Genomic DNA, 576,716 nt, shown 5'->3' on the forward strand with positions numbered 1-576,716 from the left:
TTATTATTAATGTGTTAATAGCAGGAGTGTCGGATGATTTTGAAGTTTCTAAACCATGATTCAAGACTTCAGTACTCACCCACAGGGTGGGGAGATTGGCACTTTTCATCTTAGAAAAGAGGAGACTACGGGGGAATAGGATAGAGGTCTATAAATGGAATAGAGGGCAGAGTTCAGATAAGCATAGATGATGTATACAATTTATTACATGGTAGTGTATATTAGAGATGTACTATAAAGATGTGATACACAATAGAATCATATAATTTATTCTCCCCCCTTCATTTTTCCCACCCCAAAGGCACTTTTCTGTCACCCTAAATTACTCTAATCTGAGACCCAAAATAGGACTCACTTACTAGATTCAGTATTGAACCCAATCTAATGTTTCATAAGTCATTTGGGCTAGAAAATGAAGAATACCCACTCTCTTGTGGGACACAAACCATGTGTTTATAGCACCAGAAAGCTCCAAGATATGAGTCCTTAAAGCTATAATATTAAAAAGAAAATATTATAGGAGAAACTTTACAAATTCTACTTTTCTCTCTCTCATGTACAGTTACAGTCATGGTAATGATGGCATGAGGCTTTGTGGGCAGAAGAATATGCCCAATAAAAATGTTTCATACTCTCACCCATTTCTAAAATATGCATGTTGCTGGTGTGCTGCACAAAAGTTGTATTAGTTTTGGTTTAACTGAGCAGTTTCATTACTCACAAATAATGGAGTCATCCCAAACTCACGTCCATAAAATCTTCATGAGACAATGTGCTGTGTCACTGTTTCACAGCAGAAGGACTCACAGCACCGTCCATTCACCGGAAGAGAGGAATTTGAGCTCTGGCTATGCCAGAGCTCAGGGCCTTACAGAAGAACCAGTCTCCAGGAATCATAGGAAGTGCAGCTGGTATGTAGTGGCTACACCATCTGTCTTGTGCGAAGAGTTAGCAGGCAAGCTCTTAAATCCAGCAGTAGTTTAGTGGGTGCTCGAAGCATTTACCCAGATCTGTGACAGCTCCTGCCTGCCTCCTGAGTTACTCCAGGTGACTCAGCTCTGACCCTTGTCTTCAATTCCTGACTTCGGCTCTGACCCTTGGCTCTGGCATCTGTCCTCCGCTAAGTACAACTGCCTACACCCTTGTCAAGGCTGTTCCTTGGCACAACAAATGCAGAAGTGGGGGCCTGCACAAGCCCCCAAAACCTTGTATCTACAGGTTTTGGTACAAAAACTTCCCCCCAAAATCCTAATACCCAGATTTTGGGAAATCCGCTGCCACTACCCAAGTAATTCCAAGAAAAGATTCAGGGAAGAGATCACTTGGAAAACCTCCTCCCTGGTAAAAATCTCCCCTGCCCCAACCTCCATTTTGTTTGGAGTTGGGAAAACAGAGGGGACCCACAGACAGACCTTCCAGGTCACAAAAATTAACCAGCACCAGTTAATTAGAAAAAAATAAAACAAATTTTTATAATAAAATCAAAACTACAGTTGCAAGCATAGTAAAGTAGCTAGATGGGAAGAGCCACTTGATAAAGATTCTTAGGGTTAAAACTTAGTTACAAAGAAAGACAAAATACTTAACCAGTTCAGACATTAGTTCCAAATTCCCAAACCAGGAAAACAACAAAACCTGACGAACTGGCTAAACTTTTCCCTACTTACACATTGTAAGAAGTCAGTTCTTGGAGAGAGAAGTGTCTTTCATCTTCCTTAATACCTGGAAGAAACTGCTCTGCTTTTCAGACAAAGGAGGGAAAGATAAAGACTCCTTTGTCCCAGTTTGAAATTCTTACCTGCATTGTTATTGGCTGACCTGATACCTGGCTAGGGACAGAGTTTACCCCTTAGTCACCAGGTGCTGGTCAGCACTCTTGATTATGACAACCCCGCTCTCCAACAGCCTAATAGTTCTTGACTGAGTATAGAGCTTCCCCATTTGTGAACAGTACAAAGTCATTGAAGCACTTGTTATAGTAATTGTCAATCCCTGTACAAGAATATGTTGTAGTACACCAAGTGCTGTCATTTATCAAGATAGAGAAACAGTACTGCGTATTTGCGGAATCTGGATTTCTGTCAGGACTAAGTGCAGTAAAGGAATTATTTTTCCACACCCATGAGCATTCTTACCTAGCAAATCCTCTAACCATCTCACTTATACTTCTTCTCCCCTTCATTTCTATAGACAAGTCTGCAGTCTTTACACAAGAAAAACTCCCTTTATTTTAAAAAGTTTTGCCTATTTGTGGCCAGCAATATTAGGCCAACAATGGTAACATTCCTTCTAATTAATTTTGGGTTTTATTGTAGTATTTACAAGATGTTTTGTGATAAATCACAAGACAAATATAGACCATAGCCAATGCTTCAGACATACCTGCAGTGTTCTTCTTTATTCTCCATTACATGGATATAGCTGAGAGCAGAACTGGTCTCTATTTCAGAGATTTGCAGTGGACATTCTAGGTGATACTTAATTATACTCTGACATATTATGTGTCAATTCACAAGTTAACATGTGCCTTGCTCTATTTCTCTTATCCCACAATGTCATGTTCTACAGACTAGGAAGCAAAGCGGACAAGAGTCTTGTATTGTGTAATGTTATCTATGACATTTTACTGAAATAATATAAACACTTTGATATGGCAAATCATAAGTGGAATAACAGGGAAAAAGATGCACAAAAGAACTATGATAAGGGATGATTTGTATTACAAAAATCATCAGTGCAGATGCTCAGACTGGAGCCTGAACTGTGGGACCAGATTTTTAACCCTGTAGCAGAGCCATAAGAGCCATGGCCATCTCGTGGATCTTCTCTCTCTCAGTAAACATGCCCTGTGTCATATCACTCTCTTTTGCTCCCATTGCGCCTAGTAAACAATTAACCTTTATTAGATACAATGATGCTGCCCAGAGGTCTTTGAAATGCACAACACCCCTAAATCTTAGGGGAGGAATGCTGAGAGATGCGTAATATGCCCAGAGCTCATAGTAAGCCTGGGACATGCTATGATCCTTCTCCTGGCTAAATAACTTTCCCTATTCCCTTTATGGTGTCCCTCATGCTGTTGGCAGTAACGGCCACTCACACCCAGCCCTTACACACCCCATGCCAGCAGCTTAATAATAGATGAACCCTGTATCCTCTCTCCCTTTAATGTATTAATACTGAAGATGTCATAATTTAGCCATTGACATTTTTTATTAAAAGTTCTAAAGATTATAAACCAGGAGAGGTCAGTTGAGACAAATGTAAAGGACTAATATATATGACACAGCATTTTCATTTCCAGCAATTCTTTGTCATACAACTCCTCTCCCTCCTAAACATCTATTCATTACCAAGTTTCTCATATCATATACGACAGGCTACAGATGTACAGAAAAGGATACCTCAAAGTCATACAGTGTGTTGTTTGGTTATGTCTGCCAACATTTCAAGTGTTTCAGTGACATTATGAATCAATACATGATGCCATAACCTGTTTATTTTAAACTGTGCCCCAAGACAGAATAGATGTTTGTTTGGACTAAGCTATTGAATTTATGGGCACTTGCAGTATTAATAGTATAGTCCCCAGTTTTATTGGAAAATCAAGATGAGTTAGAACTTCAATTTTGCTAAGAAACTGCATATAAGGAAAACATCATCTACTAACATGGACAACTATTTTAACTATTTGAGTTATGTTGTATTGACATTTTCAAATACAAACACAACTACCTGCAATGGAAAGCAGCTTAGATTTTAAGATTCATATGGTGTTTTTCCCCACCTAAAAGGACAGTGTAAAATAACTCACAAACAATAAATTCACTTAATAAGCTGAAAAGTGATGGACTGACAGCTCTAGAGGTTAGAGTACCACTACCAAGTTTGTGTGTTTAAAAGAAAACAGAAGAGAAGGACAATAATTTATATTATCCTACAGGGATCAATTCTTGGTCTCTTGAATATCTGCATCAATGATTTAGATAAAACTTGCAGATGATACAACAGGAAGGGCTGCAAATGATTTGGAGGATCAGAACATAACATAAGAATGGCCATACTGGATCAGACCCAAAGGTCCACCTAGCCTAGTATTCTGTCCTCTGACCGTTGCCAATACCACGTGTCCCAGAGTGAGTAGGATTAAAATTCAGTGATCTAGACCAACTGAAGAAATGAACTGAAATAGCATGAATAAAGTACAAAATAAAACAAAGGATAAAGTTCAAATAAAGCTTAGGAAGGGACAATCAGTTACACACATAAAACATGGGAAATTACTGCTTAGGAAGAAGCAAGGGATCTGGGAATCATAGGAGATCACAAGTTAAATATAAGTAACACTGGCAAAAAGAGCACACATCATTCTGCGATGTATTAGCAGGAGTGTTGTAAGCAAGATGCAAAAAGTAATTCTTCAGCTCCACTCCATGCTGATTAGGCCTCAGCTGGAGTACTGTGCTGAGTTCTGGGTGCCAGGAAAACTATAGAGAAACTGGAGAAAATCCAGAGAAGAGCTACAAATATGATTAAAAATCTAGAAAAACTGACCTATGAGGGAAAATGGGGAAAAAAACTAGCGTGTTAAATCTGGAGAAGAGAGGACTGAGAAGGGACATGATAGCAGTTTGCAAGTATGTAAAATGTTGTTACAAGGAGAGAGAAAAATTATTCTCAACTTCTGATGATAGGATAAGACACAATGGGCTTAAATTGCAGCAAGGGAGGGTTAGGATGGATATTAGGAAAAATGTCCTCACTTCAGGGAGGTCAAGCATTGGAATAAATTACCTAAGGATGTTGTGGGATATCTATCATTGGAGATTTTTAAGAGCAGGTTAGAGAAACAGCTGTCAGGAATGGTCTAGATAACACTCAGTCCTGTCTTGAATACAGGGGACTGAACTAGATGTCTCTCTCCCCCCCCCCCCACCCTTTCATGATTCTGTCATAATAATTGACTGGTTTAAATTCAAATAAGCTTGCAGATCACCAGAAAACAATGGATCTGCAGCAGAGCCCTGGTCCCTCCCAGCAGCTGAAAGGAACCCACCCAAGACAGCAAAAGAAGAATTGGGGGGGGGGGGAGGGAGGGAATATTTCAGGCCACACTGCTGGACAGGATAGAAGCAGGCGCAATTTCACTGATGCAAACAGCCATATTGGGCCAGAACAATAGTCCATCTAACCCAGTATCCTGTCCTCTGATGGTGCCCAATGCTCCATGCCCCAGAGAGAATGAACAGAACAAGCAACCATCAAGTGATCATGAAGTCCAAGTTTTTCAAACTGAGTGCCTAATCTAAAGCTTTTAAGTCCATATTTAGGCACCTATATTAATGTTCTGGTTTTCAGAAGGCCTGAACATCCAGAAGTTCCCTTTGACTTCTGAAAAACAGACCACTCATTCAGTTGACTAAATATGGACCCAGAACCTTACTTTGCCACCCAGATTTGAAACCTCTGTTTACATTCTTGATACCTGTGCCTGAAACAAAGAGTAAGTAGTACAAACATGTATTAAACATATCTTACCATAATGTAGTTACCTCCGTCTTTTCTTGTTCATTACCCTTTTGTATTCCTCTAAATCTTTTCCATATATCAATTTTATTCTTTTCTTGTCTGTGTTCAAATTCCTTTTCTCTCCATCAATTTGCTTATTCTGTCTCTTTGCCCCTCCTCCTCTAATTTATTTCTCCAGGATTCATATAGTTTAGAAAAGCCTATCCTCAGTTTCTAACTGCCAGACCTACAATCTATCCTGGGGATCTGAAGCTTATGTGGGTTCTTTCCTTCATGAACACTATCACTGATCAGCATTCTAAAATCTAAATTAGATCCTCAGTGACACCTGGTACAAAACTGTGCTCATATTATGTCCCCAGAATCATCTGAGTACTTTTGTTCTCTTCAGAGAGCTCTCATGATTTTAACTACATGGAATTTAGTAAATTATTGAGCAGATAATGCACAAGCTGAAAAAGAACCCAGCTTATACTCATAGCAGATTTCACTGTGACTACTAATGCAGTTATTGCCAATCAATGTGAGCAAGACAGTCTGACTCTGTCCATGACCAACTCAAGCTTAATCTCTAATCTTACTGTAAGTGTCAAAAGAAGTGTGCTCACGGATTTGAAGTAAATTATCACAAAATTACTGCATATCATTTGGAATTGGAGAAGCTGGGATATTGCAAGCCAGGGCTAAGATATGGCAGAGCCATATTGGGAAGTTTGCACAGTTTTCTGAGCAGTTGAATCACGCCTTTACAATTTGTTTTCCTTTTTTTTTTAGTAAACAGTGTTTCATTTCTCTTGTGATCATCCAAGTAAATCATGAATATTCCTGTCTTTGTAGCCATTTTCTGCTAGCTCCATTGAGTTTGGTCTTGGCAGAATATGTCTATATTTTTGGAACATTTTGTTTGTCTTGCTACCTCAGTTAACAGAGTTGATTGGACAGAATATTAACATAGTATTAATGTGAGCCCTCTGAGTCACATGGATTTCAGGCACAGATTAACAAGTCTAGTTCAATTACTTTAGACTAACATAATTATGTAAATTATTCCTTATATCATAATTTTACTGGGCAATTAACAATTATATGTGTAACACAAGATTAAGAACTTTACATGGAAAGACAGAAATATCTCAAAATAATGAATGTCTTAAACCTTTTGAACATGGTAAGCAGTGAAATTCCACAGTGAAATTTTAACAGTGCCAGAATCAGAAAGAGCATCCTGAAATACTTCACAGTAAATAATGAAAAGTTCAGAATCAAATATTAAAACAAAATAGTCTGATATGCTCTGCTACTTTTAAATGTTATATAAAATGTTAATGGAACTTCAGAATGCTAATAAAATGACAAACTAGAATAACTTAAGTATGATTCTAAAGCTATTTTCTGTTGTTTTACCTCTTCCTATTTATAACAAATTTACACTGGGTAAATTAAACCATATTACTTTTATTGATTCTTTATTGGTATAACACGTTATATTTTAATTTAGTGAGTAACTTTTAGTGCTTATGGAAATAAGGAGTTTATATACCATGTATAGTGGGAATGTGATGGGGCATCTGCCCTACACTGGCCCTTTTAGGATAAAACCCAGCCCTGGGAGAGGGCTGAAGCAGTGGAGCCATCAGCTGTGGCAGGCATGAGCTAATTAGGGCCCAGCTGAGGGCAGTATAAATAAAGGCTTCTGTAGGGGAAGAGAGACAGACTGACTCTTGATCTAGCTGGGGAGCAGAAGGGACCTAGGTGCTAGGAAAGCAAGAGGCTTCCTGACTTAGAGCAGGGCTTGGGAAAGGCAGGTAGAGCTTCCAGGCTGTAGGGCCTGAAGCAAGGCCTGAGGCTACTAAGGCTGCAGAGAGGCAGCCAGGGTAGGCAAAGGCAGCAGGTCCACACCCCCTTGCTAATGATGAATGGCCATGTCAGACTGCAGTATGCCCCTGAGGTAAAGGGTTAGATGAAGATTGGCAGTGGGTCACTGAGGCAAGGTGAGCATAGAGGGTTGGGGGTTCCCAGAAGGGGAGGACTCCAGAGTGTGGGGGCATTGTGGCAGGGAAATACCCAGAGGGGAGGATGCCACAGTCTGGGAGGGACGAGGGACCTAGTACAAAGTGGTACAGAACAACAGGTAACATGGGCAAGACCCTGAAGATATTTAAGAGCAGGTTAGATAGACATCTATCAGGAGTGGTCTAGACAGGACTGGGTCCTGTGAGGAGAGCAGGGGACTGGACTCAACCTCTCGAGGTTCCTTCCAGTTATAGTGTTCTATGATTCTAAGACACTGACCAGAAGAGGGTGCTCCAGCACGGCATAGCTAATTCCTATAGTGTCCAGCAGCAGGTGCCTGTGGCAGTGAGGCCTGCTGAGTTACAGGGAGTAACTCCTGTGAACATATTCCTATGACATTCTGCCAATGCTCATCTATCAAAGCATGCCCAGCAGCCCTTCTGCTACTCTAGTAGGCTGTGTCTACGTTGGCGCGATCTTGCACAAAAGCAGCCACTTTTGCGCAAAAACTTGCTGCCTGTCTACACTGGCCACGAATTCTTGCGCAAGTAAACTGACGTTCTAATGTATGAAATCAGGGCTTCTTGTGCAAGAACTCTGATGATCTCGCTCAAGAATAAGCCCTCTTGTGCAACTGTTCTTGCACAAGAGGCCAGTGTAGACAGGCAACATGAATTTCTTGCGCAAGAAAGTCTTATGGTTAAAATGGCCATCAGAGCTTTCTTGCGCAAGAGAGCATCTACACTGGCATGGACGCACAGTGATATCACTTGTGCAAGATCATGCCAGTGTAGACGTAGCCCCCGTGTAAAAGTTAAGTACATGCATAGTCTTTGAGAATCAGGGCCATAGACTCTGAGTCTTCCTAGGTAACATTGTTCTAAAGGGGCTCAGTTGTGCCTGGTACTGCAGTGAGGAGTAAAGAAAAAAGGGTTAAAAAAGCATATCTTTCTCCCCTTTGGCTGTGTCTAGACTGGCAAGTTTTTCCGCAAAAGCAGCTGCTTTTTCGGAAAAACTTGCTAGCTGTCTTCACTGGCCGCTTGAATTTCCGCAAGAACACAGACGATCTCATGTAAGAAATCAGTGCTTCTTGTGGAAATACTATGCTGCTCCTGTTCAGGCAAAAGTTCTTTTGCGCAAAGCTTTTGCGCAAAAGGGCCAGTGTAGACAGCTCAGATTTGTTTTGTGCAAAAAAGCCCCGATCACAAAAATGGCGATCGGGGCTTTTTTGTGGAAAAGAGTGTCTAGATTGGCCACGGATGCTTTTGCGCAAAAGTGCTTTTGCGGAAAAGCATCCATGCCAATCTAGACGCGCTTTTCCACAAATGCTTTTAACAGAAAACTTTTCCGTTAAAAGCATTTGCGGAAAATCATGCCAGTCTAGACATAGCCAATGTGTCTGTGCAAGCCTAAATATCACCTCAGTCCTACCTACTGAGTAGCTATAGTTAATTTAGATAAATCTGTGTAGAGAACATCCAGTCATACTTTCCTGCAGCTAATTGTGCATGTGTAGTTCAACTCTCATTAAATACGTGGCTATGCCTCAGTTTCTTTGAGGAAATCTGTCTGTTCCAGATTTGCAGGGTGACTTGTTCCTTGGGCCAGATCAAATCTCCTCCCTTCTGAGGTACATAAAGCCATAAAACAACGTAACAGTCCATCATTCTATGTTGCAGGGACTCCACCAACAGAAAAGGTGTTACCTTTCTTGTTGTTCTTTGGATGTGTTGCTCATGTCCACTCTATTATAGGTGTGCGTGCTCACCACATGCACCAATTCCAGAAGTTTTTCCTTCACTGGTATCAGTCGGAGAACTGGTTCTGGCACTCTTCAGAGTGGCACACGTACGCACCAGTAAAGGGGTGCCATCAGCACCCTCCTCCCTCTGTTCCTTCTTGCCAGAACTCCAAGGGTGGGGAAGGAAGGCAGGACATGGAATAGACATGAGCAATCCTTCTCGAAGAAGAACAGTTACAAATGGCAGCTGTCTTTTCTCTTCAAGTGCTTGTTCATGTCCATTCTATTGCAGGTGACTCCCAAGCTATGCCACCAGAAGCAAGAGTTCATGGATGTGTCAACTGCAACACAGCTCTGCTGAAGCAGCCATCTCTGAACTACTCAGTGATGGCATAAAGTGTCATGGACATGCATACTGAAGACCACAGAGTGGCCCTGTGGATGATCTGGAGGGAGACATGTATCAGCAAGGCAGCTGAAGAAGCCTGCACCCCAGTCAAGCCTAGTGGAAGGGGGAAGCAGTAGATGTAGTATATTGTCCTTTAGTAAGGTATTTGATACAGTCTTGCATGACCTCCTGGCACCAGGTCTATGAGGACTGGTGCCGGACCTCTGCAGGTCTGTGCCAGGCTGCTGGTGATCAATGCCTAGAACCCAAGAAATGGTGCCTAGAGAGTTTGGGGACCAATGCTGGTATCTTAACCCACATCACGAGCTGGTTATGCATCTCTGGCAAGTGCTGGCAGGGCCCTCCCACCCAGTGGAGAGTGGTGCTGCACTGATAGAGATGACTGGAAGGGTCCCGAGCAGGTTTACCCCCTTGAGCAGGGCACCTCATGGCTGGCATCGGCAGAACCAGAAGGGACAGTATGTCCTTCACAGCCTGAAAGGCCCCCAGTATGGACAGCACCTCCATGTGCAAAAGGCAAGAGAATTCCTGTTTGCAGTGTTGTCGTTACCCTGTTGGTCCTAGGATATGACACACACAAGGCGGGAGAGGTAATATCTTTTATTGAACCAACTTAAGGTGGTGAAAGACACAAGCTTTCGAGCTACATTGAAGAAGAGCTCTGTTTAGATGGAAAGCTTGTATCTTATCAGCAGAAGTTGATCCAATAATGTCTCTAAAAAATGTCTGGAATGTATACATCTAAATCTATACAAGGTAACTTATATGACATGCGTAAGAAGAATTGGGGCTGAAGAATTTGTCTTCAGGCTTCTCTATTGTTATAGCTGTTAACATTTTGTGCAATTCCATGATTAACAAATGCATGAAAATACACACATGTACACGGCTATAAAAAAATCTGTAGGAATACTATGATGTAACGGGTCTTACTGGAGTATGTAATAAATTAGAATAGGTGTGTAATTTTGTGGGATATATTAATCAATTACACACCATTCATCTTAAATATAGCAGACAAATTGAGCTAATTTGGAAACAAAGTAGCAAATTTCAGAGGAATGGAGGGGGGAGCAACTTGTTAAATTTATATTTTGGATTGTTTTGATAATCTGACATGGCTGATCGGTCTCCTTAAGAAGTAAGCTTTTAAAATATTTGCCAAAGTTTGTTCATTCTCTGTCCCTGCTCCCTTTAGCATTCTGGGGTGGAACTTTGACTCCTTTGATAATTAAACATGTTACTTACTCACCTTTGCACTTCCTAACTTATCTTCCCCCGGAATTCTAATTTTTTAAATAAGCAATTATCTCTGCTCTTCCTTTCAAGGAAGGATGTAATATCTTTATTTTCATTGTCTTGTGTCTAATTCCCTGCTATATTTTACAGGACAACTTTTCCCTTAAATTGTGCTTTTGGGTATTAGAAAGCTTTGCTTTGTCCATTGCTTTTAAAATCTCAGTTTCAGGTCTCCTGTTTCCTAGATGCAGTATGGATTAGTCGTTTATCCTTAATATAGTTCTATATTTCTATTCTTTCAGAAAAGCCAGTGGCTTATTAAAACAGTGTGTCAAGGCTGGCATCATTGGCAGAGAGGAGGGAAAGCCTGAGACTTCAATTATATATGTGTATTTAGTGTTTTTGTAGACATATTGGTCCCAGGATACGTGAGCCAAGATTAGTGACTTGTTGGTCCAACTTCCGTTGGAGAAACAGATAAGATTTCAAGCTTCACCAAGTTCTTCTTAAGGTCTAGAGAGGGAAACTAGCTATAAGTTAAATCTAAGCCCATTACCCCGTGATATTATGACATTGCCTATAACTACAGAAATGCCCATTTGTGCTGAAAATGTTGAAGGTGTAAGGACTGGCAGGACTTGAACTCAAGCCAGGGCTATCAGGCAACCAACATTCCCAGCTGGCGGCAGCTGCCATATAGGCACTGCCTGTTACCCACAGACCATGGGAAGTCTTACCGCAACTGATCTAATTGACAGTTACAGAAGTGATCCTGATTGGCTCCTTGATCATATACAAGCCCAGAGTGTCCAGGCAACAACACAACTCCCTAGCTGCCACAATCCCTCTGCTTCTGAACTCCTGGTACAACTGCAGCTCTGCCTTGCATTTGGACTCCAGAATGTGACCCTGAGACTTAGTGCTAATTCTTGACCAGATGCCTGACTTCATGTCTGGAACTGACCCCCAGCTTGACTCCTGACTCTGACACCAGCTCTGGTTCCTGGCTCCCAGACTCCTGCCACTAATCCTTCCTCCCTTTGCCCAGGATCCTGACAGGTTTTGCCTGGCCTCCCCTAACCCATTGAGAAAGATACATAGGTGGGACATAGAGGTAGCAGCTCATTCTACCAAGCATGTCTCATATGGTACTAGACATACCTGAACAGGTTGAAGCCCCAAAGAGGAACTTCCTACAGTGCAAAGACTTGTGGTGCAGGTCTCATCTTAGAACCAAGCCCTGCGGATGCAAATCCCTGTTGCGAGATAAAAATGCCATGCAATAGGCTAAACTAGTGCAGAATGCCACCTAGGAACCAGACACGGTGACAGCAGGAAACCTGGTTGTGGGACAATAACACTGAGACCCAGATATGTATCTTGAGCACATACTGGAACAAACGGTTCCCCTTCTGGAACATTATTCCCAGAAACTCTTGCCAAGAAAGCAAAATTATAATTGATTTAGCAGTCAAAGCTGCCTTCAAGGAATAGTGCCGACATTTGATTCAGTCATATCCAGCTCATAAAAACTTGCAGTATCTCCATAAAGCAAAGGTACCGAGTCTAAGACAGGCATCACTTAAATATTACCATTACCTATTACCCAGGAGGCCAGAACAAGGCAGTTAATGCACTACTCTGAAATGGAAATGCCTCCCTGACCATGACCATTCACCCACATAGCTGCCACACATCCTCAAGGCCCATAATTTCCTGGATGCTATTTTCCAAGACCTCCTTTCCCTATTTTTTCTGCTACTAAGGAAGTCCTTCTCAGGCATCTTGAAACAGCAATCAAAAGACAACACCAACTTGTCAATGGAGAAAAGAAATGGGGAATCCAAAAGAAATGTTTTAAAGAGACACTCAAGAGATGTGGCACTGATACCACATACCAGGAGGCAACAGCCCAGGATAAGGGTAACTGGTAAAGACATGGCCCAGAGGTAATGTCCTCTTTTGAGGCAAACCACGTTGCCCTGGTCATAGAAAAATGTCAGAAAAGAAAGGAAAGACAACTGTCATGCAGAAATGGTAGCCCAACTCTGTCTTCCCACACCACCTGCAATGTGTGCGAATGAGCACAGTTGTATCTTACTCCTCCTTGCTTGCAGAATGCAAGCAACTTCTGTTGGAGGCACTCCATCAGTACAGAGGAGCTGGCTCTCAAGCTGAACCAAAATAAACAACAGAGTCAGTATTGGGAGTGCAATCACAGTTTTGAAGCAGAAAAGTTACATACATCTCTTTCTCAGCTTTCACTTGGCAAGCACACAGCATGGCCAAACCACTGAACATAGTGAGCTTGGCTGGAGAGAAGGGAGATGCCAAATGGGACAAAGGATCTGGGTGGCTTCAGAAGATCACCTACAAGGACCTAAGAACATTATCCTGCATACTGGCACTATTTTCACAGGCACAGGTCATCAAAGCTGATATTTCACTACTGAGGGTAACTGAGGGTGCAATGGTGCATCTCCTGCATGCATGCAGCTTCAAACCAGGTCTGTGTGCTGCTTTGGTTCCTGCAGAAGTAATTTGGGATTGGCATGACAAAGTTTCCTACAATGGGGGAAGAAACAACAGTTCTGCCAAGGAATGTTTGGCAGAGGATTGCAGGATATCTTCTGGAAAATTTCCCAGAAATCTCTATGGAGAATTTCTGGAAGATTGAAGCGTGCATTAACACAGGGCTCCTACTGTGTAGCTACACAAGGGAATGAGAAACAGATTCTAACAGTACCTACAGTGTTGTTAATTTCAATCCCTTCTCCCCCATATAACAAAATGAAAGACGCTTCTACCTCATATCACTGTGCATCACGAAAGCAATATATGTATTAACCAGTGGTCCCCTCTCCTACTTCCAATTTGCCAGAGCCAGAGTACCAGGACTGGCTAGACCCCTCCAGAGTCAAAAAGAGATCCTGGTTTGCCATGCTACCAGATGACCCTGTCATCTGCACCATGTCCTCCCCCAACTCAACCCCCTTGCTCACCATGTCATCCTTGGGATTCTCTCCACTGACCACTTTCTCCAGTCCCCCCAAATGGGGCTCCTGGGGTAGCATCACTACCAAGGATCGTGCACAACCCCCATGTAAGTGGCACGTCTTCAGTGTTCCACCAGAGCAATGGTTAACCTTTCTTGCCTTCTGGTACATCTTTCTCAGCTCCTTAATCTTAGTGCAGCATTGCTTTGTGTTCCTTTGTACTCCTCCTTCTCCATGTCACAAGCAATCTGCACATAGGTATCAAAGTTCCTATGGCTGGACTAGAGCTGTGCCTGCACAACCACCTTTGCCCACAGAGCTAGTAGATTCAACAATTCCAGTGTGCTCCAGGTGAGAGACTGTTCACTGCGGTCAGCTGGGAGGATGTTATGCGAACTCTCCAAGCTGAGCTAAGAGGAAATGGAATTTTAAAAATACTCAGAGCTTTAAATGGAGCGAGGCACATGCCTGTGTACTAGCTGCAGGGCAGTGGAGTTGAAACTACTTACAAGAATGGTCACAATAGGCACTGTGGGACACTTTCTGGAGGCAACTTAGAGTCTATGCTGACACTGTGTTATTCTAACTTTGCCTCATAAAGCTCTTTGATGCTCATCAAGGTGATTTTATTACATTGGTGTAGCACGAGAGCTGAATTAGTGGGAGGAACATGACAGCGCGTGTACCTCCACTGTTTTGTTAAAGAAGCAGACTTTGTGGACAAAATTGTGTAGTGTAGACAAGGCCTCTATCTTGATAGTTTAAGTTTTAGTGTTTTTATATATATATTTCTACTGTTAGCCCTTTTACTTACTTAGTCCACATTCTTTTATTAATAAACTTATTTTGCTTTCATTTTTATAAATCATCAGTGCTGTGTAAGTTCAGTAAAGTGTGATCATCTAGAAAGCTAAAAAACAGGAGGGCTGTATTGTCTCTGTGAGGTAGTGATCCTAACACTTTCTTTGTGAGGGTCCAGTGAGAGGGACTGGTCCCTTGCAGTAAGATGATTTGGGGGCAAATTTGAGGCTTAAAATATATTGCCTACCAGGAGTAAACCAGTTGGACAAGTCCAGGGTGAATTTTGTGAGGAGAAGGCTATTGAGGTCAGAGTTCTGGATCAAAGACATCCACAAGACACCCAGGGTTACAAACTATATGGTGACTGAATCCCTTACCGGCCTGGGCAAAGCCTGAAGCATCACACAGCACATAGCCATCTCACAGTGGGAAACCACTAAAATGGCCCACTTCACACTCATGGCACATGTATCCTTCAAAGGGAAACAGACCCTCGCTTGGTGATTCTCATTATCCATATCCATGAACTCCCTCAACAGATTATGTCTAACCAAGGACCACACTTCATATCATGGTTTTGGTGCAAATCTATAGTTGCTTAAGGTCTATGCTCATATGGCCCCCACAGATTAACGGCTTCTCTCATCAGGTTTTGGAGCAATATCTGTGATGCTTTATGAGTTACCAGAATGACTGGTCAGCACTTCTAGCAAAGAGCGGCCAATAATTTTCACTGGGGGGGGGGGGAACTCCACAAGTGTCAGTAAGTCATCACAGGCCACACATTTCTACTATATTAATAGAGGAAGTATAGGAGGGGGTTCTGTCCTGGGGAAGAGGGCTGGACTAGGTAAAGGGTGAAAAGTGACTCCTCCTGGGCCGTGGTGCAGTGCGGTGCTCAGGCAAGCTTCCTGCCTGCCATGGTTCCATGTTGCTCCTAAAAGCAACCTGCTGCTGCTAGCATCTCTCTGCACACCCGTTGGTGTGAGGGGGCAGCATGTCTCTGCCCACATCCGTAAGTACCGCCCCAACAGCTTTTGTTGGCCTGAAAGTCCTATCACAAACTGGGTTACTTGTACCTTGTCCCATACTTGATTAGCCAGGTGATCAACTCTGTGACTGTTCTTTTGGCTCTGACTACCCAGATCCTTTACTCAATGATTCATGCATCTTTACTGAAGTCATTTATCAACAATCTGTTTGCATACTGAATACAACCACCTCCCCTGCCACGTTCAGGTCCAGTATCATGACAAATGTGTCCAACAAAATACAGACTCCCTCTGGTATTCCACTGTTTCACTGGGAAGAGTGTGTGAGCCAGCACCCCAGATTCAGGCATTCAACCTAATGGTAGCCTTCTATTTAGTGCACCCAGGCAGACCTAATCATAGAATCATAGATTAGGTTCTGAAGAGAACTAGAAGGTCTTTCAATCCAACTTGCTGCTCAAAATAGGACCAACCCCAAATAAGCCATCCCAGCCAGGTAACCCATTCCAGTGCTTCACCATCCTTCTAGTGAAATGGTTTTTCCTAATATCCAGCCTAGACCTCTCCTACTGCAACTTAAGACCTTTGCTTCTTGTTCTTTCATCTACCATCACAGAGAATATTTTAGCTCCATCCTCTTTGGACTCCCTCCCCTTTAGGTAGTTGAAGGCTGCTATCAAATCCCCCCCTTCACTCTTCTCTTCTGCAGACTACATAACCCCAAGTCCCTCAGCCTCTCCTCATAAGTCATGTGGCTCAGTCCATTTACCATTTTCATTTTCCTCCATTGGATTCTCTCCAATTTGTTCACCTCTTTTCTGTAGTGAGGAGCCCAAAACTAGACATAAACAGAGGAAAAATCACTTCTCAGTCTGCTGGCAATGCTCCTATTAATGCAACCTAATATGCTATTAGGCTTTCGGCCTACAAGGCACACTGTAGTCTCATCTTCAGCTTCTTGAACACTGTAATCCCTGGGTCTTTTTCTGCAGAACAGAAAAGTTGGGAATTACAATGGATGGGGGGGGGGGGATGTATCTCTGGGGGAGAGGAATGATGTAAGGATCAGCCTTGGGTCAGGCTACCTGGCAACCAATATCCCAGTTGTAACCCAGCCAATGCCCAGGACCCACAATTCACAAAAGTAGTATACCATAGGAAATCCTACCTTAAGTGATCCATCAGATATCTGTCTTGTCAATCTCTGATTGGATTCTTGATCCTCTGTAAACCCCTGGGGCATATTAGGAAGTGTCCCAGCAACAGAGCAGATCCTTAACTAGCTTCCACGACCACCCTGGTTCTGAACCCTTGGCTCAATTTGGATTCTAATTCCCCAAATCTAAACACCTGGTATTGATCCTCACCCCTATTCCTGTCTCCAACTCCAGCTCTGACTGTTGGCTTGTGTGATGGGGTGTTTCCCTAAACATATTCAGTAGGGTAAAGGTTGCTGGGTTGCTCAATTAACTCCACAGGATGCACATTATCTAAAATGATTTGCCAAAATGTGTGTAACTAAATCTTGGCCTTGAGATTGTTCACAAATAGGTCATTGTGAGCAGCTGATGTTAGGGACATATTCATTAGTTTTGAACTGGCACACAGGCTACATGGTATAACTTTTCTTGACCGAATGAAACTGAGATTAGCAGTTTTATGGCACAAGCACTGGAAAACTGATTCTAAGTATCTTATTTTAACATAAAAATTATATTAAAAGTTGCTTTGGAGATACTGATTTTTTCCCTTTATTCTTTCCTCCCTTCTTTTGTACTTGGTGTAACTTTTCCATTGTATGACAAAAAACTCATATTTCATAGTTTTTTACAGATGTTTGAAAGGAAATTCTTGTGCTAAATTTTTCTTAAACACAAATTATATACTAACTACACAGAGGAATTTTGGATAGTGAATGGGAATTTTGAGATGATAATATGTATTATTGTCCTTTAATTACTCCAAATAGCTTCAACAGATTTTTAATAAGAGTTGATTGTAGTCATTTTTCTTTTTCAAGTTCATTTTGCATTCCCTAAGAGTCAGCAAAGTCCAGTATGTATATGCAACTATTGTATTTTATGGAACGTTTCTTCTGAAGCAGCTAAATCTGATTATATGATGATTACTCATCATTATTAATTATAGCTAGGAAGTACAATGGAAGTTGTGAACTTTGAAGAATTAGTAATTAATCATTTACTTTGTGAAGCAGCAGCATTCAACCAAGACAAGTAAATGAGTCTGGAAAACCCTCTAAATGTGCACCTTAATTAAAAATATGCTTTCCTGGCTAGCTCTAGACATAGCAAATTCAGCTATTCAAATCTCCTTACAATTTGTAAATTAAGCATTGTGAAGAATTTGGAAATAGATAATGGAAACATTTTTATTAAACTATACCTAATACTATTGAGGAAAGATCTGATAGTGAATTTGAGATTATTTTGTGATCTATAAATGGAATTTTATAATTGTTGAACTGTCTGGGTATGTCTATACTTGCACCCTCTTTCGAGACAAGTTAGCAATATGGATCATGATTCAACACCTAGCTCCATAACCTTTGTATTCTCTGAGGGTATGTCTACACTTGCAACCTCTTTTGAGAGAGGAATGCAAATGAAGACATTCGAAACTGCAAATGAAGCTGGGATTTAAATATCCCACACTTCATTTGCATAGACGTGTTATAGCGCTATTTTGAAATAACTGATGCTGTTAAGACGCAGTTATTTCAAGAGAAAACCCTTCTCTCGCAATAACTCTTATTCCTCAAAGAATGAGGTTTACCAGTTATTTCAAGAGAAGGGTTTTCTCTCAAAATAACTGTGTCTTAACAGCATCTGTTATTTCGAAATAGAGCTATTTCGAAATAAAGCTGCCCCCTTTGCCCTCTCTTTCCCTGATACCCACCCCCTCAGCACTCTCTGCCCCATCCCCTCCTGCCCCTCTGTGCCCTCACACGACTTGCTCCATCCCCACTTCTCTCATGCCCACCCCTTTTTTCAAGCCTTCTCCCAGCACCTCCCCCTCCAGCCCCCAATGCCCTTCCCCTCTCCTCTCCTCTCCCAGCATCACCCTGTCCCCCCTCCCACTGACACTTCCCCTCCTGCCCTTTCCCTCATTGTCTGCACTTGGCCCCCTAGCATTTGTCTCTCTCTCCTGCACCCGGTCCCTTGGTGCCTTCCCCTCCCAAGCCCCTTCTCCTTCCACTCCTCCCCCTCCACGCAAGCCCGTTCCTTACCTTCTGCCTTCCACATTCTGGGGCCGGAGGCTGCCGGAGCCAGCGTGGTCCCTCCACGTGCCTCCGAAGACTTTTAAAATCCCGGGCCGTGACGTCCCGGGCCGTGTCCTCCCCGCCCACGTGCAACGCCGCACATGGGCAACAGCAGGCGGTGAGGAGGAGCCGCGCACGGCGGGGACGCTCTGGGGGCAGGGTGGGAGTCGCGCCAGGCAGAGCCGGGGGAAGAGACCCAGCTCCACATATCGGTGGAGCAGAGCCCCTGGCTCTGTAACTCGCTGGCACTTCTGGGTTATGGGGTGCGGGGCCTGAATCGGCCTAAGTCCGGCCATGCTGGCAGCCACCAGGCATGCCGAGGCCCGGTATTTTTTTCCTGTGGCCCGGTATCGGGCTGCGGCCCATAGTTTGGGAAATGCTGATTTAAAAGACCAAGGAGCAGAGGTTTGAGGAAGGGGCCTGTGATTGTGGGGCCTATTTCCATTCCTGTATCTATTCATGCTTCTGGGCAGAGTTCCACTGTGCAGTGTCTTCTGGCTCTCTTGATGCCTTTGAGGGGCAGTGGGCACTGTCCGGGGCTCTCTGCTTGGTGTCCCTATCTGGTTCCCTCATTTTAGCCCTTTGACCTCCACACTCACCCATTTTCTTTGATTTATCCCACATAAATATCTGGAGTCCAGGACTCTGTGGATCCTCCCTGTACGGGGGGTGGATTCACAGAATCCTAGGGTTGGAAGAGACTTCAGGTGGTCATCGAGTCCAACCCTCTGCCAAAAGCAGGACCAATCCCAATTAAATCATCCCAGCCAGGGCTTTGTCAAGTCAGGACTGAAAAACCTCTATGGATGGAAATTCCACCACCTCCCTAGGTAACCTATTCCAGTGCTTCACCACCCTCCTAGTGAAATAGTTTTTCTTAATATCCAACGTAGAGCTTCCCCACTGACACTTGAGATCATTGCTCCTTGTTCTGTCATCCATCACTACTGAGAACAGCCTCTCTCCATCCTACTTGGAACCTCCCTTAAGGTGGTTAAAAGCTTCTATCAAATCCCCCTCCTCACTCTTCTGTAGACTAAACAAGCCCAAATCCCTCAGCCTCGGCGGTCATGTGCTCTAGCCTCCTAATCATTTTTGTAGCCCTATGCTGGACTTCCTTTAATGTGTTCACATTCATATTGTGATTGGGGGGCCCAGAAGTGGATGCAATACTACTGATGTGACCTCTCCAATGCTGAATAAAGAGGAGTAATCTCTTCTCTAGATCTGCTGGCAATGCTCCTCCTAATGCACTTAATATGCTGTTAGCTTTCTTGGCTACAAGGGCACATAGTTGACTCATATCCAGCTTCTCATCCTCTATAATTTGCAGGTCTTTTTCTGCTGAACTGCTGCTTAGCCAGTAGATCCCCAGCCTGTAACAATGCTTGGGATTCTTCCGTCCCAAGTGCAGGACTCTGCACTTATCCTTGCTGAACCTTATCAGATTTCTTTTGGCCCAATCTTCCAATTTGTCCATGTCACTCTGGACCCTATCCCTGCCCTCCAGCGTAACTACTTCTCCTCCTAGCTTAGTCATCTACAAACTTGCTGAGGGTTCAATCCATCCCTCATCCTGGTCATTAATAGAGATGTTGAACAAAACCTGCCCTCGAACCAGTCCTTGGGGCATTCGGCTTGAAACCAACCAGACATCGAGCCACTGATCACTACCGTTGAGGCCTACAATCTAGCCAGCTTTCTATCCACCTTACAGTCCATTTATCCAATCCATACTTCCTTAACTTGCTGGCAAGAATAATGTCGAAGATGGTATCAAAAGTTTTGCTAACATCAAAGTATATCACATCCCCCGCCTTCCTCCTGTCCTCAGAGCCAGTTACTTTGTCACAGAAGGCAATCAGGTTGGTCAGGCATGACTTGCCCTTGATGATCCATGTTGACAATTCCTAATCACTTTCCTCTCTTCCAAGTGCTTCAAAATGGATTCCTTGAGGATCCCCTCCATGATTTTTCCAGGGACTGAGGTGAGGCTGACTAGTTTGTAGTTCCCTGGATTGTCCTCCTTCCCTTTTTTAAAGATGGGCACAACATTAGCCTTTTTCAACTGTCTGGGACCTCCCGCAATCACTACTAGTTTTCAGATATATTGGCCAATGGCTCTGCAATCACATCAGCCAACTCCCTCAGCACCCTGGATGCATTGGATCCGGCCCCATGGATTTGTGTATGTCCAACTTTTCTAAATAGTTCTTAATCTGTTCTTTCTCCACCATGGTCTGCCCACCTCCTCTCTATACTGTGCTTTCTGATAGAGGCAGCAAATGTGTGTGGGGGGGGGGGGGGAGGGAGGAGAAAGCGACCAGTCGAGTCGCTTATGCTGATCAGATAGTTGACTAGTTGCTTACATTCCGAGTCTCTCTTACAGGCTGAGGGGCAGCTAGAGGGCTCTTCATTCCCCTCTGCTTCTGTCAGACTGGGGGCTAAAGGGAGGGAGCAAGAAGGAGGAGGAGTCAGGTGTTGGGTCACAGAAGGAGAGAGGATAGTAGGTTGCAGACATGCCCTGATCTTTACGGCTCTTTAGTCCCCTCCCCCATTCTCTCTTACACTAGGAGCTTCCTTTTGCGTGCACATGCAAAAGTGAGAGAGAGTGCACACGAGCACTGCCAGCACCTAGTCTGATTGGTTATTTTTGCCTCAGGGCAAGTGAGCCGACAGCAAATCAGAGGACTGAAATTTGCTAGAGGGTTAGAACTTCTGGAATCATTCCAAGACTGGCTGCTTCCTCACTAAAATTGTATCTGGGTGGTAGGCGGAGGATTGCAAGAGGTGACAAAGTGCTGTTGCTGCTTACAAGACATCCCTACTGTTGTTGAAGGAGTCAGGGGAGCTTGTTGGAGTGTTGATGAAAAAGAGGGCTAGAGTCTTAGTGCTTTCTCTGATGATTCCCCTGTTGAGGACAAGGAACTTAAACAAATGTGATACTGCACAAAGATGAATAAAAATTAAAAATACAAAACAAAGTAGTTGGGAGAAACTGAACTGCCAACTTGTTCCACTGCTAAAGGCAGAATTTCTGGTGGGACTAAATTAAAGGGCACAGTTTAGTCCTGAAAGCTTCAGCAAGAATATTAAACCATCTTCAGATTTCACAAGTGGAGAGACTGTGATGTTACCCATTTGTTATGAACTGGAAGAAAAGTTGTACAGCAGAAATATTCTCCCCCTTAAAATAAATACATATAAATAAATCTCTAACACTTTGTCCTCTGCCTGTCTCTTGTATGGTATCTTCCTGGACAGATTCCCATCTGGTGCTGCAGTAGTTTTTAGACAGCATGTCATATTACCATCCGTCATCTCCTCAAAAATTACCCTTTAGATGTTTCTCCACATGAAAGCTCACTTGGTTCACCTACTTTATCCAAACTCTTCCAATAGGTGCTCCCCCTCCCCATGAAAATGAACATGCATTAGCCCACTCTGCTTTGAATCATTCTCGAGAAGATCCTGTCATCGGCATGGAAGCACGTCCTCTGGAATGGTGGCCAAAGCATGAAAGGACATACAAATACTTGGCAATATTGGCTCTAAAAGTGCTATGTGAATGCTCTTCTCAGTTTCAGGTTACATTGTAAATAAGAAGCGGGCAGTATTATTTCCCCTAAACATAAACAAATTTGTTTGTGTTACTGATTGGCTAAATAAGAAGTAAGACTGAGTGGACTTGTAGGCACAAAAGTTTTACATTATTTTTCAAAGCAGTTATTTCTTGCTCGTAATTCTACATTTGTTCAACTTTTATTACAAGGAAACTGCATTACAATATTTGCATTAGATGAATTGAAAATACCATTTTTGCTTTTTATCATGCAAATATTTGTAAAATGAGCACTGTATATGTATTCTGTGTTGCAATAGAAATTAATACATTTGAAAATGTATAAAAAATTTGAAAATATTTAAGATATTTAAGTTAAGTTGGTATACTATTAAGTAACAATGTAATTAATCTTGATTCATTTAGTAATCGTGATTAATTTTTTAGTTAATAGTGATTAATCAACAAACCTACCAAATACCTTTGAAAACCCTTGGGGTTAAACTCACTGAAGTAAATGACAACGTTCCGATGAGTTTTAATTGTTAGGGCTGAAATATGAAATTTCTGAAAGTGAAGAACAATACTTTTTTATTATTTAGAGTCACTGATTAAGAGTGACAGTGTTGTGAAAGCCTGACTACAGATTGGACCTCCCTAGTCCAGAACCCTTGGGATCTGACTAGTCCCAAATGAGGGATTTTGCTGGACCTGAGGTCATTTCTAGGCCTCCCCATCACCGCGCTCCCTCCCCCCTCCAAGCCAAGGCCTTGCTGGCAGCCTCCCAGCCAGCTTCCCCCCTCCCCCCTGGCACCAGCCTCTCTGCACACAGAGCTCTTGGCCCCACCATGGCAAACCCACTGCCGACTCCATCACAGCAGGCAGCGCCCCCGATGGGGTCCAGTTGCGCTGTTGGGCAACAAGCCCTGCTTGGCCTTCAGCCTCGCTGGACAGCCCTGCTGCCTCCTGTCCTGACCAGGCATCTCCCCGGAGTGGCAGCGGGACTGCCAGGTTTTTTGCTGCACCACTGGGTATCCCCACTCCCAGGTTCCTGGTCCTGCCACCAGGCAACCCGCGATCAGGCTTCTGGCCCTGTGGGGCAGCCGTGCTGCCTCCCATTCCTGTGGGGATGCTGCGCTGCTTGGTGGAAGCAGGGCTGCCGGGCTCCTGATTGTGCTGCTGGGTGGCCCTGCTGCCTCTGGTCTCGCAGGCCAGTTTCGCTGCTTGACTCCAGCCCCACTGCCTCCTGTCTCCCTCCTTCCCCCCACAGTGTCGGCACTGGGCGGCAGTCCTACTACTGGGCTGCTGGTTTCACTGCCACAGGTCAGCCCTGACAGACATAGAATCATAGAATAATAGGACTGAAGGGACCTCAAGAGGTCATCGAGTCCAGCCCCCCGCCCTCAAGGCAGGACCAAGCTCCACCTACACCATCCCTGACAGATGTCTATCTAACCTGTTCTTAAATATCTCCAGAGAGGGAGATTCCACCACCTCCCTTGGCAATTTATTCCAATATTTGACCACCCTGACAGTTAGGAATTTTTTTCTAATGTCCAATCTAAACCTCCCCTGCTGCACTTTAAGCCAATTACTCCTTGCCCTGTCCTCAGAAACCAAGAGGAACAAATTTTCTCCGTCCTCCTTGTGACACCCTTTTAGATATTTGAAAACCGCTATCATGTCCCCCCTTAATCTTCTTTTTTCCAAACTAAACAAGCCCAGTTCATGAAGCCTGGCTTCATAGGTCATGTTCTCTAGACCTTTAATCATTCTTGTCGCTTTTCTCTGTACCCTTTCCAATTTCTCCACATCTTTCTTGAAATGTGGCGCCCAGAACTGGACACAGTACTCCAGCTGAGGCCTAACTAGTGCAGAATAGAGCGGCAGAATGACTTCACGAGTTTTGCTTACAACACACCTGTTGATACAACCTAGAATCATATTTGCTTTTTTTGCAACAGCATCACACTGTTGACTCATATTCAACTTGTGGTCCACTATGACCCCTAGATCCCTTTCCGCCATGCTCCTTCCTAGACAGTTGCTTCCCATCTTGTATGTATGGAACTGATTGTTCCTTCCTAAGTGGAGCACTTTGCATTTCTCTTTATTAAACCTCATCCTGTTTACCTCTGACCATTTCTCTAACTTGCTAAGGTCATTTTGAATTATGTCCCTATCCTCCAAAGAAGTCGCAACCCCACCCAGTTTGGTAACATGGGGTGTTGCTAGACCAGAGAGTCCCAGTTAAGAGTGTTTCAACCCGTATTAGCATTTATAATTGTAACAGTCACTTAGCATTAAGAATTAGTCTGTTAAATAAGCAATAATAAACAGAAAAGTTCCTGTAATGCCTGCATTTGTCTAGGTAATTAATACATAATAATAAATACTATTTCAAATGTCTTTGTGTCCTAAGGTTTACAGGTAATTATAGGAATTGTTTTTATCTCAGCTGGACTTTTCAATGGAAATTATGAGGACGATAAAAACTAGTTACCTTTTGAAGGAATGGGCAAGATCCTGATGCTGTCCTCTGATTAATAACCAATCACCTGAGGCACTAGATTATAGCATTTTATGATATCAGATATAGAAGACTGTTGATCTGAATTAATTACTCAACATAGAGGAAAGGAGATACTATAGATTTAATCAAGGGAAACACAAATAAAACTAAGCACAGGAACATTTTCCTGATTATACTAAGAATTTTGCAAATAAAGTTAGGATATTTGATCACTTAACAAATCAATCTCAGCTCTGCAAACAGTTAAGGAAATACCAAATTCTGTATAAGAAAGTGTCTTTTTTATTTATTTCCAGATCAGTGTATTTCAGGGTTATCATAGCTCTTTTAAGAAAATGAGTTACTCCTACAAGGAGGAGTTTTTTGACGCAAGTATCAGCATATTCACACTGGTGGGATCGAGGGATACATGCCATTCCAGAATCTTCTGGAATGCTGTGTCTGTTGGAACCATTTGTGCTCCTCCCATCATGGAAGGCTGAAAGAATGCAAAAAGGGAATGGCTCTAATCATCCTTGAGTTCCTGTTCCTTTCTAACCCAGAGATACTTTCTAGCATTTGACTATCACACATTTCTTTTGAGGGGGGTCAAAGAGGCAACTGGTGCTGAATGATAGGGGATGGGTATGTTCCATATGCAGAAACAAGAGATAATGGACATACAGTAATAAACTACCAGAATTAATCACATATTGCTAGCATCTATTACAGAAGAGTACATACTCCCTCAAGACTTCTGTTATACACCTTGAGAACTATTAATGAATAACACATTGTTTGATATGAAAAAATACTTAATTTCAAAAGTTATTCTCATGGAGAGTGGACACCAGGTAAGAAATCAATGAATTATTATTTTGACATTAAAGACATAACATATTTTGCAAAATAAATTGTTAATTTTGTGACTGCATGTTACCAAAACATTATTCTTAGAGCTTAGGAAGTCTGCGGCACTTCGAACTAAAAGCTATATTTTTATCTAGAGATTTAAATAAACAAAACTCTTCATACATAAATGAAGCATTTCCTAAAGTAATAGTTAAAATAACTATTTTAGTAAACCTACTATATCAATAACTAAAAATGAAAACCCATCAGGAGGTAGAAAGATGTCCATTCCATTAGAATTTTTATCTTCAAAAGTATTTATGCCTTAGTATTTATCATCACATTAACTGACATAGGCATTCTGCAGAATATGTCAGTAAAGCTTACTAAATATGTTCTATTTAAATGTATATATTTTAGAATGTGTAATGAAAATATATTAATAGTATGGGGATAAATCATGCTAAGTAACTTTGAGCCTTAATAATAAAGCACAGAAGCTAAACCTATAGTGAAGAATTCAGATTGCCATTTACAATTTACACCACTGTTGTATCTTATAGGTACAATAAGAGTTTTGAAGGAGGCATCAATCTCTAAACTACTGAGAATATTTTGTATATTTAAAAATAAAAGCATACAGATTAAGACAGTCAGAGGTGAGGTATCTTTGGAAAGTTTAATTGAAACTTTACTGCTTTTGTCTTTTTGGAAGCATCAAAATTTCTTTAGTACATTTTCAGTTCTATAATATTACAAAGGGGCAGTAGGTTCTCCAGTTACATACTGTACCCAGCTTTCTATAGAAAATTCATATTGTACATTTTACTTCTATATTTTTAACAGTTTCCTTAAAAAAAAATTCAACCCACAACTAAAAAGGGTTTTGGCAATAGAGGGCAGATAGGAAATGCAAAACACTCCCACTCCTCCCCTCCCAAAAAACCAAAATAAAAAAAAAACACACTTTTTCCCCCTTTCCTGAGAATGAGAGATGGAAAGAAGGATGTATAGAAACATTCTTGTGTGATCGACAGAGCCCTCCATTTTTCCTAATTTACCATTTTCATCAACATTCCTACTATCTGATCCAAAGTTAAAGCTCACTGAAATCAAAGGACTATAGATCAGGTCCTTAATCTTGAGAAGAGGGCACTATTCAGCAACAGTTATACCTTCCACCCCAACTTCTTGCAAGGTTGGCAATATATATCTACAAAACACTCAGGTCCCACCCTAATTTGAGAGAAAGAGACTAGAATCAGAAAGTCTTAGGTCTCTGATATAGCACAGAAGTGCATTACTATGAAGTCTTTGGGTTCTTACCCATCATATTTAAGTAGAAAACACATCTGCAGAAAATAAAATGGGACATTTTCCTTTTTCTAACAATTTTACCCATACATGGATCAGTATAATGGAAATAAAACATCTGGCTGATTAATTTGTTGTCTTTTAAAAAGATGCAAGTAATATATAACATTAAAATCAGATTGAAGAATGTTCTATAGTCTTCTGCTTTGATACAGGTAGGACCTTCCTGGTCTAGCAACTGGGAGGTCAAGGCTCCCGTCCCGGCTGTTGGCCCTGCTCCCCCCAATCTTGTGTTCCCCACTGTGCTGGGAGTGCTAGGCCCCACTGTCTCCATCTCAGTCTCAGCCGCTGCACTGTGCTGGCCCTGGCCGGGGCAGCACTCCCATGCACCACTAGCCGCACTGCCTCCAGCCTGGGTGAGGCTGTGCTCCCTGCTGTGCTCACTCATCCAGGGCCATGTACCTAGGCACTGGCCCTGCTGCCTGCAGCCCCAGGGCCTTCACCAGCCCCAGTCAGGGGTGTTGGCTCTCCACCTCGCTGGCATGCTGGGTTGCACTCCTCACCGCCAGCCCAGCCCCTGAACCTGGCCAGCTGGTGCTCTCTGATTTAGCAGGACCATGACTGTTGCCGGACCAGAGAGTCCTGGATTTTAGAGGTTTAACCTATAGTTTCATTTGTTTAAATGGTGTGCAGAATTGGTTCTTTTTAATTAATAAACAATTAAAACGTGTAAGGCAAATTGAGCTATTATTGTCACACAAAAATATCTCCAGCATTAGCCCTCAATTTACCTCAAAATGTTAAATGCACATGATTATAAGAATTTAAACATTTTTTTTCTAACAGCAAATTAAGAAGTTGTTTTCACTGTACATATTAAACTCATGCAACTCTCCTCCATTCCTCATATATATAAAATTATACTCTCTTGTGAAACAGGTTTGTAAACTCTAGTTAGGAGCAAATTATTCTGCCAATCCTACATAAAGAAAAAAACAGTTTCATGGTCTTTGCTTCTTTATTGTTGTACACAAGTAACTGTTAGCTTTTAAGCAGGCTTTTGCATATAAGATGGAAGGATAGGTGTTCTTTTCATATTTTTGAGCTAGAAAGTCAGACATACAAAATCTTATTTCCAGCTCTTTAAAAGCCTTGCAAGAACTCTTGGAGTTGCGTGACTATTTCTGTATCCACTGTTTCCATAAGTGCCTGAAAGGCTTGTTCACCCAGTAATTCTTGCTGTGCCTTTAGCTTCTCATAGACAAATTGCTGCAGCGACACAGTGTGTACAGGGTCCTTCAGTGCAAGCTGTGGAGAAGAGATAAGAGCAAAAATATAGTAATGCAGGCAAGAGGCAGTCCCAACACACCAGTGATTCATACATCTATTTTATAACCTGAGCTGAAGTAATAAAAACCTTTTGCTTTCTTCTGTGCCGATCCTGAGAAATGGCCTCATTGAAACAAATTCTTCCAGGGAAAAGTCAGTTACCTCCATAATGAAAATTAAACTGTAGTTTCCAACTAGTTAAATAACAGTTCTCAAATCATGCACTCAAACTGTTAAAATATTTTGCATTTCTATAACTTCTCTCAGATGATTTCTCAATACTTTATAACTACCATTAAGGAAATTCCTCATCATCCCTGTGAGATATGGAAGATATTGCAGTAATGGACATATTAGAGATGCCAATCACCCAGATTTTACAGATGGAAAATCAGAGACATACATAAGTATGTAACTTGGTCAATATTCACACAGCAAATGAGTGATATCGCTGAGAATAAAACCCGTTTTGTAGACTTCCACGCCTAATCTCTAACCACTAGACAGCAATCTGCATTCATTCTGACTTTTGAGGCTTACACCAAAACATCAAACTAATATGTATATAAACTGCCTATATGAACTCCATTCCCCTAATCTTAAGAACTGAGAGTAGGAAGATTATATTATCTCTGGATTTAGTACCAGTATGACCTCCACTAGAATACTGTGTCCAGCTCTAATATCACAATTCATGAAGGATGTTGATAAACTCAAAAGGGCTCAGAGAAGAGCCAGAGAATTAGTGAAGGATTAGAAATCATGACTTATAGTTATAGAGTAAAGGAGCATAATCTGTTTTGCTTATTTAGTTAACAGTGACTTGATAGCAATCATGTATAGTACTTACATTGAGAACAAATATTGATAATGGGTTGTTTTATCTAGTAGATAAAGATGTAACAAGATCCAATGGCTGGATGTTGAAGCAAGACAAATTCAGATTGGAAAAACGTAGATTTTTGAGAAAGAGAGTCATTAGTCATTGCAACAGTTTGTTGCGATGGATTCTCCATCATTGGATGTTTTTCCAAAAGAAATACTCTTTCAAACAGGAATTCATTCAGCCAAGTTCTATAACCTGTGTTATGTAGGAAGTCAGAACAGGTTATCACAGTGGCTCCTTCTGTTCTCAGAATCTAAAAAAGTCCATCTATCGCTCTGTGTAATCTTCTTCTATGGTCCTCAGAGCAGGGACCATACTTAGAGAATGTTTGAAAGCATTATTCTACTAGACCATGCCTCCTTTTTCATCAGTAACAGAATGGTGCATAAAAGATGTGTTTCAATAGGCTTCTTTTAATCTTGTAGGTCATCCATGAAAATACCTGCATCCTGACAAATTGTACTGGTATGAAGTTCATTTCACTTGTTGGTCAACAGCACAGAGCTGCTGATCTATGGTCTGAATAGCATGGAGTTGTCCAACTGCTGCTGACATTTCCTTACATATCAGCATTTTATCATGGATGGTGCGTATGTCAGCTATTCGGACATCTACAAGGGCATATGCAACTGAGGTGTAGGTGCTGTTCTTTGTTGAAAACTTGAGGATTAAATAGATCCAAAATGTTATCATCCAACTATGATCAAATGTCATCATTTGATCTTGGTAGGACATCATGAGGCAGTAATCTTAAAAGACATCAAGAGCAAGCTCAGATAGTGTTCATTTGCAGGTGTCAAATATTTTCTCAACTACTTTTTCATGGTGAGTTGGGGCGGGACATGTTCTTGATTTTTCAAGAGCTGCACACTGTATAGAAGACTTTGATTGCCCAGGAAGAGTAGGTGACTTTCTCCCCATCTTCCATGATACTTTTTGTGGAGCTGGTGTATCTGTAGACTGTTCTTGAATTACTATTCTATACACTGAATGGAAGGTGTTCCTTCCATCACTGTTCTCTGTATTGATGTCTATATTATCACCTTCTTTATGGATGACATTTCCATCAGCACAAAGTGGTGTAATTCTATTTGGAATTAACAATTCTTGCTGGTGTATTTCTAATTCAGTTTTTGCAGAGCTAGTGATGAGCCACCTCAATTCATCAGCACCGATAAAAAAAAATCCATAAAGGTAAAGCATGTCAATTAAATTGCAAGACCCAAACTCATGGTGTAGCTATGTAGAAAGGCTTATGTACAGTGGTATCATAATCTTGGGACAGTTTAATACTGTACTCCACAATTTGAATGTATTCTGAATGATGATATTCATGACTAGATAAATTTTATGCCTATTTCTTTATCACCAAAAGACAAACTCCTGCTCCAAGTGGGACACAAAAGTAGCTGACCTATGTAATCTCCAATCACCTGGCTTTGAATAATATTGAGTCTTTCCTTTGGGCTATTTCAGATTGAAGGACTGAAGTGGAATTATATAACTCACTTGTTCATTTGAAAGCTCCTCATCAGGCTCACTTGCCTGAAGAATGTTCACAAAACATTTGGATGAATTTAAGTTTCTGTATCAGACTGCTAGCAACTTGGATAGCATCAGTTAATGTGCAAAACAAAGGTACATTTATGTTGTCCATGCTGTGCATGGAATGAAACGTCAGACATACGTTGTAGAACATAACGTCTTTCTAATTTTTCCTGTAATTTGCTACTGGAATACTTTGCAAATTCTAGAGCTAAGGGAAGTAGGGCTTTAAACCTTTGTAGTGGATTGAACAGGAGAACAGCTTTATTGTACATAAGACAATTGTCTAGCTCTTCAATCAGCTGATAAAATGCAATGTCATCAAGTGAATGTATTGTTGCAGTGTAACTAGATGGTTTTGCTTTAAGATTCATTTTACTCAAGTAGGAAGAAAAGTAATTGAGTGATAAACAGTATTCTTAGCAATCAAATCTTCCTCAGATATTCTGCGCTTATGTCATAATATCTTTTTTGAAGTGTTCCCTTCCTTTGATTGGTTACTCTCTCAAATGTTTCTATTGTATGAAGTTTCTTGTGTGTTTTTCTGAAGCAAACAGCATATGACGACCAACTGCTAGAGTATGCACTTATTCTGTTGGCTATACAAACTGGTGAACCTGATACTGTCTGATGAGATTCAGAGACTGTTTTCTTTCCTGGGTTCAATACAACTCTATCATGTACCAAATTCAATGTGCTTGTGAATTTCTGAAATTAAGCTCCATGACACCCATAATGTAAAGTAGGAAAGTCATCCAGCAGCTGCCAATACATGTCTGTTGGCTTCTACTTCAGAATCACAGAATTCTGTCCAGTGCTGGTTGCTTTAGACAGTTTTGTATTCTTTTGATTTTCTTAATAATACCCAAAGATTGTAGAGAGTCATTTTCTCTGAGGTATGTTTTAAGGGGCTTGTATCCTCCAAGTCCTCATAAATTATACTCCTCTGTAAAGGTAAAATTCCTGAAACAAGTTAGCTTTACACCACCATTTTTCATTTAGTACCAGTATATAGGCTTGTGCTAAATTAGCACAATTAGATCTATATGTTAATTACCAAAACCACCATTTTTGTTTAGTGAGCGCTGATTGAAACTCAATATGAAGCTATGCACTGTAGTCTCTAATACTAATACTGACTTATGCATAAGTGTCACTGAATTAAAAAGTTAGTTTCTAAAATATTTCAAAGACTACTACTACATGTAGAGGCAATTACAAATTATAATCTTTTACCAAGCAAACTGTACTGCTATTGCTTCATAACACTGAATGTGAGGCTGATCTGCTCAGTAAATTTTATTTGAAAATATGGATTTTATTTGAAAACCACCTATGAGACAATTTGACATTTAAGAATATGTGATGTGAAAACATTTCATGTTGGTATATAGCAAAATGTTGATACTTGCCTTTTTGCCATATGTTATACACGTCTTCATTTCTAGAAAGAAATCCCAAACCTTGTCCATGCAAAACCAATACAAATCTTTAATGCACTGTCATTAAGTTGCTTTGTGCAACAAACACTGCTAAAGTGTTAAAATTACTTTAAACAGTAAAAATTGTAGCCAGTGTTATAGTGTTTGAGAAAGTATCATTTTTGCTAACATCCAGATTTTGCCTATTTTACAGCACTACTTGACAGTTCTCCATCATACCTGATCTAAACATATATAAATTAAGTGTAAAAATTACATATGTTATGGGTGTGTGTAGGGCAGGTAAGCATTAAACTTCAAAAATATGGAGAATTGCTGCATGCCTAAAATGGTTACTGGCAGAAAGTTTAAGTTTGGTACTGTAACAAGGGGCACTCATCTCTTGAGTGCCTCCTAGTAGGTGGATATGGTAACCTGATCTTACCTGACAGGTGCTTCTGGCTGGGATACACACTGAAAAAGGACCTAATCCAGAGTAGCAAAGTTGTCCCACAAAGACTGTGGGTCTACGCTCAGCAGGATCTTCAGCTCAGCTCTAAGCCCTTTAAATTCAATCCTTTGTTCAGGCTTCCCAACAGACCTTGTTGCCTTCTCAATGTTTACATCTCTTTGCTGGCTGGAGACCCTCTACTCCAGGTCTCAAACAAGAACCCTAATTGAATTTGTTGCTGCTTCTTCCTTGGGCCTCTTCCCACCTGTCATCATTTTCACCTCTTACCTTAGGGTTAAAATTATCTGGTTCTCTCTCCCCCAGTTTAACCCAATTCAGCCAGAACCAAACTCCTTTTATCCCTCGTGTGTTTTTTGCACACCCACCATTCCCTCCCTGGTACTAGTCAGGAGCTGAACTGCTAAGGTTCTGCATCTCCTTTTATGTAACCCTGCTGGACTCTGATTAGCTGCTTCTGTGAGGCCCTTCTATGTAGGATAGGAGGATCTAACTTCACTACTGTCCTGTGGCAGGGTGCTATAGGACCACAGGGCCTCTTGTAGGGAGCTGTAAAGGCCAGGTACACCTTGTCATAGGTGTAGTATGGAAACAGTTCTTGCTAAAAAGTATTTGACTGTATCAATGAAAACCTGTTTTGACTGAACTGAATTGGGAGCCTTTGTAAATTTTGAGCTGTGCAGGAAGAAGAATGTTGTCTTCTCACTTATCTTAAAAAGGACATGAGTATGAAAATGTGTGGCTCACAACCATTCACATCAAACAATTGCATATGGACAAATATTGCAAACTTGTCTACTGCATGGATCAACATAAATGCCTATCTTCTAAGACGTGTAACACATCCCTCTACACCACAGGAAGTGGACAAAAGAGTTCTTCTTTGGAAGAACTGAATGCTTGCAGGATGCAAAATGGTCTTAGATATGACATAAAATATTTCCCCCTCCCCACTCCCATCCTGCAGCTCTTCAATGTGTGTGAAGGGGAAGCACTGAAGCAACAACTGGAGAGGGAAAACTCTTTATGTCTCTCCTGGGCTGAAGCAGGGCAAATATCTAGAGATCTTTGAGAGAGGCCTTGAAAAAACTCCTCAGATTTTTTTTTAAACATGCTTTTAGTATTCACAAAAGAGTCCAGATTGGCAACACTGGAGCTTGAATTCTTCTGTTTATCTCCAGAACAGTTATGTGGAGGTCAGTGCAAGCTTTCTCCCATCAAATAACCAATATTCATAGTCAGTACACAAAGATCATCTTCAAAGGGCAAAGAGAGCACTTTTCAGTTCTATGTAAAAATATTTTTTGCTTATTTTATGGCCTAATGCTTTCCAAATGCCATTAGTTTTGTAACACTTGTACAATCAGAGAAAGGCACCTAAAATACCAGACTTCTTAAAAGGTAAGTGGCTTTAAGGCATAGCTGAGTGGGAAAGTTCCAATTTAGTCCATTAAAAGTACTATATTAAATTAGCATATTCTATGTGACTCACAAGATTCTATACTGAATATCCTTACAAAATCAGGACCCTTTTTCCCAGCAGAATTAAATTACCAGCAACCATGGTATAACCTTTGCTCACCTACATGCCAGCTTTATGCACATGAATTGTGCACATCTGAAAGTCTGATATACTAGTGAAGCTTAATTTTAAGATTCAACCTTCCCTAGGACATAAGCCAGCCATGTAGGCCAATCTATAGAAGACCCACCAATAACTCAAGACTGCAAGCAGGTGAAAACTGTCAAATTAGAAAAATGCTAAGGATGGCTAAACTAATCCTCTGATAGAATAACTGATTATTGCCTGGAGAGCTGAGATACTATTAAGTTAACAGTTAACATACATGAAGTGTGAATGCTTTATTCCTTACAGGTCTCTATCCAGACAATACTGTGAAAGGTAGTAAATATTATTTTCATACGGCATTTTAATATTTTGTATAGCAAACTGACAGATTTGAAAATTCTTATACTGCTACATTTTCTAAGATATTTGTGATTTTGTATCAAGATAAAATTTTTAAAAGTCTGTATTGAAATTGACCTTTAATTGGGGATCTCTGTTTCAATTCTGTGTTGTGATTTTACTGAATTTATTCCATTATGTCAGTGTGCCCTTGGCACACTTTGAGAAAGCTGCTAACAAGCCACTCTAATTTGTTGACTTACTGGCTTCACAGCCATGGAGCCTTGCAACTCCCATTGGCTGTGGTTTATTTTTGGCAGCCAACGGGAGCCGCGTGAAGTGGCATGGCCCAGAACACTGCTTCCCGTGGCTGCAAATGGTGAATGTGAACCAATGGGAGCCATGAGGCTCCGTGGCTGCGGAGCCATTAGGTACACAACTGGAGTGGCCCATTAGCTGCTTTCTCAAAGTGGGCCCGCAACCCACTTTGAGAAACACTGCATTATATGAATGAATACTTTTTAACATGGTCCTAATCAGGGGCAGATGACAGTTTTGCGGGGCCCTGTGCAGCGTAATTCCGCGGGGCCCCCTCTTTGCCATGGCGCATGCGCAGTGACGCCATGCGCATGCGCAGCGGTGCCATTGCGCATGCACGGGGCTTTTTGAAGTGCGGGGCCCGGGGCGGCTGCCCCGTTCGCCCTGCCCTATATCCGCCCCTGGTCCTTATATAGCCAGCTTGCTAATGCATAGACACTTGACAAGATTCTTTCTCTCACTCTGTACATAAATCAGGAAAACTACATATGGGGAAATTTTTGACACGTAAGGAATATCTGGTTTCCATTTCCAGTTCTTCCATAGATCTCCTATGTAACGCTGGACACCTAATTTCCATGCCTATAAAACAGGGATAATATTACTTAATTCTACCTAACATGTGCTGTGTTTGGAGATCTTAATAACACAAGTCCCACAGAAATAGATGTTAATTATAATAAAATAATAATAATAGTAATAATAAATAATAATAATAATAATAACATCTGAAATGCTTAGCCTTCTAATTCAGAAATGGCAAATTAAAGATTAAAAAAGAAATGTATGGATTATCAGTTTAGTACTAGCCTTTTTATTTAGTTTGGGGTTAACCTTCACTATTAAACTTTTCAGAGAGACTTAGCACAGAACTTTCAGCTCACAGAGAGAGAAGTTAATAAGGCTAAACTTGAAAAGAGATTAAATGTGTGTGTGTAGCTTAAGCAACAAAGGTCCAGTGCCAGTAGAACCTTGGATGTGATGGAGAGAAATGATCCACAATTGTGTTGATTAACACCAAGTGTTCTCATGCTATCAAGAACACTGTTGCACTCCATGGGAAACAGAATTTCACTATACATTCTGTACTGCAAACAAATAATAAAGAAAAATCATAAAGTGATTTATCATTAGTCTTGTACAAAACTTTGTTCTTGATTTCTGTAAACTTACAATAAATCTATATTTATGTACGATGCACTAAAATATGTACAAAAATCCCAATTAAAGTAATTTTTCAGCGAGATGGAGGTTATTTATTGAGAGAAAGGTTTTTTACGTTACAAACTTTCAGCCAACATGCCTATATAAACTGGATTCTGATTTCCTTTAAGGCTATTTAGCTGTCTACAGTCTCATTAGAAAAATGGCACTGCATGACTTCCCCAGGGACAATCTTATCTCACAGGAAAGGATTAGACAAATACTTGATTTCAAGAGCAGGCAAGGATGAGTAATACACAGCCTAATCCTTAGAGTTAGATTTACAATATAATAAGAGAGACAAATCAATAGCCTCTTTATAATCACAGTGGTTAACTTTTTTTCAATTATAAGCAATGAACAAGAAGCAGTCTTTCTTCCTAATTGAAAGAAATATGTTAGCTTACCATACCTCCCTATATAATACAGTGGGTTCCTTGTAAACAATAGAAAAGCCTAGTTGTGTCTGCACTGTCTCAAATGAGCCATAGAAAGGACTGGTCTACACTGGAAGTTTAGGTTGAACTTAGACTCATTAGGTCAAATTTCTAAACGAGTCCACTCTAGCAAGCCCATTCTATCGAATTTAAGGGCTGTCAAAGTTAATTTCTGTACTCTTGCTTTTCATGAGGAGTAACACTAAATTCAACTTTGCAAGGTCAACTTTACCGTAGCGCAGTGAAAGTCTACGTTTTTGACCTCCAGGATGCGTCCCACAGTGCCTTGTGATAATCGCTCCGGTCAGGACTTTCAATTCTACTGTTCTCCAGGTGAACCCTGGGAATTAGGGGAAACGGAGGGAAAGCATAGAGGATGCCCGCCGGCCACGGCACGGTCATGGCATCCCCCCTGGAGTGTTCCCCCAGCCCCAACAGGGAGCAGTAACTCTGGCAATTGGTGTCGCGTGCTGAGGCAAACAGGTCTACTACGGGACAACCACACCTGTGGAAGACCTGACAAAGGGCTGAATCCTTGAGAGACCATTCGTGGGCTCCGAAGGACCTGCTCGGAGCATCGGCAGGTACTCTGCCTGCAGGTACTCTGTTTTTGCACCCCGGCAGGTACTCTGCCTGCAAAACTATGTCGTGCGCTACGCACAGGTCCCAGAGCCACAAAGCCTCACGGCAGAGGGGAGGCGACTGGGCTCCCCCCTGCCTGTTGAGGTAAAACACAGCTGCTGTGTTGTCCAGGCGGACCAGGACAGAGCGGCGAGACAGCTTCGACAGGAAGGTCTCGCAGGCTCTCCTGACTGCCCTGAGCTCCCGAACATTTATGTGCAAAGCCTGCTGTGCAGGAGACCACAAACCCTGGGTTCTGTGACACCCCAGGTGTGCTTCTCAACCCAGGTCCGAAGCATCTGTGACCAGTGTAAGCGAGGGAGGAGGTACAGTGAACAGAACCCCACTTCACACCACTGCCTCCTGAGTCCACCATTGTAAGGAGGCTATCACCTCCAGAGGCACTGTAAGAACCGTGTCCCAGAGACCCCTGGACTGGTTGAAAGCCCTTGCCAACCGGGCCTGCAGAGGTCTAAGCCTCATTCGAGCATGGCGTACCACATATGTACATGCTGCCATGTGTCCCAGCAGCCTCGAGCAGACCTGGGCGGTCGTGATGGGGAACCGGGTTAACTCAGAGACCAGCTCCACTATGGACAGAAACCTGGTTCTGGGGAGGAGTGCTGGTGTCCAGGAGGGCACCTACGAATTCGAGGTGCTGAGAGGGAGTCAACGATGACTTCTCATTTAGCATGAGTCCCAGCCTTACGAAGAGGGCCCTTGTGAGGGAAACATGGGCCTCCACTTGGTCGTAGGAATGACCATGAATCAGCCAGTCATCTAGGTACGGAAAGACGTGTACCCCTTTTTTGTGGAGGAACGCCGCTACGACCACCATGCATTTTGTAAAGACCCTGGGTGCTGTTGAAAGGCCAAATGGGAGCACTGTAAATTGGAACTGGAGAAACCTCCTGTGGCTGGGTCTTATTGCCACATGGAAGTAAGCGTCCTTGAGATCGAGAGTTGCGTACCGGTCTCCTAACTGTAAAACCGGGATCACAGAGGCCAGGGTTACCATTCTGAACTTGGATTTCACCACCGTCTTGTTGAGGTCCCTGAGATCTAAGATTTTTAGAACCCAGGCGTCGGTGGTGATTTCTGCCCAGGAAAACCGGGATAACCTGGGCAAATTGGGATAATCTGGCCCCAAATGGGGGGCAGGGTGGGAGGCTGGTGCGCAACTCTCTAGCAGCCCATCAAAACTGGCGCTTGGGCTGCTGAGAGGGGCCTTGACCAATCCCACGGGGGTTGTCCCCTCTCGGGCGGCGTCAACGACCCCTTGCGGACGACAGGCCCGTAGCCGCCCCTGCACCTCCACTGGGGGCACGAGGACGGCGTCACCAGTAATCCCTACGGGGGACCTGGGACTGCGTTCTCCCCTACTGTCTATAGGGAAGCTCACAAAGCTGAGGGGCCGGCATGTGGATCCCCAAGGACCGGAGAGTAGATCTCGTGTCCTTAAGCGTATGGAGCCTGGAGTCAGTGTGCTCTGAAAACAATGCTTTGTCGTCAAAAGGCAGGCCCTGAATCGTGGTTTGGACGTCCGGAGGTATTCCAGACACCTGCAGCCAGGCACCATGGCGCATAACTACGCCCGACGCCATGGTACGGGCTGCAGAGTCAACAGCATTCAGGGAAACCTGAAGGGCCGTGCGGGAGATAGTTCTGCCCTCCACGGTCATGGCCGCAAACTCCTGACGGGCCTTGTCAGGGAGCCTTGTCAGGGACCAAGGACCCCAGAACAGGTTGGGAGTACAGGTGTTTGTGCCCCGACTGCGGGACATAATAGCGCCTCTCAACTTCCTTTAAGGTAGGGGTCACGGAAGCCAGGGTCTGGCCACAGGGAGTTAGTAACCTTGGCCACGGTTTTATTAAGTGGCAAAGCCAAGCGGGCGGGTGCATTGTCGGAGAAGATGTCAATCATGGGGTCCGTGTCCTCCACTACTGGCTCCACAGGGACACCCAGATTGGAGGCCAGAAGCCTAAGCAGATCTGATGCACTCGAGCATCCATAGTAGGCAATGCCAGTGCGGGATCCACCAAGGCTTCGTCAGGAGACGAAGATGATGACGACTCCTGGATCGGTACCAGATCCAGCGTAGGGCCCGGTTGAGGAGCTGGCTGGACAGGCGGCACCGTTTGGGGGAGCAGCTCTGGCACCAAGGCTTGTGGCTCTGTAGCAGCATCTGTAGTAACAGACCTCTGGGGCGAAGGAGAGGGTTGTGACAGCGATGCCGACAGTTGCGCTCGGTGCCTTGAGACACCGGACACCACAGAGGAGGGCACAGGCCCCTGCCACTGGTGGTATGCCCACGGTGTCCAGAAGGTCCATTGCGGTTGAGGCGGCCAAGTCTGTTGCACACGCGAACGATCACGCCAGTGCCGGGAATAGGATCTATGACGAGAGGAAGCTCCCGAGGACTCCGACCTGAACGACGCCACATCAGAATCCGATGAGTAATCAGACTCAGGCCACGGAGGTGCAGATGACGAATGCCCTGCCACAAACGGGGGGGAAAACCTGGCCATAGACTCGGGTTTGCCCGTGTGCGTGCGATGAGGGCGTGCTGGCTCCGGGAAGACAGGTCCCGGTGCTGGTTGCGGTGCCGAGAGGACAGGTCCCGGTGCCGGGAGTGGAGCCGGTGCTGGGAAGACAGGACCCGGTGCTGGTTGTGGTGTCGACACGGTGCATGGCTGTGCTGTCAAAGTCGGTACCGGTTGCGGGCACAGAACCCCCAAAGCCGGCTGTCGTTCTGGCAGCAGCCCCATCGCTGTTCCCGCAGACTCTACCGCAGGCTGGGACAAAGGCACTAGAGTTGTTGAGACGAACCTTGAGAGATCGATGGTATTGGCGATCACAGTACCAGCATGGCCCACGGGGCCGATGCTGGTGCCTCTAACGGTGCCAAAACCTGTATTGGTGCCGAAGAGCCCGGAGCTGGAATTTGCATCGGTGTCGAAGAGCTTGATGTCGAAGGGCCCGGTGCTGAAGACTGGGGCAGCACCCCGGGAAAGCTGCTAAGCGCTGGTGCCGATGATGTTGCCATAGATGGTGCCGCAAGGCTTGGGTGATATGGCACCGGCGCAGCCAAGACGGGGTCTGGAAGAGGTCCCAGCACCGAGGAGGGTCGAGCCCAGTTAAGCGCTGGGTGAGGCCTTGCGGCCCGCATCGACACCAGCACGGAGGTAGAGGCAAGCGGTACTGGTCCCACAGGGGACAGTCCAGCTGCATAAGCGACCGGTGCCGGCCGATCATACCGGTGCAGAGGCGAAGCCGGTGCCAGCACGGCCTCCGGCGTAGGTGACCTCGACCTCTCCACCTCAACCGACGACGGAGGGGAGGTAGCGAGACTAATGAGATCTTGCGCCGCCTCAAAAGTGTCCAGCGTGGAGGGACGGTACGAGGGTAGCTGCCCTGGGTTGGATGGTCGTCCCGCTCACTTACGCCGCAGTGGTAGTCGAGGACGTGTGCTCCAGAGACTCTGCGCTGCGGTGTAGGCCCGACTTGGACTTGCGGCTCGGAGACGTACCACGGGACATTCTTGATCTCTTCGGTGCTGGGAAGTGAGAATGGTGCTGAGCCCTCGATACCGAGGCCCGCTCCCGAAATGGAGCGTTGCACGTGGATGCCGGTGCACTGCGCACCGCAAAGTGTCCAGTTGATGCCAGTTGTACAGCCGCCTCCATGAGGAGAAGTTTTAAATGGGAGTCCCTCTCCCTCTTAGTGCACGGCTTAAACGACCTGCAGATCTTACAGGCGTCTGTTAGGTGGCCCTCAACCAGACACTTCAGACAACTATCGTGAGGGTCTCCTTTGGGCATAAACTTTGCACACACAGCGCACGCTTTAAAGCCTTGCGGCCCTGGCATTCCTCACCACCGAAGGGGAAGAAGAAAAAACAAAGAGCTACTAACTATCTAACTAATTTGAACTATTTACAACACTAAGGCTGTGTCCAGACTCAAGGTTTTTTTCGAAAAAAGTAGCCTTTTTTCGAAAAAACTTCACCTGCGTCTAGACTACAGCCGCGTTATTTTGAAATTAAATCGAAAGAACGCGGCTTTTCTTTCGACGGTGGTAAACCTCATTGCACGAGGAGGAACACCTTTTTCGACGGAGATCCGTCGAAAATAAGTGAGTGTGGACACGGAGAGGCCATTTTTTCGAAAATAATGGCCTCCAGGAAGAAGCCCTGGTGGACAATCTGGGGCATGCCTTGCATGTCTCTGGTTCCTGTCTGCAGCCATTTGTTAAAGGGACAGGCACCCTCACAGCCACTTGTGGCAGCAAAGCAGCCAGAGCACACGGCTGGTGAAGTGCAGCATGTCCCAGCCCCAAGACCCTCCTGGCCCTTCTAGAGAGCCTTCTGGGGACCCAACCAGGGGCTCTAAAGGCTGGGCACCATCATGGTCAGGGCCAGAGCTCAAGACCCTTCTCAAGCTCTGGGGAGAGGAGGCGGCCTTACAAGCCCTAAAAAGCAGGCGGCGAAATGCGGACATTTATGGCCGCATGGCAGAGGCCCTGGCCCAGAAAGGACACTACCCCCGCACCCAGGACCAGGTGTGCTCCAAAGTTAAGGAGCTGCGCCAAGGATATGTGAAGGCCAGGGAGGATAGCTCCCGTTCTGGGGCAGCTCCCCCTCCTGCCCCTATTATACTGAGCTGGACCAGATCGTGGGTGGTGGTGAAGCACGGAAACCACGGCATCTCATGCAGTCAGGCTTGGCGGACCCTGTGGTGGACGTGCCAGAGCAGGACCCAGAGAAGTCTGGAGACGGGGACATGGTGCCAGAGGAGGACAGTGAGGAGACGGCGACCCTCACCCTGGAGCCAGTCACACAGACCCCAGAGGCCTCCCAGGTGTCATCTGACACCGGAGATGAAGCAGCAGGTGAGTGCAGTGAGGTTGTGTAACACCTGTCCAGGGGAAGGAGGGGGGGAGGTGGGTGCACAGTGGGTGATGTAGAAGGGAAACCTGTAATGCTCAGGCAGATACCCAGGTCACACATGGTGTTACCTTCAGAATGTCTGATTTCTCTGTCTCAAGGAGAGGGCATGCCCTTTTGGACAGCTGTTACACACATGACTGATTGTGATAGAAATGTAGGCGTGTTACTCTGATCTGAGGAAGTGGGTCTGGCCCACGAAAGCTCATCCCCTAATAAACCATCCTGTTAGTATTTTAAGTGCTACAGAGTCCAGTTTTTTATGACTGATTGTGTCTTCCTCTTTTCCTCCACAGCCGGACCAGCCGTGCAAGAGGGCCGCAAGCACCCCAGCCCCACCTCCATCTCGGGGACATGGGAGCCGCAGACACAGGCGTGTGTATGCGGACATCCTGAGGCAGCATGTGGAGGCCGTGCAGGAGCTCAACACCATCCTGTGAGAGAGGGCGGAGGCAGAGGATCGGTGGCATGACCGGCTGATGGAGGAGCTGGTCCAGCAGCGCACGTCCCTGAGTGCCACTCTCAGGGAGGTCTGTGGCTTACCTGTTCCTGTGCCTGGTCCTGCTTCTCCAGCACCTCATGACCCTGCCCCACCAAACCCCCCTTCCACAGCAGCATCCCTTTCCCCCCTTGGACCTCCCTCTCCCCCAGCCCCTCCAGTTCCCCAGCCCCTCTCTCCCCCTGGCCCTCCTCTCCCCCAGGCCTCCCAGTCCCAAGAGCACCTACCCGCTGTTATCCAGCCAACCGACAGGCGCACAACCCGATCCCGTGGCCATGGTGGACCCCGAACACGAGGCCCAAGCAGGAGACTGAGATCAGGCAAGCACCGTGCAACCTGATCCCCTTCCCCCCCTCCAGGTTTCAAGCACCCCCATCACCCCAGTTAAATGACAAGGAATGTGTTAAACAAACTGTTTATTGTACATAGTTTGGCATGAAAGTATATTTTCTACATTAAAAATGAACAAAAGCTTTTTTATGTTTGCAACAGTTATACTATTTTCCAGTGAGTGATATTTAAAAAAATAAAACAGAACTTATTATTTTGAGACAAACCCTTGTGTTTATTATTCCTCCCAACAGGGTCAGGAGATGGGTTGAGGAGGGAAGCTTCTATTGGGCCAGGGCCCAGTCCCCAGGCAGAAGCCCCTCAGTAGAGTCAGTGGCCTCCAATTGAGAATTGCTCCCGTAGGGCCTCCCGTATGCAAACAGCAGACCGGTGAGCCTGGCGGATGGCAGCTGTCCAGGGCTGGGCAAAGTGCCTCTCCTGACCATCAGCACCTGTACCCCACCCTGGTAGGAAGGCCTCCCCTTTCCTCTCCACCAGGTTATGGAGAATGCAACATGCAGCCACCACCTCAGGGATGTTGCGCTCTCCCATGTCTAGGCGTGTGAGCAAGCACCGGAATCTGCCTTTTAAACGTACGAACGCACTTTCCACCTGGTTGTGAGCCTGGTTAAGGTGAGCATTAAACTGCTCCTTGCTCGCATGCAGGTGGCCAGTATAGGGCTTCATCAGCCACGGCATCAGGGGATAGGCGGCATCAGCCACTATGCACAACGGCATGTGCACATCCCCAACCGCAAAGTCGTGATGCGGGAAAAATGTTCCTGCCTGAAGCCTCCGGTAGAGGTACGAGTTCCTGAAGATGCGGGCATCATGCGCCCGCCCTGACCACCCAACACAAATGTCAGAAAACTGGCCACGATGGTCGACCAGGGCCTGGAGGACCATAGAAAAATAGCCCTTTCTGTTAATGAATTGGGCTGCTCGATGGGGTGGTGCACGGATTGGAATGTGTCCCCCATCGAGCGCTCCTCCACAATTCGGGAACCCAAGAGCAGCAAAGCCGGCCATGATGCTGTCCAGATCTGCTAGACAGACGAGCCTGTTCAGCAGCTCAGAATTGATGGCCCTCACCACCTGCAGAAAGAGACAGACAACAAAATGTTAGAAGGGGTGCCTTATCTCTTAGGAGGAGAACCCACCACCCACCTTCCCTCTCAAACACACCGGGAATCCCCTCCTCAGAACTCCCCCCCAACAATTCAGGGGGAGTGGAGAAGCTCCCTCCCACTCACACTCCACTTTGCCCTCCCTGACAGTCTCCCTTCCCCCCACCCCAAACTGTGACTGTCCCCAGACAGTGACTTACCTCCATCAGGATGTATCCAACAGTAGACCTGCCCACTCCAAATTGGTGTCCCACGGAGCGGTAGCTGTCGGGGGTTGCCAGCTTCCAGAGGGCAATGGCGACCCTCTTTTCCACGGGGATAGCGGGCCGCAGGTGGGTGTCTTGCCGTTGCAGAGCAGGGGCGAGCCAGGTACACAGCTCCTGGAAAGTGGTCTTTCGCATCCGAAGTTGTGTAGCCACTCTTGGTCATCCCAGCTGCATAACGAGCCGGTCCCACCAGTCAGAGCTGGTGTCAAGCCTCCAAAAATGCCTCTCCACGAAGAAGTTTGGAGGCAAGGGCAGTGGGGCTGCATGATGGACGATCCCTTCGTACCTCTGGTCTGAGTCCAGATGGGGAAGTAGCCTCATGACTGTGTCATGCAGATGCAGTAACACTTGCAATATGATGGCGTGGGGCCATCGCCTGCCCTGGAGCAGCTCTGGCTCAATGCCGAAGAAACGGGTCTAAACCAGAAAAACCTCCAAACAAAAAACCTGCTGGGGTGTCCCAGGAAGCTGAGCACTCCAAACCAGCACTGAAATGCCTTGCTTACCTCCTAGAGGGACAACAAAGGCAGCTGCAGAAGCAGAGCAACGGGTGTTCAGGGGCGTCCCTTTAACCACGCGTCTCTGCAAAGGGCAGGCAGCAGCACCCGAAAGGAAATGCTGCCCCCATGTCCTGGCAGAAGCGGCTCGGGGTGGCTTTTAATTTCAAAAGAGCGTCCAGCAGTCAGGACGCTCTTTTTCGAAAAAGCGGATCGATTTTCCGATCCGCGTATTGTAGTCTAGACGCGCTTTTTCGAAAGAGGCTTGCAGTGTAGACATAGCCTAAGAGAAATGGGAACCATTAATTGCTCTAACAGAGAGACACGCTCCAACGACCGTCACGGGCAGTAAGAAGGAACTGAGGTGGGGGAGCGCCGGTAGGGGTACTTATGCCCCGCCATGGCGGCGCCACTCCAGAGGGCTCCCTGCTGGCACTACGGGTACTGCTAGGGAAAACGATCCGGAAGACGCGGTGCACACGGTGCACAGACCTAATTCGAATGGACATGAGCAACCACTTGAAGAAGAACAAAAATTAAAATTTGGAATAAAAGAGGAAGACTAATAGGAAGGAAAAATGTAGATTATTTTATGTATCAGCAAATGTATCCTGAACTACCATGGTTAGGTCTGGGTATCTGCTACCAAAAAGGCAACACTTGACATAGAATTTTGTCGCAAACAGGTCTTGAAACAATTTACAAGCATTACATTCTTACTGAATTTGGCTCTATTAAAGTGAACAGATTGTTATAATCACAAATGATACAATAAATATGCTATGTATCAGTATAGAATACTCTGTGGATTGTGAAATTTTTTTTAAAATGAGTATGTTCTAATTCATTTTAAAAAACTACAGAAGTTTATAATTAAAAATACAAATTAAAAACAACGGAATGGGATTATTGTAATTAGGGATACTGCATTCTTAATGAAAAGTGGATTTAGCTAGATTAATATGCAAAAAGTTGACCTAAAGCACTAATTAGCTCTACTTAAACTTAGCATACAATTTAAGGAAATTAAGAACCACCGGAGGAAACTGAAAACTGTATACCAAAAACAGGAAAGCCAATCGTTTATAAAAAATGTTGGCTTGCTAACAAAAAAAGAACAAAATATGAATTAAACAAATCATTACAAATATAAATGGTCACTTCTGTTCTACAGGATAGAAAATGTTTCAAGTTCTAATTTTTTTCTGCAAGAAAGACTAAATATTTGGAAAACCTTAATAATGTTCCTGTTTGAGACAAAAGCAAAAACCGGAAGAAATGTTGGAGTTTCCCCCCAACCCCCTCTCGCTTTCTCCCCACCCCCATCACTTTTGGCAGCATTTTCCTAGAGTGTGAAAAAAAGCAAAAGTATAATTGTCTGTGCTATGCAGTTTGTCTTAAAGGTCTTTGATCTTTTAGGTTGGGAGCAGAGTTTTCCAAGCATATAAGAAGTGACAGCAATGGATGAACCAAATCCAGTGGCAAAGATTTAAGGCTGACTAGTGTATTTAATTAAAACTTTAAACATTTCACCAAATATATCAAGAACTTACCATCTTCTTCCTTTTGTCCTGTTCTGTGGGAGGCTCCTCATCTTCTGTAACTTTGTGCTCCTCAAAATGAGACATCAACATACAGCTGAGAACAGGAATATAGATTTGTAAATTCACACTATTTGATAGAGGCAGCGGGGGGGGGGGGGGGGGGGAGCGACTAGTCGACTATCCTGTTGACTATCCGATAAGCATTTGCTTATCGTATAGTTGACTAGTCCTTCACAACCCTAAGTAGTACAGCGAATAAACTTGCTTTGTCACATGAACAAACTTAGACCTTAATTTAGGAAAATGAATCTCTGAGAAGCAGAGTGGAATGCAGAATATTTCATGAAATGTAAAAGTAATACCGTATATACTCCAGTATAAGCTGAGTTTTTCAGCACATTTTTTGTGCTGAAAAATGCCCCCCTCGGCTTATACTCGAGTCAGCCTCCTGCTCGCGGGCGGGCTCAGCGAGTCTCTGCCGCCGGCCGGGTCTAGCGGCGTGAGCCCGGAGCTCCGGCCCCGGTAACCGAGGCGCTCGGGGCGGGGGGCGCTGCCGGGAGCGGGCTGGGCTCCGTGTGTCGGGGGCCATCGCTACGCGGGGTGCTCGGAGCCTCTGCCGGCCGCTTGGGTTGCGGGTGCACCCACAGGTGCTGCTCGGAGCCAGCGGCCTCGCCCCGGGGCCGCTGGCAGGGAGGCTCGGGGAGCAGCCGAGAGGGGCTCTGGCCTGGGAAAGGTCCGGGCGGGGGCTGAGCTGGTTGGGCCGAGTGTCCGAGCGTCTGTTCCCGTGTGTGACTGGTGCTGGCGCTGGGCGCTTTCTTGCAGGCGGCCCTTCAGGGGCTCATTGGATTGGCGGGAGGACTTTGAGCGGGAGTTACGGTATTTTTGATACCATATTATTTTTGTTGACCCCCTTTTCCACTTACAGAGCTAGGTTATTGTTTTTCTTTGAAATAAATATTCATGTAATTTTATTGGTATCTATCTTCATTTTTTACATTTACCAGTAGCTGCCTCATTTCCTACCCTAGGCTTATACTCGAGTCAATATTTTTCCCCAGTTTTTTGTGGTAAAATTAGGTGCCTCGGCTTATATTCGGGTCGGCTTAACCTCGAGTATATACGGTATATTAAAATCTGAGGAAAATACTGTTTTACACAGCACATACTTAACCTGTACAATTCATTGTAACAAGGTATTCTGGAGACCAAGACCAAAGTAAGATTAAAAAAAGGATTTCACACTTAAATGAAAAATGGGAACATTCACATTAAATAGGGTAAAAACTAGTTATTTTATACTGGATAGAAAGACCTCCTGCTTTAGCACATAAACTGATTAAAAACATACAAACAAAGAAGTTAGCAAGAAATTTCCCTTACTGTGTAGTTTATCCCTATTTATTTACTATGGAATTTATAGAAACCTTCCTTTGAAGTATTGGTCATTGTCAGAGACAAGATATCTGGCTACACAGATTACTGGTCTGATGTTGTACAGGTTGGACCTCCCTGGTCTGGCACCCTCAGGATTTAAGCTGTCCCAGACCCTGGAGTTTGCTGGACCAGGGGAGGTCAGTGCCCCCTTGCTGGCTGCCCTACTCCCAGGCTCCTCTCCCTTGGGCTCACAGCCCTGCCACTAAGGATGTTAAATATCAGATAACTGACTAATTGATGAGTGGATGCATTTTGTATCAACTATTCAAGTAGTTGGTAGGGCGCCTCTGCCTTTGAAGTATACACTTCAAAGGTAAAAAGCACCACATGGAGCCCGGGGTTAGCGGGGGTGGGGAGGAGAGGGATCAGCTGTTCCCAGGCTCCCCATGGCACTGCCACTTTGAAATGCTGCATGCAGCCCAACAGTGGGCTCCACACAGCATTTCAAAGCAGCACTGTCACACCGACTTGAGGTCAGCTGGAGAGTCCTCAGCTGATCCTGGACTCCATTTGGCGCTGCTGCTTTGAAATGCCGTGGGGAGCCTGATGCAGGGCTCCCCGCAGTGTTTCAAAGCAGCAGTGCTTCACAGAGTCCAGGTTCAGCTGGGGTCAAAGCTAGTTAAAGTTTTCTTGTTAACAGAGTGCTGGATAACAAAGCTTTCACTGTACTTGAAAACTATTAGGTAACAACTCAGTCTTCTCTTCTTTAGACTAAAGTCTGTATCAGAGGCAGCAAGGTGGGAGGAGTGGGAGTGAGAGCTGGTGCTGGTGGGAGCCAAAAGCCAATGGCAGTGTGTGTGGGGGCTGGAAGGAGGGAGGTGGCGAGGGGAACTGTTTTTCAAACTAGCTCCCCTTGCAGGCTGGCTCCCACCTGGCCCCCCCACGCTGCTGCTTCTGATACAGAGGCAGCAGCATGGGGCCACACGGGGCTCGCTGAGAGTGGGGCAGAAGCGCATTGGTTACCATCCCCGCCCTTGAGGACTATAGAATAGCGGAGTTACCAATAGGAATTCATGCGCTTACTCAACTATTCAATTAACCTATTTCTAACATACCTACGTGACATCACACTCTACTTTCATTGTGATATCTGTGTTGTCGTCAGATTGACATTGAATTTTGGAGCTGATGAGATGGAGAAATGTTATCTTGGGGTTTTACCTTATGTTTTTTCTTGCACTGATGTGTTTGATACAGTTCAAAGGAAACCGTTTTTTTTTTTTAACCAAGAGGTTAAAATATACAGATAAATTAAACTTATTCCTACTTAATATCATTGTTGCTGCCAAATCAAAGAGAAGAACAGTGTATATTATGCATTAGCCTGACCAACACTGATTTTTTTTGCACAAAAATTTTTTAAACCGAATTCTAATTATTTTTCTGCTAAGAAATACTCTAATTTGACAGAAGATAAATATGGTTGAGAAAATCTCAACATAGACGCTCTTGCTTTCTAGAATAAATTGTATTTTGATATCCTTAATCCCCCATAGTACAGAAGAATAGATTTTTTTCCCCCTTCATACATGGGTCATCCATAGCAAGATATTTATATGTAAAATCCTGCTTTCTCCTTCTTGTTAGCTAACTTACATGGCCTTATCTTGGGGAATAAAATATGATGGCTCCTTATATCGATGTGTTATTGCTATTCTTTTTTCCCCTTTAACAAAAAGCTTTACTCATCACTATTGTTCACATTATTTTCTTTATTTTTATAATTCACTATAAATGTATAAGGCATAAGAATAGAGAATTAAGACATAAGGGAATTGGAGGTGTGAAAGCAGCTCCTAAATTGTGGGTTGTTGTTTTTTTTTTAAACACTCAGAATTACATCTATAATTTACATTGATTTAATGCATTTAGGCAATAGCACATTCAGAAATACAAAGGCTCTACTTGACCAAAAATATATTTTGACTTTAGAAATCCTTCTAAGATTGTTAAGGAATCCTTTGTAAGTTTGAGAACAGCTGAGTCACAGAGATTATGACCTCCATAAAAGGAAAATTTCTTACCAGTTACTAGAGTACTCAGAATATAGTGTCTCTGTCGAGACATATTGTAGGAGACACACTGCAAGATCCAAGAACCAAGCCTTGCCATATTCATTTCTTCATTTTGTCAAAAGTAGCAGCAGTAAGGAGTAAGGGAGGTGGATGGATCAATGTGGATCTGGAGCAACAATATATTTTGATTTCTCTAGTTACTGGTAAGTAATGTTCTTTTCTCTCTCAAGAAATTGCTTCATCGGATATGCCCTGTAGAGCATTAGCACACAGTAATTCCCATGAAGAGAGATGAGGACCATCTAAACGTGGATACTATTATGTAGACCAGGGGTCTCCAAACTACGGCCCGCGGGCCGGATGCGGCCCGCAAGGCCCTCTCATCCGGCCCGTGGAGACCTTTTTGTCTGGCCCCGCCTTCTTCCGCGTGCCGGCGAGATTATCCCTGAGGCGCTTGAGTCCGAGCATTGGTGTCAGCGGGAGAAACGGATTCGCAGGCAGCTGCGCGAGGCCCCAGCGCGCGCACGGGACAGCAGGTAGCCCAGGTCAGGGACGGCTCCGCGTGCCGCTTGGCCGGGCGGGCGAAAAAGGGGGGTCGCGAAGGCGGGCTCCGGATCAGACCCGGCGGCAGAGGATTGTGGGAGGCTGGACAGAGGAGAGGAAACCCGACGGTGGTTTCTCAGGGGCTAGGAGCGAGGGGCTACTTCTCCGGGGGCGGGGCTGAGGAGCTGGTGCCCATTGCAGGAGGCGGTCTGGTTGCTGTGGCACAGTGATAACGTGTCTGCTTTCAAACCAGCTTTTCCCATTAAAATGCATGCCCCTTGTTCCATGAGGCTATGTTACAAATTGTCACCTCATTCCCTGCATGATAGGAGAGCGATCACATCTCTTCAAGTGTGAGTGTCTTAGGCTGAACATATTGAACCACCCCCAAGTTCAAACAGTGATTTCTAAAGCCAGAAATGTCTGCTATTTTGGCATCCAGGAAACAATTTCACCATTCACACTAATACAGGTGTTCATGTGTAGTGTATCAATGTGTTATTAAATAACTGAATAAAATAATATTAAATAAATAATTAAAAACAACATCCATTTTTTGATTGGTTTTTATTTGGACCTCAAGTGTGTAGTCGGCCCCCGAACTGCTGTTTGATAGTTAATGCGGCCCTCGGGCAGAAAAGTTTGGAGACCCCTGATGTAGACCATGGTTGCTGAAATAATTGCTGGACCTCAAGGCAAGATAGTAGGGGGCTAATTCCAGGGCAGAGCTTTGGGCAATAGGGGTGGAGCTGGTGGATAAACTCTTACAACCAGGCCTTCTGCACTGTCTGGCTTGTGCCACTTGGGGCTCCAGCAGCAATTTGCACGATTCATTTTAAGCAGTACCTCAAGGCCACTTTATGTCCAGTTTATACTATTCAGTCTCAATAGACAAAATTTGTTGCTTTGGGAAGGAGGTGGAAAAACTTATGGCTGCATTGACACCACTTTAGAAGAAACTCTGAATGAAATACATATAATTTATAAAGCAAATGCTCTTTATTATGTAGATAGGGATGTAAGTGCACACACATATGATAAGCCATGCTGTAAAAGATCAAATTAGACATTGCCTCATACATTTATTTACCTACCAAATGGTCTTACAAATCAGCACAAATAGATTTGTGTATATACTCTCTCTCTCTCTCACACACACACACACAATTTGTAAAACCACATGGTAAGTGAATTTATTAGCCAATGTCTAATTCCAGTTGAAGTTTGTTACCAAATTACAATGCTTTTCTCATGTTTCAATAGTCCCATGAAACCCCATAAAATACCTACTATTATGAAAACAAACTTCTTCAGAACATACAAATGTCTCAAGTCCCCAAATCAGTTTTTCTAGTGGAGGGGCAGGGGAGCATGCATGCATTAATCTTAAACTGGTAGAACTAATGAGCACCTACAGCTTAATTAGATTTTCCACTTACTCTTTGTATGTCCTTGTTTCAGCATCTTCAGTCATAACATCATGCAGACCTTCCAAAGAAACGTTAATGATGCCGCAAAATTTATCTTGGATAACGCTGAAAAAGAACAGCAAACTGATTTAGCTAATCAGGAAATTTGCTTGGTAACCATAGGGCACACCTGTATTACTGTGTTTTCATTATTAAATGTTCACCTGTACATTTCATTAAGTATCTTTTAAAAACTCTCAAAATAAATTACACAAACCGCTAAGAAGCAACTGGTAAAACAAGTGACTAAAAGTATTTAAGAGGCTAATTAACTATAGTTTTTTTTTTCCTTTAGAAGAATGAAACTGCACTATATGTTTACAAATAACTTATACATTGCAACATTATATCAATTGTAAAACTGGACAAAAACTGAAAAATCTTAAATGAGAGGAAATCATTTGTCATTACTATATGAGTGCAATTCATCTTTAAATTTGGAGGTTGGGATTAAAACTCAAAATGATCTAGACAAACTGGAGAAATGGTCTGAAGTAAACAGGATGAAATTCAATATAAACAAAGGCAATTCCTTCCTCTGAGGAAGGAATAATCAGTTGCACGCTTACAAAATGGGAAATGACAGCCTAGGAAAGAGTACTGCAGAAAAGACTCTGGGGATTATAGTGGATCATAAGTTAAATATGAATCAATAGTATAACATGATTGCAAAAAAAAAGCAAACACCATTGGGGATGTATTAGCAGGAATGTTGTAAGCATGATACAAGAAGCAAATTCTTCTGCTCTACTGCACTCTGATTAGGTCTCAACTGGAGCAGTGTCCAGTTCTGGCTGCCATATTTCAGAAAAAATGCGGACGAATTGGAGAAAATCAAGAGAAGAGCAACAAAAATGATTAAAGTTATAGAAAACATGACTATAAGGGAAAAAAATTGGGCTTGTTTAGTTTGAAGACAAGAAAACTAAGTTGGGACATGATAACAGTTTTCAAATACAGTGAAAGCTTTGTTATCTGGCACATTAATTAATAGGCAACCTCCATCTCCCATAAGTGTCAGATAAAAAAGCTTTTACTATACATAAAAGTTTGTTATATGGAGAAGAGAGAATGTATTTCACTCTTTTAAAATAAGACTTTATGCCAACTTAAAACATATTACAAATAAAGGAGAGTAATATTGTGACTGCTTCTAACAAGCAGAGTTTTTAATAGCAGTCATATATTGCAGTGGTTCCCAACATTTTTTATGTTGCAGACTAGCAAATGCATTCACAAACATTTGGTGGACCGGCAACATTTTATTTGCATATTCATTATGAAAATAATGAATATGCAAATATGCAAATAAAATGTTGCCAGTCCACCTAGTCCAGCGGTTCCCAGCCTTTCCAGATGGGGACCCATTTTGATAATTCAGGAAGACTTGGTGACCCAAGGCAATTGAAAAATGGAGGGAGGAAGGAGGGAAGAGCCACCTGGTAAGACACTTGGAGAACCTTTTGAAATATAATGAAGACCCATATTTGGATCCCGACCCATAGGTTGGAAAACCCTGACCTAGTCCAAACCCAGCCCCTTGCTCCCCAGTGCCTAATGCCCTTTGACCCCTTAACCTCTGACTCCTACAGCCCATGCCAATACCCTCTTGCCCTGTGATCCTACCATGTCCTCACCCGTCATCCCCACCTCACCCCCGCACTTGGCAGAGCGAGGCTGCCCCTTCTAGGGAGTGTGGCCATTACCGCTCATGTGGGCAGGGAGAGTGGCCCTCCTCCATTGCGCCCCTTCTCATCCCAAGCATGTCTTGCACCCCCATGGGGGGAAGCGCAGAACCCCGACCAGCTGCCATTATAGGGTGGGGGAGGAGGGAGGGAGGTGCTGGCACAGGCAGGGGGAGTGGCTGTTGGCGGCGTGCGCGCCTCCCTCCTTCTTTGTGCCCCTTCCCTTCCCAAGTGCGGAGTTGGGAGGAGGAGGAAGGCGCCTCCTGCTCCACCTCCTGCTGCCACTGCCTGAGCCACCATGGCTGCTGGAGATGAGTTACCAGGAACAGCTGGCTTGAGCTTCAAAAGCTACTGCAACCCAGCAGCAGGCTACAGTCTGGCAGCTGGAAACCACTGATATATTGTATAGAATTCTAGGACTGGAAGGGACCTCAAGAGGTCTTCTAGTGCAGTTCACTGATCTCAAGGAAGGACCAAGTGTTATATAGATCTTCCCTGATAGGTGTTTATCTAACCTGCTCTTAAGTCTACAACAGCAGAGATTTTAGAACCTCCACGGATAATTTATTCCAGTGCTTAACCTTTTAGTGAGTTAGGAAATTTTCCTAATACCTAACCTAAAATCCCCTTGCTATTTCTTGTCCTATCCTCAGAAATCAAGGAGAAAAATACTAATTAAAAAACTTCCAACATTTGTTATTAAAGCAGAGGCATAACTACACTTGTGTACTAAAATATTGTATATAAACTTTAGTTAATAAATTGTGGCTATCCCCAAAATGCTTTCCTTTTTGAGTAATACAGTTACTTAATTTTTTAAATCAAACTGTCATGTAAGAAATGAAATTCAAGAAAAATCTTTAATTTTAATGAAGACCCTACTAGCAATAGGCTATTTTTACTTTAAGGCCAGAAAGGACCAATATGATATAGTTTTGACCTCCTGTGTAACACAAGCCACAGAATTTCACCCAGAACATCTTTTAGCACATCAACCAATTCTGACTGAAAAACTTCAAGTTCAAATGGTTAATTATCATCACTGTTAAAAACTGTCTTAAATCTAGCCTCCAGTCAATTGGCTCGTTATGTTTCGTTTGCTAGACATAAGACCTCACTGCTAAAAGTTTAATTTTTCAACGTTTTACTTTGAATGGAGCAGCTAAGGGAAACAAAACCTGGTTCCTAGCTTTGAATACAGCTAGAAGAACATCTTGTAGAGTTCACTGTAATGGGCTAGTAGTCGTGAATCCAGGAGCACATAATATTTTGGGAAAAATTTTTGTCTGATCCAGACACCACAGTGCTCCTTTAGTCTCATGAGGATACTAGAATGCTCATATGGACTCTGCTGGAGCATCCAACTTCTCAACAACCAATTTAGCAACACATAACCTACACATATGCTCTTCTGTTCTACAGATTCTTATACTTCACCTTTCATCATAATATGAGTACTCTCCAGTAGTGCACTAAAATTGCATTAAATAATTATCTCTTATCCATGTAAGTAATGGCTGTAAATGCCTCAGGAATGTTAAGCAATCAAAAATGAGAGGACAGTCTGATTTTGAGGGGTTGCAATATTAAAATGTAATCTACACTCTGAGGGTATGTCTACACTACCCTCCTAGTTCGAGCTAGGAGGGTAATGTAGGTATACTGCACTTGCAAATGAAGCCCGGGATTTGAATTTCCCGGGCTTCATTTGCATAAGCGGGGAGCCGCCATTTTTAAAACCCCGCTGGTTCGAACCCCATGCAGCGCGGCTACACGGAGCTCGAACTAGGTAGTTCGGACTAGGCTTCCTATTCCGAACTACCTAGTTCGAGCCCCGTGTAGCCGCACTGCACGGGGTTCGAACCAGCGGGGTTTTAAAAATGGCGGCTCCCCGCTTATGCAAATGAAGCCCGGGAAATTCAAATCCCGGGCTTCATTTGCAAGTGCGGTATGCCTACATTACCCCGCTAGTTCGAACTAGCGGGGTAGTGTAGACATACCCTGACAGTGAAAACCCCTGATCCAAGGAACAAATATATAAAACTATGGTCCGTATGTTCCCTTCTGTTAAAAGAGAAGACACTTACAGTGGAAACTGGCTGGGGATATAAAAGGGGGGACCACTGATTCTGCCAAAATACATCTAATTATCAACCAATCCCCTTAATATAGTCCCATAATCAAGTCTGTGCTATGGGTCTCAAAGATGGAAACCAGAGGATTTCCCTGGAGAAGTACCCTGACTGTCTGCAATACCCTCTACTCTGTTGCTCTCCGTGCAGTGAAATACATCCTTGATATAGTTTCTGGAATAGGTGCTCATATGGAGGCCACAACTTCAAGAGCAAACTGCACCACCATCTGTGAAAAATGCTGTATTGTATTATGGGAGCTCTGAGTCTTCAGGATGGCCTGAAATCCATAGGACTTTTCCATGAGGATTAGGTCACCAAAGGGCTTAGTGGATCTCAACCTCCGGTCCATTGGGGCAGGATCTTGCCATACACAGATGGAGAAGGAATTTCTAATTAGTAGAAAATTAAGCTCGCTCCTACACGGATTTATTTAACTAGGAGATATTGGTCCCTTACTACTAAGGACAGACATATAAAGTGAAAGTGTTTAGAAAGACAGCATTTTAAAAAGTATCTAATTGCTTCATGTTCTGTAATTGTTATTAACCCCACAAGGAAACCTACCACCACTAGATTAGTGGATTCTGTATAAGAATCAGAATGTGACAATTCGCTCAATGGGGCAAGAAGAAAGCTGAGATGCTGGACAGCTTTGTTTCAGCTTCAATGACCATGCTACCTAAAGCGCATTTTAAATCTGAATCCAAGGCAATAAATCTTTTCTATGCATTCTTCCTTTCTAAATAAATGTGCATATTATACTTAACATCTCGAGAGCATACATAATTGTAAAAGTATTATATCACTGTAATGCTAAACAATCCCATTGGTTGAAAGAAGGCCATGTAACCCATAGTAGCTGTTGCTTTAGTAGGCTGTCAATGGTGATTTTTAAACTTCAAATAGATGACCTAAAACAGAAGTCTCATTAAAGTACAACTGATGCTGCACCACATTTAACACAAAGAGATCATGGGTTTGACACTCATTTATTGCAAGGAGTATATAGTGGAGTGTAGATTGAGAGCACAGGTCTGAATGTGGTAGAAAACCTGTTTTTGCATTCCTCTCCAATACTGGGAATGTTGTGAACAGGAGCAGTCTTCAATAGCAACTTAGAGTTACCTGAGAAACTGACACTGCAGCTGGGAATCAAAAAGGCCTCTCAGACAAGTCCCCTGTGCTGCCAGCAGGAAAGCAGGATGACACAGGAGCCCTTTGATGGTTCTATGCCTAGAGGATACCAACTGCATTATGGCAAACTGACCAGGATCTACTTGGCAGCATGATGAAAAGGGGATGTGCAACACCAAAGAATCTGGCTCTATAGTTGAACCATATACATTTATTTCACAATTGGGGCCACATTTTCAAACATCGGTGTCCACTTTTACTGGTGCAAAACGGTAAGCACAAATGTGCTTGTAGATTTGATTGCTTAGATACATAAATGATTTCTGGTGTATATACAAAATTACACCTACAAAAATGGAGACCCAGGTTAGGGTTGCCTGAAAATTTGACCCTACATTAGTAGTTGGGACAAACTTCTATATCTTTTTAAGAGCTATCATTCATATTGTTTGGGGAGCAAAACATCAAGTAAATATAGGCCTAAAATAAAAGAAAATGAAAACAGATTAACACACACCCCAGAATACCAGCAGGCACAATCAAACAATATCAAGAGTAAAAATAAATAGCTAAAATAGATACAAGAGACAAACTAAAATCTAATTTACATTTATTCAAGATGAATGCTGATAATTAACAGCTAGATCTCTGGTACTGGCTGATACAAAGTCATTTTACCTTATGATTCAAAACAGAGCCCCTCAGAAAAGGCTATCTATAATAAAACACAACTAAAAAAAAAACTTAAATGGGATGCTGAATGATAACATAAACCAGCATATTTATAAGTTTACAAGAAAAAAAATTAATCTATAGACGAGTAAATACGTCCTATTGAGCAATACCTGTCTATTCTTTGATGCTGGATATTATGACGTCCTTTTTTCAACCCACAGAAAAATTTCTCTAAAAACCCCATTTTCCAGTTAGTGTGATGTGCAGAAAGGAAAGATATGCATACAAAACAAACAATATACTGTTCACTTCTGTTTATCCAAATGGCCTGAGAGTCTAGGAGGGTAGTGAAAATATTATTGGAGGATGGGACTGACATGGGGCATAGCCACACAATACCACTAAAATGTGGCCTAGCCACTGCTCAGTTATGGCAGTAGGGAAGTGGCTCTGCCATTACGCCATCTAGGTCTGGTTACTGCCTCCCCATTGGTAGAGGCATGCCTCAAACCCATCCATGGCTGTGGGTGGGTAGCGGAAAGGTTACTTCATTTCCTATTGATGGAGGTATGTCCTGCCCTCATCCATTGCTGGGTGAGGGTTCTGGCCAAAACCTGATTGGCTTCAATTGCCAAACAATCAGAGCCTGTATTACCTGGGAAGCAGAGATGAGTAGAATGGTATGAAGCACTAGCAGCTGTAATAAAAGACTGTGCCCCTTGGCCACCTGGTTCAATCTTGAAAAAAAAAATCTAGTTCTGAGACCCTTTCACAACCCGTCATGTACATGGGGAATTAGTCTGTGGCTAGTGCTCAGATTTGCATGAGTCTGGGTAATAAGACTTACACAGCCTACTCATGGCTATATCACTGAGGTCAGATATAGATTTAGGGAGGCTGAACCTTCTCTAGCCTTAGCCAAGTGCTGCCTATGCCTGTGGGATAGGCAAAACTTTTGAGTAACAGGGCATTTGGATAAATGCTATTAACTAATAGGGGAGGGGACACTGTGGCTTAGGATGACTATGATTTTTGTATAGAGAATATGGATAATGAATTATATTGTATATATTGTTTTAATGTACATACTATACACTCTGTAACAATTAGTCTCCGAGCAACATATATTTTTTCATTTATGTACAAATAATATACAGTTTATTATAGTTGTTTTGCCTGTTTCTCAGATTTATCGTAACCCATGTTAAATGAAAAGGAATGCTCATTAATTTTGTTTTCTGCTCCATTTCTTTATGAATTACTATTCACATATTAAGAGGCTCTCTCTAAGAAGACCACTTTCTCTCACAAATATTTCAGCTTCATAATGCTAACAACAATCACCATCAGTTTTACTTACTCATTTACAAGCTGTTTTATGTTGCTGCTGTGAATTATTTAATAATAATACATATTTGAAAAGAACAAAACCATTTAAAGACACAGTTTTAGTTTCTCACATAGGGAGAACACTCATTTTTAGTTGCAGGAGTTATGACTGAAGACTTTCCTTAAACGGGGACAGAGTAGAATGAGATTCGTCCACAAAACAGGCTTAACATTCAATTACAATATAGCTGTTAAAAGTTAAGAAATGTAGTGACAAATCTTCAGTATTAATCATTATATCAATTTCAAATTATACCATTTTCCACAAAACCACCAATCTGTTGACGTAGCAGAGAAATATCAACTATTTTAAGAGAACTTAATGCATTTGATTTCTTATTTCAAACCTTAATAAATTCATCATCAAAAGTGTAGCTGAGTAAGTTACAACGCTGAATGTTCAAATAGGATGACCTGTGCCTGACTTTCAGGAATTGTTTGTTTGATAAGCCTAATTTGGTCCAATTCTGAATTCCTCATTGGATTTTGAGGTAGGGCCTGAACTGGGTCAGTTACATTGTATCTGCCAGCCTGGTAAAAACTGCAGTATGCTAGTCCCTTGTCCGCTGAGTTTCCCTGCATTTTCAGCTTTTGTCTAAACTGGATGATTTTACAGATTAGAAATAGGATCACAGCACAAGCCAAAATGAAAAAGGCTAGTAAAATGTCAAATGCCTGTTTCAGTTTCTCCACCTGCTGTGTGCAGATTAGAGATGTTTTTAAGGATACAGATGCAGAATCTGGTGGAAATATGCTTTTCTGCCCTATGGTCAAGTTAACTGGCATAATCTGGGCAGCTGTTTGCATGGCTAATACTGATAACTCTGTTGTTGCTTCTGATGGAGTCCCAGCAGCATGTTCTTCATAAAGAAATTGACTAGAAGATGGGGTCTGAGCTCTCTCCCAAAAAGTAACATGTTTAGTACTAGCATTTTCCAAATGTACAAGTGTATCATATGTAGTTTCTATATGCCATGTCATCACTAACGCGGTGGTGCTGTTTTGGATACTCACAGATGTTACATTCCAGGTTGTCTCTGGATTAATGGTAATTATAGCACAGTCTGTAAATTCAGTCCATTTAACAAAATGCAAAGGTCTACCACGCATACTTGGGGGACTTTGACAATGGATTTTGACAGAGACTGATGATAATGCTAGCCAATTACGAAGCCCAAACAATTTGCAGCTACAGTTCCAAGGGTTGTTGTTTGCCTGTAGATGAGTTAATGAAACCAAAGGCTTGAGCACTTTCGGCTGCAAACTGGTAAGATTATTAGATGCTAGATTTAGAATCTTCAAAGAAGAACCTATTTTTTCAAATGTATTATCACCAATACTAACTATTTTATTCTTGTCTAGTTGCAGGTACATTATATTATGCAACCAAGTAAAAGTGTTAGAATTTATATGTTCTAAATCATTATCACTTAAAATTAACTTTTTAAGGTTATTTAGTCCAACAAAACCATTCATGAAAATGCTTTTTAGTTTTGCACTCTTCAAAGACAGATATTCAAGCCTGTCAAGTCCTTTAAATGCAAAAGGATGTACTGACCCAAGAGGATTATGAGACAAGGAAAGTCTTTCTAGATTTTTAAGTATTCCAATGGCCTTTGATGGTACATGTGTTAAATTATTAGCATCAAGGTACAAATACACAAGGTTCCCAAGGTGATGAAATGCAGTATCTGAGATCCGTGAAATCTTATTGCTGGCTAGATTAAGTGTCTGAAGACTAATCATTCCCAAGAAAGTGCCACTTCCAAGGATACTGAGGCGATTCCTTTCAAAAGTTAAATAGCGAACTGAAATCAGACCACTAAATAATCCTCTAGGAACAAAAGATATTTGATTATTCTGAAGATATAACCAATGAAGATCTGAAAGCCCTTCAAATATTCCTGGATCCAAACGTTTTATGTTGTTATTATTTAGATGTAAGTAGCACAGTGTATTAAGTTCAACAAAAGCCTTTGGATGCACATATGAAATGCTGGAATTATCCAAATAGAGCACAGCAAGCTTCTGAAGACCTGTTAATTCATTAGGAATTACATGTGATATATTATTTCCACTGAGGTATATGAGAACTGTACTTTTTGGAAAGTTCTTTGGAATGCTTGAAAGACCTAAGTTACGACATTTAACTTGTTTCCCAGTGCAGAGCTGGCAGACGGATGGACAGCCAAGTACCTCTTTCTGGAGCAGCAACAAAAGAAAACAGTTAAGAATATGCAGGAATATTCTTGTGCAGGGTACAGAATTTTGAAGTCCATACACATCCCTGTCTTTGGTTTTCCCAGTCATCTCTGACTTAGCTATTAGAGATAAAGAAAATCAAATTTGTAAATATTGCTTGTTGAAAGTCCTAAGATTCTATTTATACAATTAAAAAAACAGATGCAGCTCTTTCCAATATTTTTAATATTCTCTGACACTATGCCATATAAATTAACAAATAGTACTTTTAAATAGTCTGTTCTATATCACTAAACAATTAAACAACAAAGACTGAGCTACTACTTTTGTAATTGCCCTATATTAGAAGGGCACTAAAAAAAACCCAGTAAACGAATGGGAAAATGATTGTACTCGCCAAGCTACTTGAAATATATTTAATCAGTGACCACTTAAAAGCAATTAACTCTGTCATAACAATGGCTTTCAGTAAATTCACATTGTAAATTCTTTCCCTTATTTTTATATATTTGAAAATGCCTAGTTTTAAAGCTTCACCTGCATTTATGAAGAAAGACTAACTGATTTTTAAATTCATTCAAACAAGTTTCTTTTCATCAGTTACCTTTCATTCCTTTTTTTGAATTTTACTTCTAAGTGAGCCCAGTTAAATTCAAAATGTTAAAAAAAAGTCTTACCCCAAACCACAAATTCATATTAACACAGTTGGCTTGTGATGCAGTTCACTGGACTTGAAAGTTTACTTTTTAGACTTGCTGTAAGACTTTTCTTAGCAATATTCTGGTTTATTAGAGTGCTTGCTTCTGCAACTGTTTACTCAGGAAACATTCTACCCATAGGCTCTTCCACAGCCAGTGGCTAAAGAGAGGTTACCATGGATACAGGAAATAGTGAGACAGGAAATCATTTTATCTGTGCTTCTAAAGTATTGTTGGAAAGGAAATCTCAGCTATTTATTTCTAGAAAATGCAGAATTAAATTCATTTGTTGGAGTGCATAGCTATTACAGTCCCTATATGCTTAACTTTTAAAAACTGGTGGTGCACAATAAGAGTTGTATGTCAGACACATTTCAAAGCCACGGAGGGGCTCCGGCGGGGGGGCAGCCCAGGCGCGCCTGGGATGCCCCCCCGCCGGCTTCCCCCGAGGCTTTCAAAGCCGCGGAGGGGCTCCGGCGGGGGGGCAGCCCAGGCGCGCCTGGGATGCCCCGCCGCCGGCTTCCCCCGAGGCTTTCAAAGCCTCGGGGGAAGCCGGCGGGGGGGCAGCCCATGCGCGCCTGGGATGCCCCGCCGCCGGCTTCCCCCGAGGCTTTCAAAGCCGCGGAGGGGCTCCGGCGGCGGGGCATCCGGCGTACAAGACGACCCCCGATTTTTGGGGGATGTTTTTTAACATCAGAGGTCGTCTTGTACGCCGGAATATACGGTAGGTAGATCTAAACATTACAGGATAAAACATATTATCACTTAGTCTCTGAAACCAAATGCTACAGTGACTTCCAACAGTTCACTGGTGTAACTTTCTTTATAAATCGTCAGCAAACATATATTTCTTGAATGGTTCATGCTGAGCTCTGAAGTTTATTATAGTTGGCATCATGGAAGGGTGATTGCTGGATGCCCATGTCATAGCCTCTTCTTCAGCAGTTAAGGTTTGACCTTGGTACTGAGTATTGAGACTATTTGCAAGAAAATGTGCTGGAGATAATGGTCGTCTCATTTGTTTTTTTTAATGCTTGTAATTTAACTCTGTCCTTGCATATTTCTCTTTTGAAGATCTCAATCATTTCCTTCCAAATTTCAACATCAGCAGCAATGAAACAGCAATTTTCCAGAAATAGGCTTGAGGGTACTCAGCATGTGTTCAAAATATCTCTTTTAAGCCCAATTGTTGACAACTGTGGCTGTGACAGTGCCATCTATTTTTTCACAATTTTGTTTATGAACTGTCATCAGATTAAGCCAGTTCTTGATATAGTGCTCAAAATAGTCCACTACTGAGATCCATCGTGTGTCCTGTGGGAGAGTTAGCTTGGTTCCTTCAATTTTTTTTTTAGTGCAGCTGCTGAAAAGTGGTTGCCAGAGAGTGCCAGACTAGAGAGGTTCAACTTATCTGTAAACCCTGCACTGAATACAAAATTACTAATTTCCTCGTTGGCTTTTCTATGACACCCAGAACCATTCACAAACATTAATGAATTTATCTTTACAATACCTCTCCAAATAAGATATTATCTCCACTTTACAAACAAGAAAGTGAAATAAATTTTTCATGCGTCCACTAATTTTGGCAGCCTAACTTGAGAGGCTGAGGGCCTGATTTTTCAAAGTATGCAATGTTTTATAAGCATTTTATTCACCTAGAACCATATTGACACAACATGGGTCATCACCAGATATAGGAATTTTAGATCCACAGCACAGACCTCTAATACATGAGCTAAAAGATATCAGTAGTAAGATATTATCTTCTTTGTGTGTCTACCATCAAAATGGAGTTTGCCAGTAAGTTTCACAGCAATTTGCTAGATAGCACCAGACTTAAGTCAATTCTAGGTTCTGGTGTGAGCATGCTCTAGCACTTATGTATAAGTCTGTTTCTCACCCCAGACTCCTCCTTCCTTTTCCATGGCTCCTACTTCCTGTCACCCATTTGTCTCCTCACCAGCTTTGCATTCTAGTCCTTGCCTTCTCTTCCTTGCTCTCATGGGACTAGGAGGGGAGAATTTATAACACAGAAGAGACAGTATCTCTGCTCTCAATTCTGGTACCTAGCACCATGACTGCTCTTGGCAGCTAACATGAGCAATTCCAGAAAAAGTCCTGCTAAGTTCCTGAATCCCCAGAATGAAGTATGCTCAGTCCCACTGTGGAGATGTCCTATGTACAGTCCAATTATCACACAGGAGTTGTGTGGCAATGGAGGATTATCAGTGCAGATGAATTTTTGAAAAATAATGTTGCCTGCCACTAACAGATCTCTACAGTGGATGTACAAATTAATTTTTCAAAGGTATGTTGTTTTTTTTAAACCTCTGGGGAGGTTTTCTTCAGGACAGCAAAGGGAATATGCTTGACAATGTGGTGAAACCTCTTGTCAAATATTAAGTTTCTTTTCCAATACCTGGTTGTAATGAAGCTTCTCAACAAACTGGTTAGAAAAAAATCAACACGGGCAAAACAGCATACTTTTTTCTAAAGTTGTTCTCAAAAGCCACTCAACTGTTTTTGTTAAAATTGTGCAAAAAAAAAAATCATCCTGAGGAACACATCTGTCAGGGAAATTTTAAACCTCCAATTTATCAAGATTGTAAGCACTAAACATAACGTAATGAAAACATCTTAACTACAGCTGTTCCTACCTGCCCCTCCTATAACAAGCAGGTATTTGGGACACAAAAATGCTGACATGGAAATAAACTTCCAGCCAGTTTAAACTCTGCTCCAAACTTTGATTTGATTAAGCATATACTATGTATACATACAGTAAATATATATGCATGTTTAAAGGCTTGATTTATCATCTTTCCTGCATGTTTGCTTCATAAAGCTATGGACATGTCTTTGTAGATGGTACATTCTGAGGTCAAATTCTTTACACTACTTTAACAGAGTATCATCCATAGAGAATTTGATCTGGGATTTTCAATAACCCGGCCCGCCTGTATGACGTTTTTGTTTCCTAAGACTTGTCACTCTATATTGCGTAATCCTTAGTAACACAGCAAATGGAATATATGAACAACTTTCCAGCTGCACACAGAATGTTACTGAGAGATCCTTAGTATGCCCAAACAGTGGGAATTTTACAGAAACTTTTTTAAAGTATGTAGTAAACACTGAATAACAACGATTTCTTATGTTTCTTGTCCCTTCAGTGAGCATACAGATTTTTTTGCAGCAATTTGTCCTAGTAATTCAATTTGCAAATTTAGAATTTTTTTTTTTGCTTTATTTCACAGTGATTGTAACTAAACAGTATAGGTTGAACCTCTCTACTTGGGTGTTCTCCGTTATGGCGACACCTGTAAACCAATATGATTTTAGTTGGCAATGCCCATGATAAGTGGGCATCTGTCTAAGTTTTCTGCAGTCTTAGGGTACGTTTACACTTGCTCCCTAGTTTGAACTAGGGATGCAAATGTAGCCGACCAAAATTGCTAATGAAGCAGGGATTTAAATATCCTTCATTAGCATAATCTCACCCATGCGCTATTCCGCTTGCCAGCTGATTTGAACCTGGAAGTGCGCTCTAGGACACGTTAGTTCAAATCAAACCTCTTGGGTTGAACTAACGTTACTCCTCAAAAAATGAGGGGTTTGATTCGAACTAACACATCCCGGAGTGCACTTCTTGGTTCAAATGAGCTGGCAAGCGGAATAGCGCGTGGGAGAGATTATGCTAATGAAGCACGGGATATTTAAATCCCCGCTTCATTAGCAATTTCGGTCGGCTACATTTGCATCCCTAGTTTGAACTAGGGAGCAAGTGTAGACGTAGCCTTATAAAGTTTACAATCACCAGTCCTGGCCCTCAGTGTTCTGTGTAGTTCTTTAGCTCTAATTTACCCCCAATTTACCCCTATTTCAAATAGCCAAAAGCCTATATTTTTAATGTTCACGCTATAAAAGCAGTAATGGCCCTCTTACAGAGTATCTCTTGGACAAATGTATGGCGGAGAACTGATTGGAAAATGAACTACACCTATCTTGTCTTTCATCCCAACTAAATGCACCATAGTTTGTTCATTACTACTAAAATAATTACTCTGATTTTGCAATTTATATTTGTTTATTTTTTTCAAGGTTTCTCATTTTAACAATTATTTATATAGTGCCATGAATATGTATAACTTTTACTGAGAAATCATTGAGTACTTGCCCTAAAAAAGTTCAGTCTAGAAAGCAAGTTCAGTCTAGTCCTGCAAACCATTTTGTAATGACAGATGCCAACACCTATTTCTAGGAAAACAAAAATTATGTCTTATCCATAAAATATGTGCTGTACTTCTTTTGTATATTAAAAACAAACACTGACTTGTTTCCCTGTTACTGTCTCAAATTGCCTTCTTACACATAGGACTAATAATAAATTTTCTATTTGGCCATTACAGGTAAAACATAGCTCCTTTTTGGGTTTTATTTTCCAAATTCCACTTAAGCACACTGGAGAAATCCTCATCAGACAGCATCAATAGTGGGGCAACTACAGATGTCCCCTCAAAACAGAATCCAAGTGTTAAAAGCCTTCACAATAGTGGGAAAGGATGATGGGTCATTGAATACAGTATTTATGGAAAATGCATTTTGAAAAGCAGTAATTACTTTAAAGTATTTAACCATATCTTCTTCCATCGCTTGTCCATATGCATTTGCCTCTTGTTGACTCACAAGTAATAACCTAATTCTTAAAACCCTAGCCTAGTAGTGATTATAAGACGGCCAAACCACATGTTGCTGTCCCACAGATTTCTAAGACTGCCAGTTTCTTTGAGAAGCTTTGCAAAGTTGACTAAACCATGATGGAAAGGGCTGTAATTCTTCATGGTAGGTCAAAGCTAGTTAAATCATAGTATATCTTAATGTATGTAGAAAATCCAATCTCTGGTCAATATAGCTTGACTTTTTATCCTTTCTGCATAAATGACAAAGTTCCCAGGAAGGGGGTACTCTCAAAGGCCTAGTCTAGGGGTGAGCAATAATTTTTAATGGTCGGGCACTTCAAGACTTTGGTAAGCGGTCAAGGGCTGCATTTTCTATGGAGGGGTGGGGAGCTGAGCTGGAGCACTGGTGCAGAAAGGAGCTCAGGGACTGGGGTTTGAGATGGAGTTTGGGTGACAGAAGGGGGTGTGATCAGGCAGAGGACTGGGAGGCAGAATCTGGGAGGGAGTATGGGTGCAAGAAAGTATTCTGGCCTGTTCTATATGTGTGAAACTGCTTGTTCCTTCCTAAGTACTTTATGTTTGTCCTTATTAAACTTCATACTGTTTACCTCAGACCGTTTTTCCAGTTTGTCCAGATCATTTTGAATTTTGAACATATCCTCCAAAGTACTTGCAGCAATCCCTCCTAGCTTGGTATCATCTGCAAATGTAGTAATCTTACTCTCTATGCCATCATCTAAATTGGTGATGAAAATATTGAACCGGTCCCAAAACAGACCGCAGAGAAACCCCACTTGTTATGCCCTTTCAGCATGACTGTGAACCATTAATAACTACTCTCTTAGAACGGCTATCCAGCTAGTTATGCACCCACCTTATAGTAGCCCCATCTAGGTTGTATTTCCCTAGTTTACACATAAGAAGGTCATGTGACACCATATCAAATGCTTTACTAAAGTCTAGGTATACCACATCCACCACTTCTCCCTTATCCACAAGGCCTGAGAGCCTATTAAAGAAAGCTATCAGATTAGATTGACATGATTTGTTCTTTACAAATCCATGCTGGCTGTTACCCATCACCTTATTTTCTTCCAGATGTTTGCAGATGAATTCCTTAATCACTTGGTCCGTTATTTTTCCCTGGCATACAAGTTAAACTGACTGGTCTGTAGCTTCCTGGGTTGTTCTTATTTCTCTTTTCATAGATGGGCACTATATTTGCTTGTTTCCACTCTTCTGGTATCTCTCCCAACTTCCATGACTTTTCAAAGATGACAGCTAAAGGCTCAGCGATACCTCCTCTATCAGCTCCTTGAGTATTCTAGGATGCATTTAATCAGGCTCTGGTGACTTGAAGACATCTAACTTGCTCTTTTTTATTTTAACTTCGAAACCTACCCCATTTCCAATAGCATTCACTGTTAGGCATCCCATCACCATCAATCTTGTTGACAAAAACTGAAACAAAGAAGTCCTTAAGCACCTATGCCATATCCAAGGTTTTTGTCATTATTTCTCCCTCTTCACTGAGCAATGGGCATACCCTGTCCTTGGTCTTCCTCTTGCTTCTAATATATTTGTAGAAAGTCTTCTTGTTACCCTTTATGTCTTTAGCTAGATTCAACTAATTTTGTGCCTTTTCATTTCTAATCTTGTTCCTGCATACTTGTGTTGTTTGCTTATATTCATCCTTTATACTTTGACCTAGTTTCCACTTTTTATACAACTCCTTTTTGATTTTTAGACCATGTAAGATTTCTTGGTTAAGCCACGGTAGTCTCTAAGCATACTTCCTATCTTTCCTATGCAATGGTATAGTTTGTTTTTGGGCCCTTAGTAATGTCCCTTTGCAAAATTGCCAACTCTCTTCAGTTGTTTCTCCTCTTAGTCTTGCTTCCCATGGGACCTTACCTACTGAAATTCTGAGTTTACTAAAATCTGCCTTTCTGAAATCCACTGTGTCTATTTTGCAGTTCTCCCTTCTACCATTCCTTAGAATTAAGTGATTTCATGGTCACTTTCATCCAGGCTGCCTTCCACTTTCCAATTTTCAACCTATTTGTTAAAATCAAATCAAGAACAGCTTCCTGCCTAGTAGCTTTCTCAAACTTCTGAAATAAAAAAATTGCCTCCGATGCAGTCCAAGAATTTATTGGATAATCTGTGCCCTGCTAATGTTAGTTTCCCAACATATGTCTGGATAATTGAAGTCCCCCATCTCCACTAAATCCTGTGCTTTGGATGACTGTTTTTTTTTTTTTTTTTTTTTTTAAGGACTTATCCATCTCTTCTGCCTCAGTAGGTGGTCTGTAGTAGACCCCTAGCATGACATCACCCTTGTTTTTTACCCCTTTTAACCTAACCCAGAAACTCTCAACAAGTTTGTCTCCTATATCCAGTGCTTGTCGAACCGCGGCGAGCCCTGCGGTGAGCCCCACTGTCCGGCGATCTGCGCATGTGCAGATCGCCCAAACCCGGCTCTTCCGGGTTGCAATCTACTCACCATAGGTGAGTAGATTGTATTATTTGTCAAACCCTGCCTATATCCATCTCTATTTCAGTCCAAGTGTATACATTTTTTTCCTCCTTCCTTTTTTCCCCTCTGCCTATTCATTCTGAGCAAGCTGTACCCTTCTATACCAATATTCCAGTTGCGTGTATTATCTCACCAAGTCTCTGTGATACCAACTATGTCACAGTTGTATTTATTTATTAGCACTTGATGTTCTTCCTGTTTATTTTCCATACTGCTTGCATTGATAAATAGGCATCTAAGATACTGATTTTATTTTGCCCCTCCTTTATCTCTGCTATTATAGCACATGCTCCCTCCTATTTCTAAGCCATCTCCCAGGTCACCACGTTTTTCACCTAGTGACTAGGTGCCAGTGTCCCCCCGAGACAGAGCCATCTCTTCCACCTGTGGTACATCAGCAGTCTTTTGTAATGGGATCGTTTCCTCAGCTGTGTCCCCATGTATGCTCTCAAAGAATTCCTCTTGAGTTCAAATGCTCCTCAGCCTACCCACCTCCTCCTATAGTTCTCCCATTTGCTTCCTGAGACGTTGCACCAGCAGGTACTTTCACATCGGATGGTCTCCCCAGCCTGGATTTCAATAAGTATAAATTGCAAGCCACAATCCCTGCAAAACCACACCAGGATCTGGGATAGAGGCATCCATGGTCAGGTGGTGTGTCTAGCTACAGGTGCAGGCAGAGGAGACAGGAACAGTGCTGGCACAGGTGTTACTGGTCTTCCTAACCATGTCAGGACTCCCTCTTTCAAATTCCCTCTCAAACTCCCCCATCTGCAGTTTCTCTCCTCTGTTCACTCTGTCTCTGGCTTTTAAAGCCTGCTCACCTAGGTCAGGCCTAACCCCTCGTTAGCCACATAGGGGGAGGCTGATTGTATGTCTGAGTGAGGCTGATCAAAAGTAATCAAGGTAACAAAAGATCAAATACTCCTACACACCAGATCCCAAATGCCACAGTAACTGAAATCACCTGCAACAGAACAGAAACAGAAACAAAATGCAAGCAAACAGTGGAGCAAACTCAGTCACTCATGCCAAAGCTAGTACACTCTCCTGGCAGCCTGTTCAGTGGCAGGATCTCTTATGCTCCCTCTCAAACTCCTCTGTCTGCAGCCCACTGTCTGCTTCACTCCCCTAGTCACTCTGCCTCTAATTTTTAAAGCCTGCTCACCTAGGTCAGGCCTACATCCTCGTTACCACACAGGGGGAGATTCCAGTATAGTACTTGGTTTCTCCTGTTTAAGAATTAGTGTAGAAGAAACAAAAATTATGCTTATTTTGCTGATTCTTAACACAAAATATTCATGGGTGTAACATTAAAGAAAGAGATCAATATTATTCCCAAAATATAAAAAGAGTTTTAAATGTACTATTCCAAAGGAAAAGTTTTAGCAACATGCAACAAAGATTACTAAATAATTAAAAAGTTACCTATATGACTTAGCCTCCCAAATACCATTTTCAAAAGCAACTTAGGGCTTGTTTACACAAACATAATTTGTAGCAAGCTAGGTGTAAAACCAACCCTGCACTAGCATGCCATACACTAACTGTCCATGTGGACCCTGTTGATATGCATTAACAGCTTCTTAGTATGTTTTGATCTATCCCACTGGGCAATGGAGTAGTACAAGACCTACACATTCAGTCAGTGTGCAGCAGGGTAGTGAGAAGTAGATTCCCATCCCAGTTTGGTGAGAACTAAATGTTCATGTTGACGAGCCCTTAGGTATTTATGAGCCTAAATCTCATTAAAATTCAAAGAAATGCCTATAAAAGCCTCTAATTTCTTCAGTCTCATTATATTTTAAAAAATTTATAAAGTACCCACAGCATTACAAAGAAAATAAAAATCTCTGAACTACAATGACCAAGTCATCACTGAATTATGGTTTTGTGGTTAAGTTGCTGAACTAAGATTCAGGAGATATGGGTTCAAATCCTGCCTTTGTCAGAGGAAGCATTCAAGACATTGTGGCCCTGAGCAAACTATTTATAACACTCTGTCTTTGTTCCTGATCTGCAAAATGGGGACAATAACCTTTTCTTTCTCTTATCCTTTGTTTTGTCTTATTTTTCACATTGGAAGAGCTTTGGGACAAAGATTATCTTTCACTTTGTACATTCAGCACTGAACACTATATGCTCATGATGTTAGCTGAGGCTACTAGGTGTGACTACAACAGTTATTTTACTGTAATAGTATTTGATAACTCACTATTTAGGAAAGAAGGTTTGGGAAAATGGGGAGTACAAAATACACACAATCAATTTGATATACAAGGTATTAAACGACTGAAATAGCTACTTCTCAAAATTGTAGGTCCCTCTCACAGAACAACCATCCGTAAATGGCTGAAAATCACACTTTGATAAATACCCCCTCTCCCACAACTTTTAAAATAAATATTCCAAATAACTTGGAGCTAAATTATTGCATTTCAATTTATTACTGATTGTGTTCTTCAGTGGTAGTGGAAATGTCAAGTCTTATATGCTATGAAGTAAAATTTATTTTGAATACTGTGATGACTTCCATCTAAATATGCTCACATTATAAATGGATAAAAATTACAAATGTCCTTTCATTTCACATGTTAAAAATTAATATCAGAAGGCATAAGCAATACATATAAATTACTAACCTACTTGTAAATATGCATACTAAGTCTGAGACAGTAATTTATCAGATTCTACATGAAAAGATTGGTCTGCAGATGCAGGCTGCGAATACACAATTGTTCCATCAACTGTAATCTTCCAAGCCATATGTATTTTATCTCTACTTGCCAACCTGTGTTAGATTAAAGCTAATATAATTCAGTATATGAATATTAACCAATTCAGAGTATCAATTTACGCATAACAGGAAAATAGCCAATAAGTTCAAAACAAGAACTAAATTGATCCGTCTCTATCTTATTCAGAAAGCAACATTAAAGATTTTTAAAGAGTAAACCCAAATTTATAATTATTAGAGATTACATTAAATTGCACACAGTAGATGAAAAACAATGTATATCACCACAATTATTCTTTTGAACCTGCAAAATCTGCATTGCTCTTTTTCCCTTTGAAAATTTAAGTATGTGAGACAGAAAAAAATCCCATGGAAGCTTGTTAACTTGCAGAGCTGTCTTTGCTTATGTCATTGTTACTTTCCTCCTACCTTTTATGAAAAATAATGTAACACTGTAAAAATAGCATACAATTGGGATTTGAGTTGTCAAGATGTAAGGGCAAATGTCAGGGTCAGTATACCATCCTCAATCTCCTGGTCCTCTTTACTGTTGAAATCATCAATCACAACTGTCCAAAATTACTGTCCTCCCTTAGCTTTTGTGACTTACACCCTCCTGCTACTGTGATGATTTGTTCTGAATATTCTTCAACATTTCCTTCCCCCCCCCCCAACTTTGCAGTGGAATGCAAGATAGACCTCACCATCTCACACAAATTCAACTACCATCCATCTATCTATAATATATTAAGGAGAATGTTTGTATGTTTGTGCACTAATAACTTGGACACTATAAGAGCTACCGCAAACAAACTTTGCATGAGATAACCTTTCATCCAGGAGAAGGTTTTAAGGTACTGTGGGATGGAAGAGATGAGAGACCGATGCCTCTCCCCGGGGCTGCACAGAGCTTGGCAGTGTGGGGAGAAGCGGCTTCCTGGGGGAAGCAGCGGGGACAGTCGCTCACTAAGGCTGGCGGAGGGATAAAACCTTCTCCTGGACGACAGGTTAAGGGACTGTGGGAGGGAAGAGATGAGAGGCTGATGCCTCTCTCCGGGGCTGCATGGAGCTTGGCAGTGCGGGGAGAAGCGGATTCCTGAGGGAAGCAGCAGGGACAATCACTCATTAAAGCTGGCAGAGGGACAAGGAAGCAGAGGGTGGGCTCGGGCGCCGCAGCAGGTGTGCGGCTCTTCTCCCTCCCTTCCCTCAGGCTCTTCACATCAGTTATATCAACTTTCCCGAGTAACGCCGGATAACTTCAGCTCGTACGCTAATAACTCATAAATCTATTTTTCTTTTGTTTTGTCTCCCTCCCTCCAGTTCCACATCTGATGGACATCATGTAATCAGCTTAAAGTTAGCAGCCTTCAAACCTGTGAGCCATCTTCAACTCCTCCCTCTCTCTTGCTCATAACTTCTGGGTTATCTCCAAATAGTCCATCTTTTCCCTCCATCTAATTTCTAGCATTTGGGTTTTTGGGGGGGGGGGGGGGAGAGGGAGGAGCAGCTGCAAGGCTCCGTGGCTACAGAGCCTTTAAGTAACAAAGCGGTATGGGCTGGCCAGTGGCTTTCCTGAAGAGGGCCCATGGAACAGTTTGAGAACCACTGGATCGGACAATTAAAAATATCTTACAGATCTTCATCTCCTGCCTCAATTGCTGCAACTTTCTCTCTGGCCCTCTCAACACACGTACGCAGATCACTCTTCTTTTATTTGTAAACAACACAGCTTTGAAAAGGTCCTGGTTTATGACTAGGGCTTGTTGGCGCTATAATAATATAAATACAAATAAGCAACAACAAAAGGATAACACTGATGAAAAAACCCTTTTCAGGCAAAATCATTCCAATAATATATGCACTCACTCAAGTACAAGAAATTCTAAACTTAACCGAAAAGCTAAAGAAACTGTAAAATTTTAACTGAACCAATTTATTTCCCAAAATACCTCAAAAATCTAGAGACAGTATACTTTAGTGAACGGAGCATGAGACTGGGAGTCAAGAGACCTGCTTCTATTCATTATTAGGCTGGTCACTTTACCTTTCTGTACCTCTGTTTCCCCACCCCAACTCTTTATTCATCCCTTTAGATTACAGACTCTTTGAACCTGGGCCTGTTGCCTACTATGTAACTGTACAGAGCATAGTATAATGGGATCCTGGATTTGGGGGCCTTTAGATAGGGTTGTAACATAAAATAAGCAGCATCTCCTGTGTGGTGGTATATGCCCACCTCGGCACAGGTCTATGGCTATCCCGCAGGGCAGTCGCCACTTGATTGGTTGCTGGACTCATGGCCCTCTTGCTAGTCCATAACTCACTTGCTCCATGCGTAACTCTCAGTCCATAAGTAGTTTCCTTCGCAGGGCCAATGGCCTACTGGCTGAAGTCAATAAACGTCCTTGACTTCAGGGTATTAGGGCCTAGTAGTCAGTCTCAGAGAGGGTCCCTGGCTTCAGGGCGGTATGGCCTGATAGCCAGAATCCATGAGTGCCCCTGGTTGCAGGGCAGTAGGGCCCAATGACCACAGTCAATGAGATGGCGGTTTGTCCCTGGCAAGGTGACCCGGGCCCACCCTGCTCCACTGGGTCCCAACCCAGGGCCCTATGAGTGTGGAGCTGGCTACCGCTCCCTCTCAGCGGGGAATCCGGCTGAAAAACACCAAGAATACTTGGGTAGGAGAGGCAGCTCCTGCATCCTCCTTGGGTCACTTCCTACTGGGTCCGCGGGGCATCGTCAAATGTCTTCTGAATACGATAGAACATGACTACAATTCTGGAAATTTTTTTATCATTATACATTACCCCCTAATTCTGTGTTATACTACAGGTTGAAAATCTGTAATCCAGACTTTGTTAGCCCAGCAGCCTCCCTGGTTCAGCATCATCAGGATGACCCTAGGGGGCCAGGTGCATTGCCAGACTAGAGGCTGAGGGAGCGGAGCCCTAGGTGGCAGCTGAACCACCATGCAGAGTCCCTCGCAGCAGAAGGGCTGTCAGGTGGAGCGCAGGGCTCTAGGCAGCAGTACAGCTGCTGGGGAGAGCCCTTGGCGAGAGCATGGAGTAGAGCATGGAGTTCTGGGCGCTAGCAGGGCTGCTGAGGAGAGCCCCTGGTGGCAGTGGGGCTGCTAGGCCAAGTGCAGAGCTCCGGGTGGCAGCGGGGTTGCTGGGGCAAGCCCCTGGCAGCAGCGGAGCCACCATGTGGAGCCCTGGGAGGCAGTGGAAGCCACTGGGGGGGGGGGGGGGGAGAGTGCAGAGTTCCCCCTCTCCTGGAGTGACAGAAGAGCTATGGGTGAAAAGAAGAGCCCCCACTTGCCCATGGGGAAAGCAGAGCCCCAGGCAGGAGGGGGCCTCCAAACAGAAAAAGCAGAGCCCCTAGTGCACTGACATCCCCCTTCTGGCAAATTCCCTGGTCGGGGACCAGTCAGGTCCCAAGGGTGCTGGACCAGGGAAGTTCAACCTGTATTGAACATCTGGCTTCCTTACTCCTGAGTTCCAATTGCATAATGACAAATGCTGGCAAGTTAAATTCAAAATGACAGATTTAAGGATTTTGAGGTTAATGTCTACTTTTAAATCATAATAATTTAATAGGTCTTCCAAGATTGATCTAAAAATAAAAACAACTGAACATGTAGTTTTCAGCAACATTGCATGGCCTGCTGGTTCAGGGGATAGCACTGATATGCAGAGCCTTCCATAGACACAAAATTTGCATCTGTGTCCAATCCACTGTCTGCAAATGCAGTCCATAGATATCCGTGAATATAAAGCAGATAGCCAGAGATTTGCAAGGCTCTCGATATAAAATTTGGATCCACAACCATCTGCAATCTGTAAACATGATCCATGGATATCTGCAGATTTGAAAGGCTTCTCTGACATGCTTTCATCACCAGTAGCTAATAACTTCCCAAGAACCAGGTAATTACACAAAACAGGAGAAGCACAAAATAATTAGGACTTCCTGAAAATTGAAGACAAGACAAACTTTCCATACCTAGTAGTATATTACACAGTGTTTCTAAAAAAATCAAAATGTTAATTATTTCGGTCTTACTAGGTATTGGACAGGTCCTGAATATTAACTCATGCAGTAAACCATCCCTTTTAAGTCAGAAAAGCTTCATTCACAGGACCAGACTAAGCACTATTTCAAGAAATGAGACAAATCAATAAGTACTGGTGAACCCTTGAGACTTTCCTGAGAATCTTGTGATATTTCGGGTTTTTTTTTTTTTTAAGTTCCAGCTGCTAGAAGAAAGAAATACCCATGACATCTCTTGAGCTCTCTCTGTTTTATTTCTAGTTATGTGATTGTGGAAATAAAGCTTGCAGACATGAAGTAAGTGCACCGTAACTGATCACAGGTGGCAAAGCAAGTAAAAAATACCCATATTGAAAATCCTCTTTTCTAACCTAATCTTAACTTATAAGCTTTACTCATGAGTTTTGAATCCTGGAGTCAGCAATATTGTAACAGTTTGCAAACATGTCAGCAATGAGTAAATTCTGAGGAGGTTTAAGTAGCACAATTCAGCTGGCAATCCCTGCCTCAAGAAAAATTAACAGAGAGAGCTCTATAAGAAAGTCCGCATAGTATCTGCCCACTATTTATATGTCCACAATTCAAGAAGGTTGTTTACATGGATTGGACAGAGTGCAGAAAAGAGCCCACTAGAATGATTAAAAATACAAATTAGACTGGACAGTGGGCATACATTTTTAATAGGATAATAAACCATTGGAACAATTTACCAAGACTAGAGGTAGATTCTCTGTGACAGGTAATTTTTAAATCCAGATTGACATTCTTCTAACAGATGTGCTCTGAAATTATTTGTGGGAAATTCTATGATCTCTCTTATATAGCAAGTAAGACTAGATGATTATTACAGGCCCTTATAGCCTCAGAATCTATGTCTCCTAGCAGTGCAATTAGAGGAAGGTATCACCATGCTAAAGAGTCATTGCTTACGACAGTCAAGATGATGCAAAAAACCACCCTGGTGACTAGACTAAAGGCTGAGGCCATGATTCTTACTGAAGTAATTCAAACTACCATTATCAGTAAGTCAACATGTATACCAGTGCACATAATTACAAGGGAAAGGATACTCATTTTGTAAAACAGACACTGAAGAGTTGTGTCCCCACCTACGCTACAATTCCCCAAATGTACCAATATCAGAAGGGAACATTTCTGCTCATGGGATGTGAGTGAGAGAGAATGTGCGTGGGAGGTGTTACATGGAGGCTGGCTGGGGCGGGTTTATTAGTATCACCCTCTCCATCAATAGAACGCAACCGATGCACCCCTCCTTTAGGTCTGTGCCCGGCCATACCTTCCGGGCGGGTGGCTTCTAACTACCCGCTTACGTCCAGCGGACACCACCCTTTTGTGGGATCCTCCCACATCCCGAGTCCCTCTTGGTCCAATTGCACCACAGTGCCTCTCTTATTCCTTCCACAGTTCAAAGTCCCCACTTGCCCCTGATTGCCGGCCTTGGCCATCAATGGCAGAGTAGTGGGACCCAGGGCCCTCCTCCTCCACTTGGTCCCGGCCCAGGGCCCTAAGGTGGGGGTCACAGCTGCTCCCCTGCCTGGTTGACGGGGAAGCCTCCCGAAGCATGCCAACTCACCGGCCAAACGCCCTGCCCTAGGCCACTTACTACTCTGTGCCCCTGACTTGGGGCTCCAACGAGTCAGCACCGGGAGACAGTCTTACCGTCTGTCTCACGGCTCGGTGTGGTATCGGTCCCGGACCCGGAGTCCTCTGTGTCTCTCCACACCACTCCCGAGAGTTGCCCCGTCTGGCCACTCCTTCCCTGGCTCCTGTGCCAGCACCCGCACCCTCCGTGGCATTCCCTCAGCTGCCCTTGCCCTCTGGCCCTTGGCTAAGGCACCCCATGTCAGCTCTGGTGTTGCGCTAAGGCTCTCCCCCCATTCCCGGCATCCGATGGGTTTTAAATCCCCTGGCTGGCATATCCGCTGGGGTTGCGGTGTGACATCACTGACGCGCACCACGGCGCATGCCACTAGCTCCCTCTTCGGGAGGGAGTCCGTCACAGCGGGTCTCAATTGCCCTGTCACAGGAGGCCTAAGAGATATATGCTAAAATTGTATATTCTCATTAGTCCTGGAGAAATTCTGCAATTCTTACAGTTGGAGCCATAGTAAAATTGCAGAATTTCCCTGGTACTGTCTCATGCTTAGCACCTTGAGGGGTATACCCAATTTTATAAAGCAGTTTTTATCCTTTTCTTAAATTGGGCATGAAAAGTCTTGTGATATTTTTCATAATTTAAACTGACATTAGCAAGTGGTAAGAAGAAGCAAAACTACATAATAATTAACTATAATTACCTAATGAAGATTTATAATTACACACTGTAAGCTCATATACTTGCAGTGTGCCAATTATGTAATTGGCAGTACTCAAATTGTAAAACTAAAACTATGGGGATGTTACTCTCAACTTTAGGAGTAGGCTGTATGAGCAAAACAACCTAGTGTCCTACTCCTTATACTGATGGTGGGAGTTAAGAGCCAAAGCAGCCTGCACCACTTCACTTTAAATAGTAAAAATTAGAATTATAAATTATACTGCAAACAAGTCTGGCCATGCAATAATAAATACATCAATTATATATTTGAGGGAGGGTGTGTGTGTGTGTGTGTGTGTGTGTGTGTGTGTGTGTGTGTGTGTGTGTGTGTGTGTGGCTATTTGTTCAAGAACTCTTCCTAAACGGTAGGAACGAGGTCAACCAAATTTGGTGTGCATCCTCTTACCATAACTTAAAACAAGGTAAGGGTTTGGTTGTTGCACAGGACAATGGGATGTGCACGGAATGTGACTGTTTCTCATAAAACAGAAAGGGACAGTTATTCTATATAATGACTACGGGGGGGAGTAAGAGGACCAGAGATGGGGACCAGGACAGCTATAACCCCATTAATGCAGCTGGGGGGAAGGGCTGGTGAAAGGGACAGCTATCTACTGTACATTGGAGAGAGTTTGTCTGCTCATTTGTCTGTGTGTCTTGTCTGCCCCCTTACTGGGGGACATATACCCTTTGTTGGTATGTTTGTTTCAGAAGCCATGGACAGGTGCTTCTCACCTGGCTCCAAGCTGGAGGGCTGGGGTTTTCTTATCTCCTGGGGCAGCCTACATACTGAATTCCTCATCCCCAAACCTACCCCAGAGCAATGATTTAAATGAAAACCAAAAATTATCTGAATTAAGGACTCGAGCAACACTGGGTCAACCTTCTTGTAACTAAATAAATTGGAGAACCTAATATGCATGCAGATTATAATCAACAAACAATAAAAATGTCAATAAATATAGCTTGAAAATCTTCTCACTGCAAAATAAAGCAGTAATTTTGTGACTTAAAAAAATTCTGTTTCACACTGAAAACGTCCCAAGTTTCACCTGAAATCTTCTCATTAGGAAAAAGCAATTGTTTCAAACACCATCTTTTTCTCTTGGTTAATAGCGTACACATGTAAATTCCTTCCCAACACAATGTAAATAATAAAAAACTAGGCAAAAACTGTTCCAAACAGAACCCCAAAGATTTTTAAATATTGAACATGTGGAAAATGACTGCACCATGATGAGAAAAAAGGTTATAAACAAACAGGATTTTCAAAATGGAGTTCTGTCATCATCTTAGAGAGGAATCTTAGATGTTTCTGAAGCCCTAGAATATTCTGATAAAATTTAGATAAGTTGGTTAAGTCACCAAGATCTGAAATTTGCTTATCTGCAAGCTGAAGTCAAAATCACTGTCTTTAGGAAAATCATCTTTCATATAAAGCTAGTAAGGCTTTTGACAGAGACCCACATAAATAAACCAGGGAAATGCAATGTATAAGAAATTACTATCAGGTGGGTGCATAACTGCTTGAAATATCATACACAAAGAGCAGTTATCTATGATTCACTGTCAAATTGGGAGGGTGTATTTAGCTGAGGGGTCAGTTTTCAGTCTGTAAATAATCAATATTTACATGATTTACCTGGATAATGGATTGGCAAATCTACTTATAAAATATGCAGATGATACTAAATTGGGAGGGACTGCAACAAGATTGGAATTCAAAAAGACAAATTGGAGAACTGGTCTGAATTCAACAGGATTAAATTCAACAAAGGCATGCGCACAGTGTTTCACTTGGGAAAGAAAAAATCAAAAGCACAACTACAAAATGGGGAATAAAAGGTTGTGTGACAGTACTAATAAAGGGAAACTAGGGGTTTCCTGAAAATCATGAATTGAATATGAGCCAATAATATGATGCAGTTGCGAACAGGTGATTGCTAACAGGGAGTTTTGAGAGGGAGTTCTCCAGGTGAAGGAGAAGCAGATACAGGACTCTTGAGGGAAGTGTGTTTTGTTATTGGGGCTTTCTTAGTGTGTGCAGAGCTTGTGTTTGGTGTGTGGTGGTTTGTGTTTTTTTTTTTTTTCCTTTCCCTCCTCCCCCCCTGTTTGAGTGAGGCTTTAGAGGGGGAGTTCTCCAGGTAGAGGAGAAGTAGATACAGGAGTCTTGGGAGAAGTGGGTGTTGTGCTTGGGGCTTTCTTGCTGTATGCTGAGCTTGTTTGTGAGTAAGGGTTGTGTGTGTTTTTTTGTTTGTTTGTTTATTTATTTATTTTCCCCTGTGTTTGAGAGTGAGGTTTTTTTTTTTCCCCCCCTCCCCTTGATAGAGTCAAGAGATGTCATTATTCCCCTTTATTCGGCTTTGGTGAGGCCACATCTGGAGTACTGTGTCCAGTTCTGGGCCCCCCACTACAAAAAGGATGCGGACGCATTGGAGAGGGTCCAGCGGAGGGCAACCAAAATGATTAGGGGTCTGGAGCATATGACCTACGAGGAGAGGCTGAGGGACTTGGGTCTGTTTAGTCTGCAGAAGCGAAGAGTGAGGGGGGACTTGATAGCAGCCTTCAACTTCCTGAAGGGAGGTTCCAAAGAGGATGGAGAGAGGCTGTTCTCAGTAGTGACAGATGGCAGAACAAGGAGCAATGGTCTCAAGTTGTGGTGGGAGAGGTCCAGATTGGATATTAGGAAAAACTATTTTACTAGGAGGGTAGTGAAGCATTGGAATGGGTTACCTAGGGAAGTAGTGGAGTCTCCATCCCTAGAGGTGTTTAAGTCTCGGCTTGACAAAGCCCTGGCCGGGTTGATTTAGATGGGATTGGTCCTGCCTAGAGCGGAGGGCTGGACTTGATGACCTTCTGAGGTCTCTTCCAGTTCTATGATTCTATGATAAGGGGATGGTTGGATGAAATAACATGATCTTGGTAACTAATTGACCATTCATTGTAGGGGACTTTCTGGGTGTCTGGCTGGTGAGTCTTACCCACATGCTCAGGGTTTAGCTGATCGCCATATTTGGGGTCAGGAAGGAATTTTCCTCCAGGGTAGATTGGCAGAGGCCCTGGAGGTTTTTCGCCTTCCTCTGTAGCATTGGGCACAGATCACAGCTGAAGGACTCTCTGCATGTTGGTGCCTTCAAAGTATTTTCATAGGTGAGAGGATTATTCTAAGAGGGGTGGGCGAGATTCTGTGGCCTGCACTGTGCAGGGGGTCAGACTAGATGATCATAATGGTCCCCTCTGACCTTAAAGTCTATGAGTCTATGAGAAAAGGCTAATGTCACTTTGGGAAAAGTGCCATATGAAAGACATGGGAGGTGACTAACACACACTACTTGATGAGCATTCAGCTGGAATAGTGTCTGATTCTAGACGTTAGGAAACTTGTGAGCAAACTGGAGAGAATCCAGAGAACAGCAACAGAAGACAGACGGTTTAGAAGCTGAATTATGACAAAAGGTTAAAAATAACATGTTTAGTCTTAGGAAAAAAATATTGGGGTGGGGGGGTTTGCAGGCCTTATAGCAGTTTAAAATAAGCTATTTTGAGCACTATTACAAAATGGACAGTGATCCATCCCCACTGAAGATAGGACAAGTAGTAATCAGCTTAATATTCAGAAAGGGAAATTTCGGTTAGATATTAGGAAGAAACTAACTACCGTATATACTCGAGTATAAGCCGGCCCGAATATAAGCCGAGGCACCTAATTTTACCCCAAAGAACTGGGAAAAAATATTGACTCGAGTATAAGCCTAGGGTAGGAAATGAGGCAGCTACTGGTAAATGTAAAAAATGAAGATAGATACCAATAAAATCTCGGTATCTATCAGAGACGCTCGGACACTCGGCCCAACCAGCTCAGCCCCCGCCGCCCCCGCCCCGCAGCCCCCACGTTCCGGCCCCCTCGCCTGCCAACGAGCCCCCTCTAAACGAGCCAGCGGGGGGGGGGGGGGGCTGTGAGAGACCAGAGCCGGGCATCGATAGGCCAATGAGCCAGCGGGGGGAGCGGGTGCCGGTGCTGGCTGGATTTTACCACGGGAGGGGAGGGGAGGGGGAGCAGGGAGCAGCGGCTGGTCCCGAGCTCAGCTGTTCCCGAGCTCAGCGCTGCACCCGAGCGTCATGGCAAACGGCCCCAAACGCCCTTCCTCCCACATGGCAAGGGCCCATGGTGCCGGGCAGGCAGGGGCTGGGGGGCCAGGAGATCCAGGAGGGCAGGGGCTGGGGGGCCGAGGGGGCAGGGACTGGGTGGGCCAGGAGGGCAGGGGCTTGGGGGGACAAGGGGACAGGGGGGCCGGGAGGGCCAGGAGGGCAGGGGCTGGGGGGGACGAGGAGACAGGGGCTGGGGGGGACAAGGGGACAGGGGGGCTGAGAGGGTCAGGAGGGCAGGGGCTGGGGGGCCGGAGCTCCGGGCTCACGCGTCTAGACCCGGCCGGCGGCAGAGACGCGCTGAGCCCGCCCGCGAGCAGGAGGCTGACTCGAGTATAAGCCGAGGGGGGCATTTTTCAGCACAAAAACTGTGCTGAAAAACTCGGCTTATACTCGAGTATATACGGTATAAGGGTAGTTTAGTTTGGAAAAATCTTCAAAGGGAGATGGTAAAATCCCATTAATAGAGATTTTCAAAAATCAGGCTAGGCAAACACTTACCATGGATAGTGTATGTTTTCTCACTCCTGCCTCAGTTTTTGGGAGGAAGAAGTGCACTTGATGAACAAGTAACCTCTTTGATCCTTTAAAATACTTAATTTTACAGGATCTGAATGAAAAAACTTAAACAACAATAATCCTGTAACACCTAAGAAATTAACCACAAAATTTATAGATAGTATTGTGAGCTTTCATGGTCACAACCCACTCTTCAGATGACAGATATGGAGCAAGAGACAGAAGTCCAAACACAAAGCAAAAAAAGATGGCGAGAGGGAGGGGAAAAGACATGTGAAAGCGTCTGTGCTAAATGAGGCTAGTAGAGTCAGCTGTAAGTGCCATTTGGGTGTTGAATAAAATGGTCCCTCCAGTTCATGTCTTTGTTCAAGCCATGAACTTGTGAAATTTGCATATGAACACCAGTTCTGCAAACTATCTCTGGTTGTTTCCTGAAATTATTTTGTAAGAAAATAGTCACCTTTAAATCCATTAATGAGTACCTGGGTAAGTTAAAATGTTCCCTAACAGGTTTCTGTGTGTTACCATTTCAAATATCTGATGTGTGTCTATTAATCCTTTGTCAAAGAGACTGTCCAGTTTATCCAATATACATGGCAGAGGGACATTGCTGGCATTTGATCGCATACATCACATTAGTGGATGTGCAGTTGTATGAGACTCTGGTGTGGTTAGGGCCTGTCATGATGTTGCTTGTGTAGATGTGTGGACAGAATTGACACTGGAGTTTATCGCAGAGGTGGGTTCCTGGGTGAGTATGTTTGAGGTTTGATGTGTGGTGGTTGGAAAGAATTTGTTTCGGGTTAGGGGGTTGTCTGTAGGCAAGGATTGGCCTGTCTTCCAAGGTCTGTGAGAGTGTGGGATCATTTTCCAGGATAGGTTGTTGGTATAAGTTGGGGGCTGGAGATGAAGACTAGTGGTGTTCTGTTATTTTGTCTATCTTGAAGAAGCTGATGCCTGGGTATGTCTGGCTCTGTCAATCTGTTTTTTCACTTCCGGGTGGGGCATTTTAGTTTTTAAGAATGTCTGATAGAGATCCTGCAGGTATTTGTCTCTGTCTGTGGGAATGGAGCAAATCTGGTTGTATCTTAGGGCAATGTGTCCTGGATTAAAGCTAGAGGCATGCACGTAAGTATAACTAGGGTTGCCAGGTGTTCAGTTTTCAACTGGACAGTCCAGTATTTGAGCTTTCTGTTCAGGAAACAAATTGAGAAATTATAAATGAGAAAATATAAATGTCCGGTATTTTCTAAATAAAATGTAATGTAGATTGTGATGTAATGTCAAGTGTGCCCAGTATTTTTGTTGAAACCATCTCACAAACCCTAAGTATAATGGTAAGTTTCCGGTATAAGGTGGTGGAAATGTAGCCATAATTTAATTGTATTCACTCCCCTCTTTTTTCGCTTTATAATTGAACCTGTGTGCCTCTTGCTCTATATTTGTTATCTGAAGACGTGGGTTGTGCCCATGAATGCTCATGATACTACTTAGGTGCCACAGGACCATTGTTTTTTAAATTTTTTTTAGTTACAGACTAACACGGCTATCCCTCTGAGACTTCTAAATATGCAAGGATCTGAGTGGTTGAAAACAACATTTAATCAGTTTTTATCAAGCCCACATTAACATTCCTTGTCTAAAGGGACTTACAAGTTGTTAATTAATTATTGTTTTTATAATATTTGAGAGCCTTAGTTAATGGGATCCCATTATGCTAGATACTGTAAAAGGGCATAACAAAAAGACAATTTTCTACCCCAGAGAGTCTAAGTATAAAAGAAGAAGTTACTCACCTTGTGCAGTAACGATGGTTCTTCGAGGTGTGTCCCCCCGTGTAACACTCCCTAGCCCCCTTCTTGAGCCCCTCATGCACTCCACCCCACACTTACAATAGAATCTGTAAGAAAAGTATCACAACACCCACAACCTCCTGCTCTGAGGGCTTCCCCCAGCAGGTGAGGGGGAATTGCAACACAACAGTACCTGTAAGAAATTTCGGTTACTTTCAGCCCAGAAGTGAACCAAGATGAGCCAGGGGAAAAAAGGATGAACCTGGAAAAGGACTGCTTCTCAATAAATCTTACAGAAGAGAGATAAACTGGAAAAGTTTAGAATATTGCTCTATTTTGGCATAGCTAAAATCAATGCTTTCGGTTTGAAAACTTCTTCTAAACGATAAGAACTAGGACCATCTAACTGCGTATAAAGATTCCTCTCATCATAACTTAAAGCAATGTAATGGGCTTGGTTGTGCCAGGAGAACAGGATGTGCCTGGAATGGAATTGCCAAACAGAAGAGAGACAGAATCACCAAATCAAGTGCAGTCCTCAAAATTTATGTAACTGAGTCAATGTTGAATGCGACTGAACCAAGATGATCCAGAAAGAACCTGGAATAGAATTGCTTCTCAATAAACCTTATAGGAAAAAGATAAAAAAGAGAAATTTGAAGTAGTGCTCTGTTTTGGCCAATGTTTAAGGTTTGAAAACCAGAATAAAATTTTATTGGAAATCGAATTAACTGTAGTCTTTGTTGTTAAAACACAGCAAATGAGAAGAGTTTAGAGGGACGAGAAAATATACAATTAATGGAATTCCCATTTTAAAAAAATTAGTAAAAAATTAAAACAAAAATTTAACACCTTTAATTTTTATTTCAGATTTTTTTTAAAAAAGAATGTAATAAAACACCACCATATTTTTGAAAAATATCATTTAAATAAAGCAAGTACATTTTGCTTTTATTAAAAATCCCTTAATTTAATTAAGGACCTGAGTATTGTCAGGTAAATCGTCTAGTAACAACATAAAAGGATTACATTGTAAGATCTTCTGTTAACTAGCTTAAAAATACATTTTAAAAAATTCCACTGTAAAAGACATATAAATACCACTGACAGTAAAAAAGTTTTTTTGAGGAGCAAATTTTGTATACAGGCAGTCCCCGGGTTACGTACAAGATAGGGACTATAGGTTTGTTCTTAAGTTGAATTTGTACGTAACTCGGAACTGGCTCCGGATTCAGCCGCTGCTGCTGAAACTGATCAGGGACTAACTACAGGAAGCCCGAGGCAGAGTTGCTCTACCCCCAGTTTCCTGGAATCAGCCACTGATCAGTTTCAACAGCGGCTGAATCTGGAGCCTGGGACAGAACAGCTGGGGCGCTGCCGGGTAGGTCCCCCCAGGACCAACCCAGCAGCACCCCAGCTGCTCTACCCCAGGCATCCACAACAAAAGCCTGGTCTGCTGGGGGGCGCACTAGCTGTGCCCCCCCCCCCAGAAGACCAGGGAGACCCGGAGCAAAGCCGCAGAGGCGGCAGGGTCCCGCGCCTCTGTGGCTTTGCTCCGGGTGTCCCTGGTCCGCTGGGGGGGCGGAGGGGGGAGTCCCCAGCAGACCAGGGAGACCCGGAGCAAAGCCTTGGAGGCGGGGACCCCACTGCCTCTGTGGCTTTGCTCCGGGTGTCCCTGGTCTGCTGGGGACCCCTCCCAGCAGACCAGGGACACCCTGAGCAGACCAGGGACACCCGGAGCAAAGCCTTGGAGGCAGCGGGGTCCCGCGCCTCTGCGGCTTTGCTCAGGGTGACCCTGGTCTGCTGGGAGACCCCCCCAGCAGACCAGGGACACCAGGAGCAGCTTTTCTCGCCCCGGAGGACGCGGTGGCGGGACCACTGCGCGTCTGGGTGGTCCTGCTGCCTGTGAGTTCCGGGGTGAGAAAAGCCCCGTTCGTAAGTGCGGATCCGACATAAGTCGGATCCGCGTAACTCGGGGACTGCCTGTATTGCAGAAGAAGCAGGCAAGTTGTAGGTGCGTAACCTCATCAACAATTTGGATTTATCTTCTGAGAAGGGATCTTTTAATTTGAGTTGAGTATGCAAAGACATTAAAGTTTTCTTAGCCACTTCACAAAAGCATATGCCTAACTTAGAACCATACTGTGCAAAGTTTCAATTTATAGAAGTACAGTAGACTTCCGATAATCCGGCACCTTTGGGACCCAGGTGGTGCCGGATTATCAGAAATGCCGGACTATCAGGAGGTACTCTGGCAGGGGTGGATCTCGGAGGGGAACAGCGCCGCAAGGAGGGGGCGGGGGTATGCCAAACCCTCCCTCCTGCTGCAGGGAGGCAAAGCCTGCAAGCAGCAGAACAAGAGAGGGAGGGAGAGGCAGGCAGCTGTTTCAAGAAGTTCTAATCAATTACACTGCCCCAGCAACAGGCTCGCAATCTACCTTTCCTCTCTACTGCCTGGAGGGGGGAGGAGGGGCAGTGGGAATGGGTAGATCCGCAGGTGACAGGCTGCTGCTGAAACTCACAAGAGATCATCTCCCCTCCCTGTCCCTGCTGCTTTTACCAGTAGACCGGATAGTCCAGGATCAAAAGATCAAGTGAGTGAGCTTGCGCAAAAAACCAGAGGCACCAGTTGAACTCTACTGCCCGGAGGAGGGAGGGGTGGGAGACGGGGGAGGGTAGGGGTCGGTGGTGGTGGTGGTGGGGGGGGGGGGGGGGTGCGGATATATACACTGCTGATATATACAGTCTGTTAATTATTCACTTAAACACTAAAAAAACGCAAACTTTAACAAACCCCTGAAACTTAAATCTGTAACTTTATTTTGCCATGCTGCACAATTACTCATCATCCGATGAAACCAGTGCTTCATCATCCCTGTTATCATCCCCCTCTTCAATATCCTCCTCTGCTTCTATTGGAGTGTCAACAACAGTAGGCTCTGGTGGTGGTGGTGAAGAAAAAGGCTGAACTATCTTCTGTGCCCTTGCAAACATATCTCTGAGATCAGCTTGCTTAGAGGACTGTGACTTCTTGGCATAAAAGTTATTCAGAATAATATGAAGGTTCATCCCATCAGCTGCATTATATTGGCTGCAAGACTCTGCAAATTCTATGAATTTGGAAATAAATTCAGTTGCCTCTCGCCAGATATATTTTGCTCTTTCCATCACTTCCTCTTCTTCTTGAGGTTTTTGTGGATTCGTAACACTTTCAATGATCGTAGCATCACTCAAAATTTCTACAACTGGTTCATCTTTGTCCATGGCAAGCCATTGTTCAATGTCATTTTCTGAGAGCTTTGCAACAGCATTCTTCTCAGAGACATTTTCAATTATTTCTTGTATGTTACTAATGTGCTTAGGCCTAACATTAAATCCACAAAATTCCTCTTCATCGGAAGAATCATCACAAAACATGATGCTAGGCCAAAGTTTCCTCCAACATTTTCGTACAGTAGCCTTCTTTACGTCTTTCCAAGTCAATGCAGCCACATACACAGCATCCTTAAGGTTGAAATCAGATTGAAATTCAGAAACACTGCAGTCTGAGTTTACCAACTTTTGGACAAAAGTCCCCCTGTAGAAGCACATAAAGTTCTGTATCACACCTTGATCCATCGGTTGGATCAAAGACGTCACATTTGGTGGCAAATATGTAGCGAAGATATTTCCACTTACAAGCTCTGAAGCGGACGGATGTGCTCGACAGTTATCGAGCAAAAGAACAGCTTTACTATCCTCCGGCAGACCCTCCTTTCTAAAATTCTCCTTAACTGCGAGCACAAAATGATTAAAAAACCAGTCCTTAAAGATTTCTGATGTCATCCAAGCATTCCCCTGTGCCTCTTAAATCACTGGCAAACTCGTAAAAGTTTTAAATGCCCTTGGTTTTTTGTACTTCCCTATGACAAGAAGCTTAAGTTTATGCATGCCAGACGCATTTGCGCATACCAGAACTGTAATGCGGTCTTTGTTCATTTTGAAGCCATGAGCAGCCTTTTCACCACCGCCAACTAGAGTAGAGTTTGGCAAACAACGCCATAAGAGCCCAGTTTCATCAGCATTGTACATTTGACAAGGTGACAACCTGTGTTCCTCTACCAGTTGCTCAAAAATAGCACTATACTCCTCAGCGGCTACATGATTGGCAGACTTTTGCTCACCACTGATATCTAATTTACGGATCCCATGCCGATCCTTAAAATTACACAACCAACCTTCTGAAAACACACATGATTCGCTAATGTTCATTTGACTGTGAAACTGTTTTGCTTTTTCTATGAGCACTGGCTCAGTAATGGGCTTACCTTCAGCACGCTTTGCACTAAACTACTTAAAGCTACATCCAACAGTGCCATCTTAGGCATTTTCAGAGTTTGCCGTAGCTCAGTACATTTAGTAGGTGCTTCACTTTCAGCAACAAATGCTCGCAATTTATCCTTCTGTTTCTTTGTCAGATTGTCGAAGATCCAATGTTAAATTTACTCATGATAACGTTCCGATTTATGCCTCTTTCTAGCATCTTTATAATTTCTAATTTCTGGTTCAGTGTCAGGGTTATATGCTTCCTTTTTAAAGTTTTCTTACCACTACTACTAGCACCTTCATTCACTTTTGACTCCATCAGTATGTACACACTGATGGGCAAAAATATTCAAAAGTCAAAACAGCACTCTCTAGTGGGTCACAATGCTAATGGCAGACTGACTCAATGCCTTCTGGGTTCAACTGCTGCCTCTGTTTTTTTGCGCAAGCTCACTCACTTGATCTTTTGATCCTGGTCTATCCGGTCTACTGGTAAAAGCAGCAGGGACAGGGGAGGGGAGATGATCTCTTGTGAGTTTCAGCAGCAGCCTGTCACCTGTGGATCTACCAGTTCCCACCGCCCTCCCCCCCCTTCTCCCTCCAGGCAGTAGAAAGGAAAGGTAGATTGCGAGCCTGTTGCCGGGGCAGTGCAATTGATTAGAACTTCCTGAATGCGGCTGCCTGCCTCTCCCTCCCTCTCTTGTTCTGCCGCTTGCAGGCTTTGCCTCCCTGCAGCTGGAGGGAGGGTTTGGCACCCCCCCCCCCCCCCCGCAGTAGAGAGGAAAGGTAGATTGAGAGCCTGTCAGCTGTGCATCCAGCCGGAGTAAGTGTAACTGATAAGAAATTCCTGAATGCGGCTGCCTGCCTCTCACCGCCTCTCCCCTTCCGCCGCTCGCAGGCTTTGCCTCCCTGCAACAGGAGGGAGGGTTCAGCATCCCCCCGCCGGCCGACCCCCTACCCCAGGCAGTAGAGAGGAAAGGTAGACTGAGAGCCTGTCGGCTGTGGAGCCAGCCCGGAGCAGTGTAATTGACTACAAATTCCTGAAGCAGCTGCCTGCCTCTTGCCCCCTCTCCACCACCCTGCAACATGACGGAGAGTTTGGTGCCCGCGCCCTTTCCCCTGCCGCCGACCTCGATCCCCTTCTCCTCCCTCTCTCCTTTCCCTCCCGCCCTCCAGAGGCAATAGATAGAGCAAAGATAAATTGCAAGCCTGTCACCTGCAGATCCAGCCGCAGTTAATCAATTACACTAACAACTTGAAGCAGCTGCTGGAGCACTTCCAGGTTGCAGTTGGTGCCAGACCATCAGGTGTACCGGACCACTGGATGCTGGACCACCGGAGTTTTACTGTAGTATGTTTCAATAGCAGTTGACAGACTATGTCTATCTAGATTCAACCGAATTTTAATTATTTTAACAAGGAATAAAGCAATTGTTCTCAAACTGTATGTGTCCTTCAACTATCCTTAAGAGCTCGCAAAAACCAAACAACATTTGTCTCCTTGAAAATGAAAATGCACATTTCTTTTTGTTGAAAACAGGCTTGCCAAATGATTAGCCTACTCATCATTAAAAGATTCCTTTGTAAGTCAAGTCCTACTGTTGGACAAAGAAAAATGACAGTGTCAAAATTTACCAATGTGAAAAACTGCAACTTAACTGCTACCTTTAGTTCAGTAAGGTGTTGTGCTACAATTACGTTATCAAAGTAATAACAAGTTACTATTATAGAAGAAAAGAAGAGTCGGAACCATATTATGTCTGTATTCAAAGTTCTACAATATTTTCTTTTTATATTACAGTGGTGTGGCAGTGCCACTCTAATTGAGCTTGCGTCATGACATTTCTTGAAAGGTCGACCTTTCTAAGCGTTCTACATTCAATATGCTTAGTCAGATGTCTTTGGAATTTGGTGTGTCTTAGAAGGGTGCAGATTAGAATTAGTAACACAAATTTACAGCTAGCGTTAGAAGTTTTGGAGATGCAAGTCTTCCCAAATTAGCTATTTTTCAAAGTTTCTAAAGTTGTGGGGGGAGGAGATGGATGGGTTACCTAGAGATAGAGAATGCATTATTCATATGCACCCCGTAAATATCTGGAGGATCCAAACTCTGAGAATGGCTTTATGAAAATGTTCATTTTTACACTGAGGAAGGACCAAGTAAACCTAAATAATTTCTGAAAAGGTATTTGCCTTCAATGATGGGATTCCACAATCTCTCTTGGAAGACAATTTAAGAGGTTAATTTTCTTTATAGTTAGAAAGCTTTTCCTAGTATCTAACATAAATCTCTCCTACTGCAAATGAAGACCATTAATTCTTGTCCTAACTTCAGTAGGGATTAATCGATCACGGTCTTCTTTTTAAAAACACTTAACATATATGAAGGGCATTATGAGGTCCCCCATCTTCGCTTTTCAAGACTAATCATGCCCAGTTTTTTTAACCTTTCCTCTTGAGTCATATTTTCAAAACCTTTTGCAATTTTGTTGCTCTCCTCTGGATTCTCTCCATTTTGTCCACATCTTTCCTAATATATCACATATAGATTTGGACACAGCAGAGGCTTCACCAGTGCCAAGTACAGTGGGACAATTATCTCTTGTGTTTTACATACAACACCTGTGTTAACACACCTAGAATGGTATTAGCCTTTTCCACAACTGCAACCCCCAGATTCTTTTAATCAGTACTACCACGAACCCTGTTATTGTCATTTTGTAATTGTGCATTTGATTCTTCCTTCCTAAATGAAGTATTTTGCAATAATTTTATTGACTATCACCTTGTTGAATTCAGACCAATTCTGCAATTTGTCAAGGTTGTTTTGAATGCTATTCCTGTGCTTTAAGAGCTTGCAGCCCTTTCCAGTGAGGTGTCATCTTTACATTTCACAAACAGATTCTTCACTGCATTATCCAAGTCCTTTTTTAAAATGTTAACTATTTCCAGATCTAGGGCTGACCGTGAGGGGATATTCACTCACAGTTTGCCAACAAACCATTGATAACTACTGTTTGAGTTCTATCTTTCAACCAGTAATTTCTTCTAGACCAAATTTCCTTAGTTTGCTTATAAGAATGTGCTGTTAAAATCCTCTCTTAACTTCTGTCTACTTCTTCTTACCAATCCACTAGCTCAGTAACCCTGTCAAAGAAGGATATTAGGTTGGTTTGGTATGATTTTTTCCTGACAAATCTGTATTAACTATTCCTTATAATTCTATCATCCTTTACTTCCTTACAAACGGTTTAATAATTTGCTTTGTTCTATTTCCAGAGATTAAAGTTAAGCCAACTGATCTATAATTACCCAGGTGCTCTTTGTTCCCCTTTTTAAATATGTGCAATATTTTTTCCCCTTCTCCAGTCATTGAGCATCTCACCTGCCCACTATGGATTCTCAGACATAATTGCTAAAGGTTCTGAAATTGCTTTAGCTAGTCCCTCAAGTACCTGAGAATGAACTTAATCAGGCTCTAACAATCTGAATAACATCATCTAACTTATCTAAATATTTTTTACCTGTTCTTTCCCTATTTTTAGCTTTCATTCTTCCCCTCTTTTTATTATGTTGAGTATTTGGTCACCATTAATCTCTTTAATGGAGACTAAAGCAAATTAGGCACTAAACCCCTCAACAGTCTTAATATCATCAGTTATTACCAGTTCTTCCTTACCAAATAGAGGACCTATACTTTCCATTGTACTTCTCTTGCTCCTCATATAGGAACAAGAATCTTTTCTTATTGCCTTTTATGTCCCTTGATAGGAGTAGCTTATCTTATGTCTGTGTCTTTCTGATTTTGCTTCTAAATGTTTGTACTGTTTTTGTACTCCTTCTGTACATGTGAATGCTTCGTGAGAAGGTAAGGGCATTAGGAGGTAAAGGCATGGAGGAAAAGCAGGAGAAGAATTTGGGGGTGTGACGAGGGGAGCATTATACAGAGGGAAACAAATGATAATAGATGGCACGAAAGGGGAGGGAACTGTGGGGCTCACATGAGGAAGGTGTAGTAACAGAAAGGTAGCTATGTTAGTCTGATTTTGATAAAACAAAAGGAAAAACTATGTAACACTTTAAAGACAAACAAGATGGTTTAATAGGTAATGAGCTTTCATGGGCCAGACGCACTTCCTCACTGACATCAGCCAGCTCTGCCACTTTAACCCAACCCATCTGCACCCCAACCTTCCTGCACCTCACAGCTCTGCCAGTGCACCCCAATCTCCTGCACTGTAGCCCTTTGCAGCCCTTGGTCTATCACTGCACTCTAATCAAACTGGAACCTAAACTTCCTTACAACTCTGCCAATTCATTCCAACTCCCCTAGCTGTGCCTGTGCACCCAACCTTTCTGTGCCCCAAAGCTCTGACAGTGCAGCCCTAGTTTCCTGCATCCCTTCCTCCACACTTTCTTGCATCACCAACTCTGCCAGTGCTACCCAACATACCTAACCCCCTAACTCCCTGCATGCCACAGCCCTGCCAGTGGACACCAACACTCCTCCACCTGAGATGTCCAGTATTTTCTGAATTTTTCCCTGGCCAGGAGGCAAAAATGCAGGGCACCAGGCAACCCTACACATGCCCGGCCTCCCACCCCACGCTGAGCCTCTCCCCGGCTCCCAACACCCCCTTACCCCCGACCCCATCCCACATGCTTACCTGGTTCCCCAAGGCTGCCGGCACAAAATGGCTGCTGGCCAAAAGACCTAGGGGAAGCAATGGGTCTTAGTTCTCAACCACTCCCCTGTTTCTATCCCTGCACTCATTTTTCTTTTTGCTCAACAACTTTGGTCTTCCCCCCGTTCTTTCCCCTTCAACAGAATTTTTTCCCTTTTTTTTTTGGGGGGGGGGGGGGGGATGTTCAGTATTTTTGTTTCAACCATCTGGCTACCCTACTCCCTGGTCCTGGTGATGCAGCCCAGACTCCAGGCCTGGTGTGGGCTCTAGTCCCCTTGGTCCCTGGCGGGGTTCGGAGTGGCCTTGGTCTGTCTCCAGGGTCGGGAAGTGGTCTACATGTTGACTACATTTACAAGATTTTTAAAGTTAATGGTATAATAAACCTAAAATATTATAGATAGTGTAGCCTGAAAAATGAATACATTATGCAATTAAGTAACTGCAGAAAGTTGAAGGAACATTGGTTGCTGGTGTACATATTGTGTGCCTCATCTCTTTAATATCATCCTCCAAGCCCATCCTTACTTGCATGAATAATCCTATTGATTTAAATGCTGTTACTCATATGAATAAGGCTTTTTCAGGTATAGCCCTATATTTTTAAAGTTAACTAGGAATAGGTCCCATTAGCATTTGGAATGAAGATTTCTAGGAGAAAACAGGACTATATGCAAACAATGAATACTTTTCATGCCATATTGTTGCTAATAGGTCTCAGATACACAATTGAAAAATAAAAATATTAACAAGCAAAATCCCAACCTCTGGAGACAGAAAAAACACTGGAAAGTATTCCTGAAAAGTAAAGAGAATCCTTCATTTGAGATTTACTTGTACATTATATTTTGTGCATATTTTTAAGTCATCGATAACAAGCGACTTACTGGTCCTCAAAAATATGCTGAACTTCATCTGTCCCATGGGAGCAGAAATACTATAGTTTGGAATCATCATCATTTAATTAGAATACAAGGGTTTTCCCCCACTTTTAGATAAGGTACGTATTCTTTTCAAACAACATTCAGTATAGAACATGTTACTATGTATATAACTCACATACTGTAAACACAATCAGTATGAAATAGTGCACAACATTTCTTTCATAAGTACATTTTGTCTGTCTTAAGGTATGTGACTATTTAACGTTACTTTATCATATAACAAAAAGCACATTTTATAGTAAATACTTCAATCTGGAACAGGCAGAATCAGCTGAAAGGGACTACACTGTGTTGATATGTACTTCTGAATGCTGAATCTGAAGAAAAGTTTGAGTCAGCATGTTAAAGCCTATGAATAATGCACCAAGTCAGAGTAAGAAGCATTACTATAATTAAAATAGAACTCTATATGTTGAAGGAGGCCTCTGGCAGAGTGTGAGCAAAACAAGGAGTGAAATGATCCCCTTTAGCCTAATAACATTGTTGGATACAAAATTGTATCCCATTAGCTAAGGATGAATGACAAGCTTTTTGACAATTCTTAAGACTTTAGATGACACATAAGGGAATCAGATTTCCAGAGTTCTGCAGAAAGACAAAATTTTAAAGCTCTATGTAAATTCAATGAATGTTAACTTTATTTTTGTTTTTTGTTTCCTGTTCCCTCTGCTTTAAAGGAGAACTATTATGAAACAAGGGAAGTGAGTCTAGTCCAAACAAATGTTAAATGAATATCCCAGACCTCATTCTAAAAATAAATTTATCTCAACCAGAGCAATAAAAGAGAATTTACAAAAAAAAGGGCTGTTAATTCCCCTGATACCAGACCAAAGCAATTCCTAACTAGGAACACTATCTTAAGTGCTGCCCAAATTAATAAAAATATGAGTCAACCGATTCAAGGAAGGTAGGCAATTCTTCATAACACTAAACTGGTCCTTCACACAGCTAATTATTTACTAGCATGGCAGCCGGCTTCTCTAATGCCATTAAGAAACTGCTAACTAACGGACTGGGACCTTAACAGACTGATCTTCAGTCCACCCTAGAATCATGTCTGTGACTGATGCTGACCTTGAAGAGTACATAAGAAACACTTTCCTGTATCATTTCATCTTTAAGGATCACCAGGAAGGTTAGATTCTTGCCACAGAAAAGCAGGAGCAGCTGGAAGCAGTACTATATTCATAGAATACCAGGACTGCAAGGGAGCTCGAGAGGTCATCGAATCCAGTCCCCTGCCCTCATGGCAGGACCAAATACTGTCTAGACCATCCCTGATAGACATTTATCTAACCTACTCTTAAATATCTCCACAGATGAGGATTCACAACCTCCCTGGGCAATTCATTCCAGTGTTTGACTACCCTGACAGTTAGGAACTTTTCCCTAATGTCCAACCTAAACCTCTCTTGCTGCAGTTTAAGCTCATTGCTTCTTGTTCTATCCCCAGAGGCCATGATGAACAAGTTTTCTCCCTCCTCCTTATGACACCCTTTTAGATATCTGAAAACTGTTATGTCCCCCCTCAATCTTCTCTTTTCTAAACTCAACAAACCCAATGCCTTTAGCCTTCCCTCATAGGTCATGTTCTCCAGAAATTTAATCATTCTTGTTGCTCTTCTCTGGACCCTCTCCAATTTCTCCACATCTTTTTTGAAATGCGGTGCCTGGAACTGAACACAATACTCCAACTGAGGCCTAACCACCGCAGAGTAGAGAGGAAGAATGACTTCACATGCTCACAACACACCTGTTAATGCATCCCAGAATCATGTTTGCTTTCTTTGCAACAGCATCACACTGCTGGCTCATATTCAGCTTGTGGTCCACTAGAACCCTTAGATCCCTTTCTGCTATATTCCTTCCTATACAGTCGCTTCCCATTCTGTATGTGTGAAACTGATTGTTTCTTCTTAAGTGGAGCACTTTGCATTTGTCTTTTTTAAACTTCATCCCATTTACCTCAGACCATTTCTCCAATTTGTCCAGGTCATTTTGAATTGTGACCCTATCCTCCAGATTAGTCGCAACCCCTCCCAGCTTGGTATCATCTGCAAACTTAATAAGTATACTTTCTATACCAATATCTAAATCATTGATGAAGATATTGAACAGAGCCGGTCCCAAAACAGACCCCTGAGGAATCCCACTTGTTATGCCTTTCCAGCAGGATTGTGAACCATTAATAACTACTCTCTGAGTACAGTTATCCAGCCAGTTATGCACCCACCTTATAGTAGCCCCATCTAAATTGTATTTACCTAGTTTATTGATAAGAATATCATGCAAGACCGTATCAAATGCCTTACTAAAGTCTAAGTATACCACATCCACCGCTTCCCTCTTATCCAGAAGACTCGTTATCCTATCAAAGAAAGCTATCAGATTGGTTTGACATGATTTGTTCTTTACAAATTCATGCTGGCTGTTCCCTATCACCTTGCCACTTTCCAAGTGTTTTACAGATAATTCCCTTAATTACTTGCTCCATTATCTTCCCTGGCACAGAAGTTAAACTAATTGGTCTGTAGTTTCCTGGGTTGTTCTTATTTCCTTTTTTATAGATGGGCACTTTATTTGCCCTTTTCCAGTCCTCTGGAATCTCTCCTGTCTCCCATGATTTTCCAAAGAGGATAGCTAGAGGCTCAGATGCCTCCTCTATCAGCTCCTTGAGTATTCTAGGATGCATTTCATCAGGCCCTGGTGACTTACAGGTATCTAACTTTTCTAGGTGATTTTTAACTTTTTTTTTATTTTACCTTCTAAAATTACCCCCTTCCCACAAGCATTCACTATGTTAGGCATTCCTTCAGACTTCTCGGTGAAGACCGAAACAAAGAAGTCATTGAGCATCTCTTCCATTTCCAAGTTTCCTGTTACTGTTTCTCCCTCCTCACTGACCAGTGGGCCTACCCTGTCCTTGGTCTTCCTCTTGCTTCTAATGTATTTATAAAAAGTCTTCTTGTTTCCCTTTATTCCTGTAGCTAATTTGAGCTCATTCTGTGCCTTTGCCTTTCTAATCTTGCCCCTGCATTCCTGTGCTCTTTGCCTATATTCATCCTTTGTAATTTGTCCTACTTTCCATTTTTTATATGACTCCTTTTTTATTTTTAGATCATGCAAGATCTCGTGGTTAAGCCAGTGTGGTCTTTTGCCATATTTTCTCTTTCCGATACATTGGAATAGCTTGCTTTTGGGCCCTTAATGTCCCTTTGAAAAACTGCCAACTCTCCTCAGTTGTTTTTCCCCTCAGTCTCGATTCCCATGGGACCTTACCTATCAGCTCTCTGAGCACCAAAATCTGCCTTCCTGAAATCCATTGTTTCTATTTTGCTGTTCTCCCTTCTACCTTTCCTTAGAATTGTGAACTCTATGATTTCATGATCACTTTCACCTAAGCTGCCTTCCACTTTCAAATTCTCAACCAGTTCCTCCCTATTTGTTAGGATCAAATCTAGAACAGCTTCCCCCCGGTAGCTTTTTCAACCTTCTGAAATAAAAAGTTGTCTCCAATGCAGTCCAAGAACTTATTGGATAGTCTGTGCCCCGCAGTGTTATTTTTCCAACATATATCTGGATAGTTGAAGTCCCCTATCACCACCAAATCTTGGGCTTTGGATGATTTTGTTAGTTGTTTAAAAGAAGCCTCATTCACTTCTACCACCTGTGTAGGTGGCCTGTAGTAGACGCCTAGCATGACATCACCTTTGTTTTTAATCCCTTTTAGCCTAACCCAGAGACTCTCAACACATCCGTCTCCTATGTCTATCCCCACCTCACTCCAAGTGTGTTCATTTTTAATGTATAAGGCAATACCTCCTCCCTTTTTCCCCTGTCTGTCCTTCCTATCATATTGTTCCTGTGGTTCCAAATGTTCTTAGTATGAGTTGACACAACCAGGCTAAAGCAATCACCCTAAATTTTGCTCCTTCTATTCATGCCCTTCAGACTCTTTGAAGGAGGAAAGAGTCTGATCCACTGCCAGAACACCTGTAAACCCCAACGATCCCCTGCCAGAACACCTAAAACTGTAACAAAAATCTCTTCAGCTAAGCCTGAATTTGGTTACAAATAAATCCACCACACAGAACTCTATTCTGTGTAGATTTGCTGAAAAAAAATTAAAAGTATTGTCCAAGGAGCAACTGGCACAGTCCATCTGCTAATTCAGACTTATAGCTAGACACCTTGCCCTGGTGAAGTGAAGATAAGCTTCTGTTCATTATAAAAGCAATGATGCCTTCTCATCTGAATTATTCACCCAAGTGCTTCCCATTTCAAGAACTATGATGAGGCATCATTATCATCTACAATAATTTCAAACATACATAACTGACTAGAATTTGGCAGCATTCAGAAAAATTATGGGGCTCATGAAAAAATTGTTAAAGTTTAATTTTATGTCAGACTGTCTTCCTAAGTCTCAAGACAGACTGATCAGTATTTCTCAGGTAACTGTGAAATGCCCCCTCATCTAAATATGTGTGAGTGATACCTATGAACTCCAATGACAATTTCAATGCCAGATATTAATTACACTGTTAATAATTTTAACGATCACTGGTGGATGCAGTGGGACAAAGACGAAGGGGCAATGATGTAGCTGGTTGCTTTCATGTTCTGCAGGAAGAGGAATTCACACACACACACACACACACACACACACACACACACACACACAAGCAGGGCTTGACAAACTGTGGCAAAAGCCACTTGCCAGCCCTGCACTGCACATGCGCAAGAGCCAAATTCTTGACTGTAATTTGGCTGAAGAACACACCCTTCTTCCAAATAGGTCTAACTTTTTACTGGAAACCCACCGACTGCTACACTTACTTTCATGCCTCCAGCTTTCATCCCAGACACAATTCTCACATTTACAGCCAAGCCCTAAGATAGAACCGGATTTGCTCCAATTCCACAGACAGAGACAAACATCTACAGGATCTTTATACAGAATTCCTAAAACTGAAATACGCACCTGGAGAAGTGAAAAAACATATTGACAGAGCCAAAAAAGTACCCAGACATGAACTACTTCAAGACAGACCCAAAAGAGAAAAAAAAAACAGATTCTACTTCTTATTAACTATAGTCCACAACTCAGACCCCTCCAACGCATTAAACATAATCTACAACCCATCTTGATAAATGATCCCTCACTCCCAGAGGCCTTGGGAGAAAAGCCTATTCTTGCTTACAGACAACCTCCCCAACTTGAAACGAATTCTTTCTGGTAACTATGCCACACAACATCATCATAAGCATCCAAGAACCCAGTCCTGCAACCAAACGTGATGCCAACCCTGCCCACATATCTATATAAGCAAATTCATCACTGGAGCCAACATAAGCTACCAAATCAAAAGTTCATTTGACTGCACATCCAGTAATTTGATCTATGCTATCAAATGCCAGCAAATCTATACCATCAAATGCCCCACTACTATGTATATTGCACAAAGTGGACAGTCTCTGCGGGAAAGAATCAATGGATACAAATCAGATATACGTAATGGGAACATTCAGAAATCTGTTGGGCAACACTTTAATCTTCCTAATCACTATTTAAAAGATCTTCAAGTAGCTGTCTTGTCACAAACCAATTCTACTAGCCAAATACACAGAGGCACATTGGAATTACAATTCATCCGCAAATTCAATTCTCCTGCTAATGGACTCAATAGTGATGAGGGTGGTTGGGACACTATCAACCTAACATTCAATGAAGGTGCAAACAGCTCTTTGTGTAGATTCCTGTGTTAGGAAGGGGACTAGCTATTGACTTTGATTCTTATCTGCTTCGTTTTAACTACCCAATCTTCAGGCGCTTACTGATTCCCAGCTCTGCCTTCCTGTTTTTCCCTTTGAGTTTCTATACCCTCCCCCGTCCCTACCTTCTCTCCTATTTATTTTAGGTCTGCACATCCTAAACTCAAAACTCCAGTCATCTGAAGAAGTAGGCTGTGCCCACGAAAGCTTATGATAATATCTACATGTTTTGTTAGTCTATAAAGTACTACCAGATCATTTGTTGTTTTTCCTGTACAGACTAACTCAGGTACCCCCTGAAGCTTCTAATTTTTTCTGTTCATTGTCACTGGATGCTGGTCTGGCCCAAGAGGCCTTTGCATGTTGATAAGCAGTGCCCACAATGAGAGTTTGGTTGGCGATGCAAAAGAAAGGAAGTCTAAATCTTTTGGTGGCATGAAGTACTTCCTGTCAGCCTTTTTACATGTTAGTTGAATTGAAGCAGGAGTTTGCCAAATTTCATTGGAGCCCTCCATGATAACATAATCAATGGGCAGCGCAATTCTTTCCTGCAGTAATGATGGATCTTCGAGATGTGTCCCTATAGGTGCTCCACTGTAAGTATCGGGCCCAGTTCCAGTGCCGCAGTCCGGAGATTTTGAATAGCCATACTCAGCCGGATCATGCATACGCAGTGCAGTCTCACGCTATTTGCGCATCTTGTCTCGTGCGTGATCCCGCTCCCGCCAGTTCCTCTCAGCCGCTCAATTTGAAAGAGAACTAAGAGAACAGATTACGAAGCAGGGAGGAGGGCGGGTAGTGGTGCACCCATGGGGACATATCTTGAAGAACCATCGTTACTGCACCAAGTTAACTTTTTTCGAGTGGCTCCCGTGGGTGCACCACTGTAGGTGACTACAGAGCAGTAGTCATCCATATTCAAGTACGCGCTCCATAATCAAGGTTCATTTGGAGCTGAAAGTACTGCTGCAGCCACTGAGGAGTTCACTGTTAGCTTGTGAAAAATTACATAATGTTTCATGAAAGTGGCATTGGTCGACCATGTGGCCACACAGCCTAAGTCTTGGAGCGGGACTCCCCTAAGGAACGCTGTGGTTGTTGCTACTGCTCTTGTGGAATGTACCTTAGGTTGCACTGGCAGAGGCTTTTTCAGCGGGAGTAACACATGTTAATACAGGGTTATCAGTTTGGCAACACGTTGGGAGGAAAGCGTTTCGCTTTTAGGGAGATCTGCTATAGAGACCAACAAATGGTTTGTTTTTCTCCAGTCTTTGGTCCTGTCTATGTAAAAGGTGAGTGCATGCTGAATGTCCAACATATGCAATCTTGCTTTCCATGATGAAGCACAGGGAGCTGGGTAGAATGAAGAGAGTATAATTGGTTCATTAAGGTGGAATGTCGAGCATACTTTAGGATTAAAGGTTGGGTGAAGCCTAAGTATCACCTGCTCTTTGGTAAAAATAGCGTAAGGTGGTGTTGACATCATTGCCGCTAACTCACCTACTCTGCTGAAGTTACAGCCAGGAGAAAAACCACTTTAACAGTCAGTAACTTAAGAGGCTTGGTGGCCAACGGCTCAAAGGGAGGCTGGGTAAGGGTATCAAGTACTAAGTCTAAGTTCCATGCTGGAGGTGGAGGTCTATGTGGTGGGTTCAAGTTCGTAAGACCTTTGATAAATCTTTTTGTCGTTGTATGTGCAGACACCGACGTACCCTCTACTGAGTGACAGAAAGCTGTAACTGCTGCTAGGTGTACCTTGAGGGATGAAATAGATGGGTGGGGTTGTGGAGGGTATGGATGTAAATGAGATGGTGAATCCGGGAGGAGACAATTTCCAAGACCCAGCGGTCGGAAGTAATGGCCTGAGACAATGGTGAAACACAGGTGCTTCTTGATCTTTCCTGGCAATCATGGAGTGTGGTTCAGGGCTCTCGACAAGGAAGTCAAACCTGTTGCTTAATTGCAAGTGTGCCAGGGGTATGGTTGTGCTGAGGTAGCCTCCTTTGTGGGTGCTGTCTAGGTTGCAATTGGTCAAATGTTCGCTGTTGGTGCTGCTGCCTATAGTGAACATCATATCGCCCCTGGAATGGTTGATAGCGCTTTCTATGGTATGGAGGAGTATACATCCCTAGAGTTTTCAGGGTGGTTCGTGTGTCTTTTCCCAAATGAAAAACGCCATCTGTCTTTTCTGCAAATAGTTTTACTTTGTCAAATGGGAGGTCCTCCAATTTAGTATGTAATTCTTTGGGGATTCCTGCAGAGCAGAGCCAGGACGACCTTCTCATAGCTATGGCAGTAGCCACCTCTCGAGCACATGTGTCGCCGTATCTAAGGCAACCTGCAGTCCTGTTCTGACTGATGCATAGCCCTCTTGCACTATTGCCTTCAGAACCGGTTTCTTTACCTCTGGAAGGCAGTCCATAAGTGTGTTCAGTTTTAAATAGTTGTCGAAATCATGATTAGACAACAATGCTGCGTAATTTGCAATTCTTAACAATAGGGTGGCTGAGGAATAGACCTTCCTACCAAAGAGGTCAAGTCTCCTATTGTCCTTACCTGACTGTTGCTCTATACTGTCTCCCTTTGCTGTACAGCATCTACTACCACTGAATTTGGCTGAGGATGATTGAAAAGGAAGTCTAAGCCCTTTTAGGGGATGGAATACTTTTTGGCCATTCTTTTGTTTGTCGGAGGTATGGATGTGGCAGACTGCCAAATCTCCTCTGCTACTTCCATGATGGCCTCATCAACTGGAAGCGCCACTTTGGATTTTTGTGCGGGCTGCAAGTTCTTCAGGAGATGATGTCTCTTCTCCCGCACCTCAACTAGCTGAACCTCCTGAGATGTTGCCACCCTTTTAAAGAGTTTCTGAAACTGCTTGACATCATCTGGGGGGGAAATGTCCTGTGGTATTACTGCTTCGTTGGGTGAGGAAGATGACCATTGTTCTGGTGAATGATCATGGTGTTGTTCTTCCATGTCTGACAACTGACTCTCCATGGGGTGTAGTGGTTGTTGCACCCGAGGAGGAGAAGTGGAGGTGGAAGAGACTCTGTTTGTTGACACGTGCCGATCACGGAAGTGATGCTTGACTAGCAGATCGGCAATAGGAAGGGGAGGCTCTCCTGGAATGACGATAATGAGCCATGTGATCCCTATGGTAGTAACAGTATCTGCCAGGAGGGGACCGTCGGTACGAGGTAGTGTAATGCCTGCCATGGTCGGGTGAACAAGAATAATACACCAAGCTCCTGCAGGAAGGGGGAGGTGACACAGACATGTGCCTGGAGTGATGTTGATACTGCGGGTATGGTAACGATCTATGAGGTGATGGCAACCTGGCTCACCTATCATATATATAGTGCTCTTGGTGCCATGGTAGTGATGGAGCTCTAGTGATCTTGGCGCTGGTGGAGAGGGAGACGGTGTCGGGGAGAACCTTGGAGATGGTGACATAAGCGTCACACTTCTACGCTTGTCTGATTTTTCTGGAGCCTTGATTGGATGAATGGGTTCGTCGATTGTTACCAGTACTGGTTCAAACTGCGGCGCCAATGGAGAGGCACAGTCATGTACTGCTTTAGTGCTGCGGCTGCGGACCGCTTTGATGCCGCGGGCTCCAGCGTGGACTGCTCCGATGCCCGTGAGGTCGGCTTCAGTGTCAGGGGCGTCAGAGCGGGAGTCAGCGAGGCACTCAGAGCAGATATAGCACTCGGTGCTGATGGTGCTGTAACCGCCGATTTTTTGTGGCTTGAAGTTGGCCTATGGAAGGCAGTACCAGAGGTGCCCAGTTTGCAGAAGGCAGTACCAGAGGTGCCCAGTTTGCTTCCTGTGCTCACTCTGTTACTGGGGCCGGTGGTAATGATCATGCCAGTGACACCCATTTTTTTCTCACAGGGGCTGTCCCCGGAGAGAACGCCCTCCGCTTCTGAGGAGATGTCGCATCTGAAGAAGGTAGTGACTCGGCTTGCACAGGGTGAAGAGCCTTATCGAATAATATTATTCGGAGGTGTATCTCCCTGTTGTGCTGTGCTCTAGCCGTGAGTTTAGTGCAATGGGAGCACTTCTGCGGCACATGATCCTCACCAAAGCACCTGTTGCATGAAGAATGGCCGTCGGAGGCCGGCATCACGTCTTGGCAGAGACTACATTTCTTGAAGCCGGGGGAGCCCGGCATGTTGAAATTACTGTTGTCTTTGGCTTTCTTTCCCCTTTGGGAAGGGGGTTTAAGCGGTAATTATACACAGTCTCAGAGAAAAACTATTTTTTTAAACAGAACAAAGAGAATGACTACGACGAACAATTAACTAACTAATACTACTATCTAGCTAACTATTTATAACTATTCTAGGTTAAGACAAGGAGAATGCGGAGCTGAAGGAAACTCTGTCTGTGACACACGGCGTTTGAGAGGAACTGGAGGGAGCTGGATCGCGCATGAAACAAGATGCGCGAACGGTGTGAGACTGCACCGCTCATGCACGATCCAGACGACTATGGCTATTCAAAATCTCCAGACTGTGGCGTCAAGATGGGACCCGACGCCTACAGTGGAACACCCACAGAGACCACTCGAAGAAGAAGGGCAGATGTTTTTCAGGAGTCAATGCTGTTTCTCCTTGACTTTGTGGAGATGGATGCCTTGGCTGGTTGCCACCTTCTTAAACAGGTCTTGGAATTGTTGATGGTTGCAGTGCCAGTTTGAGCCCCTGATTCCCCAGTGCTGGGGGTATTTATCTTGTCCCCTCCAACCACTCTAGGGGATGGAGCTGGGGGCAGCGATTTAAAGGGGGACAGCTCCTTTTTAGTCTGCTCATGCGTCAGTGGTGAAGCGGCTCTATTTCTGGGAGCCTGTCCCACCGGCTGGGAGGCTTCAGAGTCCTCAGGCTGAATTGCCTTCTCAAATAAAATCATTCGAAGCCGGAGATCCCTATCCTTCCTTGCTCTTGCTGTGACAGCGCGGCACAGTTCACATTTCTGGGGTACATGAGCTTCCCCCAAGTAGCAGATACAATCTGCACATTTGTCCGAGACTGGCATCAGCTCTTGGCATGACTGACATTTTTTAAAGTCAGAGGAACCTGCCATTGCACTGGCTGCGAGAGTTGTAGGGGTGAGAAAGATACCCTGCATCTGTTTCACTGTTGTGGCTCTCCTCCAAATGTTTTGTCTCTGCTTTTGTTTATTATTGTGGTTGTTATATGCGTTTTCTCCTCCTCTTTTTTTTTTTTTTTTTTTTTTTTTTTTGGAGGGAGGAGTGAGGGAATGCAGTGGACAAGCAAAATATTTTTTTTCCAAGGAACGAGAAGTCAGCAGCCAAAGAAGAACAAGAACTGGGGAAAAAAAGAGAAACCGGACATGTTTTTCCTCCCTGAAGAGGATTGTTGAGGAGAATGAAGAATTATGTCCATGTCCAAGGATGGCAGAAGAGGAACTGAAGGGGGAGTGGGCCACATGTGTGAGGCACAAACACTGAACGCAGTGTGAGACTCCCTTCGTGCATGTGCGGTCCACTGACAACTGCTGAAGAAAGCTCCGCTCCATGACGTTCCTACGCCTTACATGGAGCAGCCACAGGGATATAACCTGAAGAAGAACCAGTGTTGTTCAAAACATTCAAACATGATTTGGAAAAACGTGTAAACAGGTGGAAAATTTTGCAGATAATACAAGGTTACTTAAGCTCGTAAAGTCCAAAGCAGCCTGTGAAGAATTACAAAAGGATCTCATAAAACTGGGTGATCGGGCAACAAAATGGCAGAGGAAATTCAGTGTTGTGTAACCATTGAAGAAACAGATTGTAGGAGACACTGTAGCTAGTTCTCTGAAAATTCAATGTTCAATTCATTCAATGTTCAGCAGCAGAGAAATAAAGCCTAATAGAATGTTAGGAACCATTAGGAAGGCCAATAAATAGTATAATGCCACTCTGAACACTACTTACAGTTCTGGTTGCTCTATCACAAAAGTGATATATAAGAAATGAAAGAGATGCAAAGAAGGGCAACAAAAATGAATAAGGGTATAGAACAGCTTCCATATGAGAAGAGAGAAAAGACTGGGGCTTCATTTTAGAAAACATGGGAATAGGCTAGAAGTTTATAAAATCATGAATGGTGTAGAAAAAGTTATTTACCCCTTCACATAAAACAAGAACAAAGAATCACCAACTGAAATTAATAGTCAGCAGATTTAATAGAAACCTAAGGAAGTACTTCTCTACACAACATGCAGTCAACTAAAAACTCATTGCCAGAGGATGTTGTGAAGGCAAAAAATATAACTGAGTTCAAAAAAAGAATTAGGATGGTAATAACTACAAAACTTGGATGGAGGGTGCAGTTCTTCTCCATATACTGGAATACCTGTGTCAGGTTTGATCCTATATCCTCAAACTGAGTCCTACATTCAGAGTCAATGGGAGATCACACAGTGTTTGCAAGTCCCCCATATGCATAGAAAAGCTTACTTAAAATGTCTTATTTCTCCATGGTAGGTCCCAAGAGCAAAAGGTGCAAAACAAGCTGCATTTACTGGGTTCACAAACATCTTCCTATGTAGCTTTTTTTCTTACTGTCATGTTGAAAAAAATCCTATATTAGACACATCTGCTCTGATATGAAATTAGACCAAATGAACACTGTTCTAATAAAGGAACATTAGAAGCCTAACAAACAGATTGATCCAGCAACTTAAATGTAAAGGAAAGAAGCAGCAACTCCTTATTTTAACCTGGGGAACATGAAGTAGAATAATTTACTTCCCATATATTTAACATTTTTTAGCAATATTGTCCGGGAAACAAACAGAACAATTATAGTACCTATGCAAAACTAAAAAAAAAGAGAGTTGAATTACTTCATACTATTTTATATTAAGCTTTTTCATTTCTTTGGTCACTAATAACAGATAAAGAAAAATTACTAATTCTTCATATGTATGTGTATAGTCTCCTTAAAACATCTTTAAAAAAATCACAAGGTAAGATCTTTTAACTGTATTTTAACAGACTGATAGCTATTACATTTTGCTCACCTATTATCTGATGGCAGAAGTGAAAGTAATGCCAAAGCTGAAAGCTTTCTTCTTTCCGGCTGAGTAATATTATCCATACGGTCAACCCACATTTCAATCATGTTACCAAGAAGCTGGTCCATCTGCAAAAACCAACAACCCCGTGCCAAAATATTACATATAGTCTATAAATGTAGAGTTAAATTTTTGAAGTAGGCAAGTATTTCCTGTATGTGAATGTATGTAAAAGTGAAACATGTTTCACGTAATCTAAATGTGAGTATTTAGTGTATGAGAAATTCAATTATTTAAATTTAGTTCTTAATTTGGATGCTCAAATATTCTGCAGCTTTATCATTGTGCCCACTAGTACTTGTTAATTGCAAAAGATTCTCTCTTCAGTATAACGTACATATGCTTAAGGTGCCACAATGCACAATTATACCAACAAGCAGATATACAAGAGTTCTCATCAGCCATATAAAATTTAAACATTTGTTTTTAAAGCCATTAGAGTGATTTTTGAGGTGTGCTCAGGGGTACAACTTTTGTTCCTTTTTTCCAAGGATTTAATTTTTATAGATAAAAAAGTACAATAAAAGTACTAAAGTGTTATTGTTATTTTTATAATTGCTTGGTAATTAAACTATTTTGAAGTATATTATTTCATCTGAGAACGGCACTATGTGAACATGTAAGAAAGATATAAATATGTCAAATCAACAAAGAGTCTGGTAGCACTTTATAGACTGACGAAACATGTAGATGGTATCATGAGCTTTCGTGGGCACAGCCCACTTCTTCAGATGACTGGAATTATGAGTTGGGTATATGAAAACTCCAAATAAATAGGAGAGGGAAGAGAAAGAAAAAGGGAGGGAGGTGGGAGATAGAGCATCATTAAGTATTTGGAAATGGGTACTTAAACCTAAGCAGATAAAAATCAAAGTCAATAGATAGATACCTAAAACAGGAAGGATACCACTCTGGGAGCTGTTAGCATCTTCAATGGTTATTAAATAGGTAGAGTCATTTAAATAGCAGGAATTGAAAGAGCTCACAGCCCCCATGATGCCTGGGAGCTGCAGGGGAGGCGTGAGCCCTTTCAACTCCTGCTATTTAAAGGTCCTGCCCCTTTTGTCCAAGGCTCTATCCCTTCCAGGGCAGCCCATGACCACTTCAAAAAATGTTGAAGCAGCCCCCATTAAAAAATTATTGCTTACCCCTGCTTTAGTGGATAAAGGTAAAGAAGGTGATGAATAGTTGGAAGTTATTTGGCCTTGGGTTAAGACACAGGAAAAAAATAAGCAGCCCAAATCTCAGAGCACCGGAGGTGGAAGTGCAGTCTGAACTATACTAAGATAGCTGCGGAGAACTGGAAAAAAACCATTCATATGTAATTATAGCTCAGAGTCAAACTGGGTTTGGGGCTCCATTGTGCTAGGTATGGTACAAATACGACTTTCACCTGACAGATGACTTATGAAATTGTGTGGAAAAGGAACACAATCGAACATACAAAAATACTAGATATACACAAACACTGCTATTTTCCCTCCTCAATATTAGTAATCATCAAGTATCACCATATGCCCATCAATCAGTCCATCATTAATTAGCTTACTTCTTGGAGGCACAGACAGAAGAAACTTAAGAAAAGCATCTGATGCAGTGTTAAGCAGATGAAAATGTTTGTTGATAAGGCTGGTATGTTTGGAGGCTGGTATGTATGCTATGCTAAAAAAATCAAGAACAGAGAAGAGAAGAAGAGTACAGTCACCTTAAAAGTAAGAATGAGCTTGGTGCTGTTTAAAAACAGTCTTTTGATACAGAGTATGAAGAATCATGTCGTGAAAGCAGCTGAATATTGTGAATAGTATTAGTGGTATAGAGTATGTTGAGTCTTGATTTTATTTTATTTTTTTTGTTCTTGAATATACATGATAATTATATTCTAAGAAAATCAGTTCTTAATTTAGCTTCTAATAGAGGGTTTTGTTTTTTTAATTCACACTAATGGTGATGCAGGTTGAAACTCCATAATTAAATCAGCAATCTGCACAGATTACAAGCTTTATTTTCTCACACTACTTTAAGGTTGTTAAACATAATTTGAAAAATTAAACTGAGGATAAAACAATGAGAGTGATCTAACCAGGTTTTATTCTTAAAATAATTGTGAGTTTTACTTTTTCTGATATTTTACAGGTATTTTAATTTTCCACAAGACTGGTGATAGTAATGAAAAAAAATCAAAGCACAGGAAATCCCCTATGGATTAGTACATACAGTTCTTTTCTTTATGCAATAATATATTTAATGCATGGTAATACAGTATATACTCTACTAACAGTAGGTGCTACTGCACATAAATCTGCCAGTAAATTGTGGTAAGCCGATTTCACATAAATGAAGCAGGTAATTAATATTGGCAGTGTTTCTGTGCGCTTATATGCTTGACATTATGTTCACTTTACACAAAGTATTAACATCATAGCTATAATACTTTCGTAAAACACAACTGATGAGATAGAGTCAGGAAAATTCCTATTGCCTGGCAGCAAAGGACTAAGTGTAACAACTATCAAATAACAGAACTCTATACATAAGATAAGATGCTTCATGGAAAACTAAAATCCCAGTTAGGGCATTACAATGTAAAGAAGTTTGGAACTTGTGAAACTCAGTGTTGCCCTCATCTTAAAAAAGGCAATATAAAATATGGAGAGTTGTAGATTCAAACTAATTCAATTATAGTGTTCAAATGAGGATTTAGTTTATCTTGTAGAATCTCATGAACAGCATTTAATATAATTCTAGAAGTGTTTCTCAAATGCAGCCACCAGCAGATTTTTTTGCTCCCACAACATCATCTGAAGCATAAGCAGAAATTTGGAGGGGGAGAAGTATCAGCCCCTCCATACAATGCCCAGTTGTTACTCCTGAACAGCTGTTACTGAGGGCAATAAGATAAGCCACCTTGGAGTTTACACTGACATCATCAGCAGGGATCAGTGCCTTGCACCACGCAGCCTACTCAGGGGCTCCAACATGCACCTCTGAAGATATGAGGGGCCAGTCTGCACCACAGTGGAGGCAGCTCTTGTTAGTGGAAGTGGTTCCGCACTTGGTTGCTAGGGCACTCTCCTGGGCCACTGCCTGGTTCTCAACCAGCCAGGATATGGGGGAGCTTGGGACTCCACAGACATCGAGTGGAGGGCTGGAGGAACAGAAAGAAATGGTTGACAGAGCAGCCACCAGCCAGAGTCAGTGACTGTACTTTGAAGACACAAAAAATGTGTGGTAAGATCTGCTCTAGATCATGTATGTATTGGGAAAAGGAGACTAAGGATAAAAGGTGCAAGAAATGGAAGGGAAAAAGCTGCAAAAACCAGTTGGACAAATTAGCAGGTGAGAAACTGTCCAACAGAGGCAGCATACTCAAAGAAAAGGCATAAAATAAATATCCATTCTATTACTAACTCACAAATAATGACCTCTTCAGAGAATCCTAGTGTTACAGTAAGCTGTGTGGTGAGCCAGATTTTTACCAAGCCCAATGCTTGCATAGCTTCCTTAACTATCAGAACTGTAACTGCACAGGCTATGACAATATAAAATGTCACAGGAAAATATTAAATAGACTCAAATCTATCTGTGGGGGGAAAGGGAAAGGGGCAGGTGGGCAGGAGAGAAGAAAAAGACAACTGATACCACAAAGACATGGCATATCCTAATCTAGGAACCATGAAATTATACTGCTACATTTGCTATACAACTATACAGAATGTAGATTCTTTAATGCTATTTCGTATTAAGTGGTTATCCTAAAAAAATAGTTTATTTACTGAGTTTCAGTCATTGAAGTATCTTGATTCCAAAAACTGTAAGATTTCCAATCCTTAATCCACTCTGAAAAAATAGTGGAGAGTGAAAACTCCCTGATTCAGCCCAACTTAACCTGGTGAAAATTTGGGCAATATAAGGACAGAAAAAAAGTAACCTTGTACCGTGAAGGATCAGCCATACGGGATCGGTGTTCAGTCATGGTCCTTCCCATCTTTACCTCATCTACATTGGGCACCCAGTAGGCACTCAACATTCTCCTCCTTTTACCATACATAGTGGAGTGTGTGGGGAAGGGTTTGGGGGGCTGGAATAGGAAGAGCTACAGCAATCTCCTCCAGCTATATTCCAGTGGAAAATTGCCTTGCACCTGGGGAATATTCTGATGGCTATCTTTGGGTTCAGTAAGGTTGCTTTACATAGCTAATGTAGTGCAAAATAGTCACAACGAACTGGAGAATCTAGCCCAATATTCTCTACATAGAGGACTGTAAATTGTATTGGCTCTGTTGGTATATTTTTGCTTACTAGGCACTTTTAAAAACAGAGGTGGAGAATCTTTTTTTGGCTTAGGGGCCGCTGATGCACAGAAAAATCAATTGGAGGCTGCATACAAGTAAAAGCCAAGCGAGAAGGCCATGTCTGAGAAGGAGCATGAAACTCCTCACATTCCTCTCGCACGCCAGCGCCTGGGGGGCCCAGGCTAGTAGATTTTGTGTGCTCCAGCCCTGTAGGTGGGTGGCTGGAGCACCAGTACAGGCTTCCCAGTGCTGAACCTCAGGGGCTGGGTTCAGGCAAACCATGGTCTGCATCTGATCCCCGGGCCTGAGGTTCCCCACCCCTGTTTTAAAATGTTTGTTATGAATTCATTTTTATTACTAATCTTCATTATAAAGGGAAGATTTTCAAAAACTGGGGAGTTTTGCATCATGTTTTGAAGGCAATAATCTTGGACCCAATTTGATCACCCACCAAGTCATTTTGCAGCTGACAGCTTTCTCCCAAAAAGGCCTTACACATTCAATTCCCAAGAGCTGTACTCTAAATGAAGCCATTCGGGGGAGGTGGGGTGTAAATAGATAGAAAAAGCTGGAACCCTCTTCTAATGTGGGTTTTGTAGAAAATATCAGGGAATTATGTTGGTTTCAGAAGCATAGAGGGAGCAATACAAAACATGCAGAGAAATAGTGCAATGCATTCTCAGTATTTTTTCTTTATTTAGGAAGCATCCTGCTGATTGCTGCACAAACTGATGTTTGTGTTGCTCTCATTGTCACACTCCACCAACAACGAGTAGTCCTATGGCACCTTAGAGACTAACAAAAATGTGTAGTATCATGAGCTTTTGTGGGTAAAATCCACTTCACCTATTTGAAATCATGGGATGGTGGGCGGGCAAAGCCCGCCCACCTTCTAAAAGCCCCTCCCCAACCTTATGGGAGGGACACTGGACCCATGTTCAACCGATTGCTTGGGACAAATAATGACTAAAGGATCAAGAAGTGCGGGCTAGAGGTTCAAAATAAGGGAGCCGGATGGGGACACCGAGCAGAGAACCCCGGACAGCGCCCACTGCTCCTCAAAGCTGTCGATGGAGCCAGTGGACGCCGCCCAGAGGAACTCTGCCCGGATTCGTGACACGAGGGAGGAACGGAAATAGGCCCCACAGTCGCAGAGAACCCCCTCGTCTAGCATCCTCCTCCTGCTATTGTAGATGGCAGCCTTCGCTAAGGCCAGGAGGAGGTTGACGAGGAGGTCTCGCGACTTTGTGGGGCCACGGATTGGGTGTGCATAAATAAAAAGGTGAGGGGAAAAGTGCAGCCAGAACCTCAATAGGAGGTTCTGGAGGAGCCGGAATAGGGGCTGCAACCTGGCGCATTCGAGGTAGGCGTGCGCCAGGTTCTCCCTCACGCCGCAAAAGGGGCAGGTGTCTGGGATTGGGGTGAACCGCGCCAAGTACACGCCCGTGCTCACGGCTCTCCACTCCAGCTCATCTGATGAAGTGGGTTTTACCCATGAAAGGTCATGGTACTGTACATTTTTGTTAGCTCTAAGGTGTCACAGGACTACTGTTTTAAAAAGTTACAGACTAACATGGCTACCCCTGTGCAACACTCCACAAAGTGAGTTACAACAGTTTAGGCTGCAGGAACTTACTATATGGCACAACGGTTAAATCCTCACAAAAGAAAGGATGTGTGTGTACATGCATGTGCACAAGTCTCCTAGTAAATTGGAGATGCCATACAATATTCTTGAGATCTCGGATCTTAACCCTATTTTGCTGTCAGGCAATATTTTTGCATATTAACGTGTGATAAGTTATTGTACGATGAAATCCAAAGACATCTTCAATTAGAATTAAATATGATGATGTAGTCAACCTTATATTTCAGACATGGGGCAGAACAGATTGACTATGAAGAGGAATTTGGATGGGAGACTGCATTTTGCTAATGTATGAGGAAACTCAAGCTTTGCAGAATCTAAAATTGAAACTAAACCAGAACTTTAAGGTGTTACGTTTAATTTGTGGTTGGCAAAAGCTAACTTCAGCAATTGGTTGATCAACTTCCTTCTCCTGAATGCGCTAATCTAAGCTCACCATCAACAGAAATATGAAAAAAAGCCATCTGATGCTATCGTCAGATGTTGCAGTGCATCTCAGTGTCACTTCAAGAAGGGCTTGAGAAGAGATCCTTTGTCAAAATGACTTAGAAGTTGTAAAAACGGCAAAATTAAAAAGAAACAGGAAAAGGAAAGAGAAAGAAAGCCACAGGAAAATACAAAGGAGAGGGGGGAAATAGCAGATGTAAAGCCAAAAAAAAACAAAAAACCAAAGTGAAAACAAAACAAACAAAAAAACCCCAAAACAAACAAACAGAGCAAAAACAGAGGTCCCTATACCTCATTGTTTTCTATTACTTACTTTTATACTTCTGCTGCCAACACATCTATATAACACCCATTTTTACCAATGTTATATTGTTCTTTGTGATGCTCTAGCATACACAACTCTTGCTGTGTTCTCTGTTTTTCCACCCTTCCAAAGCATCATGTCTATGTAAGGGATTCCCCTTGAAAAAGACATTGATTTTTAACTGAGGCGCAAAATATTTTACAAAACAAAAGCTTCTCAAAGTTTTATTAGGAAAATCCATGAAGGTTATTTGCAGGAATGAGAGTGTCCAATGTGCGCCTAAGTTAAAGACAGCAGCCAACACTACAAGCTTCAAAATGCTAATAAACTTTGAAAAATAAGAAAAAAACCTCAACAGAACCAACAAAAACAAACATCATCAACAAAACCCAAACCCACATCAAGCACAGCCTAATTTTGGAAAAGATGATGTTTCAGAAAATAGTTAAGTGAAATTTTCTGCAACTTTCAATACACTGGATGCTACGAGGCACATAATATCATTTCATTTGCAACAATTAGGAAAAGAGATACAAAGAATATGGTCCTTGGAATACAGGTTAAAACTCAAATCTGGGACACTCTCGTCTGGCAACTGGACCACAGATGTTGCTGGACCAAAGAGCCCTAAACGCTGGAAGTGGTGCCGCCGCTGGCTGTGGAGCCCCAGGTAGGCCAGTGGTGGCTGGTTAGTTCTGGCCTTGTGAGCCCCAGTGCAAGTGGGGCTAGCGGCAACTGGAGATCCCCAGTCCTGGGGACCCTTGGTGGCAGCAGGGCCAGAAGCAGTCAGGGAGCCCCAGCCCTGGTGGGAGTGGGGCCAGTCACGGCTGGGAAACACTAGCAGGAGCAGGGCTGGTGGCAGCAGGGAAGTCCCAATGACAGTAGGTGGATGGGGAATCCTGGCAAGGCCAGCAGCAGTGGGAACAGCAGAAGAGGGAGTTTCCTAGAGTCCAGCAAGGGAGCATTGATTCCTCTGGTCCAGCAAACTCATTGGTTCGGGATTACTCAGGTCATGAGGGTGCTGAACCATGGTCCAACCTGTATTACATTTGTACAAATATTGAGTTGACTGTATAACATTTAATGAATGATTTCACATTTAAAAGCCAACTGTTTTCCTATTGTTATAGACTACTGGCTAAGTTAGATCTCTGCCACCACAGCCTGGCTGAAAAGGCCAATTACAGGCCAAACCCAGGCCTGAAGGGCTAATGGAAGCAGCTGTGGCCCTAATTAGCACGAGGGCTATATAAGGCAGCCAGAAGGGAGGTGAAAGGGAGGAGCAAGGAGCCAGAGTATGGCGGAGTGTGCTCCTACACCAGAAGGAGAGGCTGGCTGAGTTAGCTGCTAGAAAATGAAAGCTCTGTAAATAGGAAGTGGTGGGAAATTGAAACTGACAATAAAAGGCACAGGTGACTATACCAGAAAGGGTCTCTGGCTGATTTGTGGACACAGATAGTATCCTAGGCGAGGGACCTGAGCGAGGACCTTGCCACACTATATAAAGGAAAGTGTTTAAACATAATTGTCTTAACTCTCTTGGTTTAAAATAAAGAGATAAATGCTCAATTTCATACAGTGGTTACATGCAAACTACAGTTAAAATTATATCTTTTTAAAAATCTTTTTCAATCAACAAATGTACCCAGCAAATCATAATTCAGGTTGGACCTCCAAAACCAGGACTTTCTGGTCCAGCAACATCCGTGGATGTTCCTGAACCAGGGAGTCCTAGCTGGGAGCCCTATGGCAGAAGAGCTGGCAGCTGCGAGCCTGGCTGGGCTGAGAGCCCAGCAGAGCTGGCGGCAGTGGGGCTGGCAGTCTAAGAAGCGGGGCTGGGGCAGCCATGACTACCCCAGTAGTGGGGTTGAGGACGCAGCAAAGATGCAGCAGCTCCGTTAGAGGGGTCAAGGCCAGGGACACGACAGGCTGGGTTGCAGCAGCATGGTAGCCCGGGAGGTAGGGAGGCTGGGACCAGAAATGGGGAAGGGCAGTGGGCAGGGGAGCTAGTACAGGAGATCTCCTCTGGTTCGGCAAATTCCTTCATTAGGAACCTGGTTCCAAGGGTGCTGGACCAGATAGGTCCAACCTGTATAAAACGTGATTCAATACTAGGTTAATTATTTCTTGACTTATTCCTATCAATACTATCAATAATTCATTGTTACTCAGAATGATGGACAGTGCTGGGCAGGGCGAGGGGACCTCAGAGCAGAAGTATGGTGAATGATGGCCAATGGCAACCAACCATCCTTTGTCAGGAAGGCTTCCATTGGTGAATTCCCAGCATTTCAAAACATGCAATGGATATTGGTAGATCAGGTGGCAGGGTCACCCACAAAGGGCAGTAAACCTTGAGATCTCCTACTGTCTGTTCTGTTGTAAAATCTGTGAAGGGATCTGGTGACCCTTACTTCTGTGAAATGCTCATGTGGCAAAGAGTAATGGGTGAAATTCTGGCCTCTTTGAAGTCTATAAGAATTTTGCTCTTGACTTCAATAGAGACAGAATTTCATCCCAGATTGTGTTTGGGTTCCTGTAACTGTGCATTTCCATACATCACTCTGAATTTCCTTGATTTGTAATGTTTGTTTTGGGGATAAATGCAACATTCTTGTAATATTTTGAACCATAAATTACAATCTCTCAATATCAATCTTCACTCAAGTTTAATATAGTATTTATTTTTAGAAAATATTTCTGGATAGTAAATTAATGTTATTTCCATATTTATGAGCTTTTACACATCTAGTGCAAGTGGAATGGGAATTTCTTTGTAACCATTCTCTGCTCCTCTCAAAAAAACTATTTACATATTTTGGGTCATTTTATGCTCATGTGATCTAGTCCTTCTACTCCCCGCCCCCTTGTTACAAGCTATCCATTGCTAGGTGTTAAAGACAAGCAGTGTGTAAGAGAAAGATATAAGAGAAAGAGATTGCTTTCTCTGTGGCCAAACCAGCTTTATGGTTCGGTTACTTTCTTTTCTTCCCCCAACCATTCCAGAACATTTTGCTCAGGGCTCGACAAATCGCTGTTTGTACTCGCCCATGTTGAGTAGATTTCAGCTGGTTGACCCGTTCACTGGAGGCGCATGCGCATGCGCAATGCGGGTCTTGCGCATGCGCAATGTGGGACTGGTGAGTAGATTTCGCTGCCATTTGTCAAGCCCTGATCATGCTTATAGTCTCTGAGATTGTATCAGGAAAATGACCCCTATAGGTGGGCTGGTTTGTGCCACCCTCACAATAATCATATTTTGATAGATTATTCTTGGGATGGGAACTGAAAGCCCTCATCTGCCTAGTTGTTTTTGCCCAACAGATTACGGTAATAAGGGATTTCTTGTTTCATTTTAGAAGTTTTGACATGACCAGGATCAACGTTAACTGGTAGGCAGCACATGGGATACACCAGAATGTAACTGAATGGTAACAGGAATTGGTTCAGATCTTCTAACACAATTCATGATTAAGTGGATAAGGTAATATATTTTATTAGACCAATTTCTGTTGAGGAAAAGAGAGCTTTTAGAGTTTGCAGTGAGCAATTCTGTTGGTAACTCAGAGGGATAGCAATGTTAGTCCTTTGAGACTAACAAAAATGTATATAGTATTGTGAGCTGGTTTTGCCCACAAAAACTCATAAGATAGATATTTTTGTTAATTTCTGAAGTGCCACAAGACTACTCGTTGTTTCTTCTGTTGGTGTGTGAGATGGCTCAATTCAGAGGCCTCCCCAAAAAATCATGCATCATATTAATTTGGCATCATTACTAGAATGGTTAGTGCCAACACATTATGGAGGACATCTTGGGTTATTTTGTGTTGGTGGTAACTGAGTGAAATTCTCTATTAGTGAATTACTGGGAGTTTACCAGGGAAAAGTGGAAGTGGCATTATATACTGCTGTGACCAGAGCTATTTGGGAGCTATGCACATAACTGGCACTCCTAACAAGAACAGTTACTAGAGATTGGACCTCCCTAGTCCAGCACCCTTGGGACCTAAGCAGTCCTGGACCCAGGAGTTTGCCAGACCGGTGGACGTGAAAGCTCCCGTTGGCTCCACTCCTTGGGACTTCTTACCCTGGCCGCTGCCCCGCTAATGCTGTGCAGTCGGGGCTCCCCTGAGGTTCCCCTGCTGGGCTGCCCTGCCACACCTGCCCCACGAGGCTGCTGCCCACTCATTGCCAGGGATTGCACTACAGGGCCACCCAGCCATCCCGGCCCTGTTGCCACCAGGGATTTCCTGAGATTCCCTGGCCAGGGCTGCTGGGGTTTGCTGCCCAGGGTTTCTTGGGGTTCCCTAGACAAGGCTGCCTGGCTACCACCACTGGTCAGCCCTGCTTCCACTGAGGCTCCCCAGCTGCCTGGCCCCATTGAAACCAGGGGTTCCACAAATGGGGCAGGGGTCCCTGCCGGCACCTAGCACTGCTGATGCTGGGGTTCCCCGGCCAAGCTGCTTCTGGCCTAGCTGGGACTCCCCAGCCCCTGCATTCTCCCAGCTGACACTGATTCTCGGCTTCCACTCTCTTTGGTCCAGTAATATCCACAAATGTTGCCATACCAGAGTCCTGGATTTGAGAGATTCAATCTGTAGTAACAAGAAAGTCACTGAATACATTTTAGTTCCATTGGGAAGATGTTCCAACAGTTTCACCAGGCTGGGCAAGAACCTATATTAATACTTGAGCAGCCACTGACCCAAGAAGCATGCGGTCATGAAGATAAAAGGTTTTGTCCACTCTCTTCCTTGGAAAAAGCTGGCCTTGACTAGCAATTATCTATCTTATTCATAGAGCACACCTTTGCTCACTTCCAATGGGTCTCTGAAAAGACTTCTTTAGCTATTGACATACAATTTATTTAATCGCTAAGCCATGGAGAATGTGATGGGGTATATAAACCTGGCATTGTGAGAGAAGGTGTTAAGAGACTGGGCCCAGCTAACCCCATCTCTCCAACCGTGCAGAGCATACTCCAGTTGGAGACAGAGTTGAAAAGAGAGCAACCAAGCTAAGCAGGTTGTGGAGGATTATAGACCCAGCCTGCAGGCTCCTAGCAAAAGGGACCAGAGATGCCTATGCTGTAGTACTGTACGCTGAGCTTAGTCGGGATGGCAATTTTGTTTCCTTTTTACCCCCTTTCTCCTGCTTATCTGGTACCAGAAGCAGAAGGAGCAGTGGCAAGGAGCAATCCAAGGAGGGTAACTCAAAGAGTCTCTCTTCCACCCACCCACACGACCCTGCTAACTCTTCTAGGGCCCTAGATCAGAGCTCAGTGGAGCAGATGTGTCTGAGCTCCCCTTCACAGTTGAGTGGATATTAATCGCTAGGCCACTCACCCCATGGAGCAGGGTGGGGCAGGTGCCCCATTTTCAACTAGAGCATTTGGTTGAAAAGGGTCCCAAAAGTGGCTGGTCAGATCTTTCGACCAAGAACCCAAAGTGTGGTTACTGCGAGTGAAGGAGATGGAGAGTTGCTGAGTCATAATTTGTACCAGTCCTTATTCGGTCAGGAGCACCTTCTACCTGAGTTGGGTGTTTGCAGCTATCAGCGTTAGCTCCACAGGTGAGTCCTCCTGACCTGGGTAGGGGGGTAGATGAGTGGGGAGAGACTGGACTGGGGTGAGTTCTTGAGGGGACAGAGGCAGGGTGAGAACTGGGGGCAAAGACAGGGCTTAGGAAAAAAAGTGGGGTGGGGCTTTGGAAGAAAAGGTGGGGCAGTGGAGGTTCTGACACTCCTGCTGGAGTGGCTGGTTTTTAAATATTACTAAGGTTGGCAATCCAGCCCAAGAGAAATCTACCTTTTGTAAAATTGCTGAGTCTGATCAGAAAAGCAAGCTAATAGCTGTGCATTAAATAGCCTGACACGTATTATTTGAGTTATGCTGTAGTTCACAAGCAGCTAGGTTGCAGGTAAAAAGATACAAGAACAATGGGGTTTCTTATCCCACACACAGTCCTAGTTATTGCTGGTATATGTCAGTATATTTGAAGCTAATGGCATCTGGGCAATTCATCCTGGCAGCACAGGATGAATTTTTCTCCAAAGAGTTAAACTGATTAACTGCTGCAACAGTGTTCATCTTTCAGTGTTTAGGAGTTGGGAAAATAATCCTTTGTGATACATTGTACTTCAGAATGTCACATTCTAATCCCCGTATTCATTATTCACATATGGTTGTGATACTTCATACAAAGCATGCATGTAAAATATCATATGAAAGAAATCTGCTGAAACCAGCTATTCTAGCCAAATATGTGCATCATTAATATATATAAAATTATGAGATTGTGTGCGTGGTTGTTACTGAATATACTGTAAATTTGCTAGTGACACACAAAGGATCCCTGCCCAGGTGGGTACTGACCGTTCATTAATCAACTGTGTACTCAACCATGCAAACACCATACAATGGGAGCTTACTGTTCATGTAACTCAGCAAAATGCACCAGCACATCCTGAGGCTAGTAGCTGGCAGGCTCATGGGACAAGGGTATAAAATAAAGAACAACTGTAGCAGGCAGGGGCCTTTCTCCTCTATCACTTACAATGGAAACAACTAGGATGCCAAGATGATGAAGATCATCTGAGGAGACTAGTCCAGATTTTATGGGAAAAGTTTGTACATTAAGGTCTGTAATATCCAATAGGGTGAGACTACTGCTTGATTCAAACCCAGTTAAGCTTATATTATATTGGAAGCTTACTTTTATTTTCTTTAGTAACCATCTTTCTCCTTTTATGCCTATACTTATAAACACTTAAAATCTATTTTTCTGTAGTTAATAAACTTATTTTATATGATACCTAAAACAGTATGTTTTGCTTAAAGGCTTGGAAAACCCCAGCTCAGGAACAAAAGCTGGTGCATGTCTTCTCCACTCTGCTGGTGCAGACTGGTTTACAAACATATACTGGTCAGGCTTCTGATCAGGGCAGGACAATAAAGTTCTGGGGTCCTAAGCTGAGAGCTGCGGGAAATTGGCTGGAACCTCTCTATTGTTGGCTCATGGGAAGCATTCATGTACCTTCCTGCCTGTGGATGTCAGTGTTAGTGTGATAGCTGGAAAGTGGTACCCTAGTTCTAGACTGAGCCCCAGGAAGCCCTTCAAACCCTTCCCTGTAAATTAGACATCAACCTGACTTCTCTTAAAAGGGATGAGTTTGCCCAGACCTGATGGTTGCCTTCTTTTGGGGTCTGCACAGGTTTGTAAACTATCCTTGAATTCACAAGAGAAAAATATTTCACAGACCAATAACAATATTTTAAATCAAGCTTTCTTAGACATTGGGAGCAGACAGAAAGTGAAAACATAATGACTCATAATATCCACTTGTACATTTGGGGTATGTCAACCAATGATGTGTGAGAGTAACCTTATTCTTATGATTAATAGCACTTGGTGTTCACAGAATCAAACTTTTCATGTACAGTTCATTTGAAATGTCATAACAAATTTTCTTACCTCTTGACCGCATTCACATGCCATCTGGCTCAGAAGCATTGAAAAAAAACTAGCATTTTGTAGCAGAACTCTACCTATGACTCCCAAATAAGTAGACATCACCACAGGATACCTCTGAAACAAAGTAAAGAAAAAAAACTTTTTATTTTAAATGTAGAAAAAAAGATACATAATCTATTGCAGAAATACCAAAACAATATAGAGAACATAGAGACAATGTTTGCATACATTCCCTTTCTTGATACAGGCAGTCCCCAAGTTATGCGGATCCAACTTATGTCGGATCCACAGTTACGAACGGGGCTTTTCTCGCCCCGGAGGACGGGAGCGGCGGGACGCCCAGATGCGCTGCGGTCCGCCGCCCCCATCCTCCGGGGCGAGAAAAGCTGCTCCCCGTCTCTCTGGTCTGCAGGGAGATGGGGAGCAAAGCCTTGGAGCACGCCCGCAGCGGGACAGCCCGGGCGCGCTTGAGCTGCCCCCCTGCGGGCGTGCTCCGCGGCTTTGCTCCCCGTCTCCCGACCAGCAGACCAGGGAGATGGGGAGCAAAGCCTCGGAGCACGCACGCAGCGGGACAGCCGTGGCACGCCTGGGCTGTCCCGCTGCGGGCGTGCTCCCCGTCTCCCTGCAGACCAAGGAGCATGAGTAGCCTGATGGGCTAGCCACCCCACGTATTTGACTAGAGTCTCATGCAGGTATGAATTTAGGCTGGCTAACTTGTTCTGTTGTTGCAGCTCCATTCTGTTTTTAGCACTCTAGTTTGATGATAGGTAATGAAAGTATTTCTTTTCTAACTGACAATCACACTCTCAAACTCAAAGTGTAGATATATCCTAAGAGAAAAATGAACACACTCCGAGATACAGAATTAAGAAGGTTCTAGAATTTTCTTGCTGCAGCGCAACTTATGCAGTGGGAAAAGGATAGTAAGTTACCACATAATTAATCAATACTACTTGCACACACTGTCGCGCTCTGTGGTAGTTCGCTGAATTCTTCTAGTGCATGGGAGAAGTAGGTTGGACAGCAAGGGATTCCAAAAATCACAAAAGTTATATAACAGACTCCTTCCCCAAGTCCCATGAAATTTGACACTCTCTACTTACGCTGCAAGCCTCATTTACTCAGGCTACTGACTGAATTAAAATTTGCCCCTTCCCCCATCTTTATTATGACTTTAGAAATGACACTGCCCCCATTATAAGGAATGCAGAATAGCTTCTCAAAGCCTAAAAAGAGAGAGATGCCTTCCGAAACTTAAAATAAAACCCTAGTTAGCTGGAAAAACAAAGTGTTTAACACACTAAGGCTACGTCTAGACTGCAAGCCTCTTTAAAAAGAGGCTTTTTCGAAAGATACTTTTGAAAAAGCCTCTTTTGAAGAAGAGTATCTAGACTACAACCAGTACTTTCAAAAAAGCAAGCCACTTTTTCGAAAGAGAGCACCCAGGCAGTCTGGATGCTCTCTTTTGAAAAAGCACAGTTTGCATTACATAGAGCCTTTTTTCGAAAGAGCACCTTCGAAAAAAGGTATTATTCCTCGTAAAATGAGGTTTTCCACAGTCGAAAAAACTGCTGCATTCTTTCGATTTACTTTCAAAAGAACATGGATGCAGTCTTGACACAGGTTAAGTTTTTTCGGAAAAAAGCCATTAAAAAAAAACCCCTCCTGTAGTCCAGACACACCCTAAGAGTGTATGTAATGTTAATACAACAGCACCACTGAAAGGGAGAATGTGGAATTCTAAACGCAAAACAAAAGCAAAACAACATACTTCTCCACTATCTCAATTAGCATCTGCATTCAGCAATACTTCAAGTCACTGAGCTAAGCAGAACATCAGAAGCAGTTTGACTCAGTCTCTTTTTCTTTCCTTGTCTAGTTAATTTGTCCATAGCATCTTTTGTTAGCTTTATAAAAGTACTGTTGGTCTAGTAAGAGTAGCTCACCACAGTAATTCTCAGTGGTGACACTTCCTCACAACAATAACTAAGCAATAGCAGAGTGAAAATACACAAATTGGTGAAATAACAGACAGAGAAAGTGCTGAAATATGGCATTTTAACACTTCATGTTATCACTTAGTGGTTATTTCTAGTGTTTTTATTCAATGTGAGAAAATAATATATTATTATTTAAATATACCTGATGAATGCAAATAGTATTTATCAGATATATTTAAAATCCACACACTCAAAAAGAGAAATGAAAACCTCAGGTCAGGGAACAGAAAGGGATGAAAGTCTCAGAGGAGTAGCCATGTTAATCTGTAACTTTAAAAACTACAAGTAGTTCTAAGGCACCTTAGAAACTAACAAAAATACATATACAATATCATGAGTACACTTATTAAGAGAGTACGCTTATTAAGTTTGCAGATGATACCAAACTGGGTGGGGTTGCAACTTCTTTGGAGGATAGGGACATAATTCAAAATGACCTTAGCAAGTTCGAGAAATGGTCAGAGGTAAACAGGATGAAGTTTAATAAAGAGAAATGCAAAGGGCTCCACTTAGGAAGGAACAATCAGTTCCATACATACAAGATGGGAAGCGACTGTCTAGGAAGGAGCATGGCGGAAAGGGATCTAGGGGTCATAGTGGACCACAAGTTGAATATGAGTCAACAGTGTGATGCTGTTGCAAAAAAAGCAAATATGATTCTAGGTCGTATCAACAGGTGTGCTGTAAGCAAAACTCGTGAAGTCATTCTGCCGCTCTACTCTGCACTAGTTAGGCCTCAGCTGGAGTACTGTGTCCAGTTCTGGGCGCCACATTTCAAGAAAGATGTGGAGAAATTGGAAAGGGTACAGAGAAGAGCGACAAGAATGATTAAAGGTCTAGAGAACATGACCTATGAAGCCAGGCTTCATGAACTGGGCTTGTTTAATTTGGAAAAAAGAAGATTAAGGGGGGACATGATAGCGGTTTTCAAATATCTAAAAGGGTATCACAAGGAGGAAGGAGAAAATTTGTTCCTCTTGGTTTCTAAAGACAGGACAAGGAGCAATGGGCTTAAAGTGCAGCAGGGGAGGTTTAGATTGGACATTAGGAAAAAATTCCTAACTGTCAGGGTGGTCAAATATTGGAATAAATTGCCAAGGGAGGTGGTGGAATCTCCCTCTCTGGAGATATTTAAGAACAGTTTAGATAGACATCTGTCAGGGATGGTGTAGACGGAGCTTGGTCCTGCCTTGAGGGCAGGGAGCTGGACTCGATGACCTCTCGAGGTCCCTTCCAGTCCTATGATTCTATGATGAGCTTTTATGGTCAAAACCCACTTCTTCAGATGAGAAGTAGTGAAACAAGAAAACTCTACATTCTGCCAAAGTTTAAACAAAAGGAAGAAAAACTGACAAGATAAATTTTAGTGAACAAAGATTTAAAATAAAGACATAGGATTCATTTAATATACATTTTCTTTAAACTCATTTTCTTAATTCAAAATTCTAATATCTTTATTACTTATGCATGTAAATATATAGATATAATTTACAGTAACAAAATAGAATCAAGTATGTACAGTAAACGTAGGTTCTAAATGACTGACATTCCTTATTGATTAGGAAAGTGTCATTTACTCCTTCACATAGCACAAGAACAAGGGGCCACGCAAAGAAATTAAAATAGCAGGTTTAAAACAAATAAAAGGAAGTACTTTTTCTACATAATGAACAACCTGTGGAACTGATTGCTATGGGATGTTATGAAGGTCAACAGTCTAAATGGGTAAAAACAAGAATTAGATGAGTTCACTGAAGATAGGTCCATCAATGTTTTTTAGCCAAGATGGTCAAGGACATAACCTTGTGTGCCAGGTGTACTTAAACCTATGACTCCCAGAAGTTGGGACTGGATGACAGGGAATAGTTCACTCCAAATTGCCCCGTTGTGTTCATTCTCTCTGATGCATCTGGCACTGGTCCATATCAAAGAAAGAATGCTGGGCTAGATGGACCATTGGTCTGACCCAGTGTGGTTGATTTTATGATCTTATTAAGTTCTTATGTATATTAAAATTGAAACCTGAGAGGTACTAAAAAATATTCATTTAAAATAAAATGCTGCTGCTTGGTCAAAGAAAATATTAAAACTCTTCCCAATCAAGTGCTATTAATGATGTTATAACTTCCTGGACTCCCACATTTTATCTATGCCACTTATTTGCTTTATTTATTTACCTACGCATTTTTAAGTAATTTGAATTAAATTAGTTGCTAACAAAAATACTCAAAACACTTCTAGTTAGTTTTGATAACCTTATTGTTTACATGGTGCTTAGAAACAATTAATATAGTACTGTATAATGGTTTAATATATGCACCATGTTTTGGTGAAGTTATATGTACATAAAAGATGCCATTCTATTTATCTATTTTCAGCACTGCAAACAGGTGAGTGCTAACAGGGAGTTTAGAGAGGGAGTTCTCCAGAAGCCTCTGCTGATTGGCTGAGCCTTGGTAGGGGGAGGGGCTCTATAAGGCAGTGGGCAAGCGACCAAGGAGCTTGCAAACAGGACAGCAGTGATGGATGGTGATGGGTCTGCTGCTGTTACCTGCACAGCATGTGCCATATTTGTCTTCCTCCCGGAAGACAGAACAGATTTCATCTGCACGAAGTGCAAAGTGGTCAACATTTTGGAAGAAAAAATTAGAGGACTGGAGGCCCAAGTGTCGACCCTACGCTCGATCAGAGAGGATGAAGACTTCCTCGATAGAAGGCGCGTTTAATCCTTCAAGCACGGAAGGCAGAGGAACCAGAAAGGGCAGTACGTGACCAAGAAGAGAACTGGCAGCATGTAACTTCTAGAAGGGGAAAAAGGCCAGCATGGGAATCCCCCGATGCTATAGAGGTAAGTAATCGCTTTCAAGCTCTCTCCACAGGCTCTGCAGAGGTGAATTCTTTGGAAGGGACCTCACAAGGAAGAAACCCGAAGCGAACACCATCTACTGGAAGGCATGGGATGCGTAGTCCTAGGGATGGGGGTTCCACGGCCACCACCCCCAAAAGTAATATACCGTCTCATTATCACTGCTTCCGAGGTTGTCATCGGGGTGGTGGTGGTCAGGGACTCCCTCCTAAGAGGGACTGAACCATCCCTCTGCCGTCCGGACCTGGAATCTCGAGAGGTGTGCTGCTTACCAGGAGCTCGCATTCAGGATGTGACTGAGAGGCTTACCAAGCTGATCAAACCTTCCGATCGCTACCCCTTTCTGCTTCTCCACGTAGGAATTAATGATACAGCCAAGAATGACCTTGAGCGGGTTACTGCGGATTATGTAGCGCTGGGAAGAAGGATCCAAGAATTCGGAGCACAAGTGGTGTTCTCGTCCATCCTCCCTGTTGAAGGGAAAGGACTGGGCAGGGATCGTCGAATTGAGGACGTAAATGCGTGGTTGCGCAGGTGGTGTCGCAGAGAGGGCTTTGGTTTCTTCGACCATGGGACTCTGTTCCAGGCACAAGGATTGTTAGGAAGAGATGGGATCCACCTAACGAAGAGAAGAAGGAGCATATTCGCGGGAAGGCTTGCAAACCTAGTGAGGAGGGCTTTAAACTAGGTTCGTCGTGGGACGATGACCAAAACCCTGAGGGGAGAGGGAAAGTCGGATACCGGGAAGAAATGCAGAGAGGAAGGAGCAAGAAAGGAGGACCCCTGTCTCGAATGGAGAAGATAGGGAAATCAACTGGTTACCTGGTGTTTTTGTACACTAATGCGAGAAGCCTGGGCAACAAACAGGAAGAACTGGAGGCCCTGGCCCAGTCCAATAAATATGACTTAAATGGGATAACAGAGACTTGGTGGGATGACTCACATGACTGGAGTGCTGACATGGAAGGGTATAGACTGTTCAGGAAGAACAGGCAGGAGAGAAAAGGAGGAGGAGTTGCGCTATATGTAAGAGAGCACTACGATTGCTCTGAACTCCAGTATAAAGAGGGAGAAAAACCTGTTGTTGAGAGTCTATGGGTTAAGTTTAAAGGAGCAAACAACAGCAGTGATGTTGTGGTTGGTGTCTGCTATAGGCCACCGAATCAGGTGGATGAGGCAGATGAGGTTTTCTTTGGACAACTGAGCGAAGCTGACAGATCGCAGGCCCTGGTTCTCGTGGGGGACTTTAATCACCCTGACATCTGTTGGGAAAGCAATATGGCACTACACAGGCAATCCAAGAACATTTTTGGCGAATGCTGGGGATAACTTCTTGGTACAAGTCCTGAAGGATCCGACCAGAGGCCATGCACAGCTTGACCTTCTGCTCACAAACAGGGAGGAACTAATAGGGGAAGTAGAGGTGGGTGACAACCTCGGAAGCAGTGATAATGAGACGGTATATTTCAGGATCGTGACCAAAGGAAGAAAATAGAGTACTAAAATACACACCTTGGACTTCAGAAAAGGAGATTTTGACTCCCTCAGAGATCTGATGGGCAGAATCCCATGGGATGCTAACATGAAGGGGAAAGGAGTCCAAGACAGCTGGCAGTATTTTAAAGAAGCCTTATTGAAGGCACAGAAAGAAACCAACTTGACGCGTAGCAAGAGAGGCAAACATGGTAGGAGACCGGATTGGCTTACAGGGGAAACCCTTGGTGAACTTAAGCACAAAAAGAAAGCTTACAAAAAGTGGAAACTTGGGACAAATGACCAGGGAAGATTTTAAAGGTATAGCTCGAGAATGCCGGGGGGTTATCAGGAAGGCGAAAGTGCCAATGGAATTGCGACTGGCCAAGGATGTGAAGGATAACAAGAAAGGTTTCTACAGGCATGTTAACAAGAAGAAGGTTATCAGAGAGGGTGTGCAGCCCCTAATGGATGAAGGAGGTAACCTAGTGACAGATGATGTGGGGAAAGTTGAAGTACTCAATGCTTTCTTTGCCTCTGTATTCACGGACAAGGTCGGCTCCTGGACTTCTGCGCTAAGTGACACAAGATGGGATGAAGATAGACAGCCTGTGGTGGGTAAAGAACAGGTTAGGAACTATTTAGAAAAGCTAAACGTACATAAATCCATGGGTCTGGACTTAGTGCAACCGAGGGTACTGAGGGAGTTGGCAAACGTCATTGAGGAGCCTTTGGCTATTATCTTTGAAAAGTCGTGGAGATCGGGAGAAATCCCGGACGATTGGAAAAAGGCAAATGTAGTGCCCATCTTCAAAAAAGGGAAGAAGGATGATCCAGGGAACTATAGGCCAGTCAGTCTTACCTCGGTTCCTGGAAAAATCAAGGAAGGGATCCTGAAGGAATCCATTTTGAGGCACTTGGATGAGAGGAAAGTGATTAGGAATAGTCAGCATGGATTCACAAAGGGAAAATCATGCCTGACCAATCTGATTAGCTTCTATGATGAGGTAACTGGCTCGGTGGACATGGGGAAGTCAGTGGATGTTATATACCTTGACTTTAGCAAGGCTTTTGATACGGTCTCCCACAATATTTTTGCCAGCAAGTTAAGGGAATGTGGATTGGATAAATGGACGGTAAGATGGATAGAAAGATGGCTAGAAGGCCGGGCCCAGCGGGTAGTGATCAATGGCTTGATGTCAGGATGGCGGTCGGTTTCTAGTGGAGTGCCCCAAGGTTCAGTTCTTGGACCGGTTTTGTTCAATATCTTTATTACTGATCTGGATTAGGGGATGGATTGCACCCTCAGCAAGTTTGCGGATGACACTAAGCTGGGGGGAGAGGTAGATATGCTTAAGGGCAGAGATAGGGTCCAGAGTGACTTAGACAAATTGGAGGATTGGGCCACAAGAAATCTGATGAGGTTCAACAAGGACAAGTGTAGAGTCCTGCACTTGGGATGGAAGAATCCCAAGCATAGTTACAAGCTGGGGACCAACCAGCAAAGTAGTACAGGCAGTCCCCGGGTTACGTACAAGATAGGGACTGTAGGTTTGTTCTTAAGTTGAAACTGACCGCCAGTTCTGACTTACATACAGATTCAACTTAAGAACCCCAAGCTTCCCCAAGTCAGCTGCTGCTGAAACTGATGAGCGCTGATTCCAGGAAGCCTGGGGCAGAGCAGCTGGGGTGCTGCTGGGTTGCTCCAGTAGCACCCCTCGGCGCTACTGGACCAACCCAGCAGCACCCCAGCTGCTCTGCCCCAGGCGTCCTGATTCAGCCACTGCTGAAACTGACCAGCAGCAGCTGAATCAGGACCTGGGGCAGAGCAGCTGGGGTGCTGCCGGGTTGGTCCAGTAGTGCCCAGAGCGGGTGCTGCAGGACCAATCCGCAGCGCCCCAGCTGCTCTGCTCCAGGGTCCAAAACAAAAGCCTGGTCTGCTGGGGGGGGGGGGGGGCACACTATCCGCACCCCCTCCCAGCAGACCAGGGACATGGGGAGCAGAGCCTGTGCAGTGGTTCCCGCGCTTCTGAGGCTTTGCTGGTCTCCAGCAGACCAGGGGCACCGGAGCAGCTTACGAACAGGGCTCTCTCGCCCCGGAGCTCGCAGGTAGCAATCCGCTATCTCGACCTCCGGGGTGAGAAAGCCCCGTTCGTAAGTGCGGATCCGACATAAGTCGGATCCGTGTAAGTCGGGGACTGCCTGTACTTCTGCAGAAAAGGACCTGGGGGTTACAATGGATGAGAAGCTGGATATGAGTCAACAGTGTGCCCTTGTAGCCAAGAAGGCTAATGGCATATTAGGGTGCATTAAGAGGAGCATTGCCAGCAGATCCAGAGATGTCATTATTCCCCTTTATTCGGCATTGGTGAGGCCACATCTGGAGTATTGTGTCCAGTTCTGGACCCCCCACTACAAAAAGGATGTGGACGCATTGAAGAGGGTCCAGCAGAGGGCAACCAAAATGATTAGGGGGCTGGAGCTCATGGCTTATGAGGAGAGGCTGAGGGAGTTGGGTCTGTTTAGTCTGCAGAAGCGAAGAGTGAGGGGGGGATATGATAGCAGCCTTCAACTTCCTGAAGGGAGGTTCCAAAGAGGATGGAGAGAGGCTGTTCTCAATAGTGACAGATGGCAGAACAAGGAGGAATGGTCTCAAGTTATGGTGGGAGAGGTCTAGGTTGGATATTAGGAAAAACTATTTCACTAGGAGGGTGGTGAAGCACTGGAATGGGTTACCTAGGGAAGTAGTGGAGTCTCCATCCCTAGAGGTGTTTAAGTCCCGGCTTGACAAAGCCCTGGTCGGGTTGATTTAGATAGCATTGGTCCTGCCTAGAGCAGGGGGCTGGACTTGATGACCTTCTGATGTCTCTTCCAGTTCTATGATAATGGGATGGTTTGAGAACATGATCTTGGTAACTAATTGACCATTCATTATCAGTGGGAAATAGGTCAATGGAGTTACTATAGAGAACTTTCTGGGTGTCTGGCTGGTGAGTCTTGCCCACATGCTCAGGGTTTAGCTGATCGCCATATTTGGGGTTGGGAAGGAATTTTCCTCCAGGGTAGATTGGCAGAGACACTGGAGGTTTTTTGCCTTCCTCTGTAGCATGGGGCACAGATCACAGCTGGAGGATCCTCTGCATCTTGGGGCCTTCAAAGTATTTGAAGGCTTCAATATCTGAGACATAGGTGAGAGGATTATTCTAAGAGGGGTGGGTGAGATTCTGTGGCCTGCACGGTGCAGGGGGTCAGACTAGATAATCATAATGGTCCCTTCTGACCTTAAAGTCTATGAGTGAGCATCAACCACATATTGTGAAACAAACTACTCCGGCTGAAATTTTCCCTACTTAGTATCAGCCCAAAGTGTTTTCTTTTTTAAAGTCTTAGCAAAATCAAAGAAGTAATTTAATTTTAGTTCTGAATTAAACTATCATACAATTCCCCATGTAGTGTGATAAAAAAATTGGCTCTCACAACTTCAGCGGTTTACCCAATTACAAATTTGATTCAACTTTAAGTCCGAATACTGCAATGCATTATATGGATCCCTGAAAATATACAGAACTCCAATGACTTTCCTGATGCCCTGCACAAGCATCACAGACTGCCTGCATGTAAGACATTTCTGTCTTCTTTTATAGCTCTGAATGAGATCTCAGAGGTGAATCAAGTTTAAATTTTGTCTCACTTTTAAATTTTGAGATTTAAACATATTTATGTAGCAATATATTTTGTTTTTTTAAAATATCTGGACTGTTGGGAAAGTGCAGACTGCTGGGGGGAGGGAGGAGAGGTGGTAAAAAACATTAGCTTTGAACTAGTTTTGAAATAGAGTACCCCATGCTTAGGTCCACACTATGACTTGGCTGAACTCTCTTGAGACTTGCCAAGAGCATTATCAGTATAGAGCAGCAGAAATGATTAGTCATTATAAGAAGACTCTATTAATGATACACAAATTTCTTAAGAACTTTCCTAAAATTTTCCTGTATTTTAGAAAGAAGAGAGTAGAACTTTTAATATCAAGGGTAAAATGAATTTAGTATCTGTAATGACATTTAATATTTCTTTTCCTCATTATGCTGACTCCCAGAGACATGTATTTGATGTCTAAATGATTTTCTTCAATTTCTTTTATGATATTAATAAATACTTCATACAATATAATAAAACCTACTCCAAATAGAATATCTGAATTTGTAACACTGAATATGTAAGGGTAGAGGTGAAAATTATAGTGATGTATGTGTTCATTTGGAAAAATAAGAAATAGCCCTGTGAAATCACATGAAATATTCCAGTCACAAGATTTCATTTTCCTGTAGCTGTTTTTTAAATTAAATCCATTACTTATTTAATACTAATATCTAGTTAAAATTGTATGGGAAATAAGTTGAAAGCAAATACATTACATGAAAAACTTGAGTAGTTTCAAGAAAATAATTCTTACCTCTCCATCTATAATCCCTCTGAACACAGATGGCAAGAGGGGTTGAAACATTTGAGGACCCAATGTTGGGTTTACTTTTAGGACATTTTCCACAACCTAAAAAAACAAAACCAAAACCATAAAAACTATTTGTAAATTACATTGAAATGCACAGTCCAGATGACAGAATTTTGGCTATTTCATAAACTAGAACTCACAGACTCTGCAGAAACGTACAAATCTTAAAATGTTATGCACTGCATTCATAAGTATTCTGATAACTTGAACAGCGCAAATGAACGAATACATATGTAAGCAGCCGATCTGTCATATTTTGTCGATTCAACCGATTTGCATTTGAAAGAAAAATACCATATACAATCAATTTTAATGACAAAAGAAAAAAGTATTTGATGGGACAGACACAAAAGAATGTTTGACAGTTAAATAAAAAACTGGGTAGTGAGCAATGTGACTATTTAGTAGAACCCTCATCACGCTGTGGATGGACCCTGTCAATCAAGCAGATCCAGCTCTCCTGTGCAAGAACAGGTGCTCCCTTTTGGTGTATTAAAAGGGAAAAGCAACACCTGGAACTATACAGAATTAGGAAGACTGAGTAAGGAAGAGTCCAGATGAGAAAGGCTTTTCTTACAGCACAAACTCACCAAGGAAAAGGGCAAGTAACAGCTGCCAGGGAGTCAAAGACACGTGAAAGCTGTCAGAGATCAAAGGACTGTGGTGTGTTAGGTGGGAGCTGTAGATGGTTCCTGGGAAAAGGCTAAAAGCAAGAGCACCAAGAAGGATTTACTGGCTGACTTGCTACAGAAGGCTAAAGGTCATAGAAGAACAGTAAGGAAGTTAAAATGTGATTATCTGGCTAATCATATAGTTGATACAATTTGTATCGACTATATGATTAGTTGATAAGCACCGCTCTGCAGAGCTGCAGCAGAGGGTAGCTCCAGGAGCTGACTAGAGCCGGGACTGAGCAGTCCTGGCTTGTGCTGGCTCTGGAGCCACCCACACTACAACTCCCTCCAGCACATGCACGGCAAGACAGGCAAGAGAAATAGAACTGCTTTGTAATGCTCCAATTTGCAGATCTGGGTGACTCGTCACCAACAGTGGCACACTCACGGGGCCATCACTCAAAGAACATGCATGTTTTCAACAACAGATGTGTAATTCTCCTCAAATAGCTTTTAATGGGAATCTCTGTATCATTTATCAACAGCAATTCCTGTTCTCTAATATTTTCAAAACAGAAAATAATTATACAGGTTGGACATCCCTGGTCCAGCACCGTTGGGACCTGAGCAGCATCGAACCAGGGAGTTTGCAGGACCAGGGAGGTCAATGTCCCTGCTGGCTGCCCCATTCCCAGATTACCCAGGCTGGGGCTCCCACTCGCTGCTGCCAAGAGTTCTCCAGGTTCTCTTGCCAGGGCCACACGAATGCCACTAGCCCTGCTTGGACTACAACATCCCACTGCCTCTGGGTATTCCTTGAAGCTCCCCGGCCAAGGCTGACCTGCTGCTGCCCAGCTCTACTGTTGCTGGAGGTTCCCTGGCTGGGGACACCTGGCTACTTCAGTCCCATTGACTCCGGGGATTCCAGGGGTTTCCTGGCTGGGGCTCCCTGGCTGCCTGGCTCTGTTGACGCCAGGGAGTTTCCCAGCCAAGGCAGCCCAGCCCACTGGGGGTTTCCTAGGGTTCCCCATCTGGGACCATCGGATTGCCACTAGCCATACTGCTGGGGCCAGTCCTGCTCCTTCCGGGGCCCCACTGGGGCTTCCTGGCCACTGCCTGGCCTTGCTGCTGCAAAGGATTCCCAAGGTGGGGCACGGACTTCCCATTTGCTGCCTGGTTCCGCTGACACCAGGGGTTCCCTGGCTGGGGTGGGGGCTTCCTGTTTGTTGCCTGGTCATGCTGATGCCAGGAATTCTCCAGCTGGGCTGGGGCTCCCCAGCCAACACCTAGTCCAGCCACCGCCAGAGCCCAGCTCTGCGTTCTCCAGGCTGGCTCCCACTCTCCGCCTCCTGGACTCTGGTCCAGAAACATCCATCACCCTGCCGGACCACAGATATTGCCGAACCAGGGAGTCCCAGACTTGGGAGGTTCAACCTGTAGTAATCCTATAATATCTGCAGGCAAGTATTTTAACATACACAGAAGTTATCCCCAACTTCATATATGAGTCTCAAGAGACTGAAAATCTCATCCACAATGTTTAGTAGCAAAAGGAACAAATGGCAGTTTCGTGCCTAACTTCTATTGATTTTCAATGGTAACGAGGCACGTGCCATTTGTTCTTTTTAAGACCATAATCTTTCCCTAGCTACATGAATTATTTAGACCTTGATGTTTCAGAAATCTGCCACTGCTTTCCACAGCTACCATTGGCTGGAAATGGCAAACTGCAGCCAACCAGACCTGTGAGAGGCCATACCCACAGATGATCAGGGAAATAAAACATCTGGAAGTTCACCAGGGGCTAACCCTGGCAAACTGCATCTAGCCCATGGGCTGCTTATTGCCCACACCTACTCTTGATCAATGTTTCTCAAAGTGGACAGCGAAACCTCTGTGAGAACGTGTTAACTGGATGCTCTGGCTTGTTTACTTACTGGTGCAAATGGCAAAATGGAGCCAATGGGAGCAGCAAGGCTCCGTGGCCACAGGGCCGGTATGTAAACAAACTGGAGTGGACACTTAAGTTTCTTAAAGTGGTTTTGTGGACCACTTGGAGAGGCAGTGCTCTGGATAGTCACTTGTGAGAAATCAACAGCTGGTCTGAAAACCTGGGATCTTTAGCGTCACATAGCAGGAAACACAAGAGTAAACAGAGGCCAAGAGGGAAAAAAACCTGCCCCGACTGAAAAGAAATCAGGGGAGGATGAAGAGAGCAAACCCCACAAAACACATACTTAAGCTGAAATAAATAAAATGAAGTGAAAACTAATAATAATTAAAGGTAGAAAAACCCTAAAACTTCAAAGAAGCAATAGTCCTTCCATCCAGAACCAAAAGGCAGTTGAGAAAGAACTGAAATGGCAGTGGCTTCACCTCTCCTTACATGCTCTGGCACCGGAGCATAAGGTTGTATAATGAACAGGTACAGACCTGCAGATACTGCTAATCAAAATCTGATCAAGAGCACATGGGCCAACACATATCCAACAGTGGCACATCCATCACCCATAAGAAAATATCTTGAAGAATTCACAGTTTCTGTTGAAAAATGTCAGTGAGAAATAGCCAAGCCCTTTCATAAATTCAATAACTACACTTCTTTCTATTAGTCTAAGCATAAGTTTTAGAGCAGGAGCGCAAAATAGTATAGCTTTGAGCATTCTCTCTCCTTTAAATATCTTGAGACAGATTCTCTGCTGTGGCTATGATCAGCTCAGCATAGAACAGGGACAGAGGGATGGCCATCAAAGCCAATAACTACTTCTTAATTTTCTGATCAACCTCAATCCAGTTTAGAGCAATTCTAGGGGCTACTCTAAACTGTGATAGGAGGCAATGGGGTTCCCAAAGGTTCATCTAAGGGAGAGTGTAGCACAATCCAGGTAAGACTCCCTCACACCCTATGCATGGAGATTAAGGTCGCACAGGAGCTTAATACTCCAGGTCTATACTGGAGGCCCCCTTGCTGGGAGAATGACCAGTTGCACAAATTACATTCCCTTTCTCTCACTATAGCAGAGACTAAGAAAAGAATATAAATTGATGCCACACTTGCTAATTGTTGGAACACCAAAGTCTCTACATATCCATTAAAAGGTGAATGGATGAGGTGGTGAATAAGATGGTATCCAAGCTTTTCAGCATGAGGTGGGAGGGTCCCAGGGCATGGGTGACAGTCTGAGTCCAAACATCTAAACTGCAGTTAGTCTCTTAACCCAAGTACTTCATGCTTGAATCAGCTGGCATGGGTGAATCATGAATTTTTAGCTGCAGTGTAGGCATACCTCCAACAGTGAGAAGGTTGATTAAAATACTTCACTTTAAAAATCACAGGACATATTCAATTAATAATCAAATAGATATTTTCTTCTGAATAGAACTGCCCTGGAGAACCACAATTTAGCATCTCAAGGATCAGAAGTGACTCCCAAACCACAGGCTGGACACTCCCAACCTAGATATATTAAGTGACAAGTACTGTATGCAGAAAATGGTATTCAGCTCAGCTTTATCTTCCAGCCTCTGCATCTCAGTCTGCCTGCGCCTGCAGATAAAAAACCCTCTACTATCCGTAATATTTTTCTTATATAGACAGGGTGTTGGGTTGGTTTGTTTGTTTTTTTGCGGGGGGGGGGGGGGGGGATGTTGGGGGAAGGGAGGAGTGGAGTGAGAATAGAACCAAAGTTCCTGCAGTATTTTGGTACCAAAAGGAGCTTGTTAACTTTCAAGTTCCATTATGAATACTTCAAAACAGAAAATATTTTCTTGGCGGCAAAATACACTGCAATTTTTATCATAATTACTATATCAATGAGAAATCAATTATTTGCAGACTTCTGCTTTATAAATAATAATGTATTAATAAAACTGAACGTAAGTCACACTAAGACTGAAGATAACACAGTTAAAGCTCCTTGCAAAGACATCTTTTTTTCCAGACAGTGCCAGTAATAAACCATAATTATTCTAACATCTGAATTGCACAGTATGTATCTCTGTTTTCTTCTGAGTATACTCAAAAGGCATATTTTAGATCTCAGAAATGAATTTATCAATAACTGTTTTTCACAATATTTGGCACTCCCAAAAGCTTTATTTAAAAGTTACATGACTGAACCCAACAATGCAATTTACAAAAAGAGCTATTTATGGTACTTCTCCTACCACTTCTTCAGTGTGTTGTTCAGAGGATCCCTCCTCATCTGTCTTTGAACTTTGTCAGGATTCTTCTGGGTTGTCCTTAACTCCTCTTCTGTTCTCTATTTACACTTATATCTGGGAAATCTCAATTCAACTACCATTCCCATATTGATGGCTTACAGATTTACCTCTACTCTAGACCTATTTCCTTCTGTCCAAACCAAAAATCTCAGCTTCTCTCTCTGACATCTCCATATGAATGCCTAAGCTATCAGTTCAAGGTTAATATGACTAAAACACAGTTCCTAAACTTCCTTCTCAAGACTTTCCTGCTTCCTCCCTTCTTGATCAGGCCTACAACCATCAAGTCCAGAATCCGGGCAATATCTTCAATGTCAATATTTCTCTGGTTCTGTACGGGGAGATTTTGGCAAATCCAGTAATGTGCCTGAACCACTATTGCTTACTGCTTAAACTTTAGCAACCAAGCTAACAGGCCCAAAATAGGCCTAGACAGCATGACCAAGTCAGGGAGGGGGAAGAAGGGGGAGTTTGGGAGCCATATAGAGGGCAGCTTGACCCCACGTACTTCCTGAGGCCCAAATCTCTAGTGAAATCACTGAGCAATATATTAAGAAAAACAGGAAGTTTGTCTAAACGCCCTAAGACACATATCTATCAGGACCCTTGGGCATGGAGTCTCTGAAGAAGAAAAAAACGCATCTGGTGAAAGTGATGATCAGAAGAAAACCTCTTGCCTAACCTTTAAAAAGTGCTTGCCTAACAAGTTTTTGAGTGACATGTTATTGTAATACTAATGAATAAATAGGGAAGGAAAGTTTGAGTTGGGGGGGACAATTTTGGGAACACTTGGAGGGACACCTTGAGGACTCTTCACTTCTGGACGCATCTTCATCTCCACCAGCAGACGGAAGCCTGGCCATCGGAAGCCTGCTCGAGAACCACACTCAACTTCGGTAATTATCAAGAGTGGGGGTGTTTTACTAACCTGTTGCAGACGTGTGTAAGTGCTTGAGACGAAGTAAAGTTTAGCTTTAAGTGAAAGCACTCTTGTGCTGTCCTGTTTGTACCATCCATTGATTGGTCGGACGACCATATATCCCCTGAATTATTTCCTGACACCACCTCGCAGAGAGTAAAAGTTACCGAGAGGTTTGGGTTGAAAGAACCCGAGGTAACAGTTCCTCACATTGAGGCTATGTATAAATCTCACCAATTATTTCTCAACTTCACCTTTAAGATATGGCCTTTCGTAACTTTCCATCTAGCTAAAAATCCTGTCCAAACTTTCACCTTGTCTTTATTATTGGAAAACACTTCTCTCTGGATGTGTCTACACAGCACCCTAGCCTGCTTTTTGCAACAAGTTATTGATTTTTTTACTCACTTTAAGTGAAAGACCAAAAATGACAAAATACATTACCTTCAACACTTGAACTTGGCCTTCAGTAGTTATGTCCTTTAAGAGCTCACAAAATGATCGACACAGATCACCTGAATACACCTGAAATTAAATGAAAATCAAAATGAAATGTTGTTGTTTGCATCATATAAAGAACAAAATAAAAAGACACTAAAAACCTTGACATAATGCATTCTGTAATAAATTGTATTTATAATTGCAATTCCTAGTGAAACAAAGAATTAATTCTGCCATCAGATGCAGCAAGACTTACATTTAAATTAGGTGACATTTAAACTTTACTCAATATTTATAGGACAATGGTAGTTACTTAAAAGTTATCTATTGTACTTGCAAAAAATTCCAATTGACCACCTACTATCTTAGGGTGCTACACAAATTGCATATCTTATTTTGATGCTATTTCTAAGGGATTAGAGGCCTTAGGTGGGCAATGGAGCAGGGCAGGATTGGATACTTCCTAGGCAGGAGCGTGGATTGTGCTTTTTTTTGGTCACTGTTGCTGTTGAATTCCCATCAGTCCTCCATCCCATTTTGGCCCATGGGTCTGTATCCATTCCATTGCCGACTATTCTTTTATATAAATGGTCTCAGAATTCCTGTGTGCGCAACTAAGTCAGGGCCACCCAGAAGAACATAAGCAAACAGGGTCTATGACTAACCCAATGAGAAAAAAAGATGCCAACATGCCACCTGAGAACATCTATCCACAATGTCCAGATGGATGGGGGAGAAAAGGAAAAGGGGTGGATGCAGAACAAATTGGTGACAGATTGTGAGAAATCCAGGTCATAAGGCCAAAAAAAACCCCCTAAAAAATAAGACACAAACCCTACTCTGTTAACAATATATTTATTTATGTGTTAGCCTATGTCCAAAGTGTTTAGCAGAAGTCCTAGGTTTACACTCACCTCCATCCAGGGCAACACAGTCTCTCTACCTTTCTTCAGTGCCCCACTCACCCAATTCCACCAAGATAATGTCCTCACCACATCTGATTCATCCCAACTCTCTTGAAATCCTCTGATTTCTTGATATCCTAAGCCAGTGATTTTCAACTTGGGATCCACAAAAGATTGTTATTACCACAGAACAGTGGTTTTCAACCTGTGGTGAGGAGTCCTGTGGAACCTTATAGACTAACTGAAGTGTTGGAGCATAAACTTTCGTGGGCAAAGACCCACTTCGTCAGATGCATGTAGTGGAAATTTCCAGAGGGAGGTATAAATATGCAGGCCAGAATCAGGCTAGAGATGACAAGGTGGATACAATCAGGGAGAATGAGGCTCCACTTCTAGTAGCTGATCTGGAGGTGTGAATACCAAGAGAGAAGCTGCTTTTGTAGTTAGCTAGCCATTCACGGTCTTTGTTGAATCCTGAGTTGATTGTGTCAAACTTGAAGATGAACTGTAGCTCAGCAGTTTCTCTTTGAGGTCTGGTCTTGAAGTTTTTTTTCCTGCAGGATGGCTACCTTTAGATCTGCAATTGTGTGTCCAGGGAGATTGAAGTGTTCCTCTACAGGTTTTTGTATATTGCCATTCCTAATATCGGATTTGTGTCCATTTATTCTTTTACATAGGGACTGTCCAGTTTGGCCGATGTATATAGCAGAGGGGCCTTGTTGGTACATGATGGCATATATTACGTTAGTAGATGTGCAGGAGAACCAGTGACAGTATGGCTGATCTGGTTGGGTCCTGTGATGGGGTTGCTGGTGTATATATGTGGGCAGAGTTGGCACCAAGGTTTGTTGCATGGATTGGTTCCTGAATTAGAGTTATTATGGTGCGGTGTATAGTTGCTGGTGAGAATATGCTTCAGGTTGGCGGGCTGTCTGTGGGTGAGGACTGGCCTGCCTCCCAAGGCCTGTGAAAGTGAGGGATCATTGTCCAGGATGGGTTGTAGATCACTAATGATGTGTTGGAGAGGTTTTAGCTGAGGACTGTAGCTGATGGCCAGTGGTATTCTGTTGGTTTCTTTCTTGGGCTTGTCCTGTAGCGAGAGGCTTCTGAGTACACATCTGGCTCTGTTAATCTGTCTCCTCACTTCCTCATGTGGATATCGTAGTTTACAGAATGCTTGTTGAAGATCACCTTCAAGATCCCCTATGGGGGATTCGCAGACTGTGTCTAAGATTTCCAAAGGAGTCTGCGCCTCCAATAAACATTTCTTAGAAGGTCTGAAAATGGGGGGAGGAAAGGTTGAAAAATCACTGTCCCAAGCCATTGAGTCTCCAAGACTTGACTTCTTACACTTGGGTACCATCTACTGGCTGATTACAGTAATAATAAATAAAGGATGAAAACTGAAAATCAAGATATTTTAAGCAGGAGAATATGAAATCAATTCGGCCAATTAATTCCCCAGGATGTACTTCAAGGAGGTGCCTGGAAGCAGTCCAGATAGACAGAAACCAGCAGGCCTATATAAAGTCCTGTATCTGAGATTAGCTGGGAGCTGCAGAGAAATAATCTGCAGTCACTCCCTGGGAGACAGGAGTTTGGGCTGGCAAACCCAGACCAGAGGTAGGGGAAGAGCCAGAAAGAAGGAAAGAATTGGGGGGAAAGCAGCAAGAAAGTAAGTCTAAGGAGGGAAAGCAGCTAAAATAGTGTGGCTTTTGGCTACTGAAGAGAGCCTCTGAGAAAGAGTGTGAAGTAAAGAGTGGATCACATTCCTCTACTGCCCGTGGGGTTGTGCGTAGGCTAGGCAGTGGAGAATAGATTGGCTGGGATGGTTTGCCCAGAAATACTCTGTTACCCCAGAAGGGGAGGACTAGTGACCCAGCTGAGAACCAAGTGACAAACAAAGAACACATGTCATTGAAGAGATGGGCTGAGAGACTGTCAAAAGAGGTCACAGTACCTGGAAGGAGTTAAGCCCCAGAACTACCAGGAGGAGGTACCCTATCAGTGTGTGGACTTTGAGACAAGCAAATGGCTGACCACTGATTGTTTGGAACTTGTTGGAAGCTTGCCCTTTCTGCGGTAAGAATTAAAAAAAAAATCCCTCTGGTTTAGAGGTCCATTCATTTCCGCATGGGACAGGAGCAATGGTCCATTCCATAGTAGAGTGGGTGGACTACATGCAATTATTTTAAAAATGCTTAAGTATACAACATTCTGTCATTCTCATTTAATTTATAGTAGTAGTGTACCAAAGCTTAGAACTTGGACCAATACTTGGAAAAGGCAGATTGATGAACTTGGAATCTCCAGATAGTACAGAATGCAGATGTTCAGATATATTACTTAGTTGGAACTGAACATAAATCCAAAAAGTGCCTAACAACATGCATTTTTAAGTAAACAAAGCTGTGTCTTTTTTATTAACACTTTTCTCCATTTTTCTCCTTCCATCGCTAAGGATTTTCTTTCCATGTCTTTTCTTCTGCTTATTGTTCATTTGGTTTTAACTTCTGACTTTTTTCTTTACAGCTCTTTCTCTTCCCCTCCAAGTCAGCACCCCTTTTCCTCTGGATTCTGCAGTCCTTTTGCCTCCATATTTCCATTATTTCAGTCTCAATTTCTATTTTATCAGTCATCTATTTAAATATTCTTTCATTCTGTAGATTACCTAATTCTCAGTGCTACTATGTCTTTTTTCTTCCTTCAGCAGGGACCCAGCAGATGTCCTTACTTCTTTAACTTCCACAAGTAACATATAATTAAATTATACATATTAAAAACAGTACCAACATTTAGGGTGTTTCATTTTTGGCTACTCAACTTGAGAAATCTTGATAAATAAAAATGTTGAGAGCTCAAATTTCACTAGGTACTATGAATACTCAGCAATTTCAGATGAAAATTAAGCTTTATCAAAGCACAGGAATAATTGTAGATAAAAAGATATACATAGCTCAACTTTTCTCTACACCAGTTTCTGTATTTTACATCTTCCTTCTTGTGAAAACAGAGAGACTTAGGGCATGTTCTAACAAACAGATCTGATTTCCTTCTCTCTCAGTTAAAATTAGCCTAACAGGTGGCAGTTCAAATTGTCTCAATTACAGTGGAATGAAGGATTCTATGCTACTCAAGCAATGCAGTTACAAGTGATAGAGGATGGCTGACTAGAAAACAAATATAATGCAGTCATTTTATTAAAATGCAAACTTCCCTTTTCTTTCCAATAAATCCTAGTTGATCCTAGATAAATTAATTCTACTTCTGCACAGCTGAGCATCATACAGGCTACTCTTGACAACCCTTATATAAATTAAAAAACAAACATTTGTTTTAAATGGAGTGAAAGACATTCAATGAATGGGGAATTCAACCTTTGAGTTAAAAACAAAATGGAATAGGAAAAGAGACACAAAAGAAAAAGAAAGACTACTGAAGTTATACACTGGTTCATTTTATGGTTAAGTCACTGTGCCACAGAATTCCTGAGACACTTTGGGCAAATCATTTAAGCCCAGATTTTTAAAAGTATTTAGAAAAGTATTTCAGTGCCTTCAAAAATCTAACCCTTAATCTCTGTGTCTCATTTCCACATCTATAAAATGAGAATACAGGTTGTACCTCTCTAGTCTGGCACCTTCAGGATTTAACTGGTCCCGGATAAGGGATTTGGTAGGACCAGGGGAGGTCATTTCTGGCACCCCTGCTGCTGGCCATACCCACTCCGCAGTCTCCCCCTTTCCTGGGATTCCAAGACAATGGATGTTGCCGGACCAGAGAGTCCCAGTTTATAGAGGTACAACCAGCAATACCAATTTCCTTCTTTGATCTGTCTTGTCCAATTGAGTTGCAAGCGCGTTTGGGGAAGGAATTATCACTTATTATGTATGCGCATAGCATCTAGCGCAATGAATTTCAGAATTCATTTGGCGTCTCTGGGCATTACTACAATATAAATATTATTTTTATTACAAAATTTAAACTATTGCTCCCTAATGAGCTTGTTCCAATAAATATTTTTTAATTCTAAATATGGTTAATATGATACTGTATACTCCAAGAAACCAGAATCTTCAATTACATTATTTTACAGAAAACCCACTATGTGCAATGAATCCATTACAGCAAAATACTATTTTGAAATGAAAAATCTGTCCTGATTTCGGAAAAAGGGGGAAAAAAATCTCTTTTATCATAATAAAACACTGAGAATCAAAATGAAATAGTGAACACAAAACATTACAAAATACTAATTTCACTTCTCCACATACCTGTAGAAATTCAGAAGATGATAAAAAAATATAAGCATTGATGATCTTAAAGCAGGTTCTGAGATTTTCTGAACTCAGCTCTGCAAAAATAAGTTTATATGATTTAATATATTTGCCAGCAAACTATTTTTATAAATAATTAACTTTGCAAACAAATAGTCATATTTACTTTCATATGATAATTCTGTTTGATTTATTTTCCTCTTTTTTTTTTATTATATCACAGACTTACTTACCTGATGTATTTTCCCCAAAATAAGTCAGTAATTACAGATCCATACTACTAGATTTATTAGTGATGTAAGAGTGTAATTGTTTAAATGGTTACACACCAGCTCCAGGTCCTCCTTCCTGGGAGCCAGTTGCAGCCCCACTCTGCTGCTTCTGCTTCCTCCAACAGGAGCCAGTACACACCAGCAGCCAGATTAAAAGCTAGCTCCTAGCATGCACCAACTTCTGAAGAGCCAACTGTCACCTCTCACTGCTGACTCTGTATGAGAGTCTGCAGCACAGGGCAGCAGCCAGTTCTCCTGGAGTGGGACCGGCATCCAGGAGAGCACTAGTTGCCAGCCCCGCCCGTGGAGCCAGCATTTAACTAAAATTTTTAGTGTTTATAATGGGAAGATAAATTTCTTTAACACATGACAAATTTCTCTGTGCATCTACAAAAATGCTCTTATCTTTACACTTGTTCCCAGACCTCAAGCATCAGCTCTGTTATGCAACATTCAATTAAACCATGCATAGCTGACACTTATCTTTTGCCACTTAGCCTTCATTTTCTCCCAATCCTTTGTCTTTTATGAACTGTAGATTACATAAACAATCAAATCTAGAAGTGATACACAGTGAAGCTACTCAAGGATTATTTGATTATTTGCAGGGACATCTTGAAATCTTTTATTTGTACCAATTTAACACAGGTCATTAAAAAAAACTTTTCTGTAATCTCTGTGACTTTTTGCATACAGTAACTTGGAAAACTGATTTCTTGATTTGGCTGTTCAGGTTTCAGAAACTTGATTTTGATATTGATCTTAACTAAGCTTTGGGTTTAAAATAACTGCAGCTTTAAAATAAAGTGAACATGTTTCAGTCTGCTATTTTATTGAGTCACCAAATTATTTAATTTTTAATTAGGCTCTTTTGCCTGTGTAATGCAGACTCCTTCAGATTTTTATAAGATTCTCAAGCAAACAAAAGGTTCTCAGTCTTTTTTCTGGGTCTAGGCCAGATATTAGCATCCAACCATGCCTCTAAACATCCACTCCTGAGATAGCTACCCTCATCACTATGACTCCCACTTCATACACAAGTTTGTAAAGTATAAGTCTACATTGCAGACCACTTTTTGGCCATGTAGACCATGCAGATAAAGTAGCAGCTACAAATTAGCAAATCGTTTGAAAAAAGATTCAGCACTGAATCTCAAAGTTCTGGGTTCAGTTTGTCTTCCCCTTCATAGCTTTTCCTCCATCTCTAAGCTCGTTTGGAGATGTGAAATCATTAGAAATATCCTTGATCAAAATGTACTTTTTGACCATTTCAGATTAGGAGGGCAAAAAAGTATGAGATATTTATGCCTCTCATCAATAATATGAGGCAACTAAACAGCAATCTTACTCAAAGGGCTCTTTGGATCTTTGTTCTTGCATATTCCTGAACAGAAATTAAGTCAAGTCCAGCTATCCTGTCTAGTTTCTTTTTAAATGGTGAAAGATCAGATCTTTTACAATGTCACAGTCTTGTTCTAAAGATGCATCTGGTCTCTGATAGTTCGTCCTTTCAACAGACTTCATGAGAAGTATCCCTTTCCTCACTCCAACACAATTCAACCTGGTGCATTTAAGGGTTTGAGAAAAAGTCTTTTCTGCAGGTCAAGTAAGCTAGCAGCAATATTTGGTAGCTAGAAGGGTAATGAGCACTTCTTAGGAAAACCACAGGAGGAAACAACAAATCAATTCAGAAGTACAGGTACTTGAAAGGTTGCTGGTATATTATGAAGGGGAAAGGAGTCCAGGACAGCTGGCAGTATTTTAAAGAAGCCTTATTGAAGGCACAGAAAGAAACCATCCCGATGCATAGCAAGAGAGGCAAACATGATAGGAGACCGGATTGGCTTATGGGGGAAATCCTTGGTGAACGCAAGGACAAAAAGGATGCTTACAAAAAGTGGAAACTTGGACAAATGACCAGGGAGGGCTTTAAATGTATAGCTCGAGAATGCCGGGGGGTTATCAGGAAGGTGAAAGCGCAATTGGAATGGCAACTGGCAAAAAATGTAAAGGATAAGAAGAAAGGTTTCTACAGGCATGTTAACAAGGTGATAGGAGAGGATGTGGGGCCCCTACTAGATGAAGGAGGTAACCTAGTGACAGATGATGTGGGGAAAGCTGAAGTACTCAATGCTTTCTTTGCCTCTGTATTCATGGACAAGGTCGGCTCTCGGACTAACACGCTAAGTGACACAAGAGGGAATGAAGATGGGCAGACCTTGCTAGGTAAAGAACAGGTTAGGAACTATTTAGAAAAGCTGTATGTACACAAATCGATGGGTCCAGACTTAATACATCCAAGGGTACAGAAGGAGTTGGAAAATGTCACTGAGGAGCCTTTCGCCATTATCTTTGAAAAATCATGGAGATTGGGAGATATGATTGGAAAAAGGCAAATGTAGTGCCCATCTTCAAAAAAGGGAAGAAGGACGATCCAGGGAACTATAGGCCGGTCAGTCTTACCTCGGTTCCTGGAAAAATCATGGAAGGGATACTTAAAGAATCTATTTTGAGGCACTTGGAGGAGAGGAAAGTGATTAGGAATAGTCAGTATGGATTCACAAAGGGCAAGTCGTGCCTGACCAATCTGATTAGCTTCTATGATGAGATAACTGGCTCTGTGGACGTGGGAAAGTCAGTGGATGTGCTATCAAAAGCCTTGCTAAAGTCAAGGTATATGGTCTCCCACGATATTCTTGCCAACAAGTTAAGGGAATGTGGATTGGATAAATGGATGGTAAGATGGATAGAAAGATGGCTAGAAGGCAGGGCCCAGCAGGTAGCGATGAACGGCTCGATGTCAAGATGGCGGTCGGTTTCTAGCGGAGTGCCCCAAGGTTTGGTCTAGGACCGGTTTTGTTCAGTATCTTTATTAATGACCTGGATGAGGGGATGGATTGCACCCTCAGCAAGTTTGCAGATGACACTAAGCTAGGGGGAGATGTAGATACGCTTGAAGGCAGAGACAGGGTCCAGAATGACTTAGACAAATTGGAGGATTGGACCACAAGAAATCTGATGAGGTTCAACAAGGACAAGTGCAGAGTCCTGCACTTGGGACGGAAGAAACCCAAGCATAGTTACAGGCTGGGGACCAACCAGTTAAGTAGTAGTCCTGCAGAAAAGGACCTGGTGCTTACAGTGGATGAGAAGCTGGATATGAGTCAACAGTGTGCCCTTCTAGCCAAGAAGGCTAATGGTATATTAGGTTGCATTAGGAGGAGCATTGCCAGGAGATCCAGAGATGTCATTATTCCCCTTTATTCAGGTCTGGTGAGGCCATATCTCAAGTATTGTGTCCAGTTCTGGACCCCCCACTACAAAAAGGATGTGGACGCATTGGAGAGGGTCCAACGGAGGGCAACCAAAATGATTAGGAGGCTGTAGCATATGACCTATGAGGAGACGCTGAGGGAGTTGGGTCTGTTTAGTCTGCAGAAGCGAAGAGTGAGGGGGGATTTGATAGCAGCTTTCAACTTCCTGAAGGGAGGTTCTAAAAAGGATGGAGAAAGGCTGTTCTCAGTAGTGACAGATGGCAGAACAAGGAGTAATGGTCTCAAGTTGTGGTGGGAAAGGTCCAGGTTGGATATTAGGAAAAACTATTTCACTAGGAGAGTAGTGAAGCACTGGAATGGGTTACCTAGGGAAGTAGTGGAGTCTTCTTCCCTAGCTGTGTTTAAGTTTCGGCTTGACAAAGCCCTGGCTGGGTTGATTTAGTTGGGATTGGTCCTGCCTAGAGCAGGGGGCTGGACTTGATGACCTTCTGAGGTCTTTTCCAGCTCCATGGTTCTAGGATTCTATGATTCATTAATCCTCTAGAGGGGGGAGGAGAGGGAGATATTTGTCTCAAGATGTCTGTACAACGGAAAGTACGTCCCAGCGTCAGCGGTAATGGAGAGACTTGTGGCATGGAAGTGATGACCGCGATACCGGTGGTAAAGAGGACGGTGCTGGCGAGAAGGTTGGTGAAGAAGGAGTAGGACTACGAGGTCTATCGGAGTTTGCACATGCCTTCCTCCATGACAATGGTTCCGGTGCCGGGAAGGAAAGAGATGCCCATGCCAGTGCAGGGGTCGTTGCAGAGGCAGCTGCCGGTGCTGATGAAGCCTTTGGTTCAGGGTGCCAAGTCGGCTCCTGTAATCAGCACCGACAGTGTGGCGGAATGGATTTTCAGGTCTGAGTGAGCCTTTGGGCAAGCAGAGGCAGTGCCAAAAGTACCGGGTTTATCCATGGTGCTGACCCTACTTATGGGTACCAATGGCAAAGAGCAAGACAGAGACGTGCACTTTTTTGACAAAGACCCAGTAGCTGGGGAAGAGGCCCTGCGTTTTTGGGGCCGTGAAGGGTCAGAAGGAGCTGCAGTTGTTGAGTATGAATGTTGGAGTGTTTTGTTAAACGAGCATGCAAAGTCACATCTCTCTGTCTTGGCAAGACCTGGCAGTGAGCTTTGAACAGCGTGGGCACTTTTGTGGTATATGTGCCTCTCCCAGGCATCTTATGTAAGAGGAGTACCTGTCCGATGCCAGCATGGGTTCACGGCAAGAATTACATTTTTTAAAACCCAGTGAAGCCAGCATTGTGTGAGGAAGATGACCGTGTTCCCCTCAAGTTCAAGAATTCTTCCTTTATGTTGTGTTCTTTTTTTTTTTTTTTTTATAAACGGAGATCTAATAACTAACTATGAGAGTAACTATAACAAAAACTAACAGGAACAAACTACAATTTTTTTATTCTGACTAAACAGGCTGAGGAGAGGAGCTCACTCTGTCTGCGACCGAGGACGGCAACGAAGGAACTGGCGGGAGCCGGACTGCATGCATGAATAAAATGGTGCGAGATGCTAATTGCGCATGCGCAGTCTGACTGACTACTGCTCTTCAAATCTCCCATCTGTGGCACCGGGATGAGCCAGACCCCTACAGAAGAGCACCCATGGGGACATCACTCGAAGAAGAATCTATGATTCTATGATTTTATCTTTTTGTGTGTCAAGAGTCAATATATAAATAATGACTTTTAGACGAAGAACAGGACTGTCAGTAATATCGATAACTTTTCTTCACCTGAATTTGAAAACAAAAAAAAGCAAACAAGTTAGAGGAAAACAGCTGTTTGACATTCAAAATTGGTAGTTTCAAGAAAAACTTTTCAATAAAAAGTTTTTCCCCTACTTGTTCATTACTTCAGTCATAACTGTCAAATATACAGTAGATAGTATATGTACTGTATCAGCATGGCCTTATTCTTAGTCAAAGCTGTTTTCTTTGTTAATAAAAAGAAACACATGTAGAAGTCATTTCTTACTGATTCAATTTGACAGCCACATAAAATCCCATAATTGTTTGTCTCAGCAATTATTTAAAATGAATACTGAAAACTCTCACAATGTTATAAATACACACACAAATCTATCACAAGGAGAAGCAAATAGATATCACATTTATTTAATTCTTCCTCATCCCTTCCCTGCATGTTCTTCAAGGAAAGTAGAGAATCTCAGAAACAGGTTTTCCTATAGGTTTTTCAGTTGGGAAAAAGTAAACTTTCATTTAAAGAAAAAAAGAAAGTTATATACAAGATAGTTTTGTCATCTAAAAACTATTGCATATTTGTTTTCTTGAGTCTACAAGCCAGAAAAAAATACATCTTTCCTAAATTACAATAGTAGTGTATACTGAGGCAGCTTGGCCTCCCTCTGACCCAAAACAGGGATGGCTCCCTAAAACCGCTTGGTGGGTGGGACCAGAGTCACCAGCCCCACCCGCAGGAAGGCAGGGTTGGGAATAAATGAGAACAATTTCAGAGCTCGGTTAGCCCAGCCACAAAATACTTCAGATGCTTGGCCTAAGCTCTACAGGAGAAAGGCCCAACTGCCCATCCTAGAAGGGAGAACTGGCCTGGGCTGCCCAGGCCACTGCTAGGCCCAGAAGACTGCATTGGGCCACCTGGGGTGCTACTAGGCCCAGGTGGTCCTTGGGGAAACTAAAGCAGCAGCTGCAGGCCTTTACATGAGAAGTCTGTCTGATGGTCATAGTGGGACGCTGCTTCTGCTGCAGCCAGTATGGGCTCTTGCAACGGGACTGCACAGACACAGAATGCAACTTTGGGAAAGTCTGTGTTTGGGAATCTTGTGACCACCCATGGTCTCCCCTTAAGCTGACCACATTGGTCATGATCGGGCCCCAGCACTGGATCGCTCATCAATTCTGGGTGTGGATAGACCCTCGTCCAACAGCACGTTTTTCCCAGGAGACTTGGTGGATGGCGGAGACAAAAACACGGAGACCCCAGGACAGACAGAAGAGGTACTGGAGGGGCTGAGAAGGGCAGAGTTTTCAGTTCAGATCCAGCTGCCGCCATTGCCTCAAGGGGAACACGGATCCTCAATACTGTATCCCAGTGCTGACTTTGGCCGGGACCAATGGGCGTACTCCATGATAGTTTGCGCCTTTGAACAAGTGGCACAGGTCAACAGCGTGTAGAAGGACTCCCAGCAAGCAATACAGCCCCACTATGAATTGGTCTCGGGTTGCAGTAGTAGATGACAGTTTCAGGTCAGGGTTCATACTTGGGTCACTTATATCACCTCAGCAAAGACCCTCTGACCCAGGAGGAGCGGTCTCAGCTCGTGGTGCCACGTCAGCACCAGAGGGTGGCTCTCCAATTAGCGCAGGTCATCCTCTGACAGCAACCGTTGAATGTATACGCTGATCAGTCATCATGACCACTTGGACAATGCTATATTGCCAAAATGAGACATTCAAAGGGTATAAAAGCAGTATTAACTGGAAGTGTCCAGCAACTGAGAGATGGACATGTAAATATGAAAACTATCTACAAACCAGTGGAGTAATGGGCAGCCTGTGGGCTGCTGGAGGCTGGGAGGAAAAGGGGGCTCAGAGCCTGCAGCTGGTGGGGCTGTGAAGCTAGTAGGGCCACTGGAGTCTGTGTGGTGGCTCCCCCAGTCCACTCCTGCACCATATCTCCCAACCAGAGTCTGCCCCTTCACCCGCACCTGTTTTGTCATCATGTATGGTTAGCTGGTGCTCCACAGAAAGGTCTACATTGAGCAGGGTGGGCCTTGGCCAAAAAAGTTTGACAACCACCACTTTAAGCTCAAGTCTACTCTTAAAACTGCATAAATGCAGCTCTGCCACTGTACCAATTTAATGAAGACAATCTACATCAGTGGGCGAGAGCTCTCATGGTTAGCACAATTAATCCTCCCAGCAGGGCAGTTACCTCCCAGAGAGGCAGTAGCTATGTTGATGGGACACTTTTTCCAGCTGACATAGTGCTGCCTACATTAGGGGTTGAGTCAGTATAACGATGTCATTCAGGGGGTGAGTTTTTCAAACCTCTGAGTAACTATATATTGGGTCTGATCTACAGACCTATATGGATAAGTTTCCTAGACCAAAAGAAGTCCTCTGTGTAAATTCAAAATCCTGTCTCTCTCTCAATATAAATTAGTCCAATAAAAGATATTACCGCAGCCACATTCCCCCTCTAAAAATTACTGCAGAATTTTTAATTTCTCCAAACAGTTACACAAAAAGGAGAAAAAAAAAAAAAGGAGCCAATAATATAGGCTCCCAAATCAATGGATCATTCAACTGCACATCCAGTAATGTGATTGATGCCATCAAATGCCAGCAATGCCCCACTGCTATATATATTGGACAGACTGGACAGTCCCTACAAGAAATAATCAATGGACATAAATCAGATATACATAAAGAGAACATACACAAACCTGTTGGACAGCACTTCAATCTACCTAATCACTCTTTAAAAAAAATCTCCAGGTGGACATTTTGTCACAAACTCACTCTACCAACCAGATACACAGAAAAGTGTTGGAATTACAGTTTATCTGTAAGTTCAATTTTCATGCTAATTGACTCAATCGTGATGAGGGGAGGCTGGGCCATTACCAACCTAACAATCAATGAAGGTGCAAACAACAGTTTGTGTAGATTCCTGTGTTAGTAACCCCTCATCTATTGATTTTGATCCTTATCTGCTTCATTTTAACTGGCCCATCTTCAGTTAAAGATGACCCTTCGGCCTTCCTGTTTTTCCCTTTGATTTTTTCATAACCTCTGCTACTTGTTTCCTGCCTCTCCCTCCTTTTTTTTCTTCCCTCTTCTCCCCTATTTATTTTGGGTCTGCACATCCTAAACTAAAAACTCCAGTCATCTGAAAAAGTGGGATGTGCCCACAAAGCTCATGATACCATCTACATGTTTTTTTTAGGCTATAAAGTGCTACCAGACCAGTTTTTGTTTTTTTAAAAATATACTGTTTCTCAATAATTTAATCCCATAAAGTTTCAGCAATAAAGAAGAATGGTTAGGTACCATTTGTAACTGTTGCTTTTGGAGATGTGTTTCTCATGTCCTTTCCAATATGTATGCACACGCTGTGTGCACAGAAGGTTTTCCCTTGCCATTTCTGTCTGGTTGATTGTGGCACCTCCTGTGGTGACACCTCCCTTGTGTCATATCTCTCACTCATATTTTATTTATAGATATATCTATACAGATATAGATATCCCTGCAGACCCAACTTTGCCAAATCAACTTCTACTCGGCTCCTTCTTGCCAGGACAGTCCAACAAGGGAAAGGCAGGAGGGTCTGGAATAGACCCATCGCAAGGAAAACAGTTACAAAAGGTAAGTAACCATTCTTTATTCTTTGAGTGATTGCTCATGTGCATTCTAATATGTGACTTACCAGCAGTTTGTACACAGAAGGGATTGGACCTCAACTTGTTGCTGAGTGCAGGATAACTCTGCTGGACACAGCTTCATTCCGTGCCTGCTGGGTAATGGTGTAAAGAGCCATGAAAGTGTGTGCACAGACGACCACATTACCACCCTACAGAGATGTCCCAAATAGAGACTTGTGCCAGAAAAGCCACCAAAGAGGCTTGCACCCTGCTGGAATGCACTGGAATAGGTGGAGCTGACACCTTGGTTAGCAAAGCTTGATACATACATCCAGGACGATAGGCGCTGTGATGTAATCAGGAGGCCCTTGATACATTCCTCAAAAGAAGTGAAGAGTGGGTCAACTTGAGGAATGGTTTGGTACTCTTGATATAAAAGGGAAGGGCAGGTCTTAAATCCAGGAAGTATAGTGCCCCTGTCCCTGTCTGGCATGGGGTTTTGTAAAGAAAACAGGGAAAAAGATGTCCTGATTGACGTGAAAGGGTGAAACCTCATTTGTCAGACTGGTGGGGTTGTGGCACAGCTGCACTTTATCGAAAACAGTGTATGAGTGCTCAGAGGTAAGGGCCTGCAACTCCGACACCCTTCAGGCAGAAGTAATAGCTACCAGGAAGGCCACTTTATACGAGAGGTAGGCTGGAAAGCAGGTAGCCAGGGGCTCAAATGGGGGAGCCATGATCAAGAGAGGATCAAATTCAGGTTCCAAGGTGGCAACTTTTTTTCTCACTTGAGGGTAGAGCTGGTCCAGCCGTTTAAGGAACAATCCGCCACTGGGTCCCCACATAGGGACTGTACCTGGATGGAAGACTGAAACTGGTGCCAAATAGATCTTAATGGACAATACTGCCAGACCCTGGCGTTTCAGGTGAAGGAGATAGTCCAAAAGTAGGGGCCAATGGCATGCTCAATAGTTGTCCCTATTGAGACACCAAAGAGAGTACCTCTTCATTTAGAGAGGTAAGTGGCCCAAGTAAAGAGCTTACAGATGCCCATTAAGACCTCCCTAACCAAGTCTGAACACTGGAGCCTGAGCTGGTTTAGCCATGGAGATTCCACACTGAGATGGAGCAACTCCAGGTTTGGGTACTGCAGCTGGCCATAATCCCGTGTTATGAAGTTGGGGAAGAGAGGGAGTGTCATCATCCTGGTCTCCTATTGGGGCCATGATGGTTGTATGAGTAAAACTGCTGCTCTGTTCTGCTGTATTTTGAGGAGGACCCTGGTTATTAATCTGAATGAGGGAAACACATACCTGCTTACCCTGTCCATGACAGGTGTAAAACATCTAATATGGACATCAGGTTGTGGGCATTTTCTGTTGAGGCAGGTCACAAACAGATCCACCTGGGGATGACCGCACTCGTGAAAAATAGTGAGGGCCTTGTCTACCCTTAGGGCTCACTTGTAAGATTGAAAAGACTAGTTGATACGGTTTGCAAGGCTGTTCAATGTACAAGGGAGGTATGAGGCTTGCAGCTGAATGTTGTGATGAAAGCAAAGGTCCCACAAGAGGATAGCTTCCTGGCAAAGGGGAGATGAGCAAGCACCATCCTGTCGTCTGATCTAGAATGTGACTGCAATGTTGTCTGTCAGGACCATAACACATTTGTCCCAGAGGTAAGACTGAAACACCCACTAAGCGAGACACCTCTCTGAGCTCCCTGACATCAATGTGCAATGCCAGTGCCGTGCATGACTACAGGCCTTGTGTTCAACGATTGTTCAGGTGTGCTCCCAAACCTGTGTTCAAGGCATCCATTACCAAAGTAATCTCCAGCTGCAGGCTGGTGAAGAGGACCCCTGTGCATATCACATCCATGGTATAATTGTTGGCACTACCAGTTGAGGGAATGCAGGACTGTTAGCAGAGGAGTGACCACGTGGTCTGAAGAGTCTCGGGAAGGCTTGAACACCAATGCCAGCCATGTTTAGAGTGGTGTAAATGAGCATGATGGAGGACATGGGTGCAGAAGATCATGTGTCCAATAAGCCTCATGAAGCTGCACACAGTAGCAGTCAGGCTTTGTTAAAGTCCATTGATAATGCTGGATATGACCTGAAATCAGGCCTCAGGTAAGGAGGCTGTCACTTAAGAGACATCAAGAAGGGCCCCAATAAACATAATTCCGTGAGTGAGAATGAAAGTGGATTTTGGCACCCAAAATAGAAAACATGGCCCTGAACAGCTCCACATACCAGAGCACCTGCTCCTGGGACTTGCCCTTGATAAGCCAGTCATCCAAATATGGAAAGTTCTGCACACAGTTCCTGCACAGGAATGTGGCCACCACCACTATCCATGTCAGTGCTATGGCCGGGCCAAAAGGCAGCACAATGAACTGATAGAGATGGTGCGCCACTACAAAAAAGAGGAAGGGCCAGAATGATGGAATTATGATAGCATGCATCTTTGAAATCAAGGGCCATGTACAGTTCCCCAGATCCAGTGAGGGGATAATTGAGGCCAAAGAAACCATGAAAATCTTGAGCTTTCTTATGAACACATTCAGGTTTCTGAGATTTAGGATGGGGCACAGCCCCCTTGTGCCTTCAGAATGAGAAAGTACCAGAAGTAAGCCCCCCTGACCCTGAACACCTACAGAACCGCCTCTATTGCCTCCAGAGCAAGGAGCAACCTCACCTCCTGGATAAGGAGAGCGACACTGAAGTGGCGGGAGGAGTGTGTGTGGAAGAAAGGGTAGAGAGCTAGACAGAATATGCTCAGGACCACCAGGTCAAGACCCAGCAGTCTGGGGTAATTTGGGTTCAGGGATGGTAGAAGTGGGACAGATGTTTCACAAATGGCAGGAAAAGATCCATGGATGCTAGGGCTTCATCCTCAGGAGCACCCTCAAAATTGCAGCTTAGGACCTGGTGGCTGCTTAGAGGCATCCTGCCTCAGAACACATGAGGATCAAAGACAGCTCTGTATATTATTGTCTCTACTTCTATGAGTCCTATGGTCCTGCCTGGGAGGGCCAGAGTAAAAGCAGAAAAGCAGGTGCAGTTTAAACTGGTGCCACTGAGGGGCCGGTGTATGGATGCCCAGAGACTTCAGGATGATTCTAGAGTCCGTAAGACTATCGAGGTGAGTCCCTCTTCTCAGTGAATAGGCCCACCCCATTGAATGACAGGTCCTGAATGGTACACTCTATCTCCACTGGTAAACAAGACAACTACAGCCATGAGCTACAGCATATAGTAATAGCTGTGACCATAGTATGTGTAACTGAGTCAGCAGAGTCCAGGGTTGCCTGGTGACCGTACAGCCTTCCTGCAGAACCATCACAAACTCCTATCTGGCTTATGATGGGAGAAGTTCCTGGAATTTGGAGAGCATGTACCAGGAGTTGAATATATAACAACTGAGGTTCAAGACCCGCAACTGAAACACCCAGTCAAATAAACCTTGCACCGAAACAGGTTCCGCATTTGAGCAACCTTATTTCTCAGGGCAGGTCTGGGCTGACCTTAATGCTCATGGTGGTTCACAGCATACACCACACCAATGACCCCAGCTGGGGGTCAATATAGACACTCCCTCTACAGCACAAAGTAGTGCCTCTCAACCCCTTTGGCTATGGTCACATTCAATTCTGGGGTCTAGCAGAGCACCATGGTGGTGATCTGGATACATTTAATGAGAGGCACAGCCACCAATGCTGGATCCTCTGGAGAAAGAATATCCACGATCGGGTCAGACTCACTGACGACCTCCTCAGCAGGAGGCTGAGGTCCTGGGCCACACATCTGAGCAGATCCTGGTAAGCCTAAGAATCCACAGAAGGAGGGAAAAGGGCGGTACCTGCCACTGCTTCATCTGGCGATGACAAGGATGAGACCACCATGGGAAAAGGATTGTCTTGGCCCACCAGGTCCCTCTTAATTTCCCCTTCAGGTTGAGGGACAGAGAGAGTTGTTTGCAGTGGGACCACTAAAGGTACATTTCCCCTCTTGTCTCACAAGGTCCTCCGTGGGAGAAGATCTGTAGCCACCAAAGAGGCACAGGGTGGCACTTGGGCTTAAGGTGCCACTAAGGCAGCACTGGAAGGTCGTTGGCCTTGGAGGTAAGCCCACAGGGTCCAAAATGGCAACTGAATAAGTGCCTGCCATTGAGGAGGCCAGGACTGTTCTGGTGCCACAAAAGCCTCTGGATACTGATGTCATGAGCAGGAACAGGACCAAGAGCTCCAGGCACGAGGGATTCAGCCCTCTAATTCTGACATGTACTTCAACACTAACCAGAGAGGAGTTGAACCAGACAGTGCCAGTGATCAGTAATGAGGAGAATGTCTGTGGAGATTCGAGACAGTGGCAGTGATGAACATGTCCTTGGTGCTGGGGTTAGTGGTGGAGGCACAGGGGTGCCAGAAGCAGTGCCATGGGTGTAGGTCCAGGTACCAAATGGAACACATGTGGCAGGGCTGAGAAGCATTTGGAAAGCAGTGCCATCACATCATTGTGGTCAGTGCTGCTAGTGCCAAAAAGTCAGGGCAAGCGTTTCTCGAATTGAGCCAGTGCCCTGAGTTCAATGAGGTTTCATGTGGCCTCAAATAAGTCCGGTGTGAAGGGAAGATCTAAGTCCTCTTCCGCCACCACTAGCACGGGAGACACTACTAACACTGGACATGACAGACCTGCCCTCAGGCCCAGAGTCGATGGTGCCAGGATCAAGCGACTCAGTCTGGGCAGAGTACAGGATGACTCTGAGGCCTCACTAGACCTCCTGAAGGGGGAATGACCCTAGTCTGTCCGCTTCTTTTTCCATGGCACAGTAGAATGAGACCAATGCTGGGAAGGTGAACCTATCTCTGCTAGTGAGCCCTGTGCTCTTCTGGACACAGTGCTGAAGCCTCCTGCCCAGAGGCTGACTCCATGAGCAGTTTAAGCAGTTAGCTCCTCTCTCTTTTAACCCACGGCTTAAATCCCTAGCAAATACAGGTTGAACCTCTCTATCCTGCACTTTCCGCTCTGGCAATATCCGTGGTCCTGCTTGATTTTACTTAGCTGGATGTCCACTTATTATGGGTCCCGCGGTCCCATAAAGTTTGCTTACTATCACCAGTCCTGGCCCTCAGTGTTCTGTGCTGTTATTTAGCTCTAATTTACCCCTATATGTCTTCTAAGAGTCCAATAAGCAGTGAAAGTGTTGGTAATGCTGCTAGACAATACTGACCTCTGATGGTTCGACAAATTCTCTGGTTCAGCACCGATCATAATCCAAAGGTGCTGCATTAGAGAGGTTCAGCCTGTGTTACACTTATCTTGCAAATGGCCTTTTCCCCCAAACACTTTAGGCAGACAGTGTGCGGATTATCTGTGGGCAGATACTTGCCGCACTTTGCACACAGTTTGAATCCCTGGGGCCATTGCATGTCCCAGGAGCACGAACAGCAGGAGGGGGAACCCCCCCAAAACTAACTACTACTAATGATAACACATCATTTACGATGCCAGAAATGTTTCACCACAGGGGATGCCATAGCCGACCTCAGAGAAAATCTTCTGCGGCCGTGCATGCAACGTGTCCAATATGTGTGTGTAACCCACACATCGTGTGTGGTTCACTGTCCCATGTAGTGGCACTTAGACCACATATAGCAACAAACAAGAACAAGAGACCTCTACAGCCCGGACTAAGAGCCAGATGGCTTTTAGCTCAAGTGGTACAGACTCCTATACTAAGCTCCAGAGATCCTAAGTTCAAATCTGTTGCTCTAAGTAGTCCAAGTGCCATACATGGGACAGTGAACCACTCTAGGTATGTGGGTTACATACTTCCCCTAGAGGAGGAAGCACGTCCCCAAGCTTCAGAGGCCCAGTTGAGATCCTGGACAAGCCCTCACTTGTAACCGCCACCAGGAAAATTTTAATCTGGGACATCTGGAGATTAGTGTAGGAGCCTCTACCCTTTGAGCTAAAAGCCAGCTGGCTCTCAGCCCACGCTGTAGAGGTCTCTTGTTTTTATCCGTTGCTGTTAGCGGTCTAAGTGCCACTACATGGGACAGTGAACCACACTAAGTGTGTGGGTTACATGTACACGTGAGCAGTCACTCTGAGAAGACGTTATATTTCACTGACATGCATACAAACCTATCTCATCTAATTTCATTACTCCCTGATTAAATTACTTCAAGACACATACAGATATTTTGAAAATTTACAACCTGATCATTAATGATTTAGAATGGAACCACTAATCCTTTATGTTTTTCTGAATAGCATGTAGGATTGTCATCTGTTTAAGCAACTAGAACAGTCAGCGATTTTCTGCACACAAACAAATTTTAATTATTTGATATGGTGTTAAGCTTTGAACGGCTTTTATAAAACCAGTAACTATGCAGGCTTGATGGAACTCTGTGAAGTCAAAATCAGTTTTTTTATATAAGTGAGCAAATGACATATCTCTGGCTGAATTACATTTCCATAATTAATAGTCAAGTACAACTCAGCTGCTAAGCAACTTCAGTTAATTCTTTTTAAATAGCACTCATAGTGCATGTATAAAAATAATATATTCTCCAAACTTAAGGTCTACAGACTCTTTTGTGAAATACATGCCTTTAAGAACACACAGCCTCAACAATAAAAACTACATCCTGGAGAACAAATAGATACTTGTGCAGAAATACCTATCAAATTTAGCCTACCATCAAGCAGGTATTTGGTATTTGGACGTACTGAAGTCAGTGCCAAATCTTCAACTGATTTCAACTGGTTCAGAATACAGCTGGTCCCCGAGTTACGAATGAGTTACAGACCAAACACTTGGCCATAACTAGAAGTGTTCGTAACTCGGATCCGATTGAGTTACATGGCAACCGCACTGTTCGTAAGCGCGGGTCGCGTTCGTAACTTGGGGACCGCATTTACGACTGCTTTGGTCGTAAGTGGAGGTGGTCGTAAGTCAGAGACTGGCTGTACCACTCTCTCTCTTTAACTAGGAAATAGTCCATTAATAAAAAGCATTGCCTGCAGTTTGTTTCTTTGCCTCCTTAAGTAAGTGTTTATTTATTTAAACACAATCAGGGTGTAAGAAAATGGAAATTCTTGAAGTCAGTCAAAGCTTGTTCAAACATTTTGAATAGTAAGAATTTTGATCTCTCAACTTCTAACTGCTTTAGTTATTTTACTATTAGAACATTAATCATGTTAAAAGCAGAAGACTTTATTAAGACTCACCAAGAAGGGCAGACATATTCTGAAAGATTCGCAGCAGCTCAGGAGTAACACATGGGCTATTCTCCAATGTCACTAACCTAATAGTAGATTAAATAGTAGATTATATTTAATTCCCTGTTTTGCATAATAAACATATTAAGAGAAACTGTTTTGACAGGTATAAAAATAGTCATATCCTGGTAACACAAAATCTCTCCAAATGAAGAATACCCTAATGATCTGAAATTCTTATCTTTCAAAATAGTATTTCTCACATTGCTGGTCTGTGGAACATTTGCTGGTTCTGGTGGTTCAAAAATGAGGAAAAAAGGAAACACTGTTAGGCCTCTCTTTTTATTTTTAAATGATGGCTGTTTGAAGTTGCTCAGAGATTTGGAATGTTCTAAGTAACCACAAAGAATTAATGGGCAGGTCAGGTGGATAAAAATCACATGCTATGTGCATCAGGACAACATAGTAAGTAGCATTCTAGACTTCCAAGAATTTTCAAACAGTTACCAGTTAAAGAAATCCATGCAACAGAAATGTCTCTTTTCCCCCTCAAAATATCATTGTTCTGGGGTGTAATATCTTATATTGGTGACAATCAGGTGGTAACAAACTACATTCATCATTCCATATTCCAATTTTTAATTCCTATGGATGAAAAAGCAATGACATTTCTAATTATGTTTATAAGCAAAGCACATGATTGAAAAAAACACTACAGGCTCAGATAGTAAAACCTTCTGTATTATTTTCAACACCATTACTGCTATAAAGTATCCAGGACCCATGAACTGGTAAACTTAAAGTGCATTATGGCACTGACTTAGAAACAGCATCAAGCATCCTATGTTTCAGGATTACCAGTACTCCCCAAAAAAATGTTTAAAAAGCTTACTGTTTGTTATAAGTAAAGAGAGCTTATTTTAGAGACTTGCATATGTGGTTTGTAATTAGGATGCCAATTTTCTGCCATAGGAACCTTGCAGAGGAGGACATTAATTCAGCTTGAATCACTATTTTCTATAATTTTATCTCTCTCTAATATTATGAGCAATTTGATCCTCCCAGTAAAATCTGTCTCTGAATGGTTTTGTGTGTTTTTTTTAAACTAGTTTGTTCAACAAACAGCAGCAGTTCTTAAATATTATTTGCCTGTATTTCACCCCTTAAAACATAGCAACTCCTCCACTAGTCAAAGTAGCAAGGATCCACAATTTGCTCTGCTAGCCCCATGATCAAGTTAGTGTGCATATTACATATATGTTTCTAGGCAAATTTGTTTTAGTAGTGGTAATGAAAATGTTAATGTGCACTGTTCTCTTCTTTTGAGGAAAATAAGAGAAAATAAAAAATATCATCTTGCTGAGCAAGGTTCTTCCACTTACCATAATTCCAAACCATCTTCCAGAAGATAAACATGTGGAGGCTGGGAAACATCTGTACTTAGCTGAATAATTGGAAGTAGAAAAGGGTAGAGGTTCTTGCTGTCTGCTCCTAATCCCTAAATGAAGAATAAAAAAATTATATATTTTTTAAATCTGACTTGAGAGAGAAAATTCAAGGTATTTGTTTTTTAGGCCACAACTACCACTTTTTTTTCTACCACTAGTCATTACACCAATCAGGACAGTTCCATTTCACATTTACAATAAGAAATGGAACACCACAACTGTACATCTAGCATACTGACACTAAAAATTAAACCATAAACCTAACACAAAACAGTCACTAAGTTTCTATGCTACATAACAAAAGCTCCTATATATTGCTGGAACACGTATAAAAACCCACACTTTTAAAAATATTTTGGGTGATACAACAGCAAACTGATTTAGACTTTCATTACTTAGGGAAAACTGACTGAGGTTGACCTTATACCCATTCAGGTTTATCTTTAAATCCACTGGGAAATTAGAAGCAGCAATATTTGAGAATGGACTGTTTTCTTCTCTTAGAGGTAAACATGTGAGATGATAAAAAAATAATGAATTGGTGAGAGAAAGAGGTTGAGGTTTCACAACACCTCGAGTGTAAGTCCTAACACTCAATATCCCTCTAAAGTCATGTGAGTCAGGAACCCCACGATCACTTTTAGAGGATAGGACCTAAGATAGACCCTGATGCTTGCCAAAGCACTATTAGCAGAAAAAAAGATCTCAAACTATATGACTAATGATATACACACTATTATATACATCAGGTACATATAAATATTATATCACTCCTAACCCTCTTCAATTACCTCTTCAAATATTTTGAGAGCAGTAAAATTATAAAAAGTTTGCAAACTGATTATAAACAGTATAAACATTTTTTAAAACATTTCAATATCAATGTCAATCATGGTTACTCTAGAAAAGGTTTAGAACAGCACAGATGGAGCCTATAAATACTTAATGGAAAAAAGGGGATAAAAATGTTAAAGTGGGGAAAGCTGTCAAAATTTACTTGGATTTTATCACACCTTAAAAGTTTTGAAATGTTATTGGAACAGGAAGAATATATGTTCTTCTAACAAGAATTCATATTTATAGTGACAGTGATTTTTCTAAATAAATAATATAAAGAATGACCTCTACCTGCGGTTATGAGGCATAGAAAGCACACCACATAATCTAACACATCTTCAAAATCAATTTAATCTAATCTGGGATTAACATTCCCTAATTATAAACATGGTTGCAAAAAAAGCAAACATGATTCTGGGATGCATTAACAGGAGTGTTGTGAGCAAGACACAAGAAGTCATTGTTCCACTCTACTCTGCACTGGTTAGGCCTCAGTTGGAGTATTGTGTCCAGTTCTGGGCACCACATTTCAAGAAAGATGGGGAGAAATTGGAGAAGGTCCAGAGAAGAGCAACAAAAATGATTCAAGCCTAGAAAACATGAGGGAAGACTGAAAGACTTGGACTTGTTTAGTTAAGAAAAGAGAAGATGGGGCAGAGGCATGATAACAATTTTCAAGTATCTAAAAGTGTTACAAGGAGGAGAGAGAAAAATTGTTCTCCTTGGCCTCTGAGGATAGGACAAGAATCAATGAGCTTAAATTGCAGCAAGGGAGGTTTAGTTTGGACATTAGGAAAAACCTTCTAACTACCAGGGTGGTTAAACACTAGAATAAATTGCCTAGGGAGGTTGTGGAGATATTTAAGAACAGGTTGGATAGACATTTATCAGGGATGATGTAGACAGTGCTTGGTCTTGCCGTGAAGGCAGAGAACCTAACTGGATGACCTTTCGAGATTCCTTTCAGTTCTAGGATTCTATGAATCCATGATCTAACATGTAGCCATTGAGCTAGGAAGTATATCAAAAATAATGTATCATTGGTAGGATGTGGGAACGCAAATTTTGTTAGAACCATATTAATGTTATAAACAAAGCAGTAATATGCCCTGTCATTATAGTTTCAATATAACCAATCATACAGTGCCATAATTAAAACATGAGGACAAGGGAAAAAAAAGCTTTTCTGGGTTGTTAGAACAGTTGATCTCTCTCTGTAAGCCACGTTTTTCAATGTAGGTAGTGAGGCTATATTAACACAAAACCCAATTTCATCTTGGCCATATCAGTACAGCATAGCTTAAGTAAAGGAAGTCTAATTTACAAATGATACATTAGCACATTTAAAGTGCAATCTTTCTAGTTTGATGGAACTGGAATTATAGGTACTATAGGCATGCAAGATTGCCCCAGCTGTTCAAAAATCTCAGACTTTATAATGGGAAGGGTAGTTAATAATAGATTATCAGAACATGAATAACATTGCCAGTGCATGTTGTGAAGACCAGGACTTTAACAGGGTTCCAAAAAGAACTAGATAAATTCATGGAGAATGGGTTCACCAATGGCAACTAGTCAGGATGCGCAGGAATGGTGGTCATAGCTTTCGTCAGAGGTTGGAAATGGCGACATGAGAGAAAACACTTGATTACCTGTTTCTGTTCACTCCCTCTGGGACATCTGTCATTGGCCACTGTCAGAAGACAGGATACTGGGCTCGATAGACTTTGGGATTTTTATGGCTTAGTGATATGGTATTCAACATATGTTAGCATTTTTAAGAAATTGGGGGTCTATTAATGTTGCTGCCGCTCATTTGTTTAAGTGTGTCTGTCTGTGTGTCTTTGTTTTGTACTGCCACTTTTCTCAAAGCACTTGCCATAGTCTTACCATGATGGCATACAACTCATTAGTCAAACAAGAAAAAAAAGTAATTTGTCATCTGATGTCTGAGCCTTTAGGGTGGCATCTGCTTCACATTTTCTAGCTTTCCTCTGCAACAGTGAGAACTATAAATACATTTCTTTTAAAGGTGAAAGCAGACATGATGCAAACTTTTGTTTCCAGTGAGGCTTTAAGGAAAGTAATGCAAGTCTTATAATAAAAATCACAAAAAGTGGCAACACTGGAGTGGGGAAATGGACAACTCACCATACTGATTCAAAACTACTGTTTGCCAGGGCTGGTTGAGAATTTCTGAAGGAAAACTGAGCCTTTGACAAAACAAACCTTTTTTATGAAAAATGTTTACTTTCCTCAATACATATATATTTTTTTTACAAATAGGATTTTCCCCCACTGAAATTTTCAGCATTTTTCCCAGCTCTACTTGTTATCCAGGAACAAACTAAAGTAAAAATCTTTTGTATGTTACTCTCTGCTAATTTCCCCTTACCTCCATTTTTTAAAACTGTAGGAATGAGTTTTAGGCAGCATGGAATATGATACAGATCCTACTGATGATGAAGGAACATCCCAGAGAAAAGAAAGCACCACAATATCACAGCAAAGATGTAGGAAACAATAAATCAAAGTCCTTTATTATATTATAGAGAGATGGTGGCTGCCAGAGTTGAAGCTGAGGCTGTGGTGTGGCTGGGCCAGGGCCGCAGTGCATGGTGACTGCAAGGTGAATCTTATAATATTCACCTTGCAGTCACCATGCACTGCGGCCCTGGCCCAGCCACACCACAGCCTCAGCTTCAACTCTGGCAGCCACCATCTCTCTAGCCATTGCAAAGTATTATTAACTGTTCATTTGTGGCAGGTCAGGTTCTGCCAACCTTGAGAACAGCAGCAGTTGATCTTTGCCAAAGAAACCATTCCTGCTATTACCACCAGTGCAGCACAGGTCTGTAAGAAAAACAGCTTATTGTTCAAACTTTGCAGGTAGGTGTGTGGGGGGCGGGAGGGAGATGATGTCTTTTTACCTTATCTGTAACTGACGGCATGATACAGTATGTGGTACTTAGGGTCAGGCATAATAATAAGGATGTTGGGTGGAAATTCTGATTTAACAGATGTTTTTATTCTTTGTGTCTAGGAAAGGGCTGTTTTAGTATTCTTTCTTCGATGACATTTAAATATACTAGAAGGCTGCACCCACTACTCGCTATGCTCGCCAACCCCTCTCTTGCAGAGGGTAGGCAACCCAAGCTCTCCCCCCAGCCACCGGGCAGGGTCAGGTTACAGCCATGCCGTCCTGGGCCTCTTCTCCCTCTCTCCCACCACACCAGCTCAAGCCTTTTCCTTCCGCACCTCCCCAGTCGCACCAGCCTGGACCCGACCCTTTCTCTCTCCTTCCCTACAACCCCTCTCCCCCATAGCCACAGTCTAATCCTAGCCCCCCCTCTCTTGGGTGAGGTCACACCAGCTCTGGCTCTGCAGCTGAAAAAGGCCAGGCTGGGCATTTCAGACCAGGCTTGGCCTTGGTCCTGGTGGCCAGGGAAGGCCAGGCAGTGGCATGCCAAGCCAGGCCTGGCCCTGACCCTGGCAGCTGGGGAAGGCTGGGCCTCAGTGCACCAGGCCAAACCAGCCATGGCCCTGCTCTCAGCAGCCAGGGAAAGCCAGGCTACTGCTAGGCCCGGGTCAGCTTCCTGTAAATAGCCCTGTTTCGAAGCAATTTGCCCTGATTTGACCATCCTGGTGAAGCCCCCAGAAACCATCATATTACAGCCCAATAGTCAGGGAGGGGGATTAGAAGTACAGATAAGGAAAAAGAGGCTTAAAACCCTCATTAATATGAATAAGGAGTTAGGCAGGGTCAGATCAATAATATAAAAAGAGATTTCCAGGTTTGGTAAAAGTAGGAAGACCCCAAGGGGAGACATACATGAAGCTCCAGCAGGAAGCACCCCTATACTGATGATCACCTACTGAGAAATCCATTAGACCCTAGTAGAGGGGCTTCTCAACCTTTTTCCTTTTTGAGCCCCTCCTAAACATGCTGTAAAAACTGCACGGCCCATCTGTGCCACAACTAGTTTTCTGCATTTAAGATTCAGGGCTAATATTAGGGGGTAGTAAGCAGGCCAACTGCCTTGGGTCCTATACTACAAGGGTCCTCATGAAGCTGTATTGCTCAGGCTTTGGCTTCAGTCCCAGGGGGGACAGCCCCAGGCTTCAGTCTCAGTAGAGCTTCAGCAAGTCTACCACTGGCTCTGCTTAGCAGCCCCATAGCGTCTTGGACCTATGGTTGAGAACCACAGCCCTAATACCTTTGAGGATGCTAATGTGACTACATTCTTAATCATTGTGTAGGTTTTGTATGATTTATATATGCATGGGTAATTGTAACTTTATTTAATGCTTTAACAAAATGTGTAGTGATTAGACTTTGTACTTGTGATTGTGGTCGCTATCTTTGTGTATTCCTGGAATTACCAAATTTCAGAAAAACATCAGAGATGATTTTCACTATCTTGAGTCTAAAACTATAACAGGAACTAAACCCACTGTAGTTTAATGTAAACCCTATAAATTAAATTTAAATTTAAAAAGCTACATAAGAATGCAGTGAAGACAAAACTACAACATCATGCCAAGACACGTATTTGACCCATACTCGTTACATTTGTAAAATTACATAACATACATTCTCCTCACATGTGATGGGGCATTCCCTATGTTTTATGATAACATGCTTATGATGAATTGCATAACTGGAAAATGCTTTATGAAAAACAGTTCTTGCAAGGAATCCTTAGAAAGCTTGTAATCTACTGAATGCACATATTCTATTTGTATGCATGTATCATTCCTGTATTTAAAGTCAGAAATATGAAGTATAAACCTGTTTTACTAATCTAGACATGCTAAATGAGGGTACTTCAGAAACTTGATTGCTCATTGATAAAGATAATGTTTTATAAATGGGTTTGTTTATCCTATGAACCAGTCAGTAGGAGAGGCTCAGAGTCCCCTTCAAGGACATGTGATCATGCCACCTGATCCTGGAATCCATCTTGAATTTTGTGCTTTTCCACAGAGATGTGGAGGAATTGAACAAAGGTTTCCCATCTTAGGGAAATTCTATATAAGGCCAGAGAAGTAAACAATGATTGTCTTCAGCTGGCTTTACTGACTGCCTCCCCACCCTAGGAAGATACTTGAAAACACCTAGAAACAAAAGGATTGTATGACGGGGTGGAGGAGAACTGCTTGACCCTTTTGAAAGGACATCTGTGGCTTGAGAAGGACTTTACCTGAAGTAAGACCAAGGGTGAGAAATTATGATTTGTAACAAGTTCTCTTAGGTCTTGTCTATACTTACATGGAAGACTGAATTAAGATATACAACTCCAGCTATGTTAATTGTGTAGCTGGAGTCGGCGTACCTTAATTCCACCTTTGGAGCCATCTCCTACCGATGTGTCTTACTCCTCATGAATCAAGGTATACTGGTGTTGATGGGGGTGCCTTTAACATTTGATTTAGCAGGTTTTACTAGACCTACTAAATCAAACTATGGAAAATTGACCACCACAGCATCGGTCTTCCCAGTAGTGAAGATGTGGCATTAGTGCATTACGCTTAGCTTCCATGTTTCATTTTATTTTATTTAGTAATCTACGTTATTATGACCACTTTAATCCTACCTTTTATACTCAAATAACTTTTGTTATTAATAAACTCAGTGTAAATATTTGTTATCTGGGGTAGCTGATAATTGTGCATTTCTCTCTTCTACTAATAAAGGGGGCAAATATTTTATGAGCTTGCTCTGTATAAAACTTTATACAGAGAATGATGAATTTATCTGGAGTTCTGGTCCCATTGGGGCTGATCACCTGGCTGCTGTGGCAAGATCCTTTGACTGAGCCTTCCTAGAGCTATGCTGATCTCAGTGTTTATATTAATCTGCTGGAGGTGGAAACCTTCTACACCAATGCTGAAAGAGACAAGAGGGTCTGGCTCAGCAAGACAGAGTGGTGGGGCACCACAAAAGGTAGGTAGGCAGGCTCACTGACATTTCAGTATATCAAGTGATAGACTCAAGGGGATTTCTGTGACCCAACCCATCACATTTACATTATCTATTCTCTTTTAATTTCATGATATATGAAATATGTATAATACAACTATTAATATTCTAAACTGCAAAACCAAGTAGTTGCCTTAGAAAAGCTGAGCAAGGCAAATGTAAATTTTTTTGATTATATTTGCTTTTTAAAAGACAGTTATAAAATTGTGAAGTTATTTCCTGAAAAAGATGCTTTATAAAATGTAACAACCTCTTAAATATAATGTACCGAAGAGCTCTCATTTATATTCTTCTATATGAAAGACAAATAATTATTCACTTTATATGTTCTATCTGGTGAAAAAAATCTTAAAATGAAATCCTGGCTTAGCTGAAGTCAATATCAAAATCCCCTTTGATTTCAACTGAGGCCAAGACTGCATCACTTCTAGATTTATTTGCTAATGCAATTAGTTATAATGTCTGTTTTAACCTAGAAGTTTCTAAAACCAGATTAAGAGTAGATGGAAAAAAACCCCACAGAACAAAAAACAAAAAAAACTCCAAACCTTTATGATGTATATGACAAGTGTCTTTCATTCTCATCCTACTTACAGAATATATGACCAAAGAATTTATGTACTTTTCCATACAATATATTTGCATACCCTCCTGACATGATCTCAAGCCTACTCCTGGCCCTTTACTCCTGCATCACTGAGAATTATACTTTTAGAGCTGCTCTCCATCAGAACCACAGTATTTGAAACCTATTATTTTGTTTCACTCTGGACTTGTTGCCTGATTTTGAATTATGTTGAGATATCATTGGAATAACTCTTTTTAGACCCCAGGATCCACTTTGGTTTTGAATTATGCTGTATTTTCGCATTCAGTCCTGTATTTAGTTTTGTTCTTTGTCTGTATGTTGTTAGTTTTGTTTGTTTTTTTAGGAGTTATATATGGAAGAAAAGAAAATGTCAACTCATAACTTTCTTCCTTTATTTCTGATTTCTTTTTCAGTAGGGTTAACTGCTTTGACTTCCTGGGGATACGTGCAGAGCTTTATTTGTTAGGACATCTGGTAAGCAGTCATCTCTTGGAAAGTCTCAGTGGATTCCTCTGAGCAAACTTCTGATGAGATAGAAAACTCGTAAAGCATGTATTTTTCTAGAGCAGATGCTTTCTCCTTTGTCTTTCCACAGAATGAACACAAGGAGATGTGCCAAATCTAAAATATCTTTGAATATCAGGAAAGAACCAAAATGTGTCTTTAGATGAAAGAAGTGCTTCATGTAGTAAGCAGCATCTCAACATAAAAATAACAGATGCTTCTGCAAGAGGGAGGAAGGACTTCTCTGTTTAAAGACCCTGAACAAAGAAAACAAGTCAAAGCTGCTACACAAAAATAATATATTAAAAAATCACAGCCTTAATATTTTCTCTTTATACATCTCATAGGAACATAGGGCATTTAGTACCTTTTGTCTGCTTTAAAAAAAAAACCCTTAATGTGACAGTTGCTAGTGTCAGCCATGTATTTTTAGCAAGTTCCAATAAATGCTCATTAATTTAAAGAGTTACTCTCCTTGGCATCAAAGCACATCGGACATGCAATGACATATGAGGGGTCTCCTGCATCTCCTCACGTGGAATAGCTCTCTGAAAACATTTGCTCAATATGCAGTAGCAGTCAAAAAAAGCTAACAAAGTTAGGAACCATTAGGAATGACATATGATAGGACAGAAAATATTAAAATCCATGGTATACTAAACTAACTCCTTGACTACTGCACACAATTCTGGTCACCTCATGTAAAAAAATGTGTAGAATTGGGGAGAGAGGAATTGAAGAGAAGATCAACAAAAATGATTAGTTGGAATGGAAGAACTTCCATTTGAGGAGAAATTAAAAGTGCTGGGTCAGTTCAGCTTAGAAAAGACAACCAACAGGGGAAATGGGAGACATCTATAAAAATCATAAATCATATGGAGAAATTAAATAGGAAAATGTGATTTACCCCTTTGCATAACGTAAGAACCAGTGGTCACCCAATGAAATTAACAGGCAGCAAATATAAAACAATAAACAGAAATATTATTTCATACAAATACATAGTCAATCTTTGGAATGAATTACCAGGGACTGTTAAGACGAAAAAAGTATAACTGGGTTCAAAAAGGAATTAGGCAAGTTCATGAAGGATAGGTCCATCAATGGATATTAACCAAAGTTGGTTAGGGACATAACCCCAAATTCTGGACATCCCTAAATCTCCAACTGGTATAAGAGAGCATGGATCACCCAAAACAGCCATATTCTGTTCATTCCCTCAGAAGAATCTGGCACTGACCACTGTCAGTGGAAAGGCACTAGGCCAATGGATCATTGGCCTAACCCCATATGGCTGTTGTTAATCTCAGCAACTCTTCCCAGTAAATCATGAAAACTTTTATAGGCATCCAGATAAGAATACGCCAAACAGATTACTGTCTACTGTCTCCTCTGGAGACAAAGACAATATATCCAACTGGATGTAATGTCCCTACTTGGAGCTGTTCCTCCTCCTCAGACTTCCTCTGCAGGCTGAAGATCATGAGGGGATTCTGACATTGCACTGTTATGTGTTTCTAAGTAGAAGTCTTATTATGAGGTGCTACATGAGGAGGATACCCATTATAAAGAAACCAAGGATTCTGGTATGGCCACACAGGAACATAAAACCAGTAGAAAGCTGGGGCGCAAGGGGAAGAATCCCAGGGAATATGGCTACTCTCATAATTCCTATGAAACTTAAGTTTACAGGAAACGCTAGACTCCCTTTCAAACCTTGAGTTGTGAGTTCAATCCTTGAGGAGGCCATTTAGGGATTTGGGGAAAAAAATCTGTCAGGGATGATACTTGGTCCAGCTGTGAAGGCAGGGGACTGGTCTCCATGATCTTTCAAGGTCCCTTCCAATTCTAGGAGATAGGCAATCTCCATTCATATCATAATTCTATATTATTACATACTGCAGATGAACATAGAGTACACTTTCTACTATTATATACACAGCTTTTCCTCATTCTCATTAGTATTGTAATATGCCTTTCATTTTCTAAAAGCTGGTCAAAACGTATTTTAAAACAAATCTGTGATCCAGTTTGGGTTGGTGTAGTGTTGTGTAAATATGTAGTTGTCTGAGGTGCGATTTTCCAAAAGCTATCTTCTTACTTGCCTTTTGGCTTTTGTCAAAAATAAGAATATACCATATTAAACATCAAGGAAAAAAGAGACACTGACAGTACATTTTCATTTATTAAACAAGAAGGAAAGAATGAATGTGCTGAGTACTCCTGAAGAAATTGAATAGGTAAAGATTAACATGTGTGCACAGAACTGAATATCATAAAGTGGGGAGTTCCCAAAAGTGAAAAGTTCTATATTCAGTTTCTCCACAGTAAGAGGAGATGGACGCTGAAAATTGTGGAAATTAATGAAATTTCAAAGATATGGATTGTTAATTATAATTTGGCAAAAGAGAAGAAGATCTGTATAGAAAACTAATAATAGGATAACAAGAAAATCTGTCTTCTCAGACCCAGCACAGAATCTCTTCATTTTCCATTCCTACTTGATTAGATCTTTGTCCTTGCGTTTAGCTTGCTTAACTTCTCTCCCTCACCAGTGACTACCATCTTCCTCATGGATTAAAACACATCTAAAGGAAAATAATTTTGATCTTCGTCTTAGCTTTCAGAGTAAAAGAGCTTGGACCAGGTCTCAAGCCCCAGAACTCTCCATCTTGTGTGCTAATAATGAGGAGTAATTAAAGGGATACTGCCTCAATAGGAAAAGAATATGATGCAAAAGTGGAAGGATAAGGCCAAGCCCAAGAGCCTTGTAAAAAACACGGAACTATCTCCAGTAATTGCCAGAAGAGACATCTACCCCAAACATCTTGAATTAAGGAAAGAAGAAACAGCCAGAAAAAGTAAATGGTTAAAACCTTTCAGGTATTCTTCATTATTGCATGAATACCTGAAAGGTTTTAACCAATATTCATTAACCAATATTCATCCAATATTTTTCAAAAGGAAGAGTTAATTAAGTAAACAACAAAACTCTATAAAAGCAGCTTTTAATGACCATAACTATATAACCAAAGCTGTTGAGTGTTTGATACTTGCCATGCTTGCCCACATAGTTATAGCATTATGTTTCTAATACACTACTGTAAAGCACTTAAGGATAACTGAAAGGTAAGTAATACTCTATAAAACTATATTCTATATTAAGTTAATCAGAATAAAATATTACACAGAATATACACACATGAGAAAATATCAGAAATATTTTGATACCTTACCTGAATAAGATGAATTAGAGTAGTTAAAATGGCACATCTCAGCATGTTGTGCTCCTCACTTTGTTTCCAAAGGAGGGGTAAATACTGAACCAAACATCCTACATATGGTCGTATCTACAGTCAAGAAATTAAAAATGATAATATTTGTAACAGAGTAAGATATTTTACTTACTCATGAAACTATACAAAAGCTGTTAAATCTTGAAAATGTTCACACATTACCTTTGAGTTGCAAAATCTAGGTTCAGGTGGTTTCGTTACAATATTAAATATATTTTTTAGTTTTGAACTTGCTCTTTTTTTCCTTAACAAGAATACCCAGCATTGCAGGAGGCATAAGGGACCTGTCAAAAAAGGCTTTCTGTCTCGACAGATCCCCCTCTAGACTGCCGCTTTTTGCTGGCAAAGTGCTGAGTCGGCAAAACGCGGCAGCCATTTTTATGCAAATTAGGGGTGGGATATTTAAATCCCTGCCTCATTTGCAATGTCGACCTGCTTAATCTGCATCCCTCTGCCGACAGAGGGATGCCATCTAGACATACCCAATAAGTCTAAGAAATTTGCTTAATGATTTGGTTCTGCCCAAGTAAACACCTAGGGAGGGAGGAAGAGAGGGAGAGGACATGAGAGAGAGACAGACAGACAGAGACAGATAGAAAAGGAAAAGAAAAAGGAGAGAAGGAAAGGGGAAAAGGAAAGAGGAAAAGGAAAAGAAAGAAAACTGGAAGGTGAGTATTATGGTTAGTATCAGAGATGTAAAATCCCATGTAATTAGTTAACCGGTTAAACAATAACTTTAACCAGTTAACTAATTATACAGGGGCAGGCACAGGTTGGGAGTTGGCAGGTTCACGTGACAGGGGGAAGCCAGAAGGGGCATGGAAGAGGCAGTGGGGAGAGGGGGCCTAATGGACCATGGGCTGAGGGCTGCTCGCAGATAATGTGTAAGTAGTTACCCATTTACATCCCAAGTTAATATGAAACACAGAAAAAACCTTAGGTAAAATTTTTGGATGGAACTGGAAAGATGCCATTTTTCTTGAACATAGTCAATGGAGGGTCACCATTACAGCACCAATATCCCCAACCCTTCATGAAGAGGTGATACCCAACAAAAAGTCTGTCTTCAGAAAAATGTAGCAAAGAGCAAAGTTGCTCAAAAGGTTGTTTCATGAGATGGTTAAGAACAAGAGGTACATTTAACTACATCCCTTTTTTGATAAAGGGATGTAAATTAGACCTATTGAAATTGTAAATGAAGCTGGGATTTGAATTTGTCATGCTTCATTTACATAATGGTGGCCACAGCTTCCCCCCCCCAAAAAAAGCCGCTTTTCGAAAAAAAGCCGCGGCTGCCATTATATAAATGAAACGTGGAAAATTCAAATCCCAGCTTCATTTACAATTTCGATACGTCTAATTTCATCCCTTTATCGAAAAAGTGATGTAGTTTAGATGTACCCAAGGTGAGATCTCAAAGTAGATTAGCATCTCTAATCTGCAGAAAAAGATTTGTAAGGTCTTTCAGGAATCTCACTGTGATCAGCTGGGCAGACACTAGGAAACTTCTACTAGCAAGTGAAAAGCTATTACTGTCATTAAGTGAACCTTGATAGACTAAATTCCAATAGGATGATGGCAGTTACATCAAAGATGATATCATCTTCATTTCTGAAGATAAGTGTCTCTCAGTTTCCCTCCTGCTATTTAACACAACATGTTATACTCCCAGTGAACAGGACTCTTTCTTATCTCATCCCCAAAAAACTGAGGAGCCATATTTGGAGTTACAGAACGTTCAGAATGGAGTGAAGTGTTCAAATCACATTCTGAGAGAACAATTGATAACTGATCAAAAGCTACCATGAAGGGTGAGGGGAGTCTGATGAGATAAGAAATCCAAGATCATTTTACCATTTTGGTTGAGTTGGTGCAGTCAAAATAACCTTCATTCAGTCTGCTCAACCTTGTTGAGATCCTTTAAGAGCCCTGGAGTAAGTGGATATGCATAAATAGACCCTTTCTCCATGTAAAAAGGCACCTCCTACAGTCTAGGGATCAAATCCTCCTCTGGAATAGAAATTTCTATATTTTGTATTGGTTGCAGTCGCAAAAAGATGGACATCTTGAAAGTCCAACTCCAAATAGTCATAATTTAGGGGGAAAATATCTGTTGAGGTTGTCTGCCATGGAATTTTGTATACCCAGGAAGTAAGATGCCAAAATGACTATTGGTTGGTCATGCACTGATTCCACAGCTTTATTACTTCAGTGCAGAGAGGAAGAATGTACTCCTATCTAATGAGATTGATATAATACATACAAACTATGTTGCCTCTTATGACATTTATTGACTTTTTTCTGATTAAAGGAAAAATAGGAGATAGATATTTCTGACTGCCCTTAACTCCAGCAGATTGATATGTCAGCATTCTTCTTGTGACCATTTTCCTTGGGCAGTGTGAGCACCTAAATGTCTCCCCATTCCAAGAGGGCGGTGTCTAATGTTATGACCATAATGCTATCATGACTCGATCCACATTAATGAGTTTCCAGCACAAAATTTGGAAAGATCCTTCCACAAGGTGAGTGAGTGCAGGACACCACTGTGTACAAACCACTATTTCTTCAGACCTGTTGTTAGCTACATAAGCTGTCTGGAGCCACTTCTACATACATCAAAGTGACAATTTGGCTTATAAAAACTAAGATGTCACATTATCCTAAAATTGCAGGCATGTCCTTGCTGGAAACTGAGGAAGGAGCAGCATTTGTGGGATAAGGTTCTTCAAAGAGAACTACTTGTTGGAAGGGAGATAACCCTATCTATCATTGAACCAAGAAACACTCCTATAAAAAGCATGTATGTGGAAACCAAGACCCATTTCTCTAAATTTATTTGTAGACCTAAATTATTAACTGCCTACAGAACCTCCTGGTAAGACCAGCTCTCTGTGAGACAGTCATCAAGATAAGGAAAGACTTATTCCTAGATAATAAAGGTGGGTACCTATGACTGCCATATTTTTTAGAGCTGAAGAATGTCTTGAAGATTTTGGTGTAGTATGTGACTATGACCAAATGCGAAATTCAGAAATCTTTTTTTGAGAGGGATGCACTGCTGCATGGAAGTAGGCAGCTTTGAGAACAAGAATTACAAATCACTTCCCAGATTTGTAGCCAGACAGAACCCCCCTATAACATCCATTTTTGCTTGCCTGGAGCATGCAGGGCACACAGAGCAGTAAGCCTTGAACAGAAGGCCCGGATATGCAGGCTACTGTGACCCTGAATGGCTGTAAACAGAGATAAGCCAATTGCTGACCAGGAGGCTGCAGAGGAGTGCCCTTGACTGAAACCCATATTGATACAAACGCACAGCCGTCCGTGGGGGGGAGGAATCTCTTGCCCAGTAAAAAAAATGTCCAGTACTCACAATTTAGTTCTCTCTCTTGCTAGTGTAAATTAAGTTGAAACTTGCTTGTAAGAACTGGCGTCACAAAGACAAACCAACACAATTTGGCATCTTAGATAAGAAAGAGGATACGGGTCCCTATGCGTATAAAGATGGGTCCAGCAACACACTTACTCTGAGTGTCAATCTACTATCTATCTGCTGTTAGGGTTAGGTGTTTGATTCCCGAGGTTCCACGGGGACGCTCACCTCGTATTCGTCTTTCCTAGGAATTGAGGAACCGGCCCTGGCTTGACCCGCTGGAGTCGAGAGGCACAGAAAGGGGTAAAAATTGTACCTGGATGTGGTCCTTTGTTTTAAGTGTACACATAGACTTTGAGCTCTTTAAAGATTAAGGTGTCACTTGGTACCATTATTTCTATTTTCTATCTTTATTTTTCCTTTGTAACCATTTTTAAGATCTATATTTGCTAGCAGTTAAGAAATAGAGCAACAGCCATTGTAACCATATGATTTATAAGCATCTTTAATAAACCTGTAACTGTTTAAGCTTTACCCTGACTCCTTCAGTTGCTATAACAGAACTAAGCACAATTTAAAAGAACTTAAGCCAGTCATAAGGGACAGATATAGGAAGAGCTGGGCATTTGGATCATGTCACTTCCAGGGGACAGATCCGTAGGGGCATCTCTCAGCCTTCCCTAGACTGCCCGCTGCGAAGGGATCCTGTATCCTAGCAGTTAAAATCTGAGAAGTAATAAGCTCTTCCTATAAACTCTGGGGCGTCTGTCAGCCTGTTGGCTGCCCGCCGCGATGGGACCCCAGGAGGGAACTACTTAAAACTGTTTCACTTCGCTAAGTAGATTTTCCTGGTTGAGGGTTTTCGCCTGCCACACAATATGTGCTGAACATGATATGAACACACTCTTTCATCCTCCGTCAACCACGAAACGACCACCATTCATGACATCTGGTGGAAAGCCATTAGTTTTGGGTGCAGCAAATTGCAATGGTTCCATAATAGCAGATCCATAGAGACCGGCTTCCATGTATGTGGATATTCGTAGCACATTTTTTCAGCTAGGCATGTGGATACAGATACAAATTTTGTGTTTAGAACTATGCAAGTTTGCAGATAGCCGCTTTATAGCTGCAGGTATCCAGATCTGTGGATGTCACTGTGGATAGTCACAGCTCATTTTTGTACATACAGATGTAGATACAAATTTTATATCCACACAAGGATCTACAGATCCAGTCACCGAGGCAGCAAGAAGGGGTCAGTTGTTGACAGGTCCAACAGCATGCAAATCTAGTGCTGCCAGCTGCCAAGGATGACGTGAGCATCGTCTTGCTTGATCTTCAACAGGACCCTGTTCGGTTAATGGCACTGGTAAAAAGGCATATGTGAGTATCCCTGCTCATGGAATGAGGAAGGAATAGGAAAAGGAACCTTTATCCATACTCCAAATGTAGCCCTTCCTGTTCTGCCTGGACACCAACAGGTCCCCCTGCGGAGTTCCCCACTGATGGAAGATTTTGCTGACAACTTTCGGATGGAGGGACCAATCATAATGAGACAAGATGGTCCTACTGAGGTGATCAGAAAGGACACTCCTAAAGCCTCTCTGCTGCTGCCAGCTGTGAGGCTCTGCTCTGGTGGCAGTGGAGGGCCTGGCATATACAGGGAAGGTATGATGTGGGGCGGTCGAGCGAAGAGGCAGCGTGGCTGCAAGATGGAATCATGCGGCCACCAGGCTACACTCCTGGGTCCTACTGAAGGCCAGTAAAAACTACCATAAAAGGATAACTTCTTATAAAGTAATCATTTCACATAACTAATTTTTTCTTTACCATAGTATGCTCAACAAAGCATGAAAATTGTAAATTTTGCCTTATTTATTACATATTTTGTATGCGTTCTCTCACTATTTTGATAATGGTTGTCCTAGCTCTTACTGGTTAGGAGGAGTTCTTGGACAGACAGACATACAGAACCTCTCAAATATATAGTAGATATATTTATGAATGTGGAAATCTCTTATACCATTTTCATATAACGGAACAGTAATAAATTTTAAAAAGGCCTTCTTTGCTCTTACAAAAATGGACCTATATACTGGGCTTCACATTTTATATTACAGTCTGTTACAATTACCTGTATATTGACTCTTTCAATCACACAAGAAAGAACATGAAGAACATGCATCTTTGTGTCACATTCTGTGACTTCCTGAAGCAGCTGAAAGAGTAGCGTGAACATGAATTCCAGATACTACAATAAAAATAAATGAGTAAATTATGAATTAGTTAGATTGTCAAGAATACAAATAGAAATCTAAACCAGCAATTTTCTTATCTGCTTATAGCACTGGCCTCAAATTTCTCATGAACTTTTAGTGTGTTAAGTTCTGTAACATACTGGTATTGCATTTGGAAAAATAGCAAACACATGTTGACCATCCATAAATACTAAATTTAACTATACAAAATTTCAGTACCTAACATGTACTACACTTGAATAACAAATCAAACATGGGACCAGTTTCAATAAGCTATGATCTCAGGTTTAAATTCACTAAAATTATTTCTAGTTTAGTTTCCTATTTTTAGAATTTATCAGCACCTCTATAGGGAATAATATGCAGAGGCCACTTTATCTAGAAGCAAATGAGGCAACTGCTGAGTACAGCAGGAGCCAAACCTCAGCAGTACTCTATAGGGGAGGGAGAGCAGGGGTGGCTGCTGCGAAGCACCTGGTCATCATGGCTCGCACGCAGCCCCTCAGTCATGTCAAAAGGGACAGCTGGGCCAAACCTTAGTGAGCAATACTGCAAGGGCCCTCCTCCAATTATGCTATGCTAACCACTAAAAGATAAGAATCACAGCAATCCACCTGCCTCCTCCCAAAAAAGGTCTGTGTGTACTATCCTCTCCCCCGATACCGAGCCTCTGTTCCAGTGGGTGGTAAGGATGTTAGCGTATAGTTGAGTAAATGATAAATGGATAAGCCCAGGCTTATTGCTTAATCCTATCAACTACATGAACCCCCACCCCCGCTACCTCTGTATCAGAGGCAGCAATAGGAGGGAAGGAGCAGGAGCCGGTGCTTGCTTTAAGCAGGCTCCCCACACCTCTGCTCCAGCCTGCCCCCCTCACCTGCTGTGCTGCTGCCTCTCGATCAGAGGGGGACAGGCTGGAGCAGATATGCATGGGGAGCCAGCTTTAAAGCCAACTCCCCCACACATACTGGCTCCCATGGATAAGCAAAAGCTTATCAGATAGTCGACTAGTCCCTTGACTAGTCGCTCCCCCCCCTTCTGCTTCTATCAGAGACAGCAAGGCAGGGGGAGCAGGAGCTGGTGCTGGGGGGGGGCGGGGATGCTGGCTTAAAAGCTTACTCCCCCCAGCACCATCTCCACAGGAGGCAGGGAGGTAGTGGGGACTGGGCATGAGCCAGGAATTAGCTGATTCCCAGCTCACACCTAGTCCCAGACGCGCTTCTTCTTTTTAAATGTATTAAGAGCTAAAAGACTAAAGCACAGCAGGGGGGACACAGCACAAGCTGGGACAGCTGATGCCCAGCTCGCTTAGAGTCTCCCTCATTGTGTACCAGCCTTTCAAACAATCCAATTTAAATTTAAAAAAATCAAATTTATTCAATTATTTTTTAAAAATTATTGATTTTTTTTATCCACCTATTGTCAGGAGGTTTTTCCCTTGATTTTGTGTCAGATAAGGTACGTTTGTGGCAACCTTAATTGTTCAATAGCAAAGCCTCTGTGCAACAAAATAGTAACTTTTTTCTTGTTATCAAAATTAAATCAACACAGCAATTATTGAACAGTTTATTTTAAAACCAAACAGGAATAATTTCTTTCCCTCTTTTTCTCCACCCACACAAGTACTCACACACACATAAATGCCCTTACCGGTAAAAACTGGTCAGTTCTAAACTCAAAGTCATCTACAGGTGAACAATAGTTAAAGAAATACTGAAGATTGAACAACATTGTCACAGTATCTTTCACTCAATCTGATATTCAACTGCTAGCCAGACTACACAATTGTTGAAGTGAGAATTATTAATTATCAAAACCCATTAATTTCCAGTAGTTTGAATAAAGAGCTGATAAAAGAGAAAATTTTAGTTGATAAAAAGGATATTTAACTTCAGAGTTGTGGCTGTTTCAATGCGAACCTGAAAGACAAAAATCAGGAATTGGCATGATATTACCCTTATTAAATATTACTTTGATTATCTCACAGAAATTAGTGTAAGATTTTCAGATGTGAAATTGTTAAGTATTCATATGTACTCTACACATTTCTAGGGACAAAATTTAATTAATTTAACACTGACATACTTCTTTATTTTCTTAGGGTTTTTATCTCTCTCTCGAACAAAAGAATAATGTCATCACCACCCGCCCACTCTTACCCCCATAGAGGGGAGTTGGTGAGCAGAGCATACAGACACCTAGTATTGTTTATAAGGAAAAGTTTTTGAATAAATTAAAATTTCTCAGGATTTAAAAAACTACTACAAATTGCCAATAATCACATTACCTGCAGGACCTACTCAGCTGTTCCTACGCAGGCAAAACACTCAGTTAAATCAAATAAAGACTTCAGAAGTAGGCCATGTAGATGTGCTGTGAATTCTTCAGACAGAGGAGATCACCTGTTTGAGATAGTTCTCATGGGCTCCCACCACAAACCCCTTACAGGGCTATGAATGCCCTACTTCCAAGAATTCAGACAATTATAAGAAGTAGCAGTCAAGAAAATATTAACTGCAGTCAAAGCTTCAACCACAGACATTCAAACCTGCCCCATCTAGATGGTAAGAGAGAACACAATGGACCCCTAAAATAGTGAAAATTTAAGGATTCTATTTCCTTACCTTAAACTATGCTGTTGGTCATCAAGCACCAAAAAAATCAGTGCTCAGACTTGAACCTACTAACTAGAGTCTAACTAATGGAGACTATTTTTTGGCTAGCTTCCCAAATGCCAGTTGTCAGCTGCTGATATCCTGCTTTGGTCCTGACCATTTAACAAGGGAAGAAAATACATATGTATTTCATGGGAATCTCACTGCAGTATATGGTATTGCTGACCACCAAGCAAACCTGTACCAGACAAAGGAAGCTGCAGAGGTGAACAAAAATGCCCTGATGTAGCTCAAGAACTTCCACTCAGACTAAACTAATCCAGGTAGGTATTACTAACATCTGTTCTTCCACTTCAAAATCAGTAATTCAAAATACCCATGGTTTATTCCTTCTCCCAGTATTACTCAACCATATGATGCCATTAGGAGAGCTGGTAAGACAATATAAACTGAAGTACCTGCATTGAAATGACAAGTCATTCTACATCTTTTACATCAGATAAATTGTACAGATTGGACCTCTCTGTACAATTGCACCTTTGGGACCTGACCCGTCCTGAATGAAAGAATTTGCCAGACAGGAGGTGGTCCCCAGACATCCCCAGACCACCTTCCCTCCCCGCTGCTGGCCCTAGCTGCTGTGGCCCTGGCAGCCCAGACTGCCCCCACCCCACCATTGGGGCTACCGCATCTCCAGCCTTGGTCCTGCTATCGGGGATGCTGCATCTCTGGTCCCAGTCCTGCTATGAGGCTGCTGCAACTGCCACATTGCTGGCCCCAACCCCACTACCGTGGCTTCCCCGTCTTCCATGTCCCTGGCCCTGCTACTGGAGTTGCCGACGCCTCTGCTGCACTACCGGGGCTCCAGTGCTTGTCCCAGCCCTGCCGAGCTCTGAGCCACCAGCCTTCTTGCCACTGGGGCTCCCAGCCAGGACTCCCTAGTCCAGGAACACCTGTGGTCCTGCTGTATCACAGATGCTGCCGGATGAGGGAGTCCCAGTTTTGAGAAGTCCAACATGTACCATTTCTCAGAAACTTAAGTCAGACCCAAAAGCCTTGGGGCCATCTGGGACTCAGAGCTAATGAATGCTGAAAGAACCTCGGAAAGTAACGAAGCAAACACTCACTTCCATCTCCAAGCAGCCACAACACTGAGCTTAATCCCATTGGAAACAGATCTGGTCACATTTCTACACACAATTATGACTTTTGGGTTTGTTCACTGCAACTCATTGCCAAAACTGTTGCAAGAGGAGATCATTTTATAAATAATTGTAAGTTTGTTCAATTGTGAATCAAAGGGGCCATAAAAATAAATCTTACCTTACAAATGTTAAAGCTAAAGCTTTCTTACATATTCAAATAGGAGTGTAATTTTTTGTGTGCAGTCCACATCAGACTGCCAATAAGAAGAGCTTCCTATTGAACTGCTAATTGGTCTTTATTATATTTAAGATACTTTAAATATTTTAGTAGTTTATTCTTAGTAGCTAGATGTAATGATTAAAAAGAACATTATTTGCAGTAATTTGTTCTACAAGAATGTTGCTTCTATATAGCCATACTTCTGAGGTTACGGTATCTATATTGTAAGCCACTGGAATCTTTCAATGAGCAGATTATGTTTAGGCCAGTGTTCCCTAAAAGCTGTACACTTGTGCAGCCTTTCAGGAGAAATTTAAATGCCACCCAGTTGAATAGCAGAGTGCACATAGCTTGGTCTTGCATTTCTATTGGAGGTGCACATTTGCACACAAAAATATATTCTGCACATAGATTGAAAAAATCCACAAACGGAGAGAAAAGATTAGCAGGAACATTTCCCTTTCAATCGGCTTCCGCTCATTTAAGGCTCTGAGGGTAAAAGCAAGTAGCCCCAAATACTCTTAAATTCCTTCCACTAAGTTAGTGATTCTTAACCTGAGGCTCTGGAGAAGTGGGGAACTTGAGCAAAGAGTGTGAGTATGTTAATTCAATACTCTGAAAGAATAAAAGCTAGTATTACGTAACTTATTTTTCTTTAAGTGGACTCTACATAATGAGGCTATGCAGCTCACTATCCTGGAAGGTTAGCAAGCACCATAATGACCAATAATGTGAGGGAAGGTGTTTTAAGTAAACAAGGATAGCAGGCATGCCACAATGAGCATCACCAGCTATGAACAACAGCTCAGAATAGGGATGTTAAGGACTAGTCGACTATCCAATAAGCAAATGGGGACTCTTCAAAGCTGGCATGCCGGGTGCAGCCTGGAATCAGCAGAACTTCCCTCTGGTCCTGGGTTACACATGGAGCTAGGCATTCCTCCTTTGAAATGTACAACAGCTAGGCATTCCTCCTTTGAAATGTACAACAGCTAGGCATTCCTCCTTTGAAATGTACAATGTGGGTTCTTATACATTTCAGAGGAGGAATGCGGAAGTGCCTATCGACAAGTCGATGGAAATTCCATTGACTACTCAACTAGTAAATGAACCGTTACTTAACATCCTTAGCTCAGAGTAGGGATGTTAATGGGTAAATGGGCGGGAAGCAGCCAGAAAGGAGTGGGCCCCTCGCCTTCCCCCTTTTAACAAGTTAACCGGTTAACTAATTAAATGGGATTTTACATCCTTTAGAGCATTAGGAATGACTGTTTTCACTCTTTCAAATCAGATCTCAGATGGTCTGAGCAAAATTATCTCATCAGTAAGACCAGAGATATTCCTGGTGAGATAATTTTGCTCCTGAAGTATACACTGTTCATTTCTAAAGAGTTGGGAATTAAAAATTTTCATCTAAATGTAGGTAACAAACGAAAACATAATCCAAAATATTTAATATAATTACATTTATGTATACATACCACTAAGTCTTGGTCTTGAAGTAAGTTACGAATTGCCTCATATAACATTGGTCTTAAGTCGGATTTGAATTTTACAGAAATCCACTGTCCAATCAGCCAAATTACTCGCCGGCGTATTGGCTTATACCTTAAAAAAAAAAAAAAATATTATGCTAGTATTTTACTATCCTAGTTTTGTTGGAACAGGGAATATCAGTCCCCTTTTGGCTGTGCTGCCACCAGGCTAGGGCTCCAGCCTTCCCCAGGTGCTGTTTCAGCTACCCCGGGGGTATCACCGGCCCTGCTAATGCCAGGGCCACAGCACCATGGCCAGAGCTCCACTGCCGGGGAAGAGCTCTGTAGCTGTCCAACTCCACAGCCTGGCCCAGAGCTCCCTGGCTGCCGCTGAAACTGGAGTTTCCCAGCTGCTAGTGCCAGAACTTGGCTGGAGCTCTGCAGCTGGGAACAGGGCTGAAGCTCCCTGGATGTCACTCAGGTTGGTGCTCCCTGGCCGGAGCCAGAGGTCCACTAGGGCCAGGGAGCTACACTGGGGCTAGAACTCCCCGCCATGCTGTCCTCCCCTAGCACCAGCACAACACACACTCTGGCCTTCAGACTAAGTTGCTGGTGCCCCTTATGGTGCTCCTACCCCACCAGACCACAGTGGGCATGGATGTTGCCAGACCAGGGAGTCCCAGTTAAGGGAGATAAAAATTGTATGGACAAGTATTACCATTTTGAATATCTAATTTGTGTCCACTGTTTCTACGACAAAGGATTAATGGATACAAATCAGATATCTGAAATGGTTACACAGAGAAGCATGTTGGAGAACGTTTTTAACTTGTCCAGGCACTCATTAATGGATTAAAAGGTAGCTATTCTCTTACAAAACAATTTCAGTAATCAACTAAAGAGAGAAACTGCGGAACCAGCCTTCATATGCAATTTGGTACTCTCTTCACATGGCATGAACTGGATGGGCCATTATACTCAACACCCAAATACAGTCCACTCTATTAACCTCGTTTAGCAAAGACACTTTAATTGACACAAGACAGGACTATGCAGCACTTTAAAGACTAACAAGATGAGCTTTCGTGAGCCAGATCCACTTCCTCAGATGAAATTGTGGAAGAAAATTGGCATGACCATATATACCAAAGGGATGCAATAAAAAAAAAAGTGAACACATATAAAATTGACAAATCAGATTTTAGAACGGGGGTGGTGGGTGTTTGGGTACGATGTCCATCTTTTTACACTTGGATAGAACGATGATGCCTGTCTGGATCTGTGCAAGTTTTTTCATATGGTTGATGAATTTCCATTACAAACGGCTAAATGTAGTGGCTTGCATGGCTAAATGTAGTGCCATGTCCCCCTCTGTTCTAAAATCTGATTTGTCAATTTTATCTATTTTTTTGATTGTATCCCCTTTGGCATATATGGTCATGCCAATTTTCTTCCACAATTTCATCTGTGGAAGTGGGTCTGGCCCACGAACGCTCATCACCTAATAAACCATCTTGTTAGTCTTTAAAGTGCTGCATAGTCCTGTCTTTTGTTTCAGCAGGACCAGACTAACACGGCTATATCTCTATTACTGTAATTGACATATTTTCCCCCTTTTTTTCCTTCCCCCCCTTCTTTTTCTGCTTTATATTTCAAACTCTGGGCTCCTTGCTTCTTATTTATCATCTGAAGACATGGGTTGTGCCCATAAAAGCTCATGATACTATTTATATATTTTTTGTTAGTTTCTAAGGTGCTATAGGACCATTGTTGGGTTTTATAAATCTTTTCAAATGGTTTTATGAGCCTTTTCCTGTATCATGAGGAAACAGACATTCTTATCAATAAACTAGGGGAATGCAACCTAGATGGACTATTATAAGGTGGGTGCATAACTAGCTGGACAACCATTCCCCAAGAGTAGTTATTAGCGGTTTGCAATCATGCTGGAAGGGCATAACAAGTGGGGTTCTGCAGGAGTCTGTTTTGGGACTGGTTCTGTTCAATATCTTCATCAAGGATTCAGATGATGCCATAGAGAGTAAGATTAGTAAGTCTGCAGATGATTCTAAGCTGGGAGGGGCTATACATGATTTGGAGGATACGGTCAAAATTCAAAAAAATCTGCACAAACTAGAGAAATGATCTGAGGTAAACAGGATGAAGTTTAATAGGGACAAATGCAAAATACTCTATTTAGGAAGGAACAATCAGTTTCACACATACAGAACAGGAAGTGATTGTCTAGGAAGGAGTACTGCTGAAAGGGATTTAGGGGTCATAGTGGACCACAAGATAAACACTAGTCAACAATACGACACTTGCAAAAAAAGGAAACATGATTCTGCAATGCATTAACAGAAGTGTTGAGAGCAAGACACAAGTCATTCTTCTGCTCTACTCTACACTGATTAGGCCTCAATTGGAGTACTGTGTCCAGCTCTGGGCACCACATGTCAAGAACGATGTGGAAAAATTGGAGAAGGTCCAGAGAAGAGCAACAAAAATGATTAAAGGTCTAGAAAACATGAGCTCTGAGGGAAGACTGAAAGAACTGGGCTTTTTTTAGTTTAAAAAAGAGAAGACAGAGGGGATATGATACCAGTTTTCAAGTATCTAAAAGGGTGTCACAAGCAGGAGGGAGAAAAATTGTTCTCCTTGGCCTCTGAGAATAGGAAAAGAAGCAATGGGCTTAAATTACAGCAAGCGAGGTTTACGTTGGACATTAAGAAAAGCTTCCTAACTGTCAGGGTGGTTAAGCACTGGAATAAATTGCCTAGAGGGTTTGTGGAATCCCCATCACTGGAGCTATTTAAGAGCATGTTAGGCAGATACCTGTCAGGCATGATCTAGACCGTGCTTGGTCCTGCTGTGAGGGCAGGGGACTGGACTCGATGACCTCTCGAGGTCTCTTATGGTTCTATGATTCTATGAAATACATACATTTTAACTTGTTCTCTTCAAGTGAAAATGTACAGTAATAAGGGAAGAAACTTCTGTCTCTTAACGTTCCCACACAATCTAGACACTAAAAGAGTGACCCATTTAATTCTTCCTTTTTCTGACCTTAGCCATTAGTAGGCCAGGAAACAATACACCAAAAAAGTCTCAAAACATACTTAATATCTAAATTGATGTTGTAATTCATCTTCTAACAAGTGACACATAAACATACAAAAATGATACTACACTTTGGCTTCTCCTGTGTCAATGCATGCAATTCCTAAAAGTTGAAAGGTCTCACCTAAAGAAGCTTAATTAAAGGTTAGCCAGCATAGTTCTCTGCAGGGTGCATGTTTGCGTACCCGTGCACGAAGAAATTGTGCATCTAATTAGTGTTGCCACACAGGCATTGCTGTGGTTCCACCAACTGGATGTCTCCCGGACATGAAAAATGAGCTGGAGTGGGGGAGGGTGGAATACAAGGGTAGGTGAGGGTCAGTGAGTCAGATGTGACTGGGGACTAAGTTTGGGGCAACCCATTCCCAGCCGGGCTACCTGCAACAGCCAGCCAACAGGCAGAGGAGCGTCAAACTCCATTTCAGCTCCAGCTAAGTTGTCTGAGGGGCTGGGAGACACTGAAAGTCCCCATTCCTCCAGCTACGTAGACGAGAGTCCACTTCTGTTTCAGCCCCAGCTGGGCTGTAGGGGCTGGGAGATATTGAAAGTCTCAAGTTCGTCAGCACAGGGGAAAAGCAGAGGAGAGTCTAACTCTGTTTCAGCCCCAACTGGGCTGTAAGACACTGAAAGTCCCAGCTCCAGCTGGTACTGCAGGCAGAAAGGAGTGGGGTTCCTTTTGAGACCTAGCAGGGGTCTGGGAGGAACAAAGCACTTCTTGTCAACTCATTTATCTGCTGTCTATATGACGACTGAGGAGAAACTGTAGGAGCATGAGAAGCTGGGTAGCCATGGCAACAGGGATGACCATAATCAGAGTATTGATAGTGATGCTGAGTGGAGGTATGATGAGAATAGTATGTTGGGCTGTGCCGCCAGTAGTCTGAGCGCATGGGGGAAGCATATCTAGATGACAGTGTACTCCTGTAATGAGTGTCATAATGCACCGGGACGTGTGGAGAACATGGGGAATTTGGCAAGCCTCTTGAAGAAGGAGGTGGCAAATGAAAGGTATATCTTCTACAGGGGATGGTATCTGGACTTATGGTGCCTGGTTTGGTCCCGTAGGATATGACTCCTGTCATTCCCTCTTAAGCGGCATGAACGTGGAGAAGACAATGTAGAGGACAGTGCCAGAGAGAAAGTTAAGGGCTCCAGACTTATCCGTCTCCCCAAATCAGATTTTTTGTCTGCTTTCTTCGGTGCTGGTGGCCTGGACGTCCCATACGGTGCCGAAATAGGTTCATGAAGTGCTTTTGGCCATGGGGACATCTGAGCCAATGATGATGGTGCCAAGGTTGGCAGTGCCATTGTAACAGGCAGCAGGGTTAACAGTGCCAAGATGGACAGTGCCGTGGTTGTTGGTACTGTGGTAGTGGATGCCGTCACCGGCAGTACTGATCAGTGGGCTGGTGCAACCATTGACGGCACCGATGTAGTGTTTTGCTGGGATTTTGGCTCTGGGTCCAATTTAGGCCTGGATGTCAGTACATGACATCCTAGGTGCGTCACCCACACTTACATGGGCCGTGAGGGCTGGTGGTAGGGAACAGGTTGGTGAGGCTATTTTTCGAGCCAGAGCTGGCTGTGGAAAAACTGCTTATCTTTTCTCAGCCCTGGGTGATTGCGGAGTAGAGACGGGCTGTGCTAGCACCACAGGTTGTAATGCCTTGTCAAAAAGGAACATTTTTAGCCCCATTTGTCTATCCCTAAGTGCCCTAACAATCAGTTTGGCACAGTGGATGCATTTCTGAGGCACATGTGCCTCGCTGAAGCACTTAATGCAGTCAGCAAGACCATCTGAAGCTGGCATTGTGTCTCGGCATAACACATACTTCTTAAAGCTGGGAGAGCCTGGCATAGTGGTTAACAGTAGCTACCAAGACAAAAATAACCTCCTCCTTTTTTAAAAAAAACTATGAACATGAACTACAACTAACTATCTATAACTGTAACAACTACAACTAACTATAGGTCTGAATTAAAATAAACTTTGATTCCTCGCTAAGTTTGTTTGAGGAAAGCTTCAGGGGGTAGCCAAATTAGTCTTTACAGGATAAACTTAAAAAACAACAAATGGTCTGGTAGCACTTTATAAACTAACAAAACATGTAGATAGTATCATGAGCTTTTGTGGGCACAGCCCACTTCTTCAAATGACTAGAGTTTTGAGTTTAGAATGTGAAGACCCAAAATAAATAGAGGAAAAGGGAGAGGGGAAGGGAAAAAGAAAAGGAGGGAGGGCAGGAAACAAGGAGCAGAGGGTATGGACATATCAAAGGGAAAAACAGGAAGGCAGAAATGGGAATAGTAAGCACCCGAAGATTTGTCTGAGGAGAGAAGGCTCGTTCCATCTGTGACTGCAGGCGGTGCTAGTACGCCCCCCCAGCAGACTAGGCTTTTCTCCGGACGCCTGTGGCAGAGCAGCTGGGGCGCTGCCGGTTGGTCCCTGCTCTGCCCTGGACTTCCTGGAATCAGCTGCTGATCAGTTTCAGCAGCAGCTGACTTGGGGACGCTTGGGGTTCTTAAGTTGATTCTGTATGTAAGTCAGAACTGGCGGTCAGTTTCAGCAGCGGCTGAATCTGGACGCCAGTTCCGACTTACATACAGATTCAACTTAAGAACAAACCTACAGTCCCTATCTTGTACGTAACCCGAGGACTGCCTGTACTAGTTCTATCGTATGAACCATATGTGTTCTACAAATTCACCATGAAACCTGCGATAAACCTCAGACATACTATGCTATTTTCATTTCTCAGTAGATAACCTAAACTCCCTCTCAGATTTCCACCACTTCTGTCTCCACTCTCCATCCATCAAATTCTCTCTAGAACAGTGTTTCTCAAAGTGGGCCGCAGGCCTGTCTGGGGAAAGCTACTAACGAGCCCACATCACTTCGTTACCTAATGGGTCCATAGCCAACAGGCCCACACCACTTTGTTTACCTGAAGGGTCCATATCCATGAAACCTCATCGCTCCCATTGGCTCCAGTTCGCCATTTCCAGCCAAGGGGAGCCACAAGAAGCTAGCGGCTTTCCCAAAGTTTTTGAGGAATGCTTTAGAGTATTCCCACATCTACATCAACTTCCAAGACACCATAGTCAGTTTCAACAATGGAATCCTACAGATAACTAACTACGTATCAGAAACCCTCAGATTATCACGCTTCCCTTCTCAGATCCTGTAACCACCCCAAAACATCAAGAAATATGTTATCTACAGCCATGCACTCAAATACCATGTTGCCATTCTCAGGTAAAAAAATCTTCAAAAACAAACTGCAATAAGAAACTGCTGAGCTGGAATTTAAATGCAAATTTAACATGGTCAGAAAAGAGGTTTAAATAGAAACATGGAATGCCTCTCTCCAATAGGTAATTCCTATTGGACATGAGCCACATCCACTCTGATTTAATTAGCACTGATGTCACACTCCCATCTCTGCATCTGTGGGGTTTTTTTTTCCCTTTTCTTTTCACTGAATATATTTCTGTGAGTTTAAATGGGCTGGCAGGGTGGGAGAACGGCTGTGGTTAGCTACTACTACTATGAAGAACTTGTATGTGAATTAAACTAAACTAAGATCAAATTTAAAACAGAAGAGTACACTGATATTTTGGCTTAATGCCTGTCTCAAAGTGAGCTGAATTATTAAAGATATTATTTACTCTGCTGAGAAAAATTTAATAAAACTCACCTGTATAAAAGAATAAATGTGTACGTTGATATTTTACAACAAAACTCAAAAGTAATTATCACATTCGAAAACAGAAGATCAAAGGTGAAGGTCTTCAGGAAGTTCATCCTTTCATGTACACATCAGTCATCAGTAAACATTTTATATATCCCTGCTTATTTAGCATTTACTATTAAACAATATTCACCGGAGCTGCACTTGTTTCATACCATATTTTAAGAGACTTGAATCAACACATTACTTAAACAACCAAAATACAAAGAAAGATTAAGATACGTACCTATTATGAGAGACTTGCAGCTCTGCTAGTAGCTGGTTTTTAAACCACAGATCAAAATCCACACTGTCAAATAGCTCATAAGCTGCCAGCCCAACTGCATTATAGACTAGAAAAATACCCAGAGATGTTAGGCTTTTTTCTACTCAAACTTGACTAAAATTCTAAAATGACAAAATCTTACAAATTTCCTCAGAGTTCTTTTTAATTGCAATAAATTCAGTTCTCAGGAGAAGCTGTGTCATGTAGTGTGTTCACAGCTGTTAAAGGAGTCAGGAGCTATATGGCTGTAAAACTAACTCCACCAATGATTCCATCAGATGTCTTAGACAAGCCATCTGTCCTACCCTCAATTTTGTTTGCAAAATGGAAAGAATAATTCACTTTCAAAAGTATTAAAAAGTTCTATGTAATTACATATCCTATTTCTAAAATTATTGCCTACATATTCTGCTGTTTGAACTGCCCAAACATAGTGCTATGAGAAAATAATTTTGATACTATTTTTCAAAATGTCAAAGTTACGTATCACAGACTCTTCCCAAACACTTTATAGAAGTCAGGCACACACAATAACCATCAGTTTTGTTCTTTAAAAGGCAAAGTGAAATTTAACTTACCAGCATCTTTAATCAGTAGAGCATTAGTATCTTCTACATTTGTAGGTCCTGCATCAAGTTAAAATAAAAGCAATTATAGAAGAAAATACATTAACAAAAAAGAATATAAGACCCATAATCGACAGCAAAGAAGCAAAACATACAAACCTAGAAGTAATACCACCTATACAGGCAGCCCCCGGGTTACGTACAAGATAGGGACTGTAGGTTTGTTCTTAAGTTGAATTTGTACGTAAGTCGGAACTGGCGTCCAGATTCAGCCGCTGCTGAAACTGACCAGCGGCTGACTACAGGAAGCCCGAGGCAGAGTTTCTCTGCCCCGGGCTTCCTGGAATCAGCCGCTGATCAGTTTCAGCAGCGGCTGACTTGGGGAAGCCTGGGGCAGAGCAGCTGGGGCGCTGCTGGGTTGCTCCAGTAGCGCTGAGGAGTGGCGCTGCGGGACCAACCGGCAGCACCCCAGCTGCTCTACCACAGGCGTCCCGAGAAAAGCCTGGTCTGCTGGGGGAGGGGGTCACACTAGCTGCGCCCTCCCCCCCCCAGCAGACCAGGGAAACGCGGGCAGCGGGATCGAGACGCGCCGCGGTCCCGCCACCCGGGTCCTCCGCTGCTTTGCTCCGCGTCTCCCTGGTCTGCCCCCCCAGCAAAGCCGCGGAGGACCCGGGCGGCAGGACCCCGGTGAGTCTGGGCGGTCCTGCCGCCCGGGACCTCCGCAGCTTTGCTCCGCGTCTCCCTGGTCTGCCCCCCCAGCAAAGCCGCGGAGGACCCAGGCGGCGGGACTGCGGCGCATCTGGGCGGTCCTGCTGCCCGGGTCCTCCACGGTTTTGCTCCGCGTCTCCCTGGTCTGCTGGGGGGGTCCCCCCCCAGCAGACCAGGGAGACGCGGAGCAGCATTTCTCGCCCCGGAGGACGCGGGCGGCAGGACTGCGGCGCGTCTGGGCAGTCCCACCGCTTGCATCTTCCGGGGCGAGAAAAGCCCCGTTCGTAAGTACGGATCCGACATAAGTCGGATCCGCGTAACCCGGGGACTGCCTGTATTTAAAAGGGTACTGTACTGTTAAACTCATACTTTTGGTTTTTTTCGAATCTCTAAGAGGAGCCATTCTGGTTAAGAATATATATATTGCTTATCAAAAATATTTCTGTGTATTACTGAAATACTGAATTTGTGACTGGAAAATATCTACAGTATGTTCACTAAAGAAAGCAAAGGGTACACAAAACCTGATTGTACCATATTGTGTCACCTTTTTATTCAAAATAAAAAAACCTCTGGAAAAAATAGGCATTGGTAAAGAATATCAAGTTATGACTATTTGCAGAAAAAGTGATTACTTGGCTACTATCTACATTACAGTAAAACAGTTTGTTATATAATTAAATGTAATAAAAAGTTCTAAAAATTGATATATTTAATTTTGACTTTTTTATGCCCTAAACACAACTTTAGCAATGGAAATTCTTATGCTGACAAGACTTCAGGCCTCATAACTTCATTCATTGTAATCACACTTTACGTGGAAGCCCTACATTGGGAACCCAAAAAAGGTTTTTTGTAGAGAAGTGATGAATACTTCCGAATTTCTTGCTTTAAGGGAGCTAGGGATGTTGAACTGATTAACCATTTTAACTCTAGGCCTGCCACCCGGCCTGCCATCCAATCCCATCAAAGCCATGGGGTCCTGCAGAGGTTGTGATTGTTCTGCTCCCTGACCCACTAGCTCCACCACTGCTCGGGCTGCTCTGGTCTGACATAGCCGGCCTCTATTGGAGTTCACCAGCAAGGGCCAGTATACCAGCAAGCATATCAGTACAGTTTATATCACTAATAGTAATCTAATTCTGCAAACTCCATGCTAGAAACGTGCAATTCCTAGAATACCAAAACATCCAAACAACCTAAAATCTTAAATATCTAAGGCAGAAGCATAGAATTCCTGTCTGGAAGTAAAATCTAATCCTCAGGTAGGGATGTGATAGTGCAAATGTGTAGTTAACCAATGAATCTTCAAGGTTACATGCTGCCCCCCTCTCCGGCTTTTAAGCAGGCTCCCTGAGAGCATTGGCTGATAGAGGCAGCAGGGCAGGGAAGCAGGTGGGACCCAGTATAAATAGGGAGCTGGCGAAGCCACCTGTCCCCCCATGCTGCTGCCTCTGCCTCCTGCATGCTCCACACCTGCCCTGCTTCCTCTATATCAGAGGTAGCAGTCAGGAAGGGCAGGCAGCTCCCTTAGAGCCGATATGTGTGGGGAGCTGGCTTAAAAGCTGACTCGCCACGTACACTGGCTCCTGTGGAGCTGACTCTCTCCTTCCCCCCCTCTCTCCAATGTAAACATGTACCCACCGAAAATTTCAGCGGGTATACATTTATCAATATAAACACATTTTAAACATTTTGGCTATGTCTAGACTACATCCCTTTTTCGTAAGAGGGATGTAAATTAGACGTATCGCAATTGCTATCCCTTTCGGATAAGGGATCTTACGGAAAAGGCTTTATTTTCCGCAAGATCAGCGTCTAGACTAGTGCTTTTTTCCGACAAAGCTCCATGCGGAAAAATAGCGGAAGCCATTTTTATGCTAATGAAGCGGGGGAGATTTAAATCCCTGCTTCATTAGCAATTGTGATACGTCTAATTTACATCCCTTTTACGAAAAAGGGATGTAGTCTAGACGTAGCCCTGGGGTAAAAAATCCTTTATTTCTGTTTGTTTAGAATTCACTTATACATTGGTCAGGGGTGGACAAACTCAGACCCGAGGCCTGATCTGGACTGCCAAGCATTTTTCTATGGCCTGCCCAGCTGATTAGCAGAGGTGCATTGCTTACAGTTGGCAACTAGCAGCTTGTGTTCAGCTACCCCTCCCTCAAACTTGCTCTGTCCTGCAGCTGCTTCCAGAATTCTGCAAGCTGTGTAGGAGGGTAGAGAGGAGAGGGAATAACTGAAAGTCAGGGGCTTCCCCTATCCCTTTAACCCATCTCTGCAGAGCAGGGGTCATAGATGTAAACACACAGTAGAACTGCTCCAATCTGAAACATGTGACTCACAGGAGTGCAGAACAGGGGTAGTGGGTGACAACAGAGCAGCACAGATTTCCCTTAAAGGGACAGAGAATGGCTTCCCTCCGAACTTAGCCAGCACATACACATCCCCAGTCTGTGTCTCACACACACACAATCACTGACATACACACTCAGTCTGTGTCAGAAAGTCAGTCTCACTCACAGTCTCTCTCTTACACAAACACTTTCTCTCTGTAGCTCCAGTCCCACCCCTTCTTTGTGAGGCTCCCTCCTTCCCAGTAGTCCAAAGCTGGCCCACGACCATGTGCCAAAATTTGTGAAGTGGCCCCCCTGCAAAAATTACTGCTCACCCATAGTCTAGGTGCACATTCAAAATATCTGTAACTTAGTTTTGGACATTGGTCCAGGTTGCAAGTTGAGTCTGATGGTGAAGAAATGGAGGCAGCTCCCTCTAATACCTTAGAAAGCGGACATCAGAGCCATCAAATCATATGGTATACATTGGCACTCCTTTGTGAAAAATGTCGGTGATCCAAAAATACAGGGAAAATGCTGAATAACCTCCCCTCACTACTAACGCTCTTATTTCAGGAAAGAGTCCACTGACTTTTTGATGACTTCCCGCTCAGAAGCGCGGCGTATATTGTTATCATCTATGGCATAAAAAAAGTTCAGTCTGCAGGAAATCTCACAACAGACACTGTAGCTAAGTCTATGGACAATACTATAAGAAGAAAATCTGAATTAACCCTTTCATAGTAAAGAGTGCAGCATTTTTACAATCTTCAAAATCTCTCTCCAACATAATGAAATACAAAGACAAGGGGAAAGATAGATGTGTTAATTCCCTAACTGGGTTGTGAAAACTGATACAGGGTTTTACAGTACCTCTCTCAAAATTTGTGCTTAGCTGAAAATGAAGCAGATAGAGCTAGCAAACAACAGCAATAGGGCTCAACTTCTGCAATCACCCATTAAAATAGGGGTGAACAAATACCAGCCTCCTAGGCTGGATCCAGTCCAACAGGGGTAGCCCTTGGCAGACACCCACATTGCCATATTTACTTGTGCCTTTGCAAGTATGAGGGATCACAGCTCCCGTTGGCCCCAGATTAATATTCCAGGACAATGAGAAGTGTCATCGCCCACACCAATGGAGGTGCAGGCAAATATAGCAGCCCACTAAGGGCTAACTCTAGTGACCTGCGCCATTTTATTGCCCATCCTACATTAAAATGTCTTCATTCCCGATCATACTGTCAACTGTTAGTATGGGTCTACAGATTCTTCAACCAGGGCCTACCCGAGCCCCCCGCCACCCAGCGCGGCCCCACCCTGGGTGCGCAGCACATGTGTGGCCCCACCCCCGGGTGCCCGGCACATTTGTGACACCATCCCAGGCACGCGGAGCATGCACAGTGCCGTCTTTCCCGGCCCAGCAGTCCCGCGTGGCACCCCAGGCGGTAGCCCAGTCAGCCCATAGCTTGGGCCGGTTCTGTCTTCAACTGCAGTCTATGGAACACTGCTAGTCTATGGGGAGAGCTGGCTGACGACAAAGACTTCCTGTTCCTCCTTTCCAACTGTTAAATGACAATGAACTACAGCTAACCATATACAAACATTTTCCATTTGTCATAAGGAACGGTTATAAATATCATATAAATATTATATTGCAAAGTACAAATACAAAGTACTCCACTTAGATGGAACAATCAGTTTCACACATATAGAATGGGAAATGCTGCAGAAAGGGATTTAGGGGTCATAGTGGACCACAAGCTAAATATGAGTCAACAGTGCGATGATGTTGCAAAAAAAGAAAACATGATTCTAGGATGCATTAACAGGAGTGTTGTGAGCAAGACACAAGAAGTCATTCTTCTGCTCTACTCTGCGTTGATTAGGCCTCAATTGTGTACAGCTCTGGGCATCACATTTCAAGAAAGATGTGGAAAAATTGGAGAAGGTCCAGAGAAGAGCAACAAAAATGATTCAAGTCTAGAAAACATGAGGGAAGACTGAAAGAATTGGGCTTGTTTAGTTTAAAAAAGAGAAAACTGAAAGGGGACATGATAGTGGTTTTCAAGTATCTAAAAGGGTGTTAAAAGGAGGAGGGAGAAAAATTGTTCTCCTTGGCCTCTGATATTAGGACAAGAAGCAATTGGCTTAAATTACAGCAAGGGAACTTTACGTTGGATGTTAGGAAAAACTTCCTGTCAGGGTGGTTAAAGACTGGAATAAATTGCCTAGGGAGGCTGTGGAATCTCCATCACTTGAGATATCTAAGAGCACATTGGAGAGACATCTATCAGGGATGATAAACATTGTGTGGTACTGCTGTGAGGGCAGAGCACTAGACTGGATTCTATGATATTACTGCAAACAAGAACAGAGAGAATTTTTCAATACACTTATGCACATGATGGGGGGAAACAGAGTACAAAGGTTACCATCATGAAGAGTATGGGGAGGCCTGCTAACACTAGTAGGTCAATTGTGAAACTCAGAATCTGAAATGAAGTCCTAGTTATTTTCAACTTGGCCAAGAGGACTTTGGACTAAAATGGATTGACCTTTTCTAATGGAAGATTCTGCACCTCACCTAAAACATCTGGAATGACTGAAAAGGTCTAGCATCATCTCCTAAAAATATATTCTGTGGCTTTTGCAGTGATGTCATATACACCATATAACCTTTTAGAGTACTTAAAACAAATCAAGGATTTTATAGTAAGCCCCTTGTAAAATTAATTGCGGGACTTATGAAGGTAGTCAATAGCTTGTAGAAAATCCTGTGAGTTCTACATATTCACCAAAGTACAGATCTTACTGCAAATTTTACCCCAGCTAAATATATCTAACCATGAACAATGAATAACCTCCTATTCAGTTCTCAAATCCTATGCTGTATACATAGCTATTAAACATACCACTCAGTATAAAAAGTCCAGTATATTAAAAACATTTTAAAAATCTTACCTTGTAGATTGTGAACCATTTCTAAAAGCACAGGAGTAAGGGTCTGATTATATTCATGGAAAATATCAATGAAAAGAACTTCAGTGCATGGCTGAAAAAGTTAAAAAAAATCTGTTATCAAACCTAAAATTAGGCTAAACTTGTCTTACTGAATTTACAATTCATTTATTTATATTTAAAATACTAAATACTTCATCAGGAAAACACTCCAAAAAATACAGTTTACTGAGAGTAATTTTGTTACAATATGGCTTTATCAATTAGAGCTACGGATGTGAAAGTGTCACCATGTACACAGTGACCTCGCAGTCCTGCTTCTGTATCAGAGGAAGCAGCACGGGGAGTCGGTACATGCGAGGAGCAAGCTTAAAAGCCGACTTCCCGTGTGCACCACCTCCTGGGAAGCCAACTGCTGCCCCATGTGTAACCACTGACATTTTCAGTGATTACACAGTAACTTAATTGCATGCATTTTAACACATTTACAATGTAAGGTTTCACTGTAAGTTTGCTGATCAGTTACTAAATAAATAAAAAAAAAAGAGAGAAATACAATTAGTCAATTTTTACTCCTATCGCACTCGTGATATGAAAGTTACTCATCTTGTGCAGTAACTGGAGTTTTTTGAGATGGTGTCTCCGTGGATGCGCCACACTTGGTCTTGGTGCCGTCCCAGCACCTGGATTGGAGATTTTGCAGGAGTCCCTGACGGGCCGCACATGCGCAGCACAAACCGGCACATGCCAAACTAGTTGACAACGTGTATGCGCGACCCACACCCTCCAGCTCCTTCGCCACTCTGGAGGCCTCAGGTCCAAAGCAGAAGGGAGAAGGGAGGGTTGTGGAGTCTCCACGGGGACACCATCTCAAAGAACTCCAGTTACTGCACAAGGTGATTAACTTTTGTTTCTTCTTTGAGAGGTCCCCATGGATGCTCCACGCTTGGTGATTAACAAGCAGTTTCGCCCCTTGGTGGCGCCATAATGTCACATGTAGCTTGTGTAAATCTGGGTAGGTTTGTCCTGTCTGTCCCAGAGTGATCAGATTGTGTTGGAGAGGGAGTTTAATGGGTGTAAATCGACATCTTGAGCAGAAACAGATACTACGATTGTCTGGGCCAGGCGGAGGCTATCAGGATGACTGTGGAACCATCCGTCCTGATCTTCTGAACAACCATGGCCAGAAGTGGTATGGGGGGAAAGCATAAACAAGATCCTGATCCCATTGGATAAGAACAGCATCCCTCAACAATCCTGTCCCAATGTCCCCTCTCGAGCAGAATTGCATGCATTTGGTGTTGTGCGACGTTGCAAACAGAGCTATCAATGGTCACCCCCACCTGTGAAAAAGGGAGAGTGCTATCAAACAGTTGAGTAGCCATTCGTGATATTGGGGAAAATGCCTGATGAGAGCATCGTCTGTCATGTTGGAGACGCCTGGTATGTGGATTGCGGAGAGGTGGATATTGTGTCTGATACAGAAGTTCCACAATGATATGGCTTCAGTGCAAAGGTAAGAAGATCTGGATTCTCCCTGTCTGTTCATATAGAAGAGACAGGCAATGTTGTCTGTGAGGACACGGACATGCTTGTTGGCAACAGAAAGCAGGAAATGCCTGCAAGCATTGTGTACAGTGCACAATTCAAGGAGATTTATGTGGAATGACATCTCTGGGGTTGACCAAAGGCCTTGAGCAGTCTGATCTTGGAAGTGAGCACCCCATCCAGTAAGAGACACATTGGTTGTAATAGTGCATGAGGGGGAAAGCTGGAGGAAGGGGACGACCGTGCCAAAGTTGGCTGATTATATCCACCAAAGGAGTGATGTTTTGACCTCATGCAGCATGGTGAGCGACAGTGACATGGGGTATTTCTGAGGTTTGTAAATTCTGGAAAACCAAATCTGTAGGCAATGCGTGTGAAGTAAAGCATGCGGTACTACAAATGTTGTGGCCACCACATGGCCAAGAAGCTGCAGTGCGAGCGGCAAGGTAGATCCCTATGGCCAGAGTCTGGATGGCAAGGAATCTTTCGCAAGATATAGGCCCGAGTGGCTGTAGAAAATAGGCGTATGTATCTAGGCCATAGAATCTAGGCAAACTGTATGTTTTGGGAAGGGTGGACAGAAGACTTTTCCCAGTTTATGTGGAGTCCCAGATTTTGAAAGCACTTTATGGTCATCGCTGTGACATGTGCCGATTCTGTCTGCAACGATGCCTTGAGAAGGCAGTCATTGAGATGGGGGAAATGATTAATTCCCATAGAGTGGAGATGAGCTGTGACTACAGCGAGTATCATGGAGAGCACACGAGAGGCCATGGAGAGACCGCAAGGTAGAACTTGGTACTGGTAGTGGTCGTTTCCTACCATGAACCTCAGGAATTTTCCATTAGCAGGATGGATTAGGATGTCAAAATATGCATCCTGGAGGTTGAGGGCTGAAAACCAATAGCTTTGTTACAGTGCCAGGATGATGATGGATAGAGCAACCATGCGAAAATGTTGCATTTTGACAAATCTGTTGATCTTGCATAGATCCAAGATTAGCCTCCTGACTTCTTCTGAGTTAGAAAATAGCGGGAATAAAAGCCCCTGCCTCTGTGCTTGTGTGGAACTGGCTCTATGGCTCCCAGATCTAAAAGACGAAGCATCTCTTGAAGGGTCTCATGAGAGGGGTCCCTGAAGAGGGAAAGGATAAGAGGGTGAGTGGGAGGCTTGGAGAGGAATGGTATGGTGTAACGAATAATGTAAGAGGTGATGTAAGCCCATTGGTAGTAGAATGGGCGAAGCCAATCTTGGATGGTTCCCGTGGTCAATCATGGCATCGAAGTTTGTAGGGAGTTTTCTAGGCCCTCGACAAGCATTCACATTTGCTTGTTGGCAGGTGTAGATTGAGGGGCCGAGCCCAAAGACTGCCATAGTCTCTGAGTCCGGGTCCTATATTTCTGCTAGGGTTGTTTTCCTGGCGCTGGTTAAGATAGGAGGGGTAATGTGGCCACTGGTATGGTTGGTATCGGTACTGTCTCCGCCTGGTGCCAGTATATATCCCAACATGCGGAGTATGGTACAGTAGTCCTTCTTTGTATTAAGGACTTCATTTGTCTTGTCCGCAAACAGTCTCTCATGGTCGAATGGCAGGTCTTCAACAGTGGATTGGATTGCCCATGGGAAGCCAGGAGACTCTCTGCATGACCATGGCAGTAGCCATGGTTCTGGCGGCAGTATCGTCCGTACCTGGTACTTCCTGGAAGGCAGCTCTGGAAATGGAACATCCCTTTGAAATTACAGCAGTGAATTGAGGTCTCTTTGCCTCAGGGGTATCATTGGCAAACTCCATGGCTATGTCTACACTTGCGAGAAATATGCAAATGAGGCTAACCGTGGACTATTGCCGAACCTCATTTGCATACCTAATGAGCCACCATTTTTGCAGAAGAGGCTCTTGCGCCAGGAGGAACTGTCTACACCGCCCCTTTCTGCACAAGAAAACCCTCTTGTACAATGTCATTCCTGAAAATAATCAGCGTAGCGGCATTGCGCAAGAGGGTTTTTCTTGCGCAAGGAGCAGTGTAGACAGCTCCTTCTGGTGCAAGAGCCTCTTCTGCAAAAATGGTGGCTCATTAGGTATGCAAATGAGGTTCGGCAATAGTCCACGGTTAGCCTCACTTGCATATTTCTCGCACAAGAAGCCGCGAGTGTAGACATAGCCTATGAGTTTGGAGTAACTGCAAAAGTTGTATTTTACTAGTAAGGCCGAATAGTTGGAAATTCTGAACTGTAAAGTTGCAGAAGCATACGTCTTGCGCCCAAACAGGTCAAGCCTCTTTGTGTCCTTGTCTGGTGGAGTGGTGCAAAAGCAGTGTTGTTTCGCCCACTGGAGCACAGCTTCCACTACTAGTGAGTTCAGTGCGGGATAAGGAAAAAGGAATTGTGAGGTATCTGCTGGTATGTAATATTTTTTTCTCTGCCCGCTTGCATGTGGGTGGAATCGATGCAGGTGTTTGCCAAATTGTGTTAGCCAGTTCTAAAATGGCAGGGTTGAAAGGTAGCACACTCTTGTAGGATGGAGCAGCCTGGAGTATGTCCATGAGCTCATGCTGGGGTTGAGCCACCTCCCCTGTGGCAATTTTGAGCTCAGCTGCAAAGACTGTTAAAGTGCTCCAAGTCATCTGTGGCTGATGGCGGCGGTGGCATAATTGCTTCGTCCGGTGATGAAGACAAGTTAGTGGGTGGTGAGGAATCAGGAGATGGCTCCTCCATTGCTTGAGGCACCTCCAAGTGTTGCATAGATGTGGATGTTCTAGGTGTAAGAGAAACAGTGTGTTTGTGATGTCTCCTGTTTGAGCCCCAAACACTCCAATAAGGCCATTGTGCTGGATACGGTACCGGAGGAGGCATCCAGTGGTGACCATACCAAGGAGGAATTGTCCTTGGGTCATACTGGGGCTTGTAATACTGCATCGAAGGATTGCAATGCAGAGAGAAAGAGGCTTGTACTTCCTCTTCATCATCACTGGAAAATTATGACGGTACTGGAGACAAAGCTCATGAAGTTGTCGATACCAGCGAAGCATCGGTGTCAAACAGTGGTGATTGAGGGGTAGATGTAATTGTCAAGTCCTCACTCCACATATACAGCAACGGGGCTGCGAGGATCAGCACTGCTGTTTGTAACGTAGGTCTGTATGGTGCCAATGGAGTATTCGGCACAATGGCAAGGATCTTAGGTATTTTGGCAGCACCAAGTATATGAGCGGTGCCAATGATCTGATCAATGCCGACGAACAAATGGGCACCATCAGTGCAGTGGAAGAAATCGGTGCCATAGAGCTCGGTGCCGTTAGTGGCATCAGTGCCATAGAACTCGGTGCCGCAATCGTCAGTACCGATTAAGTTGTCAGTATCAGTGGTGCCTTAGTTGGTGGTGCGGTCTTAGGGCAACAGCTGAGCCCTTTGCCATCAGTGCCGTCAGCATATGATGGTGCCTGGACACCTGAGGTGCCCAGTGTGTCATATTTACTGACATGAGGTCTTTGCTCCGATGATTTAGCTGGAGACCATTTTCTCAAGGAGAACTATTGGTGAGGCACAGAGGAGCTCCTCTTTTTGGAAGCCATCTTGCTCTGTGGAAAGCCTGGGGGTGAATGTACCTCTCTAGGCTACTTTCCAGGATCCGAAGCCAGGTGCGTCTTCTTTTCCATGAGAATTAATTTGAGGCGAAGGTTCCTGTCTTTACAAGATCTGGCTAAGGCGCAGTCTGGCACAGTAGCGACAGTCTTTAGAAGAATGATGTTCTCCCAGACACCTGACACGTTGCGAGTGTCCGTCAGAGATAGGTAATGCGTCTCTACAGGAGACACAGTGTTTAAAGCTGGGCATGATGAAAAAAAATATATATTTTTTAACTATAACTTATCAAACTGTTAACAACAGTAACTACCTAAAGTAAGAGTTAACAGCTAACAAACAATGGTAACTGTAAATAAGGCAGAAAACCGCAGAGGTCCGTCTCAGGCTGAGGGAGGTTGAGAAGGAACTGGAGGGTGCGGGACACGCATGTGCAGTGCCGACTAGCTCGGTGCGTACTGGTTCACACTGCACATGCGTGGGCTTGCAGAGTATGCTGCAAAAGCTCCGATCCAGGCACAGGGACGGCACCAAGACCAAGAGTGGAGCAGCCATGGGGACCTCTCGAAGAAGAAAAGTAAATTACAACTTTATTCTAGATTTCCAATATTTAACAAAGCTAACATGTACTGGTTCAGCATGGCCTCCCACTTACCCAAATGGGGAACCACTCCCTAGCAGGAAGCAGAAGGATAGGACTGGGACTATAAAAGCCAGGGCTGAAAGCTCAGTTAGAACCCAGTGGGCGAGCAAGGCAGGCGCTCTCCCAGGGCTCCCCAGAAGAAAGGCATGGCTGCCCGGCCCAGGAATGCAGGACTGGGTTGGACCACATGAGCCGCTACCAGACCCTGAAGATGGGCCAATGCCACCCCAACCACAGCCAGACACAGAAGACTAGCTGAGAAGGCCAGAGCCAGTGCTGGATCCCAGAGTTTGGGTTGTGCCACAGACTGCCAAGTGACTCCTACCCAGAGCCCATGGACACCCATCCATGCCAGCAACATCATCTCCAGTGGACCCCAAGGTGCAGCAGTTGAGCTAAGTAGGCTCACAGAAGGAACTGGGGAGTGGCCCAGGGAGAGCCAACCCCGGGGTAGCTGAGAACATGGAGGTCGGTAGGCAGCTCGTTGCTGTCAGGATCCCCGCTGACCCAGTGGCCGCCCGCGCTGCCACTATTAGGGCCATCAGGTGGGATGCAGCGGAGTGGATGGGCCTGCGTTCCCCCTGCCACTCCTCACCTTGAGGACACCTTTGCCTGCACCTGCAAGGACACCTGCTGACCAGTCTGAGCGTGGGACTATTTAAACTATCTCACTGTTTGTACAGTTTGTTTGGTGCTACCCCAACCTGACCAAGGGAAAGGCCTTATAAACTGTTTGCTCAGTCTGTTTCCAGACCTGGGCTCTTAACTGTTTGCCTGCTGTTCCGCCCTGACCCAGGGCTCGGCCTTATAAACAGCATCTCAGCCTCCAAAGAGGCTTGAGTGACTGAACTGCTTAAAACGTTTGCTTGCTGCCTCCCCCTGACCAAGGGCGTGGCCTCTGTAAACTGTTGCTTTCCTGCAGTCAGGTCTGAGCCCATGATTTATGCTACTGGTTATCTGGCTGCGGCCCCACCCTAAGTAAGGGTCCGAGCCCATAGACAGCTGCTCAGCCTGCAGACAGGCCTGGGCCTTACCTGTTAAATTATTTATAGACTGCTCGTTGTTTTGTCCTGGTTAAGAGTTTAACTTCATTGACGGTGGCTCAGCCTGAGCCTCTGAATGATTTAGCACCTCACCTTGATCTAGGGCCCACACACTAAAATTGCTTTATTTAGCCAGGTAGTGTACTGAGTCGGCATGGCCTCCCACTAACTCGGATTATTACATAACCAAAATGCATTGTTTAAGGGGGGGGGTCTGCTCTATTTTCACTTAACATACATTTCAGTTCTTTCTACTGTCTTGCAAAAGATCTTTATACAAGCAGTTCTAAAACTACTAGTCTGTGGAGAAAGCCGATTGATCACAAAGAGGCTTTTGCTCTCTCTCTCTCCAATTGTTAAAATGCATTAAAAGGCTGCTAATAATATATATAAGCTTTTTTTTCCTTTTTCTATGTAGCACAAGGAACTGCTGTCAATATCACAAATGTTATATGACTGCAAATAAGAATAGAGGTGACCCACAAATATCTCTAAAACAATGTAGTGCTCATTATGGGGGAGGGACAAGATAATCCCATTTCTCGTAGTAATTTAAAACCAAGACTTTGAAATGTTAGTGTTTTCTATATATTTAAAGTAGAGGGAATCCAAATATTAATGAAACTAGATACAAGCTGTCTCATTTAGGGTATTTCAGACTGCAATAAAAAGTACAGAGTACATCCATATGTGTACAGGATTGAGTAACAAATCCTGTATTCTAGTATGAAGTGATCAATAAAATTGGAATATCTGCTCTTGAAATATGTTGCTGCTCTCATTTCTACCACCCTTCACTGAAGGGAAAAGAGAAAAGTAAATAAAACAATGAAGTCTAGAAGAACAGGGCAGAACCCTTTAGGGAGGGACTAAAAAAAGCTCTTTGCATTCTGATATCCATATAATTCAATACTCTCCCCTTTTAGGGCTTGAGAGTGAGGGGGACTAATTAATTTTGTTTAATTCAAATTTAAACACTTACCCTGAGACTGTATTTCCAAGAATCTCCTCCTGTCTCCTCTACAGCTACAGTCCACAAAGAAAACAAGAAAATGTGTTACATAAAAATACAGTAAATATTTTAGTTACAGTTTTAAACAATATCAGTGAAAACATTATGGCTAAGTAAACATGAGATACTGCACATATCAGGTTATGAAGAGAATCTAAAAAAATTAATCTCTATACAAGACTGTACGAAGAAAAATAACAGTCACTTTCTCCTGTTGATCTTTCAATGGGCATTTTTCGATGCACTGTGGAAAGGGAACTGGTACATTAAATATCTTCATAAAATTAATCTGAAAATACAGTGCAATTTCTTACTGAAGCCTTCTGGGTCCTCTTCCCACATTGTCAATTCTTCCTCTGTTAGCAGGAAATAGTGAGTGACTAATCTCCGACATATCTCAGTTAATGTTGGGTATGTGAAGAATGATGTCTTTATCTTATGTGCTTCAAGAGTTTCAGGACTGCTATCTGTAATGGCAATACACAGTTACTCTTCTATGATTTAACAATACACTAGAATCCTATTAATTGATAGAAAAGAAAATACTGGACTCTCATACTGAAAAGAACATTAAAATTTCCACAACTGACTTTAAGACACTTGCTAATAAAGGTCTAAAATTCTTTATTAAGTAAGATTATTCAATCAGATGAATAAAGTGGGTGAAAACAATGACTCACAAAGAAAGTCCTGACTGCTCACTTTCTGGTTCTAATTAAATTATTCACATTAAGAGTCTTTTCTGATGTTTTTCTTCATAACCGAAAAATTCTACCCTCAGGATAGATTGTATCATCCTATCTTGTCAGGAGACACCATCTTCCCTGAATCAGTTTGGCTTCAGTTGGATTGGAAACAAACAATAGGAGGTGATGGCCATTTTGAAAGAGAGCATTTTTGTTGGTGGGTAGCCCTATAGCTACACTGTCACTGAGAATACTACAAAATGACAGCTATTGTGAAAGAGGGCAGTTCACTGTGAAATTCTCAGAAAAAAATTATCCTTCATCTTCGATGAAAATGAAACTTTCAGTTACGAAGAATGAATATAAAAACTTATCGAATTGCATCAAGTTATGAAATTCAAGTGAGTTTCAAAGCTTTCCTCCTTTAATTCCAAAAATTAAATCATAATTATGAACTACAAGTAGTATTTCCATAAGAATTAATGCTCTGTTAATAGTTCACAATATAAAATGTTGACATTCTAATATATGCTGAAAGATATCAAACAACAATTGAAGATCTGTAGTTTATCCTGCAACATATTTTTAAGTACTAGATAACAGTAGTTCTTCGAGATGTGTCTCTGCATGGGTACTCCACTTTGGGTGCTGGTGCATCCTTGCGCCGGCGACCAGAGATATTTCTAGCAGTGTCAACCATTTATACACTGTGGCGCCGACTCATGCCGTTAGTGTTTGTTAGGTGTATGCACGGCACAGCTCTCTCCGTTCCTTCTCTACCCATGCTAGTAGAGCATGGGGCTCCAAATCAGGGAAAGGAGGGAGGGTAGTAGAGCACCTGCAGGGACGCACATCTCAAAGAACCACCATTACTGCACAAAGTGAGTAAACTCTTCTTCTTCTTCAAGTAGTGTCCCCGTGGGTGCTCCTCTCTGGGTGACTATAAAGTAGTAGACGGTTTGTGGAGGTGGGTATGGAGCCCTGTCACTGTGGGTACTACTGCTTGTCCGACAGCCATAGATGATGTGATGGAGGATGCAAGAGTATAATGCTGTACAAATGTGTGGTCTAATGACCAAGTAGCTGCGTTCCATATGTCCTGGAGAGGTACATTTTTGAGAAAGGCAGTTGTGGAGGACATAGTTCTGGTGGAATGGGCCACTATGGTACCAGGTGGTTCTTTCAGTGGATGGTGTTGCATGTGTTAATGCACGAAGAGATCGATTAGGAGATCCTCTGAAAAGAGACCGCCTGTCCTTTGAATCGTCTGCAAAAGAGAGAAAAAGTTGAGATATTCTCCAGGCTCTTGTACAATCAATGTACAATGCGAGCGCTCTGTGGACGGTGAGAGCATGACATGCTATACGTGATGGGTCAGTATGTGGTTTGGGGAAGAGTGCAGGTAAGTGTAGCGGTTCGTTGATGTGAAAGGGAGAGGGAACTTTATGGAGAAATTTGGGGTGGGACCGAAGCATCACTCTGTCCTTGCTGAAAACTGTATAAGGGGAATCTGCCATTAGGGCAGCAAGTTCCCCTACTCTCCTACTGGAGGTTATTGTAACTAGAAAGGAGACCTTCACAGATAGGTATGTCTAAGAGCAGGTTGCCAAGGGCTGGAAAGGCTACATTGTTCGGTTCTTAAGTACATGATTGAGGTCCCAGATGGGAACTGGTGGGCGAACAGATGGAAAAGTGTTTTGTAGACCAGTGAGGAACCTTTTGGTGATTGGGTTCGAGAGGAAAGAATCACCCTCGGTGATGCGATGGAAGGCTGCTATAGCAGCCGCATGAACCTTGATAGTGCTTAAAGCCAGGCCCAACTCCCTAAGGTACAATAGGTAGTCCAATAGGAGCGGGAGGGCGGTGGTTTCAGGCAGTACAATGTGAATGTACATTTAAATCACGGAGAAAACCTGTTCCGTTTATAGAGGTACAATCTCCTGGTGGATTCTCTTCTGTTGTTGATTAGTATTTGCTTTACTCTTTCTGAGCAGGTGTTTTCGGCATCCTGGAGCTATGAAGGAGCCAGGCATGGATGTGGAGTTTTTGTGCGGTCTGGGGTGGAGAACTGCGCCGTGATTTTGGGAGAGGAGATTGTGTTGAGGTGGAAAAGCTTATGGATCCGTTATCATTCTGTGGAGGTAAGGATACCATGTTTGTCACGGCCACGCTGGTGCGATGAGAATCACGCAGGCTTGTTCTGTTCTGATTTTGATGATGACCTTGTGAAGCATGGGAAGGGGTGGGAATGCATAGATTAACGGAGTCCCCCATTTGATGAAGAAAGCATCCCCAAGAGAGTGCTTCCCTAAGACTGCTCTGGAACAGTAAAGGTGGCATTTGCGATTGTCCCTGATCGGGAAAAGAACTAGGTCTGGCTGGCCCCATTGGTGAAACACTAAACTCCCCATTCGTGGTGGTCATAGAATTTGTGACTGAGGACGTCTGCTGTAACATTCAGCACTCCTTGGAGGTAAGCGGCAACTGGGGTAATCTGGTGCACCAGGCACCACTTCCATAGTTTGAAGGCTTCCATACATAGGGACAGGGATTGTGCACTACCTTGCCAATTGATATAACACATGCAAGCAGTGCTGTCTGCCATAATGTTGATAATCTTGCGAAATACATGGTGCAGGAAATGCCAACATGCACAGTGTACTGCTCTCAGTTCTAAAAGGTTGATATGGAGCGTTTGCTCTGAAAAGGACCATTTGCCTTGGACCATGAGGACTCCTAGATGGGCACCCCATCCCATGAGTAATGCGTCGGTCATGACGGTAAGTGTAGGGGTCGACTGATGGAATGGACGTTAAGATGTTGTGTGGATTCATTCACCAGTGCAAGGAGGTGAGGACCTGCAGTGGAATGGTGACTGTGGTGAGCCAAGACGGGAGGCATCTCATGTGGAGCCTTGCCAACTTGACAACATAAGTTGTGGCAGCCATGTGGCCTAGGATCTTTAGGCATTCACGAACTGTCATGATAGGGGTCACCTGTGCTACTACTATGAGGTTGCATAAGATGTTGAATCTGTGTGCAGGTAGAGTAGCTCTGGCTGTGATGGTATCAATGTGTACTCCTATAAAACTCCAATGTCTGAGTAGGATGGAATGTGGATTTCTCGTAGTTTATTTGGAAGCCGAGGTGGAGCAGGAGGCTCACTGAAGTCTCAATCATGTCCTTTGCCTCTTGGAAGGACATGCCTTTTATGAGACAGTCATCTAAGTATGGAAATATTATGACTCCCTAACAACATATGCATTCCTCTATGATGGCTAGTGTTTTGGAAAACACCCTGGGAGCCATTGAAAGGCCACAAGGGAGCACTCAGTATTGTTAATGCTGAAGGCCCACCATGAATCGTAACAATTCATCCTGCCCACAGGCTTTTGCTATGTGGAAATATGCATCCTGTAGGCCTAGAGCTGAAAGCCAATCTCCTTGATTTAGTGCTGGGATTATTGTTGCTTGGGTGACCATCTTCAAATCAGTGGTAAACTACGTATTTGCTTCCTTAAATCCAGAATGGGCCTCTACCCTCCGTTCTTTTTCTGTGCTAGAAAGTTAAGTTGAGTAGAACCCTCGTCCTTGGAATTCTGTTGGTACCAGTTCTAGGACGCCTAACCGAAGGAGAAGAAGCGCCTCTTGTTCGAGGAGGGTCTCATGAGATGGGTCCCTGAAGAGGGACGTGGTGGGAGGGTAGGTAGGAGGAGGAGAAAGGAAAGGGATGGAGTAACCATATTGGATGAGTTCTAGGACCCATTTGTCTGACATTATTTGAGTCCACTGTTAAAAAAAAATGGGTGGAGGCGATGGTTGAACTGTGGATAATTGGGGGATGGTGTGACCACAAGGAAAGTGAGTTTCTGGCTCTTGACAGAACCTTCAAATTTGCTGTTTGGATATAGAAGGTTGGGCTGCCGGTGGTTGATGTTGTTGCTGGCATTGAGGTCTACATCACTGGGACCTTTGTTTTTGTCGGAAGTCATACCTTGGTTGTTATCTGTGGCTCTCTTAAAGGAGGGGCATGTACCCAGGGTCTGAAAGGTGGTGCAGGAGTCCTTCATCGAATGAAGTACTTTGTCAGTTTTTGCAAGAAATAAGTTGGTCTTATCAAAGGGCAAGACCTCAACTTTCTGCTGCAAATCCCTCGGCACCCGTGAACCCTGGAGCCAGGATATTATGTAAATCACAATAGCCGAGGCTGTGACATATACAGCTGTGTCTGCTACATCCATTGCGGACTATGGTGCAGTACGAAAGACTGTGTGGCCCTCCTGCATGATGTTGAGGAGGATAGGCCTCTTGTGTTCAGGTAGGTATTATACAAGGTCCTGGAGTTTTGCATAGTTGGAATAATCAATCCGCTAACATGGCGGTATTATTTGCTGCTCTGAGAAGCAGAATGGCTGAGGAGTATACTTTATGACCCATAATATCAATTTTTTTTGTGGTCTTTGTCCTGTGGTGTTGATCTCATATTGGGTTGTCTAGATTTGTGTCTAATAGAATCAACTACCAGGGAGTTTGGGGGAGGGTGAGTGAAAAGGAAGTCCATTCCCTTTGATGTAATGAAATATTTTCACTCTGCCCTTTTGTTGACTGGAGTGATGGATGTCGGGATCTGCCAGATGCTGTCTGCTGGGTCCATAATGGCCTCCGTCCACTATGATTGGAGAGGGCAATCTTGGAGGAGGTAGGAGGTTGCAAGGTTCGCAAGAGGCAATATTGTTTTCCTTGAACCTCCTGTAAGTCTCGTTCTTGCACTAACGCCACCCTTTTAAAAAGTTCCTGGAACTTTTTCATATTGTCCGTTGGGGGCAGAGTGGTGGATAGAACCACCTCGTCTGGTGAGGACAAAGAATTATGGAGAGGGGACCTGTTTTCACCCTCTGACAAAGAGTCCTCCATCTCTGTCTGGACTGGAGAATTGGGTACTGTCATGGATGTCGTAGTTTGGGGGAGAGTGAGGTGGTTCCCTGGATGTTGTTCAAGGTGTAATATGGTAACTCTTCTTAAGAGGACGAGACTCCCATGATTAACATTGCCCAAGATAAGGTGACGGCAGGTATGTGTAGTGATGCGCATACCAGAGGGGTGGTGGTGGTGGTGGTGATGGATATGCATACGTAATAGGCCCCGTACTCCAGGATGGAGCTCTCTGTGCTGGGCTGGAGTGCTGGGAGAAGAAGCGGCTGCGTGGCTTGGTGCCAGCTTCACTTGGGGATTGAGGCAAATTCGATAATCTGTGTGAGTGCACCAACTGAATGAAAGAGCATGGACATACTGGTGCCAGTAAAAGACAGCTCCTACTAGGAGAATTGCATTGTGGATGTTCCTGGGACAGTACTGGGGTTTGTGTAATACTTGGTGCCATTGGTGTAGGCGGCACCAATTACCCTGGAGGCGGCGTGTTGGCACGCGATCTCTTAGGTGCCATGTCTGGTGCTGATTGAGTGGGCAACTTCAGTGCCGAGCGGTGCTTCTGCATGGTAGATGGTGCCGTTTGTTTTTGTTTGGGCTCCAAGTGCGCCCTCTTATGCGGTGCCAGAATCTCGGACGATGCCATGCTAGAGGTGTCCACGGGTCTGTCCACAGTGCTAACCCTCAGATCAGTCGGTACCGAAGGCAAATATCTAGCTGGGGACAGTCTGCTTTTTTAAACAGATTTGCCTGAAGAGGTAAAGGGATGTATTTTGTCCATACCTTTCAGCTCCTATGTTGACTTTGAGGCAGATGATATGTTCTCGGAAGATGGCTGGACCAGCCTTTCATACAGGAAACTTTTTAACCTGTTACTTCCATCGCAGCATGCTCTGGCTGTCAAGTTGGAGCAGTGAAGGCACGTTTGCGTCTGTTGAGCTTCTCCAAGGCACTTTATACAGGCAGAATGCCCATCTGAGACGGGCATAGAATACTGGCACAACTCACACCTCTTAAAGCCAGGAGATTCCAGCATTAGGTGCGACGAGAAGCGACTAACAACGGAATTTTTTTTTAAAACTGTAAGACTGGATGGGGGGGGGGGTCTTAAAACTGGGAAATCTGACAAAACTAAAGGGGAGTTAACCATTTCTTTTTTTGTCATTTCTGTAGAAACAAAGGGGAGAAAAGAAGCTCCGTCTGCTGCCAAGGACACTAGAGAAGGAACTGAGGGACCCGCGCCTAACGGACACTAATGAAACTAGGGGGTGCCACAGCACATACACAGCGGACACTGCTAGAAAAATCTCCGGTCGCAAGCATGACGATGCATCAGCACCCAATTTGGAACACCTACGGGGAACTACTCCAAGAAGAATTTTTGTTAAATTATCTATTTATTAGATTAACTTTTTTTTAGCTAGAGCCTCCATTTTGTGAAACAACCACATAGTCGGAATTGCAGAAAAAAACATTACATTCAACAGCATGTTGAAACTTTTACTTTGATTCTATACCTCCACCATACTGCTGTGAACTAGGGTATAGAGCAGAAACATTCTTTTATCGAATACTTTCCTAGCAAAAGAAAAAGACATCAATTTGATGAAAACATAAATAAACCAGGCCCTTGAACTGAACATAGACTCTTTATTTTATATGGCTAATGAAAGCCAAAGCAATAAGTAATTTCTCTATATTTTTACATGGGAAACTTGTTTTGCTGCATGTTTCTTATGGATTTAAGTAATAATTATATAACAATTTGGAGATTCTTCACTAAAGCTTGACTTTCACAGTCAAAATATTAACAAAATACAATATTTAGTAAATGATGTTAAATATGATATTAAGAATATTGAGGGCCTTTTAAAATCACTTATTAAAAGACATTTGAAATTAGTGTTGTGTCACATATCTGGCCATTTTTTGTATTTTTTTGTTTTTATCAGGGAGAGGAAAACCTGCTGAGGAAAGAGCAGCAGTACCTTCAACATGTTTAGATGGCTTGTAAGCATAATTTTTTACAATCATCTTAATGAGATTCATGCACTGGACAATGAATCGTTCAAATGCAACTCCTTCACCAGCCTCTGTGAAAACATAGCTTACAGCAAACTCCAATGATCTCTGAATCAGAGAGGTGAATGAAAAGGGATGTTGGTCCAGGAAGTCCAAAAGCTATAAAGTGAGGAAAGAAAAATATCACATGACTGAACTCATACACATTTTATGTGCACAAAGGACTTTCATAAACCATCTTGCAAAAACAGGAGTCCATTTTGTAATGTATAGATCTAACAAAATCTAGAACTATAGGGAAACATGACACAGATTGAACCTCTCTAGTCCAGCACTCTCTGGTCCAGCACCGTCCATGGTCGAGCAGATTTTAGTTAGCTGGATGTCTACTTATCATGGGTGTGGCCAAATTTCCAGCTGTCTCAAAGTCTGCTTACAGCCACCAGTCCTGGCTCTCTGAGTTCTATGCTGTTATTTAGCTCTAATTTACCTCTCAATGTTTCCTAAGAACCCAGTACAGCAGGAAAGTGATGGTAATGGTACTAGACCATATTGATCTTCCATAGTTTGGCAAATTCTCTGATTCAGCAGCAGTCAGATCCCAAGGTTAGACTAGAAAGGTTAAATCTGTAGCTGGACGCAAAAAATTAAATTAAAACAAAAATCACTTTTATGGTACTTACTGATTTATTCATTTTATCTGCTGGCAATCTAAATCTCATTTCTGAAACAATGTTTTGTTAATAAGAATGATAGTTTAAGGAACCACATACTTTTTCAACTATACAATACTATTTAATTGTTAAGTAACAATTCACACGTCAGATCTGATTTTTCCTAATACAAGAGAAAAGCTAACCCCAAAATTAACACTATTCTTATTAGTAAACCACACTTTCTACCTGTTTCCAACCATATTTAAAGTACTGAACATTTACTTTATAAGGTGCTTTATACCTGGATATTTTTTAAATACATTAGTGATTAAGTCTTGTTTATGATAAATTCCAGCTTCAGAAACAGCTTAACATTTTAACAAGCAGCACCAACCGTTAGCATTTTTTTTAAATCAGACCTACAAAAAAATTGCTAATCCTAAGCATTCCAACTGTGACAGGTGCCTCATCATACCAGAATGCAGAGGGACAAACTGAGGATTTTGGGTTGTGCCTACAAGACAAAATGTTGTCAATCCTACCTTAAATATGAGAGGTTTCTATGTACCATGATCACAACAGTATGTACTGGGCCTTGAGAAGATTTAGGATTTGATGTATTGGGATGCTCTTCCATTATAATTGGATGACTTTTTATGTAAAAGGGTGCATACATGGGATTTTCAGTTTCTTTCCTCCACTTCAGTCCCAGGATTTGTTCCTTTAAACCTTAGTAATTAGTTATACAAATAATTTTAAACTATGCATTTTCAAAGGTGTCTCTGCAAGGTTGGAAACTTTTAAAAATAAAATCTGATTCTTTTTTGCAAGGCTCAAAAGTTTAGCTGGTTAACAAAAGGCTTGCATAAGCCTCTATTAGCAGCTGCAATCATTCTCTACTCTGAAATGCTTTGTAAGCAGCAGCAATGGAAGTTGTCTACTTGAATGGAGAAAGTTAAAAGCCTTCCCCTCAATTTGTTCACTCCTATCTTTTCAGCTGCACTCTAGATGTGCTTTCAACAAACTCAATCTCAGCACAGGATTAGACTTTCATTCAGTTTATATCTGCAGCGAGCTTATTCAGAGTTAAGGATCACAGGAGACCAAGAAAGATAAGCACAATAGGTGAGAGACAAAAGAGAAAGAGACTAGTTTCCTATATCAATCAGGTTTTGTTCAAGTACAGTCTTCTCCCCATGAGGCTTTTGAATCCATATGGATTAAAATTCTGTAGTGTTCTGAGATGAGAAAATTACTCACCTGTGCAGTATCTGAGGTTCTTCGAAATGGCTGTCCCTGTAGGTGCTCACTTTAAGTGTCTGCGCACTCCTGCACTTTCAGTCAGAGATTTGTAGCAACAGTGCCCTGGTTGGCATGCATGCACAGTAGGTGCCCTGTGCTGCTCCTTTGCACACACAGCCAACCATCCTCCCAGATCCTTTTCTTCCCCAGAAGTTCAAAGTGAAACTTCAGAGCAGAGTGGAGAAGTGGGGGTTAGTGGAGCATCCACAGGGACAACCATCTTTGTTCTGTCTATATAGAATGCAAATACTCTATAAACGCCCACAGCGTAAAGAGATGCTTTCCTGTGAGCATGTGTTTTAAGGAACAATACAGGTAAGTAGATGGTCTAGTTGAGATGGAAGGATGATGCCGCTTTGAGTGTGAATTTTGGGTGTGGATGAAGAATTACCTTGTCTTGGAGAACTGTGGTGTCAGATGGGTAGATCGTTAAGGCACACACTGTGAGCAGAAACTCAGTCCCCTTTACTGCCATGTAATGCTTCTTGTCTACACATTTACAAGAAGGCGGGGCTGTGATTGGCATCTATCAGACAGTTTTGCCTATCCTGCCATTGTGGATCTGGCTAATGTGACCTTAGCAGCAGGAGCAGCATGGAGAATGTCAGTGAGCATATGCTATGTCTCTGGCAGCTCATTCAATGAGATGTCTAAGGAATCAGCTACATGTTTAAATAATTCTTGAAAAGATTTAATGTCATCCCGATGTGGGGACAAGGCATAATTGTGAAGAAATATGGGTAGGCAGGAGAGTGTTGCCCTCTGGTTACATCCTCAAGACCTTCTGCTTCTTTCCCAAGGGCTTCTGGGGAGGCTGAGGCAGAAGGTGAAGATGATTGCTGATCTTGGTGTCCCAGATCTGGATTGGCTGGAAGACTGAATATTCTGGGCTCTGTACAATGCCTATGGACCCCATCATGGCCAGTTTGGTGGGAAGGTCATGGGGCTCAACTATTGAGGGGGATACCATGCTGTGATTTACTGCCACTTTTGGAAAGGAATGGAGAGGGGTGCATATTCCTGCGCTACTTCTTTCTCGTCCTTGAAGAGAAGAGGGGAAGAACCTGCAAGCATATTCGTCAGTCTCATGCCCAGTCTGAGGTATCATCGGTGCCAAAGTGAGGCATGCCTGGAGTGGAAGCCATACAGAGGTCGGCCTGTCTGACAAACTTTTGCAACACTGAGAACATCAAAAACAGTGGAAGAGATACAGACAGGTTGGGAACCAATATCAGTGATGTTCATGCTGAGCAGCAGGTGGTGCCATTGAGCCGCTCAGTGCCAAAGGAGGACTTCGGCTCCCTTGGTGCTATGGTAGCAGATTTAGTATACTATGTGTGCCTCTCTTAAAGCTAGGCCACACCGGGTCTTTTGCTCCTGGGGTTGTCTCAATGCCAGATGCATCCAGTGCCGAGAGTACTGGGCAAAATTTAGTGGTGGGAGATTGCTTTTTACAAGACGATTCTCTCAGAGGCAAAGAAATAGATTGTATTTTCGAGAAAAATGCATTTTGAATGGACAGGCTCCTTTGTGACTGTCTTTAAGGAGGAATCTCTGTCCAAAGCAGCAGTTGGTGAGTGCTAGCAAGAAGGGGTCCTATGCTCAAGGTCAGAAGTAATATACAGGGATATCTCTATGAGCATAAGCTTTAGCTGGAGTTCTCTAGCCTTTCTTGCCCTTGCAGTCAACTTTTTGCAGTGGTGACATGTCGGAGTAATACAGGTCTCCCCAAACAGTGGTCTTCGTATGTGTGGCTGTCTGAGATGGATATTGACAGTGTACAAGTCAGACAGCATTTATAGCTTGGAGAGCTAGGCATGGCAAAGAGAGACCATTTGGAAAAAAGAGGGCATGGGAAGAGTCCCTTCCAGGCGCTCCTAGTTTATTAGTCAATGTCCACCAGAGGCAGGGAGAAGGGGAAAGGTGTTGGTTTTTTTTAAATAACGAAATGGAAAGAGAAAATATTAACCCTGACAGGAAAATAATGAAACAAAAAGGGTAAATCCAAACATCGTCAGAGAGGCTAGTCTGAGGAGAAAGATGCAAAAAAGCAATTCAACCAAGAAAAGAAATGAAAGATGGATTTTTGGACAGTCTCCATACTCTCTGGTTCTTAGTTCAAATGAGAAAAAAAATGTGAATGCTTTGTCTGCAGGAAGCACCGGAGAATTACAGGCCTAATTATCAAAGGTACTGAGTGTTTGAAGGTTGACTTTCAAATAGAACTGCAAGTGCTTAACACCTCTGATGATCAGGCTCCACGTTTAAATAAGAAGTCTAATGGGCCAAAAAATGAAATCCTGGGAATGTTAGAGGTGATGCATGTCTGAAAGATAATACCGTTAAACCTACTGACACTGTTTTCTTGCATAAGCACATAGCCCAGGTGCAAGCTGAAAATGCTAAACTGCAATTGAAAAGTCTGGGTTGTGGGGTTTTGTTGTTGGTTGGTTTTTATGTATACTAATCATCAACAGTTAGTTACCTAAAATCATCATGACCAGGGCTCGACAAATAACTGTAACTACTCGCCCATGGCAAGTAGATTTCAGCCGGTCGCCCCATTCACCGACAGCACACGCAGGCACAATGCGGGTCTTGCGCATGCACAGTGCGGGGCTGGCAAGTAGGTTTTGCTGCCGTTTGTCAAGCCCTGATCATGACTATTCTTTTTCTTTTTTTACTCACAACTCAAGTGAATCCAGACATTTAATGAAGCAGACAGGGAAAAATCTTTACACTCTCTTATATTAACTTCCTACCATGATCACTATCAAATGCTTTAAAAAAAATGTTTGTCAACAGCAGGCTCCAAAACAGTAGCTTTAAATTTTACTTTTGAAATGCATTTTAATTTTATTTTAGGTAAGAAGGTGTATGTTATATTCTGACAGTTCATAATGGCATACTGAGTGAAGCAGATACTCATCTCTTTAAGGAATATTTGTTTTGTGAGAATGATGCTATGAATGCTTCTTCGTCATGAGTTTTAAAGTGTGTACATGTATTTAACTTATTGCGGACTAGTCACTCAAGGAATTGATTATTCTATTCTAACAGAATTGTGAACTTGAAACTTACCACTTTAGTGAACAGAATTATAGTCTTTTCTAGACGGTCTCTGCATACATTTTCTGTTCCTATTCTTCTACCTAGTAAAGCACAGATATTAGAAAAACATTTCTTGATCTTTGCTATATTTCATGATTATCCTCATTTGGAAAAATGATCTTTGGAGACATACACAATTCACTCTTGCTATCATATCTTCCTAATTGGAAATATAACAAGGTAAGCAGTTTGCACTGTGGCAGATGTCATTTAGTGGTGACAAATTCAAGGAAGAAAATACTGGACCAAAAAACTAAACTTATCAGGCATACTGCTACTTCTAAATTAACTAGAAGTGCTCAAGAAAGGACATGAGCATCATTATAGACAGCTAACAGAAAAAGCTGTCAAAAAAGCAAACTGCTACTAAGATGAACAAGGAAGGGGACAGAAAACAATGACATTTGTAATTCCATTATTAAAAATCCATGGCACACCCCCAGCATGGAATATTATGTTTACTTCTGACCACCTTATGGTTGGGTTCGAATATTGGTTATAAAAAGGATTAGTGACACACAAACATTTCTAAATAAGAATCTGATGATAAGACTGGAACTCTTTAAAAGAAGACACAAAAAAGAAGAGATATACCAGAGGCATGTATAGACACAATGAATGGCGCAATAAAGGTAAATGGGTTAATAAGAACAGAGTTAACAAAAACTGCATCATCCAATGAAACTGGAAAGCAACAAATTTTAAAGACAGTAAAAGTAACCAGATTAAAAAAATACATAAGACATAATGAACCAGTGGAGCTAATGGCCACAAGCTATTATATACGAAGGCCTTAAGAGGCTACACAGATGGAGATACCTACAGGAGAACAGTCATGACTAAAATTGAAAGATATATTAAACACTCAAGTCTCAAAGCATACGTTAATTATTAACCAAAATGGCAGGAAGAAACATTCCCTAGAGGTAAGTTGTTCACACTACTAACTGTTTAATGCCTACAAGTGCATTGTGAATCACAAATTCTCTGTCCTTAGACATTTTCCAAAATTCATCCATGGCAACCTCCAAAGAGAAGACTGAAATGGCTTAGTTTCTTTTTACATTCCATTAACTTTTTTTTTCTTAATATATATTTCTTCTTTGTTCTTTGGTGTATATGAGAGAGCTTACCTTTTTACTAATATTACTATTATTTGCCTTTTGTTTTCCCTTCAGGACTTTGGTTATTTGGCACCAAAAACTGAGATCTATATTACTGAACATATTTTCTGTGTAGCAGGATTGAGAATGCATTGAAATACATACTTTTGTATTCATGAGAAAATGTCAAAACGCCTTGGACACCAAACATTTGTTTAAATATTAGAGAGTAGGGGAATCTTAATATTAATGTACTAGAAGAGGACAGCATGCTTCAAAAAAGTACTTACTACAATCCAGAAACTGTTTTAGTCGCTCAAATACTGCATGTAGAAATCCCTGAAAAATATCAAAGTCATATTTCAAAAATACCAAAGTGATGCCCATTTTGGACAGTATGAAAGGAGATATATGCATAAAGGTGTTTTATGCATACAAAATATGTGAATTGTCTTTAAAGATCTGTCAAACTGAGAAGTCAGTTCAGAAGCAAATGCAGAGTTTAAAACTATTCCATACATCATTGTTAGTAAAAATTAAATAGAAAAATGTACTTTCATTATATTTGTATTTGAATTATATAATACACAATTGTTTTGATTTTTCCTATTTTTATTCATAATCCAATCATTCAAGAAAAACCACATGGCCACTGCACCTCCAAAGCCAGTTAAAGTGTCAAACTATAAAACCAAGATTGGAGAATTCAGCAGGGGAAAGCAAGGCCAAGGATCACACTAAACGGTAAGATTTGCATCTTAATTTATTAACGAAGCTGCTAAAATGTAAGTAGGATTATCATTGACTTTAAAAAGTATCAATGCCATGCAGATCTGTAAATAAGTTAAATCTCAGCACGCCACTTCTGAAAGGTTGCCAATGCCTGCACTAGAATAAATTGTGCACCAACACCTACAATGAAACACCCACAAGGGACAAATAACCCTCTCATAAAACTGGAAGGGAACTTGAGAGGCCATCAAGTCCAGTCCCCTGCCCTCATGGCAGCACCAAGGACCATCCTTGACAGATTTGCCCCAGATCCCTAAATGGCCCCCTCAAGGACTGAACTCACAACCCTGGTTTAACAGGCCAATGCTCAAACCACTGAGCTATTCCTCCCCTCATCGCTCAAACTATTGTTTCAAGATTGGGAAATGAAGACAGAAAATGTAGCAATTTCTATTTGGCTCACAAATAAAAGTTTTGAGCCAGAAACAAAAGTGATAACCTCCTTTACACAATTTTTTTAAAAAAGATTTAGCAACTCTAATGACCAATTCTACAGCTTGTGAATCCACTCCCACAAAACTGGCATAGTTTCTAAAATGTTGTAAGCCAGTGATCCCCAACGCAGTGCTCGCAGATGTCATGACGCCCGCCAGGGCATTTATGTGCACCCGCCAAGTGACCAGGGCCGGCCTGAGCCATTCTTGCACCCCGGGCGCCCAGCACATGCGAGACCCCTGCCTCCAGGTGCCCAGCAGCCCCAAAAGGTTGGGGACCACTGTTCTAAGCTCAAGGCACCAGACACTGCAACTCCAAAGTTCAGGAATATACAGACACCCTTAAGAACATAGAAGACATAAGGTCTTGTTGATTCAAAGTTTACCACAACTAAGAGATGCTTATTTAAAAGCAGTCTCAGAATCACGTAGACAAGTTGCTTTATACATTTATTAATTTGGCTACTGCCAATCTACTCTTGAATAAAACCCTGAAGAAAATAAAAAAATGTCTCATAACAAGGGTTTTGGGGGTGTTTTTGAACTTGAGAAGTTATAACTAAGATCATTTGACTGCTTTGCAACAGCATAAAAGATAACATAGGTTAATTCGTTATACAAAAGACTCTTAAGCAAAAATTATATCAGATTACTTATGGTGAAATTTGAATTAAGTAGTACTACATAAAAACATATAGAATTTCAAATAACTGCAACATCACCACAAAAAGCTTCAAAGATATCATAAAAATATTTAGATTTCTAGTTCAAGCAAAATATCAAGCTGATAAAAGCTAAAATCGTGTTGTAATTAATTTAAAAAAGCTAAACATTTCTAAAAATACATGGATTTTGTATTCCAGTACTTCACTTCAGTGCAAGAAATCATTGTTTTGTAACATTATGTAAGGTACTGTGATGAGATACCAAAAACAAAACAAAATAATCACAGTTTTCCCAGAATATCAAGGGTTAACCACTAAATATAGCAGCTCAAAATTCAACCAAGTGCAACTTTAATCTAACACATATTGACACTTACAGGTTTCTAAAATTGATCACTAAAATAGTCTGTATGTTGAGAAGATGTGGAGTTTTCACTATGGCCAACAGCTTCCGTAAACTGGAGTTATTTCAGATTAGTTTAAATTGATTTAAACTAAACAGAAATTGTCCTAGTTTACACCAATGCAACACTATATACACAGATGTATGAACTGATATAACTAAGTTGTTTAAAAATCACACTATATATTAAATTGCAGAAACTTTCTCACTTGGAAAAGGCATGTAATTAAATTCATACAGTCTATTTTTATCCAAATCACCACATCCCTTAAATACACGGTATCACCATAATATATTAAGCTTATTGTTCTATATTTATCGGGCTTATCTTTTGATCTATCTGTATAGAATATAATTATGTCATTTTATACATTTCAAATCTCTCTTTATAATGGAGTGAAATTCTAACAATGCCCATAAAGTCATGGAAAGAATTTGACTTAGAACTAGAAACAACACATGTATCACTTACCATCACTTCTACATTCCGATGAGGTTCCACAAACCCATGAACTGTCAATTTACGAAGCACTAAAAAAAATACATTAATATGTTACTTGCACAGTCTATTTTTGTATAATGCTGTCCTGCTGTCCAGCCACCCAGACATCAAGTAATAAAATATAGGACTACAATAACCATTGCTATAAAAGTCTCTAATTATTCAATTATGGAATAAATTGCATTTATATTTCATCATTAGACTCATCACCTGCATTCTTGCCACTATAAGTCTGACAGTACTACTTTAAGGTAGAGTTGAGTAAATAATTGATTTTGTATTTAGATGGCTGTTTTGAAAAATTTAGAAAAAAATCAATCAATTGAAAATGTCTTTCAGGCTGAACAAAATATAGTGTTCAATCTAAAACATTTTGTTGCTGGGCATTTTTTAAAGGGCTACATATACAAGTGACTAGAGGGGGAGGAGAAAGAGGTGTGGGTAATGGTGACTCCCACAAACTTTAGCCCACTTGTTAGGGCTTTCATCCAGAATGTGGGAGACCAGGGTTCAACTTCCCCCGATCCTACATTTGAAGAAGAGATATGAATATGGATCTTACATTGCAAGAGTTTGCCCCACACTCTTCCATTGTGTGTCTAAATTAAACAGCCACTGAAACAGACATAGAATCATAGAATATTAGAACTGGAAGGGACCTCGAAATGTCATTAAGTCTAGTCCCCTGCCCTCATGGCAGGACCAAGCACTTTCTAGATAATTGCTGACAGATGTCTACCCAACCCGCTCTTAAATATCTGATGGAGATTCTGCAACTTCCCTAGTCAATTTACTCTCATGTTTAACCACCGGACAGGAAGTTTTCCCAACGTCCAACCTAAACTTCCCTTGCTGCAATTTAAGCCCATTGCTTCTTGTCCTGTCATCAGATGTTAAGAAAAATACTTTTTTTCCCTTCCCCCATGACACCTTTTTAGATACTTGAAAACCGCTATCATGTCCCCTCTCAGTATTCTTTTTTCTAAACTAAACAAGCCCAATTCTTTCAATCTTCCCCCATAGGTGATGCTTTTTAGACCTTTAATAATTTTTGTTGCTTTTTTCTGGACCTTCTCCAATTTCTTCCACATCTTTCTTGAAATGCGGTGCCCAGAAATAGACACAATACTCCAACTGAAGTCTAATCAACAAAGGGGTCCCATGTCTCAGATGAATACTCTAACCATTAGCATAAAGAATCAGATTCTCTCTCTGGCCACATGATTAATTATATAAAGGGGAATAGCTTCAACTCAAGGCTCTGAAAAAGACCCATCACGGACTACCAATTGATTAGAACAGTCTTCCACAACATAGGAGACTTAAGTTTCACATCCCTGCTCCAAAGACTTATTATTTAGTCAGGGTGAGAGATACCCACACCATAATATCTGATAGCTCTGATTATCAAATTCATGGTCCATTTTGGTCAACATCATAGGATTAAAAAATAATAATAATAAAAAAAAAATCAATAGATTTCATGATGTTAGCTATTTGAAATTTCAGAATGTTATAAGAGTAGGAGATTCAAGTTGGCCAGCAGCTGCACAAACTGAGGATGGCATGGTATGGTATTTCTGCACTTCCGTTTGCAGAGTTGGGTCCTTGGTCAGCGCCTGTTATCCAGTCGCCCAGCTCTAAATTCAGCAGCACTGAAAAGGTGGCATATGGTATTGCTACCATTAATTCTGTGCAGGGGTCGCCCTAGACTAGCTGCCAGCACCTGGTGCCCTAGGCAAACCATGCAATTGGCACCCCCATCTCCAAACCCCTCAATGATACTGCATCGCCATTTGGCACCCCATTTAACTTGGGGCCCTAAGCGACCTCCTAGTTCGCCTATATAGACTGACCGCTCCTGATTCTGTGCTGCTGCTGGCAGGGCTCTGACTTCAGAGCGGAGAGCCTGCTGGAAAACAGATGCTGCTCTCTGGCTGACCAGCTCTAAAGGCAGCACAGAAGTAAGGGTGGTTATATTACAGCTATCCTGAAATAACCTTATGACCCACCCACCCCACAACTCCTTTTTGGGTCAGAACCCCAATTTGAGAAACACTGGTCTGCCCTGTAAAATCTATTTAGTAGAAGGTAAAAGCATACAAAAAAAAACCACCTAATTTCACAGTCTATAATAATGTTTTTCATGGTCATGAATTTGGTAGGGAGCTATTGATATTTCCCCAGACACTGGGCTAATCTCCTGCAATCTAGGAGACCCAAATTCAAATCTCTTTTCCACAAGGCAGAAAACTGACATCACAGTCTCCCACATCACAGTTGAGTGCCCTATCTACTAAACTACAAGTTGTAAGATGGACAGTGGCACCTCCTCCACGTGCCATTTTTTGTGAATGGTGCCTCATCCATCCCCTCCCCTCCAAAAAAAGATGCAACTCAAGTAAAATTCATGTCAATACCACAAATGCTTTGTGTCCTGAAAACTTAATTTTTTGGTAAATTTACAATTTGCCAATAAATATTAACCCAGCTCTACCTCAAGATTCCATTCATGTCAGACTAATACTAACCAACAACAATGAAAAAAGGTGACTCCCAAAAGGTTCCTATTTCCTAGTCTATCAAAAGGATTAAGTGCCCCAATTTTACCATTTCTGGAGTTCTCTCAGAGGGAAGATACAGTGGCATTTCCAGAAACCGCTGAATACTACAGCCTACAAAGACTTTTGAATCTTCTGATATTTATAACAGTTGTGTTTGTAGTCCATACACAAAAAAGGGCGAGATTCACAGGCTGCATCTCTTGAAACCCAACATAACACTAAGCATAGGGGGTGGGCAATAATTTTTGATGGGGAGCACTCTAAGAATTTGGTAAGTGGCCAAGGGCTACCCTTCTCCATGATAATAATGGTGACGGTGCAAAGACTGGGATGGGGGTTGGGATATAGGAGAAGGTTGTGACCTGGGACAGGGGTCTCGGGTGCAAGAGGGGATGCAGGATCTGGGAGGGGGTTGTGACATGAGACAGGAATGCAGGAGGAGATGCAGGGGTTTGGGTTGTGACCATGGGCAGGGGATTGGGGTGCAGGATCTGGGAGGGGTGTGTGACCTGAAGGAGGAATGTAGGAGGAGGATGCGGGGTCTGGAAAGGGTATGAGTACAGGAATGGAAGTGCTGAGGGTTGGGTTATGTGGGGTATGGGTGCAGGTGGAACCACGTGTGTTGCTCTGAACGCTGTGAGACTTGTTTCCAGCTAATGGTAGCTGTTAGATTGTACTGAGGGTGGGGCCATGTGAGAAGCCTCTCTCCCTTCCCCCTAGACACTCAGCATTCACAGAAGCACATGGCCCCGCATCCAGCTTTTCTGAGTGCCATGCAGTAGTGGGGAAGACAGGGGCCTGGCTGAGTCTCCAGCTGGGCCATGAGCTGGATCTGGTGGCTTAGCGAGCCGGATCCGCCCACAGGCCACATTTTGCCTGGCCCTGAACTGGAGTCACCCATATAACCAGCACGAAGTAGAAACAGCAAATCTAAAATGTGCAACAGCTATACTATATTGCTAACTACTAAAAAAGTTGTCCAAAATACCAACGTTTTTAGCTATTTCCAATTGGTTTCTGAGAAAAGTAGATCCAGGTAGACAGAGCAAGGTTGTTCATTTCTTAAGGAGACCAACCCATTGCTACATAGTCAGGCAGACAGGAACTTTGCTAGAAAATTCCAAGATTCTCACAAGACGCCAGGAACACAATAACCCAACAACAGAAATGCACACATCTCACCTGAATAACCTTATTTCATCTTTTATAGTACGTTAAGCATACATATTTAACAAACTTTTTAATTATTACCTTTCAATGACAACAGAGTTCTTTCTAATGAATTTGTAGCAGCAGCAGCTTCATCTCCCATAAAGATCTGTTGTAGGAATGTATCTGTGTGATGATTCCATAAGGAACAGGCAAAACTATAAATTCCAGATGCTAACTGTAAATAAAAAGCAGTACATATGAACTGCAATATTTAACACCAGTATAATAAATGTATAGATTCAGATCTTTAAGGCCAGAATGAAATGTTAAATCTAGCCTGATCTCCATAACACAGACAATAATCACCCCACATAATAGCTTGTTTGATTAAAAAAAAAAAGCTTCCACAAAAATCCAGTTTTCATTTGAAAACAGATAAAGAAATAAAGAATCCCCCACTTCCCTTGATAAGCTGTTTCATTGATTAAAAATTAGGGTTGTCATTCTGTAGTGATGATGCACATTCAGTCTAGACAGCAGTAGGAGTTGTCAGACATTTTATTTAAAAAACAACTTGGCTGTAACCTGGTTAAGGGAAGTGGGGAAAAGTTCTGCCATTCCTGACCAAGAGGGGGCACACACTGAGACAGCAAAACAGTAAGTAGCCTCCTGTCCCAAACCTTCCCACTTCCAGACATTGACTGAAGTGCCAGACAGGGTGGAGAGAACTTGCCCCAGGAATGCTGAGGGACAGTGGCCTGGTGGTGGGGGGAGAAGAGGGAGAGAACACGGCTCTGGCCCCCAGCCTCCTGAATGCCCCCCCACCCGCATCCTAAAGGCCCTGACCTGAAGGACCCATGAAATGCTGGGTAAGTCTGTCATATATAAGTGTAGGCCTGAAAAAAATTTTAAGTGATAATTATTCTAAGTAGTAATATTTGTAGTCATTTTGTTAATATATACGATGTGCTGTGAATTAGCAAGAAGAAATAGTTTTTGGTTCTCGTTTTATTTTTAGAAGTAGTAAGAAGAAATTGTTTTTACTAAGGATAGGATGGCTTAGCTCTGCTTTGCCCTGTAAGAAAGCTTATTTTTGAAATTATGTATTGTTCTTTGTGTGAGTGGAGGAATGTATAGTATGCTAATAGGTAAGAGACTGGAGGCAGCCTTGACTACTTTGTGATTAATGACTCCGGTGTGACACAGCAGAGCTCACAGACATGTAGGGGAACTTTCTGCTATAAAAGAAGAGTGTATTGTCATGCATTCAACAGAGGCCCAAGCTCTCCTTCCCTCAAGTGCAGTTTTAACTGGTCACTGAAACTAATCAAGCAATACTAAGACTAGTAATTATCAGCTCCAGCTACAGAACCTTTGGGGGAGGAAGTAAGCATATTTTGATTTCAATTCATAAATTGTAGTCATAATAAACATTACGTATTGCCTTATCCCCTTGTGCGTCTTATAAGCATAACATAGGAAATAACCACTTACGACACCCTATCGACATGTACACTTCCCATGTACCCACTTCAACAGTCAATCACGAACGTTTATAAACAACTATGTAAAATAGCATTTCTACTCTTCTCCTAAGCCCAAAACACTACATGCTGCATTATTAAAACTGCTACTTACGTCATAAAAAAGTTTCCTATCTGCAGCCAGTCGTTTAGATGCCAGCGTCTTTGTAACATGATAAAAAGTAAGTAATGCTCTGTGTTGCCGGAGGTCATCTTGGACTTTCACTGATTCTAGAAGAGTAGGAATAAGCTCTGGCCACTGTCTAGGGCAATCCAACCTAGCAACTTTAGCAATCAATACAGAGATCTGAGTGGCTATCTGCAGGGGAAAAAAAAGTTACAAAGCAGACATATATAAGGCATGGGTAAATTTAATGTTCACATTCCAAAAATATAACTGTTATATTTAAGACACCTGTTAGTAAAATTTTAAGCTAGCTAGTTAGCTGAGACCTCAACCAACATTTTAATGTATTACTGGGTTTTACAGGGCCTCTAGAGACTCATTGTGCACATTTTAGCCGCCTTATTCTATGTAGTTAGGATTCAGTAATTTAGAGACCACTCTTGGCCTAGTGAAAAGTTTTTAATCTGACCTCATTTCTCTTCCTGTTTAATTGTATTTTGTTTTTTCTATACATACATACACACACACACACACACACACACACACACAGAAGATAAACATATATACAGAAATCTAGATAGTATTAACAATACTCATGGCCGTCATCAGCATAGGATAGAACGTGACTGGGCAAAATATGGTCCATGGCTGGATCCAGCCCACGGGAGCCACAGGCTGCTCCCTGCCTGCCCCGCCCCACCCCTTCTCAGCACTCAGTAAAAGTAGTTGCAGAGAGCCAAGTGTGCCTCTGTGAATGCCAAGAGCCCAGGGGGGAGATGACAGAGGCATCTCACACTGCTGCAACCCCAGTAGCTCCCATTGGCTGGTTTCCAGCCAATAGCAGTTGCCTATTTTCAGGACAGGCAGCATATGCAGTATTCCTCCCTCCTCAGCCCCTGGGCTCACAGCATTCTGTTCAGAACATCAAACATAGCCCCTGAACCCTGCACCACACAGGGGTGTGGAGGCAGAGACCGTACCTAAGTAATCTGGTGTGCTGATGACCGAGTCACGCAAGTGTCTCCCAGCCAAAGCCTGCCTCTGGCACCCCAGCCCTTCCCTCCCTTCCCCAGCCTTCTGCACCTCATCTCCATGTAACTCAAAACTTCTGCACCCCATGCCCATGTCCCCTGCTCCAGTCCCCATAAACCCTCCCAGACCCTGTACCTCCTCCTGCACTCCAGCCCCAGCCTACAGCCTCCTCCCAGACACTTCACTGCCTATGCATACACCCCTCTCCCAGACCAGAATCCTCTCCTGCCCCCATACACCCTCCCAGACTCTGCACCCCAATCCTCTGTCCCAGGTTACAACCCAAACCCCTGTACCCTTACCCAAGGTTACAATCCCCTCCCAAACCCTGCACTCCCAAGACACTTACTCCAGGTCACAGTCACCTCCTTCACCCAAACTCTCTCTCAGAACCCACACCTCAGTCCCTTACCCTAAGATCACTTCTGCACCCAACCTCCATCCCCGTCTCAGCACCTCCTCCAATAATATAATGGAACAGTCAGGTCTCAACCACTTACCAAATTCTTGGAATTGCCCCCAATCAAATATTATTGCCCAGCCCGGTATAGAAGCACCAATTCCTAGTTCTAAATAGGGCCTTTTTAATCTTCATTTGTATAGTTGATCAAGGACTTAGCTTGCTAGTCTTCTTCAAGTAGCTGTAACTTGTCCTAGTGCCCCCTCAGATTTTCCATGGACAACTTTTTTTGGGGAGGGGAGGCAGAGGGAGAGGGATTATGGGTTGGATTTGTGAGCAGAACTCATCACCCTTTTATAGGAGCAGCCAGTCTGTACAAATTTAAAACAAAAGAAGTTGGAGTATGTCTGTGTAAGTCAATAGAACTACTTGTGGTTAAACACATCTATATGTGCTTTGCTAAATCAGAACTTGAGCTTGCAGTAGGAAGAGTCAGACAAGTTCAAACACCAGTATTGCTCCTTCACTCCATCCAAACAGACTTCTTCCAGTCAGGAAGTTCCCAACCAGCCTAAGAGAACTAAAAGCAAGATATAGTTACAGAGGGAGTATTCAAGGGCAAAACCTGTTTCATTGCTTCTTTAATTTTTCCAACTAAGTTTTGGTCTCTCCAATTTCCCTTGAAATGCTCCTTTCTGGCAGGTTTTTATTATGTCTTTGGCATTAGAAGGAGGTAATTTCTGGGTCAAATTCAGATCCTGTTTTCTCTTCCTTCCCAAAAGCAGCATAAAGGGTGAAAAGGAACCGGAAGGCTGTCAGCAAATTAGGTAGATCTGTAGGGTAGCCTATAAAGAGTATTTGTAAGGGTTGGTTTTCTAAGTATCAGAATCAGCTTGCTAGTATCCACAGAAACACATTGTTTCTTTGTTCTCTCCATATGGCTGATATATTCCTGGTGTGCAGGGTTGAGACCCTCAACATATCTTGTAGTTTTCCAAAGTCAGAAGCTCTACAACTCAGATAGTAACAGTCTACCTACTTAATTTGCATGCACACACACCTTTTTGTATCATTTAAATCTGTCTGAGTTTTCATTTCACAACCTTAAGAACCACATAAGCATGACTGTGTAAAGTTCATGTTACAGCCCTGCTGTCAGAAAACAATGAACACTGTTCACCAAGAAACTAATCCACCAAAACAAGCTATACTGTTATCCACAATAAATATACCAGACAGACAGTAAGGTAGATTTCAGGCACTTTGGTATTATTAGTGAAAAATGCTTGTGAATTAAGATACAAAAGAAACTTCATCTCTTACTATGAAAGACAAAAAGGTTTTAGTCCTTTTTAAAGGCACCTTTCTCCAAGCTCTGGCTATTTCACAAATTGATCAAAAATGGAAAAAGAGTTCAAATAGTTTAGTGAATAAAGTTTACACACATAGAATACATGATGTGATATAAAGTCTTACCCCAACCCCTGAGAAAGACAGAAATCAAAGTTCTGATGAAGATAATTCATACATTTTTCAATATAGGTCTTTTCAACAAGAAGCCTGTCATAAAGACAGGCACTGTGGTTCTTTCCCAATAAATCAACCCTCCTTATTGACCAGAGGCAACCTAGACAACCAAAGGATTAGAAGCAGAATGAGAAATTCTGCCCCTCTCAATAGAAACAAAATGATGTTTTTCGGTTTTCTTAGGGACATGGGTGCAAATGGCTGGGATATGCCAAATTGTTCTTGCTGGTTCTAAAATGGTTTCATTAACCAAATTCCCCCCCTCCCCCACACATACACAGACACACACACTTTGGCTGGATCTGGAAGACTGTAGGATCTGTAGCTCCTCTGCAGCTCTAAGTAACAGTCCCTGTAACTGTCTCTAGTCATGAAGGGGAAGGGGAAGAGATGAGGGAGGATGATATTGGAGTGACTGTTTCATCCAGAGATCCTGAGAATAGATCCAACTCATAATCATCCTTTCCCTTGGAGTCAGAAGGAATCTCTTGCTGTCTTCTCATAGTGGAAGAGTGGACTCCCTAACAGATTATGTCAACTCTGCAAAGTGGTACAAGTCCCACAGTCTCCAGGACAGGCACTAATTGGGGTCAAAGAGTGGTTGGGGAGATCCCTGTGGCATGGGGGTGGGCGTTGGTTCCAGACTGGTCCATGTCCCCTATCTGAAAAGGCATGCCTCAGTGGAAGAGGCAACAGTTCGTTGGGTGACTCCATGTCTCCTAAGAAAACAAGTATTCTGGATCTATCAGCGGGTCTCTCCATTGGAGGGAAACCATGGCTCGATGATGAGGTGAAAGAGACACCTCTCACAAACTGCATCTCTTGGTAGAATCTGAACCCTCTTCTGAGATAATGGCTTGTCTGTGTTAGAGAACAGGATCAGGAAAAGCCAAAATGTTGTTACGTGTAGAGTAAAACTTAGTTCTCTTCGGAGCACAAAAGGTCATGACTTATCCAAAATGACAGAGCCAGAGCAATTACAGTTTATGCCAAGAACATATGAATGGCCACACTGGGTCAGACCAAAGGTCCATCTAGCCTAGTATCCTGTCTTCTGACAGTGGCCAATACAGGTGCCCCCAGAGGGAATGAACAGAATAGGTAATCATCAAGTGATCCCACCCCTGTTGCCCATTCCCAGCCTCTAACAAACAGAAACTAGGGACACCATTCCTACCCATCCTGCCTAATAGCCATCTATGGACCTATCCTCCATGAATTTATCTAGCTCCTTTTTTAACCCTATTTAAGTCCTGGCCTTCACAACATCACAGTAGGGTAAAACAGAGCATTGCCACAGCTGGGTAAAGCAGAGCCAGTGCTACTCTTCATTGAGGCTCCCCTGTTTGGCTACTGTCAGCGCCACTGTTCTCTGCATTGTAGGCTTAAGTTGGTACTAGAGGCACCACCTTCACTGGAACATGGTGTAGTAGTGATGGAGACTGTTGTATATTGGGTTGTAGATATAGATCTTGTTGTTATGGTAACTGAGTAGGTCACTGGGGTCAGCCCAGCTAGTCTGGGCTTGTTCTGGTGAGTTCTGTGCTATGCAATAAAATGGACACTTGCACCTACTCCAGCTCTCTGCCTTTCCACTGATTTCTTCCTATGCTCTGAAACTCCCCACGACATAAGAGACCTGAATTTGGGGGGTCCCTTGTCATGCAACCTAGTTGGGGCTACTATAAGATGGGTACGTAACTAGCTAGACAATAATGTTGCATAAAAAAGCCTCTGCCTGAGTTCACTAGATTTACATACATGGATTTTCTAAAGCTACACCATACTGTAAGGTCTAAGGTTTTAAAATGCAACTTATTGTGAACCTTATCAATCTTTGTAATCTGTGTAACTCTCAAATTTACTGTAAACTGCAACTTTGTAATCTTTGTAACATGTAGCCACCTTGCTTGTAACTTTCCCTAAGCTGCATTCTTCCCTGAGTGAATGGAGAGAGAGTGTGAGTGTGTTTGAAGAAGGCTTGGAACAATGGACCACATGACAATGAGTCATCACAGTAAGGGCATGCTCCCTGCTGGATAAAGGGAAGTCTAGGCATGCTCCCTGATGACAAGGTGAATGAGTCACAGGAGCCATTCAGACACTATATAAAGAGAAGGAGCACATGTGAGATGCTCTCTTTTTCCTTCCACTGATCCTGAGAAGCTCCCCTCCAGTGTCTTTCCTCCTGACCAGCTTCCCCAGCCATGATGAGCAGACAGACCCTCCAGGATCCACATGCCTTGGCTCCTTCTGCAACCCATATGTCTGTGTAAGTGTGTGATTGCCTGAGGGCAGGAATGAATGGGTGTGAATGAATGGAGGGATGTGTGCTTGCTTGCTTGCCTCTCTGTGTGTGTGTGTGTGTGTGTGTGTGTGTGTGTGTGTGTGTGTGTGTGTGTGTGTGTGTGTGTGTGTGAGAGAGAGAGAGAGAGAGAGAGAGACTTCTATCTTCTTTAGCTTATACCTCTTTAGTTTTACCTAGTGGAAATAAACCCATACTAGTGTAACCCTGGGTGGTCTCCAGTGAGAATATCTTTGGTGTAACAAATAACTACTCTCTGAGAACAGTTGATGGTTCACAATCATGCTGGAAGGGCATAACAAGAGGGATTCTGCAGGGGTCTGTTTTGGGACTGGCTCTGTTCAATATCTTCATTAATGATTTAGATGATGGCATAGAGAGTCCGATTATTAAGTTTGCAAATGATACAAAGTTGGGAGGAGTCTGTAGCTGCAAGTGCTTTGGAGGACAGGGCCAAAATTCAAAATGATCTGGACAAACTAGAGAAATGGTCTGAGGCAAACAGGATGAAGTTTAATAAGAACAAATGTAAAGTACTCCACTTAGGAAGGAACAATCAGTTTCACACATACAGAATGCAAAGTGATTGTCCAGTTCTGGGCACCACATTTCAAGAAAGATGTGGAATAATTGGAGAAGGTCCAGAAAAGAGCAACACAAATGATTAAAGGTCTAGAGAACAAGACCTATGAGAGAAGACTGAAAGAATCGGGCTTGTTTAGTTTAGAAAAAGAGAAGACTGAGAGGGAGACATGATATCAGTTTTCAAGTATCTAAAAGGGTGTTACAAGGAAGAGAGAGAAAAAATTTTCTCCTTGGCCTCTGAGGATAGGACAAGAAGCAATGAGCTTAAATTTCAGCAAGGGTGGTTTAGGTTGGACATTAGGAAAAACTTCCTGTCAGAGTGATTAAACACTGGAATAAATTGCCTAGAAGGATTGTGGAATATCCATCAGTGGAGAGATTTAAGAGCAAGATAGACAGACAGACACCTGTCAGGGATGATCTAGACCAGGGCTACTCAACTTTGGAAGCCCCAGGGGCCACAATGATACTCGCAGCACATGCCAAGGGCCACAACTTAAGTGTGGTTGCATATGCATGCAAATATATATGCAAATATATACAAATAGCTTCTTTCACACTGACGGACATGAATACAAAACACTTCCCACAATTCCCCAGCACTCCTGGCATTTCCTCCCTGGGGGCTAGAAACACCGACACCCTGTACCTGTCTGTTCCAGCCAACCAGCCCATCCACTTGCATCTTTCAATGCTCATCCCGCCTGGGAGACGCTGAGATGCTTCGCCATTGTGGAGCGTGTTCCTAGTGGATGCCATGTTCTAAGGATCCCAGCCACGGGCCACGTGCTGAGCCCCACGAAAACCCAAACACACTGTGGGCTACAAGCAAACGAGCCACGGGCTGCATATGGCCCACGGGCTGTGTGTTGAATAGCCCTGATCTAGACAGTACTTGGTCATTCCTTGCTCTCACGGAAGGACCTCTTGAGGTCCCTTCCAGATCTTGAATTCTGTAATCCTGAGGCTTAGGATGTTCTATGTCCTCATGGGATGAGTGGGAAGATTTGCTTGACTTATGCAGGGTTATACCCAACTTCTTTTAAGAGGTTTTGGAGGAGGATTTGCTTTTGTTTTTATGAGAATGCTTCTGCCCTCCCAACAAAATCCCAATGGGGGATCATTGGGAATAAATTCCTTGGCTCCTAACTCAGACCTCATGACAACATGTATACTCCTTGCTGAGTCAGGTTTATGCACTGGAAGTATTGGAACGGGGGAGAGGGGGTGTCCCCCAATCTGAATTTGATTGCTTTCTCCATTAAGCATTTCATAAGACCAAGTTTCCACCTCCATGGAAAAAGAGCAACATATATCGCACCTTGTCACAATTCAGGATGTTAAGTAACGGGTAACTGACTAATCGAATAGTCCATGTATTTTTGCATGGACTATTCAATTAGTCAATAAAGCACCCCTGCCTTTGAGGTGTAGCAACAGCCTGTTGCTACACTTCAAAGGCAAATACACCACATGGAGCTGAAGCTGGGCTCCCTGTGGCATTTCAAAAAGGCAATGCCGCACAGAGCCTGCAGTCAAGCTGGGGAGTCCCCAGATGATCCCAGGCTCCACACAGCTCTGCTGCTTTGAAATGCTGTGAGGAGCCTAACCCCAGGCTCCTCATGGCATTTCAAAGCGTCAGCGCTGCACCGAGTCCCAAGCTGATCACCAGGCTCCCTGGCATTTCAAAGCAGCAGCGCCGCATGGAATCCCGAGCTGATCCCCAGGTGAATGCATGGAGTCCCCAGCTGATCTTGGGCTCCAAATGGCACTGCTGCTTTGAAACCTCACATGCAACCTGGGGACACCCCACCTGACCCGGGCCGCATGTGGCGTTTTAAAGCAGCAGCACTGCATGAAGCCCAGGGTCTGGCCCCAGGCTTCAAGCGACACTGCTGCTTTGAAGTACCCCTTCTTCTTCCCCCCACCTCACTGTCTCTATCTGATAGAGGCAACAAGGGGGAGGGAGGGAGGGAAGCATCTAGTTGACTATCCTGTTGACTATCTGATAAGCATTTGCTTATCAGATAGTTATGACAAATAATGCTGCCTGTAAAATTGCTAAGTGAGAAGAAGTGTTGGTAAGAAGCCTGGAACCCTAGGCATAGTTCAACAGGTCCATCAATACAGAGGGCAAATAGGGCAAAGAGGCGAGGCCAGGCCATCAGCTCCCCTATAGCCCAGTACCTGTAATGGGGTACTGAGGGAAGGGACAAGAAAATCTAACTAAAAACTAAAAACTAAAATACAATTCTCAATTATTTACAAAATATATACATATGTATTTACAGACTAAAGAATAAAGGAAAATTAAGTTATGGAGGTACTAGCACAGGCCTTGCAGCAGTATCAAGGAACTTGTTAGTCTCCCCTGCCTTGTATCTCCATCGTTAGAGACATGAGGAGAAAGGGAAACATGTATTGTCTTCTCTGACTTTGGGCATGTGAATCACATTTGTATTCATACTGGAATACTGATGAGGACCAGCACTCCAAGAATGAGTCTTTATTGTATCTCAGACAAACGCAAAAGTGCAAAAATTAATTGTTTTAAACACAAGGAGATACAAATGTAACAATTCTGAAATAAGAGGGTGTAGGTATGGTAATCTATTCACATGAAGAAAAACTTAGTATTTAAGAAGAAAATAATACTGTGAAAAAGCTCACATCCCACATCAACGTGAAATACTATCTGAATATGAAAAAAGGAATATCGGAAGTTCTATCACATCTCATTTTTAAAACTTCACTACAAAAATTTTACATTCCAATAAGAGCACTTGTTAAGAGAGTAATTAATCATTCATTTCATTACTAACCTGATTCACTGGTTCATTGAAGTTGGTAATGAGTCCAGCACGCAATGTAGATTTCTCCTCTTCCAAAAGAGCACTGTTATTATAAGATGTTTAATTAACATACTGTATTTTTCAAAGCTCCTAACTTTTAACGTATATTTACAGAGAATTATTCGATAGCAAGTGTCAGTTAAAAAAAAAATCAAAGACCCAGATGGATAAAAAACATTTTTTTTAAATCAAAGTATTGGATTTCTTAATTTAATATATTTAAATTCTTTTATTCACATTAAATACAAATTTACTTTTCAAAAATAAACCTATTGAATATCAATGTAGCACTTTAAAGACTAACAAGATGGTTTATTAGATGATGAGCTTTCGTGGGCCAGAAGCTCATCATCTAATAAACCATCTTGTTAGTCTTTAAAGTGCTACATTGTCCTGCATTTTGCTTCAACTACCCCAGACTAACACGGCTACATTTCTATCACTATTCTATTGAATATCAAATTTGAAATCTACAACTTATCGTAAGGCATATATTTATAATCTACTAAAATCTTTTTTCAGTTAAACAAAATAGAATACTAAGCAGTAGACAGTTTGTTGCCAAGTTTAAAAAAAGTCAGATCACTGAACAGCTAGAAGTCACTGATTAAGCACCTGGAACCACATTATGATGAGGTACCAAACCAACTTGTCACAGCAACAGTCTCTGCTGCAGGTGCAGTAAGAATATTTCCTTCCTTTAAGTTTCTTCAACTAGTTCAGCTCAATGACTAGTTCATTCAAAGTTAAGAAACCACTTAGGAAAGTAAGAAAGGCTGTTTCTTCAAAACTAGGTATGAGAGCATGAGATTTACTAGTTCTAAAATATTCCAGGACATGATGACCTAAAAAAATAACACTTCCGTTCATTAAGGATAATATCTCCTTTGATTAATAAATAAATAGAAAACACAAAATGTGCTCTAATATTTTGTTCTTAGTACCTACCACATTTAAGGTAATTTTATTTAATTAATAAAAATGAAATGCTGATTTTGTGCAGGCTCAGCTGAATTTAAATTTCCTTCCAAATAGAAATTAACACAAATCACAGGTAAAAAGTTAATAATTTATTTTTTTAAAATGCATCATTTAACATAAACATGTAAAAATTCACAATTTAAATATATATAAATTAAGTTAAGCTATAGAACTCCTTAATTAAATATGTGCACATGAGAATATCCTCTTGGTTATAAATAAATAACATCAAATTTAGTGAAAAGAGATTATTTACTTGCAAAATAATGGTTAGTAAACAATGAGAAACAACTTTTTTGGTAAGAAAACTAATGGGCTGTGCCCCCTGCTCACTATGCTTGCCAGCCCTACCTCTTTCTGGGGGTAGGTATATGACCAGGAGGAGGGGGCAGGAGCAGGCTGGGGGGAGGGCGCAAGAACAGGGGAAGATGCAGGAGCAGACTGGGAGTAGATGTCTGGCCAGGGGGAAAGAGCAGGAGCATGCTGGCAGTGCAGAGTCTTGGCAGAAGGGCTGATGGGGGAGGTCAGGTTTGGATGGCAAAGGAGATGCAGGGCTGCCTGAGGGGGAGAAGGGATGGGCTCAGAGGGGACCCAGCAGAACCCAGAGTGGGGGGTCGGGCTCAGAGGAGCCACAGGGCTGTCCCGCAGGGGGGGGAGGGGTCAAGCTTGGATGTCAGAGGGGACAGTGTTGCCCAGGGGAGGGTTGGGCTTGGATAGCGGAGGAGACCAGCACAGCTCAGGGGGATGGAGGGACAAGGGTTCAGATGGTGATGGGGATCTGACACGGCCCAAGGAGAGGGGGGATTCGGGCTCAGATGGTGGAGGGAACCCAAACCCAGCAGCTCCTCCCAGCGGCGCTGCCCCCTGTCCCCCAGGGCATAAAGCAAGAGCCAGAGCAGGCCTTGCCCAGAGGGGACAGTGTAGAGGCTAGCCACAGCAGGTGGCTGAGGGGGTGGAAGTGGAGGCAGAGGTAGGCCGTGGCATGAGGACACAGATGATGTGATGACATCACTCTACCGTCCCGCAGGAAATTTTAGATTAGATATAGCAAGACATAACTTAAAAAGTACAAATGCAAAATATAATTATACTCAATTATTTAAATCAAGATTTCCTGCTTGCAAATTCAAATCAAGATTAAAATCAATTATTTAAATTACTCTGATTTAAATCACTCTATCCTGAAAAGACCATTTCCATTTCAGTTTCATATATCTGATTAGAAGAAGAATATTTTCGTGCATATAGTTTTTTTCCAACTAACAAATTTCAGTCTGGTGAAGTATAAAAAGATTATTATTCAGGTCACTAACAATGGAGAAAAAGGAAAGACAGTAACAGGACACAAAGGTGGCCAAATACATGTACTTATGAGACCTTTTGTCATCAACTTTATATTGACTTCCAGCAGTGTATATAAATCATGTTGCAAGCGGGAGAGCAGGAGGTGGGAAAAGTACATAATACTCACAAACTTAGAACAGATTTATCTTGGTTACAATCCATTATTAACAGACTTAAACCCAACACATATATTCTTCTGAAAGTTATCAATGAGCATAATACAAATATAAAAACCAGGATCAAATTGACACTATGTATGAAATATTATGCACATAACTGTAATGTGATGTATAACAAGGAGGAATAAAAGCGTAAAGGGATTTAACACAAGTAAATAATTCTTTTTACTTTGTCTGTAAAGTTTTTTTTATAAGTAATTAAGCCCGTAAACACCTATTAGGTTATTAAATACTGTATCACTTTCACATAAAGTAAAATTAAGCTGTAATAAGCTTAACTGGAACATTTAAACAATATGTTCTACAAATGGTTTTCCTTGAAGTGTTCTGAGGGAGCTCCAATTTCTGGCCCAATGTAGATGGAAAAGGCCAAGGATTTTCATCTGCAGATGGAAATGACAGAGACCTGCACTTTTTCTGATGATTGGTTGGCATGCTTTAAGAAGTGACATGGTACCAGAAGAAACAGTCTGCTGATCATGAGGCCACGGAGAAATATTGTGTGCTTAAAAAGCTGATTCAGGAGCATGATATAACCCCAGAGAACATCTACAATGCTGCTGAAACAGGGCTCTTTTAGCATTGCCTGCTGTCTTCAACCCTTGCTGGTGCAGGTGAGTTTGGTGTGTGTGGATTCAAGAACAACGACTGCATCACTCTACTTACATGTGCAAATGTTACTGGCATACACAAAACCAAGTTGCTAGTGGTTTCAAAATTCAAGAGCCAAGAGCATTCAAGGGTACTCTCCATCTGCCAGTGGAGTACAAGGCATAGCCTTAATGCATGGATAGACAAGGACATATTTTTGGATTGGTTCTACCATATCCTTATTCCATCTGTGAAAGACCACCTGAAAGAACTTGAAGTGCCAGAAGACTCACAGGTTATTCTGGTTTTAGATATCTGTCAAGTTCACCCTTCTGAAGCAGAGCTTCTGTCTGGCAATATTTTCACGGTCTGCCTGCCTGCAAATGTCACTTCACTTATTTAGCCAGTGGAATGGGGAAATATTCAAAACTTAATAGTAACCTACAGAAGGAATTTTATGAGGAAGCTCCTCAATATTAAAGGAACAATCCAAGAGTTTCAGTCATGGCAAAGCATCATAGATGCAGTCTTCAATGCAGCATGTGCCAGGTCGGCTGTCAAGACAACTTTAAAGAGAGCATGAAGAAAATTGTGGGCAGAAGTGATATTTTGAAAAGCCCTGTGATGAAGAATTTCAAGGCTTCAACACAAAACAAAAAGGAGAGCACTACAGAAGATATTTGATGTGCTTCAATACAGTGACCCAATAAACCCAATCTCTAAACTGAAGGATAATGAAGCTGAAGACTGGGTAAATGTCGATCAAAGTTTAGATCAGTGGTCTCCAACCTTTTTATACCTAAGATTACTGTTTAAATGACAGAACAAGCCAAGATCTACTGTCCCTCCCCTTTCTATTCTTCTTTTCTCCATCACTTGTTATCCCCAATCCTTATACTGCTGCTTTTTTTCCCCAATGCTTCTGTAGAAAGAGGTTTTTCCAACATTTGGCCTGTCTAGACTGAACCAAATGTCAGAAAAACCCCTTCTTTTGGAAGCCCCCTTATTCCTCGTGGAAAGAGGAATATAGGGGTGCCCAAAAGAGCATGTTTGCTCTTCTACTAAAAAAAAGCGGAAAAACAAACGCATCCCCGGATGCAGAAGTGTTTTTCTGGGATATCTCCAGAATCCTGAAAAACTCCTGCAGTCTAGCCGTACCCTCGCTGGGTTGAGACAGGATGTGTAGTCTCTGGGGTGGGAATGAGGGATTTGGGTGTGGGAAGGGGTGAGAGGTACAAGTTCTGGGAGGAAATCTGGATGCAGGGGAGGTGGAGAAGGGGACGCTGTCTCGGGGAGGGGGTTCCAGGCTGGGCAGTGTTGGGGTACTAAGCAAGCCACAAGCTTGTGGATGTGAGAGTGCAGGAATTTGGGTTGGGGTATATGAGGGGCTCAGGGCAGGGGGTTCCAGTGTATGATAAGCTCAGATCTAGGGTCTGGGGGAAGAGGGAGTGCAGGAGTGGCTGTGGCCAGATGGGAGCTTGGTCCCAATTGGGGGTTTGTTGGTGAGGCTTCATTTTTAAATAAAATACTATATCAAACACAAAAAGTTTCTGCATTGTCTTTATGAGAAGGGCAGGAAACCTGTCTTGAGTCAGGGGTCACTGACCTACTGAAAAGTCAGTTGGGAGCAGGGGACATGGTACTGGAGAAGGGTGCTAGTGGGTGCTGGGGCAGGAAACAGGTTGACAGTGGGGGCAGGGTTCTGCGGCTGGGAGCAGGGGCGAAGGAACAGGGTGACGGGAGGGCAGGGGACAGGTTTCTGCAGCAGGGGAGAGGGTGCCAGTGGGGACAGAGTTCTGTGGCTGAGGGCAGGGGAGAGGAAACAGGGTGCCAAGAGGACAGGTTTCTGCAGCAGGGGGCCAGCAGGGGACAGGTTTCTGCAGCGGGGGGCAGAGGACCGGGGGCAACAGATTTCTGCAGAGGGGCAACAGGTGTCTGCAGCGGGGGCACGGTGCCAGTGGGGATTGGTTTCTGCAGCGGGGGGACTAGTTTCTGTAGTGGGGGACTGGTTTCTGCAGCGGGGAGAAGGTACCAGGGGGGCAGATTTCTGCAGCGGGTGGGGTGAGGGGGGAAGTTCTGTGGCTGGGGGCAAGGGAGAGGGAATAGGAGGGCAAGGGGGCAGGAGGGCAGAGGACAAGGTTCTGCAGTGGGGGAAAAGGTTCTGCAGCAGGGGGCAGGAACAGGGTTCGGGGGCAGGGGGCCAGGGAGTCCCCTACACCAGCCTCAGAGGGAAGCCTCTGTTGCGCACTCCCTCCAGGCCCAACCCCCCTGCCCCTCCGTGGAGGAAGGAAGCCCCGTGGTGTGCCTCCGCCGGCCCTTCCCCCCCGCGGAGCAGGGAAGCCCGCGCATGCACTCCCTCTGGGCCTGACTCCCCCCTCCCGCAGAGAAGGGAAAGCCTCTGGGGACTTGCCCGGTAAGTTCCCGCAACACCAGGGAGCTGGGGCAAGGAAACAGCTAGTGCATTTCCGGAACCCCCAGAAGTGATGCGCAGCTGTAGGACTTCCATCCGCCCCGCGGGAAGCTGTCACTACCTCCATTGTTGCTCGAGGTAGTAGAGGGGCTTCTTGGGGGTGGGGGGAAATGAGGCACCCAGAACGCCTAGCGATTGACTGGTTGGTGACCACAGGTTTAGATGTTACAAAAACCCTGACAGACTCTGAAATTACAGAAATGGTTGTCCATTCAGACAGAAATACCTGTACTGCAGATTACATAGATTCAGAGGAGGAAGACCATACTGTGAAGGAACCAAAGTCTTGGAAATTTTGGTGAAGTTTGCCAAGCAGCAGTCTTATTCTGCTCAGGAAGTCATGCAGCTGCACATTATCCAGAACAATGTCCTCAAGATAAGGCAACTAACTTACAGGAAGGCAAACCTCCACAAGATGCTTCAAAAAGCTTCTACGGCTTGTGCCAGTGATCCAGCACTAGGGATATTAAAAATTGATTAATTGACTAATTGAATAGTCAATGCATTTTGCATCAACTATTCGATTAGTCGATAGGGTGCCTCCACCTTTGAAGTGTAGCAACAGCCTTAGAGCTGCTGCTACACTTTAAAGACAAGAGTACCACATGGAGCCCAGGGTCAGCTGGAGACACACCTCCACCCCCCACCCCCGTTGACCCCAGGCTGCACATGGCGTTTCAAAGTGGCAACACTGCGTGGAGCCTGGAAGCGGCTGGGGTCTCTTCCGCTGACCCCGGACTCCATGCAGTGCTGCTGCTTTGAAACACTGCAGGGAGCCCAGCATTAGGTTCTATGTGGTGTTTCAAAGAGGCAGCGCCGCACGGAGCCCAGGGTCATCAGGGGAGTTCCCAGCTGATCCTGGGCTCCATGCAGCGCTGCCACTTTGAAATGCCACCTGCAACCTTGGGACACCCCAGCTGGCCTCAGGCTGCACAAGGTGTTTCAAAGTGGCAGCACTGCATGGAGCCTAGGGGCTGGCCCCAGACTCCATAAGGCATTGTTGCTGTGAAGTACACCCTCCTCCCCCGCCCCCGCCCCCTAGCTGCCTCTTTCAAGGGGAGAGAAGTGACTAGTCAACTAGCCTGTCAACTATCTGGTAAGTATTTGCTTATTGGATAGTCGACTAGTCATTCACATCCCTATCCAGCACCATCAACCTTAACAGCAGAAGTTGTTGATATTGATGACCCTGAGGTATAGGAGCAGTAAATTACAGTAGTGGATACAGTAATATTGTAGTGATAAAAGTTGTAGTGTATATACTGTACTAATAAAGTTAAAAGTTGTAGTATTAAATCTGGTTATTTCATTCATTTTTGCATTTAGTTAAAAAAATTCAGTTTTGTTCAGTATACCGTAATATTGTTAACAATTATAGTGTATATAACAATACACAAGTATTAAAAAGTATGATTTTTTTTCTTAAACATTGTTGCATTCAAAAAAAGCTTGATTAACTGGCACATTTACTTAACTAACAACTCCCATTCCCCATGCAAGCCAGATAACAAAGCTTGTACTGTTGCAATGTTCCTCTCCAACTCACCACATAATTCCTACTCTCCTACTCCCCAGATTAATTTAGACAAATGAGTGAATTTTTACAAGTGCTTTAAGTCTCATTGTCAAAATGAATGTTAGCACTAAGAAACCTAAAATCAAATGACTTTCAATAAGACTTAGAAACATAAATTATCTTGTTTGGAAATGGGACTTGGGTTCTTCAAAAAACCAATAGGGTAAAATTTTGAAATCTACTATATCTTTGAGAGAGTTTGCCTGTCAATGTGTCTGTCCCGTCTGTGAATCAGTTTGTTCAAGAAGTCCTCCTAAATGGCAAGAGCTAGGACCACCACATTTGGTATCCTTTTATCATAACTTAGAGCAAGATTGGGGTTTGTGCCAGAACAATGGGATGTGAGTAGAATGGGATTGTTTCTCATCAAACGGAAAAGGAGGGGTGTGAAAGCAGGGACAGTTACACCAGTGAATGACCATGGGAGGGGAGGCGAGACAAGCACTCCAGCTCCAGAGAGCAGCTGATGACTAGCAGCATGTCCCCTGCAACTTCCCAGGAAAAGCTGCCAGCACAGACCCTGGCAAACCAGGCTGCAACTACCAGTCAGGGCATCCAGCCTCTGCCCTGAACCCCCACCTCCCACCCCCTGCTCCAACGCCAGCTCTACTCACCCCCTATCCTGAGCCCCTCCTCACACCCAACCCTAACTCCAGCACTCCCACACTCCCAGCCTCCTGCACTGAGCTACCCATATTCTCAAGCTCATGTCCTGTCTCTTGCACCACCACAGTCCAAGTCCCCTGCCCTCAAATACCTGAGCAATACCAGATAAGTCTTCTAGTAGCTCTATAAAACTGGAAAATCATTTCAAGAAACAATAATTCCAATTATTGATCTGAAGTATTCAGACTATGGATGTAAAACCCCATTTAACTGCTTAGCTGTGATCCTCTGGGCGGGGAGCCCAGCTGGGCTAGGGTGACACCCCCACACCCATGGTATGGTGCGGCAGACTCAGCCAGATTAGGCCAGGCCCACCACAGGCAAGGGATGCTCGGGCTGGGCTGTGCCCACCACACCACAGGCTGCGGGCTGCTCCTGTTGAGCCAGGCCCACCACACTGTGGGCAGGGAGCTGCTCCCCCCTCCCACGGTGCATCAGGTGGGTGGGTTGCTTCAGCCTGCCAAGCCTTCAGTTAACCAGTTACCAGTAAGCATCACCTGGTAAGGGTGATACTTACTGTTTAACCAGTTAACCATTTACGTCCCTAATCAAAACACCATTTAAAAAACCAGACACAATTATTTAAAAAAAAAAAAATGTATTCGATCAATGGTTCTCAAACTCTGGGTCAGGACCCCAAAGTGGGCTGCATCCCCATTTTAATGGGGTTGCCAGGGACAGTATTACACTTGCTGGGACCTGGAGCTGAAGTTGAAGTCTGAGCTATACCCTCTCCCAAGACGGTGGAGCTCAGATTTGGGTTCTAGTCCCCTTTCCTGTAACCCAGAGCCATGAGACTCATGCTCCATCCCCCTACTCTCCAGGATCATATAGTAATTTTGTTGTCAGAAATAGCTGGGGTGCAATGAATGAGTTTGAGAACCACTGGGTTAGACGTATCAAGTATGTCTTAAAAATATCACAATCACAAAAACTTACACTTCTGAGTAACATTTTCTGATATTTTTAGGCTACTGTGCATACAGTTAAGAAATTTAACCTCAATTTTAAAAGTACCTATTACAACAGTATACTCCTCAGAAAATCAAAGCATAAAAAAAGCAATTATCTGTATAATTTTTTCATTTACATCGTGTGTTATATAACTGGAACTTACCTAATGTGCCAAATTTCCTTTTGACTCATTTCCACTATAGTCATATCTCATAAAGATACACACCCAACTCATCCATTATATAAATAAACACACTGTGAAGTATTCAGGATTGGGGGGTTCTATTACAGGGTCAAGTAGGGGAAGATGGATGATTCGGGAGAAAAATCTTCAGACAATAATATCTTATAATAAACAAATGTGGCCAACAGCTGAAAAGCTATTGAAAAACTGATGTGTCAAGTTATATATTTGAGGTTTATCTTGAATGTATTAATCATTCTAACTGTCAAATGCTCAGCAGAGGAAGGAGAAATAAAGCAAAAAAAAAGGCTCATTAATAGTTACAGCTAATAAAATGTCTCAAAACACTTAAAGAGACTCTGAACATTTTTTTCAGAACTTATAAGCAGCTCATATGATGCAACAGTGACATCTTCTGGATGGTAATTGCCCATCCATATGATTTTGAGCCTATTGCAAAAAGCCATGGTGTCCAACCTAGAGATGTAAAAGAGTAGTCAAATAGTTGATTACCTGATAAGCACAGATTTATCAAGTAGTCAAGTCAAAAACTTGCATTCTCCCCCTCTCCTCCACCCCGCTGCCTCTATATGAAAGGCAGCAAGGGAGGAGGAAGCAGGAGCTGATGCTGGGGGAGCCGGCTTAAAAGCCGCTTCCCCCAGCACCGTCTCAGCGGTGTGCAGAAGGGGGAGAATGGGAGTCAGAGGTGCAGTGGCACTGCGGCTTTACTACTTTTAAAAAGCAAGAGCCACTGGGCTCTTACTACATTTACAAGGCAGAGGCACAGCGGGGTCAGCTCCCGGGGGCAGCACAAGCCAGAAGTGCTTAGCCTCAGTTCACACCGCCACTGTAGCTAACCCCGCTGAAGTTCTGCAGTTTAAATGTAGTAGGAGCCGGGCTACTGCATGCCCAGCACTTACTACATTTAAACTGCAGAGCAGTAGCGGTGGTAACGAGCACCCCGCCCCTCCCTTATTGACTAATAGAGTAGTTGATGGAAATTCCATCCACTACTTAATTAGCTGATTAATCACAATTTAACATCCCTAGTCCAACCAGTTTTGAAGCTGTAGTCACTATAGTCTGAGGAAAGAGGAATTGATATCAGAAAAAAAAAAAATTCGGTGACAACTGACTGTGCCCCTGAAGATGAAATTGGCCACCCACTGGTAAATTTTCATTGTATTATTCTTCAAGAAAATCTTTGTGCCAAGATTTCTAACACTGAGCTTAATAATGTAATGACTATAAGTGGCGAAGATCGTGAATTTTCTTGTTGCTCTATCTGCCTTGATGCATCAGCAGTTTTAAGTTCTGCTTGAGGACATGGAAAGTGCTTACAAGGACATTCCACTTCACAGCAACGTTCATTGGTTACGCCGTGGGAAGGTTTTGACATGCTTTGTGGACTGTCTTGATGTAATTAAGATCTTTTTGTCAGAAAAAGGTCACAACTACCCCAAATTGGATGACGACAAACAGGTCACACAACTAATATTTCTAAATGACATCACCATGCATCTAAACGAACTCAACCTCTGTCTCCAGGGTGCAGGCCAAACTGTTATGGGTCTTTTTGAAACATGGAAGGCATTCGCTACGAAACTTGCCATTTTTATTTTGGACATTGACACCTCGACTGCTATTTTCAACATCTTAAAGAACTATTGAAACATTGCACTCCCACTGTTGCTAAGATTAGAATGTCCATGCAAGAATTCGCATCAGAATTTTCTGTCAATTTGCAATGTTTTTGCCCAATGTTTTCCTTTCTAATCAAATCAGACAATTTTGATACCAGCGATATGGACTTGACGGTGTTTCAGTGTATGGGCGTTGAGGATTTTGAAATGCAGCTCATTGAATTACAACGCTCAGACTTATGGGTCTGAAAGTTTAGGGATCTGCAGCACACATTTTAGGCTACCAACACAGATCATGAGGTCTCTATCATGACTTGTTGGAATTCCCTGCCTGTGAAATCTGATTTCACTGCTCTCAGCCTTGGGATCTACAGGCCTCTGTGAACAGATACTTTCACATGCGAAGTTAGTTCTTTGTCCCTCCCAGAGCTGGTTAACAACTGAACACTCAGAGGCTTATGTGCTGCTCAAAAGATCAAATTACAAGCCCAGGATCGCAGGATTCAACAAGGAAAAGCAAGGTCAAGGATCACATTAAACGTAAGATCTGCATCTTTATTTATTAATGAGGCTGCTGTAAGTAGGACTATTATTGACTTTAAGACGTATCAATGGCAGGTAGACCCATAAATAGAAGTGAATAAGTTAAATCTCTACATGCCACTTCTGAAAGGTTGCTGACCCCTGGCATAACCTTTCATTAGTAACTCATTTCATCAGATGCGTGAAGTGAAAGACAAGGAAACAGACAGGGATGGGACTGTTACATCAGAGCTAATGTAAAGAAAGATAGATGTGAATTAGGCGAGAATACCTAAAGTAGAAAATTAGGGTATGTCTAGACTACATGCCTCTGTCGCCAGAGGCATGTAGATTAGGCTACCCGACACAGTAAAATGAAGCGGCGATTTAAATAATCGCCGCTTCATTTAAATTTACATGGCTGCCGTGCTGAGCCGACAAACAGCTGATCAGCTGATCAGCTGTTTGTCGGCTCAGCACGGCAGCCATGTAAATTTAAATGAAGCGGCGATTATTTAAATCGCCGCTTCATTTTACTGTGTCGGGTAGCCTAATCTACATGCCTCTGGCGACAGAGGCATGTAGTCTAGACATACCCTTACTCATGGTAATGAGCGAGCCATTTCCATACCCTATTCAGACCAATTCTGATGGTATCAAATTTGCATATGAATTCCAACACAGCAGTTTCACATTGTAGCATGAAACTGCTGAGCTGGAATTCATATACAAATTTGACACCATCAAAATGGGTCTGACTGGGGACTGGAAATGGCTACCTCATTACCAAAAATAATTTTCCACTTTAGAAAGTCTCCGAGGGGGTAGCTTTTAAAGTTAGTCTGTAACTTTAAAAACAATGAGTAGTCCTGTGACACCTTAGAAACTAACAAAAATATATAGTATCATGTGCTTTTGTGAGCTTTATCAGATGATGAGCTCTCCACTTTAGCTATTCTCACCTTTTTTTCCCATATCCACCCTGATTGCATTACCTCTAATGTAACACTCTCAAGTGTGTATTCCTATTATCTGTTTCCTTTGTCTTTCACTTCATACATCTGATGAAGTGAGTTGCAGCTTATTGTGATAACATTGTTAGTCTTTAAGATACCACCAGACTCCTTGTTTTTACACACGTCAGTACAAGCTCTGGACTCATTCAGGCTAAGAGTACCGATGAAATATCCAAAAGAGCTTTTAACATTTTCAAATGTCTGACATTGCTATCTGAAAGTCTTAGTAATGTTCAGTGCCTACCACAAAATCTAATAAACATAACTAGACTGTATAATACAGTCCATAAAAGCAAACACACCACAGACCAAATGTGCATGCCAAAGTATGAATAAACTATTTCATTTATGAGTTATTTGGCTTTTTCTCATCCCTTCTAGTGCTCAGTAATCAGTATGACTCATGTCTATACTTCCCTGGCACACATTTCTTTACTCCTACCAGTTAAAATTTTTAAGAGTTGTGAAACTGCAACAAAATCTACTTTAACATGTAAAAAAGGAAATATACAACTTACTGTGGTGCTACACGCCTCCAATAGCGGTCAATTCCATTTTTAAAGTACAAAACAGCTAACCACCTTACATTTACATTCAGCGTATGATTTGTAAAGATATTCTATAAAGAAAAAAAGTTAAAACATCATTTACTTTTTGGTCTGGTCTACAAGAATCCCCACGTTACAACTTCCCCTTTCTTCCAACAATAATAATAATAATAAAAATGAGTGATACATTTCCCTCATGGCATCTTTAATGTATATACACAGCAAATGTGACCTGTGTTTGTAAGATCTCATCCAGAAGAAACTTCAGTGCAGTAAATTGATTTAGCAACTCCATTTAGTAACATCATGGGAAAATAAAAATAGCTAGCTAGATTTGAATTACTGTATTCCTTAGAATCTAAAGTCAAACCTGAAGATCAGACCTTTAAGTGATGCTTCTGAGACTGCAACAACTTTCCTAGATTGTTTCATCTATCAGAAAAGAGATAGCAAGAGGGGTGGGGGAAGAGGACAGAGTGCTTCAAAGTGGCAGCGCCATGTGGAGCCTGGGGTCAGTGGAGGAGGTGGGGGGGGGGACTCCCCCGCTAACCCTGGGCTGCACATGACACTGCCTCTTTGAAATGCTGCATGGAGCCAGACGCCAGACTCCCCGTGGCGTTTCCAAGAGGCAGTGCCACATGGAGCTCAGTGTCAGCTGGGGACTCAGAGCTGCTACTTTGAAATGCCACAGGGAGCACAGGGCCAGCAGGGTACTGCTTGAGTCCTCTTCTGGCCCCATGCTCCCCAAATCACTTTTGCCTTTGAAGTGCAGAAACAGCCCTGGGGCTACTGTTACACTTTAAAGGCAGAAGCAACCTTATCAACAAATCAAATCATCAATGCAAATTGTATCGACTATTCAATTAATGAAATACGCGAAATTTTACATCCCTAATAAATACCCAATAAAAAAAGTTAACTAAATGATATAGTTGTAATCGTTTAACTGGTTAACTGTGGAGACCTGGTGGGCCCCAGTGGCAGGGGTCCTGCTGGCTAGCATGCTCCAGTTCCATCACGCCATGGGCGATAGGTTGCTCCGGCCCTGCCAGGCCCACTGCCAGCCGGGCCACCATGGGTGGGTGGGCTGCTCTTACCATCCCAGCCTTCTGGTTAACCAGTTACCAGATAAGCATGCTGGTAAGACCAATGTTTATCTTTTATATCCTTAGCCCAAATGGTAAAAATGTAGCAAAACATAATCCAATGAGAACATAATTATAATGGAAAGAGTCGGTCAACCTTAACAAGTGATACCAGCCCCACCTATAACACATGTTCCAAGTATGTACAGGTGAAAGAAAAAAGGGAACATCTAAGATTCAGCAGATGGCCCTACTCCCTTAGGCAGAAAGAATCAGGGCCTATTCTACAGTAACTGGGGTTCTTCAAGATGTCAGTGTAGACTTCCATTCTAGGTATATAGCCTCATACATGAGAGATTGGATTCTGTTAAAGAGCAAAATCCACCAAGGCTTCGCATGTGCCCTGTGCCTCTTCATACTACCAATGAGGATGTAAACGACACAGTGTCTGCAACCTTCCCTCAGTTTTCCCACAATTCAAGATCTATGGTAGCCAAGACTCAAAGCAGGCCAGAGGGAAAGCTGTAGGATCCATGTGGTCTACACATCTTGAAGAACCACACATCTTTTTTTCATATGTGTTAGTATAGATCCCACTTATATAAACAGACAAGCAGAAATAAGAAATATCAGCCATATCAATCCAACATGGATGGCAATGGGCAAGAGGCCTTTGAGGAACTTTGATACTATCAGGTAAGAGATCATCAAGCATGATTTTACTGGTAGACAGCAAGCCAATATTTCTCATAAGCGACATGTGGCTCTGTTACAGCAAAATTATGGCTCATGAGCCCCCCATTCTAAGGATGTTTAGTTGATTAATCCAAATTTATTGAATAGTCCATGTAATTTGCATCAACTCTTCAATTAGTCAATAAGGGCTCTTGCTACATTTGAAAGGCAGAAGCGCAGCAGGGAGCACAACTAGAAGGGGACTCAAGTAGTCCCCTGCTGGTCCTTCACTCCCTGCTTTTGAAATGTACAAGACTGAGAGGCTCTTGTACATTTCAAAAGCAGGGAACATGGGGAAAGCCGGGGACTGAGTCCCCAGATTGCCTCAGGCTCCCCACAGTGCTTCTGCTTTTAAATGCTGCAAGAGCTCGCTTTTGCTACATTTCAAAGATGGAAGCACCGCCAGTTCCCTGCTGTGCCTCTGCCCCTTCTCCTCACGGAGTAAGTATCCTTCCCACCTTTTCAAAATTTAGTCAGGTGAAAAGTAACAAGAAAAGATTAAACAGTAGGAAAAAAATATATAAATATAGATACGGAGACACGTAATGAATAGCACTTTTCTCTCCAGCTTACCAACAAGACTGAATAAAAGCCAGGCTGGGTCTCCCACTGCTTCAACTGTTCCTCAGCTGGTTTCAGCACAGAAGTATCTTGACTGGTAGCTTGGGTCAAGACCTGCAGAACAATGGTGCTGGCACTATTGAGATCCATGAAAATCTGATAAGGATATTTAAAAAGAAAAGCATTAATTGCACCGATGAAAGATGCTTAACACTACATTATCAATCCACCAAACACATAAGCACATGTTTGGTTTTAACCACTTTATAGGATCAAGCCTTTTTATAAAAATGTATATACTTTTCTATAATACACAACACAATAGTATTTAAGCACCTGGAATGCATACATGAACTTACCTTCACACCACCCAAGCAAAGAAGAGGATTCTCTCTCCACCCCCATTTTAAAGATGGGAAGCCAAGTCACAGTGCAATTAAATGACTTCTTAAAGGAAATCTGGGGCACCGTGATAGAACCCAAACTTCCAGAGTCATAACTTTGTGCCTTAGCTACAAGACTATTTTCTCTCTCTATTGCTAAATTTCTGTTAGTAGCCTGCAGCCCATCCTCTGCTAAATGCTAAGAAAAAACTACAATTGCTTGCATGCAAAGATACCAGAAAGTTTAGATGCTTTCAACTTTCAGCGGTGAATATAAAGCCTCTAGACGAAAGATGTAAATATTTATATTGTGATAAGCTATCTCCTTAACTTATCCCTTTTCCCTGGAATGGTACAAGTGAAGTAACAAACAGCATTAGTCTGATAACAAAGAGGGTAACTTTGGACATAATTTAGCCAAAGTTCTACCAGTTTCTTCACTTGTATAACAGACCTTCTGAGAGTATGCAGTCCTCGGAAATGTCAGAAGAAGAACAAGTCCACAATTTATGGTTGCAAATTTTCTTTACATTTGGTGCCTTACAAAGTGTCAGGCTTTCTTAGAGATGTTTTGTATTAGTTACCTTTCTGCAGAGTGCAATAGGCTCAAAGCAATACTACTGCTGACCTGGGATGATATGAACGTATAAGAGGAGCTAGAAATAGATATTTGCTCTTTTGCATATTCTAAATAAAGTGTTGCTTTGTTAAAAGTAATTGTTCTATTTCCAATAGTTAATTCCACAATTCTCATGTATTTAAGTACTTTATAACTACAAGTTGTACCTCCCTTAAGCAGGACACTCTGATCCGGCAACATCCATGGTCCAGCACAGAGCACAGATGTTCCTGGACTCTTTGGTCCAGGAACAGGGAGGTCTGGCGGCAGGACAGAAGTGCGGGGGGGGGGGGGGGGGAGAAAGACCAGTGACTCAGCCAGGAGCTCAGTGTAGGAGGGAAGTGGCGGGGGGGGGGGAGGAAAGGGGGAAGAAGAGTTCAGGCTAGGGATGTAAGTCAACTATCCGAGAAGCAAGAGTCAACTAGTTCCTTGATTAGTCACTTACCCTTACCGCCTCTACAAGAGGCAACAAGGGGTGGGGAGTAGGAGCTGGTGCTGGGAGGAGCCAGCTTAAAAGCCGGTTCCCCTCAACACCATCTCTGCAGGAGGCAGGGGAATAATAAGGACCAGGTGCAAGCCAATACATTTAAAAATCACAAGCACAGCAGGGGGGACCCAGCGCAAGCCTGGCCTGCTGATTCCTGGCTCCCACTGGGTCCTCCCTGATGAGCTTTGGCCTTTTAAATATATTAAGGGCCCAGAGGCTCTTAATACATGTAAAGGGCTAACACACAGCAGAGAGGATCCAACACAAGCTAGGAATCAGCTGACCCAGCACGCACTGGGTCCCCCGCATTGCACACAAGCCTTTTAACCATATTAAGAGCCCAGAAGCTCTTAATACATTTAAAGGGCTAAAGCACAGCAGGGGGGGGACCCAACATGAGTTGGCAATCAGCTGCCCCAGCTTGTGCTGGGTCCCTCCTGCTGCGCTTCAGCCTTTTAAATGTATTAAGAGCCAGCCAGCTCTTAATATATTTAATAGGCAGAGCCACAGCGGAGTGAGCTACCGGACCAGGAGCTTATCCCGCTGCAACTCCCCTGCTTATCAACTAATCGACAAGTTGATGGAAAATCTATTGGCTAGTTGTTTAGTTGATTAAACTATATTTAACAGCCTCAGTTCAGGCCCCAGTGGCTGGGGAGCTCCAGCCCAGCAGCAGCCATGAAAACTCTGGCAGCCAGGACAGAAGTCAGGAAGCTCCAGCCATAGCCGCAGAGCTCCAGCCTAGGCTCTGTTCCAGCTCCAGTGGCCGAGGAGCTCCAACCTCTGGCTCCGGCCCTAGAACTCCAGCCCTGGCCACAGAGCCAAATGGCTGTGGAGCTCTGGACCCAGCAGCAGTACAGTCTATAGAAACTAAAGAGCCCTGGGGCGCCTGGGCAGCAGCAAAGCTGAGATGGAGCCCTAGCCCAGTAGCAGTAGGGCAGTATGGGCCACAATTAGATGGACCTCCCTCTATCTGGCAAATCCCCTCGTTCAGGACTGGTCAGGTCCCAGACCAAAGAGACCCAACCTATACCTTAAGAGGCTAAATTACAGGGCTTCAATATTGAAGACAAAAGATACAGAATTTTGTAGGCACTTTGCTTTCATTAGGCACCCATGTTAATTGCCATAAACTAATTAATCTGAACAGGGAATGTTAATTTCTTACTTTTCCATAAAATATAAATTTAGGCTCATATTTCTCTCCTTTAAATGCAAATATATGATAACCTTGCTTTCCAATTAACAAAAAGTGATGGGACTCACTACATGGACAAAGGCTTGGGGTGCAGATGGGAGTGCAGGCTCTGAGAAAAGGCTGGGGATCAGAGGTTTGAGGTAAAAGGAGGAGGGCTCCAAGTTTGGGGAGAGTCTCAAGAATGGAGCTTGGGGTGCAGGATGAGGTACAGTCTCTAGGCTGGGAGTGTGGGCTTTGGGATGTATGAGGGTGCTCAGGGCTGACTGGGCACAAGATGGGGTAGGGGATTGGGGCTGGAGCTTATCAACACAGCAAGAGGCCTCTTTCCCCAGCCCAGACACAGCATCTCCATGCTGGAGCTGCAGGGCAGGGAAGGGCCCCCCTCCGCCGGCCACAGAAACCTCAGGGTTTGGGGAGAGAAATCTTTACTCGCTGCAGTCCTGAGCCCCTACATGGGGCTTAATGGGAAGCTATCAAGCCATGCAGCTTAGGGTGAACTTAGGTCCTCAACACCTCCCTTCAGATTATATAATTTTATTTTTGTCAGAAAGGGCCTCAGTGCAATGAAATTTGAGACATCTCCTCATGCTTTACCCCATCACTTATCAACTGAAGTGATCAAAATGTAAGGATCTAGATATATTCTTGCTGGAGGGCCCAAGACTGTGGAACTTCATCTTCCCCTTTGTCAACCAGATAACTTTGCACATCTATTTATGAAGACTCTCTCCAAGATGACAACCTTGACTAAATGGTTAGAAGATCATACAGATCTTCTGTTTTTAGTATATAGCAACAGCATTTATATTCTTGAATAGGCCATTTTACAACTGAAATAAATTAAGTTTAATAATTACATATGTTCTACACTGACAAATTACTTCCTTTTTAAAAATTATTCAATCGTATTATTATGCAAAGCAATAGTCTAAATATTAAATTGGCAAACAACTTAATGACAACTTATAAATATTTCATATCTGGTAGGTGTTACAGTAATATAACAATAAATGTAAGATTAGAGAATCTATTTCTTGCTTTCAGTTTAAAATTGCATATTTTTATGAGAGTCTTTCACACAGTAGGAGAAAAAAAACACTTTGAATTATATGAAAAATTATGATAAAGCCATAAAAACTGGAATAGGCAAATGTAGTACAGGTTGGATCTCTCTAGTCCGGCATCCTCAGGACCTGACCAGTCCCGAACGAGGGAATTTTCCAGATCAGAGGAGGTCTCCTGCTACTCACTCCTCAGACCACCTTCCCCCACCCACTGCCAACCCCAGCTCCCTCACTCTACCCTGCCAGGCTGCTGGACTGCTGCAGCCCCAGCAGCCTAGAATGCCCCAGCCCTGCTACTGGGGCTACTGCTCCTCGGCACTACTGGACCAACCCAGCAGCACCCCAGCTGCTCTGCCCCAGGCATCCTGATTCAGCCACTGCTGAAACTGATCAGCAGCTGAATCAGGACACCTGGGGCAGAGCAGCTGGGGTGCTGCCGGGTTGGTCCAGTAGCGCCAAGGAGCGGTGCTGCGGGACCAACCGGCAGTGCCCCACCTGCTCTACCACAGGCTCCCGGCTTTGCTCCACGTCTCCCTGGTCTGCTGGGGGGGGCACTAGCTGCGTCCCCCCCCAGAAGACCAGGGAGACGTGGAGCAAAGTGGCGGAGGACCCGGGCCGAACCGTGGCTCTTCCAGATCAGCGCCGCGGTCCGGCCCGGGTCCTCCGCGGCTTTGCTCAGCGTCTCCCTGGTCTGCAGACCAGGGAGACGCTGAGCAGAGCGGCGGAGCACCCGGCCGGACCCGCGGCGCTTCCAGATCAGCTGGAAGCTGCCGCGGGTCCGGCCCCCGGTGCTCCCCCGCTTTGCTCCCGTCTCCCTGGTCTGCTGGCTCCGCCAGCAGACCAGGGAGACGGGGAGCAGCTTTTCTCGCCCCGGAGAAGGCGGGCGGCGGGACCAGGCGTCCCACTGCTCCAGTTCTCCCGGGCGAGAAATCCCCGTTTGTAACTGCGGATCCGACATAAGTCGGATCCGCGTAACTCGGGGACTGTCTGTACTGGCACAGAAATTGATATAAAGAAATAAATCAAAGGATTACTTCAGCAAAAGCATGTAAACCACGCATAACCTGGATCCTAAGGAACCTAATATAACAACTCATTCAAAGCCAGAAATCTCTGTTTGTGATATAGTAATATTGTTATATTGCCACCGAGCGGTAATAATTCATTAAATCCCTTTCCAAATAATAAAGTTACCAATTTTGTAACTAGCCTAAAGCTAGTATTTAAACAGTGACGAGGAGTTTTGCAGATTCAGACTAACATTGCTATCCCTCTGATATTTAGACAACGTTGCTAAATTTATATTTAGGCTTGGGTAGATTTTTTTTTCTTCCAATTTTGACAATTATTTTTATAGCTTGAGATGTTAAGGGGTCGGGCAGGGTTAGAGAAGCATGAACACTGGGGCTTGCCCAGTACTGACTGAAGGGAGCTCTCCACGTGATGAAGGCATCTAAGACATCTTGCCACAAGGTATGAAGGAGGCTGAAGTTGTGGCCCAGCAGAACAGAGAACCCCAATCGAGGCTGAAAGGAGTTGGACAAGCACCTGAACACAGAATAAGCCATCCTGCTGCTGAACAGTTCCTGCTGGGAAAATGTAGTCATGATAGCAGAACCACAAAGGGTGCCCTGAAATGCTGTAGGGCAAGTGACACCTGAGCTCTACAGGTGCAAGGTACAAGGAGGACTACAGTCTAGATGGGGCAGAAAGGAGGTCTTTGACAGGACTGCAAGGAGGAGGATCAGTCTCCTGCCCAGGGGTGGGGAACCTTCTTTGGGTCAAGGCCACTGACCCACAGAAAAATCAGTCTGTGGCCACACACCTCACTGACGTGGTCCCCAAAGGAGAAAGACATTCCACATATTTCCCTCACACACCAGAGCCCAGAGGGGCCCAGCCTAGTAGATTTTGTGTGCTCTGCAATGGAGTACCAGTGGGGCTGGAGCACCAGCACAGACACCCCAATGCTAGGCGGGACTGTGAGACTTGGGGGCCGGATCCAGGCAGGCCAGAGGCCGTATTCAGCTCCCGGGTGGGCCTTAGGTTCCCTACTCCTGCTCCAGCCCTATGGGAGACCACCCTGCTGTGGAATAGTTCCTGCCCAAGATCAGAGCCATTCAGATGCACTGGGGCTTCCACTCTGGCTGGGATTTCAACCCCCTCCAAGTCACAACTGTGCCAGTACTGTAGCCATAGTTTTGTTAATTATTTTACAACTACCCCTTCTAAAAGATCTGTTTAAAATTATCCAGATATTAGAGTGGCATGGTAACATTCCTATTATTAAAGGGGATTCAGTTTCACACACAGTTGGAATTCAAGCTCTTTGTTTTGTTACTGCATATGTTCCTGGAGCTTTCAGCACTCAATCTGAGAGTATATAATGAATGTTTTGAGTATTTTTCAACAAAATATCTTAGTTTAGAATTAAGATTAATTAAAATGGGTCTTTTAAGAATTTTCTGTCCATTGTCTGATCTGTCTTTGTATCCCTTTTGCTATCAAATAGCTGGTTTAGTGTTCTCATTTTCCATTAATTAAGGCTTATCCCTGGCCAACTTTGAATGTACATTTGAGGAAAAGCCAAAAAAGAGTTTGATTAACAGCTAGACAAAAAAAATCAAAAAGTAATAAAAAAAATGTTTAAGTACATCAGAAGCAGGAAACCTGCTAAACAAACAGTGGGGTTCCTGGATGACAGATACCAAAGGAGCACTCAAAGATGCAGTCATTGTGGAGAAACTAACTGAATTATTTGCTTCGGTCTTCTCCGCTGAGGATGTTAGGCAGATTTCCAAATCTCAGCCATTCTTTCTGGGTGACAGATCTGAGGAACTGTCCCAGATTGAGGTACCGTTAGAGGAGGTTTTGGAATTAATTGATAAACTTAACAGTAACAAGTCACTGGGACCAGATGGCATTCACCCAAGAGTTCTAAAAGAACTCAAATATGAAATCATGGAACTATTAACTATGGTTTAAACCTATCCTTTAAATCAGCTTCTGTACCTAATGACTGGAAGATAGCTAATGTGACACCAATATTTAAAAAGGGTTCTAGAAGTGATCCTGGCAATTACAGACCAGTAAGTTTAACCTCAGTACCAGGCAAATTAGTTTAAACTAGTGAAGAATAAAATTGTTAGACACGCAGATGAACATAATTTGTTGGAGAAAAGTCAATATGGTTTCTGTAAAGAGAAATCATGCCTTACTAGAGTTCTTTGAAGGGATCAACTGACATGCATAAGAAGGATTCAGTAGATATAGTGGACTTAGATTTCCCCCCAGCACCATCTGCATGGGGAAGTAGAAGCACAGCGGGAAACAGACTGCTTCAGTCCCTGCTCGCGCCATCTCGCACTGCTTCTGTGACAATTCTACTTTTGGAATGTATAAGAGCCCCATTGGGGCTTTGTACATTTCAAAGGCTGAGGTGCCGCAGGAAGCGTGGAGCCAGCAGGGGAGTCCTCAGCCTTTGAAATGTACAAGAGCCCCAAAGGGTCTCTTGTATGTTTCAAAAGGAAGCCCCACAAGGAGCAAGGGACTCCCTGCTGGCCCCACACTACCTGAGACGCCTCAGCCTATTAAATGTACAGAAGCCCTGGAGGAGCTCTTGTACATTTCAAAAGCAGAATCGCAGCAGAAGCAGTGCAAGAGACTGCTTCAGTCCCCACTTGCACCGTTTCCCACTGTGCCTCTACCTCCCCTGGCCCCCATGGGAATAGTGCTGGGAGGAACCGGCTTTTAAGCTGGCTATCCCAGCACCGACTAGTGCTCTTCCCGCTTGCTGTCTTTCTCCAATAGAAGCAACAGTGGGAGGGGGGGAAGAGTAACTAGTCACATCACTAGTTGCTTACATCCATACTGAAAAACATCCGTTCAAGGTGCAGTAGCCATCAAAAAAAACAAACAATGTTTGGGATCATTTAAAAAGAGGTCCAGAATAAAACAGAAAACATCATATTGCCTCTACATAAAACCATGGTACATCCATATCTTGAATACTGCATACAGATGTGGTCGTCTCATCTCAAAAAGATATACTGGCACTGAAAAAGGTTCCAAAAAGGGCATAAAAATGATTAGCGGTTTGGAATGGGACACATTTAAGAGAAATTAAAGTCTGGGACTTTTCAGCTTAGACAAGAGGAGACTAAAGGGAGGGGGGTAATGATAGAAATCATGATATAAAATCATGACTAGTATGGAAAAAAAAATGAATAAGGAAAAGTTATTTTATCACATGTGAACTAGGGGTCATGAAATGAAATTAATAGGTAGCAGATTTAAAACAAACAAAATGAAGTTTTTCTTCACTCAGCGCACAGTCAACCTGTGGAACTCCTTGCTAGAGGATGTTGAGAAGACCAGGACTTTTACCGGGCTTAAAAAAGAACTAAATAGATTCATGGAGGTTAGGTTCATCAATGGCTATTAGCCAGGATGGGTAGGAATGGTGTCCCTAGCCTCTGTCAGAGGCTGGGAATAGATGACAGAAGAGGGATTGCCTGATGATTCCCTGTTCTGTTCACTCACTCTGAGGCATCTGGCATTGGCCACTGTGCGAAGACAGGATACTGGGCTTGGTGGACCTTTGGTCTTAGCCGGTATGGCCATTCTTATGTTCTTAAGAAATTTGCATGAAATTCAAGGAAGACTATGAAGATTTCAAAAGGAAGAAACAGAGAAGTGGCTAAAAAGAATAAGAGCCTGAAGAAAGTAGAAAGAGATCCATGTGAAGGAGACCCTTGAACTCCACAGGGTTTTCAACAACTTCCACCCTACCATCAACCTTAGCCTAGACCACACAAAAGATCCACTTCCTTGACACTACAATTAAATGATGGCCACACCTCCACCACCTTATACCAGAAACCTATTGACCATTATTCTTACCTACATTCCTAGAGCTTCCACCCAGGACACATCACACGATCAATTGTTTACAGCCGGGCCCTAAGATACAACTGGATTTGCTCCAATCCCACAAACAGGGAAACACTTACAGGATATCTATCAAGCCCTCTTAAAGCTTCAATACACACCTGGGAAAGTGGAAAAACAGATGGACAGAGCTACACAAGTATCCAGGCATCTGCTTCTTTAGGCACAAAGAAGCTTCTTTAGGCTTCTGCCCAACAAGGAAAATAACAGAATGCCAATAAGTCATCACCTACAGCCCCTGACTTAAATCCCTCCAGTGCATCATTAACAATCTACTACCTAACATGGAGAATAATCCCTCACTTCACAGGCCCTGAGAAACAGGCTAGTCTTTTCCCACAGGCAACCCCCTAACTTGAAGTACATTCTTTCCATCAATGACAAATCATACCTCAAACATACTCACCCAGGAACCTACCCCTGCATTAAGCCCCATTGACAATTCTGTCTACAAGCAACATCACCACAAGACCTGACCACATAAGCCAGCACATCAGAGGCTCATATAGCTGTACTTCCTCTAATGTGATATGTGCCATCAAGTGCCAGCAATGCCGCACTGCCATGTATATTGACAGTCTCTACAACAAAGGTTAAATGGACGCATGTCAGATATTGGAAGTGGTAATATACAAAAACTTTTGGGAGCAAATTTCAACCTAAGTAGTCACTCATCTACAAAGAAATTTCAGGAACCAACTATGGAGAATAACTGGGGAACTGGCCTTCATATGCAATTCTGACACTCTCTCAGGGAATGAACAAAGACATGAACTTTGTCATGTCATGTCATGTCATGACATGGAAGTTGTATTCAACATCCAAATGACATAAAAAACTAAGTATGTGACTCAGTCCACTCAAATAGCCTCCTTTAGCATCGAATAACAGGTTCTCCCCCCCCCCCTTTTTTTGCTTTAAATTGTAGGGTTTTTCCTTTTTTCTCCATTCATATGAAGTGGGTTTTGCCCCTGAAAGCTCATGAGTTTTATATTTAAACACACACACACACACACACACACAAAATAGGGGGTTATGCCCCTGTTCTCCACACTTGCCAATCCCCCTCTCTTGGGCAGCTTTCACAGCCAGAGAGTGTCAGAGCTACATTCAACAACCTCACTCTCTCTAGGGGGAGGTGAATGGCCAGGGGCAGCGGGCAGGAGCAGGCTGGGGGCAGGGTGTCTGGCCAAGGGGGGTAGAAGGGTCCATGAGCAGGCTGAGAATAGGTGTCTGGACAGGGAGGAGGGAGCAGAAGCGGGGTCTTAGTGGAGGGAGCGTGTGAGGGGGCTGGGGCTGCAAATCTCGGCAGGGTGGTGAGTGAGGGGGCTGGCAGTGTGGGGTCTTGTCTTGGGGGGGTATGAGTGAGCATGCTGGGGATGCTGGGCCTCGGCCACGCAGTGAGTGAGTGGGCGGGGGTGCAGGGTGTTGGCGGAGGGGTGTGTGTGAAGAGGTCAGGGGTGTGTGATCTCAGCAGGGCAGTGAGTGAGGGGGTGAGGGCAACACTGGGAGCCCATGCTGGCACTCCAGCCTCACCGCACCATTCGAGACCCCTTACTCTCAGCCCCCTCACTCACCGCCCTCCCGAGACCCCACACTCCCAGCAGCAGGAAAAACCTCCTTAAAGCACGTCTCTGCACTGCTGTCCCTCCTACCAGGAGAGGGGAAAGGGAAGCAGCAGTGCCTCCCCCAAACTCCCTTACAGAAAGCCAGCGCTGGCGCTTCAACCTTGCGTGAGGGGAGGAAGGATGGAGAGTCATCATTTGTCAAGCTGCACTCTCGGGTTCAGCCCTGGGAGCCCAGAGCAGATGCTCCAGAGAGCCGGGGAAGCAGACAGGGTACAGCATAACCATGTCATCCCCGAAGGGCTAGAGGTGTGGCGTGGCCAAAATCTGCCCAGCTCATGGCGGGCCTGGGAGAGCGGGCCTGAGCCAGGAGCCTGGCCCCAGGTCACTAGCACATGCTGGAGCCACTCTCTCGGGGGGAGATCTGTGGTATGGTGTTCCCCCAGAACCCCCGCTGCATTTCCAACAGGAGCCGCACCAGACGGGATAGTCCTGGGCAAGTCCTGCCTACATTCCCAGTGTGAATGGGCTTCACCCCGGGCCTTGTACCTGCCAAAGCAGCCCCCTGGGCCAGGGGACAGACCACCCGAAAGGCTGTGGCCAGAGCTGAGTGAGCAGGACCATTGGAAGATGGAATCTGCCCAGGCCAGGCTGCCAGGTGGCTTTGCCGGTCTCTGAGCAGTCTCCGGAGCAGGAACGCTGTGTGAAGGCAGAACCTGTGGATACAGATGACATCATTCTGTCATCCTGCAGGAAAAAAAATGTTATATGTAGAAAGAGGTGGGATTTTTTTGGTTAATCTCTAAGATGTTACAGGACTACTTGTTTTTTGTAGAAAGATGTGTTAGGTTATCCCAGCAGCACTCAAAGATGAAAAGGGTGAAAAGACATCAGAATGGAGCAAGATGAATGAAATGTGTACAAAAATCTACAATGATTTCTACGCCTCACATGTCAATGTCCAGCATATGCCTGCAATGCAAAGACTACAGAAGTTCCTGGTGTTATGTGGGAAGAAACTAAATATGCAATTTGTAACAAAGAGCAGAAAAAGCCCTTTGGGAGTGGACGATATTTGGCTGGAATATTTCAAAGCAAGAAAATATACTCTCTTCAAAGTGCTGGTGCAATGGTTCACCATCTACATCAATAGCAAGCATGCTCCAGAGACACAGAAGAAATTGAAAACAATACAATTGATGAAGAAAGATGATCCAGAAGAACTGAACACCTACTATCCACACTCCTCTCAATTGCATAAGGCCTTCACCTGCAACATACTCAGTCACATTAAGAAGGATCTTCAAATGAGCAAAAGTCAAGAACAAACTGGTTTCTGCTTGGGATATTTCAACAATTGATCACATCCATTCAGTTTGGCAGTTCATCAAAAAAAATGCAAGGAATACAAAGTACCATTGTGTCTTGCATTTTGTTGACTACAAAAAAGGTTTCAACTTGGTATAGATTTATGCTGTGCTCAACATGCTTAATGAAATCAGAATTGACCCAAGATATGTTGGCCTGATAGAAGAAATTAACCACAATTATGTGACAGAAAAGTTATTCAATGTCCCATGCAGTATTATTATACATAGGAGAGTAAGACAATGCAAAATAATGTCACTATATCTGTTTGCAGCAATACTGAAGTTACTGCTCAAGAAAGTGAACTGGAAAGAAGGAATTACAATTGCTGGAGACCAGTTAACACATCTCTTCACTAACAACTGTTTAATACTGGCAAAGGACAGTGAAGAACTGGAAAATAAATTACAGCAACTGCAAACACTTTCACAAGATATAAGATTGGAAGTGAACACATCAAAAAGTGGATGTGCAATGACTCGGGCTTGACAAACTATGTAATCTACTCACCCATGGTGAGTAGAATACAACCTGGAAGAGCCGGGTTCAGGCGATCTGCGCAGATCGCCGGACAGCGCAGCTAGCAAGCGGGGTTCACCGCGGCTTGGCGAGCCCTGGCAATGAGCATTGCACAGTAGTAATCATAAGTGTATACAGGAAAGTAATCAAAAAGTTCAACAAATATATTAACTTGGGTCAGTAGCTGAACAGAAACAACTCATTCAATGGGGAATGCAGTAGGATGAGAAAGGTGGGCTGAGTAAGTTTCAGCAAAACAAAGATGCTTATAATGGAGGATGAATGGCTTATGAAGAAAAAAAGAAAGCTGCAGTTTTGCAGCAATGCTATATGGAACAGAAAGCTGGTCAATGATTAAGTGAAGAAAAATTCACTTTAATGGAGAGAGTAATGGAAAGGTAAACATTTAAGATATCACCCTGATCAAATACTGAGAAGGCATACAGAGGTGATCAATGGGACGATGCAAAGCAGAAATGGGTGGGTCATATAGTCCATACTCACATTAGTGACTGAATCCCCAGAAACCACAAACAACTGCTGGGCAGACTGAAAACAAACTGTATCGATCTCATGGCGAAACTCTTTGGCCAGAAATTGAAAGAATATGCTCGCAACAAAATGGAATGGTGTGGCATCAACTTGTGTTCCTGGAGGGATGGAGGAGGACAAGCCAGATAAAGATGATGAAAGTGACTAGAATAATGGGAAGGAGAGTGTGCTTTTAAGATCTGCAAATGACATCAAGCTAGGAGAGGCTGCAATGAGTTTGGAACAAAAGATTAGAATTCAAAAAAATCTGGATAATTTACAGAACTGGTTTGAAAACAACAAGATGAAACTCAGTAAAGGCAAGGGAAAACATTTATGAAGGGAAAAATCTAATGCACAAATAAAAAATGAGAAATAACTAAATAGGAAATAGTACTGCACAAGAGGACCTGGTAATTACAGGCAGTTCCCAGGATACGTACAAGATAGGGATTGTAGGTTTGTTCTTAAGTTGAATTTGTACGTAAGTCAAAACTGGAACATATTGTACCCCAGCTGTCCCCGATTCAGCCGCTGCTGAAACTGACCAGCGGCTGACTGCAGGAAGCCCGAGGCAGAGCTGCTTTGCCCCGGGCTTCCTGGAATCAGCCGCTGATCAGTTTCAGCAGCAGCTGACTTGGGGACACCTGGGGTAGAGCGGCTGGGGTGCTGCCAGGTTGGTCCCCGCAGCGCCGAGGTGCGGCGCTGCGGGGACCAACCGGGCACCGCCCCAGCTGCTCTGTCCCAGGCTTCCAGATTCAGCCACTATTGTAACTGACCAGCAGCAGCTGAATTGGACACACCTGGGGCAGAGCAGCTGGAGTGCTGGTGGGTTGGTCTGGTAGCGCCAACCCTTGGCGCTCACAAGAGATCATCTCCCCTCCCTTGTGAGTTTCAGCAGCAGCCTGTCACCTGCGGATCTACCCGTTCCCACCGCCCTCCTCCCCCTTAGGCAGTAGAGAGGAAAGGTAGATTGCGAGCCTGTTGCAGGGGCAGTGTAATTGACTAGAACTTCTTGAAACAGCTGCCTGCCTCTCCCTCCCTCCCTGGTTCTGCCGCTTGCAGGCTTTGCCTCCCTGCAACAGGAGGGAGGGTTCAGCACACCCCCGCCGACCCCTACCCTCTCCTGCCCCCCTCCCTCCTCCAGGCAGTAAAGAGGAAAGGTAAATTGAGAGCCTGTCGGCTGTGGATCCAACCGGAGTAAGTGTAACTGACTAGAACTTCCTGAATGCGGCTGCCTGCCTCTCCCCGCCTCTCCCCTTCCGCCGCTCGCAGGCTTTGCCCCCTACTCCAGGCAGTAGAGGGGAAAGGTAGACTGAGAGCCTGTCGGCTGTGGATCCAGCTGGGGCAGTGTAATTGACTAGAAATTCCTGAAGCAGCTGACTGCCTGCCTCTTGCCCCCTCTCCACCACCCTGCAACATGACGGAGAGTTTGGCACCCCTGCCCCTGCTGCCGACCTCGGTCCCCTTCTCCTCCCTCTCTCCTTCCCCTTCCACCCCCCAGAGGCAATAGATAGAGAAAAGATAAATTGCAAGCCTGTTGCCTGCATATCCAGCCGCAGTTAGTGTAATTGATTAACAACTTGAAGCAGCTGCCGGAGCACTTCCGGGTTGCAGTTGGTGCTGGACCATCAGACGTACCGGACCATTGGATGCCAGACCACTGGAGTTTTACTAATTGGAAAAAACTTAAAAAACAACTAATAGTCTTGCAGCACCTTAGAGACTAAAGTCGTGCAGAAACAATGTGGCTGTCAGTCTCTTAATTTTCAAACCAAGAGACCATCCAATACATACCATGCACAAAGTGGGAATATTACCTGCTACATGTACTAAAGTTATTTTCTAATAAAATCAGAAAGGGAGAAGGTAATTTACCATTACAGTGACAGTCCTTTCTCCTGATTGGGTGAAAAAATGGTGTTCTGAATAGGTTTCAAATTTTGCTTTTTAAAAGACCTCAAAGAAATAGCAATTCTCTAACCAGAGGAAGGAGGAATCAGTTGGAGGAAGAGGGAAATAAACTCTTGTGAGAAAAAACACCGCCTGTCAAGAAATACAGAGCTAATGCCTTGGCCCAGCTAGTTTTCCCCAAATGGAAGCAAGGAACCCAGAAGATAATTCTGTGAGGTTGGAGAAATTGTCAATAGCCTACTTCCTCCTCCACATCTAAAGGAAGTACTTTGACAACTCTGTACAAGATTCACTAAGAATTATCCTGAACAGTATTATCTACGTCTAGAACAGCAAATGGCATACTGTATCAGAAGACTGGTGCTGCATGTTGTTTCGCACCCTGAACAGAACCAGATATTTCAAAGGAAGGTGCAAGAAACCCTAGAATGGATAATTACAAAATAACCTTCATGAAAGGGATTTTTTTTACTCTTTTCCTTCCTTCTCCCCATAAGTGTATGTTATAAGATCTGTTTGTGTTTAATTCCACAACATACAGAACCAACCTGATCCTCTCTGTTCTAAGAACTAAAATCTTCCTCCAGACCCTGATTATCCCGCATAGTGGTCACTGCAACCTTTCCTCTGCTCTGAGCAGCACTCACATTCCCCCTCCACACAAAACACAGCAACCACGTCACACGTACCCCGGTAATTCTTGCACTGGCTCCCGACTAATCACAGCAATGAAAAGCAAAGGCTGTATTCCCTTTAAGGCCCCCCCCAGTTACCACATCCACATCTCGGACGCGCTCTCACCCCTCTGCTCCGCTAAGGATTCCTGCCTAGGGGCGGGTGACCCTTTAGCCTACATGCGTCCAGCGCAAGGGAGATACGGGGAGCCCCGGTGGGTGTAATGTCAGGCAGGAGGGCTGGGTGACTCCCTCTGTCCCGAGGCCTCCTCTCCCGCCTGGCGGGCTGCTGGTGCGGCCCGGCTGCGCGGGCGACGCCGCTCGCTCACACTGGGGCAGGGCAGCTACCCCCACCCTGGGTACGAGGGCAGGTGAGTCCCGCCGGAGCGCCGCCCCCCGCCCGGGCGGACACTCACCCCGCCCGGGCTCCGCCAGCCCCCGAGGCCCGGCCAACCTCCCTTCAGCGCCCGGGGCGCACCGTTGTGTCAGAGCCGCTGCACGTGACGCGACGCGACCCCCGCCTGTTCCGAAGCTCGCGCCACGAGCCGGGACCATTCGGCTCCTGCTAGAGGTAACACGCGCCTCCTCACCTCTCCGCCGGCGCGTGTTACTGACGTCATCCGCGCGCGCGACACGGCTGGCTTCCTCCTCCCGACAGTGCGGGAGCGTGCGTGTCGCTAGGCTGCCGCCATGCCGAAAGTCAAGGCGGAGAAGCGGTGCCGGCGGGAGGGCCCGGGCCCGGGGCCAGGTGAGCGCGGGGCCTCGGCGGGAGGAAGCCGGGCTCCGGCCGCACCCCGTAGGCCAGTTCGGAGGGAGGGGGAGCTGCCGCTGCTCCTCTGCGGCCCGTGGCGGTGCCGGCAACAGTCACCGGCGGGCGCCGCTCGGGGGGAAGGTGTGGAAGGCTCCGAGTGCTGCGGGCGGGGACGATATGAGACTTTCGGAGGCGCTGCCGCTTCCTTCCCGTCTCGGCTGCGGCGGGCAGGATGGAGTTGTGCGCGGGCAGGCAAAGCCCGGCCGGAGCCGCTAGCGGCTGCAGTCTCGTCTCCTCGGTTGAAAACGGATGAAGCTACGGCTCTCTGGCCCGGCGGGCGCTGCCTTATGCCCTGGCTCCAAGCACTGAGCTTCGCTACGCGAGTCGCATGCGTTAGGACGGCGACGTTTATGTTTGGTTTTACGCTACCTTTCCTACGTCGATTGCTCCTGGCTTGTGCTTGCGAGCTTGCTGTTGTCACGCCGATTTTTATTACTAATATGGGGCCGTGTAAAAAAGACCTCTCTCTAAATGCAGTAGCGAGAAAGTGACTGTGGTTTTAGGATTCTCACATTTTCAGCTACTGTGGTGGTTACAGGGGGCTCCCCTGCTTCTAGAATGTCACTACAATTGTCAGCCTTTACAATAACAAGAGCATTGTATGCTCCAAGGAATCCATGTACTACACACAGATTGTAGTATAGATTCTTCCTACACCACAGTTTGGAAAGAAATTTGACAGTCAGTATGGGTAATTCACCTCTTTCTGCCTCTGCACAGGAGTTGAGATGTATGCCCTGCACCATGAAGTTAGGTGGGCCTAAGTTTTAGGTGTAGACCAGATGTTAAACTGGTGAAGTGGTCTAGTTACCGAAATATAACCAAAATAACTGATACTTTTAATGATGATGATATAACTGCCTTGGTTATACTTATTTTAGGTATTCTGTTCAATACTGGAATTGGCCAGCACATCTTGAAAAATCCCCTCATTGTTAACAACATTATAGAGAAGGTTGGTAATAACTGGACCTAACTAATTAAAATAATTGTCATAAGAGTTGCATTCAGATGATCTAACTCAAAATCTTTTAAGGCAAATGCTTGTGAACAATTAGCACTAGAGGTTGAACCTCCCTAGTTTGGTACCCTTGGGATTTGATCTGTGCTAAACCAGAGAATTTGCCTGACCATGAGAAGTCAATATTGTCTAGCAGCATTGCTAATGCTTCCACTGCTTACTGGGCTCTGAGAAGTCTTTGGGGGGTAAATTAGAACTAAATAACAACACATAACACTTGAGAGCAAGATGGATAGTTGTAAACAAACTTTATGGAACCACAGGAAACTTAACCACAGATTGTGGCCAAGTTTCTTGCAGTGGAAGTGTTCGTAATACTGCTAGACAATATTGATAACCTGTGATCTGGCAGAGGACTGTACTTGATGACCTCTCAAGATCCTTTCCAGTTCTAAGATTCTATGATAAGTAGACAGCTGGCTAACCAAAATCATGCCAGAGCAAGAAGGCTGCTGGATCAGATAGTGCTAAATTAAAGAGTTCATTAAAGTTGTGTACTGTATAAGTCTGAGATTCTTAATTCTTTCCTGGCCTCTTGAAAGGTATGGGAAATTCTAATTCAAGACATTAATTTGGTGAAAGATTTTCTAAGTGCTTTCTCATTTCCTTCAGAAAGGACATGATCAAGAATTTTACTCACTGTCTTCAGTGGACCCAAGGATACATGCAGGGTTTTGTGTGTGCACACAGATGTAATTACCTAATAGCTACATTTTTTAAAAGGTTTCATGCAATTCAAAGTGAAACTGTTGGGCAATTTGGATTTTGCCTTGAAAACAAGTTCTCCAAAGCTATTAATCACATACAGAGTCAGTTCCTTTCATGTTTGTACATAGAATGCCTTAGTTAAAATCATTTTGCAGTATTGATGGAGTATTTTATTGACTTTCTACAATTTCATTTGCGCTTAGGCTGCCTTACGGCCCACGGATGTTGTCCTGGAAGTAGGGCCTGGAACGGGTAACATGACAGTAAAAATGCTAGAGAAAGTAAAAAAGGTAAGAATGAGTTAAGAAAATTCATCTTGATTTTTCGTGGAACAAACTACTTCATAGATGAACAAATGAAAGTGTGCTACTGCTCTATTTAAATGAGAGAGGGAGAAAATACTTTTAGCTATTCCTTTCTGAATGTTCATATCCTTCTTCCTGTATAACTCCATTGATAGAATAACAGTGGTGTTTTGAAAATGAAGTTAAGAATATTTAACAACTGGATACTTAGTGTATTTTTAATTTTTCTATCTACTGCATTAACATTTGTGGTAGTGGTAGTTGTACTTCCTCAGACCTTCTGAGGAACAAACTCAGACAAAGGGTGGGTTAGAGCAGTATTGCTTTTAGAGTTGTTTATTGGTACAGATTCTTAAGAATAAAGTGATACCCATACACACATCACATTCATGCTGGCAATTTGGAGGCAGGAAGCAAGTGCGGTGTACATTACTTTTGATTTTTCTAGTGGCTGGAGTGCTGGCCAGGCGTCAGCTTCCCGGAGACTCGACCATGATGTTTCTTGGGAGATCCCTCTGGGCTGGTCCCAGGTTTCTGCTGTGATGTTACATTTTGTCCGAGAGTGAAACAAGCAAGAGATTGATTGTCTGGCCGCGTCTCAGTTAATTTATCTGTTTGCAGGGTCTTTGTCTGCCTTAAAAGGTCATGGATCCTATACTGCCTTTCTGGTTGGATGTTTCTCATTCACACCTCACACACATTCCACAGGTTACATATGTATTCATAAGCAATATGGTTTCTAAGCAAAGTGGGGCTATACTATAGATAGCATACCAAAAGCATGATAAGAAGCTTAAATTATAACTAAATAAATGGAGATTGCTTATCTCCTAGAACTGGAAGGGACCTTGAAAGGTCATCAAGTCCAGACCCCTGCCTTCACAGCAGGACCAAGTACCATCCCTGATATATTTTTTTTCCCCAAATCCCTAAATGGCCACCTCAAGGATTGAACTCTCAGCCCTGGGTTTAGCAGTCTCAAACCACTGAGCTATCCCTCCTCCCCAACTAAGAAAGCCAAGGTCAGGGAAGAGGGAGAAGCAGAGGAATATGTCTGATCAGCTACACACCAGTGAAGAAGAGAGAGGTTGGTCATGTCCGACTGGTTACAGTAGTTTATTATTTTTACAAGGCATCTAACCACATTCAGGTAAAGAGTTGTATTATACCTGTCTGGTTCTCTTCAATGGCCTTGTTATCCTTCTGAAATTTCAATATAGTCTAGTATTTTTGTGATCGAACATAACAGCCATACTGGGTCAGACTAGCGGTTCATCTAGCCCAGCATCCCATCTTCTGACAGCGTCTGATGCCAGAAACCTAATAGGGAATAAACAGCACAGTGTTGCTATTCCCAGCTTCTAAAACTACAGACACCCTTCCCTTCCTACCTAATAGCCATTGATGGACTTTTCCTCCATGAATTTTATCTAGTTCTTTTTAAACCCAGTTATAGTCTTGGCCTTCACAACATTTTCTAGCAAGGCGTTCCACAGGTTGACTGCATTGTTTGAAAAAATATTTTGTTTGTTTTAAACTTGCTTCATAGTAAGAAAATGTGCATATCCTAATGTAATATTTTTTTAAATGTCTGTAACAAAAGCTATTCTTACTCAGAGGTGATTAGCAAGAAATCAGTTCATAATTGTGAAAATTAAAATTACAAATATAACTGTTTTTAGGTAGTTGCTTGTGAACTTGATGCACGACTTGTGGGTGAACTTCAGAAGAGAGTCCAGGGCACGTAAGTACTAACACTGGAAATAGTTCCACTGCATTTTAGGGGCTTGACCTCTTTAGAAATGTGTGTTTCTGAGGTAATAACAGAAGTGTTGTTTTTATCCACCCCAGATGCCTAGCAAACAAACTAGAAATAAAGGTTGGAGATGTGTTGAAAGCTGATTTACCATTCTTTGATGCATGTGTAGCTAACTTGCCTTATCAGGTAGGAGCAAAGCAATTGCAGTGGAATAAAAATTTAAATAAACTTTTGATAGTATGCCCTCTCTGAGCAAGTACGAACTGTGTTACTCTTTCCCTAGATTTCTTCACCTTTTGTTTTCAAGCTGTTGCTGCATAGACCTTTTTTCAGGTATGTAGAAAAGGCTCTGGATTGCCTGATGCAAAACAAAGGCTAATTTTACAAAACATGTGACTTGGGATTATTGTTAAAAATATCAGCCCTTTAAACGTCTATCCAGGAACTCTCTTCAGCATAGTACTCCCAATGGCCAAGGGCAGTTCCACTAAATTAAGTAGGAGTTTGTTGCTGCTTACTCTGTACTGCATGATGCCAGGCCTAAGCAGGGTATCTTGAGACTTATGGAAAAGTAGAGCAGATTTGAGTTGGAGGATGGTGGGGTGCCTTCAAAGTACTGGTTCTCAAACTGCAGTCCATCCACAGCTACCTTCCAGGTGGTCCACGGATCAAGCTCAGCTCCCCCTCTTCCACTCACTCTCCATCTCCCTACAGCAGGAAGCCCACTCTGGCACTCCACTCTCCCTCCCCCCCATGAGATTGGTGCGCCAGCGCTGGCTTCCTTCTGAGGTATGAGTCCTGACCTCCCCACCAGATCTGCCTTGTGGAGAAGAAGCAGAGCAAAGTGGATCCAGAAGCAGCTCCATGCACTGCTGCTCCTCCCTTTTCCCCTGGCTGGGGGAATAGCAGCACACTGACCGGAGGCTTTCTCTGCTGCTCCACGGGGTTTTTCCATGGAGTGGAGGCAAGTCTGGCAGCTGTGCTCCACTTCCAGGGTTTCCGGAAGTGCGCTGCCTGCTCCCCTCCTCCAGGTCTGTGGCGCACCAGGAGGAGGTAGGAGTCCCGGAGGAAGGCTCATGCTGGGCCTTGGGGGGGAAGGAAGAAGAGGCGGGCACTGGGGCTCCCCTCCTCTGCTGAGGAGGAGGTCGGAGTCCCGAGGGCAAGTGCATGTGGCGGGGGGGCGGGAGTCTTGGGGAGAAACGCGTGCACCGGGGCTCCCCTCCTCTGCGGGGAAGGAAGTAGGAGTCCCGAGGGCCAGCACGTGCCGAGGAGGAGTAATAGTCCCAGGGGGAAGCGCACGCCGAGGCGGGGGGAGGAGTTCCAGAGGGAAGCGCGCACTAGGGTTTTCCTCCTGGGGGGGAGAGGGGAAGGGAGGCACACACTGGGGCTCCCCTCCTCTGCTGGGGAGGAGGTAGGAGTCCCGAGGGCAAGCGCCCACTGGAGAGGAGTCTCAGGCGGAAACGCATACCAGGGCTTTCCTCCTTTGTGGGGGAGGTGGGAGGAGTCCCAGAAGGAGGCTCTTGCCAGAGCTTCCCTCCTCTGGGCGGGGGGGGAAAGGCATGTGCCAAAGATTCCCTGCCCCAGCCAACACTCTGCCCCCTGTTCCCACTGGCACCCTGTACCCATCCCGGCACTCTGTCCCTTGCTTCCACTGGCACCCTGTCCTCTGCCCCAGGCCCTTGTTCCGGAACCCACTGGCTCCCTGTCACTTGCCCCAGCCCACTAGCACTCTGGCCCAGCACCCTGTCCCCTGCCCCAGCACACATTGGCACCCTACCCAGCACCCCGTCCCCTGTCCCGATACCCTCTGGTACTCTGCCCTAATACCATGTGTCCTGCTCCTACCAGCACAGTTGAGGCCACATTAGTGAGGCTTGTGGGGGGTTTGGAGGAGTTTTTATTTTGCATCTCACTTGTGTGGCCCCAACCGACTTTTCTATGGGTCAGTGACCCCTGACTCAAAACAGGTTGCCTGCCCTTCTCATAAATAAAGACAATGCAGAAACTTTTTGTGTTTGACATAGTATCTTATTTAAAAATGTAGCCTGGCCAACAAATCCCCATCTGCCCACAGCATTATAACACTCCTGCACTCCCCCTTCCCCCAGACCCTCGAGCTGAATCTATCATAAACTGGAACCCCCTGCTCTGAGCCCCTCACATACCCTAACCCAAATTCCTGCACCCTCATATCCACAATCCTGTGGCTTGCTTAGTACCCTAACCCTACATCTGACCCCAGCACTGGCCCGCCTGAAGCCCCCTCCCCGAGACAGCATCCCCTTCTCCACCACCTCCTGCATCCAGATTTCCTCCCAGAGCTTGCACCTCTCACCCCTTCCCACACCCAAATCCCTCATTCCCACCCCAGAGACTACACATCCTGTCTCAACCCAGCGAGGGTACGGCTAGACTGCAGGAGTTTTTCAGGATTCCGGAGATATCCCAGAAATACTCTTCTGCATCCAGGGATGCGTTTGTTCTTCCACTTTGTGTAGTGGAAGAGCAAACGTGCTCTTTTGGTCACCCCTACATTCCTCTTTCCATGAGGAATAAGGGGGCTTCCAAAAGAAAGGGTTTTTCTGACATTTGGTCCAGTCTAGACAGGCCAAATGTTAGAAAAGCCTCTTACTACAGAAGAATTGTGGGGAAAAAAAGCAGCAGTATAAGGGTTGGGGATAGCAAGTGATGGAGAAGAGGAGAATAGAGGGGAAGGGATGGGGCTTCAAGGAAGGGGCAGGGCAGTAGATCTTGGCTTGTTATTTAAAAAGTGATCTTGGTCATAAAAAGTTTGGAGACCACTGCCCTAGGCTCTGGGGTGGGGCTAGAAATGAGGAGGAGTTCAGGGTGCAGGCTCTTGTCTGGGGCAGGAGATGGGGGTATGGGAGGGCTCAAGCTGGGAGTATCAGCTCTGGGGTGGGGCCTGGAATGAGAGCTGTGGAGTTCACGAGAGGGTTACAGCAAGGGGTTAGGTGTGGGAGGGCCAATGGACTCCATGTGGAAGTGTGAACTCTTGTGTCATTTTTATTTTAATTTGGCAGTTTTGGAGATAGACTCCTTGCTACAGTACTAATCAGTCACATGAGCTAAAATCATGCCAACCTAGCAGTCAGTAAACCTGTTGTGCACAGTGCTAGTTTGGTGATATCAGTATTTTTTAACTTCATGGAATACCAAAAAATGCACTTCAATAATTACTTTAAAAATCAGTGGAGACTGTTAATTTCCTCTTAACTTTACTGAGTAAAAATGTTCATTTCAGAAGAAACCTCTGGCTTTCAGAGGTCCAAAATGAGAAGTAAAATCAGCTGGAATTATTTAACATGTAAGACTGAATCTAAATTATCTTAATTTCCTTCTAACCAGTAGATAGAAAGCACCACCTTCAGGCCAAGTGTAAGCCAATGGTTTAGTTGGTTTGCTGTAGCTGTGCCTGACTTAAATCAGGACTGAGGCTCTCTAATATGAGTATATAGCATATCTCTATGCTTGCCCTTAAACTGATAATCTACAAGCAATAGCGCTTCTAGGAACCAATTATTTGCAATATAACACCCATGTTTTTATTTCTTTAATTCTCAGGTGTGCAATACTTATGTTTCAGAGAGAATTTGCTCTGCGTTTGGTTGCAAAACCAGGGAGTAAACTATACTGCAGACTCTCAATTAACACTCAATTATTAGCCTGGGTGGATCATCTAATGAAAGTAAGTGAAAGTATATCTATAACTAATGTAGAAATGTATGCCAGAGTGAGGAGGCGCTCTCAGGATTGTGCATATTTGCTTCCTGCTGTTCGAAATAGTTACTTAATTTTTAATCAACAGGTTGGAAAGAATAATTTCAGACCTCCACCCAAAGTTGAATCCAGTGTTGTTAGAATAGAGCCAAAGAACCCTCCACCACCTATTAATTTTCAGGTGAGATTCAAATTCTTCCATGCATATTATATAGAATAACTAAATAATAATACAAAATAACTGTTTGTTTCATTCTGTGTGCTCTTTCAAATGATATAAAAACATCACTGTACAGCTCATGTACCCCACATAAGCAGTGTTAAGGATTACAAAAAACATTTTCAATGGGACTATACTCATAATATATATAGTAGCCCATATCCCAATGTCTGTGACTCTGTAACACTGAAATGCTGGCTGTTCCCTCTGGGTGGTGCTGTTGCCTGAGCCATGCTGCATGGGGCGTGCGGGGCCCAAACAGCCGGTTACACCACTTGCTCCCCCACGGCGGCCCAGCTGAGCAGCACAGAGGTCAGCCGAGCGCCACGGCGGGAGGCGAAGGACATAACTCAGGCAACAGCACCGCCTAGAGGAAACAGCCAGCATTTCAGTGTTAGTCACAGACATTGGGCTGAGTGCCAGGGCAGGCGGTGACATGAGGTGTGACAGCGGCTCCAGGCCATTTGGGCTCCGCGGTCCACCCGAGTGAGAGGCAGGGAGGGGAGGAGAAGAGAAAGAGAGAGACAGAGAGGGAGGCAGAGGAGAGCGGGGGGAGGGGGGGAAGGAGGCAGGCAGTAGGAGGAGTAGAGAGAGAGACGAAGCAAGAGACCAGAGGCTCAGGAGAGAAGACCAATGTGGAGGAGAGACCTGAAAATCCTGTCTTATGATGGGCTAATTGGCTAGTATCAATAGATTAGACCAGTAGTTTTCAGTCTTTTTATCTGTGTACTCCTAAGAAGTGTCAAATTGAGGTGTATGCCCCTTTGGAAATCTGAGCCTTCATACTCCCAGAGTCTGCACACCACAAATTGAAAACCACCGGACTAGCCATTGATCTGACTCTCATCTGAATATCTTTCCAATATTATCTGGATGCCCCATGAGCAACTCAAACACAACTTTCTTCAAAACCTGTTTCTTCCATGGAAGTAACACAGGCCAGGATCACTGTGGTTTGTCTCAGACTGAAAGGTAAAATATGGCTAGCATCTGGTGATGGTGATAGCTAGCTATTTTGTAACACTTTTCATCTATAGACTTTGAAGTGCTTAAAAGACATTTATGGCTGTTGACAGTATTTAGTTGATCAAAAGCAAAGACAAATCTTTTAGGACTCAATGACTCTGCGCTTTCTAGACATTTATTAATAGGTTTCCCTTTTTTAAATATCCTCACTCCAGCCTTGTCCACATTCAGCCAGATGTTCTTCAGCCATATGGCATCTTACCTATCTAGAGATCTGGGTGATTGTTCAGTTTGCAGTTTGATGTGTCTTCCTACTTTGCCAGAGTAGTTTCATCAATTTGTACTACAGATAGTCCCCGACTTACTGACTTATGTACCAAGCTCTTGGTCATAACTCGATCTGTTCGTAAGTCAGACCCCATTCATTTACACGTGACTGTGCTGTTTGTAGCACGGATCGCGTTCGTAACTCGGGGGCGCGCTTAATGGGAGGTTGGTCGTAAGGATGAATGGTCGTAAATCAGGGACTACCTGTCTAGTGTACAGGACTGATCTGTGTTGTGCTACTACTAAAATTTTATTTTTGTCATTGTGCTGTTACAAAATTAATAGTAAATACTCTGGCCTGGTCATTAGCAGCTGTGTATTGCTTCAGGCAAATATTGTGCATTTTATGTTTCAGGAGTGGGATGGTCTAGTAAGGATAGCCTTTGTCAGAAAAAACAAGACGCTTTCTGCAGCATTTAAGTAAGTTACTGTGTCATGGGGCAGACTCACTACCATAGCGCCTCCAGCCAGCAGTCCCGGGAATTAGCTTGCTTGGCTGGCTGGACACCTCTCTCTAGCTGGTGTCTCCCCATATTTCTGTTTGTCCATGGCATCCCCTTCAGGACACTGCCCTCCGGTAGTGCCCACTCCAGTGTTTGAGCTCCCCTTCCAGGGGTGGCTGTTGTTTACTCCACTGCACACTCCAGGGTTCATCCTTCCTCCCAGGGAACCCCCAGTTCCCCTATACCCACCTTGCCTCAGTGACTCACTGCCAGTCTTCAACTAGCCCCTGCCTTGGGGCAAACTGCAGTCTATAATGGCCACTCATCATTGGCAAAGGAGTGTGGAGCTGCTGCCCCTACTTACCATGACTGTTTCTCAGCCCTAGTAGCCTCAGGCCTTGCTTCAGGCTCTGCTTACTGGGAGCCTGCTTGGCCTGAGTTTTCCCAGCTCTACCTCCAGGAAGCCTACTGCTTCCCTGGCAGTCAGGTCCTTATTGTGCTCTATGCTGAGGAGCAGTCAGATCCTTCCCTCCTTCCAGGAGTCCTTCTTTGTATATCCCCAGCTGGGCCCTCATTAGCCAGAACTGCCTCAGCTCGGGCTTTGCTCTCAGCCCTTACTCAGGGCTGGGCTTTTTGCCCTTAAAGGGCCAGTGCAGGAGAAATGCCTTGTCACACACTACTATTAGGGTACATCTACACTGCAGGCTTCTTGCACAAGAACTGTTTTACGCAAGAGCACGTCCACACTGCCATGTGCTTTTGCGCAAGAGGGTCCATGGCAGTGAGGATGCTCTCTTGCACAAGAAAGCTCTGATGGCCATTTTAGCCATAGGAGTTTCTTGTGCAAGAAACCCCTGTTGCCCGTGCACACTACCTTCTTGCGCAAGAGGGCTTATTCCTCATGGGGAGAGGAATAACTCTTGTGCAAGAAGCCCTCTTTTCTGATGTTTTACTGTAAATTTACTTGTGCAAGAACGCGGGTGCAGTGTAGATGCTCCGCAAGTTTTTGTGCAAGAACAACTGTTCTTGCGCAAGAAGCCTGCAGTGTAGACATAGCCTTAGAGTTTAGTCATTTAATTGCTACACAAGTGTCTAGCAGTCCTCCTGTCAAGTTCTGAAGCAAACTTTGCTTCAACAACCATGTTAATCAGACCACTGATGAATCCCCATAGTACACAGTTGGACAGTTTACACTGTGGTGTAAATCTTACTTGCACATGCCAACTAGGCAGCTGCCTTAAGAGATCATCCAGTTGTTCTGTAAAGCTATTTCATCTTCATTATAAAAACCCCTAAACAACCTTTAAAATCACAGAACTTGTTTTTAGAATAACAGGTTTCACTGTAGTTAACTTGTTATATTGACTCATTTTCAGATCAAGTGCAGTACAGCAGCTGTTGGATCAGAATTATCGAATCCACTGTTCTTTACATAACATAGTAAGTAGAATTTTTTCCCCTTTTTTGTGTTGAATGTAACATAAAATGTGAGCTAAGTATGAGACATAAAAGTCAACATGGTACAAAAAACTTTCATCCAAAAGTTAAAATCTATCAGAACGAACATTGCCTAACAGCCTTTTAGAATTCTAGAGTATCTAAAATAAACAGTTCTAAGATCCTCTAAACTATAATGAAAGTTTAAATGGGAATTTAGAAATAAAGGACATTGAGATTTCACTGATGTCTCCAGCAATGTAATTTACTCTCCAATTGAAAGCTGCCCTGAGTTTGGCATAGTATTAAAAAACCATTGATACTACATCTATTGGAAATATTTCTAGTGAGTCACCTGAAGTGAATTCAACGTTGTGTACAAAAATCCACATACAAGGCATACACTGATCCAATTACAAATATTTTTAGTTCTTTTTAATAAGATCTGATCCTTAGAAGAGAATGGTTAGTCAGGTTAATTTTAGCCACAGCACTCGGTTATAGATACATAGAATTGTGCTTAACATCTGTAAGTGTGGGTTTTTTTTCAAAATGTATACAGACAGTCCCCGACTTACGTGGATCCGACTTACGTCAGATCCCTAGATAAGAACGGGGTGAGGCAACTCCCGCACATGCGCAGCAGCATTCCCGGGGCTCGCTCACCTGGGTCCTAGGATCCTCCTCCTCCTCGGCCGGCTCCGACTGGGGTCCCACAGAGCTGCCGGGCAGAGGAAAAGTGCCTCCCCACGCCCGCTGCCCCCTCCCCTGAGCAACAGGCTGCCGAACAGCAGACAAAAGCAGCCTCTCTGCCCCTCCTCCTCTCTATACATGCAGGGCTCCCAGAGCGCAGCAGCATCCCTGGGGCTCGCTCACCTGGGTCCTAGAATCCACCTCCTCTTCGGGCCGACTCCTCCGGCCCGCCGGCTCCAACTGGCCTCTGCCTGCAGCAGCAGCTGGCCGCAGGGACAGGGATCCCGCAGAGCTGCTGGGCAGAGGAAAAGTGCCTCCCCATGCCCGCCCCCTCCCCCCCCCCCCCGCCAGCAACAGGCTGCCCCCCTCCTTTCTCCAGCAACAGGCTGCCCCCTCCTCCGAGCAACAGGCTGCTGAACAGCAGACAAAAGCAGCCTCTCCGCCCCTCCTCCCCCTATACATGCTGGGCTCCCTGGGCAAACAAAGACTCCACCAAAACAAACAAAGTGCTGGCCTCATTGTGTTAGCAAAAAAAGGACCCTCCTCCTAGAACCCTGGGTGGTGTGTGGAAATAAAGCTATTAGCTCAAAGCATGGTGCAGAGCTGTTTGGTATTTGATGAGTTACTCCTTTAGTCCTGAGTTTGTCACAGGGACAGAAATAGATGTGAAATCTTCTGAACAGGGGAACAGACGGCAAAACAAACATTAGAGGGGAGTTAACCTTTCCCTATGCTATCCAAAACTAAAAAAAATGTTTGGCTAGAGTTTCCCCTACAATATGTACCAGTTCCGACTTACATACAAATTCAACTTAAGAACAAACCTACAGTCCCTATCTTGTACATAACCCGGGGACTGCCTGTAGTTAGTGTCACATGTTATTGGCTAATCTGGTTGGCCAGGTGGCTGTAATCAGCAGCAGTTTAATCTCCACACTTTTAAATGTCTTTAATTGTTAAATATTTTAGTAGATTAATATTGTCTTGAATTAAGGGGACCTTAAGCTTGACCACACTGTTTTTGTGCAGTTTGAATTCTTCAGACATCTACATTCATTTGATTTGCTTTGCCTTGTGAATTCCTCTGTTTTAGTCAGTCTCTTAACAGTGCAAGTTTCTGTATGTCAGAGAACCAGGTAAATAAGGTACACACTTAACATTAGCAGACCTCAGTTGTTTGGTAGGGGACATAAATCCCCTTGTTTTTAAGCTAACATTGATTTGCATTTTTGTACAACTAAAAGGTAAATCAAGCAGAATGTCTGAGTTTTACTGTCACTTGGTGACAATGTACTATATTGTGTTGTATAATCCTAAAGGCTGTTATGCTATTATGCTGTTATGCTATTACAAATTTAAATTATTTAGACTTGTAGTAGACAAACATACAGGAGCCAGCATCTCTTGCTATATTTATGTTTGACTTTAAAATAGGTTGAGATGAGTTTTCAGTGGGATTAAGTGGGTAACAAAACTAGAGCCAGGCTCCTGTTCGGTGGGGCACGGTCAGATCCAGGCTGTCTAATCGCTACCTGCAAGCCTAACACAGAAAAGCTATATTGGCAAATAAAGTACAGACACTGCACACCTGATTAGCACAGGTGTAAATAGCAGAGTAGTTAGTGTGGCATGGCCCTACACACTTGAACCTCCGTGATACACCCTACATGAGACTCAGCATGCCCAAGCAGTGTCTCCCACATCTACACTACTATTTTTAGTGTTGTTCGACAGCCTGCAACGTTCCCTGCCATAGTGAACAGCTCCAGTGAGTGCAGAGAGCAGGAAAAGGCTGCAGGAGTTACCTTCTGCCTCTCCGCTGGTGTAGGGTTTTTTCCTGCCACATGAAGCTACACTCTGCAATGGACAAGTGTGGATGCTACTTTCCTTTCACTGCAGCTTGTAGCTGTGTATGTACTGTTCTTACTTAGCATGCTGCCATATGCATAGACAGTAACCTAGGAGGCAAGCAAAAAAGGGACTATTGATTTATATTCTCGTGGCACCGGAAACTCTAACCTAAGTGCTGAATGAATATAGAGATAGGCATGATGATTGCTTTTCTCAAGTGGATGGCTGCCTCCCACTGTTGAGGGTAGTGAAAGTGGGTTGGGTCCTGCCTTCAGGGACTGGGGGGAAGGAAGGGTCCTGTTCCCTGTGTGGGAGAAAAGGGGAATTGCAGGGTGAGTACAAAGGTTGCTCTGTAGGGCTGGCTAGGTTTAAGTCTTTGTTCTGAGCTCTACACCCAGGACCCCAGCATAGGGGTGGGGGACCTTTTTTGGGTTGGGGGCTGCTGACCCACAGAAAAATCAGCTGGGGGCCATACACAAGTGAGAAGCCCCTGAGAAGGAGCAAGACATTCCCTACATTCCCCTTGCATACCAGAGCCTAGAAGGGCCCAGGCTACTAGATTTTGTATGGTCTAGCCCTACGAGTGGGTGGCAGGGGGGCTGGAGCGCCAGCATGGGCTCCTTAGTGCTGAGCTTCAGGCCTCATGAAGGCAAGCCGGGGACCATATCCAGCCCCCGGGCCTGAGGTTCCCCATCCCTGCCCTAGTTCATGGGTTACAACAAGGATCAGGTTTATCTCAGTTGGGACAAATCTGAGTGACTGATGTTGCAACCCTGTGTACCAGGTTGTAATGCCACTCAAATTTGTGATCTCTTCCCCCCCCCCCCCCCCCCCCCGCAACTCCTATCAGGAGCCAGGCCAAACCTGAGCAGCGGGGGCCAGGTCACAATGCCTGGAGCAGGAAGCCTTGTCCAACCACTCACGTGGAGCAGGAGCTGCGTCAATGTGATAAGTTGTGTTCCAAAGCAGGACAGTCTTGCAAAACCCAGAATTACTAGGTGGCCTGTGTATACTATACCTCTGAGAAAATAGCAACCTGATTTTTTTTAAAGCATTTTTCATTGGAAGTGGTCAGTCATCTTCATGTATAGCAAGGGTTAGGTACGGTGCTTGGATGCCTGAAGACCTGTGGAATTTACAAGATTTTTAAAATCATTAGTGTTGAGGAAATAACTTATCTGTATTGCAACTTATTTTGACAGGAAATACCAGAAAACTTCAAAATTGCAGAAAAAATACAGATGGTTTTAGAAAATACAGGTTTCTCTGACAAACGGGCTCGCTCAATGGATATAGATGACTTCATTAGGTAAACGCTGTGAATTTCCTTTTGTATTTCAAGTGCTTCCTGTGCTCTGTTCTAAAAATGAAGGTGCATCTCTAATATCAAAACAGATTTGTATCAGTTTTTAATGGAAGAAATAGTAGTGTTATCCTAAAGTGTTAACCACCCACTTTCCATATATCCAACTATTCATGTGATAGTTCTAGTGATGTACATTAATGTAAATTCAGGGAACACTAACTTAGTACAGTTGGCCATTAATCATCTTATATATTTTAGAAATGTGTCCATCCATTTGTGAAGTCTGTTCAAGAACTCGTCCTAAATGATAAGAGCTAGTGCCACCAGATTTGGTATGCAGCTTCCTCATAACTCAAAGCAAGGTCAGGGTTTAATTGTGCCAGAACAATGGGATGTACCTGGAATTGGATTTTCTCATAAAATAGAAAGGGAGTATGTTTGGAGGAAGTTATACTGCAGAATGAGCACAAGCAGCAAGGGACCAGAGATGAGAACTGGGGCAGCTGTAACCCCATTTGGCTGGCAGCGGTGAAGAAAAGGATAGGTTTTAACTATATCAGAGTTTGTGTGTCTGTGTTCCTCAGCCAGAGCACATGCATCTCTTCCCCCAGCTGTGCCCGCTGGAGCTGTAGCAGCCCTGGACAGGTGCTTCTCACCTGACCTCAAGCTGCTGTGGTAAGAGAGGGCTGGGGTTATCCTTTCTCTTGAGGCAGTCTGCATACTGAACCCCTCATCTCCAGCCCCACCCCAGAGCAATGATTTTAAATTAAGAAAAACAAAACTTATGAGTTAAAAACACAAGCAACGCCAGGTAAATCTAGTTAAGATGAAAATTATGGGTATTCTGACCAGAAGACTCAATCTGTTGCAAACCTCTAGACGGACATTATTTATATACATCCTTACACTTGTTGTAACTACACATGATGATACCACAAACAGGCTGAGGGTAACAAAGCAAAAACACACATTCTGAATCAAATTTTAAAAGGAACATGACCTGATTACATAGGTCTAGGAGAAGTAATTTATCACCACAGATGAAGAGCCTGATCCCTTGGAGGAAAAACAGTGCATATGGATCAAACTGCTGTTTACAGCATTCTGTAGCACCTAAATCTCATTCAGAAGTGGGTTATAAGAACAGGACAATTCTCATCTTGCCTGAAGTCTTAGGCATCTGTCCCTTACCCTTCCTTTGAATTTCTGGCAGCATTAGACATCCTTCAAAATTCTGAAGCTGTTATATTAATGACCATGTGCTTTCTTGTTGCTTGTCATCAAATTAAGCAGTAAAAATCCCATCTCTTAATGTGTAGCTTCAGAATATTTTAAAAACATTAAATATGTGTAATAGTATGTTAAAGAAATGGCCCGGAACACTAAGTACAAACACTCACTCACTTATCAGAGGGGTAGCCGTGTTAGTCTGAATCTGCAAAAGCGGCGAGGAGTCCTGTGGCACCTACGCTACATCGATGACATCTTCATCATCTGGATCCATGGGAAGGAGTCTCTGGAAGAATTTCACCACGATTTCAACAGCTTCCACCCCACCATCAACCTCAGCATGGACCAGTCTACATGGGAGGTCCATTTCCTGGACACCACGGTGCAAATAAGTGACGGTCACATCAACACCACCTTATACCGAAAACCTACCGACTGCTATACTTACCTGCATGCCTCCAGCTTCCATCCTGGACACACCACACGATCCATTGTTTACAGCCAAGCACTGAGGTACAACCGCATATGCTCCAACCCCTCAGACAGAGACCTACACCTACAAGATCTTCAACAAGCATTCTGTAAACTACGATACCCACACGAGGAAGTGAGGAGACAGATTGACAGAGCCAGCCGTATACCCAGTAGACTCCTGCTACGGGACAAGCCCAAGAAAGAAACCAACAGAACACCACTGGCCATCACCTACAGTCCTCAGCTAAAACCTCTCCAATGAATCATTAGTGATCTACAACCCATCCTGGACAATGATCCCTCGCTTTCACAGGCCTTGGGAGGCAGGCCAGTCCTTGCCCACAGACAACCCACCAACCTGAAGCATATTCTCACCAGCAACTACACACCACACCGTAATAACTCGAACTCAGGAACCAATCCATGCAACAAACCTCAGTGCCAACTATGCCCATGTATATACACCAGCAACACCATCACAGGACCTAATCAGATCAGCCATACTGTCACTGGTACATTCTCCTGCACATGTACCAACGTAATATATGCCATCATGTGCCAACAATGTTCCACTGCTATCTAGATCGGCCAAACTGGACAGTCCCTATGTAAAAGAATCAATGGACACAAATCAGATATTAGAAATGGCAACATACAAAAACCTGTAGGGGAACACGTCAATCTTCCTGGACACACAATTGCAGATCTAAAAGTAGCCATCCTGCAGCAAAAAAGCTTCAGGACCAGACTTCAAAGAGAAACTGCTGAGCTACAGTTCATCTTTAAGTTTGACACAATCAACTCTGGATTAAACAAAGACTGTGAATGACTTGCTAACTACAGAAGCAGCTTCTGCTCTCTTGGAATTCACACCTCCAGATCAGCTACTAGAAGTGGGCCTCATCCTCCTTGATTGGATCCACCTCATCATCTCCAGCCTGATTCTGGCCTGCATATTTATACCTGTCTGTGGAAATTTCCACTACATGCATCTGACAAAGTGGGTCTTTGCCCATGAAAGCTTATGCTCCAACACTTCAGTTAATCTATAAGGTGCCACAGGACTCCTCTCCGCACTCTCACTTGTTTTCCTTTCTATACAGTTCTCTTCAATGTTTAGGAAATATGGACAGCTAATAAGGTATTAAGCTCTTGACTTAGATGCAGAGGAGCTACACCCAAAATGGTAGCTTTCCAGAAATGTTAGTCTGTTGTAACTAAGCACACTTTCTTGACAGAAGTGACTCATCATGCCTTGCTACTGTGACTATCTAAATCAAATGCTGTGCCTTGGATAGTGCAGGTTAAGCTGAGTGGTAGACAAGTTGCACTAGAATTACATCTGTACTGATAGCCAGAGTTGAGTACTTACTACTAGTCTTTATCACTAACCTATTGATAACTGGTTGTTTTAATGATTGGAAAAGAAAGCAAGTTTTTAAGACTTCTCTTTTCCTACCCACTCCTTTCACATGGGTAATTTAAATACGTGGTGGTGTGTGAAGTACAAATTCATGTAAGCTGTTTTGATTTTTCAGATTGCTGCATGGCTTCAATTCAGAAGGCATCCATTTTTCATAAATGGCCAGTCGGAGCATTTTACATTCTCTGGAAAGAACTGAGGTGTGATACAGACAGAGGTGTTAGGAGAAGGAACTCCTGTTGAGAGCAAGCACCATCATACAAAATGACTGTTAAGCATATTTTTAAATACAATTGCTGTTGCATTTAATATTGTAACTGTCAAGACTAAAACTGTGCTCTTTCACATGTACCCTATGATATGAAATGACTAAGTCCCTAGTTTAAACCCTTCTCTCCCTGAACTTTGCACTTTCTTCTGCTATTACAACATGCCGAACAGAACTCTGAGCTTTGGCCTCAACAGAACTGTTTGTAGAGTGATGACATGATGCCCATGCATCAGTTGAGAATAAATTAACTTTAAAAAAAAATGAATTGTGCATCTAATCTTTCTTTTGTAGAGAAATTGCTGCTGGCATGAGCAGATCACCACTGTTCTAGATGTGGAAGCAGTTAGCAGGAGTGGTAGTGAATCTTGTGTTATCAGGCTGCACAGCCAAGGGTTTAGGGTGCCCCAGAAAGCAGTAAATGTTAGGACAGAACAGTTTTGCTGTGTACAGGCCTCTTCCTTGAACTCCCTTTTCATCATACTGTAAACTTAAGTGTTCCATCTGTGATAGCCCTCTGTGCTTCACAGGGTTAGCTCAGCAGTATTAGCCTGGTTTGCTGGCTGGCTGTACAGCTCATGCTAAATGTGGCAGAGCTGGGAATAGTGACCACCCCACTGTCCATGCTAAGTACTAAAACAAGTATACATCAAGGCAATAAAAATCCATATACTTATCAGACTGTAGGAAATTCTAGAGTACTCTTCAGTACTGTAAATCTGTGAACAGTAGTAGATTACTCCTCCAGCCACGGAAGAGCAGCTGTTTTTTGCATTTCTCCTTTTAAGTTACCTTTTTTTAATTTGTAACATAGAATAGTCATAGTGCTAACTGCATTATTCTGTTTAATGACATTTACAAAATATATTAATAGTTTTGGTACTGTAGATGCTAGGCATGTTTTGCTCAATTTGAATTAGAGGTTAAGTAATACAGGACGACATCATTAAGTAACAGTTAAAGACAGCAACTTCACTTGCTTAGAGGGGTGATAGGTAGTTAGATCAACCTATGAACACTGATTTTATGAACACCTCTTTCCCCAGGCCATGAGGAGTTGGTTGATGGCCATAAAGTGCATCATCTGTAAATGCAAGATCTAGAGTTCTTCGGGCTTAGAACTGGGTTGATACACAGCATCTTACAGGGAAATAGTACATCATGTCTTAAGGTTCTGGGTGTAAGCATTACTTCTGGGTCTGAGCAAAGGCGCCTCTATTCAACTTAGGGTAGCACAACCAGAGTGCAAAAAAAACTCCCCTTCAGAAGCAATCTATGGAAATCTAGAGAAGCCTAGCTTAACCAATCTAGCTGCTGTAATAGCAGTATCTCATGGGGGATGAATCAGTAAAAATTAAGGTTTTAATCACACGTTGGTATTTAGACTATTTGCAAGTGGGAAGTTCAATAATCAGCCTTAATTGCTTAAATGCTATCTTACTCTTTTAAAACCTCACATCAGCAAGAATCCTGATTTCCTAGAACATCCACTCCACAAATTTATCATTTTTTGGAAAATGTATTTACCACACTGCAATTGCTGGCTGTCAATATTATCAGAACAGAGAGAATAGCTTCTTTGAAATGGAAGCATAAAAGTGATTCCTGTCATTTGAAGCAAGTGTGGGACCAATAGTTTCAATAATGTTCATTGAGTAATTTTTAAGAATAGCGCTCGTCAGTAGCAATCAAATTGGGCATGTATGGAAACAGGCATATCTATCCTAAATTAGTTTCTCAAACATGCAGCTATCTGAATAACATCTATCATTCTTTGTTTGGTGCAGAAATCTAATCATTTAGATTGCTTTAAGATCCTCTGAAAAGTTCAGTTTATGTACCACAGGACTCGTCTGCATGTAGACAAAAGAAAGATGGCTTGCTAAAAGGATCATCATCTACATTATCTTGTTTTTATACAAATCCTCTGAGACAGCTTAAACCATGAGAAAAGTGAGCTTTAAACTTAATTCAGAAAATTTTAATGAAAATTTTCAATTTAAAGAGCAAGGAATGCTTTTAACCTGCATCAGTTACTATGAACAGAAATGCTTTTGCTTAGTTTTACTTAACATTTCCTCTTAATTTTTGATGGATTGCATTCTTGTGTGAACGCAGTGAAAGATCAGTTTGCAATCAGTTAAACACTTCAAGCTTGTAGAGGATGGTTATTAAAATACCCATTCTAGCACCATATGCCTTGTGTGACTTTTAAAATCATAACATCTTAATTTCAATAGGTGTGATCACAAAGTAAATTCCTTCCCAAAGCAATGAGTTTCATAGAAGTGCTCATCTCTAATGTATGTTTCATTGTTCAATTTATTAAACACATTGTGTAAAGTCTACATTGCTGTTTCAGCTTTGTTTACAGATAGGCTCTTTTTACCATGATGCAACATGGGTCTCCCACAGCCTTCCTATGGGAGTTACAAACATTAAATGCTGAGGATCTCTGGCTTATTTAACTCTCTTTTCATTGCCTTCCCTTTATTTCCCTTCAGTCCCAGGATAAATGGGCTTGTGGTCCAAAAACCAAGTTTGAAACCATTTAGAGTCTGCTGATATAAACTCCTGGAAACAGGGAGAGCTCAGAGAGGTCTACAATTATCTGACAAAGTTTTACATAAAACAGTATTTTTCCTTTTGAACACTGACTTGCAAAAATAGCTCTAGTGCCACCACCAAAAAAGTGCTAGATATGTATGGTGTTAATTGTGAGACTTCAGATACTTGTGGAATTTGTATAGCATTATGTAGAGTTTGTGCAGCCTATTGTGCAAATCCCAAATGATACAGGTTCACCTCACTTTTCAGCTGCTGGCACTGTACAAAGGGAAAGATATGCATTCGCTTCCTTCTTTCAAGCAACAATACTACTCCATACAAACTATCTGCAAACTACAGTTAATGCACATGTAAATCATCATGCATCAGAATCCAAATTTTTAATAGTATGTGGAAAAGTATTTGTTTATGCTATTCACTGGATCCCTGAACTTTTATTTTCCTCCTACCCATATGTAGAGATCAGATTGCACCTTTATTCTAGACAGCATTTATCACTTATACACATACTGTATATCTGTTATTCTAACATACAACTCTCCTCCATATTTAAATGTTACCTTTTATTATACATCAACTAATTTATAGTGTTGTTCTTTACAAAGATAATGTTAGCATTATAACCATTCTTCATGATACTTAAATCATGATTCCAGATTTCTACAAGGATGGAATGTCCAGCTGTTTGGCCACTAACAGCTCTCTTAGTTCCTGTTCAATGATATGGTACATCTGTGAAATGAACTAGTCACCAAAAAAAAAAAAAAAAAAGTCACACATTAAAAATGTAAACACTAAAAGTAATTTACATTGACAAATAAGGAATGTTGTTTATTAAGGCTGTGCTTCAAAAAGGACATTTAGGGTCAAGTAGCCTTCATCAAGGCACAGAATGGGAAGAGGTGAGCACAGCTGTCTCAAAGAGAAGTTATGTACAATCACTGATGAGGTGTGCATGCAGGCAAACACAATTTAAAACTGCACAGTTGATCTTTGTAACAAAACTGAACATAATTAAAAGGAAATTGTGAAATTTTCCAAGTCCACTGTTATACTTCATTATTAAAAAAGGCAGATTTCCAAAACATAAAATTCACAATTTGAATAAAGGAAACATTTTAAACAAAGTGCTTCACAGCTCTGAACCTTGCATGGTTGTGCTGTGCTGTCTGGTTTAGAAGCATTTTGGAAACATCATTGAAGTGTTTCACACAAAAATGAAAATGTCATTCAGGTGAAGAAAAACTGGACATTTCCACTGACACTTCAAAAGTTTTTACGCTTTCAAGTAGTTGAGTTCTTACAGCCACCATCTCATAACTGTGTGTTACAGCAGTTAGGAGGATCCATTAGCAGCAGAAGCCCATTTCAAAGGGCACGTGGTCTCTTCGGATTGATCTGTTTACTGGCCTGTTCCTCCTCTTGTAGAGCTGCCCGGAAAGATTTCACTTTATCTATTTAAAAAAAAAAAAAAAAGAAAGATGCCATAGTGCTTTTGTTCAGTGTGTTGTGTAGGCAAGTACTGAGGCTGCATGTATTTAATCAGCAAAGAGCACAAGGTTATCGCACACTTTCATTCAAGTAGAGGCTACAGACAAGAAGCCAGGAAGATAATGAATACACTCTTGCAATACTACCCATATAAACATTTTTTAAGCAACCCACTCCCCTTAGGCCTTACACCTGTTTCTAGAAAACTGTACAGGAGCACATTCAATGCAGAGTATACTTCCCATGCACTCCTCTCCTGCTTATTTATATGGCATCAATACACAACATTTCCAACCAAGATGTGCAGGATTAAGCCTCTAACGTGTTCCTGTGTATTAATACAACTTCCAGTATTATCTTTAAAATCTCTGAAGTCGGACTGGAGACCACTCTTTATCCTGACATGAATGATTAAACATCTGAATGCAAACAATGCCTTCCAGAATCCACTCTAACAAAGTGCTACCAACTAACAACAAAGATATAACACTGTCAAGTTGGGGCTAGTATACAGAAACTAGTTCCCAAATCTCTGCACAATAAATAAGAGCTGGAGTATTCATCACCATGACCACTACTCTGCAAGGGGAGGAATGGAAGAAATACAATTATTGGACAATAATTTCCTTTTGCCTTAAATATCTTTTTTACCACCCTACAAAGTATTCATAGGCAGCAAGTGTAAAGGTAGTGTGAATAGAAGCAATATTTTTTCCTAAATAGCCATGCAGACCTTGTTTCAAGGCAGCCTGTAAATTATTTTGAAAGTGCAGAATTGCCAAAATTGCTGCTTTACCAAGGTCCATGCCAACATCTACCAACTTCTCTCTCTTTCTCTCTGAGGAAGCAATCGTCTAGTTAACAGGCTCACAGGTGGTACAAGGAAAGTATATCTTGATTTTATTAGACCCAGTTGAGTTACACTTAATCCAACAAACAGGAGCATGCAATATATGATTTGTGGGATATGTCCAATAAATGCATTAATGTGGCCTCAGATTGCACACAATCTAAGCTCTTTCTTAAGAAACTTCCCAACATGGTTTCAAAGAAACCCAGCTGTACCTGATTAAGGAATAGCTGCTCAAGTCCATATATATATCCAAAAACAATGACAGTCAAGACCTGTTCATAGGTAGAATCAGATCTCAACTCATGGGCAGACCTAGAAGCATGGCATTGTAAAAGAAGCAGTCTCCCCAGCCTCTGTTATGCAGCTGCAAAATAAAGCAACAGTTGGGAGTTAACATGCAGACTACTTATTTCTCTCTGCCTTATTTTCCCTTTTCCTGCAATTACATGTAGGATGTTTCCTTTCCTCATTGTTTGGATGAACTAGGACTGAGAGAAAGATAGAGGAACAAGTTGAAGGACTGAACATAGGCTCCATGCTTCCAGGATATTGTGGGCAAAGTGAAACATTCTTCCTCTATCCTGGTACTGACAGACTATTTGCTTCCTTGGTCCTGTGTAATAAAACTTCTGCTCTCTGTACTGAATATAGGTTGTACGCCACAGGAAGAGAATAACAATGTTTAAATTAGAGCTCACTATCTACAGAAAAATATCTGCAAAATTTGCTATTTATGCTTTGAGCAACCAATGAAAAAAAAAATGTATGATTTCTCCACAGTGTCTCAACCTGGGGGACTGCACCCAAAAAGGAGTCACCCTTACTTCTCCACTGCTGATGATGGTGGCACTGCTTTCAGAGCTGGGTGACCAGAAGCCATATTTCACTTGTCCAGGATGCAATCTTCATAGCTGACAATTTGGTAGACCCCCTACACATAAATGGCCAAAAATATAGACTTACCTCGAAGTTCAGTCAGAATGTCAATTTTTTGTTCTAGGATTGCTTCAAGTTGTGTAGCATAAGAATCCACATCATAGTCTACTTCTTCTGTCATCTCTAAAAGAGCTTTTTCATCTTCCAACCATCGAATAGATTCCTAAAAAGACATGATACATGACAGCTGAATTCACTAGCCAAGAGACACATTTGAAGCTAAACAAATGAATTCACAAAATCCTTCATTTTTCCCAAAGCTAGGCATACCCTTTTACTGCACAAACCCTAACAAACCTTAACTTCATGAGTTGTAACAGGAATTTTCTTCAGAATCAGATAGAAGGACACCAGGCACAGAACTAGAATAATGATGCAAGTATTTGTTGACTGTCCACAGCTCCAAGGGACCATTCTTACACCCTCGGAAGGACGACACCCCCAAGCAAGCTTCAGAGAAGCGGCAAGTGCCATGAGAGAGTAACTAAACAGAATCTAACTAAACAGGATTCTGCTACATTAAGGAAGAATTCTAGGGGCTGGCTTTTCAACACTCTGGAATTGCAAAGCTGCCTTATAATAGCTGTGAACCTATGGGGGTTCACTGACTTAAACCAGTCTTCCCATTCTCCCAATGAGATCCTGCTGCAGCTAAGATAAGCAAGGACACTCCAGCTGGAAACATTTCAGTTTAAAAGAAAAAGCTGCTGACAAGGGATTCTGAAGGGTGGCTCCACAATATTGGAATTAATTCTTTTCCAGTCCTTTAGCCCAATCTTCAATAGCCCAAACCTTTCGGTCTATTTAGCACAGACTTTTAAGGAGGAAGGAACTACACAAGTGGTGCAATTTTAAAAAGTGCTACGTGATTTAGGAGACTGAAGTCCCATTTACAAAAATGGTTCATGCTCTTAGTCTGAAGTCCCAGTGGCTTTCAATGGGACTTGCACTGTATCCAGCTAGGACCATATTTCAAAATGGAACATTTCTGAAAATTTTCCTACAGTCTACTGTGTTGGACCCAAGGTGAAGTTCTCTCTATCCATTTTGTGTTGGTACAGTACATTTGTCAAAAGCCCTTACAGCACAGAACAGGTGCTTGTTTAATTTATTTGTACAAGTCAAAATAAGTGAATTTTTATATTTTTTCTAAACCTTGCTATTCAGTATCTTGACAGAATATATGTCACTGTACAACTGTTTTTAAAAAAACTATCTTTTAATGGCCATGAGGATTATTCTAACCACTCACTCTGCAATGGAATAAATAAGGAATTTCAAGTACTCGTTTCTCCCAAAAGATTACTACACTGAGCATTATTCAATTAATAGTTGGCAACATTCTTTAAACAAAAGACAAAGATCAATATTTTAGGAGGATTTTCATAGTAAGAAAAATCAGGGCTAGCGTGTTACAATGGATATTCACAAAACAAAATAGTCAACATTACAAAACCCAACAGTTAAAAAAACCCTCCAAAACCATCTATTCATCAGGAAAGTGTCTGGATCCAGGGCTTTGGAGCAGAGCCCGGAGCAGTAGAGCTGCAGGTTTTTACCCGGAGCTGGAGTGGAGCCAGAGCACAGAAAATCTTGACTGCTCCTCTGCTCCAGGTTTCTTCCCCCCCCCCCCCCCCTTCATTTTCAATCCAAAATGAATGATATTTTAGCAAGGAAGTCCTAAAGGTGCCAAAAAGTTTCAGATTGTATAACAATTGATATTAACATCTACTTTACCACTTTACGTATTATGTCACAGTTATTCTCACTTCGGCCGAAATCGAGATTTAATGTATAGATACAAAATTACAAAGATTTTTGGAGGTATGTTTTAGTAAAAAATCAGATAAATATCAGACATCCGGCAATATACTGCAGACTGCTCCCACCCTTGTGCCAAGGTTAGGTGAGTATGTACTCACGTAGATAAGTTAGATAGTTAGATTAGCATGTGTAATTTTCAACCTTGTAACGTGTAGTCTCGTTACTTCCCAACAATTAATGTTGTGGAACAGCAATAGCACGTACTAAGGCTACAGCACATACCAAATTTCATTGACATATCTATATTCAAGTGTTTTTGAGATATTATTTGAAATATTTTCCAAGTTTTTAAGTATTTTTACCACAAAATTTCATAAGAAAAACTAACTTGCAATTTATAAATAAAAATTTATATTAATTATGTATATTAAAAATACTTTTTACTTCATTAAAACTGCAAGAAACATGTTAAAATATTAAAATATACTTTAATAATAATTTTGTGTAAAAAGAAAATGCGATCATTTTTGTCCAGACAACCCAAAATAAATTCGAAGTACCTTAAAGATATCACAAGCAGGTACATTATAAAAAAATGTAATGTGATTCATAATTGTAATGAACCATTAATTGAGAGAAATTTTCAGGAAGACTGAGGTGATGGAGTCTATTGGTAGGCTAAAAGTTAAGTCTGTTTGAGGCAATTCACAGCTACCAACACCGCCTTCAGGCTGCCTGTAGAATTGCTTCGAGCATGCCAACAACTCAAAAGCTAGTGTAGAGCAACTGTTTTCAGCTTTAAAGTTAATTTTAAATGATCTGCGGCAGGCTATGAAAGACGACTTGATTGCTGCAATAATTTTTTACAGATTGAATTATGAATGATTCTAGTTTGTATAATTGTGGATGACATTTAAATTGTTTTAGAATTCTGAATAAAAATGATGTTTTTTCAAAATTACAGTATGCACTTTTTTATTTAGTTACAAATTAATTTGAGTCGGAGCATGGAGCTGAGTCGGAGCGGAGCTGGAGCAGTCACTATTGGTGCTGGAGCGGAGCAATTCAAAAATCTGATTGCTCCAAATCCCTGTCTGGATCAGCACAAACTAGGAAAGAATGTAAATGTATGCAATTTCTGCAGCTAAGCAATGCAACTTATACAGATCAACCCTGTAATAGTTAAAGATTGCCCACAAAATGCAGTACCCATCTTGTCTACTGAAATAACTGAAGGTGGGAATCCTTAGCAAAGACGACAGATGGTCAACATTTGGCTCAGCATAAACATCAGGACCAGATCTTTAGGAGCAGGTAGGTCAGGTACCTAGTTTGCCAGAACGCTTTTCTTTACCTGATCTAGAGGCCTTGAAACAAAATTTCAGCTTATTATTACAGCTCATTATTTGTATTACAGTGATGTCTTGGAGCCTTAGTCAGAAGCAGGACCACATGTACTTGATGATATTCTTCTAAATTTAGAGGTTTGTGGTGAAAGAATCAACCTACCTTGCTCCCATACAAAATAACTAGTCATGCAACTAAAGACAGGTCTCTCTGATGAAACTCACCTCTCGATGAGATGTGGATGCTAGTGACGGCATCATTGTCTATTATAAGCCTTAGTTTGTACATACAGTCTTTTAATTACTCAGTCAAATTTCAACCTCAGATTGTGTGGCTATTGCCAAATAAGCATCATTTCACAACACACAGCCACCAACACTAGACGGAATGGCCAAAAAGGAGCCAAAGCAGAAAAATTAAGTAGTAAAAGAACATTAACTGCTCTATGGTACTGTGACTTCTTTAAGACAGTTACTGACAAGAAAACAACAGACTGGGTTTCACAGACAATAAAGGGCATGTCTACACTAAGAAATTATTTTGAAGCAGAATTTTGAAAAATAGCATGTCCACACTACTGATAAGCCTCAAAATTAGTCTGAAGAAATCTCTGTTAATGTGGACACGCTACCTCTCAACCTAGAGCCCCAGGAAGCACTGGGAAGTAATTAGTTTGAATTACTCTAGAAAGAGGTTATTTTATGTCAAAACAGCAGCACTGGAGCATCCACACTACCACTATTTTGAAAAAACTTTCAAAATTAGTGTTATTCTTTGTGGAAAGCAAGTGTTATTATTTCAAAATAAACAGCCCATTATTTCAAAACAACAGGCTTGGTAGTGTGGGTGTACCCCATGTTATTTTGAAATAAGGAGAGTCATTTTGGAGATAACTCCCTATTGTAAACCAGGGCTAAAGCAGTATGCGTCTCCTTTGCCACTGTGATAAAGAGTTGGTGATTGGGAGATATGGTGAAATATATACAATTCTGGCTCCCTATCTTGCCATAATGGCCTTGCCTGTAAAAATTGTGTTTAGAAATCTGTGAAGGTTTGAATGCACTAGTTTACCACATGATATTACCAAGAGTTTGAACTTTTCTCTGGCTAACGTAATCACTTGATTGGTAAAAAAAAAAAATACAATGTAGTGCTCAATATTTTACCTGGAAGACAACCCTGTGGTCTTCTACTACTTGCTCTTCCATTTCAACCATCTGTGACACAGCTTCATGGAAAGTAAACAACTGTGGAGAAACTTCTTCCTCCTTGAAAAAATAATGAAGTTTATTATTCTGTGATGAATTTTGCTTTATAACTAACAAATTAAATAGCTGTTTTATCCTATCCCAAGATGAGAGAGAGAGAGAAATGTACACAAAACTATACTGATGAAAGAGGGACTCAGGAGTGTACAATTTGCAACTTCAGCACCTGGCTAGATAGTATCAGAAATTAGGGGAAGTGATGAGAAAAAGTAGCAAAACCAAATTAATTTTAATTTATTTTTCATCTTTTTATGGCATAATTTTCCAACAAGTTCTACCAAGTAACAAAAAAAAAAAATCAAGAAGGAAACATGGAATGAAAACCCCAAAAATTATTAAGTCCTCTCTTTTTACATATCTACTAGTGATGAGGAAGTAAATGTTAATTAGAGCCACAGATACTAGAGACATTGTCAACACTAGGAAGGACAAGGAAAGTAACATAGGGTCTCAAGAAAGCTCTAGTTAGATGACCAAGAATTTCTCTTCTCAGTGTATCCATATGCATAATTTGCATAAACAGTGTTTACTTCAATTGTGCTATTAAACAGGCAGAACCAAAACTGTCACTAAAGACTACCTTTTAATCCACTTCTACTATGCTCTCGTCTAGAGGAGGTGCCAGTATCAAGAGAGTCATGCCAGCACAATTGGAATGGCCAAGGACAAACTCAATGCTAAGGAGCAATGCAAAGAAGCAATGCAGAGATGACTTGCTGAGAGCAAAGGATGCAGTGCTGATTTATTATGTGAAGTGCAGGAGAGCTACCCTGGAAACTCTCACCTATTTGTCTCTGCCTAAGGCGAAGGAGGCCCAGCTAGGGTGTGCTACCTTTGTTATAAAGACAGACTCTTGAAAAGGAGACCAGACTACTGGCCTGCTGGGAAAAGCAATTGAACCAATGTGAAGCTAAATTAGGGCTTGTCTACATCTGAAGTTTACCAAAGGAGATACTGTGGAATAGGACCATCCACATGGTGTCTTACACTGCAAAGTAAGAAGCAACCCCTCCCTCCAAAAAAATATTTTTTTAGCAGTAATAGTAACTTTACATGACAATTTGAATTCAAAGACAATGCTATATATATGTGCTTGCACCTAAAATGATGAAAGCCACTCACATTTTGTTCACAAAGAAGTTTAAGATCATCTCTCTGAGGTGAGCTCCCTACACCCCACTGTGTCTCTAAATCATCAATTTGATTTGGAGCATGGTGTATAATTGGACGGATATCTCCTGCAGCACTAGGATCAACCGTCAGTTCCTTCACTCTATAATCAAAAAATATTTTATTTTACAATTAATGATACTTTCTGTAAAATAGCAAAAATAAATTAAAGCCTTGTGCATTCAGATGCAATTTAATTCATTTAATAAAGGTGATGTCAACTTCATAATTGTATCTGATTTTAAAGTCCCAGAAAGAACCATTGTGATCATCCAATCTGCCCTTCTGTATAAACACAGGATACAATTTCACCACTGCCAATAACTTGTGGTTGAGCTAGGACATATCTGTTAGAAAAAAAAATCCAGTTTTCATTTAAAGATGATGAATGCCAAGAATCTGTAACAAACAGGTGCAAGAGGCAGGGATGCAAATCTAACCATAAACCTTTCAGAGCTGTCTAACTCAGTGTTTCTCAACCAGTGGTACAAGTACACTTAGAGCTACTCGAGAAAAGTCTGGGGGGTACACCAACACAACTGAAATTTGGAGAAAACTGAATTTTTGTTTTAAGTTTTACAGCGCTTTATTATTTTTGTACTTTTTACAAATATTTCATCCCCCACCCAGCTACAATTAAGTTGTTTAAACAAATGTGTTGCAATGGTAGAAAAAAATTATGTGTCTGAAAACTGTAGGTTCTGGGGGTACTTATTTTTTTAAAGGGGTACTTTATAAAAAGAGACTGAGAAACACTGGTCTACCATGTCAATACTTGTAATTATTAATTTAAAACTAGATTTACAGATTTTACACCAAAATCTAGCCAGTATTTCTCTATCTTTGTGCGTATCTTTTAGTTAATAAATGATTCAGCACTTTTTGACTTTAAAGAACAAATCAGTGCCACTAAACAACCAACCTACTGTCCACAAAGAATGGACAGATCATTAATGAAAGCCAATTAGATCTTTGCGATTCTTAGAAATGTGGACCATAGCAAAATCAAAACAGTGTACAAAAGTGCAGCTAGCATTCTTTTAAGCAAGGCTGTCCATTTTTTTCAAACGTTTATGAATTAAGTTTATCCAAATTTGCAAGTTCCCCAAAAAGGTTAGACAATTATCCATTAGTAATAACTATCTTTAACAACTCGTTAATGTGAAGTAAAATGAACATCAAAAACCCACATGTCTATATGTAGCATTCACTGCACTAATAAAAAAATAAAAATAAAAGCAAATGTAATACCGTCTTATCAGGTAATAAAACTCAAAGACTTAATTACAATTTCTCAGATTTATGAGAACCCATCCACTGAATCTACAAAGGTGACATCACCATTTTTAAATGTATGAAGGGAAAAGCAAGCCTGAGTGTGAAATACTCAAATGTTTAAGAAAGAAAAATGAACAAAAAATTAGAAAGATGAGTGCATACCATGCAGTACCATCACCTGGCAAACAGGATGAAAACAAAGTACACAATGACTCAAGGCAAGGGAATAAATGAAGGTCTGGGTCTGTAAAATTATATAGCTAAACAGACAAAATAAAAATAAAGATTCCATGAATTAGACCTGGTGATCGAAGGAGAAAAGTCGTCATACTCATAGGAAGGAGAGAGATCAGAGCGACTGCCACTACTCTGTGAGAAGGGAATGTCCGAAGGACTAATTCCAAATTCCTTTACTCTGCAGCAGCAAGATATAGCAGCAAATTAAAAGAAAGTGTTCTTGTAAAGACATTAAAAATGACAACTTTTCATTTAGCATTGTCCTTTATAATTTTGAAAAGAATGAAACAAATGAAGCAGTTTGTTTTTAAGATAAAATATGATTAGAGACACTGGTGAGATATTTAGGCCTCCCTCAATTTTGAGTTTCAAGCATATTTGAGAAAACTGAACTGCCCAAATTCTGTTAATTTACTGCAGTGTAAATATGTAATAAATCCAGAGTCTTCAGTGCAGTTATTCTGGGCATACACTGGTATAATGCACAGAAATTACACCAAATTTGATATTTCATGGAATTGCGCCTTTGAAAATATCAAAGTGACTACAGTTACTTCAAACGACATACTACACTGTTTCATAATTATTGTTAAACTGCGCACACATTGCCATTTAACGTGTGTAGAGTTTATATAACATTCACAGAAGTCACTTCTTTATAAATTCATATGAAAATGACACATTGCTAAAAGAATGAGAACTAAGGCAAATGTAAGATTTAAATGTATGGACAAAGTCTACAAAAGTTAGCTATGCATTAGATTTTGGCATACAAAGACAAATATAATTAATATTTCTGCCCAGTATACCGGTCTCTCTGAAACAAACCAGGATTTCTAAGAAACTTGTTACAGACATGTTAAATATGCATACAGACTTGCAATGCATTATTTGTACATAACATAATAGCATCACAAGCACAGGAACAGTTTTACATGCTTGAAATAGGAAACAAATAAACTGCCTCCCTCAAGTATGAAAAAGTAAAGATCTTCAAAGATCTCATATGTTTACTGCTGAGCAATTATTTCACAGTGCTTGCTCCAACAGTGTACTCAAATATACAGTAACTTTAAAACATTTCTTAGATCTATAAAGAATTTCTCTGGCAACCTCTGGAAAACATTATGCAGTATAGAAGTCCCTGAACCGATTTCTCATCATAAACCCAATTCTTCCTCAAAGGAGGAATACAAAATAAGACAAATTTTACATCACAATTCTTGATAGTTAAGAATTATCTATGCATTTACAAATCAAGTTTCCAATTTTAAAAAACTTAAAGGTATAGGTGCCAAAAATTCCTGCTTCTATACCTGTGTCAAAAAATTGACATGAGGAAATTAAAACAAGCCATACTAAAACCAAAAACATGTAGAAAGCATTCTTGTTTCTTTAAGGGAAGAAAATTTAAAAAACAGAAATAATGGAGAAAAGAAAGAATCTAGAAGGACTGGTCTACACTTAAAAGTTTGAGTGGTATTGGTGATGTGTGTGATTTTTTGCTGATATAGGGCTCATTTACACCTGCAATATGTTGATACACAGGGCAATAAAAGACACACGCAGTGGAGAGTCAGTGGGGAAAGGCTCCAACAGCTGGAAGCTGCAGATCTTCAGTGGAGACTGAACCTAACCTCTTACTCCAAGAGATGACACCTCCGGAACAAGATTGATGCATATTGATCAGTGTGATGGTGTTTACACACTGTTATAGTCCTGTCTACCAATGAACACTAGCATTCAGTTTCCAGGACAGGTTGCACCTCTAAAATCTGTGATTCTCTGGTCCAGCAACATCCATGGTCCAACATGACCATAGGTGTTCCAGGCTCAGAGTCCTGGTGCTGTGGGGGGTGGCGGGTGGGGGAAGGGTTTGAGGGCCTGCTCATCTGGGCTTCAGGGTAAGCCAGGAAGCCTGTGGGAAAAGGCGGGGGGGGGGGGGGAGGAGGACAGGGGAGAGAAAAGGACAGCAGCAGGGGACCTGAAATGACCTCTCTGGTCTGAAAAAAATCCCTCATCTGGGACCAATCACTTCCTGAGGGTGCCAGACCAGAGAGGTCCTACCTTTACTTTTAACTTATCATCTTTTGCAAGCATGAAATTAACTTCAAATAAAATAAATGCTTGGATCAATCTGTATTTTAGAAAGAAATGCAAATATACTAAAAACTATTAGAAAGTTCTAAAAATAATTGTGTCAAATAATAACAGAACATCTCAGTTCAAAGATAGAAAACAATAGCTAAATTAGCTATAAATAAAATATTTCACATACCTATTTGCATATCTCAATGTATTTAAAGTGTTTTCACAGGATGCCATCCCTGGAGAGATAGTAGCAATCTGGGGAAAATAAACCACAAGTCAACAAACTTTGTGTAAAAAGAGCTAACGCTGCAAAACCCAATAAATTTACCTTGCACTTCAGATTTTATATGGATTAAAAGATTTTGAGGCCAAAAGGAACCATAATAATAATTAAATCTGACATCCTGCATAACGCAAGCCAAAGAAATGCCTCAATTTCTGCATTGAGCCCATAATTTCTGACTGAGCTAGAGCACATCTTTTAAAGCAATACTCAATCTTGATTTCAAGACTTTAAAGTGATGGAGAATCTACTACAATCCCAGTGTCAATTATTCATTTTCACTGCTAAAAATTCCCATGTTATTTTAGTCTGATTTTGTCTATTTTTAGCTTCTCACCATCAGATCCAATTATACCTTTCTCTGCTAGATGAAGGAGCTGTCTACTACCTGAGATCTCTCCCTGTACATATGTGTAGACCAATCAAGTCACTTTTTAACTTTCTTTGTATAAACCAAATTGAATGACCATCTATCATCTCTCCTTATAAGGTATATTTTCCAAACCTTAAATGGTCACACTACTAGCCAGGTTGAGGCTCTGATAGGGCCGAGAGGAGGGGAGACACCTTCAGTGGGTGTGAGGGGTATGAGATGTCAATTCAGAGCAGCTAGGGCAGTGCTCCAAGTGTTCCCTCCACTTCCCCCTTCTGCTTGCCTTTAAAATTTGTATTGGGGAATACTTCTTTTTCTTCCTTCCCTTCCTCTCACTCCTATTCTTCATGGTACAGGGCATGGGAAGAGAGTATCACATTCTGAATCCAGTGCTGACCACCCACCATTGCTGCCATATTGTAGTGAAGTGGTGGTAATAGGGCTTAGTGACCAGCTTAGTTTGCTACCCTGACAAACAGCCTTTTGGGGCCCCCTGTTTGGTTCCCTAAATTAGTACGAAGGATCTCTTTTGATCCCAGGGGCTAAACTGAACACCAGTTTGGGGATCTGGAAGAGATTTTCCCCATATGACAAACTGGCAGTCATATGGGTTTTCACCTCCTGTCTGCTCTGAAAACTACTGTTAAGGATACCAGATATGCTAATAGCAAATGTAACAACTGAAGGTACTGTATGTCACTATTTATATAAACATCCTATATAAACCACTAATATTTATTAAACCTATGGTGCTTCTCTAATGTGGCACAGAACCTTATACAATGTGTGGGGTCTAATCCAAAAGCCCACTGACATCAGTCTTTCTGCAGCCTTTAATAAATGATGAATCAGACTGTGGGAAAAGGGAAAACTACAACGAGCTTCATTTTTAGGAAACTGACAAAACAGTATTAATACACTCCATTACATTTCCACTAAGTCAATATGATTGACCTTCTTTCATTATGCCAGCACCAGAGCCATGCAATGCATAAAGCAACTTTAAAAAAAAAAATCACAAAGTAGCACGACCACAGTGTTTGAGCTGCTCCCATTAACTGTCTGATTCTCTTTTCATTGAGAATCCTTTCCTATGCTCACACTTCCAGCATTCACAAATATAACATTTGGTTTTAGGTGAGAATCTGAGAAAGAGATGGTTGTGACTTCCACTCATAACCCATATCATCCTAGCATTCTACTTTTCCTCTCACTAAAGAACTCTAGCCAACAGATACAATAAAACCTAAATGTTACATGGATAGGTTCTCTCATACACTGGCTACTCCTGGATTAATTCTGTGCCCCTGTGCATGTGCAGAATTCACATCGCCTGCAAATTTCTGTCTCCACTGAAAATACATTCTGCTGGAGAGGCACTGAAGTTAAGCATCTTGCTCACCAGGGACTGCTGTGGCACCAAAACAGAGGGCAGACGCTCACTAGCAATAGCAGTCAACAGTGAATAGGGAGGAGGAGAGGCTGTGTTCCTCACAGCATACTGTCTATAGAGCTAGTTGAGGAGGCACAGGATTAGAGACAGCAGTGGTGGGGGAGGGGAAGAGGGCAGGCAGAAGCCAGTGCGTGCAAGGAGCCGGGTTTTAAGCCAGCATATACCAGCTCCTGCGGAGCTGCATGGCCTTTCCGCACTACTGTCTCTGTATCAGAGGCAGCAGCATGGGGGAGGAGGGAGAGGCTCCCTACAAGCACAGCTCCCACCTGCCTCTCCTCCTCCACATGCTGCTGCTTCTGTATTTGATGCAACAGTGCCGGGGGAGGGAAGGAAGGAAAAAAGCCAGCTCCCCACATGTACTGGCTCCTGCGGAGCTGCTGCTCCACCCCCAGCATGTAAACATTGAAAAATTACATGTTTAGCAAAAAACATTTTAACATCCCTAGTCCACATGGTGAAGAGGATGTGAGGACACCTAGAAATGGGGGCAGATACACCTAACTAAATGGGAGAAGCTAGGGGTCAGAGAGTCTGCATGGGAGGTGGGGCTCTCCTATTCCTTAATAATCTCCCCTCCCAAGAAAAGAAAATTTATTCCATACTTCTCACACTCATACCCAACAACCCTTGAAGTTCACTCCCAGGCTCCTTTTCCAGCAATTGCATACCATTCCCTCAGCTCTTTCATTACTCCTGACTCCCCCGAGCTTCTGCATTGTTTCTGAAAAGTGCTGTAAATAGGGTTCTGTATTGTAGTTTAATGAATTATTACCCAAAGTTTTTTATTAATATGCCTACTTAAAATATATTTGTCAAAAAGCCACATTTCCTCAATCTCTTCTGTTATCTGTGTTGCTACAGTCATACTTGTTGACAGGTATTTTGAAATAAATGACCAAATTAACTAAAATTTGCATAATTATATCATGTTATTTTGGCAAATAATATTTACAATTTTGTGCACAGAATTTTTTTGAGTGAGATGGAGGGGCATAGAATTCGCCCAGAAGTAATTGACGAAGTATAAAGTGAAGAGTTACTGTCAACACTTTGATTTAAAGTAGGCCTGATCCCCATCACATAGAGGGATTTTACTTGGCTGTCTCAGACATCACAGAATTTGCTTTTAAAAGCAAAGCAACAAAAAGGAAGTAGAAAGCCCACTCTACTGAATCCTGGTGTAAATTATCAGATTTCTTTTCCCCTCTTTCAGATTTGATAAGCAGCAGCAGAAGAAACAGTTACCTACTATAACTAGTTCTTCAACATGAGATGCACACTTGGGCGTGTGCGCACCCAGGACAAAAGCAGAGAATTTAACCTAGCAGGACCTGAAGAAGGGGGCATTCATGCCTCATGACCATAGCATCTCTCCTGACTATCAGGTGTCTCCCAGGCCCCTCTCAGCTCCTCTATACCGAATGGAGGGTTGTGGAATGAACATCTGCATCACAACTGTAGTTTTTTTGAGATAAGTAACTAATTCTTCTTTGAGTATAGAGCCGTGTATTCCACTTAGGTGACTCTCAAAATGTATCCTCTGGGAATGGGGATCAGTGGCTATTTAAACAAGGACTGCAAGACAGCCTTCCCAAAGTTTGCATCTGCTCTGGATGCTGCTGTAGTGGCATAATGTTTTGTAAACAAATGCATCAATGACCACCCTGCAAAGGTTAAATACTGAGATATTTAAGAATGCTATGGGCTTGCACTTGTATGCAATCTTAACTTCCTGCATCATCCATTTAGACATGTATGTGAGGAGACTACCTGTCCCTTCACAGAGTCTGCATATAACATAAAACAAAAGAGGCAAAGCCAAGCCCAAAAGGATTTAGTCCTATGCAAATAAAAGGCCAGAGGACATCTGGCATGTGAAGGTATTGCTCCTCCAGCAATGAATATGGCTGCAGGGGTGGAGAGAGAGGCAGTTATAGAGTTTGGCTTAAATGAAACTGACAGACCACTTTATACACAAATTTCAGATGCAGTCACATCATCACTTTGTTTTTGGAGAAGTCCACATAAGGTGGGTTGGTCATCACAGCCTGCAATTCTCATACTTGCCACAAAGAAAGCAGGGGTTTTTTTTACATAAAGAGGAAAGGGGCAGGATACCAAAGGTTGAATAGAGATCCTACGAGAGCTGCTAAGGCCATATTAAGGTCCAACGAGGGAACTAATTCCTCTACTCCTAGATGGAGATGAATTCCTTTAAAATCTCTCACCACTATGGCATTTGAAAACACCAATCTTATGTGAATGGACAGGTGAAAAGCTAAGATCACCACTAAATATACTTAGATCATTGAGGGAGTAAGTCTCAACAATTGAAAATACAGCAAACAGTCCAGGACATCTTCAATAATAGACAAAGTTGGCTGAATTCTGCAGGCTGGAGACCTCACTGAAAGACACTTCCACACTATCAAACAGGTCATCCTGGTAAAGAGTTTTCTACTAAGTAGAACCTTGAAACATCATTCTTCCTGCTTATTCAATCACAGAAAAGCCAAGCTGCGAGATGCAGAGAACTGAGCACAAGATGCAAAGTGCAACTGTGATTCTGCATGAGCAGGTTGGGATGGAGAAGAAGAGATATAAGAGGCTAAATCAACCACACAAGAGAGCTGAAAAGCCAGCACTGCCTTTGCCATATTTAGACAATGATGATGAACTTGGCCCAATCAGTGTTCAGTTTGAGGATGACCTGTTGAATGACTGGGAGCACAGAAAAAAGCATACAGAAGAGCCAACTGCCTCCTGAGGTAGAAGGCTTCAGTTAGGAAGCCTGGAGAAATGGCATTTCCTGTTGTTCCTTGTTGCAAACAGGTCTGTTAGAATGCCCCAAACTGCAAACATGACTCTCAGAATGTTAGGCTTCAGAGACTATATCTGTGGCTCAGGGAAAAATTCTTACTGAGATGCTCCATGAGAAGATTCTTGATGCTTGATAAGCTATCAGAGTGATAACTGTTATAGACACAAATCTGCCACAACTTGATCACCTCTTGGCACAGCACCTCCTGGAGCCGGCTTTCCCTTATCTGTTCACATAATACATTGCAGTGATGCTGTATGTAGGTAAGTGATGTTATCTAGAAAAGTGATCTCGGGCACTACAGATGGCCCCGATTTCCAGGACATTCATATGAAGAGGAGCTTTCTGCGCTGACCAACAGCCCTGAACATTCTGCCACCGCCGTACCATCCTTACCCTATCAGAAACACTAGCAACAACAACCCTGACTGGTAGAAGCTGGTCTAAAAGAATGCCTTGGTATACATTCATTCCCCTGAACCATCCATCATTGCAAACAATCCAGGATCAATGGAAGTGGACCAACTCGCCCAGGGGATGCAGGGGTCGGCACTTAGCAGTCCTGAGCAACATCTGCAGAGGGCAAAGGCACAACCACCTGTGGACATGCAGCCTAAGAGATTCAGGCACATGTAAAGTGTCATGGAAGGTTGAGACTGCAGACTAAGATAAAGATGACAAATTGTCTGGAAACAATCAGCAGGAGTATTCTCAAACTCAAGCCTATTAGAGCGCCAGTTCATTCAATTTTCTGAGAAGGGACCAATGTTTGCTTTCCTCTGTTGAGGATAAGACTCAGATAGTTGAGTAAGTGCAGAGTTATCCATAAAATAAGAAGGGTAAGACATTGGAAGCAAGCAGACACCAAGCCAGGGGCCCCCATTCTGACAGCCAAACCTTGTGTCAGTAGCACTCCACCATGAACAGTCCCCAATGTGGGAGAAGTAATGAAGAGCAAGAGAAGAAAAATCCAGAAAATCCTCTACTGTACACATTCCATTCTTAAAAGACATCAATAATATTGCATACAGCAAAACTTTCTAATCTTAATTGCACTCATTACAATCAATCTTCAGATGTTATGTGACAAAGGATTAGATCAACTGCAATATACAAATATAACTGTGAAAGTTTCCACTAGATAGGAAGGGCAAGTGAAGACCAATTTCTGTTGAGGAAAGACAAGCTACCCACACTTACGCTCAGCTGTCTTTGTAATATCTTGGTACCACCACTACAAAAAAAGTCCCCACTAGTACTTTCTCGGTAAAAGTTAGCAGATTTCTTAAAAACATTAGCCACATTTCCTCACTCCACTAGGTTGCAGTTTGGAGCCTTTGTTTTTGAGCTACACTTCTTCACTCTCCTCTTGGGCAGAGGTGTGTTTTTTTCCTACCAATCATTTTGGAATGGCTAAATTTGGAGAATAAATACTTTCTATAGTTCCTTTAGAAAAATAAACTTGAAATAATTACCAAAAGCCACATATTTCTCAATTCACATACCACAAATGAACAATATATACAGGCACAGGAGAGACGAGACAAAGACATTCAATTACAAAGTAACATGCATAGTACATAGACCAGTGGTGTGCAACCTGCAGCCCATTGGAGTTCTACATGCAATCCGCCCTACCCCTCCCCTCGCCCTGCATCTCTTGTGTATTGGGGGCCTTGCACTTAACCTACTCCCTTACCTCCTTCCCAGAGCCTGAACGTGGCAAATCAACAGATTCGCAATGCTCAAGCTTTGGAAAGGAGGAAGACAAGCAGGGACAGGGGACAAATAAGTCGATTCAGAATGGTCCAGAAATGTTGGGAAGGAAGGGGAAAGAGAAGGGATGGTTCATGCTTGGGGGAGGAGGCAGGGAAGAGACTGGGGAGGAGGGGGAGTAAAGGAAGGGGTGGAGTGGAGGAGGGGCCTGCAGCAGATTGGGGGTGGAGGGGTTAAACATCCCCTTACAAAATGAGAAGTGACACACATTTAAAGCAAGTGCACATGTGAGGTGCGTGCTGATTGCACCCAGCATTGTGACCCACCAAGATGGAAGGCTATTCATGCAGCGCACTCACTAGCCTTAGTTGCTCATCACTGACAGACAAAACCAACAGGTTATCTGAGTAACACAATGTCAAAGAAAATGATTTGTAAATACTTATAATGTATTCAAGTCTCAAGAGGAATGATTCACTATTGTTGCATTGTTTTAGCAAACAGTAATTTGACACTAATTACCAGCTATATACGGACAACCAAATTTGCACATTGATTTGGAAGCAGGATGACATTATGGAGAAAGTCATTATGGAGATCATAATTGGGAAAGACCTTTTTGTTCCTTAAGGTTTTATGTTCCTAAATTGTTACCCTTAGCTTATATTTCTCAAACTTGGTCTTACTCAGAACAGGACTGAAAACCAAAATCTAATTTAATCTGTTCAGTCTTTTCTGGGCTATTCAAGTGTGAAAAGAATGGTTACATAACCTTATAGTAACACCACATGGTCTGGTAGCACTTTATAGACTAACAAAACATGTTCAGCCCATGAAAGCTCATGATACCATCTACATGTTTTGTTAGTCTATAAAGTGCTACCAGACCATGTGTTGTTTTTTTCCTGTAACAGACTAACTCGGCTACCCCCTGAAGCTTATAGTGGTTCATTGAGATGTTTCCCATGCGGATCCTCCTCTAGGGGCTCAGATGCCCCATGAGTGCAAAATCAGAATCTTGTGAAAACCAGTGAGTGTTGGGCCCTATCCATACTGCACTTGTCCTTGAGCCTCCCGCCCCCCTGAATATGAAACACCCTCAGCAATCCCTGAGATCCCCCACTACTCCAGAATCCCAGATTAGAAAAACTGTGTGAAAGCAGAAATGGGTGGCACATTATGGGATCCACACCAAAAAAATCTCAAGAAGCACAGCTACTATAAAAGAAGCATTTTTTTCTTTGACTATGTGTGCGGGTGGATCCCAGTCTAGGTGGGATTGAAGAGTTCTGTCACTTAACTGAACAACTGTGACACTGCTCTACCAAATTTGATATCTGATTTTGAAACCAGCATTTAATGAAATTAAGAGGATTAATTCTATATAGTAATCTTGCATATTTCAGTGACAGAAATATGCCCTGCCCCACTGCCCTAATGGTCCCCTCCCCAACCCTGACCCTGGAGCAGGCAGCCCCAATGCAGCACACCAGGCGGCCCAGCTGCAGGCAGTTTGTCTCCCAGCCCTGCTAGCAGTTCCCTACCAGTCTGCAGGGTCCCAACTGCCAGCCCTCCACCAGACTCCTTGTCCTGGAACATCCATGGTCCTACAGGACCACAGATGTTTCTGGACCAGAGTGTCCCGGTTTACAGAGGTGCAACCTGTATTCAAAGAAAATCATATAAGTGTCATACAGTCATATAACAATAGATATGAACTGCATAATCCACTTTGACATTCCCATGATCAGAAATGGCAAAAAAGAAAGGTGAGGGAACGACTGCTTAGCAGGTTTGTCCTGTCAAGGGAGGAATGGATAAATTAAGTCAAATGAAAGTCTAAGAACTTTAGAAATAAACTTGGAATGAAGTTTTTATGCCATCATATATCGGCGAATGTATGTGTAAGGAGGTTTAGCCATGAGAACTTTGAGTTCAGTGATTAAAATGACCACCTCGAGTACAAAAGTAAAAATCATTCACAAAGACGCTCAAAGGGGAGCGCCTTCAGGTTTGTAAAGATAATTCTGAGATTTCTATGCTGGATTGATTCTCTCACTGGTGAGTAAGGGCTGATCTACACTGAAAAGTTACGTTATCATAGCTACATCTCTCAGGGGTATGAAAAATCCACAACCTGAAAGTTGCTGTCAACCTAGCTATCACCTCTCAGATAGATTACCAACAGCAATTGGAGAACCTAGTAAGTGCCTTCAAAGAAGTGCTACAACTCGGAACATGCCTTTTTTTTTTCCAGATATAAGAGATAAAGCGCTAATAGATCGTTAAAATTTTAAACACAGAAGTCAGTCGATTCAAATATTTCAGCAACTAACTTTGCATCCATACACAAAAATAGCTTTTTTGGTACTTCATATATTGTTAATTTGCCTTAGTGTAATATTTTTGCAATGTGACATAATTAGAACCATACATCTTTTCATTTTACTGACTTCCGCTATGTTTAATTATCAACCATAATGTTGCTTCAAAATTTTTAAGTAGAAGATTTAAAAAAAACCCAAACTCTCTCTATTCTGGCTTTATTTAAATATAAAAGTGCAATATGAGATTTTTATATCAGATTTTTTTATGCTTTTATTAGACAGAGCCATGCGTTACCATTTGGTTTTTGACTCGCTGCCCAATACATCTTATTTCAGAAACATCATATTTAGCCCTTAACATTTGTAATTAATAAGTAACCCAGTTTTAGTGGAAATATTGTTCTGCAACCACAATGTTGTGCTAATATACACATTTATAAAGGCTATCACAGTGAAAGCATACTCCTTTCACATGTATTAACTAGTTAAACTACAGTGGTGGCTTTACTTTGAACAGAACTTAGTACATGTTAAAGGCAGTGAGCCTTATATACAATGGTCTTTTCAAACATGATCGCATGCATTAGTTAAAACATACCAAAATTGCACCTTCACATCTTAATCTAGACAAGTTCCATAGGCAAATCTTTGTTTCTTCAGAAGGCCAAAGAGTCTGGTAGAATCAGTACAACTTCTAAAGCAGTCAAAAGTCTAGGAAAAATTGCTTTACATTCCAGTGCTCTCTTATATACTACAATTAACAACAACATAATCATGTATCCTTATGTTATACATACGCATCCCGTAAAATACCATTTAGATTAGCAGCAATATAGTATTTACAAACTCAAAGAGGATGCCCTTACTAAAAGTCTGGAGCTATTCTGATGCTCCTTTGAAGCTGAAGATTTTGTTGGAGGTCTCCTACTTCCAAATACTCAAGGTACTGTAAGAAAACTAGGAACACTGTGTCAGCAAACCAGAGTTCTGCTTCTCAGAGGGTCGCAAGGTAAGATTGCAACATCTCCTTCTGAGCTCTGATAGCTCAAAACAACATCTTTAAGCAGATCTTACATCTGTGGCTTTCTTTATAGCGAAACAGGTCCCAATCATAATTGTCCACATTGAACATCTCTTTTTCAACTCTTGAAGCTTCTGGATCACAGTCTGATTTCCTACATACAGTAGAGAACATTTTAACACTAGGTCCACTATGCTTTAATACTAAAAAGTATACCATAAAACCTAATAAGCTATAAAAAGTTTATTCAGATAAAACAATCTATAAATTATTCATAAAGAGCTTTTAAGGCACAAAGACCAGGCCCCAACGGTGAATTTTGCAAGAGAAAATGTACTGGTGGGTATATAGCACTAGCACATTTCAAGAATGTGACTGTCATGAATTCACATGCATGGCAACATGTTCCTTCAGATGGAAGTTTATGGAAAATATATGTACAACCCATACTTGCAAAAAATGTTTTCAACTCTAATGACAAATAAGAACATTTGAGACAGATTTATTTCTCCTGTAAATGAATCTCCTAACAAGAAAAGATTCTCTCATTGGCCACCAACTGGATGATTTAAAAAAATGTAAAATGTTGGTACAGTATTTTACATGATCAATAAAATGAGACTATTTTCTTTATCATATTCACTTTTTGTAAAAAAAAAATAAAAAAATAATCCACATTTTAAGGCTAACACCACTTGAAAAAATAATGAGCAGTCCTGTGGCACCTTAGAGACTAATAAACATATTACATCATAAGCTTTTGTGGGAAAACCCACTTCATCAGAGGAGTTGGAGTGGAAATTACAGAATCCAGAGTACATATAACAGCAAAAGCAGTTACTGGTCAATTGCAGAACTAGTGTTAATTCCGCTAATTGAGTCAGGCTGGATGCATCCCATTCGTAGCTTTTGATGTGTACATGCAAAATCAAACGCAGGGGAAATTGCCTTTTAAGTGCATGAAGTTAATACCTTTATTCAAGCCCAAGCTGATAATGCCAAATTTGTAAATGAATTCCAACATAGGGATGTAAGCGACTAGTCAAGTGGTCAACTACCCAACTACTCGCATCCACGCCTCTTGGTGCCTCTGTATCGGGAGCTGGTGCTGGAGGGAGCCAGCTTAAAAGCCGGGTCCCCCCTGTCAGCACCTTCTCCATGGTGCCCCATCTCCTCCCCTGTGCTGCTGCCTCTATCAGAGGCTGCAGCAAACAGAGGTTGCTTTGCGGCAGCAGCCCCTGTCTGTGGGTGTCCCAGCACTGCACTGTGATCCCCACAAACAGGGGGTGCTGGACCTAATGTGAGCCAGGACTGAGCGAGCCCGGCTCAGTCCCACTCGCACTGGGTCTGAAAGCTACTCCCGTTACGGCTCTGTATTTATGTAGTAATGGCCGGGCAACAGCGTTCCCTCTAAGCTTCGAGGCACTACGGCTTTACCGGTGTGAATGGGGGGAGGGAGGTTTCTGATTAACCACCTGTGAAGCTGTGCTGCCACACAGCTTAGAGGGAACACAGACAGGCAGCTATTGCTACATTTAAAATGCAGAACTACTGCAGTCCCGAACCTGGCACAAGCTGAGACTGTATTTAAAATACAGAGCTGCAGTGGGGATAGATCTCTTATTGACTAATCATATAGTTGATACAAACTGTATTGACTATACGATTAGCCAATTACCCGCCTCTTAACATATTTAAGTTCAACCATCATCCTCTGTAACTGAGTGATAGAATTCCTTTGTACAAAAATGGCTACTTGTAAATCAATTATTGAATGTCCAGGTAGGGGAACATTTTAACCTCCAGGTTTGTGTGTGTTACCATTCCTTATGTGTGACTTGTGTCCATTAATCCTTTCAGCCAATCGAAGTTAGACCTTATTAGCGGACAACCCATATGTTGTAGCTTTAAGTGTTAAGTTTGCGCCAATACTAAGGTTTTCATCAGAGGTTTTGGTTATTATGAGAAGCATAGCTTATGTAAGATCCTGACTTCTGTGTGTATGTTAAGCAATCACAAATTTGCTCTAGTAGTTTATAGAAGTTCCTTAAAAAAGAGAGAGAGAGAGAGAGAGAGAGAGAGAGACACACACACACACACACAGGCTATGTCTAGACTGCAAGCCTCTTTCGAAAGAGAGCGTCTAGACTGCACGCGGAACTTTCGAAAGAGCAAGCCGCTTTTTCGAAAGAAAGCACCCAGTGAGTCTGGATGCTCTCTTTCGAAGAAGCCCTATTTACATTCAAGAACGCCTTCTTTTGAAAGAAGCACTTTCGAAAGAAGGCGTTCTTCCTCGTGAAATGAGGTTTACCGCCGTCGAAAGAAAAGCCGCGTTCTTTCGATTTAATTTCGAAAGAACGCGGCTGCAGTCTAGACGCAGGTGAAGTTTTTTCGGAAAAAGGCTACTTTTCCTGAAAAAACCCCTGAGTCTGGACACAGCCACAGATATGCTATTATAAAGTCAAATAGAGTCCTACCAAATTCATGGCTGTGGAAAAACAGGTCACAGACTGTGAAATCTGATTGCCTCTGTACTTTTACTCTGTACTAGCAGATCCCAAACGTTGGTCCATGATCCTTTGGCTGCCAGGCCACAGCATACTACTAGGTCATGCCCATGCCTTGATTGGCTCAGCAGGATTTTGGAGCAAGGTCCAATCTGCCCAGAAACCCCCCTTCTCCTCTCCACTGGATTGTCACTTCTCCCTGTGCCCAGTGCTGCGCTGGCTTCTCTGCATGGCTCTGCCTTGATGTGCAGGATGCTGTTTAAGACCAGGGGCAGGAGGGCCCCCAGGGGCAGGGGCTACAGGTTGGTCGCTAGGACCCAGCAACAGCAGGCAGGGCTCTGGGAGCCAGGGCAGGGCTTGGCCCCCGCAGCAGGAAGCGACTCATAGTAGCTACTCACGCTGACTCTGGGGCCAGGCTCCAGGCCAGATGCATGAGTCCTGGTGGAGGCTGCTGCTGGGCCCTCCAAGCCCAGGCTGCTGCTGGGAGGGGCAATCTCCAGCAGGACCAGTCCCATTGCACCGCAAGTGCCTCTCCAAAGACAGTGCCTCAAGCCTGGCCAGCCCCTACCCCAGGGTGCTTGGGAGGCAGGTAAGAGAGACTCTTTCCCTCACCCCCGGAAGTAGCGTTCCCGGTGCCCTGGGGCTGCAGAGGGAGGGTTTGGCCACAGGCTGCTCCCAGCGGAGCTGACTGTGATCCCTGCCCAGGGAAGCTAGTGGTAGCCACCCTGGAGAGCTCAGGAGAGGGCTGAAGAGGGGCAGGAGCAAAAAGGGGATGTAAGAGGTGCTGAAGAGAGATTGGGAAAACTGAGTGGAGACTTGTGGGGTGGATGGGAGCAGGGGTAGAGTGAAGGGAAACTCTGAGGGGGGGTCACAGGGAAGGAAAGGGGGGATGCAGGGAGGGGAGGCTGGGGGGAAACTGTGGGAGCAAGCACAGCCTGGCTGGAGAAGGGAGACACAAAGGGCAGGGGATGTACAGAAGAAGATGGGAGATACAATTGCAGCTCCCTCACCTCTGGGGTCGGGGGGAGGGCAGAGGTGACTTGTGATATTACTTGGGAACACCAGCTCCTATACCCATGACAAAATTTCAGTTGCTAAACAGGGTGCCCCCCTGTCCCTGTGGATGCCCCTTCCTGCGCCCCTCCCTCTGCAGGCACCAGTCTTCCCTATGGGAGGGGATGCCCCACCCAGCAGCCGGAGGGGAATTCTTTCTGTGAATTTTTTTAGTGTTGTATATATCTGCAAACTCTGATCCGTTACGACATGTATTGTGTGCATACAGATGTGTAAGATAACACATGACCTCTTAAAATTAATTACCAGAATGAATATGCAAATAAAATGTTCCCAATCCTCCAAAAGTTTGTGAATGGATTTGCTGGTCCATCATATTAAAAAAAAGGTTGGGAAGCACTGCCCTACGCTATTCAGACTTCATGGAGGAGAGCAATGTTTCTCCAAATGGAGACCCAAACCCAAAAAGGGGTTTTGGAGGGGGATGGAGGTCACAGTACTGCCACCCTTACTTCTGCACTGTCTCCAGAGCTGGGTGTGCTGGGTAGTCATCCTGATCTGAAAGCAGTATGACACCACCCACATTGCAGAAGGAAGGGTGGCAATACCATGCCATGCTGTCCTTCTGTACTGCTGCCTTCAGACCTAGGCACAGAGCCAAGCCAACAGCTGCCGCTTTCCAGCCATCCAGCTCTGAAGGCAGCACAAAAGCATGGGTGGTAATACCACAATCCCCCTACAATAACTTTGCAGGGGGCAAACCTTCTTTTGGAACAGAGCCCATACAGTTACAATACCTGAAATCATGAAATTCACTATTTTTAAAATCCTATCACTGTGAAATTGACCAAAATGGACCATAAATTTGGTAGGGTCTTACAAATAAATGTAGTCATTACATTGCATACTGATGTTTTTCACACACTAGCACTTTGCATTCTTTACACAGACCACATCATGCTTGAAATTGTAAATTTTGAAAAATAGCAGTATGGACAGTCTTAGCAGAAGAGTCTTCCAGTTTGTTGCATCCTTTAGAATGCCATTTCACAATATAGGGGTACAAAGAAAAATGCCACCCATTGTAGTTTCTCAAGACTGGCAGCCCTTCTATTAGACTCTCTGCATCAGTTTCAGTTATGCACTTTCAATAGCGCATAGTACAGTAAATTATCCTCAAGCATGTGAACTCTGAACCCGTGTGTGTCACCAGTGACATAATCTAACTCATAACGTATCAGTGGCTGGGGAATATGAGTGGTCAAAAGAAACAAAAGGTGGTTTCCAGGATAGGAGAGGCTGATTAGGGTTTATGGAGAATCTGAACAGCTGACTGGTCTGTCTTAACAATCTTACACTATTTTTAATATTCACAAGCGGTGAATTTGCATATATTTGGAATTTTCGTACTTCTTGGCCTTGTTAAAAATTAGTAATTTTCCAACAGCTTATAAACCTTGTTTCTATAAACACTTCCATAAATGCATCATACAAAGTTTTTAAAATAAATTTTAAAAATAATCTGAATGCAAAAACAGCATACAAAAATAATTACTGCAAATCAATTTTTCACAGTCCTAAAAAACCCCAAAGTCAAAAACATATGATCAAACTTACATTTACAAAAAAAAAATGTAACTAACAAAAATCTGACATCTTATCCCTAAGCTGAAAAGCATGATAAAATTCAGAATAAAATGTCCATTAAGTCCCTGAAATATGTGTGGTTTATAATGAAAGAGTCTTCAAATTCCTGATTATGGAAAGACTGTAGTTATGTGGGTGGAAAACATATCAAAAAAATTATGACATCAGATTTCTACACACCCTACATTCAGGGGCTCATTTTACAGTGAACATAGTTCCAAAATAAAAAATGATTGTTTCATCCATCATAATTAAATCACAAATTACTGACCAAAAAGTCACTAAGAACCACCGCAACATTCTCAGCACTATTTAAAAAAATTAAGTTCTTCTCACAGGTGTCACAAAATTGTAAAATGAAGTAAATTCAACCTGGGAGATCAGGAAAATAATACACATCTGTGTAGTACTTTAAAAAAATGTTATTATTTTGGTCAGATCTGCACTCTGATTCAACAGCTCTAATTACTGCATGTATTCAGATTCATATCTGTTTACTTTGCTGATTTAAACAAGTTTTCACCGCTGTTATCACTGCAGATCTGATACTGCTATGGCAAAGTGAGCTTGGTCTAATCAGACTTATGCAGAAGTAGTAAAACATGTTAAACAATCTAACTGTAGGGTCAGTTTCTCCTTATGGAAAACAAGCACAACGACAAACTGAAGACAAACTTTCAGAATCTTTATTACTAGTGCAGATGCACAAGCCAGAAAGAACATGGCTCAGCTTTCTGTTCTGGGTGAAATTAGTTGAGATGGCTGTTTGAGAGAGAGGAGAGCATCACATTTCCACTTGTAAATTTAACATTTGATCCAGAAGTTACTGAGAAAGATCAGTTCTGGAAGACCAAAATGTCATTTTTACTAAGTCAATATTGCAGTAGAATTTCAGTTTAAAATTAAAGAGAACCTTTGGTTCTCCTAATAAGCCCATTCTGCCATTGGGCAGTATAAATTCTGCTTTCCAAAATGTATGCTGAGTAATAATATTGAACATTGGTATAAGTATGTCTCTATTCCCTTTTTCAATTCTCCTACCGTAACTTCTCTAGTTTCTTTCACCTCCAAGCAGACTATCCTACAGCTACCAGTTCTGTCAGGTCAGGAACTCTCATGCATTTCCCCCATCTTAAACAGTCTTTTCCAAAGTTCATGATACTACTGGCAAACATATACACAATGAAGATATCTGGCTGGAGAGAAAGAAGAGAGGGAGGATTTTCCTGTTGAAAGATGATCTTTAGGTGTCATGCTATTTGCGGGATACAATCAAGCTTAATAGCCATCAGATCATTAATGGGCAGTTCCTGTTCTCTGTATAAATATATTACTTAAACAAACAAACTTACCATACAGGTACGGGAGTTTTCTCCTATGAATGAATCTCTTAGCACCTGAGTAAGTTTGCTTGCTCTGAATGGAGTATGAGGTTTATTTCGGCCTAAGGCTCTAATGCACTCCTGAAAGAACAAGTTTATATTCTTCTCAGAATCCAAGCCAAAAAAAAAAGTCAATACAAATGTAATCCACATACAGAAAATATAAACACTGGATGATATCTTGTGATACTTTAAATTAACACTAAATTAATGTTAGGAGTCCACCTTCCATGAATGCAATGATTGAAGTTCTGAATTCATACTAAGGGTATGTATACAATCAAAGCTGGAGCTGTAATTTTTATCTGGGGTAGACATATGCATACTAGCTTTGATTAAGCTAACACACCAAAAATAGCATTGCAGCACTAACAGCAGGAGCAGCATGACAGGCTAGTCAACCTGATCAAAGATAGTGCACACAAGTCAAACCTTAGCTGGAAATTACACCTCCAGGTCAAGAGCAGACAAACCTTAAATCTCCAACCTCACAATCATTAGTACTGTTGTTATTCATTTCAAAACAAGCATATAATCATATTTTGTTGAGGAAGTGAGGTCTAGCAAGAAAATGTTAGGATTGAATCTTGACTTCTAGGTTCTATTCTCGGCTCTGCCACTAACTTTCAGAACAGCTTAGGATACAACACATGAGCCTACATTTTAGGGGCCACAAATTTATCATCATCTCTATTTTATATTTATTATATATATAAATAAAAGTTTTTCCTGCTGCACGACAGAATGATGTCATCAGGCTCTCTGGCCGCAAAAGCAAGCCAGGGGTTTTCACGGCAAGAGAGCGAGGGGGTGGCAGCGGTACCTCCCTAGTCTTTAAAAAGAATGGAATAAAAAAAAATAGCCACATGGTGAGACACCCAAAATTTGTAGGTGTCTGTTAATGTAAGCCATTCTCCATACTTCAGTGTTCCTCGTATGAAAAATAAGGATAACTCTACCTCCCTCCCTCACAGAGATGCCACGAAGCCAACAGCTCATCTACACAGCCTGAAGTATGAACTGTGGAAGTGAGACCTGCAGTACTATCCTTTGTAGACTTTGATGATGTGAACTATTTTGCTAATAACATCCAGAAAAGCAGATAAGAAAATGACAATCTACTTCTACTAAGAGCCATTAGAGAAACAGTTGATTCACAGAAAAAGTTTATCTGTAGGGATTTAACATTTTTAATAAACACCTTGATTTTATCATCATTTAGTTAAGGTTCTATATACACAATACTTTGTCTTTTTCTTGTCTTGTCTTTTTCTGTGTCCACCACTTAGCAGGGAAGGAGAGCTAACAACTGCTGACACCCAGAAAGCTAAGTTGTTTATGACTAAAAGATACCTAGTTCACATCAATACAGTCCTGATTAAAACAGTACTATGCTAACATGACCTGGGTATCATTCATCCAGAAGCTGGTAATGTCCCCCCCAAAACCGCTTTTTCAAAAATAAACAAAACTTGAATAAATGCGATGGGGTGGATTTCAGAGCTTGAGCTCGAGCCCTGGCAAAAATATGTACAGGCTGAACCTCTGTGGTCCGGGACTCTCTGGTCTGGCAACTTATCTGGTCCAGGAAGACCACAAATGTTGCTAGACTAGAAAGCCCCAGCACGAAGGAGCAGAGCCAGCCCCTTGGCTGGCAGGGGCAGCAGAGTCCATGGGGCACCAAATCCCACAGCCAGCTGGGCTGGAAGCTAGTGGGGGCACCAGAGCCTGTGGCGAGGTGGAGACTACAAACTCCCAGGACCAGCAGTTCCACTAGGGCTGCTGGAGGTCGCGTGACTGCTGGAGCCACAGGGCTGTGGGTAGTAGTGCCAGGTAGCTGGGGAGAGGAGCCCAACAGAGAGGCCCTGCCTGGTACAGAAAACAACCTTGTCCAGGACCAGTCAGGTCCCAAAGGAGCCAGACCACGGAGGTTCACCTTGTTCAATATTATTTTTAGACCAGTAGCTCAATCAGCTGATCCAGGATCTGAGACTCACTACTTTGCGGTTTTGTTCATTTTGCAGTATACTGACCCTGTGGACCCAAAGGCAACATTGTTCCATATTAATGTACTCTAATATGGAACAAGATCTAAGTGCATTACAAAAATATAAATGTGCATCAGCAGGGTCCATTTGGACACAGTCAACAGCAGGGTTGCTTGCTGCGAATTCATGTATGCAAGTCCTCAATCTGGTTGCCCCAACTATCTTCTGTGCAAGGCCTGTTCCAGCAGATAGAAAGCCTACCATATTGAGCCCTAAGAGCACGAGGGCAAAACAAGCAAAAAACCCACCTATTTTGTAAATTACATCAGGGCTTAAGCATGAATTAGGGTACCAAGCAATTTGGTGGCATTAGGATTTAAGACAGTTTGCACACCTACCAATAGAAACTAAGGCACTGGATTGGACTGGCAGAAGCTTAAGTGACTAGGGAATTCAGGTGCATACAGGGTTAGGTAGCAGCTAAACAAGAGTTTTGCCAATCTCAATTGAGACCCAAATGGTAGACTTCGGCATGAAATCTCTTTGCAGATCTAGCCCCCAAATGTTACTTGTTAATATTTAGAGCCCTATCAAATTCACAAACATAAAAAACCATGTCCCTGACTATGAAATCTGATCTCACCCATGAAATCTGGTCTTACCTATGAAATCTGGTTTATGTAGGGATATGAAAGGGCTGAGTCTCTTACCATGCCCTGGCCTCCAGGTGCTAATCCCTGCAGGCTGAAATTTCCTCTTACTCTACAGGGGCCAGACCTACCTTCAAGAACCTACTCCATCTGCAGCAAGCCCAGCTCAGAAGCCAGCACTACCAGCAGCAGCATAGTGTAAGTGTGGCAATATTGCGACAGCCCCCATCCACAAAAATCTTGTGATCCCTTCCCATGGTCCCCAGTTAAATCTGAAATTTCATGATGTAAGTATCTGAAACCGTGAAGTTTACTATTTTTAAAATCTTATGATTAATAAATTGACCAAAATGGACCAAGAATTTGGTAGGAACCTAATAATGTTGCCATCCCATGCTTATGCCAATACATTTTTTTCCATATTAGAAAGTACATATGTCCTATATGATGCGTGTTAGAAAACAGAAATACTGTGCAAGTGTTCTCTAAAGCATTTAGAAGAAACACATTGATAAATTACTTTAAATTTAGTGGACAAGCCCTGTATGTACAAACACTCAACTTATTAGATACATTGCAGGGAAAGGTTGTTTGTTTTGGTTTTTGGGGTTATTGGGGGGGGCAGTGTTTTGGTTTTTGGTTCTATGAATTAATGAGAAGTTTTCCACCTGCTCAAACAGAACTGAATTAATTCTATTTACCTTGAGTGCTAAAAGGCTCTTGTTAATTTCCGCACCTTCCAGTCGTGTTTGCCTATCTGCACTGGAAGTATCTGCTCCTCTTTCATTTCCAGCCAAATCAATCAGAGAAAATTTACCATGAAGTTTCCCTTTCCTTCTGAGAATAATCTGAAAAACTGCATGGCTCCGAGATGAGTGTGCATTTGCAGATGTCTGACCAGATGTTCTTTAAAAAAAAAAAAAAAAGCAGGAAGGGGTTAGGGAATATATTGTTTAAAGCATATGAAAGACCACACACACTGAAGCATCCTGTAAGTTCGCTCTCTTGGGCAGAGAAATGTTTTCGTATAAATGTATTGATAGTGCCTACCATGTTATGAACACTACAAAATACAATTACATACATTGCTCAATCTACTCTACCAGGGTAAAGGAGAGAGAGAGAAAGAGAGAGCATGACAAAGATCAGTATACCCTCCCCACCCATAAAATGTAGAAAATCAGTCTCAGGGCATTTTAAAACTGGATCCTAGAAAGAACATTGTTATCTATTGAGAGCAATAAGAATGGCAAAAGACTATTTTAAAAATACATTTTAAGTTAAGAATCTCCATCACAAAATAAATGCACACTGTCTTTTAAAACCTAAAAATCTGGCAGTATTCCAGAGTATTAACAATGTGACATTAAGACAGTAAGCTGGTTACATAAATACACACAGTTCACAGCACACAGAAAATTCATCTCAACTCCTTTTGGCAGATGTAGATAACAAATCTTTATCCAAAAGGTAGGCAACACCACAACTCTAATCAATCAGCTCAAGAAAAGCTGTATTGTACAGTGTAAGAAGCTAACACTCCGCAAGGACAAACACACACTCTTATTACAGTAGTTTCAGGGGGTAACCAAGTTAGTCTGTACAGGATAAACGTAAACAACAAATGGTCTGGTAGCACTCTACAGACTAACAAAACATGCAGATGGTATCATGAGCTTTCGTGGGCACAGCCCACTTCTTCAGATGACCGGTCATCTGAAAGCTCATGATACCATCTGCATGTTTTGTTAAGTCTATAAAGTGCTACCAGACCATTTGTTGTTTTTTAAGTTTATCTTATTATTGTGAAATTGTTCTGATTCACTGTAGTTTACACTGAAAAACTAAAAATATAATACATACCTGCAGCTGTTGCCTATTTCAATAAGCTTGAGTACATCTTCAACACATTTAACTTCCCGTTCCTGTAGTCCCACCACTTGGACCTGCTGTTTACCATCCTCAAGCACCCTTAATTTGGTCTTCCTGTTCAACAAGTCAAAAACCTTAAAAGAAATTGATTAGAACAAGAGGTCTTTAGGATACACTTAATTCCAAATAATAACAAAACTCAGAAAATTTCAACAAAGCAAACTTAGAAGAATGCTCTAAAGCAGTGGTCCCCAACACGGTGCCCGTGGGTTCTATGGCGCCCGCGGGGGCATTCGTGTGCGCCCGCCAAGTGCTTGGGGCTGGCCTGGCCCTGAGCACGTGGCGCACGCATGGTGCCGGAGCCGGCCCCGGGCGCGCGACGCTTGGGGGGGGCCCCGCCCCCGGGCGTGCGACGCTTGGGGGGGGCCCCTGCCCCCGGGCGCGCGGCAGGCGAACAGCCACACCCCCTGGCGCCCGGCAACCTCCAAAGGTTGGGGACCACTGCTCTAAAGAGCCACTTGAAAATATAATGAGAAAACCTCATGTAGTCAGTTCACAACCTGCATGTGTTCTCCGAAGATATTTTCCCAAACCAAGAACTTGCACTTACCTTTCCACTGTAAATCTCAAAAAATGTTGCATATACTTGAAGTTCTAACTTCTTATAGTTTGGCTTCTTTAGCATTAAAAAGACATCTCGAGCTGTGAACAAACAACATACAAAAATCTAGTTATGCATTTCAATCTAATCAAGAATATTTAATGCACAACTGTCTGTCCTATTGACATGTATCTCTTGCGTATTACAACTATAATTGGAAGAACCAGTCTCACTCACGTTTTCCATTCTATAGTGAGGTGTTGCTGCCCTCAAAGATTGACAGGGAGTTGACAGCCACATGCCCCCAGTGGGCAGAACCTGGAATGCCACACCAGCTCACTGAAAGCAGAGGGGTGGGCCAGGAATAGGAAGTATGAATGGGGGCCCTACAGCTCAGCTGAGCTGGAGCTATTTGGTAAGACGATCTTCCAACTCACTGCTGGAGAAGCAGCATGCAGAAGACCATCACTGTACCAAACACTCAAAGCTACCAGACACTGAAAAGCTGCTGGGATTGCCACTGGCAGTGTGCCCAGGGAGATGGAGAACCCAAGGATTCGGGTACACTCCAAAGGGAGGGTAGGAAGTAGCCCAGGGACAGCCAACAATAGTCCGGCTGCTTTGCTGCCTGAAGCTGGGTCAGCATGTTGCAGTCAGATCCCTGCCGACCAAGTGGTGGAATAATCTGCCATGGTTAGGGGCCCGCAACTGGCCCACCCTACTCCACTGGGTCCAGGTCCCTTTACCGCTCTGAACCAACTGAAGTCCAGAAGATTTTATATGATTTGGGTGCATCATCATACTTGAAGGCTTGAGCCAAGATGACGAAACATTGCACACCCCAGAGGGCCTGAGCTCCCCTTTTACTGTTTACCATTCTAAGCGAATGACAGCTAGGAGGAATGCATGCATCTGACGAAGTGGGTCTTCGCCCAAGCAAGCTTATGCTCCAATACATCTGTTAGTCTATAAGGTGCCACAGGACTCCTTGTTGCTTTAGGAGGAATGGTCTCCCTTGGAGACTGACAGGGAGGGATGGCCATGCACTCCTAAATATTCTAAGGCCTTCTTTTCAAGAGTTGATTCTCTTTGGAGTGAAAATTTAAAAAATATTTTGGAGAGCTTTGTGGGATCTCCTGTAACTCAATTCCTCATCCATTTATACTCCTCAAACTTTCTTAATTACACTGATACATACATATTTTGGTGCCTCCTCTCTAATATAGCACAGAATATACAGGCACTAAAATTAAAATGGGCATAACACAAAGTAGAATAATCTAGTCATCTCCAGCAACTGGCAAGAAAACAACATGCATCTACATGATTACTTACCTGCAAGTGCATAAATTCCTTTAGAACAATCTTGATTCTTTCCTGAAAAATCACCGCCCATAGTCTTAAAAAAAAAAAAAAAAAGCGGGGGGGAGAAAGAGGGGAGGCAGAATATGTTTATTGTTTATTATCAGACACACAAATGGTGTGATGTAATATCTTTTTATTGTACCAACTTCTGTTGGTGAGCGGGACAAGTTTTTGAGCTACATAGAGCTATTCTCAGACTCATAGACTTTAAGGTCAGAAGGGACCATTATGATCATCTAGTCTGGCCCCCCCTGCATAGTGCAGGCCACAGAATCTCACTCACCCCTCCCAGAATAATCCTCTCACTTATATCTCAGATATTGAAGCCTTCAAATACTTTGAAGACCCCAAGATGCAGAGAATCTTCTAGCTGTGATCTGTACCCTATGCTACAGAGGAAGACGAAAAACCTCCAGGGCCTCTGCCAATCTACCCTGGAGGAAAATTCCTTCCCGACCCCAAATATGGCGATCAGCTAAACCCTGAGCATGTGGGCAAGACTCATCAGCCAGACACCCAGAAAGTTCTCTATAGTAACTCCTATCATCCCGCCATTGACCTATTCCCACTGATAATGAATGGACAATTAGTTACCAAGATCATGTTATCTCATCAAACCATCCCCTTCATAAACCCATCTAGTTTAATCTTGAAACCAGATAGATCTTTTGCCCCCACTACTTCCCTTGGAAGGCCGTTCCAGAACCTCACTCCTCTAATGGTTAGAAACCTTGGTCTAATCTCAAGTCTAAACTTCCTACTAGCCAGCTTATATCCATTTGTTCTTGTGTCCACATTAGTATTAAGCTTAAATAATTCCTCTCCCTCCCTGGTATTTATCCCTCTAATATATTTTAAAAGTGCAATCATGTCCCCCCTCAGCCTTCTTTTGGTTAAGGTAAACAAGCCAAGCTCCTTGAGTCTCCTTTCATAAGACAGGTTTTCCATTCCTCGGATCATCCTAGTGGCCCTTCTTTGTACCTGTTCCAGTTTGAATTCATCCTTCTTAAACATGGGAGACCAGAACTGCACACAGTATTCCAAAAGGGGTCTCACCAATGCCTTATATAATGGCACTAACACCTCCTTATCCCTACTGGAAATACCTCGCCTAATACATCCCAAGATCGTATTAGCTTTTTTCATGGCCATGTCACAATGGCGGCTCATAGTCATTTTATAATCAACCAGGACTCCGAGGTCCTTCTCCTCCTCCGTTACTTCCAACTGATGTGTCCCCAGCTTATAACTAAAATTCTTGTTATTAATCTCTAAATGCATAACCTTACACTTCTCACTATTAAATTTCAGCCTATTGCTATCACTCCAATTTACAAGATCATCCAGATCTTCCTGTATGATATCCCGATCCTTTTCTGAATTGGCAATAGCTCCCAACTTTGTGTCATTCTACAGGCTGGTTATTAAATTAGTGAATAACTTAAGAGAAAGTGTGACAAAGAAAATTGTATTGTTGATGCATGTCTTAGTGAGCTTACAAGAATTGCTTACATGGGTTTTTCCACTGCCTGTTTGCCCATATGCAAAACATGTAGCCATTCCCCTTTCAAATATGGTCTCCACTAATGGTCGAGCTGTGAACCTTAAATCAAAAAGCAGAGCATTAGAGGTTTTCCATTGAAGTTTAGCGAAGTGAAATGTAAATCCAACATTTTCTCCCAATTTTAAGAATTCAACATTTTTCCCTAAACATTTTCATATTTGTTCAAAATTTACTGTTGGAAAGTTAAACTAAGAAAGACTGTCAAACACACAGGATTAAAACACTATTTTAAACAGTTTAATTTAGTTACATATACTGACAGTGGATTTGCATTAATAGAGTAATTCCTGCATAAGTTACTGTATTCGTCGTCAAACGTTAACTGTCACATCATGTTTTCTGCCTACCAACCTTTACTTACGCAGGAGCACCAAAAGGGAGAAGATTTTTTGCAAGCTCCCCAAATCCCTAAATTCTTTGTAGTTAAATTCCCTAGCAGATACATAGCCAAAAGACAAGGCAAAACAAACTCTTCTATAACAACCAAATCAGAAATGACTAGATCACAGCCATTCTCCCATCATTATGTAAGGGGACTGTTAGCCCCTTACTAAAACTCTGTGGGAGTTTTTGGTTCTCCAGCTCCCAGTGTCAAAAGGGGAAGGGTCCATGAGAAATCAGGGCCCTGAGACTGACAGACCCAAGAGACAATGGAAAGCAGCCAACACGCCAGCTCGGCCTGACTGACAGGTTGGACAGGCCAGTGAGGAAAGTGAGAGGCCAGGCCCCGTCCTCCCCGTGAGCTGGGATTGTTCTGGGTCTCTCTGAGCAAAGAGAAAGCTGAGAGACAACTAAGAGGAGCAAGCTGTGTGGAGAAGCAGTCCTGCAGCAACAGAGCCAGGCACATACAGCCCAAGGAGTGCAAGCTGTGCTGAGGGGCAGTTTTGCAGCAACAGAGCCAGGCACACACAGCCCAAGGAGTGCAGACCCTGTGTTGAGCAGCAGACTGGCAGTGCTCAGAGAGCCAAAAGGGACAGAGAACCAATGCAAGGACCTGGAGACTGGCAAAGCAGCACAGCCTGCAGCTGGGTGTGGTGAGCAGCTGGGACCAGCAAAGTGCGGGGAGAGGCTCTGGGCAGGGAGATATCACCAGCCAAGAGGCCCAGCAGGCCAGACTGGGAGAGGGGTCTGGCCACTTAGAGCTTGAGGCTGTGTGGTCACTGCCAGAGCAAGCGTGTCCAGCCTGCAGCCCCCCTGAAGCACATCCAGGGCTTCTAAGGGGCCTATAAGGAAGAGACTGTGGACTGTCCTTACACTCTGCAGACTGCTGTTTTGATGTCCCCATGCTACAGTGCAGGACGGTGTGTTCTCATTTAACCATTCTCATTTTTCCTTATTCTTTTCTCTTTAATCAGTTGATGTTTAATAAATTGTATTTGCTTTGAACCTTATGAAATGATCACTGGGCCAAGAAAGCATGCAGTGTGAAGAGAGCACCTCGGAGTGGGGACACCCTAACTCCTACCCCTAGTGACTACAAGGTCAGGGATTAAGCCCCAGGAAACCTGGACCCAGCCTTGTTGGGGTTTCGAGGACTCTGCTACTCAGGAGAGTGGAGGGGGAGCCCTCAGGATCAGGGAAGCCGTGGGGTAAAGAAAGTGGGAGCGGGGACTCAGATCCTTTCGCTGGTCCATTTCACCAGGGTGGTATAGAAGCCAGGAAAGTTCCCCACCATAGCGGGACCATTCCCCCGCTTACAATTAGAAGAAATACAGGTGTCACTACAAATGAAAGTTGTGTTTAGAATGGAATTAATTTGCACTACTTTTGATGAGAGTGAAATATGTGTATATTAAGTGACTATAAGATATGCACATGCTTGTTTGTCCAGACAAATACCTAAGTACACAGGTTTCCTAAGTTTAAGGGAAGGCCATTGTAAATTTCCTGTTTGAGGCTGGTTTGTTTAAATCTTCCATGGGTAAAAGACAACAAACCAGACAGACAGACAGAAAGAGAATAAGCATTTTAAGTTTAGATTTTTGAGAATTACATAATTTGCTATATTTAGGAGACAAATTCTTTGCTAGTAATAGGATACTGAGCCCTTTTGAAAAGATGATTTTCAGAACTCCAATTATTGTCAACCTAATTTACCATAAAAAACCCTATATTAACAAAACAAGAATGAACCCTTATTTATGAAGAAATTTGGGTACAGGATAAACTCAATGGAAAAGTGCACAATAATTATGCAGTTTATTTCAATTGTGTAATTAGCACTGGAACCGTTAAAGTTTAAAGTAACTAAAACTTTTTATCTCATACCTGCATTGAGCAGTAACACTAAATTCTGGAAATAGATATGTATACAGACTCTCTCCACCCACCTTCTATTTCAGGATTTTACAAAAACACCAATAAAATACCATTCTATATTGCTAAAAAGTTGTACTACTTAAGAACACTTGCTAAATTTAGAAAAACTCTAATTTCCCCAAATACAGTAGACTTCCAATAATCTGGAACCTTTGGGACCTAGGTGGTACCGGATTATCGGATATGCTGGACTATCAGGAGGTACTATAAAATGGTTTTTATATATATATATATATATATATATCACACACACACACACAATATACTGTATATAAAGTGTTTTTAACTTTTTTTATTATAGCACAAGCACTGTCCAGCATCACACAATGCCAGTGGCAGACTGACTCGGTCCTGTCCAGTTTCCCTCGGTTCAACTAATTCCCCTGCTGCCTTGTGACTCGTTTTTTGCCGAAGCTCACTCACTAGGCTCTTGCCACTTTGATGCTGGACTATCGGGAGTGCCATACAGTTGGATGCCGGACTATTGGATTTTTACTGTAATATGACTTAGGAGGTTTTTTAGCTGATGCTTTCTGTGTTACAAGCACATGATTCATGCACCATTCACATCACTACTATTATTCATAATAATTCTGCCCAAGTGTTTTTTTAAAAGGGACATTCTGAAAAATCCAGGTCCCTCTCTACGTTCTGTACAAGGATAAAACTAGAATGCAAGTGTTCTGATGTAAGCCCAAGACTCCCAGAGCACGTGAGTAATTGCTGTCCACCATTCTATGCATCGACTATAAAAGCTTATCTTGCTTCTTTCAGAAGAATGGTTTCTAACTAGAATCTTAATAAACAAACCCCTACATTAATTCATGGAAAATTTTCTGTGACTCAGCACTTAGATTCTTCTATAAGGAAGGCAACAGGGAAATAAAAATAGACTAGATAAAAAGTGGACATAGGACAACTTTGTCCATAGTCCAACATATTCATACACTGTAAAGCCAAAATGGACCATCGTGACCATCTAGCCTCATCTCTTACATAAAAAAAGGCCATAAAACTTCGCTGAATTAATTCTTGTACCCAACAGATCAGCCTAGATCATTAAATTATATTAGCCAAAACCAAAGAAATGAGATCTCTCCATCACATTACTTAAGAAAAATTGGTAATCAGCTAGCCTAGGACAAGAGGAGCAGATGATCATATTAATGATGTAATATTGCGCAATGGGTTAGGTGCATTATAGAAGTCATAAATATTCTTCCCAAGGAGGTAGCATTGGCAAGTGCCAGAAGCAGGATGCTGGAGCACATGAACTCATTCAATGTACTAATTCCTCTACTTATACAGGCAGTCCCCTGGTTACGTACAAGATAGGGACTGTAGGTTTGTTCTTAAGTTGAATCTGTATGTAAGTCGGAACTGGTGTCCAGATTCAGCCGCTGCTGAAACTGACCAGCGGCTGATTCCAGGAAGCCCGGGGCAGAGCAATTCTGCCTCGGGCTTCCTGTAGTCAGTGCTGGTCAGTTTCAGCAGCGGCTGATTTGGGGACACCTGGGGCAGAGCAGCTGGGGTGCTGCTGGATTGCTTTAGTAGCGCCGCTCGTCTGCGCTACTGGACCAACCCACCAGCACCCCAGCTGCTCTGCCCCAGGCGTCCTGATTCAGCCGCTGCTGAAACTGATCAGCGGCTGATTCCAGGAAGCCCGGGGCAGAACAACTCTGCCTCGGGCTTCCTGTAGTCAGTGCTGGTCAGTTTCAGCAGCAGCTGACTTGGGGATGCCTGGGGCAGAGCAGCTGGGGTGCTGCCGGATTGCTTTAGTAGCGCCGCTCGTCGGCGCTAGTGGACCAACCCACCAGCACCCCAGCTGCTCTGCCCCAGGCGTCCTGATTCAGCTGCTGCTGAAACTGACCAGCAGCGGCTGAATCAGGACGCCTGGGGCAGAACAGCTGGGGTGCTGCTGGGTTGGTCCAGTAGCGCCCAGAGCAGCTCTGCGGGAGCAACCGGCAGCACCCCAGCTGCTCTACCACAGGCATCCAGAGAAAAGCCTGGTCTGCTGCGTGTCCCCCCCCTCCCCACCCCAAGCAGACCAGGGAGATGCGGGCGGCGGACCGAGATGCGCCGCGGTCCCGCCACCCGGGTCCTCCGCGGCTTTGCTCTGCGTCTCCCTGGTCTGCTGGTCTCCAGCAGACCAGGGAGACGCGGAGCAAAGCCACGGAGCACGCGGGCAGCGGGACAGCCCAGACGTGCCGCAGCTGTCTCGCTGCCGGCGTCCTCCGAGGGGGGGCAGACCAGGGAGACGGGGAGCAAAGCCTCGGAGGACGCCGGCAGCGGGACAGCGGCTTTGCTCTGCGTCTCCTTGGTCTGCTGGGGGGGACTCCCCCTCGCCCCCCAGCAGACCAGGAAGACGCGGAGCAGCTTCTCTCACCCCGGAGGATGCGGGTGGCTGGACCGCGGCGCATCTGGGCGCCCCGCCACTCCCGACCTCCGGGGTGAGAAAAACCCCGTTCGTAACTGCGGATCCGACATAAGTCGGATCCGCGTAACTCGGGGACTGCCTGTATATGCTTTTCCCAAATTAAAAATTTCCTTCACTCTTTCCTCAGAAGAAAGTACTATATCTCTAGAAGGTTTGAAGAGGTCACAAATGCCAGAAAGTGCTTTAAAAAAGCAAACTCTAAATAGGAAATCCTAATAAAAAAAGCCTGAAAGATTCCTGGAATATACTTAATTTATTAGGGGACATCAATTATGCAGAAGTGGGGTCACAAACTTTCCTTCTAGTGATAATTTTATTTGTCCTCTTCCAACTACTTGAGAGAGTTTGTTACAGTGAATATTACGTCATAAAACCCCTCAGGCACAGAAAAGCCTGAAGGAAGACACTGCAGAGTCCATTTTCTTCCAAGACTGTTTACATCTGACAGTGTACATGAAGTGTCTTTTTTCTTCTGGTATGCTGACTTCAGCCTGTTTTCTCATCTGAAGTGGGGGATATTATTATTATGGGGGAATATTGCCATAGGTTGCAAGTTATATCATCTTTTATACTTATTACAAAAAATATGGTCCGTCTATCCTGAGACTATGCACACAACTCTCTATATAGGATTTGACATTATAGTACATTTCTATTATAGTAGAAATGTATGTTGCCTAAACTGTATGTGCTTTAACTCAAGTCAGAAACACAAATATATCTAAGAAATGTTTAATAAAACAAAGAATTGACAGTTCAAAAGCTAGAATGTAACCAAGCACAAAAATGCTTTAAGTTTACTCATAGTATGCTTCTTAGGTACAATCTTAGGCTTTAAGAAAGATTAGTCCTTCCTGAAAATCCAGAAGAAAAGTCAAGATTTCCAAGTAAGATGTGATATCACTTTTCTTATATATTTAAAAAGATGACATTGGCAGACTGCCATGAAATACTGCAACAACACTAGGTCATCCAGAAAAGAAATGACAGACACGTGATCAGGCAGCACAGCTGCACATTCCTGATTGCCAAATTTAAGAACTTTCAGTATGCAAAGTTGAAAATTTAAAATCTTGAATTAAACTGGAAGAAATGATCACACTAAATCTTCTTTTCTTTATGACAAAATTCAATGGTGGGAACGCATCAACACACATATAACTTGGTTTCAAATACTTCTTTAGTGAGAGGTCTAAATTTGATGATCCTCCTAATGAGAAAAAAAATGGAAGAGAAGACGGTAGATCTTATATGAAGGAACGAGAGAAATCTATATTAACATAAAAGAGAGCCAAGATTTACTGTTTCAGTATATGTGAAAGAGATTATGTATAAAAAATATGCATGCAAGAAGCTTTTATTAAGTTTTATGAAGGGAACTGTGCACAATGATCTAAATACATAAACTTAAAAACCCCTTTCGGAGTTAAATAGTAAAAAGATAAGAGAAATAACAGCAAAGGAAAAATGAAAGTAAAGAAGTATAGCGATTGGAGAAAGGTAGGTTACTAAGTAGCAGGCAAGATGTTTGAGAGAGCATGCAAAACTGCTAACCGTTTCCTCAGGACAGAGACTAGCACTGAATGGGTGGAGGGATTAGTGGGGGGGAAAACAAAACAGAAAAAGAAACATGCAAAGACATAGATATGCTCCAGTTTGCATCAAGAAAGGGCTTTTAAAGTAAGGAAGGTGATTTTTATCTGGATCCTAACATGATCAGAAGATAGTAGGGTGGTCAGAGGAAAAGGTTAATGAGATCATACACTACATGCATGAGAAGTAAAGAAGCAACATTCTCCACGTTAGTCTAGAAAACAGAGAATCGGTGAAAAGCAGAAAAGTACAAGAGACAAAGCAAATGGAAGTGAAGGGACAGATGAATTCAGCATAAATTGAGTTAAGAAATACATGGCAGTGGCCAACTGAAGACCAATTGGAGGAGAAGGAGTAAAGTGTAGGGTCAAAGTGAAGAGAATAGGAAAATAATCACAAAAACTGAACACACATACCTGTAAACCATTTCATTAGGAGCACTGTCATCAAAGGCATAGTCAAACCGAAAAGTTTGGTTTTCTAGGTACCTTGTTAAATCCACCTTTTGTTTTGGTTCATGTACCATCACAACATCTTTACTAGGAATTGTGATTACATCAAGGTCTTTCATTACAGTTTCTATAAAATAAATGATTAATATATAAATATATATCTATAAAAGCTATTGATGCATATTAATTTTTACACCATTTTGTCAACTACATTCTTACACTATCCAAGGTAATGCAGCTGGTCCTCATAAATGGGATGCCAAGGAACCCTGCTTCTGATAGCTACATTTTTTTTAAAAACCTCAGGTATATTATGATTTGTAAGTATAATTCCATCTTGGGAGTCCTCGTGATTACACAAATTTAGTAAAGTTCTGAAAGTGCAGTTTCTGGGCTCCTTTCTAATATCACTTGAAAGAATGATAGTTTCATAATTCACAATTGTCTGTTTGTTCTATGATTAGTTTTGCAAAAAATGCTTTAGTTTTTTTTAGAAGTTTTATTTATCACCTATAAAACAGTTACCTACCTTTCATAACGGTTGTTCTTCAAGATGTATTGCTCCTATCCATTCCATTTAGGTGTATGTGCATACATGCACGATTAATGGAAGGTTTTTCTCTCAGCAATACCCATTGGACTAGCAGGGGAGCCCCCTGGAGTGGCACCTCCATATCAGGGCCCTTGCCAGCTCTCCGCCCTCAGTTCCTTCTTGACGAAACTTTCCGACAAAGGGTAGGCATGCAGGATTTGGAATGGACATGAGCAACACATCTAGAAGAACAGCTACAAAAGGAAGGTAACTATTTTTTCTTCTAGTGATTGCTCATGTCCATTCCATTTAGTTGACCCCCAAGCTAGAATATTGGAGATGATGTCTAGTGTTCACAGGTGATTAATGAGCCCCGCTCAGTCAGGCAGCTCAAGGCAGGAGCCCTGAGCCTCTGACTAAGCGGGGCTGATTACTCACCTGTGAACCTGTGCTGCCCCACAGCTTACAGGGAAGACTGGTGGGGTCAGAGACTAACTGGAAACCGACTGCAAAACAGCACTGCCAAACACTGCATCATCCCTGGCTGGCTGAGCTATTGCATAATGATTTGTGAACAGGTGTACCAAAGAACAAATGGCTGCCATGCAGATATCGAAGATGGGCACCTGCGCCAAAGGCAGCCAATGAAACCTGGGCTCAAGTGAAGTGCGCACTGAGAGCAAAAGCTGGTATTTGGACCAGGTCATAACATGCTCTAATACAGGATGTAATCCAGGAAGAAATACGCTGGGCTGAAACAAGAAAACCCCTCATCCTTTGTGTTATTGAAATGAATAGTTGGAGTAACCTACGGAATGTCTTTATTCTCTCTAAATAAAAAGCCAAAGCACGTCTCAAATTCAAGGTATGTAGACGTTATTCTTTATTGCTAGTGTGTGGTTTCGGATAGACAAACACTGGTAGAAAAATGTCCTGGTTAACATGGAATTGTGATACCACCTTAGGCAAAAAGACCAGGGCTATGTCTACACTGGCACGATCTTGCGCCTTAGCTATGCAAATGAGGCTAAACGTGGAATATCGCCAAGCCTCATTTGCATAGATAATGAGCCGCCATTTTTGCAGAAGAGGCTCCTGCGCAAGAAGCAGCGGTCTACCCTGCCCCTTCTTGCACAATGCCGCTTCACTGATTATTTTCAGGAATAACGGCATTGCACAAGAGGGTTTTTCTTGCACAAGAAGGGGTCGTGTAGACAGCTCCTTGCGCAAGAGCCTCTTCCGCAAAATGACGGCTCGTTATATATGCAAATGAGGCTCGGCGATATTCCACGCTTAGCCTCATTTGCATAGTTCTGGCACAAGATCGTGCCAGTGTAGACATAGCCCAGATGTGGGCATAGTCTGTCTTCATCCTTGAAGAAAACAGTGTAAGGGGGCTCCGAGGTTAAAACCTAGAGCTCTGATACCTATCTGGTAGATGTGATGACTCTCAGAAGTGATTTTTTCCATTAACCGTGCAATAATGAGCACATTGCCAATGGCTCAAAGGGAGGTCCCATCAGTCTTGTGAGGATCAGATTAAGGTCCCAGGGTGGCAGAGGCTGACACACATGCAGATAAAGCCTATATAATCCTTTCAAAAAACAGTATATACACCATGGGATTTGCAAATACAGGCTTGCTCTGACTACTCAGGTGGAAAGTGGAGATAGCCGCAAGGTGAACCCTAAGTGAATAAAATGGATAGGTCCTGTATCTTAAGATCTAATGGGTAGTCCAGAATAGCTGGACCAGAGCTTCCATTAGGGGTACACTCCTCTAAGAAGAGCAGATTGAGAAATGCTTCCACTTCAGATACGTGGCTTTAGTGGAGGGTTTCCCACTACCGAACAGCACTCTCTGAACAGATTCAGGGCACTGCTGTTCCAGCCCCATCAACCACAGAGCTTCCAAGCCATGAGATGGAGGGACCAAGTGACAGAGCCAGCCGTGGTCCTAACTTCTGAGTTAAGTCTGGGAGTAAGTGGAGGGTTATGGAATCCTCTACTGAGAGATCTAGGAACGCTATGAACCAATGCTGGCGGGACCACTCTAGATGCCAGGATCAGAGAGATGACTTGAATTCTTGCACCCTGAGGAGCACTCTGTGAATCAATGGGAAGAGGGAAGGCATAGGAGAGGTGGATGGCCAGGGTACCTGGAAGACATTTCCCAGGCAACCTGGGACTGTAATTCAAGGAAGAGCAGAAGACACTTCCTGCTGCTGTGAGTTACAAATAGGTTGAGGTGGGGAAATCCCCACCTGCGGAAAATGTTTAAGGCTATATCCACTCAGAGACCCCTCGTGTCAGAAAGGACCTGCTGAGGCAATTTGTGAGGGTATTTTGGGTCCCTGGGAGGTATGCAGCCCCCAATTGGATGGCATGTGTTGTACAGAATTCCCAGAGAGGTAGGGCTAAATCCTGCTGGAAAGGGATAACAAGTGGAGTTCCGCAAGGGTCTGTTTTGGGACCCGTACTGTTCAATATCTTCATCAATGATGTACATATTGGGATAGAGAGTACGCTTATTAAGTTTGCAGATGATACCAAACTGGGTGGGGTTGCAACTTCTTTGGAGGATAGGGACATAATTCAAAATGACTTGAGCAAGTTAGAGAAATGGTCAGAGGTAAACAGGATGAAGTTTAATAAAGAGAAATGCAAAGTGCTCCACTTAGGAAGGAAAAATCAGTTCCATACATACAAGATGGGAAACGACTGTCTAGGAAGGAGCATGGCAGAAAGGGATCTAGGGGTCATAGTGGACCACAAGTTGAATATGAGTCAACAGTGTGATGCTGTTGCAAAAAAAGCAAAAATATGATTCTAGGTTGTATCAACAGATGTGTTGTAAGCAAAACTCGTGAAGTCATTCTGCCGCTCTACTCTGCACTAGTTAGGCCTCAGCTGGAGTACTGTGTCCAGTTCTGGGCACCACATTTCAAGAAAGATGTGGAGAAATTTGAAAGGGTACAGAGAAGAGCGACAAGAATGATTAAAGGTCTAGAGAACATGACCTATGAAGCCAGGCTTCATGAACTGGCCTTGTTTAGTTTGGAAAAAAGAAGATTAAGGGGGGACATGATAGCGGTTTTCAAATATCTAAAAGGGTGTCACGAGGAGGAAGGAGAAAATTTGTTCCTCTTGGTTTCTGAGGACAGGACAAGGAGTAATGGGCTTAAAGTGCAGCAAGGGAGGTTTAGATTGGACATTAGGAAAAAAATTCCTAACTGTCAGGGTGGTCAAATATTGGAATAAATTGCCAAGGGAGGTGGTGGAATCTCCCTCTCTGGAGATATTTAAGAACAGGTTAGATAGACATCTGTCAGGGATGGTGTAGACGGAGCTTGGTCCTGCCTTGAGGGCGGGGGGCTGGACTCGATGACCTCTCGAGGTCCCTTCCAGTCCTATGATTCTATGACAAAAGGGGAAAGGAATGAGCTCCACCCTTTCTGGTGATCTAGAATAGAGGTCCACAACCATAAGCGGGTGGGGACAAAAATGAGGGGTTCAGTGTGCAGGACAGAGCTGCCAGTGAGTGAGATAGGAATGGGTTGCAGGAGGTGGGGTGCAGGAGGGCAGGGTCTGGAAGGGAGTTTGGTGAGAGGAGAGGGTGTGGGCTGGGGGTACAAGAGGAAGTTTGGATGTGGGAGGGAGTTTCGAGGGGAGAAATGCAGAGATCGTGGTAGCGATAGTGATGGTACGACGGTGATCGTTGCGGTGATCTATGATATCGGTCTCTAGTGGAGACATAATGAGAAGCACGATGGTTTTCAGAGCAGATTGAAGCTGGTGACCAAGGTCCCGGAAAGAACCGTGCTCTTTCAGGCATGAGTGAAGGGGTCCGCACGCGCCTTGATTTGAAGGGCACCTCATTCGGCACCGAACAATCTGCAGGAGAAGACGGTGCCGTTTGAAGTGGTGTGGTCCCGGTCGCATGGCTGCTCTGGGGTTGAATCAGTGGTGCTGCGGGAGTTAACAGCTGTGCCGGTGCCGGAGGAGGCTGCGGTGCAGAGTGTTGTACGGTGCCGCTGGCCACCTGCAGTGCCTGAGTCGGCGCCGTTGCTTGCAGCACCGCAGGGAGCAAGGTCTCATCAGCTGGCACCATGGGCATGGGTGCCGGCGGAATTGTCATTGACTGCGCATGCGCAGTATCAGCCAGTGCCGGAGCCGCCAGGTATGGAAAGACTTGGACCCTGCACTCTCTCAGGCAAGTGGGCACCACTGCCATATATTTGGAGAAAACCCTGGGGGTCGTAGAAAGGCCAATGGGAAGCACCATAATCTAGTAATAGTCCTGGATCAAAAAGTCCATCAGGATGAAAGACCAGGCAGGTTGGAAGCTGGATAGAAAATTGATGAAGGATCAGTCTGTTGTGTGAACTGCTATGCTATCCCCAGGTGCTCCTTCAAAATCCCAATTTGGAGCATTAGTCCTTGTTAGAGGGACCTGCTGTTTGATGCCTATTATTTCTCCCATTCGCATTCCTGCCTCTGCTCCTCGTAAAGTCTATCCTAGGGCCCAGCTGGAATGACTGGGGTGGAGGCCTAGGATTGAAGGTCTGGGTATAAAAGCCCAGAGACTTCAGCATAGCCCTTAAGTTCTTTAAGCTATGGAGCCTGCTATCAGTTTGGTCGGAGAAGAGGCCAGAGCCTTCAAATGGCAAATTCTAAATGGTTGTCTGGACCTCCAGGCAACGCCAGGGACCTGCAACCAGGAATTTTGCCTCATTACAACCATGGTGGCCATCGTGTGGGTGGTGGAATTGGTCTGGTCAAGTCAAGTGATTGCAGAGCTTAGAGACACACGATCTTTTCTTAGTCTGTCATCATCCCAAACTCTTGGTGGGAATCCTTTCAAGCACCCATCAGAAGTTATAGGCATACCTGCTCAGTATTACTTGCTGATTCATAGACTCATAGAACACTAGAACTGGAAGGGCCCTCAAAAGGTCATAGAGTCCAGTTCCCTGCCATCATAGCAGGACCCAGTACCCTCTAGACCATGGGTTCCCAAACTGGGGGGCGTGAAGAAATTCCGGGGGGGAGGGGGGGGGGCGGGGGGGGCGGAGGTGACCCAGCTCCCCCCCATCAATCCTCCCCCTCTAAGTTTTGCTGCTATTTTTGTTTTTCGGCCCCGGTCAATCCTTTTTTTTTTTTTTTGCTCAACAAGTTTTGCTGCTGTTGGGGAATGGGGGAGAGAGGAGAAGAGCATGAGGGTTTCTCAAAAATCAAAAAGGTGGCATAATGCCGAAAAGTTTGGGAACCACTGATCTAGACCATCCTGAGCTGGATACCATTGATGATGTAGACCTTGCAGCCCAGTAAATCCAATTTTTGGGCTCTTTGCTCTTAGGGGAAGAGCCCAGCTAACTCTGATTCTCTATGGTTAGCATCTTGGACAACTAACCAGGGTGCTCAGCAGATGGTGGGTGAAAAGGTGCTCATCACCCACTTGAGGGACATATTACCTGTGCTCCACTCCTCTGGCAATGAGAGGAATGGAAGCTGGGGTCTGCCAAAGGGCCTTGGTTATCTTGCCGACTGTCTTATTTAGATGAAGTGCCACCCTAAGTGGACCCTCAGTCCTAGTATATTATCTGGCTCAGCCGATGCATCACCCCCTAGAAGTGTTCTGGGTGACTCCTTACAAGGTCTAGAGTCCAACGTAGGGGGCTCTGGCAGTGGTGTTGCAGACTGGGGTGCTCAGGGCACTGAGTAGATGGAACCTGATCAAAAGGTGCTAGTGCCCTGGTCTGACTGAAGGTCCATGGGATCCAAAAAGGTCACTACACTGGAGGCTGCCACTGGGGTGGCCAACTAGGCTGGTTGCACAGAGGCACTTTGGGGCCCAGAGTGGTGCCAGGAGTAAGATTGGCCCCCAGAGTGAAACTGATGGATGGTCACTCTAGAAACAACCAATTCTGTCTCCACTTCTGAGGTGTGGTGGAGGTCCAGTAATCGGTGCTACGAAATATGTTTCACTATGGCTGTGGACTTCCCTTGGTGCCAGACAACAGGAGGGGGAAGCATATGGCCGGGTGCCAGTACTGCGACCGGTGCTACCACCAGTGCTGGTGCAGTAAGCAAAGACAAAGATGGTGCTAGTGCAGTCATAGTCAAGGCCAATGGCATTTTACAGTAGCGTGACTAGGGACATATTCTTGGCGCATGCCATGAGATTTTTCTCCTATCGTATCTTCTCTTCGGTTGCAGCACCAAAGACTGGGAGCAGTGCCAAGCACTGGTGCTTTGTCTCAGTGCTGGGGAGAATTGAGACATGCTTGCAGCCTCCTGTAATGCTGGTGGATTATGACTACCTGGTAGAGTCTGAGACGTAAGTGGGAAAGAGTTCACACTCCATGAGGAGGATTTTCAACTGCATATCCCTCTCTGTCTTGGTTTGTGGTTTAAAAATTTGACAGATCATGCTGCTTTCTGAGGCTATGTCTACACTGCATTCCTCTTTTGAGAGAGGAATGCAAATGCAGCCAAGTGAAATTGCAAATGAAGCGTGGATTTGAATTTCCCGTGCTTCATTTGCATAATGGCGTCTGGGTGTTTTTTCAAAATACCCAGACGAGGTTGTTTCAGAAAAAAGTCTTATTTCGAAATAATCCTTACTCCTTAAAAAATAAGGTTTAGGGGTTATTTCGAAAGGGTTTTTTCCCCCGAAATAACCCCATCTAGATGGCAGGTTGTTTTCTGAAATAGGGTATTTCAAAAAAATGCCCAGACACCATTATGCAAATGAAGCACGGAAAATTCAAATCCACTCTTCATTTGCAATTTTGCTCGGCTGCATTTGCATTACTCTCATGAAAGAGCAATGCAGTGTAAACATAGCCTGAAAGATGAGGTACACTAAGACAATTGAGATACGCATTGTGCACATCACCACAAGGTATAGGCTTTAGGCACTTTGAACAGGGCTGGAAGCCCTGAGGCCCGGTATGCTCCAGGGTGGGGGAGAAGCATGAGGTGAGAAACCCCACAACTAACCAACTAATTATAATAAGTAGAAACAACTTAAGAACGCTAAAACTATTACTAGAAACAACTGCTAACTAACTGGTGAACGAAGGAACCAATGAGGTTGTACTTGCAAAGAGCAAGAGAAGTGCATTCCAATAGCCAGGGCTCGCCGAACCAAGGCAAGCCCTGCTCGCCAGCCGTGCTGTCCAGCGATCTGCGCATGCACAGATCGTTCTGCGCATGCGCAGATCGCCCGAACCTGGCTCTTCCGGGTTACAATCTACTCGCCACAGGCGAGTAGATTGTATTATTTGTCGAGCCCTGCCAATAGCCATCACGGGCCGTAAGCAGGACCTGAGGAGGTGGAAAGATGGCATGGGTATATATGCACTGATATGGAGGCATCACTCCAAGGAGCTCCCCTGCCAACTAACAGGCACTGCTGAGGAAAAAACCTTCGATTTAGGTGTGAGTGTGTTGCGTGCACGCCTAAATAAAACTGATATGAGCAATTAGTTGAAGAATATGGCAAAGATTATTGCCTTATTTTTTGCTTTTTAAAATAAATTACTCATTACATCCCTTCTGAGCTGGACAACTACAATCCAACATTAGTTCAACTACAGGTTGGATCTCGCTGGTCTGACACCCTCGGGACCTGATTGGTCCCGAATGAGGGGTTTTGCCAGACTAGGGGAGGTCCCTCCTCTCCTGACCCAGGCTGCCACTGAGTTAGGGCCTCAACCCCCCAGGGCTCTCTAGATGCTGTTGCACCCGCTGCTGCCAGAGCTGGAACCCCACAGCCGGAGCTCTGCAGCTGGAGTAGAGATTCACAGCTGCCTGGCTCCACGGCCTCCGCTGGAGCCCAAGCCCCACGGCCGGGATAGAGCTCTGCAGCTGCCTGGCTCCACTGCCACTGAGGCGGAGGCTGGGGCAGGAGCCCCATGGCCACTGCTGGGGCTAGGACCAGAGCTCCCCGCTGTGCTGCCCGTTTCCTCCACACATACACAGCTCCTGGCTGAGTCCACGGTGCCCCCTTGAGTGCTCCTGCCCCATCACCAGACCTCCTTATCTCTGGGTTCTGTGGTCCAGAAACATCTGTGATCAGTGCCAGACCATGGATGTTGCTGGACCAGGAAGTCCCAGTTAAGAGAGGTACAACCTATATTAGTCTTAAATTCATAAGTATAATTATCTATATGGCTGGAAATGTTTACAAATTGCACCATTTATTTTCCACATATGCTCCTTAACTTTTTATAGCTATACCCTTATCATATGAAGATTTTTCAACCGTGGAACCACTCTCCCCACATTTTTATCCATTCGCAATCACTCCAGGAGAAGTTTCTTTAGTCAGCAAAACATAAAAACTGATCTTTACAATTTTGTTCAGATGAAGTGAAACTCCGTTTTAAGTGATTTTGTTAGAAGAAAAGGCTGCAAATTTTTAAAAGGATGTTGCTTATCTTCTCAAACAAACAAAAGAAATGAATTTTTAAGTTCATTAAACTATAATTACTACACATCACTAGAGTTTTTTAATTGGATGAGATGTATTAATCAGGAAAGCACCACAGAGAACCCAATCATCTACAAGATGCACAAAAATAAAGATCCTTTGTATGCACAGTCAAGACCAATGATATTCCCTGCTTCTTTCTGTATATAAAATCTTTGAAGTATACTATTTAACAATATGATGAACTTTTTCACAATGAGATGGAAAGCTTTGACTTCAGTAATTAAGTTTTGATTCTTGCATCATCTTTTGTAACTTCTTATGATCTGTGCAATTAAAAGTATAAATCCAAATTACCAAGCAAATGAAACAGTTTTCAAGTGCAGTACTGCAAATTTAGAATATGCGTTGTTCTGCAGAAAATGCAGAACTGAAACAGAAGAATATGGATCAAAGGAGAATATAATACGTTTTCTTTTAATCAAATCTGTATATTATCTCTAAGTAATCAGTGTACATATAGGATAGTCAAATATTGTTAATGGTGCCTGCTATAATCATCTGATCACAGCCTATGCTATTTGAAAGCCAATCCAAATTTATTTTACTTTATGTTAATTACTGAACTTTACAGTTTAACATTAAGGTATGAATAAGTCTTGCTGTATTGTATGACCTAGGATGATCTCATTATACTAATCTTTACTTGAATCAATATTTTTAAAAACTGAACATTTTTCAATCTCAGAATCTACCCTTTTCCTAAGAAACTATCAATAGGTCACTCAAACAACATCTTCTGATCATTTGAATCTTATTAGCAGGCCTAGTTTTTGCAAGTCCTCAATGCATGGAATTCCCACGGACTTCAGTGAGTTTGGTGTGTGTATGACTGGTAGAAACTGAGTCTTATGTCCAAATGAGGAACATTAACAGGTAAAAACTACGTTTTTTGAATAGATAGGTTATTCCTTTGTTAATATAGTATGCTCCCTCTTCACCTTCTCTCCCTTCAAGCTACCAGAAATAAGTCTTTCTTCTCTTAGAACTAGAACAGCGGTGCGCAACTCAAGCGGCTCACGGTTCCCTTCCTAGGGACTCGCAGCATTTGGATCTGGCTGGCCGCTTTTCCTGACTTCCCGGCACAGCTTCCACAATTAAAAAAAAAAAGTGTGCATATTTTTCAGAACATTATTAAATATATTAAGTGTACACCTGACTTTTTTGTTATGGTTCTTCCATAATGAATTATTTTAGTTTCTAATGCAAATGCAAAACATCAATTTTATATCCCATTTCCAATCAACTGCTCATCTTCCTAGCATCCTCCATAGAATCAGTTCCTCCACTGATGTTAATCAATACAGAGGATTGGAACAGAACCCGATGATTCTGCATGACAAGACACCTGCAAGTCATGACTTACGATCACAGGCTGCCATTTTCTGTTTCCTCTCTAATTAGCTTTGTCAAATTAGTTATCATCTATGGTATTCTCCACAAGTATATTATATTCATAGGTCGTACTTTAATGGAAATGAATTGACATGCTAAAAGGAAAACTGAACTGCTACCAAATTCATATGCTGAATGTTTAACCAACCAGGTTGTTGGAAGCAGTTTTAAATAACCTGCAACTGTTTTATCGGTATGAAAACAATCAAGAAATAATGAAAGAAGAAACCTGGCAAAGAGGCAAGAGAGAAAAGCTCTCACTGTGTATAAATAGTGTACCTTTCTCTACCTCCCCTTTTCCAAAATTCTCCTGTCACTTCCTGTCTTGCTGAAGATACTCCAAAATGTGTCATTGTGGGATAATTCCAAAAGATTCACTGCAGCCTGTTGGTATTTTGAAGGTATGAAAAAAGGCTCTGAAAACTTCAGCCAACCAAGATATCACTGAAAATGTTAACAGAAGTGAAAAACAATTGACCACCTTTTTAAACTGTTCTTCTTCAAGATGTACTGCTCACATCCGTTCCATTCAGAGTGCACATATCCACATGCATAGTTGGAGACCTCCACCTTAGCAGTATCCGTAAAATCAGATGTGGTGCTCATATTGTGGTATATCAGGGACCACTGGTCCTGCACCCTCTTGGTTCCTTCATACCAACAATTCCAACAGAGGGACAGGAGAGCATGGAATGGAATGGACATGTGCAACACATCTCAAACAACAGTTATGAAAAGATGGATAATAATTTATTTTTCGACTGCTTACTCATGTCAATTCCATTCTAGGTGACTCACAATCAGTACCCTCAGAAGCAGGCTTAAGGTTCGTGGCACTTCATCTTGCAGCATCAATCCCATTCTTATTAGGTAAGCATGTAATGAGATACAGATATGCGTACTGAGGGCCAGGTAGCAGCCTGACAGATCTATTGGATCAGCACCTGCACCACAAGGCCATCAGTGATGCCTGCAGCTTAGTTGAGTGGGCCATCACGAACATTGGCAGGGGCACCTTCACCAGTCTATTACAGTAATGGATACAGGCCATGAACCAAGACGTAATTCTCTGGTTGGACATAATACGAACCTTCATCCTGTCTGCAACAGCACCAAGGTATATGGCAGGCCCAGGCTGTGTAAGCAAGCATTATGAAGAGGGATGGTGTCACCTGAAGCTAGTATCCCTTCTTGCAGAACCCTGGCAAGGCTTTGGCAACAGGGCTGGTCCAGAAGCACTTCTGAGCAGACTATGACGTACACATACCCAATGAGTGAAAAAATGGCCTGGGCATCACTTACCCAATGCAGTCCAGCATCCATCTGCTTGGAAAAAAGACCCAATCCATCAAAAAGCAATTACTGAATTGAAGTCTGCATCCTCTCTGAAAACCATCATTTGGAGCCACAAGGTCATCTCATGATGCAAGTTCCCCTTGAGCCCCATTCAGGGGATCAGGGCTGCAGCAGAGAGAGATCTCTCCTCCAACCCAAAGCTTTAACGGTCAGCATGAAGGAGCCCCTCCCTACCAGCCCTAGCACTGTGCTGCCAGCCAGTGGAAGGGAACCCCTCCTCACCAGCCCCAGCAGGAAGATGCCAAAGAAATCCCATACCCTCAGGATCCCAGGCCCCTACACTCAGGATACTGGATATGTTGAGCAGTGGCAGGTGGAATCCAGTGCCAGTGGTTTACTATGTACCAATGCAGAGGTGTTTGCTGATTCTTGGCAGGAGGGCTCAGGCAACAGGCAAAGGCTGACTGCATTAGGAGGGCTTGGAGGCAGACATCCTTCTTCTTCTGAGTTCATGGCTGAAAGCTCTTACAAATGCAGTACTACTTCTTGACATGTGATTTGCCCAAGCATTAAAGACAGCTGCCATGGGGATCACTAATAGGCATAGGCCTCTTGCAGCCTGTGCAAGACTTGAACCCATGAGACAGAGTCATGCTCTGCCTGGGGCAAAGTCCAACTGGGACTTTATTATCTATCTCCATTTATAACTATTAACAATAATTAAAACTATCTACAAAGCTCTATGGCTGAATAGCTCTTAATGAGGTGAGACTAGCCACTTGTGAAGCAAGGGAGAGAGGTACTCCAACTAACCCCCCACAGATGGTAAGCAGGCACTAGCAAAGGTGCCCCAACCAGCAATCATGACTCTCCACTCAACTAAGGCACAAGCATAATCAGCAGTCTTCCTGGAACAGGTGCCGATCCAAGAGATCTACTGGCCGCTACCTAGTCCTCAGTCCACATCTCAATACATGCTTACCCAGCAACCCCAAGATGAGTGCCTTTGGCAGACCAGGGCTGTAAGACCATGAACTCCAAGCCTGCCTCCAAAGGCACTGCTTATGAGTCACCTAGAATGGAATCAACAGGAACAAGGACTTGAAGGGGGGGGGAATCACTTTTTCAAAAAGCACATCAACTTAACTTAGTGCCAACTGAACTCCAGTCTGTAAGTAGTGAGTAGTTAAAGAGATGCTGGCAATATATGAATATAGGACTCTGTGGTATCTTTGCCAGATAATACTCAAATATTTCTTTCTGGAGTTCCAACTGATACAAGAAATTTGTTGGCATACTGCCCCCATGTCTTCCACGGCACAAGTGGGAACCATTTTGACCACACCATAAACCATTATCTAGTCTGTTCAAACTCTGTTCACAACTGTCCTTCTTATTATCTTGACACAATACCACTTTTTCTTCTAAAAAACATATGAACATTTCCATCAGTTTTCATCTTTGTTAACATCATGTTTATTTTTTAGAAAGTATGCATTATTAAACCCACCACACACTGGAGTTAGATTGTAAATATAATTATAGTTTAAAGACTCATGATTTTAATTTTTAACTGTAGGTTATAAAGATTCATGTTTTCTATTACACAAATGTATATACTATGGAAGAAGTTTCATTAGGTGCTTATATAATAATTCAAGTTAATTGATTATTGGTAATTTAAAAGTGACCATCTGAGTGAATTAGAGCAAAAGGACTTTGTGGTCAAGGCACTGGAATGGGATTTGAGATATTACAGTACAATTCTCAGATCAAATATATCCTATGTGCAAATAACTTAGGAAATGGAGGCACAGAAATTATCTGCAAAACAGAGATACTACTACTAATTTTCTATCACCTTTTGTTCATTTTGTCTATTTAGATTGCAAGTTCTTTGGGGGAGGAACTCTCTTACTATGTGTATGCAGTGTGCCTAGTTCAATGGGGCCTCATTTTGGTTGGTCCCTGTAGGTGATTTCAAATTACAAAAACAGGTTCCACTTCTATAAACTGGGACTCTCTGGTCTGGCAACATATGTGGTCCAGCTTGAGAGCTGGGGGGAAGCCTGGCACACAGCCCAGCTGGGCAAGAGCGGGAGGGGATGGGAGTCCCCAGCACACACAGCCCAGCTGGGCTACAGGGGCAGCCATGAAGTCTGGCGCACAACCCAGCTGAACAGGGGAGCAGAGGTGGGCAGAAAGCCCGGCACACATCCAGCTGGGCTACCTGGGGAGCTGAGAAGCCCCGTGGGTGGCAGGGCAGGAGGTGGGGCCAGCAGCAGGAGTCCAGAAATGATCTCTTCTGATCCAACAAAATCTCTCATCTGGGACCAGCCAGGTCCTGAGGATACCGGACGAGGGACGTCCAACCCATACTATCAAACACCACTCACTACCAGAAGCTGCTGCTGCTTAGTGAAACTAATATCAGCTAAACATTAAATGGTCATACCTTTTTTATTGAGTGGCCGTTTTCGTACACAAACACATATCCTGTGCTCATCAATCTACCAAAAAAAAAAATTTCAGTGAATTCAGTACTTATTTTAGTGGAGAGTGTTTTAGAAATCTGATCCATTATACCAGTTGTTCTCCGTTAAGATTTTTACAAGGTAGCAAATCTGAACATTAAAAAAGTGAAAGTGCAGTATCCAAGAAGACACAGGCACAACTTAAGCCAGTATTTCTTAAACTTTTTAAGACTGAGGAACACCAAACAATTTTTTTTTATGAAGAACACCAAGGATTTTTTGTTGGGGGGAGGGAGAGGGGAAGATGTCGAGGGGGAAAAAAGGGCCAGAGGGAAGTTAGAGAAAAAAAAAGGAATCAGAAAGGGATTTAGTAGCCTAAATCACTTTTGAAAATGGGATTTAGACACTATAGTCTAGAAAAATGATATAAAGCTTTTAAAAAAAAATCTGAAGAAAATCCTGCCTTTTAAAAACTATTCCCAATGTAAACTTACAGGATCAGCTGTTGTCAATGGTCTATAATCCAAACTTCCCCTGAAATCTCTTATCATACACATAATTTCATAATTTGGGTTTGTAGCATCAACATCCTAGGAAAAAAAATAGAAGAGTTACAAAGTTTGTTAACATGACACTTGCAAATACTTTCTAGATACAATTACAGAAAAGCTATAGAAACTAAATAAGTGTATAATGCTTGCTGAAGTCTTAAGTTTCTTCAAAACAAGGCATGTTTTACATAAGCTAGACCACATTTTTTCACACATTAGTTTTGACAATGTAACTATTTTCTCAGAAAGAGGTTGGCTGGCTTTCTATTGTAAAAATAAAAATTTAAAAAAGCAAGCATTCTGTTCAATTTTAAAATAAACTTTCGATTAATAGGCAGCACAAAACATCCTCAATAAAAACTCAACATGAGAAACTTGTACGAGTGGGGAGCCTCTTATTAGGGATGTAAAAATGTGTTTAAACAAACATGTAACTACTGAAAATTTCAACGGTTAAATGCGGGAATAGCACAGGCGGCTCCCCATACATGCTTGGAGCCGGAATGTAACTGTGAAGGTTATCCAATGAGACCAGGTTCATCTGTTAACAGTGTACATAATTATACTTCCACATCCCTAACTTTTACCCTTTCCCAAAATCTCCATTAAAATACTTCTTATGGTAATAATAATGAATAAAATAGTCTACAAAAATAAGCATTACCCACTTATAAAAACTGAAAAAATCTCCTACATGACGTTGCATAAAATGTGTTAGTTTCATGCCTGCTTCTTTCTAAGACTTAAAAAGTTTACCTTGATCTCTACAAAAAGTCTTGGACTTACTACTATACTGAAAACTTAGCACTTGGGCTGCAAGAGCTGAGAAACTTTTACTACAATAGTACTTACTACTCCTGCATTTCAAAAAACAAACATTTGAAAATTAACTTAAACTTGGATTAAGACACTATTATTTGTTCTCATAGAAAGAACCAATATCTTTCAGATTCATATATAAATCGATGAAGTTAGAAAAAATTCCACATGTATCCTTGCAAATAATCTCAGGCCCATCATGAAGTCATGAAATCAAGTTGCTTGAATCATTTGCTTTCTGGTGGTACTTATGTCATTACCAGATGGCTAGAATCTCTTTAGAGACTAAAAATATCATACAGGACAGCCAACAAGGTTATGCTACTGGTCTTTCTAAATCTTTTACTTTACTGTGACAAAGTCACTAATATTAAAACCTCTCTCTTACCAGATTAGTAACTTCATATTTTAACAAATTTCTAACAGCTTGCACCATATTGCTTGTACATTACAAAACTAAAATGTTTGCAGAGGTATTAAAGGTGTTCTTCAAACCACAAGCTCTCACATGGGGCACTGATATAAGATAAGATTATCTCCAAAGATAAGAAGAAAGTAATTTGTCACAAATACGATGCACTATTTTGAGGCTAAGGCTTTTAATATTTCTGTCCATTTGTTTTATGTTGTAAAAGCAAGACTGCCAATCAGTATAAAATCATAGAGCTGCAAGAGACTCAGAAGGTCATCAAGTCCAGCCCCCTGCCCAAGGCAGGACCAATCCCAACTAAATCAACCCAGCCAGGGCTTTGTCAAGCTGAGACTTAAGAACTTCTAGGGATGGAGATTCCAACACCTCCCTAGGTAACCCATTCCAATACTTCACCATCCTCCTAGTGAAATAGTTTTTCCTAATGTCCAACCTAGACCTCCCGCACTGTAACTGAAGACTATTGCTCCTTGTTCTGCCACCCGTCACTACTGTGAACAGCCTTTCTCCATCCTCTTTGGAACCTCCCTTCAGGAAGCTGAAGGCTGCTATCAAATCCCCCCCCCCCCTTCTCTTTTGCAGACTAAACAAACCCAAATCCCTCAGTCTCTCCTCATAGGTCAAGAACTAATCATTTTGGTCGCCTTCTACGGACCCTCTCCAATGCGTCCACATCCTTTCTATAGTGGGGGGCCCAGAACTGGACACAATACTCCAGGTGTGGCCTCACCAGAGCCAAATAAAGTGGAATAATCACTTCTCTAGATCTGCTGGTAATGCTGTGCTTAATGCAACCTAATATGCCTTTAGCCTTCTTGGCTACAAGGGCACTGTTGACTCGTATCCAGCTTCTCATCCACTGTAATCCCCAGGTCCTCTTCTGCAGAACTGCTACTTAGCCATTCAGTCCCCAGCCTGTAACAATTCTTGGGATTCTTCCATCCCAAGTGCAGGACTCTACACTAGTTCTTGTTGAACCTCATCAGATTTCTTTTGGCCCAATCCTCTAAGTATGAAAGAAGCTATTTGCATATATATTTTCATATATATGCAACCACACTTAAGTTGCGACCCTCAGTATGTGCTGTGAATATCATTGTTGCCCCCAGGGATTCCAAAGCTGAGTAGCCCTGACCTAGACAGTGCTTGATCCTGCCGTGAGGGCAGGGGACTGGACTTAATGACCTCTCAAGGTCCCCTCCAGTTCTAGTGTTCTATGATTCTATAAACAGAGTTAAAAAAAAAAAAAACTAAAGGAGTTCACAGAGCAAGGGGAGGCAAATACAGACCTATGGGCTGGATCTGGTATTCCAGGTTAGTCTCTCAGGAGTCCTCACAGCTCCGTATTTACCTATGCATCTGCAAGTACCAGGGATTACAGCTCCCATTGGCCACAGATCAGTGTTCTCAGACGATGGGAGCTGCGATGGCCCATTCCTGCAGATGTACAGGTAAATAGTGGAAGCAACCCACTAGATGCTAACTCTGGTGAACTGCCACCATTTTATTGCCCACCCCCATCACAGAGGATAGGTCCATTAATGGCTATTAACCAAGATGAGCAGGAATGATGTCCCTACCCTTTGTTTGCCAGAAGCTGGAAATAGGTGACAGGGGATGGATCACTTGATGGTTATCTATTCTATTAATTCCCTCCAGAGCACATGGCATTTTGAGTCTAAGGATACTGCCCAACTTTCAGAAGACAGGATACTGAACCAGAAAGACTTTTGGTCTGACCCAGTATAGATGTTCTTATGTTGTTCTTATGCAATAATTAACACTGAAGTTGCATTTGTAAATAGTTATGGCCAGACCAGCAGATGCAAACAAAAGAATAAAATAAAATGATATGCTGCATTATCACAACACTACAACCGCACCCTCTAAATGACTATGGATCCTGTAGACTAATCATTCAGTTTTGCACAAAAGAAAAACATTTAATTTCAAGCTGGTAATATTTTACAATAACTTGACATACATCTTTGACAGGTTTTCCATGAGGCATATTATCCAGCTCTGAGCTATCAATACAAACCTGAGCTCTTTTTTCTCTAAGTTCCTGCTGTTGTAGCCTTCTTTTTTCACGTTTTTCTTGCAATTTTTCAACCTCTTTCACACAATTAGATTTTCTACGTGCTTAATGAAAAACATATAAGTATTGAATATTCTTCAGCTTGTCACATGGATTGAATATTTACACAAGTTTTCATTTACATTATTTTCTCAATAAATGACAATGTATTTAAATCTTTACACTGATTAGTTCCTCAAACAGCTCAATACTACCCACACATAACTACTGCAACTTTATTTCTGAACTTTACTAGCTTCTGAATTTAAAAAATGCCTTCATGGGAACTGGACAAGAAATATTCAAATAAATATAAAACAGACAATGGCCCTCAAAAACATACTAACTGCTTTATGTGATCTCTTAGTTTGAACTAAAAAGACTGGACAATTTTTTAATTTTTTTAAATGAACAGTCAGAGTTTAAAAAAAATGTGAAGGAAAATTTTAAAACCCAATATCCAACAGGACAATGACAGAACTCAACCTTTTGTTTCCCACAGTAATCTGAAAATGCTTCTTACCAAGACCTACAGACACACCTGTGTGTTTAAACCATTCAACAATTATGGATTACACAGATGTGCAAGAGTGTACATGTAATGCCTAGAATGAATGAATCCTTGATACGTGGTTTACATACAAGGGGGTCCAAATTCCTTTTTTGCAGCTTGAACTGGAGATATATCTGAAACACTACCATTCTGTTGTGTAGAGGAAGACTGTTCAGGAAGTTGAGTAGGCCGTGCACGTGCAGAACCAACCGCTACAAAAGAAAAACATAAAATGGTCTAAAACTAATCTCAATATTACTATGAATTCTGAAATTATTTTATGATTAAAAACAACAAAAATTCTTTTAGTGACATCTGAGTAAAGGTGTAGTTTACTAAAAAAACTGAAGGTGTGTTTTTAGTTAAAACACTCTATACAGTGAATTATTAATCTTAATGTTACTATCAATATAGATTAGTAATTAAGGCCTCAATCCCACAAACATGTAAGCAAGCATTTAGCTTAATAAAAGTAGAACTATTCACGTGTGAAGTTAACCATATATTTATGTTTTTAGTACTGGGGCCTAATAGAGAGTTATTTATTTGCACTGTGGTTCAGCTAAAGACCTGAATTATAACCAGGGTCCCATTGTCTTAGAGGCTCTAACACATAACAACATAGTTCCTGTCTTGGAGACCTTGCAACATTTGATGGCATGGGAGAAATGCAGGTCACAAAAAGGAAGGAACGAATGGGATACAATCTACAAAGAAGAGGGGCCCAAGTGCTTATAAAAAAAATCTCTCATTCTTATTTTGGCACCAAGCACACGTGACATAAAGGGTAGCTTGTGTATGCAAATAGTGGCCTGATTTTCAGAGGTGCTGAGCTATGCTATCTTCTCACTTACGTCAATGTGAGTGGCAGGTATTAAATATCTCTGAAAAAAAATCAGGCCATAAATATGTAAAGCATTAAACTGTACCTATAACAGATGCTTAAAATTATCCCTTTTAAGATGGCCAGATTCCTGTAAACATCACAAAAATAATGGGTTATGAGAAGGGATTTGAAGGAGAAGAGAATAATGGTTTAAGCAGCAATTTGAGTAAGACAGTCCATGCATGAAAGGTAACATGGAATTAGAGCACCAAGGCAACTGTGAGAGCAGCAAACATATGGATGGTCAAGGACTTTTAAGACTCAAGACCTCCTCCAGCATAGCTGAGGGGGAAACATGGCAATATAGAGTTTCAATTCATCAACAGACAGGATCTAGTTTACAGTATGGAACAACTTACTGAACAATAGTATATTGACACAAAAGCTTAATTAAATGACCAAAAAAGGACAAATTGTTAGAGTTAAAGATAGAGGGTAAGAAGTGCAGCTTCCATCAGAGTGAATTAGTTACACTGCTCTCCTGCACCAACCTTTAAGTTACTACTGTACAAAGGCACCCACACAACAATGACAATATCAACATTTGTAGACCTAGATTTATAAATTGTTTAAAAAATAAAAAAGTGAATTAATAGCATGAAAGGCAGGGCACTACTTAAATGAAATGTTTCTAATTTAGGTCAAATTAGTGTAAAACAAGAAGTTCTCACTTCTCCCCAACAATACACACACAATCCCTCCCTCCCCTCCCCTTTTATTCCAAAGAGGCAGAAGAAGAGACAGTGAGAGTGCTCCCAGTTGCTCACCAGAAGATTCTGGAGCTTGTGATGTAGGTATCTTGATCTCACAAATAGAAATATGCACAGACCAAAGATTTTTAAGTTAAATCATTTAACAAAATTGTTCTAATGCAACAGTGGTAATGCTGACAAATCAGATATAGCATTGTCAGTAAAGCTTAAATAATTTTAACTCAATGGAAGGAACACACACTTCAGCTAGACTATAATGTTGGTATTTTAGGGGATTTTATGCATCAGATATTTACCTAATAAAAAGTACTTTTAAAAACCCTTTTGTCACATTTCATTCTGCATCAACCCCTCCATGATGGACAGAGGTGCTGGTAAATGCCCTAAACTAGCGAGACTGTGCCTATTCCTCTCTAGGTTGAGCATTTGCCACCGCCGCCCCCCCCCCCCCCCCCCCAATGCTTGCATGAGTTCAGAAATACTGGCACAAAATCCAGTTACACAAGGCAAGGAAATGGACAGACTTATGGTCAGGAATAAAGCTGGGAAACTTAAGGGAATTCAACAGCAGCAAAATTCATTTCCCACTACCAGAGATGCCCAATACCTTTTGCTTCCCAGACTCATAGACTCCAGGGTCAGAAGGGACCATTATGATCATCTAGTCTGACCCCCTGCCTCTTAGTCACTGCCTCCCAAGATGCACATAAACCTAAGTATCCTAGACCCTTAACTCCATTAATCTGAAGAAGTGGGTTGTTGCCATGAAAGCTCATGATTCCATCTACAGTTTTGTTAGTCTCTACAGTGCTGCAGGACTATTTGATGTTTTTTAATTTTTTTCAGTTACAGACTAACATGGCTACCCCTCTGAAACATATGCCTAAGCGCTCATCACCAAACCCAGTCTATCACAGTCCCATTCCCCAGGTTTTCAAACCAGCTTGTAGAGCAAAACAGTCTTTCACAGAGGCTATCCATAGCACTACAACCAAGATTGCCTCTCCCTTCCCTGACTCTTTGCAGCCTTCCTGGAATCCTCTGGCTTTTTGCCCTTTAAGGCCATTGAGGCTCCAGGATGTGACTGCTCACATTTTGAGTGCCATCTGCTGCCTTACTAAATGCATTCCTTTGTGCTTTTGATTGTTGCTGAATCCAGTATTCAAGTAGTCTCTAAAATAGTGATACTCAAGCGTCAGTGGTTCAGGAGCCAAATTAGCAATCAATAATATTCAAAAGACTCAGTAGTGTGAATTCATGGTTTCATTTACAATGTTTACATATATATCTTATCAAATATTATTTGATCAGCTACAGTTTTTAATAATAGTAAAAATGTCCTGACTGATTATAAATTTAGGTTGGTTAATAATTAAATCACACAGTGTTTTATATCGTGTGCTGCAAGGAACTGCAGGAGACACAATAAAGAGCCACTTGCAGCTCCCAAGCCTCAGTCTGTGTATCACTGCTTTAAAGCCATGTCTACACAAGGACAATCAAGTACATTAAACCACTGTGTGGATGCTCCCAATTCAAAGGTAAAGCAACTTCAGTTAGCAACTAAAAAGTGAACTAAATTCACTGTACCTTAATTCACTCATAACTTTTTCCTGAATGTCCCATAGATATGCTTTTAGAAACTATTTAAATATTTAATTGAGGAATAAACAAAAGTAGTATCAAAAGCTCAAAGGAATGTCTGAAATGGCAAAATATGACAAGAGGCTATTTTAATTACTATATGTATTAGCTAAGTTATGCATAAAATGTAGACATGCACTAGATCTCTTATACTGAAATTAGGCCATATCTACACTCTAGCCAGTTTTTCTCAAAGTGTTCCACAGGCCTGCTTTGGAAACAGCCACTAGTTGAACACTGAGAAACACTGCTCTAGGGACTGTAACACCACAGTTAGAGCACCATGGCTATGCCAGCAAATCCTCACAGCACAGATGCAACCTACAGCAACTGATGTTATTCCCACTGCTGTAGGAACACCACCTCTCTAAGATGAAGTAGCTACATCAATAGAAGTTTTAATGTTATATCAGGCCTTTTATATAAAACTAATTACATATTTTTAAAAATACATTATCTTAATAGTATCAGAAAGATCTCCTCCAGCTATTAAATTTCACATGGTTATGTAATAAACCAGGGAGAACCTAGGCTACTGGAGAACTTTGAATAAGAAGTGTCAATTCATCATTTTCACACTTTCTTTCTACAATTGATCATTTACCTCTGTTGTCTCTGGCAGGAGTTTCATTCTTAATAGGAGCCACTGTCCGTCGATTCTATAAAAAGAGAAATCTCTATAATCTTCTCACTTTATTACCTTTTTGTAAGTTGTAGCCTGATCTCTGCTTACTTTCAGTGAACAGAAGCAATCACAGACATCAGCATGAGCAGTGTGAGCAGGTGATGCTGCAAGTCCCTCCCTGCAGCACATCTGACAAAGATGATGCAAGCTAAATGTATCATTTAATAACCTCCAAACCCTCTAAAACAAAGGTCCAAATATCATTTTCCTCCGATATACAAACATTTCATAATAAAGGACACCAGGTATATTTAACAAGTTTAAAGTCAGTTCCCAAACTAAGCAATTCACTCTGTCCCCTTTGTAAGATTATTAAAATTAAAATCACTGATTTTTGTTTCTTTTTCCAATTCTGCCTCTTAGAAATCTCTTAATTTTTCATGATGAATACAGATTTTAAAATATTTTTTAATTTATAATGCACAGAAATGAAAATTAAACAACGTTCTTAAATTCTGCAAGTAAAATACTAATATGAATGGCATAATAGTAATTTCAATTTAACATATTATATTAGACATCACAAACCTTCACAATTTTGTTTACTTTGGCTAAGGGAGTGGGAGGTGGTGGAGTCTCTGGGCTTGGTTCAATGTCTTCATCAGGTGCAAGATCTGGATTAAGTGAAAATATACTCTCCAGGTCAATCTGTTAACAAGAAAAAAAACAAACACACACACACTTGTCAATCTGCTTGAGTAAATTCATTTGCTCTCTTTTTTTACATTTACACACAGAAAAGTGGACACCTCTAGAGATTTTAGTCCATTATTAGTTTACTTTGCAAACTGAGATACCTTGTGTCAGTGTGTCTAATTTTTTCCATCCATGTGCAGAATAAATTATGTGCACCAAGTCACATGAAGATGTGTAGCATCAGTAAAAACACATGCTGCTAGTTGTGAGTGCTGTGGGCACTCTACTAATCAGTTGGGTGACATTTTAATCTCTCCTGTGTAGCTGACCAAACACTCAAAATGCAGAGCATACTGCTTTGTGCATCTTCAACTGAAGAAAATTTGAACAATTTTGGACCTCAAGTTGCCTGAAAAAAGGCCTTCCAGTACAAAATCATTTTTGTGATGCAGAAGTAGCATTTCTGACAGCTACAGGAACTTAATGTAAAATATCAATTACATAAAGTAGGAGAAATCTAGTTTGACTGAAAGCATATGAAATACAATTTCTCTAAGAAAGAAAGCATGGAAGAATGATTTAAAAACTATCTTCTACCTACTTTCTTATACAAGAAAGCAAGCTAAAAACCGTTAGTGAAAAAACATCTAAAATAAATAAGCAAACATCAATCATTTGGTTCTACTATATTGAAAAAGGAGATTTTTCTATTCCCAGTTCTGCCATTGGTCTGCTAGATGACCTTAGGCAAGTCAGTTATTTCTCTGTATGTCAGCTTCCCCATCTGTATAATGGAGATGAGAGTGACCACCTGTGTAAAGAACATGGAGAACTACAATAAAAAGTGCTATGTAGGAGCTTGGTATGATTATTATGGGAATGTATATGGAGGAAGTAAAATACAATGTCATTTGTTCTATGATATACATTTAACATTTGGAACCACACAATCAATTTTAAAAAGAAACTTATTTTCTAGTAGTTTTACTGTAGAACTGATTTGGGCTCAAGATAAAATATATGCAGTTTTAAAAATAACATTTTAATAGTATTTGAGTAAAAAAAATGTTCTAAAATATTTAGTGTACCTCTTTGCCTTTAGTGTCTCCATTTTCAATCCATTCAACAGTAACGCTTTCATTATCTTCATTGAGAGATGTTACCATAGCTTGATGTATTCGACCTAAAAGGAAAATAAACTCTCATTCACTATCAGTTATAGAATTTTCCCTGAAATTATTTTAGTCCCAGTCTGTACCCTAGAAGTTTTAGATCTGATCCTGCAACTTCAAAAAAAGATATGCAAGAAAAGGAAGTAGTTCTAATTTTCCCCAAACTCTTCCAAACAAAATGAATGTGAACAGTTTATTTTATTTCTATCATATAAGTGCATAGAGGCCTCACTGAATTAGGCACTATACAGATTTTTATAGGAAATAGACAATCTCTCCAAAAGCTCATAGTATAGACAGACAGGACATCAAGACCAAGACTGAGCTCACAAAACCAGCTCCTGATAAGACATTAGTATGCACAGAATTACAGGAGTCAAAAATTAAAAATGTGACTGCTAATTATGCAGGACAGAAGAGGTTACTCACTTGTGCAGTAATGGACATTATTTGAGATGAGTGTCCTCATGGGTGCTCCACATTAGGTCAGTGGCCCACCACTGAGCCAGTTATCTGGAGTCTTAAGAGTAGTGTCCCTGGGACTGCGCATGCAGGTGCCTCAAGCCGCACACTCCTACTATGCAGGCATTGCACATGCATGAGCTCCCCGCCCCCAGTTCCTTCTCTACCCTGGAAGCATATAGACCAATGTTTCCCAACCTTTTCCAGATGGGGACCCATGTTGACAATTCAGGAAGACTTGGTGACCCAAGGCAATTCAAAAATGGGGGAAGAGGGGAGGCAGAGCCACCTGGGAAGACACTTGGCAACCCTTTTGGAATGTAACGGTGACCCATATTTGGGTTGCGACCCATAGGTTGGGAAACCCTGATATAGACTGTAGAGGAGGCCAGCATTCAAAAGTAGAGGGGAGAAAGGGAGGGTAGTAGAGCATCCTCAGAGACACTTATCTCAAAGAACATCAGTTACTGCAGAGGTGAGTAATCTCCTCAGAGAGAGAGATGTCCTCAAGGGTGCTCCACATTCAGGTGACTACAAAGCTGTATCCATTTAAGGAGGTAGAGACTTTGGATCAAGCATGAATGCAGTGGATAGAACTATCTGAGAGAAGCTGAGGCTAGAGAAAGTTCCTTGGGAAAGTGCATAGTGCTTTGCAAATGTATGTTCTGATGACCAGGTAGTAGCTATGCAAATGTCTGCTATAGGGACCTTTTGCAGATAAGCCATGAAGTAGACATGGCTCTTGTTGAGCGTGTTCTTATGCTGTCAGGAGGGTTAGCGCTTGATAGAGTAACAAAGTCTTACAGTCCAAAATCCAATGAGTCACTGGGCTGAGATGGCTTGGCCCTTATTGTGATTAGCAATGAAAACACAGTCCAGGAGAGGCTCTAAATCGTTTGGTATGTTATAAATAAAAGGAAAATGCATAAATCTAGTGTGTGCATGATCGATTCAAATGCATTAGCATGAGGTTTGGGGAAGAAGGTAGGGAGGTATATAGTCTGATTCAGATGGAAAGAGGAGTGAACTTTTGGAAAAAACTTGGAATGAGTTTGTAAGGTAAACTTGTCCTTGAAAAAGGTAGCAAATGAGGGATCGCCATCAGTGCTGCCATCTCTCCCACCCATCTTGCAGAGGTAATTGCTACAAGAAAGTTTTGCTACAAATTGCTGTTTTGATCAAAAGGTGCAAAATGAAGCATATTGCCATAGGTTCAAATGGAAATCTGGTGAGTACAGGCAGTCCCCGGGTTATGTACAAGATAGGGACTGTAGGTTTGTTCTTAAGTTGAATCTGTATGTCAGTCGGAACTGGCGTCCAGATTCAGCCGCTGCTGAAACTGATCAGTTTCAACAGCGGCTGAATCTGGACGCCAGTTCTGACTTACATACAGATTCAACTTAAGAACCCCAGGCATCCCCAAGTCTGCTGAAACTGATCAGCGGCTGATTCCAGGAAGCCCGGGGCAGGGGCTTCCTGTAGTCAGCCACTGGTCAGTTTCAGCAGCAGCTGACTTGGGGACGCCTGGGGCAGAGCAGCTGGGGTGCTGCTGGGTTGGTCCAGTAGCGCCGCCGCCGCTCCTCGGCGCTACTGGACCAACCCAGCAGCACCCAAGCTGCTCTGCCCCAGGCATCCTGATTCAGCCGCTGCTGAAACTGACCAGTTTGCTGCCCCAGCTGCTGTACCACAGGTGTCCGGAGCAAAGCCGCGGAGCACGGGGGAAGCGGGACAGCCTAGACGCGCCGTGGCTGTCCTGCTGCCCTCGGGCTCCGTGGCTTTGCTCTGCTTTGCTCCCCGTCCCCCTGGTCTACAGACCAGGGGGACGGGGAGCAAAGCGGCGGAACACGCGGGCAGCGGACAGCCCAGACGCATCTGGGCTGTCAGCTGACCGCGCGCTCCGCGGCTTGGCTCTGCTTTGCCCCCCCGTCCCCCTGGTCTGCAGACCAGGGGGACGGGGGGGGGGGCAAAGCAGAGCCAAGCCGCGGAGCACGTGGGCAGCAGACAGCCCAGATGCGTCTGGGCTGTCAGCTGACCGCGCGCTCCGCGGCTTGGCTCTGCTTTGCCCCCCCCCCCCCCCGTCCCCCTGGTCTGCAGACCAGGGGGACGGGGGGGGGCAAAGCAGAGCAAAGCTGCGGAGCACGTGGGCTGCAGGACAGCCATGGCGCATCTAGGCTGTCCGTCCCCCTGGTCTGCAGACCAGGGGGACGGGGAGCAAAGCGGCGGAACACGCGGGCAGCGGACAGCCTAGATGCGCCATGGCTGTCCTGCAGCCCACGTGCTCCGCAGCTTTGCTCTGCTTTGCCACCCCCCCCCCGTCCCCCTGGTCTGCAGACCAGGGGGACGGGGGGGGGAGGGCAAAGCAGAGCCAAGCCGCGGAGCGCGCGGTCAGCTGACAGCCCAGACGCATCTGGGCTGTCTGCTGCCCACGTGCTCCGCGGCTTGGCTCTGCTTTGCCCCCCCCCCCCCCCCGTCCCTCTGGTCTGCAGACCAGGGGGACGGGGAGCAAAGCAGAGCAAAGCCACGGAGTCCGAGGGCTGCAGGACAGCCACGGCGCGTCTAGGCTTTCCCGCTGCCCCCGTGCTCCGCGGCTTTGCTCCAGACACCTGTGGTACAGCAGCTGGGGCGCTGCCAGTTGGTCCCGTAGCACCGCTCTGGGCGCTACTGGACCAACCGGGCAGCACCCCAGCTGCTCTGCCCCAGGCGTCCTGATTCAGCCACTGCTGGTCAGTTTCAGCAGCGGCTGACTTGGGGACGCCTGGGGCAGAGTAGCTTGGGTGCTGCTGGGTTGGTCCAGTAGCGCCGAGGAGCGGCGGCGCTACTGGACCAACCCAGCAGCACCCAAGCTGCTCTGCCCCAGGTGTCCCCAAGTCAGCCGCTGCTGAAACTGACCAGTGGCTGACTACAGGAAGCCCCTGCCCCGGGCTTCCTGGAATCAGCCGCTGATCAGTTTCAGCAGCAGCTGACTTGGGGATGCCTGGGGTTCTTAAGTTGAATCTGTATGTAAGTCAGAACTGGCGTCCAGATTCAGCCGCTGTTGAAACTGATCAGTTTTAGCAGCGGCTGAATCTGGACGCCAGTTCCGACTTACATACAGATTCAACTTAAGAACAAACCTACAGTCCCTATCTTGTACGTAACCCAGGGACTGCCTGTACAGGTAAAACCGGGGGGTGGGGGGTGGGGGAGGAGGGTGGACTGATCTACTGGTCTTAAAGACGGAATGAGATTGGGAACACTGTCAAGCTCCGTCTGTGACCGGAGGTGGTAGAGAAGAAACTAGGGGGGAGTCTCATGCATGTGTGATGCCTGCAGAGTAGAAGCATGTGGCTTGAAGCACACGCACACATGCACAGCCCCAGGGACACTGCACTGAAAACTCCGGAGAATGAGCTCTGCGGCAATACTGGCCTAATGTGAAGCACCCACGTGGACATCTGTCAAAGAACAGGAGATATGCAATTTGGCAAACTTCCTTGGCTGAGAGGGGTTTCATTTGCAGTTCCAGTTTTGTGATCCTTTCAGTGAAAGCACATTACCTGAGTGTACGATATATAGTCAAGCTAAACATATGTTTGAGAATCTTCTACAGAGTTCCTAAAATAGGCTCAGAACCCTCTGACCAGCTTGATACCTTCAGTTGACAGGGAATGAATAAAAGCTAGTTATCCAACTAAAATGGAGAAGATTTCCTCATTAGCACCACCACCGGATCTGAAATATCTACGTGCAAGCAACATGAATTGGAGAAGTGGAGGTTTTGTGGATATGATTTTGCAAACAGTGTATGTCTTCATGAAGTATAATGTCTTCATATAAAATGTTTCCTGTCTCAAGGATAGAAGAATTTTCATCATGAATAATTAGTGTACTACAAATGAGTCAGCCGAGCTTATAAGGCCATACACACTCAGCTTGATGGCATTTGTCTGTAATTAAATAACTTCTGAATGAAGAAGCAGATGAATTCCAAACTTTCAGGGACTGTTTAGATAGCAATTACTACAGCCCCATTGATTTTAGGGGGGAAACAGCAAGAGGAAAAATAGTAAGACACATGGGAGCCCTGCAATCTGTTTTGTGCAGCAACAATTTGAAGCACTTCTGCAAGTATCTTCAGATGAAACTGAGTAGTGGCACTCATTTTGCCATCCAGCATGATAATATACCCTCTCCACACGTTCTCTGCATTCTCCCAATAGAATTTAAAACCCTGAACAACTTATCGCCCAGAGAATCAACAATGGTGGGGATGGGAAATGTGTACACCGAATCCCTGGCAGGGGAAGGGATAGAGAATGAGGGACCCTGGTATACTGGTAGGCCTGAAGGTAGGGAGCATTTGGCAGACGTAGAAGAGAATAGGTAGCACACAGAGACCTTACCATGGGGGGGGGGGTAAAGAACATGGGAGGAAGGAATGGCAGGCACACACAACCTCTGATGAGAGATATTGAGGGATCCTGGTGTGGGAGCAGAGGAGAGAAGAGGCACACCAAGGCCCTAACATGGAGGAAACAATAGGAGGGAAGTAGGAATGGGGTTGCACAGAGCCATTAGCATGAGCAAGAGATGACAGATCCTGGTATAGGAGGAAGGAGAATAGGAACACACTGAAGTCCTAGCAGAAGGAAATGTAGGGAGTCCCTGAAATAGAGGGAGGGAAGGGGGAACAGAGTGTTTATGGGAAGAATGCACAGAGCCCCTGGTAGATGCAATGGATAGAGATCCACTTCTTCCATACACTCTCTACCTTCTGCTCCCCTATTTCTGAAAGAAATCCAAGAAAGATGCACTAAATGGTAAAGTAAACCAGGCCAAGCCTTATAACACATCCTGCAAGGGAGACTGAAGACAAAGATATCAGCACACAGGATCTTCCATGTTAGATCTTCTACATAAGAAAGTTTTTCAGAACAACATGTGTTTTTCCTGGCATAAATTCGCTTGCATACACACACAAGGTTTATTCCCCCTCCCCTATACCCTTACCCCTGATTTATCTGGCATCTTATCCTGCTTTAATTCATCTTTCTGGAAGCAACATATCTTTGTCCCTGAATAAGTTACACCAGTATAAGTTTTGCGTGAATACAGCCTTATTTCAGGATGACAACACCGCTCAATGGGTTGTCAGTAAGACAACTCCCTATTGTACTGATTTACCCATGGACCAACCTGTCTGTTTACCTGTGTGCCCTCCACTACTTGAGTCATTCTGACTATCACCTACCTATTTAAATGCTGGTACACACACTCCTACATGCACTTGCTTGCTATTTCAGTTTGTGACGAATACACATACCCACATTCCATCATAGCAGCCAGACCCTGTGCGGTCCAATATAGGGTGTAAGCGACTAGTTGAGTATCCAATAAGCAAAAGTTTATCGGATTGTTGATTAGTCCCTAGACTAGTCACTTCCCCTACCCCTTCCCCCACACGCCGTTGCTGCCTTTATCGGAGGAAGCAGGGGTGGGAAGCAGGAGCCAATGTTGGGGTGAGTTGGCTTAAAAGCCCTTGGGGACCAGCACTGTCTCCAAGGGATGTAGAGGAGGCAGGTGGGTAGCAGGGACCTGGCGCGAGCCAGGAATCAGTTGATTCCCAGCTCGTGCCCAGTCCCAGATGCTGTGCCTCTGCTTTTTAAATGCATTATGAGCATGCAAGCTCTTAATACAGTACATTTAAAAGGCTGATGCATAGCGGGGGACCCAGCGCAAGTTGGGAATCAGCTGGCCAAGCTTGCATTGGGTCGCCCTGCTGCGCTTCAACCTTTTAAATGTATTAGAGCTGGCAGGCTCTTAATACATTTAAAAGGCAAAGCTGCAGGGTGGGAACTAATCCCACTGCGGCTCCCCTACTTATCAACTAGTTGATAGAAAAATCCATCAAGTAGTCAATTAGTGGATTAAACGAAATTTAACATCCTTAGTCCAAGCCAGGGCTTCCTTACCCTCCTCAAGAACAAGAGCATGTCCAGTCCCATCTTTGGAGGAGCCATCAGAATGTGACAATATATGAGCAGCTATGCAGCAAGAACAGAAGAAGAGAAACGGCTCAGTGCAACACCCAAGCTAAGGAGCAGAATTATAAAAACACAAGTGACAAAAACAAGCACTGTAGTATCATGAGCACATGTCCTGACATATATATGCACAGTGCAAGGAGTTAGACATACTTTTGTGAGGAAGACCACCACAGAACCCTGCTGTGCTGTAGACAGTTTCAAAAACACCCACCTGATCAAGGAAATCTTATCACAGGAGTCTATGAACAGCCACAGTCTCTTCTTCACGTCTAATTTCAAGCCAAACACTTAGGCAGAGAGCACTGGAGATGACCCTTGAGAGTTAGGCAACAACTCAGCCTGACTACTGCAAAGGGGACTTCAGCCATAAATGTTATGCACTGTATTACACTAAACTGTCCAAATACTGACTCCATAGTGGGATTTAAACAACTTCGTTCCTGGTAATATGCGGAGTTGGGAGGATGAAAGCAGACACATGCCTCTTTCCACCTGCTCTCCATCCACTCACTAACCCAAATGGCATCAGTTCCAGAAGAGTTTCTTTCACTGTAACTATGGAATAAGTGTACCATCTTCTATCCCTCTTCCCATACTCTGTGATGCTCCATCTTCCTCCTGGCCAATAGCAAGTTAGTCTACCTCTAAGCCCAATACAGAGGCAGCAAGGTGGTAGGTGCATAGTCATAAGGATTAATCTATTAGACCAGGCTTTGTTCCTCCTCTGATCTAAAATGCCTAGATCAGACATATGGCACAAACAGACCAACTTACTGTAGAACATTGTTATATTTCACTCACATACAGTACCCAAACCTAGCTATGTCATGCAGTTTGCCAAGAACACAATATTTGAGACACCTCTTTCACTTCCCCAAGTACAAGAACATCTCCCCAAGACAAAAGAGCAACTACAAACCTGTACATTTTTACACATTGTGCCTCCCCTGCACCAAAGGACGTATGTATTCAGCACTTTAGGCATATCTGCCCCATTTCCAGTGGATTAAACTTCGCACTATGGTCTCTTTATAGTTTAATCAATTTAAAAAAATCATGGTTTGGAAGGGTTAATTTGTTGATGATTTTAAAAATTGTTAAATAATTTCAGTAAGGTACAATTCCCTGTAATAATATCCATTCCTAATTTTAAAAAAAGTCATACAAACCGTATCAATTTCCTTCTCTGACTGTGGCTACAAAGCTGACTGCCTGACTAGCGGGGGAAATTTGCAGAGGCAAAGTCAGAAAATCCTGGGAGTCTCTCCACCTTTTGCCTCCCAGTTCTCAGTGAGGCACTCCCCTTTGCTCTCAGAGATGTGCAAAATACAAAGAGCAGTTTACATGAGATGGATGTGTCTCAGAAGTATCCAGACTGGCTAGGAGACACCTTCACCTTCCCTTCAGTCTACCAAATGCATGTTCCGTTGTAATTCTCCATGTACTTACTATATAGTTAAACAGCTACTTTCTTCTATCCACTAAAAGGCTTCATAAGCCAAAGAATTAGAGTTTGATAAGCGAGATCTCCCAGGATGGCTGAAGGAACCACAACACTATTAATCGTCCACAGTAGTACTAAGAACAGAAGTACAATTTTTCATTGCCTTACCCTCATATGAGTTTCTAATAGGGATATAAAATACTGTTAATTAATTAATTGGTTAAATACTAAGTTTAACCAATTAACTGATTAAATAGGGCCAGGTGGAGGAGAGGGGGAATAGGCTCAGCAGGAGCCAATCCGGGAAGCCGATCCAGGAAGCCACCTTGATACAGAAGCAGCAGCTCAGGCAGACAGGCAGCTCCCCAGGAGCCAGTGCATGCTGGGAGCTGGCTTTTAAGCCGGCTGCCTGCATGAACCGAGAGCATGTGTGTAACTGTGCACATTAACCGTGAAGCTCATCAGTCAACAGTATACATGGTTATCCTTTCACATCCCTAGCACGTAGCTGGAGTTGCACACCTTACTTCAACATTGCTCAGGCAGCAGGAAATGATTCAAAGCTCCCAGACGTGGCACTACCCCCAACAGGGGCCAGAGCCACAAGCTCTTTAAATAGTCACAGAAAATCCAGGCGCTACCAGGCAACGTGGTTGTGGCAGGGCCCTTTGCTGTGTATTTAATTCAAAGCCTCCAGCCCCCAACAATTCTGGAGGGAAGGTACTCCCCAGCCCGCCCTTTCTGCCACAGGCACCGCCCCTTCCCACAGTGGAGCCAACCTGTGATCAGCTACCAAATTTCATGAAGTGGCCCCCCCCAGAGAAAATTACCCACCCCATCTTAGACTACATAGTACCTATGTATAGCTCCACTCAATCACCAAGGAGAATCTGCAAACATGCTGTGCATTATCTCCTTAAACGAAAATTGGGCCAAGATATTGTGGCTTGTATTTTTGGACAGGGATTGGCGGATTTATTATTGTACAGTGGCTACCAAAATATTTCCACAGAGCAATAAATACTCAGTATGAAAAAAAAGTCAAGAGATTTTTAGTTACTACATAGTTAACCAATTTCTTCTATAGCACAATCTTCCCCTTTGATGTCTTTCATCCAAAGCACTGGCTATCCCTGTTTAATTTAGATGTGACCTTCTCATATCTAAAAATACAACTGCAAGCTTAAAGAATTGAGGGTAGGATGGTAAGGAGGGGCTGTGGGCAGGAGACTGTGGGGGAGCAGAAAGGGTTGGGGGCTGAAGCTACTCCCACCCTGGAGATTCGTACCAGGGATGCTTGCTCTTCCCCATCCTATCCCTGTCAGGGAGTGACAGAAAACTGCAGAGCTTTTGATATGGTCACCCACAATATTGTTGCCAGCAAGTAAAGGGAATATGAATTGGATAAATGGATGGATAGAAAGCTGGCTAGACCAGTAAAAAGTCCCAAACTTTTTACTTTAGTTGGAACCTGGTTTTTTTCAGTACTGTTTTTTGCAGCCCAAAGAGATAAACGCATATAAAAAAAAGAATGAAAAATGAATAAATTTTCAGCGTTTCACCCAGCTGCATCCTCTGCCCAGCCTAGACCAGGGCTTGGGGGACCCGGTGCTGCACAGGCACGCCAGGAGGCAGGAGCAGGAACAGATTGGAGGTAGGGTATCTGGTTAGGAGGGAGGGTACAAGGAGGGGTAGGTTTGCCGGGTGTCTGATTTTGTACCAGACAGTCCAATATTTGAGGGTTCTGTCCAGGAAACAAACTGAGAAAATACCGGACATATAAAATGTCCACTATTTTCTAATTAGGTAAGTTTTATTATTATTAGGTGTATCAGTCCGTAGCTGGGAACTGCCTGGCTGGTAGATATGCTCACGCTGCATGAGTGTGTCTACTAGCCAGGGAGTTCACAACTACTTGAGGGAGGGTAAGGGGCGGGGGGAGCAAAATGGAATCCCCAGGGCCAGACTCACTCATGTGCCTGGGTCTGCATGTGCCTGGGTCAGTCCCAATTCCCACCAGCCAATTCGCTCACACTCACCCCCTGCTTCTCCTCCCAATCTCCCCTCTCCAGTCCTGCTTCCAGCAGCCAGTTCCCCCCCCCTTGCTCCCCACCGATCTCCCCCGGCCAGCCCCGCTCCCCCCTACGACCTTCCTGACCAGCCCCGCTCCCCCCACCCCCTCCCAGTCAGCCAATTCTTCCCCGCTTCTCTTCCCGATCTCCCCTGGCCAGTCCTGCTGCCCCCGTCCAGCCCTGCTTCCGGAGGCTGGTTCTCCCACCCTCACCCTCCCAACCTCCCCCAGCCAGCCCCCCTGCCCCATCCCCTTCCCCGCCCCCCCGTCCAGCCCTACTTCTGCCACCCAGCCTCCCTTCCCCCGATTTCCGCCGGACAGCCCTGCTGCCCCCAACCCTGCTTCCCAGCAGCTGGTTTCCCCCACACACACACCTCCTCCCAGCCCACTCCACTCCCCTCCCCTCCCAGCAGCCACACTGAGGCCCGGTATTTTTTCCCACGGCTCAGTACCAGGCCGTGGACCATAGTTTGGGAAACGCTGCTCTATGTTAGAGGTAGAATCTAGAGAGCCAGCCAGAGAGCCAACCTCTATCAAAGATCACAGACACAAACAGTGCCTGGTGGGTTGAAGAGGCGCCTAAGAGGGGCATATGAACCATTTATTTTAACTTTAGTTACACCAGAAGGCAACTGAACTCATAGTGACCCAGAGGGCTGAACTATGGGAATCCTTGGGCAAGACAAAATACACTGCTGAAGGGAAAGTGATGTAGGAAGTGCTTGCAATGCCACATTTGACCACAGCATGGGCCACTAGGGGAAGGCACGCCCCTATGAGGACTCAACTTTAATAAGAAACAGTATTTTGTAAGCCAAAGGAAAAACAGTTCTCAAAACTGATTCAATGGATCATCCAAGAAGACATTATTAAACTAAGGAGTTGATTCCACATTAGGTCATCCAAGAGACAGCAGAAGTTTTACCTTTGACATAGCAAATGAAGGAAGATTAAAGCAGCTTAGTCCTAGAATGGAGAACACTGAATTTTCTCAAACAGAAGCCAGCAGACCACAATAAAAGATCTCAATACTCATTCCAACTCTATGCCAAACATGATCTGTATTGTGACAATAAATATTAACAGTACCAAAACCAAAAAAGTTATATCTAGCTTCTAAATATTTTCAGCTAACCTACCAAGGATACACTATAACATTCCATTTTCTGCTCAAAATTTATCTGCCTTACAACAAAAAAGTTTGTTACTCAATTGTCAAAGTAGTCTTATATTTTTACAATCACTTCTTGCTTTCTGCAAACACTATTCCATTATATTTTTCTAGCACACAGCTGAATATAGCAGCTGTGAGACTAAGAAATGCCAGTTACCAATTAGGCTGGCATAAACCTTGTCTTGCATATAAAGTGAGATTCAATTTCAAATGCTGAAGCACAATAGCCAAATGAATCTGCAGTGTGGCTGCAAGGCATCAGTCCTTAATTTGTAGTCCATTTTCTGAAGTAAGAGTATTTAAAATATCAAATAAGGATTTTTATTAAAATGTATTTGACAGGATAAAGATAGAAAAAAAAAACAAAGAATATTTTTCTACAAGACATCTCAAAAAGAGGAAAAAAACTACAAAAATAAAGCATCTGTTCCTGATGCACTAGGAATTCAAACTCAGTGTTTCTTCAGTTTCTGTTCCCTATACAGGCAGTCCCCGAGTTACGCGGATCCGACTCACGTCAGATCCGCAGTTACGAACAGGGTTTGCTGCCCATCTCCCTGGTCTGCTGAAGACAAGCAGACCAGGGAGACGGGAAGCAAAGCCTCTGAGGACGCCGGCAGCGGGACAGCCACGGCGCGTCTGGGCTGTCCGCTGCCCGCGTGCTCCACGGCTTTGCTCCCCGTCTCCCTGGTCTGCTGGAGACCAACAGACCAGGGAGACGGAGAGCAAAGCAGAGCAAAGCCGCGGAGCACACGGGCAGCGGACAGCCCAGACGCGTCGCGGCTGTCCCGCTGCCAGCGTGCTCCACGGCTTTGCTCCGACGCCTGTGGTACAGCAGCTGGGGCACTGCCAGTTGGTCCCGTAGCACCACTCTGGGCGCTACTGGACCAACCCGGCAGCACCCCAGCTGCTCTGCCCCAGGCATCCTGATTCAGCCACTGCTGGTCAGTTTCAGCAGCAGCTGAATCAGGACGCCTGGGGCAGAGCAGCTTGGGTGCTGCTGGGTTGGTCCAGTAGCGCCGAGGAGTGGCGCTACTGGAGCAACCCAGCAGCACCCAAGCTGCTCTGCCCCAGGCATTCCCAAGTCAGCTGCTGCTGAAACTGACTAGCGCTGACTACAGGAAGCCAGAGGCAGAGTTGTTCTGCCCCGGGGTTCCTGGAATCAGCCGCTGATCAGTTTCAGCAGCAGCTGACTTGGGGACACCTGGGGTTCTTAAGTTGAATCTGTATGTAAGAATTGGCGTCCAGATTCAGCCTGTTGTTACTTATCAGCGGCTGATTCCAGGAAGCCCGGGGCAGAGCAACTCTGCCTCGGGCTTCCTGTAGTCAGCCGCTGGTCAGTTTCAGCAGCGGCTGAATCTGTATGCCAGTTCCGACTTACATACAGATTCAACTTAAGAACAAACCTACAGTCCCTATCTTGTACGTAACCCGGGGACTGCCTGTATTCACAGAATTCAGATTCACATTACAGTATGTCTGTATTAACTGTATAAACTTGTGTTGCACACCATAAAGGATACCTATATTACTTCCCATAAAATGAAGTACTCTGAATTCACTATACCTCATATAAATTCACATGCAGTGTGTAGATGACTACAATACAGTTAGTTTATTTGTGTTGGAAGAATGTGGCCAAATGTTATTGTGTGTGCTAGTGACACTGAAAGTGTAAAATGAAAAATGTGAGCCACACTCCCTTCATTTTCCAGCCATAGTATAGAAAGCCTGAAGAAAGTGAGCAGGAAATGCAAAAGCAAACATTCAGAAAAATTTCATGAAAATCGATTCCACAACTGAATCTTACTGGAGACTATAACAGTACAGGAGAAAGTTTAGGAATAAAGAGAAATTTACAAAAAACAACTTTGGCCAAATTCAACATTCCAAATAGCCCCTAAATTAGTTAGTGATTCTGAATGTGTATACTGAATTATACACAGCTTTTTTACCCACATCTGGACTGGCTGATTTTACCCAAATACTCTTTGATTCTGCCCTAATTCTGATCTTTCTAACAGATTTCAGTGTGTTATGCAAGATACCCATCAGCATTGAGCTGGCAATGATAGAGAAGGAAAAAAAATCAAGATGGCTGGTTAAGAATAATTACCCTATGGTAAGGCATTTTTCCTCACAGGAGAATTTTAAGCCAAAAGCTTAAGCCAGGGAAAAGGGGTGCAACTCTGGGTTTTTGTTGTTTTGTTTTGGGAAAAGTTATAATGGTCTCCAAGGGATACTGTGTTTGCACTTTTCCATGTGCAATTTAAAATCTTAACTTAAGAGACACTGTGCTGTGGAGAAACTTCTAAAGCCCTAGGAACAATACAGGGTGTGTCCAATTAGTCACATGACCTTAATATCAGCTAACTGTTTATAATGGTTTCAGGTTAAGGTGGCATGAAAATGAGAATTCAATTTTCATGGGGGGGGGAGGGTGCGGGAGAAGGAAACTAGAGTAATAGTCTGACCTTACCGCTGAATGAATATGGGAGATATTACACTAGATCAGACCAGTGGTTGAATTTTTCAGTATTCTGTCTTTGACAGTGGTCAACATTAGATGCTTCATAGGATGAGAAGCAGACACTTACCTATTACATTTATCTATACGTTTATCCTCATGGGCCTCATAAGTACAGTATCTGTCTGCCTCCCATACCTAAAAAGATGACAGGGTCTAATTGTGGAGTAGTTTCTCAATAGGCAAGAAGTATCCACACTTCATCAATCAAGGGGTTAACAAGATAATGTTCCTGTTAAACATATCTGGCCAAGTTATAATCCTCTGAAAATTCCCATTTGCATTTCACAGAAAGTGTAATTATACATTCAAAAACAGTCTCCTGAAAAATACTTTAGATACGTTATATAAAAATGTTAAGAAAATACAGAGGTGTAAAATCAAGCACACCAAGGTAGCAAATACCAGAATTATAGTGGGTCATGCAACCTTAATTCTGCCCCCATATGAGCATTATGATATTAGCTAATGAAAACAACATTTTCCTCAGGATCTCACCTTCCTTGAGTGCTAGGACAGATAATGCTCAGTGAGTAAATCAGCTTCATGTAGAGGATGAGGCTGTTACCAATGAAACAATCTCATTTGCTACTTAAGTTGTAAAGCATGTTGCTAATAAGGCAGGGGACTGAAGGAAGAAAAAGAACAGTCTTGTGGTTAAAACACTTAACTACACAACAAAAGAACTGGGATCTATCCTTGCCTCTGCCACAGTTATGTGGAAAATGTTGGTCTTAAATATGGCCTCTACTATATTTTGCTCGTGGAGCCAATCTTCAAGTGCTCAGCAGCCACACTTTAGTCGGAGTGAGATTTATGGATCTTCAGCAACTCTGAGAAGTCAAACCCTAAGTGTCAAGTTGGGCACCCAATCACAGAAATATTCAGCCACTTTCACAAATGTTGGCCCTAAATCTGGATTCCCCCCCGCAAATGATTTTGCTCCCTGTCTCATATGGGTATTGTGAGACTTTGTTGCTAATTGCCAATGCTGAGAAAGCTTTTGTCCTTCATGGGCACTCAAATCCTCTCCTCTCCCCATGACAAAAGCTTTGCTACAGGACAATGCAAAACACTGCGCGGGGGGGGGGGGGGGGGATGGATTTTGTTGGTAAAAGTGTCAACAATGTTTACACTGCCCTGCCAATAAAAGCTGGTAGTGTAGACATACCCTTACTTTCTTCCTTGTGAAAGACTTTGGCAACCCTTGATTCTGACATTTCCGCACAGTTTATTCCATAGGCAAGTACTGAGGTACCAAAATAGGCATCAAGCTCTGGAACAAACACATCTCAAGACTGACACTGAACTACTTTTTAAGTACAAGTGCTGCTGGACCACCAAAACAGACACTGAAGCATCAACAAAAGAGAGTCACCAGTGTCAAAATTGGGTGGAGCACCAAACATATATTGGTATACTGAGGCATCGGTAATACCAAAACACAGTTTCTAAAGTGCCAAGTTGAACACCAAAATATAAAATTGTCATAGCTGGAAATTAAACCTCAAAAGAAAAAAAAAACCAAGCTCTGCCTCATTTCTTGCACTCATGCTACCCTTTAGTTGAGATAGTGGATAAGAAGAAATCTCCACAGTTGCAGACAGACTATGTTCAAGCTTGCCATGTTGGTGCTACTCACCCATAAGGATTACCTAGAACTGTAATCCTTTTTTGCTATACATTTTTATTTGCTTTTCTACACTTTTAAATCTTCCCACAATTCAATCACAATAATAACCATACAACCAGAAAAAAGCGAATCAGAAAGATGACTTAACAAGCCTTTTTATCTCTAATTATGGAAGCTCTGCTTGCAATTCCATAGTTAAGGTTAAGCTGTCTTTTGCACTTAAAAGAAGGATTCCATTATTTAGTTATATATAGAATAAAGCAAGATATCAACCCAAAAATCACAGTTCTTATTCTTTGGCACAAAATTCATTGTCTAGGATCTGACAAATAAAGCTATTAATAGTTAAAACTTGTGTCCTTTAAGAAAATTGGCATCAAAAGTTAGAATGGGTTTTGCAAATGAACGAGCTCAGACCTTCAAATGTCTAACAAAGTTAATGCTTACTGAAATCTAATCTTATATTTAGAATCTTTTTGGTGTAGCTTTTTAGAATGGTCCTCTTTTGCTATTGTTGTTCATAATTGGAAGAGAGATTCTCCTTCAGCTAAAGCTCAACATATTCTTCTATATAGTGAATTTCATGAACTATCCTCTTCCAAAACTGTTACTATTGCACCCAAGCAAAAGGCTCAACATGAAGGGGTTTCTTTTAAATGAAATATTAACTCTGAATTTCCTGGGTTTGTAACACTTGCTTCTAGGATAGTTCCAAAAATCGTTTTTAACCTCTCATCACTGATGTACACTCCACATCTTGTCACTTACAGTTTTCATAATAAACCTGCTACAAGTAATCAACCACTTTTGGATTTGTGCCTACAGGGCCACTATCAACCTATTCAGAGATCTTAAAATTAAGACTGCACAAACTTAAAGGCCTATATTTTAACAGCTATTAGCTTGTAGCCTAGCCTATTTTGTCTTTGAGCAATTTTATACCTCTACTCATTCTTGTCACACCAACCTTAACAGGGTCTTTTTCCTCCTTGATGTTGACATCCGTCCACTATTTGTAGACATAGCTCTTATTCTTTCACTCTTAACCCCAAGCTATACCTATTTTATTACCTTAATCATTCTTCATAATTTTAATTGCTCCAAACCCCTTTTAGTTCTAGCTCTGTGTAACCTTATCTTTCTAATCCCAGCGGGTGAAATGTCAACAATAGAATATTAATCTAAAAAAACATACAAAACCATGACTACTTCAGGACTGTTATTCATCTTTAGTCATATTTTATGGTACAGAAAAAAAATAAAAACATTTTTTCAAAACGAAAGACATGGGAAGAACTAAAGGGATTTAATTTCACATTCCAGCCCCCTCTTTTTAGGTATATTTTCTCTTTCCCCACACACCTGTATCCTTTTCCCTCCTGTGTTTCTCTTATACCTCTCATCTGCTCACATGCTTTGAATAACATGTTTCTCAGCAATTGGAGAATAAGGTGCTTCAAAGGAAGACTAATGCTCCTGCAGCCACACCAACTCCATAAATATGAGAAGTGAAGATCTTATTTTTCTAAAATGAAGCTTCAGATCACGTCTTTAGCCAGTGTTTGGAGATCCAGGGAGTAGCTTTCTACCTGCTCCTTAACTAATAGTTTAATCTTGTAGGCGAATGGCCTACCACCATAACTAGCTATTATTGTGCCCAAGGCAAAATTTTAATTATGTGCCCTCTCTCTTTGGGTTAGCACATGTCGTATTCTTTACTTTTGCAGCTTATTTTTACTTATTACTGATTATGATGTGTCAGTGGCAAATGCTCCACTTGCCCCGCCCTAGTTACGGCCCTGGAATGACCAACGTAAAGAGTGGGGGGAGAGCCTTCTACTGGGCAGGGTTAGCTACAGCATGGGTTTCTCCAGCAGGAAAAGGGAGAGAGATCAGGACTGTGCAAGCCCAATGATCACACGGCAGCTTTAAATCCACCTTTAAAAGTCTCTTTACACTAAACAAGCCTGTGGTACAGAAGTACTAATGAAAACAAAATTCCTCTAAGGAAGAAGATTTCTATTTTTGACTTTCAAGAATTATTTAGAATCAAACAGTACAGAAAAGCAGCCTAAATACCATGAAAGGCTGCAAGTTCCATCTCTAATTTTAAAGGCAGCACAGTAAAACACTAATCCTTTTTAAAGTTTAAATTACATGTGATATGCCACTAACAAGTAACAACATCTCCTGTCGTGTTCCTCTGCAGGTACTGAACTCAGAATGGCTGGATCTAAGAACACAGCCTTTAACTACTCAAGCTTAAGTGTCATGTCCATTAGTTCAGATGCAGTAGCAAATGCAAAGCTCTTTATGTGGTATTCCTGGGGGAATTACGCACGCGCACACACACAGACACAGAATTGGCAAAAACTGGCATTTTAAAAAAATAATATAATATAATCACACTGGTTTCAATTATTTTGATAATTTTATTTTTAGTACAATGGATGGAGAATGGGGTTGGGAGTACTGGAGGAAATCCCCACACTCCATCTAGCACAGATTGAACATCTCTGGTCCAGCATCATTGGGACTTGACTGGTCCTGAACAAGAGAATTTGCCAGACCAGGGGAATTCTCCTGCCATCAGCCCCCAACCCAACACCCGCTCCTGGCAGGCTGCCCCAGCAGGAAACCTTGTCTTGCCATCCCCAGCAACCTGGTTAGACTGCTTGCCTAGCTACTGCTGGCTCCCTGGATGACACAAGCTCCAGCTCCTAACGCAGTGCTCTGTTCCTGTGTAGCAGGGAGCAGCCACAGGCTGGGGTTCCAGCCCCATATCCACACAGCCAGGGGAAGACGCAGGAGTCAGGTCCCATCCCCACACAGATGGGGGGAAGATGCAGGGTTCCAGACCCATTCTCACACAGCCCCAGCCTGGGCCCGCACAGCTGGAGGAAGCCACAGGTCTTCAGCCCCGGCACTGTGCTCCCAGGGGCTGCTAGAGGGCTCCAGTCCCGGTCGCATGTTGCCCCCAACCGGGCTGCTGACTCTGATGCCTTGCACGGCTGGCCCTCCTGCCCTTCGGCTCCCTGGCGCTCTGTTCCAGCAGCATTCATGGTCCAGCAGGACCACGGATGTTGCCAGACTAGAGAGTCTTGGATTTTGAAGGTACAAACTGTAGTAATATAGCTAGTATTGACCCTTTACTTCCAGTTATTAGCCAACAAATATATGCAGCTATATGCTTAGTGTTAAATCATAGGCAACTGAAAGTCAAATGAGGGCTGAGGACTCAAACTCACAATTTATATTGACTACCTGGCCATCTCCAGAAAGGTATGTACAGGCTGAATTTCTCTAAACAGGCACTTTTAGGACCTAACTAGTGTGGAACTAGAGTACATCTACATTGCGGCGCTATTTCGGGATAACTGAAGTTATTCTGAAATAGTGTTCTGTGCATCTTAACAGCACACCCAGTATTTCAAAATACATTCGAAATAACAGGCTTCTTATTCTTGCTTTCTGTAAACCTGGTTGCATGAGGATTAAGGAAGAGGCTGGAATAGTGATTTATTTATTTCAAAATTAGCACTGTGTAGACAGCGCCAAATTTCGAAATAAGCTATTTTGAAATAAGCTACGTAATTTGCATAGCTCAAACTGCATAGCTCATTTCAAGGTACGTGCTACTGTGTAGACATACCACTAGAGAATTTGCAGACGTCAATATTGTCCAGCAGCATTACTCACACTTCCACTGCTTTCTGGGCTTTTGGAAGACACTTAGAAGTAAATTAGAGCTAAACAGAAGCACAGAACATTGAGAGATAGGACTGGTGGCTGTAAACAAACTATGTGACCGCAGGAAACTTGGCCACCTCCACGATAAGTGGACATCTGGCTAACTAAAATCATGCTGGACCACAGATGTTGCCAGACCAGAGTGTGCTAGACTACAGAGGTTCAACCTCTAGCAAATAGTTCATGAATCACATTTTGATAGGAAATTTATTCAGTCTAAAAATTTAGAACAGTTCTAATCACTTTTGGATTTGTGAAACCCTGACTTTGTTTTAAGTTAGGAGGAGAAGAAGCTGCATACCAAGGTTGGTGGCCCTAACTCTTACCATTTAGAAGTTCTTGAACAAATGGACTTGCAGATACAAAGACAGATTCACTCTAAAATTATTTATTTATACATACATATATAGCTGATAACAGGAGAGCTTGATAAATTGAAGTCAGGGGGCACTTTCAAGGAGGAACAATATCAAATTCTGCAAAATCTATTATTTTATTTGAAAAAATTAAGTTTATAGCACTTACCATTAACCAAGATTACTCTCAGATTACAATTTTAAAGTTAACAGATGTAATAATGGCACTATAAGTCTAGGAACAGCCACACAAGATCAGATCAATAGTCCATCTAGTCTAGTACTCTCTCTCTAAAACGGACTAGGACCAACTGCTTCAGAGAAAAGTACAAGAAACCATACAGTACGCAGTGGCAAAATGATATGCTCATAGGGAAAGTTTCTTCCTAAATTTCATCAGTTGGAATTGATATGAACTATTGACTGCAGCACAGAGTCTTCCAAGACTTACAGGGGTTTTCTATGTTTCATTAATTTTTTCCATCCATGTCAACATTTTTTTTTAAATCCTACAAAGCTCCTGACTTCAATGATATCTTGTGGCAATCAGTTCCACAAGCTAAATGCATGTTGCTTATTCTCTTAACTACTTTAAATGAGATGTCTTTCAATATCATGGAATGTCCATTTGTTCTTACATTATGAAAAAAGGTGAACAGAAGAGTTTGCTCTACCTTCTCCCTATCATTCATAGGTCCACATATTCCAAGGCCAGAATGAACTATCATCATCTTATCTGACCTTCTGAATAACATAGGCCATAACTCTCCCCAAAATAATTCCCAGAGAGAGTATATGTTGGAAAAAAAATCTAATCTTGATTTTTCAAGTTGTCAGCAATAGAAACTTCACCATAACCCTTGGTAATTTCTTCCAATGATATATTACCCCAGCAGTAAAATAAATATATATGTGAGTGAGAGAGAGAGAGAGGCTTTATTTCCTGACTGAACTTCAACCTCAAACCATTGTATCATGTTATTCTGAACGTAACCAAGTCACCCCTTGCCCTTCTCTTTGTTAAGCTAAATAGATTCACAGAGTTCATTCTATCCCTGTAAGGCAAGTTTTCAAATCCTTTAGATATTCTCTTGACTCTTCTTTGAACGTTCTGAAGTTGATCACCTTTCTTGAACTATGAGCACCAGAACAGGAGACAGAGTATTCCAACAGTGGTAACACCAGTGCCAAATACTAAGGAAAAATAACTCCTCTACTCCCCCAGATTTCCATTTATGTATACCAGGATCACGTTTGCTTATAAGAGCACAAGAACCACCATACCAGGTCAGACCAAAGGCCCATCTAGTCTAGCATCCTGTCTTCCAACAGTGGCCACTGCCAGGTGTCCCACAGGAAATGAACAGAACAGCTAATCATCCAGCGATCCATCCCCTGGTGTTTTGGTGAAAGCTTCACACTGGGAGCGCAAGTTCAGCTGATTATCCATCATGACACCTAGATCATTTTCAGATGCACTACTTCAGAGGATAGAATTGCTATCCTGTAAGGATGGCTTATGTTCTTGGTTCCTAGATGTATACATTTAGCCTTATTCAAACAAATACTGTTAAATTATGCCCAATTTACCAAGTGATCTAGATTATTCTGAATTAGTCCTTTTTATTATTTACCACTTTCCAATTTGAAGGTCATCTGCAAACTTTGTAATTGATGATTTTATGTTTTCATCATGAATCAAAATGTTAAATAGCATAGGATCAAGAACCAATCCATGCATGATCATGCTGGAAACACCCACTTAATGACAGTTCCCTATCTACCATTATATTTTGAGACATATATGTTAGCCAGATTTTAATCTACCTATGTGTACTATATTAATTTTGTACTATTCAAGCTTTTATAATCAAAATGTTGTATGATACCAACATCTTACACAAGTCTATCATGTCAACACTATTACCTTTTTCAAACTTGTAATCTCGTTTAAAAAAATAAAATTAGCTTGATGAGATCTATTTGATATAAATTCATTTTAGTTTATATTGATTACATTACCCTCCTTTCATATTTATTCATCTAGTCTTGTACCAGCCACTTCATTAGCTTGCTTGCCTGAGATAAATGTCAGGTTGACAAACCTACAATTACTGGGTCACCCTGTTTACAAACTGGCATAATATTAGTCTTCTTGAAGTTCCCTAATGCTCCAAGACTTATTGGAGATCACCATTAACGGTTCAGCCAGCTCATTATTCTGTCACCTCTTACTCATCCCCTCAAATACTTCCAATCTTTACACTCTCTCTTCACACTAAAGTTTTTCTATGCTTTTATTCATTCTTCCCACCCACTTCTGACCTCTCTCTATTTCTACTTAATCATTTCTGAGATAGCTAGCAGCACTTGAGAGTATTCCAGATGGGAGGTCCATGGTACAGTTGGACCTCCCTGGTCCAGCACCCTCAGGACCTAACCAGTACTGAATGAGGGGGTTTGCCAGACTAGGGGAGCCACCAGCCTCCCAACCAGGCTCCTCTCCTGACAGCCAGCCTCAGCTCCCAAGGTCCCATCCCAGCTTCTGACCCCGCTATTGGCCCCAGCCACTGGAGTCCACTCCCAACCAACTGGATTCCTACCCAGCCTTCACTCCCAGCCACTGGTGCTCTCCGGTGTTGGTGGTAAATCAAAATCCGTGTTCCAGAAAGATTCAACTGTATTATAACAATTTAATAAATTCAATGTTCTTCCCCATATTATTCCAAGCCTGCACACAGACAGCACTAGTTCTGTTTGAGTGGTTAGGGAAAGAGATGAGTGAGGATTTGGAAGCCGTATGAGGAGTAGGTACCATAAACAGGGCTGAACTGGGTAGGGAGCACATTGGGGAAAGAGAAAGGGATTCCAGCTCCCTTCTTACTTCCCCAGCAGAAGGTTGCAGTGCGTGGGATGAGCTCAGCCTCTCACCAAAAAATTGAACAAGTAGAAGGAACGTCAATATAAGTTGATTTATTATGGAGAAGAGTTAGCATAAACTGGTTTACTGAGGGTGGCCAGCTGTATTACTGTGCGAGTGACATGGAAGCAGCATTAGGTGATGTGGTGTAGTGCGTGTGTATACATCTCACTAACTAATGCTGCTTCCATGTCACTCACACAGTAATGCATCTCACACACACACAAACATACACTATGGCTGTGACTACATTGGCAAGATTTTGCGCAAAAGCGACTGCTTTTGTGCAAAATCTTACTACCTGTCTACACTGGCCGCGAGTACTTGCGCAAGAACACTGATGTTCTAATGTAGGAAATCAGTGCTTCTTGCACAAATACTCTAAAGCTCCCGCTCAGGGATAAGCTCTCTTGCGCAACTGTTCTTGCGCAAGAGGCCAGTGTAGACAGACAACGTTATTTTCTTGCGCAAGAAAGCCCGATGGCTATAATGGCCATCGGAGCTTTCTTGCGCAAGAGTGTCTACACTGGCACGGATGCTTTTGTGCAAAAGCACATCTCTTGCGCAAAGGCACATGCCAGTGTAGACACTCTCTTGCGCAAATACTTTAACGCAAAAACTCTTGCGTTAAAAGTATTTGCGCAAAATCATGCCAGTGTAGACGTAGCCTTTGTATGTGGACAGCTATTACTCAGGTGTGCAAAAAGGTCCCAGCAACATGATTCATGCTGGAGACCAGGAAACATGGGCACAGCCTGTGACACCTACTATATTTTTGGTCTGGTAAGCAGGTTTAGTCCATAAGGTTAGCAGGTGATGAGAATTTTGTTCAGGCTGTACACAGAACATTCATATTATGTCAAGTTATTCGAGTGACTCAGATTTTGCTTCCACAGAGTTGTTACATGTCAATAGGGTTAACAGATGCTCTATTTACAGCTATATGTTCATTATTTTCAAACATGAGTATTACATTTAAATACACTAAAAACTTTCTAAATAATTGAATTAGTGGACTGGTTATTGCTGTTCGATCAATGAAGGGAACTATTTATTCACTACAATTATAACTGAAAATACCAAAATGACATTTCTACCATTGCTCATCTCAAGAAACCAACACTTCCCAGTAAAAGCTACTATAAAATCTCTTCATGGAGGTATTGAGTTTCATCCAAAAGTTGTCATGATGTTTTGGCTACTGATTCCAAGAATGGATTTTATTTCTAGTATACTTATTTTCCATTTGCATCCTACAATATGCCAGTATTGGAACTTGAAATCCTAATCAAAATAATTCAACTTTCTAAAGTATTTCAAAGTCCTTGCTTTCAAGTGTACATATTGTAATGGTACACTTACAATATGTAAGACTATCAAATGCTGTATATGAATAAAAAAAGTTATTTTATAGAAAGTTGCCATTCCTTAAAATAATTGTAAAATTGTAGACTTTCAAAAAAGCAGGGCTTAAAGTGTTACAATTCCAAGGCAGCTCTGTCCACAGAGAAACATTTAGAATACTTAGTGGATAGGCTGGAGACTCAGCCTGCCCTTTGGTGTTACCCTAGAATGGGGGTGGGCAATAATTTTTCATGGGAGGGGCCACGCCAAGGTTTTGGCAAGTGGGCAAGGGCCGCATAACTATGGAGGCAGTGTGGGGTCTGAGACAGATATTGAGTGCAGAAAGGAGCTTGTGGTAGAAGCCTGGGGTACAAGATGGGGTGTGAAGTCTGAGAGGGAATCAGGGTGTAGGAGGGGGTTGTGATTTGGGACAGGGGTTTGGGGTGCAGGGTCCAGGAGAAGGTATGGATTCTGGCCTGTGAGAAGGGATCTAGGAGGGAGTGCAGGGTCTCAGATGGAGCTGTGACCTGGGAGAATGGGGTGCAGAGGATATGGGTGATGACCTGGGGCAGGGGAATGGGGTATGGGTACAGGAGAGGAGTCTAGCCTATGAAAGGGTGTAAGAGGGGGTGCAGGGTCTGGGAGGGAGTTGTGTGACCTGGGGGAAAGAGGGAAAGGGGTACAGAGGGTTTGGGTAGTGGCCTGAGGCAGGCTCTGGCACTTAACCTAGGCAGCTCCCAGCCAGTAGCCCTGCAGGAAGCTCCATGTAGCTCTGCAACAGGCAGGGGAGAGGGAGGAAAGAAGCTTCACAAGATGCCCCCTCCCTCAGCAAAAAAATCTCTCAGCTCCTATTGGCTGGAAACTAGCCAATGGGAACGGAGAGATTTTGCTAGGGAGCAGGGCAGGGCGAGAGCATAGAGCAGACAGCCTCTAAAGAAGCTGCAGCCACTCTCTGCTTAAAGGCTCTGGCAAGGCAGCCGCAAGCTGGATCCCATGGCTTGACGGGCCAGATCCAGCCTGCTGGCCTCCTCTTGCCCACCCCTGCCCTAGAAGCTTATCAAAACTTTTGTTGACTTCTCGTCCTAAAGAACTGTCAGATAAACAAAACAGGTAAATAAATAGCTACTTGATTTTTAGATATTATACTTACCCCTTATAAACCAAAACATGAATTTGAGTTATACATGTTCACTCAGAGTTAGCCTAGACTATTACCTCAGTGTAGCCCTAACCTTTCACTCAAGCTGCTAATCTGTTCCTTTTGCAGCATAGATATAGGTTAAATGACTCCGGAGCTGACAGTCCACTAGTACCTACCCACAGTGCCCCCATGTGTCTAGAAACAGTTTCTCCAATAATTCACTGAGAAATAATCGAAGTGGAAAGAAAAAATATGCATACATCAGAGATGAGAATGTTTAACCGGTAAACATCACCCTTACCAAATGAGGTTAACCAGTGGGGGCTGGAGTGGCCCTCGCCCGCAATGGAGGAGCCGCTCCTGTCTGGCCAGAGCAGCCCCCACTCGGCCAAAGCAGGCAAGGGGGACTCTCCAGCTTAGCCAGGCTGGAATGTCCACCTCCGCCAAACCCTGCTTAAGCAGTTAACTGGTTAAACATAACATGTAACTTAACTAAATGGGATTTTACATTGTGTGTGCGTGCGTGTGTATGTAATCATTACACATTTTGCTGCATCACTTAAGCTAATTATTAATGTTTGTCATATACAAGACTTAACTGTTCTCATTTCTGGTGTCAAAAGTGACCAGAGATAATCAGGAAAACAATTATTGGTATGGAGGCAATTTTTTTCCCCAAACATAAGCAAGACATGCAATCCACAATTATATCTACTAAAAGCTCACAGAACTCTCAGTCAAAGAATTTCACAAGCACAATGAAGTATTTTAAAAAAAGCACTATCTATAAAGAAATCTGCAATACACTGAAATCAATCAATAAAAAGCCTATCCCGTTCTGTGCGTCACACACAAGTCAATATCACAAACTGAGATGTTATGTATACTAAGTGATGGCAGTCTTAATGACATAAAAATGCAGTGTTTAACATTTGATCTAGACAAGCAGGAAGGGAAGGTAGTTAAGCTGCATCAGGATGTGTTATCTGCTGCCTCATGCTCTAGCCATACTCTTAAGCTTCAGCACCATGAATCTCCAGGGTTATCCCTCAGCTGCTGCACAAGGATCTGAACTTCTCAAGACAGGTTCTAAATAGTCAGACTACTGAACAATAATGGACTTCCCAGAAACAATCCCAATGTGATTCCATCCCCACAGAAGTTCAGATCTTGGAAAGGTGCTCACGTATTCAAAGAACAAAACTGCAAGTATGAAAAGCCTGTCCATTGATTCAACTACCAAAATCCTCATTCAACCTCTGACCTAAGCCCCTATTTAGACAACATACCCACTACACAAGTTTTATCACCCCAAAACGCAGTCACTGTCTCCTAACTTCATGTGCATCTCCAGAAATCAGTGCACATGCTACTGAGCAGGCAGGAAGGAAAAAAAATACTGGATCAACAACTGAGAGGTCTAAATACAGAGCAATGTATTAGATTGCAAAGAGGTGCCCAATAGCCAAAATAGCATCAGGGTTTCTGTTAGATGATGGAGGGAGGGAGTGTCCATTGCCATGTACTGTAAGTGCAGCTAGCCACAGCTTGTGTTTCAGTGTGACTGCGAAGTTATCGCCGTACATTACAATAGCCATCATCGCCTCTTCTGCTCTTCCTCCCCACCCATCTCTCACCCTTCCCCAGCCCAAACTTCCCTCTTTGTGGTCTCCACCCCAAATCAGTGCGTCTCCCCTCCCTCCAGTTATCTACCGCCTCACCCCGGACCAGACCTTCCGCTTTTTCCTTTCTACCTTCCCTTCCCCCCAGCCAGCCCATATCCTCCTTCCTCCCCTAACTCATCCCCGCTCCCCGAGCCACAGCCTCCATCCCCTTACCAGCCCCTCCCCTCCTCCCAGCATTGCAGCAGCCTCCCCGTCTCCAGCGGCGGCGGCTGCCGCCCGTGTCCCTCGCGCAGCTCCCCCCTCCCACCCGGCGCACCCGGGAAACGGCACCAACGCTCCCTAACAACCGCAGCAAACAGCAGGCCCAGGCCGGCCCCTCCTCGGGCCCCGCGCGCACAATGGGCCCCGCGCGCAGCCCCCTGCCTCGCAGAGGAGGCGGCGGCGGGGGCTGCGGCCGCTCTGCCTCCTCCCCTTCGCTCACCATCGCTGCGCTTGATCTCCACATAGATCCCGATCTGGATCTTGCCGAAGTTGGCCGCTGCCATCGCTTCATGGGGCAGCCGGGGTCCGAGGCGCTGCCGGGCGGACGCGCAGCAGACGGGGAGGGCACAGGGCAGCAGCTCGGGGGAGGGGAGAAAAGGCGCCGGCCGGATACAACAGGCGCTGGGAGCCGCTGCGCCTGCGCACTTCTCGGAGGCGTCACTCTCGGCGGGACCGGCTTAAGGGGGGTGGTACCTCCGGCTTGGCCTGCGCCTGCTGCAGGAGAGGGCGCTGGGACCTCCCGCTTCCTCCGCCCCTCGGAAGCGCTTCCCGGGACCGTTCGCGGGGGTGCTGAGGTGACCGCGACCATGGCCCTGCTTACGGCAAAGCGGCGCTGACACCCGCCACTCCGGTTTGATTCCCCTTCCTCCCGTAACAGCTGCCCCCACACACGTGTCCCCCCACCACCCCGCCGATACCTCCGCCCCCTTCTAACCCGGCTCCCGCGCGGACCCACAGCCAGCCCCACTGTGCACCATGCACTGATCAGTCCTCCCACCGCAGTGTGGCACCCTTAAAACCAGCCGCTTGTCCTTGTTCTTCCCTCCCCCAGCTCGCGTTCCCCTGTTTAAACCCTTCCCCTCGCTCTAATACACCATCTGCAACTCAAGCCCATTAGTTATCTTCGCCAGTCCCCAGGCAAGGCCACTGTGAGAAGACCCATGCCCCAGCTTTCTGCCTCCACCTCCTCTTGTTCCCTGCTTCACAAAGTCATCATCTCATTTGTACCCACGCAGGAGGGTTCAGCCACCCTGGGCCATGATACCCTATGAAACCCCTCCTTTATTTTCTCAGGTGCTGTGCAAAGCCATCTCCTTACCAAATGCACCAACTCACATTGATTTACCATCAGTTGACAACAATTTCTCCTGTGAGGCCAAGGCCATCTTGTTAATAACATAGGTCCTACTAACTTCAGCTCACAATAAGTCCCCTAGAGTTAAAGGGAATATACAGAAGCCTGTTGGTGAGCTTTTCAGCTTGCCTAGCCACAGTCTGACAAACCTGCAAGTAGCTGTCTTGTCACAAACCAGCTCTAGAAGCCAAATACACAGAGAAGCCCTGGAATCCCAGTTTATCCACAAATTCAGTTCACATACTAATGGACTCAATCGTGATAATGGGCTGATGGGGACTCTGCCTACTTAATAACCACTGAAGATGCTAACAGCTCCCTGCGTGGTATCCTTCCTGGTTTAGGAATCTATCTATCTATTGACTTGGATTTTTATCTGCTGAGGTTTAAGTACCCATTTCCAGATACTTAATGATACTCTGTCTCCCACCCACCCCTCCCTTTTTCTTTCTCTTCTTCTTCCCCACTCCTATTTAGAGTTTTCATATCCCAAACTCATAACTCCAGTCATCTGAAGAAGTGGGCTGTGCCCACAAAAGCTCATGATGCCATCTACATGTTTCATTAGTCTATAAAGTGCTACCAGACCATTTGTTGTTGTTTTTTTACCATAGAATGTTATTTCTTTAAAAAGTGTTCATATTCGTCTCTTTATCGTAATGATTCCACTGGTGCCTTAAAAATTGTACTTCAAGTTTATCCCTCTGTAAATATCTCATGCCAAAGCCCTCTTTTTAAAATTCACATTCACATCCCTCCTACCTGTCATTTCCTCCACCAGAACAAAGTATCCTATTAAAAATTGGCACCTCTGTAGTCTCTGTAAACAGACACAATAACTTCCTCTCCAGTAAAGCCAGTCCATTCAAAATTAGCACCCAGTATTCCCCAGTATCAGACACCTATCAACCCAGCAAAGTAACTGTTCAATATAAGTTTTACTTCCCCCACATACACTTGACAGTCCCCCCTCCCCTATTCTGACATAGCCAGTCCACTAGCAATCTATTCCACAGACTCCACCCTAGAAGTCTCCCCCACTGTCGAGACGTAATAACTGACATCACCAATTTATCCCCACCACACAACTCCCTAAGCCTAGCAGAATTTCTCACAAAAATGTGGTAGCTTGTTGTTCTTTCCATCAGTGAGTCAGCTCTAGCAGAACTTAGGCAAGATTAAGTGATTTGCTCAAGGTCTCACACTGAATCAGAAGCAGTGCTGGGCCAAAAACTCAGACTGGTATTGCCCCAACCTTTACTCTAAACACTAGACTATGCTGCTGACGGCCTTTATACATCACTGAGAAACTAAAGATAACAAACCAATTTTTTTCCTTTGACAGGGAGGAGTATTTATACAGGAATGTTCCACATTTGTATGTATGTAAATAGGTAACTTATAGGTAAGGTGCCAATAGATTAGGCCCAAGAGAGCAGGGAGCCAATGTAGCACAGTTCCTGAGCTTCATAGGATCAATAAAACTCACTGGCTGCGTCTAGACTGGCAAGTTTTTCCACAAAAGCAGCTGCTTTTGCGGAAAAACTTGCCAGCTGTCTACACTGGCCGCTTGAATTTCCGCAAGAACACTGACATCCTACTGTCTGAAATCATTGCTTCTTGCGGAAATGCTATGCTGCTCACGTTCAGGCAAAAGTCCTCTTGCGCAAATGCTTTTGTGCAAGAGGGCCAGTGTAGACAACACAGTATTGTTTTGCGCAAAAAAGCCCCGATCGCGAAAATGGCGATTGGGGCTTTCTTGCTCAAAACAGCATCTACCCGTTTTGCGGAAAAGCGTCCATGCCAATCTAGACACTCTTTTCCGCAAATGCTTTTAACGGAAAACAAAATATAGTAAAATAAAATTGAAATACATGTCATTGTAGAGTCAACCCAGAAATATGTGAAGCAAAGTATCCCCTATCCAGCAAAACACTTAAGCATGGGCTTAACTGTAAGTATATGACTTAGCACCTTGGAAGTTCACTGTGTTACAAAATGGGATATTGCCAGATATGCTTAGGAAGATATAGGCAAATCAAAGTTCTTGTGTGTCTGGAGCCTATTCCCACGTATGTGTTGGGTTAGGAGATGAGAGTGAAGGACCATGTTTTTGTGAGAATGACAGAGAGACATACAGGCTGTGTCTACACTGACAAGTTATTCCGGAAAATCAGCCGCTTTTCCGGAAAAACTTTCCAGATGTCTACACTGGCCGCTTGAATTTCCAGAATAGCACTGACGATCTCATGTAAAATCATCAGTGCTTTTCCGGAAAAACTATGCTGCTCCCGTTCAGGCAAAAGTCTTTTTCCGGAAAACTGTTCCGGAAAAGGGACAGTGTAGACAGCACAGTAGTGTTTTCCACAAAAAAGCCCCGATTGCGAAAATGACGATCGGGGCTTTTTTGCGGAAAAGTGCGTCTAGATTGGCCACGGACACTTTTCCGGAAAAAGTGCTTTTCCGGAAAAGCGTCCTGCCAATCTAGACGCGCTTTTCCGAAAATGCTTTTAACGGAAAACTTTTCCGTTAAAAGCATTTCCGGAAAATCATGCCAGTGTAGACGTAGCCACAGTGTGTGAGCATGACAGAGATTTGTATTGCCAAGCTCCCTCTGTCCCCCTTTCTCTATGTGGAGATAGGTTACAGGAGTGGGGGGGAGGGAGGGACACCATAACATCTGTACACACACCACTTCTCCCTCCCACACCCTGCACAGCAAGCAGGAGGCTCCAAGGGGAGCAGCGCTAAGGCAGAGAGCAGGAGCACCATAGAATCATAGAATCCTAGGACTGCAAGGGACCTCGAGAGGTCATCGAGTCCAATCCCCTGCCCTCATGGCAAGACCCAGTACTGTCTAGACTATCCCTGATAGACATTTATCTAACCTACTCTTAAATATCTCCAGAGATGTAGATTCCACAACCTCCTTAGGCAGTTTATTGCAGTGTTTAACCACCCTGACAGATAGGAAGTTTTTCCTAATCTCCAACCTAAACCTCCCTTTCTGCAATTTAAGCCCATTGCTTCTTGTTCTATCCTCTGAAGCCAAGAACATTTTTTCTCCCTCTTCCTTGTGACACCCTTTTAGATACCTGAAAACCAGTATCATGTCTCCTCTCAATCTTCTCTTTTCCACACTAAACTAGCCTAGTTCTTTCAGTCTTCCTTCATAGGTCATGTTCTCTAGACCTTTAATCATTCTTGTTGCTCTTCTCTGGACTTTCCAATTTCTCCACATTTTTCTTGAGATGTGGGGCCCAGAACTGGACACAGTACTCCAACTGAGGCCTAACCAGCACAGAGTAGAGCGGAAGAATGACTTCTCTTGTCTTGCTCACAACACACCTGTTAATGCATCCTAGAATCATGTCTGCTCTTTTTGCAACAGTGTTACACTTTTGACTCAGTTAGCTTGTAGTCCACTATAACCCCTAGATCTCTTTCTCTCGTACTCCTTCCTAGACAGTTGCTTCCCATTCTGTATATGTGAAACTGATTGTTCCTTCCTAAGTGGAGCTCTTTGCATTTGTCCTTATTAAACTTCATCCTGTTTATCTGAGACCATTTCTCCAATTTGTCCAGATCATTTTGAATTAAGACCCTATCCTCCGAAGCAGTTCCAACCCCTTCCAGCTTGGTATCATCTGCAAACTTAATAAGCATACTCTCTATGCCGATATCTAAATCATTGATGAAGATATTGAACAGAACTGGTCCCAAAACAGACCCCTGCAGAACCCCACTTGTTATACCTTTCCAGCAGGATTGAGAACCATTATAACTACTCTCTGAGAATGGTTATCCAGCCAGTTATGCACCCATCTTATAGCAGCCCCATGTAAGTTGTATTTGCCTAGTTTATTGATAGAATATAATGCGAGACCGTATCAAACGCCTTACTAAAGTCTAGGTATACCACGTCCACCGCTTCTCCCTTATCCACAAGACTCGTTATCCTATCAAAGAAAGCTATCAGATTGGTTTGACATGATTTATTCTTTACAAATCCATGCTGGCTGTTCCTTATCAACCTTATTATCATCCAGATAATTTCCTTAATTACTTGCTCCATTATCTTTCCTGGCACCAAAGTTAAACTGACTGATCTGTAGTTTCCTGGGTTGTTCTTATTTCCCTTTTTATAGATGGGCACTATATTTACTCTTTTCCAGTTTTCTGGAATCTCTCCTGTCTTCCATGATTTTCCAAAAATGATAGCTAAAAGCTCAGATACCTCCTCTGTCAGCTCCTTGAGTATTCTAGGATGCATTTTATCAGGCTCTAGTGACTTGCAGACATCTTTTCTACATGATTTTTAACTTATTTTTTTATTTCATCTTCTAAACCTACCCCCTTCCCACTAGCATTCACTATGTTAGGCATTCCTTCATCAGATTTCTCGGTGAAGACTGAAACAAAGTAGTTATTAAGCATCTCTGCCATTTCCAAGTTTCCTGTTACTGTTTCTCCCTCCTCACTGAGCAGTGGCCTACCCTGTCCTTGGTCTTCCTCTTGCCTCTAATATATTTATAAAATGTCCTCTTGTTTCCCTTTATGCCTGTAGCTAGTTTGAGCTCATTTTGTGCCTTTGTGTTTCTAATCTTGCCCCTGCATTCCTGTATTGTTTGCCTATATTCATCCTTTGTTATTTGTCTTAGTTTCCATTTTTTATATGACTCCTTTTTACTTTTAGATCATGCAGGATCTCCCGGTTAAGCCAAGGCGGTCTTTTGCCATATTTTCTATCTTTCCTACTCAGCGGAATAGCTTGCTTTTGGGCCCTTAATAATGTCCCTTTGAAAAACTGCCAACTCTCTTCAGTTGTTTTTCCCTTCAGTCTTGCTTCTCATGGGACCTTACCTACCAGCTTTCTGAACTTATCAGAATCTGCCTTTCTGAAATCCATTGTCTATATTTTACTGTTCTCCCTTCTACCATTCCTTAGAATCATGAATTCTATGATTTCATGATCACTTTCACCCAAGCTGCCTTCCACTTTCAAATTCTGAGCCAGTTCCTCCCTGTTTGTTAAAATCAAACTAAAACAGCTTCCCCCATAGTTGCTTTGTCAGCCTTCTGAAATAAAAAGTTGTCTTCAGTGCAGTCCAAGAACTTATTATATAGTCTGTGTACCACTCTGTTAGTTTCCCAGTATATATCTGGATAGTTGAATTCCCCCATCACCACCAAATCCTGCGCTTTAGATGATTTTGTTAGTTGTTTAAAAAAAGCCTCATTCACCTTTTCCGCCTGGATAGGTGGCCTGTAGTAGACCCCCCCTAGCATGACATCACCCTTGTTTTTTACCCCTTTTAGCCTAACCCAGAGACTCTTAACAACACATCCATCTTCTATGTCCATCTCCACCTCAGTCCAAGAGTGTACATTTTTAATATATAAGGCAACACCTCCTCCCTTTTTTCCCCGCCTGCCCTTCCTGAGTAAGCTGTACCCTTCTATACCATTATTCCAATCATGTGTATTATCCCACCAAGTCTCTGTGATGCCAACGATGTCATAGTTGTATTTATTTATTAGCACTTCCAGTTCTTCCTGCTTATTACCCATACATCTCGCATTTGTATATAGGCATCTAAGATACTGATTTGATCTTGCCTCCCAATTCTGCCTTGTCCCGCTTTTCTCTCTGCTATAGCCCACACTCCCTCCCATTTCTGACCATCTCCCAGGTTTCCATGTTCTTCACTTACCCATGGGCTTTGGTCACCTGTCCCTGTCAAACCTAGTTTAAAGCCCTTCTCACTAGGTTAGCCAGTCTATGTCCAAATAGGGTCTTCCCCCTCCTCGAAAAGTGAATACCATCCCTGTTTAGCAGTCCTTCCTGGAATAGCATCCTGTGGTCGAGGGAGCCAAAGCTCTCCTGCTGACACCATCTTCGCAGCCAGGCATTCACCTCAAGGATGCACCTGTCTCTGCCTTGGGCCCTACCTTTGACAGGAAGGACTGAAGAGAATACCACCTGCACTCCAAACTCCTTCACCCATACTACCAGAGCCCTGTAGTCACTCTTGATCCACTCAGTGTCACACGTTGCAGTATCATTAGTGCCCACATGGATGAGTAGCCTGGGGTAGTATTCAATAATGCCTCTGTAACGTCTCGGATACGGGCCTCTGGCAGGCAGCATACCTCCCAAGATGCATATCAGGGCGACAGATGGGTACCTCCGTCCCCGTCAGAAGAGAGTCTCCAACCACCACTACCCTACGTTTCCTCCTCACAGTGGTGGCAGCAGATCTCCCAGCCTTGAGGTACGAGGCTTCTCCTCCTCTGCTGTAGGGGGTGATTCCTTATCTCCTGCATCAAGAAGAGCATAACGGTTTCCTAGTACCACGGCGGGAGGGTTCGGAGCAGGGGTGGAGCAGTGTCTGCAACCAGAAGTAACCAGCTGCCAGTGACCACCCTGAGCCATATCCTCCTCCACCAGCGGTGTGCCCGCAGTCCTGTGTACTGGGACAGCTACCTCAGCTGTCTTCACATGAATACTGTCCAGGAATTGCTTGTGGATTCGGATGCTCCTCAACCTAGCCACCTCCTCCTGTAGCTCTCCCACCTGCTGTCTGAGAGATTCCACCAGCAGGCACCTTTCACATTGAATGGTCCCCCCAGCCTAAATATCAGTAAGTGGGAATTGCAAGCCACAGTCCCTGCAAAATCACAGCAGGATCTGGGTAGAAGCATCCATGCTCAGGTGCACTGTCTGACTACAGGCACAGGTGGAGGAGACAGAAGCAGTGCTGGCACAGGTGTTGCAGGTCTTCCTGACCATTGTAGGCCTTCCTCTGTCAAACTCCCTCTTAAACTCTCCTGTTTGCAGCCCCCTGTCCGCTTCACTCCCCTGGTCACTCTGCCTCTGGCTTTTAAAGCCTGCTCACCTAGGTCAGGCCAACCCCCCATTAGTCACACAGGGGAGGCTGATCAAAGGCAATCAAGGGAACAAAGGTCAGGCACTCAGTCCCAGCTGCCACAGTAACTGAAACTGAAATCACCTGAAATCAGAATCAAAATTCAAACAGCCGAGCAAAGTCACTCACACCAAAAGCATGACAGTGTCTGGAGGGGCAACAGAAGTGGCAGTGCTTGATAGCATCCTGGCCAAACCAGTCAGGATCCCCTGTCAGAGGCTCCAAGATCTATTAGTAGATCCCAATCTACTGATTGGTGACCACTGACTTAGGGTACATCTAGACTACATGTCTCTGTCGTCAGAGGCATGTAGATTAGGCTACCAGGCATAGGAAAATGAAGCGGCAATTTAAATAATCGACACTTCATTTAAATTTACATGGCTGCCACGCTGAGCCGATCAGCTGTTTGTCGGCTCAGCGCGGTAGTCTGGACGCGCGGGTGTCGACATCAAAGGCATTTGTCGACCACCCAGGTATGCCTCCTGGGATGAGGTTTACCTGGGTGGTCGACAAATGCCTTTGATGTCGACACCCGCGCGTCCAGACTACCGCGCTGAGCCGACAAACAGCTGATCGGCTCAGCGCGGCAGCCATGTAAATTTAAATGAAGCGGCGATTATTTAAATCGCTGCTTCATTTTCCTATGCCTGGTAGTCTAATCTACATGCCTCTGGCGAAAGAGGCATGTAGTCTAGACGTACCCTTAGACAAAAGGTCACAGCAAATACCTGCTATCTGCAGGCCCCTGTGCTAGGACCTGGAGTAATGGGTAGATCCAGGTCCTCCATGCACCCTATTAGACACTGCAAAAAGTGGTCTGGACAGTGAAGCACCTCAGAGGCCCATGTAGTCAATGCCTGTAGTGGGCCAGCTGGAGACCTGTAGCAAGGAATCCCCTAGAAGGTGTTGATATTTTCTCGAGGAAAGGATCCCTGGGCGACTGCTCTATTCTCAATCAGGAACAAATAGACAAGACATCACAGAGGGCACTCGGGCTCCTGTTGGACTTGTACCCCAAAAGGGGTTTGCTTTGCTTACACTTCACAGACAGACGTGGCTGGAAGGCAGGGTCAACAAAAACTCTCCCAAACAAGTGTGCAGGCACACATGCTAGGCTGGGGGTGCTCATGAGAGGTGAGCGCAACCTTGTTATAGAGCATTAAAGAGATTTGTCATGCAAATAAAGTTGTCTAGTAGTTTTAAGTGAGAGTTGATTTTTTTCCCTATTGGCTCACCACCTACCCAGATATATTGTAAAGGACACATTACCCTTTTTCCTATTGTGAAAACATGCCTCGCTTTCAACAATTTAACAAAAGATGTTCAAACCAATGTTAATAGCAGAGAAAAACTATATTACGCTTTTTTCATTAAAGTATAGGAAATACTAATTGTATGGAGCGTTGCATTTGGATGGCTGCTAATGTGGAAAATTCTCCTAATGTAGCATTTATGAATTCAGAGTTTGTATGATGTTTGCAAAACTTCCAGAATAGTACCGTATTTTCCGGCGTATAAGGCGGCTGGGCGTATAAGACGACCCCCTAATTTTCTAATTAAAAGATAGGTTTTCGTCTTATACTCGCCGTATAAGACTACCCATCCTTAAGAGGCCCCAGCGCCCCTCCGCCTCCCCAGCTTTGCTCCCGGTGTCCCTGGTCTGCTGGAGACGGTCCCCAGCAGACCAGGGGAGCAAAGCCGCAGCCGTGGCGGGGTGCCGCGCTTCTGAGGCTTTGCTCTGGCAAAGCCTCAGAGGCGCGGGATCCCGCCACGGCTGCGGCTTTGCTCCCGGTGCCTCTGGTCTGCTGGGGACCGTCTCCAGCAGACCAGGGACACCGGGAGCAAAGCCTCTGAGGACGATGGCAGCGGGACAGCCGCGGCGCGCCTGGGCTGCCCTGCTGCCGGCTTCCCCCGAGGCTTCGCAAAGCTGCGGAGGGGCTCGGGCAGCGGGGCCCCTCCGCGGCTTTGCTCCGCATCTTCCTGGTCTGCAGACCAGGGAGACGCGGAGCAGCTTTTCTCGCCCCGGAGTACACGGGTGGCGGGACCACAAGGTCCCGCAGTCTGTGTCCTCCGGGGCGAGAAAAGCCCCAGCGTATAAGACGACCCCCGATTTTTGGGGGATGTTTTTTAGCATAAAAAGTCATCTTATACGCCGGAAAATACGGTATATGTTGGTTCTTAAGTCATAACACATTTAATTGGGGGCAGTTCAAATATGAATGCTGTAATGCTTGGGTATTTGTATTTAAGGCAAGTTTTAAAATATATGGGAGCATATAAAGCCAACAGGTCAGTTTAAATTATAGCTATGAAATTCTCATCTTTCAATAGGCCATAATGTTTTTGCCTACATGTAATAGGCATCCATCAACAAAAAATGTATTAACCTGCACAATTCATTTTTATAATGTTAAAGCCTGATTTTAACAAGCAATATGTATCTTTTAATGGTTACCAATCAGTTCCCATTAAATATTCAAAATATGTTTAGTCATTATTGTAAGTTTAGGTGAATCACTGTAGTTATGAACATTTTAACAACTGGCATTAAACATGTTTCCATGGCATTCAGAGAAGACGGAAAAAAATTTAAAATCTCCCTAATTATATTTTTTCTACATATCTTAAATTGTGACTCAAATTTATTACATAGGAACAATAAACCTTAACTTTTTCCTGTCATATGAGCACCCGTTAATTGTGTGTAAAGCTAATAGAAAATCAAATAAATAAAAGATGTTTACTTGCATTTAGGGATCAATACCAGACAGAAGGAGGTGGCGTAATTTTTATGACATTTAGAGAGTCTAGTTGTCCACTCAGGATGATGATCCTTTTGTTGCCTAGTATAATAGTCACTAAAGCAGTAACAGTTCAGCTCTCTTGTAACCCCTTTCCTCCTGCTCATTCTCCTTTTAAGTATTTCTTCTTTTTTAGTGTGTAGCTTTTTAAAAATGAGCATAACCCTGCATGAATACAGCAATACTAGAAAATAGTGCAAAGAGGAAGCTGCTTCACCTACATAGATGCGACATTTTAAAATATTTACTACTGATGTTTTGGCTGTCAAAAGATGGCTTTCATACAGCAAAATATAACAGTTCACTAGAGAAAATATCATATTTATAATCTTCCATCATCTCAGCAGAGAATCAAAATGCTTTAAGTGGTTTTATTATGATTCCTTTCGTCATATTTGTCACAATCTTAGCTTAGTCTCTCATCCTGTCTGTGTTTATATGTGTACCCATAGTGAGAAGGGAAGAAGATAAACATGAAGGAGAAATACAAATTGTATACTCCACTATGGTGGTGATTTTGTTAAGTACACAGATGATACCATAACAAGAGAGCTATAGATGCATAGACAGTTAAGAGAGATTTTAAATGTTCCTCACATTTCTTGTCAGTGTCTTATAAATATAACAGATCACAATTTATTATATATTATGTAAAGTAAGGAACACTGGAAAAAATAATCCCAACTATACATACAATATGATGGGGACTAATTTAGCTACAACTACTCAAGAGAGAGATCTTGGAGTCATTGTGGATAGTTCTCTGAAAACATCCACTCAATGTGCAGCGGCAGTCAAAAAAGCAAATAGAATGTTAGGAATCATTAAAAAGGGATAGAGAATAAGACAGAGAATATCTTATTACCTCTATATAAAACCATGGTACACCCACATCTTGAATACTGCATACAGATGTAGTCACCTTATCCCAAAAAAGATATATTGGCATTGGAAAAGGTTCAGAAAAGGGCAAAAAATGATTAGGAGTTTGGAATGGGTCACCTATGAAGAGAGATTAACAAGACTTGACTTTTCAGCATAGAGTCTTGACTTTTACAACTTAAAGACTAAGAGGAAAATATGATAGAGGTCTATAAAATCATGACTAGTGTGGAAAAAGTGAATAAGGAAAAGTAATCTATTTGTTCCCATAAATAGGGGTCACCAAATGAAATTAATAGGCAGCAGGTTTAAAACAAACAAAAGGAAGTTTTTCTTCACTCAGCGCACAGTCAACCTGTGGAACTCCTTGCCAGAGGATGTTATGAAGACCAAGACTTTAACAGAGTTCAAAAAAGAGCTAGATAAATTAATGGAGGATTGGTCCATCAATGGCTGTTAGCCAGGATGGGTAGGAATGGTGTCCCTAGCCTCTGTTTGTCTCGAAATGGATGACAGGAAAGGAATCACGTGAGGATTACCTGTTCTGATACCTCCCACTGTGGGCAGACAGGATACTGGGCTAGATGGACCTTTGGTCTGACCCAGTATGGCCGTTTTTATGTTCTTATATTCCAAAACACCTCTTTTCAGTTTTAAAAACTTTGAAAATGTTTAACATGCAGTGTATTGGTTCAACTAAAAGTAGCAATTAAACTAACATTAAACTTTATTGTATAGAGAAATTGCCATTGTTGAATATGGCATAGGATAGGTAGTCTTTTTTTTAAATGTTATACATTTATTTGAAATCAGTCGGAGATGAGGGAGATTTGGCATTTCTCAGGAGGCACTCTTCTTTTTGCAGGATAGGGCCTTACAGTTTCCTTAATAGCCAATATTTTGGGGAATAATTTAAAAAGTTTTCCTATTTCTCTCAATGAAGAAAACAAAATTTTAATGCTCAGTATTAGACACATGAAAAGAAATCTCCTGTAGCTGAGGAAAAAACTGTCACTAGATGAAACTTAGTCTACATATTCTTGTGCCCTAGATTCTCTCTAAACAGCCAGTACATGTTTCAGGATTCAGTTTAATTTCCATTATGCTGAAAAAAAAATCTATAGGGTTATTTTAAATAGCTGTATCAATCTCTCTAAATGCATGAAACACAAAAATCTACATTTTAAAAAAAGTCAGGAAAAGATTATCTATAAAGAGTGTTTTCCCTCCCACGCCATTGAATTCTGCACATAAGGAATTAATTATGGGACCCCTTTGTTTGTTACTCTCCAAGCATAGTACAGGTATTTAGGTACTACCTGAGGCAGAAATAGTTATTTCACTATATCTACATTATAGCTACACTATATCTGTACATTTCTTTAAAATGCATCAAATTGTAATTGCTCATTACAAGTGGTAGCCTGGTTATGATGCTATAATAACACTGACTAGATAATTATGCTGCAGATGTTTTCATAACTCCCTTTTTAAATTATCACAGCAATGAAAATGTGTATTGAGGAAAAATCTGTCAGCCCCGATAGTATACCTCTGCTTATTTGAAAAGACTGAGGTGATAGCCAATGCATGTCACTAATTTATCAATCTTAATTTAGAAATCTTTAACACCAATTTTATCTTTAAGCTAATTTTATGTGAGTAATGTGATCTACAATTGTATCTTCCAAAACTTGAAGCCACAGTGTAACAGCATACTTGGAGACCAAGCTGGCTAGCAGCTAGCACACCTGACTTCCTCGCAGAAGTGCCTGTTTCCTCAGGTCAGGAACCTTCTAACCTCCACTTGTATTTCTCTCATGTAGAGAGATGGCACTACCCAGGGGTGAAGCCTGGTGGTGGTGGGAGTGTGCACAAAGAGTCTCATGCCTCTCCTCAAGTGCCATGGGGCAGAGGGGCAAGGGCAACTGCCCAAGACTCTGCACTTTTGTGGGATCCACAGGGCTCAGGGCTGTCCTGGAGCAGGGTGCCTGGGGCCAGCAACAGGGGTCAGGGCCATCCCCGTACTCACCAGTGATGGTGCTAAGAGGAGCAAACTGGCCCAGTCTTGTCTGTTCCCTTGGCTCCCAAACGCACTGCTCAGGGGAAGCGTTTTGGGGAAAGAAGTGGAACCATTCCTCACACACATAGTGGTGGGGGAAAAAGAACAACCTGGTGGTGGGGGGGAGATTGGAGAAGACTGGGTCTGAGTCTCTGTGCTTCCTGCTGCCACTGGTAAGTGTGGGGGAGGGGACAGGGCCTTGACCTTGCTGCCTGCACCAACCCCCTCGCTACTACCCTGGGCTGCATTACTTGAAAAGATGGAGGGGTGGGCTAGGGATGCAGGCACATGGGAAGGAGTGGAATGGGAGTGGGAAGAGGTGGGCCCTCTCCTGGAGTAGGGGTGGTGCAGGGAGGAGTCGTGGCGGAATAGTCAGTTGGCGAGTGGCCCCCTTGTGTTCCTACTCAGACATCGGCACTACTGCTACCTCATGCCTCTTTGTCAGTCAGTCCTGAACTGAACCAGGTTCTCACATTTTCTTCCTTCTTCAGGCCTGGCATTGGCTGCAGGTAAAATGGAACAGGAATAGCTGGGTCCAAAGTCTCTCTAACTCTTTCCCTGCTATTGTGCCATTTCTCTGCTCTATCACACACATAATAGTATCATATAAAATTAGCATAAAATATGCAACATGCATTTTTACTTGCTTAACATGGAATGCAGTGCTTTAATTTACATAGTGATCTGTTATCTGAAATATAATTAAACATGCAGCATTACAAATATGAAAAAGCTGGAAACACACAATGGGCATCCACAGTCAAGATCTCTTTCTATGGGGCTCTTCCATTTTAGAAGCCTTTTAATATATACAGGCTGTTCACAATTTTAAAAATCTTGCTAGTCTCTATTCCAGACATGGGTGGTGGGTGACTCTAGGAAGCCAAGCCCCTCTCCCCTGTAGGAACAGGCTAACACTGCCTCCCCTGAAGCAGGCAGTGCGCAGTTCCCATCCCAGCCTCAGAAGGGCAGACGGCATGTTGAATGGGGGAACCAGGGCAAAAGTGTGAGTGAGGCCAGCTGGGCAATTTGGGAAGGCATTGCCTTCCCCTGCCTCTTATACCTGCAGTCCATACGTCCAGATTCTCCTCTATTACTTTTAGATCACTCTTATTATATTTGATGGTATTATAATTGTTATAGGTTCTATGGGGGGGTTAATGAAATATGGTGCCTTTGTTTTTTGAACAGAATCCCATCCTGGTCTATTACTTTGTGTTAGTGTTTGCAACAAGATCATGATCCAATCCAAATCCCATTGGAGCTGATAGAAGTCTTTTAAATGGCTCCACTAGGACCTGGCTTATGTCCCAGCTGTATGGATTGGGCACTGTTGCTCAAGTAAAATGTAGATAGGAAGCTATGCAACATTCACAACTTCTGGAGATATACACTTGACCGTTTTCTGCTCTCAGTTGCACAACAAATCTAAAGTCCCTATTACTATTTTCAGTAGGGTTCATGTGGATTTACAACAGTCGGTTCTCAGTTATGCAATATCATGAGGTCAATAGAGGTAAGCAACTGGAGGATCTGTTAAGGATCTGAGCTGCTGTGTTTAAGGCCAAATTTACACTAGTAGTACTTCACAGTGCTGTAATTTTCTGAAACATGCTCTCTCCCTCTACAGTTTTTGTAGGGCGATTTTCCCTTGGAAACAAAAAGACTCTAAAGAATACAATTACAGTAATAGTCATTAGGAGGACAGTGAATACTGGGTGGAGTGGGAGGAAATGGGTTGATCGACCTGCAAAAATATTTAGGGCTTCTCTTATCAGCTCTACTAGCAGCAGAGTTTGTTGCAAAAAACACCTCAACAATCTGGATTCTCATGCTTTTTTGGGGGGGGGGATAAGGAAAGACACAAAAGGTGTCTTTGATCTTGCTTTTCACTGTAAACATCAGAGTTGTTTATCAGACAGCTGTTGACAAGCTCCCTGAAGAGTATAGCATAATAAGGTCACTTATAGTCAAGTCTGTCTATTTCTGCTGAATTAAATTAATTTTTGTTTGTAATATATTAGAGGAGAAATAATCAATTTGAAGCTTGTAAGATTCAAATTTAAATTTCATTACTGGTTTACTCCATTCCTGTTGCTGGCAGGCAACTTAATCTCTTAACTTTTAACAAAATTGGGGGTTAAATAAATAATTACCCTTCCAAAAAGCCAGCAGTTTAAAAATGAGAAATGATAGTCTTTTTTAAAATAAAAATGTTAAAGCAGTTTACCAAGATAATTTAAAACCCAAATATCTGCAATATTACTAAAAGGAGGAAAGATTTAAAAAAAAAATGTACAGGGAAAAGAAAAAAATAGCTGAGGATGGTGGGAGGTGACCTCCAACCTCTCTCTATACCAGTGAAGAGGAGAGAGGGTAGCAATATCAGTATGTCTCAGATGTTGCTCTTGCAGCAAAGAGATCATTATAGCTGATCTTCCTCTGCTTTTCTATCTTGCAATAGGTTTACTACTGATCAATTGTTTAATAAAAACATAGAATATGATGTTTACATGCAGACATTACATTTAAAATAGCTTGGCTAACAGTTACAAAAATAATCACATTTCATTCTTCAAAGCATAAGGTGGTGATTGACCCATGTAAAGAAGAAATGTGTATAACTACTGGTATATTACAGTTTAAGGGCATTTTCCACACCCTGGCAAACAATGGGGAAACCCAAGAAACCTTAAAAGTACTCTGCCACTTTTTTTACCCTGGTTTAAAAAAAACCAAAAACCTTTCCTAGGTCATGACCTTGAGTGGTATGTTGCCACCACCCAGATGCAAAAACCCCTTGACATCCAGGAAGAAGAACTTAGGAACTTCTTTCTGTGGGATAACACCAAGTTCTTTAAGCCTGTTTAAGAAACTGTAATTTCTTAATCGTGGACCTTCAGTATCAGGCACATGCACACTGAACCTCCTGCTTTTATGACACAGGAATTTAGATGATAGTCTTTTAAAAGGTAATTTTATTAACAAAACAAAGACGGCCTACTTGTTAAAGAATGCTTGGTTGTTGGTATAAACGAGGCCTCTTCCTTGTTTTCTGTAGTGCATTCTCACACCCACACAGAATTGCCCCTTCCATTTAGCCTGAAAGAAAGTAGATGGCATCACTATCAACTGTAACTACACATGTATTTAATTTATAGATCAACTATTGTGGACCACATACTTTTGGAGATCAAGCATGTCACTTTAGAATGATATTTCCGTATCTTTGACATAAAAAAGTTCCTTAGGTTGTTCCCATATGTACGTCACTTGTATTTTAGCATGATACTTTAATGCCATTAATATGGCACAGGTTTTATCTGGAATGAAACCTATAGATGGAGGGTTTTGTTACATTACGCTGACCTAAAACTGAAGTAAGTATTGATGTCAGCGATGTTTCAACAGTATGAAAATAGGAATAGTGCTATGATGAATTGGGCCCAAAGAATGTACAGGCACAAGATATCAAAAGTAATAAGCCACTTCTGTTTATCTAAGAGAATAGTCTGAAGAAAAATTGGGACTTAATTACAACTTGATATAATGTACCTGAATTTACATGCAAAGCGTGGGTGGTACACTTAGTTATCCATACAACCAAATTAGCTATCCATGCCCAAGATGAATTGTCCAGGAAGCTAGAAAATTCTCAATTCTTTCCAATTCTTCATGGATTGAGGTCCAAAAAGCAATACCAAATCTGCTAAAATCGCCATTTTTCTCCTGTAAACTATAGATTTCTGGCCCTTTTAACATGTCTGGAAGGGAAACTCAAATTATTTTGATGCTCACTGCAGAGAGACTTTATGAAATGAAGTGTTTCCTGTGTTAAGAGAGTCCTAACACTAAAATTTTCCAAACCCTTCTCTTTCCCTGACTTCTTTAATAATTTAGATGACCCAAATCTAGGCAGCCCAGACTGGCTTCAGACAGAATTTGTTTAATGCCCATACTCCTTAGATGTCTCATTTAATTGTATTCAGGTTTGGCAGTTACAATTAATTATATTGTGATGTGAAAAATTGTCCTGTGTGGGGAACTGCACATTGCTACACTGCCCAGCAACACTCCAGGACAGAGACAATCTATAACTGCTGATACCATTGGGAATCTACACAAAGAGCTATTTGCACCTTCATTGAATGTTAGGCTGGTAATGGCCCAGCCACCCTTCATCCCTAATGAATCCATTAGCATGAGAATTGAACTTGCAGATGAACTGTAATTCCAGCACTTTTCTGTGTATCTGGCTGGTAGAGTTTGTTTGTGACAAGACAGTCACCTGGAGATCTTTTAAAGAGTGATTAGGTAGATTGAAGTGCTGTCCAACAGGTTTGTGTATGTTCCCTTTACGTATATCTGATTTATGTCCATTGATTCTTTCTTGTGGGGACTGTCCTGTCTGTCCAATATACATATTTTTAGTGTCATAAAGATTGTCTCCATTAGGAGGTAGAATGGATGATAGAGTCCAGTATTTCTTTAGAGAAATCCTTTTTGTTTATAAAGAATGTACATCAAGTCCCATTTCCCTTAACATAGTAGGCAAAGACAACAGAAGACCGCTTCCTTCTTTACAATTCCAGACCTCCATTTCTAGTTTGCACTCCTCCCAAAAAGCTCTCTTAGGTCATGTACTTGCTGTCTCCAGGTTTTCTACTATTGATATCTGCTCTCTGGTTCTTTTTGTACCCACCCATATACAGACAGCTTCAAACAAATCAATTCCCAGCCCCTGTGTTTGCATTCAGTATAAGCATTGGGTGGTGGCTTTGGTTGTTTCCTCTATGAAGTAAACAGGCAGGTATTTAATTGTTTCCTCATTTCACAACCGTCTATTCAGACTAACATGCCTGTCAACTTTAACAAAGTTGTGATTACCCATAGATCAGAAACATACTTTGCTGGGAACCAGTCAGCCTCCAGGATTACAACATTCCCCTCCCCCAATCTCAGCTCTGCCCATCCTCTCAGTATTATTAAAAAATGGTAATATCCTGTATGACCCCTCCCAAACAGAAAAAAGAAACAGATTACAAATGATACATGTATAACTAATTTACATAGCATTTTTCTGTCAGAGTATTTTCACATTAGCAGCCCCAATCAATCTTACTTCCATGTATGGCTACGTCCACTCTGCAGCGCTATTTCGGGATAGCTATCCCGCGTCTTAACAGCAAGCCTGTTATTTTGAAATATAATGGGCTCACTTTCAACATCCCTGTAAATCTCATTCTACTAGGACTAAGGGACATTTCAGAATAGTGGGTTATTTCAAAATTTTGCACTGTGTAGACAGCACCAAATTAAGATATAAGCTATTTTGAAATTGACTCAAAGTAAGCTATGCAATTTACGTATCTCAAATTGCATAGCTTATTTCGAGCTATGGGTGCAGTACAGACGCACCCTAAGTGTCCTAAGAGCTTTCTTTCCCTGTGCGATTTCCTTTCAACCAGATAAAAGGACCCAAAGGAGGGCACCTGAAGAGTGACCATTGTTTCTGTGGAGCCTCTTGGCTGTGATGCTCTGCCCATTTTGTTGTAATGAGGAATTCATCTCTCTCAACTCTTCCAGACTCTGCTTCTATAGCTACATTCTCAGGTTCTGTTTACAGTGAGGAGACTACACCAATATTATTATGGCAGTATAGCTATGGCAGCATACCCTGCAGTGTAGACACTATCTACATTTACAGAAGGGCTTTTTCTCTTGGGCTGTGTCTACACTGGGCCACTTATTCTGGAAAAGCAGCCGCTTTTCCGGAATAAGCTGCGAGCTGTCTACACTAGCCGCTTGCTTTTCCGGAAAAGCAATGATGATCTAATGTAAAATCGTCATTGTTTTTCCGGAAAAACTATGCTGCTCCCATTCGGGCAAAAGTCCTTTTCCGGAAAAACTGTTCCGGAAAAGGGCCAGTGTAGACAGCACAGTAGTCTTTTCCGCAAAAAAGTCCCGATCACGAAAATGACGAAGCCTTGGTGTAGGAACACCCGTCTCCCTGCACAAAGATAGGTTTGGTCTACGCTACAGAGTTAGATCAGCAAAAAGCACTTACACTGACCTAACTATGTAAGTACAATAAAATTTTGGTATTAGATGTAAATAATCCACAATGCCAGTTTAATAACTCTACCTCCAACAGAAGCTTAAGGTTTAGGTTGAAGTAATTACATCAACATACTGTCAATATAGACATTGCATTACTTACTGCAACTTTAGTGGTTTCCAGGAAGTGTCCCACCGTGACCACTTTGATCACCATTTTGAACTTCACTGCCCAGAAGCCAGGTACCCAGGAAGCTGCCCCTGTCCTCTAAAACCCCACATCATTTTGAAATTGCATTTCCTGTTTGCCCAGCTTGGAGAGCTCATCTGGTAAGTACCCTACTGACCAGGTGAGTGCCATACTACAAACATGCTTGTGACAGGGCATCAGCCCAACACTGGCCCTTTAAGGGTAAAACCTAGCTCTGGGAGAGGGCTGTGAGAGGAAAGCCCCACAGCTGAAGCAGGTACTTGCTAATTAGGGCCCAGCTGGGACAGGAGGGGGGGAGGGAGGAGGAGTATAAATAAAGGCTCCTGGAGGGTAGGAGACTCAGACTTCACTCTTGCTCTAGCTGGGGACTAGGCGGGACCTAGCTGCCAGGGAAGTAGAGGTTTCCTGACTTAAGGCAGGACTGGGGAAAGGCAGGCAGAGCTTGGGAAGCTCTGTTCAGGCAAATTCCCAGGCTGCAGGGCCTGAAACAAAGCCTGAGGCTACTAGAGCTGCAGAGAGCCAGCCAGGGTGGGCAAAGGCAGCAGGTCCACACCCCGTTGCCAATGATGAGTGGCCATTTCAGACTGCAGTTTGCCCCTGAGGTAAGGGACTAGCTGATGACTGGCAGTGAGCCACTGAAGCACGATGGGCATTGAGGGTTCCCAGAGGGGAAGGACCCAGACTGTGGAGGAGAAAAAAAATAGGTAACGGGGTAAGACACTGACCGAAAGGGGGTCCTCCAAGGTTGTAAAGCTAATTCCCGAGTGACCAGCAAGAGGCACCTGTGGGGGTGAGGCGTATCTAGTTACAGTGCTATTTCATGGACTATGAAGGAGATGTTGGAGGAGATGTTGGATCTCCTGGGCCTGTGGGGATAAGAGGCTGTGCAGGCACAGCTCTGATTCTGCCATTGAAATGCCAACATCAGATTGCTTGGGACATGGAGAAGAACCTGCAGCAGTGCTGCATGAAAGCCAAAGCAGCAGATGTACCAGAAGACAATGGAGACCCACAATTGCTCTGATGTGGAACTGCAGACCACCACATCTAGAGAGAGCTGCATTCCATCCTTAGATAAGACCCCCACAACCAATAACCCCAAAAGCTCTATGGATGCTTCAGAGAAGCCAGAACCGATCCCTGCAGAACCCCACTCCTTTATGTCTTTCCAGCATGACTATGAACCATGATTTAAACAAAACCAGATTTTCTTTTGGACATAGAAAACAAATTATGCATAGTACTCCCTTTACAATCTTATCATATCTGTCAATGTCCTGAGGAGACTTTGCAGAGTTCTGAGATTTTTCTTTCAGTAGTTTGTCTCTGCCTAGTTTTGAGACAAAATACAGGACAATACATAGTCCTGTATTTTGTTTCAGCTACACCAGACTAACACGGCTACATCTCTATCACTAGTTTTGAGACAGTGTGAATATTTGAAGTACTTGTTTTTTGTCTTACTTTTGTGATTATATAATAAAGGGGGCTAGTACTAAATATTTCATTTACATGTCTAATAAGTCCATATTGTATAAGAGCCACAGAAGCATCTCTAGAATTTTACTACAATTTAAGCCACAATAAAGATCTGTGAAATTAAATTGTTATGAAAAAATCTACAAAAACTTCATCCTTTTTATGCTGAATTTGGCAATATTGTTTAAGATTACCAACTTGGAATAATGGCTATTATCTGTTAAGAGTGCATGTAAAGATTTAGGAAACAAAATGGTTGAGACCTAGTCAAAGACAAAATAATAGAGCTAATAGGGGGTATGTTCTGATTAAAAAATATTCTGATACCATATAAACAATTTATTAAATTTACACTGTAATGGTAAACTAAAATGCTTGGCTGTGTCTAGACTGGCATGATTTTGCGCAAATGCTTTTAACGGAAAAGCTTTTCCGTTAAAAGTATTTGCGCAAGAGAGCGTCTATACTGGCATGTGCCTTTGAGCAAAAGATTTGCTTTTGCGCAAAAGCATCCATGCCAGTGTAGACACTCTCTTGCGCAAGAAAGCTCCGATGGCCATTTTAGCCATGGGGCTTTCTTGCGCAAGAAATTAACGTTGCTGTCTACACTGGCCCTCTTGCGCAAGAATACTTGCGCAAGAGGGCTTATCCCTGAGCGGGAGAGTCAGAGTATTTGTGCAAGAACCACTGATTTTGTACATTACAAAGTCAGTGTTCTTGCGCAAATACTCGCGGCCACTGTAGACAGGCGGCAAGATTTTGCACAAAATCATGCCAGTCTAGACGCAGCCACTTTTAATTTGAGGGAGGGGAAATTATGAGTTAAGATGATCTTTCTATTTTTATTAATCACATTTGATCCTCCACTTTTTTTCTTAAGTACTTATCCTCTTCATGGTCAATATTCATCAAAGCACTTGATCCTATGCTTAGTTTGAAATCTACAGGATTTAAAATTAAATACCTAAAAAAGTGGGTATCTTTTACTGAACTGGGAACTCACATTTGACCTAAGGGCTATTTTTTTTGTTAAATTCTCTATCATTTCATCTTTATCAGCTTGTATAATGACTACTATTATACTTACTCATCACTGGAAAAGGGAGTCCAATTGTAGGGAAAAACCACTTCACCCAGCTAATAAATGGCGAGTTCAGAAAAGGAAGGATTTCTGAAAGTAATACTGAGTATAATGAGCCTGTTGTAAGTCATCACATATGGAACATTCTAAAAAGGTGCACATTGCACGTGAATGAATAAGTACAGAAAGGCTATGTCTACACTACACGTTTTTGTGGCAGAAAATATGTTAATGATGGACTCATTTGCATAAGCCATGACCTCATTAGCATATTTTCTGCCATTTCTTTTTGCGCAAGGGGTTTTTACGCAAAAAAAAATAAAACAAAAAATGTAGCCGCTTCTGTTTTGCACAAAAAATCCATTTTGCACAAGATCTTTATGTCTCTTCGGCCAGAAAATATGCTAATGATGTTGTGACTTATGCTAACGAGGTCCTCATTAGCATATTTTCTGCTGCAAAGTTTTTGTCTACACTGCAGGGTTTTTGCATAAGAAGCTTATTGCAGAAAAGATCTACCACAAAAACTTCTTGCGCAAAAGCGCATCCACACCTCAAAAGCACATTGCAAAAGCAATGTGCTTTTTGCACAAGAGAGCATCCACACCGCATGGACACTCTTGAACAAGAAAGCTCTGATAGCCATTCACAGAATGGCCATCAGATCACCTGTGCTTTTTGTGATAGGCTCTTTTTGCACAAGAAACCCCAGTTGAGCGTCCACACACACCTTTTTGAGAAAAAATTCTTGCGCAAAAAGGAGTTATGCCTTGTAGAAGGTGGTATACCTACACCGCAAAAAGCCCTGTGTTCTGTCGATTGACTGTAGATTTTCTTGTGCAAAACCACGCTTGAGGTGTGGCCGCATCCCGGGTTTTTGCGCAAAAACAGCTGTTTTTGTGCAAAACCCCTGTAGTGTAGACATAGCCAGAATGTCTTTCCTGGACATGTGTCCCATGTAGTGCAATCCAACCAGATTATTGTTTGTGATTATCTATTCCTGTTCTCTGAATTGCCCCCCAAACCCACTGACTCCTCTTTAAGGGTATGTCTACACTACAAAGTTAATTCGAACTTACAGCCGTTAGTTCGAATTAACTTTCATAGTGTCTATACATGCAAACCGCTAGTTCGAACTTAATTCGAACTAGCGGAGTGCTTAAGTCGAACTAGCGGAGTGCTTAAGTCGAACTAGGTAAACCTCATTCTACGAGGACTAACGCCTAGTTCGAATTAAGGGCTGTGTAGCCACTTAATTCGAACTAGTTGGAGGCTAGCCCTTCCCAGCTTGCCCTGGTGGCCACTCTGGGCCAATCCAGGGAAACTCTTCTGCCCCCCTCCTGGCCCTGGAGCCCTTAAAGAGCCACCATCTGGCTACAGTGCTTGTGCCAGTTGCAAGCCTGCCAGCACCCAGCCAGCAGACCCTGCACCTGGCACGGCATGAGCCAGCCACCCGCTGCCACCCAGCCCTCTGCCTCTTCCCGGGACCAGGCTGGCAGCTCCCAGGAGCCTGCCCGGGGTCGCAAGAGGCGGGCGCCTGCCTGGTCTAGTGAGGAGATCATGGACCTCATCGAGGTTTGGGGGGAGGCCTCCAATGTCCACGATCTCTGCACTAGCCACAGAAACGCGGCCATCTACAGCCGCATGGCTGCCAGCCTGGCCACCAGATGCCACATGCGGACCCAGAAGCAGGTTTGCATGAAAATTGAGTTGGCCCGGTGAGACCCCCAACCCTGACCCCTGAGCTTAGAACATAAGAATGGCCATACTGGGTCAGACCAAAGGTCCATCTAGCCCAGTAGCCTGTCTGCCGACAGCGGCCAACACCAGGTACCCCAAAGGGGATGGACTGAAGACAATGACCAAGCCGTTTGTCTCGTGCCATCTATCTGCAGCCTTCCAGAAACAGAGGCCAAGGACACCATTCCTACGTCCGGCTAATAGCACTCCATGGACCCAACCCCCATGAATTTATCTAATTTCTCTTTAAACTCTGTTATAGTTCTAGCCTTCACAGCCTCCGGTGGCAAGGCGTTCCACAGGTTGACTATGTGCTGTGTGAAGAAGAACTTTCTTTTATTAGTTTTAAACCTGCTGCCCATTCATTTCATTTGGTGTCCTCTAGTCCTTATATTATGGGAACTAATGAAGAACTTTTCTTTATTCACCCTCTCCACACCACTCATGATTTTATAGACCTCTATCATATCCCCCCTCAGTCTCCTCTTTTCTAAGCTGAAAAGTCCCAGTCTCTTTAGCCTCTCTTCATATGGGACCTGTTCCAAACCCCTAATCATTTTAGTTGCCCTTTTCTGAATCCTTTCCAAGGCCAAAATATCTTTTTTGAGGTGAGGAGACCACATCTGTACACAGTACTGAAGATATGGCGTACCATAGTTTTATACTTCCCCTCCTCCTTCTTCCCCTGGCTTCCCCCTTCCAGCTCCCTCCTTTCAGGTTTCCCGTTCCCCTCTCCCACCCTCTCTCTTCCCCTCTCCCACCTCCTTTTCCCAGTCTCCCCAGAGGTTAATCCCCTCCCCCCAAGTTTTGTTAAATAAAGAGAGTTTCTATTTTTGAACACACATGTCCTTTATATTTTACATCAGGAAGGGGGGCTAGGGAGGGGTAAGTGGAAGGAGGTGAGGGAGGAATGGGACACAAGCCCCAGATGGGGAGGACTGGGGTGGCTCTGCAGGCTCTTCAGGGTGGAAGCCTGGGCCTCCTGGATCCTGACACCCCTCCCCCCCCCCATTGAGACTCACGGATGGCAGCCTGTGGCAAATGCAGCCGGGCTGATGGCCGAGTGCTGTGATACGCCGAGTGTGGGCACTCAGGGCACTCCAAGACAGGACTGCTTTGCTGTCCCTCATTGAGGTAGACAAGCAAGGGGGGAACCCTGAGAACTGTCTGTCTGGGGTGGGGGTTGGGTCCCTTTAAGCACAGCCCTCGGCTAGCCTGAGGCAGCAGCTCCACGCTCTAAGTCCTAACATGATGCCCTGCCAGCACTGGTTCCGGCCAGCCTTAACTTCGGTTCAGGGTCCACTCAATGTGGACGTGCTATTTCGAATTAGCAAAACGCTAATTCAAATTAGTTTTTAGGTCTAGATGCACTAATTCGAATTAGCTTAGTTCGAATTAACTAATTCGAACTAAGTTAGTTCGAATTAGTGCTGTAGTGTAGACATACCCTAAGTCTCTGTGGGATAGAAATAATAAAACACACAGTGATATAAATGTTAATAACCTAGGACACGATTGCTGACAAACAGCTGAGATTACCTCTTAAATTACAAGTTGCATAATTCTCAATTATGCTGCCTGGTATGGGACAAGTAGCGAGCAGAATATAAACTTTGGGTAAACACAATAAGGGAAATCTTAATCTCCTGAAATCAATTACATTCCCATTGACATCAGCTGAGCTGGGATTTATTCAGCTTTATATACAACTCAGTCTAACCAAAAGGTAGGACAACAGTTTGGTCAGTTAGCACAAAACAAAAAGCTGTTCAGCTAAATTCACATGCACTTCATAGTACATTGGGTATATTTGGACTCAGTAACTTGGCTAGTCATGACACACCACAGCAAATAAGAGATATCTGTAAACCCATATAGCAGCAGCAGAACATAGAGAAATGGGAGAGTAGCTTCTTAAAGAAACAGAGTGCTTCACTTAGGTAAGATATCCATATGGAGAAGCAAACAACTCAGCCAAAGACCTGCAGACACAAGGATTGTGGAAGACAAGTCCATGTCATGCACCTAACACTTATCAGAACCATAGAATCATAGAATACTAGAACTAGAAAGGACATCAAGAGGTCATCGAGTCCAGTCCCCTGGTCTCATGGCAGGACCCAGTACTGTCTAGACCATCCCTGATAGATGTCTATCTAACCTGCTCTTAAATATCTCCAGAGATGGAGAATCCACAACTTCCCTAGGCAATTTATTCCAGTGTTTAACCATCCTGACAGTTAGGCAGTTTTTCCTAATGTCCAACCTAAACCTCCCTTTCTGCAGTTTAAACCCATTGCTTCTTGTCCTATCCTCAGAGGCTAAGGAGAACAATTTTTCTCCTTCCTCCTTGAGACACCCTTTTAGATACCTGAAATGAAGAAATGAGTCCTATTTTCCCTTGATTCCCTTTAAACTTGCTCACCATCTTTTGCATGCACCCACTGGTGGAGTCATAGACCATAGCAGTTTTTAAAATTAAATAGTATTAAATTAAATATTCTGGTACATCTGATCCCGTTGAGTCTCAGATGTGAGAGTGTAGGTGACATTTCACATATGTTACCTCAGCCTATAGGGGATGTAGTTGTAGCCAGGAGACATGACATTTCTGAGAAAGGTTCTTTAGTGTTCAGCTCTAGGCTTTGTTAATCTACGTAATATTATATGAACAACCAGCTTCTTTGCTCCCCCATGAAAATAAGACAAACTTCCCCACTGTGCTACTTAGTTAACAAATACCAGTAGCTTAGAGAATTTAAAACAGGATTGAAACCAAGATCAATAGCAAATATTGGGAATTGACCTTGCAAAGCTTTCAGACCCCACTGAACCTGGTCCTGCTGAGAGGGGATACTAGTGTAGAATTAGCATGCGAAAGATTTAGTAATTTGTTCAGTAGATTCTTTCTTCAGTGATGAATTCAGTCTAGGATGCTTGAGCTTGTTATCTTACTTCCAGTGGTTAACAAAGTCTGCTACTATATCCACATTTCTTCCCGTAGTGGAATAGTGACTTCCATTGTGGCAACAAGACAATTTTTTATGCATAGAAAAAATATAGTTTGGAAAATGTATGTCCAAGTGTATTAACTGCTGATTAAATCAAATCCTAAAGGCTAGTGAGTCTTTTGAAATATTGAGCACATTTTTCTTTTTTCTTTTAATTTTTTTCTAGGAGCCCATTATATTAGTCCCTTTGGTCATTCTTTTGCAAATGATATATACTTAATCAACGAATTACAATGCTCTTAGAAATATTGACTGATACCAGTTAAATGCAAGCACTAATCATCTTTTAGAAAGTAAAGCAAAAGATTTGTTTCAATAAGTGCTTCAGGTCTGTTCCTCATGCAAGATGATACTTGTAATCAAAACAGATTAAATGTGGTAAAGTCACTTTCAAGCTTACAGTAGTTTATTTATAAACAAGAGCGAGCCAATGGTAGTGTGTGGGGAGTAAGTGTACGCTATGTTACTGCATTTTAAGTCACTGGTGGTCTAGGACTATGTCACCACTGTATTTAGCTCTTGTTATTTAAGGTATTGTGGAAAAAATAGTTTGGTTTTCTAGCCTCCCGTTGGAACAAACAAAAAGCCCTATTACACTGAGAATGAGTGCTGAGGATCATGCATCTTTTCATGTCCCTGGATGAGGAGGGTTTCAAGGAGAGAATGTCTACTCTATAGAGGTTAAGCAATTCTAGTTTAAACATATAAAACAATATTTAAACATTGCAGGCCAAATTTTTGTATGACATAAAATTTATTGACGTTAGTCAAGACTAGAGAGGAAAGTATGAGGAAATCCAGAGGGACCAAACTAAGCTTAATGGGTAGCTTGATGGCACAAATAATTCAATGACACATTCAGTGTAATGCTTTTGCTATACTCCATGAAGGCTCTGGGCAGCTAAGGAGTCAGCATTTACTACTCAGTTTTGGGGTTCATCTCTTTTATCACTTGAATCTATGTTTACAGCCCGCAGTGCGGTTTGGGTTTACACGGGGCTGAACATGTGGCCCACAGGTAGGAGCCAAAACAAAAAAGTAGTCAATATAATGGTCTTCTGTTGATATGTGTTTTAGTAGTTAATTCCTGGACTGTCATTGCTCATTAAAAATGCTGTCATATGGGTGGAAATCGGGTAAATATTGCATATTATTAATATCAGCAGAACTGACTTAAGTGGGGCCTGCATGTTGTGTAGTCTTGCCTTAATCTTTGTATTCATTCCTGTCAGTGTGAAATAAGCTATTTGCATATATATTTCCATGTATATGCAACCACACTTAAGTTGCAGCCCTCATTATGTGCTTTGAGTATCATTGTGGCCCCTGGGGTTTCCAAAGTTGAGTAGCCCTGGCGTATAACATTCTAGATGAGGGTGGGCAATAAACGGCCTGTGAGCCAGACACAGCTCACCAGGGTTAGCCCCTGGGAGGCTGCCAAATGCTTTATTTACCTTCACATCCACAGGTACAGCCAGTAGCATCTCCACTATTCCTGGCTCATGGGAGCTGCATGGGTCGGGCCACTGCTTCTTACAGCTCCCATTGGCTAGGACCCGTGAATCACAGCCAATGGGAACTGCAGGCAGTTGTACCTGGATGCGCAAGCATCTGACAGCTCCACATCTGGCCTGTGGGCTATTTCCTATCGTGGTTCTAGGTAGTCTGAAAAATGCATACATTTGAAAAATGTCAAACCAACAAATCTGTCTCTGCAAAGACAAGGGCTAGGCACTTCACCAAAAAAAAAAAAGGAAGTCAAGGTTAGTCCTGACAGCTTCAGGTTTTTTTGAAAAAAACAAAAATCAAGTTCACATGTGGGCTTTGCAATCTACATAGGATAGTTCTTAATATGCCTGTACAGTGCACCATTAATGGCTCTCATGATCCATCATTAATAATTAATTATGATAATTATTTGGCTTATAATTGAAATTAAAATTATACATTTACAGAGAATATAAATGTCTTGCTTCTTCCCAAATTATATCTCTGAAACCTGAATCAGAATACAAGTCAACTTGGTTGTGAGCCTTGATCCCCCACATTTCCTGATAATAGAATGTGAAATTGTACTGAAATACTTTCATAGCTAAAAGGTATAATATTCATGGAATTAAGCATACTGATCAGCCCATCAGGCCTAATGTCTATGTTCAGAAGTAGACAATAACATGATGTTGCAAAGGAAGACAACTTCCTTCCTTTCAATAATGTGCCTAACCAACACTGAAATTTTGTAAATATGGGTCTAGAAAGGCAGGGACAGACTGAAGATTTTTCAGCAAACATAATAATTTTTAAGTTGAACTCTATCTCTTAATGTCCATGCTATTTTATGTTTCTTGATAGTGTTCTTGATAGGTTTCCAACTTTTAATCATGTAAGCAGGATTTGAAGGAATTCTCCCAGGACAGATAACTGGAAGAGGGGAGAGACTCTGATCTTGGGATAAAGGATTTGGAATGTGGGAAGGGGCTCTGAGCTGAGCCTGGGGCAGGGAGTTGAGGTGCAGGACAGGGTGCAGGGTGCAGGCTCTGGGAGGGAGTTTGGGTGCAGGGGGACTCAGGCAGGGGTTTGGGGTACAGGAAGGGTTCAGGACTGGTGCTGGGGTTTGGAATGCAGCCTCCAGGTGGGCACCACTTACCATAGATGGTTTCTGGGTGGTGGTGCATGGGACTAAGGCAGCTAACCCAGACTCTGGCCCTGCACCACTCCCAAAAGCAGCCAGCAAACTCTCTCCATCTGTGCTCCCCACCCGCTCTGCGGAGATGGGAACAGGGTGAGTGGAGGGGCAGCCTGACATCAGAGCCCCCTCCACTTCTTCCTGTAACCTGCACAGCAAGCAAGAGGCTCCCAGGGGTGAGAGGCCGCTCCAAGGCAAAGGGCAAGCACAGCACAGCAGTGCTGAGAGGGGCAGATGAAGTGCTGGTACTTGGCAGCCTCCCAGCCAAACCTGTCAGGATCACCTGTCAAAGGCTCCAAAATCTACCAGTAGATCCCAATCTACTGATTGGTGACCACTGCTCTAAGCGCTGCATGCCTCTGGTGGGGGAGGAGACTTCATGCCCTGATTGGCCTGGGGGTGGGGGAGCAGCAGGGTGCCTGCAGTCCAGATCAACCTGCTTGGTGGGCCAGATCTGGCCAGCGGAGGCTCTCTTGCCTATGCCTGCTTACGACGGATGTGCAGAGGTTGCAGCCAAGAAGTGGATGGCAGCAGATGGTGACTAACAACCAGTGAGCAATGCTGAAGAGGCACAACAAGTAGCCAGGAGGGCAACAGTGGAGGTGTGATGAGCAGCCAGCAGGGCAGACTGTGAGCAATTAAGATTTTTTAAATCTTTCTCTCTTCTTAGGATGGGAGGTGAACTCTGCAGATACATATCTCAACTCTGGGTCTGCATTGTCCAAGGGCAGCAACTGTGAGTGGGGTGCAGAGAAGGGCTGGACATGTGAAGGAGACATTTAGGTTGCTGGACTTAAGAACCTGAGGGGAAAAGGACACTGCCCAATTTAATAGGGGTGGGACTTTTTTTACTCCTGTCTTATGTTTATTAACCCTATTTGTCATGTTTTCCCAGATTTATGCCAAGTTACTTCCTTTCTTTTAATAAACATTTTCTTTTCTGCACTCAGACTTTACACTTGTGAGTGAGAAAGCACATTGCCTCTCAGAAGTGCCCAAGGGTGGTGTGTACATTTCCCAGGCTACAGGGTGAGGGCTCAAGTTGCTTCTGTGTTGGGTGGATCGGAAGGAAACCCTAGATATTGAACCTGACCTTGGCAGCTGCTGGTGTTACCTGGTAGAATGGTTACAATTACATCTTTAGTTCCCTGTTAAGCAGGATTTTTTCCTGGAAGTCTACTTTATTTCTCCAGGGTCCCTACAAAACAAAGCAATAAAATCTGCTAGCCATGTTTCTCCATCTGTCCAGATGATGGCACTGTAACCTTTATTTTTCTCTAATGGAAGAAAACATCCTGAGAGAAGCAAATGTTTTGTTTCATATCATTTGTTCTATCAGTAAATAAGCATTTAAACTTTGGTTTTTTTAGAGTAACACTTAAAAGGGAAAAATTAGCAAAGCAGAACAAGGACTTCTTACAGTTCTTACCTATGATACTTCATCTTTCTTCAAGCAGTTTTTTTTAAATAGTGTATCCTTCTACGCATAAAGACTGTTTATTATTTTATGCACTATTTACTCATGTTAAAATTGAAGTGACAAAGAATGGAGGCAAAGGTCTCCTGCTTGCAAGGAACAGTGAATAATATATTTGTTTGTACTATAGGATGGCAGTTCCACTAGAAGGAACACTTGACATTTTGATGAGTGCCTCTAGGGAAAAAAGGTACTAACTTCAGAACTTAGTTTTAATTATACTAAGGAGATTACACTATTCAAAAGTATCCCACTGGTAAGGTGCAACATTTCCTGAAACAGTTTGGTGGAAAATGCCACATTAATCAGTTCAATATTTCACTCAAATTGCTTAATTATAGGGGAAAGTATAAAGCAGTACAGTGTGAAACAACAATAACAAGACATAGAATATTCATTTAATGAAGTAATATCAGACATAAATCTCTTTCTAAAGTAAGGGTGCATCTACTCTGCACTCTAAACTCGAAATAAGATACGCAATTTGCGCTACACAAATGGTGTAACTTATTTCAATTTTATTTCGAAATAGGCTATTTTGAAATTTGGTGCATATATCTGGTGCCAAATTTTGAAATAAAGTGCTATTTGGAGCTATCCCTTAACCCTCATGCAACAAGGTTTACAAGGATGGCAAAATAGCGTGTCCGTTATGTAAAAAATATTTTGACATAACGGACACGTTCCTTGGATGCGAAGTAGCTATTTTGGGATACCTCTGGTATCCTAAAATAGCTGCACAGTGTAGATGTACCCTATGACAGCGCCTCCGGGCCTCGCACTTCCCCGTCACCACTTATTTGCTTTAGTAGTAGTAGCCTGATAATATCCACATTATCCCAGTTCTCTCTGCATAAACAGGAAGACACAGGATTAGATTGACACAGTCAGGGGCATGAAAAATCCATAGTCCTGATCAACATACTTATGTCAAACCCCTCCCCCCCATCCTCAGCACAGATGTAGCTATATTAAAGGAGGAATGCATCAATGTATCTACCTTTGTGCAGCGAGGTGGTGTTTCAGCATCATTGGAAAAAACCCTTTGCTTATTGTTGGCTGAGTCTACACCATGGAGGTAATGGGTATAGCACAATGACCTAGTTGTGATGGCATGTCATGGACCCTCCCAATCCTGCACCCCCATAGCAGCAAGAACAGACTCCGCCAGCCAGTAGAATAGGGAGGGTTTATTGCTTCTCCAGGATACAGCACAGCACAGACGTTATGTGGCTACAGGAGTCAGGGCCAGGATGCCTCAGACCCCTTGGGTTAGGGGGTCCATTGCCCCCTCAACCCTCAGCATTCAGCTTAGTCTGTTCCTTTATGTTTCCCAGCCAGAAACTGCCTAGCTCCCAGACCCTGCCCCCAAGCAAGGTGTTTATCTCCACCTCTCTTCCTTTGTCTCTCCCCCTGGGAAGAGCTTTGCTAACTGCTCAGGCTGGGGGGATACACATGTGAGTGAGTCAGTGGGAATCACACATCATAGCACAGGGGAACCCCAGGTTACAGAGCAGACAGCACCCCCACTACGTCACACTAGTGATGTAGGTTTAGTGTCCTCAGTGTCTTTGTCCCTGCCCCAAAGGAACTCACAATCATACATACTCTGGTTCTACTGAAAAGTGATCAGCCTTAAAACAAATAATACTAGTAGTATTTACGCTGTCAGAGGTAGGTATTCACAGCTCTCAAGAGCAACTGCTTCAATCTGTATGTAGGCTCAGGAACACAGCTCTACATTGGCTCATCTTTAGGAGGTTCTCTTTGCAAGCATAAAGCATAGAAATTTGGGGCCATTAAAAATACAGAGTTTAACAAACAAACAAACAAACAAACAAACAAACAAACAAACAAACAAACAAACAGAGAGCCATGCATTGACCAGAACTGGCCATTTATACATGCTTTTTTTCCCCATGTGCACTCATGGCATCTTAGGTAAATGGAAGCATGCAATTGCACATACAGTACACATATGTGTGCCCAAAAGCTTTGAAAAACTGAGCTTTATGGGTTCCCTGCAGGTACAAATGGATCCTTAAATTCTGCAGTTTTGAAGGTGACACCAGAAGAGAGCTCATATGGCTTGTAGCTTTCTATGGGTTCAGTACAAACCCTGGGTAGGGTGAAACACAAAGTTGTTGGCTAGCATAATTGAGGATCAGAATATGGATCTCAAATTTCCTGAAATGGCATGTGCCAAGCAGCATACATCATGCTCCCCACAAATATGCTGAGCCCCTTAAGAACAGAAGTGCTTCTAGCCACTTTTATACAGCTCCTCCTAGGAGCATGGCTACAATAGAGCTGAAAAGTGTAATTTCCATCTTGAGCAGACGTATCATGCTAGTGCTGACTGAGCTACAAACAGAAGAGCAGCTGCTGGACAGGGCTAGATGCCAAGTATGTACTCGGGGGTCCTGAGTGGGATTGGACTCCGGCACTGGCTCATCTTGCTGCTCATGCTGTGGTAGCTATACTATGATTTTTAGCACGCTAGTTTAAATCAGCTAGTGTAGGTATGTCTACTTGAGCTAGAAAGTATGTCTTTCATCTCCAGTCCAGACATAAGCTAAGATGCATTGAACTATATTGATGATCTCAGGAGTGGCTTGTGTCTGGTCCTTTTCAATGGGAGAGATAGTGGGTGCCACAGCAGGCTTTTTTGGGTTGTGGGGTTTGGAGAGAAAAAATAAAGAGGAGGAAAAAAACATGAGGATCTTGGAGATCCTTTCTAAGTCAAAGTACAAAAGAAATATAGTCAGATTGTACTCATCTGTAATTCCTAATTCATTAATCTGCATTTATTAATCCACCCACTCTGATTCACACATAGAATGTATTCCCACTTTGCACCAAAGATTTAAAAGCAGAGCTATAGAGAAGTCTTATATTAAGACATCAATACTTTACAAAATATATTGCAGCACCTTTACTTCTATAGTATAAACTTGGGTTGTCAGGCAATTAAAAATTAACTGTGATTAATTGAATGATGAATCACACTGCTGAGAAATAATAAAATACCATTTATTTAAATATTTTGGATGTTTTCTACGTTTTTAAATATATGGATTTCAATTACAGCACAGAGCACAAAGAGTGTAGTGCTCACTTTATTTTATTGCAAATATCTGTGCTATAAAAACAAGAGAAATAGTATTTTTCAGTTCACCTCATATGTACTTTAATGAAATCTTTTTACTGTGAAAGTGAAACTTACAAATGTAGATTTTTTTGTTACATACCTGCACTAAAAGCAAAACAATGTAGAACTTTAGAGCCTACAAGTCTACTCAATCCTATTTCTTGTTCAGCCAATTGTTGAGACAAACAAGTTTGTTTACATTGTTTACTGGATGGCAGAGCTGGCCCAAGCTATGGGCTGACCGGGCTACCACCCGGGGCGCCCCATTGTAGGGGGTGCCACGCAGGGCTGCTGGGATGGGCCAGGGCGGCACTGCGCATGCACTGGGCGCCTGGAGTGGGGCCACACATGTGTCGCATGCCGGAGGGCGGGACCAGACATGCGCCCGGGGGCCTGGGGCGGGGCCGCGCATGCGCTGGGTGCTGAGGGTGGGGGCTCCACATGCGTCACACTCCCAGGGGCGGCGCCGTGCTCTCAGGGCCTGGGCTGCCCAAATGGCTTGGGCCGGCCCTGCTGGATGGATAATCATTCTAAAACTGTAGTTGTTAAGGGTTCACTGTCATGCTGGTAAGGCATAACAAGTGGGGTTCTGCAGGGGTCAGTTTTGGGGTCAGTTCTGTTCTTTAGCTTCATCAATTATTTAGATATTAGCAGATGATACCAAAGTGGGAGGGGTTGTAAGTGCTTTGGAAGATAGGGTCATAATTCAAAATGATTTGGACAAACTACAGATCTGGTCTGAGGAAAATAGGATGAAGCTTAATAAGGATAAACGCAAACTACTCCACTTAGAAAAGAACAATCAGTTTCACACATACAGAATGGGAAGTGACTATCTAAAAAGGAGTACTACAGAAAGGGATCTAGGGGTTATAGTGGAGCACAAGCTAAATATGAGTCAACAGTGTGAGACTGTTACAAAAAAAGGAAACATGATTCTGGGCTACATTAACAGGAGTGTTGTGAGCAAGACACGAAAAGTCATTCTTTTTCTCTACTCTGCACTGATTAGGCCTCAGTTGAAGTATTGTGTCCAGTTTTGGGCACCACATTTCAAGAACGATGTAGAGAAATTGGAGAAGGTCCAGAGAAGAGCAACAAAAATGATTAAAGGTCTAGAAAACATGACCTATGAGGGAAGACTGAAAGTATTGGGCTTGTTTAGTTTAGAAAAGAGAAGACTGAGAGGGGACATGATAGCAGTTTTCAAGTACCTAAAAAGGTGTTACAAGGAGGAGTGAGAAAAATTATTCTCCTTGACCTTTGATGATAGGACAAGAAGCAATGGGCTTAAATTTCAGCAAGGCAGGTTTAGGTTGGATATTAGGAAAAACTTTCTCTCAGGATGGTTAAACACTGGAATAAATTGCCTAGGGAGGTTGTGGAATCTTCATCACTGGAGATATTTAAGAGCAGGTTAGATAGATGTCTATCAGGGATGGTCTAGATAAGGGGTGGGCAATAATTTTTGCAGGGGGGCACCTAATACCTAATGAATTTTGATACTTAGTCACAGGCCAGCTCCATCCCCGGAAAGGTTGGGGCCTGAAGTGGAAGGGGCAGATCTGGGCACTAGCCTCCCCTCAGAGTTGTCTGGGGCCAGAGGCTTTGAATTAAAAAAATAGCAAAGAGCTTGCGTCTCCCTGTCCCGCTGCTACCACATTGCCTGGCAGCTGCCCAGGGTTGCTGCAGCTATTTAAAGGGCTCGCAGCGCCAGCACTTGCCAGGGTACTGCTGTGACTGTGAGCCATGAGACATTTAAATAGGATCCTGCTGCCTGAGCTGCTACCTGGAAATTCAGTGGCATGGGCAGCGGGATATAAAGAGAAAGTGGCAAGATGTAGTTCACAGATTGGATCAAAGAGTTAAGTGAGCTGGATCCAGCCCTCCCGATCACATCTTGTCCAGCTCTGCCCCGAACTGTGAACACGGTGTCAGCTAAGAACAAGAATTTATATATGCTATACTCCTCCATCCTGGAAAAAGTAATCTTTCTACAAGACTGACCATCTGCTGGCCCAAAGCTTGTAGGCTTTGGCACTGCTTAGAGTTGACAATGCAGCTTTTTAGCCTTGAGACTTGCACCCTTCAAACCATGGACCTCAAGGTTTTTATATTATAGTCTTCATCTCATTGTCTTGTGCTTTAAAACTTAAGCTCTTCTTTCTTCTGTATTTTAGATCCTTTGATTGGGCATTGTGGCTTTAAAGACTGTAGGGTATTAAAATCTATATTTCACAGTAACAAGCAGGAACATTTTTCAGGATTTCTAACTGGAATTGTGTATATCTTCCCCCCCTCCTGTTGAGGTTTGCAGCTCCATTTTGTTCTAGTTATAACCAGTGATGTAAAAAGGCAAGTATTTAGTCACCAAGAATGGACTGTGTAAGTTACAACTATATTTTCCTTCATTGTGAAATTGAATGGCTCCCATGGGAAAAAATTGTACTTTTTAAGGTGTGTTGACATCGTAGGGATTAACATTACAATTGCTTTGTAACTATTGAGTCTTCTCACTGTCATTTCACATAATGGTCAAAATCTTACACTAGGACATATCAGGACAACATCACTGATTTTAGCAGGTTTAACTCACAAGAGAGAAGAGCAGAATTTGGCCCACATTCAAAGAAAGAGAGAGAGAGAGAGAGGAGAAAGAAAATGAATTGATAGCAAATAGAAATATGACCAAATCCAAGAGAAGATAGTGGGCCCGATTCTCTTCTCAACTCACCTTGTTTTTCTACAACTGAAATATATTGACTCCAGTGAAGTTACTCCAGATTTACAGAATTCTAAGAGGAGAATTAGGTGTATTGTATGTTAGACTATCTTTAATAGAAGTCATTGGAACACCTTACATTTAGAAGGATGCTCTTTGATTGTTAGGTATTTTGCACTGGTTAGTTGCTCTAAGTTACAGTCTCTTGCTACTATTGCTTCATTATATTGAACCGAGCTCAGCCCTGTGACCCTCTCTCCCTGTTATAAATGCTGTTAAAAGCTATAGCAAAGATTTGATCACTGTCAAAATAATGGGAAATGAAAACTGATTCAAGTAAACATTTCATATTTATAAAAGATCCCTAAACAGAACATCTTAAGAAGCTGTGAGAAAAATGAGAGACCAGGAAAATATTTACACTGTGGGGAAAAACATCTTGTGGTTAAAGCTCTGGGCTGGTCTTCAGGAAATCTAGAGTCTCTTGTCAGCTCTGCTACAGACTTCCTCTGAGACCTTGTGTCAGTCACTTAGCTCATATAGTCAATGGGACATGAGATCAGACTCAGGTCCTTAATCTCTATGCCTTAGTTTTCCTTCTGCAAAATGAAGGTAATAGGTAATTTCTCCCATTCTGGGCAACTTAAGTCATAAGCTTTTCAAGGTAGGAGCAGTCATACTATTTGAATGGATAATACCTAGCACAATGTATAACATCTAACACTAGAATTATTTGAGGGCATCAACAAGCACGTGGACAAGGGGAATCCAGTGGATATAGTGTACTTAGATTTCCAGAAAGCCTTTGACAAGGTCTCTCACAAAAGGCTCTTAAATAAAATAAGTTGTGATGGGATAAGATGGGAATATCATGGATTGATAACTGGTTAAAAGATAAGAAACAAAGAGCAGGAATAAATGGCCAATTTTCAGAATGGTGGCCTCCCACAGGGGTCCATACTGGGACTGATTCTATTCAACATATTTACAAATGATCTGGACAAAGGGGTTAACAGTGAGGTGAAAAAATTTGCAGATGATACTAAACTACTCAAGATAGTTAAGACCAAAGTAGTCTGTGAAGAGCTTCAAAATGAGCTCCCAAAACTAAGAGACTAGCAAAATGAATTTTAATGTTGATAAATGCCAAGTAATGCATATAGAAAAACATAATCCCATCTATATGTACAAAATGATGGGCACTAAATTAGTTATTACCAATCAAGAGAAAAATCTTGGAATTATTGTGGATAATTGTCTGAAAACATCCAATAAATGTGCAGCACCAGTAAAAAAGCTAACAGAATGTTAGGAATTATTAAAAAAGGATAGAGAATAAGACAGAGAATACTTTAGTGCCTTTGTATAAATCCATAGTATACCTACAGCTTGAATACTGTGTAGAGATGTGGTTACCTCATCTCAAAAGAGACATCTTAGCATTGGAAAAAGTTCAGAAAAGGGCAACAAAAATAATTAGGGGTTTGGGATGGCTGCCATATGAAGAGAGATTAAAAAGCCTGGGACTTTTCAGTTTAGAAAAGTGGGGAGTAAGGGGGGATATGATAGAGGTCTGTACTGGTGTACAGAAAGTGAATAGGGGAAAGATATTTACTCGTTCTCATAATATAAGAACCAAAGGTCACCAAATGAAATTAATAGGTAATAGGTTTAAAATAAACAAAAGGAAGTATTTCTTCATTCAATGCACAGTCAACCTGTGGAACTCCTTGCAGGATGATATGAAGACCAAGACTTTAACAGGGTTCAAAAAAGAACTAGATAAAATCATGGAGGATTGGTCCATCAATGATTATTAGCCAGGATGGGTAGGAATGGTGTCCTTAGCCTCTGTTTTTCAGAAGCTGGGAATGGGTGACAGAGGTGGGATTCCTTGGCATGATTCTATGACTGTCGGAAGACAGGATAGTGGGCTACATGGACCTTTGGTTTCACCGAGTATGGTCATTCTTATTTTTAATGAAGCCCCAGTCTTGTCTGTAGTTTCTAGATGTTACAATAATGCAAATAAAAACCAAAATGTATTTCACAAAGGATACTAGGACAAAGGATACTAGGAAAGAAGGTTCACAGGAGAAAGAAAAAAAGTCTATCAAGCTTCATAAATAACCTCAGATGAGCTTTTAATTAAAGGGAAAGTAAACAGCCACAGCAGTGAAAAAACTAATTGGAGCAGGAATAAAAAAGTAGAGGATCCTGTTTCTGAAATTTCTTTTTGTAATGCTTTTCATTGTTTATGAAGCAAATGCTTAAACAAACACTAGTGGTGTTGTCAGTGCTACTGTAACATTTGCCTTCAGTCCCTTTGTTGCTCAGGGAACATGTTGAATTTTCAGCACATTTAGCCTTGCCATTTACTTCACAAATTACAGCTGCAAAGTAGTACCACTGAGCCAGTCGTACTACAATGAAATGCTTATGAAATGAAACTTCTCCAACGGTATTCCTAGATACACTCAGGCTAGTTTAGTCTTTTCATGAATATGGCTGCATCAGGAAAATATGCTAAGAAGCATTGTTTTCCTGTAAAATGAACTACAGAGATATTGCTTCAGCTAACCACTACAATGGAACTTGGAATGTTTCCATCATTCTGGGGCTATTGCCCAACATTACAGGTTACTATTGAAAACTAAAGAAGAAATGCAGTACAGAAAGAATAGGCAGTTCAGTTTGTTTTGGGAGTGTGATACTTTACAACAGGGATGGGGAACCTTTTTTGGGTCGGGGGCCACTGACCTGCAGAAAAATCAGTCAGGGGCTACACACAAGTGAGAAGCAAGAGGACTGGAGCACTAGCACAGGCTCCCCAGTGCTGAGCCTTGGGGACTAGAATCAGGCAAGCTCCCATGCTTTAGGTTCCCCACCCCTGCTTTACAATATACATTAATTTCAGTGTATGAAGTGTTAGACATAAAGGGTAACAAGAAAACATTCTACAAATACTTTAGAAGCAAGAGGAAGACCGAGGACAGGGCAGTCCCATTATTCAATAAAGAGGGAAAAAATAATAACAGAAAATGTGGAAATGGCAGAGGTGCTTAATGACTTCTTTGTTTTGGTTTTCACCAAGAAGGTTGATGGTGATTGGAAGCCTCACATAGTGAATGCTGAAGAAAATGAGGTAGGTTCAGAAGTTAAAATAGGAAAAAAACTCATTAAAATTACTTTAAAAAGTTAGATGTCTTTAAGTCATCAGGGCCTGATGAAATGCATCCTGGAATACTCAGTGAGCTGATTGAGGAGGCAGCTGAGCCATCATCTCTGAACAATAATGGAAAAGAGTGAATATAGTATCCATCTATACAAAAGAAAAATAAGGGCAACCCAGGAAACTACAGATAAATCAGCTTAATTTTTGTATCAGGAAAGGTAACGGAGCAAATCATTAAAGAATCCATTTGTAAACATCTGGAAGATAATAAGGTGATAGGTAACAGTCAGCATGGATTTCTCAAGAATAAATCGTGTCAAACCAACCTGATAGTGGCCAGGATTGCAGGGGGGGTTGCTCCTGGGAGTGGGAGCATGGGTCAGTGGCGGGGAAGGAGCACTCTCAGGCACCCTGGCACCCCAGGGTGGTTTTGTGTGTTCCTCTGCAGGTGGTCAAGGCCATCAATAGAGTGCTGCTCCGCAGAATCATCCACCTCACCAATTTGGACGTGGTTATCGAGGGGTTTGGTGCCCTGGGCTTCCCCAACTGTGGGGGGACACACATCCCCATCCATGCCCCGGACCACCAGGCCTCTCTCTACATCAACCAAAAGGGATACTTCTAGGTCATCCTGCAGGCTGTGTCTAACCACCAGGGCCAGTTCATGGACAGCAATGTGGGCTGGGCTGGCAAGGCACACTATGTGCGGGTGTACCGCAACTCCTCTGTGTGCCAGAGGCTGCTCACCAGGACTTTCTTCCCCAACCGCCACATCACGGTTGGAGACATGGATGTGCCTCTGTGAGGGATGTGGCCTACCCACTACAACTCTTGCTCATGAAGCCCTACATGGGACACCTCCACCCCTCCTTTAAAGCCAAGCTCGGCAGGGCCCGCATCATGGTGGAGGGGGTGTTCGGCCAGTTGAAAGCCTGTTTTAGATGTCCCCTCACCCTCCTGAACCTCTCCGAGCAGAATATTCCACATGTGGTGGCAGCATGTTGTGTGCTGGATAATTTGTGCAAGAGGAAGGGAGAGGCTTTCCTGCCAGCCTGGATGGCAGAGGCCGACCACTTGGCTGGCCTCTACATGCAGCCCCCCATGGCTTCCAGCTGGGAGGCCCATCGGGGGGGGGGGGGCTGTCCATATCCGGGAGGCCCTGCGGGAGAGCTCCCACCCGGAAGAGGACTGAAGTCTCTCTGGCATCCTTGTGCCTTATTCCACCCTCACATCCTTTTACTTTCCCTTCCCTAATCCCCCTTCCTGATCTACAATAAAAACATGTGTGTTGCCAAAAACAAACTCTCTTTATTGACCGTAACTGGGATGAGGGGGGAATGAGGGTGGGAGAGAGCTGGAAGAGGGAAGCAAGGGGAGGAAGGGGGAGGAGAAGCTCAGGGTTGGGGGTCTTGCTGGCTCTCCCGTCTCGCAGCACTGAGGGTGTGGGAATGTCAGGGGGGAGTGAGTATGGAGGGTGGTGTTAGAGAAAAGAAACTGTCCCCCCAGTAAAAAAGTTTGGCCAGGCCGCTCTTGCTATAGTGGGCTGCAGTACTCCTTGGGAGAAACCGGCCACACCCTTCCTGCATACCATTGCCTTTAGAAAAAGGGAAGGTGTGAAAAGGGGAAAATAGCCTCAGACTCTCCCATCCGTCACCTTGACGTGAAAACTGCGGGGCTTACCGGTCGCATGAAACCTGCAGTTTCGGCCCAACCCCTGGGACACAGACCCCTCACTAGGTGACCATTGGGCCATATATGGTAATATGCAAGCACGGGAAAGCGATGTGCAGATTTGGGGATAAATATCCATCGCACAGTTCGCTCTAGGAGGTCTTCGCAACACACGTATCACCGTGCGTGTGCCTTCCCGTATACTTCAAAGCGCTGCCAGCCTGATCAACTAACCAGCCACCTCCCCCGACTCTCGGGCGTAACCAAGGCCTTCACAACCGAACCGATATCTGTGAAATGTTCCGTGTGCTGTGTAAGTTGGTATGTATGATTTGATTTTTTCTTATTGTATAAGCTTAGTGTTGTAGTTGTTTTGGGTAGTACATAGAGTTTGTAGTTATCACTGTTATTTAATTAGTGTAGCTGGATATTGTTAGAATAGAGACTATTCCCCTTGCTATTCTCATCCTTATATCTCTGACACGTTTAACTAGAAATCGTAGAATAAATATAATAAATGCTGTAAATTCATTATTAACACGGTCTATTAAAAATCTTAGAATAAATACTATAAATTCATCGCTGTCATAAATAAATATCCTTTATTTGCTAAAACTGTCCACCTGGTTCTGTCCTTCCCCCATTGGGTATGCATCATCAGACCTGTGATTCTCGCGACAGGTGGGGCAGGAGGGACGGGGGTGCGGTATGCTCACGCGTCGTGTGCCTTGCCAGACCAGCCCACACTGATGTCCGTGAACTGGCTTCGGTGGTCAGACACGGCCTGCAGGATCACAGAGAAGTACCCTTTGCGGTTAATGTAGAGGGAGGCCTGGTGGTCCGGGGCACGGATGGGGATATGCGTCCTGTCGATTGTTCCCCCGCAGCGGGGGAAGCCGAAGGCACCAAAGCCTTGGATGACCGCGTCCAGGTTGGTGACCTGCGGAGCAGCACTCTATTGATGGCCTTGACCACCTGCAGAGGGACACACAAAACTGAGGATCACTGGGGCACCCGGGTGACTGGGAATGTTCGTTCCCCGCCACTGCCCCGTACCCCACTCTCAGGAGCAACCCCCGCTGCAATCCTGGCCACCGCGGGCAGTCTGTAGTGTGGCTGGGATGGACCAACCCCTCCCGAGGAGGGCACTTACACCACCTCCCCCCGTTTTCCCTGGGGAAGCCCATCTCCTCCTTGCAGCTCCCCGTCCTGGCCCAGTGTGCCAGGTGCACAGTGTGCTGGCTGTGTGCTGGCAGGCTGGCAACTGGCACAAGCACTGTGGCCTGAGTCTGCCCCTTTAATGGCTCTGGGGTTAAGGGGAGGAGCAGACAAATTTTCCTGGTTTGGCCCAGAGTGGCCACGAGGGGGAACTAGGAAGGGCTGGAGGCCCCCTAATTCGAAATAAGTGTCTATACAGCACTTATTTCAAATTAGCTATTTCGAATTAACTCTTTAGTGTAGACATACCCTATGATTGGAAGGCTGAACTGCAGCTTGCTTATTCTCATGTAAGTCCTTATCTTGGTCAGGAGTTGGGAAAGCAAAGCAAAGATCTTACACTAACTCAGTCTGACAAAAATCAAGAGCTAAAGGTATGCATCCTGGTAGCCCTGCAACCCAAATTGCTCACTACTTTCCCCAGAAATAGCATATTCACACCAAGAACTCTGTAGAGCCCAGTCAGGCAGACCTTTTGAGTGGATGAGCAGTTACTCACCACATCTTGTGGAGGGACAAGAAGGAACAGAATCACCCAATTCCACTTATGCATTTTGGGATTCTCACTCAATTCAACTAAAGCTCATGGTCAATGGTATCAGAGTCCAACTGTTAGACCTAAAATATTCAGCATGGATACTTGACCTGTGCCCAGTGTAAAGAGGAAGTCATCAAACAAGATTTGATGACCCCCATACGATGCCCCCATACAATGCCCAGACCTAGAACTAGACTGGCAGAATCAAGAGTCACTCCATCATTGGAAGGGAGATGCAGGTCATATAGTGCTAAATAAAGAATTGGTAGGAAAACCAAATTGGCAGGGGCCCAGAAGATCACATCACTGTGAGGTAAACAGTTCCAAGCTAAAGATAGAATTGGCAGCTTGGAATGTGTTGGCATGCATCCAAGGAACGTTGGCTGTTGGAATGCATCCCAGAAAGATCTGACAAAGATATTAGCAGATGTGTCTAGCAAGTTCTGACAGGACAGTGTAAAGGTCAGTGTGCCAATGGGCAGTAGAGAGAGTAGGAGATGAGGAAGCAGAGACCTGAGAACTCACAGACAAGCAAGCAAATAGCAGCAAGCAGACAGCATCAGATACAGTCTATGGAACTACTGGAGTTATCCCCCGAATCCGTCTGGATCGTCTTGACTTGACCTGGCTGCTAAATTCTTAGAAGTAAAGCTCTCCAATTTTTGTTCCCTTTCCTTAAGTTCTCTAAGGGTGTGTCTAGACTACATGGCTCCATTGACAGAGCCATGTAAAGTAGTTTACCCGACATAGTCAATGAAGTGGGGATTTAAATAATCCCCGCTTCATTAAAATAAAAATGGCCACCGCGCTGTGCCGACAATCAGTTTCACGAGGCATACTGGAGCGGTCAACAAAGGCTTCCCTTGTCAACCGATCCACGTCTAGACTGCCACGCTGTGCCGGATCAGCTGATTGTCGGCACAGCACAGCGGCCATTTTTATTTTAATGAAGCAGGGATTATTTAAATCCCTGCTTCATTGACTACATTGGGTAAACTACTTTATATGTCTCTGTCAACGGAGCCATGTAGTCTAGACACACCCTAAGATGTGTAGTAGGGATATAGGTTTGGTGTAAAATGATGTTATGTAGGACCATTTAAAATTAGATTAATCCAGTCCATTTAGCAGAATAAATAACGATGAATATAAGAACTGCAAATGCCGTTTTTTTGGTTAAAAGGTGACAAACAGCTGATACCTCCATTACTAATTCTAACCTGTGCTCTAATTTCATCTCTGAGGCTACATCTAGACTGCAGGATTCTTTCAATAGAAGCTTTTTTTTTAGAAGAGATCTTAGAAAAAAACTTCTTTAGAAAGAGAGAATCCTCACACAAAAGCACATTGAAAAAGTGATGTGCTTTTTCGAAAGAGCGTGTCCAGACTGATTGGACGCTTTCTTGCATAAAAGGCCACCCGGAATCACTTCAGTCAGGGCTTTAGGTCACCTGTTGCTTCCAAGTGCTGGTGCCGGAGCCTTGCAGATACACACGCTTAAAGGGACACCCCTGGACAGCTGTTTCTCTGCTTCTTCTGCATTCTTGCATACCTCTTTGAGGGACAGCAAAGCTCTCGCAGTGCCTGCTGTGGTTGCCATGCTCTTTTGTATGCCACAGCTTTTTCTGTTTGTGCCATGGAGCTGGAGCTGCCCCTGGGTATGCAATGGCCCCACACGGCCATACTGCAGTTTTTGCAGCACTTTCTGCCAGCTGCCTTGCTGGTCCTGCATGACCTGGATCCCAAGCACATTCTGGGGACCCTCTCCATGGGTGCAGCTGCTTCACTCTGGCAACTGCACCCCACAGTGGAGAAGTGTTTTTGGAGGCTCGACACCAGTTTGGACTGGTGGGACTGGCTGGTCATGGAGCAGTGGGACGACCAGCAGTGGTTCCAAAACTTCCACATGCAGAAGGCAACCTTTTTGGAGCTGTGTGTCTTGCTTGCCCCCGCCCTGCAGAGACGCGACACTCACCTGCGGTCCGCCATCTGCCTGGAGAAGCAGGACGCAATCATGATCTGGAAGCTCACCACCCCAGACAGCTACCGGTCGGTGGGCAACCAGTTTGGCGTGAGGAAGTCCGCTCTCAGGGCCCTCCTCATGGAGGTAAGGCACTCTAGAGCTGCAGTCTCTGCAGGGGTGGGGGGAGTCCTGGAAAAGAGGGTCCCTCGGGAAAGGGGTATTGAGGGATCTTTGGGGTGGAGTGGGGGTGGGAGGAAAGCCCCATCCCTGTGGGGCTGTGCCATCCTTCCCTCACACAGCCCTGCTGCTGGGGAGGTGGCCTCATAGGGGGTGGCTCCTGGGGTTTGTGGGGGAGGGAAAGGAAGGGGAAGAGAGGGGGGTGGGCACCTCCTCCCAAGTGCTCAGGCACTCCCTCTCTCATTCTTTGTTTGTTTGTCTCCTTCAAACAAGCAGGTTGTGAGGGCCATCAACTCCATCCTGCTGTGGAGGGTTATCCGCCTGGGAGACCTGGACCCGATCGTGGACAGATTTGCTGCCCTGGCATTCCCGAACTGCACTGGAGCCATAGATCAGATCCACATACCAATCCGTGCACCAGAATTTCGAACGACCCAGTTTATTAATAGGAAGGACGACTTCTTGATGGTGCTACAGGCCCTGGTCGAACACCGTGGAGAGTTCACAGACATTTTTGTCAGGTGGTCGGGCAAGGCACATGAGACCCGTGTGTTTTGGAACTCTAGCCTGTACAGGAAGCTGGAGGTGGGCACATTCTTCCCCTACCATGAATTAGCAGTTGGGAATGTGCAGATGCCATTGTGCATCGTGAGAGATGCGGCCTACCTCCTGATGCCATGGCTTATGAAGCCTCATACCTGGCACCTGGATCCCAGCAGGGACCAATTTAATGCCCACATAAACTGGGCCAGGATTCAGGTTGAGTGCACCTTCAGGTGTCTGCTGACCTGCCTGGACGTGGGGGAGCACAACATCCCCAAGGTGGTCGTGGCATGTTGTGTCCTCAACATTGTGGAAAGGAAGGGGGAGACACCGGCCGCAAGGGGTGACCCTTTGAGCAGCTGCGGACAGCTACCATCCTCCAGGTCCATCCTCCAGGGTGTGCATCCGGGAAGCCCTGAGGGAGAGGTTCTCTCCAGGACCCCTGTAAGTCTCCCCAGGGCCTCCCCAGCAGGGGACTCTGGCTTGCTGCCCCATTCCTTTCCCAATACAATCCCTCCCTTTACCCCTTCCCTGACCTCTCAATAAAAACACGTTTTGTTTCCAACAAAATGAAGTCTTTATTTATCTTACATTAAAAAAGGTGGGAGGAGGGTGGGGGGGGGCTCCGAGTGGCATGGGGGCAGCTAGATGTGCCACCTTGGGTGCTGGGACCTTTTCGGAGTTGGGTTTGGGTGGGTTCAAGGACCACGGGGGGAGGGGAGGCTGGAGCAGGGGCAGGGATGAAAGGGGGCAGGGGGAGAGGGCATAGGCATCACTTGAGGAAGGATCAGAAGCATAGAAGCATTGCATGGAGGGCAGGGGGAGGAGGAATGGGCATATCAGGGGGGCAGGAGGAGCAACAGCAGGTGGGTGTGTCATTTTTCTCATGACGGCACACATGCTATCAAACAGCTGGTCCCAGGCATGATTCCACCACTCAGCATCCTCACAAATCTTCTGCGCCAGGGTTTGCTGAATGTCACGCAGGACACTGACATGCTGACACATGAGGTCTTCCTGGACCTTGGTGCACGTTCAGGTCCCCTGGGCTGTGGCAGCTGGCATGGGTGGCCTGGCTCGCCCCTCAGACCCGACTGGTCAGCTGAGGAGAACACAAAGAGGAAGAGGTGCTCAGTCATCCATGCAGACGCTGTTGCTGAGTCTGTGCCCTCCTCTGTGAGCAGCGACCAACAGTCTTCAGGCCAGAGAAGGGGGGATGTCCCAGGAGCAAGGCCATGTGTGGTCTGTACAGCAAGCCCTGCCTTACAGGGGCCCCGAGGTGTCCAGGGAACCACGTTGCCCACTTCCTCCCCTACCCCCAAGCCCATGGACAAGCAGGCAAAGGAAGCATCCAGCCACAGTGGGATCCCATGGGCGGCAGAGGAGCAGGGAGCAGCCTGGCCCTCCCTGGAGTCCACACACACACACGTGCGGCTCACAGCACTGCCAGTGGGAGCGGGTGGTGCCTTGCATGTGCAGGCATGCCCCACGTACTGTGGGTGGCACTCCTCAGGGTGTCTGGCGTTGGGCCTGTGCTGTTGTGGCTAGCCTGCTTCCAGCCGTGGCAGGTGCTCTTGTTAGCTATTGTTACCAACACAATCCTGATGTCATTTCCATTATGGAAAGCATGATTGGTCAGGAAGAGGAGAACTTTTGAGCAGGGACAACAATTCCTGAAGTTTTGCAAACATCAAGGATTTGAGATAATACTCTCCCACTCAGTAGTGACTGAATTTTTGTTTTAATTGGACTGCTGTTGTATGATTGTCATGTCCTTCTACTGGAATTTTTTAAAAATTGACTTCATAGCTTTGTAATGGAGATGGCTCCTAAAGAGACAAAAGCCTCTGAAAAGCTAAAGTACCTGCAAAAAATACTTGTAATTTTATTTGTAGTCTACAATAGATGTAATAAGGAAGGAAACTACTGGAAAGTCTTCACTAGCAATAAATGAGTCTCACATAGGATTACCTTTGGAAATGTTTTAATAGAATTTTTTGCCCTAACCCCCAGGTTTTAAGCGTGTGGGAATCTTCCTGCCTTTACCCCCTCAATCCCAATGAAAACTTAATCAAAACTTGTACATTTTCATGGAAACAAAATGTTGGCAATTTTCATAAATGTAATAAAAAGTGTTTTGATTAGCTTTTCTGCAAGCAACTTTGGCAGTTTACAATGCATGAGTGGATTACACACTGAAGTTATGGGGCTCTACATGGGCACAGCAGTGTGCCTGTTCATTGTAAATTGTGGGATCAGGGCCATTAATGATTGCATGTGGATCTGAGATTAGCTTCAAGTTAAATTCTATAACTAGACCTTTCATTTCTGTATTTTGGAGTTCATGAGGCCAATGAACCTATCCTGTGCTCAATACAATCCTATTTATCCTACACTTACTAGTATTTTAGTTGAGCAAGTTTTAAAGTTTATGCGTAAGTGAAATGAGAAAAACTGACAAATGAAAAATCCTCCTTTTATGATGTTGAATCTGATTCATTGATTTAAACAGCTTGCAAGAGAAATGCCTACAGGTTAAAAGGGGTAAAGCCTTTGAGTGGAATAAATACCACATACAGTTACAAAGCTGAATAATTCCTTACAGTTCCAACACAATGCCAGTGAACTGAAAAATGCACAGTAAAATGTGCAATCCAAACCATGAAGTACAGACTTCTACATTTAGGGGTATGGCTAGACCGTGGGAGGTGGGGGTTGGGTTTGGATACTAGAGGTATCCTGAAAAAACTCCGCCACATCCAGGGAACGCATTTCTTCCACTTTTTTTTTTAGGAAGAGTAAATGCGCTCTTTCGGAAGCCCCTGTATTCCTCGTTCTACAAGGAAGAAGGGGGCTTCCGAAAGAGGTTTTTTTCTGACATTTGGCCCAATCTAGATGAGCCAAATGTTGGAAAAGCCTCTTCCGACAAAAGAATTGGAAAAAGGTATGCAAAATGAGGAGCACATTTTGCGTACCTTTTTCTGACAAAAACTTGTAGTCTAGCCGTACCCTTAGAGATGAGCACATTTTAAAGGCGAGTTTAGAACTGTTTTGCATATAGAAGGAACAATATTTCACCACTCTCACCATTTCAATTTACACAGATTTCCCCACAGAAAACAGTCATTAAGTCTGACTGATAATGGCAAAAATAGCAGCAACCCAATCAGAAGTAATTTCACTGTTGAATGAATTCCACTGCATACAACTGATGCCATCCCAAATTCAGTGGAGAGAGAGTGTCATGGATCATTGTCCTTGAAGCTGGACTATACCTCATTCTGAAAAACCGAACACTACCACACCATCCTCTTTTTCTTTAGTGGATATCCAGTCTATTTTCAAACCAACTCCTGGAATTCCACCGCCTTCCACCTGTCCACTTAGGTCTTCGTCCACTCTGCTCCTCCACCTGGAGCCTTACCTGTAACTTTCTATTTAGGCATTTCTTTTCACTTGTACTTTTAAGGTTAGATCACAGAAGCTGGAGATGGAAAAGGCCCATCATATCCACTTTCCTTAAATGTGAGATGTAGTTCCTAGATAAAGGGCCATATAATGCTCTGAGATATACCAGCGTAGAGCTGGCATAACTATTTTCTTCAGTGGAGTTAATCCTGTTATTTGGGAGTAGAGACAGGGCTAGAGGGTGTGTCATATCAAGCAGACTTGTTCTTTGCCTTAGAATTTCTTTACAGTTCAGCTTACAAATGACTTCTGTCAAAGAATGTTGGAGTTTTTTGTATAATGAAAGCTCTATAGAAGTTAAACTGTATTGTATATTGCTTGATTAAAGAAGCAAAGTGAGGAAGCAGTCATTCACCCTCTCTCAGTAATAGTGATTGGATTCTGGAAAAACAGAAAGATTTTAGTGGAAAGAAGACTCTGACAGCCTAAAATAAGAAGACAGAAAAACATCATCCTTCCCCATAGGATGGAGGTGTCACATATATTGTAGATCCTTTTTCCATTGACAGAAGAGTTCCCATTCTATTTCTCCTTGAAGGGATCTGGACAAAATACTTAAGAGACTGAGAAAAAAAACTCATGGTTTTCGGTTTCACACCTCTCCCTCCATTCTACTAATCATGTATAACCTTCAGATCACAACTTCCCTTCTGCTTTACATTCTTCTCTTCTTCCCCGATATGTCCTATATAATTTTCTACTTCTTTTCTCGTTTAGAAAAGAAGGCCTAGCTCCTATACACATAGTCAAAACAGTTTCAAGTAACTAACCTGGAAGATGTGAAATGTATTTTACATTCTGTTATAATTACTTTATTTTTTTCTGCTAGCACTGATTAGAAAGATTGCTCTAATTTGTGCAATTTTTCTGGAACTGCAATAGCACAACATTTGAGTAATTGGAATATGCTTTTAAAAGAGAGAGGTACCATAATTGGATATTTCTTTAACGATTTCTGCTTATACTTTAGTAATCATAATTACCCATGTACTGTGCTCAGTTTTATGGTAATTTTTATATAAGCAGTATTTCCACTGTAACTTTGTTTAAATGTGAAAGTAAATTAATGGCTGACTACATGCACTGTCTGTCGAAAAGGACCTCTGGAAAGATTTCTAGCATTGTTTGTTTCCCACCATGTTTCTGTTGCTATGGGAGCAGAGTTTCTGGCACAAGTGGTACTGTCTCCTGTGTGGTTGCGTTTCCCGACATGCCTTGCAGTTACTATGGAAATGACTACCCATTACTCTTACTGTCCTTTTACTACCTTTAACTGCACCTTTAGCTGTCTCAAACAATCAAGGGATGTTACCTGCTGCCCTGCAAAGAGAGAAAACTTCATCCAGTTCCACAATTCCTGTATTGATTTCAGTCCAGATTTAATCAAGGAGCGAAAGGAACCAAAAGGAAACTTGCTGCATGCCCTGTTTCAGCTCTCTCTTTGAAACACTGGGACAGAACACCCTTTCAGATACAGTCCAAGCCACTGGCTGGGGCGTGCATCTTCTATATCTAATCTGAAGGGTCACATCTCCATGATAGAACAGATATATAGGACAGACTGTGCCTAACACAACAAGATCTAGGTCCATGACAGGTGCTTCAAGGGAATGATGTACAAATAAAAATTCGTAGAACTGAAAATACATCTCCATTTTTGTAACCCTTTCAGCTGAAATATAGCTGATTTCAGGGTGGAAGAATTCAAAGTAATACGTAAAACCCTTCCAAAAGTCTTAAATAAAACTTGATGGGAGCAAAGTATTAAGGGGCAGATCCTCAGCTGACGTAGAGTGTATACAAGCTATGCCAAATTACACTCAGGAAAGGTCAGAACAACAGTGCCAACACTAAATAGAAACTTTATAGGACTAAAAAAAATGATGACTATATTTCATAGCGTGGAGTGGCAGAGAAAAAGAACAAGAAGAGCATTTGTGTATGTGTAACCCACACACCTTTTGGATGTAGTGTACTGTCCCATGTAGTACTTAGACCACTAAAGCTATGTCTACACTACACAGGTTTTTTTTCAGAAAAATGGCTGTTTTTCAAAAAACCTTCACTTATGTCCACACTGCAATTGCATTATTTTGAGAGAAAAAAATCAGAAGAGCAGAGGGGGTTTCCCGACATTGATAAACCTCTTTCTAGGAGGAAGAAGCCTTTTTGCGAAAGAGCTCTTTCGGAAAAAGGTGTGTGGGGACGGGAAAGAGAGAGTTCCTTCCAAAGAAGAGGAAAAGGTAAAAGCACAAGTGCCCTGGTGGCCACTCCACCCATAGTGATTACATGTATCTGACGAAGTGGGTCTTTGCCCACGAAAGCTTATGCTCCTACACTTCAGTTAGTCTATAAGGTGCCACAGGACTCCTCGTCGCTATATGGATGGGATATTTTTGCCAGTATACTGTATAAGAAAACTCACAATAAAGGCTGTTCTTACTAAAGAACAGAATGTATATTTCTGGAGAGAGGTCACACAAGCATCTGAACTACCAAACATTTATCTGAAGTTCCTGTACTTTTGTGGTTCTCTTATAATTAACTGTAACCCACTGGCTCCTAAAGTTGATGCTGGAAAAATAATAGGCCAGGTTCTGATCCGATCTACATTGTCTTTCCACTGTTGTAACTTCTTAAGGCTAGAATCTGGCCCAATCATAGCAGTGAAAGAGGCACTAGTACAGCTGCCTGGAGAATTCTTACACTTCTGGGGTGGTGCTGAGCTAACAAAGGCAGCTTTACTCTCTCCCCCATGCACAGGCCCCAGCATAGGGGGTAGAGGAAGAATAGCCAGTTGTCTGTCCTGTTGCAAGGCAACCAGGCAGTTGGAGTAGATGCCAGGGCTGTTTTATCATAAACCAGGGCCCATGGTGGCCAATTAAGAAGCCCCTTTGCTCCCATGTTTCCTGGTACATGCCTTAAGTACAGAGTCTTGTCACAGAATGTGGCTCATTTACTTTAGCAGAGTCACTCTTGATTTACACCAGCATAAGGTCAGAATCAGGGTCTTTACCATCACTGGCTATTCTCTCCCCTAAAGGTGAGTGAAGAAAAAAAAACCTCTTTCAGGATCAGAGAGTCATTGATGTGTGTAGCAGAACACATTTATTGAATGCCATCTTGTGGCCAGAGGTTACTTGGGAGGCAGCCCACCTCTGCTAGCTCCTTCTTGCAGGACCTTGAGAATCTGTTGTGTCTCAGAGATTCCCTACCCAGGCCTAGTCTAAATTCAGAATTCTTAATCACAAAATAATCTAATCAATCCCTAAAGACCCCCACCATAAAGTTTATAACCACAGTTCATAATTGGTCCAGTTCTTCTGGCACACCCAGAGTTCCTTGTCTGACTTTCAGCATTACCTAAAACCAGAAATCCCAGTCTGTTCCTGCTGAACTCTCACCTTGGGTTCCATATCTTGTCAGTGTCAGAGTTCCTCCTCATTGGCTGGAAGAGAGGGGAGCAGTGTTTCCTGTAGCAGAGTGCTTGGGTGGCTGCCCAGGAGAGATTCAGGTGCAGCTCAGCTGATTGGCAGAGTGCCCACAGCTGACCACAGCCAGCAGCATGCATTTCTATTGTTGGTGCACATCTGTACATGCCTGGGTGCACATAAAAAATTATTCCACACATAAATAGAAAAACATAGAGGGAACATTGGAGGGGAGTCCTGCGCACTCTACATTACAGAGCTCATGAGTCTGACTCTTAAAGGGAAGATATTTTAGAATTTGTCCTCCCTCATCCAACTCCAAACTCCCAGGACTACTCCTCCTTTTCAGCTACCAGGCCATATTTTTATTCTAAGCATCTGGAAAGGAGTTTTCATTTTTTCTCCTTAAAGGGCTAATACCTATCCCCTCATTACAGTATAAGTCAAACATAACCTCATTGAAGTCGGCATGGATGTAAATTTCTGGATTTACACTGGTGTAAGTGAGATCAGAATCTGTCCCTCAGAGATTAAAAAGATAGCACTACTAATTAAATTCCTCACATACTTGGGAAAGCAACAGCATTTGCTGGAGTAAGCAGAGCAAACTACAAAAGTACATGAAATATCAAATAAATAGGCTCACTGGGCAGGGAGGAATCACAGACAAATGCTGCAGGAAGACACTGAGGTGGACAGGTATGGAGACTGGTCCGCCTGCAGGACATGATTTGCAGGTTTATTATGACAACATATGACCACAAAAACAGAAAAACAATTTTGCTTCAGAAAGCCAGAAAATATTTGTTTCTGAAGATAGGATGGTCCGTTAAGTTTTCTTACACATTAGTATAATCGATAAGTATTTTCTGTCTAAGAGTTGGTGCATCAAAAAAATTATTTCTAGCTTCAGTCCTCCTTTTCTTCTCACATCAGATGTACACTAGCAGAATTCCCTTGATTTAGCGGAAGTTATTCCTGATTTACAATTAGGCCTGTGCAATTAGTTTCTTACTCTTTAAGATGTCTGTTTATTGGCTTTATAATTTTTCTTATATTTGGGCTGCAGTCACGCACCAGGAATATTCAGATAATCAGTACAACATTTTCTAGATTTCAAGTTAATTGGCTTGTTTTCCCTAAAGCTAGCACTGATACACAAACAAATTAGTTTATATCTTGGTTTATAAACCTAAAGCAAGGAAATCTTTTGCATTAAGTTTTTGTGTTAACATCTATCAAGTCCCCACCTCATTGGGGATACTACAGCAAGTGAATCAGCCAAGACACTTACTACGTCTACACTGGCACGTTCTCGTGCAAAAACTCTTTTGTGGAAGAGTTCTTCTGTAAAAACTCTTCCAGAAAAGAACGTCTACACTGGCATATGCTTTTGCGCAAGAGATGTGCTTTTGCGCAAGAGCATCCATGCCAGTGTAGACGCTCTCTTGCGCAAGAAAGCTCTGATGGCCATTTTAACCATAGGGCTTTCTTGCACAAGAAATTCATGTTGTCTGTCTACACTGGCCTCTTGTGCAAGAACAGTTGCGCAAAAGGGCTTCTTCCTGAGTGGGAGCGTCAGAGTTCTGGCTCAAGAAGCCCTGATTTCATACATTAGAATGTCAGTGTACTTGCGCAAGAACACGCAGCCAGTGTAGACAGGCAGCAAGTTTTTGCGCAAGAGCGGCTGCTTTTGCGCAAGATCGCGCCAGTGGAGACACAGCCTTAATTTCTTAACATACCTTTGATCCCATCTTTCCTCTCCTGTTCCTATTACAGTCTTGTTGCTCCTTCTTTTCTACATAGAATCAGAGCTAGAAAAGACCATAGAAACCTGACTTTAAGCATGAACAGGATTGGATGTTCTCTGGTGTTCTCAGATATCCCCCTTATGCCTTCCTCTAACATCTGGTATCAAATGCTTCCAGAAATGTCATCATAATCCAAGTGGGTTGCACTTACCACTTTAAGCACTGCTGGTTTCTCAGCAAGGTGCTGCTGCTTTCTTCAGCTCTCAGTACCCCCTGTAGGCTGTCAGCCTGCCTCTTGAAGTCTTCTGTGGCTCAGCCCACCAGCACAGTCACACTGTTCAAATCCCTTCCCAGTGTACAACAAACCCAGACAGAAGAAGTTCCTTGCTCTCCTGGACCAATTATAAATAAAATGGTCTTGACTCTTCTGGAACTTAATTAAATCAATAAATTTAAATCAACTCCTGCCAGTTGTGGCCACTGACAAGCAAATGATGGCTACTTCTACCCTGTATATGGTGATTTTCAACTCATGCATCTAAACTCATGCCTACTCTCATTTCAGAGAGTGCACTAAAAACAGTAGCATAACACAAGCATTGGGACAGGCTAGCTGTCCCAAGTACACAGCCAGGGGTTCAAGCAAGTTTGAACTCAGATTGGCCAGTCTGTGCTGTCAGTGCTGCTGTTCATGCTACTGTAGTTTATTTAGCATGCTAGCTTAGATGAAAGCTGGTGCAAATAAGTCCATATGAGCTGGGAATCACAACAGTAGCTTGTACTTTATATGTAGTCTAACTGGTGCCCTGAAATGGCCACCATTATTATTCAGAGAAATAAATTTGACTGGAAATATAAGGACATTTTATTGTATTTTCCCCAGAGGAGATTATTATAGAAAGGGGTTTGCAAAAATTTGCATTTGTATTAGTTTTTGTAGTATTTTCATAGTAAGAATCCTAAAATGAAACTAACTAGGGACAAAAGTGAAATTGAATAGTATGTTCAGTGACCAGCTTGAATGTACTGAAAAAATAAAAATCAATAAACAGCACAAATGATTAACTGAAATAAGGTTTTTAAAAAGCTATCAGTTTTAGTAATCAAAGGTATTACTAGGTAACATAATCAAGGAAATTTATATTTTAACAAACTTGTCTTTCTGGGCCATATATAAATACAGCAGATAAACATCTGCCTGTTTTGGAGAGGGAATTGAAGAGGCTGGATAATTCAGAACAGCAATTCCATGAAGAGCATAATTTTTCCTGCAAACAGTTTTTTAGACATTTTTCTGCCTGTTGTATAAGCTGTCATCAGGCAGTAGTGACGTGTGTGCAGTTGTTGTATATATTTGTATATGGTGTGCTAAGTGTTGGTGTTTCCTCCTCCCAGCCACCTCTGCTGGCCACAGAATGGCGCCACAAGTTGCCCTTCACTTCATTTCCCTCCTTTTGGGACCTTCATCCTTAATAACTTACCTACGCTTTGGTCCATTCCCATCCCTTTTCAGATTCTGCTTTAAGCTAGACATTCAACATAATATTTTCAAATCCAGCCATTCTCCCAAGCCTTTCCTGCCTCACCCCACAAGTCTCAGGTTTCTCTGCTCATGCCTGCTTGCTCCCAGCAGCCTCTCAGTTCTCCTCTATTCTTCCTGAAAGTTCTCTGTAAGGCAGTGAACTCCAACCTTTTTAAGCGTGAGATCACCTTTTTGAATTTAAGTGCAATCCAGGATCTACCTCAAATCCAAACACAGTTGACCCGCTTCCTTCCCGCCCCTTCTCCCAGGTCCCACCGTGCTCACTCCATTCTCCCCCATCCTCACTCACTTTTATTAGGCTGGGGTGCAGGGGAGGGAGATGCAGGCTCTTGTCTTGGGCTAAAGGATTTGGAGTGTGGGAGGGGCTCTGAGCTGATCCTGAGGCAGGAAGTTGAGTTGCAAGAGGGGGTTTGGGTGCAGGGAGACTCAGGGCTAGGGCAGCAGTTTGTGGGGCAGGAAGGGTTCAGGACTGGGACCAGGGTTTGGAATGCAGGCTCCAGCTGGGTACCGCTTACCACAGGTGACTGCTGGGTGGTGGGGCAGTGAGATTAAGGCAGGCTCATCCCTACCCTGGCCCTGCACCACTCTCAAAAGCAGCCAGCAAACTCTCTCCATCCCTGCCACTCTGTGTAGATGGGGTACAGGATGGGGGAGGGGCACCCTGATACCAGCACCCTCTTTTCTTCTTCCCATGCCCTGCATAGCAAGCAGGAGACTCCTAGAGGTAGAGGGCAGCCCCAAGGCTGAGGGGAGGAGCAGCACGGCAGTGATGAGAAAAGCAGCTGAAGTGCCAGCACTTGACAGCATCTTGGCCAAACCTGTCAGGATCGCCTGTCAAAGGTTCCAAGATCTACCAGTACATCCCAATCTACTTTTTGGTGGCCACTGCTGTAAGGCCTGCAGTCAGTCCCTGTAGGGGACTCTGGTGATTCTTGCGCAGGTGTGTCTCCTTAGACACCAGAGATGACTGGCCCTAGACCTCTAACCCTTAGGGCATGTCTACACTAGGAAATTATTTCAAATAACTAAATTCAAAATAATAATAGATATTTCAAAATAAACTTATTCCCCCAGGAAAGCAGGAGTACAGATTTCAAAATAATTGGCCTGTTATTGCGAAATCACAGGCTTGGTAGTTTGGCTACTCTGCTTATTATTTCAAAATAAAGGGGGTTATTTCAAAATAACTCCCTAGTATAGACCAGGACTTTGAGACTAACAGATTTGTTAGGGCACAAAATCTTAAGTCGTAATAAATCTGTTAGGTACGTCTACACAGCAACATTATTTTGGAATAACTGCTGTTATTCTGAAATAACATAGTGCACATTTACACTACAAGCCTTTATTTTGAAATAATGTTGAGCTGGAGGACTTCTTACTCCAACTCATGGTAACCCTCATTTCATGAGGAGTAAGGGAAGTAAAAGGAAAAGTGTTATTCCTCCCATGTCCTGCTGTGTAGACAGTGCCAAAAGCCAAATTAAGCTATTTCAGCTTGAGCTACGCAATTGACGTAGCTGAAGTTGCATAGCTTAATTAAACTTTAGCACTGCTGGATAGATGTATCCTTAGTCTCTAAGCCCTGGTCTACGGTAGGGAGTTATTTCAAAACAACAAGTGGAGTGTCAACACTATGGGTGTGTCTAGACTACAGGTTTTTTTTAAAAAAAACCCTGGCTTTTGAAAAAACTTCCTCTGTATCTAAACTGCCGCTGCTTTCTTTCAAAATTAAATCAAAAGAATGTGGCAGTTTTTTCAACCACGGTAAAACTCATTTTACAAGGAAGGATGCCTTTTTTTGAAAGTGCTCTTTCAAAAAAAGGCATTCATGAATGCAAACAGGGATTTTTCGAAAGAGAGCATCCAGACTGCCTGGGTGCTCTCTTTCAAAAAAGTGGCATGCTTTTTCAAACGAAGTGGTTGCAGTCTTGACGCTCTCTTTTGAAAGAGGCTTGTAGTCTAGACATAGCCATCCAAGCCTGTTATTTCGAAATAAGTGGGCTGGTGATTTTAAAATAATAACTCCTGCTTTCCACAAGGAATAATGCTTAATTCATTTCAAAATAGTGGTAGAGTGGATGTTCCTCTGCCACTGTTTTGAAATAACTAAGTCAAGGGAGCACATCAACATTAAGGAAGACTGCCTTGGACTAATTTTAAGGCTTTGCTATAGTGTGGACACGCTATTTTGAAATAGTTATTTTGAGAGTTATTGTTTCAAAATAATTTCTTAGTGTAGATATGCCCTAAAGTGTCACAGGACTCCTGTTTTTAAATAGAGAGCCAATGATTTACACTAGCTGAGGAGCTGAGCCAAAATGTCTGAGGAAAAAAATACAATAATTAGAAAAGATAAGGATGACTTTCAGACTTATTCTCTGGAACACAAAATAAAGGGATTTGTATGAAGTGAGATAAAAGAATAAACAAAATGCATTTTGTCAGATACTCAATAGTCAGATGATTTAGTGGAAATTCTGCCTTAATATTTAACAAATGCTTTTCGGATTTCTTTTTGTGCTATTTATTCACATAACTTTAAGCTTAATCTTAACTTTTTCATTGTTACTTAGAAAAGCAATGGGATACTTTATTACTGGTGCTGCAATTCTCTTAGATATAGTTGGGCAAGCAAACTCGGCAGCTAGATCTTGGAGATTGTGGTTAAATCCCAGTGCCACTTGTCAGGTCAAGAATTGTAGCTGTGTCTGTGTAAACTTCAAGGGCTCAACATCTTTGGACTGATTGTCCATAGCATAGCTAAAACCCCAAGGAAGATTTCAGATTTCTGCGGACAGCTGAGATAGCTTAGTCTCTGTAACAATGATCAGCAATGGCAGGGCTCCACTTCAGGGAAGCCAGCAGTGATGTTGCTTTTCATCACCACCAGCAGACATATCACTCTTCATATCAGCACAGAAGAGCTAAAAAGAAAAGAAAATAGAATTGCAGGAGGAACTGTGAGAGATAGTAAAAGTGATATAAGTGTCCACAGATGTGAAGAGCAAAGCGTGAATCTTAGCACAGCTCACACGGGGAATATGAAACAAGGGAAACTCTTCTGTTGATCTCTTCCTAGATCATTAACAATTACTTTATTTCAGTAAAGGGAATGGCAGTATAACAACATTTCCTCTGCTATTTCAGACTGTGGGTACGTCTACACTGCACGCTTATTTCGAAATAAGCTATTCTAGAACATTTATTCTGAAATAGCTTACGTAGCACCCCTCTCCACCCGATTACCTTCTTTAATGCCGATCTGCCTACAGGTTTCGGTGGACAGGTCTGGGTTCTTCTGGATCCCACCACCCACTCAGCAGGGTGTATCTTCTTTATTTTTTCCTATGAATTTATTTGGCAGTGCTTCCACCCCCCTCATTCCTTCCTGGCAGGGTCACCAGGGCAGTTTGGGAGGAAAATTCTAACCACAGGGTAATCCCCACTTACTTGCCAGATAGTTGGAGACTTCAAAAAATAACACAAACACGTACAATATATTCAACACAATAATTATATTAAACAGGAAACAATTACAACATAAAAGGGTAAAACGCTATTTTCAGGTTCACCAGTGCCCATGCTGCTAATACCTGTGACTTTCCCCAGTCATGTGACTTGATGTAGCAAATGTAAGATTAGTGTCCCGTTGGTACGCATACTTTGTTGGGGCCCTTGATGACCTATGACCGCAAAATTCTTCTCTGCAGTGGTTTAGCAGTAGGGCTGACTGGGTTCAGTACAGCCCAAAGGACTCACAAGTGGAAAAAGGTGGTAAATCCCTCCACAGGTTTAATATGCAGCAGGTTATAAAATCTCCAAATCCTTACTCCCTGGCTTGAGGATGCAGTTCAGGGAGTAGGGGGTCCCCCAAAACAAATTCTCTGACTAACTAAAAGATGGTGCACTCACAAACTCTATGAATGATCCTCAGGTTCAGAGATGACACTGGACGACTCAGTCACTGCAGAGGGCTGATCTCTGCTAGCAGGGATCCTCTTCAGGCAGGCATCAGGCTACTCTGGTCCCAGGATTTCCCCTCATCACAAAGGGGTGCAGGGCTCAAGGTGCAGATTACACAACTGTACTAAAATTCAAACTGTAGTCACCTATCCCAGCGCCCGCACACGCGCCCGCACACACCAGCCCTGAACTAGCAGACAGAGCAGAGCTGACCATGTGGTGACTGGCCTCACCTAGGGAGCTGGAGGGCTAACAGCCTGGCTGGGGAAGTTTCCCAGCAAACTCTACAAACTGGGAATCATCAGTGGAGAAGGAAAACCCAGCTGAGGGATCTTGCTTTCAGGTCCCTAGAGGCCAGTTCTCAGGGGGGACCCTGCATGCAGGCCTGGGGCTTACCAGCTCTCCACATAGCCAGTCCTGCCCTTGCCCTGGCTGGCTCCAGATTGACTCATAAAAAACAATGGCTTCTCCCCTTTCCTGAACTCCCTGGGAGGGGCATCTCACTCCCTATTTGTTGCCGGTCAGACTCTGAGTTTGCTTTGGCTCCCCCTCCCTACTAGGGACAGTGTGCCTCTCCCTGAGCTGCCAGCAGACAGAGCCCCAGGAATCTAGGTAATCTCCTTGGGGGTTACACTTATTTCAAAATAGCACGTCTACACTGCAAGGAAACCTCAACATTAGTCCAAGGCAGGCTTCCCTAATGTAGACATGCTATCTCAATTTAGAGCCCTAGGAGGCACTGGGAGGAATAACTTAGAATGTCCCTGGTGAGGGGCTATTTTGAAATAGCAGCAGGGGAGTGTCTACACATGCCTTATTTCGGAACAGCTATTTCAGAATAGGCATTATTCCTCATAGAATGAGGTTTCCAGATTTCAGAATAAGCTGTCTGTTATTTCAAAATTATTTTGAAATAACGGAATGGCTGTGTAGATGCTCGCAATGTTATTTCAAAATAACTAGTTATCTTGACATAACGGTGCAGTGTAGAAACACTTCTTAGCCTTAAGCAAACAGGTCCAGGACACCAAAATAAAGTAGTGGTTTTGATGTTGAGATTTCAGTCAGCCTAACTAGTAAAGTCAAATGTTGTTTCATAACAAGTAGTTGTACTACTGGAATTTCCTTGTCTTTACATCTACTTCTAGAAGAAAAGGAGCAGATTCTATTCTGTAAACCCTGGTCTACACTAGGGAGTGATTTTGAAATAACTCCCCTTATTTCAAAATAAGCAGAGCATCCACACTACCAAGCCCATTATTTTGAAATAACGGCCTGGTTATTTCAAAATAATAACTCCTGCTTTCCACGAGGAATAACACTAATTTCGAAATAGTTATATTGAAATAGCAGTAGTGTAGATGCTCCTGTGCTGCTATTTTGAAATAACTACTCCCCAGAGTCATTCAGAGTACAGGCAGTCCCAGAGTTACGCAGTTATGAATGGGGCCGTCTCCCTGATCTCCAGCAGACCAGAGAGAGGAAGCAAAGCGGCGGAGCACACGGGCAGCGGACAGCCCAGACGCGTCTGGGCTGTCCGCTGCCCGCGTGCTCCGCGGCTTTGCTCCCCGTCCCCCTGGTCTGCAGACCAGGGAGAGGGGGAGCAAAGCAGCAGAACACACAGGCAGCGGACAGCCCAGACGCGTCTGGGCTGTCCCGCTGCCCCCGTGCTCCGCGGCTTTGCTCCGGACGCCTGTGGTACAGCAGCTGGGGCGTTGCCAGTTGGTCCCGTAGCACCACTCTGGGCGCTACTGGACCAAGCCGGCAGCACCCCAGCTGCTCTGCCCCAGGCGTCCTGATTCAGCCACTGCTGGTCAGTTTCAGCAGTGGCTGAATCAGGACGCCTGGGGCAGAGCAGCTTGAGTGCTGCTGGGTTGGTCCAGTAGCGCCGAGGAGCGGTGGCGCTACTGGACAAACCCAGCAGCACCCCAGCTGCCCTGCCCCAGGCGTCCCCAAGTCAGCCGCTGCTGAAACTGACCAGCGGCTGACTACAGGAAGCCCCTGCCCCGGGCTTCCTGGAATCAGCCGCTGATCAGTTTCAGCAGCAGCTGACTTGGGGATGCCTGGGGTTCTTAAGTTGAAACTGTATGTAAGTCAGAACTGGCATCCAGATTCAGCCGCTGTTGAAACTGATCAGTTTCAGCAGTGGCTGAATCTGGACGCCAGTTCCGACTTACATACAGATTCAACTTAAGAACAAACCTACAGTCCCTATCTTGTACGTAACCCGGGGACTGCCTGTAATTACTCCTCAGTGCTTCCTGGGGATCTAAGTCAAGGTAGCGCGTCCACATTTACAGAGCCTGCTTCGAACTAATTTTGAGGCTTCCCCGTAGTGTGGCCATCTATTTCGAAATTACTATTTTGGGAGCTATTATTTCAAAATAAGTTATTTTGAAATAATTTCTTAGTGTAGACATGCCCTAACATCAGTATGCATCCAAGTAATACTATTAATTTGAATGGAACTACTCCAGATTTACACTAGTCGAATAGAAAGCAGAATTTGCCCCCAAATTTCTAACCTACAGTGAATAAGCTGCAAGCTTGGAGCTGGATAATAAAACTCCATTTCACATGGGATGTGACCTTCTCATTAATTATAAAATGCTCCAGCTGATTAACTCTAATTTGATGCCATAGCTTAAATGTCTATCTGAGAGAGGGAAACAGATTTGGGCTGGAAAAAATGGAAGTAGTAAAGGGAGAGGGTTTTTTGTATATCAGTCCCATCTGTTCTAGATGTTCTGTGCTTTATTTCTAATTGCTTATGGAGAATTCTACCAGAGAGGTGACATTTATAGGCTGACCCACCAACAGATGTCAAGTTCTTTAAATACAGGAGAATAAAATAAGAATAAAAAAGTCAAAAAGATTAACAAGGAAAGTATGTCTAAAAGTCATTTTTCTATTTTAAATCCTTTCAAGATAGTCCTTCCATTCCCAACACAAATCCAATTTTTAAACAAACCTCACCTGAGAAGCAAGCAAATACTAAAATGACTTTACTATCTCTGCATCCTCAGGCTGAAGCAATCAGCATAATTCTCAGATAGATGAGAGCAGACAACAGTAAGAGACAAAAACATGCACCTGATTCTCCACTGCAGTACCCCATTTTTCTGCCAATGGAACACTACTGATGTCAATGGAAAGGCTATGCTGTACAGTTGTAATAACTCGCTAGAAAATCAGGCATTATGGCTGTGTCTAGACTGGCAAGTTTTTCCGCAAAATCATCTGCTTTTGTGGAAAAACTTGCCAGCTGTCTACACTGGCCGCTTGAATTTCCGCAAAAGCACTGACGATCTCATGTAAGATTGTCAGTGCTTTTGCGGAAAAACTATGCTGCTCCCGTTCAGGCAAAAGTCTTTTTCCGAAAAACTTTTGTGCAAAAGGGCGATCGGGGCTTTTTTGCGGAAAAGCGCGTCTAGATTGGCCACAGACACTTTTCCGCAAAAAGTGCTTTTGCGGAAAAGCGTCCTGCCAATCTAGACGCTCTTTTCCGAAAATGCTTTCCACGGAAAACTTTTCCGTTAAAAGCATTTCCGGAAAATCATGCCAGTGTAGACGTAGCCTATGTTTATTGCAAACATAGCCTAGTGAGCACCACATATTCCAACTAATATTGCAATTGTCTCTTCAAGAAGCTTGAAAACAAGGCATCTACAATAAAAAAAATCTGAACAACCAGGACCAGGGGCCATAAGTATTAAATAAGAGGCTAAATAAACAGAAGGAAGTATTTCTTCACACAACACACAGTCAATATGTGGAACTCCCTGCCAAAAGATGCTGTGAAGGACAAGACTTTAACAAGGTTTAAAAAGAATTAGATAAATTCATGGAGGATAGATCCATCAATGGCTATTAACCAAGATTGGCAGGGATAATGTCCCTATCTAGTTTGCCAAAGGTTGGGAATGGGATCTCAGGGGATGGATCACTTGATGATTACACCTGTTTTGTTCTTACCCTCTGCGGCACCTGGCATTGGCCACTTTCAAAGACAAGATGATAGGCTAGATCAAGGGTGGGCAAGACATCTTCTATGGGTTGGATCTGGCTCACCTATCTGGTTCATCCGGCCCTTATTCACGCAATTAGTCCCACTGACTTCAGTGTGATAATTCATAAGGTTTCCAGTACTGAAATATGAGAGAGAGAGAGAGAGAGAGAGAGAGAGGGAGAGAGAGAGCGCGCACCAATTATTTGGGTCAGGGAGCCTTCTCAAGTCAAAAGAGCCCAAATCCTTTGGGCAAATATTTGTCTGGGCAGACATCTCACATAGCTGCACAGTAAGTATGATATAGCCTTTAAAAATTAGTCCTAGCTATGTTGCTTTTATGTCTTCAATAATTGCTAACTAAGCCAAGCTAATCTAGCCCCTCTTCTTTCCATGGAAATTTGGAACTTCTCATCTAGGAAGAAAGAAAGGAGAAATGCCAGTTTCTCAAAGAGACATTATTAGAAGGCACAACAGCAAACTATTACAATACAAATGCAGGAAGGACAATAAGGGTATGTCTAGACTACATGGCTCTGTCTAGACTACATGGCACTACATGCGCCATGTAGTCTAGACACACCCTAAGAGGCCAAATATGGCTGCATCTGGAGCTCTTTAATGACTTGAGAATCAAAAAGAAATTCTTCCAAAAATGGAAACAAGGAAAAACAATTGATGCTAAATCCAGAAAAGAAGCACAAGTATTAAGGGATAAAAATTAGAAAAGTGAAGGGACAAAATGAGTTAAAGAGACAAAAGGGTATACTACTTAGGCTGTGTCCAGACTCAAGGGTTTTTTAGAAAAAAGTAGCCTTTTTTCGAAAAAACTTCACCTGCATCTAGACTATAGCCGCGTTCTTTTGAAATTAAATCGAAAGTACGTGGCTTTTCTTTCGACGGCGTTCTTGAATGCAAACAGGGCTTTTTTGAAAGAGAGCATCCAGACTGCCTGGGTGCTTTCTTTCGAAAAAGTGGCTTGCTTTTTCGAAAGTACTGCTTGCAGTCTAGATGCTCTTTTTCGAAAGAGGCTTGCAGTCTAGATGTAGCCTTAGTGAGGAAGGAGAGCTATAATGACTGACAAAGGCAGAGGTATTTAATGCCTATTTTGCTTGAAATTTCACTAAAAAGAATGTGACCAGATACTTAACAATTAATGTTAACATAAGAGGAGAAGAACATAAACAAGAGTAAAGAAAGAACAAGTTAAAGGACAATTTAGACAATTTAGTGTTCACTGTAGGTAGGACAGTTTTAAGGACTGGATATAATTCAGTGTAGGGTATGTAAGGAACCAGCTGATTCAGTGATTATTTTTGAGAACTCTTAGAGGAAGTGTGAATAATGACATGCATTAATTAAACGCAAAGCATGCTTACAAGATTTTCAAATTATACCCAGCTGTAAAGGGGACATGCAATTTAGATTAGAATTCAAAATGACCTCAATAAATTGAAGAGTCAGTCTGAAATCAACAAGATGAATTCATAAAGACAAGTGCAAAGTACTATTCTTGGAAAGGAAAAATCAAATGCACAACTACAAAATGTGGAATAACTGGGCAGGAAGGATATGGGGGCTCATAGTGTATCACAAATTGAATATAAGCCAAAAATATGATTCATCTCCCAGAAAGGGCTAATAGATTGTGGGATGTGCTAAAAAGAGTGTTGTGTGTAAGACATAGGAGGTAATTGTCCCACTCCATTCAGCACTGATAAGGCCTCAATTAGATTATGTGTCCAATTTTGGGCACTAAACTTTAGGAAAAATGTGGACAAATGGGAAATAGAGGAGAGAAGAGCTACAAAAATGGTGCAAAGTTTAGAAAGCCTGCCCTCTGAGGAAAAGCTAAAAAACTGTGGCCCTCTTCACAGAAAAAATATGAGTGGGTCCTGACTACAGTCTTCAAATATGTTAAAAACTGTTATAAACAGAGTGATGATCAGTTGTTCTCTGTGTTCACTGTAGGTAGGACAAGTAGTAATCTGCCTAATCTGCAGCAAGGACGTTTTTGGTTAGGTATTGGGGAAAATGGGCAAAAACTTTCAAATTATAAGGATAGTAAAACACAGGAATAGGCTTCTAACAGAGGCTGTTGAATCCCCATCACTGGAGCTTTTTAAGAACAGCTTGGAGAAATATCTTTCAAGGATGGTCTAGGTACTTGGTCCTCCCTCTGCATGAGGATATGACCTACACCATCAGTTCTGAACTAGAGGTCTATGGCCTGCTGGGATCTGAAAGCCCTTTCAAGAATTTTGTGGGGCCCACAGTTGAAACCCAGAGCTCACGCCGCAGTGCCCTCTGCATGACTGAAGTTGGGAACCACAGGGCTGAAGCTCCGATCTCCAGTGCTGAAACAGTGGGGCTGAATCCCAGAGCCCCAAGCCCTGGTGCTTCCTGGAGGGCAGATGCTCTGAGCCCGTTGGCAGAGTTGGGGGCAGTGCAAGTGCAGGGCAGTTCTGCGGACAGCACTGCACTTCCCTCTCTCTCGTTCTGCAGGTCAGAGGTGGGAAGCCAGACCGAGGCAGTTTGGAGCAGCTGCTGCTTGGGCTAGTGACATAGAACAGGCAGCAGCAGTGTTCCCTTGTTTCTTGCTGCTGCTGGAACCCAGGACTGAAGCTGCTCCTCAGCTGTGAGCCCTCTTTGCCCCCAGAATTGTAAGAGCTGCCTGGGTTGGTAGATCCAGCTCTGTGGCTGTCAGAGCTCTTTGGGAATGGGAACCATGGGGGAGCCTTCCCGGCACACAGCCCCTAGCTACCACCTTCCTGCACCCTGAGCTGCCCCCTGCCTTCACTCAGCTTCTAGGTTCCCCCTTCCTGTACCCTAAGCTGTTTTCAAACTTTTGAGCTGAGCCCCCACCTTTGAGTTATAATTTTTGGTTGTGCCTCCCCAACCCAGGCTGGGTGACTTGATGAGGCGAGGTGGAGGTGGAGGTGGAGATGGAGGTGGAAATCCATCTCTGGACCCTGCCATGCAGAGGTGACTCTGGCCCTGCCAGCCCTGGTCTCCCCCAAACAGAAGTCAAATTATGCCTGTGCTCAAGGCCACTGCCATGAGGCTTCCATGACCCTGGTGGACCCTGGTATTTATTATAGCATGTTTGAAGTTTAAGGGACTTAGAAAGAAAAAGGCTGAGAATGCCCAACTTACATGATCTATTGAGGCCTTTCTAGCTCTACGTTTCTATAATTCTGTCTACACTGTCCAAACATTTGAGCAAGATACATTGGAACATCATTGCAAACCCTTGGGCAACATTGTCATCGTAATAATACTAATTGTCCCAGACAAGGGTAGTGGAAGCATAACTATGCCTTCTCTTACAAAATGCCAACATAGGCTGCAAGACTGACATTTGATTTATAACAGTCTCTTTGCATCAATGACAGTCAGACATGTAAGTACCAGAACCTATTTTGGGCTCAGGATAGATTTCAATCTGTAATTATCCCTAGCTACCTTCCCAAAGAGAGGGAAAGGGGCCCAAATCTTTGGACTTCTTTGGGACTTACGCAGGGGCGACCCGTGAACCTAGGCAAACTAGGCAGTTGCCTAGGGCGCCACTGGCCCGGGCACCCGATGATGACGTCACAGGGTGCCAGGGTGCCCCATGATTACATTACAGCCATTGACGGCCGTGCAGGCGGGGATGCCAATCGTGCTTTCTACTTGGGGCGCCAGCTGCAACAGCTGGCCTCGGGCCACTCCTGGACTTATGTTAACCAAAAACTTTCTCTGCATCATTAAGCCTGCAAGAACTGTGCAGGTTTATTTACAGTAAATGCTGTGGTCCAGATTCTACTCCGTTACACTTGTAAATCTGGAGCAACTCAGTTGATTGGGGTCAGCAGAATGCTGCAATCAGCCTTCACCTGTATTGTAATGTACACTGGTGAAACAGAAAGTAGAGTTTGTTCCAAGAAATATATTTCAGAGAGAAAGGAGATATTCCTTTGGATTTACAATAGTGTAAATTGAATCATACTGAAGCTCTGTCACACATCAGACATATCATGAAACTCTTCGTTCTGTATAGACATCATTATTAGGAGACCCCTTTCTTCTAGTGGCTAGAGGCTGAGTAGTGAGCACGCAAGAGAGGGGATGACAGAAGCCGCTTTGGATAGATCTCTTTGGACAATGGAAAATACTGATATACATTACTACTTGTGCAAACATAACCTTAGAAGCATGCTGCAGACAAAGCTTGGATTATATTCAGAACATTTCTCCTCATACCAAAAATGAGCAAAAGAAAAATTGCCAGTTCACCTGGTTAAACCACTTTTGGTAGCTTTAAAAACAATCACAGCCTTATATACAGCATGTTTTTATAATATTAAACAGGAATCTAATGTTATATGATGAATTTTTCTGTAAAAATTAATCCAGTTTATTCAAGATTGGGATCAAGACAGAAATACATAGGGCCAGATCCTATTGAGCTATGCCAGCTTATACGAGGTGCGATTTGATTTATCAAGAAAGAGAACTGTTAGAATTGCTCTCACATGAGATACTTGATAGGTTTCCTATACTTTTGAATATACTGTATCAAGAATGCTCATGGTTCAGAAAGACAGCTGGAAATCCCATGTGGCTTGGGTCAATTTCATACCTTTGTAGTCTTTAATTCAATAGGCCTTGATCTTGCAAGTCCTTTCAAGGTGCACAGCGGGGTATGTAGTACTGGTGCAATTGAGTGCCAATGGAGACTACACATGGAAGCATGAAAGGCAAGCAGTAGGGGCTAGATTCACAGAGAAACTTACCCGTAGCCATGCCTAAATTTTAAGCACCTTGAATCGCTGTATGATGAGTGGGGAGAGACAGGTACCTCAAAAGGAGTTTCCCAAAAGTTAGCATGCTAGTGGCTCCTTGCTTAAGCTAGTCAATGAGTGACAGGTTTGTGTTAATCCCTTCACCTCTCTCAGAGACAAGTGCCTAAATCCAGACTGCAGGGAGGTGCCTCTTTTGCTTGGGATTCTCAGCTAGAAAACCTCTCTTGGTGTTAGGCCCCCACACCAGTTTGGGTGTGCGGGTGGGGAACAGAAGTAGCTCTCTCATAACTTTTAGTCCAGTGGATAGGATACTCACTGAGGGTATGGATAGACCCATGGTTCACAGATTTGTACAGAGGGCTGCCACTTTGCACAGGACCACTAACCCACTGAGCTATGGGATAGTTTGTTATGGAGCTCCCTCCATCTCTTCTACTGAAGTTGCTCCCATTTGAATTAATAATGAAAGAGTGATAGGACACTAGTTCTCTTAGGCTACCGTCTACACTGCAACGCTATTTTGGGATACTGGAATATCCTGAAATAGCTATCCCATGTCTTAAAAACTGTTCCAACATCCTTGTAAACCTCATTCCACGAGGCGTAAGGTATGTTTCAGAATAGTGGGTTATTTCAAAATTACAAAATAAGCTATTTCAAAATAAGACACGCAATTTGTATAGCTAAAATTGCGTATATTATTTTGAGCTAAGGCGCAGTGTAGACATAGCTTCACAGGCCAAGTTAATGCTCTAACTACCAAGCTACAAAGTAATTTTCAGGCTGTGCTCTCTCTTCTGGCCCAATTATTATTATTTATTCCCAATGGATTGGCTTCAGTTGGAGAGATTGAGGGACCTTGTCAAAATACCCTGTTAACAAGGACACACATCTGAGAAGTGACAACTCCCTGATCAAATCCCTTCTTAGGGCAGATCTACTCTATGGGGACAAGTCGATCTAAGATACATAATTTAAGTTCCATTAGCAGCATTACTCAAATCAGCATCACTTAGGTCTGCTTACTGCAGGATCCAGGAGAACTGGAACAATTTTTCTAGTGGGGGTAGGGAGAGCCTCTGAACCAAACTGTAAATCCTTTTTATGATGGAAACCACTTCAAGTCAGTGGGTGCTGCAGCATCTTCCTTCCTCTCCCCCCCTTGCCCTCGCCCCTCCAGTTCCAGCACCTAAGCCAGGGTTCACACCATACTGGGTCTACAGAAGAAACTCTCCCGTTGATTCCCATTTCTCATCTCCTTTTTGGTGGATTACTGGAGTTGACAAGACAGTGATTGGCAGTTGATTTAGTGGATCTTCACTAGACCCACTAAATAGACCCCCAGTGGATCAAACCCCTCAGCATTGATCTATCCCATACTGGAGACATACCCTCTGTCACGTTATTGGATTTTAATGTGAATAAGCAGATCATTGTTGCATTCACTATTGTGGGTTTGCCCCAAATTCAGTGCAAAGTGAGGTGTCAAATGAAAGCTTATGCTGTGCTAATTCTATGTATACTACTCATACTTGTACGATGTTTGGGTGTAAAGTTATGAATATAGGCATTGTATTTATATTTTAAATGTTTTCTGTTTGGCAGCAGTAGGCATCAATTGCTCTTAAGGGTTGCCAATTGACACCTGAGAACACACAATGGCCCCTTGCCTGAAAAGGACACACCTGGATACTCCATGGCTCCTGGCCTAGAAAGGACATAGACTGGTTTGATGGTCATGTGATCAGCTCCATTTTGGGAGGCACCATCACCCAGGAGAGCAATGAAGTTCTCTCCTCATGCTCGAGGTTATAAAAGTATCCTGGAGATGCCTCAACCTTGTCTTTACTCCTGCCCTCTGCTCCAGAAGACCTTTGCTAAGGACAGAGAGCCCAGAAGGATTCGTGGACCCATCTGAACATAGGATGTACTCCAGAGACCTATAAGCTGGCAGCTTGTTATATCCCTGCTAAGAGCTTGCATTAAGAACTTGGTGATTGAAGTATGTAATGTATTTTCATTAACAATCTTACTCTTGACCTTTTCTTTCTTTTATTAATGAACCTATAGATTTTAGATTCTAAATGATTGGCACAGCGTGCTCTTTTGGGTAAGATCTGAGGTATAAATTGACCCAGGACTGTGGCTGGCCCTTTGGGACTGGGAGAACCTGCTCAGAGTTGGTCAGATTGGTTTTACCACTTCTGTGTAAGAAATGGTGCTGGCTGTGGCACAGGTAAAGCTGGAGTGTCTAAAGCAGGGGTGGGGAATCTTTTTTGGGTTGGGGGCCAGTGACTCACAGAAAAATCATTCGGGGGCCACACACAAGTGAGAAGCAAAGTAAGAAGTCCCTGACTCAAAAGGAGAAAAACTTCCCACATTTCTCTCACATACCAGACCCTAGTGGGGCTCAGGCTAGTAGATTTTGTGTGCTCCAGCTCTCTGGGTGGGTGGCAGGGAGGTTGGAGGGCCAGCATAGCCTTGAGGGCTCGATCCAGGCAAGCTGGGGCCATATTTGCCCCCAACCTGAAGTTTCCCACCCCTCGTCTAAGGGGATTGCTTCTGTAACTTCTTGCTGGCCAGATTGGCAGTGCCCTGTGTGACTGATTTGGTGCCTCAGAAGGGGACCCCCAGTCTTGGGCTGTAAGTAGCCCTGGTTTTAAGCGGTTTGCTCTGATTTGACTCTCACAACGGTGCCCAAACCACCCTGATATTTTACACCCTCACTTCAGGTAGATTGGAGACTTGAACTACAGGTCTGCCACCTTCCAGGTGACTATTCTGATTACCGATCACCTCCTGGGAAGTGATCCACCTTCTTTCCCTGATGTTTCATGTCAGTTTGCCTATAGGGCACCTATCTGGTAAGTGAGCTTTGAGCATCAGGAGTGGCAACAGACTTAGCTGGGCCCTGGGCAGTATGTGTATATGGGGGAGGGTGTTGGCAGGCTTTGGGCAGAAGAGGCCTCCATGACTGTGGCATGTAGGGCTACGGTGGCGATTTAAAGGGCTGAGGGGAGAGGGCATCCAGTTGCTGGTACTGCCAGGCCCTGGGGCAACTCTCTCCTTTGTTATCCACCGGAACCCTGAAGTTGGGTGGATTTGTGATTTGGTCTGAGGGTTAGGCATGTCAGCATAATGTGGTGCCACAGTGCATATGTTCAGAGGTAGAAACTCAGACATATAGGGAACCTTTGCTGCAAAAATGTAGGTGCTGAGTTTAGATGTCTACAGCATTTGGAGGCAGCTGGGTGGAGGTTTGTAAATTCTGGTAGAGTCTGATTCTGGAAGTTAGGTGCCTTTGCAGGACCTCCTGCAGGAGAGTCTCCTGCTCTGATGTGTAATTCCTCCACTCCCCGGTGATGCAAGTCTTGTCTGATGGACTTGACTGGGCTCCATGCTCCAGGCTTTGCAACTTGACTCTGGTGCATGGGATTGCAGAAAAATCACCCTGATGTCTCCAGCTATTAAGGGGTGGACAGGTCAAATTTGAAAGAGTGGCTTTTTAACCCTTGCACTGAGTCACAATGCCAACAAAATTTGGCCTGTCTGTCCCTCAGTCTCCACCTGAGCTGATTCCAGCCAGCCCCATTTGGCAAGAGCTACAGGAGCCACTACTGCAGAGCGAATGTGGGATGGGCTCATTTTGTGAATCCTTTTCCCCCCCCCCCTCCCCGCCAGGCACCCAGGGCCGGCTTTAGGAAGTGCGGGGCCCAATTCGAACCGTTTTGGCGGGGCCCCCCCACCCGCACCCACCCAGGATTTTTTGTTGAGTAAAAAAAAAAAAACCAAATGTTTTGAGACTCATGGTAAAACAATGGAGGAATTCTTGTGAGCCCATACTTTGCCCACAGTATAAATAAATAAATAAACAAACAAACAAACAACAAACACACACACACACACTATCTTCTCCACTAAACATCCTAATGAGATACTGCAAATGAGGAACTGAATTCAAATGAGGAAATGAGCTCCTGATATGAACAGGTATCAACCTAGTTTTTCATATTTGAGATGGGTTACCAGGAATCATACATGACAATATGAAATCTTTCCACTCCCAAGTCAGCATAGTCACAAAACACCTACAATTTTGATCCATGCATTTATTGGATAGTGAAAGAGAAAGGAGGGGAATTAGTGTTCATAAGGGGAAATGTTCAAAAGGGGAAATGTTCAAATAAAAAAAAAAAAAAAAAAGCCTGAAGGAATTAGGACTGGGCTTCTACATCTCACATTCAGAACTGACTAGGTCACTTATGACCAGATTTTCAAAGGTGTGTAAAGATCAGATAGATATCTTTGAAGATCCGAGTTGGCAACTGTCTCTTTAGGAGCTTAATTACCTTTGAAAATCTGAGCTTAGATTTCCAAGTCCAATTTTCAAAAATGACTTTAGTCACTCAAGTGCTTTTGAAAATTTTAACTGGGGGCCTAAAGAGACAAAAATAGACAAAAGGCAGGAGATATGGTATTCCTTTTAAAAATGTGTGACATCTATTTTCAACTCAATTTTATATTATTTTTCTCCCAGGGGCAACTGATCCCTCCGGCCTCCTCACTACGCCACATCCCCCCCCCCCCCACCTTCCTGAAGATCTATCATCTTATGCATGTGCAAGATCTGTGAGAGCTGTCCCATGACTCTGCAGTGAGTGTCTGCCGGCTTCTGGGTGGTGTCTCAGTGCTGCCACATTCACCTCCAAAGAGGGGGCTTCCCAAAGCAGGCCCTTGCTGCAGACCCCCAAGGCATCCATAGGTCCAGACACCTTTCAATGGGCCGACTTCCCAGGGCTCATTGATCTTGGATCTGGCTTCCATCCCCTCTCCAACATTTGCAACTGCCCAGAGGTACTCATCTTCCTCCATATCCATTCCCACCTCATTCACCCCACAGGGACAGTCTCTGCCTCACTTCTCCTAGGGACTATTCTACCAAGACGCAATACAAGGTGTCCATGTAAAAGGACTCAATACAAAGCTAAAAAATTCAATGAGAGAATGATTAATACAGAGATGTGTCTACATATGCTGCAGGGAGACACCTCTGCCGGTCTCAACCCCTCTCCCCCAGAGTCTACAGCCCCATTGCAAAGCAGGGGAGTGGAAGGAAAGAGGCTGAGGCCCATCAATGGGATTGAAGCAGTCATGAGCAAGCCATGCCCAGGAGCCATTCTCCTGTCCATTGCTGGTGCAGTGTTGCTTCAGGCACACTGAAATGCAGTCACCTCTAGGGTGGGCTGGACAGCTGTTTAACACCTGCACAAGGTTTCAGGAAGGGGGCAGTGTGGGCTGCCTTCCTGCAGAGCCCCCATCAGAACTACCATGTCCTCCTGGCTTAGGAAAAGAATAAACAGGAGGATTGGAAATTAACCCACCCAGTCTCACGTCCCCTAGGCAGGGAATGAGCCATCTACAATAGGCCCCAGCTGGAGTATCATGTTCAGTTCTGGGCGCTACATTTCAGGAAATGTGGAGAAACTGGAGAAAGTCCAGAGAAGATCAACACAAATGATGAAAGGTCTAGAGCACATGAGATATGAGGCAAGGCTGAAGAAATTGGCCTTGTTTACCTTGGAAAAGAGAAGACCGAAAAGGGACATGAGAGCAGCTTTCAAGTATCTAATGGTATGTCTACACTGCCACCCTAGTTCGAACTAGGGTGGCTAATGTAGGCAATCGAAGTTGCAAATGAAGCCCAGGATTTAAATATCCCAGGCTTCATTTGCCTCTTGCCGGGCGCCGCCATTTTTAAATCCCCGTAAGTGCGGACTCCGTGCTCGCGGCTACATGCGGCACAGAGTAGGTAGTTCAAATTAGGCTTCGAATTACACCTTGTGGTGTAACGGTAGTTCGAATTAGAAAGCCTAATTTGAACTACCTACTCCATGCCGCATGTAGCCGCGGGCACGGAGTCCGCACTAACAGGGATTTAAAAATGGCGGTGCCTGGCAAGATGCAAATGAAGCCCGGGATATTTAAATCCTGGGCTTCATTTGCAACTTCGATTGCCTACATTAGCCACCCTAGTTCGAACTAGGGTGGCAGTGTAGACATACCCTAAAAGAGTATCATAAGGAGGAAGAAAAATTGTTCTTCTTGACCTCTGAGGTTAGGATGAGAAGCAATGGGCTTAAATTGCAGCAAGGGAGGTTAGGTTGGACATTAGGAAAAACTTCCTGCCTGTCAGGGTGGTTAAACACTGGAATAAATTGCCTAGTGAGACTGCGGAATCTCCATCACTGGAGATATTTAAAACCAAGTTAGATAGACACCTGTCAGGGATGAGCAAGGGCAACTCAACTTTGGAAGCCCCAGGGGCCACACTGATACTTACAGAACATGCTGAGGGCATCAACTTAAGTGTGGTTGCATATGCAAGCAAATATATACAAATAGCTTCTCTCACACTGACAGGTATGAATACAAAGATTAAGGCAAGACTACACAACACACAGGCCCCATTTAAGTCAGTTCTGCTGATATTAATAAAATGCAATATTTACCCGATTTCTACCCATGTGACAGCACTTTTCATGAGCAATGACAGTCCAAGAATTTAACTACTGAAACACATATCAACAGAAGATCATTACACTGACTACTTTTTTGTTTCGGCTCCCACTCGCCGGCCACGTGTTGATCCCCACATAAACCCAAACTGCACCGTGGGGCACAAACAAACTGGCCGTAGGCAGCATACCAAGTTATTAATACATATTTTATAAACCTTTATCTTTTCTCTCTGCTGCCATGTCTCCTCCCCTTTCTCCATCAGCTCCTCTGGTGCCTGGTGCCCCCCAACTCCTCACCTTCCTCTGCTGTCCTGACTCCTGCCCTTCTCACTGCCCTCAGCCCTCCTGTGACCTGCCCCCCTCCACCAGTCCTTCTCTTCCCCCTGTGCCCACTCCTCCAGTAGCCCCACTCTGATCATGTGAGCTACCCCTCCTCATCCCCTCTCCTAACACCTCCCTCTATACACCTGCCCTGCCTCTCTCCTCTGGTGCTGGTCCCTCCCCTGCAGGTGTCTGCCCTTCTGCTTCACCCCCAGAATCCGCTGGCACCTTCACCTTCCCTTAGCCCTGCACCCTCCTGGTGCCTCCCCCTTCCCTTACTGCCCCTGCTCCCTTTGCCCTCTTTTTCCCTGATGTCCACCCCCTCAGCACTCTCTGCCCCGTTACCCTCCTGCCCCTCTGTGCCCTCACACATGACTTGCTCCATCCCCACCTTTCTCATGCCCACCCCTTCTTTCAAGCCTTCTCCCAGCACCTCACCCTCTAGCCCCCAATGCCCTTCCCCTCTTCCAGCATCACCCTGTCCCCCTTCCCACTGACACATCCCCTCCTGCCCTTTCCTTCATTGTCTGCACTTGGCCGCCTGGCATTTGTCTCTCCTGCACTCTTGTCTTTTAGTGCCTTCCCCTCCCCCCACCCAAGCCCCTTCTCCTTCCACCCCCCCCTCCTCAAGCCCCTTCCCTTCCTCCGCCGCCGCCTCCTCTCTGTCCCCCCGCCGCTGCACGAGCCCGTTCCCTACCTTCTGCCTTCCCCGTTGCGGGGCTGGAGTCCGCGCTCAAGTCCCGGAGGCCGAACCCAGGGCCAGCGAGGCCCCGCCATGTGCGTCCCAGGAGTTTCAAAATCCCTGGCCATGACGTCACGTCCTCCCTGCCCACGTGCAGCACTGCACATGGATAGCAGCAAGTGGCGAGGAGGAGCTGCGCGCGACAGGGACATTTCGGGGCCAGGGGAGCCTGTAGGGGAGGCCAGGGCCCGCTGTGGGCAGAGCCAGGGAGAGACCCAGCTCTGCATAGTGGTGGAGCAGGGCCCTGGCTCTGTATCTCAGCGGCACTTCTGGGTGCAGGGGCGCGGGGCCCCCTTAGGCCGAATTGGGCCCCGTGCCTAAGGCTGGCCCTGCAGGCACCTATCCCACTAGGGACTTCCAAAGGCAGTAGTTGTCTCACATTAGTCAAGTCAGCTACTGGGAGGTATGTGCCTAAGTCTGTTTGTGAGGGTAACCCTAGGCATTTCCTTTCCACTGACAGGGAAGAAGTCTCCTTTGTGTGCTTGCTTCCTTTTTCTTGAGTGCACAGGGAAAATACAGGGTGGAGTTTATTGTCTGAGAGTGAATGTATCTAAGTCAACACCAGCTTGATCCCCAGCATGCTTTGAAATGCTTCACTGGTTTTCTTTCCCATCTTATGTCTCAGTATTGCCTCAAAAACAACATGCTGGTAATACAGCAGGGCACTCATTAAGTAGGTGCCTTACCTTTCCCAGCATTCCCTGCTCTGCTCGCCACATTTTGCTTTGACAGTACGTGCAATGCTCTGCACCGTGCAAGATCAAGTCTCTTATTTATATAGGCTGAGGTTCTGTGACAATCAATGTACTGTGGTGACAAGGCCAGCCAATCAATGGTTCTGATCAGATCTGTAGATTACATGATTCCGTTTTATAATCTCACAACTGAAGTGAGTGTCATTTACTGTTAAAAGTAACTTTACTTGTATTTCGTCATAACATGGCCATGCTGTTTGTGTTTTTGAGGAGAAACTTATCTGGATTCATGTGCCCATTTCTCCCCGTTTATACTTTGCCTTTTTCAGGGGAGTTGTACAACACCCCTCAGATGGCAGCTGAGGAGAGAACACAATTTTATGCTGCTTTTATGACAGAACTGAACAAGTTGCCTCTCATTTAAATTGTGCAAATGTCTGACTTACGAGCAATGTAAGTGGCAGTAGAATGCAGCCCTTGGTATCAGTGAAAAGAAATTGGATTCAGGTTGTTTTATCTCTTGCAGATGTTCAACATTATATTTGTCAGTTAGTAGTTAAGTTGAAGAGAGAGATCTTTTTTAGAATAGAAACATGAAATAATAATGCCCTCCAATGTCATCTCATCAAGTTAAGTCACAAGATGGATGATGTCTTGAGAAGAAACAACGCTAATGACACTAAAAGTGAATATATTTGTGAGAAAAGATGTTCACATTTTTGTCTCTGTGGGGCAAGGCAGGGACAGAGGGAATAGAAAACCAAATAAATGTAAATGCAGATAACAAGTATTACAAGTTTTCAAGTCATTTTTAAGCAAAGGAAATTTAGGCTGAATATCAGTCAAAAGTTCATAATGGTGAGATCTATTATACTGTGAAATAATTTTCTAGTGAAGCGCAAGAAACTCTTCTTTTTGGGTCATTAAAAACTGGACAAAGCATGAAACACAAGGACTTTTAAAAAGCCTATTTTACTGATTTCAGCATATGGAATGAAGGCAACCAAAGCTAATTGCTGTCGTCTTTAAAAGCCACCATTGGTTGACTTCCTACATTGACCATCTAGGAGAGTTTCCATCATACCTAGTGGTAGAATCCTCATACTTAATATTTCTGAAGACTTTCACATCCATATAGAAAATACAACACAATGGTCCAAGGCTTTTTACCATCATTATAATCACAGGCTCATCATGAAGAGAGTTGGAACCCCCATTGCGTCTCTTCCACGAGAGGTTAGATCATTTTAGCGTGGGAAACACCCCCCTCTCATGAAAAGAGCCCAATCTCCTTAAATTAGAATTCAAAGTGCCCCACCTGACCAGTTCAGTGACCCAATCAGCTACTTAGCTCTGGATTGTTTTTGTGGGAAACATTCATTCACAAGACCAAAGCATGGACAACCAGAGGAGACTGTTGCAACCACTGCAAAGCAGTTCCGTGTGCTCACCCATCCCCTTCCACATTTATATGAGAATAGTTGATGACTTTGTGAGACACCATGAAATCTACTACATCATGAAAGCTACGCAGCATGGAGATCAGGATACTTCTTTGACTTTTGTGTGTTTGTGGGTATTTGCATATATATGTCTGCACACATTTTGCTTAGATTCTGACAGGCACCTTAGAAATACCATAAATAGTTACTGTATATGGATATGGTTTTTGATTCCACATTACAAGACCACCATGTACTTGGCAGTCTAGCTGAGAGTCATAGACCGGTTGGACAAAGCTCTTCTCAACTCTTAGCACTGACATCTGCAGGATAAGGGTAAAACAATTGGTGTATCATTGTGGGTTTAGCTTGCACTGCACCTGCTGTATCTTTTATACCCGTCTCCAAGGCTGTTAATAAGTGATATTTCATGAGCACTAGAGACTAAAAACTATAAAATGGTTTTTAAAGAAGAAAGGAAAAATTCCCTAAAAACCCAGTTTTCCTATTGCCAGTAGAATAATTTCTTTCAATATACTAAGCCATTAAAAATTAAGCTTCTTTCTTTCACACCACAGTAAGGGAAATGCGCTTTATTTGGAGAATGCAAATGCCTCAAGCCATATTATTTCTTTTTACCAGCTCTCAGCAAGTGGCCATTTAGTCTTAATTGGTCCTCACAGTATAGTCCAATTAAGAATAGTATCAACAGGGCAAGGACTATTTGTTAATCTGTAAAAGGTGTGAGAAACAGTTCTTGTTTTGCCTGAGGTTTCTATTCACATTTGGGTGAAAATCTAACCAGCCAGAACTCATCTGCCAGCCGTACATGAGTATTAGCAAGCTATCAGTTATAAGCAAGATAAATGTACAAATGTAATTAAGTAGAATAAAAACGTTACAAAACATTTATTTGAATTAGGGAAGATACAGGTATTGCTGGACCTATAAACATCAAATTAAAAAGCCCAAGTTTTGACAGTTGACTGGAGGTGTTTTTGTGCTTGCTTTGGGATGTAGCTAACTTGGAGGAAGATCCCCCAAAACATGGACAGCCAGCAAGGCTGGGTTGCTGGTGTAGAAAAATAAGAAAAAGTTTTTGGTGCTGGAATATTTTGTCTAATAAAGGAATGACAGATGAGTCACCATGTCTATGTGAACAATCCTTCTTTTTGTATTTAGAACTAGAATTCTGAACACCATCTGCATATGAGGCAGCATAATCCCCATGAGTACTTTGTGCCAGAGCCTTTGCTGATATAATGCAGCATGGCTCTACTGAAGTACATCTCTTTCGTGTATTTCTAAAAGATTTTCAAGAGGGCTCAGGTCATTGTAGGGCATGCTCTTCTCTGAGAGTTGCAAAAATCCAAACAAGAAAAATAAGTAAGTGGAGCTATGCATATTTATATCAGTTGAGGATTTGGCTCTTCTGGTGGATTGCTATATGTGAACATGAGATAACATCTCTGGCACTGAATGCCTAAAAGTGGTAGGTGCTTTTCTTCCGATGTCTGAGGTAATAACAAAATCAGTTAGGATATTAACTTCCACCACACTGGCCTTATTTTACTTTTTGGTCTTTAAAGATGAAATTCTCAAATCCCACAGTCAGCATTAGTACTTTGTGTGTGGCTGCTCCATATACTGGTTGAAGGAAACACACCATTGGCTGGGCAATATGTCTGCTTCCACCACAGCTACTGTGCCACTCGCTAAAATAGAGGCTGGAGTGCTGCCTGTCTCTATCCTAAAGACAAGTCCTCCCACAAACTGCTGCTGTGTGAATGCAAACCCAGTGACCTCCCTCTGAAGACTATCCCTTGTTCGGTTGCATTCAGAGCCCTCTCCACCCACAGAAGGATAAGGTGGACAGGGAGAGTTTTCCCCTAAAAGAGTATTTCATAAGCATCTGCCATTGTATTTGGGAAAATGAGGCTTCTTGTACAAAATAACATTCTTTCATTTTTACTAAATATAAGTAAACTACAGCATTTTCTATTATGGTGACTGTTTTGATTATAAATCTCTTCTGTGCAAGAAGGTGCTAGATGTCAGGACAGATGGCTTCTCCCTGAATGCTGCTGCCAGTTACCAGCATGCAGTAAGTCTTAGGATCAGGGCAAAACTTTCTCTATTGCCCTCCATTCCCAGGCTAACGAATTCAAACTTTTTTCCTAGAGGACAAAAGGTTTTAACCCACCCATCACATAAGGATACCAATATAGAACAAAATGATGTGTTGTAACAGCTAAGCATCATTTTAATTTCTTTTACAATTGAAAAGTTAATTGTACTGCATGTTGAACAGCCTTCCGTTAAAATGCCTGAAATTAATGCCATGAATTTGTTGTTGAATTACGATCTCACAACGCTTTTACTGGGCAAAGGAACTCTTTGCTGCATGGCACACTTCAATTCAGGGGATTTGCCTTACATGTTTTGTGTGCTTGAAACTCCTCCTGACATCCAAGTTTTGGCTGTGCAAAGAATGAAGGTTAAGATTTTTCAGAAAATAAAGTATTCAGACACAACTTCTACTACAGCTAAAGGACTGAAATCCCATCTCTTTACCACTAGGTGGTACCCACATTAAACATTATGTTTCTCTGGTAATTGCGTATATCCAACAGAACATTGCATTGCAGTTTGCTTCTGTTACAGAAATGATTCAGTCTCAATGTGCCAACCCGCAGAACATTCTATATTTATGATATAGACACTGATTTTTCCATTTTAAAAAGAGTTTGTCTTTTGTGGAAAAATATCTTTTACTGTCTGAGAGTTGGCGGTGTTAGGCACCTAAAAGGATTAGACCCGGGGTAATTATGATTGCAAAAACCATGATGTGTCAAAGTACTTAATATGTCTAACTTTAGGCATGTGAGTATTTCCATTGACTTTAATCAAACACTCATGTACAAATATTAGGCATGTGCTAAACACTTCAGGTGCATCTACACTGCACACTAATTTCAAAGTAAGCTATTTTGGAATTTATTTTCCAGAATAAGTTATTTCAAAATAACATGTCTGCACACAAAAAGCGCATCAAAATAGCACTTAGCTATTTTGAAATAGAGCGTCCACACTGATTGGACACTAACTTGCATTTAAGGCCACCCAGAACCACTTCAGGCAGGGCATCAGGTCAGAGGTTACTTCCTGGAGCTGTTGCCTGAGGCTATCTGAGACTGTGCTTAAAGGGAACCCCCCCCCCCCCCCCCGAACAGCAGTTTCTCAGGTTCTTCTGCTTGCCTACCTCACTGAGGAAAAGCAAAGTATATTCACTGTGTGCTTTGGTTGCCCTGTTGGACACTACAGTACTCCCAGCTATGGAGCCAGAACTGCCTCTGGGCACGCGACAGCCCCTGACTGTCATGCTGCAGTTTATACAGCAGTTTCTGCAGACTGTCTTCATGGCCCTGCAGGAATGCAACCCCCATCTGCTTGAAGAGACCCTCAACCTCTATCTGGTGGCTGGACGCCAGTTCCAAGAGGTGGGGCTGGCTCATGATGGAGCGGTGGGACAACCAGCCGTGGATTCAGAATTTCTGCATGAGGAAGGAGACCTTCCTGGAGCTGTGTGCCTGGCTCGCCCCTGCCCTCATGCAATGAGACACCCAGATGAAACCTGGGAAAGAGGTCGCCATCGCTATTTGGAAGCTTGCCATGCTGGACAGTTACTGATCTATCAGGAACCAGTTTGGCATGGGGAAGTCAACTATTGGGGCCTTTATCATGCAGGTATGACACACTTGGGCTGCAGTCCCAGGAGGGGCTGAATGAAGTGCTGGAAAGGGGAATCCTAAGGAAAGGGAGGGTCGGGGAAGCTCCCTTCCCCAGATGATTCTCCAGTCCTGCCATCGCACAGCGCTGCTGGGGAAGGAGCTACACTAGGGATGGCTCCTGGTGTGGTTGGGGTGGGGAGCTCGGTGACCTACTAAGGGCTCTGGCACCCCTGTGATTCTTTCTTTGTTTGTCTTCTTCTGCAGATGGTGAGGGCCATCAACACTGTCCTGCTGTGCAGGGTCATCCATCTCAGCAATGTGAACTCCATCGTTGCTGGCTTTGTCACCATGGTCTTCCACAACTGTGGGGGGCTAATGACTGCACCCACATCTCCTTCTGGGCCCCTGAGCACCGGATATCTCTCTACAAAAACTGGAAGAGACACTTTTCCATGGTCAACCACTGCAGGCACTTTACTGACATCTGTGTCGGGTGGTCAGGGAAAGCGCATGACGCCCGCTTGTTCCGCAATTTCAGTCTCTTCCACAAGATGAAGGCTGTCATTTTCTTCCCCGAGGGTAGTCATCAGAGTCTAATGCTGTGGCTCATGAAGCCCTACACTGGACACCTTGACCCCAGCAAGGACCACTCTAATGCCAGGCTGGGCAGGGCCCGCATGGAGGCAGAGTTCACCTTCACGCATCTCAAGGTCCATTTCTGATATCTCCTGACCCAGCTGGATGTTGAACATCTCCCCAGGTGGTGGCTGCATGTTGTGCTCCACCTCCTCTGTGAGAGGAAGGGGGAGATGTTCCTTCCTGGATGAGGGGCAGAGGAAGGTTGGGAGGGAAGGGCCTTTGAACAACCTTGCACAGCTGCCATTCAGAAGGCCCATCAGGTGGAGGTGCCCATCTGGGAGGCCCTGATGGAGAGTTTCTCACAAGAAACCCAGTGACACTCTCACCAGGGCCTCCCCACTAGGGGCCTTTGCCTTGTCCCTCTGTCTTTCCTCCAACAACCCCACCCTTCCCCCTCCACCCCTCTCTCCTGCAGAGACAATAAAACAAACAGTTTGTTTTTGGGGAAAAAAAAGAGAACTGTTTAGCTATTTATTGGGGTAGAAGTAACTGGGGAGGGATGGGGAAAAGAACCTGAAAGAGAGGGGATGAGAACCTTGGTCAGGAGAGGAGGGAGCTGAAATGGGGAGGAGGGGTGAAGAGAGGCTCAGGCCTGGGGTTGGGAGTGGCACCTGGCTCAGATGATTCTTCTGCCTCATATGTAGGCACTTCAGCAACCATGGGGGGAGTGGGATCGGGGAGGCTAGGGGGAGAAGCAAGAGTGGGAGAGAAGGGTCAAGCATGGGAGGAGGGATAGGACTGGGAACTGGGACTGAAGCAAGAGTGGCAGCAGGAGCAGAAGCTGGCTCCAGGTGGGTGAGGAGAGCAGGCATGGTTGCATCCCTGCTTCAGTAACTGTCCAAGTCTCACTCCACCACTTCATGTCCTTTCGGAGCTTCTGGACCAGCCTTTCATACAGGACCCGGAGTACAGAGATGTGCCCCTGAAGCAGTTCTTTCTGCATTCTCTGGTGCTTGCAGCTCTCCTAGTGTCAGGCAGCTGCCTCCAGTGGTGTTGCCTGCCCCTCTCTCGCACCTAGTCCAACAGGGGAGAATAAAGATAGGCTATCCGTTATCCTGGAGACACTGTCTCTGAAGCCTTGCCCTCTTCTGTGAGCTGTGACTGATAGTTCTCAGGTCAGATGAAGGTGATATCCTGGGAGCAAGGCCATGTGTGGCCTGGACAGCAGGCCCTTTCTTACAGAAGCTCCGATGTCCTTAGGGGAGCATGCTTCCCTCCCCCCTCACATGCTGGGGATAAGCAGACATGGGAAGTTGCTGGCCACACCAGGATCCTTTGGGTAGGAGGGGAGTCCCCGGGCTGGCTGGACTTGCCTCGGTGCCATGCACACACTGGGTCTTGTAATGGTGACATCCTAAGAGGAGAGAACGTGTATCCCTGGTTGGTGGGAGAAAAGGGGCGAGAGTATGGGGGACAGGGATGTGAGCAGCAGACACTTACACCTGGCAGTGCTGTCCCTGGGAGTGGGTGGGTGTGTGTGGGGGGGTGGGGTGGTGGTGGTGGTGGTAGGGTGTTCCACCTGGGTGTTTGAAGTGTGGCCAGCCTCCCCAGACTTTGTGAGCAGGAGCCCAGAAGCACTCTGATGCAGCCTCCTGGGTCTGTGTGGCATCTACATGCACGGACTGCAGTGCAATTCCCCAGGCTGAGAAAGGAGTGCACCCAAGACACTTGCTGTCTGCGTCATGTACCTCAGATCACTCACCTGATGATCCTTCCCTGGCCTCAGAGAATACCTAGGACACATCCAGGCCATGAGGTACTGGCTCCAGGGTCACCGAGGTCACAGTACTGGCTGCATCATGGTCCTCCTCCTCTTCATCACTAGCTCTGGCCCCTGGATGGGCGACAACGGGTGTCTCCACCTCTGAGTCAACCAGCAAGGGTGGTAAGAGGCTGCTCCACCTCCCAGGAAGTGGTGCAGGTCTTGGAGTGTGGTTCTGCCCGAGAGGGAGCTGTGCTCCCTCACCCTGACAGAGCTCTTTATCTTTCATGTGGACCTACTCCTGGGTCTGGATGTGGCCCTTGGTGGCCAGGTTATCGGCCATGTGGCTGTAGATACTGGTGTTGTACTGTCCGAAGTGGAGATCCTGGAAGTTTTCCTCCTCACCCCACACCTCATTAAGGGCCAGGATTTCCTCCCCAGACCAGGATGGTGCATGCTTCTTTCACCACCTGGCAGGCTCCTGGGAGCCACCAGAAGTGGGGGAGGGTTGTTGGGGGCCTCAAGGGTCAGCCCTGCTGGCCAGATGACATGCTGTGGCAGCTGTGGTGTGGCTGGAGGCTGTCAGGGCCAGCTTCTTGCTACAAGCCCTTTCCCTTGTGGCTGCACTTTTAAGGGCTGCAGGGAAAGAGGAACTATAGAGTCCTGAGGAGTGCGGATGGAATGGCCAGCAGGGCACCTGTGGGATTTCTTGGATGCCCCTTATTTAAAAATAACTCCCTGTGCCGCATCCATACACGGCCTATTTCAAAATAGCTATTTCAGAATAGGAATTATTCCTCATGGAATGAGGTTTACAGAAGTCAAAATAAGGCGTCCTTTATTTCAAAATTATTTTGAAATAATGGAATTGCTGTGATACACTCACATTGTTATTTCAAAATTATGCTAGTTATCTCAAAATAACGGTTCAGTATAGATGCTTCCTTTGATGAATTAGCATCATAGCACCTATTCCTGCTATTCTGGAAGTAAATTGCAAAAAGTGCTTTTCCGGAAAAGCGCATCTACATTGGTCACGGAATTGCAAAATACTCATTTACTTTAGGGCTGTGTCTACACTAGTCTTACTTACCTACTAACTGTTTAATGGTCAAGAACCTAAGCCATGTCTTCTCAGAATACTGTACTATTTGTGAATGTGGATGATAATCAAATGCATAAATGTTTTGAACCTAAATTTTATATTTGATCTCTCTATATTGCATTTGTAAAATGCACAGATATAATACAATGCAACGAGTTACAGTCTTTTCCATTGTTAATAAAGTTTTAATTGTTATACTAAAGTTTGTCTAATGCAGTGCTAAAATGTAATTTATATATAGAAATGCAGCATGATGCTAGTTAATTCAATGTCATTCAATAATATATTTCATACCAAAGCATCATAATCTATTAAGCCCTAGACATTTACAGGGAATTGACTTCAAGCCTTTGGTGGTTGAAAATAGCTTCAGTGGGATTAATGGCTTAAAGTTAATTGTTTTTGCTAATGTTTTATTTGAAATGTCCTGCTCAGCAAAGGTAATGTGACATTTTGCTCACTAGGGACAGTCAGCCGAATTCACTGCTGAAGCAGACAGGTGAAACCTCATTGACTTCATTAGAGCTGCACCTGTTTACATCAGCAACAAATCTGATATCTTACCCTTTACAAAAAGTGGAAAATTGAGAGGTTGGAACTCAGAAATCTGGAAAGAGAAGCACAAAGTACAAGGGAAAGGAGAAATGACAGAAGCAGAGATACACAAGATTGAGCTAGAATGTTTAGACACCATCGTGACAGATAGATAGATCAGCCCAAGCTGCTTTTTTGTCCTCTCCAGGACAAGTTCTAGTCTTAAATCTTGCTGTGTAAATAGTGTGAAATTAATCTGGACAGTTAATAACCTCCTAAAGAAATAATCAAAAATAGTTTTAAGACCCCAGGGAAAACTTTGAAAAACGAGACTGAAAAACATTTCTTGTGGACTGTCAGTCCAGATGAGAGAGAGGCTGGACCGGTGAATAGTCCACAAAACCAGTAGTACATTTGGAACTGCACTCTATACCTGAAGGAGCTTGGAGGGGGGACGGAGGCATTACATAGATGGATCCCTAAAGGTCCTTTGGGTTTAATAGAAATTTTGCTTGTTGCATGCCTACAGGATTAGGTTGTTCATGGGTGTACTTGCTTTGCATTGTTTAATTTTATTTTATAGTGTGTCTCTGGATTCTCTCAAGCAGCTTTACAAGTGGATTTTCTGAAGCTGAAAAAACACTGCAAATGTGTAGAGTAAGGGTATGTCTACACTACAGAGGAAGATCAAAGCTGCCGCTGTTGATCTTCTAGGGTTCTAGTTAGTGGTCTAGTTAAAACAACTAATTATAAGTGAAAGGGGTGCTCCAGTCAATGTCAGTAACCCTGCTTTCATGAGAAGTAAAGGAAGTAGAAGGAAGAGTGTTCTTCCTTCGACTTCCTGAAGTGTAGAGAGCACCAAAAACCAAGTTAAACTACTTTGACTTTAGCTACGCAATTAACGTAGGCGAAGTTGCATATCTTAATTTGACTTTATCCTGTAGTGAAGGCATACCCTAAGATGATTTCCAGCTTTTAAAAAGTCATAAATAGCAATTACTTACATTTATAAATACATTTTTTAAAAACTTAATGATTGTCAGGCTAAGAAAAAAAAGACACTGCATGAACCTTTGTGAAAGTGGCCACTTTTTACACAATGGTTAAAAAGCTTGACTGTAGGGAGCAAGTGGCCAGCTAGTGCTGGGCTCGACCATGTGGGGTTGTGCGCTCCCACCCCAGCCCGGTGCCCCCTATCATGGCGCCCATGGGGCAACTACGCCCCCATTCTCCTCACTATGCCACTGATGTGGGGGCGGGGGAAAGGTGTCCTTTGGAACAAAGCTTATTGTGCCACTTCACTGCCTTTTAGTTTCCCTCTGCAGCACAACAGGGAAGGGGTGATGGGGTTGTGTTGTATTGAGCTGCTGGTGGGGGTAATGTGCTTCCCCAGGTTCAGCTGCCCTCCCCTTTGGAGTACCCCGGCGAGGCTGCCAGAGAGGAAATGAACTAGGAGAAGCAGCTGTGGAAATGATTTTTTCTCCCTGCCCCAAATCTGCCCTCCTTCCCTGCTCCAAACTTGGAACTGCCCTGGGTCTCATTGGTGCCGCCGCCATGCACTTTCCCCCCCTAGTGCTGGAGCGCATGCACAGAGAATCTGTTAATGTCAGGGTGTGTGGCTCCAAACATTCAACTTGACAGGCACATGCTGCCTCCCCCTCCCCAATCCTCTTTGTAGGGCAAAATTCTGGACATTTTTTGCCAAATTTCACTTGTATTGATGTACTCCCCAGACCCCACTGGCTGAGAAACACTGATCTATAGGACTCAGTATTAGCCTCTTTCAGTGTATGGATAACTGATCTCCAGGATTTCTTTTGTGAGATGAAGGTCAAAAGTGTATTTTGAAAAGTGCAGGAAGTTTATATTATGTGTGGGTGATCTTGGTGAAAGATGCCAGGTGATTTTAAGGGACTGATCAGTGCTGTATAATGAAATCTGCATTACCGGGGAGACCTGTGCATTGGAGTGGTGAAGAAAATGTGTTGGTGTGGAGGATCTTTCTGGTGATGCATATTTTGGTGCTGATGTAGTCATGGTGGCCAGTGCCATAGATGTTGCCAGTGCCAATGTGTGTGTTGGAACTGATAGCAGTGCTGAAGGAGGTGGCATGTCCACACAGGTAGTCCTTAGTGCCAAGGCTAGCGATGCCACGTGTTGCAATGCCACAGGCAATGGTGCCAACGTAGCTGGCTTTCACGTCAGGTCAGAGAGGGCTTTCTTCTGCACTGAAGGCTTGTGTGCCAAAGGAATGCCTGAGATACTGTGTTTTTCGCTGGTGCTGGTTTTAGAAAAGGTAGGCACCGGAGGCAGAGACCTGGTAGGAGAGAACCTCGTTTTTCAAGAATCCTTGCCAGAAGTGGGAGGGTTGCCATTTGGACGTGGTAGAATGCTGAGCCTTGTCCTTTGCTCCGTTTGAAGGAACATGGGCAGAGGATTTCTCTGTGATGGAGATATTTCTCCAGGAGGAACAACTGGCGCATCCAGGCCTTTGTGCTGCTGTAATGTCAGCATTTGGTGGGAATATGGTGCTTACCCAGGCAGTACACACAAGAAGAATGGCCATCAGAAACCAGCATGGTATCCCTACATGTGTCAAACTTCTTGAATCCTGGAAATCTAGGCATGGTGGTGACAGTAGTTGAAGTATTTTTCTTTTCTTTTTTTTTAAGAAAAGAAGGGGAGGAATGAGGGAGGGGAGGATGGGGGGAAAAGAAGGGAACAGGGCTGTCCATTTACGCTCAAGGGAAATTCTTTTTTTGGTTTGTTTTATTTTGTTGGGTCAAAAATGAAGAAAACTGAGGAAAAATGGTAATAAAAAATGGTCTATTTCTCTTTGAAAAGGAGCCGTTCTGGACTGCTAAGGGCTCTGTCGACTGCAAGGGACAGCAGAGAAGGAACTCAGGGGGGATTGCACCGCACACGCAGCCAATGGACAAACACAGGGCCAGCCCACATCATATTGGCACCTGAGGCGGGCAGCTCAAATGACACTCCCATGCCCCACTTGCTTGGGCCAAAACTTTGAAAGGTCTCAATTCTGCCTTCTTCCTGTTCTACTCCTCTCATGCTACTGTGCATCTAGAGCAGGGCAAATACATACGCACCAGCAGCAGACACAATTTTCTACACTCTGGGTCCTACTGGCCCCCCAGTCTGGCACCTGAGGCAGCCACTTCAGTTCGCCTCGTGGTAAGGCCAGCCCTGGACAAACAGCACCTTAAGGCAGCTGCTGCACATGCACGGTGCATTTGAACTTTGCTAAGAAAACTCTCCAATTGTTGGTGTGGGAGCGCACAGAAACCTAATGTGGAGCAACCACAGGGACATACATCTTGAAGAACCAGCGTTACTGCACAAGTTGAGTAACTTCCTCTTTTTCTAGAAGCCTGAAATAATATTTTTCTAACTTATAAGAGGTACTGTCTGTACATGTTATATTAATAATGGATTATTATGTGCCCTGTCTTACAAATGTGAGTACTATTACTTCATACTGCTCTTAAAAATCTCCAGTAATGGAGATTCCACAATCTCCCTAGGCAATTTATTCCAGTGATTAGCCACCCTCACAGGAATTTTTTCCTAATGTACAACCTAAACTACCCTTACTGCAATTTAAACCCATTTCTTCTTGTCCTATCATCAAAGGTTAAGGAGAATCCATTTTCTCCTTCATCCTGGTAACATGCTTTTAGGGACTTGAAAACTGCTATCCTGTCCCCTTCTCAGTCTTCTCTTTCCAAAATTAAACAAACACAAAAATCTTTCAACTTTCCTCATGTTTTCTAGGCCTTTAATAATTTTTGTTTCTCTTTTATGAACCTTCTCCAATTTGTCAACATCTTTCCTGAAATGTGGTGACTGGAATTGGACACAATACTCCAGTTGAGGCCTAATCACCATGGAGTAGAATAGAATAATTCCTTATAGTGTTACTTACAACACTCCTGATAATCCCAGAATGATGTTTGCTTTTTCTTTTTTGCAACAGCTTTTGGTCCACTATGACCTCTAGATAGATCCACTTCCCTTAGATCATTTAGACCTTCCAAAACAGGGTAATTCAATCTATCCATGCCAAGATTTGATAAAGAAAGGCAAGCAGATTTATTGAAGATCAGCAGTAATCAAGATCAAATCCTAAATCTGCCACAAAGTTTTCTTGAAAACCTAATGCAAAAGCTGTAGGCCTTTTTGCTAAATACTTTCCGTTTTTGTTTGTTTGGTCACATATGTGTTTAAGTAATTAAGGCCTTATTTCGAGGCCTGACTCTCTGAGTTACTAAGAATCCTCAACTTCCATTGAAGCAAATGGCTATTGAAAGTGCTTATCAGTGCCTAGGAATCAACAAGCAGTTCATAGTTTTGTGTTTATATGCTGTATAATTAAGTACTTAACATTTTGAATTTGGAGCGTAGATATGGAGAATTGGAGAGCCATTATGTTCATTCAAGGTGGCTACAAGCCCTTTAATTTAAAATTATGTATCTCAGTTCAGTACTTATATATCCCCCCTGAATAGGAATCAGTAGATCACATTTAACACTTTATATGGGCTTAAAGTGCAGCAGGGGAGGTTTAGATTGGAAGTTAGGAATTTTTTCCTAATGGTCAGGGTGGTCAAATATTGGAATAAATTGCCAAGGGAGGTGGTGGAATCTCCCTCTCTGGAGATATTTAAGAACAGGTTAGATAGACATCTGTCAGGGATGGTGTAGGTGGAGCTTGGTCCTGCCTTGAGGGCGGGGGGCTGGACTCAATGACCTCTCGAGGTCCCTTCCAGTCCTATGATTCTATGATTCTATGATATGGCCCAGATCATACATTCCCGTGACAAAACCTACACAGAGATATTTTGAGGTCGGGGGCAGGAAAACTCAGTAAGATTCTTTTAATGGGGTTTCTTCTGAATTATTCTGCTGATTGTGATTGATTGGATAAAAGTAACAAGGGCTACGTCTAGACTGGCATGATTTTCTGGAAATGCTTTTAACGGAAAAGTTTTCCGTTAAAAGCATTTTCGGAAAAGAGCGTCTAGATTGGCATGGACGCTTTTCCACAAAAGCACTTTTTGCGGAAAAGCATCCATGGCCAATCTAGACGCGCTTTTGCGCAAAAAAGCCCCGATCGCCATTTTCGCGATCAGGGCTTTTTTGCGCAAAACACATCTCAGCTGTCTACACTGGCCCTTTTGCGCAAAAGTTTTGCACAAAAGGGACTTTTGCCCAAATGGGTGCAGCATAGTATTTCCGCAAAAAGCACTGATTTCTTACAGTAGGAAATCAGTGCTTTTGCGGAAATTCAAGCGGCCAGTGTAGACAGCTGGCAAGTTTTTCCGGAAAAGCGGCTGATTTTCCCAGAAAAACTGGCCAGTCTAGACACAGCCAAGGTGTTTGACCTTGATCGTACTGGATTTCCAGAAGGAAGAGCGTGTAAATCTCATGGGTTCAGCTCAAAGCCAGGACCATTGTACCTCTGTGTTGCCTCTTAGTGCCCCATGGCTTTTTCCTCTGTTCCTTGTCAGCTTGGATCCAGTAGAAATGAGTTAACAGATCCTCTCCTCTGAACAATGGCTATTGTAGCAGTGTTCCCAATTTTTGTGATTATATTACAGGTCTTGTGACGTCTGAGTTCAACCCCTCATCTCTCCTGCCCCGCAACTCATATGATTAGGTAAGAATCTCAGATTTAATCTGAAGAAAAACTTGGAAATATGATTTGTGTGCACTCTAAAAGCTCAGAAACAAGAGGACAAATTAAACCCAAATTTATCAGAAAAAAACAAACCAGTCACCCCCATCCCTCATGGTTTTTAATCCAGTCTCATGATTTTTGAGACCTGATTCATATTTTTTTGAATGGTTGGGGTAGGCAATATTGTCCCTATTCTTCACCTTTAAATGAAGTTTCACTGCATGGTGGGTATCAGCTCATGAGCCTTTATAGCCCTAGCTTCATGCCTCCCCTGACAATCTCCTCTGCTTAAGGAGTTAGGACAAGGAGGAGGAAAGATGTTGTACAATGAAGGTGACAGGATGCTCCTTCCAGTGGTATGTAATCTGAGAATTAAAAATGTACTTTAGTTCAGAAATGCTAAGGCCAACCTGATGGGCTATGAGCATAATTTCAGGGGTCAGTAAATGGCTTGATTTCCAATCCATGGGCATTTCTGCTGTTAAAAACACCCTTTTGAAAGATTAGACAATTCATTAAAATCAAATCCATATATGCAGAGAATCTTCTTTTAGCGTATAATATAGCTTGGAGGAAAGGGAGGAAAGGCAAATTGTATAAATTAAGTAGATTTAGAGGGTTTTTTTGAGCAGAAGGTAATTTTTGTATGTAATAAAACCACTCCTAACTGAATAGCTTACCATTTCGTCTTGGTTGTGCCATTCATAAGATCATGAGGACCTCTGTTTGTGCCTTACTGTGTAACATACAATCGGGGCAATGTATTATTTTAGAGTGCACAGTAAGTTTTATGGAGTGATCACTGTGTTTACATTTACACAATACCCTAAGCATTACTGCAATATTGATTCCCTTCAGTCAAATATGCAACATGATATGGCAGTGAGATATAGCTATTTTCATCAGTCAGAAATGCCATTTCCTCATTTATATGATGCATAGATTGGCAGAGCACTGAAACCTTTATGAACTGAGGAAATGCGCAAATGAATTACTGTCTGCTGTGCTATCCAGGGAGCATATGCTATTGGCCAGATTCTAATCTGAGATATGGTGCATATCTAGTCTTTGAAAGGCAAAATATTAGTGTACTTGAGATACATTGTGCTATGCACGTCACAACTGAATTTAGCTTTTAACTTCATACATCTTTCTAAGTATTTTACATAAAAGCAAACAGACTTAACATAGAAATGATCAGATACGTTAATTATAGATGGCATTTGAACTCTAGTGAATCTCCTCTGCTAGGGAGGGACAAACTTTGTTTAACTGTGAAATATGTATAATAATATACAGGCGTAAATCAGGAATCACTCAGATTAAGGCAATGGAGTACAGTAGTAGTAAACAAGTCAGGCTTCTTATACAAACAAGTACTAAACGATGCTCTTTAGTAGGCCCAAAGGAGACTAAAGGGTCTATGAGTACTGCAAGCAATAGTTCTCCTTTTTTTAAAATTTACCACGACTATTTCAATGCTTCCAAAATGTATGCTGGTGCAATGGCAGAGCAGACATAAAATAAGTGTTCAGACAATCGAAGAAGCCAGTTTATAAATTAAATTGTTTACATTGTTTGAACTGCATTGAGGTACTATTGAGGATGGGGATTAAAAACTGAAGGGGGATGGTTAAAGAAGGACTTTTCTGGTAAAACACAGAAAGCTCTTGATGATTCTCACAGTCATCTGATAGGGACATTTCTTTTAGGTCCCTCTATGATTGTAGAGGATTTTAAATAGCGTTTTAACTATTCTGAGCATTAGGGGAACCTCTGAGAATGCCAAAAATTGAAACCCATTGAAATAAACTATATTGGTATTACTCATTTACCAGAAATGTTGTTAAGGTGAAGTTGCGGTTTCTTCTGCTCAACAGTGTCTTATCCTCTGTGTGCTCATTCAGAACCTAGCACTTCAAAACTACCAACTCCAGCACTAGGAAACCAGGAAATGCTCCCCATGTAGCCACTGGGTAGGCAAAAAACAGTAGCACTATGAGCATAACACTCCACAACTTTACAAAAACTAGGGAATGCACACTGAAGCAGCTGTTTTCCATCTAGTACAACCACATGTCCTTAACTATGCCCCCTTTGGGGTGGCAGCAGACTTGGAATACCACAGGAACTTTTGTCCGCCTTAACTCAAACTGTCTCTTTGACAATTCACCAGAAATCCAAATCCTGACCCCTAATTACAGAGTCCAACCTTACCTTCAATGTGGCCTGTAAAACAGCATTGATATTAGGAGTAATTATTGCTGGTTAGGAGGGAGAACACTGGACTTCTTGTTTCCAGCAGCACAATTCCAAAGATGCCAATGATGCAATACTGAACTTAACACAGAGATTTCTTAAAAGTACTTTCTTCTGATACAAGTGAAGATATTCTCCACTGACTAGAGAAAGATACATTCCCACGGGGACAGAGTTAGTTTGCTTCTTCCTACATCTTGGCCAAATGAGAAACAGCAGGAGGAGCAGGCCTAGATACTATGCTGCATATTGCTACTAAGCTGCTGGCTCCCCTTCTCCTCCTAACACTTCCATGCTCTTCTTAAGGCTTGGAGGGAGAAAGAAGAGGGGAGCTGCTAGCTGATGGAGTACTTGCTTTCCCATAATAATAACAGTTGATGCAGACAATTCTTACAGTCCATTCATTTTCAAAGAGCAATCAAATGAAAAACTTTTATTAGTTCCAATATGTTTTAGTGGGGCATGAGGCCACAACTAGGTGGGTGTGAAAGGTTGGGCAGCAAAAACATCACTTTTGTCTCTCTCTCTTTTTCTAGTAAGGGCCTAGCAATACTCTAAGCATCTCTTGCAAATTGATGAGCACCCTCAACTCCCAGTAGGTCAGATCCTGCAAACCTCTACTCTTGGGAGGAGTCTGATTGAAGTCAGGTGAAGGATTGGGCTCATTTATATCACAGGCAATTGAGCACTGAACAGGAGCTAGGCTGCACTGTAAGAGCACTATAAATACTATAGCACTAGTAGCATTCTGCATGCTGATTAAACACCTATACAAACTCTACCTTCTAAGAGGCTCCGCTGAGAGTACAGACTAAATGGAAACTCTAACAACCACATTCATCCTAGTATGAGAGAAGCTGTCACGGTGATGGTTATCTGTTGATTGTCACTTAGAGAGGGAAGCCCTACCTAGCAACATTTGATTCACAGAGGCATTATTCTTTCTTTATTTATGAAAGTAGCAAGTAGGCAGAACAGGGCAAGCACCTGATCCCTCTTCCCAGCAGGAACGCCACGGTTCTAGTTGGACATATTACTGAGGAAGAGGCAAAATCTTGATGCACATCAAACTTTTGCAAACTTTTCATCTCCAGCTGATGCACAGAACTTAATATTTGATGGTGCCCATGGCACTTCTATATTCCACAAGGCATGGCTTTTCTTGGAAAAAAAGATTCTTTTCATTCATATTAGCAGCCTACCAATCATCTGTTGCTGTGATTAATTCTTTGAGCATCATAATTTACATATATTTTAATTGTTTTAAGGCTTAGCTACTAATCTTTTCTACTTTTTTTTTTATTATTCCAAACTCAAGTCTACCATGGTCAGCAATGGAGTTTTGAGGATCTTCATCTTGTAAATTCCATTAATCAGTTTTTAACAGCATTAATATACTTAAAACTGCATCTGTAGCAACCCTGGAGAGTTAAGTAGGAAAATCAGTTGTTCCCTACAGGTTAATATCTGTTTTCCTCCAATCAGAAGAGAGAATTCATTTTCTTGGCTGCTTATATTATTTAATTTTATATTCATTATAAATTATTTTCTAAAATGTTATTGGTATTCAATATGATTGAAACAATTATTCCTGAACACAATCATCCAAATAACAGTACATGATTTTACTAAATCCCAAGCCAGTAATTTAATCTCAGCTATTTGCTCCTGTTCATAAACTTTTCACACTGAGTTTTTGAGGGTTATATCATTAGTGAAAGTGTTTGCTTGAAATGCACCCGTGGATTCCATAAGAGAAAATGTATTATTCTATATTTAATGAGAAGAAAATGCCCATTACAGAAGAAATAATAAAATACATAGATGTAGAAACTCTGTGTTAGACTAGAATTTTTAGTTATTTGGTTGTTTGCTTACTGCTGCCAAGGCCAATTTGAAATGGGTCACGGGAGCTTGGATTTCATTTTCATCTCACAAAATGGCATCCTTTTGGATTTTGAAAAACCTTAAACAACAATGAATGGTCCCGTAGAACCTTAGAAACTAGCAAGTGCTGCAGGACCATTTTGTTGTTTAAGTTTTTTCATTCACAAACTGCCCCTGGTAACCCCAATAGTTTCAGGCCTTGCAGCTTGGGGGCTTGCTTGGCCAGAGCTTCCCCAACCCTGCCTTCCTTCCTTCCCCAGCACTGCTCTGCCTCCAGGAAGCCTCCTACTTCCCAGGCAGCCAGGTCCCTCCTGCTCTCTAGTCAGAGTAACAGTCAATTCACCCCCCCCCCCCCCCAGCAGTTCTTTATATAGCCCTCATCTGGGCCCTCATTAGCAAGAACTGTCTCAGCTGGGGCTTCACTCTCAGCCCCCACTCAAAGCTGGGGTTTTGCCCTTAAAGGGCCAGTGCAGGGCAAATGCCCTGTCACGGTTTATAAAATAAGACTCAGGTATGGCTCAGTTTTATCTGAAGCACAAAAGGTTAGGACTGTCCAGATGAAAGAATTCAGTATCTCCTTTCTATCTGTGTAATGGGTAAATGAAGTGTGGTTTTGGTTTTACAAAATATTGGCACTTAAGTATGTATTTTGCAAAACCAAAAAACGTGGTGGAGCAAGTCTGAGCTCCATTTTCTTAAAACTAGGTGTGAAAGGGTTTAAATAGCCATTTCTGGGTTTAGTCTATCTCCAGTTTTGAAATTAAATGAATTAAACGGCTTATAGTTGAGAAGTCATCTAGATGATCATTACTTCTGTGACCGGAACTGAGTGCTGCCTCTTTCACAGTAACTTTTCCTACAGTGCTTTTTTTGGTTACTTCTTATTTACTACCTTCATGCTAATATAATACAGCACATTAGAATAGCTCCAGTTTAGCTCATAGAAGAGGAGGAAGAAAGATTAATCAACATCTCTAATTTATTTTCTCTTGCATAGCATCACTTAATGGAGATAGAAGAGAGAGGTGGTATGATGGTGGATTATGTTGACTGCATATTCATACACAGATAAATGTTAAGGGCTGATTTTGAGTGCAATGGTCATGGACTTTGTTCCCTCTAAACCTTTCCCCACCCTGAATGTGGAATGAGCAACTGTCAGAATACAAGCTTAATTCAGCTGAGCACATCCATGTACACAAAACAATGGTCAAGCATATAGTTCCTGACAGCGAGTGAGTCTTAGTGATTGATGTCATATACAATAAACAGAAGTACGAAAAAATTGGAAAAAAAAAGCCTAGATACTTGTGCATTCGCTCCAGGTAGGTAAATGTGGACCATACAGTGATGTGTTAGCAGGAACTTGCAGAAACCTGCTTCTCCCAGAGAACTGAAAAGAGGGTTGGGATGGTTTCCAGGCTTCTGATGGAAGTACCTTCTCCTAGTGGGGCCAACAGACACTGCAGGTCCAGGGCCAACATGTTGGGGGAGGCCAGCTCTGCACCCCTGTAAGTGGCAGAGTCTCAGGCGGAAGTTGGCAGGATTGAGGACAGTCAGTCCTTAGCACTGTCCGGAGTGCAGTGCTGGGCCGTACCCCCAGCCCTCAGAGCCGTGCAGAGTGGCAGAGCAGTGCTCCTGTGGCAATTCAAAGTAGCAGTGGCCAGGAGCCAAGCACCTGTGCAGTTGCCCCCTTTCCTTTCCCCCATTGGCAAGCCTCCCTTCTCCATTAATGCTGCTGTATTACTCCTGTCAGAGATGACCTCTTCCTGCCTTTGCAATAGAGGCAATTGTTCCAAATGGCTACAGTTTTTTCAAAATCTGACTCCTTCGCAAGTTCTCTTCACCCCCCGCCTTACCAAAATCGAATTGTACAATGAAAGACTCTGCTACACAATCAGTGGTCTCAGCATATTTTTGCAGCTCCAAGTAAAAATACTTTCTGCAATAATTATTTTATTCAGATTTATTGCCTCCCACCTTCGGGTTTATATGGGAAAGTGCATGATTAGATCCATCCTCCTCCTATTGGTGAGCACATGCAGTGAAAGTGAGGCAGATATGCCAGTGTATTCTGCGCCTGCTTTGCAATAGCTCTTTGAAAATATAACTATTGTCTCTCACTTGACTGTTCTTTGCAAAATGATGATCACGGATACAATGAATGTATGATGTGCTAGCCTAAATACAAAACTCTACATCATAGAGTGTGACTAGAAAAGGCATCCATGGGGCATCTTGGCCTAAAATATGTGAATTTGGTCATTCATTGCATGAAACAGATACAGGCTGCTTGGAAGTCAGTTGGGGCACTTCAGAATATTGATCAGAATCCATATGCCCAAAGGACCAATAATAGAGGGGTAAAGAACATAAAGACATCACCTAGCTAGCACACTACCTCCACATCCTAATGACTTAACTAACCAACCAGTGGGTACTTAAGAACAATTTGCTCCTTCTCTATCAGCCTCATGTAATGTGAACACGCTAATTCACTATATTTTCCCTTCCTTTCCCCCTCTCCCTCACCTATTTATCTTGGAACTGGACTTTTAATACTCCATTCATCTGAAGAAGTGGGTTATATCCATGAAAACTCATGATACCATCTATGTATTTTGTTAGTCTTTAAGGTGCTGCTAGACCATTCGTTGTTTTTTAAGTTTTTCCAGTTACAGACGAACTCAGCTACCCCTCTGAAGCTTTTATTTCCATTAGGGTTATTTTGAACAGATCCAGGCTATTGGTGTAGCCAATTTACATTGCATCACTGGCAGACTCTGGGACCTAAAGCCAGCCCTCAGAAACTCCCCCCATTGCGGAGGGACACTGCTGGAAGAAAGATAAGTAGTGGCTCTTCCATTACCCACTTTGTTTCTCCTGGCTGCGAATGGAAGAACCAAGAGCCCTTTCCTTGGTGGAGCAGCAGCAAATGGGGAAGAGCTTTCTATGTGCTTTTCCTAACCATCAGGGAGCAAGCTGCATCAGAACAATCACACAGCTAGTGGGACCAGCAATCATGGTAGGAAGCACTAAGGCTGCATCTACACTGGCATGATTTTGAAGAGCTTTTCAGTTAAAAGTATTTGCGCAAGAGAGGGTATGTCTACACTACCCCGCTAGTTCGAACTAGGAGGGTAATGTAGGCATACCGCACTTGCAAATGAAGCCCGGGATTTGAATTTCCCGGGCTTCATTTGCATAAGCGGGGCGCCGCCATTTTTAAAACCCCGCTGGTTCGAACCCCGTGCAGCGCGGCTACACGGGGCACGAACTAGGTAGTTCGAACTAGACTTCCTAGTTCGAACTACCGTTACTCCTCATGAGGAAGCCTAGTTCGAACTACCTAGTTCATGCCCCGTGTAGCCGCGCTGCACGGGGTTCGAACCAGCGGGGTTTTAAAAATGGCGGCGCCCCGCTTATGCAAATGAAGCCCGGGAAATTCAAATCCTGGGCTTCATTTGCAAGTGCGGTATGCCTACATTACCCTCCTAGTTCGAACTAGGAGGGTAGTGTAGACATACCCAGAGTGTCTACACTGGCATGTGCCTTTGCACAAAAGATTTGCTTTTGTGCAAAAGCATCCGTGCCAGTGTAGATGCTCTCTTGCGCAAGAAAGCTCCGATGGCCATTTTAGCCATTGGGCTTTCTTGCACAAGAAATTGATGTTACCTGTCTACACTGGCCTTTTGCTCAAGAACACTTGCACAAGAGGACTTATCCCTGAGCAGGAGCGTCAGAGTATTTGCGCAAGAAGCACTGATTTTGTACATTACAACGTCAGATACTGGAGCGCTTATTTCGAATTTGGTAAACCTCATTCTACGAGGAATAACGCCAAATTCAAAATAGCTATTTCGAAATAAGTGCCAATGTAGACACAGCCCAAGTGTCTGTGAGATCAATCACTTAGGGTATGTCTACACAGCAAAATTATTTCGAAATAACAGACTTTATTTCAAAATTACTTTCCTAGCATCTACACAGCCAAACCGCTATTTCAAAATTAATTCGAAATAGTGGAGCGCTTATTTCGAATTTGGTAAACCTCATTCTACGAGGAATAACGCCAAATTCAAAATAGCTATTTCGAAATAGTGCTGTGTAGACACTTATTTTGAAATAGGGGGCCTCCAGCATTCCCAGGGTGCCCTTGTGGCCACTGTGGCCTCAACCATGAACAATCCTCTCCTTCTCCACTCCTCGGCGTTGGCTTCCCTGGCGTTGGCTGGTATATTGGCTGGTGTCATTCCAGTCCCCTGGCTGGGAGCACCAAGAGCCATGGTCAGGGGCAGAGGCAGCGTGGGCAGGGCCTGAGTTGTCTGCCTGGTGCCAGCTCAGAGCCTCAGTCCCTAGCGGGGGGAGGTTCAGAGCAGCCTGTGGAGGCTCCAGCCAGGGCTCCATGGCCCCCGCTTCCCCCAAACATCGAGGCTCCTTCTCTTCCCAGCCCATCCTCTCCCTTCCCCCCCTTCCCCTGCCAGCGGAGGCTCCAACTCCTCATTGGCAGGCAGGATGACACCTGGGCAAACAATAGGTGCTTTAGGTATTAAGGCACTTCGAGCAAGTGGCACTGCAACACTCAGCGCTGCTGGGGGGCTGCCACCCTGTGCCTGCCCCGCGTTGCCACCCCATACAGCAAGATGTCCCGTGGGTTCCTGGTGAAGCGGAGCAGGAGGCCAGGCGACTCCTACCAGGTGCACCACCAGGAGCAGACTTGCCCCCATCTCCACAGGGGCCCCGTAGCCAGGAATGCTGCCCCTGGAAATTTGCCACCCCAAACATGTGCTTGTTTTGCTGGTGCCTAGAGCCGGCTCTGCTCGCAGCAACGCATCCACGTGAAGCACCAGAGTGCCTAGGGGAGGCTCCGGCTCCATGTGGCCAAGTGCTGTGGTGTCCTGAGTGAGGGCAATCAGAGCACGCAGAGACAAAATGCTTTTCTGTGCCTCATCGAGGTAGACAAGCAAGCAGGGAAACCTGAGAACTGGCTTTCTGGGGGGGGGTCCCTTTAAGCACAGACCTCAGATAGCCTCAGGCAGCAGCCCCCCACAGTAAGTCCTGACCTTGGAACTGGTTCCGGCCAGCCTGAAATGCGATTCAGAGTCCACTCAGTGTGGATGCGCTGTTTTGAAATAGCAAAAATAACTATTTCAAAATAAGCTATTTCAAAATAACACTGTAGTGTAGACATACCCTTACTTAGGAATGTGAGAAGCCAGGACCAGACAGGTAATATCAGGTACAGTCCACTAATTATTAGCATTGTTTAACATAGTGGCCCTAAAAGTACATTCACATGAACTATAAGTTAGTCCTTATATTAGAGTTTTGCTTTAGGGAGCCATATTTGCTCATAGGCTCATCCTCACTATTCCTACCTGACACAGAATTCAGTAGTCCCATCTCCTTCCAGACTCCTAACAGGAGTTTTGTCCCACTAATCTGGTTGCACCAGCAGAAAGGACTTTGTTACAGTCTCCCTGCCTCTGGCCCACACTTGCATTAAGTGCCTTTATGGCTCAGCATTTTAAAGCTGCTTATGTCTTATTTTTCTACTGAGATATGCCTGAAACAAAGAGCCACTGCCATTGGGTTGGTCACTAAGGGCATGTCTACACTAGGGATGTTACATTTTGATTAATAAGCTAATTGAGTAGTCGATGGAATTTCCAGCTGCCCATGGCTTCTGTACATTTCAAAGGGAGAGAAGAAGCAGGGACCCATGCCAGCAGGGTCCAAAGCAGTCCCCACCGCTGCGGGTTCCCCTCTGTGCCTCTTCCTTTGAAATGTACAAGAGCCACAGGCATTTTAAAGGGTGAGGAGCAGCAGTCAGACCGGCGCAAGCAGGACTATTTCAATCCCCGCTCGTGCCATTTCCCTGCTGTGCCTCTGCTTCCCCAATCCCCGCAGAGGGGGAACTGACTTTTAAGACAGTTCCCCCAGCACCAGCTCGTACTCTCCCTAGCTCCATTATTGCCTCTCTCTGATAGAGGCAGCAAGAGGATGGGGAAGCAACTAGTTGAGTTCCTACTCAACTACCTGATAAGCATTTACTTATTGGGCCGTCAACTAGTCAACTAATCACTTACATCCTTAGTCTACACTAGAAGATTATTTTGAAATAATAACTTCTCAAATAATAATTTCAAAATAGCATGTCCACACTACAGTGAAGCCTCAAAATTAGCCCAAGGCAGGCTCCATAAATTTGGACACACTGCCTTGATTTAGAACCCCAGGAAGCACTGGGAGTAATTAGTCTGAATGATTCTGGGGAGTAGTTATTTTGAAATAGTGGAAGCGGAGGGTCCACACTACCACTATTTCAAAATAACTATTTCAGAATTAACATTATTCCTCATGAAAAGCAGAAGTTATTATTTAATAACAACCAGCCCGTTATTTCAATATAACAGGCTTGGAAGTATGGACGCTCCGCTTGTTATTTAAAAATAAGGGATGTTATTTTGAAATAACTCCCTAGCATAGCTCAGGGCAAAGAGGTGCTCTACCCTCTCTCCACCCTGCAATATATGCAGCATGCTGTATTTAAAACCATCATTTTTATTTCTAATACTTCTTTGATATGGACTCTACATAATTTCTATACTGAATAATGAAGAACTTTCCATTTGTTCCTTTAAACAAAGCTTTATGCAGAAAAAAACCGGAATAGTAGCGCTGTGTTTAATGTGACTTTTACTAAAAGTAGTCATGAGAACCGTTTTGCTGTGCAGGAGCAGCAAAAACAAAAAAAAATATATAACTATCTTCTGTCCTGTTCTCCCCCCCCCCCCCCCCCCAAAAAAAAAACCCCAACAACAACAATCCCATTCACTTACAGGATGAATACCATGTTCACAATTTAAAAAAATACTTGGAAGACTTGCTTAATAATAGTTTAATTTTCATGTCTGTATTTATTAAATCTTGACACCAATTATGGTATCAAGGGATAGTTTCTGATGACATCTGTAGCTTTTTTAAAATTCAACTATGGCTATGCAATTTACTAACTTACACATGTCTGTATATCAACCAGCAAACCTTCCATGGAAGAAATTAAATTTCTCCCCGAAGCAGAGTGATTGCATAGATGACTTATTCAAATGTGTAGATAAATTACTTTGACATGTTGTGCAAGAAGAAATAGAGGCATATCAGTATTGAATAGACCTCTGTATCACAGGTAACTGGATTCCTGATGTGCCTAGTTCCAGAAAAATGTGACTGAAGAAAACTATTAAAAATAACTGAATGTGCTTAAACCAAATGTGATCTTGCTGTATTTGATAACCCCACATTACATAAAAGTGACCCCCGAGCCTCCAGAAATAGGAGAGGAATGATGAGAATCGTCCAGAATAAAATCAGCCAAAAAAGCGTGTTAAAATGAATTGTGAACTTCCTTTCTCTACTAGAGAGCCTTCCTAAGTTCATCCTAGATTGCACAGACACAAATGGGAGAACTTACATTTAAGCTAAGATTTTTTTAAAGGGGGAGCCTAGCGTTAAACTCCTAAATCCACACTAATCTCTCAAAAGAATGGCTGGCTTTTCAAATTAGCTAAAGCACAGACAGTCTCTATAGACTACCATGGCAGTTGTGGGCCTTCAGCACAATACAGGAGGTACTCAACACCAGGCAGGATCTACCCGACAGATTTGTGAAATATTTTGTTTGCTTCCAAATTTCTCCAGAATGTACAATATTGATTTGAAACCTCTGGCCTCAGCTGGTTCAGTCTCAGTCAGGGTATTTCTGACATTTATAGTTGGCAGTAACCATGCCTGAGAGGCTCACAGGCTACCCTGGAGACAGATACCCATCATATCTTACAACTGGTATTTCTAGGACTGATATCCATATTTATCTTTACAAGAATTCTGGCATTTTTTAATCAAGTATTGCCAGACTGGATAAGATAGAAGGACCATAGTCCAATAATCTGTCTCCAACAGTGACTGGCACCAGATGTTTCAAAGGAAGGTGTATAAACCCCAGGCAGATGTGGGCTAGTATGCCCCCTACATAGGGTGCATTGTGGTTGCTAATCCTTAGAGATGGGCTTAACCATGGAGCACAAGCTTTAATATACCTTCCAATATGTTTGTTTGTTATTAATTATAGCACCCCTGGATAGTTATTGTATCCATATACATAGCCAATCCCTTTTTAAATATTGTAAGTTCTTAGATGCATAACTGTGAATTTTGGTGCATAGTTATAAGAATATAAGAACATAACCATCCAAGTCTGAAAAAGTTGGCCTTACTGTTTTCCTAATAATGCACGCTTCTTAGTTCGTAAAATTGAAAGACTTACATTGATTATTTGAGAGCAGAGTGACTTCCAAGAGAAATAAGAATGCCCACTAACCTTGCCTTGTGCAGAGCTAAATGCAGAACCCAGTTCCTTCCCCCCTCCAGCTTTCCCATCAGTCTCACACATTCATTTTTAAAACGCTCACCAACCCCGTAAGGATGCTGCTTCTTAGTGCCAGGGAAGGAAGAGAGAGAGAGAACACGACCATCTCTTAACTCACAAATGTTCATAGATACTATGAGGACATGGACCTAGGGAAACAGAGTCAGACCCAGAGTGTCAATTAGCAGAAGTATCTCAGCTGATCTTAGTCCTCGCAGTGGTACATATGGAAGGAGGAAGTCCCAGACACTGTGTGTAGCTTTAGAGAGTACTGCTCCCTGTAAAAGTGGTGGGGATCCACTAACGTCCATGGAGCATGTGTGCTATGCTCACATTAACCACTGTGCCTTTGCTCTCTTTTTAGATGGCCTGTAAATGTTAATACTTTACAGGTGCATTGTTTAAAAAAAAAAAAAAGCCTTAGTGAAGTTGCAGCAAACATCCCATTTTCAAAAGTGACCCAGGCTCGACGTGTCTGGTGTTGGAGGAATCCAAGAATTCTGGCAGTTAGTCTTCAGTCCCTCAGGGAAGTGCTGCCTGTCTGTTGGGTAAGGAGGCCCATATCAGCATTCCTCAAGCTGCTCTCTATAACTTTACCCCAAGAAACCTCAAGCTCCATCTCCTACGTCTGCACCAGGTTTTAAATCCCCCTTTTCATACATTTACATATCTGTGACCATATTTACTTATGATCACAGCTCCTTATCCAAATGAGATTTTTCCAGTCAGGGTTCCGATTGCTTACCTAAGCTAATTGCATCAATACTATGTTAATAAGTTTCTAGTGCATTAATCCAGTTAATGTCAAGGCTACACACACACTAAAAATTCCTTCCATATTCCAGGCCTGCTGATGGGGGAAGGTAAAGGGACAATTGCCCTGGGGCCCAGAGATTCAAAGGGGCTCAGAGGTTCTGGCTGCCACTACTGCGACAGCAGCGGCAGATGAAGCCCTAGGCCCCTTTGAATTGCCACTGGAGCACTGCTGCCTCTCTGTGCTGTTCTGAGAGTGGAGGGTGGGGCGTGCCATGGTTTGGGCAGTGTCAAGGGCTGACTGTCCTTGGCTCAGAGCTGCCTTCCTGCACACATTGCAGGCCCTGCACACATTGCAGCCCACAGTGGCTGTCAGTCCTGCTGGCATATTCTATTAGGTTTGTTCTTTTGTGGTTAGCTTGGTTCATCACGAAGAACTTATTATTAAATCTTATAACCCATGTACTGTAGTCTTTTGCTAACTGTTTGACTTTCTGGTAACTATCTGCTCTTTAAACTAACAAAACTTAAACTAACGAACCAGCAGACCTTACTAGGCTGTAACTTATTGCAAAGCTAATCTCAAATATTAATTAATATTTTACGCTTCCTTACTTGCATTACAGCTCTAATCATTTCTATTTTAATATGGCTTAGCCCGTTATATATAATTGATCTTGCACCATAAGATGTAACTGGTCAAAACAGGATAAAAATGGTGTTCTCAACAATAATGTAGAAGAAGCTTAGCTTCAATAAATATTTCTGTTCTGCATTTGGAAAAACTCAAATGATATATTCATATTACATGATAATGAAACAGTTTCATTCCAATAACAACTCAGGAGTATGTTAAACATGCTACCAGGTATAGATATTTTACAACACGTCCAGATCAATTACAACCAAATGTTTCAAAATAAACTTTAATAAATCTTGGAACACCAGGGAAATTCCAGAAGACTGGAAGAAAGCTAATTTTGTGCCAATATTTAAAAAGAATAAACTAGACAACCTTGGTAATTACAGGTGTGTCAGCCTGATATTGACCCTTGCTAAAATAATGGAAGGGCTGCAGGAGGCTCAATTAATAAAGAATTAAAGGAGAACAATATAATTAAGGCCAATCAATATAGGTCTATGGAAAATGGATAATCTTACACTAACGTTAATCTTTTTAAAATGAGATTACAAGTTTGATTGATAAAGGTAAAAGTATTGATAGAATATACCTAGACTTCTGTCAGGTATTTGACTTGGTATTACACAATATTTTATGGCTCACATTAAGTGAATTGGCTAACGGATAAGTCTCATCATGTATTTTTACATGGAGAGTAATCAGCCGGCTGGTATGTTTCTAGTCAGGTCCTGGTGGAGTCAATTCTTGATCCTATGCTACTTAACATTTTTATCAAAGACTAGAAAGAAAACATAAAATCAATAAAGTTTGCAGATGACACATAGAATAGGCAAATGGTATGTAATGAAGAGGCCAGATCACTGAGACAGCGTGACCTGGTTCATTTGGTAAATTGGGTGAAAACAAACAATATTCATAACATGGGTAAATATAAATATATGTACCTGGGAACAAAGAATGTAGGTCCTACTTACAGGTTGGGGGATGCTAATTTGTCATGAGATAAGAGGAAAGGAGACAGATTAAAAAGACTTGGACTTTTCAGCTTAGGAAAGAGGAGACTAAGGGGGGATATGATAGAGGTCTATGCAATCAATACTGGTTTGGAAAAAGTGATTAAGGAAAAGTTATTTACTTATTCCCACAATATAAGAAGTAGGAGTCACCAAATGAAATGAATATGCAGAAGGTTTAAAACAAACAAAAGAAAGTGTTTCTTCACTCAGTGCACAGTCAACCTGTGGAACTCCTTGCCAGAGGATGCTGTGAAGACTAGGTCTTTAACAGGGTTCAAAAAAGAGCTAGATAGATTCATGGAGGTTAGGTCCATCAATGGCTATTAGCCAAGATGGGTAGGAATGGTGTCTCTAGCCTCTGTTTGTCTGGAAATGGATGACAGGAGAGGGATCACGTGATGATTCCCTGTTCTGTTCCCTCCCTCTGGGGCATCTGGTATTGGCCAATGTTGGCAGAGAGGATACTTGGCTAGCTGGACCTTTGGTCTGACCCAGTATGGCTGTTCTTATGTTCTTATGCTATCCTGGGAAGCACAAACCCTGAAAAAGAGTTAGGGGTCATGGAAGACAGCCAACTGAATAAGATCTCCCATGCAACACTGTGGCAAAAGCTTTAATATGACCCTTGGATGTATATTGGCAAATATTAGACAGGAGTAGGGACGTTATAGTACCTCTGTATTTGGCATGGATTCAACTGCTGCTGAAATACAGTGCTGCCCAGTTCTAGTGTCCACTGTTCGAAAAGAATGTTGATCAACTGGAAAGAGTTCAGAGAAAAGCCATGAGAATGATCAGTTGGATTAGGAAATGTGGCTCATAGTGAAAGATTCTTGGAGCTCAATCTATGTATCTTAAACTACTAGAGAGAGCTCAGATGGGCATGACATAGGAACCAATTTAGAAGAAAATATTGGGCAAGGCAGAGTGTAGTCACAGGGATGGGTTAAGTAGCAGATTTTACTGTATTTAAAATAATCATCCCAGATAAGTGAAAAGTCGATAAACGAGTTCAGTCTGCAAACTGCTTTGTAATAGCTGAGCTTGGATAATTACAAGATTACCCCAGAGGCTGCTTCTTTACCCAGATGGGTTTGCAAAGACAAGGCTTTGTGAAATGACATGATGTCTCTTTCAGAGGTACAGAAAACACAGCTATCCTGCTTCACTCATTACCTCTGTAGTGTGGTCAGGGGAGAGTCTGTGTGTTTGTGGGAGGGGAAAGGGCATGAAAGGGAGAAAGCAATGTCAAGTGATCCCGAAGGGAATTGGGTGAGTCAGACCATTAATGTTTCTGATATTACAGTATTCAAAGTATGGATTAAAAAAGACAGCTATAAATAAAATAATAATTTATTCATACAGAAAGAGCACACGGCAAGATAATTAAAATCTCCAAAGAGAGACTCTGAAAATATGATAAAAGGAAAACAAAACCAGGAAAAATCCAAGAATGAGGTCTCAAGCAGTAGATGAAAAAGAATTTCATGTCAGTATAAAATCGTATTCACAGTAAAACACCTCTGCTTGCTTTCCCCTCCTCACTAAAAAGTTAATTCTTCTCTAAAATGCTGAATTTTGGTATTTCTTTGGTTTTCAGATTTCATTAGTTTTTTGCCCATTAAATCTTTCCTTCTGAGTTATGCAAAAGAGAGCCAAATGCAATTCTGTTACTGCTAATTCATCCTCTATAATGACAATGTGGAATGTCTGCTTGTCCCTCCACATACTTCCAGCAGGCAAGATCCCCTGGAGGGTCACTAGAGAGTTCCAAGGGAGCATGGAGCACCCCAGGAAGGAGTGTGATAGCAAACTTGTTCCCTACCTTCTAACATGGGGCTATGCTTGGCAGTCACCACAGAGTCCTACAGTAGGAACTTAGGCTAGGTCTACACACAACATTATTTTGAAATAACTAGTGTTATTTCAAAATAACATAGTCCGTGTTCACACAGCCGGCAGTTATTTCAACATAATGTCAAAATACTGTCAAGCTGGAGGACTTCTTACCCCAACTCCTATAACTCTAAGGGAAGTCAGAGGAAGAGCTCCCTATTTTGAAATAAGTGCTGAATAGACAGCACCAAAACTCAAAATAAGCTATTTCGAAATAAGCTACACAATTGACGTAGCTCAATTTGCGTAGCTTATTTCAAGTTAAGTCCTGCTGTGTAGATGCACCCTTACAGCTCTCTCAGTTATAGCTCTCCAGCTAATTCTGGGGACAAAATGTGCAGTCATCTGTATTGCTGGTACCAAATAAGTGCAACTGGAATGACCTATCTCATGCTAGTATTTAAGGTACAGGGTATTTACCTGGGAGCATTGACTTACAGTGTAGTACTAGATGCACTAGTATTGCTAAAATACTTCCATTGTCACACCCTTTCTTATGGTTTTAAGCTATTTTAAGTTTGTGATGCTATTTTTTCTGCATCTGGCTTCTTAAGGAGCAGAATGAGCTTCTACTCTCAGTTCCAGAAGGGATGCTATTTCAAGCTATCACTTGTCATTATTTTTTTCCCCCGGGAATGAACTCCATTCCAGGGTGAATATTTCTGTAAAAAATTCTTTCAGGCCTGAGATTCTTTCCAGATACATTTTCTTATCAGAATTGGGTCCCTGGTCTGAACATCCCTTACCTATGGGCTCAGTTCTGACCCAGTACTATAATGGTCCAAAAACATTGCAGCTGAACTCTACTGAAATTTAAATCTGGGGCCAGATCCCCATCTGATTTGGGGTCCCTCTCCAGTTACACAGGTTTCATCCAAATCATATTCAGTAAAGGGCTAGGGCTAGGAGCTAATCAGGCTTGCAAAGCACAGAGAAGAGAACTGGGTGCCTCTCATCACATAATTTGATAGCCTTATGCATGACTATGTGTGCACTGGCTTACTGTTTTCCTAATCTTACATGCTGATTGGGATCTTGAGTGTTTTACAAGGGTAACTAAAAGAGCATATATGAACCCATTCTATTCTACCCCCAAAACAATGCATGGCCCAGGACCCATGAGAGAAAGGTAGGGAATTGACACCTGGACCAGCCCCAGGAACCGTTAGAGGGCACTGTTGTTCCACACAAATATAGCTTCAGGAGCATTTATCTTTCTTTTAAAAAGGCTGTTTAGCTATGACAGGTAATTTGGCACATTTCTACTTGAAATGTGCCAAATGATTTGGCAGATATTTCACATACATCTGAAAATAAGAGCACCTGCTGCTGGCCTACAGGGAGGTTGGGAATAGGGTGGGGGAAGGGATTTTATTAGTTGCTAATTAAAGGGCCTGTAACAAAATTCAAGTGGCGGCTATATAAGCCAGCCCTGCTTTGAGGAAGGTTAGTGTACTTTTTCAAATAAATGAAAAATGCAAACACATTTTGAAGTCACTTTCTTTCAGAGCCCTGCATAGTTTCAGCAATCACAGGCAAACACATCACCTTGTGATAATAAGGTATATGATTGATCCAGTTGTGTCAATCACATCATGTGACTATTTTGCATGATTTAATGCAGTGAGGCTGACACAAGTGGATTTGATGAATTAGGGATGGGGATGGTTTCTGAAAACTATACTTCACATTTCAGCCATATTTCTTTTCTTTCTTTCTGTTCGCAGATGGGTGAGCTAAAATTTCTGGATAAAAAAATTCCACCGCCACCAGTGAGGACTGTATTCATATCACTACAAATGTGTCATCAAAATGTGTAAAAACGGCGAGGAGTCCTGTGGCACCTTATAGACAAACTGAAGTGTAGGAGCATAAGCGTTCGTGGGCAAAGACCCACTTCGTCAGATGCATGAAGACCCACTTCGTCTACATGCATCTGACGAAGTGGGTCTTTGCCCATGAAAGCTTATGCTCCTGCACTTCAGTTAGTCTATAAGGTGCCACAGGACTCCTCGCCACTTTTGCAGATTCAGACTAACATGGCTACCCCTCTGATACTTGACATCAAAATGTGTGGAGGTTATAAATTAAGGGAAAGTTTTGTGGGTATTTAAATACTGGCCTTAGTAAGTATCTATTTATTACCAAGGAATCATCAGAGCGAGGTATGATTTCCAAAAGAAGAAAAGAGCTGCTGGAACACTCTTTGGGTATGTCTACACTACCCCGCTAGTTCGAACTAGCGGGGTAATGTAGGCATACCGCACTTGCAAATGAAGCCCGGGATTTGAATTTCCCGGGCTTCATTTGCATAAACTGGGTGCCACCATTTTTAAATCCCTGCTCGTTCGAATCCCCGTGCCACGTTACTCCTCGTGGAATGAGGAGTAATGGTAGTTCGGACTAAGAAGCCTAGTCCGAACTACCTAGTTCGTGCCGCGTGTAGTCGCGCGGCACGGGGTTCGAACGAGCAGGGATTTAAAAATGGCGGCGCCCCGCTTATGCAAATGAAGCCCGGGAAATTCAAATCCCGGGCTTCATTTGCAAGTGCGGTATGCCTACATTACCCCGCTAGTTCGAACTAGGAGGGTAGTGTAGACATACCCTTTGATACTTCATCTGCTAACAGTAAAGTGAAACATAATGTGTGTATGTATGTGTGGGTGTGAGAGGGTGAGCTTGTACATGTGTTCTATATAAATAATGTATACAGACCAAAGTTATGGGATATATTGGAACTCTATAGTCCTTTGCATTGAAAAATCAATTAACAGTGAGATTTAAGATGTAAATTTAATCTAAATGGCCTAGATTCATAATGGCCTAGTCATTACAACAACTAACTCATAAGGACCCTTCACAGCCTCTAGAAAGGAGAGTTAAGAATCTAAGGAAAGGATTCACAAACTCCAAAAAGCTCAACACTAGCTAGGTCTTAAACACAGAAGAAAGAATCAGGATAAACCCAGAAAGGCACCAAGCTCCATCTGAGACTCTCTCTTGGAGTTAACAATCTAGTCAAGTCAGTAGTTTATCAGGAAAAATCTGAGATCACCATCCCATGACTGCCAATAGCCCTCTGGGTGAGGCACTCACATGGGATGTAGAAGAACTTACAATTCTCTGCTTGCATCAGAGCAGGGACTTGGCCTCAGGTCTCCTACTCACCTACTTAAATGCCCTAAAACACTACCAGCCTATTGGAGTGCCTCTCTCTCATACTCTGATGCAATTTCAAATTCTTCCACCCTGTGTAAATAATTAAATAGTCATTGGGCTAATGAGAAAGTGAGAGGAAGAAAGACAGATAAGCAAGACAGCTCTATAGCCCAGCGATTTGGGGATTGATCTGAGATGCGAGAGACTTGGGGACATGTCCCTGCTTTGATAAATATGTTGTTACTAGCACATTTACCCAACATTGCTTGGGTCCTTAAGGAGAGTCTCAGGGCAGGGGGCTGGGAGTGTGAAGGGTGCAGGAGTCAGAGTTAGGGGAGAAGGGACTCTGAGCAGGGGACTCTGTGTGTGTGTGTGTGTGTGTGTGTGTGTGTGTGTGTGTGCGCGCGCGCAGGGGGGGCAGGTGGGAAGGCCAAAGCCCCACCTCCCCTGGTCAGGTTCATACCAGGGATGCTTGCCCTTTCTGTTCCTGTCCCTGTCAGACAGTGACAGCAAAGTGCACAGCTTGTCTGCTCCCTGTGCTCTGCAGCCAGAGTGAGGCATGCAGCAAACTGCACTTTCCCCTCACTCCCTGACAAAGAAGAATGGCCAGCAATTTTCCTGTACAAATCTGGGGGGAGCTGTAGCCCCCGCACCCTCCCTAAAGGGCACCTGAGGGTAGGAGGCTATGGGGTGGGGCAGTCCCAGACGGAGAGGGGCAAGCCCACAGCCAGCCTCTTTCACCTACGTGGTGATTCTGTCTCTTTTCTGTATGGTTTAAGAGAAGCAATCCCATTCCTGGCACATCCCATTTTCCTGCAACAACCAGCCCCTTACAGTGCTATAAAGTTATGACTAGAAGAATTACCCCATGTTGCCCAAGTCCTAGTTCATGCCAGAAGTGATTTGAAGCTGTTACCTTTGGAAGGTGTTTATTGGTCTAGTATATGAAATCAGGTTGTAGTCTCAATCCGGTTTCTAGTGGGTCTATAACCATTTCACAGCTGACAACTTTCTTGGTAGCCTACTATTCATCAAACATACTAAGAGCCTTCTTGCCACTCACTCCTTGAGGTGGCATTTCCAGGTAAGGGTCAAGGTCACTTTGCTAGGATAGAGTGGAGCAGGTTCCACCATTGTTGCCATTTTACATCTATTGTGTGGCTAGCCAAAGAATCTCATAATCACCAGATTTACTTAAAAAAATTAATAGAAAGAATAGAATGTCCCTTTTCAAGTGGATAGCAACAATTTTCTTTTTAACCTTGGGTTTTGTTACAAAGAGGAATAATGTTTCTAATGGGCAAAATTGTACCCTTTTAAAATTATTTGAGATGGAAATTGCATCTGATTTCCATCCATCCTACTGAAAAGATTTATAAGCCTGATTCACAGCTACCCTGAAAGCAGCGAGTAGAGGCTATCAGGGAACTAACAATGATTTCCTGATTTTTCAGGGTGGTTCTGCATCATCCTGAGCTATAGGATATGTGAGATCAATTTCATTCTAACTTATGCCACCTAGCTGTAGTCCTTGAAAAGGCCCTATGCCAGGTGTGCATAACCAGAGCACACTGCACTCTTGGTGCTGGGCTGCAAAGTGGGGTGGGGAGGAAGCTGGGTACAGTTGCTTTGTGCCAGCTGAGCTCTGCGGAGCCAGCTGCTTTCAGATCCCTTCATGCTTGTTTCTTTTACTCACATCCTTAAAATTAACTATACATGTAAGTGCTTTGCTGGATCAGGCTCTTTTATGATTTGTGTAGCTGGACAAATGTTTCCAAGGAGCAAACATTGGTTGACCCTATATTTTGCATATTCATGTTGCTGGGATTTGCAACACTTTTTGATTGTTTCTCACAAATGTTCAAAGAAAACTTTTGGGTCACACAGGTCTCATGTATTAAATTAACACCACAGCACCATGCAGTGCAGCCAGGCAGCGCTAAATGCTGGATGGAAGAGGAGAGGATGTGCACAGGGCAGTGCTGAGGGCTGACTGCTTCAGCCATGCCCCTTTTGTCTGAGGCCATGCTCTTCTGGGAACTCAAAACTGGGACCCCCTTCCCCACCTTGCCTAAGAGAGTGGGTGCTCTTACTAGCTGGGTATGTTAAGGGTCCTGCTGCCTGCACCACCTCCTGGAATTTCTGTGACACTGAAAGCAAGACATATATAGTAAGCTGCCAGATACAGTCAATGGGGCGGATCAAATTGTTAGGTGGACTGAATCTGGCTCGCAGACCGTATCTTGCCCACCCCTGACTTAGAGCAATACGGTATCAATCAGTTACAAATGTACGTTACTCCATTTTCCTGCAGGGAAGGATTTCATAAGCAATCAAGGAAATATGCATTGGATTAGACTGCTTAACATATGACTTTGTGCAGCGAGAGATCCTTGCAATACTGTGCAAGAAGTAGGAGTGCTGGAACAATTTTAATACTGGGGGTGCTAAGAGCCTTTGAACCAAACTGTAAACCCTGTAATGTGGATATAATGGAATCCACTTCAAGGCAGGGAGCAATGCAGGACTCCTTCTGCACCAATAGTTCAAGCACCTATGTCAGGAAGCAGCAGTGATACAAAATTAGGATGATTCTCATATATTCAGTGCAGCATGAATTTTTGTTTTTGGAAGAAACAGACTGATTTTCTCTGCATTTACATGGATGAATCTGTACTAACTTCAGAGGAATTACTCAGGGTTTACACTGGTGTAAAGGGAAAATCAGGTTCTATTCTGCTATGGTATTACAGCTGCTGTTTATCTCTCATTATATGGAATTTTAATTAATTTTACATCAAATTGTGTTACATCTAAATGATTCATTTCTTATTGGGTGGAGTGGGGGGTTGAAACATCGAGGGCGAGAATTGTAGTAGTGGAACACCTAGCCCCATTCGTTGTATGAGAATGTTGGCTCTCCCATTCCTTTTTCCTTCAGAGCTTTCAGCCATCACTGATCAACCTTATGAATCCTCAGAGTCCCCTTCTCTACTAGACATCAGCCATTACTACTCTCATGTGTCTCTTCAAAAAAGCCACAATTCTTCCTCAAGACCAAGGCAAAAGCTACTCTTTAAATCTATAAGGCTGTGTCTACGCTGGCGCGATCTTGCGCAAAAGCGAACATTCTTGTGCAAAAACTTGCTGCCTGTCTACACTGGCTGCGCGTTCTTGCTCAAGTAAACTGACGTTCTACTGCAGAAAATCAGTGCTTCTTGCGCAAGAACTCTGACGCCCCTGCTCAGGAAGAAGCCCTTTTGCGCAACTGTCCTTGTGCAAGAGGTCTGTTTAGACAGGCAGCCAAGAGATTTTGCACAAGAACCGGCCAAACGGAAAAAAGCCCTAGTGGCCGCTTGGATGCTCCGTACACGCACTCAACAGCTCTGGACTTCCTGGTAACCCGGGCCCCTTAAAGGCACACGCAGCCTGCAGAGGCCACGCGGCAGCAGCACCTCTGCCACCGAGCTCTCCCACGTGGCTCTGCTCTGCTTCAGCCACCAGCACCACCAGGATGGCCGCTCCAGGGGGGCACCAGCAGCCTGAACCCCCAGCGCAGGAGGCCTCAAGGGGCACGAAAAGGCTCGCTCAGTCCTGGTCCCCAGCAGAGATCAAGGCCCTGCTGGACCTGTGGGCCACAGAGGAGACCCTCCATGACCCCCAGGCCCGTCGGAGGAACGCGGACATATTCCGCCGCATGGTCCAGGCACTCTCCCACCAGGGCCATCCAGCCCAGACCCTCAAACAGGTCCGGGCCAAGGTAAAGGAGATGCACCTGGGCTATGTCCGGGCCTGCGAGGGCCAGGGAACAGGAGCCGACAGCTGTTCCCATTATGACCACCTGCATGCCATCCTGGGTGAGGTGACATCCCAGGTACCATCAGTGCCCATGGACACCAGCAGACGCCTCCCCGTCACCAGGCACAGCGAGCCGGGGGATGAAGCAGAGCTGCCCACTGAGTCAGAGGAGGAAGATGACGACCAGAGGAGCACCATCACCCTGCACCTTGAAACGGTGTCAGGCAGCCCAGATGTCTCCCGTGCGTCATCGGAAGCCAGGAAAGGATCCTCTAGTGTGTGTTGCACTTTACACTCACAAGGGAGGGGGGGAGCCAGGTGCCCGGGGGGTAGCGGAAGGGAGCGTCACTCAGGCAGCATAAGCTGCATGCTGTGTACCAGTATGCAGCACGTGCAACCACAGGCAGCCTGGTGACAGAGCAGCATGTGGTCGCGGCAGGCAGCTCCAGGGCACGCCTGGGACCGTGCTGCTCACACACATCTGGACCAGGGGGGAAGGGTGGATGCTGGTTGGAACCAGCCAAGGCCCCAGGGGCTCAGGCCAGACCCCCACACCTCCCGAAGGGTGCAGCACACAGACAGCACATCGTCATGCCTGGCTTTGCAACACAGCCAGGTGCTCCTGGGAAAACCGCAGCGACACAGCCCTGTGAGTGCGGCCCCCACTGAGCCCCTCGCCTGCTCCCAGCACCTCGGCTGGCCCCCCGAGGGAAGTTCTGCACTGCGGCCACACGTGTCCCTGGGCTATGTATGCGAGGGCTAGCATGAAGGGGAGGGGGAAAATGTTCGGCCCGGCCCTAGGGCCACCTGAGTTTCGCTGCAAGGATGGTACACTCCCAAGTCACCCCTGGTTCCATCCAGGGGCCACCCCTCCCACCAGTAGCTCCCTGCTCCCTCCTCCCCCTCCCAGTTCAGAGGTCCCTCTCTCCTCCCCCTCCCAGTTCACAGCCCTCTCCCTCCTCCAACCATACGTCCCCATTGTTAATAAAAAGTTCAATGTGTTGTTTTCCACAAAAAACTGTGTTGTTTATTGGAAGGTAAGGGGGGGGGGAAGGGCTAGGGATGGGAGGGACATGTAAAGGGATACAGAGGCAACCCTACTGTGCGGCTTGGGAGAACATCTCCATCAGGGCCTCCCATATGCGCACCCCATCATGGTGCGCCTGGCGGATGGCAGCTATGTGGGGCTGTTCGAATGCCTGGCCCTCGACTGTCACCCATGCTGGGAGGAAGGCCTCCCCCTTCCAAGTTGTGGAGCACACAGCACGCAGCCACTACCTCGGGTACGTTTCGCTCACCCATCTCAAGACAGTGAGCAAACAACGAAACCGGGCCTTCAGACGGCCGAAGGTGCACTCAACCTGGTTGAGGCGGTCATTGAATTATGTCCGGTCTTGGTCTCTCCACCCTGTGTAGGGCCACATCAACCAGGGCAGCAGGGGGCAGGCCACGTCCCACACAATACATGTTGGCATTGGCACGTCCCCAACAGTAAATTCCCGCTGGGGGAAGAAAGTGCCTGCCTCCAGCCTGTGAAACAGGCTGGAGTGTTGTAGAATGCAGGCATCATGTGCCCTGCTGGACCAGCCCGCATAAATGTCTGTGAAGTGGCCATGGTGGTCCACGAGGGCCTGGAGCATGATGGAGAAGTACCCCTTGTGATTTATGAAATGGGCCGCTCGATGCTCCAGGGCACGGATGGGGATGTGGGTTGCATCCAGGGCTCCCCCGCAGTCGGGGAACCCCAGGGCAGCGAAGCCGGCCACCGTTACGTCCACGTCCCACAAGCGGATGACTTGCTGGAGCAGGGTGTCGTTGATGGCATGGATGACCTGCAGAAGGGTGCACAGAAACACAGGGGAACGCATCACACAAGGTAGGGTGAGTGCATGCTCCCTTGGGGGGTTTCCACCCACCCGTGATGCCTTCTGTCCTCACACACACCAGGGCCCCCTCACCCCACGGGCCACCCCCCCCCCACCAGCAGGCCTGTGCGAGGGAGGGATGGCCCAAACCCCTGGTTGATGGGGCATCCTCCACTCTCCCCATCGTCCCACCCTGGAGTCTTGCCTTCCCCGGGCATGGAGTGCAGCATCGCCCCCCTGCCAGGACTTACCTGCATGACGACGCATCAACAGTTGATTTGCCAACACTGAACTCGTGTGCCACCGATCGGTAGCTGTCCCGGGTGGCCAACTTCCAGATGGCGATGGTGACCCTCTTGTCCACGGGGATGGGTGCCCGCAGCCGGGTAGTGCTTCTCTGGAGTGCAGGGGCGAGCCAGGCACATAGCTCCACGAATGTCTGCTTTTGCATCCGAAAGTTCCGGAGCTATTGCCGGTTGTCCCATTGCCCCAGGACCAGCTGGTCCCACCAGTCGGTACTGGTGTCCAGTCTCCACAGTGGCCTCTCCACGGTGGGGTGGGGATGCCACAGGGACACCACCGCCTCCATGGTGAGGGAGTCCAGAGCAACCTGCACCTCGAGGTTCTGGATGAGGAGTGCAGCAGCATGGAGCAGCAGCTGCAGGCACTCCAAGATGGCCAGAAGGGGCCAGAGCAGGCACAAGGCCACCCCTGGGTCCATGGCACAGCAAAAGAGGTGACATCAAAAAATCACCAAAAGGCACTAAGGCACCAGCTGTGGTGTCCAAGAAGGCAGAGGGCAACCACAACCAGAACTGCTATGACTGTCAGTCCCTGGAAGAGGTTCTAAAGCTCGCAGCAGGAGAGAAACAGCTGTCCGGGGAGATCCTTTTAAACACGTGTCTCAAAGGAGCTCCAGCCCCCACCCCCAGAAAGTCCTGGTGCCCTTTTGCCCTCTCCAAAGTGGTTCCGGTCTCATGCTTTTGCGCAAGAGTGTCCTGCCAATGTAGACGCTCTCTTGCGCAAAAGCACATCACTTTGACATTGAGCCCCGGCCAATGTAGACACTCTCTTGCGCAACTACTTGCGCTAAAGAAGACTTGCGCTTAAGAGCTTTTGCACGAGATCGCACCAGCGTAGACATAGCCTAAGAGGAAAGAACCCACAACCAACCAACCACCCAGTTCCCCAAAGAATCCACCCCTCCAGAGTGGGACAATGCTTTGAACCTGGGTCTTACTTTAGGGACATGCATCCACTCCTATTAAAACAATAGGCATTTTGTACAGCCAGTCGCACTATGTTTGTTTTGGTGGTACAGTATATGATTAGTCTATGCATATAGAAAGATACACACACACTAATTATACATTAATATTATGGTTTCTTTTCTTTTATTTCTACTCCAACTTTTTATAATTACTGGGAAATTCTGAACATTTCTGGGGAAATGGAATTTTATTATTTTGATTATTTTTACTCTTCATCCTTCTATGTTTTCTTGTTTAGGAAACATTGAACTAATTAATATGATATCTCTATGAGTAGAGCACTTGATCAGGTCATGAGTTTATGATCTTGACACGGTCACAAAAATTTGGATAATCTGACCTATTTACCCATTCCTCCTCTGAAACAGAACTTTATATTGTACACACACACACACACACACACACACACACACACACACACACACACACACACAAATTCAATCATGAGGGAGAAATATTTTTTCTTTTTTATAAAATCTGATTACAAAATAGCTTCAGAGTAATGGCTGCTATAGCTTCAGACTTATTTTAATTTTCCTTCTTGTAATAAAGAGTGAAAAGTAGCATTGAATTAATCCATTCTTGAAATCATTTTAAAATTATAACAAGGACAAAGAGGTACAAAGAAGTACAAAATATATTCCTTCTCATGACTTTCTTATGAATGTAACCAGAATAGCAAATAGCAGAAATGTGTTAATTCTTATAATAAAAATGTAATGAGGTCAGAAGACAGTGTAAGATAAATTAATTGTAGCAGCAAACTTAGATCTGTAAGGCACAGCCCTATTTAATGCCATGCTGTGTAACAGTAGAAAACAGAATATGATATGGAAAAATCTCTACATCATCACTGGATAGATTCTGATTTTGGCTATGCTGCTGTAAATCCAGACTAGCTCCAATATTGTCTTTGGAATTAATCTGAATTCGCACAAATGGAAAAGGATGAAGAATCTCGTCAAAGTTTAGTAAAAAATTACTGTTTAAAATGGAAAAGAAACTCCTGAATGACACATGTCATTCAGGTGTGCAGGTGTGTCTAGACTACAGGATTTTGTCGACAAAAGCCAACTTTACAAAACTATACCTGCATCTACACTACTGCCACGTTCTGTCAATAGTAAGTCGACAGAACGCGGCAGTTTTGTCAACAGCGGAAAACCTCAATTTACGAGGAATAACGCCTTTTTTTGAAAGTCCTCCTTCGAAAAAAGGTACTTGTGACGGGGCAGAAGCGCCCCGCACTCCAACACGCCTGGGAGCCGTATGCCTGGTGGCTCTCCGGACGGAGACGGGAGCTGCCGAGGCGGGCACTCCGCGGCCAGCCTCAGGGGCAGCCCCGACACAGACCGCGCGGCGGTGCGCCGGGTGTTCCCAGGCGGCCACGGCTGCAAGACGCCTGGGCAAGCCGAGGAAGCCCGGTGACGTCACGGTGTGCATGACGTCACCTCGCAGCCGCAACGCCGGGCCGGAAGCGGACCCATGCTGGGCCGGGCGGGGCCCCGCCGGCGAACAGCGGCGCGGGTATTTAAACCCCGGCCGGCACCGTGGCAAGGGGGGAGCACTGAGAGCATCATCCCCCGAGAGAGGATGACGGATGGGCCCCAAGCTGAGGAGGTAAGCCCCGACTCGGCGGGCCAAACCCAGGTGGGGAGAGGAAGCAGCCCAGGGCGGGCAAAGGGTGCCTGCGGGCTGGCGAGTTAAGGCAGACGTCCTGCCAGCCAGACCGGACAACTTGGCTGTCTGAGTCCTTAGGGCCCTGGGCTGGGGTCTGTGAGAGGGGACGGGCCCGGACCCCCCTCTCCCTATCGCGGGAGAAAAGCCGACCCCCTGCGTGAAGGAGGTTGGCAAGCCAAAAGTACAGGTGGCTAAGACACGGGGAAACGGACTATAGGGTGACAGGTGCATGGGATTGGGGGGGGAGGCGGCAAGGATGACCGCACCCCCAAACTGGGACATTTACAGGTGGTAGAGAATGTGGGTACTTTAAGCCCTGAGTGAAGGGAGCAGTGTGGTTTTGTTATTCCCTTGCCTCACTTAAGGTCCAAAGGCACCGAGATGGATCCGGTGAAAGTACTCGACTGGTTGATGGAGAAGAAGGCGGTGCAGAGGAGGCGCGAGCAACCCGCCACGGTGGTCCATTCTTCGAGGTATGTCGCAATCGGCTGTACAGGGTCACGGAGTGGGTGGAAGAGCACGGGACTCTTAGACAACTGTTGATTCCCGTCCGGTACCACCGCCCACTGATGGGGCTGGCCCATGCCCACCCCTGGGCTGAGCACCTAGGCTATGAAAAAATGGTACGTAGGATACTCCAACTGTTTTATTGGCCAGGCGTGTACCGGGAGGTTAAAGACTTTTGTCTATCCTGCCTGGAGTGCCAACTCGTGAACCCCAGGGGAGTCCCCAAGGCCCCTCTCGTCCCCCTACCGGTTATAGGTGTTCCCTTCGAGAGGGTGGCCATGGACCTGGTAGGCCCATTAGAAAAGACAACCACCGGGTGTCAATACATCCTGGTAGTTATGGACTACGCCACACGATACCCCGAAGCCGTCCCTCTGAGGACAACGACAGCAAAGGTGTTAGCAATTGAGTTAGTGAAGATCTTTGCCCGGGTGGGAGTGCCCAAAGAAATACTCATGGACCAAGGGACAAACTTTGTCTCGACTCCTGGGCCAGGAGATCGAGTCCTGCTCCTGCTGCCCACACAAGACTCCAAACTGTTAGCCAGGTGGCAGGGGCCATTCGAAGTGGTTAGGCGTGTGGGGGACGTAGACTACGAGGTGCGAGTAGATGGGGCCCGCATGGAGATGAAGATTTACCACGTCAATCTCTTAAAGGCATGGAGGAATCAGGAGGGGTTAATAGGGGACCTGGCGGAGTCTGATATAGACCTGGGACCCAGAGATATGACTCACACCACGCCCCGGAAGCCCAGGATGAACTCTGAACTAACCCCAAAACAGAGAGAGGAACTGGAACGTCTGCTCCAAGGATACAGCGATGTGTTGACTGACCAGCCAGGGCAATGACCCGAGCCTACCACCACGTGAACACCGAGTCGGGGAAGACGGTGAGAGAGACCGTACAGCCACTACCAAGGAAAGCCTGGGAAACGGTGAGGGAGGAGGTCCAAAAGATGCTCCGGTGGGGGGTGATTGAAGAATCCCATAGCGACTAGCACAGCCTGATTGTATTAGTACCGAAACCCGATGGCTCGATATGCTTTTGCATCGATTTTCGAAAAGTTCATAGCATTTCCCGATTCGATGCATATGCGATGCCGAGGGTGGACGAACTGCTGGATCGTCTGGGCCAAGCTCACTACTTGTCAGCAATGGACCTGAGCAAGGGCTATTGGCAGATCCCCCTCACGGCTGCTTCGAGGGAAAAAACGGCCTTCTCAACAACATTTGGACTCTACCAATTCGTGCGTATGTCGTTCGGGTTACACGGAGCAGCCGCCATGTTCCAGAGGCTGATGGACAAAGTATCACCAGCCCTACGCCGCAGCGTACATCGATGATATCGTCATATACAGCGAAACCTGGGAAGAGCACCTGAAAAGACTCCAGGCCATCCTAAGGACCTTGCAAGAAGTGGGGCTAACAGCGAACCCCAATAAGTGCCACTTCGGAGAGCAAGAGGTGACGTATCTAGGCTACACGGTGGGGCGAGGCCAGGTAAGACCCCTAGTTGATAAAGTGGGGGCGCTGCGAGAATACCCTCCCCCCAGGACTAAGAGACAGGTTCGCCAATTCTTGGGACTAGCCAGTTATTACCGGAGATTCGTACCCCACTTCGCGTCCCTGGCTGCCCCATTGACAGACCTGACGTGGAAAGCATGCCCTAACAAGGTGGTGCGGACAGCGGCCTGCGAGCAGGCCTTCCAGACACTTAAAAACAGCCTGACCGGGGCCCCTGTCCTAACCCAACCCAATTTTAATAAGCCCTTCACAGTACAAATGGACGCCTCCGAAGAAGGGCTAGAGGCGGTCTTATCCCAAGAGTGGGAAGGGGCCGAGCACCCGGTAATATATATAAGCCGCAAACTGTTCCCCCGAGAACGTAACTACTCAACCATAGAGAAAGAGGCCCTGGCCGTGAAATGGGCGATAGAAATGCTCCGGTACTACTTATGGGGCAGTCGGTTTACGGTGGTGACGGACCATGCCCCGTTATGGTGGCTGCAAAATATGAAAGACTCAAACACAAGGATCATGCGCTGGTATCTTTCTTTGCAGCCGTACGCCTTTGACGTAGTGCACCGAGCTGGCACCCAACACGGGAACGCAGACTTCTTCTCCCAAAAGGACGCCCCGGAGGGAGACCCGAACCAAGGGGTAAAGGGACCTTTAAAGGGGGAGGTGTGTGACGGGGCAGAAGCGCCCCGCACTCCAACGCGCCCGGGAGCCGTATGCCTGGCGGCTCTCCGGCCGGAGATGGGAGCCGCCGAGGCGGGCACTCCACGGCCAACCGCCGGGGTGGCCCCAACACAGACCGCATGGCGGTGCGCCGGGTGTTCCCAGGCGGCTGCGGTCGCAAGACGCCTGGGCAAGCTGGGGAAGCCCGGTGACGTCACGGTGTGCATGACGTCACCTCGCAGCCGCAACGCCGGGCCAGAAGCGGATCCATGCTGGGCCGGGCGGGGCCCCGCCGGCGAACAGTGGTGCGGGTATTTAAACCCCGGCCGGCACCGTGGCAAGGGGGGAGCACTGAGAGCGTCATCCCCCGAGAGAGGATGACGGATGGGCCCCAAGCCGAGGAGGTAAGCCCCGACTCGGCGGGCCAAACCCAGATGGGGAGAGGAAGCAGCCCAGGGCAGGCAAAGGGTGCCTGCGGGCTGGCGAGTTAAGGCAGACGCCCCACCAGCCGGACCGGACAACTTGGCTGTCTGAATCCTTAGGGCCCTGGGCTGGGGTCCGTGAGAGGGGGCGGGCCCGGACCCCCCTCTCCCTATCGCAGGAGAAAAGCCGAACCCCTGAGTGAAGGAGGCTGGCGAGCCAAAAGTACAGGTGGCTAAGACACGGGGAAACAGGTGCACGGGATTGGGGGGGGAGGCGGCAAGGACGACCGCACCCCCAAACTGGGACATTTACACTACTATTGCATGCAAACTGTGCTTTTTCAAAAGAGACCATCTAGACTCTCTTTCGAAAAAGCGGCTTGCTTTGTCAACAATACTGATCGTAGTCTAGATGCTCTTTTTCGACAGAGGCTTTGTCAACAGTATCTGTCAACAAAGCCTCTGTTGAAAAAGGTGTGCAGTCTAGATGTAGCCTCAGATATAGAAGGCTCCCTACGTCTGAAAGAGGTAGTAGGATTAAAGGGATTGGAAGAATTCATTTTATCCCAGTAAAACCCAGCCTTTGGGTTGAAAGTATGAAACACCTGGAAACTCGTTTTCATCTGGGCTCCTATCACCATGTTGCATCCCCAAAGTGGGTTGAGTCAGCCCGGAGGGGAGCAGGACCAGGACCTGGCCAGCATGAGATACACTGATTTGCATCTCTTCTGGATAACCTCCACCAGAAGGATTCTTATGGTGTCCCAACCAGATTTTAAAGTTACCTTCACCCATGATACCAGACTCTGCCCCCACATGGGGAGAGAGGGGTATTCAATCCAAGAAAAGTGACTCTAGCCTGAAATTTTCATGTCACATCCTAACAAGCATCTACATAACTCTCCTCACCACCTGCAAAGACCCAAATGTGGGACACAAAGTTATTCAGGCTGTGAGATTACTTGCAGTAGTGTAAGTAACTTTCTATAACTTGAGTTTTAATGACTCTTCATTGCTGATGTAACTAATTTTCTAAATAGTAGGAGTGAGGAAGACGCCAAATTTGTATGGAATGTAGGTAACTTTAGAACTAAAATGAGAGACACTTGAGAGATACAACTAGTAGAGAGTTTAGAAATACTGGCCCCTCCGAGCCCTGCCAATTTGTTTCTTGTTTAGTCTGAAAATCATCTAAAGAGCACGCAAATATTTTTAATCATTCAAGAAAGTTGGAAATTGGAGTGAAGCCTCTTCTACAGGGCTCCCACACTGCTCATGTCACAGTAATTCATTTTCAGGTAGATGGCCACTTTTAGCACTGGACTTTATCAATACTGATTAAATATATAAAATATATATGTCATCAGCTGTATCATGGTGATAAACATGCCTTACTCTCTGAACTGTTACACTGTTTGCAAAACAGCATCTCAAACTTGAGAGAAAAGCAGCTTCCAATTTGCTTTGCCAATTAATTTTAATAAATTATAATACCTAGCTCTTTTTATCTGTAGCCCTCAAAACACTTTACAAAGGATGTCACTATTATTATCCACTTTTTGCAGATGGTGAAAGGAGACAGAAAGTTGGAAGTTATGTGATTTACCCAAGATCACCCAACAGGCCTGTGGCCATACCCAGATTTTCTAATTCCCAGTCCAGCATTCTGTTCTCTAGATCACGTACCTATTTTCAGCACCCTTCCATGGAGAGGACGACACTCTGCAGAAAGGCAAAATTGAATGTTGATAAATGCAAAGTAATGCACATTGGAAAACACAATCTCAGTTATACTTATAAGGACCCTTTTTAAAAGAATGCTTCAAAAAGACAAAAAAATTATAACACTTTGCCTTTAACATTTTTTCAACATTTAACTGCTTAGGTTCCATAAAATCTGCAGAATGAAAATCTTACTCTTTTTTCTTAAATTATTTGCATTTTTTTAAAAGACAACTTTATTAGTTTAGACATTACCATTTTAAGTACAGGCAGTCCCCGGGTTACATACAAGATAGGGACTGTAGGTTTGTTCTTAAGTTGAATTTGTATGTAAGTCAGAACTGGTGCTTATTGTAGGGGAAACTCTAGCCAAACATTTCTCCAGAGCTCATTTTTATTCTCCCACACCTCACTTCCCTCAGTCCTTTATTCTCAAGCTGAGGTGTCTACTGAGAAAAGCCGCTCTGCGTCTCCCTGGTCAGCTGGGGGCGGGTGCTAGCTTTGCGTCTCCCTGGTCTGCTGGGGGGAAGCAGCTAGTGCGGGGTTGCCTCACCCCGTTTGTAAGTAGGGATCTGATGTAAGTCGGATCCATGTAACCCGGGGACTGCCTGTATTATTTTAGAAATTTAATGTTTCCATATTTATCCCTATATTTATGGTTTCTTTTATTTCTGACATTATGCCCTTTTCAAGGACTTTCATAGAATCATCATAGAATCATAGAATACTAGGACTGGAAGGGACCTTGAGAGGTCATCGAGTCTAGTCCCCTGCCCTCATGGCAGGACCAAATACTGTCTAGACCATCCCTGATAGACATTTATCTAATGTACTCTTAAATAGAGATGGGGATTCAATAACCTCCCTGGGCAATTTATTCTAGTGTTTGACTACCTTGACAATTAGGAACTTTTTCCTAATGTCCAACCTAAGCCTCCCTTGCTGCAGTTTAAGCCCATTGCTTCTCGTTCTATCCCCAGAGGCCAAGTTTTCTCCCTCCTCCTTATGACACCCTTTTAGATACCTGAAAACTGCTATCATGTCTCCCCCCCACCATCTTCTTTTTTCTAAACTAAACAAACCCAATTCTTTCAGCCTTTCTTCATAGGTCATGTTCCCTAGACCTTTAATCATCCTTGTGGCTCTTCTTTGGACCCTCTCCAATTTCCCCACATCTTTCTTGAAATGCGGTGCCCAGAACTGGACACAATACTCCAACTGAGGCCTAACTAGCGCAGGGTAGAGCAGAAGAATGACTTCTTGTGTCTTGCTCACAACACAATAGGGTTGCCAGGTGTCCAGCATGGGCCTGGACAGTCCAGTATTTGTGGCCTTGTCCAGCATTTGCGGCCTTTGTCCGGCCTCTGTCCGGTACTTACAGCCTCTGTCCATTTTACAGGTATTGTATTTTCTGTTTTTCTGGGATGGAAGGCCACTTGGGACATTCTTCCCCTGCCGCGTCAGACGGGGGTGGGGGAGCTTGAAGATTTAAAGGTGCAGTGACTATTTTTTTTTGGTGTGGTTGTTGTTTTGTTTTTTGCTCAACCAATTTTTTCCCCACCATGTTGGGTATTTTTTGTGTAAGTATTTGGCAACCCTAGTTCCACTACCAATTTAACAAAGAGAGTGGGTTCTCTAAGCAGCCTCCACACCTCCTGGTTCCTTATCTTGGATAAATCTGATTTTTTATTTCTGCAGTCCGCTAATCTTTTAAATGCCTCATTACAGGATTTTTCATAAATGCCATACTATGGCAGTATTTCTTTTTTTATTGAGGTTAAGAGTTTGTAAACCCGTAAATATTTTGCCAATTTGTCCTTGGAATCTGCAATGGTATAAACATCAGCTAAGGCATTGTCAGATCATGGGCTGTGTCCAAATCTTTGCAATATTTGTAAGCATAACGTGCTGTGTTACTTTAAATCTGTTGCAGGAAGCCAGACAGGAAGAGGGCTGAGAATGGTTTTAGACAGAAGCTGTCCAGAAGCAGAGAGAGAGAGAATATTGCTACTGATCTCACACATGCATTTGGCCACTCTACAATACCAGGTATGGGCAAATATCAGCCCGTGGGCTGGACCTAGTCCACCAAGCTCTTGGTGGGCTTCTTACCACTTTATTTACCTGCACAGCCACAAGTTTGGGTGATCACAGTTCCTGTTGGCCACAGATCGCTATTCCCGGCAAATGGGAATTGCAGGAAGTGGTGTCCTGGTCTGCACTGCTTCCCAATGCTCCCATTGACCAGGAATGATGATCTGTAGCCAATGGAGTGCAATTGCCAGTACCTGCAGCCCTACAGGTAAATATAGTAGAGGTGGCCTGCCAGGGGCTAACCCTGGCAAAACACCACCAATGTTATTGTCCATCCTGTACAACACCATATTTTGATGCCATCCATTGAAGTACCACTTATGGAAGTCCATCTTTTCCAAAATGCCACTACAGACATCAGAAAGAGCAGACAATGTTTTCATTTGTACCTTGGCACGCTGCATTTTTCAGGTGCCAGCCTGCCCAATACCTTGAAGCAGAGACTTTAAACTTCTAAAAATCTGGACTATATGCAAGTCTGATTACCCTCATGTTTAGATGTACCTGCATTTTTCTGAACTGGTTTGGCTCATCTCCAATTGCAATCAGTTTGCAATCACCCGGGATACTTTATGTACAGTACCAGTACAGTTATGAGGGAATTAATTCTCTTTCCAAGACAGTTGTTAGTGTAATTCATGCCTTTGTTTTAAATTGCCTGATCAAATTGCTTTGTGGATAATTTCATGTCTCAGCCCAAGAGAGAGAAATCCAAATAGGTACTTTGCTTATGGTTACTTGTATGTTTTGGCTGCACAAAAAACGATGAGTTACACGTCTCCTATGCAAAGATATAAACTTCTCTTTATCTGCCCAATAGAATTTTGAAAGGTGATAAAGCCAAATAAAGAGCTGGTGTAAGCAGGTGCAATTCCATTGACTTTAAGGGTGCATCTAGACAGCACCCTTCTGTTGGAATAAGTTATACAATTTGTGCTACGCAAATTTGTAGCTTACTCCAAGTGTAGGTCAAAAGAGCTTATTTTGAAATTTGGCACTGTATAGACAGTGCCAAATTTCAAAATAAGGCACTATTCCTGTAATGAGGGTTACATGAATGCAGGAATAGTGTGTCCACTATTTTGGGAAATAGGTGCTTTTAAAGATGCAGGGTTGCTATTTCGGGATGCTTCCGGTATCCCAAAAGAGCAACACAGTCTAGACGTATCCTAAGAGAGTCACACCCACTTACATCACATCTGAATTTGACCATCTGATCTTGTATATTGAGTTTAGCAGCAGTGATTTTCTTTAATTAACAATGTAGTTAAGATTGAGAGAAAAAACTAAAACATTATTAGCAGTTGGCAATTAGTCATCTTGCATGATAGAGAGCAAACACAGCTGTACCCACTGTTCCCTCTGCAATCCCTTTGCCTCACAATGTTCTGGGCATACCCAGCAGGACCAAACGGGGTTTCGGGGTGAGAGTCAAGCCACTCCCAACATTCTCCCCTCTCTAATCTGGGCTGAGAAAATCTCTCTTCTACTGTTTAAACTTTAACATCTGCTGTCTTCACCCCAGGTGGCATGTGGGAGAAAAAGAATACAGGGTAAAGTTTCTGTGCCATGGGGGGAGGGGGAGGGAGGGAGAGAGAGAGAGAGAGAGAAAACACACCAAGCCCTCTCCCTTTATTACAGGACACAAGCAAGACCTTGGAAGTCAATGTGAGCTATTCATATTCCAAGGCAAGAGAACAGGTCCACAGAGATTCAAGTTCAAGTCGTAGGTAGGATGTTTCCAGGATGGGTAGAACCTTAGCTGTTGTGAAATGTGTATAGTCACTACTAGTGTATGGTAACAGGGTGAAGAAGTGGAGTATGGCCACAACATAAACCACATAACCCAGAGCCCACCTTGTTTTGTCCTGCAAGATGGTGGTTGCTAGGATAAAAGCCAGAATCTCAGAAGAGTTGATTTGTCCATGGATATTTTTTTAGTAATATTGTTTCTGAATCTGAAATGTGTTTAAATGAATGTGTATGTGCATAGCCTTTTACATCAGGATGGCAGATTGTAGGACCCAGTGTGAGAATGTGGGACTCTTTGCTGACTCACTCTGATATCATATGCCAGCATTCCCATAGGGAGATGCAAGTATTGCTGCTGATTCAGTCCACTATCAATTTGGTTCCTATTAATTCCCCTCTGGGACTATGGAATATGTTTGAGGCAGAGGAAGTTTAAGGGCCCACTCTTGGTGTTGAGGTGATCTCCACAGAGGAGAAGGGAAGGATACGTTCACCTTTATTCTCCTATAATATTGTAGCTCTGGGCTGGGGCAGTCTTTCTGTGTGCATTAGAACAGCCTGAAACCACAGCTAAGAATGGGTGTAACACACTGATGTTCTGGTCATTTCCTATTTCTTCTGGTCATACTCTTTTCTCCCTCTAAGGCCAGAATCAGTGAGGGTGAAGGGCAGCTAAGCCCTGCAGTTGGATCTATACTAGTATTTTTCAACTTGCAGTGGCTCCCCAAGGTCCTGCAGACTATGGCTAAGGGGGCCATGGAAGGTTGTCATTACCATAGAGTGGTGGTTTCCAGCCTGGGGTCTGTGGAGCCATGGGGGGTCCACAGACTACGTCATAAATTTACAAAGGGGGCTGCACCTCTTTGAAATGTTTAGGGGACTGCAAATGAAAATAAGGTTGAAAGTCACTGGGTTATTCCACTAAAGAATCGCCCTTATCCTAGCAGGATGCTTCCTGGGCTAGTTATGATGGGCATGGATATGATGCAAAGCAGTCACACTGCCCTGGAGAATCTACTATCTACTGGTATCCTTTCTTTCCTTACACATAAACAGTTAAATACATTAAAATAACCTATTGAAGAATACATAACATATTCCCATTACAGGTGAATGTCATCTCCTGTAAAAAAAGGTAATTATATAAAACCCCTGTAAAATAATGCTTGACACTGAAATGTAATGCATGTGTTGAGTAAATACCCTTCAGATATTTTATCTCATTGTTATTCACATCACAGTTTCCAGTATGTTCTCCTATTCTTTTTGTAATATCAAAAATAACTAGTGGCCATTCCTTCAGAGTCCAATGGCTTAGGGTTCCTTTATAGGAGGACAAGAAGGTGAAAACCCACTAGGGCAAGTTCAGATTGCATTAGCACTACTAAGAAGAATATATTGTACTATTTCAATATTATGATGGGATGAGTTCAGAGCAAAATGGATTTGTAACAATGGGACATTTACAATGAATTGTTGCCATGATCAGTCACCCTACGGTGTGCCAAAATTGGTATCTTGCCAGAGGCTGTCATCCTATAAAAATACAGGAATTACATCTCTGTGAGCTTTTAAATGCTGACTATGAAAATATGAAGTTGCAGTTACTGCTGCATAGTATCCATATAACAACAAACACACTGGACCCTTTAATACTTCTACTTGCTAGGGAAATAAGGCTAAGAAAGACCTACACAATGTTAAAAATCTGAGGCAGCAATAAGAAATGTCATTAACTGCAAATGGCATTTGCCAGCGAAAAGAAAAGGGGGAGGCAGGAGGAAAACAAAGAATTCTATTTGCGTGAATCAGAAAGATTCTTCAGGGGCTATGTCTGACATCCCTGATCAAGCCATCAGCAATAACTGTCTTAAGTAGCCCACTCATTTTATAATTCAAGGCAGGTCAATACTGGAGCTCCCATCTTTACAGCTATGCTTGCAGTGTACATACAAAACTAACCATTAGGTTGCAATGTAGCACAGCTTCCCTTTCTACAGATTGAGAGCAGCACTGCTTAGTATCTGTCTCAGCCTCTGTGGGGGGCAGAAAAGCACTTCCAGAGTACATTCACACTGCACTCTTCTTTCTCCAGCATGCAGAGCACTTACCTACATTGGCCCACTGGCATGGATAGAAATAACCAAGTAGCTGGTGAAGCAGGGCTTAGGCAAGAAGAGTAAAGACATGCCTGAAGGGTGTGTGTGTGTGTGCATAACCTATATGCCCTGCACTCACCCAAGCCATGTCTCCCCATGTACACCTTTCTTTTTTTAGCAGTGTAGTGTCCTGCTGCCTCCCTGCTGCGAGGAACCAAGGAGAAACTAAGGCCTACTGTTTGCATTCCAGCTCATGGACCCTAAGTTAAGCTGGTAAGGACTGCTCCTTGCAATCTCTCACCACTTCCTGGACTGCTCCCACCTTTTCCTTGCTTGTCAGCATCTACAAGAGGTCTATAGAGTCCACTATTCCTACCCTGGATTTATGACTCCTAGGTGGCTTCTTGCCAGCCAGAAACTGAGGAGTTTCTTCAAAAATAGTCACAAGATTCTTAGATTGCATCTGGTCAAGCCCTGGTTTCTTTCCTTAAGCAAGGAACCCATTCCCAGATCTTTTCCTGGAGCTTGGGATTGTGGTTCAGGCAGTTCTCCCTCTCTCAGTCATGCAGAAGTTTCCCAGCTCACTTCCTTGGAAGTGGGCCTATAACTGAGACCAGTTGTAGGGCCCAGCTAGTGTTTCCTTCAGCCAGCCCTTTTACTCCAATTAGTCCTCAGCAAGTACGCATTTCCCTGCTGATGTCTCTTCTGCTATGAGGGAGGAGGCAGCATATATACAGTTTCCCTTCCCAAAACTCTTCCCTGCTCCCAGGCTCTTAAACACATCATATTCTCAGGACTGATTCCTCTTGACAAATATCTTCTAGTTCTTAGGTTCTTTTACATAGCAAACTTCACAGTATCTTAAAAGGTCACCCCATGTGACAGGTGGCCTGACCTCTCGGCTCTTCTACCCTTAGGGACAGACTACCCCTCACACATGGGTTTAACTGAGATTCTCCTCATTTTAACGCAATGCTTAACTGTATGTGCCCTTCCTTGACTTTAGCAGGAGTAACTTGGTGGTCTTAGAGCAGCACTGTCCTTCATGCAGGAGTGACTTGCTCTGCGCTCCCTGCCTTCATCAGCATTTTTATTATCTTGCATTTATGCAGGCTTCACTCTGTTACCTGTGCATTGTAAGTTCAAGCCTATAACATACAGTCATTACTAGGCCAACCTCTGCTCTCACTTAAACCATGCGTGGGTCCATTGGCTTCAAAGGCTGTAAAACAGAGTAGAATTCAGCCAACTGTATTATCTGATGCTACAAGAAGCATCAGAAAGAGGCCAAGGTGATCTGAGGAGAGAATCAATAACTTTCCATTTCAAAAATCTTTGTTGAAGTCTGCAGTGAAATTCAAGGTTTAAAAAGTAAACTTTGTCTCTCCCGATTTAGGTCCTGTGGGTTTTATTATACATCACACAACCACAGGCATATTAAATAGCTTCTGATCAGTAAAGACAGATGCTCCCTCCAGGTCAGTTCTGACATAACATGATGAAGCAAGCAGTACATCATACCTGGCCTGCAAACAAACAGAGGAGTTCAGTTTTCATTTGACAAATACATCCATTCACTGAGGGTTTTTTATTTTTCCAATCTGGAGAGCAAAACTCCCATTACAGTGTATTCTCCTTGTCCCCGGGCCCTACTATATCTTCCAGCAGCTCTCCTCAGCATTCCACATTATAAAATCAATCTCTATTTAAGTAAGAGGGGGATATTTATTTCTTAATTTTTTAATAATGTATTTTGTGATTTGTTACAGCTTTCACTGTTGTATTATTTATTTATTGTGCCTATAGGGTGCCCTGCCACATGGTAATAGAGGAGCTACTGAAATTAGAGACCTAAGCAAAAACAAGTTCAATAATATTGCCCACTGTAGGACCTGATCCAAAATTTTAAAGAGAACAAAACTTCAAACAATGATATAGCACCAACACTTAAGCTACAGACTATTTACTTAGCCAATAGGAAGATTAAACAGAAGAATGATGAATCATTACTTAAAAAGCAAAAATGAAAACTGGATTTTATTTTAGCCTACAGCCCATTTCAGAACCTCCCTGTAAAACCATTAGTTACCATGGAGTTATTTTCTTATGGATTACTTACAAAATTTGCTTGGATTCTTGAATAAAACAGGATTTTTGTGGTGATCCAACTTTCCTTTTTGCTTCTCTTTGCAAAACTGACTCACTTTCATAATGCCCATGATGGTGCACAGGTCAACAGCAACAACAAAAGTAGAGGAAGTAGGCTTCTTACAAACTACTTTGCCTAATATTCATTAGGCAAAAATTGTCCCCACTGAAGGAAATGGCAAAACTCACATTGACTCCTATTGAGCCAGGATTTTGCCCGTAGTATCTAAGAGTATGTCTACACTACCACCCTACTTCGAACTCGTGGAATGAGGAGTAACAGTAGTTCGGAATAGGAAGCCTAGTCCGAACTACCTAGTCCGTGCCGCGTGTAGCCGCGCGGCATGGAGTCCGCACTAGCGGACATTTAAAAATGGCGGCGCCCGGCAAGATGCAAATGAAGCCTGGGAAATTCAAATCCCGGGCTTCATTTGCAACTCCGGTTGCCTACATTACCACCCTAGTTCAAACTAGGGTGGTAGTGTAGACATACCCTCAGTGAATTTACTGGGCCTTGATTCACAGTGTCACCCAGACTGGGCTGAATTCCACCCTTTTAAAGGCCCAGAGCCAGGTTTGACAAGCCACACAGTTGTGGTAGGTTAAGACTGATGGTGACCACAGGTGTTCTTTAACCCCTTCTTGACTGATGGATGGGAAATGTTCCCTCCAATCTTTGCCATCCATAAGCAGATTTTTACCACTGATGTGCAGAATAAATTTTATATGGATCAAGATGTGTGAATATACACCACAAGTAGAAACAAAAAGCCTAGGTATAGGCCCTTTACTAATCAGCTGGGCAACATCTGAATCTCTCCCAAGAGGTTGCAAAAGCACACAACTTACAAGGAACACTGATAGAGGATTATCCTGAGGTTCATATGCCACAACTCACTGTGTTGCTCTGTGCTTGTGTTCGCAGCATGTTGTGGGGCAACTTACTATTCATTCTTGGGATTGTGGGAAAATATAGTCTAAGTCTGCAAAATTCATTTCCGAGCAGTAACCAAGCTTGTGCTGCTGCTATGTGTCAAAGGTATTGTAATAAATTATTTTAGTTCATTATTCATTTATTGTGTGATGTTATTATTATGGGTCCCATAAGTTTCCAGGAGGCATAGACCAGTAAAAGAGTGTGTAGGTGTAGACAGAATCACAGTATAAAAAGTGAATGCTTAGAATACGAAAACTGAGCTCCTGTATGCAAGGACCAACAGACTTTGAGAGGGCCAACAGACTCTTAATATTGACTAGGAGAATGTGAGTATGCCTCTGGTTAAAGACATTGAAGAGAAGCATACTGCTCTCAAGACACAGAAGCGGACAATCCCAGATTACTAACGATCTATTGGCAATCAGTTTGGGGCTGGGAAAATCTGCTGTTGATGCAGTGCTTATGGAGTTCTGCTAGTCAATCAATGTTGTGATGTCCCCCAAGTCTGTCACAATTAGAAATATTCTGGAACTAATTGTGAGGTAAGAATAGATAGGCTTCCTGAGCTTTACATGTGCAGTTGTTTGCACACAAAAATCTCCAGTGTCCACCATTTCAAATATGAATGTATTCACAGGAAAGGCTACTACTCCTCCATTATTCAGGCCCTTGTGGATCACAGTGGCACTTTAATGGACACCTACATCAGTTGAACTGGTAGGTTGCATGATGCCAGGGTGTTCTACAGGTCTGAATAGTTTCCACATGGTCAAGGGGTTACAGTCCCACCTGAATTGATCAATGAGGTGTCTGTGACAACTGATTTTATGTGACCCAAGATCCCCTCTGCTGCCTTGGCTGAATAAGTCTTATCCTGATATCCTTCAACAGGACAAGAGGTACTTTAGCTACCTGCTAAGCAAGTGCAGGATGGCAATGGAATGTGCCTTTGGCTAGCTACAGGCAAGATAGCCCTCTCAAAGTCTGTTTGCCCTGGCATGGATTGACTGTCACTATAAGAAACATTCAAGCACAGTGTTATGCTGGGGCTGAGTAATGTGGTTACATGGTGCACTACAGCCGTCGGTAGTGCATGGAGCCTTGTATTCATATGTATTTTTTATGCATGCATTCAAGAATCCTCTCTCTCCACCTTTATTGAAATTCATTGACATTAAAAAAAGGGAGGAAGGGACATCTCAACTGCTCTAACATGGTAAAAATATGCTAATATAAGATGAAATCTTGTAATATCTAGGGACAATACACATCATCCACGTATCTGTTCTTTGGCTAGCACTCTGAATCGGGGCAGAGTGAAGCTACTACTGCTGAAGGTGTGGTGGATCACTGAATGACCTCCCTAGGAACTGTTCTGCATATTTGATAGTACATGGTAAGATCAAGGCTCATGATTCCAAGGTATTCACCCCTCTGGCTCATAGCCTTTTGAACATGTCACTGTGAGTTCCATGTCTCACTCCTGCATCTTATGATCATTGTGAAGATGTTTTGACAGCAGCGCCTTCTCCTTCATCTCCAACATCTCCAGTTTTTTTACTGATGGCCTGGTATACTTCTTATGCACAGCCATTTTTAAATCATCCCAGCTCCTTTGTTGCTTTGTTCTCAAATTAACAATTCTGTCACTGACACTGAGTGGTCCACAAGTTGCCAGGCCATCCCTTGACAAGTATTTGACTGCTGCCCTTGTTCCTGACAGACAGGAAAAATATTTGGTGAGTGCCCTTGAATTCATACAATTTTATCGTTGGTCTATGGAGCCCTAAATAAAAAAGCAGCATTTTTTTTATCTCAATAGACTACTATTCCCTGTGCTGTCTCTTTCTGCCATCAAACTTCTGCCTGTTGAGTAGTTTTTCTAAAGTTGTTATCTCAGGAAAAGAAATGCTGAGGAAATTCTACCTTCCAGATATCTGAAGCATATTTTGAGGGAAAAGGAGGAGGGGAGAGGAGAAGGGACAAGTGCTGAAATACATCAGCCATGGTGGTTATGTTAAATACATTTCAGGGTATTTCACCATTGCAAGATTTTGTACTGCTTTGCATACAAAAAAGGAAGACAGATCAGGTATTCCAAGTAGCAGAGATAAGAACTTCTATTGAAGTGTAGCAAATATTTCTGTGTCTTATGACAGATGAATGGATAAGTGACTGGACAGGATTGCCACTTACAGTGGAAACCATCTGGAATTTTTACAGAGTAAAAATTTCTATTGGCTTTTTTCTAGGAATGGATCAAAATCATAATAAACCAGCTTCTGCTCTAGTGGCAGAATGTCTAAACATGCGGGGTGATATGGGATGGTAGTGAATAACTAACTAGTTTTATGGCAATTTATATTTTGGATGTGAGAGAGCCATAAAGTTTACATTTTTTCCCTCTGCTTGTCTTCCATTTTGAATATGTTCAGAATAGAAGGAAGCAGTGGACGAGTGTAATGGTGCAGTATCTGCCCACGTGGAGGCCAAAGCTAGACATAATCTTTTAAAGACTACAAATACTCACAAATATTTCATAATCTATACTATTATAAAAGAAGAGGCATTTGTCACGCCATATGTCACAAAGAACATTTGAGAAGACTTGAGAAGTTTCTAGGGGGAGGCAGGCCCCCTACAGCTCTGCCCCCTCCACTGAGGCTCCGCTCCCACCATGGGCAGGGGAGGAGGAGGAGCAACACACCAAGTGCCTCCCCCACAGGGAGGGGGAAAATGTGCATGCACGTGCCCCACCATCCCCAGGGCAGAGGAGAGGGAAGAGGACGCATGACCTAACCCCCCCACTTCCATCCTTGGAAGCAGTGAGGATGGAAGAGGATGCAGCAAGGAGGAGGGAAGCCCCACAGCCTCCCCAGCCCCAGGAGCAGCGGGGAGGGAGGAGGCCATGTGCCTTCCCCCCATGGGGAAGGGGAAGAGGCCGCACGGCCTGAGCCTCCCCACCTCAAAGAGCAGTGTGGAGAGAGGAGGCCACATGTACGTCTCCCAACACAATGGGACGGGTAATGCTAATAAAAATAAAAATGGCTGTTCCCATCTTACTAGCCCATGATGCTAGCTGTGTGGTAAACCTCTCCCATGTTACATTCTCCCTGAACAGGCTGTCAGGACGTCACCAGGTTTCTTACTGTTATCCTTGGCCTCTCAGCTCACCCTGAGTCTCTTCATCTTCTCCATGCTCTACTGTCAGATTTGCCTCATCCCCTGATGAGGCAGTAGCTTCTGAGATAGAATTCACAGTCCTATGTTCCTTTTGGAAGGGCCAGCCCAACCGTATAGACAAACTTGGTGGTTGCCTAGGGCGCCAGGCATTAAGAGGTGCCAAATTATATGGAAGTGAATTTTTCCTCTATTAAAATAGTAATATATTATCTCTTATAAATGAAAGTATCAAATGTTGTACTTGTAAAACAGTGCATCATTGTCATGTGAGAGGTTGAGTTATATTAATTATTTCACATTGTGGGGCATGGTTATCTAAATTGGCAATTAGCAACTTAAATTTTGTGACTTAAAACTCCCCCTTCTTTGTGTTGTTTTAACAGTAGTCCCAGCCTCAAGCATGTGTTAAAATGCTCTTCTCCCTTGGACATTCAATAACGTATTTAAAAGCAGCCATTCTTCTACAAAAGAATTTTATCACTCAATTACAGAAGGTGATAGCTGAGCTGGAGTTCATTTACAAGTTCAACACTATCAGTTTAGGCTTGAATAAAGATCTTAATTGGCTAACACATTACAAAGACCATTTCTCTGTCTTTGATATTCACATTTCCACATCAAATGCTATGAATGAGACACACACACCCTGACTTAATTAGCAACACTGGCCCTACAAATGACAGGTAACTTCTTCTGCTGTTATCTACACCCTGGATTTTGTAATTTCCACTCCAACTCATCTAATGAAGCAGGTTTTACTCAGGAAAGCTCATAACCTAATATATTTGTTAGTCTGTAAGGTGCCACAGGACTGTGATCTGTTTTTAAAGTTACAGATTAACATGGCTACCCCTCTGAGACTTGTGAATAGCAGGTATGTTCTAGTTACTTACTGTCTTCCCACTCACCAGAAGCTGCCACGAGCTGGAGGAGTCTAGGGACTCTAGCAGGTCAGTGCTGTCTAGGATGATATAGGGGCTCTGCTACCTAATCTAGCTGGATTGATTTCAGCTTTAATTGCTAGGATGCGAGGCCTGTACCCGAATCCTTTGATTAGGCTGTTGCTCCCTATGGTTTCAGCACAAGCTGTCTACCTCATCATCCATCCCCTCAAAGATGCCTCCACTTACCTGTGCTGTTTCCCATTACTCACCAGCCATCACTATGAAGCTGCTGCTCTGCACCATCGGTTGCCACCATGCTGCTGCTACTGCCTGGAACCTGCCACTACTCTTCACTGGCCAGTGCTAAGCAGTCTCAGCTCTGCAAGTGGTATGCAGGAGCAGTGATAGAGTCCTCCTGAGCACAGTGGTCTGCTCAGCAGGCAAGCAGGCAGGAACCTCCCCCCCCCCTCTTTCTTCTCTTCCTTTAACTCTGTCTGGGCTCCCTTACGCTGTCTGGCTCAGCTGCATTTGGCACATTCATTGTCAATGGATTGTCCTTGTATTTTCCAACAAGTTTATTGTCCCCCAACTCAAAACAACTGTCATCCAAAAATGTCCCCAATGTAACAGAAATTAATTGTAAATGATACCTGGCTCAGCAAATCAGCTCTCTGCTGTAGCAGTAAATGCATTGTATCAAGAATATAACACATATGTATCTATCTGAAATGTAATAACTGTGGGTATGTCTACACTACCCCGCTAGTTCAAACTAGCGGGGTAATGTATGCATACCGAACGTGCAAATGAAGCCCGGGGTTTGAATTTCCCGGGCTTCATTTGCATAAGCCGGCCGGCGCCATTTTTAAATGCCGGCTTGTTCGAACCCCGTGCCGCGCGGCTACACGCGGCACGGGCTAGATAGTTCGAACTAGCAAGCCATTCCGAACTATCTGTACACCTCGCGGCACGGGCTAGATAGTTCGAACTAGCAAGCCATTCCGAACTAGCAAGCCGTTCCACGAGGTGTACAGATAGTTCGGAATGGCTTGCTAGTTCGAACTATCTAGCCCGTGCCGCGTGTAGCCGCGCGGCACGGGGTTCGAACAAGCCAGCATTTAAAAATGGCGCCGGCCGGCTTATGCAAATGAAGCCCGGGAAATTCAAATCCCGGGCTTCATTTGCACGTTCGGTATGCATACATTACCCCGCTAGTTTGAACTAGGGGGGTAGTGTAGACATACCCTATGTGAGTTGTGAATGTAACCATCTTGATGATGAGTTCACTCTGTACCATGTTGCAAAATGTTTAAGGAAGAACTGTGAAAAATCTTATAAAATCTGTGTGTAAAGCATTTATGAGATGTGTTCTCAATATATGTCAATCATCTATGTATATTGTATATGTTAATAAGGCTAGATGCTCAAAATGGCATCCAAGAGTCCATTTTGATCGAGTCTTAGTCTCTGACTTTCATAACCAAATCAGCTTGTGTCACATACCACACGTATCACCAGGTGTGTCTGTTAAATATTTGAATATAAGATGCATACCTGTTGTAGTTTAAATGTAATAAAATGCATGTGTCATCATCCACTAGCCAATCAATTTAAAGATATGCAGAAAGAGCATTGCTGTTAGCCAATCAATTTGAATCACGGAACTCATGAATATTCATTAGCCAACTCTATATAAGGCTTGAGGTCGCCAGCAACACCACCATCACCCTTGCACCGACGACTCTGTAAGTTAGTATAAGGGAACATTGGGGGACTGCCCCTCAATGTTCATACGAGATAACATCTTGTTACATTTTATGTAAAATAATATAGTCTTGTGGTTTAACTATATCAGAGCGTTTGTTTTAATTTATGCATCTATTTCCTTCTCTGGCTCCACACACACACTTAGGTGATTAGATATTAGCTGCAGGGGTCCCAACCTGAAAGACCATCCCTAAGTGGATGAGGACAACTTGGAGAAGCTGTTCTGGAGAGTCATTCTTAATGATTGCTCTGAATCTGTCATAAAATTTGTGTAACACTGCTATCACCAACAGATACAAAGTGGAGAGCTCCCAAACTAATGGAGCCCTTGCCCACCTGCAGTTCTTCAGCCACTTTAGGCTACTCTTCCCATTTCATCAGCAGATGACAGAATTGAGCTTCCTTCCTCTAACAGCTCGGGGGGACAGGGGGTAGGGGGGGTTAGCCTTGTGGTAGCAGCATACACTAAAAGCAACCTCGTCATCTGCCCTATAGCTCAGAAGGCTGCCTTGCCCTAGGGCACTGATAGCAGCACAGGGATGTGTGAACATATACTATGTGAAGGGGGGAAAACCAGGGGGCTAAGCAGGAGGTTAGCATGCAGTTAAGACAAGGGAGGTTGATCATTTTCATAGCATTAATACAGTTTTGGGGGAGGGATACAAAATGGTAACATATTGCATGAACACGTGCAACAGAAGACATTACAGTACCTTTAGTTTTGTTCTGGGTGAATGCTACAGACCTCCACTGGAAGCTTTCAGAGGCAAGATCTGAATAAATCTAGGGAAGTCCTAATTTTCCTCATGATTTTATTTGACTTCCATATATAACTTTTGCTTAAAAATCCACACTTGTATGGACAACCTTCCTAGTTGTTCTCTTTCCCTCAGTTTGCAGCTTGACTCATGCCTACAGGAGCTGCCAGGAAACCATTTAACATGTCACATATTTCTTTTGTTGTGATTGTCTCTTGATGCATAGTTGAAGTTGTTAAGCTTAGAATTGTAGGCTGGTTTTCCCTTGTACTTGGTAAACACAAACATTGTATGTGTCTTAAAAAGCAAATCTGGAAATTAGAATAATTGCTCCTCGTTCATTGAGCTATTTGTTGATTTAAACAAACCAAAGTTGATGCCAGATTCTCAGTGGGTATAAATATAACATAAGTAGGTCCATTGTCTTCAATGGAGTTATGCTGATTTACCCTAGCTGAGGCTCTGGATCAAAAAGTGTATGGCCTGATTCACAGCAGACAGTTTAATTGTGTGCTAGTTGAACTCTTGCAAGAGAGATGGGATTTATCTCTAGACAAGGCAAAATGGTTTTACCAATATCGCCTTCCGTCAAGATCTTCTGCTAGGAAGAAGAGCTTTATTTTGTGGTCAGGGCTTCACACTGCTGAAGGAATGGCCAAAAAGACACATAGCCCACACTTGCATAGACCATGCCGTCTTCCCACTCAGGGTGGGGAACCTTAAGTGTGGGCTGCAGAAGTGTTGCAAATGCTTCGAAACAATATTGACCTCCCATAGTCCAGCAAGTTCTCTGATATGGCACTGGTCAGGTCCTGAAGGTGCCAGATTAGAGCAGTTCAGCCTGTTCACTTCATTAAACACCTAGGACTGGCCCATCTCAGCTGACTTGTGCTCACAGGGCTCAGTCTAAGGGTCTGTTTAGTTGCAGTGTAGATATTTGGGCTTAGGCTGGAGCATCGCTGAGCTCAAGCTCCAGCCCAAGCCCAAAGGTTGACTGTGCAATTAAACAGCCCATTAGACTGAGCCCCACAAGCTCAGGTCAGCTGACAAGAGCCAGCTGTGGGTGTTTAATTGCAGTGTAGCCATATCCTTAAACTCCAGAGCTCTAGACAGTAGCTTTCATTTTCAAAACCACTTGGCTAAGGAGCCATTGATGTTGGAATCACACTTGGGCACTGTCAGGGGTGTGACAGTGCCCCCTGACTGTCCTCATATAGCCCCTCTCAGGACAAGTTACAATCTGTACAGGTTGCTCATCATAGGCATCAGGGTTGTCTCAACTTCCCTGCTTACCTAGGCTGTATCAAGGTCCGCCTCCAAACCAGGGCTTTGCCTCCAGCCAGGGAAGTCTTGGCTGGCCTTCTTCCAGCTATTGCTGGCTATCCCCCAGCTTGTCTCCCTCCCAGAGAGCTCCTGCCTCCTCTTCAGTCAGCTCTCCACTAGCCCTCCCTCAAGTACCCTGTGCTTCTCTATATATACCTCCCTGCTGGGCTCACACTCGCCCTAATGGGTTCAGCTGGCTTCTCCAAGCCACTAGTGCTGTACTGGATCCTTGTCAGCTGGGCTCTCCCTAGCCCCAAATAGCTCCAGCTGGCCTCTTTCTTTCTAGCCCCGGCTCCGGGCCTGAGTCCTGGTCTTAAAGGGCCAGTGCAGGGCAGGTGCCCTGTCACAGGCACCTTAAGTCCAGAGCCTCAGATCCTATTGATTTCAGGGGAGTTACTCACCTAAATACCTTTGAGAATCTGAGTCTAAATGCCTAAAGGATGAGAGTTGGGACCCCAACCTGCATAACTGCTGCTGCACTCTCCAGGTGCCCATCTGCATCTTTAGTTGCTTAAATACCTTTGAAAATGTGTCGCTACACTGCTTTTGAAAACATCATGTAGATGTTTGGAAAGTGATACTCAATGACTTAGTTTATGTCTGTGGGCAAATCACATAAAGAAAGGTATTCAACAGAATTCAGATGTAATTTAGGCACCAAAACAGGCAATATGATTTTCAAAAGAGCCCATGTACATTCTGTACAGGACTCTTTTTGAAAAATTTCCCATAAATATCACAATGGTGGACATTGAGCACTTCTGGCAATGTGACCTTTGTTTGGCTGTCTAATGGTTTACCTATCCTGAGGTGATTGATTACTGATGAACAAGGCTTGGTTAGCACTTACAAAAGTATTGATTAAACCTTGTTTATTGGCATTAAATTAACTAACGATAAAATCCAGACATATTTTAAATGAGAGCCAAGCTCTTCAGAAATCTGGCCCTAAAAATCTGTCCTCAATTTTCCTCTCAGTAAAAAGGAGACAAAAATACTAAACTACCTCACAGGGAATGTTATGTGGATTAATTAGTCAATGTTTGTAATGTGCTGTGATTAAAAAGCACTATAGACATACTAAGCATTAGTGTTGTTACCTTCTTCCATAGATATGACTCTTGGGAATAGAACCAAAACATGGCTTCCCTGCTGAAGTCCAGAGTATTTCTGTGTTCTTCATTCTCTTACATCTGCTGGCAGCCTCTGTTGTTTAATTTCATCTTGGTGATTGGAAAACAACTTATTCAAGATCTCTGACTCAGCAATAAATTAGCATTTTATAAAACATTTACATCCCAATAGATCAACAGACCTTTAGTATCAAACAAACTTGAAGGACACATTACTGTTTGCTCTTCAGAAGCAACAGTAAGTTATCCAATCCCTTGCAAGCTTATTCAATGCTGTTGGTGTTACTCTCTGCTAACCTATTGTACAGCCACAGTGATTCAGATTTTTTTAATAGGTTAAGTTCACTTTTCTATTGCTAATTTTATATTACTACAGAGAATGATTACATATTTATATATTATTTATTATGCAAATCTAGCGTTATACATTATTTACAGCAGTATTAACAATATGTATTATTTATTACATAACTGTATTCATACATATTATTTCAAGCAGGATTTTTTCATTGTATGTTTGCTGATTCCGGTTATTAGAATTTAATATTCTGCAGAGTAGTCAGTGTAGTCTTGTGGATTGGGGCTGATGATATTGAATTACATGCCCGAGAAACATTATTCACTTTTGTTGTATCTAGGAACAGATTGTGGCTAGCCTAGCATGGGTGTGAAGGAGATAAGGTGCCTTCCTTTTCCTTCGATGTGATAACTGTTGCCTGAGGCCTTGCCATAACCCCAGCCCTTATTTTGCCTGAATGCAAGGACTGAGAGTTGCTAGTGCTGCCATGAACACCACAAATCCCAAAGGGGATGGGGCTATGATGGTACTCCTCATTTTGCCCCAGCCAGTGGAAGTCAGGATGGTGGGAAGCACATACTCCTCCTTATAGCCAGGTCTGTAATACACATTTGGACCAGTATAGGCATGTTGGTTAGGTATGTGATTTTTTAAAATGACATTTCTCTACTACCAAACACCCTAACATAGATAGGGTTTGGATAGGGTTGTTCAATTAGGCCAGGAAGAGCCTTTTTGGCCTACTGACAACAAACTAGATGACAGACCATGGTCATGCTCCAGTGGGAAATTTCTCAAGACAGAACTGCTGTTGATAAATTTCTGGCGAGATGTTAAGGGCATCTAGGATAGCTGCTTTGACATGAACAGGCCATGACAGTAACATGCTTGAACATGACAAGGAACATCTTTGGGTCATCCACCAGGCCCATTTTTGTCAGCTTTATTGGGCTAGGTGGGATTGGGTCAACAGTCCCACCTCCCATGTTTAGACTTGAGGCTATCTTGGGTAGTTTTAGAAGTGTCACCATCTGCTGGATGAAACCTGTCTGCTCTGCTGTCTTCTGCTACTGTTGGACAGCAAGCTGCTATAGGAGTTGAGACTGTGCTGTTGCTGGGCTGCCTTCTGCTGGTGGTTTTCAAGAACTCATATCAGCAGGTACTGGAAGTCCAGACCTGTTTTTTTTTCCTCTCTCTCTCTGGCCTACTATCAGGTCTGAATACTCTGATGCCCATGTTCTCCACCAAATGTCATAGAATTCTCAGCAGACTAGGTGGCCTTGTGGGTATCGCACCTAGTGCTGCCTCCCAGCAGTCCAGTCACTCTTCTTACTAGATGTATCCAATTTGTTCATTTTATTATCCGTTTATCATTATGTTATTAGGTGTTATGGTCAGCTCATATGCTATTTCATATATTATAAATATATGTTACATACCTTTAATTGCAGGATTATAGAAGTATAATATTCACAAATATTTAGGCATGATGAGGTAGATATATAAGCAAAGCATGACTAGAATTCAAGGGCTAGAGGCTAAGACCTGTAAAATTTTAACATAATCATACTAGGCCGTAGGCTTAAGAATGCGTGACATGAGTGACTGATGTAGGAATAATCCTATACCAGTAATGTTACAAAGTTACTGAAAAAAAGATGAGCCAGTATGAAAAAATAGACAATAGACATCATCATACTATGCAAGACCAAAAGATATCGGATTCTAAGTTCATGGAATGTTCTGCTTTGACCACGGGTCATCTTTGTACACCTTTGGATACTTTTTGTACAATAGTTGCTAATGAGAATAAGGGGCACTAAGAAACAACCTGTGAAAAAACTGGGCACCTCAATATTCATTTGGGCGTGGAAATACAGATAAGGAAAAGAGAATCAATCTTTATGGATAAGGTATTAGACATGATGAGAACAATATAAAAGCACCACCCAGATTGGGTAAATGTAGAAATATCTCAAGGGAAACCCTGGCCAGAACTATCCATGTTCTAACAATCAGCTGTTGAGAGGTCTATCAGATCCTGGAAATCTTTGAGAATGTGAGCCTGACTACAGTCTTAGTCATTGCATGGGTTTTGTAACTTTACTAATTGCTTTAATAAATTTGTAGTACAGATAATACTTGGGTACTTATGATTGTGTCTCAGATCACTATCCTTGGCCTTTTTTCATTCCTGGAGTCCCTAAATTTGACTTTATTGAGCTTGATTCTGTAGCAATAGGCGCTGAACCCATTGTAATTTAACACAAAATCATTCAATTCAATTTAAATATTAATCTAATTAGTAATAATAATTAATGGGACACAGTCAGTGGCATGAGGTGGGCAAAAGCTGTATGCCCTTCCTGTGCAGGGACAGTTGGTAAGCAGCCTGGATCCTCCCTATCCCTCAGGCTCCAACTCAGGGGCCTGAGTGTCAGAAGTGTCTAGCACCTCTGAATTATCCTTCCTACCATCTGCTTCTCTCTCCCAACTCCAAGTCCAATACAAGGGAAAAAACATAACTAAACCTTCAGCTCCAGCCAAACTCAATGCTCCTCTCAGAAAGGCCTACCTTGAGGGCTCCTGGACAATAACACCAGAGAAGCCTATATTCCTCCCTCGCTTTCTCCCTTTTAGCTGAATTGCCCCCTTTTCAACTTCTCCAGTTAGAGCACACTCTGCAGGTGTTGAGGGGTGGGACTACTTAGGCCCAGTATTGTCCTTTAACCCCTCAAGGTCTGTGTGGGGTTTTTACACCCCTATCACATCCCTATTTTTCAGCTGAGGCACTGAGATTAAATGATTGGCAAAGGTCCCAAAGACAGTGTGTAGTACGCCCAGGAACTGAACTCATGTTTCTGATGTCCTAGGTTAGTACAAGACCATTCTTCCTCTCGAATTCCTGCTAGTTTTCACTCTGCAGTGAGCAGGGCCTCTTTCTAAATATAGAGATCCTGATGCATCTGATGGTAAGCCTATATATTGAGCTTGAGGAGACATACTTATACCCATAGCTCTGATAAAGCTAATGTGCTAAAATAGAGTGTAGTGATGGCAGGAGGCAGGTCTAGCTCAAGGGTGGGGAACCTAAGGTGTGGAGGCTGGATGTGGCCCCTGGCTTGCCTGGATGTGGCCCTGAAGCTCAGGACTCCCCCCAGCATTGGGGACTGCGCACTTGTGCTTTAGCTTCCCCCTACCTCTGCCATTCCCCCTGCAGGGCTGTAGCACATAAAATCTACTAGCCTGGGCCTCCCCAAGGCTCTGGTGTGTGAAGGGAATGTGGAGAATGTCGTTCTCCTTCTTAGAGGCCACCTCACTGAGGGTTTGCAGGGGAGTTGTTTGGTTTTTGCTTCTCACTTGTGTGAGGTCTCTGACCGATTTTTCTGTGGGTCAGTGACCCATGATCCAAAAAAGGCTCTCGACCTCTGGTATAGCTCCTCTGAGAATGTACCTGGCCAAGATTCTAGGCATGAGTTGGGACAATTAACCCCTTCCACCACCACAACTACACATTATTTTTAGCATAATAGTATAATTAGTGCTAATGTAGGTTTCCTTGAGTTTGAGTTACATATGCCAGCTCAAACTGTACACATACCCTGAAAGATATAAGGTGTGATCTCACACTGCCAGGTTATTTACATCTCAAGTGGCAATGATTAGAATTCAGAAAATCTTATCCCATTAAGGCTTCATTTTTCCCTTCCCTCTCCCACTCAGCTAGATTATTCTATAGCTACATCCCCACTATAATTGTTCTAGTAATTGTTCTATAGAATTGTTCTATATTTTTTTCCTAATGCCCACACCTCATTTTGTGTTGATCCTGTATTCCAACTCCTTGACCCTTTCCTGTGCTCTGCTTGATGCACTCATTGTTTGGATGTCTGGAGATCTAGCACTCACTTTGCTGGACGCAGTCTGGCTTCATTACTGAAATCTTCTGCCTCAGAAGATATTTACTATGTATCTCTGACTCCAGAGAAACTCAACACCATATGAGACATGAGTAAACTAGAAAATCGGTTGAGGTGTGGTTCCAGATTCTAGCTGTAATGGATTCTGAATACATTTGCTGAACTCTATTCTCAACCCTTCTAGGTTTTTTTATGTATGTGGACTGTATTTTCCTCCAGTTCCCATTAGCTTTCTTATCTATTTGTCTTCAGCCCCTATATCCTATGTAATTGGTTCTCCATAGCTAGTCTTTAGCTTGTCATCCTGTCTCTCTGCTTTAATTTCCTTTTAGCCTGCCTGCCTATTCAGTCCCTTTTAGTTTCTCTGTCTGGAGCTCGTACTTTAAGCGTTGTCTCATATTTTTCCAGTGTCAAAAAAGCAATTGTGTATCCGTGTTGATCTTCATACTTTTCCTGACTCACTCCTAGTAAATGTGATGAAAAAAGAGCTGTTTATCTCAATTACATTTTGACTGTTAATTAGCATCTACCTGTCACTATTATTCAGTTTCCTCCAGTATCCCCTTCAGCTATTTTCTATGCAATTTATTCACCTGGTTTCCATGAGAACCATTTTGCTATATCTCTATCCAGCCTGAGCTGCCATCTACTTGATTGCTATTAGTGATGGGCAAATAGAGCATTATTCAGATTCAGATGATAGTCATGTTTGGGGCTCCTACGATTCTAATAATATTCAGCTTCCTGAATATGAATGCCCTCATCGTATAGACTCCAGGATTCTCCATACACATTTTGTTTTACACAATAGTCGCAACCTCCCCATGCTCCCTCAGTATTGAAAGAGAAACGGCTCTCTCTTTTAGCAAGGGATATGCACTAGCCTTCATATCCCCTCCAACAATATCAGGTGTCCGCTCCCTGGCTGGGCTTAAGCTTGCAAGTAAGTAAGCTAGCTTCAGGTCCTCACTGCTGACATATTCCTGGGGTGGACAGCTGGGCTGCTGGTATGCTTGCCTTCCTTCTTTATGTGCTTAGCCTCAGTGTATCTGTTTCACTTGCCCCCTGGCTCACGAGTCATAAGGTTCTACTGATGGAAGACAAGAGACACCCATGAAAATTCCTCAGTATGTTAAGAGGCCCTACTGGCCAGCCTGCCCAGAGGCCAGGACGGAAGAAATACACCCCTCAGGAGTTGGGGGAGGGAAGCAAGCACCATGAACATTTTTTAGAAGAGGTGGTTTAGCACAGCACTTGGACTTTTCCACTTGGCACAGCAAGTGAGTAAAGCTATAGATTGGCTTGCTGTGGGGACAGGGACCATATGTGGTACAACAGCATATAATTTGTCTACTCTAATCAGTGGGTTTCAAACTATGGGTCATGACCCAGTACTGGGTCTGGGAATGTCAGGTGACCAGTGAGCATGTTAAACCAGGCTACCTGCCCATCCTGGCACTGCAGACTGCACGACACCCAAGAAGTAGCTGGCAGGTAGGAGTGAAGAGAGAGAGTGCATACAGTGCTCTGTGCACTGCCCCTGCCCTTAGCACTAGCTACACACTCCAGTTGGCTGGGAACCTGCTGCTGACTGCTTCAAGGGCACAGCATGATCTGCAGTACCAGGAGAGGGAGGAAGCCTGTTGTAGTACCCCCACTGCACCGCTCACCAGGAGCTGCTCAAGGTAAGCCCCGCTTGTCCCCCCCCAAGCTCTCTTCCTCAGCCCCATCCCAGAGACCATACTCCAGTCAAATTATGTTGGGTCATGGGCATCAACAATTTTCTTCAACTGGATCATGAGAAAAAAAAGTTTGAAAACCACTGCTCTGAATGATATTATTCGAAACAATGCTGGTATGTTATATACGGTATCTAACAAAAACGGATTGTTAAATGGCTGCTAACCTCTGTAAAGAAATATCTCGTCTGTCAGTTCCTAGGTATATGAAACACATCTTGATTAAATTCCATTTAGTTATCCTTGGTGTATAAATTCAGCTTTAAACCATGAATATTTTTTATTTTACGATTTGGTGTGTCAGGTCTTGTCTCCACATTTACTCCAGTTTAATCAACAATGAGTTTTTAAATTGATACAAGTAAACCAGTGCAAACTCTGTTTCAGTTTGATTATGGCTTACTTTGGTTTAATTTAATTTTGTAAAAAAATGGATTAAGATCAAAGGGTATGTCTACACTAGCTCATTAGTTCGAGCAAGGTAGGCAAATGAGGGCAACCGGAGTTGCAAATGAAGCCCGGGATTTAAATATCCCGGGCTTCATTTGCATCTTCCCGGGCGCCGCCATTTTTAAATTCCCCTTAGTCCAAACTCCGTGCCCGCGGCTACATGCGGCATGGAGTAGGTAGTTCGAATTAGGATCTCTAATTCGTTGACACAGCGCAGCAGCTATTTGATGTAAATGAAGCACAATTATTTAAATCGCCACTTCATTTTGCTATGTCTAGTAAACTCATCTACATGGCTCCGTCGACAGAGTCATGTAGTCTAGACACACCCAGAGACTGGCACTAGTCACTTCTGAAATGTGAGTCGTACTTTTAATTCATCATTGGGCATAACAAATATGGACTTCATTCCTACTTCTGTATAGCATTCATCTCTAGTTAAGGTGAGCATTGGCCAGCAGCCTGACACCTGAATGATGGTGCTCTCAGCTCTTATAACAGTGGTGAACAAAATTTTAAAGCACAACATCGCTTTTTTAATTTAAGTGCAATCCAGGATCTACCTCAAACCCAAATACCTTTGCCCTGCATCCTTGCTTGCTCTTTCCGCAAGACCCTATGCCTGTCCCACCCCTTCTCTGAAGCCTTTCTCTGCTCACATCATCAACGTCTCCCCCCACCATCCTCACTCACTTTCACCAGGCTGAGGCAAGGAGTCGGGGTGTAGAGGGTACAGTCTCTGGTCTTGGACCAAGGGGTTCAGAGTGTGGGAGGGGCTTCAGGCTGAGCATGGAGCAGGAGAGAGTTCAGGGTGCAGGCTCTGGAAGGTACAGGAGAGGGTCAGGACTGAGACAGGGGATTGAGGTGCAGGAGGAGGTGCAGGGGTGGATCAGGGGTTCATGATATGGGCTCTGGCTGGGCACTGCTTACCTCAGGTGGCTCCTGGGCAGTGGTGCAGTGGGGCTAAGGTAGGCTCACCCCTGGCCCTGTGCCACTCCTGAAAGCAACCAGCATGTCCAGCAGTGGCTCCCAGAAAGAGGTGCAGTGGCACCTCCCATTGGCCATGGTTCCTCATTCCTGGCCAGTGGAAACTGTGGGGGTGATGCCTGCAAGTAAGAGCAACTTGTGCAGACCTCCTGCCCTGTCTGTCCTAGGGGCCACAAGGACATGGCAGTCACTTCCAGGAGCAGCTCAGTGCCAGAGCAGGCAGGAATCTGCCTTAGCTCCATTGCACTATTGGACTGTTTTCAGCGAGGCAATCTCCCAATTTGTCTGCAGTGGCCCCTAGGAGATCAAGCCCAACTCGAGGAGACTCCTGACCCGTGTTCTGAACGTAGATGGAAAAAAATAGAGGGAAAAATTTTGTTATGTGCACCAATATCAAGGTAATGTGCAGATGTGCAGTACTAGAAGAAACCAAAAACCTAGATAAAATGAATATTTTTTTTAAAAAATTACCACAGAACTCACTACTCAAAGAATTAAATTTTAGCATAAGAGAAATAAAAAGTATAAAATGCACAGACCAAATGCACAAACCAAAATAACACATTTGAAAGAAGTACATGAACTAACAACAACACAAGAGGAGGTAGGGAGTGTAAAAGATAGAGCGTGTTTGTGTGAGTGACAGATTCGCATCCTCCCTTTAAGTATGCTGAGCACATGCAGACATAGGAGCAGCTGCCAGCAAGCTCCCTCCATCCCTAGCCCTGTCGTGTCCCCCCTCTCTATGGAGAAGGGGTATGGGGGAGAGGAAGACACCGTGGGGTGGGGGCAGCTCCAAAGCAGAGGGCAGGAGCAGCACTGCAGAGTGGGTAGGGGTAGCTGAAGTGCTGGTACTTGATAGCCTCTCAGCTAAACCAGTCAGGATCACTGGGCAGAGGCTCTAGGGGATATACCAGAAGATCCCAATCTACTGGTTGGTGCCCATTGCCTTAGAAAACTCAGATGGAATGTTACTGCCTTGATGGCAAAGGTGGCTGACCTGACCAACAGGAACCAAATTAATGTCTTTCTGCTCAGTTCCTTGGCAGTAGAGCTACCTAACAACTCAGTCCATCTCAGCTCCAGAATGAGACTCCTTGCAGCTCCCTAGCACTCTTCCGTCTCCCTCCTGATGAGAAGAAGCAGATCCCTAGTAGCAATTACAGAGCCTATAGCCCTCCTCTAAACCTATCTTTGTGGAGCTACTCTGGACTCTGCGCCAGATTTTCTTCACTGATGGCTTGCCTTCCCAGTTTGTACCATCTTCTGATATTAGCTCCTAGGATTTGACACAGAGGACAGGAAGAGGCAGTGACAAGGGAAATGAATAGAATTGGGAGGGCATGCTGAGGGAAGAGTGGAACTATATTGAACCTTACACTTAGTCAAGAGGCCTAATCTGTCCCTTCATGCTTTAAGAAACTAGCTTTCCCTCCCATCTCCTTTAAGCCCTAGACAATCATTTTTTAACTTGTGGGGCAAAATGTTGCCTTAGTTAACTCTGCCAAATTACTACAGATGGTGCATCACAATGATCATCTGAAAAGTGCTGAACTGACACTCTTGGAGACTAGATTAGACTCTTACCCACAAAGCATGTATAATAATCAGTGGAGGCTTCCCATGCTACCCACAGTAATACACCCAACCTCAACCTTAAGTTGCCAAACGAACATCTCTAGCAGTTATAGGTATCCTGCTCTCTCCATTCCCCTTACATTATTGACTTCTTTCATTTCACCTGCTTTACCATACATTAGGTCACCAAAATGCTCACAGTCATAGCTGGCCTACACTGGATTCAAACAGTGGCCTAGAGGTGAAAAGCTATATATCCCACTCTTGGCATACTATTATCTAGTCTCCTATTTAGGAAGGTTTTAATTTCAAGTTATTGACTGAATAGGCTTTCAAAATCGTATCAGCTGTGCTGTGGATAAGGAAATGCGACTAATGACTTGACAGTTGCACTGAAATGTATGCTATATTCATTCCTGGCAGCTACATAACTAAGGTTTATTTTAAAATCTTCTCAGTTATAACTTGATTTAGTGACAGGAATAGTACTCTCCTTGGGAGGTATCCTTGCCTTAGGTGTCCTGGTTTGGGGAAGTTATAAATACACCAGTAAAGACTTCTCTAGGTCTGAATGTTAAGGAATAATATGAGACAATTAGAAAGTAACTGAAAGGTAAAATTGCAGCATGATGCATGTAGATTTTTTGCCCATTGGTAATAGGAGATGTGGATCATTTTTTCAGCCTCCAAACTGAGAACATACTATGTAATGTTTGCCATTTTATTACAAGCTTTGGGATTCTGAAATCAATTAAAGGTACTAGATACAGTTCTACCCTAGACGTACCGCTGAAGTCAGTGGTACATGCACTGTCAGGAAGAATTGCCCCATCATTTCCAGATACCTATAGATTATGGATGAAATCCTGTCTCATTATAATCAATGAGAATTTTTATTAGAGTCAGGATTTCACCCAAGATGTCTGAATAAAAAAATAGAATGAATGTACTGAGAAATTCATTATAAATTCTAAAATACCATTATGTTTATCAAGGTGAAGTCAGGTCTGGTTAATCAAAACCCATTTCCAAACATCCATTTTTATCAGTATTAAAAATAATGTCAAATCTTGTTCACATGTGCTATCAAACTAGTTTCTGCTTTAATCTGTGGGATGCTCAGACAATGCCAATAAACCAACCATGATGTAATCAATTCTGACTATACTGATCTGACAAGTACCTCTGCTTAGATGCTGATTATTCAGATAGCCTTGGAATATTCATGAGTCCTACAGAAGATATCCCTGATATAACTTTCCCTTTATACATTCCAGACACTTCCACAAATCTGGCATGATTGGGTGCCTGACAAATAGTTCATAAAAGTATTATCCCTTTTACATGTTTCTGGGTATTAAGCTTTTGGGTCAAATTATGGGCAAGACTATAAAAAGTGTTCTAAAATTAAAACAGAGGTTTTTTTTTAAACAGTTCTAAAGATCCCTTCTTCTTTCAGAGGGATCCGAGAGGGTGGCTATGAAGAAGATATGTGGAAAACCATTTTAAATGTTACCCCATGTAGGATGTTTGGTCTCCGATAAAAAATTATCCATGGTTAATAAGTTTAGATTTTGTACATATCTAATTTAGTTCCAGTGGAGACAAGTGGTGCCCCTCAGTATTCACATGCAACTGTTCTCTCCACTGCATATGCCTATTTTTTAACAACTATCAATAGACCCAATTAACATTTCCTGGCTTACATTTGTCTGGTTTAGTCTGGCTTAGTGTGGACATTTCAGTATCCTTTGGGCTTGCTTATGTAACATGTTTCTAATGAGGAAAACAAATACCATCAGCACTTCAGAAATGTTTGTAAGTGCTGGTCACTGCTTCTGTTTATAGTTTGCAGCAGTGTTTACAGTCCAACAATTTTCTGTTTTGTTCAGTATAGCATGGTTATGATATTGGTTTTGACCTCCTATGGTTCCTTGTAGTCATTCTGAATTTTGCCAAGTGCATTTGCAATGTCTGCTATGGGAAGGAGCATTGTTAAATTCAACTAAGCTGTCTTCCTATCATGACAAATTTGCACGGCATTATCAAGGTTAATTACATAGTAGCCTCTCTCTGGCTTGTTTTGATTAAAACATATTTAGTTTTAATGATAACACAAACCGCTAAACAGAGTGGGGTAGAGAGTTAACCCCATGAATTGCAAGAGAAAAAGACATGCTAAGGGAAGAAAGAGAAAAGGAATGCGAAATAATAAGGCAAGGAGATGCAGAATATAAATAGCATTAGCTCCACTTAACAGAAGTAGAAAGTGAGAAGTAGAGATGCTAGTTAACAAAGGCCCTAATCTTTCTATCTAGGCACTTGTAATGATTCTTATCACCCTGAACTTGGGAATGGAGGGACTGTTCCCTTAGGGTACGTCTAAACTACATGCCTCCGTCGACGGAGGCATGTAGATTTGTGTATTTGAAAAAGGGAAATGAAGCCGTGATTTAAATAATCGCGGCTTCATTTAAATTGACATGGCTGCCATGCTGAGCCGACAAACAGCTGATCAGATGTTTGTCGGTTCAGCGCGCTAGTCTGGATGCTCCCCTGCCGACATCAAAGCCCTTTGTTGGCAGCCCTGGTAAACCTCATCCCACGAGGAATAACGGGGCTGCCGACAAAGGGCTTTGATGTCGGCAGGGGAGCGTCCAGACTAGCGTGCTGAGCCGACAAACAGCTGATTAGCTGTTTGTCGGCTCAGCGCGGCAGCCATGTAAATTTAAATGAAACGGCGATTATTTAAATTGCCGCTTCATTTCCCTTTGCCTATCTGTCTAATCTACATGCCTCCATCGACGGAGGCATGTAGTCTAGACACAGCCTCAGTGAACATTTAAGGGTGCAAGATGTTCAAATAAGCCGGGCAGGATGATCCTGGCATGCCTGATGAGCAGAGTGGGACTGGTATGCAGGGCGGAATTTGCTGCATGATCCCTATACACTGGGTAAATTTGAGAGTATTGTCAAACTCCAGGATTCAAAGCTCATGAGTCAGGCCCCCAAACTCATTATTTTGCCTTAAAAATAATGAGATTTTCAAAAGATTTGTCTTCTTCATTCTGAGCCTTTTGCATTCACACTTTCAATCTTTACTAAACAACTCATTTTTAATTGAAAAATGAGTGTTGCATAATCACCAGATTCGAGGAGCTGGAGCTTTAAGAAAATCACCCAATATAGCAAGATGCACAATAAAATCACAAAATTTGGCAATACTATGAAGGTATAATAGGTATTGAGTTTCCTTGAGGCCATGCAACCTTAGGCTGTGGTCCTCCAAACACTCATGCAGATGCTTAACTTCAAGCATATTAGTCTGAATCAATGGAATTGCTCCCACAGTTAAAGTTAAGCAAGGGCATAAGTGCTTGCAGGATTGGAGCCATAAACCTGGTCTATCCTGGGATCTCAATCTGAAATTAGGCCCCTAAAATTTAATTTGTAAGCGGTGCGTCCACACTACCAAGCCCATTATTCCAGAATAAGGGGCTGCGGAGTTCAAACTCTGTAGTCCTGCTTTTCATGAGGAATAATGATATTCCCAAACTTGTAAGTTCAAAATAATGTTAGTGTGGATGCTCCGGTGCATCTACTAATTGGCTTTCGGAACGCCTCCTATGGCTCCCCAGTGTATTTCTTGGGGCTCTGAGACTGAGGTAGTGTGTCTGCATTCATGGAGACTTCATCAGACTACATTTGATTCTTCTCTGTAGTGAGGACACGAAACTTCAAATTTGTAAAATCAAGTGCCCAGAAGTCGAACTTAGCAAATTTGAAATAACCTTATAGTACGTCTACACAACAACATTATTTTGAAATAACTTGGTCCGCATCTACACAGCAGGCAGTTATTTTTAAATAATGTCAAAATACTGTCAAGCTGGAGGACTTCTTACTTGGACTCTTGTAACCCTCATTATACAAGGAGTAAGGGAAGTCAGAGGAAGAGTGCTCTATTTCTAAATAAATGCTGTGTAGATGTTCCCAATTTTGAAATAAGATATGCAATTGACAATTCAATTTGCGTAGTTTGTTTTGTATATGCCCTGTGGTGTAATTAAGCACCTCTAGTGTAGACATGGCCTTAGTGGTTATAATATGGTGCTTTATCCAAATTACACTGAAATCAGTGGAAAAACTCTCACTAACATGATTAGGCTTTGGAGATTACCCCAATTATGTACAAATATTCAGCCATGTAATTTTAAACCTATTAAACCTTTTAACGAATTATGGATGAGTGATTTAAAACTTTCATTAGCTGTACTTCCTCAGTAAGGACTAGCTGCATGGTAATTGAAATTTTAACATCAATAGTTTTGAATCAACTGCAAATATATAAAGCATACAAACAATTTTTTAGTACATTGGAAAAATGTACTGTTTTCCTGCTCACAGTACTCAAAATTCCAAGAGATATTTGCTCAAACTTTCCACAATCATTCCCTTTTGGTTTGAGTCCAACTTGACAAACTTACAACCCAAAAAGGCAAAAATGGCGAGAAACTGAAGAGCTATCGTTAAATGATTTAAAAAAAATTAAAGTGGTTTTGCAATCTTGTTGCAAAATAAAACTTATGTAATATGTTGCTTTCTTGACAAACTGCAGAAGCTAAAGTTACTAATTGTTTTCTGACATCCTGCTCCCTTTGAAGTCAATGGAAAGGGACATCCTGCTCCCATTAATTTCTCAGGTCCCTACTGACTTTATTTTTCTCTCTTTTCCTAACTCTGTATCACACAACAGGCAACAGTCTATCTTCCATACAAACAATACAGATTGAAAAATAACACCTTGAATAAGGAAAGAGAGTGATTTACAAATTAATAGGAAGTACTATTTCTATTCTGTACATACAGTAGTGTATACAGCTAAATAAATTATAATCCCTATTATTTTAACTCACCAAAGATTTCCTTTTAAAGGTGCTTCTTTTCTATTTTTATTCTTTTTAATAATTTAACAATTGAAGAAGAAGCTGTAAAAATAATGTACAGTAAAACTCCAATAGTCCGGCATCCAATAATCCGGCACTCCTGATAGTCCAGCATCAAAATGGCAAGAGCCTAGTGAGTGAGCTTCAGCAAAAAATGAGTCACAAAGTAACAGCGGCAGCAGCTGAACTGAGCAAAAAGGGTAAAAAAGCCTTAAAAAATGAAAACATTACAGTATACTGTATACAGTATGTACAATAAAAAGGGTTTAGAACACTTTATATACAGTATATAATGTATACAGTATATATATATATATAACAGCTTATAGTACCTCCTGATAGTCCGTCATATCTGATAATCTGGCACCATCTAGGTCCCATAGGTTCCGGATTATCAGAAGTCTACTGTACTTAATTTTCCCTTTTTCTCCATGAAGAAATGGCTTTTTTAATAACTTTAAAGAGTTTGGTGAGCAAAGTATGCTATGATTTCGCAGCTTTCTTGTGGAGTGTATCTTCACACACTGATAGTAACACACACAGACTCATATTATCTATAGGTTGAATAACTCAGGAAAGGAAAGGATCAAAGAAACTTCTTTGCCATCCTGGTAATAAGACCAAAATTTCAAAAGTGGTTTCTGTCTATACTGGAGCCAGAGAGGTTCTTTCAAGTCAGTAGAAGCACCTGCACTAGCACTAGCTAGAAGCACTAGCTTTTCACGAGGAGTAACGGTAGTTCAAACTAGGAAGCCTAGTTCGAACTACCTAGTTCGTGCCCCGTGTAGCCGCGCTGCACGGGGTTCGAACCAGCGGGGTTTTAAAAATGGCGGCTCCCCGCTTATGCAAATGAAGCCCGGGAAATTCAAATCCCGGGCTTCATTTGCAAGTGCGGTATGCATACATTACCCCGCTAATTCGAACTAGCGGGGTAGTGTAGACATACCCAAAGAGCCCCCTTGTAAAGGGTCCATGTCAGCGGGAGGCCACACTGGCTCCCTATACTGCTCAGTTAAAGGACAATTGCAGTGTCGCAGTCAGTAATCAGTTTGCCCAGCACATCTTGGGCCTAACCACAGGCTGAGCAACAGTTTATAATGGCCACACCCTTGGTTAGGGCAGGAACCAAATAAGCAGTTTAAACAGTTAGGGATCCAAGCCTCTCAGTAGGCTGAGAGGCAGTTTATAAGGCCCAAACTTCAGTTCGGGCAGAGCCACATATCAACAGCTAATGGCCCACCCTGGGACACAGCCTGGGCAAGCAGTGTATAAGGCTCTGGGTCAGGGCGGGGCAGGCAGACAATAGTTTAACAAGAGTGGGTCAATAATAGTTTAAAGTTCCGGACGATTCCCAGCCGGGCTTCTCACTGGCGAAGAGCCGACAAGTGCAGGGGGAAGCTTGCCACCCCAGGGGAGGAGTGACAGCAAGCACTCACTCCACTACATCCCAGTCCAGGGACCTGAAAGTGGCATCATGGGTTGTCGGGGATTCAGGCTGCAACACACCGACCAGGTCTGTGGATCAGTGGGGATCCACGCTGCAACACGCTGCCCACCCAACCTCCACCTTCTCAGCTGCCCCAGGGTCGGCTGTCCCTGGGCCACTTCTAGTTCCCCTGGGGGCCTACCTGGCTCAGGCACTGCTCTGCAGGGTCAGCTGGGGACAAAGGTGCTGGCAGCACGTCCATGGTTCTGGGTCCAGCTCAAGCAGGGGCCCAGGTGGACTGGTCCAGTCATCAGGGCTTGGCGGGGGTCCCAGAGGTCTTGGTGAATCTTCGGGCTGTGGCAGCAGTCTCAGGCTATGTCTACACTGACAGATTCTTGCACAAGAACTTCTTGCGCAAGAGTTCCTGTGCAAGAACTCATGCCGTCACTCCATGGCAATGTAGATGCTCTCTTGCGTGAGAAAGCTCTGATGGCCATTTTAACCATAGGGCTTTCTTGAGGAAGAAACCCCTGCTGCGTGTCCACATTGCCTTCTGGCACAAGAGGGCTTACACCTGTTAGAAAAGAGCGTAGCTCTTGCACAAGAAGCCCTCTCTTCCGACACCGTACTGTAAATCTTCTTGCGCAAGAGCAGGCGGACAGGTGTGGACGCTCTGAGGAAGAACTGCCATTCTTGCACAAGAACCCGCCAGTGTAGACATCACCTCAGTGGTCTAGACCAATTGCTGGGGGCTGACAGGGGTCCTGGCAGTCCAACCCAGTTCTCCTGTCGAGTGCAGGACAGCTGGGCCCTTTACCATTGGATCTGGGGCTGAGTGTCTGGCTTGTTTGGCCGCCAGGCTCCTACTGAGCTCTGAGCTCTTATACTCTTGGTCCCACCTTCCTGTTTCCTGTGGGTGGGGCTGGGTGAGCCTGGACCTGCCCACCAAGTGGTCTTAGAGGGCCATTCCTCTTCTGGATCAGAAGGAGGCCATGCTGCTGTCCTAGACTCATTACACCCCTATATTTTGTGTTCCTTTTTGTTTGCTGGCTTCTAAGCCTTTAAGCCATATTCATTCCATGTGTTCAAGCTTTGTTTTGCAACCATGAGAGCTGAAAATGTAGGTTTTTTATGAAACTCCTAATCACATGCCTACCAGAACTGAAGCTTTAAGAATACCAAACAACAAATTCATGATGAAACTGCAAGACTTGGCAAAATTACTTTTTGCTTGCTGATGTTATTGGTTATGCACTAACTAAAAATGTAAATATGCTACGCTATTAAAATCTCAATTCTGGATGCCTAAATAACTACTGAAGCACCTATATGAAGGCTTGATTTCCAGAGGTTTCAAATACCCATGACTCCCATTGAAGTCAGACTCCATGTATCTCTGCATTTCATTGACTTTCCATTCCTTCTCAGTGTTCTTCTACAAACATCCTCCCCTTTCCTAAATCTCTAAATTTCTCGTTTCCTCTAGTTATTTATGGTTTGATTATTTCACTGTTATTTACCCTTTTAAATAGTTTTAATTTGTGTTAAAAATGCACTACAGAAAAAAAAGGTACTTTTTGTGTTATAAGTTAACAGTGTTTCTTTAGTATGCCCATGTGGTTTTAACTAAATAACTTTGCAGTAATGTCCATGTCTGAAGGGTTTTTGATTTCTTCATGTTTGCTGTTGTGTCCATGGCTATAGTAGAAGAAACAATCATGATAATCCTGAGGTCTTAGGTCATCTTTGTGGCTCCACTAGTAGTGTCTATATCATATTTTCATTGAGATTTTTTTCCTTGTTATGTTTGCAAGGCATATGTTGTGTGTAGCACAGATGCATCCCATAGATGGCAGTATAAACATTTTAACAGTATTTTCACACTTGTGTGGAATCAGAGCCCCTCAAATGAGAGAATATGAAAACAGAACAACAATTAGTAATGGAAAAATATTCTGGGGAAAAATGGCACGGATTATTTGAGTCACATAGAAAGGCTAATGACTAACATTAGAAAACATTGGGTCAGAAGTCCACTGAGTGTTCGTTATGTGTAGCATACAGTACAACACACTTTGGGCCCAATCCTGTTCTTGGGGAAGTGAATAGCAAAAGTAGTAGTGCCTGCAATGGGAGCTGGATCAGGCCTTTACTAGATATTAAGAAACTGAAGATACACAAATATTATTTCTACAATGTGACACATATTAGGAAAATGATACATCAGTATTGCCGGTCTCCGTTATTTTATTTACTGGTTGATTTAGGAAATAATACTGTACTTTGTAAAAAGTCAATGTGAAAATGATAATATTCCTTCAAAAGTATTTTTATAGAAATCATAGACAAAGTCTGGCATCTCTTGTGGAAGCATAGTTTGTGACATATAAGAAGATTTCTTTCTTTTTTTAAAAAAAGGTTGAGTAGAAAAAATAATTATCAAAAACTATTCTAGTATATACCACATGTACCTTTGTAAATAATGAACATCAGTCTAAGAACTGGGCATAACTTACATCAGCACAGGGTTGGTACAGGGAAAATTATCACTGTATAAGTATTCATTAAAAATACTTAGCTTTGAAAATGATGTGCCCAACTTTCCTTTAGGTGATCAATGTTTGCACTGATTGAGTTGTACCCACTGTAACTGAAGGAGAACTCTCTCTCCATGTTTGTTATATTGTGTTTTACAGTGGAACTAAAGCAGAATTTAGTTTCACCAGAGAATTATAGAAATATATTGTATATTTAAAGCCCTGTGGATCAATGCCAGAATAGCATTCAATGGGCCCTTATTCTATCAATTCAAAGGGCGCTCTCAATAAATCAATACTGCCCTTCTCCCACCTCAAAGAAATTGTTGCTCATATGCATTTCCATTCTTAATCTCATGCTATGGATATAAATACCCATTTAAAAAGTTAACTGGTTAAACACTATGTTAAACTGGTTAAACCTGAAGGGTTGAGACCCACAGCTAGGGGCCCTGTTTTGGCCAGCTGGCTCCGCCATGCCATGGGCGGGATGGAGGGGGGAGAGGAGGCTTCCTTCAGTCAGTCCAGACCCGCTGTGCCATGGATAGGGGACTTACTCCCGTTGGCTCACCTGCCCCACTGTGCCACAGGCAGAGGGCTGCTCTAGCCTGGCCCACCGCACTGTGGGTTGGGCCCAGCCCTCCAGGTACCAGTTACCAGGTAAGCATGCCAGTAAAGCTAATGTTTACTAGGTAACCAATTAACCTTTTACATCCCTGTCTCATGCGCATATATCAATTGCTCACTTCAGGGAACACACAGTCTACAACTGTTTCATGGAACATTTTTAAAAAAAATTTTTTATACAAATAACACTATGTATTGCACAGAGTAAGGATAAGCACAAGCATTATTTTACCCTAAGGGAGTTCTTTTCACATTGTTCCCCATGGAAAGGAGAAAGTGTCCCTGATGTCCATTCTTTTTGGGTTGGATTTTTCCAAAGTGCTTATTTGATGTGGGAGCACAATCCCCTTGACTCCGAAGTTACCTAGACACATTTGAAATCCCCACTGCCTGTCTAGACATCTACTGCTAGGGACACAAAGAGAATTTTCCTAAGAAAGGGCTTCAGGTTACCTGCTAAATACCAGAGGTCACTACAAAAATGCATGGGACCAAAAGATGCATTGTTGTGCGACACATATATACTGCCTGGGCTGCCATCTCTTTTTCCAGAACAGACCCAGAAGCAGAAGAGGTGGAGGAGGCAGCATGAGGAGATGGCAGCTGGGATTCTGCAAAAACAGGAGCTGTGTGGGAAGGTCCCAGAGGCCAAATCTGAGTAGGAGCCACTGCTTCTACTCCAGGCTGTGTAGGTAAATTCAAATGCCATCTCCAGCAACTGGTGTTGGGTGAGAGATTGGCTAGGACTCCTCCTTCCTACCCTTCAGACTGTGAATTTGCAATAGTGTCAATGGCTAAGGAAATTGTTGGGGGCTGGGGTGGATCCTTGTGCTCCCCCTTTTTGATGCACCCCCAACTGTTAGGTGATTGGAGAAGGAAGGGTTAAATGCTATATAGGCCTGAAGACCATAAAAAAAAAATTCTCCATTTTGGGCCAGGAAAATCATTTGTGAAATAACTGAAGATTGGTTGTCACAGGAAAAATTCCCACCAGACATGGAACAGAAGGGTAAATCCAGTGATTTCAATGAAGTTACACCAGCAATTAATTTGGTCTGTAGCAAAGAATGCTTTGTGTATCTGAAAATCTTATAGCTTGCATGAAAAGGTGGCTTCTCAGTTCTCAGCAAACATTTAATAACACAGCACTGTACTAAAGCCTGTGTACTAAGAATCCATAATGTTTATACAAAATAGACTACTGTGCATTTGATCGTTTAATATGGAATACCATCAAGTAGTTAAAATTGTCAAGCTGAATGAATACGTGTAATAGAGTATATTGGCACTCAAATCCTAGAGCAGGGCCAGAAAACCCTGTTCTAGGAACACTGGAACTAACAAGGCTGAAGAACTGGCTGAAACAGGAAGAGAGGAAGTGGTCCCAAGGAATTACTGGTTGGATGGGCGAAAAGTCAGGATGCAGTCTCCTTAAGGGCCTGGGACCAAGGATCCTGCAGTGCAAGTCTGGCAGGACTCCCCACACTCCCAGCCAGACAAGAGGAGCTGTCCATAGTAGGGCAGTGTATAAGCTGCCTTTTCCCTCCAAACAGGGAGGCTGCCAGGAGAGTGAAGCCAGAGGGCAGAACTCCAGCTAGAAAAAGCTTTGTGAGGCGTAGAGAGCTCCATGTGTGCTAACAGAGCCAGAACCAAGTATGAACTTTTTGGGTTGTGATGCTGGATTTTATTTTGGAACCCTGAGGGCTGGTTTGAACTGCTTCTGTTATTAACCCAGCCTTGGGATAGGAATAACATTAAACGTGAGCAAGACTGTGTGTCGTTCTGAAGAAAGGAAACAAAGGCATGGTGCTGCAAAACCACCTCTAGCCATAAGGGGGCCCGGCAGGAGGTGGCTGCCCTGGTACAATTAGGTACATATATTATCCCATTTAAAAAAAATTGCACTTTAACTTGCAAGATGCACTAATTCACAATGACTCTCCCTATTCGTATGAAGCAGTACAGTGTACTCCAATGCTCTTTTCTACGCTATACAGGCCCTTATACCATCTATACCATCACAGTATCTGATTGAAATTAGTTTTAAAAACCCTGTGCAAACCAGTGAAGAAGCCCTCTTAGGAAGGTAAAATGATTATTTATTGTGGTTTATGGAAGAATTGGGGACAGGAGACACTGTTTGGATAAATATAGAAATGAGTTTAAAACCCACGCTCATCCATGACCACAGCACAGAAAAATGATTGGCTTTTATAATGACATGATTGACACTAGGTTTTGTTAAGTTAACATCTATTTGAAGTAGAAATCGTGATTTGACACCCTCCGTAATTCAGCTAGAGGTTATGGGTCTACTACAGGAGTGGATGAACGAGGCTCTTTGGCCTGCAATGAGCAGAATGTCAGATAAGATGTTCATGATTCTCTGTTCTGCCCTTAAAGTTTATATATCATGCTGCGTGGCACTGAATACATGTGTTCCACTGAATACAACTCAATGAGCCAAAAGAAAGATGTGGTTGTGACAGGATCCTCAGGGCACAACCTGGAACTGTGGGACCATTGTCCCCCTTAACTCTCCAAGCTTGCGTTCTCTCATGCTACTTTGCTAGTGACAAGCAGCAAACTTGTCACTTAGCCAGCAGCATACAGAGACACACCTTGCTAAGGTGCACAAAAGCTCTCTAAGCCACCCAGAAACTATACATCAGCAAATCCGCTCAGCTTTGTACTCTGAAAAAATGTCTTACCTTATACTGTTCAAGTCCTTCTATTGAACAATGCAAGCTCATTAATAGGTTTGCCATTTTGTCAAAGGATAGTGAACGTGCTTCAGCCTCTGTAATCTGAGCAAATTCTCCAAGCAATTTAAAGAAACTCACTGGTAAAGATAAAACATTAAAATAAGTATTAACTACAGCATGATTTTAAGTGGTTATAAGTGACAGGCCTTAAGGTCAGCAATAGTTATATAAGAAATAAGTAAAAAGTAAAATCACAGTCAATCCTGAACTTTATCAGACTAAGCAATATTTTAATCAAGTGGCTTTTCTCATCCCACTGGACTTTGCAAGCAAGTTACAGTTATTAATACACAGACTGAATTCTCTTTACAGCCTTGGATCAGTCTTTTCTGTTCACCATCTTTGTCATCCCAGTATTCTTGCTGCTTACAGCAGAGGTAGGGGAGGAGAGAAGTGGTCTCATGATGCCACTGTCCCTATTTTACACTCTCAGTTCATGTCACAGGAAATATACTGGCCCAGGCATGTCTTAGTGGGCCTTGCTGAGTCACACAGTAGAGCAATCCCCATTGTGTGATGCTTGCGCTAGTGACCTTTACAGAATTGTAAGTCTCCTGTTTACAGTTTCCTTGCCGGCCAATGGCTCATGATGGTTGCTTAACACCTGGTTGGGTGTGGATCACCACCTTTGTTCTCATTGGTGATCTACAAGTGGCACCTCCCAAATTCACCACATATTCAACAACAGTTATATAACAAAACCTCATCAGTTCACATACACTAACAAGAAGGTTTCTAGGCATCCTGTTTTTAATCAGAAAGCCCAGTCTAAAAGGGACCCTGGCAGCACTAGTCAGAGGTCTGTTAAAAGTCTAGTCAGTGGTCTAGCAGGGCTAAGGCAGGCTCCCTGCTTGCCTTGGTTCATCGTAGCTTCTGGAAGCGCTGTGGCTCCTAGGTGGAAGGGCAGCCAAGGAGGTTCGGCATGCTGCCCCTGCTCCAAGCACCAGCTCTGCAGTTCTCACTGGCCATGCCTCCACCTAGGAGCTGGACAGGTTGGCCATTTCCAGGAGCCACTTGAGGTAAATGCCTCCTGGAGCATGCTCCCCTCACTCCCTCCAGTACTCATTTCAGGCCCTGCCCCAGAACCCAAGTTGGAGCCCTCACCTCCTACCTCATATGGATTTCACCTCTCCTGTGGAAGTGCTGTTGGATCATCTACTTCTATTCTCAGCACTCTCTTTTATTCTTAGTAACCTATGGAGGGTTCCTATTGCCCTTTCCTGGAAAGACTACCATATTGTCCAATTTCCATGTGAAGAGAGCAGAAACTGGGCATAACAAGAGGGTTGGGGTATATGAGTGCATATGCGTATGAGAGAGAATCCTCATAGTCCCCTTATCAACCCTGTAGTGATTACCCAGAAAAAGTATTTCAGTCCCCGGTTGTACTACCTTGTCTGTGAAACCTCTCTGTAGCAGAAAATCTGCTCCTTGGAGGTCAGGGGCCTGAGGAGCAGCTATGTCCAGGGAGGTTTTTATTAGCACTGCTCCATTGGCTCTGTGCTGCTAGGGACGTGGGCACTGGGGACGCTAAGGGCGGGCTGTGCAGAGAGTCCCAGAGTCAATGTGGAGACACAGAGCCTCCATGCAGACAGCCCTGTCTCAGCCAGATCCCCCCCTGTGGATCTTAGTGATTCTATGCATTGTGGAGGCAGAAGCCCCTAATGATTCCATGGAAGGATAAACTAACACTCCCCATGGAATGACTGAGAGAAATCTCAGCAAGCAAAGATTTGTGGAGCTTTCCTTCCCAGTGCCCAACTCCCACAGGCATTTCCAGGACATAGAATGTTCTAAGTGCAGCCCCTTAGTCCCCTGAACTTTGGGGAAGCGATTCTGTAACTAGATAGGGAGCTGAACTTTGCATCATCAGTATTAGGAGAATAAAAAGACCTTCAAACCTCTGATTAAATGTATTACTCACTGGAAACAGCTCTTATTTCAGTAAAAACACCATGTTAATACTGGAAACTAGGCTACTGTACTTGTCCACTAAATGCTTCATACCTTTTGGTACATGTTGTGTTGTATTCATGCAACAGACATGGATAAAAAGAGGCATTACAGTCTATTGAGTTCATAAGATGAGTTTTTAAAATTGTCTAATGTATTTACACAGTTGACCTGTTTGAGCATAAAGGCATGGTTCTGGTCCACTGGGTAAATAAATGTCAGCGTTTGTATGTTTTGTAAGAGATTTATTCTGTCCCACTCCCACACTTTTCTATTACATGAAAAAAAATCACAAGAAAAACCCTCCTGACTTTAAAGTAATATAACAGGGCTTCTTTTCAGTACCTACCTTTAAACAAAGAGCAAAATATTGGGAGCCAGGAACATCCCAGCTCTACTCCTGGCTCTGACAAGGACTCCTTTGTGGCCTTGGACAAATCCATGTTTTTTTGTCTCCTTGAGGATATTTATCCAGGTTTAGAGACTGTTTCCCATGGGAAGACGCAAGGGATTTAGAAGCAGAGCTTCTTCAACAGAGCATTGTTAATGTTTCTGCAGTCAACATCACAGGGCTTATATCTCTACTTGGCAATAGAACCTCAGTCTTTAAAATGACAGAACTGTTTCATTCCCTCAGCCACATAGCCTTGTGCATTAAATATGCCAGCAGTAAATACCTGGTTATGTTGTCTATAACCACCAACTCTAGTCACTAGACAAGGGCTACAACTTGGAACTTCTGGTACCCAATATTTCACTGCAGTCCCACAAATAGCTGGATGAGGAAGATGACACCATGTTTCCCTCTCGGGGCTGGGCCTCTCAAAGTAGAACAGCCTTCTGCTTCTAGTTACTTTTCTAGCTTAAGTGATTTGTACGGTGGCTTTGAGGGTCTTGAGCCAAACCCTGCTAATGACCCTTGTGGAGAAAAATAGTATGTGATCCTGTAATTGAGGACTATTGCATAATACATATAAACAAGCAACCTTCATTCTGGCATTTCCTAATCTTCAAGAGCTTGCAGCCTTAATACTCTTTTAACTTCGGTTTTGGGGGGCTGTAATACATCACATTGTTGGGATCTTTAATAAATTAGCATTTACTGGTGTCTCAGGATTACCAATCTGAATCCCACCAAGAGTATATTATCTGTTTGAAACCAGTCCGGTTCTACAAGGACTAAAAATTGTCCCCATCTAATGGCTGTTTGGTGGGTCTCAGTTCCAACTCCCACATCATACACTCACAACTATGCTTTGTACAAATTGGTAGCCTCAACAGACATGCCAAGGACTGCATGAGTCATAAAGACTGAAGTCCGCCTGCCATTCCTGGCAAAAGGCTTTCCCAACCATATCTGAGCCAAGGCATGCTGCAGAGCAGTGTACATGGGAATTTTGCCTTGCTGGCACCCTGTATTTAAACTGACAATCTCACTCACCAGCACTGTCAGACCAGTGCCTTTTGTTTTGCTTTCCTTGGCCAGCTAAGTGCATGAATCCAGCCACACTCCACTGGGCGCTGTCTACTGACTCTCTGATTTGCTTCTTGGAACAGGGCGCATTGTCTGGGTCTTCCCTCCTGGGCTTGCCCCACCCACACTAATGATCATCTTGACTGATGTGTTTCACCTGGGCTAAGTACACATACATTTTTTAAGGGTGAAGTCTAAAAAAATGGTTGTGTATAACTTATATGGCTAGTTATATGTAAATATTTGCAAATATTCACATTAACTCATTAAGTAATTTGCATTTAACATCAGTTATGGGGCTGCACAAAACTTGGCAGTTCTATTTTATGTGTCACCAACAGCAGGATTCAGTCCACCGTTTTGTGTCCAAATACTACAGAACATTCAGGAAAGGGTGGGATGTTACATATCCTATATCCTGCAGTACCAGAGCATTACCAAGTGGCAAGTTAAACTGAGTGTGTCAGCTCAGAGTCCCAGCTTTGACAATACATTTCCTCGCTTTCATAGATCTAAAATAAATCAGACTTTACAATGTACCCCTAATGTAACTTTAATGCAGTTTTTGTGCATTAATTCCCTTCAGGTTCAGTCCTTGTCATTAATACTGTCTATTGGCAAACAAAGGACCATTTCTTAGAGGAGAGCCTTGCCAGCTTAGGAAAATGTTTGAATTGCCTTGGTGTTGCCAGGCAGCCTCATTTGCATTTTCCAAGGACATTTGAGAAAACAAAACTATATCACTGCAAATTTAATTTTACGTGCAGTAACCCTGCTTTCAACCCCCCAATGTATCCATTACTTTCTGCTTCTGTCATTAAAAATTTCAGGGAAAAATGCACAGGATTAGCAAGTCCTAATTTTCATTGATGAGCTTTAAGCGCTTATCAATAATGGGATCATAGAATCAGCTTTTACTAAGCTTTATTATGCCATGGTGTCAGATTTTGATTGAGAATCTCATTTAGCTTATTAAACACATTGGTGCTCAGAACAGCTACAACATTGTAGGTTAGGCATAGGCAACATTTTTGACAGCAGTGCACTGAAATCCCATGTCTCTGCATTGCTTCAGTGTGAACAATATGTATACCTTCCGCAGATTCAGTGTTTGGGCTCTTGGGAGCTGATTACAGGAAGAGATTAAAAAGGCTGTCTTTCACACACATGTTCACAGGCAATGGATGACATCTGGAAGAATGAACCAGTTCACATAACACAAAGACAGGAGAAAATGCCCACAATTGGCAGGCATTATTTATATCTGTTCACAAGTCACAGCTATTATATAAATCTACATTCTAATATGTGTATCTATCTATCTATCTATCTATCTATCTATACATGCACACATTCAAGATAAATTTTTGCTATAAAGTATGGATGTGAATCTAATAAAGGCATTGAACTGCCACAATGTATGGGATCAGTTATTAGGATCTGAGTTTGGGTTTGGGGCATTATTAGGTTATAGCACCATAACCTAGGGGTTAGGATGTCCCAGTGGCAAAAAAATTAGAATACATAAAATGGTGTGAGAACATTGGTCTGCTGGCAGCCCCAGAACCAGGTAGCATAGCCTCCAAAATGGCAGGACCTGTCTGGGGAAGAAGCCTGGCAAAGATATCTAGGGACTACACTCGTTCAGTGAATGCCCCAGGACGCCTCCACTCCTGGAACTTCTGGGGATCCCTACTCCCACTTTAAAGCTGCTCTCCTACAATGGGACTATCGAGGAAGGCAAAACTTTAAACACCACCTGCCTGTCCAGGGTGAAGCTATAGCGAACCTCCTTGTACTACCTGGGTGAATCCAACCTTGCCTGTATTGATTATTGCATTTCTCGTGTGTAAACCACTTCAGGAACACTGGGCCAAATCCTGCTTATCTTACTCAGGCAAATGGATTCCATTATAATCATTGGAGTACAACAAACAGAAGTTGTCCCATAATCTAATCCATTTATAGTATCCAAACAAGGCAAAGGTGACAAAACGCTAGCTCTGGGGGAAGTGAAGATTCATTTTCTATATCTGATCAGTCACTTGCCTACATCACTCCATCAACAAATATGCTGCTGTGCTCAGCAAACTGGCGGTTGAAGCAAAGAGTTCATATGTTAAAAGCCTAGGAAGATGAAACATATGTAAATATGTTTTACATGGATACACACACAAAAACTGCATATGCAGCATAATAGGGTCAGATTGTGCAGCTGTTCTCTGAGCAAAGCTCTCATTGATTTCTCTGACTGCAGAATCAGGAGATATATATCTAATACTAACAGTTAATGATATGACTATGATTAGAAAATCTTAATGAGCTTTCCACATCTTCTCTTGAAAACATCTTATTTTTTAAAGTGAATTCTCTACTTATGAAAAAGTTTTCAAAAGACTCATTCTTGTGTCAAGTGCATGGCAACTGCAAAACGTTTTTGTGTAAGTTCAAGGGAATGATTTAACTTGGTGAGTCTGCCAGCTGTGTTGTTACAATATCTACACAGGAACATTGAAGGGCTGCATTAGTTTGGGACTCACAAAAAGTAATTCATTATGCATAATGGTGATGTTGGCAGTGCATGCCAAATGGTTAAATCTAATGTAGCATACAGTTTCATTAAGGCACAACAAAATTAATCTATCCCTTCCCACCAGGAGGTTTAAACAAAAGCAATGGGGAAGGAGATGCATGTAAAAAGCAGCAATTCATTAATGAAATGAAGACATGTAAAATAATTAGGCTTAAAACAATAGATTAAAGGACTACATTAACCCTTTTATTTTCTATGCAATATGTGCAACTGAGAACCTCCATGTTGTGAGTCATTATATAAATATGTTCCTAAGTGCCTTCTTATGTCTGTCCATTGAAGATAGGGCATACATTGCTTGACATGAAGCCACTGGTTATAGCCATATTAATAGGCAGCAGGTTTAAAACAAACAAAAGGAAGTTTTTCTTCACACAAGGCACATAGACAACTTGTGGAACTCCTTGTCAAAGGATGTTGTAAAAGTTAAGATTATGACGGTTCAAAAAAGAACTAGATAAATTCATAGAGGATTGATCCATTAGTGACTATTAGCCAAGCTGGGCAGGGATGGTGTCCCTAACCTTTCTTTGACAGAAACTGGGGCTGGGCAACAAGTAAGGCTGCCAACAGTCTAATCACACAAATCAAAATACCCTTGTTCTGCCCACTGTCCTGCTCCTTCTCTGAGACTCCACCCCTTCCCTCAGGACCCATCCACTTATTCCATCTCCTCCTCACTCCACTGCTCACACTGCCTTACTCTCACTCATTTTCACCAGGCTGGAGCAGAGGTTTGGCATGTGAGAGAGGGATCAGGCTCTGGACTAAGGCTGAGGGGTTTGTAATGTGGGAGGAGGCTGTGAACTGGGGAGGAGTTTAGGATACAAGAGAGGGTGCAGGCTCTGGGAGGGAGTTTGGGTGTAGAAGGAGGCTCAAGTCTGGGACAGGGTGTTGGGGTGCAGCAGAGGGTGCAGGGTGTGGGTCTAGCAGGGGGCTCAAGGTTGGGGTAGGTTGCTGGAATGCAGGAGGGGGTCAGGTGTGCAAGCAGTCCTTACCTCAAATGTTTTCTGGGTGATACTGAAATGGGGCTAAGATAGGCTCCCTACCTGCAGCTCTCCTAGAAGTGTCAGGCCAGTCCCTATGGCACTTGGTTGAGGCCTATGGCTCCATATGCTGCCCCTGTCCTGGACGTTTCCTCTGCAGCACACATTGGCCGCAGTTCCCTGTTCCCAGTTCCCAGCTAATGGATGCTGCAGAGTCAATGCCCAGGGCAGGAGCAGTGGACAGGAGAGGAACTTCCACTTCCAGGAGTGGTGCAAGTCCAAGGCAGCCAGGAAGCCTGCCTCAGCTCCACTGCACTGCTGGACTTTTAGTTGGCCATACCATGAGGCCAACTGAGGCGGCCACCTCAGGTGCCAGACTGTGGGAGGGGGGGGGGAGGGGGGAACCACTAGGACCCAGAGTGTAGAAAATTGTGTCTGCTGCTGGTGCATGTGTATTCTCTCTGCTCTAGATGCACAGAGATGGTGGAGTGCCATGAGAGGAGTAGAACAGGAAGAAGGCAGAATCGAGACCTTTCAAAGTTTTGGCCCAAGCGAGGAGGTATGGGGGTGTCATTTGAGCTCCCCGCCTCAGGTGCCAAAATGTTGTGGGCCAGCCCTACAGCTGAAAAATCTCCCAGATTGGCTGCAGTAGCCTCCAAGAGAGAGAGTCCAATTCTGGGAGATTCCTGGTGAAACTGGAAGGATTGGCAACCCTAGCGACAAGGAATAGATGGATGATGACTTGTTCTGTTCATTCCCTCAGGGGAACTTGGCATCATCCACGGACAGAAGACAGGATACTGGGCTAGATGGCCCTTTGGTTTAACCCAGTACGGTAATTCTTGTGTTCCGTTTAATGATTTTGTTTTGGTGTGATGGAGTTGTCATTAGAGGCCATTTCCCTTACACTAACCACAGCCATATGACTGAGATTGTTCTGTGAAACTGCACATGAACTAGTTAATTCAAAGAAAGCAGGGACATGGTGCTTCCCCCATGGTGTACAATAACTGGTGTAATTAATAACACTGAAACTGAGGGACTAATCTAAATAAATGGAGGGATGGCACTTTTTCTCTTCTGTTTAGTAATGACAGTCAACAGGGACAATTGTCTTTCCTTAATAACTCCTGTGTCCTCATCAACACAGAAGAACTGGTGAAAACAACGGTGTACTCACACAAGATGTATGCTTTACAGTACAAGGAAAGGGAAAGACTTAAAAACAAGTTTAATTCATTCCAAAAAGTAAAATCCCTGAATACACAGAACCTCAAATTAACTCTGTAATCAGAGAAGCACTTCTGTATGGAACTTTCATTTTCTCATTCCACAGAATGTGGCACCAGCATCCCCACACGTATCTATTAATGGCCACCAGACCTCTTCTGGAGGGAACAAATCCTCACAAGGGCTCTGTCATGCCATTTGCCCGCAGGAATCAGAGTAGTGCAGCATCCTTAGGTGGATTCTTCCTAAGCTCTCCAGTATGCAGTGGAGCAAGCCTGCTACTGTAAGTTTCTGGGGCGGCAGTACATTCCCTGGATATATTGGGTCCACACTGTAGGCTGATGTAGGGGGGTTGGGTCTGGGGAAGAAAAGGTCCCTGGGTCCCTTTTTGTCACCGGTAGAGGTGTGCTAAAGAAGCAGTTCTTGCACTTCTCCAGCATGCCTTCTCTCTCTTGCTCACATGTGTAAAGGCCTCTCATCCATTGCTTAAAGTACCATTTTGCAGGATGCAAAAAATCCCACTTTCAATTCTTTTAGAAACTCAACAGTGGTCAGATTCAATTTTCCACAGAACTGTGCAGTGTCAGATCTGGAATTTGAATCTAGTCCATGACACTGACAGGAGCCAGACATAGTTTGGATCCAGATCCCAAATTCCAATAGCTCCATAGTTTTGGGATCAAAGATAAACTTCTGCTCTGTCCCTGATTCTGTGTTCTAGGCTGCCTGTGTACCCTGACATCGTGGTACAACATCACAAGGTCATGCTTTTGCACTAATGTGTAACAGTTTCAGCTTCTGGTTATGCAGCCTGAGGCTGTAGATGGGGAAATATTTGAACTTTGACCCACATTTTCCCCATGAAAAATGGCTATAGACTAAATTCTACCCCTTCTCCCTCTATGGCTCAATGCAGAAAAAAAATAGAGTTGTATGCAGGTTGGAGTTAACTATTGCAACTGTAATTTTTTTCAAAGGACACCCAATTACCTTTGGCCCGTTTGAAAATCCCAGTCTCTGTTCCTCTGCCTGAGCTGCTTACAGTAGTTCAAACCAACTGCTTACTACAGATATTTTCCCTTTACCAGAATTTGCCCCTGTATTTTCTCTACCTCAAATATTTTGACCCTTATTCTCCTCTACTTACTCCAGTTTAAACACAGTGGAACCCCACTGATGTCAAAGGGATTGTATAACTTCATGCGGTTAGAGACTGGGGGTTGAGATAGGTGACATTTATGTTTAGTTTTGAAGGGGTAGCAGTAGCCCGGAAGGCAGGTACATAACTTTTCTAAAGAATGAGGGTGTCATTCCAGAGTTTTTTTTCTTCGATTGATAAGCATTACTTTGTGAACTTGGGGCACCTCTTTTTTGCTCCCGGTCACACTTTGATCTACCAGTTTGACTGGTGTGTAGACAAATATTTGGTGACATTGTTTCCAGATTTTCTGACAAGCATTAAAAATAATGGGCTCTGCAGCAATTCCTGACGTAGTCACAATGTTCATAGCTATTGATTAAGTGGGAATTTTAAAATTCAATATGTAGGATATATATGGAGTTTATTATTTTTATTTTACTTATAGAGCAGTAGTGATATTCGTTAGATTGGCCCTGTGTCCCCTTTACTACCCATTAAACTAAGTGGATATTAAATATCTAATGCCTAGAAAATTCTTGGATTCACAGGTAAATATTGTTAACCCATGGCTCAGAGCCAAAAGTTCTCCTCCTCTAGAAAGCTGATAGAGCTAAATCAGTCCTAATGTTAACCCCTTAGTTCCATGCTTCCAGTTTGCCAGGACAATTATCTTATAAAATGTTTCTGATTGGGCTATACTAACTGAACCCCAATTACAAATCCTTTCACGTTCATCCATTATTGGCCATCATGATGAGGGAGGCTTTATATTTGCTGTCTCTGCAGCCCCACTACCAAAACCCTTGCAGGTGCCTTAGTCATTATGCAGACCCCTTCTCACTGCCCTCCTTAAGTTTTGACTTGCTTCCTTCCACTCTGTCAAATACACAGCTGACAAAATTATCTTCCTTTTCCAGAGCAGTGGACAGTCACTCATGTCCTACTTCCCTTGCTTCTATTAGCTTGACTCCCCTTCATGCCTCTTTTGTCTTGTTCTCTTACCTCTGGTGCTGGACTTGATGTTGGACTAATTAAAGACAATAGCAATTTTACTTAAAAGGGAGCAGGATCAAAATCTATCTGCCTGTTTTCCTGTGGCCTCCAATGCCTAGAGCTTTCCTGTTGCCTTGTCTTTGACAACTTATTTTCCCTCATGCTCTCCCTGTTACCAATTCAACACACAAATGGTTCCCCGAGAGCCATTCTCTCTCCTGTTGTTTTGTTACCCCTCTCATCCCTTCCCCCAACCCATGCAATGATGGTTTATTACTGTATACATTAAATAGTGACCTTGTCAGTTAGCTTGTTTTACTTTAAATCTATAAAACACCATATACACCTTAATAATAAATGGAATATAATGTACACGGCAGCATTTATCCATAGGAACATCTGAGCATGTGTGACATTACATTTTCAAACATCACCACCACTGTTAAGAGGAAAAAAATCCAGCCTGGTTTTCAGATTAAACTGAGTTCCTAAGGCTATAAATGAAATAAAACAGATTTGTCTGTGAGCCATTGAGACACAAGAAACATGGAAATTGATTATGACACTTTCAGAATCATTCCTTAGCATGAATCTCACTTTACATTTTCAGTTCTCAGCTAAGCCAAGCATATACTTAGTGCATCAGAAAAGACGGGGTGAAAGGCTTCCCCTTTCTGTTTTCCCAGTACTGAGATATAGTTGGGCTGAAATGGTGTTGGTGTAACTTAGAGCAGTCTAACAGCTCGTCTAAAGTATGCTGTCCAGAACACTTGTTCTCTACCTTTTCCACACTACTGTACCCTTTTTGAGAGTTTGATTTGTCTTGTGTACCCACAAGTTTCACCTCACTTAAAAAATACTTGCTTACAAAATTAGATATTAAACTGCAAAGATTTAACAGCATGCTATCACTGAAAAATTACTTACTTTCTCATTTTTACCATATAATTATTAAATAAAATGAGAAACAATGATATTGTATATAGTGCAGTATACACAAGTCATTGTTAATATGAAATTTTAGTTTAGGCAAATCTCTAGCTCAGTTGATGTACCCCAGAAGACTTCTGTGTACCTCTGACTGAGAAACACTGGGCTGGAGTAGTCCTATGGGAACTACGTATCAACAAGGGTCAGTTGGAGTGCTGTAAGCTCTGACTTCTCGTGGTCTGTCCATAATATGGAAGAGAAGGATGAGTGGTATAAAACTAGTATAGTCACAGGTGGTAGAACTAGAGATGGTGGGGGCTACCACACCTCTGGGCTTGATGTAGTTTCCATTATATACAGGGTTTGCTGTTTGGTTGAATAACTCTCAGCACCCCCACTATAAAAATACTTCTTGTACCTCTGAGTAGAGCTGTCTCTATGCCAATCAAGTAGATCCCTGCATCTGGTGGAATGTTTGGCTGCCCTTTAAGGTAGCATATTGGCTGCTTTGTACTTCTTCAATAAAGCAAAGGAGTCAGACTAGGGACAGAATTGCTGACCCTACATCTATTTCAAAATCACAGTCACCAGGTGGCTGATTATAGTGTGCAACCTTTCTTCCATCAGACAAAGGGAACTTTTCAAATTAATAGGACCCTGGAAAATTCCCATGGCCTTGTTTTCTGTTTATATTTACATATATTTCATTGAGATTAAAGGTGCATACTTAAATTCTGCCTTCGCTTGTACCCAGGTATCCCCACTGAAAGTCAGCGAACTTTCCTCTTGCAACTGAAAACAGAATTTGACTTGCCCTGTACTATGTATCACCTTTCCAGGAGATAGAACATGTTTGCAAGAATATTTTTACTAGATTGTTTTGTCAGATAAAAGATAGCGTATGACTCATTCAATTTGTCTTTAAACTATTCTATATTTACTGTTTTATACAGTGATTTTGGCCATTAATGTGCTGAACAATTACTTATAATCTGCACTTGCCAAAGCTTGTTGCTTATTACTGCAGTAAATCAGTCATAATTGGTACAATCATGGAGTCAGAAGTAGGGGAAAAATCTAAACTCATGCCAACTTTGTGGTGTCAGAATTTCCCAGTGGAATCCAACCTGTGAAGGTTTGAGTGCCATTTTAAACACCATATTATTAAGCCTGGTTAAAAAAGGAAGCAAAAGGGTAACAGCTCACTGGATCTTGTGCCATGCTGGCTAAATAAGCAAATGTCAACCAGTGAATTAAACTGACTGAAAAGAAGAGAAAATAAATAGGAGTGGCAATGAAGGACCATTAGATATTGTACTATAGCAAAAGTCGTTCTCCTGTGCTATCAATTCATTAAGTTCATTTAAAAAATAACAACCAATAGAGAGCCAGATTTTGGGGGTTGGCCATTGTGGTCACATGTATACCATGGCTGTCAGTGAACAACATGCAGCACTTATAGCCCCAAGAAGAGAACACATATTCTTTAATTCCAAAAACATAGGTTTCTGCTTCCAAGGTAAAGGGGAGGCTCCAGTAAATCAAGAAGTAAGGGGGAACTGAAGAACATGACAATCTGCCTGGCAAAGCAGTGTAATACACATACACACAATAGTACTTTGAGCTATGCAGCTATAAATATTCAGTGTTCGGAAACAGGCTTACCTGAGGTAGGGTGGGCAAAGAATTCCATGATCAGCTGTGTAGCACAATGTGTATCAGATTCTGCACTGTGTAAAACTGGTAGAAAACCCACATAACTATTGATATCAGTGGAGTTATTTAGGCTTTCCATCAATATAACTGAGACCATAATTTCAACATAATATGCCAAAATGGCTTCTGCACAATTACCTGTTATTTCCCTTCTTTTTAATGTTTCATATATAAAATCATAGAAATGCTCCTAATGTGCTTTCCTGGTTCTTTTCTCTTAGCACTGCTCCATCATTGTTTCTTAGTTACAGTAGAAACTCATTTACGAACTGACTTAATTTGGAAACAAAAGTACACAACCTGGCAGCAGCAGAGACAAAAAACAAAAACAAAAATGCAAATGCAAATGCACACAGTGCTGTGTTAAACAAACTACAAAAAAGAGATAAATCAGCATGTTTCTTTTGCATACATAAGTTTCAAAACTGTATTAAATCAATATTTGAAAGAATGACCATAACATTTGTTCATAACACTGTGGCTTCACTTTATATATGGAGATAAAGGTATAATATCTACAAGTGGTATATTTGCCATATGGATAGAAAATAAAAACAAAATAAAAATAGTAGTAGTAGTTGTAGTAGCATTTTACAAAATAAAAACAAAATCATAATGCTGTAGAGATTATCTTTTTTCATTGAACTAACTTAGGACAAAAGCTGCATTTAGAGGAACAGTATAAAGGCTGATTAGTCTTCAGTTAGACCTGCAAGCTGTATTTGTGAATATGAGCTCTCTCATCACTCATCTGAACCAGACAGCTTCTCCTCTTGTGAACTGGAATGTGCAAGAATTCTGCTGTCTCTCTCTCTACACAGGTGCAGTGAGACTTGCATACACATACATGGAATCATGCCACCCTGGCTCTGGCTTTATGAGGCTGTCTAGCAGGGAAGTTTCATCTGAAAAATATTGCCATTTGCTCTCACTTTGAATAGTTAAGGGACTGTTTAGGATCAGAAATAACAGTTAACAAAAATAAATGTGCATAACAACACCAGGTAGGTAAGTATGGATCGAATTATTTCTTTATATCCCTTATGCCTCCTGCTTAGGTGGCCTCATATATAAAGCCACAAACAATAATCAAACTTGTGAAAAAGATTTTGGAAAAAGAACCCACTCACCAACCCCAAAACAAAATTATATGAAGAAATTGGCAGTCATCCACAATTTTGGGTAACAGCATGAAGTAATAACACTCAAATTCAGCAAAAACAATCTGTAATCCCTTGTCCTTCAAACACAGAACTATGGGATGCTAGCCAAGGAAACACTATAACATTTAATGGAATGAATAAATAAAAGTCATTAATCTAAAAGTTGTAGGCCTATTTTCTTGCTTTCACTTTCTCTTTTCATATGACTTTATCCTTTTATTTCCTGCCCATACCTTCTGACTGAAACACACTCAGAGCAAGGAGCTAAATGCTGCTCAGTGAAGCAATGCCATAAGAAAAATCCCAGCATAACATAAAAGATACTCAAATCTTCTACACAGACAAAAGAATAAATCATTGAAAGTTTTATGGTTAATGAATAAAAAAAAAGGAAAAATTCTCAAATAAAGAAGAAGTGGCCATTTATAACCATTTCTTGGAGCAATAGGGCTCAAACAACTGGATTTACCATTAGACAGCTAAAAGTTTCAAGGGTGCTCTGAGGTAAATTCAGAAGATTTAAAAATTGTTAGCATAGTTGTTAAACTAACTGTTAAATTAACAACAATTTTTAAATGATAGATTTTGAAAAGTTCTAAAGTGTTGAGTGCTTGAGTGCTTCTACCTGTATTTCTTTTTGGTTCTCCTTTGCACTGTCATGTTAAATCCACACTGAGAAATAAGGATGCAAAAATTGCATCAAGATACAGAGCCTTACTTTTCAAAAGTTTGGGGGAATTTGAATGCAGTCATCTTTTTCAGACTGTTATAAAGGCCATCCATTACGGCTGGCTCCAGCTATTCCAAAATTAAAAGGCTTGGGTCAATCTCTTGTAGGAAATATAATTAAAATAATATCCCCAACAGAAAGAAATAGCAGCTGATGTAATTTAGGGGTTGATCCTGCAAGGTGCTGAGTACTCTGGTTCTTTCCAGCAAAGCTCTTAAGCATATGCTTAATTTTAAGCATGTGAGTATTCCTATTTACTTCAATGTAAGAGCTTTGCTGGGTCGGGTCGGGTCAGGTCAGGATATACTGTACCTTACAAGATAAAACAGTTAGAGAAAATCTTTGGACCAGCACCTGGTCTGAGCTGCTGGGCTGGATGAAGAGTTTATGGGAGTAATCAGAGAGCTGAAGCTATCTCAGTCCTGTAGCTTTTGCAAACAACCAATGAGACAGCATGTTTTGACTGATCATTATCACCAGGTCTTCATACAACTGTCAACACAGAATTGTTGAAATTAGTGTGAGTTTTAGATTTGCTTTTTACATTTTGGGGATTACTTTGTGATAACTTAGGGAGAGCAATAAGAGATGTGCCTCACCATCTTCGGAAGAATTGCTAGTATGAAGAAAAGATTAGAAATACAGCCATGTTTTACAGAAATTAGCTTTGTCATTATTCTTCTGTTCTTTTTTTATGTAAATGTCACCTAAGAAATACTCTAAACTCCCCATACATACATGCATTTATCTATCTTTTAGGAGGTTTTGTTACAACATAACTTTACAATGGGAAAATATTTGCTTCTGGTTTATGACAGTATTTATGTAAATACATGCAGATTTATAACAAATATTTGTTCTCAGGATATTGTCAGGTATACTGTTGTGTTCTGAAGAGATCTTCTGGAAAAACTTATTTAGAAAGAGCATCTACAGAACAAAAGCACAACAAAAAAGCAATGTGCTTTTTCAAAAAATACTGTCCACACTGATTGGACACTATGTTGCATTTAAGGCCACCCAGAACCAGTTTAGGCCGGGCATTAGGTCAGTAGTTGCTTCTGGGTGCTGTTGCCTAAGGCTAGCTTAGACGTGTGCTTAAAGGGACCCGCCTGGGCAGCCATTTCTCGGCTTCTGCTGTATGCTTGCCTATGTCTCTGAGGGACAGCAAAGCTCCCGAAGTGCATGCTCTGGTTGCTCAGTTTTTGGACGCCACAGCATACTCCTTGCCATGGAGCCAGAGCTGCCTCTGGGCATATGATGGCCCCATGCTGCAATTTCTGCAGCAGTTTGTGCAGGCTGCTTTCATGGCCCTGCACAAGCTCGACATCAAGCTCATCATCGAGACCCTTTCCCTGTGTGTGGGAGCAAGGGCCTTGCAATGGCACCCCACAGTGCAGAGATGGTTTTGGAGGCTGGACACCAGTTTCGACTGGTGGGACGAGCTGGTGGTGGAGCGGTGGGACAACCAGCAGTGGCTCCAAACTTCTGCATGTGGAAGGCCACCTTTATGGAGCTGTGTGCCTGGCTCGCCTCTACCCTCCAACGACGGGGCACCCAGATGCAACCTGCCATCCCCCTGAAGAAGTGTGTCACCATCACCATCTGGAAAAGCTTTCCACCCAAGACAGATACTGGTCTGTAGGCTACCAGTTTGGCATTGAAAAGTCCATTGTCGGGGCACTCTTCTTGGAGGTAAGGCACTCTCAGACTGCAGTCCCTGCAAGGGGGTGAAGTACTGGAAAAGGGGGAACCTAAGGAAAGAGGAATGTGAGGGTTGGCCTGGGGGTGGGGGGAAGAACTGTCCCCAGGGGGGGAGGGGAAGTTTCTGCCATCCCATCCTGACAGATCCCTGCAGGGGAGACAGCCTCATAGTGGGTGGCTCCTGGGGTGTTTTGGGGGTCAGGAGAGAGGGGCACTCGGGGACCTCCCAAGGGCTCAGGCACCCCCTCTGATTCTCTGTTTTGTGTGTAGGCCTTCCTACTGGAGTGAGGGGCAGAGGCCGGATGGAAGGGAAGGGCCTTCGATCACATGCACACAGCTGCCATCCGCCAGGCCCATGAGTTAGGGGTGCACATGTGGGAGGCCCAGATGGAGAATTTCTCTGAAGGACCCCAGTAACTCTCCCCAGGGCCTCCCTACTAGGGGCCTGTACCTTGCCCCCTATGCCTTTCCCACAACAATCCCTCCCTTCCCCGCTCCTTGTAGAGTCAATAAAGACACCAGTTTTGTGTCGAAAACAAAGAACTGTGTATATTTTTTCATAATAAAAGTAACTGGGGAGGAGGCGGTCAGTCACCCATGCAGACCCCTGAGACCCTGTCCCCTGAGACCATGCCCTCCTCTGTGAGTTGCAAGCCAGGCCAGACGATGGTGATGTCCCTGGAGCAAGGCCATGTGTAGCCTATACAGTGGGCCCTGCCTCACAGGAACCCCAAGGTGCCCAGGGTACCATGCTTCCTGCTGCCCCCCATCCCACGGACAAGCAGGCAAGGGTGGTGTCCCGCCATACTGGGACCCCGTGGGTAGGAAAGGGGCCTGGAGCAGCCTGGCCTTCCATGGGGGCCTCACACACACCTGTACCTGGCAGCACTGTCCACACCTCACGCATCACTCCACAGTCTGTGTGCGGCCATGCACATGCCCTTGTCCCCAGCCTGCTTCCAGTGGTGGCTAGTGGTGAGAGGGCGTCCCCCCCATGTGTCAGACGTGTGTGTGGCCTCTCCAGAGCCTGTGAGCAGGATCCCAGGGGTGGTGCAGACTGGTGCTGCACACGTTTCCACATGCACAGAATGCAGCACGATGTCCAGGCCAAAAAGGCCAAGCAACGATCATACCCCGTCCCCTCTGCACCTGCCTCCCCAGCCCTATGTGTGTGAAAAACTGATTGCACTCACCAACTGATCCTTCCCTGCCCTCAGAGGATGCCTGGGAGATATCCAGGCCCTGGGGTACTGGCTCCAGGCCAGGATCTCTGTCCCAGACCATGATGGGCAAGTCTTTTGGTGCTTGCTGGCCATCTCCTCCTCCTGTAGCTCGTCCTCACTCTCCTCCTCACCAGAGAGCCCTGGATAGGCGATGGTGGGTGTCTCTAGCCCCAAGTCCACCATTGGGGCGGGGAAGGTGCTGTACCACCCCCCAGAATTCAGTGGAGCTCATTGTAATAAGGGCAGGAATGGGGTCCTGCCCTGGAGCAAGAGCTGTGCTCTCTGACCCTGGCGTACACTTTCCACAGCTCCGTCACTTTGCTCCTGACTTGCTCGAGGCTCTGGCGGTGGTGTTCCCTCATGGACAGTGCCTCATCCATCTGGCTGTAGATGTCTGTGTTCCTTCCTCTGGAGCAGAGATCCTGCAGGGTCCTCTCCTCACCCCAGATGTCTAGGAGAGCCAGGATCTCCGCCCCAGACCATGATGGGGCATGCCTTTTGGTGCCCCTGGCAGGCCCCTGGAAGCCCCCTATGAGGGCTAGTGGGCTCTCAGGGATGGGGGGATTGAGGCTGGGCCATGGGCTCTGCAACAGTGTGGCAGTCAGAGCCACGTGGTGAGTACAGCTCCCAGGCCTGGCTTCCTGCCACGAGACTTGTCCCAAGTGCCTGAAGCTTTAAGAGCTGTTAGGAGACAGGAACTATAGAGTTCTGATTAGTCTGGATGGAGTGGCCACTAGGGCACCTGTGTTATTTTCTGGAGGCCTCTTTTTTCAACAGAACTCCCTCGTCTGTGTCCACACATCCCTGTTTCCGAAAGAGCTGTTTCATAAAAGGTGTTCTTCTTCATAGAAAGAGGTTTATCACCGTTGGAAAAACCCCTCCATTCTTTTGACTTTTTGTCAAAAGAACGCAATAGCAGTGTGGATACAAGTATTGTTTTTCCAGAATAACAGTTGTTATTCTGGAAAAATGCTGCAGTATAGACATACCCTCCTGCACAAAGACGAGTTCTGTCAAGCAGCTATAGAAAAAGGAGGCTGCAATAAATCTTAGAGTCCAAACCAGATCCCTTTCAAATCTATGTCAAAAATTCCCACTTAGAAACATGATTAGGTTCATAAAACAGCCCAGTAAAGCAGTGACTTATTTTTTCAAATAACCTTGCTGAAGTTCCCTGGTTTGATTTATTCTTATGTAACAAATATTTATTTATCTATATAAGCTGTTATTAAAAGTCACTGGAATTTTCCTGTAGACTGAGCAAGGTGTACTGAGTGAAAAGAATAGAGATTTTGCATGGGTAACTCCTGAAAATGTGGATAGCTTTGATACACTTCAGGCAAAGATCCAAACTTTATATGATCTAGCCAAAACCTCCTAGTCATTTGATGATCCTTCCATCATCGCAGGTATTCCTGCCATGACAGACCTGTGGCAACATGACAGCTCTATTGCCATGAAACAATTTCAGCTCTACCACTTCATGAACTGGAAAACCATTTGGGGTAGGGAACATGCATCTTGCTTATCGGAGCTTGTCTATTATGCAAATCCCAACAAACTATGAAGTTCTATCAGAAAAAGATATGCAAACCGCAATTTGTGTATCTTTTTCAGCTTTTCTTCCGAAAGAAGCTTTTCCGACAATTGGCTCATCTACACTGGGCCAAATGTTGGGAAAAAAAAGCATCTTACAGAACATCCCTTCTTCCTTGTAGAATGAGGTTTATAGGGATGCCAAAAAAAACCCACATCTGCTTTTCTGAATTTTTTTTTTCCGGAAAAGCAGACACGTTCCTTGGATGCAGCAGAGCTTTTCTGGGGTGCCTCCGGTATCCCAGAAAAAAATTGCAGTCTAGAGGTATCATGACACAACAGCTGGGGATGAACCCATTACCCTAGCCCAGACCTGTTGCAACAAACTTGTCTCCTACGCAGCATCAGAGAAACAGAGAGTGGGGTAGGAGCAGCCAGGCTCTGGGTCACCGTAGGTTCCTCAAATATTTGGATGATCCTGCCAAAGTCTTGCTATGTCTGTGACATAGTGTCGAGCACCACAGAAGCTAAGCCAGAGGTGCTCTTATATTATTGTAGGGATATTCTTATACCAGCCACATTTCACAGAGTAGAATTTTCCCTCGTTGCCATAGCTGATTTCTGTAGAATTATAGGAAGTGACTAAAAACAAATTAATCTGTGCTATGAAAAAAATCATAGGATTTTAGCTATGCTAACAAATATGGTTATTATTATTAACACATCAGCCTATAAATCAGATTTGAGAATCTTAATGGAAAATGAGAAAAAGCAACAGGAAAGTGTCAATGGTATTTCAGACTTTCAACTACCTTTTCTTTTGTAAAAGGAGAAAAATGTAAAATTACAGGCTAGAATATGGTGATCTACCCAGTATAATATCTCATTGTCATTATGGCTGAAATGTTTTTATACCCACGGGACGCCCTATTTGTGTCTGGCAGAGAATGTAGCAACAATCAAGTGATAGACACACTGCGAGAGGATTGAGACAGTCACAAAGGATTCAAAATCTCTGTCTTCCTTACATATGACTGTGAATAGTGTCTAGTCAAATAGAGGTAGAAATAAGAATAAGGCCACTGGGGAACAGAATCCAGGGCAGAGTACAAGTCATCAAAGGGGTGTTCTTTGTCTAATGTTAATGCAAAGTGGCATTCTCTGATCTGTTTTAAAATTACACTGGAATGGCTTGCTCATAAGAACATAAGAACAGCATACTGGGTCAGGTCAATGGTCCATCTAGTCCAGTATCCTGTCTTCTGGCAGTGGCCAATGTCATGCACTTCAGAGGGAATGAACAATACAGGCATCATCAAAATCCATTCCCTGTCATCCACTTCCAGCTTCCAACAAACGAGACTTGGGACACTCAGAACATTGTATTGCAGCCGATCCTGGCTAATAGCCATTGATTGGACCTATCCTCCATGAATGTATCTAGTTCTTTTTTGAACTCTAGTATAGTCTTGGCCTTCACAGTATCCTCTGGCAACAAGTCCCGCAAGCTGCCAGTGAATTGAATGAAGAAATATTTCCTTTTGTTTGTTTTAAACGTGCTGCCTAATAATTTCATTGGGTTACCCCTGGCTCTTGTGTTATGTAAAGGAGTAAATAATACTTCCTAATCCACTTTCTCTAACCAGTCATGATTTTATAAACCTCTATCGTATCACCCTTAGTCATCTCTTTTCTAAACTGAAATTCCCAATCTTATTAATTTCTCCTCATATGGAAGCTATTTCATACCTCTAATAATTTTTGTTGTCCTTCTCTCTACATTACACAATTCTGGTGTATTTTTGATATGGAGTGACCAGATCTGCATGTAGTATTCCAGTTCCTTTTCCCCATTATTTTTTACTGAAATAACCCCCTGCCCCAATTCTTTTCCAAGAGCCTCCTGAAATATATTTTTTCTGTTAAGCTTTTAGTTATTAATCCAGTTTATAAAGGAGCAATAAAGTCATTCCCAGGATCACCCAGTACATTTTGTGTGTGACCCATATTTATGTCTAGGGGCACTACCCTCTTTGGTCAGAATCAAGAATCCCATTGGCTTTCATCAAACAATAACAGAGGGGTGGAATCGGTATACAATTAATCTCCCACAGCCCCCACAACTCTCCTGACTTCAGGTTTTGATACAAACTTGAAAGATAGAGCGAGTTTGCTGACTGGTTTATTGAAGAACTGCAAGGCTTTCAAGTGAGTCTGACCTGATCTTTGGTTTCACAATGAAACCAGGCAAAGTTCATCGTTGCACACAGTTTCTGTGAAATCAGGTGAACCTTGGCTTTGTTTTCAGTTTTTCTGTTCTTTCAGATCAGAACCTTAGAGCTACAGGTAGAAAAATGGGTAGACTGAAAAAGCAAATAATGTTGGCATTAACTAGAGTTGTACCTCACATGTAATATTTATTGTATGGTGATGGGCACTACAAAACATTTTAAGAAGGTTGGATCTGAATCCAGTCTTTTTAAAAGTTCAAGGGAGTTGAGATCCAGAGATTTGGCAGAGTAGAACTACAAAGGATGATCATAATGGTCTCTTCTGACCTTAAAGTCTATGAGTCTATGAGTCTAAGGAGAGCTACAAATTTTGGGTCAGGATCTGAACTTCCTTTTAGTTTGGGAGGTAATCAGTTCTAGTATTTTTTGTTCAAACTCATCTCTAGCAAAAACTGTTGAGATATGAAACAGCTGAGTTTTTCTTCCCTATGAAACATCTCCTACCTGAATATAGAAACTTCTATTTTAATGAGAATCTTTCTGAACTCCTAGAATTACCAACATTTCAGAAACCAATATTTAATTCCTAAAACTGGATAAGAAGCAGACAGGCTAGAATGAAAAAAGGTCTTTGCCATTTGCCAATACTGCAGAGAGTTTGGTTAGACTGAAATAATGTCATTTCCAGGAGTCTGAACCTTTTGCATAAAGACTAGGGAACTTGTGAGAGAATCAGTTAGGACAATTAACAAAATAGTCAAAGGATTTGTTGGAAAGTTGAATACTATGAAGCAGAGAGGAATATATGATTTTGAAACTGGACAATATAACTGAAAGTGCTATCAAAGGACAAATATAAACCATCTACTCAATATTGTGACGAATTTCAGGACTAGGCACTTCTAGTGACTGGAATCTTACTATGAACCATTTTGTCCTGGTGAAATGAGATCCCCACTGCTTATAGTTTGGAAAGTTTCAAGAAAAGAAGAATGTTAAACAAGAAAACATAATAGGTGAAAGTCTTAAGCAGCCACTTGAAGAAATAGTAAAATCAGTCTGCTACCAGGAAAGTTCTTTTAACTAATTGTCAGACAAAAAGTTAGTGGGGATGACATCCAAATAGGTTACACTGGGTGCTTATAAGGGTACTCCACTATCAGTAGGTGGTCTTTAGTGGACTCTGCATGAACATGGATTAAATAATATAGTTTGTTAAAATGATTAAAAGAAATGGGACTTGCCAAATCAAAACAATCTGTTCTGGAAAATGGGCCTTCCATACATAATTCTGGATTCGGTACAGCCTTTTCTGGAGTGGACAGTGAACACCTACATATTTTTAAATGGCAGAAGTTTCCCATGAAATCTTTCTTAGAATAAGGAGCACCACATTTCAAGAAATGGATACTGAAATGATCAGATTCAAATTGAATCATTTGGATGTTCTCTTGTCTTATTACTCTGAGTAATACTTTCCTAATTAAAACTTTAGAATAAAGCTAAAGAAAAAACATTAAAGTGAATTATATTGCTTGTGAAATGCGTCAGAGTGATAGCCCTAGAGACACTGAAATCTTCCCTTCTTTGAAAGAACAAAAGCAATGCAAGCTCTCTCATGCCTTCCTGACAATGTGCATCAGTAGGTCTAGGAGGACATATTTCTAGAGCTGTGATGGTACTTTAATTCCCAGTATGAATTTTCAGGGTACACCTTTCTGTTTAGACTGCCACAAGGGTAGAATTAGAGCCAATTGTGATTGCGACTTTTTGTGATGCAGAATCTTATTTGCTAGGGACTGAACTAAGAAAATCAGCTCCCTGTGCACAGTGTGGCAAACACTGGATATGAATCATTAATCCATCACCAGTGAAAAGCCTGAGCCATCTAGTTTCCTGATTGTGCTGCTCTGTTTTGATAAAGGAGCTGAATTTCTGGATGAGAATTCCAAGGGCCTGCTGAGAAGCACTTGTTGTTTTTCTAATTCTATTTTGCCTCAAGTTGCCTTCTCTTATTGTATTTAAATATGGAAAGGACTAACTTCATGCCTATCATTGTTTATCTAAAACATTCTTATACAACCTTGCTGTGTGTCTATTTACCTTTTGATTGCTTATAAGCAGCAGCCTGAGGTCTTCACACATCACACTAGGGCTTGTCACCATTTTCAGTGAGTGTAAGCAAAACACATATCTTTTAATATGGCTAGCATCCACACATATAGCGTCACTGTACTGTTTTGGATAGCATAGTGATTTCCTTAAATAAACATAGTCCCTATTGACAGTCAATACTAACCTATGTTATCTACAGCCATCATCTCAGAGTATTTCTTCTACAGTTTCCTGTAACTATTTCTCCTTGTAACTGGAACACTCTAGGGCCATGTCTACACTAGGGAACTATTTTCTATATACTAAATTTGACTTAAGAACTCCCAATTTAACACATTTGAACTAGAGTGTCCTCACTACAGGGAAGCATTGAAATTAGTCCAAGCCAGGCTCTGTTAATATGGCCATGCTGCCTCAGACTTAGAGCCCCAGGAAGCACTCTGGGAGCTGCGGGAGGCCTCCTGGAGGCCAATAAGTTCGAATTAGCAGCACCGGAGTGTTCACACTAATATTATTTCGAAATTATTATTTTGGAATTAGCGTTACTCCTCATGAAAAGCAGGAGTGCAGAGTTCGAATTCCATGGCCTGCTATTTCGAAATAATGGGCTTGGTAGCATGGACACTTCACTTATAAATTTGAACTTGAACAGGGAGTATTATTTTGGAATAAGTTCCTAGTTTAGATCAGGGCTAGGCATAGGGGATGGGAATGGAAGAAGAAGTGATGTCTCCTCCAGTAAGAAACAAAGCTGTTTTGCGAGAAAGATTTTTTCCCATAAAGCTCTTCTTTATAAACATAGGGCTCAGAGCTTGTAATCAAAGGAGTTTATGGAAAATATCCCCCTCAGCTCTCTGGCAACTGGGTGTAGAGCTCTATTATCTCTGAGGGTATGTCTACACTACAGCTCTAATTCGAACTAACGTAGTTAATTCAAACTAAGCTAATTCGAACTAACGCATCTAGAACTAAAAACTAGTTCAAATTAGCGTTTTGCTAATTCAAACTAGTGCGTCCACACTGATTGGACGCAGGGGTGCATTTAAGGGCAGCTGAAACCGGTTCTGGCAGGGCATCAGGTCAGTAGTTGCTTTGTGTGGCTGCTGTCTGAGGCTATCTGAGGCTCGTGCTTAAAGGGACCCCCCCCCCCCCCCCCGGACAGCTGGTTCTCAACTTTTCCTGCTTGCTTGCCAACCTCGCCGAGGGACAGCAAAGCGTTGGTCTCTGTGCCCGTCTGTGTCGGTGCTTCCCTTCGGGGGGGCCGCTGCAGGTGGCAACATGGAGCCAGAGCTCGCCCTGCACCTTCTGGTGCACTTTCTGGACTTGTTGCTGCAAGCCTGCCAGCAATGGCTCGAGGCTGTCTGGCACCTCCTGGTGCACGTCAGCCCCCTGCCTCTCTGCCTGGCCACCCTGGGGGCCATGGAGGAGCTGCGGCGGCGCCCCGGCACCGGCGTGCCCCGCCTCATCTGGCGTCTGGACACCAGCAGCGACTGGTGGGACCGCATCATCCTGGAGCGCTGGGAAGACCGACAGTGGACCCAGAACTTCAGGATGAGGAGGGACACCTTCCTGGAGCTCTGCGAGTGGCTCGCCCCTGCTCTGCACAGAAGGGACACTCACATGAGGCCCGCCATCCCCCTCCAGAAGCGGGTGGCCATTGCCCTCTGGAAGCTCTCCACGCCGGACAGCTACCGATCCGTCGGGAACCAGTTCGGCGTGGGGAGATCCACCGTCGGAGCGATGCTCATGCAGGTATGGCAGCCGTCGGCCACTGTACCGGAGGGGGGAGGGGAGCTGCAAGGAGGGGATGGGCTGCCCCAGGGACAAAGGGGGGGCAGGAGGAGGCGAAAGCGCCCCGCACCGGAGGGGTCGGTCTGCCCCGGCCGTACTACACGCCGCCAGGGGGGTTGCTTCCGGGAGTGGGGCGCGGGGCACTGCCAGGGCACGAATGCTCCCAGCCACCCGGGCGCCCCACTGATTGGCACTTTGCTGTGTCTCTCCGCAGGTGGTCAGGGCCATCAACCGGGTGCTGCTCCGCAGGGTGGTCCGCCACGCCGACCCGGACGCCATCATCCAGGGATTCGGCGCCCTCGGCTTCCCCAACTGCGGGGGGGGGGGGCCATCGACGGGACGCACATCCCCATCCGTGCCCTGGAACACCAGGCCTCCCATTACGTGAACCGCAAGGGGTACTTCTCCATGATCCTGCAGGCCGTGTGTGACCACCGGGGACAGTTCACGGACATTAATGTGGGCTGGTCCGGCAAAGCACATGATGCCCTGGTGTACCGCAACTCCTCCGTGTGCCAGTGGCTGCAGGACGGGACCTTCTTTCCCGACCACCACATCAGGGTTGGGGACGTGGACATGCCCGTGTGCCTGGTGGGGGATGCTGCCTACCCACTGCAGCTGTGGCTGATGAAGCCCTACACGGGCACCTCAATCCCTCCCGCCAGGCCTTCAATGCCAGGCTGACCAGGGCCCACATCATGGTGGAGGGGGCCTTCGGGCGACTGAAAGCCCGCTTTCAATGCCTCCTCACCCGTCTGGACCTGGCCGAGCACAACATCCCTCCCGTGGTGGCAGCATGTTGTGTGCTCCACAATTTATGTGAGAGAAAGGGGGAGGCTTTCCTGCCAGCCTGGATGGCTGAGGCTGACCGCATGGCTGGCCACTACGGTCAGCCCCACACCGCCGCCATCCGGGAAGCCCAGCGGGGGGCTGTCTGGATCCGGGAAGCCCTGTGGGAGAGCTTCCTGGTGGAGGAGGAGGACAGACCTCTCCCTTGCATGCCCCACTGGGGCCTTCTTCCACCCTACCCCTCTTCCCCTTTCCCCTCCCTACCTACTGTCAAATAAAGACACCTGTTTTTCAAACAAAAACGTCTTTTTATTTAACATAACTGGGGTGGGGGGAGGGAGGGGGGAGGGTGGGAGAGGGGAGGGGGAAACCTGGGACGAGGGAGCTGGAAGGGGAGGGAAGGGAGGAAGGGAAAGGAAAGCTCAGGGGTGGGGGTCCAGCTGCCTCTCCTGTCTCGCAACACTGCGGGTCTGGGGGCGTCGGTGGGGAATGGTTGTGGAGGGTGGGGCAGGAGGGACGGGGGGTGTGGAGGAAGCGGGAGCAGGGGGAGCAGGGGGAGCAGGAGCAGGAGCCGGAGCAGGAGGAATTGGGAAGTGGTCGAGCAGGCTCTAAAGGTGGCCTCGCAGGGCACGGCCCTGCTCCTCCAGTGCCTCCAAGCTCCTCCGGCGCAGCCGAAGGTCCTCCTGGACCCAGTGGTCCTGGATGCGGAGCTGGTGCTCCAGGAAGCGGAGGTGCCGCCTCTGGTAGTCCTCTTGGTTCCGTGTCTCCTGCTGGCCCGGGTGTGGGCGGCTGCTGCAGGCGGGGTGGTGCACCCTGCAGTCCAAGGTGCTGCGGCTGTGGTGAAACAAGAACAGCGGTCAATTACCCCAGGGGCCTAAGTGTGTGAAACCCAGCTCCCCTCTGCAAGGCCAGGGCCCCTGCAGGATCCCCAGCTGCTGCTCCGTGGTGGGCAAGGCCCAGGCGCACGGTCGCTGGGCTCCCTCTTGCCCCAGCCCCCCGTGCACATAAGGGGAGCATGATGGTACTCACATGTGGACGCCTCCCCAGCCTCGGACGACACAGGCGAGCGGCTCAGTGGGGTGCCTCGGGGATCCTGGGTCCTGGGCAGGCTGCCGGCAGGCTCCTGGCTCTCGGAGCCCTCCTCCTCCACCTCCTCTTCCTCCTCCGTGTCTGGGAGCGGTCCCTCTGCCCCGGGGGTCTATCACCTCCCGGGGGGCAGGGACAGCATGAGCCCCCAGGATGCCGTCCAGAGCCTGGAAGTGGGGGCATGCCTCCGGGTCGGCCCCTGGCAGGCAGGCCCGGGAGTAGGACTGCTGCAAGTCCTTAATTTTACAGCGCACCTGCTCCCAGCTGTGCTGGTGGCCCCTGGCGGCCAGGCTGGCAGCCATGCGGCCGTACACTGCCGCGTTCTTGTGGCTAGTGTGGGGATCGTGGACATTGGAGGCTTCCCCCCAAACCTCGATGAGGTCCACGATCTCTGCACTAGACCACATGGGCACCCGCCTCTTGTGACCCCGGGCAGGCTCCTGGGAGCCGCCAGGCTGGTCCCGGGAAGAGGAGGGGGTGTGGGGCATCGGGTCGCTGGCTCATGGGGTGTCAGCTGCTGGGTGTGCTGGCACAGGTGCTGGCAGCCTTGCAACTGGCACAAACCCCGTAGCCAGCCCGTGCCCCTTTAAGGGCTCCAGGCCGGGAGGGGGGCAGTAGAGTTTCCCTGGTGTTGGCCAGAGTGGCCACCAGGGAAAGCTGGGAAGGGCTAGCCTCCCACTAGTTCGAATTAAGGGGCTACACACCCCTTAATTCGAACTAGTAAGTTCGAACTAGGCTTAATCCTCATGGAATGAGGTTTACCTAGTTCGAACTAAGCGCTCCATTAGTTCGAATTAAATTCAAACTAATGGAGCG

General features: G+C 43.4%; 4 protein-coding genes and 1 long non-coding RNA gene across 13 annotated transcripts; 1 reads left to right on the forward strand and 4 right to left on the reverse strand.

The window, feature by feature from the left end:
• Nucleotides 1-26,586: 26,586 nt before the first annotated feature.
• IPO11 (importin 11) lies at nucleotides 26,587-279,057 on the reverse strand. 5 transcript variants are annotated; one of them, XM_075932406.1, is made up of 30 exons: nucleotides 279,036-279,057; nucleotides 251,165-251,308; nucleotides 248,742-248,842; nucleotides 236,068-236,140; nucleotides 227,385-227,588; nucleotides 225,846-225,981; nucleotides 222,001-222,059; nucleotides 219,525-219,573; nucleotides 218,102-218,172; nucleotides 213,029-213,221; nucleotides 205,743-205,895; nucleotides 205,399-205,442; nucleotides 197,604-197,694; nucleotides 191,605-191,652; nucleotides 190,988-191,093; nucleotides 183,896-184,022; nucleotides 180,320-180,353; nucleotides 180,085-180,125; nucleotides 178,311-178,427; nucleotides 172,738-172,851; nucleotides 161,523-161,638; nucleotides 160,150-160,226; nucleotides 143,955-144,034; nucleotides 138,779-138,859; nucleotides 132,521-132,616; nucleotides 121,729-121,842; nucleotides 107,512-107,633; nucleotides 52,019-52,114; nucleotides 46,597-46,681; nucleotides 26,587-28,548 (listed from the first exon to the last, which is right to left on the reverse strand). In XM_075932406.1, exons 2-30 carry the CDS (start codon nucleotides 251,300-251,302, stop codon nucleotides 28,384-28,386), a joined length of 2,931 nt encoding a protein of 976 aa, XP_075788521.1. In that variant the 5' UTR covers nucleotides 251,303-251,308; nucleotides 279,036-279,057; the 3' UTR covers nucleotides 26,587-28,383. The 5 variants fall into 5 exon arrangements, with proteins under 5 accessions (XP_075788521.1, XP_006134494.2, XP_006134496.2 ...); XM_006134432.4 differs by lacking the exon at nucleotides 279,036-279,057 and adding an exon at nucleotides 267,015-267,151; XM_006134434.4 differs by lacking the exon at nucleotides 279,036-279,057 and adding an exon at nucleotides 266,903-267,037.
• LRRC70 (leucine rich repeat containing 70) lies at nucleotides 57,596-62,305 on the reverse strand. Its single transcript, XM_006134431.4, has 2 exons — nucleotides 61,946-62,305; nucleotides 57,596-61,387 (listed from the first exon to the last, which is right to left on the reverse strand). Exon 2 carries the CDS (start codon nucleotides 61,374-61,376, stop codon nucleotides 59,451-59,453), a length of 1,926 nt encoding a protein of 641 aa, XP_006134493.2. The 5' UTR covers nucleotides 61,377-61,387; nucleotides 61,946-62,305; the 3' UTR covers nucleotides 57,596-59,450.
• DIMT1 (DIM1 rRNA methyltransferase and ribosome maturation factor) lies at nucleotides 267,040-285,669 on the forward strand. Of its 2 annotated transcripts, XM_006134436.4 has the most exons (12): nucleotides 267,040-267,172; nucleotides 268,117-268,190; nucleotides 269,168-269,254; nucleotides 270,952-271,013; nucleotides 271,121-271,214; nucleotides 271,312-271,361; nucleotides 274,611-274,734; nucleotides 274,855-274,947; nucleotides 276,635-276,699; nucleotides 278,099-278,162; nucleotides 281,906-282,012; nucleotides 285,252-285,669. In XM_006134436.4, exons 1-12 carry the CDS (start codon nucleotides 267,115-267,117, stop codon nucleotides 285,292-285,294), a joined length of 921 nt encoding a protein of 306 aa, XP_006134498.2. In that variant the 5' UTR covers nucleotides 267,040-267,114; the 3' UTR covers nucleotides 285,295-285,669. The 2 variants fall into 2 exon arrangements, with proteins under 2 accessions (XP_006134498.2, XP_025046156.2); XM_025190371.2 differs by lacking the exon at nucleotides 268,117-268,190 and having other exon boundaries at nucleotides 267,041-267,172; nucleotides 285,252-285,667.
• A 2,039-nt stretch (nucleotides 285,670-287,708) lies between these two features.
• Nucleotides 287,709-383,556, reverse strand: KIF2A (kinesin family member 2A). 4 transcript variants are annotated; one of them, XM_006134427.4, is made up of 21 exons: nucleotides 383,109-383,556; nucleotides 356,071-356,165; nucleotides 354,875-354,994; nucleotides 354,266-354,320; nucleotides 350,508-350,630; nucleotides 349,830-349,930; nucleotides 346,483-346,578; nucleotides 345,970-346,024; nucleotides 331,757-331,919; nucleotides 324,940-325,030; nucleotides 323,398-323,461; nucleotides 322,072-322,163; nucleotides 321,453-321,595; nucleotides 320,291-320,495; nucleotides 316,922-317,032; nucleotides 300,595-300,662; nucleotides 298,381-298,494; nucleotides 296,754-296,904; nucleotides 295,530-295,631; nucleotides 291,280-291,415; nucleotides 287,709-289,426 (listed from the first exon to the last, which is right to left on the reverse strand). In XM_006134427.4, exons 1-21 carry the CDS (start codon nucleotides 383,170-383,172, stop codon nucleotides 289,341-289,343), a joined length of 2,235 nt encoding a protein of 744 aa, XP_006134489.2. In that variant the 5' UTR covers nucleotides 383,173-383,556; the 3' UTR covers nucleotides 287,709-289,340. The 4 variants fall into 4 exon arrangements, with proteins under 4 accessions (XP_006134489.2, XP_006134490.2, XP_006134491.2 ...); XM_006134428.4 differs by having other exon boundaries at nucleotides 350,565-350,630; nucleotides 383,109-383,554; XM_006134429.4 differs by lacking the exon at nucleotides 298,381-298,494 and having other exon boundaries at nucleotides 383,109-383,550.
• Nucleotides 383,557-430,187: 46,631 nt separating this feature from the next.
• Nucleotides 430,188-438,879, reverse strand: LOC142829764 (uncharacterized). The gene is made up of 3 exons (XR_012904510.1): nucleotides 438,462-438,879; nucleotides 436,473-436,668; nucleotides 430,188-430,702 (listed from the first exon to the last, which is right to left on the reverse strand). It is a non-coding gene; the product is annotated as an uncharacterized LOC142829764 (long non-coding RNA).
• Nucleotides 438,880-576,716: the final 137,837 nt, after the last annotated feature.

Source organism: Pelodiscus sinensis, chromosome 6 (genome assembly GCF_049634645.1).
Source record: "Pelodiscus sinensis isolate JC-2024 chromosome 6, ASM4963464v1, whole genome shotgun sequence".
Taxonomy (NCBI): Eukaryota; Metazoa; Chordata; order Testudines; family Trionychidae; genus Pelodiscus; species Pelodiscus sinensis.

Bases quoted from the DNA above. Each gene is read 5' to 3' on its own strand.
- IPO11 (XM_006134432.4), bottom strand. From the start codon at position 267,044: ATGACGTCAGTAACACGCGCCGGCGGAGAG. The intron at 218,173-219,524 runs GTAAGTACTTTT...GTGCTTTACTAG, and splicing joins AAAACAGTTTCTGGATTGTA to GTAGAAGAATAGGAACAGAA. The intron at 46,682-52,018 runs GTAAGTGGAAAA...TCCTGTTCTCAG, and splicing joins GAAACAAGGACATACAAAGA to CTGTATGTTGATGTCTCATT.
- DIMT1 (XM_006134436.4), top strand. From the start codon at position 267,115: ATGCCGAAAGTCAAGGCGGAGAAGCGGTGCCGGCGGGAGGGCCCGGGC. The intron at 271,362-274,610 runs GTATGTAGAAAA...TTTAATTCTCAG, and splicing joins CTGCATAGACCTTTTTTCAG to GTGTGCAATACTTATGTTTC. The intron at 274,735-274,854 runs GTAAGTGAAAGT...TTTAATCAACAG, and splicing joins GGGTGGATCATCTAATGAAA to GTTGGAAAGAATAATTTCAG.
- LRRC70 (XM_006134431.4), bottom strand. From the start codon at position 61,376: ATGACTGGGAAAACCAAAGACAGGGATGTGTATGGACTTCAAAATTCT.
- KIF2A (XM_006134427.4), bottom strand. From the start codon at position 383,172: ATGGCAGCGGCCAACTTCGGCAAGATCCAGATCGGGATCTATGTGGAG. The intron at 320,496-321,452 runs GTATGTATTATA...TTTTTTTTAAAG, and splicing joins GAAATAGGCAACAGCTGCAG to AACATCTGGTCAGACATCTG. The intron at 296,905-298,380 runs GTCTAATTCATG...TTTTGATTATAG, and splicing joins TTTTCTCCTTCGATCACCAG to AGTGAAGGAACTGACGGTTG.